At 42.2% G+C, this 539,607-nt stretch overlaps 6 protein-coding genes and 17 pseudogenes across 34 annotated transcripts; 13 read left to right on the top strand and 10 right to left on the bottom strand.

Annotated features, from left to right (window-relative positions):
* Positions 1-52,696: 52,696 nt before the first annotated feature.
* HECW1 (HECT, C2 and WW domain containing E3 ubiquitin protein ligase 1) lies at positions 52,697-319,239 on the top strand. Of its 4 annotated transcripts, none has more exons than XM_079302438.1 (28): positions 52,697-52,989; positions 137,841-138,165; positions 158,543-158,650; positions 187,766-187,860; positions 213,274-213,349; positions 222,418-222,587; positions 243,496-243,638; positions 245,637-245,737; positions 247,065-248,438; positions 251,827-251,928; positions 257,134-257,284; positions 261,862-261,992; positions 264,633-264,754; positions 267,572-267,757; positions 268,364-268,498; positions 273,531-273,636; positions 273,822-273,918; positions 275,869-275,952; positions 276,944-277,053; positions 279,184-279,304; positions 280,700-280,813; positions 283,558-283,710; positions 299,259-299,357; positions 300,722-300,851; positions 304,379-304,525; positions 305,262-305,376; positions 306,624-306,822; positions 314,231-319,239. In XM_079302438.1, exons 1-28 carry the CDS (start codon positions 52,960-52,962, stop codon positions 314,340-314,342), a joined length of 4,836 nt encoding a protein of 1,611 aa, XP_079158564.1. In that variant the 5' UTR covers positions 52,697-52,959; the 3' UTR covers positions 314,343-319,239. The 4 variants fall into 4 exon arrangements, with proteins under 4 accessions (XP_079158564.1, XP_079158566.1, XP_079158567.1 ...); XM_079302440.1 differs by having other exon boundaries at positions 52,739-52,989; positions 247,065-247,151; XM_079302441.1 differs by lacking the exon at positions 52,697-52,989 and adding an exon at positions 118,113-118,170 and having other exon boundaries at positions 247,065-247,151.
* Positions 319,240-327,418: 8,179 nt separating this feature from the next.
* Positions 327,419-353,474, top strand: STK17A (serine/threonine kinase 17a). Its single transcript, XM_079299699.1, has 7 exons — positions 327,419-327,766; positions 334,822-335,034; positions 342,033-342,177; positions 347,351-347,477; positions 348,202-348,250; positions 348,386-348,565; positions 349,382-353,474. Exons 1-7 carry the CDS (start codon positions 327,588-327,590, stop codon positions 349,713-349,715), a joined length of 1,227 nt encoding a protein of 408 aa, XP_079155825.1. The 5' UTR covers positions 327,419-327,587; the 3' UTR covers positions 349,716-353,474.
* A 4,611-nt stretch (positions 353,475-358,085) lies between these two features.
* COA1 (cytochrome c oxidase assembly factor 1) lies at positions 358,086-410,020 on the bottom strand. Of its 4 annotated transcripts, XM_079301464.1 has the most exons (8): positions 409,900-410,002; positions 389,271-389,438; positions 381,965-382,162; positions 368,434-368,589; positions 365,911-366,013; positions 362,872-363,023; positions 360,909-360,985; positions 358,086-358,420 (listed from the first exon to the last, which is right to left on the bottom strand). In XM_079301464.1, exons 4-8 carry the CDS (start codon positions 368,467-368,469, stop codon positions 358,324-358,326), a joined length of 465 nt encoding a protein of 154 aa, XP_079157590.1. In that variant the 5' UTR covers positions 368,470-368,589; positions 381,965-382,162; positions 389,271-389,438; positions 409,900-410,002; the 3' UTR covers positions 358,086-358,323. The 4 variants fall into 4 exon arrangements, with proteins under 4 accessions (XP_079157590.1, XP_079157589.1, XP_079157591.1 ...); XM_079301463.1 differs by lacking the exon at positions 389,271-389,438 and having other exon boundaries at positions 409,900-410,020; XM_079301465.1 differs by lacking the exons at positions 368,434-368,589; positions 389,271-389,438 and having other exon boundaries at positions 409,900-410,020.
* Positions 410,021-420,582: 10,562 nt separating this feature from the next.
* Positions 420,583-450,259, top strand: BLVRA (biliverdin reductase A). Of its 6 annotated transcripts, none has more exons than XM_079301459.1 (8): positions 420,583-420,807; positions 431,945-432,039; positions 437,877-438,004; positions 439,324-439,443; positions 440,064-440,161; positions 441,607-441,714; positions 442,108-442,279; positions 447,050-450,259. In XM_079301459.1, the coding sequence occupies exons 2-8, from the start codon at positions 432,010-432,012 to the stop codon at positions 447,321-447,323; spliced, it is 930 nt and encodes a 309-aa protein (XP_079157585.1). In that variant the 5' UTR covers positions 420,583-420,807; positions 431,945-432,009; the 3' UTR covers positions 447,324-450,259. The 6 variants fall into 6 exon arrangements, with proteins under 6 accessions (XP_079157585.1, XP_079157586.1, XP_079157583.1 ...); XM_079301456.1 differs by lacking the exons at positions 420,583-420,807; positions 431,945-432,039 and adding exons at positions 421,075-421,140; positions 421,236-421,304; XM_079301460.1 differs by lacking the exon at positions 431,945-432,039 and having other exon boundaries at positions 420,701-420,807.
* Positions 450,260-474,302: 24,043 nt separating this feature from the next.
* LOC306800443 (scale keratin pseudogene) lies at positions 474,303-475,023 on the top strand (annotated as a pseudogene). The gene is made up of 2 exons: positions 474,303-474,456; positions 474,563-475,023. The product of its transcript is annotated as a scale keratin pseudogene (transcript).
* A 1,083-nt stretch (positions 475,024-476,106) lies between these two features.
* Positions 476,107-476,783, bottom strand: LOC306799534 (scale keratin pseudogene; annotated as a pseudogene). Its single transcript has one exon. The product of its transcript is annotated as a scale keratin pseudogene (transcript).
* An 823-nt stretch (positions 476,784-477,606) lies between these two features.
* LOC306800444 (scale keratin pseudogene) lies at positions 477,607-478,125 on the top strand (annotated as a pseudogene). Its single transcript has 2 exons — positions 477,607-477,619; positions 477,726-478,125. The product of its transcript is annotated as a scale keratin pseudogene (transcript).
* Positions 478,126-479,907: 1,782 nt separating this feature from the next.
* Positions 479,908-480,539, bottom strand: LOC306800600 (scale keratin pseudogene; annotated as a pseudogene). The gene is made up of 2 exons: positions 480,404-480,539; positions 479,908-480,297 (listed from the first exon to the last, which is right to left on the bottom strand). The product of its transcript is annotated as a scale keratin pseudogene (transcript).
* Positions 480,540-480,766: 227 nt separating this feature from the next.
* LOC306800599 (uncharacterized protein) lies at positions 480,767-482,264 on the top strand. Its single transcript, XM_079302831.1, is given in 3 exon segments — positions 480,767-481,274; positions 481,668-482,036; positions 482,038-482,264. Coding segments are annotated over 3 exon segments (618 nt in total). The 5' UTR covers positions 480,767-481,070; the 3' UTR covers positions 482,083-482,264.
* A 1,539-nt stretch (positions 482,265-483,803) lies between these two features.
* On the bottom strand, positions 483,804-484,506 carry LOC306799877 (scale keratin pseudogene; annotated as a pseudogene). Its single transcript has 2 exons — positions 484,371-484,506; positions 483,804-484,264 (listed from the first exon to the last, which is right to left on the bottom strand). The product of its transcript is annotated as a scale keratin pseudogene (transcript).
* LOC306799876 (feather keratin 4 pseudogene) lies at positions 484,279-486,154 on the top strand (annotated as a pseudogene). The gene is made up of 2 exons: positions 484,279-484,403; positions 485,634-486,154. The product of its transcript is annotated as a feather keratin 4 pseudogene (transcript).
* Positions 486,155-487,203: 1,049 nt separating this feature from the next.
* Positions 487,204-487,880, bottom strand: LOC306800422 (scale keratin pseudogene; annotated as a pseudogene). Its single transcript, XR_013777926.1, has 2 exons — positions 487,868-487,880; positions 487,204-487,761 (listed from the first exon to the last, which is right to left on the bottom strand). The product of XR_013777926.1 is annotated as a scale keratin pseudogene (transcript).
* A 578-nt stretch (positions 487,881-488,458) lies between these two features.
* LOC306799946 (scale keratin pseudogene) lies at positions 488,459-489,267 on the top strand (annotated as a pseudogene). Its single transcript has 2 exons — positions 488,459-488,700; positions 488,807-489,267. The product of its transcript is annotated as a scale keratin pseudogene (transcript).
* Positions 489,268-490,992: 1,725 nt separating this feature from the next.
* Positions 490,993-491,607, bottom strand: LOC306799878 (scale keratin pseudogene; annotated as a pseudogene). Its single transcript, XR_013777925.1, has 2 exons — positions 491,492-491,607; positions 490,993-491,385 (listed from the first exon to the last, which is right to left on the bottom strand). The product of XR_013777925.1 is annotated as a scale keratin pseudogene (transcript).
* A 533-nt stretch (positions 491,608-492,140) lies between these two features.
* Positions 492,141-493,176, top strand: LOC306800579 (uncharacterized protein). The gene is made up of 2 exons (XM_079302815.1): positions 492,141-492,359; positions 492,753-493,176. Exons 1-2 carry the CDS (start codon positions 492,156-492,158, stop codon positions 493,164-493,166), a joined length of 618 nt encoding a protein of 205 aa, XP_079158941.1. The 5' UTR covers positions 492,141-492,155; the 3' UTR covers positions 493,167-493,176.
* Positions 493,177-504,654: 11,478 nt separating this feature from the next.
* On the bottom strand, positions 504,655-505,210 carry LOC306799074 (scale keratin pseudogene; annotated as a pseudogene). Its single transcript has 2 exons — positions 505,198-505,210; positions 504,655-505,091 (listed from the first exon to the last, which is right to left on the bottom strand). The product of its transcript is annotated as a scale keratin pseudogene (transcript).
* A 629-nt stretch (positions 505,211-505,839) lies between these two features.
* Positions 505,840-506,649, top strand: LOC306800448 (scale keratin pseudogene; annotated as a pseudogene). The gene is made up of 2 exons (XR_013777924.1): positions 505,840-506,044; positions 506,151-506,649. The product of XR_013777924.1 is annotated as a scale keratin pseudogene (transcript).
* A 1,621-nt stretch (positions 506,650-508,270) lies between these two features.
* On the bottom strand, positions 508,271-508,974 carry LOC306800065 (scale keratin pseudogene; annotated as a pseudogene). The gene is made up of 2 exons (XR_013777923.1): positions 508,838-508,974; positions 508,271-508,731 (listed from the first exon to the last, which is right to left on the bottom strand). The product of XR_013777923.1 is annotated as a scale keratin pseudogene (transcript).
* Positions 508,975-509,554: 580 nt separating this feature from the next.
* Positions 509,555-510,233, top strand: LOC306800244 (scale keratin pseudogene; annotated as a pseudogene). The gene is made up of 2 exons: positions 509,555-509,690; positions 509,797-510,233. The product of its transcript is annotated as a scale keratin pseudogene (transcript).
* An 11,398-nt stretch (positions 510,234-521,631) lies between these two features.
* LOC306799875 (feather keratin 4 pseudogene) lies at positions 521,632-523,488 on the bottom strand (annotated as a pseudogene). Its single transcript has 2 exons — positions 523,364-523,488; positions 521,632-522,129 (listed from the first exon to the last, which is right to left on the bottom strand). The product of its transcript is annotated as a feather keratin 4 pseudogene (transcript).
* On the top strand, positions 523,271-524,074 carry LOC306799879 (scale keratin pseudogene; annotated as a pseudogene). Its single transcript, XR_013777922.1, has 2 exons — positions 523,271-523,396; positions 523,503-524,074. The product of XR_013777922.1 is annotated as a scale keratin pseudogene (transcript).
* A 1,609-nt stretch (positions 524,075-525,683) lies between these two features.
* On the bottom strand, positions 525,684-526,352 carry LOC306800283 (scale keratin pseudogene; annotated as a pseudogene). The gene is made up of 2 exons: positions 526,190-526,352; positions 525,684-526,083 (listed from the first exon to the last, which is right to left on the bottom strand). The product of its transcript is annotated as a scale keratin pseudogene (transcript).
* A 489-nt stretch (positions 526,353-526,841) lies between these two features.
* LOC306800577 (scale keratin pseudogene) lies at positions 526,842-527,614 on the top strand (annotated as a pseudogene). The gene is made up of 2 exons (XR_013777921.1): positions 526,842-527,025; positions 527,132-527,614. The product of XR_013777921.1 is annotated as a scale keratin pseudogene (transcript).
* The last annotated feature ends 11,993 nt before the right edge of the window (positions 527,615-539,607 follow it).

Genomic DNA, 539,607 nt, shown 5'->3' with positions numbered 1-539,607 from the left:
GACAGGGGAAGCACAGAAATCCGAGTGAACTGACCAACTAAGAGTTAAAATTTATTATTAATAGTTTCACTGCAGTTGGTTGCATTTTGCTGCATATTTGGCAGTCCTCAGAGATACTACCTGTTACTATAAATAAAACACGTGCTACCAGGGTAACTGTTCTTCTTTCTCTGGCAAATGAGACATTTCTTATTTTACTTTTAAAATCAGTATTGTTAAGGCTTGTGTGTGTGTATTTGGGCTCTCAGCACAGACAGCTTTTACACTAGGCTCCTGTTGCTGTTCCTCCATGTGGCATTTGTACTCAGAGATGGATTTCATGTGGTAATGCTGAGAGCTCACACACACCACAGAGAAATGAGGACAGGGCTGCTGCTGAGCTGACAGGCAGACCTGGTGCTGCTCAGAAGCTGGCAGGGAGGAGGGCTGGGACACGGCTGGTGTGTTATTTCAGAGACTCCAGAGCCTCTGTGCTCTGGCTCACAATCAGTTTCCTAGCCATGAAGCCATCATCTGACATAAAGGTTGGCTTAGGGTTGGTGTAGAGCATTACCTTTCAAGCACTCCTGCTGCCATGCAGTCACAGAACCTTGCAGACCAGCAGATCTGGCTGAAAAAATATGCAGAGGAGGAGAAAAATTAAAGAGGCATCTCAACATAGGATGCAGAAATCATTGCCATCACAAGAATGCATGCAAAAAAGGGTGGAGGAGAGGATGAAACTACCTCTTTTAGCTGATAGCAGCTGGCATTAAGTCAGTTTAAAGTTGTTATGGAAGTGATCCACTGAGAGATGATAAAGGGGTCTTTTACATTGCCCCTGTAAGTATACTTAAGTGTTTTCCTTTTTGTTAATAAAAGAATACTTTCCATTAAAAAATACACCAGTAATTTGTCTGGAAATATTTCACAGGGAGAAGAATGCCTTCCTATATATAGGCATAATGATATCTCTACACCCATATGTATCACTTACTGTGTGCAATTATAATCAAGTAGTCATGCCAAAGTATTAGAAAGTGTTTCCCAGAGATTAATGAATTGCTTTCTGTGAGTATCAGTATCTCAGTTACTGAGAGACCAACTGAGCTTGCAGAGGAGATTTTTAAGAGCCTCATCCCAAGACAACTGAGTCAGAGAAAATTTTTCACTGAATTTCCTGGGCTTGCCTGAGGCCAAGTTAGTCAGTAGCAGTGCAAAGGACTGATTGAACTGTCCAGACTTCCTATTTATATTTTCTTATCCCTGGGCACCTGCCTTCTGTGTTTTCCATTGGTAGAATGATGGTGATACTGTGGCTATTACTCCTAGTGAAGGTCATCTTAGATTCTTAATGCAGCCTTTTTTTTTTTTTTCTCAATTTTTCAAAAGGCACATAGCAATAGTAACTTTTCCTTGGGATGAAATTCAGTCTGAGAACATTTACAACAACCTTAAATTAGCATACCCATTTCTTCCTAAGTTAAAGAATGCCAAAAAAGCACTTTTGTGGTTTCACATTATGCACGTAGCCCTTCTCTCAAATAACATAAAGTGGCTTTGAGAATGTAATTGATAGCATGAACTCAGCTTTTCTAGTATTGAAGTAGTGTAGCCTGCAAGTGAATCAAGAAGGAACATTTCCTGCTGGGAAAACACCCCACACTTGAGGCAAAGGTGCTCATGGACTGCAGTGCCTGGCTCACCAGGCAGCATTCAACAAAAGCATTGCAGCAGCTCCTGTTAGAACCTCAGTCCTGATTGTGGCACTTGCTGTGTTGAGAAAGGTGTTTGTGGGCAGGTCCCAGCCCATCAGTTTACAAAAGTTACTGGCTTCCACACTTTCATTTGAAGATGGTAAGCACAGGTGTTAGGATTTCATTGCGGCCACGGGGCAGGGCAGTCACAGCAGTGCACAGGATCACCACAGTGGTTGTGATTGAAGGTCATTGTGTGCAGCACTCACACACCTCAGTGTGCCATACTCTGCCAGTGCACAGGAGCTCTCCTCAGCCCCAACACAAGGATCTCTGCCGTTTGGGCAACATTTCTTACAGTCAATTCTTACACAGATCTTATTTACTTCTTTTATGGGATCCCCACCCTTAGCCTAGGAAAAAGAATTTCCTTACAAAATAAATAGCTAATTTAAAAGCAAAGAGCAGAATTATGCAAATGGAAGGGTTTTGTCACTTGTTCCCACCAAGCTATTGCTCTGCAAGGAACTGGAAGGTCACCAGGCTGTTCAGCTTTTTTCCTGCCTCTTCCAGTGACACTTTCAAGTGACCTTTGAGGACCCCCATTGTTTCCAAACCTGTGTTCCTGAAGTTTGGTCCAACAGGAGCTGAGTCAGGCCTTACTGACATGAAAGAAGCAGCTCCTTTGTGTTTTAGTGGGTGGTGGAGCATCAGATTATGTACCTGGGTAGGCAGTCATCTTTTTATTTCCAAAGAGCAAGCTGAAGACAGAAACCAGGACACTCAGTTTCATGCCTACCTGCAGATGCAGGCACTTGACTTCCACCAGCTAAACTCAAGAAAAAAATCTTGTAGATTTTATATACTCTTTAGTGTTTTGTTTTGTTAAAAAAAAAAAAAAAAAGAGAGAGAGAAAAAAAATATTTAAAGTATGGGAGAGATATGGAATTTAATCATGTGAATCCACAATGTTCGATCTCATGGAAACTGGTATTGTCTCATGTCTTCAGGGGCCTTGCTTCTGATTTATTCTGGCAGAACAGTCAGAGTATATGAAAGATCCTAATTTGGGGGTTTGGCTTACTCACTGTGACTAGGGAGGCAGAATGTGGCATGTGGTAATTGATAACTTAATTTGCACTATACCATTTTTCAGTGCTAATGTGTGTATACCTTATATTCATAGCTACCCTCAATTTCAAGCTTTAGTGTAGCTAGAATGACCCTCACAGTTGTTTTTTTGTAAAACTGTTGAGAGTCCCTGCAATGGAAATATTAGGAAAGCTGGAGTTTTTTAAGCAGTAACAGGAAGAAATTGGTGCCAAAGAGAAGCTTCTGAGCTTCTGTCTTTCAGCATATTCTGTGCAAACTGATCACTTCTCGTATGGCCCAAGTATGCCAGCAAGCTCAATATAGAGAGAAAGGACATGGCTTTGTGACTACAGAGAAATTAAAAATTATGTAGGCTTTGTCCTCTAACCTCTCAGCAAAGCCTGTGGATACAGGTGCAGTAATGAGTAAGACTGATGAAAATTGGAGTAACAAAGTGAGGTAGTGGGAGGAAACAGAACAAAAGAGGTGACAGACCCAGGACAAAATAACCTCATAGTCTGGGAGAAGCAAACAAATGTATATTTGCAAGAAGGATGTCCTGGAAAATAGAGAGAGGGAGTGGGGCAAGGAGGCTGAAGGGGGACCCAGACCCTGTCTGCTCAGGGTTGCATCTTCCCAGTTCTCTTTTCCTCCATTTTATTGATCCACCTGAATAAAAATAACTGAAAATTAAGCTTTCAGCCCCTTTCACACAGGGATCTGCTTTTTTTTTGTGTAGCGCCAGGGATAATAGGTGTTGAAGAGCCTGTTAACAACTGAGATTTGTGCACCTAATTACTTCTGCATTGCACTAAGTGTTTGCCCACAGTGTGGGTGTCCCCCCAGCCTGCTTTTTAATTAAAACTCACGCTCTTTGTGTGCATGAGCTTTTGTGAGTCGTTCTCCCTGCCCCCCCACCAACCTTCTACTCTCCAAATTCTGCCTCATTCGAATAAAACAAGAGTTCAGGAAGCAATGACACCAAGCACATTAAGTACTGACATGTCCTAGCTCCCTGGGGAGCACAGATGGGGGCTTCAGCTGCAGCAGGTGCCGAGAAGACAGATCCCAACTCATCCAGAGAATTATTGTGCATCATCTGTATGGGCCTATTGTTTAGATGCACCCAGCTTTGTCACACGCTATGCAGGGCAGCGGTGATGCCGAGGGGGGCTAATTCAATCACTGTTTTTAATTTGGGAAATGAAAAGGATCTTCTCCCATCACCCCTTCCCAGAATGCAGCACATATGGATTTCACGACAGACTTCACAGTCAGGCTGTGTTTGCAGAAGTGGGGGGAGAAGCGGGGGAAGAGCTGATTGCTATGCTTACAAATATATTTTCTGCCCTCTTTCTAAGGCAGCTCTGTTCATTTTGCTGTGGCTAAAGGAAAGGGTCAGGCACTAAGGTTAAAACTACTGCTCCACAAGCTGTAATCCAACCTGCGTTTTTGGATGTGTTAATGAAATGCTGGTAATGAATTGCACGCAGATCATCATGTGCTAGGCACAGCAAAGAGTAGAGATGGGATTTTTCAGCTGTAATTGACAGAGTTCCTCAGAAAAATTGTGGAGATAGTCTGTACTGAGCATCCTGTAGTGCTCAGGGCATCTAGGTGTGTCACAGCTGTGCTCCTGGCCTCAAGCAGACTGGCCTGGCCTAAACCAAAGGCTCTCTGATCATCTCTTTTGCTGTCTTTGATGTGGTGTGGTCATGGCAAATTTATATGTGAAGTGTGAACAGAAGAACCAACCCATCCATCTGCCTTGTGGGGATGCACACGGACTCTGTGCTTTTGAAGAGCCTCACAACAGCAGAGGTTTCCATCCACTCAGTGGCCAAGTTCTGACAGGACAATAGAGAACAGGCTTTGCTTTCCAGACTCTTACTGTACAGACTGGAAAACAAAACCAGCTAGGTTATATTGTCTTGTTGTGGCCTTTTGTGTGTGAGATGAGGGAAAGAAGATTAAAATATTTTAGGCTTATAGTTTATTATATGCCTTATATACTTTACAGTTTATGATATATTTTGTGTTCTTTGTTTATATTTTATATTATATACTGTATTAGATACTTCAAGTAGTTATGCTTCTTAGAAGCTACAGGAGAAAATATTTTCAATAAAGAATTTTTAATTTTTTTCTATAAAGTGCAGTAATGTGAAACTGCTGTTTGTGAATTTCTGTCTTCACTTTTCATTCAGCAACCCTATTATCAAAGTGATAATTAAAGAAAATGTAGCACAAATCTTGCTGCATGAGACGAGAGTACTGGAAGAGTGTAGACTCTAGTAAATCAGTACTTCTGAAAAAATGTATTTAACTTAGCATCTCCATACTCTAATATGAAACTGGGATGTAGTTTGCTCATAATGCAGGGCTATGCCAGAGAAGGGTAAACTGCCCAAGTATCAGGCTATTCTAGATAGCTTTTAAACAGTGTTTTAAGAGTTTGCTTAATCTTGTCACTCTTTTATAACCCTGGGCTGCTATTCTTTTATGGGTTTGTAGCATCAAAGTAAAAGTATTTGAGCCTTCCACTTCCCACTGGAACTGCTCTAATTACAGATGTTAATGCATTTGGGGGAAAAAGGGGAGAGGAAGGAAAGGAGGAAGAATTATGTGATTTATCTAAAGTTCTGCCACAAGCATTTGTGGCCCTGTAGATTTCTGCTCAGCTCTGGAGGAGGGAGGTGTGTTGGGGTGGGGAGGAGATCCCCTGCTTCCCTGCTGCCCAGCCCATCCCTTTCCCTGCTAGGACACAGCTCTCCTTGGCTGTATGTCCTGAACAGCAGGAGCCAAAAGAAGCCCTGATGTTCTGTTCACTTTCAGGATGACACTAACCCCAGCCAGTTCCATGGTCCTGGCCTGTGCCTAGCACAGCTGAAGAAGTTCTTCTCCTTTCTCTCTGACACAGAAGTAATATTTTTCCCCACAAACCCTTCTGGGATGGAGATTGGATTTGGACATTTCCTCAGACACCAGAATTGGGCCATCTAGACAAGCCAGCTTAAAATTTGCACACATGTGACTCCCAGTAGGGACATTTTGCTTCTGTTGGATGAGGTATGGCTGCAGAGCTGCCGATACTCCTGGCAACATTCCTGTTATTTACAGACATTAAAGCCATGAAAGATGGCATTGTTTACTGAGCTCACCACTTGGGTACATCTGTCTTCACCATAGGATTCATGGTCTGTTCACAGAAAGTGTGCCTGAAGCTTGCCAGCTGTGAGAAGGACTTTGCTCCTAGCAGGGGGAAACATTGGTCCCACTGCTTTTTTAAGCAAAGAGATTTAGATTTAGATTTCCAGCACTTCTGCTTCCTTTTAAATCACCTCCTGTAGCTAACTCCATCACAATACAGTGTGACTTACACATTTCCAATTTAAATACAGTATTTAATTATTCTCCCATTTAAGCATAGAATTTCCATAAATAGTCAAATTGGAAAGTTATCTCCACAAGTAATCAAATGAAAGTTTCAAAATCTTATTCTAATCCAGAAGTCTCATTCCCAGCATGTGTTTGCACTGCTCATCTCTATAAATTTCCCTCTGCAGCTGAAGCATCACTGTCATTAATGATCTGTATTGTCATGTTACCTGGCTGGATCATGGCTGGAGTTGGTATGAATCAATGTTGATGAATCTGTGTCCCATGGAATACTCTTAAAAGATTTGGCTGAAGGCAATTCTCTTGTTTTTCAGTCTATTGTCTCAGGCTGTTCACTGAAGTTCACTGCAGAGAGTCATGCATCTCACTGGAAAAAAATTCAAGAGACTTTCCAGTGTACTTAATTAACTTGTATGATGGAACAAAACCTGGGCACTGTTTTATACTGATGGTTCCCAGAGTTACTAAAATTGTAGCTCTGCACTGTGAGTAGACAGAGGGTGGCTCAGAGACTTCTACTAGAAAATTGAACCTGGGTAAGACCTTCTAAAAAGTCTTACCTTCTAAATTCTTCTAAAGAAGAGTTACAGGCATTTACTCCCTTCAGTGTTGTGCCACAACTCATGGACTAATTACAATGCAAGTTTTATGTGAAATATTTCAGGAACTGGCTGGTCTTTGCAGATGAGGTGCTTCTTTTCCTAAATCACTGTATAGTAGCAAACATATTTTAGAAAGACTCCACAAAAATCAAGATCAGAGAAAAAAGATAAACATTTTTAAAATCATTGGTGATTTAAGAGAGTTGGTAGATGATCTTACTGGGCTAATTCCAATGCAGAGTTATGGAAATTTAGAGGAAGCACCTAAAAATCATAAAAAAGAAGTAGCATTCCTTGAGTTTGGCCTAAAGTAGAGAAAACTTTCCTCCTAATGATTATCTTCTGCCTTTGTCCCTCGTGGAGCAAAGCATAAGTAGAGTGCAACAAGTATAACTGGATATTTATGTCTTTATTTTGGGCAGATTGTGCAGTGGTGTAAACTGGGTGCATTTGTTTTGGCAGTCCTAAGTTTTTTCCTCATGGATGGAATAGAACAATGTGCAGCAAGGAGGAAGGTGATCAACGGGATTAAACCCCCATACTTTTGCAGGAACAAATTATGCTCTGGTTAATCCCTTATAGATAAAAAAATGGGGATCTTTTGACTGTGATGAAAGGCAGAAAGCATTGAGTGTAAGAGAGGCAAAAGAAAATGTCTCCTTTTTTTTACCCTTGTTAATATATTATTCTGCAACAAGGAACTTTGTCAGGCAGAAGGGGATTCCAAATAGCTTAATTAGCTATGTGTAATGGAAATACAGCATGTACCACCAACTTTAATGTACTATTGTGTAAGTGCAGTACCACAAAATTTGTGTTTTGTGTAGCAGTTGTTAATAATATTCTCCTTGAAAACCTTATACCAGATGACTGTAACACAAGAATAAAAGAGCTCTCATTCAAGGGTCTGGAAAACTGTCATTTTGACCTGCTTCCATGTATTTGTAACCAAAATCTTTAAACATTTTAAGAAAACTCTAACAAAATCTTTGTAATGAGAAGTGTATATTTCACCAGAGATTATATATATTGTGATGATATGAATTGCCAGGCAGAAGTAAAGAACAGTTAAGAATTTTTCATGGGCTTTGGACTGACCATCCAGAAGACATTTTCTTAGAAAGTAAACCCAACTGAAGCAAAGCCTTGTGCCCTGGCTGGGGAGCCTGTGTCATCTCTCCAGCCTGCTGAGTGGAGTTCATAATTATTTCACTTCAGAAATTACCTAAGAAGATTCAAAGTTGTGGCCATCTTTAATAAGGGAGGGAGTTACTCTTTTTTAATTTGCATTAGCATGCTGAAGCACTGTTTTCAAACATAAGTGAAAGGCAAAAATAGATTTGGACACCAGTCAACAACTAATCCTCTGCCTTTATTACTGAAAGGTATTTTACCTACAAGGGAGACAAGTCAGGATAAAATTAACAAAGCTATTGAAAGACAAGTGTTTATAGAAGAGGCATCAGGACAATCTGATTAAATGACTTTGGTGATTCTGTGTAATTCTGTATAGTATTCCTCCTCAGGACTTGAATTCTTGATTATGAATGGCATCGAGAGGATTTGAAAGGTTGAATTTTCTTACTTCAGATTAGTTTGAGATATTTATGAAGGATTTAGGCAAACTACTGGTTCTTTTAGCCCAATGTTACTAATGAGAGGCAACCACCAAAACAAGAGCAAGCATTTTCTGATCCTCAGGGAGATTTCTAACACGCTGTGCCTCTGTGAGCCACACATCCATGTATGGTGTTGATCCTTCCAAGAATACATCACTGAAGGCCAGGTAGACTTCACACTTGCTTTGGAAGAAAGGAGATAAATTTCATTGGCTTGTATTGGAAAAACAAGCAATTTCTCTTAGCCATGGAGTTCACTGCCTTCAAGCTCTTTCCTCTCCTCCCCTAAATCCCATTTTATTCCCTGTGTCCCGTCAGGAGCCATGGGACACCTGCAGCCTCTGTGTTGCCCCTCCTGTGTCCTGCACTCACTTCTCTGGGAGGGAAGGACAGACATACTTTGCACTTTATCCCTAGCATCTCGCTAATTTTGTTTTTTCAGCTTTAACCTGATGCTGATACTTCTTCATATACATTTTATTTTTTTTTTTTTTAAGATTTAATTGCCTTGAAAATACACGTTCCTCTGGGCCAACAGTTCAGAGGCTGATAATGAGGAATGGATACTGTCAGCACAACCTGAATGCCTGCTGGCTGTTGACTGTCACCTAGAAGATAATCTTTGTCTGACAGGGATGTGGAAGGTGTAAATCTGGCAGAACATTGTAACACATGGTGCTGAGAACTACAGGGATGAAACTCTCAGCCCACCTGCTTCTTTGTGCAGATTAGAGCATAATAGGATTTATTCTACATGAGCCCTTGTAGAAAAATAAATCAGAGGCATCTTTTATTTAAGCTTCCTGGAAATATTAGGATGGGGAGCAGAATCTTCTCCAAGTTGAGAAATTGCCCAAAGATATCTGGGAATTGTGCTATCGAGCTCTGTTGTCTGAAAATGTGAAATAACATTCATTTTTCTTCTATGCTAGTCATGGAATGTGAGGATTTTGTTTAAATCTGGTCTGTCCTTAATGCATTTGTACCCTCAAGCTTCTATCTGATGCATTTTGTTGGAGTATGCCTTTATTAAAACCTCAAATGCTCTGAAGGGAACAAACAGTGACAGCAAGGTCATATTATGTAAAGTTCCTTAAAGTGAATACAAAATAGGGTAAAATTTCATAACATGAATGGACTTGGGACAAAATAGGCTACAAGTTAGGTGATCTCAGAGTTTCTAGAGTGATGATGTGGGGCCCAAAGATGGCATAATGTTTTTGTCTTTTTTTCCCATGAAAGTATCAGAGTTTCTAGTAACAAAGAAATTTTAAACCAAGCTGCAATAAAACACACTGCACTCCTGGCAGAAGTCATCATATGTCAGCCATATGAGTGCAGATTGTGTGCATGACCACACATTCTGGTTTTTAAACATGAGTTGTCTGGTTCTTTTTTTTCAGGAAACATCGTAACTTGAAGGTGGATTCTCTTGCACTGGAAAAATTATGGACTTGCTGTGTAGGTGGATTAGCTGGAGTTAAACTTATATACAAATGTAACATGACAGGGTCCTAATTCCCCCAGAGGAAGGGACAATAGTTTTAATGGGCTGGACTTGTCATTGCAATGAATCAATTCACCAGACTTCAGCAAAACCTTGTGCTGTGGCTGGAATGAAGGAATAGTTTCAATGATAATCATATTTCTCCACCATCAGATCAAGAGCATTCAGTGGACATGCCATAAAATATGAATGAGCCATAAAATATGAATGAACCACTTGTCTGTTCAAGAAGTAACATGTAAAAGATTTTGTGGAATGAGAAGTGTAGTCAAAGAACAGTTGATATGGGGTGGGGAAAGTGGTTCTCAATGGAGAAGTCCATTGACTTCTCCAATGCAAGTTTTGTGGTTCATTGTGCTGTAGGGGAAAGAATAGGGGGAAGAAACTTCTTTAAAAGGCACAGCAAACTGAAATACAAGTGTCATATGGAATCTCTAAGTGGACATACTGGGCATATAATTTCTGAAAGTGGTGCTGAGAGATGGAAAAAAGTGAGCTATAACTCCAGATACAATAAATCTTTACGGTGATCAGTGTTCAGCAGGGCTGGAATTGTGACTGTTGCCACTCCTTTACCATAAAATTAGCAGTATGGCAAGAAAAATGGTTTTGAGAGCTTTTCATTCTTAGCTCTCAACACATAATGTAAGATACCTCTTTTCTCTTATAATTTACCATATGAACATAGTAGACCTTAAAAATGGAGGAACATAGCTGCAGTGTCAATGTGCTATCAAAGCATTATCTTTTAGGGTCACAATAAACTGCTGATGCTGTAGCAAAACCAGACCCAAACTATACTCTGTGAGGGTGCTGCAGGCATTTCAGCCAGCTGCAGCAATCCTGACTTCTGGAGCAGGGAAGTGAGATTTGCCAGGAGGTGGCATATCCTTCACTGTCCCTGAAAATCCATTCAAACCCAGTTAAATTATGAGCAGCGGAAACCCAATGACTTTTTGAGTACTAACCTCTCATTCCCATTTCCATTATCCCAGGTTTCTGTGCATTTTCTCGTCCAGCCTCCTTCCCCTCCCTCCATCAAAGCACTGCAGACACACAGCTCTGCTGTGCTTTCTGAACTGAGCCCGTGCAGCCCTGCACAGCCCAGTTTCCCCTGGTGCTTCTAGCTGTGGTTTCTCTTTCCTAGCCTTCACCTAACTCCTTATTTTAGTGCACTCCTCCCCTTCCCACCTGAGTTGGTTTGTCACCTGCATTTGCAGCAGATGGCTCCCCCTCTCAGCTCCCGAGGGAGGCAGCCTGCCCAGGCTCTGCTCCTCCACTGGCCACCTCCCTGACCTGGGATTTTGAAAAACACCACTCTTGCCCTGGTAAACCCTCTAGGATGATAGCCAAGCAGCTTGGTTGTGTGCTGGGGCACTGAATGCTTAGTCAGGGGTGAAATATTTAGCAATTTGAATTTCTGTAATGTTACTTTGTCTGAAACCTGGCCAGGTTCTCTTCTTTGCCTGACTGGGAAGCCATCTCTGCCAAACTTCAATTTTGTCTTTCAAAATAGGAAATCACCTTGGCATTTCAAATAAAAATATAAAGATTCCTGTAGTATCCAAGCCATTTTTTATTTTTTTCTAATATTTTATTTTGAAACAGTTGAACCATATTCACTGATTTTTTATTTTTTAATTAAAGATAATCAGCCTGAGGCAAACATTCAGCAGAGGCAGTATTAGTCCATGAATAACATTTGGCTAAGCCAGAATCAACTGTGTCCTGTAATGTAAAGTGTCAGTCAACCTTACTGGGCAATGCTAGAAGCTTTTTATAGAGGAACAGGCTTGAAGAAAGAAATTTCCATGTAATACAGTTCAAGATTTTAAGGGATTGTACAAAGCAGGAGAGATGAACATTATGCCAGATGAACAGAAAAAATAAATTAAAAGCTGAAAAACTGTGATTCTTTATGTCTGCTTTGTTCTTATTTTATAGAGGCAGTTTGAAATTTCAAAGCTATCCTGTCTGAGACTTTTTAAAAGCTTTTTATTTCCTGAGGCAATTTAGCTACTTAAACTGAGACTGAGGTGCTGTGAGTGCTCATGACTTTCAAGAAAATAAAAAGTCCTGTTTCAGGTTTTAATTAGATAAATTACTTTGTACCTTTTACTCAGCCACTTGTATGAAAACCAACACGTTTGGTTAGCAGGTTAATAACACTTCCAATGTTTGCATCACAATCCTTAATGGTGTGTAGTGTCTTTTGAGATTTTATTCTCTTCTCCCTTCATTTTACAAGAAGCCTTGCAAGAGGAGCAGGCAACTGGCACATCATGCCTTTCAATCTATTAGAATTTTTTTTCAAAACACAGTTGTGTTTAAACCCTCTTCCTAGGCCCATCTGAATTCTTCTTTCTCCTGCCTGAAATACTCCTGTCACCAGGATCATCCACTCCACTCTTAGTAATTACAATGATGGAGGCTTTCATTGAATACACACGAGAGTCTAATAATCTAATTAAAGATTATGCATTTTACTAGATCAGTTTCATGCACAGCTGCTAAACTCATTGCAAAGTCATTATTTGCTTCAATGGAACCTCTCCTTCCCCAGTCTCATCCCCCAGTTCAACATTGCCTGTTACAGAATCCAATGCCTCTGTTTCCAAAGCTAACAATTCCCACTAATTTGGGTCATGTCCTTTTAAAGAAATGACCAGATCCATGGTCATGGAAGCCAACAGTCCTGACCAGCTATCCTAGATTTTGCTGTTGTGGCTATAAAGCTGCAGTCTGTGTGTTGCCATAAATCTGTATAATATTAACAGCCCTGAGGACTTGGATGGTGTGGCTTTGGTTCAGAAGTTTGTCCCGTTTTTGCTCCTCCCACAGCTGTGCCACTTGGACTAATAACTGTGTGACTTCCTCCTTTAAACCCCACCTTTTTTATATCTCTGGACCATCAGTTTTGCCATGATGAGTGCTATGACCATATGGTAGTATTGCTGCCTTCCCCTGTCCCCACAGCTTAGGGACACAGCATCAAAACACAACTGATGTGGAGAACAGAGTCTAAAAGCATCTTGACCCATCTTTGCTATCATAGTCCCAGAGACTCATAAATGGCTTTTCATCTACATCTACTCCTCTCCAAAAGCAGTTCACTCTGATTCAGCACAGGCAGTTGAAATCACAGATGGCGTTTTTAAACCACCCGTTTCAATACAGCTCTGGCAAGCCTCTCCCTTTTCCTGGAAGCCATGCCACTTATATGCAGTGTAGTGTCAAGTTCCTTTTCCCCAACCCCAGTCATGTAAGCTCAGACCTGCCAGTTGTCTCCTGGCTCCTTCTCCCTGGAACTTTAGTTCCAATATGTGCAAAAATCCCCATTCCTTTCCCTAAAAAGTGAAACAGGGAAGTGCCATCCTTATTGTACAGCTGTGGTTTTGAGAGAGAGGGAGAGCTCACATCTGTCTTGTCCAGGTACACAACAGAAAGTCTACAGGCCAAGAACTGTCTTAGCCCAAGTCCCAGGCCAGTGGCATATTTGCAAAGTTGACCTTTCTAAATTTCTCTGAACCTGCTATGAATTCCATTTAGATAAATGCAGCACCAATTCTGGTATTTTACAAGGTTGTGTCTGCCTTCAGTCTAACTTGCATCCTTGTTTTAAAGCCTGACACTATTGGCTTTAACTAGACCGGATACACAATTTATTCCTCATTCTTCTCTCCCAGCTGGTATTTCTGGACACCTGATTTCACAGCAATTCTTAGTTTAAACCAAGATGAAGACACTCTAAAATTAGCATAGATTTTAGGACCTAATCCAGCAATCAGCTGCTACCAGGTGTACGGCTTAACACCTTGACAAGTTTCATTTCAGGAAAAAACCTACCACCTGCAAATGTCTCATAATTCCTTTTTTCTGGTGACTCAAAGTGGGAGTCATCTTTGAGCACAGTCACTAATAAGAGACAATGTTTTCCTTTAAAATCACCTGAAATACATTATTGCCTCATTTCTGGTTGGAAGGTGGGCTGCTGAGAATTGCTGTCAGCTCTCATTTGTTATATGGTACAAGTGTAGTGAAATGAAGCACAGTTTTGCAAATAGTCTCAGAACAAAGACACCTTGCTTAGTATATTCATTGCATCTCCGTATGTGGATATGTATTCATGCACAGTCCAGCCCTACAAGCCCTATGCATCATGCAAAATGAAAGCCTGTGTCACCAAAATAACCTGCTATAAATACAGAGCATGTGACAGCAGCCAGTGTGGAGAAGTGTTTGTGGCCTTTTTGTCTCTTTCTCACCAGTTCTGTGATGCTTTTCATGTAAATGTGTTCTTACCCACCATAGTCTGCACACCACTTTTCAGTTCATAAATTCTGCATGGGCGGCTTCCCTGCATGTTTGTGCACCAAAGGACTGCCAGTGGTTAAACACATGGATGTGGAGATGTGTCTGAGTGCATTCTCAGAAAATGAGCTGGGTGTAACTCAAGAGCTTTTATGGTACAACAACATGTGTCTGCTGAGCATCAAGCCCATGCAGGAGCAGTTAAGGAAACCACCTGGCCAGGGAGTACAATCCCAAAGCACAAAGCCAGACTGCTGCTCTCCTTTAGTCCATGAGTCACTGTCTGGTAACAACCAGCAGAGTTTAGTAGTAGACACTTCAGCCTCCAGGGTCTCAGCCTGTCATCTGGAGCTGCCCCAGGGGAACAGCCAGCTATCCCAAGCTCCCTCCACAGCTCCAGTGTCCTCTGCCAGGGCATGCTGCTTGTTCAGGCCATGAGGATGCAGCCTGGTACCTGCAGCTCATAGTATTAACAGCCTGGGTAGCAACAGATAAAAAATGGTTTTATCTCAGAGCTTTTCTCTTGGACAGAAACCATTCTTCATCAGCTTTTGTTAAGCTTTTTTTAAGCTTTTTTTTTTTTCTCCCAGTTTCAGTTGTTCCTTGCACAGAAATTAAATAGTCAAAGCAGTTCTAAGTATTTAACAGTAATCTCAAATGAAAGAAATTCTTTGCTTTTCATCCCTATGCAATAAATGGATGTGCAGAATCTTCCCCATTCCTCATGTGAGCCTCTTTCCCTTACCCATGCATTTTTCTTGCCTTTTGCATGGTATGAACAATGAAAGGAGAGGCAGAATGGGAAAAAACATCTTCAAAATCCTTTGTTAAGAGTACCTGAATCTACAAAATTGAATTTTTGACTTAATGAGTTTTAAACATGAAAGCAGAATATAAAGTTGGGTCATCAAAGTTGACATTTTGAATGGACTTCATGATGTTACGAGTTAATAAAATTCGTTGTCTGACCAACCAAGAATTGAATACTTCTTGTTTCCCGTGAATTGAAGACTTCTTGTTTCCAGTGGTAAAATGGTCCAAAATGTGCTTTTTATGAGTATTCTGATCATTCCCAGGAGAGAAAGATGGAAATGAATCTGGCATTTTGATTAAAAAAATTATGTGGGTTATGAAAATCCTTGGCATTCAGAGGACACTGCTGAATGATCTTGTCTTTAGCCTTATCACTCAGGCTCTGTGGGGGCCACAGTTTTCTCAGCAGAGTGAAGAGCACAGGCCATGGACTTGTAGGTGGCAGCTCCAAAATACACAGATACTTTGCAGGTACATGTGCTTCTGGGTACTGCTGATGTTTGAAAAATAAGCTCACTCCAGCTTTATGGGACAGAAGGCAGGAAAAATCCCTCTCTGCTTTTCACAAAAAAATGGCAACGTTCCCACTGATTATATTCATACAGAAACCAACTTCCAGATTCTGGAGAACAGCATAAACACTTCCTTGACACCTTTCTTGCTGGCTGTTTCCCTGATACCCTCTGCCTCAGCACAAGGGCAGTTGCAAACACATGGAAACTCCATGGGAAGTGGAAGTCCCATTTGGAGTGCATTGGTCACTGAGTAAAACACTGCGAGGAATTCTCCTACCTGGAAAACTTTTGTGCTGCTGAAAAGGGAATGTGAGACTTTTACAGGGTCTTTTATTGGAGGAAATGACTAACACCCTATGCTTTGGAATTTACTGATTTCATATGTATTGTATAACCCTCTATTATTTTTAATGTATAATAAGAACCTAATTATCATATTCCCACATGCCATCAGTGTTGCCACAGTCTCCAGTATTAAATGCATATATTCATGTCTGTGCACACACATTCTTGTTTTGTGGTGAACACAGTTGTTCTTACAGCCAGTTGCCATGGCATTGCATGCCTAGATTAATAACGTAGGTTAATAGGTTGAGGAATGTAACTGCACATGCTCACAGTTACAAATAAAACATTTATACATTGGACTTCAATTGAAAACAATAACTTCCCATTTTATGGCCTTTTGTCAGAGAACTTTAAAACCTTTGTGTTTTTTAGAAAGCATTTTCTGAGTCCAATAATCACAAAAATCACCCTACAAGGAGGACTGCAGTGGCACTTTCAAATAGTTATGAATTAGTGGGGTAGGACATTAAGGCAGGGCCTAAGTGATTTTCTTTGAATTCCATTTGCTTGGAATTCCATAGCAAGCTTTATTTTGGAGGTGAAAATTGAAGACAAATGCCTGCCATCCAGGCTGAAAATTGCAAGTCCATATTTTTCCCCCTGAATTAAATGTGCTATAATATATTATATATATATATAATTTAGCCCCAAACTAAAATGTTTCTGTCTTTAGTTGAAACAGACAGCCATACAGAAAGTGGAAAACCAGTCTTCAATGTTTCCCTCAAAGGCTGAAGAGAAACAGGTTCACTTGATAAGCACAAATTCACTTCTGTGACTGATTCATAAAGTCTTATGCTACATATTGCTTTGGTCTTGAAAAACAAAGAGTCAACCTGCATGTTTGTGCTGCAATTGATGTGGCTGAATTCAAGATTCATTGTTTGGTCCAAAAGAATTTACTGGAGCACAAAGTGTCCAGAAATGTCCTATCTGTACATTTGACATTTAAATCATGAGGCTTATTTATGTTTTAACACTTTCAGGGTCAGTGTCACTTCAGTCTTGAGAATTTCAAAGGAATCATGTGCGGTTTTTTTCTAAACATTGTAGAAATATTTACTAGTTGTTGGATATCTTTCACCACCTTGAGAAGTTAGATACTTTTAGAACAATCTAATGGAGGTTATTTTTTGATTTCTGCATAGTCAGCTCTAGATCTCTACATATTTAATTGAAAAGCATTAAAAACACTACTTTTGTTTTATTTTGCTATGTGTTATAAGCAGCAAACTTTAGTTTTGAATCCAAGGTTATCCACAGCTTTATTTTGACATGCCTGATGGACAGTTTACAAAACATTTCTACCCCACAGGCATTAATGTGCCCTTTTTCCTGAAATGCCATCTCCCTCACTCCCCAAAATAACTACATGGGAGAAATTGAGAGAGGACAGCAGTGATAATGAACATGCTCCACATGTCTTGGAGCATTTGCCTTGCAGGATTTTGTTCACAATAAAGAAACAGCAGCCTTGGTTTGAAGAAGGAGTAAAGTCTCTCAGCATCTCTCAGCATCCTGGACAGTCCAAGCTCAAGTTTTGCTTCCTGATACTGGCCCACAGAACACCCTTTTCTGTACTCCTGTATCTATTAGAGAGCTTTTCAACTGATTGTAGCCCTAATTTAGCATGTGATTTGGTGGTCCCATGATTTGATGGCTCCTGCAGGTGCTTGGGTTGCAAGTGCACACATTTTCTGCCCATCACTAGTTTTTTATGAAATATCAATTTAACTAAAGCACTTATCAAAAACGAGATGAAGGAAATACTTCCTCCCCCTTTCTTTTTGAGGAGAAGACTCTTCTGACTTGGTGTGGCTCATAGCATGAGAGGGTTGTGTTGGCAGTTTACCCATGAATGCACAACAGATGCAGGAGCTGTCAGTGAAATAAACCACCTGGTAGGTTGTTCAGAGGTCAATGTTGGGGGCTAATTCATGTCTGCTGCCCAGGCACCTGTCACAGAGGACATCAAGCTCCACAGGGGTGGTACCACATTACTGGTTCGCAGTAAATAATGAAGACTCTCCTAAACTTCTCATTCTCCTCTGCACCCACCCATCCTGCAACTCACCTAAACCTGCAGCAGTAACAGTAGCTACTTTTTTCACTTGAGAAATGTTGTTTAAGCTTCAGGCAGTTTACAAAAGAGAAAAACATAATTTTAAATACCTAAGACATTATTGAGAATAAATTATTTTAAAATCTTTCCTGTTAAAGCAACCATTTTGTGTAGCATAGTGCTCTTTCAAGGGACATAAAGAGACAACATGAAGATTTTTAGATGTGACATACACAATTCACTGGTATGTGTTGTAAAACTTTGAAAAATGAAAATGCATTAATAAAAGATAATGGAGATTTAGATTATGTAAATTTCTTAAACCTGAAGTAGCTTTTCTAAGAGAGTAAAGAAACCCTGGTGTCTGAACATCTGCACTATGAAAAAAAAGGAAGCAAAGGTAAGATCTGCATATGGCTTTTTTTTTCTTGGCTGTTCTTGGCAGATACAAAAGTGCCATTATTTTGGCCTTTGAACTTCTAATGCACTGGAGATGAGTGAAAAAAACACTCCAGGTCTTTGTGTGCCTGTGTTTAGCTGCTGATGGCCACACCAACTTAAAGCTTTACAATTTAGCAGTAGTATTATTAATTTTGTGTAGTGTCTTTCCTAGAGAAGTTCAGTTACCAGGAAAGACAACAAAGTGAGAAGCTTGGAGGGGACTTCCTGTAAGGAAGGATTATTCCCTTTTGCACAGGGATGAGTGTTTCTGGGGGAAGCAAGGAGTGTAGCATGATATTTTGTGTGTTTCTTGGTGGTGTGTTTGACTGTAAATTGTAAATTACAGCGTTTGGGCTCCAGTCTGCGCTCCAGTTGGGGACTGCATGTCCTCAGCAGGGCAGGAATTTCACAGCCTCTGGTGAAAAGGAGAGCACTCTGCAGACTGTTTGCCGAGACTGAGGTGGAAAACAGGCTGACCCAGGCAAAAGGATGAAAACCCAAGATGGCCAAGAGCAAATGAGAGCTGTGGGGGGGTGGAGGGATTTGTTCTTTTTCTTGTGCCTACCTTCAAAGACATGGGAAACCCATGGAGGGATGATAATCACTCCTAAAATAACACTGAGAAGCCTCGAGTGCTGCAGGGACAGTAGAAATGGCTAGAAGCTAAGGCTGTAGGTGTTTCACTGCTTTTGAAATGGGCTATCCCTGGATTAAATCCTCAGCTGCAAGAGGAGATATGAAAACTGGGAGGAGAGGCCTCATGTTCACAATGGTACCTGGAAGAGAGGGTGAGGCACAAGTGGTAAATGCCTGGTAGATAACACAGCAAAGAGACTGATCCATGGAAACAAGGATTGAAAGGAATAGGCAAAAGGAGAGAAGGATTTGTGGGTGAGAATGAGCGATGGGGCACAGGCTTTCTCCAGGGCAAAGCCTAAAGCTAAACTTAAAGTTTTGAAGTAGGGGGGTGTGATATATGCATGTATGTATGGCATCCTGGGAACTGCATGGACTCCGAACTTCTCTCTTCCTTTGATGCAGAAAAATTGCTGCTGGAATAGAGATTAACAGCAACAGTTCCTCAGATTGTGCTATATATAGCAGAGCTCAAAAATGTCTCCATCCCACACCTCTGCCTGCCAGCCAGACACATCATTTCCACCAAAACATTGGCAATACACAGTGGATTAGCACAGTATGGGGAAAGATACTACAGCCTTTTTGTGTGCTCCAGTCTGATCTGCCCTCTCACATCACTTCTGTCTCCACTGCATCCCTTGCTGCCTGGTCTGAGCGTTTTGGGGTCCCCCAGAGCTTGATGTGGGGCTAGGAGTAAGGTCTGCTGCTGGTGGAGGCTGCTTGCAAACATCCTGCCAGACAAACTTGCCATGAGGTCCCTCCCAGTCTGAGTGGTCTGAAAGGCAGATCTGTCCCATAGTCAGAAAATGGAAATGGATAGCCAGGTACCCATTCTGTCAAAGATCTTCAGTCGGCCAAGGAAGTGAAGAGGAGGACTGGCAAGGAAGACAGGCTGAAAGACCTCAAACTGCTGTCCAGCTCAGCAATGAAAGGCAGAGGAATTTCAATATAAAGGGAAGTAAAACACTCCTAATTTTTTGCATTAATAAAAGGGCCTGAAATCTTTATTATTCAGGATATTGGTGTGATTTGAATAGGCAGATATTTCAAAATACAAGCTCAGTACTCAGTAGTGGCTAGACCAGCAAAATCCAGATACTTTTCAATCTCCAATAAAGCTTGGTGAACAAAAGACCAGGTAATAACTGTGTTCTGTAGAAATTTGTAATACCTGTCTCCAGAATGTTATGTGAAGTTCTCCTCTTCTTCCTCCACCTCAGTAGAATATAGAATTGGAGACATCAGTGAGAAAGATAACCACACACTTTCAAGAGGAAGAACAATTAGGTAGACAAGGATACCTTAGTAATAACAAGAAATTACAACAAAGATCTATACTCTCAGAAGCAGCAACATACAGACAGAGCAATTTAGGTCTGATTGTAGGTGAGTCCTGGAAGGCACTGCTTAGTGTAAATAGGCCTGGAGAGCCCCACATGAGCTCCTCATAAATCATCTGTCCAGAGCAGTTTTTTTTTCCCCTGGCCCTGAGGGTGATGTTTCTAGGTGGAGGCTGTCTCCATACTCTGGTACTTTATCTGCAGTCCTGCTTTGCTCCTCTGTTCTGCACAGACCTAGGACCTACATGGAAGCCCTGCTCTCTGCTTCTCCTGGATGCTGGACTAGTTAATAATTTTTGCCTTGTCTTTTTTGTTGGTGCACCCTGTCACCAGGCCGTCTTTGCTCACTATGTTTGCCCTCATCTCCAGGCTCATATTCCTGCATCTATCAGCTTAGTTCTTGCTGCTCACTGGACCAGGGAAGTTGAATTAGCAGCCTGGAGATATGTGACCACTTGCTAATCTGGTTCTTGGGTTTAATCCATGGCTGTGTGCACCTGTGTGCTGTTAACCAGGATGCTGGCAGAGATGAATGCTTGATGTGGATATCTCAGCAACCATTTGGTCAAGTAATCTTGTGTTTTGAAGCTTGGTAAGCTTTACCTTTAAGTAAGTAAACAGCGTGCATTTTAACTTCCATGTTTTGGTGCAGTGCATCTATCAGTTTCTTTGAGAAAGCAACTTATTTTGTTGCTGACTTTGGGCTTGTTATTGAAGTACATGGCTTTTCCAGGTGTTCATCTCCTCTCCATTTAGCTCTTCCCCTAATATTGAGAAATATCTGACCAATGTAACCAAACTCAGCAGACAAATAACAATTTCAGAGGCAAGCTCCTACAAGCTCTTTGTGAACTACCAAACCTAGCCAAAGGGCAGGCCAGATAAAATGGGTTTTGAATGAGTAGTGTATGGAGCAGAACTGCTCAAATGAACTGTTTCCTTCTGGTCCTTCTTTGGTTTGCTTCTAAGCATGTGGAAATGCTGGTTTGTGTAAGTTCACTGGAGCTGCTTGGTAAGAGAAATGTCTTGTTTATTGCTAGACTAGAAAAAATGCAGATGAAAATGTCTTAAAAACAATAAGTTAGTAAGTTCTAATGCAAAATGGGAAATACTTAGCTGATAGTGAATACCCATTAGTTGGTTTTATACATTTTAACTTCTTGATGTCGTTTTTTTCAGATGTCTCAATCAAATTTTATTTCTTTGCATTTTAACAGCAATTTCCTGCAGAAACAGATTTTTTTGGTCTTTCTTGGGTACAAAAGGCAGGAGGAAGGAGTTTATTAACTTAATAATTCTTTAAAAATTTAATAAAATTGTGTAAATGCTCCTTTTTTGTTTTATTCAGAAGCCAAGTGTCTACCAAGAAATAAAATATTTCTTGAAGAGTATAAAAAAATGTGGTGCCCAATCATGGGAAGAGTTAGTACACCAGGATGGGTGTTGTGCACTAGGATGAACAAATCCCCCAAACTATTGACCAGAACCAAATAGAAAGAACAGCTACAATAATGATTGCTTACCTCAGGATTATTAGGAAGAAAAAAAAAAACAAACAGGCTTTATTTTCAGAGCTGTGATAATCTACATAAGCATCTCAGTTGAGTTGTATAACCTCCAATTTTTTGTGCTCTAAGCTGCTTTGGATATTGTACATCTATTTAGTAGCTTTCTAATATATTCTATTATGAAAGGTCTTAGAAGATTTTTGAGTGATTGCTTTGCCTTCTTTGAACCTACAGACTGCATTTTAAAGTAGGAGAGTGAAAATGTGATGTGTGGTTTTTTAGCTCCCCAATTTAACCCAAACGAAATAAAGTTTGCCTTATTAAAAGGATGCAGAGTTAGACATTCCCAAAAGAGGATGTGTTTTCTTGTTCTTGAGGTTTTAGAAGTTGAATTCTTGAGGGAGGGAACACTACAGTCAAGTTCATTTCCCAAGAGACCAAATGCTGTTGTATCTTACGCATTTTTCTTAAGATTTTAAAGCACCAGCTGTCTTCTTCTTTTTTTGCCACTTGAGCTAATGATAAGTAGTTTAACTAAAGTGATGAATAATTCACACTGTTTTTCAGAAAGCCTATAGTTATTTCATGAATTTCTGGATTTATTAATTGCACATTAGCTTCTTCTTCTCCAAGTACTAATTTAAAAAAAACTACAATTAAAGTGGGACACTGGGCTATCCTGTTGTTGTCCTTGGAATTCAGTCAAGAAACCTGTCACCTTTAAGAACAAACCTGGGAAATAACAATTGTAAAAGATAATTCAATGCAAGGTTTTCTCAATATAATACAGTGAAAGGACATACAAACAAACAACTATTCTAAAAGAATCAGGCTTGAGTGCTTCTAAAAAAATCACTTCACCACTTCAAAATAATTTCCACTTCATATGTATGGCAAAGATAACAGTGCCTCCTGCACTGATGCCAGTTTCTGAAGAGACTGCAAAACACTAAGCATCTCTAGATCATATTCTCTCAAAGACTGCTCAGGCTATTGTAAACGCCATAATTTGAATACTGAAATGGAATCTGAAACCTTTTAAGGATCAGCTCTGATGCTCTGGAGACATGAGGGAACTTCACTAGAGACCTCACTTACAGGCAGGTCTGGCCTACAGGAATTGTTTTCTTATCTTACATAGCCTTATTTTCTAACCTTTCATGAGTGATTTAACATGTATCCCTTTTTTGCAAGGAAAAAAAAAAAGGTTGGTTTTTCCACAGCTGTATTGTAAAAGCTGAATTTTACCAAAGAGTTACAAGTGTTAAGATGCTTTTTAACTTCACATACAATAAGGGGGCAAGTCTACTCACAGAGTGCAAGTAAACATTTTCTGGTTTATATTTCAGAAGTGTTTACTGTTGTTCAGCACTTTCTATGAGTGCATGGTCCTACCCTTGTTAGAAATGGATTTTAAATAAAATCTCACTTTCCTCATGAGTTCACTTGGGCACAGAAAGACAGTAAGTGAGTTGCCTGAGGTCATGCAGAAAATCTGATAGCCAAGAACAGTTCTGACTTCAGTCTTCTGTCCCAAGATTAATAGATTGTTCTTTCTCCACAAAAAGAAGAAATAGATCACTAAGAACACTGAGAAACAGGAACAAGTCCAGGAATTTTTCCCTGCCCCATTTTCCTGATCATAGTAAAAGTGGACTTGTGGGATTGCATTTTCTCTGTAAGATAACGTTTGAGGTATAATACTGCAATGAGCAGGCCAAAATCCCATCATTCAAATACTGTCTATAAACGAGGAGATTTGTATTTTATAAATATCATAGAATGGCCTCAGATGAAAGGAGCCTCAAAGACCATCTAGTTTCAACAGCCCTGCCATGGGCAGGGACTCTTTTCATGAGACCAGGTTGCTCAAAGCCATATCCAACCTGGCCTTGAACAGCTCCAGGGATAGGGCATCCACAGCTTCTCTAAAAAGTCTGTTCCAGTGTCTCACCAACCTCCCACGGAATAATTTATTCCTGATATCTAATCTAAACCTCCTCTCTTCTGGTTTGAATCTATTCCCCCCTGTCCTGTCACTACATGCTCTTGTAAAAAGTCCCTCTCCATCTTTCTTGTAGGTTTCTGTTGGGCAGAAATTAGGTCACCTCAAAGTCTTTTCTTTTCCATGCTGAACAAATCAAATTCTCTTGGCCTTTCCTCACACGAGAGATGCTTCATCCTTCTGATTGTTTTGTTGGTTCCTGTGGACTTGCTCCAACAGCTCCAGGTTCCTTTCTGTGCTGGGGTCCCCCAAGCTGGACCCAGTGCTCTGGGTGGGGTCTCACCAGAGAGGAGCAGAGGGACAGAATCTCCTCCCTCACCCTGCTTTGGAGGCAGCCCAGGACACGTTTGTCTCTCTGGGCTGTGAGTGCCCATGGCTGGGTCATGTCCAGCCTCTCATCCACCTACACCCCCAATCCTTCTCCCAAGGCTGCTCTCCATCTGTTCATTCCCAGCCTGTGTTGGTGCTGGGGGTTGCCCCAGCCCAGGGGCAGCACCTGGCACTTGGTCTTGTTGAACCTCACCAGAATCTCCTGGGTGTGCTTAAGAGCCTGTCCAGATCCCTCTGGATGGTATCCTGTCATTCAGGTGTGTCAAGTGAAATTGTGACCAAGTTAAGACTTTGACCATGTCAGGGACACCAAGGATCTGAAAACAAGAGGTAGTAGCATTTAGGTTGTACAGGAGGAATGACTTGGACAAGGAACTGATTTATATTTAAAACGAGGTCAAGATTTTGGATTTGTTAGTGACAGTGTTGCAGCTGACGAGGTTGCTGCAGGACTTCCATAGATCTCTGTGCACCTTTTGGTTTTCCTACTGCTTTTCCTTCTAAAGTGATTGCTGCTTCTTCTCTGGAGGGGCTTTTACCTTCAAATGAGTAGGAGCTCCAGGAAGCTCAGTGTGGTTATATCAGGTTCAGGGCTTCACAGGGCCTAAGCACCTGAAACTGAGCTCCTGTTTAAGCCAGGAATGAACACCCTTAGTAACTTGGCAGCTGCTATGCCACTGTTTATTTGTACAAGATATGCTTTTCCCCCTCGATCTTCATTCAGGTCCAATAAGTTTTAGGTATATAAATTCTAAAAAAGCTTTTGAAAACTTATGTGGACTTTGTGATGATAAACTGGGCAGGAGTCATGGGCTAATTGGATCTGTGCCTTTTTTTTTTTTTTTTTCTGATGAAATACTACTATAATATCTTGAGTTGAGAAGGAAGGGGAACATTTACAAGAAATCTAATTAACACCAAATGTCTCACCAGCAGTAGTTTTTCCATCTTTCTCTCAGATAGTACTTTGATAATCTTATTTCAATTCCAGTACTAAATGAGGCATTTGTGAAAACTGAGTCAGCCACAAATCATGAGTGAGTTTAAGAACACACATAACTTCCCCCTTTTTTTTATTTGAATTTTGTTTGCAGACCAAATGATGTTCATTTGGTTTGTCCTGCCTTATCTTCCTTGCAAATAAAGGCAAAAATTTTCTCCTAAATAAAAAAATAGCTTATACTTTGACAGCAAGAGCTGAAATTTTAAGAAAGACTACAAGCATGAAAGACGGAAAAATGTGGGAGCTGGGAACACAGATCCCAATACTCATCTAAGTTCATATCTATTGCTTCAAGTCTAGAATGACAAAGCTGTGCAGATTAATCAGCTTTGATATGGACTGCATGGTTCAGGGCAGGAGTAGTCTTTCCTGCACTTCTGTGTCTGTGAAATTCCACAGAAATGTAGAAGTCTCATATCTGGGTTGAAAGAAGGCAGTGTATTTTTTTCAGCAGCCTTTGTAATACATATGTAGGAGTTGCACTTGGTAGGCTTTTTAAATAGATCTTAAATCTACTTAAATGCCAGCTGCAAGGAGGTTTAGAAGCTATTTTTATAATAAGCTTTATTATTAATGTCTTATGAGCTGTCTGCCATCCAGTCACATACAGTTGTGGAGCAGAGGCTTTGAGGTTGGTGGCACTCTTGACACATCTGCCTCTGCTGGGGCATGGATGTTGTCTGGATAGAAAGTCAAGCTTTCAGAAGTGATGATTCAAATGCCTCTAGTGCCTCATGTACCTAAGCACTTCTGCTCCTTTTTTTCTAGTTGTTCATTCAGATATTACCTAAGTTTATGCTGTGTTCCAGGTGCCTGGCTTTTATTCTTAAAGGCTTCTGTTCATCATTAGTGCCTGTTTTATTTGCAGCTAAAAATTACTCTAAAATAAATTTTCATGTGCATGGATAATTTATAATTATCTCAATTTCCAGAATTAGATTCATAGTTCTTAAATCATGACAGTATTTTGAATGTTTCATTTGGAAGTACTTTGATCTTGTATTTTATTCAAATAGGCAATAATCCTCACTCTTATTCTGTGAGTCCTTTGATATCTGACTAAACTTTCTGGATTTCTTTTGAAAAAAAAGGACAATTTTAATCCCTAAAATGCAGTAAGCAACACAAATGTATTTGTTTTTCTTCTCTCACTTTTTCCTGCGAGCAACCTGGCCTCATGCCCTAGGTAAATAGGGATGCAGTCTGCACACTTTTTCCACACTCACTGTTATGACAATTGGAAGGCTTTGGTCATTATTTTATAAGACTTTTTTCAGTCAGTTTGATGAATCCTGGTATGGTTTGTTTTTTTTTTTTTCACAGCAGAAATAAAACCCAGAGGATGTTAACCTTGATCCTTAATTCATGTCCCTTTACAAGGGAAAAGGATCATTGTTCCTCCTCTCGAGCACACAAGGCTTTGCTGTCCTGGTAGGTAGATGGTGAGCTCCTGTGGCACACCAAGGTTTACTGCCTGTGCAAGGCAGGCAGGTTGCCACCTCCTGTTTGTGTGCTGGCCACAAAGATGAGCAGCAGGAAATTATCCAACTTTGACTTCCAGCTTGATAACTATGCACCATATTGTTTTCCTTTGGCCAAGGATTAAGGACTAGTCTCAAGAATGCTCTTGGCTGAGAAGCAACTTGTGATTGGCCAGCAAAGAAGCAGTTTTTCATGAAGTTTCTTATTGGAATTGCTGCTCTGATGGCAAAAACAAGTAACTTTTCTGTGTGTTGGCAGCATATGTACAGTGCATAACTCCAAGGCTTGAGAAGACCTCATAACAAGCAGAAGGATTAAGGAGGAATGGTTCCCCATGGCTTCCAAGAACGTCTTATTCCTTTTGTCCGCTGGGGGCAAGTGGCATGTGTTGTAGGAGGGGAGTCACAAAATACTGGAGTGCATTTCAGAGCCCTGAAATGGGACCTGGCACGTGTCAGGCACAGGAAAGGTTGTGCTGCAGGAGGTCAGTAGCTGAGACTAAGGAAAATCAAAATGCACCAATCTGCAGGTACCCAGCAGGATGTGTTAAGTGTAGAGCTGAGCCCTGAGCCCTGCAACTTGGGGGATTTCTCATCCTGATTGTTTGGCATTCCCTGGATAATCACAGCCACAACTCTTGCTAAAGGCTGCTTTCCTCCCATCCTCCTCTTACAGGATAGGGAGAGGTACTTGTGGTAGGGAAATACAAATGAGAAGTCATGACTAATTTTTGGATATGACACCCGCTGAGAAGGAAGTCTGGGTTCCCATCCCTGCTCCCAGAGCTACTGATTTGGCACCACGTATGAACTGACTGAAGCACAGCCTGGCTGAGGCTCTAGCACAGCTCTCCTCAGTCTCAGCACTCCCCCTGCACTGCTGCTGGCTCCTGCTGGCCAGGGAGCTGGGCTCTCCTCTGCACAGCTGGCCAGTGCTGGTCTTGTCTGCTGAGCACCTCGTGTGCTGTGTTTGATTGGGTCCCAAATGTTTTGTGTTGCCAGGGAGCCTCACAGCTCCTTCACTGCCTATAATCCAGTGCTACTATTGAGTTTTTGGTGAGCCCTGCTACTACAGGTAAAGCAGCATCACAGCCAAGGTATATAAATACAACTACACTGAAGAGAAGTGACTATTGTAAGTCATTGCCATGCAAGTTGTGCTGAGATCTGGCTTTAAAGGAGATATCTATCGTGGGTGTGCATTTAAAATAAATCCTTTATTTTACTTTCACTTAGCCTTTTATGACCACCTCTAACTGCAACATGTAAATAAGGCAGTAGTAAAGGAAGGTGCAGACCCGAGTTAGTCCTTAGTCCTAGAAGGCATCTGAAGAAATTTGTTGATAAATGAAATGTAGCAGTACTGGGCCATCCTTCCACCCTCCTGCTGAGCCTTGTTTGGTTTACAGCCTGAGTTTCCAAGACCTCTTGTTGACCTGTAGGCTCCAGTTGTTCTGACTTGCATAATTTCAATTATTTATGTATACATTATAAAGAAAATACCTGAATCTAAAACTCTGACCCCATTTAAATATTTAATTAGAAAAAAAATCACAGAGAAATAGCACTAGAAATGTACCACACTAAAGTGCTTTTGAGAAGGCATTACCAAATACCTGGCAAGTAACAGACCTACAGAGAAGCTAGTACCACTTGCCAGACTGGTTGGCAATACTTGGTAATGCCTGCTCTGGAGTGCTTACTATTAAAGTTTTTTGCCAGGGTTCATAAAGAGGTTGCATGCCACAGATTACTTAATGTGACTGCTCAAAATCTTATATTACTTGAGTAAGATTAAATGAAAACCAAATGTTATATATGTACTAGTGGGGCAGGTGCTTATGTTTACCTCCTAGAGGACTAATCCCTGGAGCTTCTGGGTTATATTTGCAATTTGAAAGAGATACATTTATGATAAGAAAGTAATTAGATTACTTCTTAGGTTACTCCAATCTGGATAGAGGGATGGAGACTGCAATAAATAAGCTAAAATAACTTTAAATATGCAAATGTTTATTTACTTCCTTTTTTTTTAAGAAAAAAATTGGTTTAGCATATTTTTTTTTATATTCTGAAAGACAATAAAGAATTTGCCAGTTTCTCAGGTCCTCAAAATTATTTACCACACTTAGACTGAGTTTTACTTGGTTTGTATTGTTTTGCATCTCTAGGTTTCTTTCCAACATAAAGAGTTCACATTACCTTTGAGTGAATCAGGTGTTTCCTACCACCTCATGAATCCAGGAAACAAACTTGTGGAAGAGCCAAAACTCTTGAGTCATGTGGAAAATATAGGCAGCTGTATATATAATACAGTAACTAGTAGAAGCAGTAATAAAGATCCTCACCGTGAAATTCATGTTAAAGTCACCTGGACTTGGAAGCAAACCTCTCCTCCTGCTGGGCTCTGCTGCTGCCTTGCAGGCAGGAGCTCTCCCTGGCCACAGCCTTCAAGCTCTAGGAGATCATTAATACAAGTCCTTCTTCCCTAGTGCTGCCTATTCTCACGAAACCTATGACAATACAACACCCTCAAAATAGGCCAATGTCTCATATTTTTCAGTTGCTGTTTTGGTTTGGGTTTAGTTTTCTAATTGCTGATTCAAAACTAGAAAAGTAGATAAGGCTTTCTGATGAAAATCAGCACATACTTTTTAACTGGAGACAATCACCAGGTCTTAAATAATGCATGCTAAGAGTTACACTTGGTAAATCTCTATAGAGGGCTCTGGCAGGCATTCATTCTCTTAAATAAAACAAATGGTATTTCTGAATATACTAACTGTCAATAATGTGACCCTTACAATAATTCTACGTTCAGGTTTAGGTCACACAGCAGGCTTAGAGATGCTCTAAATTGGCATAATGTTTTTTTTTTCCCTAGCACTGAACCACTATATGCTCAAGGCTGAAAGGAATGTCATGCAGAAACATCCAAAGCCTATTCAGGTGCTTCAGTATAATTTGCATAGTAAATCTAGTTTAAGTTTTGCTACATTTTTAAGAAGTCTTTCTAAACTGTAAGACTTACATTAAAACAAATTGGCAACTTAATCATTTTTAGTAGCACTCTTATGAAGATTGTTCTCCTGTGGTTAATCTAACTGCTTTTTGAAGGCTGCAGTTGTCCTCAAGAGAACTTAAAAATGCAGTTTATTTCTTTTGCTATATCACTCCAGAGTACATGTATTAATTTCTTTTTATTGCTTAAAATGTCATTTAAAGATGTGTAAATTAGTCTTACAATGCAGAAAATAAAAATCCTGCTTATTCCAGTGAAAAAGGTGAAACTTGGTCTGCTGGCCATGTAGTTCAGCAAAGACAGCAGGAGCAGGTGTTGTCTCTAGCAGTCCCTAAATGGGAAGCTGGTGGAAGTGAAGGGATTATCCTAGGATAGTATGGCTGTGTGCCTGCCTGGGTCTCTGGTTTCTTTTCAGGAATCAGTCATCAGAGGTGCGTCACTGGGTTGGATGACCCTGATCTAACCTGAGAGAGCAGGCACTGACCAGGGGAGCCCTGATGAAAGTAATGGAGACCTAAGAGCTGGTGGTGTGTATGGTATGAGGAAATTTCAAAAGCTGAATGCAAGGTCAGGCTGCTGTTATCACAAGAACTTCTGCTTCGTTCTTTGACCCTTGTTTTTCAAGGACTTCTCAGTGAGGCAAGAGCAGCTGTTATGCTGGCAAGGGTGCTTCTGCCATTCAAGCATGTCAAAATATAGGATGTCCTTCCAAAGGATGCTGAGAAACTGGGAGATGGGAAAAGAGCATTGAGAATGACAGAAGGGCTAGAAAGTAAGATTTATGGTGAGAGTCTTGGAACTTTACATCTTGAGCTTAGCAATGTTATCATGGAACAAAACTAGAGTTAGAGGACTCATGTCTTGCAAAAAAGACCATAAGAAATATCAGCAGTAACACTAAAGCTGCATGAATTCTGATTATGAATACTGATACTAACTTCTTGTGAAATCTCTTGGGCATCTTTAAGCCAGGGATGAATGCTTGTCTGAAAGACTAAACTCTAATTTGAATAGATGGGCAACAAAGCTGTGAAGGGTCTGGAGTCTGATGACGAGTGGCTGAGGGAGCTGGGGTTGTTTAGTCTGGAGAAAAGGAGGCTCAGGAGATTCCTTATCACTTTCTACAAGTTCCTGAAAGCAGGTAGTAGCAAGTTGGGGGTCAGTCTCTTCTTCCAGGTAACAAATGACAGGATGAGAGGAAATGGCCTCAAGTTGCAACAGAGAGGCTTAGACTAGATATTAGGAATTTTTTTGCATGGAAAGCATTGTAAAAGCATTGGAATAGACTGCTCAGGGGAGTTGTGGAGCCACTATCCCTGGAATTGCTCAAAAACCATGTGGTTATGGAACCTGATGTGGTTTCATGGTGGTGCTGGATTGGTAGTTGGACTTGATGATCTTAAGGACCTTTTCTATCCTTAACAATTCTTTGAACATGAAAAGTTCAGTGAGGTCCCATGGCCTGTTATGCAGACAATGAGATGCTGCAATCTACAGAGGTACAGCTCTGCACATGTGGATTTGACTGACAAGGTGAATAGTCCTCAACTGTATCTGTAAACTGAATTACTTTAAGCTGCCTTCAGCACTACTGATAGAAGATGGACAAGGAGCTGGTACTACTCAGAGCAGCTGAAAGAGTATTAATTTTCTTGTCTGGCTGGCTTATCCACGCTGCACAGAGGCAACAATTCAGCTTGCAGTGGAAGCTGGACCTGCTCCTAAGCTCTCTTTTCATGGTTCCTCCTATGCCATGAAGGCACACCAAAATGACACCACACTAGAGTACAGTGGTTTGAAGGTAAACAGGCTGGGGATGATGATCAGGCATAAAAATACTGATATTGTCAGTATTGGACTTACTGGGATAGGAAAGAAAAGGGGATAAGTGCAGAAAATCCCTGTAGTGTATGTGATGTAAGAAAAGTAAGTTCCCAGTAATTACTGCTCAGGTATTACTCTGGAGACTTCTCTGGGAGTGTCAGGAGTGGTTAAAAATCAAATGAAGTGTTAGAAATGTGTATGAAAGGAGCTGTGAGCAAATCCAGCAAATGTCATCATGCCATTGGATAAACTATGGTGTGCCCACAGGCTGTGGGCAGATCTGCTGATCTCATTACTCCTCTGAGGAGACAGTTGTTGAAAAAGGTGGGGGGAAGTCTCAAAATATCCTGCTACAGGATTTTTTTTTTTTTTTGTTCAAGGGAGGTACAATTTGAAAATCTTCAGTTTTCCCTCAAGCTGAAGAAAGGATGTGGTACAGTCTTAGTTAAGGATGATTGGAGAGTCTTCAGTGAATGTCTGCTTATCAGGATCTTCTGCTGGAGCATGGCTTCGAAAACAAAAATAGATTCTTCAGGGAGGGAAGAGGGAAGTGGCAGAAATCATTACCAGAGGATGCTGTAGAGGCCAGAAGTACAGAAAGACTAAGGAAAAAGAGTGAAAGACCAGCTGCAGATTTTGAACATAACAGTGTCAATACAGATATGTATTTTAGCTCCAGAAGTCCTTTGACTCTTTACTGCCTGGGAAAAGGGAAAGGATTTACACTAGAGAAAGGATTACTCTGTATTTACAATCTTTTTCTTTCAATTTTTCTCTAAGCAAGAGTCTTAATAGCCAATTATGGGGAGGAAGAACTCCCACTGCCACTCTTACTAACACCAATGAATAGAAATCTGTTAGGAGAAGTAAAAGCAGGGGGAAGGTAGCAAAATCAAGTGAGAGAGCTGTAGGTAGAAGAGGTAACATGATTATCAGGGCACAGGAAAAGCAGTGGAAGAGACTTCCTTTAGACCTCACAGCAATGTATTATGTGTGTCCCTGCTGAGCAAATGCCACTGCTGGAAAAACAAGATACAGGTGGAGGTTTGATTCAGTCTGACTGTCTTCAGCATCATAACAGCACAAATGTTGTTCACCAGCATGCCTGGGTGATGCCAGACATGTAGAATTGTTCTACCAGTGGAAGGCTGCAGTGGACCACTCTTCTAGAGAGTAGGAATTATTTCAGCAAAAGGGTGAGATACAGAAAACCTTATGTTTAAATGGGATACCCATTTCTCAAATATTTCTTCTGCTAATACAAACCACCTCCTGAAGAACAGTTTTGGGTTTTTTCCTTTTCAAATGTCACTTACAAATGAAAATGGTCTTGAAAATTGATTTGATTTGAATTGCTTCTAATGCTATGTATGCAAATCACGCATTCACAGCCTCCATCCAAGCTGAAATCCCCTTCCTTGATATCCTTCCATGTAAATTAAAAAAAAAAAAAAAAAAACAACCCAAAAGGGTGGATGCTTGGCTAACAATGATACTTAATTCCATTAATGAACCAGTTGCAGAACTGGTCCAAAATGCAGAGTGTCATGGTAGTTTTCTATGTCATTTGTCTGGATTTCTCACTAAGGCTTTTTCTCCTTAGCAAATTTCTCCTGGTATTGAAATACTTTGTTCTCTGATAGTATTGGCAGCTCCTTGTCTTTTCCTCACATGATTGGGTCATTCCCCATCTTTGCTGCTCTAAATAGCCACTCTTCTGTAAATTTGCATTATTATTGTGATGTTTAGAATGAAGGAAGTTAAAATGAATGAAGGAAGTTATTCCTAGTAAAGGAAAATGCACCTTGGAGGGGGGAGAAATAAACTTGAAGGGTTTTTGGTTTTTGTAAGGAGCAGTTTAAGTTCTGTTTATATTGTGTTCATGCTGCAGAGAAAAACCTGTCTTTTCCTGCCCAAAAAAGGGACTTTTTCTATTCTGCTTGGCCTGGTGATTAAGCTATTCTACTTACTAGGAAAGGACAAGATTTCCTGCAAAAATGATATCTGGAGCAGCCTATCCCATTACTTAGTTTCCCCTCATGACAGCAAATGTCAGACTAAATCTCTTTTCCTTTCACATGAAACAACTGCTGGCATAAAAGTTCCAGAAACCAATTGCATAAGTGTCCATGAAAACCCTCTCTTTTTATTAATCAACCTCTTGTACCTAAAAGCTGAATTAGAGTTCTTGAGCTACTGAGAAACAAAAACATGGGGAAGCTCACAGCTACTGTCATTGCTATGAAAGCCACAGAAAAGGTCACTGGCTTGCATAGTTGCACTGCTCCTCCAGGAAACAATGCTGTTGGGGTTGCACATATTTAGACATGGCCAGAAACAAAACCTTGTGCTCTAAAAGAAAACAAGATTGATGTAATGAGTGACAAAACGGTAGTCAAACTAATGTGCTTGTTTAACCTCGCATTTGTATGCTCATTAAACACAATACTTAACTGCTGCTACACATTTTTAATCAGTGGTGAAGTCTAGGTGTATGAATCTGTCCCAGGTTAATTAAGCATTTTGTTAAAATTCACTGGGCTGTTCCTTAGTTGCTACAAATCTGCCACAGGTAATGTAGGGTAGGTTAATAGATGCGAGAATCTGATCTAATTATCTAAACCAGACTTTTCCACCCAAGCTATGTATGTGATGCCAGCATAGGGGCTGCCTAATCCCACCTTTCCATGCAGCTAAGAAAAATGAATTAATTTTTTTTTAATATGCTTAAAGAGATGTCTGCAAAACTTATTAGAGGCAATGGAGTAGCATTGCAAAACTATCAGTAATATACATCAGTACAGCTGAATGACAGGAATAAAAGTTGTCTAAAGAAGGAAATCGTATGATGTATCATCAGCAAGTGATTAAGATGGTGGGTGGTTCTTTCAGATGGCTTTTGTATTTTGCATTCAGTGTAAGGGATCCTTTGAATTCCTCACAGAGGGCATTCAAAAACACTAGTGATAATTGAAAAGTAGAGTCTTGGCTTAATGTACAATGATTTGACAGGATATTAAAAAAAAAAAAGAAAAAAAACCCCATAAAAAACTCACAAACCCCAAAACAACAAATAAACTCTTTTAAAGTTACATTACAATGACAAGATATTGCTCTTCAGCTACCTAATGCCAATCAAAACCATGGAATGCCAATTCCACCAGAGTCAACATCCGCCACATCTATCAAGAAGCTGGAGCAGGATTTCTACAGGAACAGGCCAAAGGATTAGAGCTCTACACATTGCTTTTTCTTGCCAGTTCAACAGAGTACCTACCTATTGTAAGTATAGACATATCCAAGGGAGGTGCAGTGTCAATTTTGGAGATTGCACATCTTGCTCATGTAGTTGACTGCGTGGAATTAAAAAAAAAAAAGTTTCTAAAATAATCATCTTTCCAAAGATGGATGGGAAGCATCCTCTATTTCCAAAAGATAGAAAGGACTGCAGAAGGACAGGCTGTATCTTATTGCTTTGAAAACAGTGTTTTCTGGAGCTAATGGTGTGGCTCAAAGGTGTGATAAGGACTTGTGACTCATTACAGCAGCTCCTGTCAAAATAGATTACTTATGGCTCTTTCGTGTTGGTATGCCTTCTGTAGGCAGTGAGTGGGCAAAATTCACTTGAACTGCTGTAGGGAACAATAAAACTTGTAGTGTTAAAGCTGCACCCAGATTTATTCAGGCAGAAGCTGTTGCCTGTTCAGGTCTCTAGGAATTCTTCCCTTAATGCAGTGGTATGGAGGCCAAAATCCCATCCCCACCTTCAAGAGGGCTGCATATGTTTTGTTTTTAGATGATTCAGAAGGAGCCTTTCCACCATGCAAAGGATAGCACGGTCCCCACACCTGTTAGTCCAGGACAGGGCTCTGCAGAAGCCTGGTGTCTAATGTGTCACTGCTAGGGATGAGCTGTGGCATTTCATGAAAAGGTTCTGAGGCTTTTGGGCTTTCTGCACTCTGAGTGTGGTGGCAGAAGCTCTCTGCTCTAGGTCTCACTGATTGAGACTCATGTCCCTTTACACCCCAGGCTTTTGTTTGCACTAGTTCATTTTGAGATGGTATGGGCAAAGGGAATCAATTTTGTCATATTATCAAGACACTTCTGATGCTGGAATAAATAGATTAGAAATGAAAGGCTGTGACTGTGGAAATATTTGACTTCTCATTATTCCTTCCTGTAAGACTTTAGGAAAAGAGGGTTTAGCTCACAAAGAGCACCATTCTCTCAACTCTGTGTCTATAGTAGCTGCTACATTTTATACAGCTACCCAATGTCTACAGTTGTGCTCTATCCTTCAATAATGCTTTGCCTTCTTGTGCATCTTTATGCTGACGTGAATTATTTTTAATTGAAAATATTTCAGTAACCCCAGAAGGATGGGGAGATACTCAAGTAGCATTGTTTTAATTGTTTGCATAGTAATACAAGTGTTTTTGTGGATTATGAAAGTGTTTGAAGAAAGTAATGTAAGCATACTAAATCTATTTCCCAAATCTGGAAGGCCTCAGCTTGAGATAAGGACGAAAGTTGCCTGTTGCATTTATATTGGAGACTGCTGTGACTGAGCCTCCTTAAAAACATTGTGCCCAAATGCTGGACAAGTTATTCCTGAATGAAGTCCATGCTTAAACTAGATTAAATCAGAAGACAATCCATCTGTTTAGTTCTGTACAGCCAAACTGAGAGCTGCTTTAGCAGTGCTCTAAACCACCTGGACACACCAAACTCATGTGAGGTGTCTGTGATCCCATAGGCTCCTTGCATGGCCTTGGCAGAGCTTGTGCTGCTCTGGCTTGGAGCTGGGGTGGAGCAAGGACAGGTCTGGGCAGCCCTGCTGCTCTGATGAGCACCCTGCCACTCTTTAAGAAGGACAAAACTGAGTGGGGAAATGGCCAATCTGAATCTGTGCTCCATGTTCCACAGAGATACTTTATCTGCTGTGGTTTTTCCAAGCAGTGCTGACATCCATGGTTGTTTAGCTTGCATATCAAGTACTGGCCGTGGGAGATCCCTCAGTGTCCTCAAACTCTGTAAGGAAGGCCAAGTATGTGGCAGACTGTAAGCTCAAGTATGCTGGTCACTTTTTAAAGGGGGAAGGGCAAGGCAAAAGAATAATCTGCTGGTTTTTTGTTTGGTTTTTTTTTTCCTTTCTTTCTTTTTTTTTTTTTCCCTGAAAGCATAATCCCATCTTCTTCAGACATGATCTTAAGTTGTTGGGAATGACATGGAAGCATGGAAGGAGACTCAGGGAAAATATTTTTTAAAAAAATCTGGAGATACCTTTTTCCTAGCTGATAATCACAGAAACTACTCAACGGTCTTAAATTGTCAGTGTAAATGAGCTGAGTGCCCTATAATATAGCTTATGATAAATGTGTTACAAAGTAGTCTCAAGAGCCATTATTGCTACAAGTCAGTACTGTGACTGGTGCAAGGAAATTGCATTTCCATCAAGTATAGCAGCAGAAGAGCAAAAATATCTTGTTATGCCTTGGATAATCTAGTGAGACAGCCAAAAAGTACTGATGGGAGTCTGCTACATGTCCTTCACTAGCAGAGTTAAAGAATTGTAGTTTTAAATTTATTCCCATGGACAGTCATTAGGACAACTTAAAAACTTCTAAAGGGACTTCACTAATAATTATAACATGAAAAAAAAATGCAAATCTGAAATAGCTTTTACCAAAATGTTATCAATTACTATTATATTTTTCAGTTCCAGCTTCTATAGATCAGAAAATATATACTAGGCTAAATCCCACTCACTTTATACCAGAAATACCACTGATGTCCAGGAAGGACTTGCTCCACTGAACTGGTAAAAAATTCACTTTGCTTTTAAAATTTTATGGCATCTTGCAAAACTATGTTGCAAGCTAGAATTAAACTACAGTTCTCCAAATTTAGAGATGTAGAAAGAACATGCTGAAGGAAGAGGAGAAGGAGGCATTCTTATGTCTGCCTGTTTTGTACCTCACAACAAGGGGCAACATTTTCACCAATATTCATTTGTCTGACTTAAAATGCTATCTGAGGGAAATTAAATCTCTCTCAGATGAATTAGAGAATTAGAATTACTTGGCTTTTGTTCCAACTTCTTTGCCAATTTTCGGCATGACCTGGGCTATTGTATGTGTCCCAGCAGAGTCACTTACAAGAAGGATACTTAACTGTCTGAGATGTGAACCAAACTTCACACTATTGTTTTCCTTCACTTCACAACTATCCATTGTCTTAAAGTTCTGTGGGCAGGGTAGCACACTGTTCTCAAATTTTGGTAAAAAAAAAGCTCACTTACTTCACTCAAAATGGCTACTGAAATCCTATGATGAAAAGGGGGCTAAAGACTCATGAGAGAGTGTCAGGAAGGTCTAAGTGATCAGAAAATCTTACTCCTGCATCAGCACAAGTCAGACAGCACTGTGACAAAGTTTTACTTGGTTTGAAAAACGGCAGAACATGATGCTGGGGAGACAAAGCATCCTGTGTGGTCAGACTTGTGTGGTGTGCAGGACTCAAGTCACCTGCCTGCATATTGCTCTAATGCCATTCTGTCAGAAAAAATCAGGTTCCTGATGTGACTGTCTGTCTTCTCAAAATCTAACCCACCCCCACCTGACCTGCTGACAGGATGATGATAGCAGGTGTTCCAAAGCACCTTTATTCTCCCTTGTTCTCAACCTTCATCCTGAAATGTCCATCTAATGTCTAAGAGATAGAACTATTCAATTATATTTAAATGGTATTAGTAGGTTATTTCCCCATTTGTTGGTTCCTATTGAGACTTACATATCCATGTTTCCAGGAAGGTGACAAATTCTGACAGATTTTTGCTCATATCCCTCTGAAGCATATCTATCCTGAGGGATAGATTCAAATAAATTGTGAAAGAACATGAATTTTCCTTTTGTTTTCCTTTTGCTAGTCTTTTTGCTTGTCCTTTTTACCTTGAATCTGGGACACCTGTGGGTATAACATTGTTGAAGAGGCCTAACACTTCAAGGTGGGGAAATCTGAAGCTCTTTTGTTATTCAGTCTTTATAAAGGTTAAAGTTTGGAACAGGCCACTGTAAAGAAGATGTTTTAAAGTGGCCAAGGAAAAGAAATGCTGCTTCAGAGGCAGACCAAAGGTGGTGCAAATGCAAAGGTAATGGGAAAGGGATGTTAGGGCTTTCCCATGTGAGGGTGCTCACCTTGAGATATTGTAAAGAGAGGAGATTCTTAAGTTTGCACTTTAAGAAAATCAGTAATTTAAAGAATTTTCAGGAAAGTCCACTGAAATGCTGGTTGCTTGTAGGAATCCTGAAACTTTGGAAGTTCTTAAAGGTTTTAATTCTGGCATATTTATACTAATCTGCTACACAAATGGAAGTAGAAAGGAAATTGGGACAGGTACCTAACTTCCATGGCCTTAACAGGGAGTTTGTTGTTAATAGTGACAGAGCCCCATTGTTCTGCCATACACTATACCAGCACTCTTCAAATAACCCAATGAATTTAAAATCATAACTAGCTATTTGTGGGATATACTGTTTCTATCCTACCAGACATCAGATTGATCAAATAGTTGACTGTTGCCTATCTGGGCATGCTCAAAGTGACAATGCTCATGGTCAGAAAACATAGGCAGGGTGACAGCACCTGGGATTTGCTGCAATCTGCTGTTGTAAGGCCTCTGCTGTCTATCACATATTTGCTGTTTTGTATGATTTGTTTGAAAATTGCTTCTTGCAGAACTCAAGGCCATTTGAACTGTGATTACATTGGAGCACAGACTAACATGTTTTTCTGTATTGGGTTTCTGGACTGGTTTTGACCAAGATCTCAGCTTCTGCTTTTGGCCTTCCATTTAAATTTTATGCATAGTTGAAAGGATGATACCTCTCAGCAGTAATGGACCACCCCCATTTTCCATCTGAGTTTCCAAACTCAGTTTTCCAGAACTCTAGTAGTTTTGATTTTCATGTGGCAATTATTCCTACACTACAGCCATGACATATTCACTTGGGGCAATCTGAACACCATGCTATTTACAGGGAATGGATCTGTGAAGAGACTTCTCAGGAGGGAAATAGAGCAGATGCAGGACTGCAGCAAAGCTGTCATTTTGCTCAAATTGAGTCCCAGTGACACTCATTCAGTATTTCACAAAGGATGCATTTAAGCACTAAGATACCAGAGGAACCTCTAGTGCACCCAGCAGTATCACTGCTGAGTCAGAGGACTCAATGACAGTAACATCCACTATGTATTTCATTGTACTTTTATCTGTTGACAAATTGCTTATTGACCCCTACCTAAGGTTGGCACAGAAGTATACTGGATTTCCAGGCAGTGAATAAGGTCCCTTGAGCACCTTTCCCAGGGCAGCCTGAGCTGTGGCTGTTGCTGCTCCATAGCTCTGACTTTCAAAGTCTGGGGAAAGACTATGAACACTGTATTCTTTTATAAGTAACTCACACAAATTGATTGTCTCTTGAGACAGTGATAAAAAAGATTGGAAAAACAGAACAAAAAATTTTAACTGTGGTTTTGCTCTGAACTTTGAAGAATAGCATCCAAATCTTGTTATAAGACATAATCTATTTCCAAAGTTATTCTACTGCCACTGGCTTTGCACAACAGCTATATCTCAAGTCTATCTCTCTTTTTCCAAAGAGAGAAACTGATAGTTTCATTCAATTTCAGTTTTCTAGAACAGCTCAAGTGCAAGAATTGTATTCATGTGAAAGTAGGAAATGGCAGTGACATTCTCTACTATGATCTGGAATTTGTCACTAAATGCAATATCAAGAAAGAAGTCAAGCCTACTATACTCAAATAGGAGCTGCAGCCATGAAATGAAATAATGATGGAAATAATACAAAGAAGATCAATAATCAGGAAAATATTAGCCAATAAATGTCAAAATTTTCTATTTTGCTTTAACAGCATGTGTTTAGACATAATACTTCTGGCCTGGCTATTTGCATAAACTTTTAAAAAAAAATTTTTGTAAAATAATTGAACCATTGAACAATAATTTTACCCCAAACTTAGATATTTTCTTTAGGGTCAAAGAAAATGTTCAGATTGTCTAACTACTTCCAACTTCCCTACTTTAATTCCTCATCTCTTCATAATGGATTGAACTGCAAAACATGTGTTAAAATAATCACATGGCATAATCCAAAATGTACACCCAAACCCAAAATAAAACTAGCGTTGAGCCATGAAAAAGTTAACCTTGTTAAAGCCAGTCTTGGATCTAAAGTTAGGTCACTTCCATATCTATATTTTATGGTATAATTTTAAAAGCACTTTTAAGAAAGGATTAGGAAAAATGTACTTCAGAGAAAACACTTCCAAATATCTCCTGTGGATTAATCATAAAATAGGACACTTCCTGATTAGGAAAGCATTATGAGACATAACAGATTGGGTAATAATGACAACAATGGTTTACACAGAATGGCTCTGCTTAGGAAGAACATGTACATAAAATAATTCCTGTGTAATAAACAGTGCTTCCAAGTATTTTAGATATCTGTGGATGTGTTCCAAATGATCCCTGGAAGTCTGAGTCTATTGTATATTTGCTGTAAACCTTGTCCTTTTAGAAATTCTTCAGCATTTTTTCTGAGACAGGGATTCAGCAGTGAAAAGAAAGACAAGAATTTGATTTTTCATTTATTTCCTTTTTAGCTGTTCTGTTTAAAAATGTTTTCTTCTGTACACTTCTAGAGGAATATGGCAAAAGCATCCCTGGGTATATATTTTATATATTCTCCATGAAAACTTATAAGAATGTCTACAGGAAGAAGAGAATTATGGCAAGCCCCATGCACATGCAGGAGGGAGGCATCTCCTTGCAGAAGCTGATTTGAAGGGGAATAAGCACACCTATGGTACAGACCAGCATCTTTATATAAGCATAAATGATCTATGAAATTGCATCACTGGGTCATGAAGTGCAATGATCTGCACTGCATGTGGCATTTATCCTGTTTGCTTGATTCTTTTTAGTTATCTGCTCCTGACAATAGTCAGAAAGCACACACTTGACTAGCTGGCCTTTGGTCTGCTGCTTTCTGACTGTATTTTCCATATGGATAATAATGACAAATAACTGCTGGGCAGAAGTATCAACATCATGACTTAAAAAAAAGAAACCTGAAAACCCCCAAATTTCCAAGGGAATGAATACTCAGTCACTGAGATATTGCTTTTTCATAAGCAGTCATGCTTGTGACTCCTATCTGGTAATTAAATATCAGAAGACAGAAAATTTCTCCCATTATTTCACCTGCCTACCTCAGTGAAGTTGCAGTAGTTGTCCCCTCTGCTCAATATAAATCTCTAGAAACTTTCAGAATGAAGATCCCTTACATCAGTGACTCTTCTGCTTGTATCCAAATTTGAGGGTTTTTTTAGATATGTAGATCTATTATTTGAAGGAGCTTAAATATTCCAATAAAAAACAGGGATTGCATAGCTTATATTCTTCACCTCTCCCAGAAGAAGTTTTATGTACTCTCTTTTCTTGTTGTCTAATACAGCTGGGCATATTTGGGATAACTCAAATCAAGGGTGATTAAGATAATAGTCAGAATTACTGAGTTAACTTAAGGTGTCTGCCTTTGGAGAAATGAGAAATTCAGTAATGCTTATTTTTCAGATGCAATTCTGCAGCTTGTGCCTGTCACTTGTTTTCTTCTTTAAGATACTTGTAAATATTAGAGGTCATGAAGAAATTTTGCTGCAGTATTTCATGAATTTTTATGTTAAGAATACTGGAAACTAGACCTTGAAAAGCAAAGGCTGCCACACAAAACTAATTACACTGGTTACTTTAATACCCTTGAAAAAAAAAATAAATTTCTGTGCTCTTGTGCACCTCAGTCTATCCTCTCTGTCCAAACACTTCCATGATCACTGCTACTCATAACATGAATCTGACCTGACATTTTCATAATCCTTTTTGTTTTATTGCTTAGTGGCATTTCCCTGGGTAAAGCAATGTCTTCCTTTTACACCTAAGGAACAGACACAGCAGGTTGACTGATTTACCCAAGGCTGTATGGGAAGTTTGACAGAGCCAGGACCTGGCTCCGAGTATCCAGAGTGGCTGTGTTGTCACTAGACATCAGTTGTCATCTGTCTGCATTATCTTCTGGTGTATTCCAGCAATGGATGACATGATCCCTTTTCTTATGGGATCAAAAGTATAGTGTTGTAGAAAGCAAATTCTATTACTTATTCCGGGTACTGGCAAAAATCATTATGGGCTTTTGCAAGAACCCTTTTTCCCTTTAGCTTGCTTGCTTTGACTTATACTAGGTATTGTAAGTCACATTTTGGATAGAAGCTGAAAATTATGAGGAAACACTTTTATTGGATGATAAATCTGAGAAAGGGATAATTGGATGCACAATTTATGTTGTATAAAGCATCAGATTTATAGAAATATTGAGTGTGAAAGTTTAACTCAATCTTCTTTCCACAGCAGGGAACCTTGTACTGCAGAAGCTATTTTAAAATAATACAATTTTAAAGAGTATGGGTACAGTAAAACTAAAAATATCACCACACTATTTAAAGTAGCTGTATGGAAAAAATAACTCCTGTCCTGAGGCTCTTGCACTATTATCCAGAAAGGCCTGAACATCAGACAGGGTGTTTCAGCTAGGTTTAGGAGTAAAAGGGATATTGCATTATTAATTTTATTCTTGGCAGCGAGTTATTTTTGGTAGGAGTAATTTTTAAACAGAAATGTTGCAGCTTTCCATAGGTCAGTCAGATTTAATGCTACACCAGCTCTAAAAAAAAAAAAAAAAAAAAAAAGAAAAAATTTGCCAATGGCATACAGTTTATCAGGATAAATTGTGTTCCATTTGCTCCCCCAGGCTTCCCAGGAGTGGAAATTTGCACTAGCATCCCCAAATGTGCAAGCTTAAAAACTGAGGAAAACTTCTGTGGAAATATAGTCCTCTATGCCAACAGGATGCAGATGAATAATTGTTGTAGGATAAATTCTTAACATATTAAACCACAGCTGAGAACATGCATGCCACCGGACACTCTGTAGAATTTTGATATGGGACAAAGGTTAGTGAGTCCTTGAAGTCCACAAGGAATTCAGGTCTACAGAGTTATCCAGACAGCTCTAACAGTGGTGGAAACTATATTTGCTCTCTTCTTTAAATACTTTGATTGTATATAAAATAGTATCCACCTGTGGCCAGATGTACACAAGGTCTATGGAAAATAATTGGCTTATAGGGAAGCCAGACATCCACCTTTCAACTACTTCCTTAGACCTCCTCTGGAGTATCAAGACCCAGAGATATTAATCACAGAGAAATTAAAATTTTGTAGGCTTTTAAAAAGGCATTAAAATATTTAAGAAATGTTACTGTTATTTTATCTCAAATATTAAAGTTTCAACCATAAAGTTTACTACTTGACTGGGAAACACAAGAGCATTAGAATGGGTGCTTATGTAGGAATTAGGAGTCTATTAATCTGTGTGTATCTCAAACAATGTAGTGCTGAACCTTGATACTGATATTTCTTTCACAACAATTAGAGACAGGTTCTGGTCTCAGTAATGAATTATTCTGAATATAAAGCAGTGTGATATATCTGATTTTAGCCCTACAGGAATAAAGCTTTTTTCAATTGCAGGCTAAAATACTTTAAAAACTGGAAGACATCAAAGGCAAAAAAACCCGCTTCAATAAATGTGCACATACTGAGGATGTTCAGTGCCTCTCCCAACACTTTTCTTGCTCATGTGTCAATTGTCCTCTATTACTTCTAGATCAAGCCTCTCCTCCCACCAGATGTCATTTTCATCATGCATTCAGACCCTGCCCCTGGCACTTGTTCTTGTCCATTCTGTGAAGACTCTTATGCTGGCAGGGAACTGCGAGCACTGTAACATCAGTCTTACAGAAAAATCACTGCTATGCAATTTCCTTCTTGCACAAAACTGAACTGTGATGGGGAGATGGGATGGAATATAGACCACCCCTTCCCTTTATGCAATGAACCAAAGAGGGAATCAGGGACAGGAGAACCTGGGAACATCCCCTTCTAAACTGCACAGCATGAAAGACCCACTGTTTCATAATGCCTGATGAGCTCTCGCAGGTGCTTGGTAGTTTGTAGGGCATTGGTACACCAATTGTACTGACTTACAGGGCTCAGAAATTGACCCTAAGTGCTTGCCTGGTACACAAGGCTCAGAGAGGACTTTAGCTGCTGCTCTGCATGACCTGTCCATAATTCTATCGCTGCTTCTTCTGTTTCAAACCGTGTATGGATAAGCTCTAGGATGTAACGTGCAACTCCGACTTTCTCAATAGTACAGTGTGTAGTCATTCACATCTGCTAACAGTGTCAAAACAGTTTTTATTGCTTTTTACTCCTGCTAAGCTTTGCAGAGACAATACAGCTGAAGTGCAAGTCTGGTGTGTTATTAACAGCACATTTGCTGAGTTCTCCACAGAGAATAGTCTCTGCTAGTATTGTGTGAGCCAAATATCAGCCTTGCTTGTCCCCTAATGCTGCATTGAATGTAGAGCTGCTGGGTGAGGAGCTGCTCTTACCTTAGCTATGAACTGGAGCCATGAACATGGACTTTCTCAATGCCCTGCTTCAGAGAACAGGTAGGATTAAAGAGGCTCATTATAAATACAGAAGGACATCCCAGGTGTGATTCAAGTTACACAGAACTGCTGAGACCTAAATTTTGCTGCTGCTTTACATGTACTCATGAAAAGACAGGATTTGTTCTGCATTTGTGTACACTGAGTAGACCTGATGAATTTCTCATATTGATGTATTTTTCAGTGGTACATAACATAAATGTTTCTTTTATGTAGGGATATAACTTTGCTATGCTTTCTAGTCATTAGCTGAGACAGCTAGTCTTTTTGAGACAAACTGTTGAAAGCAAAGGATTTAGCTGTAGTTCTCATTGAGCATAAAAGCATTGCTTGTGGGGTTTTTCAGGCTGACCTTTCAGCTTAAAACTGCTGAAATGATTATTGGGGCTGATGAACATTACTAGTGTAATTAATGCAACTTACAAGAAAATGGAGTTATGCATGAAAACTTCAAGGACTTCTCTGCAGCAAGAATTCCTTGAATATGTATGAGTTGGTCATAAGTAGAGATCAGAAATTGTGTGAGCACTTAAAGGCAGAGAAAGTACTCTGTAAACCTAGTAGATGCCAAAAAGCTACTGCCAGCTGGTACATCTAAGTTTTGTAAACCTGGACCTCAGACTTCCCAGCTGAGCACTGTCATAGTCGTATCACTTGTACTTCAAAGGCAGAGGTGAAGCAAATTATGTACATGGAGTAGTCATTTCTCAGTATCCAGCAGATACAGCGATGTAGTGGCATAATTTCAAGTTTATGAACATGATTTCTGGATGTGGAATTGAGGGCTAAAAGAATTTGCAATATCTGCAGAGACCTTGGTAAGGAGTTCTTGGAGCTGAAATGCTGATAGAAAAGAGAAGCGTCTGTAAGCAAAGCTTTCATAATGAGCTAGAAGAACTGGCAGAGCAAGGCAAGAGCAAGATGTGCAAGAGCAGAGCTGGAGGAGCAGGAAGGGCTCAAACAGGGGTGCAAGGTTCAACCAGGAAAGCAGGTGGCACTTGTGGCCAGGAGCAGCAGCCAGGGCTGCAGAGCCAGCAACAGCATGGATAAAACTTTGTTATCCTTATTATCCTCCTCTGCAGGTGACAAAGCTCTGGGACCTGCTGACTGCAAACTGAAAAGGGATTGATAGTACAGAAGATGAGAAAACAGCCTACACCAAGGTGGTAGAGAATAAAGCTGTAAGCTATTATAATGCAACTTTGTTTTTGTCTTATTGTTCTCCTTTTGCTCCCAGTATTAAAGTAATTAATTAAGAAAATTGATGTAGTTGGGTGGGGATTCAAGCTGATGTTTTATTACTGGATGCTGAAGTCTAAGCCTGGTATAGCTGATATCAACCAAAGGCTGTCAGAAATGTTGCAGAAGGCTGTGTATAATTGCAGGACATCTGTCCTGAATGATTACAACATGTCATAGTAGGTTCTTTTGGCTGCAATTGGAAGGGATATGCTACTTAAGTGAATATCTACTTCTTTTCCTTTCTATTAGCAGGATATATTGACAGATGAAGGAAGACAGTGGCAACTGAACCCATGCCAGACTTATTTCTACAGTATTTGCATGGGGAGGTGGATCTGACATTACAGAATGACTGAGGGTGGCTGTGAATCTGTGCTTACTATAGCTGTATTCATATAATTTTGACTTTATAGATTTGTAAAAATAACATAGATCTTCACCCCATATGAAATGTAGTGTCCATGCTGTGAGTTGTTTGGACTCTTGAGAAGTATTTCCTGAAAAAAAACCCAAAAAAACCAAAAAAACCAAAAACCTGAAAATCTCAGAACAAAACAACTGATAGTTATTAAGCACTGTGACAATCAAACAACAAGAGCAGAAAAAAACATTTAGAAGAGACATATGGCTTACCATGCTGGCCCATTTTTGGTTGATCTTTTTCCAATCCTTCTGCTCTCTCAATATAACCTCTCTCTCAGTCCCTCCTTTATTCCATAAGCCCATCTGCCTTCATCTGTTAATTCAGCCCTCTGTTACTACTGAATTGTTTATCAGCCAAATGAATGTGGATGATGAGCTCTTCTATTCATTCCAACCTAGCTAAAACAGGCCTGCTACTCAGTGGTGGGTCAGTGTTGAGAAAAATGTAAATAATTAATTATTTGTCTGGAAATCTTTGAGAGGGAGGCCAAAACAACTGAGCATTTGGCATCTTAAAAAAAAATAAAAATTCAAGGCCTAGATGTAGGCAGGAATAATCTCATCTTCACCATCCTACTGAGTACACAGTGATTTTTAGCTTAGTGTCCTTTCACAAGGTAGGAGGAATACCACTGCTTTTCTTGTCTTGATCCTTTTCCAGTTCAGTCTGGGAGAGATCTTCTGAGATGTCTGAACTGATGTAACAGGCTTAACGACCCATGAAAGGTGAAATTTCAACTTTTTTCCCCTCCTTGGAAAACACTGCTTGTGCACATGCTTTCACCTCTCTGTGGTGTACCAGTGGGAGCTGTTGGTCTGACTCCCATTCAGCTAGTGGAGAATTAACCAGTAGACAGCAGGTACTGAAGGACCAAGGGAGAGCCTCAATGAGAAGGTCTGGGATCACCAGATCAGAAATTATACTCTATTATATATTTATATATACACTCAGAGTATATATATTGCATATTTATACTCTGAGTGTCCAACTTTATGCAATCCATGCAATCTCTAAACTGGTTGAGAACTCTGATATGTATTAGATGAGGAAGTCTCAAATATACTGAGCTCTTTTAAGTTTTATGCCAGTCAGGTAGAGGAGAAGAGACTGATTCCCACCCCCACTTCCCTGGTATGGAAGAAAAAGCTGTAATGTGAAATCATAATTCAATAAGGACATATCAATGAAGCTACAGGAACACTCACCAAAATAATTTAATTTGTGGCAGAATAACTTGTGGGTTCAATCTTTGTGTCATTGAAAATGCTTTAAGAAGTTTTTTCATCAAGTAGAGCCTTAGTTGTAAAAATAATTGGTCTCTTAGTAGCATTATCATAGGCTTTATGCAGGAAAAATATGCAATGTGTTTGCCCACGTAGAATAATGTTTCATAATCACTGATTCTCTTCTGTCAGGGATGCTAATATTTAATCTTCAGTTTCGAAGCTGGTTATCATTTGCTCCAGAAAGAGAATAAAGGTAGAGGAAAATGAACTTAACAGAGGCAAACATCAGACTAGTGTATATCTACATGTAAAACAACTAGTGAAACTGCAAAAATCAGGCCATGCAAAAGATTGCAGCTGAGGGTCTAGAATTCTTTTGATCAAGTTGGGTAAATACTCCAGTAATTCAGGTCCTCTGTAAAGAAACTTCTCTGTACAACCAGGATAAAACAGGCATGGAGTTAGGGCTGTTGCATAGCATGCTGTCTAGTCCTCTGAGGGGAAATATTGATAGGTGGTGCAGCCCTGCTAGGACAGAAATCACTTTTACACCTGGCCCGTATCATCCTCTAACAGTTATAATCTTTGATCTTCTGTTCTAGGAGAATGTCCATCATGGCCTCCCCAAATGTTCAGATCTGGGTTGCCAGAAAGGAAGGATGGTTACAGAAGCTAAGAAAAAGTCAACACCTGCCCAAGAGCTGCTAAAAGAAAATTAGGGCCTGAAATCTGAGCGCCTACACCAGACAAGTACCTACTGCTCTGCAGTAAGTGTGGCATGCAACTGGAGATACCAGCAACCCCATCCATGTAAGCTAAAATACAGTAAAAAAAATTAGATATCCTCAGCCAAGTGCCTCTTTAAAGACAGTCTTTGTGTGTCAGCAACAGAGTTCTGAGTCCCAACAGAGTGAATGATTCAAAATCAGAAGCCACAGAAGACAGTTGTGAGAATAGCACTTGAACAAAGTAAGCCTAGCACTGAGATATGACAACCTAGATCTGAGTGGCAGTATCTTTATTGGTGAAAATTGTGTTTATTGGTAAAATTTAGTGAATACTAAGTTGCAGAAAAGACACAAACCTACATGGCATCTATCTCAGCTGGTGGTGATTCCAGCATAAAAACTTAGTATATATCCAAACATACACGTGAACTGTTAAATTACCCTATTCTGCCAAAGGGGTGGATTCCCACTTATCAATCATCCAGTCTTTATTTTTTCAAAGGCCACTCAGACCCAGTGGCAGGATAACGGCTGTGCTCCTATGTTTGACTGATTCAAGGGGCTTAAGCAGCTTAAAGTTACTTTTGAACTTCACACAGCTTTAAGGCAATGATGCAACTAGCACCCTTAGTCAATGACTCAGAGACTGACCATTTCTTCTTTCAGAAAAGCTCTTTTGAGGAAAGTTTTAGTCTGTTTGTACCTGGCCCCCTACAAATAAAAGGTATGAGTGAGTACACTCTGTGAGAGCCTTACTCCGTCCTACCATCATCACCCAGATCAGCATGAGTCTTGAAAAGAAGGACATCAAGTGGAGTTTTCTGGTTCTTTTTATTGCCTTAACACAACAACCAACACAGCTGTTATTTCTCCAAATCAAGGTGTGCCTGACATTTTTTAAGAATAACAAAAATTTCCCATTTTTTCCCCACTTATTTGATCAAAGCACTTACAAATAACTACAAAGGATGCTATATCAAATAGACATTCCTCTGATATACATCAGACATGACCCACCAGAACGAGAGATTTTGGAAATGCAATGGAATCTGTCCTGTGCCAACTCAAGAGTGTATGTCTATGTACCTTTGGTAGGGAAAGACATGGTTGCTTCTTGCTTTTTCCACACCCTCCCCAAGACAAATTTTTTTGCAGGACTACTCTCTGGCTGTCAAAATTGTGCAAAATTTCCTGCAAAACAGACACACCTCTTGGTCACTTGCTGCCCAAATTATCTTCATCTTGTACTGCCTGCAGACCTGTCCTGAGGCATGAATAGGGCATAGCTTATGTCTGAAAAGTCACCAGGACTTGTCAGCAAGCCTGTAAGACAGCAAAATGTGCTGTTTTTCTTAGTCTGTGGGAGGCTGGGGAGTGTATAAAAGGTAGGCGCATGAAATTCAGAGGTTTGTTTATTATATAGATAAGAATTTGAACTGCCAAAGTTTAGTCTAATTTTAAAACTCCTCATGCATTATGCAACTCTTCTCCTTTTCAGTAAAATGCAGTTACAATGCAAACCATTTTATTTCCAATATGTATAATTTCATTCTTTTGAGGAGCAGCAGGGCAAAATGTCCTCTTCAAAGCCTTGTTCATCTTTGCCACATTCATCTTCTGCTCAGTATTTGAGTGTATGTCTACTGGAAGTGGGTATGCATTTTGCCTCTTGATCTTAATTTTGATCTCTGGTTTTACATAAATTTCAGCAGGGGACAATTTTTTACTTCCTGCTCTTATAGGAGATTTAGGATGTTATTTTCAGTCTTAAAGGAAAGCCAAGCCAGTAGCTTCTAAAGACATAAGTGTGCACTCTGTCCTAAAGGGGTTCCTGTTCCCAGGTCCACAGCTCATGACAAGGTCCTATGCTTCGTATCTCATGGCCCTGAAATGTGTTCATTGGGGTTCTGACTCCTTGTTGCACATTCATAATATTAAGCTGCCTCTAAAATTCATAACCAGGCTGGAAGTCTGAGCAGCTGGATTTAGACTGCTTTTAGAACATGTGCACTTATCAGGTTTTCCTGGTTTCTCTTAACTTAATGTTTTTGATAAAATCAATATATGTGTCCACCCTTGGAGATGAGAAGCCTGTCTCATTTTAATACATGATGTAGAATTACACCAGTAACCCGAAGACTGAGGAAGCCTGGATCAGTTCTCTCCTCTGCTCCAAAAAATTACTGTGTGAACTTTGGGCAAACTTTACCTTTTCATTCCTCTGACACTCTCCCTCATCTCTATTTTTTTTCTTTCCTATTTAGACTTTCAAAGTGCAAAGGCAAAAGCACATGCCTACTGTAGACAGTTCCATTGTAAATGCTGATATACAGTTTTAAAACAAGGAAGAAAATATCTATTTGGAGGCCTCCTGCAGGTTTTTGTCATCATGGCCCACTGCAATCTACGATCAGTGGATGGCTCTGCTGGATGAGAAGAGGCTTGCTCAAACATCACATGAATTTCTCAAACACCTGCAGAAGAGTGTCCTGAGATGGACATTTGCTCATGTGGCCTCCATGACTGGTAAGCCTTTTGACCTGCCTCGCTCCTGGGGAAATCTGAAACTGCTTTTTCATGATGTGCACCCCTTTCTTCCCACTCTCAATGCACAGGGAATTAGCCCACTTACTGGTTTGGTGTGTGGGTAATTCTTGTGTGTTGGTACATTTCATCTTTCACCAATGGTATAAAATACCAAGCCATTCTTTTCCCAAAATCCAACGTGATTTTCCTCCCAAGGTTTCTGCTTATACAGGATTCTAATTTCTCCTGTTTCACCTCTTTAAGAAAGAAAATGGGATGATCAAATGAAAATTAGAGGCCACAATGTGTCTGAAAGTATTTTGGAGTGAATTGATTACCAAATTAAAATAAGTGGTTCTTGCACCAATACCAATCAGAGTAAGTGCTAGATCCAAAGAAACTCACACGAGGGGAGATTGCAAAGAAGGTTTTAGAAACAAACTTAGCTTCATTTGTGAAGTAACTGGACAAGTTTGTGGCTTTTATCAACATGTTTTTGCTATGGGATACAAATTAAGATCCAGGAGAGTCTTGAAAAATGTATATATTTAGTAGTAGGTGGGTGTGAATCCACTCCACAGGATGGTTTTTAAAAAGTGCTATTAAAAAAAACACTTTTATTTACAAAAATGAGGTGAGGGAGTAAGTGGGCCTCTGTAGGATTGCTCTGTCTTTTCCCTCTGCCAGCTGACGAGAAGCACTGTCCTTCAGCCCTTTTGGCTGGTGGATGCAGACACAGCAAGTTGCTGCTGGACGCTGTTGTTCCCTGCAGTCCCAGCAGCTCCTGGTCTGTTTTCGGTGAATCGCTTTACAAGACCTGTGGGAGAAATGAGTGTAAAGCACCTCTGTCCCCATCATGAACTTCATTTTGAAACTCGATCTTTTGACAGCTGTGATACAGCGGCTTACTTTCTCCAGGGGTTAGTCATAAACCCCTGTCCAGGAGGAGAGGCTGGCGATGGTGAAAGGCTCCCTAGGCGAGGAGACAGCTGCTAGAGCAGCAGTGCCGCCCCAGCTCTGCTCAGGTGAGCGGCGAAAAAGCTTTAATGATCACCCGGGAGGCTCTGGCGCTGGCGGGCACTTGGTGTGAGGGCGGCGGTCCCGACTTCAAGGGGCAAAGAGAAGAACACGTTGATTTTTTCCGCCTCCACGCCCGAAGCGCGGTGAGCTGGGCTGTGCGCGGTGGTGTCCCTGCGGGAGAGAGCCGGGATGCTGAGCGGGGAGGGCGGTGCGAGAGGGGCGGCCCGCGGGTGGGCTCGGCGGGCGGGCTGGGGGGCGCGGAGGGGCGGGTCGGGCCGGGCCGGGCTGGGCTGGGCTGTGCTGGGGGCCGGAGGGGCGGGCCGGGCCGGGCCGGGCCAGGCGGCGCTGCCGGGCGCCCGCCGCGGCGTGTGGGTGGCTCCAGGCGGCCGGTACCCAGCGACAGGCGGCGGGGTGGGAGGAGGCTGGCGGGGCGGAGGAAGAGGAGGAGGGAGGGAGCGCGGCGGTGCTGCGGAGCGTATCAGCCGGTGCTGGACTATGGTGCGGCTCGGCGGGGGCTGACACGCCGGCACCCCGCCCGCTCGCCCTCCCTGCCGGCTGACAGGCACGTGTGGGATGTGAGACCTGCCCTCGCCGGGGGAGCATGAGCTGTGCCCAGGCCGGCATTGTCCAGGTACGAGGGGCTGCTGCCGCCCGGCCCCGGGTGAGGGTGGTGGGGCGGGGGCGGGTGGCGCCGGCTCGCAGTGGAGAAGTGCCAGGCGGGATGGAGCTGGCAGCGGCCTCGGCTCCGGGAAAGGCCCTTCAGCCCCCGCCCGGCCGGCGGGATGCGGTGGCGGTCGCGGGTGTGCGCTGTCACCGTGCCCGGCTGCGCGGTGCCGCCTTTGTGCCTCGGCGGTCCGTGCGGGACGGGAGCCCGGCAGCGCTGCCCGGGCCGGGGGCGCTCCGGCGGGGTCGCTCTCCGGGGAGCTCCTCGGGCCCCGCTGGGGTACGGGATGAGCCGCCGGCCTGCCGGCTGAATTCCGCCGGCGACCACATAGTGTAGAATTATGACGAGCGACGTGCCGGCGGGGATTGACATCATTTGGAGATGTGGATGCACGCAGGCGGTGATAAGGAGTCCAGTGCCGAATTTTTGGTGGTTACGTCCATTTCTTGTAAAAGCAGAAGCCCCCAGTTTTGGTTCTTGGCTCCCTGACAATGCAGCAAAATTTAAAGCACGAACTGCTTTCCCCGCCTTCCCCCCCGTGCTCTGTTGCTGTTAGCCAATCTTGTGACTTCATATTTTGGTTATTACCTTGTGTTATTACGTAACTGCATTTTTTTTTTGCTAGCAATTAAATAAAATAACTTATAAGTATGTTAAGAACATTGCCCTAGCCTGTAGCATTGTCAATTGCTGCGTTTCTCATTTTGCAGCCTGCGCAGATAATGGGTTTGTACTGACATGGGCAGTACAATTCATTTTGTGTTCTCTTGCATCGTTTCCCGTGTGTTTCTCTGTAGTTGCAGAAGAAATGACTTGGCATGGGTTTAGATTTTTGCATCCTGCTGTTTGGAGCTGCAGTAGTGCCTTTTTCTTTTTTTTTTTTTTTTTTTTTTATATGCTGCACTCAGCAGAAGTGCGTAATGAGACTGTACAATAGTCAGGCTGTGCTCCTGTCCCTGTGTTTACCAGCACCACTGTCGCGTTCCGTGGGGCACCTAGCCCTGTCTGAGCAGCTATTAGGGGCAGGGTGCTGCTGTGCCAGTGGTGGCACATAGCAGGTGGTCAGCTGTGCCTTTCTGATTAGTGCTCATGCAAGGATTGCAGTTATTACAGTAATTCATTTTGGCTTGGGGATTCATTTTGAAAATTTGGATTTTCCACTAAGAAGGGATTATCATTTCTCTATGTAGTATGTGTGTTTTGTGAAGAAGTGGAGTATGGTATGTATCCTGGCTGCTCTCTCTGCTTCCCTTCTGTCTGCCTCTGAAGTGCACACCCTGTTTGGACAGCACAGGTGCAATGTTGATTTTCACTCTGGAAGCAGAAGTAGATGTAAAAGGCAGCACATGCTTAGTCAACCCACACCACTCATCCTGTCAATGCAGTCTGTCTAGTACAGGGGAAAAGGCTATGTGTTCTTACAGAGGAAATGTGGGATCTGTTTATTTGTTTGTTTCAGGAGAGTGAGCAGGGAGTTAGCTCAAACCAAAGAGTGGTTGGTCAGATTGCCAGCATTTGTGAGCGGCAAGCAGCATGTGATTTAAGGGTGGATGGCATGTTTTGTCACTTGTGTGATACTATCGCTGATGTGTTTCTGACTTAATGTGACCTGAGCTTTGGACTCCTAAACTTTTAGTATCAATCAGCTTACTCATTTGAAACTAGAGCAGGCCAGAGCGTGAACTGATCCACTCAGTGACTTTATCACAAGCTATCAAGATCTGAATGTGACAGTGATTTATTTGAAAGCAAACTGTGTACACGTGCTCAGAACATCCCAAATAATTCATCCCTAATTCATATGCTCAGTACTTGAAGTGCAAGCAATATGGTCCTTACTGTTTTACAGTAAATAACTGGCTAAGACTTGTTACTAAAGTGCATTCTTCAGTGGCTTTGTGTTTCATGTACATGGCATGCAATCTTGCATTCTTTGCCATTGTGAGATAATCCCTGTGAAACTTCGTGGAGTTCTGCACGTGCTGTGTTGTGTGCTAAGTAGTGTTCATTCAAGGTAGTGCTAGATTCTTCTCCTTGTCTCCTTTTGAATAGTCTTCTTACAAACAATGGAGTGGCTAGGAAAAACAGCAAGAGCAAAATTTAGCTTATTAGCTGCCTTTTGAAAAACTGCAAAAGATGTGGCTGTGGTATTTTAGGGAAGATTCAAATTGTGAGAGTGATGGTGTTGAACAGTTGGTGTTGGGTCAGGAGCTGCTCTAACAAAGAGGATAGGTAGCCTATGTTTTAAAGCTGTTAGATCTGTCTTGTGGAAACGGGCATTCACCTCTGAAAGATGCTTGTAAAAAACACCCAGCAAAACAGCCTCCTCATTTCCACACCAGTTGCAAAGTTCAAACAGAAGAGCTTTTAGTAATTAAAAAAGTAATTATTCCAAAATACCTTCGTTTGCGATGATAGATTTTGCCAGAGAACATAGCTTATCTTCATAATGACTTTTGATCTTTATAAGTATCTCTATGGTCCTGTGTCTTTCCCTATGTAGTTTCCTACAAAGTTAGGGATGCCCACAAAACCTGGCTTCAGCACATATAGATCATAGTGTTTGTGGGCCTGTAGAGAGAGGGAGGAGAGCTCCAGCTTTAAACAAGTGCTCTGGCTCACTCTCTCTGCTGTTGTGTAGATGGGGTCCTTGCCAGCCCGTGCCTTTGTGGATCCTGCCCCAAACAGTTCAGCTGGGTATCCATACGAACGCGTGGCTTACATGAGCGGATCATGCCTGCAGCTGCCGCAGCTTTCCAGCAGACACAGTATGAGCCATGGTTGCACTGGCAATCACCATCACCTGAGATGCTCCCTTGCCTCCAGTGGCACCTGTGCTGCCAGGATTGTTGCTGTAGCGTTGGCCTTTTCCTCAGATTGGCTTGCAGGAGCTGGAGGATGATCCTGCCCATTCGGGTTTGTGTGTCTGCCTATTAGCAGGAAAAGGAATTGTGACGCCCCCTTTTCTCCAGGATGTCTGTTGTTTGTTTACACTCAGCCGCTTTCTCGGTTTTGGCAATAAGGAGATGAGTCAGTTTTGCTTCTGTTTAAGGCTTTTTTCACCCATTTCTCCTGTAAAATTTTGTGTGCTGTTGTGATTCTGCAGTGGCTGAATGGCAGATACTGCAGGCATTTGGTTTAATTCCTTAGAAGTGTATCTCTATTTGCCTTAGATATCATGCCCATTAATTCTAATAAAGCTTAAAATGGACTAGATTTTATGCACTTACATATTTGTCCTGAAACACAGCAATACTTTGTTTTCTTCTGGTGATCTCAGAAGGATGGGGGTTGTGCTACTCAGAAAAAAAATAAAAGTGCAGCCAGTAGCAAAGGACAAGATAAGATGGACACCCAGTTTAGTTGATTTTTTTCTAGCTGAGATTTGAGGCCAGCAAGATGCTTAGAATTAATTAAGAAGAAATGGCAAGATTCTTTGATGCAGGGAGCCCAGGGTTATTTTCCTTACAGTTAATGAATGGTGGCTAAGCAGCTTTATAATGGGCTTGTGAGTCAGTCTTGGCCTTTTTTGATGAGCTGTGTCTCGCCAGGGTATCCCATCATTAGCTCTGAAGTAGGAAGTTTAGGTTCTTCAAGCAGGGCTCTTTAGGAGGCGCTGGGACTGTCCCTTGGCGAGGTGGTGTCCTCGGTCTCAGATGTTTGTTGAAATGGACCAGAAAGACTAGTCCAAACTACAGGTGAAATGGGCTGTTGTCCCGGGCAGCAGACTGCTGGGGGCAAGTGGCTGGCTGTGGACTGCTTTTGCTTTTGCAACAGGGAGGAGCAGGGTTGAAGCAGAGCAGCAGCTGAGCCCCAAGCAGGGTTCCCTTGCTGCAGTACCTGTTGCAGCTCCCATTTGTCCTCTTCCTCCAGCGGTGGTGGCAACAGAAACCTCTGCCAGCTCCTCAGAGCTCTCCTTCCCCCACCTTTCCGCTTACAGTCTCACCCTCCTTTTCCATGAGTTCAAACAGCCTTAGCTTGATCCCAGCTCCTCATCTTTTTGTCCAGAGCATTGCCTGTAATGCAGATGAACAGTGAGATGGCTTGGGAGCTGGGGGTGGAGTGATACGGCAAGCCGTTTCTTCGAGATCTGGAAACGGGGAATCCCTGGTGCTTGTGTTTGGAATATCGAAGTCGGTGATCAGCGCCGTGTTCCCCAGGGAATCGCTGTGCTTCATTGTATTGCAAAGTTCTCTGAGGACGCAGCAGCGCAGGCAGCGTTCCCTTGCTGCAGAGCAGAAGGTCTGTGGGAGAGTGAGTGTGCACAGCAGTCAGCAAGCCTATTATTGAGACCTACGCTGAGGTTTCATTTTATGCATTTAGCAAAACAAGCTTGCTCTCTCATACTTTCCAGATATTTTTATATTTCTCTGCAGATGCTTGTAGAACACCAACATTTGTTTGATTTCAAGCTTGAATTAAAATTCCCAACCAATGTCTGGAGTCAAAACCAAAAAGTCAAGTATTTATCCCAGAATTAAAATCCATTTAAATTTGAGAGTTGTTAACCCATTCAATAGCAATGAAGTATAGAATCCCTTGGACTGAATCATTTGTGTTTAAAATGGAACATGCTCTAAAAATAAATGGTAATTGCTTCAATGTAGTCAATATGAAATTTAGAGATGATTGACAGAGTGATTTGTCATCCATCTCCACAGCAGGAGTCATCTGGGAAGTCTATGATGTTAAACGCATTTGTTTCTATTAGCACTTTTTAAAGTATTTTTGTTAATGAACTCTTGAACACCAGGACTAAAATATGTCATGTGGTATAATTAATTTTTCCATTTCATAGGAAAATGTGTGCCATGTGCACCTTCAATTACCAAATCAGGTTGCTCAGGTCCTGAAATGTGTGGTTCAATAGGACAGGTTTTTTTTTAAAGAAGCAGGAGCTTGCTGTACTTCTGGTGCCAACAAAATGCTTTCACACATCTCCATGTAAAATTTAGGATGTCATCCTGGAAGCTGGGGAAGATCTGATGTTGTGCTATTCAGTGTATACAGAGAGGAGGACTGGTTAGGAATAACTCTCTGAAACATGCGTAAGCAGAAGAGGTGGAGCAGGAAATTGTCTGCTTTTTTTAAGGGTAGAAGAAGAGCAAAGAGGAGGGGGAAATGTTTGATGAGATGGTCAAACAAGTCATTATTTGCTATGTGCTGGTGAAGTGCCAGAGTGCTTTTTGTATGGAGCAGACATGGGACAAGGAGCTGCTCTCTGGATCTTAGGAGATGCCATGACTTTTCTTCCTCCCCAAAACAAACTGTCCTGCCAAAATCTGTCTCTTTGGCACCCTGTAGATTGCAGATTGTACAGGCTTTGCTAAGCAAGGTAAGAAGCCATGAAGTTGGGGCTAATCTAGCTTTGCATGTGAACTCTATACCTGTTACAAGGTGCTTACTTACTGAATTATTTGAAAGTCAGTTCTTCCAGCTGCATGCAGTAACTCAGGTGTGTGGGGCTACCTTTCTGGGCAGCTGGGCACTCTTACAAGTGCTTGACAAATTACTGGGATGAATGTGATCATCTGATGTCCCAAGCTGGGCAACTTGCTGCTTTTCTTTTGGAATCTTTCAAGACTGATAGTGTCATTAAAGTAGGAGATACTGATTTATTGCAAGGTCTTAATGCTGCCTTGGGAGAAATTTAATTTGGAGTTGATGTTTTAATGCAGAACATCGAACAAGTATTGGGTTATTGTCAGTTGTCTTTAATGATGTGTTAAAAAAAGCCATGTGAGAGACACTAAGATTTTTAATTAAAAAAAATAAATACACTTTTCTTCAATGAAGTATCTTTCATGTGCAACTGCATGGTGGCCTTAAGAAGACAAAGAAAATACCAGATTTACTCTCTGAAGCTGCATCTTCATTTAAATAGCAAAGTTTAATTGCCACATGCTTAACCATTAAGAGTGGGGTAAGCGGATGAAATATTTAATCTTAGAGTCAGAACTCACATTTCCAATATGATGCTGTTTGAGACTCATGAAATGCCCAGTAGCCATATAGGTTGTCTCCTATCCTTGGCTGCAGGTCTGTGAAAGCTGTGTAGAGATAAGGAGTAAGGTCTTTCCATGAACTCTAAATTTGAATAATTTGACTGCACCATGCTGTCAATTGGTAGCCAACATGAAGTCATGATTCAGAAATATCACATACATAGCCTGAGTCAGAGGCAAGCCATGATAAAGTGTTACTGAGTTTGGTTTAAGAGTGAGCAATGCTCCCTCTAGTTATTTGGAACTTTTCTTGATGAAAGGCAGTGGTGCAAGGCCTCTGGTGATTTATTTATTTATTTTACAGAACTGAGTGTCATAGGGAAGCTTGCTGCTTCCTGTGCCAGCGTGAAGCACTGACATTTCTTTCTCATTACTTGAGCAGCAAGCTAAAGCAGAAACAGCCATAGAAATTACTAGCCAGACCAGGTATTAAGGACTAATGAGCTGAACTATATTTTCTCCTCTACTTCTTAGGCTAGAAAATTATTTCAGTAGAGAAACACATGGTCCTATGCTAGGACCCTTTCCATGAGCGAACACTTTGGTGGTTTATGAGAGTCAGCTATCTGATTTACTTTCTTTTTTTGTTTCTGCTTCTTAATGTTCCTTAAGGATTTTGCTTTGTGTGAGAAATCACCTACTTTTTATGTGAACAAAGCTCCCATTAAAGAATAAGATTTCTCACCTGACAAAAGGCAGCAGTTCTTATGTTGGTCAGGAAACTGCATCCTGGTGTAGAACATTACCCACTCTTGAAATTGGACTTTGCCTTTCATGCTCCTCAGAACTGTCACTCTTAAAGAATCCTCTTGGCAGATTTTCAAAGACTCACTCTCTGTACATGTGCTTTCATTCTCTGATAGTCTGTTCTCCCTCTTCAACCTTCCCCCTGCTCAAGAACCAAGTGATTGTAAAGTACTGTTCTTTGCATTACAGTTTGCTGCACAGGTGGCATTGGTCATGCAATTTTATGTTTCAGACAATTAAAACATGTTTAATAACTCAGATTAATTCTTCACACCCAGTAACATGATATAGGCTAAAACCTTAGTATGTGTATTTCAGCAGTTATATTAAGCCATTTAATTAAAATCATGTATCACCTAATTTTAAGTCTCTGAGTCCTTGTATATTGCTAACTTTTACGTGGTGCAGAAAGGATGCTTGCTTATCATGAAGCTGCTTAGGGCAATTTGCAAATTAGGTTTTACTGTTGCTGGGCAGGGAATGAAAATTTTGGGATGTGGGAACAAAATCACAGGCAAGAAATGCAGCAAAACTGTAGCAAATGTGTGGTAAAGTGTTCTGGGTTCCTCCGTGTGTTCAGTTTGCCAGTTGAGTTACTGAGGTTTGTCTAGAGATGGAGCCTACAGCAGGGTGGAAGACAGCATCTTCTAGAAAAGGAATCTAAGGAGCAGCTGCTTGACTTGCTTGTTGGAGCCACATGGTAATTTTTTTTTACATGTCAGCTATATTGTCTTATCCATCTTGGAAGGTCATCAGAAGCCCAGAGAAGTTGCTACAGAACTTCTAGAAAGGGGCAGGCTGCCCTCATGCCCCCTTTCCCTTTCCCTATTCCTTTCCCAACCCCCACTGTCTGCAAAGGTGACTTTTTGAAGTTTGGAATAGGAGTAGTGGCTCAGGCCAGGCTCCCTGTGGGGGTGTTTCAACCCTGCACCATCACGATCTTTCAAAAAACCCCTAAAAATGTCTAAAGCTCGGGGTGGAAATGAGTAACAATTTCCCAAACGATAGTAGAGAAAGAAGTTGGTTGATTGCAGAAAAAGGATGATGTAGGGCTGCAGGGGAGAGGTTTTGTGTTGAGACCTCTGTTTGGAGTGAGAATCGAAATGTTTCTGGTAGAGCCTTGCTTCTGTAAAATATTTTGGTTGAATAGTTCATATAAGAATGATTTTCTAATGGTTATAAAATGTGGATTTTGTACATATGTGTATGAATTATTTGTTGGGAAAATACGAGTCTGAGGTTTGGTCTCCAAGTTAAATATATGCCTGGTTTGACCTATTTTTTCCCAACCTAATTCTGCCAGTGCTGTGTGTGCACGCGTGATGTTTCCTGCTGAGGGAGTCCTGCTGACCTTAGAGACACAAGGCACCTTAGGAAAGCTGGTGCATAAGTGGTGGTAGTGGTAGTAGGCTCAGGGTTTGCATAAGATGGGCTGTCAAGCTGGCTTAGCAAGGGGAAGATGTGAAATAGGGTGTTTGAGGAGGAGTCTGATTTAACAACACATTGTCTGGCAGTGCAGGAAAGGGTCATTGTGAATAATATGCTTGGCTGACTGGTGACCTTCTCACAATAGGTCTGAGAGATGGACAGGAGATCAGTCTGCTTGATGGCCTCCTAATAACTCACTGAAAACCCAGTTCATCTGCTTTAGCTACCTGGACCAAAAAGGATAAAAATGCAGCATTGCTAATCTAAATAATCCTTGTGGGACCACAAGGGGACATCCACATACTGAAATGAAAAGTGATAAGGGGGCCTTAAGCAAATGAAGATCTAAGCTGCTAAGTGTTCATGGCATATCCTGAGCTTACTAGCTTATATCCAGGACACTGTAGCCATGTTTCGTGCAGTGCTGCACCAAAAAAAGAGGCATGACAGATTATCTTGAGTTGGCCGTGTGCGACTAGTATGTGCAGCACTCTGCTGTCCCCAGGGCTTTTATTCCCTGTGTAATGAAGGCAAAAATAGCTTGCTGCATCTCTGCCCCCCTCAGTGTCATTGTGCCCTGGGTTAAGTGCAAAATTGTCAACAGTGCCTGAAGGGAGGCAGGTTCCTAAAAGCAGGAACTCCAGAACTGCTGTGTTGGGTAAGGCGTGGTGTTCAGGGAGGAGCTGCCCTCCCCAGGGAGGGTGTTACTATTTCTCTCGTAACTGATATAGATCTAGGACTTAGATCTGTGTCTTTCCAGGAATGTGTCCTAACAGGCAGGGAGCTTCTCTAAGTGTGTGTGAGTATGGGACGTGCTTTACATGCATCTGGCCAAAGTTATATTTACATGGAAGATTTGAAGATTGATTGAGCCCGAGAGCAAGAGGGAGCATAATTCTGCTTTAAAGGGTAGAGGTGGGGGGATTATGTGTGCCTTTGCCAAGAGCTGGTTCCAGTATTTTATATGCAGAGTAGCATGTAGGTTGTCAAGACTGGTGTTTCTGCGATGCACAGGAGCAGAACACGAGATTCCTGAATCCTCTTATGCTGGGAGCAGGGCTGAGTAGCACTGAGTATCATTTTCAACTTCAATGCCTAAATTTTGCGTAAGCCCCGTTCTTTTGATCTGGCCCAGAATATCTATGTTCAGTCTTGGTCTTCTGAACAGTTTTTATTCATGCCTCAGTGATGCATCCAGTGGGAATTTGCATGTTCATTTCGCTTGTTTTATGCCAGTGGAATCCTGGTAGCTAGTGGTGAATATGAAAGCTTTCAAATATGAATTCCCATGTAATAGGATACTGATGTAATTCAGTCAGAGCTTTGATAAGCTGCATATCATATGTGGTAACCTCAGAGGATGTTGGATCAGAGCGTAGAAAGTTGTTGGGCTCACCTCTAAGTGTGAGCGAAAAGATGAAGGTGAGAGATTACAGAGATATGCTTTCCAGGTGTACCACTCAGCCAAAACCATTGTTTTTCCATAACTACTTTCCTTGATTCTCTGTTCATGGATTCTCATAGATGGTAGAATGGGAGACTTTGTAGCTGCAGAGGTCTCAGATGGACTTCATGCCAATTGAGGATTTCTCATTAAAGGAACATAGTTAAAACCACAGCTCAAGATGAATGAACAAAAAAAGTTTTCTCCCTCTGGGAGCTTTTAAGGGTTTTTTTTTTTGTTTGTTTGTTTGCTTGTTTCCCCACGCATGTGTTTTTAAAAGGAAGAAGGAGGTAAAAAATTTTTTCAGCCGAAGTCAGCAGGCACATTCTGCATCTGCTAGAGGTAGCAAGTCTTCTGCATAATGAACCATTTTTATGTAATTGCTGTGAAGGAAAAAAAATAGCCCTGTTTTATAGCAGGGAGGGCTGGCATTGAGAAGACTTTTTCATAGACTGCTAACCAATTCTGATGTTCCTCCTCTTGCTGTAGTTCACATCCCTGCAGTGCTGTCCTGCTGGCCTTGCCCAACTTCAGGTGTGGTTCAGGAGCTTGGGCCAGCCCTTGGCAGCCCTGCTGAATGCTGAGTCACAGGGAAGAGATGGAGATACAAGTAGTACTCAGATGCAGCACTGGTGAATTATTTGCTGGACACTAGAGACCCCCACAAATCACAAGCAAGTCATGAGTTGTTGATCAAGATTGATGATATAATTATGATACTAATTTTCTGACAGATAGCTGCTTGAGTAAAGAGCTGAATTTGTCACCATGTGAGGTACCGTGAGGCTACCAAACCTCTTCAACCCCACCCATCCCCCAAATGCCATGTATTTTCATTTGCAGGTATTTTGGGGGAATATGTGTCATTTATGTGTAGACATTGCATCACCCTTGCTTTGATGACTCTTTGCTTTGGAGTCTCTCACTCCCAGTTAAGACAGGTGACCTGGCAGGAGCAAATCCAATACACTGTGAACATGCAGTATAATTATCTTCTTGCAGTAGTTCTGGAGCATGCATGTGTGGGAGGAGGGGAGGCATATTAAGCAGTGAAGCTGCATGAAAATTTGCCAGTGGAACAGTTTTCTGTCAAAAAAAAATGCTGTTTTAAACAGAATCAAAATGTTCCACATGAGAATGTGTTTGTACTGCAGCTGGCAACTGTTCAGAGGATCTGGAGCCCTGCAGCCTTGTTTAATGATCAGATCCAGTTGGGAGAGATCAGACATGGAGGTGTGGCAAGGTGGTGGTTGTTGTTGTGTTTCAGCTGTAAAGAAAACTTCAAAATACTTCGATTTCCCACAGTGCAGAGAATGAGCCTTGACCTACTCTGCCATTTCTTAATACAGCCCTTTCTTGAATATTATCTCTGATCTCCAGCACACATCATTAAAGCGCTGTGCTATTGTATTTACTTCGTGGAAGCCTGGGGCCCATCTCTCTGCTTGTGCCAAGTTCATTTAAGTCACTGATCTTTCACTAGGGATACATTTGGCCCATGAGGTCTTAAAATAACTGTGGAAATATTCACTGCATATTTATGGGACAGAGACCACACAGATTTCTCAGTTTGCAGTTTTCTAACACTTGTGCACTGGAGAACAACAACACATCAATGAGGGAAACCAGTCTCCTAAAGATACGCAGTTGCTTTTGGCTTGACAAGATCACCTTGAAAGGGGTCCCTGCTCCCTTTTTTTATGAAATTTTCCCATTTAGATTCAAATGTTATGCTAGTAAGTTTCTCTTTTTTTCCCTCCTGACACTGCTAGGAGCAATTTTTTTTTCTCATTATCTCTACTTCCTTCCACCTCACAAACATCTTTTTTATAGCTGTTTGAGCCTGTGTTTGGGCTTTCAAACATCTGGTGCAAACTAAGTATAGTGCTACTGTTTGGGCCCTCCTGGTTTCAGTGGTATTGGGATCTTCTTATTTTTGTTTGCAAAAACTGTATTTTGACACAGTGGGGCTGTCTTAAGGTATAGCAAAGGCAAACTCTCTCACCAGTTTGTTCAAAAGGGTCCTCATCAAGGAGACAAATGTCCCATTTTGGCTTCCCTTCTCTTGCGGTTGTCAAACCAGTCATTAGTACAATGGACAGAAAAATCATGGCTTCAAATAAAACCTCAGGCTTTTGTGGTGATCTGTCTTATTCCTGCAAAGACCTTTATTGTTTGCCTCATGGGTTGCTCTGGTATGTTGAAGACCATCCTCCAGTTGTTTAGTCTGGCAAAACGTGAATGTGGGAAATGCATTTCTTTAGTGTGTCAATATATTTGTTTTACAGTTGAGCAGTTCCTTGTTCAGAGCATGCTGCTCAACAAGAGCAGATTTGTTGTTCTTAAGATGAAGAAAGAGACAGTAAATTTTTTTTTTTATATATCTTGAGATTATTTTTGATTCTGTTTAGTCAACAAATTTCTTGTGCTTGTTTGGTAGCACTTGCTTTGCATCTTGTGTGTGCAGTTACCTTTCAGTCTTCCCCTGGCCTGGCACCTCTTCTGCTGGATGGTGGGTTGGAGGGTCTCTCTGCCATGCCACTGGTTCCCTGGTCAAGCTACTCGCATAGCAGAAGGCAGAGCTAATCTTGAAGTGCGCTGTAAGCTGGACAGAACTTGGAAGTGTCAAACTTTTAATCCATTGACAGATGAAGCAAAAGTGAATTAGCAGAAGCTTTATCACTGTGCTTAGTGTTTTTCAGTACTTAGTCTTTTTCTGACTTTTTTTGAGGCTGAGTATGGATAGCCAAGTGTATATGTAGAAAAAATATTTTCAAGAGTTCATTCCCTTTCCTTAGAGGTATTCTGCTGTCCATGAACAAAAATGGAAATCTTTCAGCGATCCTTGTCATGCTCTGCCACAAATACTTAGCCATTTTCAGTTTATTGACCCAAAATTTTCAGGTACTAAATATTTTTCTAGCAGGGATGTGATCTCCCATAGGAATTTTATGTCAAATCTGTCATCCAATTACCTATGTAGCCTGCATTCTTCAGGCCTCACAGTTGTTGGGGTTTTTTTTCTTTCTTCGTTAATGTTTTTTTCTTAAAGAGAATTTTCTGTATTGCAGTCTGTGCCCATTGCCTCTGGTGCTATCACTGGTCACCACTAAGAAGAGCTTTGCTCAGTCTGCCTCACTCCATCCCACCAGCTATTTATGCACATTGATAAGATGGCCTTTGAGCCTTTTCTTCTCCAGGCTAAATAATCCCAGTGCATCCTTCTGCTTCTCTAGTCACTCTTTTCTTCATGTTAGTCATTCCCTTGGGTCAGGACATGCATTTGTGTGCCTGCTTGGAGAGCTGTGTCAGGGAAGTGACCCGGGTTAGAAGTAACCAGCTATTTTATGCTGTGTGCTTTTAACCTAGAGTGAGGTCTGCCTGGCTGCTCTGTGAAGGCTTGTGGCAGTGCAAGCAAACACCCAGCAAAATGTGGAAATAAGAAGTGGGAGGAAAGCAAGGTGTTTCTCCTTGTGGAAATGTCTATTTTTTCTGGCTTAAAGTGTTTGTGACAGTCATCACCTGGGTGGACTCTGAACAGATGTGAAGGCCTAAGGATAAAAATCTTTGGTCTAGACATACTAAAGCAATGGAGATTGTGTTTTGAGGGGATTTTTGTCTGCTGTAAGAAAACGATTTTTCTCTATTATTTCTTTAACCTTACCCCAATCATTTGCTGCTCAGAAACTTTAACTGCTTGTGTTTTTATGAATTTAGTACCTTTCAACACAGATCTGCTCCATGAAATTTCCTCTGCTTGCCTTTGAACCTACGTTGTACTTGGAAATGAATTTCACAGCTCAACTACCTGTTGCATTAACAATCACTTCCTTTAGGATGTTATGAACCTGATTCCTACTTTCTCTTGATGACCTCTCTCTCTCCCGTCTCTTCTCTCTCTCTCATGCAGTCATGAGCACGTGAACCTCATATCTTCCCTCAGCTGTCTTTTATCCTTCCCTGAATCTTCTCTTCATCTTCTCCTCCGCCTTCATCTTTGGTACCTGCATGCTATCCTGTTCCTTATTTGTCACCATTACACTGTGCACTCCTATTTTTCAGATATTCCTTTTACATTAAATCCCAGACTAATTGGCTTCTAACTCCAACCCACTAAAGCACGGGTTTGCATCTTCTTTTGTAGCTCTGGGTGTCTTGTGTGCTCCTGTTCCAGTTCTATCTCATTTGGATACAATCCAGTTTCTTGTATGTGATCTCTTTCTCTCCTTCGTCTCCTTACACCACCAATATTCTGGTAAGGGATTTAGTTGTGGTATTTTATTTTATTTTAATTAGGTCAAATTTGCCTCTTTTCTTGCATTATTGTGGAATGACGTTTTCTGTTTGCCTTTTGACAAAAATCTTTGTCCATGATTTGGTCATTTTTCTCTTTTTGTATGGCAATCTTAACGTCATCAGCTTTCTGCAAGTTAAAACTCTGCTGTGAGGGCATTTTTCTCCTCCATTTCATTTTATTTGAATCTCAGGTCAATTTTTTGGTCTATTAATCTTATTTTTATCTTTTAAATATTTTAAATCTTATTTTTTATCTACTAAATACCGCGTATTCTTAAATACATGTTCTTGCACCCTCTTCCTCTTCTTTTGCTAGCCAGCTAACTAGATTAACGTGATTGAAGTACTTTGTTTTTGCAACAAAGTCTGGCAACTCACTTCAGGCTGCTTTCTCTACTCAATGAGCCAGTGGTAAGAGACTGCCTGAGTAGTTTGTTACTTTCTTTCTTCAGATCCTTCCCTTTGCTGCTACAAAATGTCCATTGCAATGATATCTGTGAACTGCTGCTACATGTTCATCTTCTCTGTATGGTGTTATAGGGAGACACACTGGATGATACAGTGCTCAGGGCTATACCTTGTGTTTCACAGAATTGTGTCTGATAGTGGCCATTTGTGAGACAGTGGCTTCTGAAGTTTCTGGCATTTTTGACTTTGCCTTATTAGTAGGTGAAATATTTAACTCTTCCAAAATGCAGAAGACTTCAATAGCTCTGCTTGGGATTTTCATGCACAAGTTATTTATTGGCGTCATTGTGGCTCTTAGAGGGTACTGGGGATTCCTGTTCATTTTGGTGAGTGTTTTGGGGATCTTTCTCCCATTGCTGTATTAAATGTATCTCAGCTTACTTCAGCTATCTAGAATTGAGCCCTTTTGTGCCAATGGAATAACTGGGTTCTTTGTGGTGGGGAGAGGGGCTTGGGAGGATCCATTCTCTTTTTTAAGTTTCAATTTCCTGTGTCTATATCTCAAGGGAGCCTCAATGCAAATTTAAGCAAAACAGCTAGAGCTGGATGATGTAAATCTCACCTCACATCTCCTATAGGGTTGTTTGTGTCAATACAAGACTGGAATTTCTGGTCAGTATTTCTCTGGTAGCTCATATTAGCATTTCCTTGAAGTGTATGTTGCTCACACCGTTTGTCTGTCTCCCTGGGGGTTTAGTTTTGCCTTAACAGACAGGCTGAATGTCATTATGTTCAGTGGAAGGTGTCACAAGCAGTAATGGTTGATTCATAATCACCTGCACATAACTATGTAGAGCAATGTACTTCTTGAAAGTGCAAAGGGTAATTGCATATCCAGACAATAATTCTGTCTATAAGTGTTGAAAACTCAGGAGTTGGACTCCCTGCCAGTGGAGGAATTTTCAAGGCTTTTGGTGTGGAGACTTTCTCCTATGAGATCAGGGTGCTTACAGGGTTCAAGACTTTCTCTGTGTGTGGGTTGGAGTTGTACCGCTGGAAACCTGAGATTTTTTATTTTTTTCTTTGACCCTGTGACTACAGATACTACAAACATTAGGAAAAGCCTTGGCTTTAATTAAATTCCCAGAAGTGTTGCTCTCACTAGAAGGCAGTTGGATTTGGGGGTCTTTCAGTTGCAAACAAACTCTGCAGGTTTCAGATGGCAAGAAACTACAGGGTTTTTTGTATTGATTTGGGGTGTTTCTGACTTGGCTGTGCTTCACTTTTCCCCTTATATTCTCCTAAGCCTTGTTACATGGCCTTTTAGATGTTGTTTATTTAATAAACATGAATGTTACTCACTTAAAAAGAAAATCTTGTCATCTTCTCTGGGGGTTAATCAAGGGAGAAACTTTCTACCCCATGAAAGCAGGGTGAGACTCTCTATTCTGAAATATTAAATAATCAAAGAGAAATAATACTCTGTGATGATACCTCAGGGAAAATTTAATTAAGGAAATGAAATTGCATTAAGAGTGACCTATTGTTGACTGCCAAAAAGCCAACAGATGAGGGAGATTTTTTAGCAGTGTGTGCCCATTGGTAGGAGCTGGTGATATATGTATCACACCAAAGTGTCTGAAAGCAGTGTTTAACTATCTGATTGATGAAGGTCAGCACTGCAGGGGGCACATCGAGTCTGTGAAGTGCCTCCTTGGTTCTGGGAATCTGGACTGGTTGAGGCATGTGTCCACATGTGTGTCTCTGCTGTGTCTCACTTAGACTTGATACTAATGAGTCACCTACAGTTCAGAGATACCATTTCCAGCCTTCACTGGCTAAAAGGGAGCATGGCATCAGCTGTGCCAGCCTCCTGTGGAGTTGTACCTGGAGCACAGTGGGTGAGTTCATGAGGCTTCAGCAGATTTGGGTTGCTTTAAATCAATGTGGTTAATTTTTCATGCATGCTTGGCCACAAGCAGTTGGGCACTGGTTGAGCCCTGGAGATGGAAGGGCAGTGGAATGGCTGGTGGAGGGGTGGAGACATAAGTGGGATGGCAGATTTTAAGGAAGCAGCAAAAGGTCTGTCTCTTGGGCCAGGTCTACTAGAGGCATGAAAAGGAAGTGGCTCACTTCTTCCCTCAATGTGACTGGGTTTTGTAGGGCTCAGTGCTGTGCATTGGGAAGAGTGCATCCGTGTTCTGCTCTTGCATCTACAGATGGGGATTGGCTCTGGATTCACAGATGAGGATTGAGTTGGGAAACTGGAAATCACAAATGAACTGAGGAGGAGGGAATATAGGGAACTTAACACTTGATCCTTTACCGCCCCCCCAGACAATGCTTTTGAAATACATTTGACTCATGGGGTATTGAACAAACCAGGGACTGACATTTAACAAGTAAAGGCTGCAAGGATGGGTCTGATGTCTGCAATAACACATATGATTTTGTAAGTCAGCAGTCATCCCGCTGCCAGGGCTGAGCGGTTTCTCCTTTGCCCTGTGCACTGTCTGAGTCCCCAGAGGTCTCTCTCAGCCTGCTCTCTGGCAATTACAGAGGCATTCCCTTGCTCTCACCATTAGTGTAATGGCTTGTGAGAACATCACTTATCCCTTTGCTCTTGAGTGACTACTGCTTCCATAATCTCTTTTGCATTAAACTAATGGATCACTTGTGTATGCAATTTTCTCCCCTTCCTCATATGGTGAGGAGAGTACCTGTCATTGCTTTTGCCCCATTTGTCATTTATTGCAGATGAAAATACAAAGAGAATTTGACAAGAAATTGGAGCAACTGTCAGATCTTGTTGTGTCTTACTAAAAGTATGCAAATAATAGAAAATGCCAGATGAAAAAAGAAGTACATTGCCATATTCAATTGCTCTGTTGTCATGTGTAATTCTTCAGTTGCAAGAAAGGAGATTCTCATCACAAGCAGTCATTTTACCTGGCTTTTATTTATTTATCAATTAGAAATTATATTTAAAGTAGCTGCTTGATAAAATGGGGTAATGACTATTTCCAAGCCATCCCTTATAGAAGAGCAAGAAAAAATTTGCTAATAGATACAGTACCTCTCTGTCTTTAACTCCAAAGTAACAGCAATTTTTAAGAGCTGCTTCATTTTGTTTGCGTTTACAATATCACACCTCTTCTGCTCTCTTAATTGTTGGGAAGTTTTTAATAATGTCTAAGCCAACTCTTGCTGTGGTGTAATCAGTCCCAGCCACTGTGGGCGCAAGAAAAACTATTCTTTCTTCTTCACAGAAGCATCTTACATACTGCATGGTGTCACTTGGACTGTTCTTCCCATTCCATCTTCTGTCTTTTTTTCCTTGTTTTTGCTACTTAGTCCCAGTTACATGTATATCTTTCTGGGTTGTGTTTTGCCGAATTTTGCTTTCCTGTGGCTCTTTGGACCTGCTCCAGTTGGCTCGTTTGTTTCTTCAAATGCAGCACAGGTGAGAATGTGGTACTGCAGCTTAAGGTTTGCTGATGCTCAGTAGAGTGGAAGGACAAATCCATGTGTTTGTCATGTTTGTGTGCTCCAGCCTGCATGTTTGCATTGTGCTCCATAGCTTGACTCTGACTCATGTTCAGATTGTCATGCCCTTTTACCAGTGGGTTCTCTCTGAGCACTCTTACCTGGTGTGCTGGTTTTGGCTGGGGTGGAGTTAACTTTTTTCATAAGTAGCTGGTGTGTATTTTGGATTTGTGGTGAAAACAGTGTTGATAATACAGAGATATTTCAGTTACTGCTGGGCAGGGTCTGCACAGCCTCAAGGCCTTTTCTGCTTCTTGTAGCACCCTGAGGATGCTGGATGTGCACAAGGAGTTGGAAAGGGACACAGCCAGGACAGCTGACCCCAACTGAGCACAGGAATATCCCATACTACATGGCAATCATGCTCAGCATGTGAAGCTGGGGAAAGAAGGAAGAAGGGGTGCACTTTTAGTGTTGTGGGTGTTTGTCTTCCCAAGTAACTGTTCTGCCTGATGGGGCAAGCCTTGCTCTCCTGGAGATGGCTGAACACCAGCATGCCCATAGGAAACAGTGAATAAATTTCTTTGCTCTGCTTGTGAGTGCAGCTTCTGCTTTCTCTGTTCAACTTGTCTTTATTTCTACCCATGAGTTTTCTAGCTTTTGCTCTTCTGATTGTCTCCCTGATCCCACTGAGGGGGAGTTGACCGAGTGGCTGCATCGTGGGGCTGCATCACAACACCTGGCTCAAAATTATTTTTTCTGTATTTATGCAGTGTGTGCAGCTGTGTTTCTTTCCTAGTTTCTCCAAATTTTCCACTTTGCCTCAATAATACTGGATTTGAATCCTATCCCTCACACTTCTTTCTTTGTTCCATTTGGCCTACAGATGTAATAAGTTGATTTTTTTCTTGTCATCCAGTTAAAGATGTAGCAGGACCAGCACATGGAATTTGTTCAGGTCTGTACCAATCAGTCATGTAGAACCAGTGATAACTGCTCAATCCAGCCTGAATGAACTTTATCTAGATCATGTTTTCTAAAATATCTTGAAAAAAGGTTTTAAAAAGAATTTTTGAAAAATGTGAAAGTATATAAAAAACTTTAATATGGTCAAGATATAAAGTATTTGTGCTCTTTCCTGAGCCACAAAAACTGTTACTTTGCTGCAGAAGAAAATAAAATTTGTTTGAGGTGTTTTTTCTTGATTCTTGTTACTTCCTGTAACCAATATCTTGATTCTGATTTTGGATTTGTCCCACTCCAAGAGCTCTTGGAGTATTCCCATCAGAGTAAATGCCTGCAAGAGGGATTGTAGTCCAGACTTACTCTACTTTGTCTAAGCTTTGCTGCCTCTGAGGCAGGCTGCATAAATTCAATGTCAAGGGAATAAAAAAAAACAGTAGTGCTTTTTTTTTCCTCTCCCTGGGGACTATTGCAAGATCCAGAAAGTTAATAAACTGGCCAGGTGCATAGTGTGCCAGCTGGTCCTAGGATCTATAGTAGTTGCCAGATAGAAAGAGTATTTGGTATCATTACCTGGAATATTTTCTATATTATTTAGATTGTACCTAAGTAGAAAAAGCACTTTTAGTCCAACCTTCCTGCCTAGTCAGGGTCCCCTAGAGCATGATACTCTGGATTTTGTCCAGATAACTGCTGAATATCTCCAGGGACGGAGACTCCACATCCTCTCTGGGCAATCTGTTCCAGTGCTCAGTCACACAGTGAAGTTCTTACTGGATATCCAGCTGGAATTTCCTGTGCATCAGATTCTGCCTGTTATCTCTTACCCTGTTGCTTGGCCAGAAGTGTCTGGCCCCATTCTCTTGGCACTCTCCCTTCAGATACTTACAGACATTGATAAGATGCCCTTGTAGTTGTCTCTTCTCAAGGCTGAACAAACTCAGCTTCCAAAACCTGTTTTCAAAAATGAAGGAGCTTTTCCTGAACTCATGAAATAGGAATAAAGTGGGATCCGATATACAGCATAAACTTTGATTCATGATATGGTTAAAATGGTTAAACTATAGGTTTATGGTCTGTTTTTTCCTATATTGTGTGTGAATGGGAAAAAATACTTAGGGAAGTCTAGGCAACTGTTTATAGTGACAAACTAGAAGTGTGAGAAGGAAACAGGATTTAAATTGTAGCATCTCAGTGAATCAGGCAGGTTGTCTTAGATGTTTTCCAGGGCTTCAGCCTATCCCAGTCAAGGGGGATATTAGATCCCACCTGTTTTCAGAGAGGAGGAGCAGTGTAAGATACTAATCTATTTTCAAGGTGTATTTTTAAAAAACTTTTTGTAGGCTGAATCTATGAACCTTAAAATTTATTCTCATGTAAAATATACTTTATATGACTGTCATTCCATCTAAAAGACATGTTATTTACTAAAAGTTATTTTATCACTGTGTAGTTGCAGAAGGCTTCTAGCAGTCCTCCTCCTTGTTTTATACAGCACAACTTTGCTGCCCTATTGCATTTGTTTCTTGCTGGCACTCTGAAAATAAAGTTACATGGTTCACAATTTGATTTGTCAGATATGGGGCAGGGCAGGTTTTCTGCCTGCAAGCTAACACAAAGTATAGAAGTGTTGATTAAATATGTCGTTTTGTGAAAATCTTGTTGAAATACCTTTTGTATATAAGAAAACATGTCATACTTTCAAAATTTTAGAGGAGTGTGTAGAGGTATAGCAGGGTGAATTTCAGGCATTTTTATATCTGTAATGTTTTTCTCAGACAAGTCCTTTGGACTGATGGATCTGCAAAGTTTTCCTTGCTATAAAATTTTCATCAAGAGTTTCTGGGTTTTTTGGGGGTTTTTCCTGGAGCTCATCAGCTTGGAGAAGAAGACATGTTTGTTCATGTTTTTAGTGCTTATTTCCCCTTCCTTCACAGAAAATGACTGGTTTAATTTTAAATTTGTAGTCTTAGTTTGTACTCAAAATGTGTTTATAGAATACCAAAATAATTTTTCTCATGTGCTATAAAATCTGCAAATCCTCAGTGCTTAGTGCAGAGTCATCAAGTGTGGAGAACTGTTATAATTTGGAGATGCAATATATCTTGCATAAAACATAATAGATATTTTATTTGACAAGATCTAGTATTAGCTCATGAAGGCATTGCTCTTCATGATGGACATTAATTTATATGTTTCCTTATTCTGGCATTTTATTATCAGTAATTCAAATAGTTTTATGAGCCAGACGAACTTACTAAACTTACTAGATTTAGAGATAGCTTTAATTTTAAAGCAGGATGACTGCACACTGATTAGAGAAACTCTGCTTGAAATTTGTTTAAATGGGCTAAAGCAGAGTTTGTGTCAATTGGCTTTTGCTCAGGGAGTCTGAATGCTTAGTATTTGGCTACTGGGAGGATTTAAGGTACCACAAAACTTTAAAGTAATTTACTGGTGACTTCTAGTTATAACTTCTCCTTCTTTTCATTTAAAGAGTACAGGAAAAATAAGAATTGGAATTCTAAAGTGTTGGGGAATGAATACAAGGTTTTGTATCTACCACTTACTTTAAAAAAGTCTAGATTATTTTTTTAGTTCTTTTCTTTAGATTGAACTTCAGTTCCTTAATCTCTTCCAGGCCTTAATCTGACCATGTATGTATGTCATGAGTCATTGATTAATTTATCTTATTAAAATACATGCATTTTATGCAGCTTTTACAGTTGCTAGTTTTTTCCTTCTTTCTCTGCTTCTCAAAATTACTTGACTTGGAAAAATTCTTGAGCAAGGCTTTTTGGTATCTAGATAGTTTAAAAATGAATCCAGTATTTTGCACATATATTGTTGGACACTCTGAAGCTCTGAACTATGGGGAGTCTGAGAACATTGTTAAAAGAAGTGGCATCTAAGAAAGCATTGTGTGTATTATTAGTTCATGTTGATGGTTTAAAAATGACCTCGATTTTTGACACTTCTCTTGTTAGGTTTGCTAATATTTCAAACCATTTGGATTTTCAAGGAAGGATTTCTCCTCCTTGCCTTCTCTTCCTGAGTGCAGTGAAGATGTGAAGCTGGATTTGACATGATCTCCATGGCAGCACACATTAGTTTCTATGGCAACACATTTCACAAACAGCTCTACAACTTTACTACAGTGTCAAACAAAAGGAGACTGTTGGAGCAGGCTGTGATCAAGGTTAGAATTAAAAAGAGGGGAAGGGAGGAAACACTGGAAGAGGTTGGGTGAGATAATGACTTCTTCCAATTTGTCCTTTTAAAGCTTTTGCTCCGGGGTAAGCACATCATTTAAAATAACCCCCTGAATTCTCTGGTCCATAATTACCCTGCTATCCAGCTGCATTCCTGCACATGAGTAGGTAAGGGATGGGTTGTCACAAGTCTTTTGTCCCAAGATACTTCTTTAGCCTGGCTTCAGGAGGAAGTGAGGCTTACAGATTAACAATCTTCTGATCCAGTTGTCTCTTTGTCTCTCTTCAATTGGTACCTCATAGCTTTTCCCCCATTGATCAGCTTATTTGAATCTGACAGAGGGGTCAAAGTTGAGGAGGTAATTAAGTTCCTTTAGGTGCTGTGAAAAGCTGCTCCCTGGAAGGAGGCTCTTGTGCACTGGCAATTGGAGAATTACAGGCATCTAAGCTAGATGGATATTATAAACAATGTATAAAGATTATTTCGATGGTATGAAGTCAGGAACATGTTTAAGCATATGTTTAGTGTAATCTTTTTTTTTTTTTTTAAGAGATGCTTTTCTAAACCTCAGAGATAGGATACTATGAGAGGCTGATTCTCTTATGAGGTCACTTTCAGGGTATCAGTACTGGGAAGGCATGAGGGAAAATATGGGAGGACTGCAAGGTGTGAAGCAGCTTTCAGTTTTACTTTTACTTCAGACTGAATATAATTAATTCTTTAGGTTTGCACAATGCAGGCAATATGTTTGTTGCATTGTGTTTGTGTCAGGAACCTAAACTCCTGCTGGCAACCAAATGTGAAAACAGAAGCGTGAGTTGAGTGTCAGAGGACTTACACTGAGGGTTTGGGAGTGTGGGCGAGGATATGTGGTATACTCATGGGTCTGCTCCATTGTTTGGGCTGTGCATTTCTGACAGATGCAGCTCTGTGCATGAGAGTGATTGCATTTATGTCATTGGAAAGATGGTGGTGTTCTAATAGATTCTATTTCTTAGCTGTGTTAGAGATTTTTTTAAAATAAAAGAATGCAAAGGCAGCTTAAAGTTTTATATTGATCCTGGTTTAGAAATGCAAGGCTACCACATTATGCTTGTCACTTCAGAGTGGTTCAGACTTAATATGGTATGCTGTCATGCATGTGAGCTTTTATGGGAAGATGGGTTATTATTTTCTAGTTTTTAAATCAAAAACATAGAGGTGGCTATACAGGCCTAAATGCAGGAGGGAATTCATAAGTATCAAATGTCTATTGATTAAAAGAAATATACATAATGCACACGAATTTATATGTATTATTATATATTGCTGCAGGTGATGGTGTGGCAGGTGGAAGGCAGTGTTTGCTGGGGAGGTGCCAGGGTAGAGGCAGGTTCTGGAGACATGGTTCCAGGGACATTGCCCTGCTTGGGGAATAGGATACAGCTCCAGCAAGTCCTAGAAGGCTGGATCTTTTTATACATTACTGTTCTAAGTTGACTTACCCTGCAGTCCTCTGCTAACCAAATAAAATATTAAAGTGTTTTTCTTTCAGAAGGAAAGGAAAACAGTTGTCTCACAGAAGTGGGGATTTTTATGCTGTCACTTGGAAATTATCCTGGTGAAAATGGTTGGTTGAAAAAAGTTGAATGAAATGGTCAAAGATGTACATAGTAATGACTTACTGCCTACTTTTCCATTTTAGCTGATTACTATTGTTTTAAAAAGTGACTAGAGAATTTTTTGAGGATCTTGGTTTCCATAGATCTCCTCAGAAGCTAGCTCTTAGGGTCCTTTGTGTTTTGAAAGTTTTAGTCCTTTGAAGATTCTGGTGAAACAAAAATGCGTGCAAAGACTACCCATATAAAAAGGCTTGCTTGCAGCACTGTTAGCTGTATAAGCAGCCTATGCTATACTTCTGTTTTTGCTTAAAATAAAAGTAATGCTTGTGATAAGCTACTAACCTTCCAAAATATCAATATTGATTTTTTTTGTTTCGTTGGTTTTTTTTCTGTAGCTCATGTGCCATCTCAAAACATTTGAGAGTGTTGATTGGAAAATTCATCTTATTTAACACCCTTTTGTGATGTTTCTATTGTGCCCTGCTTAGACATTCCAGGGGGCTTCCTCCTTTCCACACTGAACCCAGAGAATCCATCTTTGGTTGATTTGTTAGTTTTCAGCCCCTTCCCATCCTTGAGATTTGCCATACCCAGTCAGTGCTTCTCAAGCTTTAGTTAGGTGTGCAGTGGTGGTCAAGGCTGTCCATCCATCCATCCATCCAAGGAGTCTTAGCTGCCTTCCTGTCCCAGTGAAGAGCAGCTTCTCCAGCTGTTGTCTTTCATGTTTTTAAGCCCCTATTCAGAGACCTCTGATGCAGGCAAGGTTCAGCAAGGCTGGATGACCTAGGCTCACATCTGGTGTTTTTTGGTATGTTTGACCAGGAGAGGGTGGATGTGGCAGGTTTGCCAGTATTATGATTTCAATAAGTACTTCTGATACCTTTCTGTAAACTGTGGTAATGTGTTTCTTTCCTCTGGCTTTCTTTAGAGTATTAAAATTGCAATGTGGGCTTACTGCTGAAAGAACTACCAGCATATCCATCTGAATGAAAACTGAGGGTCTTGTTCCATGGGTTAGAAAATAGACTTGTTTCATTGAGCTTTCATGTATCAAGAGATTTGCAAATGTGAAAATGCAATATAAAGGGAATGGATTTTGAATAATTCCTTAATCTGGTTTTCAGTGGTCAGGATGTTCAGCTGTATTTTTTGTCTTCTCCCTAATCACTTTCATATTAAAGATTAATTGCATATCATAGAGAATCCTTGATTAAGCCAATGAAAATTGAGAGCATAGATCTGTTCATTAGAAGCAGCGTGAGGAATAATAATGAGCAACTGCCAGGCTTCCTTGTCTGCCTTACAATAGACACATAGAGGACATGTATTTCTGTGATGCTCCATTTGCTGTTATTAAACAAAAATAAATTACAATTCTACCAAGAAACTTCCTTATTAATGAAACAAAATAAATTACTCTTCTCCATACACTTTCTGGTGTGTTTATAAGTTTAACAGGAAAAGGAATTAATATTTTCTACGCAGGTTTTGCTCTTATTCCAAGAGAATCCAACAAGGTGATTTATGAAGGTATTTTAATTTTATACTTTGTCATTTTGATTAGGACTTTCTCTTTAGCTATATGCCTCTTTGCAATGGATTGTTTGGGATTTTTTGTGCTGAGTTCCAGGTTCCTGCATGTGATGCATGTACCTCATCTGCACAACTTGCTTCCCATTGCACAAGAACATAAATGTGTGTATATGACTTTACTTCCAAGTGAGCAAATGTGTTACTTGAGAGTTGTCTCTGTTGGCCTCTGTAGATAAGGAATGTCAAAAGAATGGAATGTAATAAGGGCAGTGTCAGGACATATGACAACAGTGTTGACTATACAGGCCAACATTAAATTACAGTCACTTTGTAATACCAAATGAAGCAGTTTGTGAATGAGACTCATGAGGCAAAATGATCATCAAAGGCACACCTTTGTTTACAACAGGTGCAAGTACTGCAGCTGTTAAGATTCCTGTTCAGAAGCAACTTTTTTACTTGGAGGGAGTGATTTCTTTCTACTAGTACACTGAATTAATTTGTTGTGAACTGCGAGCAAGCGTCAAGAGACTGTAGTCATACATAATGTTGTTCATCACCTGTAGAAGTGATTCTGAAACTTCTTGGAAGTAGATGACTTTCAAACCTGAATTTCTCATGGGCCGTTTTCAATTCTTCTCAAATTTTTAAGAAAGAAAACTTCATTAGACTATGAGTAAGTTAAGCTAGTCTCATCCTCCTGCTGCCAGTCACTTTAGAAATGTAGTTTGGGGGCCACTAGCAAAGTGTCATCCTAATCTTGAGTGAGCTACAAAATAAAAGGCCTCTGGGTTGGCTTTTCTATTCCAATGGATTTTCCTGCCTACGGCTTAGAGTTTCAACAAGTAGCAGAGAAACGTCTGATGCTGAAAAGACAGCTCAGTTACTCCTTGTTCAAAGGCCTGTACAATAAGTCACTGCAGCATGGGAAGTCTTGTCCCAAGATTCATCTGGTGTCAGTTCTGCACACCTTCCCAAGTATGAGCCCTAGACCCAATTGCTTTGAATATGTTGTAGGCAGAATAACTAGTCATGTGTCAGAATATATGGTGGTGGTCAGGTGCTAAGAAAAATTCCCAGAGTTGGGAGTCCTTCACTTACACATTAGGTGGGCAGCAAAGCTGAATTTCTGATTGAGAAGATTAATTATCTCTAGGGAATGTGTAGCAACTGCCAAGGCAGATCCAGACCTCTGGAAAGAGAGGTGTTTGATGAGGCAAGAGAGATGTGATCATTGGTGATGAGACAATGCAATCTCTTTTATTGGTTTGCCAACAGCAGTTGGGATAAACTGGTTATTGAGTAATCTATGCTAATTTACCTTCTTTTCCTATCGTTGGACCTTATAGATCTCTTTTTAACACTTATATTTTTCTGCTTCTCCTTCCTGACTTTTTGAACTAACATGAGTAGTTACACCAAAGGGAATAGCTAACCCGTTTAACTTGAATTTTTCATAAAGTTAATATTCTCATGAAGGCAGCATATTCTAATCTCCTTCATCTTCCAGAATGTCTGCACTATATTGAAAAACATTATGAAAAATAAACCTCAGTCGTGGTGAAAACTTAACTTAAATACAGATGTTAGCAATAATAAATTTTCCAATTTAATTTATCTCTACTGAAACCAAATTGAATTGTGTGTATGGCACAGGACAAGTTGGCACAGGACTTATTTGTGTGTGTGCGTGTATTTAATTGAACTGTGTAATTTTGCATTTAGATTTTTGTGATACAGACCAAAGGGATCTCTTGATTTTTCAAAGTTTACTTCCTCTTTTATTCACAAACAGTGGTAGGTCCCAAAACATACTGGATTTACTTAATCTGCTTTCTGAGGCTTCTAAAATGGATACTGTGATTGTCACTTCACTAATTTTTTGCTAATATACCCTTAGAGGCATTGTTTTTTTTAACCAATGAAGGAATCTCTGAACAGTGGTATTATATAGAGAAGGTTTTAAAAGTATGGAAAAATAAAGTGTTGAGAGATGAGAAAAGCACATGGTTTAAGCAACAGGAAGGGAAAGCAGTTGGTGATGTTCGGTTTGGTAAACTGAATTGTCACAGCAGGGATTGGTTTGTGAAGATACAAGAGTTAGTTTTGTGACTCTTCCAGGTGCTGTTAGCAATGTGATTACAATGGCATACTTGATGCCTGTCCAGGGAAATGGCACATGGTCAGGTGGTGAACCTACTCAAAATTCTGTCTTACCACAGCAGTACTGGTGGTATGGAGCAATAAAAAGTGTACCCTTCAGTCTTGTAGCTGAAGGTGGTGCTGTATTTCATTTATGTCCTATGCTGTGGGGTTTTGGTAGGTCTCTCTGCCCTAAGTTAACTAAAAAGACAAAAAAAAAAAAAAAAAATCAAATATCTAAATTCCTGTCACAAATCCTGAACACCAGTATATCAGCATAGGAGTTACTGGTGCAGGAGCTTGCTTTGTTATTGAAGGGGTTTGAGTTGTTCAAACCCCACTGACAATGGTATGAGAAGAATTGCAGAGATATAGCCACTATGGATATTCCATACTGGTTTCATATGAGGAACTCAAGGAGTTAGATACATTTATTTTTTGCTAGTCTGATTCCATTTTACTGTGGAAAAAATAGATACATGAGGTTTTGATGGGTGGAGAGGTAGATGTGGTCCTCTTTTGGTCCAGAAAACTTCACTGTTCTTTTCCTGTGCTTGACAGATAATAATACAGTTCTGTGAAGGCTGATTTTTACACAGCTAATTGTTTGAGAAGAGATGAATAGGCTTGGGAAGATATGGGAAAGGACTGGATATCCCTTCTTAACGTGCCTTTTCTGCTGTCTTCAGAAAATGAGCAAAAATCTTCTGCATGGTAGAGACTATTTCAGCTTCTGTTCTTTGCTGTAGCTTTATGCACTGCTGCTCATGTTCTTAAATTAATGTTGTTTCCAACTGATGTTCTTGCCTTTTCTGTTTCCCTGGGTAAGGCTTTGGGCAGGTTCTGAGGCAGAGCTTCTGATCATGAGCTGAAATTTGCCACAGGAAATTGGGAGGATCCAAGTAATTTTCTGATGACTTGTCCTGGGCAGGAAGCCTGGGGCCACTGCTCCCATCTTCCTCAAATGAGCTCTGGACTTTTTCCCCCATTCTTCATGGAAAACATGTTTAACATTAACCAATTAAACTGGATTTATTATTGTTTGTACACCTTAAACCCATATTCTGTTTTCCTTGGCTTGCCCATGATATTATGATGGAGCAAAGCATTAGTGGACCATCTACTATTTATCTTCTTGAGCTCCTCTCCCTTGGACCAGCCCAGAACATACAGCTTGCTTTGTTTTGTTCAGGCTACCCACATCTAATGAAAATCTGAATTCATTCTACCTTTTAGCATTTGACAGTGATTTCTCTTTTAGTCACAGCAATGCACAATGAGAGCTTTTCTCTATAACTGAAAATCTAACGGAATTTTCACTGGTACACGCTGTGACATGGCCAGAGCAAGGGGACAGTCCTTTCTGGAGGGCACCAGACATGGCTCTCTCCCCACCTTGGACAGATTCTCATTCTATTCACTTAAAAAAGTGTAAGAGACCATTTAAAATTAAAGAGATGAGAGATAATAAAAGAAAGGGAGGCAAAATAAGGGAGGAGATTAGCAAGGTTGTATAGATTATCTGCATGCAATCATTAATTTAGGAATAAAGATATGAAATTTTAATTTGAGTTTATTTTTCAGAAAATTTTGTAGCTCTTATATATTAGCATATATTCCTCAAGGAGATTTCTGGATGGCCGGGGGAATACTGCCATTTCTGACCTGCATTAGTTTGCTTCATCCAGGTCAAAACATTTTGACCTCAGCCTTAAGCAGGGTCTGTTTTCTTGTGTATATTTCTTGGGCGTATTGCTCATATGGTTCCCTATGGGGAGCAGAAAACAGAAATCTTTTACATTTAAGGAAATCAACACATCCAGAAACTTGCATTAGTTAGCTGTAAAAGAGCTTGTTGATGTGTTGTACAGGCAACTAATACAAATTTTATTATATATCAGAGCCTTGGAGAGGTTCAGGAAAACTACAGCGATCTGTTTTGTAGATATTAAAGGACAAATGGTACAACCCAGCCACTTGTTTGTCTATTACCTGTTGTTTATGTTATTTATTTAAGTCAAAGTTATGGGATGTGATTTATATGTCTTAAGGAAGGGTAGCATAAGGAAAGCTAGCCCATCTGGGATTTGATGCATACAAAAAAAATCACATCAAATTGGGCTTTTTTTGTTTGATGTTAAGAAGAGTTATGCAATTGATTTAATACACCAAGACTACTGTAAGGCATTTCTCTTGCTGCTTTACAACATTTTGATTGAGACACTAGGTTGATACAGAATCAATGTGACACATTAAATACATACAAACTGCGTAAATGAGGTCTCCAAATGCAATGGTAAATAGGAAAAACACTGCTGACATAAAGAAGGCTTCCACTTCTTTCTGTGTTGCATCTTCTTCTTGTGCCCACAGGTCAGGAAAGTTTTTGAAGTAATTTAGAGAAGGAGGGGGAGTTCACAGGGGGGACCGATGACCTGGATATGCTGAGCCCATTTAACATGTTGATATATGTACCTTATTAAAGAGAACTGAAGAGATGACTTGATCATTGTCTCCATATATACTGAGGAAGTAGAAATTCAAAATCTGAAGCAAAGGTATAACACAGTAAAGAAAGATTATAACAGGTATTTTCATTTATGTTGCAACTAACAATTTAAATGATTCCTCAAATTTTTCATGGCTTTTGCCACAGCTAAAATTTTAGTCTTTCTGTATGTTTTTCTAAAACGTACACTTGGGGAAGAGTACAGAAATTAATTAAAAAAAAAAAAAACCAACTCTTTGCCTTCCCTTTTGCCTGAATAACTTCCCAATAGATCACCGGTTCTCCCTGTATGCTGAGTGCAGTGAGATGTAAAGTGGCTGGGAAGATCAGCCCTTTGGGGGAGAATAAGGTCAGGAGATGCTATTGGGAGGCTTTGTGGCATCGAATGTGGCCTCAGGGCCAGTCTACACCCAGTCCAATTTAATGTCAAACCAGTTTATATTAAGACTTTGCTATTTAGTCCATAATGCTAAGGCATTTAGCTGGGGTATAATGGAATACTGACTGTCTAAACCAGTACTTTCTGAATGCTTTCTTCTGTTAAAAATGTTGATATTTTGTGGTTTTTCCCTAATTAGAGTTGAAAGCAAATGGCAAAACTGAGATATTCAGAGGAGTGTAATCCTGTATGTTTCTCATTTTCACAGAAAAGTTCACCTTAATAGCTAGAATCACTCTTTTATAATCCTCATAAAGACATTTGAGCTTGTACATGTGTTTAAATGTTATACTTCAGTTATGCTAGTTAAAATTCAAGCATATACTTAATCACAGTACTGAATTGGACTTGATTTCAGAAAATGAGCTGCTACCCTGTTTGTGCACATGCAAGTCTGATGAGGAGCAGCTGAGGGACCTGGGGTTGTTTCACCTGGAGAAAAGACAGCTCAGGGGACTCTCTACAACTACCTGCAAAGAGAGAAGGGTGGGGGTGGCGTCAGTATCTTTTCCCAAATAGTAAGTGACAGAGTGAGACAAAATGGCCTCAATATGTGCCAGGAGGGGTTTTGATGGGATATGAGGGGAAAAAAAAATCACTGAAATTGTGGTCAAGCATTGGAGCAGACTGCCCAGGGAAATGGTGGAACTGCCATCCCTGGAAGTATTTAAAATATGTGTAGATGTGGCTTTTAGGGACATGATTTAGCGACTTAGTGACTTAGGACTTGACAGTCCTAAGTTAATGTTTTGACTTGATGATCTTAGAGGTCTTTTTAATCCTAAATGGTTGTGTGATCCTACATGAGAGAAGGCTGAGAGGACGGGTGAGGAAATGGCAGACTGAGAAGAGAGCACAGCATCAGTGGGACAGTGAAGTCCTGATGAGTGCAAGATGACACTGAAGGCAAAAGGGTACAGAAGGGTGGGGACTTCAGCAGGCTGAGACAGCCCTCCTGTGCTGTAAAGTAGACAGTGCTGGCTGTCCCTGGAGGGAAATAAGGAATTGTTCTGTCCGTGCTGTCCAGAGGCTGTTGAGTGCAATGTCCTGGGCAGTGGCCAGGGATGGTCCCAGGGGTGCAGCTGAAGATGCCCTTGTTCTGGCAGCCAGGGCTGCATGGTTGAGCTCCCATTGGGTGTTGTCCTAAACTGGAGTCATGTGTGGGCTGGGCTGCAGATGGGAGGTGTACTGCACCAGGATCAGTGGGTTAAAAAGGCACAGGCTGGCGCCAGTGAGTTGGTGATAGCTTACATAATATTTCTACATGGATGCTTTAATATTTAATGTTTGCTATAGCATAAATGGAGCTTGCAGGCAGCTGTACATAAGCTATGCATGAATTTTAAGAAGGGGAAAAATTTTGGGAGGCAGGAAAGTCACAGAAGCTTCCTAATTGGCACATACCCCAATAGAAACCAAAATGTGAAAATTAAGTTACTGCCCTAATTATCAGAGGTTCCTCTAGGAATACATTGTGCTGGGAGATATTCCTTTTTCATTTCATGCACTGCTTTAAAAATAAGTGCTGTGTGGAGCTTAACAAGGCTTTTAATTAAAAGGCTGTGCCCACACAGTAACTTTTCACTGTGTTGCTGGCTGATGAAGGGAGCTGTGAGGGGTGAAAACACTTCTTTGTGTCCACAAAAGATGGAGCTAATAATGCATTGATAACCAGTGGCACTTGAGTGGCTTTGCCACAGTGACAAGAGGCCTGATTCTGAGTGGCAGCAGCGTTTGTGGTAGGTTTCTTGTGGGGATGAGAGTTTCTGTGGGCTTCTAATCATGAGCTGCCTTTGCCTTCCTGCTCCACTGCAACAATGCAGCAAAGATGTTCACCTCCCTTAGTCCTGAGTGCCAGGTTGCACTGAGCTCTGCAGATGGCCCTATCCACACCAGAAGGTAAAAGTTGTAATCATTTAAGCCATTTAAGGCTTGTGAGATGTGAAAGAAGACAGGTAAGTTGTAGTGATGGACAAACATGGCAATGTATTGTGCAGATGGACGGTATCACAGCAAAGTAATAAATAATAGACAGAAGGATACATTAACAGTGTATGAATTCTGCTGTTGGTAACTGCAATGTTTCTCTGGATTTGCAGGATTTGCCATTTGGAGGCAAGTATGTGCCATGTGTTAAGACAGAATACATAGCTCTAATAAAGGGGTAGCTTTTCTACTGGCACTGGAATGTAAAAGCTCAATTGCAATATGCCCTGTTCTGCTGAGTTTTTGAGTATCCAATACAAACTATACTTTTCAGAGTAGGGTCTTTTGGATGAGTGACTTAAGAGCACTGTTGCTCATCCAGGAAATTTTATACATTTACTTCTCTCGGAGGCGATTGAGGTATAATGCAGAGTGCTTTTTGAAAAATGTGTTTCAATGGGACAACAAATGCATATTTCTGTATATATTCATATAATGTATGAATGCATAATAGCTGTAGATTAGAGCTGCTGTAAACCAAGAACTTTGGGGTCCTATTTACAGGCAGAGGTGTCTGGCTATGCAATCAGAATGAATACACTTTCAATTTATTTCTTGGTTTGCCAAAAAGTACTTCACGACATTAAAGTTGGAAAGATCTAGCAAGTTTATTTTGCTTTCATGAGTCCAACCTACTTTAGTTCATGATTAGAGCAATTGAAAACCCTCTGTGATAAGAAGTTTGAGTGAGTTTAATAACAGATACGGTGCGTAGTAGTGCAGCTCCTTGTGGAAGCATGAGAGCAGCTGTATTGGGGCAGATGGAAAGGTCCTCCTTGTGCAGTTCTGCCTCATGAGCCAGAAACATATGTTTTACTTTATGAAAGGTGAGAACATCTCAGGCTTTCTAATGGTCCTTTGCCAGTACTTTCCCAGCTTGCAGTACTTTTTGTCTCAGGAGATTAAACTGTGTGTTGTCTTATAATTCTTAGGGATCTTTTCTTAATTTATTAAAATACAGTTCCATTTCTCCCTTTATCTCTCTTAACTCTTTTCCTCTTCTTCCACAAATTTCTCACAAAAGTTAAGTTTCCGTCTTGAGACACGTTTCTCTGAAACTGCAATTTCTAACTTCCAGAGAGATGTGATCCTGTGATAGTGCTATTGTGTCCTCCAATTCAAACAGCTAAGATGTGCTGGTTATGAAAAATACATGGTTTCAATTAGTTTGGGATATTTCTTTGGAAGAATGAAAACAGTAACAGAAAACTTAATATATTCACCCAAGTTGTCCAAATCTCTATAAATGGTATGAGCAAAACCACTCTAAGTAATCAAGGATAGAGCAATCTCCTTAATCTGGTTATAGTACACTCTAATTGAGTAGGTAATCAACCTGAAACATCTTGCCCTGAGCATGAGTCTCAGACTCTCACTGAGTGTAAATGTCTCACAAGAGAGTCTTGTAACACTGTACCTCTATAGAATTTGTTCTTTCAGTTTGGCAGCATCTGACACAGAGCTCTTTACACACCAATTTGTGCTTGTACCTTATCGTTCAGAATGTGATAACGCTTGGGGTGCCCAGACAACTTTTCCCTCTCCTCCCCTTCCTGAGAAAATCTTTTCAGCTGATATGAAGGTAGGAAAAATTTATCTTGGGAAGAGGCTGGCAAAGATCCATGGAAGATGAGATAGCTGTGTAAATGTATGGCTGTTACCTGGAGGCAAAGAAGAAAGCCACATTCAGTTTATGAGGTGTAACAAATATAGCTGTTAGACGCTCATATGCCTCTCCAGGTTATCTCTAGAAAGTATCTGATTTTGTTGGAATTGAAATTTCATCCACTGACTTTTGGATTTTGGAAAGATTGGTCCATCAATGGTATTCATTAAATGATAATCTGGGTGTCCAATTATTTCTTAAACCAGGCACTTAGAGAAGTTTTTTTCTTCAGAACAGAATAAATACAGTAAAATACTGCTTGTGATAGCACTTGGACTAAGCACATGGTTTTTTGTGCACCAGACATTAATATCATGCTACTCAGTCCCACTGTTGTCCCTGTCCCACAATTTTCCTTTTAAATCTGAATTTCTGCCCTTTGCCCTCCCTGTTTAATGGCTGACAGCTTCTTGAATGGCAGATCCCAGGATTCACCTCCCCACAGCCGTGACTGCTATTGTTCACAGTGAAGCCTTGCCTAATGGGTGTGCATTGGGACCCACTCTAGTGGTCTGGTGTACCTTAAGCCCAGCTGTCAAATGGTAATACTTGGGAATTTGGGAGTCCTAATGTATTGTGACCTGGGATGCACTCTCTTAATGAGCTGAAGAGCTGGAAATGGCAGGTGTGTGAGGTTATGTAGCAGCTTTGTCATCGTCTTGAGGGCTCTGGTTTGACTTTGCAGTTGTATTTTAAAGATCAGAGCAAAGCTTTCTCCAATAGGAGAATGATCTTTCCCCTTGCAGTGGGGAGTGAAGGATTTCACATGCTGGAAGTTAAAAGGACTTATGGATTTCCTGCATTCCAACAGTAAAAGGGAAGCTGTGAATCACTGTGGGGCATCATCAAGTTTTTCTTCATAAAGAAGCTCCACCTGAGGTCCCTTGTTCAGATCAGTGTTATTTGCACAGCATCAAAATTGAGTTAGTCCACTGCAGTGAGACAAGAGCAGATTGTAATATAAAGATTTTTTTCTTCGACAAGTCCTAGAAATAACATTGGCTGTGATAATAGACTGCCAATGTTTAAAAGCACTGTTATTTCAGATCTGTGTTCACTGCATTGTCTAGGCTTTTGGTTTCCCCATAATTATTACCTACACAATATTTGGCAGCCAAGCTTCTCATTTGTATGATTATCCTGTCTTTTTTAAAGGTCGTGTTTTGATATTGTCAACAAACATTTTCTTTTAAAATACCAAATGAAGACATTCAGTTATATTTAAAGAAACAACAGGCAAGGTAAGTCTGTCCTGGAGGTGACTCAAGATGCAAGTTGAACATCTTTTCCAGGATTTTCACTGTGCTGGGAGAATTGAAATTTTTAGATGTTGTCTTGCCTGATCTAGATGGTGGTTTTCCAATAACATGGAAGTCAGACACTGGAAGATGTGGGTTAAAAGTAATGGAATAACAACCCAAACCAAAAAGGTAAAAATTCTTCTGTAAAGTTTAGGAAGATCTAGTGTTTCCAGTGTGGTTTTTGATGCCTTAGGAGGAAATCTGAGTCAGTACAGCAAGAGAAGGGGCAGATCCATTTTCTCAAGGTTCAGATATTATTAATCAAATTAATTTAAGGTTGTACAATCATAGCCTTAAATAGTTTACCTGGCTACTCACGTGTATGCCAAGTGACAAAAATGGCCTTGTACTTGGGTTGTGTTACTGAATATTGAATGTTAGCAAATGTCTATCATTACTGAGAAAATTAAAATAAAAACTCATACAGTAGATACAAATGCAACAAACATCTTGAAAACAATCAGGAGAGCCAGTGATTGTGCTACTAAGTGGGAAAACATGAGTACCAAGTATTAGTATGTAAAACCCTAGTCTCATAACTAATGCGTGTAAAGGCACTTGTTATGCAAAAATCTCAGTGTTGATAAGCTTCGAAAAAATTAATTTGGCTGTATTTGAGGTCACTCTGTACATAATTCAGTGTCACTTAGGCCTTACTGAGATGTGTGTGGAATATTGCAAACCTTGATAGATTTGGAATCATGAACTTGAATTTACCAAGTCCAGTTGGTCATAGTCATTGCAGAGACTTGACAGAAACTGGTGTCTCCTGTTATGCTTACATTTTGCCTAATAAAGTCTTCTTTGTGTGAAAAACAGTGTTAATACAGTCATATTAGTGGAAACAGACATAATTCCTGGTGCAAACCAGAGATTTTTTTATGTGGATTATTCTCTCATGTTCAGCATTACCCCTAGCTGAGGAGCAGCTCTTTGACTATCATCTGTCCAAGTAAAGGCTCATGTATGTTTTCATTTGTGGTGTTCATATTGACTACAGATTTGAGGTGTTCTGATGACAGACGGGTTTACAAGAATAAAGTGGATTCTTCCTTTGTTGCAAAGACAGAGCTGCTTCAGTGTTAACTCAAAATGGATATTTGCCTTTGATCTGCATGCATGACATCTGTTGACATTAATATGTGTTCACTGCAAGGCTCAGAGTAGATGTATCAGCATTCCAAATGCTTATAACTGGCCTGTCCAGATAATTGATTTTAAAAAAATATATGTCAAATGAGTTTAATAAAATAAAAAACCAAACCAAACCAAACCAAAACAAAACAAAAAGCCAGCTGAGGTTATGCTCGGTATAGAAAGTATAAAGTTTTTCACTTTTCTTTAAAAAACACTTTTCACTCAGTTTGAACTAAAACATATAGCAGTTTCCAGCAACTGCTTGGAAAACCAAAGAAGAAAGTTCCTGTATTCACAATGGTCATGGCCCCTTTTATCTTGGGATTTTGTTGTTTCATGTTGTGGCCTAGAAGGTGGGAACTTGCATTTGCTTCCCCTATTTCCTGGAGACTTGTTTAACTTTGTATGTCTCATTAGTTAGTTTAACCACAAAGCTGAAAACTAATCTGGAGCTGGGGAGTCTTCATAAATCCCTCTCTTTAAATTTTATATAAATAACTGAAACAGAACAGAAACAGCAAATGAAGGATTTTACTTGGCAAGTGAGCATCCTTATAGGTGATGCTGAGAGCCAGACTCATGCTGTTATTCTTTCTATTGATATTTAGGTATTTTATCTATAGTGGAATAGCTTCACCCAGAATTGCTGAGAGAACATCACTTGTAGCTGTCCTGCAGTATGAGGTGTAGATATTGGTGGTCAAATCTCCACATGAGCAGAGCGGGGAACTGAACTCAAGCCTGAAAAATCAAATGCCAGACCTGGAGAGCTATTGGGCAAACTGAAGACACTCACCAGCAGCAGTTCTGTGAGTCAGGGTGTCCTCTTAATTCCCACAGGGTGCTGCTGAAATGATGTGGGTCAGATTCACATCGTGCTGGGAAATCTCTGTTTTGGATGCATTCTTCAGAGCAGCTGCTGCTGGAGTTGAGGTCAATCACTGTGTTCATTGCTGTTCTAAGCAAACGTGTTATGTTAGTAATGTATTAGTGCTTTTAGTGGCAAAAAGGATATTAATTGCTTTTTAATAACAACACAGGTTGAGCCAGCAGGCCACAAGAGTTGCTAAGAGGACATACAAGTTACAGTGAAACTTTGTTTGGAAGTTAAAAAGGAATTAATGCAGAGGTCTTCCCAAAACACAACATGAAGTTTTAAGACCAGAAGGGATGCTATGTGAATATCTGGTTTAATCTTCTATGTAAATCATAGTTCCAGTGCATAGTCTACTCTGCCCTTTATCAGGCTTGGTTATGTGTTGTGAACTGTGTTGGGTCATTTTCTAAACACACTGATTGCTGTTCAGGCTGGTTAAACTCTGAACCAGAAGTGTCTTTGCTGACTGTGCTTTAGTAACCAAAGGGACTTGTAGTCTAAATTTGATTGCTCAACTGAGGGCTGGGGTCGTTCCTCTGAAATACAAGGGTAATGAAGTGGCTGTTCAATATCCTTGTAATGAGAATTAGGAGACTACCGTGTGATGACTTTGGAGAGGACAGCCCTTCATGCTCTTGTGAAGGGAGAAAAATGTTGCCTCCTTCACTGTAGCAGGGGAGGAACCAGATAAGAGACATTTTTAAGTCGGTGGATGCTTTCTAAGTTAGAGCTGGTGCATTGTACTGCTCTGTTAGTAAGCAGGAGGTTAGTGGTACAAGTAGCTGTCTCCATACAGAAGGCCGTAGTTCTGTTTGGGGTTTTATGAAATCAGCTGCTCCATGCCTTACCAGCAGACAATGAGACCTTGAGACATTTTGGCAAATCAGTCCTGTGTGAAACAAGACAAAGCAGCAAAGGATAAACTCCATAAACTGTTACCAAACATCACTGTTCTTAATTATGTTGTCTTCCTACTTTTATTACCATTTGCTCAGTTAAAAAAACTCTTTTCCCATGGTTGTATGTCAATGGTGGTGTGCCACCCCAGTCTGGTGCTCCTGTGTGATTAGGAAGCTCCATGTGTCTGGTGGCTGAGAGGGATGTTTGGATGTTCTAATGGCCTCAGCTATTCAGGCTCAAAATGGAGTTAGATATTTGTATTTGTTCAGGCTTCTAGGCTTATTTTAAGCAGAGCATAAAAAAATCAGTGATGAAAGACCCAACAGATTATCTCACCTATCTCAAAGCCAGGCCAAGCTACTATTACCTTCTTATTAAAGGACTTTTCATAGTGCTTTATCCAGCTTGAAAGAGCTGAGATGTTGCATATTCTCTGTACCATTTACTTTCCATCTGAAGTACTAAATTTCCCATGTGAATTTTATTGTATGTGGGTCCAAAGACCACGGATCAAGTCTTACTGCTGTTACTTTCAAGGGACTTTAGGTCAGGCTCCCTAAAACTCTTGAGTTGGACACCCAAGTGTGTGTGAGAGACACCCCTGGAACATGTGTAATTCCTCTGATATAAAGCTCTGACTGTCACAGGGGTGCAAGGATTTAGGATTTCTGAGAAACTTGGCACTGATGTGAGTGAGCCTACCATTAATGCTGTGTTTGTGCACTTCACAGCCTCAGCACCCCGAGGCCTCTTGGTTACATACAGCTGCACACTCAAGAAATGCATTTGCAGCCCCTCAGCTGCATTCATAATAAAGACATTAAATAAAACTGAATACTCTTCCTTTTGGTAACCCTCAGGACAGTCTCTCACAAATGTGTTCACATAGCAGTCAGTGACTGCTTCAAAACCATCCTGAATGACTTGTTCTTTTCTAATCAACTTTGTTGAGTTCTTGTTTGTATGGCTGTTTTTTTGTTTGTTGGTTTTGGTTTGGTTGGATGGTTTGGTGGTTTTTTTTCCAGTGAGTACCCGTGTTTTCCCCTTACAGCATTTCTTTTGTGTGGGAACTTTTGTCATTCCTTGCAAAGAGGGGTCATGCTTGTTGGGGCATCTTTCCTGTAAAATGCAGGATGCACAGCTTTAATTAATGAAGTCCATTTGTCCTTTTCAAAAATATCCTAGCAAGCAAAATTATGTGGAGGACACAGTTGATCACAGGAACAATATTATTCTTACACTGCATCATTACGTAGTGTGAGGAGATGGTCAAAACATCTGTTGTGTGAGGTGTGAGAGCAGAAAACAGACAGCTATTTTCCACTCACCTTACAAATTTGCTTTGTGCCATTTCTTGAAGATAGGCTTTTGGGATTATTGTAGAGGCTTTTGGACATTGATGAAGGCAGAATGGGGAAATGAGCTGTGATAGCAAACATAGCCAGCCAAGGTCACTTGGAAATGAGTATCCACTGAAACAATTTAGGCTGGTTGACTGGCTGCTGTCATTCTTTACTTGGAGGACTGACTTACCTCTAGTAATCATCAGTATTTCTACAAAAAGAAATTGAGTGGGTGATTAATTTTGATCTCTTATTGAGAGATCCTGCAGTCTTGTTTGTCAAGTTCTGGCTTGTGGGGTTTACTGCCAAGAAAATCTTTGTTATTTCAGTGTTCATAGCTCTGATGTGTTTTGGCCTTGGCAAGATATTTTCTAGACGTACCGAATTCAACTTTTGCAAGGCTTACCGCAGTGGAATGAGACTTGTCTCTTGTCAGGATTCATCATTCAATTGTCAATGACTGTGATCTTGCTTTTTATATATTTTAAATCTGGACTTAGGTTTTGCTTCCCAACTTTTCAGGCAGAGTTCCAGTGTGTCTGCAGAATCCCACCATTGATTAAGTAATGTATTTTTAAAAATTGCATTATTCTCTTAATTTTGTTTATTTTATTACCAGTAATCTTGGTATTTCTCTTTCAAGTTGTCTGGTCCTTAGGATGCAGCTGCTCCTTTGGCTGTGCATGTGTCATTATCCCATCCTTTCTCTCCCTTCAGTGGAAGGAAGAAACAGAGAATGAAATCCAAATGGGAGAAGCTGTACATCAGTGCTTACTTTGAGCATCCAAAAGCTTCCACATGACCTCAGATGTTAGGAAAATCCTTTATACATTTTCATATTTTGCCTTCATGCTGGGAAGAATTTCCCCAGCTGAAACGAAAGCACTACAAATCCATCTCCCATCCTCTTTCAAGTTTCTCCTTGCCATGTGGCATACCCAAAAATGATCAGTAATTAATCTGTAGTTGCCATGGTTTGTCTCACTGTCAGACAGTGTCACTGCCACAGCTTCACTGTCCCTTTGTGTTTCTCATAGGCTAGTTGAGACTGGAACTGGTCTTCTGTTCTGTGTTTGCACATTGTGTTTGGACACATGTCCTGATTTAATGGTAGATTGTGCAAGGTTGGCCAGCTGGTGCTCTGAGAGGCATGCAGCAGGAGCAGCAGGAGGCTGTGCCAGCTCAGGCTGCTGATTGTACCCAGCCTCATCCTCTAATGAAGATGCTTTTGCACATTTACTGCTTGCTGTCATCTACAGCTTACTCCAGAGCTGAGCTGGTCTCAGAGCTGCCTTTTGGCTTTTTCAGATGTTAGAGTTTAGGTTCTCAGTCATGCAAAGCCTGTGGTGGCTCATGAGTTCAGCTTGAGCTGAGCCATCCCAGTAATAAGTGGTGCATGAGTAATTGAATTCAATTGGCCTGTGGCAGGTGTGAAGGTAAACCTCAGGTGCTGTGCAGAACCAGGGCCTTGGAGTGAATTTTAGCAGAGACTAGTTAAACTTGTTGAACTTGCTAACTAAAAGGGTTCAACTTGAAGAGTTGATGTAGACCATGTGGAATTAAGTTACCTACCATGTCCAAGGTCAGATAATAAACTGTGATTCTCTCATGCCTTAATTATGGAGTCTTCTATGCTCAGTGCTGTTGCATGGCTTTGATGTTATCCTGATTTCTGCTTATCATGGTTCAGAGTTGCCTCATGCAGAACCTCAAAGCACCTCTATATTTTTAAATATCAAGAAGGTGCACATCTGTCTTTCAAGGGCCTTTGAAGGGTTCTAATTATGGGAAGGCCAACCTTTGCTTTTCTGTTGTGTTTTTAAATCCAGTCACCTGTTTAGTCAGGGAAATTTCTATCCTGAGACTAGAAATAGGTTTGGGTAAGAAAACTTACTTGAACAAAACAAGTCCTTCTTAATGAATTAGAGCTACTCTGCTCGAATGAGCTCCTCAGTTCATGCCACTAGAGGAAATAAGTGGCAAAAATAAACCTGATTCTTATTTGAGGTCAGAGGGAGTAATCTAGGGGTTTTTTTTCTATGTTCCTGGGAAGAAACTGAAGCCCAAAGGGAATAATTTCTGAGTGGTCTAGACCTCAAACTCATTTGTTTAGTTTAAGCAAGGTTCTAGTTAAAACATTTTTACTGTTCCAGTGTAATGAGATCCATGCAATATCTTCACACCCTTCAATGTCTTTATCCTTCATCCTTTAATGCTGATGTTGTGCTAAGTGATGGGATTTGTAGTTTTATTCCATGTCAGTTCCTTGCAGTCTTCCCTGCTCCACTGAAAAGATATATTCTTAGAGAGCTGCTGGAGTGCTGCTCTTTGCATTTGTTTAGTTGGATCCTAGTGAGATACTGTAACAATCCTTAAAGGAGGTGATTGCCATCAGTTGTAAAGTCAGTACAAAGTTGAACACCTCGTAATCTCCACTTTTAAAATTTATTCCTCTGAAGTAAGAGGAACCGGTGTGTACAGCTTTAAAAATTAGCAGATCATCACAGTTCAAATAGTACTTCTTTGCCTTGAAGGATCTTAACCTCTTCTTTCAATGTTGGGATGGAGATTAAAGGATTGGCATAGACACACCTACTTTTTTCTCAGCATAAGGTAGGAATTTTAGAGGCAAGAAGAGAGCAGAGGTGGTAAATGTTGCTGCTCTGTCCTACTTAGATAATGAAGCACAGTGCAGAAGTTTTCTGTCATGTCCAAGCTATACCTTTCTGAGTGGAAGTCCAAAGGATATAGACTAAGTTGGGGAGGACATAGGAGAGGAAAGGTGTTACAGCCTGCTGCTACAGTGCCTGTTCTTCAGATCCTTTCAAGTTGCTCTGAAAACAACTTTTCCAATGAAGAGAGCAGGAAAGGATATGATTACAGAAAGGTGCAGAGCATTTTAATCTATTCTTCTGCAGACTCCTTAGACTTGAGAAGAGGACTGGGTAAATACTGGTACGATGCAAAGCTTAGGTTCTAGTCCTCTTTTGTCACCAGCCAGCTGATCTGGCTGGTAATGGGGTGCAGAGAACATGATCCTCTCTGGAAGGGTGGGAAATAGCACAGGGGTCTCTACTCTGTGTGTGCCCAGAGCTGCTGCATTTCTTAGGCACACTTGTCAAAGGTCATGCTGGAGTTACGGTTCTTGGAGCACAGGCATAGCTTGGGTGGTGTCAAACTCCGTGTGTTGAGGGAAAGAAGAACAACAGGGATGGCTAAAGGGGACAAATAGCTCCTTTCTTTCATATCACTTACCAAATAATAGCCTGGATCCCCACATGAATGGCTTTCAAACCCAAATTCAAAAGAAAACCTAGGTTTGTCTTTTTCTACTGCTCTTTCTTCCGCCTCCATGATTTGTTAGAGGCACTTAAAAAAAGCTCACATTAGTCTCTCAAATTACTTTTTTGCCCCCTGTTATGGCAATTCCTCAACATAATGACTTGTCTGTGTCTTTCAGAGTTAATTCTTTGATGAGATTTGTGCAAAAATATTTTATTGTTGTGGAAGGTGAGTTCAGTGTCTGGAGTATTATAATCAGGAAAGCTTTATCTAGTTCAGAGACTGAATTAAATTTTGCCTAGCCTTCTTTTAGCTCCTTTAGCTCCTTTAGGGTTCAATTGCCAGTTAAATAATTCCTTTATTCCCACTATCTGATGAGGAGAGCAATCTGCACCAGGTATTTCTTCAGATAAAATAGTATGGGGAAAAATTACTATTTGGATTGATGGATGTTTTGAGTAGAAATGAGAAAAATTGAACCCAAGCCACTGTGCTGCATTTTGACATGATGCTAATTGAAACTGAGCAGTGTCATAGGGCACATACTGTTTCTATAGGCCCTGAGTTGTTGGTTTGCTTATTTTATTTTGAAGGCCTTAAATCAACCCTGAAGACATGTAGCCACTTGATTTTGGATGACCCATAAAGCTGAGTCTTGGCTGCATGCCTGGGACAGGAGTAAAGCTAAAGGTGCTTGATGCTACACACTGCAACTCCAGGCTTCAGTGATTCTGTAAGGATTATACATTAATAACTTTAGCAGGAGTGGTGTCTTAACAGCACTCAGATCTCTCATATTTACTGTGAGACAGTGAGAGCTGTTTCTTCAGTAGTTTCCTGGGGCTGCTTTTTAACCAGCCCTCATTGCAGGGTTAGGATCAGCTTGCAAAGCCTTCTGTTTCTGTCTTAGTCCAATGCCATTTTCGTAGCAACAAACAGGAGGGTCCTGAGTGCCAGGACTTCATCCTGAGTGCCATTACATGGCATGTGCAGGACAGTCAGGGGACCAAGTCCAGCCAACATGGATTTAGGAAAGGCAGGTCCTTCTTGGTCAGCCTGACCTTCTTCTATGACCAAGTGACACACTTGGTAGATGGGGGAAAGGCTTTGGGTATACTCTGTCTAGACTTCAGTAAAGTGTTTGACACAGTCTCCCACAGCATCCTCCTAGAAAACCTGGCTGCTTGTGGCTTGAATGGGTGAACACTTCAGTAGGTAGAAACCAGGCTGGATGGCCAGGCTTGGAGTGTTATGGTGAATGGAGCTAAATCCATGTGGTGGTGGGTCCCTAGTGGTGTTCCCCAGGGTTCAGTTTTGGGGCTGGTCCCTGTTTAATATCTTTTTTGAGGATCTGAACCTGGGGATTCAGGGTACCCTCCGTAATTTTGCAGAAAACATTGAGTTGGGTGGGAGCATTGACCTGCTCAAGAGTAGGAAGGCTCTACAGGGAAACCTGGACAGACTCAATCCATGGGCTGAGGACAACATCATGGGGGAAGTGCTGAGTCCTGCACTCGAGTCTCAGCAACTCCATGAAGCCTGACAAGCTTGGGGAGGAGTGGCTCAAGAGCTGCTCAGCAGAAAGGGACTTGGGGGTGCTCAGTATGAGCCAGCAGTGTGCCCAGGTGGCCAAGAAGATCAGTGGCATCCTGGCCTGTATGAAGAGCAGTGTGGCCAGCAGGAGCAGGGCAGAGATCCCCCTCCTGTACTTGGCACTGGTGAGGCCACACCTTGAGTACTGTGGCTCAGTTCTGGCCTCTCACTGCAGGAAGGACACTGAGGTGCTGGAGTGTGGCCAAAGGGCAGCAAGGCTCAGGAAAGGTCTGGAAAGCTGCCTTAGGAGGAATGACTGAGGGAGCTGGGGCTGTTTGTTCTCGAGAAGAGGGGGCTCAGGAGGGACCTCATTGCCCTCTAAAACTACCTGGAAGGAGGTTGTAGTGAGGTGGGGGCCAGTCTCTTCTACTGTGCCTGCAGTGAGAGGACCAGAGCACATGGCCTTAAGATGAGACAAGGGAGATTCAGGTATTAGGAAAAAAAAAAAAAATCACTATTAGGGTGGTCAGGCATTAGAATAGGTTGTCTGGGGAGATGGTGGAGTCTGGATCTGGGTGATGGGTTTAGGGGTTATGGTAGAGCTGGTTTGAAAATTGGCCTTGGTGATCTTAAAGATATCTTCCATCCCTGGTGATTCCTCATTAATACTTTCTAAATTGTAGGTCCTATTTTGGAATTGCCTTGCAGAACTTTGAGAAATTTGTTAAAATCACCAGCTTATATTTTCACTTTTGGGCTACTGCTTTCCATGGAGATAAACAAATTGCTGCCTTATGTTTTAAAGAAAAAAAGGACAGTAATGAAGCTAGTCATGTTTTATGTAGCTGAGAAAGTAATTTTGTGGTGTCTGGATGCTGTAATTTTAAGAAAAAAGTAGAGGTTAGTATTTGTAACAACTGACATTTAAATTGGTGGTAACCTAATTTATCTAATCAGCTTTAATTATGTGGTGAATTTGGGCCAAATTAATTTCTATAGCTTCAGTGCTACAAGGAGACACCCTTGTCTTCTTTTTGACCATGGTATTTTAATTTTTAACTTGTACATGTTGTTGTTTGTAAAGCAGAACTATATTCAGTTTGTGTTATTCGGTAGACACAGGAAGTTTTTGGGAACTTGGTAACTCTATATCAGGATAGAAAAAACTTGTGGAAATCCTGGTTGTATCTGGCTCAGTATGGAGTTAACAATGTCTACCTGATGTGTAGTAATTTGGGCAGTAGGCCAAGGACTGTGGCATGTAATATGTTTTGTAAGATCCATTTAATATCATGAAGAAAGAACCATTAAAATTTTATTAAAAAAAAAAAAAGGCTATTTCCCCAGTTCCTGGTGGATGACTGATGGCTGCCAAGGTACTTGTAGGTGACTTTCAGAGAGAATCTGTTTACTTAATGGATTGTGCCAAGACATAACTAGGAAATTTCTGTATCTGAGTTGGGATCTACCAGTAGTAAGTTTTCAAAATATCTTGCTTACCTGAAGTTCATAATAGTGCACAACATATAAAGATCTGCCATGGCTACAGTTAGCCAGTTATGAAATAGAGAGGATTCTCACAAAGAATACTGTGAGCTGTAATCCACTTTGTTTATTGGCAAAGCAAGAGCAAACAGGAGTGAGATGTTAAGTGATAACTGTGTGATGGCATAATTAAAGCTGTACATCAATGGTTTTTAACTGCTAAGTGATCAGAAGAAATTCTGGTGTAAGCATTCAGTGTGAAAACACTTCAAGGTTTTCTTCATTCCAAATACAAAAATACTTAGATCACAAAAATTTCCATGACTTACATGACCAGATTTTTTTTTTTCAAGGAGAATTGTGGATTTATGTCACAATTTATCACATAGTCTTTTGAATATATGGATTATAGATTTTGACAGGCTTCCTGTTACTATCTTCAGCAGTCAGAGCTCTCCTAATTCAGAGGGTAGAAGTATTTCAAAAGATATGAAATATGACCTTAAAGCAAAGGTAGGGAATCAATGCTTAAGTGGCAAGGGGTCTATTTCTGAATACGTGCAGAATGCCACATGGTGTGCAATGGGATGCTGTACTTCACCATTAACCAAGTAAGGATAATTAATATTTCCATTCTCTGCCTTTGCCTTTTAAATTAAGCACTTTCAAACAGTTACTTTTCTCCTTCCCTGTGTTTTTATGACTGCTGCTACTGTGAGGTCTTGATCCTATCCATTGCTTCTGGTACTGCTACAGTATTCTGGTTTTCAAATTAAGGAGTCCAAGATTATCAGAAGCCCAAGATAAATCTGATAGGAAACTTTTCCAGCTTTCTTTAGATACTTTCCATTCTTAAACCTGGTTCATATAGGGACACATATTGCTTAAAATACAGCTACTGGTGGGGAAAATGCAAAAGATGCATAATGAGCAAGTTTGGATACTTTTTGCCAAAAGGGCTCTTTTTGATCTCTGTATGCCAAATGAATCTCTTAGAATTTCACTGCTTATAGCTATTCATAATAAATAAATTAATAATTGAAACTGTTATTAGGAAAAACCACGGACTTGTAGCCTTTGGAAAATGTAGTCCTCACTTCACTTTCTACTACAGTGGAACATGCATAGATCATTTATATATGAAGGGTCTGATTAGGGATCTTCATTGCATCACTACTAACCAGATGCAGTTGCTGTGATTTCACATCTGCAGGTGGATGTAAAGAACAGGTGGGGCAAAGTTGATAAAATGGCTGGTAGTTTTTTTTTCAGTTAAAGTAAATACTTTTGTAATGTGTTTACTGAAGAAGAAAGAATTCTGGGAGCTGGATGTATGATCTCTGTAACTATTTTATTAAAACATTCCATTGTAGCAATGTTATGGAAACCTTTAGAATTGGTTAGGGAAAGGGCATTTCTATGAATGACAGATGTATTAAGGTTTACTCTGTGCCCCGTTCAGTCTCCCCTGGATATGCTCACATTATTCCTTTGCTGTGAGCTGGCAAGGTGGCAGCCAAGGCAGCTCCACGTGAGCTGAGGTGTGGTTTTGCATCCATGCAGCACACAAGCATTTTTTCTCTGCAGGTTCCTCATTTGCATATTGATATCTTTTATCTCTTCTTTTTTATTGCTGACCCCAAATGCTTAAAAGCTAATACCAGAAGCCAAGAAATTGATCAATGAAAAAAAGGTTGTGGGAAGGAAAACCCATTTTAAATTTGTCTTGTGACATTTAGGCATTTAGAGCTGACGTTTTTCAGGTACTCTGAAAAATGAAAGCTAAAAACTCAGAAAGGAAAGATTTTTACTTGTTCATGCAGCTCTAGGGCTGGGAGTTTTAAGAATACCAAATATTGTAAAAGCTGTAATTAAATCTTAGTTACCAACTCTATTTATCCTCATATCCCAAGCCCCTTGAACATTCTGAAAAATGATGTGGTTTTTTGTCATATATTTACAATGCTCTTGCTTACAACTTGGATATTTTCCTTTGTTGCCTCTAAATAAGACCTAAAGAGCATATTTCCAGTAGACTGAAAAACACCATGTTGTCTGGAGAAACTGCCAGATGCAGCCTATCAGTCAAGGCAAGGTGAAATGTTCAGATGTGTCTGGCAATGGAAAAATGCACCATTTAAATTCATCTAAGAAACAGTGCCTGACTCTTCAAGTTACTGTAAATTCAATCTCACTTTCAGCTTGTCTCATGGTATGCCGTGCTTTTTATTTTTTAAAAATCAGTCCTTGGAATTATGTCATATATAAATGATACTGACAAATAAGAATAAATATGCACATACATGCATACTCATATGGTACACGTTTTTATTTATAAAAATAAATCAAGAGTCATGCAACATGCTGATATAAATACTTCTAATTTCAAAATGACTTACTGCTGGACTCTGTTACATTAAAAAGACCAAAATGCAGAAGAATTCTTCCAGCACCGATTTTCCTAAATCCTTACAAGTAACAAACTGCAACAAGTATATTTAATGTATTTTTAAATACCAGCTTGATTACAAACACATATATGATTTCTTTGACTACCTTTGATAGTTTTCTTCCTGTAGTTAACAATGTGCCATAATTTGAGGAATTGAAATCTCTACATCTTTGGTTTTGGTAAGGTAATTTTCATCTCTTTTAAATGAATATGAAGTATGTTAGCACATTTGCAAATGTGTTCTCATCACAGTGATCAGGAATGAAGGATTGTGGAACAGGCAGGGGAAATTCCAGATTATATCTTGCAGCTTGCATGCAGCATCAGTAGCTCTGGGAAGCCTTTTCCATGCAAGGTTATTTCAAAAGCATTCCCCATACCTGTCTCTTGTCACGTACGAGACCTGTTTCTACCTGAGTTAAAGTCAAGAACAAACTGACTTGAGTGTAGACCAATCTTTGAATTCTACTTTACAATTTAATGTCCTGAGTATATTACTTTTAAAAATTACTAATTTTCCAAAGGTTTTTTCACCAGCCTGAGCCTTTGTTTCTGTAAAGTCAGTTTTCAAAAAACAAATCTCACACGTTCCAAAATATAGGATTCCCCTAAGAATCTCTTGTAGCTTAAACAATACCCCTTTTTCCATTTAAATCAGGGTGAAACAAAGGGCAAATCAGTGTGAGAATTGTATAGAAAAATCAGGCTGTCTTAGTTTGCAGAGATCCTGGTTCCTGGGTACTTCTGTGCTAATTGCATGCTTGATGATGATTCTGCATGATTTCTATGGTCTTGTTACAGAATGCAATATTCCAGATGCATGGATCTGGCAAATGTTTAATCAATGTTCACTACTTTATTTTGGAAAGGACACAAATTTATCATGAAAATTACCTGCAGAGAAATAATTCCACTCTGTTTTTTCATCATCATAATTTGCTTAACCTCCGTTTCTTGATTTTCTTAATGCCAGTTAAGTCTTTCTTAGATTATGATTTACAGTTCACTTTTGCTTCACTGGGCTTGCTTGTTTGGCATTTCACTTCAAATCTGAAAAGCCAAGTATTGGTTCCTGTGAGGCATTTTAGGTTTTTTGCATTAAAACATGAAACTTGGATGTACCTGGTAGAAAACATTCTTTAACAACATTCTTCTCCCGCTGATTCTTTTTAATGGATGCCACTATGCTGATGTGCCACAATATAAGATACATATTTGTAGAAATTAAATAATAGGGGGGAAATTAACTGGGGGATCTGGGAAAGGAAAAAACCCAGCAATCAGATGTAAAATCATAGCTTTATGCTGAAAGTTTTTGTTTTTGTTTTGGGGTTGGTTTTTTTGTTTTGTTTCTTGGGGGTTTTTTTTGTTGGTTTTTTTTGTTGTTGTTTGGTTGGTTGGTTGGTTTTTTTGCCTTTTTTTTTTTAGTTCTAGAAACAGCGATTATTTTCACAGTTTCTTCCTTTTTGTGTGGCTTAAGAATATATTACTGTGGTGGTTTTTTTAAACACCAGTCTTCAAGTTAAATCTGATCACTGGAATTCTGCTAGGGAATTACTTTGGGATCTAAATCAGTGTGTGTAAATTATGCATGCATGAGCACAAGAATTAATTTTGTGTTCATAACAGCCAATTGTACACTCAGATGAAGGTTTGCATATGTAGTCACCCATTTGGAACTGGGCCCAAACTAAATTAGGATTAATGCCAGAGGCTAGTTCCAGGATTTAGTTTTCATGTCTGTTTATAATGATGCAATATACATTAAAAATACTCACTTCTGCAGACTGCATTCTGCAGTCACTGTTCTGGCTGCAAACCAGTGTAGCTGCAACAATGGGGCACCATCAGGTAAACATGCACAATGGAAATAAAGGGCTCCTACATTGGGTAGATCTGTCATCCACACAAATCTGGTGCATGTGTAATGTTTAGAAACAGGCTAGGCTGTGTAAGAGGCTATAGATAAGACTGCCCAAGCATCTCTTCTTTTTCAAGCTTCTCCACTCCACACTGCTTGAGCAAATGAGGAGATGGGTTATTTTCAGGAGACAGCCACTTCAGTTCAAGCCTGGAGATGATAGCATGCCTTTTTAAAGAGTAATAATAGCTGCCAGCCATGGAGGGCCCCAGGGGATGGGATCTTGACATGCTGCATGACATCCAAGAAGCCTGCCTGATGTTTTGTGCCAAGTTAAATGCCCAGGCTTGAAGTGCAGTGCTGGAGGAAATAGGGGCAAAAAAATTGTCTCTTGATTTAAATTGGATATTGCATCATTCTCATTCTTAGCATCTTCTGCAGCTGGGCACCCCAGACTGTCTGGTGGCCAAAGGGTTAGACAGTTTTTCATCTGCTGCCCTGTCCTTCCCTCTATGCTCCCACTCCACACAGTGGCTGCTACAGGACCTAGGCTCCTAAAAAAGCCCAGCATAGACTGTCTGCCATCCCCTATTCCCACTAGAGTTTCCCACCCTTTCACTGATCTACACTGATATTAGAGGATTATCTACTGTGTTCTCCGAAGTGCTGAGAATAGACTGAGACTGATACACACCAAGTGTGGTCTCCTGTCACAGGCCATAGGAAGAATCAGCAGAACCCTCTGTCTGCCCCCATTTTTTGTGGTCAGACAGTAATGTGGTCTCTAGAGAGGGAGTTAGTCTTAGTTTTAACAAACCTGGTGATTAGCTTCAGATTAGCCTAAACAAGACAGTGATGTAATTTCATTTTCTATTACTGGAAGATAGTTCCAACCATTGGAACTATCAGTGTACAACCATGTACATTTTCAGAGGTTTTAATGTCAGAAGTGGAAAGAACACACTTATTGTACCATATCATCCTATTTAGGACAGCTAAGGAGTGCCAAAATAATAGAAAAATAAACCATTACAAGGAAATTATTGTATATAATTAAATTCTATTCAGAAAGAGGGAGTTAACTTGTTGTTTTGAATCAAGGGAATGAGAATTGTTACTCTGATTTTTATTGAAAATTGATTTTTATATTTTAGTGTTGTTTAGGATCAGATGACTTTGTGAAAATCTTGGCATCAGATGGAATACTGATACTTTGATCTTAGCCACAAACCTAATACAAAAAAGAATGTACTGGAAGGTTTTTAAAATCAGATTGTATAAGTAAGATAGTTGTTCACACATTGTCTTCAATTGTGAATAAACCAAACATAAAGTTTCATATGCCTATGGCATCCAGTAAAGATATCTTAATATTAGTACGTTGCTTAAACTGTAGATACAGTAAAATCTGTGTGATGAGACAAATACCAGATGATGGCTTGTTTGCTGCCTACCACTGATTATTTAATTGATTTTTTCCTTTGCTATGCCATGGAGAAATCTTGTTTTCTAGGTAAAGAACAATACTATAAATAACTAGGCTGTCTAACAGGGCCTATAAACCTGTATTTTTGAGATCATGTCCATGCAACTGAGGTTGAATGATTTGAGGCACAGCCTGAGGCAAGCAGAGAGAAAGTACTGCGCAGGAAAATGAGTCTTTTAAGTCTCTAAGCACCAATTGTAGAGAACAGGGACATGAGCAGGCAGAGGTTGTGCATGTGAGTGCACGTGCCAGTTGGGAAAAAACTACACAGAGAACTAATGACAGGAAATGCTAATTTAATGATACAAGGGAGATTCTTTGATACAGAGATCTCTGTACTCTGAAAACATGTACACAAAATGATGTTCAAATTCTAAACTTAACCTTCCATTATTCTTAAGGGGACCTTTTTCACTTGTAGTGTTAGTTTCACCTGATAATGTTGTTATTTAGGAACTAGTTGAATTCCTTCTCTCTTACTGGTTTCAGAATTCTTCTCTCTGAAAAGATGCTTTCCCCCCCTCGTTTTGCCAGAGGTTTTTTAGATTGTTCTAAAATTGAGATGTATACTCCTGAAATCTGCAGCTCAGCTGCAATCAATTCAGGGACCATGGTGAACTCTCAGAGAACTTGTAGTCCACAGGGGTCATATAAACAATAGGTTTATAAGAAAACCTTACTGACTCCTTCATGGGACTGCAGGTTTTTATATAGAGAAATGATCTTGCACAGAAGAGGAAATAAGTCAGTTCCTCAGGGGGAAAAAAATTGTGTATTTGCTAAACTTTTTTAGGTAAGAATGTCCTTTAAATTCTCAGGGTTACAGAAATGATGAAATGTAGTCAAGTAAATAACTGCTGTTGTGGAAGAGATTATACTCAGAAGTTATTTTAACTTTGTCCCTTATGGGAAATAACAGTCATGAAGGCAGAGCTAGACACATTCTTTTACTCTTATCTTTGATTCCTATATTTCTGAAAAAATTTTAGTCACTTAATTTCAATTCTTAAAAGAAAAAAAAATTGACTGCTGTCACAGTTAGGTGACTTATATTATATTATATTACATTATATTTGTCCTATATGCAAATAAGACCTTGCTTTGATTTTTTTTTTTTTTTTTAATGATTTCATCCATTGCCCCTTTTATAGGGTAAAAGTAATAAGGAAGCAAGGTATTATTAATGGGGCTAATATTTCACCATTTAGAACTTAAATAGCAAATTATAATCCTCATCAGCAGTACAGGAATGTCACCCTATTATTTCCTAGGATTTATTAAAAATAGAGAAGCATAATCAATTGCAAAGGATCTTTCATCCAGGTCATCAATTGAAGACTGTCTGGGATACTCGAGGAGAAGATGGAACATTGCAGATCTGACCCTATTGGGATGGGAATTATTTAGGTGGCCCATATTTAAAAATGTGTTTCATCTTGCTCTTTCCATTTAGAAGATGGTGCATAGCAAGTAGTGGGATGCTGGTGTTCTAGGTGGGACTCACTGGGCTGTTGTACCTTGTGGGCAGGTTTCTGTGAAGGTGATCTGACATGTCCTCCAGTCTGTCTTTTTGAGATACAGCTCTTGGCTGCTTCAGTGGCCCTTTACAAGGCCTGGTGTCATCTCTTCCTGATTCATTATGTTATATATCACTTTCACCAAGTATAAAGATATATGCCTTATAGCCAGCTTGAAATACCGTGAAAATGGACTGCTAGATAATCATGATTAGTAGTATCCAGTAATCACCAGGGCTTTACATTTCATCTGTGTAGAAAATTTCAGCTTGTCTAGTTACTTAGTTTGCTTGTAACTTCAGAGATGACACTGCTTATCTACTTTTAGGCTTCCCAGGAATAAGCCTGTTGAGACTTGCTGCTGGTGTACTCTGAGAAGTTTTGTGCCAAGTGAGCTGGAACTATCAAATTAGCAGAAATAATGCTTCTGATTTGTTTTTGGGGCTTTTTTCCAGGAGAAAAAAATCATCTTCCTTTTTCTATCTTCCATTAATAACTTGGTCTTTCAATATTACTTTGAAAAAAGTGAGTAGTGCAATCCTAAATATGACTACTAGATCCTTTGCCTGAGTGTTTATGGGAAAGCAAATGAAGTCTAGTGTATTACAGCCTGGCACAGAGATGCAAAACCCATTTATATTGTAGACCTACCTCTCAAACATCCCTTTCCCATAACTTCAATATTTAGTAAACTATTGAAATCCAGCATTTAATAAGGTAATATATGCATGACAGTGGCATAGATAGGGCCAGTTTGTTGTTTCATAGCATGCATAGTAAAAAGAGGATGAAAATGGAGTGCTGGATAATTTCATCAAAATATAAGGATGCTGAATCTTGTCTGCTGCCTGAACAGCTGTTAGGAGGGCAGTGTAGCCCTGAGATTTTTGGTGGTGGTTTAGTAACAGGAGTTAAAGGTCTGGTGTTTATCATTTACACTAGAAGCTTGTTATTGCTGGGTGTGCTGCTTATTTCCCCTCCACTCCCCGTATTTTTGTGCCAATTAAATGTAAGCTGTAACCTGTAGATACTGATCATTGCACTGAGCAATTGGGGGAAGATCTTGCTGGTGCTGCTAATAGGTAGTTGGATGTCTCTGTGTCATAATTCTTTGAGGAGATTGCCAGTTCCAGAGAGGTCCAGCAGCAATTTGTTGTACTTGAAGCACGCTGCTTTGCAGACAAAGGCTTTAGTGGTTTGTTGCAGTCAGAGGGGAGTAATGGCATTTAGGCAGTGCTAAACAATGTTTTCTGTCTTACACCTTTTCCTGCTGTAGGTTTAATGACTTTACCATGCTGCTGGATACAAAATGCCATAAAAGTTTGTGGCACGACTGTCATATGTGCTGTTTGTTCAAGTCATCTCCATTCCCTCATCTCTTTCTGCCTTAGCCAAATTAGGATTCTAAATAGGCCCTGAAAATGCATTTGCAGCTATAGGGTTATAGAAACAGGATAAGAGATGCATATGCTGACTATTCATTAATGCCTGTTTCTTTAGATGTTGTGGTTTCCTTGTGCTCGACATTTACAGCCCATTCAGTCGTAAACTTCATTTGGTAAGCATTAATTCATTTGCAGATGTTAGTGTTCCACTGATCTAGGACTGCATTTCAGATCCAAATTCATTTCATAAGTGGCTGATGAGTAGTCTTTTTACTGAAGTCAATGTACTGCCAAGTATCCAGATCACTAGGAAAATCACGATTGTCAGGGAGGAACTGAAGATTTGAAGCCTGTCCCTCCAGCCAGTTGTTGATTATAGTATGCTGGAGCCAGTGGAGCGATGAGAAATTACTCCATCTGAAGATGTGGTGGTACACACAGTTCCACTTCATCAACAAGCAAAATGTTTTCCACTCTGGCCAGTGCTGAGTCCCAGTGGCATGACTCTAGAAGGAGTTTGGCAACTGCTGTTCCTGCAGCTGTCCCAAAACTTGCAGAAGTCTTCTGAGCCCAGTAGTTTAATTGCTGATGCCTGTGCTGAGGCATGAAATTTATCAGTAAGGAAAAAAATGAAGTAAGTAATCAAAAATACCTTTGGAGCAGTTCTCCTGAAAAATGTCATTGCTAACCAAACTATTAGGTAAAAATGAATGTACACATTTCTCCACATATAAAAAGTGGATAACTAATTTGGATACAAAAACATAAACCCTAACTGAAACCTTTCCTATTCTTATTGGTGCAATAATACCAACTTGATTTAGCTTTCATTGTGTGCTGTCAGTAGCTGTAGTGTTTTGTATACAGCCAAGGATGTCGGTGAATAGCCTGACAAAATCCAGAGATGAAAGAAGAGGTTGTAGAAAGCCTAATTTCCATAGGCTTGCCAAGGCAAGAAGAAATCTGACTCTTTGAGACCTTGATCCCTCCATTGAGGGCAGGAAGTGATGCTAGAGATAATGAGTTGAGTGGGTTCTGGAGGAGAAGCTTTTGGGAGCTGTCCAGCTTGTTGTGTCCAGTGTTTTTTTCCCAGGGCTTCAGTTATTGTAATATCCTGTGTAGGAGTGGACAATTCTCCCTTTCTTTCTAGCTGCAGTACTGCTGGAAGTATCCTCTGCTTACAGAGAATGTTTTTCCAACTGTATTTTTCTCCCTCTATGCTCCTTTTTTGCTTTGTTGGCTTCTGTCTCTGTGCAGTATATCAAACAGCTGCTCATCTTCAGAGGAATTCATCACCTGTGGATACCCTTCCTACCATCTTTCCTTCCAGACCAAGAATTCGGCACTGCTGTTGGTCAGTCCTCACTGCCAACATTCCTGGAATGTTTGCCCCCCTTTTCAGATAATCTTCACAGGCTCTTCCTTTCTATTCTTCCTGCTTGTTAGGCAAAGAAACATCTTGTTTCCTCTTTTTAACTCCTACTTTCTGTTCTGAAGGAAATTTGATAAACGGTGAGACTGTCCTGAGACCACAACTTACTTCAGTAATGAATATTGTCTCATTTTCTCTTCAGTCTCTCAAGGTCTTAGTGGGCAAGTGTGAGATGTCACCTTCTTAGGGGCAGAAATAATAGGATTAGCTTTATGCTCATGTCTCCTTGCTTCATGAAGGATGTTGGTTCAGAACCTGTATTCTAAACTTCACCTTAATGTGTCAGCATTTATTCACAGAATGGCTTGTGTTGGAAGGGACATTTAAAGATCATCTGGTCCAACCCCCAAATAATGAACATAATATAGCATTTATAACAATGTCACCTATTTGTTGCTAATATTACTTGGCTGAACAAGTACTCAAATTGGAAGTCAAGAGGAAAAATAAATCATATATTCTCTGGAAATGAGGTCAGGCTTTACAGGAAGATTACAGGTGGTTGATGCTTCCAGCCTGTGAATGTCTTTTGATGCTTTGGGAAAATGCCTTTAATACAATATTTAAATTTTTTATAATACCTGAAGTAGCCTGACAGTTTGACTATGTGACTATTGTAGATCCTTTCCAGATAAACTATTCTTTCCCTTCTTCTATACTTCTTCCTACTGCCTACTTGCCCTGCCAAGACATGCTGAGGTAATCTCTGATGACATTTCTTCCCAGCGCTGCACTTGCAAAAGGGATTAAATATCCATAACAGTGCCCCAGCCTAGCCACTGGCTCTGTCGCCCTCTAGGTAACCTCAAGATAATGTGACAATTTGCACAGATGTACAAAAAGTATGTGTGATGTGTGGTTTTTGAAAGTCTTTTCATCCAGCTGAGTAGGGTTTTCACAGGATGGCAAAACCTCTGACATGAGCGAGACCTGGAGATCAAGCCCTCAGTCTGATGCAGGGTGTGCTTCTCATCTAAATGGTTTCAAATATTTTGGAGGTGTCAATTTCCCTGTAGTTTTTATTTTTACTCTTTGTATTCATTTTCAGAAATGCCTTAACCTGTTTTCCTTTGCAAAACATAGTAAAACACGAGTGCCTGAGGGCAGCAGGACTCTCTCAGAAGGAAGGTCCTTCTGGCTCAATACTCTGTCTTCAGTGTCTGAAGAAGAGCACACGAGCACTGAAGTCCTGACAGGGTCCTGGGGGTGCTCACAGCCTCAGTTTGGGACTGGCCTCCCCTGGGACCCCCAGCTCACCATCTCCTGCCAAGGGCCCAGGGGACGTGTCCCAGCTCAGCCTGGGACCCTCAGTCCCTGCCTGAGCCCTGCTGTGGCTGTGCCCATCTGTGCCCCTGTGTCCTGGGTGGGCTGGGACCTGCACTGCAGAGAGCTGCTCTCTAGGCTGGAGCCCTGAGACCTGGGTCAAACCTTGTCTTACAGAGCTCTGGGCTTAATGTGGCATAACTGTTGTGTTCTATTTCCTGTGCTCACCATAAATTAGGTAACACAGAGGCTGTTATTTGCCTGCCTTGACAGGGACTTCTCAGCTCCAAAAATTTAAGAGGACACATAGCACAAAATTTACAACTGAAAATAGAATTTTCTTGTTGTTTTTCTGAATCAGTTTCAGAGTTGATGCTCACAACCACAGTGGGCATGTGTAGCTGGGAGCAAGCTGATGTGTTCTTCAATTTAGCTTGAAAATACATCCTTTGCAGTCTGGCAAAGGCAAGTGACAGAGCTACAGAAAATAGCAGATGCATGCATGCCAAGCAGCTCCTGTTTCCGGAAGAGAATGTGAAGAATGATCAGGACCAACCACACACAAAAGAAAAAGATGAGGAGGTGTGTTAAACTGTAGTGAATTTCTGAAATATGACACATATTGATGCCAAGCACACTTTTGCCTTCCAAAGCTCACTCTATTCCTGTGCTCCTTGTCCTCACCAATGGTCAGGCTCAATGCTGCAGAGGAAGGCAAACACTCCTGGGGAGCAGTGCCAATGTACCCTCGGGGAGAGTTCCTTCCTGACCCCACCTGCTCCTCCTCTCACAGGCTGATCACACCTCCCAGGAGATGCCCAAGCCCTAATCTGCCCTACCTAGAGTCATTTCAGGAGTTGCTGAGACTGATCTCATGCCCCTGGACTGATCTGCCTTGAGGGCAAGAATCCTTTTTGCAGTTCTTTCCTGTTCCAATGGGTGATTCAAAGTCCTGGGAGCCCTGGAAACAACTCTGCACTTCTTTTCTTATGGCTGCTGCCTCTGGCTCCACAAGGAATGCAGGCAGGAAGCTCTGCAGTGCTCCTCAAGAAGGTGTTGGTCTGGTCACAGCTATGTAGCTGAAAGAGATTTTCATCCTTCCAATGAACTCTGAGGGTGGTCTTGGAGCAGAGAACCTCCACTAGCCTTGTCCATCACCTGGTCTCCTTTTGTCAACTCCCTCCAAGTAATTTCAACAGCTCCTCAGGGATTTCCTCCTGGATGTCTTTGGGCTGGCCCAGGGCCAGTTCTAGTAGCAGGACACAGGAGGATGCTCCATTTTATCCTGCCCCAGGGCCCTGTGGGTGCTGTATTGCTGGGTTGATGGCACTCTGACATGGGGCTGATGGGATGGACCCCTCATGTGCATCATCATCCTCCATGGAGCATCCTTCATAGGAAGGCTCTTGGGTTCTTGCCCTTGGTGACCATGCACTGGACACAGACGCTGGGTGTCCTCCAGACATCCTTTGCCACTCCCAAGGACCAACCTCATGCTGTTACTCCTCTCTCAGACTATCACAGAACCCATGCCCACAGCCCAGAGACCATCCCTGTCAGCCATCCATCCCCTTCTGTGCCAGAGCTAATGTCTAAGAGGTCCTGCATGGAGGAGGACCAGAGACTTGATCTGTTGGTTACAAACCCTTTTCCTGGGGCATAAGGGGGCTGATTTCAGCAACTGCAGCCTGGAGGAAAGCACACGTGAAACCAGAGCCATAGGCTGAGATGGACAGAGCCAGCAGATCACCATGGGAATAATACAGACTTTGTGAAAACAGTAAGTGGACATGACATTGGTGTGGTAGAAAGGTTGGTAATTTTTGGACATAGATCATTTGGATATAAGCCCAAAGCATAGTCATGAAAATAAGAACTCTTCCAAACCAGGAAAATAGCTCATTGCTGCTTTTGCTGTCATGTCCCCTTGTTCCACTGAAATCATGCTCCACGAATCCTCTATTAAATACATTCACTGGCTGTGTTTATATGGGATACAAAACACCCTTCAGCCATGGGTAAAATTTTCATAGCTTGTTTATCATTTCTGAAAGTTATTTATGGGAGAAGAGCTCAGTTGGTCTTGAAATTCACTACCATCTAGTTTTCAAGCATAATGCAAACCTAAAATTTTAGCTCATAAAATCCCACATTCTATGGGATATACAGATTTTTTTTTCTCTAAGTCATCTGGAAAGGAGCAGTGATAGCAGATTTGTCTCTAGCCTTGGTTTGCCTGATGATCTCTCCAGTGACATTTGGACACATGAAAGGGCCTCTCTTGTCCCACTGAGCTTCCATCAAAATGTTAAAATTCTGTAACTGAGTGGATATATTGTGGCATTATATACTCATTGCACCAGTTTTGCAAACTACCTGTGGCGTACTAGAAGACTATTTTACATAGTTTCTTTAATTAATTAAAAAAAAGTTCTTCTGTATTTGACTGATGTAATGAGTCACACTGGCAGTCTTAGATGGTTCCAAGTAGGCAAGAAGAGGGAAACTCTTCAGTCCTTTTTGGCCTCTGTCCTCCAGGCACGTAGGGTCTCTAAAGAGTGACAGTTGCCTTTTAGTGTCTGATGCCCTCCTTATCCATGTCAGCATTACCAGCAGCAACCTTCCTCTTCACTAACTGGCTGCAGAATTCATTTAAAAGTTCATCAGCAAGCTTTATTCACACTCCTGGAGAGTAAAGTGTGTCCCCACAGACAGCAGGGACATGAACTGCATGGCACAGACCCACCACAGTCTGGTCTTGCAGTTTCTCAGTGCCTGGGCACTTTGTCCCATGAAACTTCCCAATGGAAGCTCATTTAATGCCAGCCATGGATATTTCCTCTTTAAAGAGGCAGACACCAGTTCTGGGAGGAGCTGGACTGACACCCCCAGCCCCGTGTTCAGAGCCCACCCACACCTTGTCCATGGCTCAGCTGGCTGATGGAGGCTGGATCTGGCTGTGCCTGCAGGAGATGGGCTCCAGCAGGTCACTCATGGGTGGAGCCCCCCCCCCCCCCCCCCCCCCCCCGACACCTCTCAGGCTCCACCCCTCACACTTTGCTGTCATCAACTGTAGGAAGCAGGGAAGTTCATGGTCAGGTCTTTTGATGTCCAATAAACATTGTTCAAAAATTTAAGTTTTCTTGTCCACCTCATATTCTGGATTCCATGAAACTCATGAGGCCAAAACTATCTCATCCTATAGCTCTTCAGCCCTCACTCTCCCCTCCAGCTTAGGCATGAAGAGAAGATCATTACTGTCTGATGACTTCCAAAACTGGGCTGCAAATTGGCAACAATGTGGTAAATTTGCAAATTAGCAAATGGAAGATCCCACCTTAAAATGTCATGAAGATGTTGCTATCTTTTTAATTTGCCTTTGGTGTAAAACAATCATTTTATATTAATATGTATAGGATTTTGTGCCTTTACTTGAAAAAGCTGGAGTGCTTTCCACAACAGATGTAACTCTGATTTTGAGCCAGATTTCAACGCAACTGAGGTTTGTCTCTGGGCAATTAAAATCCTCAATTAACATATTAATTATTTTTCTAATGATATTGCATTCTTTTTGTCTTCTGAAGGGAAAAGAAAATGTTTAATTTGTATACTGGTTTGTGAGTTATTTAGCTAATTTACACATGAGAATTTGCTAGTATTTATCTTGCAGTCATAAAAACATGCATTTATTTTAAGGGATTTTATATATTTCCTGCTCTGTTAGCTTCAGCTGGCAGGTGTAATTACCAGACCTGAAAAATGCAGGAGTTTGCCTTGTGTATTTGTACTTGTTGAGATAGAAGAAACAAACACTTCTAACATAAATAACTGGTGCTACCTATCTTTCTCTGATCTTTATAAAACCTAAAAAACCTTCCAAATATCGGTCTGTGGAAGTTTAAAAGAAAAAGTAATTCTGATCTCTTTGATGGTGTTCCAATCAATTTAATGCAAAGACAGTGCTTAAACTGTGCAGCAGGTAGCTCTTAATTGAGGCTGATGGTGGCAGGGACAAATGAAGCACAGCAGCAGAGGGACAGAAAGGCATATCTGCTGTACAGACATACCTATTCTTCTGTCATAGTTAGCAGGATTGTTTATGGGCAGAAAAGCATGCTCTGTGTTCTGTTAGCCTGGCTGTGTGTGGAGCTCCATCTCATCCGAAGTGGCTCAGGAGTTTGGGCACATGTCTGTCCACAGATGCCAGATCAGCCCCTGTTGCAAGTAGTGTCATATGTTGAGCACAGGTATTTGCTGACTCTGGAAACAGACTGTTGAGCACTGAGTTGAATAATTTTTCAAGCTTGAATAGATTTTCTTGCTTTTTCTAGCCTATACTTCATAGCTGGAGACCTTTTGGTCTAATTGCTATACAAACTATCCCATGAATTAGGAGGAAGAAGTGTAGGAAGAATGGGCTGCAGCCGGAGGCCAGGATACAGCAGAATTGTAAACATGTATAAGCAGATGTGTGCATAAATATGTGGAGATATAAAAGAGATCCTGTTTTTAGCTGTTTGCATTCCAGCTGTACTGTGATCAGAGTTTTCCTTGCAAAAAGTGTTTTTTAGAAAGGGATTTGAAGTGAGATGGAAGCTACCAGCAGGATATGAGTCTCAAGATTGCTTCAGGCAGGACATGGCATGCATAAAGATTATGTTAATATTCTTGTATGATAAACTGAAAAAAAACCCAAAGGTACACAGAGACTACTTAAAAGGCAGGATAGGAGGATCAAGCATTAGCTGCAGAGACCAGCAATGGCTTCTGCAGAGAGGGAGACAAACCTGAAGGATATTCAAAGTGGAGGGGGAAAAGGAAAAGATAGAATAATAGCAGAAACTAAGGAGATGGATACGAAAACTGAAGGGAAAGGGATTGAGGCATATCTGGGTTTATCAGGGCTGAATAGCAAACAAGAAACCTTAATGTTAAATGACAGGTGAGGAAAGAGGTGTTAGGTAAGGTGAGAGAGATAAAAACAGAAATCAGGGAGTAGTAAGCATCAATTGAATCAACTTCAATTTGCTTTGTTTCCAGAAGGAGAAATAGCTTAAGAACTCCACTGCTGAGTGGACGCTTCTCCCTGCTGTTCTTATGTATCATGATAAACTCATACAGAGATCTAAGAAGAAACCACTCATCCTCTGAGCAGAGCTGGTTTTGTTGACAAACTCTTGTTCCCAGACAGAAAATGAATGTGTACATAGGCTGTAGTAGTCTAAAAATACTAGCACAACTCCTGTATTCCTTAGTCTGTTTCTCTCACCTCTTTATTACACAGGTTCTAAACATAATACTTCTGATTTTCCTGGCCCTTGAGAGGATATGTTTGCATATGCATTTATTGAAATAAATGCTGCTTAGACTTTCATTGCAATAGCAAGTGGGAGACCCAGTCATGGGCTGAGATGTACAAATGCTGTATGAGAGCCTGAGCTAAAGTTCCAGGAAATGTGTAATCTGAATGTAAAGACAGGAGTTCATAGGTGACCAGAGACAGACAACAAACAAATCCAGAAAACAGTGTTCCTCTGAGCAATGATAGTCTTTCTGATCATAGCCTCTCCAATTCACCTGAAGTGCACTTCAATTATAATTATGATTCTGGAGCACATCATTTAATATAAATGTACCCCTGACTAAATCTATCCATATGTAAGATAGCACTGCTCCTACCTATTGCAGTTAAAGTCTGAATGCATACAGGCACACCTGCCTGTCCTGGAGGAGGGGATGAACACAGCACAGGGGACAGAGCCAGGCCACAGCACTGGAACTTTGCTGCCCGTGGGGTGTTCCTGGCTGGGGTGATGGCAGCAGGGCTTTCTGTTAGGTTTGCCATAAACCCTGAGCAACATCATTCTTTCTGGATTAAATGTGTGAAGGGATCACAGCACATTCTGCCTCTGCAAAAAATGATTTCTGTGACTCAGTATAGGTTTTGCATGACATATGAGCCAGACAGTTTAGGTAGATAAGCACACTGGTTTATTTTTGCTTGCCATTTACAAACTGAGTGACTTGAACTGAGGTTTGTAATGCTAAGATGCTTTGAGGAAGGAGAAGTGAGAAAATGTATTGCAGTACCTTGGAGTTGTGTTGTCTGGCACAGCAGGAGGCAGATGGGGTGCAAGTCTGGGAGCTCTTTCTCCTTTCAGAGTGGTGTTGCAGCATCCCTGTTCTGCATAACCTGCTGGTGTATTGTGGATGGCTCTGGAGGCAGGAGTGAAGCTGTGGGGCTTTCACATTGCCTGTGAGAATGAAACTTTCTGTGAAAGCTGTATTAGAACTGGCTTAGGAAGAGACCTGTGCCTGTGCTTTTATCACAGAAAGTAGAGAATGGAAAGTCTCCACTGTATGTGGCATAATGTATTTTATTACCTTTTGTTATGTGCAAAGCTACTAAGTCTGAAACCAGCTTCTGTGTGGCTGTATAAATGCATGGTGACTGGTTGTGAGAAGAGAATTTACAGTTCAGCTGTTTGGAAGAGTTTTGCTGTGTGCTTCTAACAGACAGCTGAAAAAAGTGTAGATTCAGTTCTCTGAGATTGCCTTTAAAAATAATGTGGCTCATTGCCCAACTTTGGGATCACATTGGTTTATTTCCAGTATAAATACACTTTTTCAATAAAAGCAAAGGGACACCATACTATAGGCAGTTGGTAAATTTGGGACTAAAATGGATTATGTTCATGAGATTTAGTGGCTTGTGAAAGACAGAGGGAGATGACAAAGCAATGTGTACTTTTATTTTATCTAATTTCATGGCTATTACATATTTTGAAAGTCCTTTAATAACAAGAGGGTATATTCAAATGGCATTATTTTGTTTTGTTTAGTTGTTTTTTTTCCCAGCTGAACATTTCTGAACAGTTGAGCATCTTCCTAAATCCAAAGCTTTTGGTTCTCTTTTTCATTTTAGTGCTCTTGATGAATTGACAATTTTAGTAGTGGTGTCGATCATGTTATTTTAAGGTTTCTCAGGTTGTTGAGTGCACAGCAGAAACTGATGGTGGGGATGAATAGTAGGGTGGGCCAACAGTCTCCGGAGGTGTGTGATGTGAGGAGTTGGGGATATCAAACTCTCTGGTTGCTGGGGGGCTTTCCATACTAGTGCTGTAGGGAAGCTATAAAGTGTCAGCGTGCCCAGATCACAAAAGAGGAGTGAGAATGAGCTGAAGTATAGGCATCATAAATGCCACTGTTGTGGCTGAATTGTGAATGTCTTTTGGTTTTTTATTTGTATTTTAAAGTTTTATTACTTCAAATTACTCCTGTCCTTGCTGTTCTGTTCTTCCCGATTCAGACTTAAGTTTCTCTCTTTATTTCCTTGTTTCTCTCTGTGTAGTTTTGTAACATGCGAATGTTTTAAAACTGTTTGAAACTGAATAGAGAAGTGGGATCTTGTTCACAGTATTTTGCCATCTAACCTTGGACTATTCAAATTATATATTGGACTACTCAAACCGGTCATCTGGTCAGCTCCACTCTGGTACACTGAAATTTACTTCCTTTGTGGCTGGTCCCTGCAATATCCCTGTTTGTCAACGGATTGATGGAAAGAGGAAATACTGGTCAGCTGGCTCCCATCTAAGCTCATTTTGTGTGAGGATTTTGCAATGAAACTCCACTGTAGGAGTCTTTTGTTTTCTTTCAGTTTTTTCCTAAGTTATATGGATATTATGCTTAATTTTACACAGTCTGCAAAGTTTATTGTACTTAACACTGTTCTTAGTTTTTGAAACACATCTGTTTCAGGATTGAAGTGCATGACAATGTCCAGCTCTACTGGAATGTAATGTAGTACACTGTTAACATGGGTAAAGTATACTTGGTACTGAACAGTGGAACAAATCAGTTAATAAAATGTTGTCAAAGACAGGTTTGGTGGAAAAAAACATTTTAAAATGTCGCTTATGTTGGTTATGGGATACATGCTGAGTTAACCTCATTGAACTTTTCCCCAGGAATTGATGCGCTTACAATTGGCGGGTCATTATGCTGCTCCACCTGTGTAGTGTTAAGGTCAGTGTGTTTTTCTGATTATAAAAACCATCCATACCATTCCATTATAAATTCACTACCATTCATATAATGGAATGTGCCAAAGCTCGGAGCTCGTTGCAGCTGCCCCCGGTCCATGTTTAAGATCAAACAAGGTTCAGGTAATTTGAGCACCTTTTCAAGAATATGCCCAATCAAGCTTCATTTGAAGTGATCTTTCATTGTTTATGGGTTTTTTTCCATTTTTTTGTAACCTGTTAAGCATCTATCTGATGTTGGTGTTGGGTTTGTTTTGTGTGGCCAGCCCAAGAATTCTTAGATGGTACCTAGGAGGTCCTGGGAGCAGCAGACAACTGTAACACTGCAGTTGCACGTATCCATGCCTAGGCAAAGCACAGAATGCATCAACCACTCACCTTCACAAGGCATTTTCTGAAACCTGCAGCTTCTAACTGTGAATTAATTCTGAGCCATCACGACACACAAACCAGCCATCACGGTAGACACTAATGTGTGAGATGCAGGGATGTATGACTATGGCACTAATCACTGACTAGAGGAACCTGTGAGATTGTGTGCATGCGGAACACACTGCTGCTGTATGCATCTTCCTGCACAGCTTAGTCCTCTCAATTGTTATGTGTTATCAAGGAGAACCAGAATGTGCATTGAAGCTTATCTAGTGTTATTTCTGTCACTGAAATGTTGATATGGTCGGGGCTTTTGTTTGAGTGTTTGCTTCTACATTTTCCTTTCTTATTAATCATCCAAATAACTTGAATTCTGTGAAGAGGAAGAGTTCAGTGAACAGCCATGTATGTCATAGGGCATTATGTTCTTCCAGTTTCATGAGGATGTATCCTTTCTGTTTAAATTCTGCACTTCACAGTAGCCAGTGAGAGCCTCAGGCATGAGCAGTTCTGCTGGGGAGGCATTTGAGCCTCTGTCCAAATTAAGCAGTGCTGTAATTGCTGAGGTAATACATGAAGTCTCTTGATGATGACAACTGAGAATCTTTGTGGACATGTCCAACAGCACTCCTCCCTCCACTTCTGTCTAGTTGCAAGCTCAGTGGTATTCTACAGGCATATAGACTCACAAATGTGATGAAGAATCGCAGAAAGACTGATGAAGACTAATCCTCGAATGTCCTAGTTTAGGAAAACTGTTCACAAGCTGACATTTCATATGACAATCATTTGAATTTTGCAGCTATTGCATCAGGTAAGTACATCATAAAAAGTATTTGGCAGACTTTTTTTTTTTTTTTTTTATTACTCTGGAAAAAAAGAAAACCGGCAAACTAAATTAAATATCCCTACCCCCAGAGATGATGCAGGTCATGGTAGGATTGCATCTTTTGCTCAAGTGAAAAGGCTTAAAAGGAAGGGCATACATCATAGCAGAAGGGCTGTGAAAAAGGTTAAGAATAGGGTTTGTTTTAGTAAAGCAGAGTGCATAATACCTGTTTAATTTATGAGCAGAACTGTTCTTTCCTTGGGCATCAGAAGGAATGTATTTGCAGAATTTTCAAAATCATCTGTGGTGATGATTTCCCTAGATTTTAAATGAATGGATCTCTCACTGCTAGCTAAGTGTCTTTAACAAATCTGGACCCTTACATACAATACCTCAGGAGATCCTGGAGGTTGTGTTAATAAATACATTCCACCAAGAATCCTGGCAGGAATAAGTAGCTGATGCAGCAGCAGGAAGAAAACAAATTACTTGCTGCAGCATATTCAACAGACAGTGATGCTTTATCTCCTCAGGGTGGCCTTGTGGTTAAGATAGGGGAGTCTTGGTCCTCAGTCTATGTGGACAGCTGTATTCAGATGTACCAAAGTGATACCAATCACCTGTCACAAAGTGCTGTCTATTAGATATATTGTCTATCTTTTATTGAAAAAATTCCTTAACTGCAGCTTTGGTTCAGTTTCTACCACTCTATGTATGGAAGGAAAAAGCATTTCTGAAACTGGAAAAAGTCTTTCCTCAGTTCCTTGCCCCACATCCCCTCTCCTCATCCTGTATGGAAAGTATTTTGAACTAAGTTTATAACAAAATTTCCAGCTGGACACTTTTTTCTCCTTTATTGCCATTATTAGAAAAAAAAAATAGTTTTTGTTTTAATCTCAGCATGGATTACTTCAGGGAAATCAAACCAGATGTACAATTCAGTGTATGGCAATCAACAGTAGGTACCTGCAAGGGCATGTACTTGTCCTTCCAGATAAGGCTTTGAGTTGCAATGTAGGCATTGGAGATAAGTGCCAGTATTTCTAAGCAGTTTGAAAACTTGATGGGTACAAGGAGTGTAAGACTATTCCAAATCCTTGTGGAGGCCTGAGCACTATTTCGAAGTGTTTAAGTATCTAATTTAATTTCTTAAATTAGTTTCCCTACTTATGCCTTGTATAGTCAACAGTGAAGCCATGCTCCTGCTGTTATTTCAGAGCACCCTTTTCTCTCCCTTAACTCTACAACCAATATAGAAAAGTTACCCTCATTCAAGTGCTCAAATCGCAATGCAGGCTATAAAAACTGGAAGGAAAATATAGAAACACGGCCAAAAAAAATAATGTTATTACACAATCAAACTAATACTAAATCTGTTGGTGCTCTAGTGCATGGTGGCTCCTCTGCAAGTAATTTCTGCCTTTGAAAAAGTCTTCTCTAGATGAGATACAGAATAGCATATTAATCTTTTGCTTTGGATTTAGTCCTTCATTAGGGAAGAGGCCAGTAAAAAAAATCATCTCCAGTGTGAGTTTTACTTTATGTTTGGTCTATCAGGTACCACTATAGCACATGTGCTTTTTATGGTATGCTGTGTATTTACATTAAGACACACAGCAATATTTTATTCTTTAATTAGAGTTTATCACGTGGAGTTTATACTTTCAATAAAAGAAGCTTTTTATGGGAAAAAGATCCATTGGTTTTCCTATGCCAAATGTTGCTACTGTGTAGTTGTTACCTGGGGTTTATTTAGGACTGAACAGACAGAAACTTTTCAGATATCCTTTTGCAGTGTAATTCTTGAGCACAATAAACAGAAACAATGAATAAGCTATAGGAATTACTTTTTATAAAACAGCACACATTGGTAGAACCTATACTGAAGGCTATTTCCAAGACAAAAGCACTTTCCCATACCCAAAATAAAGCATTTTGCAATCCCTTAGTTTTAAGTTGTGTCTTATATATTTGCATTGCCTTTTTTAGTGCTAGTGATAACCAAAGTATGTAAAGAGTGTGCTTTGAACTCTGCAACTTTTCTTATATATTTGTCTGATAGGCAGAAGAGTCAGCAGATCCACCAAAATCCATTGGGTGCAAAAGGGATGGTGGTTAACCAGCCTGCAAGGATGAAGGAAACCCTGGCTCTTCCTGTGGGCTCTCAGCTGAGTGCTGGTGGTCCCAGCAATGCCTGCAAAATATGGGAGAGGGGTTGGAGGAGACGTGGAGCTGTGAACCAGAGCCCTTGCTATTCTAATGTCATTTTAATTAGAGTACATAAATATTGGCTGGGATTGCAGTTACATCTTAATGGAGAAATTAAGAAACAGATTCATTTTTGGCATGATTCCCTTTTCCTGCTTACGTTGGTCTCTATTTCCAGCACCGGTTTAATTGAAGGAACAATTCTCTGTATTTGCTTGTTGTCTCCCAGACATATAAGGGAATAACTATACATTTGGAAAAACACAAAGGTGCTTAAGGTTACCACCAGAAATTAAGACACGCTTTAAAAAGCAGCACAACTGACCAATATTATCATCCAGGTTATTAGGAAGGGAGCACTTAATAGGAAATTTGATGATGATTGCCATTCTGCCCAGTATATCACCTAACTGAAACATTATGAAGATGGTGCTTTCCATCTAACTTCAAGTATTTAGGGGGACAGGAGTGTGGACAGAAGTTGTTTCAAGGCCTGTTGAATTCAACAGAGCTTGAAACAACCTAGGCCTAATCTTCCATCACATCCAAGATGTGATGAGGCCTAGGCTCCATTCACTCTTGCACTGCTCCATGCCTATGTGCACAAGCCATTGTCCATACTGGATAAAATTGAGGACATTGGAAATGACGTGTGCCTTTGGAGTTTTGATGCCACTTTAAAATTTCTGGTTGCTGTACTGGCTGTTGTCAGCTAAAAACTCATGGACTTTTAAAAAATCTGAAATAAAAGGCATTATAATTTCTTTTGGTAAAATGTATATATGCTTATAACTTCCAGGTTTTCCATATTCAGAATCTACATTGTTTTGACATGAAAAAATATTTTTATTTTACTGGAAAATTCAAATATGTTCTCAAAATGTGGCCCATCTCTTTAAAGCAGAAAAACTGGCTGAAAAAAATGTATTCTTTTTTGAGCCTCTATGTGATAAAAGTCTAATTAAAGTCAATTGATGTTTAATTTTATTAATATTATACCATTTATAGAACTAGTTGCATAGTGAAAAAATTATTCTACAATACATCAAGAAAGCTCTGTTAAATACATTATCTCTGACTCTTTATGTGAATATATACTTTAATTGAATTGGGAATTTAAAAATGAAAAATACAAATGAGATTTTTTTTGTACTTTGCATTTTAAATTAGTCCATTTTTCATGACACTGCAATTTTATTTCACCTCTATTAATTTCTTTGCTTCTTGAAGAAAAATTATGCACTTGATACCTCATGCTATATAGGAGAAAAAATTCACACTAGTTTTACTAGTAAGCTGGAAATCTGTCACAAAATCCATACAGAAAGTATAAGCATATTTTGTTTAATTTGTAGCTAAAATTTTCCACCAGGATGAGAACACACTGAACTCTGAATGACAAAATACTAATTAGGAAGAAGGGAGCTGGAAAGGGAGTAGTGTTGGGTTGGGTATTTGATCAGGTCCTGTTCCCACTGAAGTCACTTGGATTACATTTATGTTGAGTGTTTCTAATGGCCTTTGAAATACCATAGCACCTATTTCTGCAGTTTTCTACACAGAAGGGAATTCCCTTGTGTGAGTACTCAATTCAATCAAGGGAAGCTGTGTATAATTTTTTTTTTATAGCCTACCTTCCTGGGATGATCAGACTTCTGGTTGCCCTTTCTGTGTGTCAGTCTCATACCTAATTACTTCTGAAGCCAGTGCTGATTTCAAGGGAAACAGAAAGAAATCTTTGAGATAATTAGGTTTCTCCAGGCCTCGGGGGCTGGGGAGAGGAGAGAGAACCAAGGTTGGGACTGGAGGAAAGACAAGTAGAGTCATTTGTCACCTGCTTAAGCAGCTGGCAAAGTCTCTGGGATTATAATTTCCTTTTATTTAGTTGGGTTTTTTGCTTTGAAATGGACAGGAAAAGGTGGGATTTCAGGACAGGTTTGGTGATGATGAAGGATCGAGCTCTGCAGGAAAACAGATGAATTAATTCCACTGCTGGCAGGGCTATTTGTTTTTATTTCCAGGAATACTTTTGGAATCATACCTGAATTTCTTTAATGCAAACATTTAGCTTCTGGTTAAAGGCTAGAAAAATACAGCAATCAATTTATCGCTAATACTGAGAGAAAAAGTACCAGAAACATTAGCTATTGAGCTAATGTGTTACAAGTGATAAATTTGTTAAACTAGTGTCTGATTGCAGGTGTTACTGGACATCAGGTGCCCACAAGGGTTGTTCTATCATTCCCCTCCTTAACTGGACAAGGGGAGAGAAAATATAACAAAAGCTTTGTGTGTTAAGATAAGAACAGGGAGAGATCACTCACCCGTTACTGTCAAGGAAAAATCAGATTTGACTCAGACAAATTAAATTTTTAGCAATCAAATCATAGTAGAGTAATGAGAAATAAAACCAAATCTTAAGAAACACCTTCTCCCCCTGGGGTTGTGGTCAATTCTTCACATGTTTTTTCTGCCATTCCTTCCTCCCCAGGAGGGAAGGACTCCTTAACTTGCTCCAGCTAGGGGTCTCCTGTGGGATCCCTCCCTCAGGTCTGCAGTTCACGAACTGCTCCAGTGTGGGTTCCCTGCAGGGTCAGAGGTCCTGCCAGCAAACCTGCTCCAGTGGTAGGCTCCTGTCTCCATGGACCTTCAGTTCCTGCCAGGACCCTGCTCCATTGTGGCCTTTCCTCGGGGTCTTCAGGCATCCATTTGCTTTGGCTTGGGGTCCTCCTTGGGCTGCAGGTAGATCTGTTCTTCACTGTGGGCCTCCAGTATTTTCTGGGACACAGCTGCCTCACCGTGGTCTGTATCCCAGCCAGTCTCTGCTCTGATGCTTGAAGCTCTTTCAGCGATCTTGGGTTTTGCATAATTGCCACACTTTTTTTCACCCTCTTGTTGTCTTGTCTTGTGCTGAAACTTCTTACTGTGTTCACCATGTTATCCCAGAGGTGCTACCACCATTGTTGGTGGGCTTGGCCCTGGCCAGAGGTGGAACCCTCTAGGAGCCAGCTGGCACTGTCTCCATGGGACATTGGGGAAGCCTCTGGCAGCTGCTCACAGAAGTTGCCCCTGTATCCCCAGCTACCAAACTTGGTTGTGCAAACACAATGTATACACAGAAATTAATTCCTACACTGCTTTGGAACCCCTAATGGAAAGGCCTGCTCACAAGTCAAGTTTTAACATTGCTGACTTCAAGTTTTACTGCCTAGGGTTAAGTTGACTAGCATTTCGTCTAGCAAGCAATATCATCAATTTAAAGCAGCATCTGTGGTCCAAAGCATATTTCATTGAATTATGCAGACAGTTGGACAGCAGGAAGTTCTTGTTGTGTTTGGAAGAGAGCTGGGTGCCATGCCAAGACACCCAAGCAGATCATGGCTGCTCGAGTGGCCACAGCCTCGTTGCAGGGCGATGTGTGTGTCTGCCTTCTTCCAGAACTCATGTTCAAGGCCTGCAGAACTGAACAGTTTTCCAACTTGCTTACTTGTGCAGTCTTCTATAAATACTAATTAATGAAATCTTAGACTTATATTACAATGCCCTAAAACCTAATCCTTGATGAATTCAGGACACTTACCTTGACAGAGGATTTGTTACCAGAAAAACAGGTTTAAAAAATTTCTCCTTTGGGCCTTACTTTAAATGTATTAAAAACTGTAATTACTTTTCTTCTGTGAGGATCCAATGGCAGCAAAAAACTGTTAAATCTAACTAATAGTCCTCATTAGAATTAAATTAAATTATTGTTTAATCCTTCATTCAGAACCCATTTTCATGCTTTTGTCTGTGAACATGTGAAATAGAATATTTCCATCACCTTTGCAGATACTCTTCTTTGAAAACTCTCACAAGACCTTTTGGACACAGAACTAGAAACCCCTTTGTGCTGGAGTAAAAAAAGAAAAAAGTAAATTAAAACCTCATGCAGTTACATAAGCAGATATACAGGCCTTTACACATGGTAGTGTGATACCCCATAGTAGTATTTAATTGTTGTGTTGGAGGTGTACTGGCAGCCAGCTCAGTATGGATGGAGTTCAGAAATCAGTCACCATGGGGCTTGCCCATCCCTGTGCAACTACAGGATGTTTTGGAGATCGTAGTCACAGGGCTTGTCTCTCTTCTATGGTTCTGTTTGCGTAGTGGAACCTGACCAGTTTCCTCTTCTTCATCTGCTTGAACTAGACTGCTCCAGTTGTTATGGATGGTTTCTGCTTTGAAAATCTGCTTTATGCCTGTAATTGTTTTCCAGGGGGAAACTACCAGGCTGCATTTCATCTAGCCTTTGCTAGCATTTCCCCAGGAAACCTGAGATTTGTGGCTAAGATTTGTCTTACGGTGATCTAGATGAAAACAGAGTCCCTGAGCTCAGCTTCTGTTCTGTCATGTAGGTTTTTTTTGGGTCCAAGATAAAGCCACCACATGTTCTTTTTCGTAAAATCTGAATCTTGTTCCTCAACTAGAGATTGTAATACCAGAACTGCTACTTTTTCTCTAGGCATACTTTCCCCAGTTTTTTGCTTTCTTATGAATATAATTATAGTAGCAGCTTATTATGATTTATACAATCAACACATAAACAACTTTTAATAACTATGAAACAGTAAGTAGCAGCCTGGTTTGAAAATACTTCGTAGTTTTACCTGTGCAGGAACAGAAGCATCTCACCCTTTAAACTATGCTTTTTGGGTTCAAAATCACTAGTATTAAGTTTTTAGTTGTATCAGAATTATTTATAAGAATAAAATATTGGATCTGTACCATTATTTAGCATAAGTCAGTTTTTCTTTACCATTCTTCAGTGCAAAACAGGAACTTTTGATCCTCAAATGTTGGTCATTATTATGAAGAAACATCTACTGATGTTTCTTTAAAAACAACAAACTTTAGTATTTTGTTGTCAGTCTCCCCAAAAGTGCACATACAATCTATTAAAAATAAGCATACTTAAACATGGAATTCAAACTTTTAGTACATGCAAGAATTTTCCATCCTGTTATTTTCACTGACATCCAGTGACATCTGACAGAAAATGCAGTAATGATGACTATGCTTCACTGTCTTATGTTCCAGGCTTTTTTAAAGAAAAAATGAAAATGCGTTGATTTCTATTCTTATAATTGCAAAGGTAAAAAAACATTCAGGTATCATGGTCTAAAACTAATTATATTTTAAATTAATCCTAACCCATCAAATCACATGTTTGTTTCTAGGTTTTGAGATCTCATTCTAAGAGTAATTGCTGTGATCTGTATTCCAAAATGCAGCTTGCTGCTCTATGTGTTTTGTGATGTTTTTTCCAAAAGAATAGGTTGTAGATGGATGAAAGCATTTGAACTGTTTTAGTTAAAATATGAACTCTTTAAATTCCAGGTCTGGATTAGTCCTTGTTAGCTGCAGCTGTTGACAGCTATATGGGTTTTCCTTTGCTTTACAAAGTCACTTTGTTCCCCATTGAAACCAAGGGGAGTTTTGCCTTTATTGTAAGTAGGATCAAGCCCACTCAACTGGATGGCATTTCTGTATTTGTCTGGAGGTGATATGGTAATAACAGGAGTTCTGTAGCCAATTAATTGTAAAATGTCAGGGAATATTCCAGGCCTCGTTGAAAAGGAGATGATGGAGCTGAGGGCATGCTCTGAAGCTGGAATCTGGTTGAGAGACTGGTTTGTTGTTGTTCATAGATCAAAGGAGTGGTTGATACAGGCATTAGTACTCGATAGACTGCTAATGGCACCTACCTGCCTTACTGCCTGAGGAGGCTGAGAGACTGACACTTCAAAACACACTCTTAAAGAAACACAGATGGAGGTAAGAAGCATGACAGAGTCTAGCAGCAGTGAATGAAATAGCACATTTTTAATCTTCTCTTTGCTGGGGAGTGGGGCTTAGCCACCATGGGCAGCTGCAAAGAACTATGAATGAAAGGAGCTTCCTTCCAGCCCTCCTGGGTTTTGCATGTTTACTGTCCCCACGAGTTAATCCAGTGCCTGTGTTATAGCTGGTACAACAAGTGATGCTGTGTCCTGTCCCTTCCTACCTACAAGTGTTGGGACAGTGATATTGACAAGTGAAAAAGGAGAGATAGGCCTTGAGAATAAATAGGGATGGGGAGGAGAAGAAGGTGCATGGTCAACTGGAATATGGCTATGGCATGGGCTGTGATCTGAGAGACATGGCGCAGAGGAACAGGGTAATTGCCAGCAGCTTGGAATAGAGGGAAGAGGAAGGGCAAGTGCACACAGCTCTTTCAGGGGATGGCACTCACAGAGTCAACCAAAGTTTAACAGGTCATGGTGATAAATATCTTGTGTGTATGGATCCACCTGTGCTGCACAGGAGTGTCTAGGAAAAAAGAGAAGCATGGGTGGTGGGCGTGCTACATGCATGGATCTGTAGGATAAATCCTTTGATACATATACACATGAACCTTTCATTTGCAAAGATTTATATTTGTGTTTGAAAGAAGGCTAATATTAAAAACTTATCTTTTGATATGTGTGCTTAGTTGCTTTCAGCTGCCTCTTTTTTGTGTGTATATTTTATGCATAATAAGTTATGCCTAACACCTGTGTAATACATTAGACAAGTCTTTTCTTCTTGTGTCTGGTAGTAATATACACTGCAGACATCACACAAGGCTTGTTTTCTAGCAAAACAGTTGTCTTAGTGGAAGGTGTAATGCATTCTTCAAGGTAGAGAATGGTAGGATTTTTATAACTCTCATGCAGCATAAGAAATTAAGAGTGCTTTCCACAAAAAATGACTCCTCCAGACACTGAACTTTGGGGAAGAGATGTGGGAAATCTCGGACTGCTTCTGAGCAATGACTGAGAAATTACTATACCTGACAGTTCTGGGAAACAGTGTATATTACTGGATATCTTTCTGCAACTCATATTTACTCTACATCATTTCACTGTTAGTCTCTTAAATTGTGCAGAATGTCTTCATAGGTTTTCCTGTAAACCTCTGCTACATTTACTGGTATTGCATTTTTTTAAAAGAGCTGTACATAGAGTGCATCTACCATACTAAGTATTTCATTTTCTGTGTTCTTTCTCTGGATGTACCCTCTAGTTTGCAATTTTATAGTTGTCTAGAAAATTAGACTATTCTTAAGTAACCAGATAGTAGTTTAGTATGTTTTTAAAATTTCCCTTATGATTCTATTTTACATCAAGTAATGTAATTAAATATAGATGTTCTACTGCCCTCGGAGTGCTTTGCCCACTTACCTTTATATATTACAAAATTCTACTGCTTGAGAAGTCTGACTCCTTCCTACCTAACGTAGCATGCCTGACCTAGGATCCCAACAGTCAGTGACTCCTTAAAACGTGATAAAGAGAGATGGAGCTGAATTCTCTCTAGGAAAGCCTTACCTGGATTTTAGGAACCTGTCCCTTCCCTCTGAGTACTGAGGGAGTCTTATATTCATAAATTGGGTGGCTCAAGTACTCAGAACTTCAGCTGAATGAATCTGGACCTCTGTACACCTTGATCTTTTTCATGCACAAAGTACTTGAAGAACCAAAGCCACTGGTTATAAAAATCCATCAGGTAAGCAATGCCTGCTATTATGTTCTGTGCAGAACCTGAAACAGAGCATCCAGCATGGTCAGGGCTTCTCAGTAGGAGTATCAGTGGATCACCTCACAGAAGAGCAGCAGTGTTTTTAGCCTGTAACAGAGAAGAGCATCCCTGTTCTTAACCTCCTCCTTCCTGAAAGCCCTTTGGATTAAGTACTGTTCCTGGGGTCCAGCAGAGTCCTGTTTTGCAGTGGATCGTAAATGTGGTGGTGATTCTTAAACAGATCAGTGTGGGACACACAGGCTTTTTGAGAAACCCTATTCTTGGAATGATGATGCTTTACTTTAAAAGATAGATTAAACTAATACTAGTGCCTGCTACAGGACATTTGGTTTTCTTCCTGCTATGATTGTTGGCCAAAAATATTTTCCTTGGGTTTGAAATGATGAAGAATAGAGGTTTTTAGTCTTTGGCACCAAAGTCACGAGACTTGTGTATCTATGAATCTGGCATAGTCCCCACTGGCCTTCGTGGATACTAGGATTCTTGCTAAGAGGGGTTGTGTTGTGCTATGTGCAAATGCTTCATCTTGCACCTGTTGAGATACAGCCACTGTCCTTCCTCTGTCTGGTACTGCTGTAGAATTCTCTGCCTGCTTCTGGTATTTAAAACCAACCAAGTAAATGATACAAATTTCCTATTATGTGCATCATAAAGCATGAACAAATGCGAGCATTGTGGACTTTGGAGAATTTGACTGTAGTGTATGAGTATAATGATCCTAAGTTTCTTTCTTTCATTTTGTAGTGTGGAAAGAACAGAATGAAGCTGTGTAATGTTATCTTGATTAACTATAAAATCTTAAAGATACAATGTTGGCCGTTTTCTAATTTCCTTACAATTATCCTTTTGATATTTTATATTCAGGCCATATTGCATTTTTTCTTGTTTTTGTGTTCTTGAATGTCCTTTAAAAATGCTGGCAGTGTTTTTAGATCTTTTTTCTGTAATGGGTAAGTCTGATGGCTGTTTCTCATCCCCTGCTGTGCTAAACTGCTGAGACAAGACTGTTTTTGCCGCTACCGATTGAACAGAAAATAAGAAATTAATTTTGTATGTAGTTGCATTCCATTGCAGAAACTTCCTAGTGTTTTATGTAGTGAACTGTGAGTAGATTATCACTGACTCAGTGCAAATGTCTTGAACATAAGATTTTTAATTTTTCTTAGATGTAAAGTGGAGAATTTTAGGATCAATTCATGTAAAACTGGTAAAATATCTTTTTTGCTCTTGTTTTTCAGAAAGTTGTTTGGTTTATATACTTACAGGTTGTTTGGTTTATATACTTACATGAGTACAAATCTTAATGTGATCTGTGTGTCTTTTAGCACATTCTCTTGGGTTCAGGCATTAGTCTTTTGTAGTACTTTCACAAAGAGAAGAAAAAAAAGCATTATTAATTTTCTTCTTTTATCTGAACCCCAAGAATTTCACTCTAATCATTGCCCCATGCTCCATTTTCTATCTTCTTGTCCCCAGGACATTGTTTAGGTGCTCTCAGAAAATATGGACTGCTCTTAATTGTGCTTTTGCTCTGTAGATGGAAAGAGTACCCTCCCTCATTACTGTGCTACCACTTTTTTCTGCCTTAAGACTAATAGGGCCTGCATCAGGAATCAATCCCACCCACCAGCACCAAACCTTGCCAGGCTGACCTTCAGGCCAGCTCTTTCATTTTTGATTCTAATTTGTGCGCTGATTTGCACATCACTGAAGCAAAGTTAAATGTAAGAGGATACATTAACATAGCTGTACAGCTGGACTGGAAATGCACAAAGGTCAGAAAATGGAAAAATGAACTGCCTAATAACATCCATTTTCCCTGCTGCTGATGTGTTATGGCTTTGATTTCTGATTAGTGGTCATTACAGTCATACATATATACATACACACACACACACACACATATGTATATATACATATGTGTGTGTGTGTATGTATATGTATATATGTTGCCATAGATGTGCAATATTGAGACAAAGTTCTCTAGTGTTTCTATGGCTTGCAGTCCTCTGAAATGTTTTCAGCTTTCCTAAAAGCAGCAGTTTCATCTACATGCTCTGTAATATCTTGCAGGGAAAAGGGTGTCAGTAGACCATGTAAGCTTGCAACTCCCTTGGGCTATTAAACTATTCCTTTGGAGCACTGAGAAGCCATTCCTGTGCCTCTAAAATAAATGGACTGCTGCTACAAATGTTCTCTGTGTTTTCCAAATCCTTTGGCTTCATGGCATTCTCCAATCCCTCACTTCATGACTTTCATGTTGTGATTTATGTTTACAGTGTTGGATACTGGATGGGATGGAGAAGACTTTGCATAGCATTTTTCACTCTTAAGACCTTGTTTACTGGATTTGGCTGTAGTACAAGCTATGCTTTAAAAATCCATTTTTTTCTAAGCATTATATTAACTATTCTTCCAAAATTTAGATGTCCAAAGGGATTTTTTTTCTCACAGGATGATAAAGAAATAGTTGAGATAGGTGGCAGTAGGTTCATGGGAGGTGGTTATGATAACTGAAGCTGTAGCCTTGATTGCAGCTTACTTTTGAACTGTGTTCTTTCTTACTTCTGCATTGCCTTGCATTTTGTATAGTCAATTGTACTGTGCCCACAGTGATGGAAAATGCAAATGTTCTCCTGGTTAAATTTGCTATGCAGGTACCATGTGCTGTGTTGAGGACTGTCCCCAGGCAGAAAGGAAGAAATCAGAATATTTCATTTGCCTTTTCCTGCCTCAAGAGTCTGATGGAGGGATGGTGTAATTTCCCTGAAAGCAGCTGAGTGGTGAAACTTAGGGGCCCTCAGGGCTATGGATGGGGAGAGCAGGTGGGGAAGAGATGCCCCCACAGCAGGCCTGCAGTGGTGGTGAAGATGAGAAGGTTCCTGGGAAGAGCAAGAAGCAGATCGTGCAATAAATATTCAGGGCTGTGGCAAGTGAGAGAGTTGGCTCTGAGGAAAGACTTCACATTGCTGAGTTGAGAGCAGGGCTGGAGGGGAAAGAGCAAGGCTTCCTGTGAGGAGCAGCAGCAAGGTTCATTATCATATACTTTTGCTTTCAGCCAGTTCTTTTACTCTTCCATGCAACAGAGGTGAGTTCTGTGTCTTTCAGAACTTACCCGATTCTAATAAAACAGTTGTACATGCTGAAAGCCCTTTCAGCAGCTTCACCTGCAAGTTCCTTGAAGCTCTGCCTTCCAGATTCCCATCATATCATCTTTTGATGACTGTAGGCACCATTGTTTTCCTGCTTGTATTTCTTGTGGGAGTCCAGGGTTTTTTCCTGGCTCCTTTGGGGGTGCAAAAACCTCCCTGGCAGACCCCTCAGAAACCCCTGAGTGCTGCCCAGGAGCTGCAGGGCCTGGATTTGGCTCCTTGGGAGAATCTGCCCACATTGAGAGAAGAGACACAGAAAATAATGATGAGTAGAGTGTAAATTAGAATGTTAAAACGTAAATAAATAGGTTTTCTTCAATGTTTATGGTGAGGGACACGTGGCCAAGATGGAGAATTTGGGAGGTGGACACCTTTTCCTCCTTCTTCTCCATGTCAGCCATGTTAGGTGACACATTGGCCTCTTGGATTGGTTGGGGCCAGGACTGGACCATTTAATAAAATTGTATTGTATTAGTAAAATTTTGTAAACATGTAATACGTAGTACTAACTATATAAGATAAGCCCTACCTTAACCAGGCGGATTCCACCATAGATGCCAGGCTGAGCAGACCGCTGCTGGCCAGGCAAAGTGTCCCAAAGATAAGAAACAATAAACTGTCCTTGGAAAAAGAGAAAACTGTCTCCGGCAGTCTCTCTTCGGCGGCTTCGGAGAAAACCAGGTTTTGAACCACCTTCGTGTCCCTCTGGGGTGATCTCGGGTCAAAGAAAGAACCCCAAACTAAGACAATTTCTGGCCCAGCCTCAGGATTTCACCCTGGGTGTTCATACTGGCCTATGACTAGGTTTTCTAAGTCTTTTTAGGTTTTTTCTCATCTAGCTGATCAAATCTTTCACACTGTTACTGGCTGTTACCACATTACTTACTGTTCTGTTAGTACAATATCCTTGTTGACACACATGCTCTTACCTTCTTGAAAGCTGATCTGAAGAGTTCTGCTGAGGTAATTTATCACTTTCACCAGACCGCCCTAATATTTTACTTTTAAATCAGTCTTAGCTCCTTCTTGTCTTTAAAAAAACACATAAGCCTTGCAAATGGCAGCTAAAAACTTATCAAGAGAGCCTTAATTTCTGGTGGACCAACCAAAAGACTGACTCTACATCTGATTTGCCTATGATATCAGACTTGATTTTCAGATGGATAAATGCACTGTGTCCAAGGCTTCCCATCCCAGAAAGCTATCTCTTCTTTCTAAGCTCTTACCCTTGAAATTTGGGTTGTAGTGATGCTTGCAGACATTGGAGTGACTACTTGGACTCCACTGTCGTGGTGACTAATATTGTCTCTTCAATTTCTTCATCTGCCATGGCTCCAGTGATGAGTTATGTTTCAATCATATTCTGTCTTTGGTATGAGCAGTGAAAGTCCATTTTACCACCATCCTGACCTGCACAAACCCATCTTCCAGCAATTGGAGGTAAATTATATCAGTCCAAGTTTCTGGAAGACAGAATTGTCTGAATGGAGAACAGAGCTGGATCCTTGCAGATATTTAGCTGAGATCTATCTCTTTTTGCTAAAGCATCATGGACTTTCCTAGCATTTAAAATAATCCCAAAAACCAAACAAAAATAAAGCAAAAAATAAAAAAAAAAAAATAAAAAAAAAAAAGGAAAAAAAAGAGAGAGAAAAATCCCTAACATTAAAACCTACAGATTTCAGGGGACACTTCAGTGGCAGCTCTAAATCCTGTAGTGAAATTCAGCTAGCAATAATGGTGTGAAGCCTCTCAGCCAGAGGATTCTTCTTGTCTCAAAGTACTATTGCTGGTACATTTTTCTTCAGGTGGTGGAAAAAAAGGCATCGGTGACAACAGCTTTGTGCTTTCCAAGTGCCAAACAGCAGTTGGGAAAGGAGAGAGGTGTGAATGAGAAAGGTGAAAAAATGTGGGAAAAAGCTGTGAAATTCATTTGCTTGGTATTTACTGGTTGCAGGTTTTGTATGTTTATATTTTCGAAGGTTTCAGTCAGATCTCATCTGTCATTTCTTTTAGGCTACTCCTTCCTGTTTTCCCTCTTAGTATTGCAGTTGGATTTTTAAAGGAGGGGAAAAATATTCAGTTAATTTTTCTAGAGTTTTTTGCATTAGATGGACTAAGTGAGATAAATAAAAGGCAATGGCTGCTCATAGATAATCTTCCAGATGTCTCATTTTGGGTAGGACTCATGTAGCTGCTAGATCTTTAGAGACAAAGCTTTCCAGAGCTCTTTGAAAATCAGCAGTGAGGTGAGTGAGTGGGAAAGTGAAGCCTGGGGGTGATTTTGTGCTGAGTGTCGCTGGGTGGAAATTCCCCTGCAAGGACTGACTGTAGAAGCAATTGTAGAATGACCGTGTTGAGGCAGGGATGAAGAGGTGTTTGTTGACAACCAACATTTGGCCTTTCTTTGTTCTTGCTTTATAAATTACACTCTATATTAGAAATGAGTGTAGTGTACACACCTCTGCAAGAGGATTGAGTAAATACTAATCTCACACCCCTAAAAAATACATATTTTTAAAAATATGTTATGTATCCATAATACAGATACATATACAGATTGTTTTCACAAGACATCAAGAGGACGTCTTTACGGTTTTTTAAACTGTCTCAGCATGGCTGGAGCTCTGTCACCAGGGCTTGGGGACTTTACATAGTTACATAGAAAACACAAAAAACTGGTAATAAAATGTGGAATAACTATTTTAGCTAATCTCTTTTTTACTTACTCATACTGCCATGCTTGTATTTTGATGCCATTATTTAATCCAGATAATTATGTGTGACTATGTAATTAATGTGGTTTTGAGTTTGATTGGGTTTTTTTGTTTATTTGTTGGGGGTTTTTTGGTTTTTTTTTGGGGGGGTGGATTTTCTAGAAATACAAGACAGTTGGATTTATGGAGAATTTGGCTTTCTGGGTTGCTTTAAAATTATGCCATTTGTTGCATTGGCATCAACATAGAAGAAAACAGGAACTTACAGAATTCAAACAGAGTGATAAATATACCATTTTTATTAAAACTGCTTAAAGTCATGCTGAAGCTGAAAAAAATGTTTAATTTAATTTTAAGGTACGCAGTTAATTAATACTCTACATTCATTAACATTCAGAAATGAAAGTATCTGCAGAACCACTACTCCCTGGAGTAATTTGTCACCAGAAATAAAATGTCTGCCTTTGAACTGAAGTAGCTTTTGGGTAGCGCAGTGAGCAGAGGAACCCATGTTAATGATACAGACTAATCCAGAAGAGTGAACTTCAAGTTCGTTACGTTGATATCTCACAATTATAAAACTAATTCTAGTTATGTCAGATACTGTTTTGACAGCCAGTGCCTTCTTTGCTAAGTGACAAAACTACCAGCAATTTCAATTTACTGACTAGAGCGTGATAGTTTGTGTGCCCGCTTGTACATCCCAGATTAGAAAATGTTCACAGCATGCTTCTTGATAAAAAAAAGATGCATTTTCTGTTTACATGGTATTTTGGTCTTTATACTGTGAACTCTCTTTCCAAACAATGAATAAATCCAAGAAAAGAGACAGCAAAAAAATATAGGATGGGATTCACAGCAAATGCAACACAATGACCCGATCCCTTCCCTTCCCTTCCCTTCCCTTCCCTTCCCTTCCCTTCCCTTCCCTTCCCTTCCCTTCCCTTCCCTTCCCTTCCCTTCCCTTCCCTTCCCTTCCCTTCCCTTCCCTTCCCTTCCCTTCCCTTCCCTTCCCTTCCCCTTCCCTTCCCTTCCCTTCCCTTCCCTTCCCTTCCCTTCCCTTCCCTTCCCTTCCCTTCCCTTCCCTTCCCTTCCCTTCCCTTCCCTTCCCTTCCCTTCCCTTCCCTTCCCTTCCCTTCCCTTCCCTTCCCTTCCCTTCCCTTCCCCCATTCCTCTGCCTCTAGTAGAGGAAAAAGTACCTTTTGCATTATTAGCTTCAGTCTTGCAGCAGTTCCTGTAATGTGTTGCATTCCCACCAGAGCTATTTTTGCTTATAAACCCTGTTTAATGCAGTAAGTGAGGATTTGGGTCAGCGGATTGTGAGCATTGTTGGGCAGTGTTTGCAAAGTGACAGCATATTCTAGGGGTGCAAACATGCCGGTTGAATTTTTTGCTCTCTGTACAGTTTTTATGCAATGGAATCCTAAGATACAATAATAGATTGCTTAATTATTACCCCCAAAACAGTATTAATAAAGAAAATATTTGGGTTTTTTTAGGACTTACTTGTTCTTCTGTGCTACCATAGCCTAAATAAAGCCAGTGTTAAATAACTGCTTGGCTGGACAAAGGAACTGTGATTTTCTGCCACTTAATTTGTTTGAGTTCAAAAGGACGATTTGACTTCTGGTCATGAGAAAAGCATTTCGTTGCATACTGGAAAGCTGTCTGGTTTAGCATCTAACAGACTTGACAGCATGGTTGGCAACAGACGGATAATGGAAGGCTAATGAATAATGAAAAGCTGAGTGATTGAAACAGCAGAGCTGCAGGGAGAGAAGAGTGAAAGCTGGGATGGAAAATGAAAAAACAAGCAGTACAGAAGTCAGGAATAATAGTATTTTGATCAGTATCAGAGAGTGTCTTCACGTCAGATTTTAACCCGGTCATAACTTAAGTATTCTCTGTTTGCCATCTCACAAAAGCTCCTAACTCATGCACCAAGACACATTTTGTACAAGTCATTCAACTTGCCTTGAGGAAGGGTAGGTTGAAATGAAAATATTTTTTAGCTGCTATGATGATGACTACTCTGCAGTAATCTTCTAAGTTGTCATTAATTCTCTGGTGCATTCATAAGTTCCTACCTGAGTGGGGAGTGCTTAGTATCTCACAATCTGCTGCAAAAACCAAATCAGAGCTGTAGCATTGGAAGCTATCAGCTGTACAGAGGCACATTGCAACACTTACTTTGTATTTATATTTCTGTGAAGACTTCTCTATTTTTGTAGCAGGGTTAACTCTGTTTACATGACCCTCACACTTCAGATACCCAGCAGGTAGGAACAGCTCTTATTCACTGCTAACTGGTCTCTCCAGGTGAAATATGGTCTCTAGAGTGACTGTGCCTTAAGAAGGATTCCTCTGCAAATGTAGCAAGATTTACTGGGGCTAACATTTAACTCCAGGTGTCAAAAGTGAGGAGAATATCTCCTGACATCGAAGGAGGGTGGCTCTCTGGCAGTTCAATAGTCGTGGTGTTTATGTCTGGATATGTGCATTAACATGGAAGATGCAAGCTCCTGTTAATTTCCCTACACTGCCAGGCTCAATTGAGGCTGAGCTTGGTGGTGCAAGGCTTGCTCTTACACTTGCTTTCACAGTACCCACAGTTACCAGGTAAGAGTAAAGTTAGCACTGTTCTTGCTGCCTCTTTTCATGACTCTTTTTTGAAATGATAAATGGAAAAAGATCTGCTACTTTCTTGCTGTAACTTACTACTTTTCCTGAGCTCTGATATCACTGTAAATACTATCCTTTCCTTTTTTCTTCACAGAATCTGTACCAAAACAGGTTCCTGGGCCTGGCAGCCATGGCATCTCCATCTAGGAGCTCACAGAATCGGCGCCGGTGCAAAGAGCCTCTCAGATACAGCTATAACCCTGACCAGTTCCACAACATGGACATCAGGAACAGCCCCCATGAGACAGTCACCATTCCTAGGTCTACCAGTGACACAGACCTGGTCACTTCAGACAGCCGCTCCACCCTGATGGTCAGCAGCTCCTACTACTCCATCGGGCATTCACAGGACCTAGTGATCTACTGGGATATAAAGGAGGAAGTGGATGCAGGGGACTGGATTGGCATGTATCTCATAGGTAAGGCCCCCTTCGGATTCCTTACTGCTTTTTGTAGTTGTAGGCATTAGAGTAATGTGGGTTAATGATAGTAGTGAGCTGATATAGCTCTCTTAAATGTAGCCTTAAAATGGGTTTATATATGATAAGAATTTTTTCCTTTCCGAATTACTGGTTCCAGTCCTTGCGCTCACTTTTTCTTCAGCAAAGCTACCAGAAAGTTTTCTGTTGATGCTTTCTTGACATTTCAGGATAAATTCATTTTAAAGTCATTTGGATGTTGGGAAAATACCTCCTGTATCAAGACAGTATAATATTTTCAGGGTTTCCTCTTGAGAGTCCTTGAATAATCTGTGACAGATGAGAGGTTTTACAAGTTAAGAATATGAATCATTTAAAAACCTTGTGAGAATGCCTTTTACTCTGTAGCCACAGGGTATGTTGATATGAACAATAATTATGGACTGAGACATTCTGAAATTATCCCAGAAAGTTTTGCTGTTTTTTCCCTTTTATTGTGTATTGGAAGCTATATTGAGCCATGTACATTAGCATATTTTTGGCAACTCCATCTAGTAAATTCAGCCTCATATAAAAGTAATAAGAAATGGTTTCAATCCACTTTTATGTGATTGTTTTACTTCAGTATAAAATTAGCTTTTCTTAATCTGGTTTGGTTCCTATGGAAATAGTCCTGCTGCTGAGACTGGAGTTTATGTTAACTCTGCTCTCTGGTAAATTTTGAAAATGATGGATCCATTTCAGACACATTTCTCTTTTTATTAGGGGTCTTAAAGATGTGACATTCTTAAATGTTTCTTGAAAACCAGTGACTTTGTAAAGAATTAGTGCCCCCACAGAAGGAAATGTTGGTAAATTTCTTTTATTGTCTATTTAGAAGATATGCCTAGCATTACGCAGATATTTCAGTTCTAATAGCACTGTTTCATCTTGCCCAGACAAAAAACCGCAACCAGATGAAGCATATGATACTGTGAGATGACAGTATCATATGGACTGGGCATAGGGGACATTATAGGGAGCCATGGTGTTGCTGAAGTGCTTTAGTGGATAAAACCCAATGGCTTGGCTTCACATACTGATGATATTGGGAATATAAATGTTGGTGACATAGGGGATATGGGAGAAAGTAGTAGATAGTAGGTCTGAGCATGTAGAAGAACCATGGTGGCAAGGTGTTAGGCATCAGAAAGTAAGTTCAGGGTGTTGAAGAGACTATAAAAAGGGGTACACAAGGGTGGCTATTTAGGACATGGAAGGAAAGGAGTGGAGGTTACCATAAGCCAAGCTGCAGTACTTTTTCCCATGAGTAATCTCATAAAATGTCCTTCTTTGAGAAGAAAAGTAGGCTTCTGAAATTTAAATCTTTTAGGAGAGCAACAGAGTCTGGATTTAAAACAGATGCCTTGTAAACAGCCTGGTTTGTTGGCCTTAACAGAAAATTGCTTTTATTTTTTTACAGTTAAGTTTGAAGTGAAGTGTTTTGCTGGAATAGATGAGAAGAAACAGCAACCCCCAGCACTGAGCACTAAGAAATACTGTACACTTATTCTGAAGTAGTGCAGGCAACTCATAATTCTTGCTTCAGTGGACAGAGGCAAAGTATTCCTTCTGGTGGTCTGAAGTCAAGAGAAAGTGCATAGGGCTGTTTCACACTGACTGAACTTCTTCAGCCAGGTTTCACAGCTCAGACATTGCATCCAGGGCTATGAAGACACACTTCTAATTTTTTTTATTTTTTTTTTTAATAGGCAGCGTGAACACAGAGAAGTTTAAGCAAAATAAAAATACACCTTGATATTCTTGCTTAATTTACCATATCAAACAAGATACATTGCCCCAGACACCCCAGTAAATTATAGGTGCAAATCTTGAAGTGTATCCCACTGGCTGAATGCCTGTTGTTTATGACAGTAGTCGATGGCTCATTCCAAGGAGCTCTGCTGCCAAATGAAAAATGAATAGTATGTCCAATCCCCAAGAAACCAATAGCTGATCCTTGATGTCTTTGAAGGTGTTTTGTCTTCACTCTCTTAGGTTTCCATTCTAAACAACTGAGGAAATAGTAGGCAGCAGCATCCCTCATTTCCTTTTTTCTCTTCCCCTCCCCGTTCCCACTCCTGCCACCCCTGCAAAACTCATGTAATATGAGCTTTGGGTTTGGTTCCCTTTAAAGAACATGAAGATCACTTGGCTTTTAGAGTTTGTTTGACATGGAAAACACTCAGAATCTACAAAGGTACACTGTGGCTGTGTCCACATTTACAAAGCAGGGCAAACCAGTTGGAATGGGTCTGTAGAAGCAAACATCTGATGACGGCCTGTTGAGAGCTTGGCAAAATGAATGCCCTTGAGTTGCTGTAGTGCATCTTTCAGTTTGGTTTCATCAGGACAGAATCGAGTTCATGTGGCTGTATTACAGCACAGTCTCATGGTGACAAAGTAGGGACAGTTAGAAGGGTCAGTGCAAAGCACCCTTCTGACCTGACATAAAGCACTGGTGCCTTCTGTTCGTGACCACTCCATAGGAGTGTGAGATCCAGACATCTGTAATGGCTTAGATTTGTGTCTGTGTTTGCACAGATTTTTCTCCTGTTAAGAGAAGGAATGTTCCTGACCTTGTGGGTATGACCTTCACAAAGTAAACTGATCTATAGCTATGTTTTGAATTAACAGCCAGACTGGAACAAGAGAACCAAAGAAACTATGAGCTTTTCCCAGTCTGCTCAGGAAAGGATTAGTGTTGAAGCCTATTATTATCACTTGTCTGGCAACTCTGTTAACTGTTGAGGTGCTGCTGGTCGTTCTAATGTTAGTCTCAGTCCTGCTTGTGGATGCAGCCTGGTCTTTTCTGTGATTGTTTGGATTGGTGAAATTTGAGCTGAAAGGTTTGAATGTATCATTGTGTAGTACTGGGGAGAGTCATGAGTACTAGGAAATTATTTGCATCCTTAGGATATCAGGCAGTGTGTTGTGGATTTTCTTTAAGCCTGGTGTTGAGACCATTTGAGTTGGTATTTGTTATTTGTCTTGCAGGTGTATCCCAGGAAGGGACTATGTAGAAGCAGAAAGCAGTTCTGTGTTATAGGAGTTTAATCATTGCTATTGTAGTATTCTTGGAAATATCTCTAAATAATTTTGTATGAATGTTGGTTTTGAAATGCATAAAACCACCACTGCCATCACTAAAAATTTGATGATACCCAATAAACTTTGGACTTCAGAATAATGGTATTCCAAGTCTGGGGGAATAGAGATGATATAAAAAGCTTCCTGAAAAATAGAAATAAAAGCAGAAATAATGTATTTAATATGTTTTTATTCTGTGGGACATTTTGGGGTGCTATTCAAAAGGTAAAGTAGCCTGAAAGAGGAAAAAATAGCAGTCTTTGCAGAAGCAGGTAAGAGCTGGATTTAGCACTGCTTATTAGATGTAACCTTTGCTCATGGTCTCAGGAAATGGACTAAGCAGCCAGTCAGTCTCTCATAAAACTGTGTGAAAAATGGTGGTCATGTGTCTCATGGCAAAAAATAGTACCCACACTGAAGCTTCCTGAGAACATCCATGCACACATGTGCATGATTTTCATGAAGGGCCATAGAAAAACTCTTTAGCTGAAGGGAGAATAGTAAATGTTGACTCTCTTAAAATGTAGATGTTATTACTTCAGCACATTTTAAGATTAGCTGTGGTAAAATGACCAAAAAATGTAAATTGGGAAAATAAGCATTTCTTAAGACACACTGTGCCTTCAGGAAGAAGAATTACATTTCATTCCTGCTAAGCTTGAACTCTAGAGATGCTCTAACTTCCCCTCTATATACTATCTATCAGCTCTGAGCAATGCAGAGGAACCTCTACATTCTGTAAGAACTCATCTGAAATGTGCATTTGTCTTCCCTCAAGAGAACTATAATATTATGAACATTAAGCAATTTTTCAGAAACAGACCTGCAATCAAAAATATGTGTAAACACTTAAAAAGAGTTCTTTAAGAAATTTAAACATAACAAAGCTCTGTTGCTATTTAAAAGTCTCTGGAATTTAAGTTTTCTTTTCAGAAAAGCTATTTGTTAAGACATGGCCCTTTGGGAAAAAAATGAAACTAAAACAAAGTTATGAATAAATGAAGAAAGGGTTTATTTTTTAAAGTAAGGATTCTCATTTAATGGCTACTGTGAGGCAGTGGAATATTTGCAGTTATTTATCTCAAGGCTTTCTCTTTCTCCCTTATCTCATTTGCTATTGCTATTTGCTACAGTATGAAGCCCCTTCAGATAAATTAACATGGACTGCTGGCAGCTGCCTGTAGATAAAGAGCTATCCTATAATTACTGTAGTGCCATTTTAGCTGCTACTAGATTTCACTTCTGTCATCACCTCCTATCTGATGTAAAGGAGCTAATGAGAAATGTTTAAAGCAGACTTTTTAAAAAATCATTTGCTCCAGTATCTGTGGACACTGATGTTAGGGGTTTATCAGGGCTAACATTATACTTTTCTTATGCATATAAAGTAGGCTTCCTTTCTTTCATATTTCCTTATATGAAAGCAAAACATTATTAAAGGCTATTTATTAAAAATGCCTTCATAGGCAAATGTTTGAAGTGTCCAATTTCCTGTCCATAGTTGGCTTTTTCCAGGGTAGCTCCTCTCAAATTTATATAAGTAGAAATGTCTTCACCTGATTAGTGACTGAAGTTTAGCTTTAAAACTGTTTTCTTCCTCTGTTTCATCCTGTGATGTTATTTCTCCCCCAAAAAGGCAATTCAACACAACCTGACAAATCTAATAACTATTGGTTAACAGACATTCAAGCATTTGTTTAAACACTCTCGGGGTTGATTTTAGGCTTATACGGCCTGTGTTCCTGTTTTGCCTGCTGAGACAAATGGAAAAAGGTACATTTTTCCTGCCATCAGACTTGGAGTAGAACTTGTTTATGCAGCTATTTCACCAAATATCCAATACATACAAGCAGAAAGCATGTCAGTGTTGCCAGCAGAGATGTAAAATGTTAAAAAAAGTAAGTGCCTTTATGGATGGGAGTTGTAGGTGTCTTTGTTAGGGGTCTAATCCTCAACCTAGGCTCTCTCTGTGTTTGGATGGTTGCTCTACCTCTCTGCTTCAGATACAGCCATCTATAAAACAAATCTCTTTACAGTGTGCCTGATTAGAGTGAATTTTTTTGATACTTGGATTTGTTGTGTCTTGGGACTCATCTTTCCAATCCTTTTATGGCCTTTGGAAGAGAATTTAATTGTGGTCTTAGGGCTCTTCCTCAGTAGGTCGTCTTGTAGTTGGGTCTCTTCCCAGGCTGGGGATGGCAACCATGGCTGGCTGTGATCACCTCAGCAGGTTAAGCTTTGCTGGACACCTGCAATTCTGCTTCCTGTGTGAAACATCAACAGAGGTGCCCAGTGGCCAGGCAGCTTTCACTAGACACAGCACAATTTATTCCAGGAACAAAAAGTGTCAAAGGAGCAGGTGTCACAAGCCTTGGCAGATATAGTAGTGCAGCAGTATCAGTTCTTTGTTCCAGCCTGGCTTGCCTTCACCTGGCTGCTCTTCGATCCAGTGAGAGTGATTTATCAGGCTGAGTCACTTTTCGCCTTTCCCAGTTCTGTATGTGGTTCACCTCTTCAGCCAGACAAAACCTGGATGTGCTGTTTACAGACCCAACTGTGACATGAACACAGCTTTTACATCTGATTCACCCCTTCACAAGTAGATACAGTCAACACTTACATGCAAGGATTTCTGAATATTCCCAACACATATGGTTTCTGACATATCTTCCCTCTCACTGTTTCCAAGGTTCAGCTGTCATTTGTGTTGGTAGTAGCAATGCACCAAAAATCTTCTGCAGAGTGTTTAGTGTAGTTAGTAGTGTGCTTTATGGTCTTTCAGTGAACTTGTAGTAAAGAGGCCTGCAGACTGCCAGTTCTTTTCCTTAAATATATTTAATATGTGATAGAGGTGTTTACTGTGTGCCAGAGGATTCCCATTTTCATGTATTACTTCTCCATCAAACAGCAGCTCTTATGAGCATCTTTCTAGGTGAATGGGTAGAAAAGAGTTTTCCATTGCAACTATTCATGCTGAAAATCAGGAGAGGGAAATAATGCAGAAAGGGAATACTGCATCCTCATGCCTACTCAGTGATTTCTAGGGTCCTTATGCCTATGGATAAACTGCCTCTGTGCTGTGCAATTGCCCATGGCTCATACCTCTGTATAGCCCAGACTTACATTAAAGATGGTAATAACCACCTACTAAAATATTTTGTAAAAAATCAATTGGGGATATTGGTGCACCAAATCCCAGATTCTGGCCTCAATCCTGCAAAAGAAGCATATTCCATGCAGTACATTCAGACCATTGACTGGATAGAATCAATTATGGTGCAAACAGTGGACAGAACAGACATAAAATTCTTGGCAGAATAAGGCTTAAAGCAGAAAGATTTGTTATGGAGAGGTTGTCAACCCAGCCATGTGGATTTTGAAGGTTCAGCATATGTTTTTCTTCTCTTAATTTTCTGGTTTAGAACTAAATCCTTCCCATCCCTTAGTGTTTAAAGCACTTACATTGCATTGTTCATAACACTGGAATATTCCCATGCTGTCTTCCACAACTACTGTAATGACTGTGTATGCATTTAGCTTCTGTAATTTTCCTCATCCATTGATCTCTCCAGCCCTAAAGGCTTTTTTTTTTTTTCTTCACTGGAGATTTTTCACTTTGTAATAAGTTTATAACTGAATACCATTTTTCAGATAAAATCAATCCAGATTCTCAAGAGGTTCTTTGCACTTTGGTGCTTCACTGTGTACATCTCAGTTGTGTTTGGATTTTGTTTTCCTGCTGCTTTATCAGATCACAACCTCCTGTCTAATTTACTGATTGCTGTTATGTCTTTCAACATTTCTGTAAATCCATTTTTCAAACGCTGCAAATTATTTCCCCCTTATTTAATGAACATTGTTAACCTGGAAAAATGTCATCTTTGTTCACATTTCAGATCATCCAATGTCCCTTTATATCTTGTCTTCATACTGCCTTGGGCCTGCAGCATCTCTTATTTTAAAATAATTTTCTAGCAGATTTCATGGCTGCACTCCTCTGACCTAATCCTCGTTTTCCAAATTGCACTGTAGTCAATGGGAAGGCTTCCACTGGCTGGGAGAACATTGTTGTTATATTAAAACCAAGCAAACAAAATTCTTCTATGTTGTACCTTACTACACATTAGTATGCACTGGGGAAGTTCAGGATCATACTTGTTTGGATTCCTCCCTCCCATCTTCAATTCTGTGTGCAAACTGGACATCATTACTTGTAGATAAGTTTATACAATGCATAGGTGAAGTACAGCTCACCTATGCACAGCTGTTGCTGTGAGACACAAATGTGGTGCACCTGCTGCAGGGATAAGAATAAATCTGGAAGTGCAGGAGCTTAGGAGGAGAAGCCTGTATGTGGGATGGGCACAGCTGAAGTAGCTCTGACAGCTGTGGGGTGCTGTCACACTTTTAAGGGTGTGCAGAACCAAATGACACCATTATTATTGGGCAGATGCCCATCCCACTGCAACCTAACATCTGCTGGGGGCACATAATTGCCAAGATTTAATAAGGTCTCTGTAATGGCTAGTCATTTGCTTTTTTAATTGTTGTTGGTGTCATGAAAAATGAGAATGTTATTCCCCAGCAGTACTTTGGAAAGTGCTGGAGTGGTAAAGGGTGATAAGTGGCTCTGAAAATAAGCTAGATGTTCAAAGATAAAAGTTTCTCTGAAAGTTGAGACTCCTTGTTTTTGGGAGTGGCTGACATGTCATTTGGGCTTAATGCATAATTCTTTCTGCTTCAGGTTTGAAATCCACCGTGCCTGGGTTTCTAATGTGCCTGGAGCAGTTTTACTTATGGCCACCATCTTCTGCCCTTGGTGACCAATACTTGTTCTAACTTTTTCAATTCACTCCCCATTTTATTACAGCTTACCCCTTTCCACCTTCCTTTTGTCCTTCTCTTGACATGTCTTCCTCATACTGCTCTTCTCCACTCATTGTTCACATTTATCCCTCCCATGTTATTTTTCCTCTAGCTGGGCAAGGGGCTATTTTTTGTGGGATTAAAATGGAACATTCATGTGCTGGAAAAAAGCATATGCAAAGCTCGTAGACAATTGAGCTTGCAGCACCAGTGAAGGATTAGGCTCTTGTTTTCCAGAGCTCTTCTCCCTAAGAAGTTATAGAAGGAGGGATGGTAACTGTAAATTGCAGTATATTAATTGCCTGCAGCAGAAATTGGCAAATGAATTAACAGTGAAATTTCAATCCACACTGGAGCTTAATATGTAGCAGCTGAAGTCAATGGAAATGTTCCTAACTATTTTTTTTTAATTTTTTTTTTTTTTATTGTGGCATCTTTGTGAAGAAATTGGGATCTGTGTCTTTGGCATATGTTTCTCATTAATAGTTTCTATTCTGCAGAATGATGACTGCTTGTATTATACAGCTCTTTGGAAGAGCAGCTTCCAAGGATTGGGATATGCAATGCTAAAGGATTGCAGAAGGAAACACTTTTGTGACCTGATACAAATCACTACAAGCTCCACTTATGAATTGCAGAGGCTTTTGTCATCATTTTGTGTTTTTCTTCAAGTGATAGATTGTGTGGTAAGCAAATAAACATAAGAAATATGAAGCTTATTTATGGCTTACCCCTTCCACTATTATTTCGTAATTTTATTTTCTTGATACTTTATGGAGGGTCTGGAGGACACATCCTGTGAAGAGTGGCTGAGGGAGCTGGGGATGAGACTTAGGGAAGACATCATCACTCCCTCTAAATACCTGGAAGGAGATTGTAGCCAGGTGGGGCCCATCCTCTTCTCCCAGGCAACCAGCAATAGGATGAGAGAACATAGTTTCAAACTGCTCCAGGAAGGTTTAGGTTGGGCATTAGGAGGAAATTCCTCATAGAAAGGCTGATTAGATATTGGAATGGCTGCCCAGGGAGCTGGTGGAGTCACTGTCCCTGGAGGTGTTCAAGGGAAGACTGGACGTGGCACTCATGGAATAGTTGTCACGGTGCTGTTAGGGCACAGGTTGGACTCGATCTGAGAGGTCTTTTCCTTCTAATTGATCCTGTGATTCTGTGATTTACGAAATCTCGTTCCTGCAGCTTTCCATGCTAGTTGCAGAACAGAACAACCAGAGCTCAGCCTCTTTCTACAGAAAATATTTTTTAAAAGCATTTTGCTAGCTATTGTTGTATGCCATAATACAGATATACATATTGACCAAAAACACTTTTAAATTTCAAACTCACTAGATTTATTTAGCTGAAGACTAGAAATCCTTATATAATTTCAGAAGTAAAGCATTTCCTTTTCAAAAGGGATCAAGACATGAAGTTTAGCTTTTATTTTTGTGCCCTAATTGCATTACATTTACAGGAAGGAAATGTTGTAGTATGTAGTGTTAAATCAAATTAGTGATGCATAAGAGACTGGAATACTGTATCAAGTTAAGGAACCTATCTGACGTCGTATTCCTGTGTCCTGGTTTGAAAGGACAGGTGTCTGCCAGTAAGGGCAGAAGTTTCCCTCTGGAATAGAGACTTTGGTTCCACTCCCCTCCCCCAAGTATTATGATTGTTTGAATCAAGGACTCTGAGGCAGAGATAAGGGGATGGGAATAACAGCTCTTTTACTAATATATCTAACTATACAAACAGAAAACAATAACAGTTAAAATTGCTAACAGAATGAAATAGGTAACTTGGTGTCAGTCCCTTTAGATGCAAGCACGCTGTCTCTGTGCTTAGTCCAGCGCCCGGATCTGCTGAAAAGCAGGCGGGAACGGAGGCAGGAAGGAGGGGGGAGGGGCAGCAGCGGCCACACCGGTCCCGGGCGGGAACGAGCTGGAGCAGCGGCTCCTCGCTCACCGTGTGTGTCCGGGGGATCAGCTGTGTCTGCAGAGGCAGGAGGCTGGAACGGGGCAGATGCAGGGCAGGTGATCGCAGAGGGTCTGGCTCTCCTGTGCTCGGCCGCGTGGCTGAACGATCCCAGGCGTCCTCTTCCCAGCTCGCCGGAAACGCGAGTGCCCTCCCGGAAACCTCAGAGGCCCCTCCGGGGCCCACCCCCACCCACCCCTTTGTCTGGACCCATCAGGGACCCTGGGTGTAGCCCGGCCAGCTCCATTGGCATGATAATGGGAAAAATTCTTTCAATTGACACAGTAACAGAAAAGCACTCAATCCCCAACATTATCCACCCCGAATTTTTTCCATGCCAACATGCTACATCATATTGAAATCTTTAAATTATATACATACATGTAGTTACAGGCACAGTATCAGAGATAGTTCACCCTAGAACAAGGTCCCCTTGGGGTATGCATCGGGTCTCTCCATCCTTTTGCATCACCCACCAAGTGCAACCTGGTCCTTGAGCGAAAACCACCCCACAAACAGAATTGTCTTTGCTGGAAGCAGAGTTCACCCAGACAGTTTTCCCTAACATGCCTCTCAGGTGTACCACTGGAACCTTATCTCCATCTGCTGCTCCCAAGGGCTCTGACTGGGCAGGGCCTGCTCGGTTAGTGGAACCTCGGGTATTCACTAACCATGTGGCCTTTGGTAGATTGATCTCCCAGTTCTTGAAAGTCCCCCCACCTAGTGCCTTTAAGGTGGTTTTAAGCAGACCATTGCACCGTTCGACTTTCCCAGCCGCTGGTGCATGGTAGGGAATATGGTACACCCACTCGATGCCATGTTCTTTAGCCCAGGTGTTTATAAGGCTATTTTTGAAATGAGTCCCATTGTATGACTCAATTCTTTCAGGGGTACCATGCCTCCAGAGGACTTGTTTTTCCAGGCCCAGGATGGTGTTGTGAGCAGTGGCGTGGGGCACAGCGTAGGTCTCCAACCATCCAGTGGTGGCTTCTACCATGGTCAGCATGTAGTGTTTGCCCTGGCGGGTCTGAGGCAGTGTGATATAGTCAATCTGCCAGGCCTCTCCATACTTATATTTGGACCATCGCCCCCCATACCAGAGGGGCTTCACCCGCTTGGCCTGTTTGATGGCAGCGCACGTGTTACAGTCATGAATAACCTGAGAGATGCTGTCCATGGTTAGATCCACCCCTCGATCTCGTGCCCACTTATAGGTGGCGTCTCTGCCCTGATGGCCTGAGGCATCGTGGGCCCATCGAGCCAGGAACAGTTCTCCCTTGTGTTCCCAATCTAAGTCTATCTTTGAGACCTCTATCTGTGCAGCCTGATCTACCTGCTTGTTGTGCCTGTGTTCTTCATTAGCCCGACTCTTGGGAACATGGGCATCCACATGACGGACTTTCACGGGGAGCTTCTCTACCCGAGTGGCAATGTCTTTCCACTCATCAGCAGCCCAGATTGGTTTTCCTCTACGTTGCCAGTCAGCCTTTTTCCACCTTTCCAGCCAACCCCACAGAGCATTGGCTACCATCCACGAATCAGTGTAAAGGTAGAGCTTTGGCCATTTCTCTCTCTCAGCAATGTCCAAGGCCAGCTGAACAGCTTTGAGTTCAGCAAGTTGACTCGATCCACCTTCTCCTTCAGTAGCTTGTGCAACCTGTCATGTGGGGCTCCATACGGCAGCTTTCCACTTCCGGTTCATCCCTACAATGCGGCAGGAACCGTCGGTGAAAAGGGCGTAGCGTGTTTCATCTGCTGGCAGCTGGTTGTACGGTGGAGCTTCTTCAGCCCGGGTCACTTGCTTCTGCTCCTCTTCATCAGCGAGACCAAAATCTTCACCTTCTGGCCAGTTCGTAATTATCTCCAAAATCCCAGGGCGATTCGGGTTACCAATGCGGGCGCGCTGCGTGATGAGGGCAATCCATTTGCTCCATGTGGCGTCGGTGGCATGGTGAGTAGAGGGAACCTTTCCTTTGAACATCCACTCCAGCACTGGCAGTCGGGGTGCCAGGAGAAGTTGTGCTTCTGTGCCAATCACCTCTGAGGCAGCTTGAACTCCCTCATAGGCAGCCAAGATTTCCTTCTCTGTGGGAGTGTAGTTGGCTTCAGATCCTTTGTAGCTTCTGCTCCAGAATCCCAGAGGTCGGCCTCGGGTCTCACCAGGCACCTTCTGCCAAAGGCTCCAGGACAGACCATGGTTCCCAGCTGCAGAGTAGAGCACATTCTTTACCTCTGGTCCTGTCCTGACTGGGCCAAGGGCCACTGCATGAGCGATTTCCTGTTTGATCTGGGCAAAGGCTTGCTGTTGTTCAGGGCCCCAATGGAAATCGTTCTTCTTGCGAGTGACCTGGTAGAGAGGGCTCACAATCTGGCTGTACTCAGGGACGTGCATTCTCCAAAAGCCGATAGCACCTAGAAAAGCTTGTGTCTCCTTCTTGCTTGTTGGTGGGGACATTGCAGTGATCTTATTGATGATCTCAGTGGGGATCTGGCGCCGTCCATCCTGCCACTTCACTCCCAGGAACTGGATCTCTCGGGCAGGTCCTTTGACTTTGCTCTTTTTAATGGCGAAACCGGCTCCCAGCAAAATCTGGATTATCTTCTCTCCTTTCTCAAACACCTCCATTGCTGTGTTCCCCCACACAATGATGTCATCGATGTACTGCAAATGTTCTGGAGCCTCACCCTTCTCCAGTGCAGCCTGGATCAGTCCATGGCAGATGGTGGGGCTGTGCTTCCACCCCTGGGGCAGTCGGTTCCAGGTGTACTGCACGCCCCTCCAGGTGAAAGCAAACTGAGGCCTGCACTCTGCTGCCAAAGGAATGGAGAAGAATGCATTTGCAATGTCAATGGTGGCATACCACCTTGCTGCCTTGGACTCCAGCTCGTGCTGGAGTTCCAGCATGTCCGGCACGGCAGCGCTCAGCGGTGGAGTCACTTCATTCAATGCCCAATAGTCCACAGTCAGTCTCCATTCTCCATCAGATTTCTGCACAGGCCAGATAGGACTGTTGAAGGGTGAGTGGCTCTTGCTGACCACCCCTTGGCTCTCTAGATCATGGATCATTTTGTGGATGGGGATCACAGCATCTCGATTTGTCCGGTACTGCCGGCGGTGCACGGTCATGGTGGCAATTGGCACCTGTTGCTCAGTCACTTTCAGGAGTCCTACTGCAGAGGGGTTTTCTGACAGTCCAGGCAAGGTGTTCAACTGCTTAATGCTCTCTGTCTCTACAGCAGCTATTCCAAGAGCCCACCTGAACCCCTTTGGGTCTTTGTAGTAGCCGTTCCTGAGGAAGTCTATGCCTAGAATGCACGGTGCCCCTGGGCCAGTTACAATTGGATGTTTCTGCCACCCCTTCCCTGTCAGGCTAATCTCAGCTTCCAGCAAAGTGAATTCCTGTGATCCCCCCGTCACCCTAACAATGGAAACAGGTACCTTCCCCACATGTTCTGATGGTATCAGGGTGCATTGTGAACCAGTATCAACTAACACTTTATGTTTCTGTGGCTTTGATGTGCCAGGCCATCGCACCCACACTATCCAATAGATCCTGTCATCCCATGCCTCTCCCTGGCTAGAGGCAGGGCCCCTCTAGCCCTGGTTATTATTTCTTTCCTGGGCATACATAGTGGAGGTTCCTTCCAGGGGATCTGACAGAACATCCTCCTTGCTGTAATACCCTGCACCTTGCTTGTGGGAGGTTGAGGCTACCTTCATTTTAGTGCAGCTTCCTCGGTTAGCATTTCCCTCCCTGAGCTGACGCACCCGTGCTGCCAGGACAGAAGTGGGTTTCCCATCCCATTTTCCCATGTCTTCCCCATGGTCTCGCAGGAAAAACCACAGGTCAGCTCGTGAGGTGTACCCTCTCTCCCTAGCTGGGGGACGTGAAGCTCTGACTTGGGGGCCTGTGACTTGTACTGCTTCTACGCTCATCTTCCTCACCTCCTCCCTCACCTCCCTCATCTCCTCCATCATCTCCTCCCTCATATCCCTCATCCTATCTTCGACCTGTTGGAGGTCCCTGGCCACGGCAGAGACATTAGCCTGCATTGGGCCATTCATCATGCTCTCAAAATTTCTGAGTTTGTTGGCAACAGAACACACTGTCTCTGGACTGTTATCAGCATTAATCATTGCTATGTAGGTGGTATATTGAGATAGACCCAAGGTTGCCAGATTCCATAACATCTGCCCTGTGCACTTGACCTTGTCAGGGTCATTGTCATGCTGTCCATCCCTCCCAAAGAGTACCTCTAATACTGCTGTCTCTCTCAGCTGCTGGATCCCTTCCTCAAGGGTCTTCCAGCGCATCCTACGGTGGTGCTCCTGCATTCTCTCTCTGTGTACAAACTTCTCTCTCACACTCATTAAAAGCCGGTCCCAGAGGGAAAGGAGGCCTTGCTCCCTTACGAATATCTGGTCCACACCTGAATCCTGGGCCAAGGATCCCAAATTCCTGGCCTCAGTTCCATCCAGTTGAACACCTGTTCCCGTAAGGTCCCAGACCCGGAGTAACCAAGTTGTGAAAGGCTCACGGCCCCGCCGAGCAATGTCTTTACGCAGGTTACGGAGACTATCGTATGAGAGGGACTCGGTGACAATCTCAACCTCTGGCTCCCTTGCTGGTTGTGAGGACCCTCCTTGCTGATCCCCATTATCTAAGTGCCTCATTTTAATCTTAGATTTCCTAGTTTCCACAGGAGCAACTGCTGCTGGCTGTGGCTGCTCCTGTGATCCAGCTGGAACCTGGACAGATACAACATCTACGGGTTCCACTGCAGCACCATCTGACTCTCCCTCTTTAGGGCAGAGTTTCTCACCAGCTGGAGAAAAATGCTCCTTCATCATCTGGCTATGTTCCTTCAACATCTGGCTTTGCTCTTCAACATTTGACCTATATCCTTCATTAGAGCCCCCACCCACTCTGGGTGGCTCATTTCTGCGGTGGGCTGTGGGGCAGCATCAGGCTCTGGGGCAGCATCCCTAGCCCCTGGGGCAGAGGCAGGTTCTGGGGCAGCATCCCTAGTCTCAGGGGCAGGCTCTGGGGCAGCATCCCTAGTCCCTGGGGCAAGCTCTGGGGCAGCATCCCTAGTCCCTGGGGCAGGTTCTGGGGCAACATCCCTAGTCTCTGGGGCAGAGGCTGCTTCTGGGGCAGCATCCCTAGTCCCTGGGGCAGGTATCAGAGTTGTCGTCCAAGCCAATATTCCCTTGTTTCTGAATGCTAAGTAGAACAAGCCTACCAGCAACACCAGCCACTGTATAATAACACTGGCAATTAAAACAGATCTGAAATCCTTGAGAACCAGTGGGGTAGCCTCAAAAAACTGGGTGATGGGTTGGGAGAAAATTTCCCTTGCACTCGTTATCTCACAGTAAGTACCATTACTGAAATAGCCCCAGAAACACGCAGTTAGAGTACGATAGCTCCGGATCCATGCAACCGCTTCCCAGAAAAAATTAAAAACCCATGAATTCCTGACATAATCAATCCACCAAACCAATCGGACAATAGCCACAGCAACCTTGGTGAGGGGGCCCAAATTCAAAAAAGGGCTTACAAATGGGAGGGAGATGGCTGTGACCACATGGAACAAAAACCAGATTAAACCAGACAACATATTGTCAGTTAAGAGAGCTGTTATTCCTGTCTTAACTCTCAACTCAGTGCCCTCGAGCCCCACGTTGGGCGCCAAAATCTGTCCTGGTTTGAAAGGACAGGTGTCTGCCAGTAAGGGCAGAAGTTTCCCTCTGGAATAGAGACTTTGGTTCCACTCCCCTCCCCCAAGTATTATGATTGTTTGAATCAAGGACTCTGAGGCAGAGATAAGGGGGGTGGGAATAACAGCTCTTTTACTAATATATCTAACTATACAAACAGAAAACAATAACAGTTAAAATTGCTAACAGAACGAAATAGGTAACTTGGTGTCAGTCCCTTTAGATGCAAGCACGCTGTCTCTGTGCTTAGTCCAGCGCCCGGATCTGCTGAAAAGCAGGCGGGAACGGAGGCAGGAAGGAGGGGGGAGGGGTAGCAGCGGCCACGCCGGTCTCGGGCGGGAACGGGCTGGAGCAGCGGCTCCTCGCTCACCGTGTGTGTCCGGAGGATCAGCTGTGTCTGCAGAGGCAGGAGGCTGGAACGGGGCAGATGCAGGGCAGGTGATCGCAGAGGGTCTGGCTCTCCTGTGCTCGGCCGCGTGGCTGAACGATCCCAGGCGTCCTCCTCCCAGCTCGCCGGAAACGCGAGTGCCCTCCCGGAAACCTCAGAGGCCCCTCTGGGGGCCACCCCCACCCACCTCTTTGTCTGGACCCATCAGGGACCCTGGGTGTAGCCCGGCCAGCTCCATTGGCATGATAATGGGAAGAATTCTTTCAATTGACACAGTAACAGAAAAGCACTCAATCCCCAACATCCTGTCTCATGTTAATTATATATTTCTTTGAAAGTAGCACATGTTATTCTAAATTTCATTGGTTTTAGTCTTTGAGAATTGTGAAAAGATGGGCTAGTCATATATATGAGCAAAATACAGTATGAGAAAGAGGAGTTTGTTTTTAATTTTTGCCTCCTAAGTAAAGCCAAACAGACCTAAAGGGTCACTCAGCTATTTGTAATTTAAACTGCATCAGTCTTTATGAGGAAGATGTATTGACTATCTAATTGCTTCTCTGTGGGAATTTCAGACAAACTTTCGAATACCAAGGTCCTGTCTGTTTAATGTAGCTGATGACAGCAGTTAAGTCCCCATTAGATTATTCACAGATCTTTTTGAGGGGTGGCCCTTATCAACATTTTTCCTCATTCCTCTGAAGAACAGCATGCTTTTTGTCAATTGGATTCTGTCTTTCATCTGAAAGATAATTTTCTTTGGTGGCCATGGTTCTTTATCTCTCTTTAGTGCTTGTGAATTATACTAGGATGCTCAGCACAGAAGTGACAACACAGGATATTTTTAGCAGTAAAAGGCTATGCTTGGCAGTGTCTGGTTTGGTGAGGAGAAGCAGTCCATCAGATTGCTGCTGGTTCCCAAAGCCATTGCTGTCGTTTGCTGCTAGCATGCCTCGGTCCCTCTGGCTGCTATTTGGATCTGGGCTCCCTGGCTCCTGGTCGTGCATCACCTTCCCAGTTTCCCCTAGGGCCCGTGGGAGGTCTGTGGAGCTGAGGCTCCTCTCCCAGCAAAGTCCTGTAGGTCTGCAGCCGTCTCTCCTCTCAAGCAAGAGGCAGCCAGCAATTCTGCTGCCCAAGGGCAGGGGGGGGCAGAGAGCAGTGTCTGCTCCCATCTTAGACACCCCCACCATCCCCAGCTCTAGCTCCAGGGGCAACTAATGATGTTCAAAGTGCAGCACATCCCAAATACTCTCCCTTTTAATCCTTAATTAGTAAGCTGCCTACTGCCCAGAGAAATGAAGCCAAAGACCTGATAGCAATTGCAAAGTGGTTGTTTTTTGGTCAAGCAGGGCCAAACCCAGGCTATGCAGAGGAAGCAGATAGCTGGTTTAAAGGTTAATCACATTTCAAAAATAGAGGGAGGGAGATGCATTACAATGCTTCATTGGAAAAATGTCAAAAGGCATTAGCTGCTGCCTGAAATATGTAAAAGGGAACAGCATTAACTCTGCTGTTCATTTTGTGCGGAGGTGAAACAAAGTATTTCACCGTTTACCTTTGGGAATTAAGATGCAACATGTTTTAAAGGTCATTTCCTTTGTTACAGGGATTTTCAATAGAAACAAGAAATAAAATTAGTCTTCCTTTGCAGGTACTCTTTCTTCTTAGCATACTATACCATCTATTTTCTTACCTATGGCATGAATGTTGATAAATACATGTACATACATATGCACACAGTGCACTAAGCAGTATTGCATTTCACATGCACAATTTTCTTTGTCAATGTGCTACATACATAATGTGATTGTTCAGGGAATAGCATGCCTGGAATAGTGTTACTTGCCAATTAAAACAGGTCGACCAGGCATATTCATACATTCCAGCCTCCTGACGAGTTTCAATTACTGCTATTTTTAACTTGCCAGAGGTTATTTCTTTCTTACCTTTCACCTTCCTAAAATACATGCCTTCAAAAACAGAAAGAGCAAGACTTGCCTTTTGGACCTGAATGTATTCTTCTAGAGATAAAAATTTTATGGCTTAAAAATCCCAATGAACATAAATTTCTATAAGACTAAAAATAATTTTCATTTCTTTGGAATTAGGGACATACCTCTTTCAAAAGAGACAGAGTTAAAACTGTGAGAACAACCTACATACTGGATTTCTAAATCATGGCATTTGTAAATACGTTTTGTATACAAATTTGTTTTATATTTAAAGGTTTCACTGCCCCTGTTCAGGTATTGCAGAGCTCCATAAACTCATATTAAATTATCCTTTCTGATGTCTGAGCCTGTATTCCATCAGTGGCCACTGTCCATGAGCTATGTGCACGTGACTCACTCCATCCCTTCCCAGGGGACCTGCTCTTGTCTGGATGCTTCCCACATGCCCCTGTCTCTAGCCTCCATGGCAGGAGGCAGTGTGCAGGTGTTACTCAGTGGGAGCAGCTTGTTCCAGGTTTCCTGTGGTCTCACCTGTCAGCTGTAACCATAGACTGGCTTGCTTGTCCTTCCCTTCCTGTTGTCTTCCACCTTGGACATGCAGATGGACAGTGGCCCTTCTTCTCAGCCTGGTTTTCCAGGCTTCCTACACCTTTTCAACAAAATAGAGGAAAGGGTTTTCTGAAGTCATCCCCATTGGCTCAGCTTGCCATAGGGATGTGATTTAGTTTGGATATGGGCATATGTCAACATCTCTGTCAAATTAGAGGGATTATGTATGGCAGAGTTCATGCTGCCTTTGTGCCAGCTGCGGGAAGCAGCAACAGTGGAAGTGCCAGCTGGTCCCCACAGATACTAACTATGAACACAGTATTTTAAAGCTGATTCTGGGATCTCTGTGCCACTAAACTCTGGCCTAAAATGCCAGCTCAATTAAGCCTCCTTAAGCAAGCATGGAATTTTGTAAACAGTATATCTTGAGGGACAGTAATTACCCATGTATCATCACAACATGGCAGGTGTTGGAGCATCTCCAGCAGCTTACAGACATTAAATATGACAAATAAACATCACAAGTGGTGAAGCCAGTGAGCAGCATGCTGGAACTCTCTCTGCCCCATCAGGATGAGAGCTAGGCAGAGTTCCCAGGCTCTAGCTCAGTGTAACATTTCAGTATATGTCCACCTTTAAGTATAAAGTGTTTTCCGTATCAAACTAATGCTCTGAGAGTAACAGTTGTATACTTACCTGCTTTTTTTAGATATATATAATTTGGAATTTAAAAGATGATGCAACCAACTATAAGGTACAAAGTGATAACAGAAATCATACCATGGGGTTTTGCTATTGAAGGATTTCATCAGAGATGCACTTCAAAACAGAGCATGAAACACAGCTGGTGAAATAATTCCTGACAGTTAGCAAGTCAGCAAAGGGAAAATTTATTGTAGATAGCATTGCTATTTATAATTATCCATTGCAATTGTTAATGACCTCATTAGAAGGATTTCTGTTGTAATCCCTCATGAGAATAATACCAAAGAGTTCAGTGCTGGTACTCACTCACCTTCCTCCTTTGAGAGAATGACTATGTAAAGCCAGTGGGACAATATTGGCATCTGTTGGCTTCTTTCTTCTTTCAGGGAAAGTGTAGTTTCCTTCAATTTAGTCTCCTTTATTAAACTATTGTAATAGTCTTTGGGTTTATCAACTTTGTCTGTTGGACTCTTCTGTTCTGCAGTTGGTCACACCATCCCTGTGTCCTCAGGCACAGTGTCCCTTGTTGTATGGCATTATCTTGGTTTTCTCCTTGAAACAAAGCCAATTCTTCAGAGCATTTACAATGGAAGTATTTTAATGTCAGATTGAGTGGTTCACATTATTTCTCACTTTTAATGGAACTAATAATTAACATAATTGTCTTCAGAACTGGGTCTCAGCACCCACCCAGGACTTCTTCCATAGCAAGCAAGGCTGGGTTGGTTAAAGCACATTTGTACAAATCTCTGTTAAAATTAAAACTGTTGTTATCATTAAAAGGAAAAACCCAGGACGTTGCTGACTGGTCTCTGCAGGTAGAGATTGTGGCTTTTGCTTTGTCAGAGCACAGATATGAAATCCATTTCATATCACTGAAGCAATGAGCCCATGGCCCAGCCCATCCTGGGTTGCTGCTTCAGCTGCGTTGGTTGAACTTTTAAATACTAAAAAATGAATGATAAATCTGATTTCTCAACATATCATGCCAAGCTCACTAGTAGCTCTAGGATGTTCTGCCAAGCCAAAGGTGTATTTTTGCCTGACTCTCTGTTGTCATAACAGGCACTTACTGAGACCAATCTTCTTTGTTTATAGATGAGGTTTTGTCAGAAAACTTTTTGGACTACAAGAACCGTGGCGTCAATGGCTCTCACCGTGGTCAAATTATTTGGAAGATAGATGCCAGCTCTTACTTTGTGGAGCGTAAGTATTTTACCATTTCTGCTCTGATTTAATTCAATCACGCCTGAACGATAATTCAGCTGTTACTGTTGATTTCATGATCTTCTTTTGCCAAAAATGTCCCTTAGGAAAGGCCAAAAATGTTACCAAAATCGCTGAATGTTTTAATAGAAACTGAAACACTTGGTGAAATAGTAACCCACAGTTTCTGCAAACAAATTTTGTGGGCATGAAGACTTAATTACTGGTTTGTTTTTTTTTTTAAATAAAGTTATGTATATGCATTTTACTCAATTTGCCGTTATTTGGACTATATCATTGGTAATGAGCTGCATTAACTTGAATGTGGTTTTAAGGAAAACAGGAAGTCCGGGGCATAATATCATTCCAGGAAGAATCATATTGGCTTTTAATTGGAAAACTTCATAATGCATCTGGCTTCTAACAGATTCAGGTGAATTCAGAAGTTGAAAGGGTCGAGTTCTGATTATCATCTACACTAATAAAAGTGTAACTGTATGTAGTTGCAGCAAGGTACATTGATTTTAAATTAGTTGCTCCTCATTATATTAATATTTTAACCAGGGCATTTGATGCAATGCAGTATAAATCTTTCCACCCTCTTACCAGTGAAAATACAGAAATACTGGATTTGTTTCTGCAAAGTACAAGATTCCTTATACAGCAAGTTAATATTTCCAGCCATGATTGTCCCATCTCCCTGACCATTCAAATCCTCCTTCTTTTCAAAGATTTGCCATGTGTTGGTGTAAATGCAATTTATGATCATCTTTGGATAGAAATAGGGCACTCAAAATACTGGACTGAAATCTATAGCAAAACATCTGTGGTGAAAGAGCTACAAACATCCTTAAGGAGGAGTTAAGCATGAAGAAGAGTAGCAACTGAAGCAATTTCAGTTTTTCAATTGAATTGTGTATTTCCAATAGTCTGCCTTAGCCTCCTCAAAATTCAGAATTTTAGTAAAAGCATTTATAAATTGCTTGATAGGTATATCTGTCTAAGACTGTCTACATTTGGGAGCAGTCAAAGGAATCTTTCATATAACCTATATTTTAAAGGGTTTGTAAAGGACATGAGTTGTGCTTGACCAATCTATGACTTTGATCTTAAATATCTGGTATCATCGAGGATGCTACATGCAAGCATTTTACAGATGCTCAGTCCTAGAAATAGGTTCTCTCTTTGCAGTATGAAGTATGCTGATGGAATGTAATTCCTAGTGTTAAACTGAGAATGTTGTTCTAAAGAATTTAGGGACCTGCTGAAATTTCTACAGGACATACAGGATGTTTATATCCGGTGTTTTGAAAAATACATAGATGGGAAACTGTTTAACAAATAAGAATATCAGGTTTTTTCAGTTATCCTGGTTTGGGGGCAGAAATTTATTACAGGATCTAACCTTTAAAGCAGGTTCTACTTTGCAGAGGCTTTGAGCCGTGGTTGCAAATTCATGAGACTGATCATACTTTCTTTTAGCCGTTAAAGAACTGCAGGAAGGAGATTAAAAAAAACCCAGACTGGGTATTTAAAGATACTTCAGTACCTTGGATTATGGAGGACGGGCAGAATTGTGACAGGAGTGCTGGTAGCTTTCTTGGCTAATCCACAATACGAAACAAAGAGGCAACATGAGAAATGCTTAGGAGATAGCCTCTTTAGGTGGGCCACTTTTCATTAAAGGCTCAAGTGCACAATGAATTATGTCAGTTTAATAGGTTGCCCTCATTAGCTGAGATAGAGTAGCTGTTGTTAATTGATTGCATGTACATTCTTCACTTGCCCTACTGTTAGAAAATGCAAATTAGCATAACCATCCTTCATTGATGCTTGGAACTAAGTTGTACTGCACCACAGTTGGGCAGCCCATGCTTGATGAGTTGCTCCCTCTTGGTAATTTGTTATACTGCTGCCATTAGGTTGTGACTGTCAGCCCTGAGATTTTGTACCAGTGTGCTCATCAAAGACAAATCATAGCCCTGTCCGGAATAAAAATATGAGAAAATGGAGTAGGCAGTAGTAAATACCAAAGGATGCAGATACTCTGAGAGCCACTTGACTACTTAAGTGGGAAGATAAAGCAGTGAAGAATCTTTATGTATGCTGGTTTCATATATCAGCATTCCTGGCCATTGCTGAGACTTACATATGAAAACACACAGCTTTGCAGTTGATTAAATTTTAATATTACAAACTGCAGTGTCTGAAAACCTTGTGTATTTTCTATCCAAAGAGGGTGGTGTAAATCATCTTCCTTTAGACTTTTATTTTTTGGACAGAGATAGTATCTCCCTCTTATGTTGCATAGCATAACATTTGCAGGGATAAGAGATACTGGTTATCAAAATAAAACTCAGCTAAAAAATGTAGCTAAGGTGTGGTAATTTATTTTTGAGGTATCCATTTTGTTTTGCCATACATTGTTATAATCTGCTTAATTTACTATTGATTGAAGTCTTCCTTATTATAGCAATAATTCTCAATAAAACAGAGTAGCTTGCTGATAAAGGCTCTTAATTTCTGCTTTTGCTTTTCCTGTAACTATTCATACTTTGGTACCTTTTTACCACATGAGTTAACATTGGCTATCGACTACAAATTTCTTCAGAAAATACTGTGGTACAAATCGCATGTTTATCCTGGAGCTGTGATAAAGGGGAGATCAGTGTATGGCCAAATAAAGAATCAACCTTACATAGAGAATTTAAATTTCTCAAGAATTTCAAGTACCTCATGCAGATTGGTTTGTACCCTGGCCTTGAAATATTAAAGGTTAAATATATTTGATGGTGCTATTGTTTGAGGCTCATTATAGGGAGACCATGGGAATCATCCTGTCAACCTCAGAAGCCAAAGTTTTTCTGTCATCAACAGTTAGACTGCAGGACTGCCAAAAATCAGTGATATTAAAGACCAGCTGATTTGCAACAGTATAATTCCTATTAATATGAAAAAAGACGCATTAGAACTGAGGTCAAATAAATAGAGGATTATTACTAATTTCTGTATTTTGACTATGGAGGCATATGTAATATGTTTAGGAGCATTTTGTTCAAATCCATAACATTCCACAGTTATTTATCCTTTCTTTCCTGCATTTTTTGAAAATTAACAAGCAAATGAGATATGATGCTCTAATTATGTAACCTGTAGTCATTATACATAAACCCACTCTTTAGGTACTTAGCAGATTGCTGACATATTATAACTGCAAATAGTAACTTGTATGCAATGGGCAGGAACCTGGAATAGGAATGAGTGAAGGGAAAAGCCTCTGATAGTTATTTTCTTCATGGCAGCAGATTATCACAATGAAATCTGTCAAGCACAGTTGTAAGATAATTACTGGCTAAATCCACCAACCTACAGGATCACACTAGAGAGAAATTGTGCACAGGGGCAGAAGAAACTACTAATATATTGTGAGATATTTGTAAAAGTGCACTAGGAGTGGAGAGTACAAAGGAAGACGTGGAAAGAAATTTAAACCATTTTCTACCTTAATTGCACTTCTTTTATAAAACTGAAATTCTGCAGTTTCAGATGCTGCTCTGTTTTTGAAGCTATACTTCCATGCTATTGTCAGTGGATTGCCCCATCAGAATCTTTAAGAGGTCTTTCTTTCAGGTATATTTAAAATCTCACCAGTTAAGAAAATGCTTTCTGTGAGTTCAACAACAAAGCAAGATTGTTTACTCTTTTTGGAACATGCTTCTGTGCTTTAGGAGTACTTGGGCAAAATATGTGTTGCTTTTGAATGTGCTAATAGCTTGATTTAAGACCATCTACAAAGCCCTGTCAGTTTTCAAAATACACATAATTTCTTAACATGTACTGTGCAGCATTTTCAGATACCACGGATGTTTAACGTTTGCATTTATTTTAGCAATCTACTTTTTCACCTTGAAAAGGACTAGTACCTTTCCCAGAGAAGGGTATGCCTTAGCACTTTGCATGTCACAAACTTGCAACACAATGTTGCCAGATAGATATGTCATTGGTAGGAGCCAGAGAGAGAATTGCTTCCAAATATCAGCAAAACAGAACTCATCTCCTATTAATATTCAGCAAACAAAAAGCCCAACAGCTGCAGAGGCAATGTTGTACTACAGCCAGTTTTGCATTTCTGCAGAAGTCTGAATATTTGGGTTTTTCTGACAGTCAATGATGAACAGTAACCACCCACTGTGGCCATGAACTGGTCTGAATTTGAGGGGAGGAAGAGGGAGTGAAGAGAGGCTTTATGCCAGTAGGGATGTGAACCTTGTGTTAAGGCTTGGAGGGCACTGCAGTGAAAGAAGCAGCCTATAATGGGCTTTCCAGGAAAGGAAATCTGCTGTGCTGCACTGCAATTTCTGGCACAATTTTGGTTTACACAGCAGTACAGAGAGAGGGTATCCAAGAGAGCATTTCACTGAGGTGTGTTGCAGCAGCACCCTATAAAGATTGTATCAAACTGGCATATCCTTACAATGATGAGTAAAGTTTTGACACTATTTAGAATTACACTGAAGACAGCCATATAGCTGGGATCCCCCCTAATCTACTGGCCTCTCTAAAGATTGTTCACTACCTGACAGCTAAGAACCACTTCCAAGGGTAGCCTGTATCTGTGTTGCATTTTTGTTTGAAAACTTATGGAGCAGTTGTTTGGTTAAATTTGTTGCTGTTGTTGTGGCTGAGTTTTTAATAACAAAGATGGATGACAAGCCCTTGTAGAAAGCAGAAATAACAGACATTTATTCCAGTTGACTAGAAGGGAAATAATGGTTAAAAAAAGGTGCAGCTAAAATCAGATATCTGAGAGATCCTGGTAGTATATCTTCAGATAGAAGATGTATATTCTGTGTGTTTATATGTGCTGTATATGTGTGCATATACAGAGTATTTAGAGAAATGTCCCCAAACTGGCAATCAGCCCTTTCATCTGGGGGTCTTGCTAGAAAATATATCTTTAGAAAGCTGATATAAAGTTGCCTTCAACGTACAAATAAGTGAAGGATGTTCCAGACTTGAATATTTCCAAATAAATGAGGGACATTCATGTCAATAAAAGGTTTAATGAAGCTAGAGTATTTACAAATTTTTCCTTTTTATGGACAGATTGTTGACAAGTCCAGCCCACTAAAATAATTTCCTGTCTCCATTTTCATTGCCACAATATCTCTAAATCATATATTCTTCACTTCATGAAAGAGTACATGAGAAAATACAGATTAAGGCTGTTATAACTGATATAACTTTTATCATGACCTACAGTTATGCTGCATGACTTTAACCTTCATGAGTCCACAGATAGTAAAAACTGGAGCAATACAGAAGCATATTCAACGGTGTGAAGATTAATCAAAAGCAAAATTATTAAAGGTGTCAGGGAAAAAAACAGATAGGAAGGAATAAGACAGACGTGCCCCAAAAGGTGTAACTATTGCTTTCATGTCCTCCAAGGAAGACATACCATTGTTTTACAGTTCTTTCTCTTCATGTCTTTGCACATCTATTGATGCTGTTTGGGTGTCTTCCACCCTACACACAGTTTTTAAATTCCTTGTATTTTTCCTCAGCCTGTTATCCTGATAGTAGTTTAATATTCATACTTAACCCAAGTTTAGCTTTGGGAAGACGAGCACAGTCTGAAACCAGAAGTTGAGATTCTTTAAGAACCCTGTGCTTGGGGTCCTTTGGTCAGCCCTTTAATCTTTGCCTTTTTCTTGCACTTCTTGTTAATTCTCCCCTTACAAAGTCTGTCTGTGCCTGGATTGTAGGCAGCAGCCTATCATAAATGGAAGTGTGGGTCAATCCACACAAGGATTTCTCAGTTTCTGGCATGGTTTCACTGTGGTACCTTAACCAAGAGACTTGTCTGCAAATTGGGGTTTTTTCAGTCTTTCTCTCCCTTTCTTAAAGTGTTTTGACACTTGGAGATATTTTGTTTGGAGTGTGGACATCACAACTGTTTGTGTTTTCATTCTCACACAGGAAAGGAGATGTCTCTGTTGCAGCATCTATGCTTGGTGACACCATGCTGGGGCACCTTGCTGGTCCCCGCACTACCTGCCCCCTGTTTTTCATGGCAGTGCTTAAAGAAATTACAAGGACTTTGCTTGCACAAAGCTAAGACTGGGGTGAGAATTTTGACAGGTTGGTAATAGGAGTTTCAGGAAGCTTTGAATGAGAAATAATGCCTGATTTTAGGCATCGATGTCAGAGCAAGTCTATCTTCACTAAGCACTAGATCCCTGTGTCCCAGAGAGCACAGCTTATATGGACCCTTCCCAGCCACTTAAACAAGCACAGACATTGTATTGATGCTTCAGAGGCTGGACATCGTCCAGTTCCCAAAGAAGTGGTCAAAAAGATGCAGTAACATTTAACTGAAATTTTAGTTCAAGTCTGGAGGAATCTAACTGTAGGTGCCAAATTTTGAAAGTGTGGGTTCACAAATGTGTTCATTTTGGTCTTCCAGCAGTATCTTCAGCTGCATTGTACTTGCTTTAAATTCAGAACTCCTGCACATGCAGTATGTTTTGTGCTTAACCTCTGGTATCAGCCAGTATACCATTGAACCTATCATGAGCTTGAGGAAATTAAGAGAAATTCCTGAAACACAATAGTGCAGCTAGTAGCTGTCTTTTTCTAATCTAACCTAGTGCCTGATGAATGTGTGAAGTGACACCTATTGTTCTGCTGCTTTGAGCTTTGGGTGTGCAGTATTCTGCACAATGGGTGCTGAAGTTACATGTTTTATTACAATGGATCACTATAACTCAGTGATATTTTGTCATTGATGATCTTTCAACTATTGGCAGTAAGATATTACAGTGTCACCTCCAACTCACACATCAGTTAGTCTTTGCCACTGTTAAATGATTCTGGAAAGTATTTTCAGATAATGCTGTCTAGGGATTTGGTGGAATTGCGCTGGAAGACTGATCTCTCTTTGCTCCATTGTACCCTACGCTCTCCCCTTGGATATTTCATTGGCAGTGTTTCTGAAGCTGCTGCAAGCCAAGTGAGACGCCACTGAATTCTGTAGGAATTGCTTGCATGCAATTCTTGCATGTGCCATCAGCCCCAGATGGCACCACGTGCAGATTGTCTGGTGCAGGCTTTGGCCCAAGTGGTTTTATTTTGTGGAAAAGCAGAAGAAAAATGCAATAGAATTGTCAAGCAGCTGTAATTGGAAGGGTATCAGCACAGGCGTCAAAAGGTCATATTTATTTTGAAAGAGTGTCAAGGTACTGAGGTTTGCTTCAGTTTTCTTAATAAATAAATCATAATATGAAAGTGCTGCATTCAGTAGATCAGTGTTAATAATTTACCATTTCTAATTTTGGAGAATTTTACAGCTGTGGGGGTTTTTTTTGTAATTCTGTTAAAGCATACCGTGAAAGTATGGATCACAACAGAACTGGAAGTATTAAAGATAATTTTTCTTTTCTATTTATAGAGGCAGAGAGTTTGCTTCACACCTTCATGCTTTCTTTTACAAAAGATTTTATATATCTCTCTGCAGTAGTGAAGCATCTCAAGAGCTCTTCTTAGATTCCCAGCAGGACACAGGAAGATCTCCATATAAAGGGAGATAAATCCCTTCACCTCATTCAGAAACTTTTTTGTAACCCTGCTATCTTATTGATTTCAGGCAGCCACTCTGTTTCTTATGCCTTCTGGTAGTTATAGCAATATTTATTCAACTCATACAGCAGTGTTTGGATAGCTTTGTTCAACAGACAGAACTTACTTTGCCTTCCATGAGGAAGGCAGAATTACATCTGTGTTGTAGTGCTATAGTAACTCCTCCTGCTTCTGAAATAGTGCACCTGTGATGCAGGAAACCTTTTGATAATTGTTTTTTCTCGTTAACTAGCCAGTGAATCTAGCCCTGTTGTTACCTTACTCCTGGGCCACAGTATCCTGCTGTAGGGACTTCCATATGTCAAGAACATCATCTGTACCTGGAATAGACTTCCTCAGAGAATGGAAGGGATGAATTCAGCAGGGATTAATTAGGATCTCCTTGCAGGGTTCAAACACTTCTGCCCAGCAGAAACATCGTTCTGCAAGGTCTTTGATATTGGTAATAGGATCTTCAGGGCCTCAGACAAATCATGTTTTATATTTTCAAACTCTTGTGCAACCCTTTCAATACTTCAGATGTTCACTTTAACCAATCAGTAGCAGGTATAATTTCCTCCTATATCTCTGTACTAATAGCTTTTTACAATTAAAAACGAAGCAAAACAAAAAACCACTATCAACCTCAAAATAGATAGTTTTGCTGTAATTGTTTACTTAATTAAATTTCCATTAGGATGTTTCTTTCTGTTTTCCCCCTTTCACTAAATTATCTATGTTAATTTCATTATAGATTCTCTCATTAAATGTTGTCCTGCCTGTGGATTTTTTTAAAGTCTCCTTTACCAAAAACACTCACTGCTACAGTGAGACTTCTAAGAGTAGACAGCAATGTTTATTCCAAACCCTTCCCTTTCCCTGGCATCAGAGCTTTTGTGCCTGGCAGGTACTTGGTCACTTCTGAAGCAATCAGAAGCAGAAATGTGGGGAAGTGACTTGTTTACTCACCTATGGTGAGCTGTCATCTCTCACTTGTAGCTCTAGACTCACTCCTGAGAGTAAGAGCTACAGATCTGATTGCTTCTCACTCTGGGGCCATTTTGAGGCAGCTTTGCATGGTTAGGCTGCATGTATTGATAATCTTGCTTCCTTCAGTGATCCCTTCACACTGTAAGACAGATATTCTTACTATTGTTCAATGATCTTGGGTTGTCTGGCCAGAGCAGGTTGCTCTTGCTGCTGTCTGATTCTAAATGTAAATGTGTCTTGGGCCCCAAATCTAAAAGTAGAAAGTTGCATTTAATTTTCAAACATGATCTTTCTCTAGGCCTCTCAGTTGTTCTTTTTTTTCCTGACCCATTTCTTATTCATGTCTCTCAGATACTTTAAAATTCAACAATGATGTCCTTTCATTGGAAATATTTCCAAAGAAGAAATACTTTAAAAACCCTAGAAATTGCATATTTTTAAAGAGAAATTCATTTACACCATAAGAAACAACATTGAATTTGATTTTAAAGTACATTGCTGCAGTGTTCCAAATGTGAGGTGTAGCTGGGGTTAGAAACAAGGTGAGCAATGCATGTATATCAGAATTTGAGCTATGAATGTGGTTGTTGGAATTTGCAAATAGTGTTCCTTCAGACACAGACATCTGGATGGCAGAAGTACAAAACCAGGAACGTAGAGAGTGCAAGCACAAGGGTGAAAAAGGACTCTGAATAAATGTGCAATCCTTTTGATGCAGATGAGTACCAGAGAGCTTTTCCAGACAAGAGCTTTAGGCTTCTGAGGGTCCCACTCAACAGGCAGATTCTGGGAGGTGAAGCAGCTTTTGATGCAGCCCACATCTCTGAGACACCTCCCTCTCCTGTCTCTGGCTCAAAAAAATCAGTCTACAAACAGAAAAGTTTCTTAATACTTCCATTGTCTAACACAGGTATTATAGGTGTGTGAATGCAGTTCTAATTATCTTTTCTACTCCATTATGTTAAACCTATTTGGAACACTTTGAGGTCTATCATGGGCTTGCAGAGATTTCAGTCTTGGTTTGTTTTCCTACTAACTTGCTGTTTATGCAAGCTGACTAGCAGTACTTCCTGAAGGAAAAATATCACTTCATAATCTGTTGGTCCTGGGTTGCTCCAGCTGGCATGTGATTAATCTCCTTGAATTGCCAGGCAACACTTGGACAGCAGATTTTCCAAATGTTATATACCTACACTGAATTAGATTAATCTCCATGCTTGATTGCTAGACCAGATCTAGGGGTGAAATCATATATTTTAAACCAAATATAAATGCATTAGTAAGATTTTGTTTTACAAGAAGGAATTCTCCTTGCCTCCTGAGATGTATTAACTAACATTTATTTTTACCTTTGGACCTCCACAGTCTGTGTTAGCCCAAGACCCCCAGGAAGTGTCTTTTTCTTTTTCCTGTTGATAAGATGTTATACGGTGGTAGAATTAGCCAGCCATGCTCACTAAGAGAACACTAAGAAAAAATATTTTCTCTTTTTGGTTTCTCACTGTGATATCTTATGGCCATGGGGAGTGACAAAACACTTTGCTTCCCTCTACTTGCTAGGATTTCATGATTTACATATAAGTGGTGTTTATAATTAGAATGAATGTGGATTCAGGCTTTCAAATGTTTTCCTGTTTACAGGATATTATGGTAAGCTTTATTAGCTTCCTGTGAGGAGTCCTAAATCTTCATGGCTAATAGAGACACCATTTTCTTTTCCCTCTGTGAGCAGCTTGATGTCTTATGCACGCCATGTCACAAAAACGAGTAATATATTTTGATACCAGCATACTTCGTCTTTATCCTTGATTTTCTTCTTTTCCCTGTGTCCTCCTTATATTTTGGAGAACTCACCATAAGCCTGTTTTGTATTAAGGTGAAAATGTAAAAGAAAAGGTAGATAGTGGTAAGTTGGATTCTAGGGGCTCAGTTCAGGGACAGCCATAGCAGAGTCAGCTGTGGTGCTTAAGATGGTGCTACCTCAGTTAGTTGTCTGTGTTGGCAGAGTCAAGAGCCACCACCACACCTTTTTTGGAGTGGCTGATTTGTACTCAGTTTTATTTGCTGGATTGCTTGCTCCAAGCCTGGTAGTTCAGATCATCTCTGTGTGTTGTTTCTAAGGACCCTGATATGTTAGTAGACTAGCTAATGCAAGCAAATATTTGGGGCTGAATCAGCTGGCATTACACAGAAACTTAAAATGTCGGGGGTGGGGGGGACAGTTGTGAGAAAGCCTCTGACTTGGTTTTTTGGTTTATCACATTCTGGTGCAGAGGCAATTTTTATGTGGATTCATGCTGCTTTTCCATTCAAATTTTTCTTTAATGTTTGAGAGAAATAAAAGGAAACTTAGCCAGGAGGCATCTCAGCTGCAAGTATGTTGACTCCCTTTGCCAAAGAGTAGGAGGCAATGGAGCAGATCAACCAAATTTCCCATGATTTCTACCTCAGAAAGGTAGAGGGTTCACAGGCAGAGTCAATTCAAGCTAAAATCTTAGTTTAAAGCCTTATCCTGGAAAGTCTGCCAGTTTTCAACTGTGTTGCAGAAGATGGTCCTTTTTGAAAAACGTTGACAAGACTGTCAGTATTGTTTGTTAAGTCCCCCTTGTACCCAGTAGCAGAGCAAAGCTCTTTTGTCCCTAGTGGGCTGTGCTGTGTGTGTCACACAACACAGGTGGTGACTGTGTCTGGGGAGGGCACAGGGATTAAACCATTGCTGGTTTGTGCAGCGTGTGTCTTTCAACATATGTGAGCAGCCATCCAGAAGTTAACATCCAGATGTTACCTAGAACATCTCTTTCAAAAGATCCTTTCTCCAGTTATATCAGAAACACTTAGCAATGCTCAGAACAGTGAGAAGTGTGACAGTGCACGAATGTAATGAATGTACACCCATGTCTTTCAGTGGGATTTGAGCTAATTCACATTATATTGCAGATAGAACAGGCTTAAGAAAGAGACAGATTAAACAGGAGAAGGCACTTGGTCTTGCTGAGCAGCTCAGTGGATAGCAGGATCTAAACTTCTCCAGAATTCAGACTGAAATCCTGTCCTTCAGTAGTCAAGAGAACTAGCTGTTAATTTAAACATGGTAAGGATTTCAGCCAGAGGTGTCAGAATTTGCTGGTTAAATTATTAACTCTTTCCCCAGTGTATATTTATAGAAAAGCATGAAAATTTAATATAGTTCCCTTTTCCCTTTGCATTTTTACAAGAAGAAAAACCAACTAAATAAACTGCTAGTGGGATAACTTTTTTTATGGTAGTTTAAGGCCATCACATGGATGTGTTCTAACTGAGGTGTGAAACCATGAAAACTGGGTTAATAATGAACCCCCTGACACAGCCTTAACAGTAGCACTGCTAGCAGGCACCTCTGTAATTACTTCTCTATGAAGCGTGCTGAGCTTCTACAACAAATTTAAAATCTCATATTGTGCTTTCTTCTCTTAGAAAATGACTCAGTGAAAGCCTTTTATATATATATAATATGTACAAAGATAAAAGTTTCTGCCTCTGAACTAGCCCATCTACATTTTTTAGTGTGGAAAATAGAATCTGGTTTTGCTTTAGCAGATCTATTTCTTTTTCTAAATTTCATAAATTTGTTGCATTTGAGATGCAGTGAAATGTCAAATAATACTTCTGTGACATGCATAAATTATTTTTTAGCTGCCCTATGCATGATACGTGCTGTGGAATATAAATCCACTTGGTAGTGCATTTAACAGTTCTTACCTGGATATTTTCAAACAGAAAGATTGCAGGAGCTTTATAAATATTTTTGAGGAGGGCAGGAGGACTGAGTGACATGTGGATGTGCAAGGAACAGATTACAGCTGAGATGTGTGCTTCTTTTGGAAGGAAAATGAGGAGAGGTAGGTGTGGTCTCTGTCCACTGAGATCCCACTGAGTGGGAGTTTTACTGTTGGCTTCAACAAGATGAATCAGACTTTTGACAGCTAGTGAGGAAGAGGGATACAGTCTAGATGCTGGGAAATGTTTAAAAGGATGAAAATTTGTAAGCAGTTTTTGTTGAGCAGTGAACTAAAAGTTACTTAGTCCTTCAAAACACTTTAATTTTAGAAACCGCGTCTTGTCAAGACTGACATAAAGACTCCTGCATGATGGCAGCTGACTCAAAGTAGCATCTGCCAGCCTTCTCTTAGGTCATGATTGTCAGTTTGTGATACGTATATTCTCCAAACCAGCAGAGAGGTTGAAAAATGAACCATCAAAACTGTGAAACACCAATACTGGAAATAATTCTGCCTCTTTTGGACTCTTAGAGGGGCACTTAGCAGCTGGAAGTCCACAACAGCACTATACAGATGGACAATGTACATGCACATATGAAGGCTTCCTTTGTCAGACCAAATTGACATGCTGGTCTTTTGTTTGGAGGTAATTTTTTTCATCTTCAGAGCCTACTTGAGACTTCAGATTTGGAATATAAGTATGCTAGTAAAGGATTTCTAATTGAAAACAGAGAGGCTGAGTATTTTGTGTGCATGAACTAGAATGGATCCATTAGTTTATATGAGGTAATAGTCAGTTCACAGCAAGTAAGAGTTTGGTTTTCAGACTAGAAATTCCCAGAGGTATCAGGGGAGAAAACCCAAACCTACAGGGCTATCTATTGCAAACCCATCCTGGAATCATTATCTCCCTTCTTAAAAATGAAAAATTTAAACCAAGAGGACAGCTTGTTCCTCTCCTGTAGTCTCAAAACTTCATTCTTGGCTCTGTTCTTAATACCCTTTCTTTTTCTGCTCTCAATATTGCCAAAAAAAAAAAAAAAAAAAAAAAGACATGTTTGCTGGTGGTAATTAGTAAGAATAATACTAGCATTTGCAATATGTTTTTTGAAAATTCTTTTTTGACCTGGTGAGTGAACTAAAACATGTTACTTGCAAGTATTTTGTATGGCATTGTTTTAAAACATACAAAATACAGGATCATGTATAGGATATGGCCTGACTGTGTTTTTGAGCATGTCAACAAAAGAGATTGGTTTCAAAAGACAGTTACAGCTACAATTCCCCTGACAATGGTGAAACCCACCAGAAGATGTAAAGGAGTTCTTTGGTTACTGCAACTGCAGTACATTCGGTAGAAAGAGCAGACCAAGCTTGTGTAGCAGTGCATCTGTTACTGTTATTGCATTAGTTGTCCATGACCATTTGCTCTCTTCCATAGTAGTTTTTCCCTTGATGTGTTGGCTATAAGCACCTACAGCCAGCCAGTTAGACCAGTAACTTTCAGTCTCACTTTCCATTCCTTCCTTTTTCCTTTGTCATTACTGGGCGACATGCCTAATACAGTCCACATGCTTTGCTCTCTCAGTGGGATTTGTAATACCAGGAGTGACAGGGTTACAGCCCAGGAGTTTTTAAAGCACAAACCTGTTGGAGACTTAAGGGAAAATAAGTGTAAGGCAGATTCAAACAAACAAATACTGTAAAAGAAAATGGGGATATAATTTTCAATTTTAGTGTGACCTGACTGATTACAGCTTAAGGAATAAGTAGAGCTAAATCCTGTGATGACCTGCTTAATCCAATCCAATCCTCTCAGATCAGTAGAGAAGTGTGTATGTAGTGCCTCACCTCTAGAGAGGCAGACTGACCACCTGCACCATATTCCTGTTGGGAATTTATCTGTTATCAAGCTGCTGTTTTCCCAGATTAATACATTTGTTAGGACCTCTACCTATGAGCATTGCTTTGAAGCATAAAATACTATTCTCCTGAAGAGCTGCCATATTGTTATAAAAACTGACTTGTGGAAGGAGTAGCAAACACTCATATTCTTCTCTCCTTAGTGTGGGTTGCTAGAAGTATAATTTCCTTCATGTTATAGAGGAGGAAATTACGTTGGAAAAGAGTGAGACTGCTGCAGGCAGGCAGAGGCTTGAGCAAAGCCTAGATTTCCTGGTGTTGGAGCATCTCATCTGAATGCTCAGTATGTTTCTTCCAGAGATGACAACGTGGTGGCCCAGGTTCTGCAGGACACGAAATCTTCAACCCTGCCTCAGGCAAAAGAAGCTGACATCTGTCCTACAGACTGTGAGGAAAAATCAGCATTTTTCTTTCCCAGTGTTGCTGCATATAGGGTATAGAATCTCTCACTTAGGAGTCAATATAATGCATTACTTTGAGTGTGAAGATAAGGACTGTCATATTTTTGTGTATTTAACCAGCAAATTAGGGTAAAAATGTAAATTAAATACACTTAGTTATAAACTAACAATAGTGAAAGTTACAAATATGCCGGTGATTCAAAGGAAACTTACTCCAGAATCATCTTTTCTCTATTATGACTTCATTTTTTCAGATGTCCTTTGCCTCCGCTTTGGATTTTGTCAAGGTCTTCTAAAAGCTTACTTCTGAAAAAATGTGTTTTAATAATAGTCAGGTTATCTGTAGTCTGGACTGTGTAATCATCCATGTTAGGTTGTTACATAACAACTGTTGGATCTTGCTCAGCCTATTGATGATTTGCAGTGGGGTTTCCTTTTCACAGTGCAGCAAATCCCTTGGAAGTTAAGCATGCTGTGGTTGGAGACCTTAGCCTCTACTATAAAAAATTAATAATGTTTCCCGTCTGTCACCTGTGTGACTGCAGCAATTTCAGCTTGAATGGGCTTGAGTGAGCCAGGAGGTGCTGATTTTGGGATGGCAGCTCTGAAGGCTTGCAGGTGTTGTCAGCCCTGCCAGTGGAGCAAGCATCTGCAGCTCACACTGCTGGGGCCCTGCACCTTCAGCAGTGAAGTGCAGAGTCAGAGGGAATGCACACACCTGCAGGGGATGGACAGGCTGCCATCTGTGTATGGCCTTGTGATCAGTAGGAACTAACAATGGTTTGGAGACCATTTTTCTAATGTACTTCTTGATGTACTTTGCCAGAGAAGAAACCTTCCTAGTCTGCAGTATCTTGTCTGTGCTGCTTAGGATTCTTTGTCCCCTTATTTGTTGAAATTTCCATTCCTTTTTACCGCAACATATGTTAGAAGATAGCAATTTTTTAACTTGCATAAATGCAGAATCTATTTCATAGCAACTTTCCCCCTACAGTTCCCTTTTTTATTGCACTGGAAAACAAATGCACTCATCCAATGTGCTCAGCATTAGATTTACTGGTCTTTTTACAGTCAGGGTATTTTATCATGCCCTTCAACCTGCTGTAACCCATTTGTAGACCTTTCTTTCTATCAGTATCAAGTGAGATACTTTTGGAATTGCTGGACTTTAAAACATTACGTTTCATTTTGTGGCTATAGCAATTTTCTTCCCTAGCTATCTGACTGTAAATAAATGGTGAACGGAAGTTGGTATTTTAAAAAAGAAAAAAAAGCAATGTTGAAATAGGTGATTGCAGAGGGAGTTCTAAATTGAGATGCAATACTAGATATAATATCTCTTTCCTAGCAGCCTTTTGATATTTTCCTTCTTGATAATTTGTGCTTTGTCTTATAAATGTCCAGGCAAATTAACAATAAGCACCATAGCAGTGGCACCTAATCAAAAAGCCCTTGTGAAAAGGAGTTTTCTGAAAGGGTGAGCAGCCACTTGTGGGCATCTCAAGAAGTGGCACTGTTTTAAAGAAATAAGGCAAGGTTTTTGTCCACTATACCTAGATGCATATTTGCACAGCATTTGCAAAAGCATCACACTGAGTTCTTTTCACCAACCAGTGTGATGGCTCAGAAGGCTCTGTGAAAACCAGAAAAGCAGGCTCTGTGACCCTGCTTTCTCTACCAGTGGTTTCTCAGCAAATGGAAGGAAGATAGGCCCTGGTTTTGTAAAGAAGGGTGTTTTTAAAGCTGTAAGGAGAATAGAGGGAAAATACCCATACCTCAGCAGCATAGCTGGCACAGAACTTTTATTCAAGGCTCATGATTCTGAGTGGGTGAACTCAATTAATTATAAATGGTTCAGCTGTGTAAACAGGAGAACAGCTCTGTGTTGTGAAGACACAGAAGTCTCTTTTCTTCTGTTTAATTAATGCTTACAAGACCTACGCAGGTTAAATCTTTGGTGTACTAGGGAAAAACCTCAAAGCACTTTTTTTCCAGAACAATTGAACTTTGGGAAATTTTGGTCACTGGGTAATTGCAGTGCAGGGCCGTTGATCTCACCCTGTATTTAATAAAGTAAGAAGTATTTAGTGTTAAAGTTAAGTATTGTTTGTTGCTGTTCATTTCCTTTCTGTAAAGAAGGAAGAAAGTAATGAGGAAAGCAATAAAGTGGTTTTGAGATGGTGAAACCAGGAACTAGTGTGCCAGAGATGTCAAGCTCCACTGCCCCATTATCATGCTTTGACTGTCTTCTGCCTTTAGTAGAGTTAGAGTAGTGCCAAAACTCAGGTGCAACTGTCCTCATTTTCACCTCACACTGAGTAGACCTGTTACATGCCTTGCAAATAAGACCAGATAATTCCAAGATGAAGGAAGTTGTGCATGCCTCCCCTTGTGTTGCTTTGTTGCACATTTGCCTTGACTTTAATGGCACAGCCTGAACTACTGGCCTTCATTTTGGTCTTGTGTATTTTAAAAATTATTCTCTTCCAAAACTGTCTGCAGGTAGTTCTGCTCTGAGTTAGAGTCCAGAAAGGGAAGAGTATGAGTTGTCATACTTGCCATCGTGCCCTTTATGGCACACATAAACCATTACCACCTAAGAGAGTATCACAATATCTTTTCTTATTCTTCTTTGCAAGCTCTTATTTCAATCAAAAGGAGTGTTTTGATGACTTCTTTCACTTGTATTAGTGTGTTTGTACTATGACAGCAATGAACAATCTTTGTTGTATGATGCATAATTCCCTTAGTCACTCAAAATTAGTTCTTTAATTTGATGATTAAAAGTAGCAGCAGTGAAGAATAACGTGCTTAGTGTAGTGGGTAACTGAAACCATTTGAGCATTAGAAACTTGCTTCTACAAGCATGTTGAATATTCATTCTGCCATCATCTTAAATTGACCATTTTTGCTTCATTTTCATGGAAATATTAGGTTAAAAATATATTTGGATATGAGTAGAGACAAGGAAGGTGTGCATACTGTGTTATGATAAGGGTATTAAAATAGAAAAGCAGCCCTTATTATGGTATTGCAGGTAATAGTGCTAAGGTCTTGGATTCTCTTTTACATCAAGTGCAAAGGATTTTTTTCTGGGTAACATTCACATCTTGTTGCTTAAGGACTTGATTGCCAGACTCTCTTTGTGTACTGCCTGGCACATGCTTGACTTGCTGTAATAGCTCCCAATCAGCGAGAACGCTGAGTTTTAATATTGCACGGTCTGGCTGGTAAAAACATAAACTGTTGTTCTAAGGCATTCTTATAGTGACTGAGGAGGTCTGAGAAATATGGATAGAGATTCTGATTGGTAGAGCTGTCAGAGTTAACGAGAAAGGAAGTAATATGTAAGAGGATCTGGGAGAATGGTGAACCCTAGGATGGTTTCTTTTCGCACTGGTCATCAAAAGTAACTTTCTTGGGGGAAAAAAAGACTGTCTCAAGGAAATGTTTTGTTTCTAAGGTGAAATCAAGTTATGCTTCTCAGACTGCGATTAAGAACTAGCTCAACAAATGCCATAGCAGGTGCTGCTGATGTAATGAAAAGATGAGTTGTCCCTGATTTCTTCCCTAACTGGCCAGGTTTGGAGTTGTAAGGTATCCTTTTTCATGTTGTCCTCTGCCATCACAAAGCAATCATGGGGTAAAGTTATGGTTTATGCCTCCCTAAATACTAATTGTTGATCATAAAGCCAATGTAATTTTCTGCTTCTATAAATCCAAAAGTACACCCATGTTTTGAGATCAAGGAGAAGAAACAGAGAGGGCTGTGTTTGAGGCACTTGGCTTCTGAAGTTCACACATTATCTCTTGCTCACGGCTGTGCCTGAAGGCATAATCCAGTCATATGTATTTAATTAAGACTTTAAACTACAATTGCCCTGATAAAAGCAAAGAGCTGATGGTTCACAGGCATCTCCTCTACGAGGCAGTTAACTTAAGGAGACATAATACCTGAAAGCCTCAGGGATATATTGCAATAGGGGCCATTGATAAGAGCTGGCTTCATCTGGGACACCCCAATGGCTGCACATCCAAGTGAAGAGAGAGGAGAGGTTCCCAGCTCTGCCCATCCCTCCTCTTCTGGGGAGCTGTGCATTACTGAACAGAGTTTGTACTTTTGTCATCTCTGAGTCATCTTCACAGTGCCTCTGATGACACTTAGGACAGAGCTCATGGTGTCAGTGTATACTCATTTTCTGTCTGTCTTGTGGTTTAATATATATTAGTGTAAATTAAAACACAGACACTATATTTCTAGTTCAGATTATTTTCCTGAATACATCAGTGACTCTAATGCAGCGAAGGGACCACTACTACAGTGAAATAGATGGCTTTCTGCATGGAGGCAGAAAGGGCTCATTTCCAGTGGACTGAAGGCATAGAGATTTTTTGTCTACTATTATTATTTGATAAAGAACTGTTGAGTCCATTGTAACCAAGATGATGAGCCATTTTAAAACAAAAGTGGTGTTTAAAAACTTAGTCTGTTGTAATTGTACCATTTCAGAAGTAATTTTAAATCATCTCCCTGAAATAAGATGGACCATGTGTTAGGTTTTGCCTACAATGTTGATTTTTATGCAATGTGCATGAGTGCTAAGGACCAGAGAGAAAACTTTGGGCACGTTATTCAGTTAATATGGACTCAACAATCACACAGTTAAAGTACTTTGATGATCACAAGTTTTTCTCAAATAAATTGCTTGCTTGCTAATGCTTATGATGAAATAGTCATCCTTAAGCTGATTTACATAAAAACATTAGATGCCTGTAGGCTCCAGAATTTCATTAAAGTCTCAGCTCAGCCCTTGTAATTTGCTGTTTGCAATGACTAAAATATATCTCTCAAAGAGCCTTTCCTTCTCCTGATGAAAGACAGGTAAGTTGTTCCAACCCTCCCATTTCCAACTGTCATTCTCCTAAACTGGTGCGTATCAGTCCTTTCTTTGCAATAGTCCATAAAGGCTGAGCAGATAGATATCACTGTGGGGTTAACTGTAAATAAACAGATGAAATTCTTGCCTCTTCTGGGCTGAATCCTGCTGTCCATATGAATATGAAAGAAATAGTTCTGTTGGTTTAAATGGGATGAATAATGACTCAGTGCCAGCAATGGTAAGGCTGTGTCTGCCCTCAGTCCCCTCCCTTACTTCCCATCTGAAGATAATATTAGGAGGACATTATTATTTTCAAGACTGCAAACTGTCGGAGCAAAAAAAAAATCAAGTTCACTATTCTCATTACTCAGTAAAATTTAGGAACTGGGGTAACAGTTGCAGAACATGTGCCAACACAAACTGCAGGTTCTTGTCCCAGCTACAAAAGGGCTAAGACAACTTTTTATTATAGACATTTAACATCTTTAACTACTGTATGGGCACTGGCATCCTTCCACTGGCCTTTCCTGTGATGGCTATCTGTGGAAGCTTTGGCTTGATCTACTCTAGCCCACTTGACCTGCCTTGACTCCAGTTGTCAATGTAAATGCCAGATTTACTGGGCACTTGATGGTACAGACCCTTGTCCATGATGAACTGGATTATTGTGAGGGATGCTGGACATCTGCAGATTTTAATGCATTCCAACTCCTGCCTGTCTGGAGAGTTTTAGCCAGCAGACTGACCTTAGATCCCACTGCCATCCCCCTGTAGTTGCTTTATTGGGAGCTTGAATACAAAAGCCCCTGTATATACATTATGTTCCCTCTGTGAAGGCAGCTGGCAGAGCTCATTTGTTCTAGCAAGACTGAAACAGTGCTCTGCTACCTGCTCCCCTTGATCCTTCTCTACTCAAGCCTGTGAGCGCCTCAAATCACAGTGGTTTTTTCTTCACCATTTTACCTGGTTTTGTCCTTGCTCCTGTTTCCCACTCTATGCTCATAATACCCCTGGCCTCCTCTATCTCTTCCTTCAAGGGGGGAAAATTGAGAGTGGATTCATATTCTCCTCTATCCTGCTGCTTGGGTACTGGGAAGATACCCAGAGATGCAGTCCTCCTGCTTCCAGATGGGGCACAGCCAGGGGAAACCTAGATCTGTATTGCAGAAAAAGCCTGTTTTACTGCCAGTTTGGAACATGCTTAGCACAGCTAGGATTTCCTGGGCATTTAGATGGTAAAATCAAAGATATCTCAAATGAGCATATCAAACTGAATTTTTTAGAGAGGCTTATAAGCTAGATGAATTTTAATGTACTTTTACAGGAACACAAGGAGGCATGAAGCAGAAGTCACTATATTAAGCACATATTAACTGGGGGGTAAAAAAAAAATCTTCAGAAAATTTTAATAAGTAAAACATCATGGTTTTTCCTTATCCTCAGCTACAAATTTCTGGATGAAATTTTCTCTCTGTGCCTTTCTGTAGATATGAGGTGAACATCCAGCACACAAAATTTTATTCCCAATGTATGTATATTTGAAAATGTAGAATCATCTGAAAACAAGGTTTATAATGGAAAATGTAAAACAACTTTCATCAGCAGCAGTGCTGGATGTGCTGCCTGTATGGAGAAATACATAGAAGTGCTGAAATGTATAAGCACACATCCATTCCAGCTGGTACCACTCTTCAGTAATGAATCTTGCCAATAGGACAGCTTTTATGAGGGCAGCACATAAGCAGCAGCATATTGAAATGAGATATGTATGTTTTCCCTCAACAGCAGTTTACAGAGCCATTTTGTTTTATCTGTCCTGCAGTAGAAACTCCTAGTTGCCTTTATTTTCATAAGGCAAACATAGTGTGATTTTGTCTTGGGCTCTGGAGTCCACACCTGAAAATCTTCCCAGTGCAGTCATGGGTAAGCAGATACATGTCACTTCCTATAAACAGCATAGTAACAGAGGTGGATTGTACAAAGCTAGACTCAAAATCACTATAGTATGGAGTTACAACACTGAGGGCTCTAGCAGGTGAAGTTAGGACAGAGGAGATTGGGCCACTGAATATGAAGATTTGTGACTACACATTTATTAGTGTAGTGATTTTCCCTACTACTGTTGCCATGGCAGGTAGCTGCTGAATCAAATTATCAAGCAAAGGAAATAAAAATGAAACTCAATAGGGGAGAGTATCTTCAGATCAACAGAACAAAGAATCAATGATATAATAAATGATAATAATCAGCTCTCCTGTTATAAAGGAGATAACTCCAGCCATCAGTGTGCAACCCTTGGGAAGGAACAGTCTGTGCAACAACTTCTGAAGATAAAAGAAAGTACTAAGATCATCTTATCTGCTCTTCAAATGTCAGTTACAACTACAAATACTGAAATATATTATTGTGCAGAATTAAGGTTATTTGAATGTTTAACTGTGCATTTCTGTATCTTGACAAGTGTGGATTTTTGGCATAAGTTAAAACTTTATTAGAAACTTTCTGAGTGTTCTACTGCTGGTTTTGAGCTATTAAAATTTTCTTGCAAATATCCTTGTGTCTCAAATTTATGAAATGTACTGTCAGCTTTAATTCTAGCACCAGATACTTCTTTCTTGCTGGAAAACGTTATAGTTATCTAAAAGGTGAGATTATAAAAATCTCAAGTCTTGCAGTTTCTTCAAAGAAGCCTGTTAAGTGTTTGTGCACATTTTAGAGCACAGCAAGGAAAAAGTCATCAGAAAATTGGATGAGATTCTGCAACAGGGATTAAAGAAACACATCTCTTTAGATGTTGTTTGGTTACTAAACTGTTGGCTGTCTAAAAGCTGAGGCGCTTTTGGAAAGCCATGGGCGTCTGTGATACTCAACAAATACTGTGAGCAGATGCAGTCTACAGCTTGAGGAAACACATGGTCCATAGGCAGCTGAGTAGCAAACCAGGCTGTATGTCACCATTGCATGTTGGAGGCAGCCAGTGCCTGGAACAGGCAGTTTTTTGTGATAGAGCACCAGAAATAGGAACCATTGTTTGCACGGAGCAGCAGCAGGCCTACATGATAGAAATAAACAGTACCGTGTATCAACATTGTAACTACAAATTAGATCTGCCACTAATAGCTTTACCTTTTATCTTCATTATGAGTATTCTTTGCTGACAGGGCAGGTACAATATCATGAGAAACTGCCTAAATTTATCTAAAAACTATTAATGCTTAGGGAAAGGCTCATGCTGATGCAGGAACACTGGGTTTCACCTCTTTGTGTTGCACAATTTACCTATTCTCTACACTTTAAGTGACATTCATAAAAAGGAGATGGGCACTGGAGGCAGCAGCAGGTAGAGAAGGGGGGTCAGGCATGAGAGATGGACGCGACCTGTACACCAGGTTTTCACAGGTAGCTGCTGATACAGTTTATACATTGTGCCACTCCATGCTGCCTGAAGGTCTCAGTGACTCTTTCTTCTTCAATTTTGACTTTTTGCTCTTTCCCTGTCTACCTTTCCTTGCTTTGTTTCCTTTTCCCTGCCCTTTTATTAGTGTCTTCTAGTCTTGTGTACACAGTTGTAGTCTATCTGCTTTCTCCCCTGTCCCATTCTGTGCAGTGATTTCGTTATAATCTCAATCCTCTCCTCCCCTCAAGCACACTGTTTAGTCACTTAGTTCTGCATATAAACTGCCTTTAATCTCTGTTTTGGCTTCCCATTGTAATTCCTTGTCCAGTTTTTTTTGTACGCCTCTCCCAGTTTCCCCATTGTATTCAAATAGTTCTCCCCCTTCATTGACTCATAGTCTTTATTTTAACTAAAGCTGTCTCCACGTTTAGAGATCACCATGGCTACTTAAATTCAGGATGGTCCCACAGCGATTTGATTGTAGCACAGCATCATATATTTGTTTATTCCACTTCTGGCTCCTCTCTAGGGAAAACTTTATGACTCATAACTTAATTGCTTTGCTGTCTGATTTGGTTCACTTGGTTCCCAACCACTTACCAGAGACAGCTACCTTTTCATTACAGGTTTTGACACCTTTCATTTTTTTATGCGCAACGTTTGCCCAAAAGAGCAACAACAGCTCTTTTGGTAATAGATCGAATTGATCAAAAATGACTCAGTTTTTAAGACTGGTATTAACCTTCCCTGAAGGTTTTTACAGCAGTGAGAAATGCCTACCTAATGCCTAGTCACCTCAGCTATTTAATTGAAACAAAAAGTGTCATGGTAGTAAATCACAAGCTTGTTGAAGTGCCCCAGGTGCATCTCACACTCCCAGCAAACACCAAATGATGCTTCCTGCCTCCCCTAAAGACTATAGCGTTCCTTGAAATATCATTAGGGTGTTCTGCGTTTTTTTTAGCTCAACAAGAGAAACTGTGTAATGTAGGCAGAGCTTTTTTTTTTTTCAAATTTTAAAGAATAAGTCCACCTTTAAGTGAAAATTAGGCATCTGAGATGAGGTCGACCTTAGTAAGCAAGGAACAGAGAATTAATTATAAGATCAATTGAACTTTTGAGAAGACATTTAAGGCAATTTTAACAACTATGAAGGAATAAGGAAGATGAGTAGGAATGGAAGTGTTTTAAAGAGAAAGAGTATCAAATAAACCAACAGGACAAATAACACTGACAGAAAAGTGGCTGGATGATGGGAACTAGGAGAACTAGGAGACCTCTTTGAGACTTCCAACCTTCAGTATCTCCAGTTGCAATTCACTTACAGACTCTACTAGATTTTATCTCCTCTCACTTCAGTTTCATAAGGAATTGGGTGCTTTCATGGGCTGGGTGGTTGCAGAGGCAGTGTAAACTATTGCCTGATTTGGTAACTGAGATAACTCAGGGCTTTGATAGTGGAATAATTTTTTGTGAAATTAGCTTTTTTTTCTTGTGAGAGGGGTGAAGCCCTATGGCAAAATTTCTCTGCCACAAGTCAAACTTCTCAGTGCTTTCCTCTGAATAGGGAGTGGTCTCTATGGTGTTCAGGGATGAAGTGCATCTCAGTTCCCCTCCCTTCCTCATAACCTGTGTGGCCCATACAGATACTTGGTGCAAGGAAGAAAACAGAATCATCCATCCTGTTGCCTGGTTCTGATTATCTTGCCTTGCTGTGCCTTGAGGGCCTTCCTTTGGGGCAGCTGTATTTTTTGTGCACCTATAATAGTTACAGTGGTGAATCTGAGCGTACAACTGGGGGTTTTCTTATTTGCACCAGTGTAGTAGATGGCTGTAGCACAGCCAGTGTAGAATGGTGTCATGGTTCAACCCCAGCCAGCAGCTGTGTCCCACACAGCCACTTGCTCACTTCCCCACCAGTGGGATTGGGAGGAGAATTGGAAGGGTAATAGCCAGAAAACTCGTGGGCTGAGAGAAAGACAGTTTAGTAGGGAAAGCAAAAACTGTGCACACAAACAAAGCAAAACAAAGAATTCTATCACCACTTCCCATTGGCAGCAGGTGTTCAGCCATCTCCAGGAGAGCAGGACCCCATCTTGTGTAATGGCTGCTTCGGAAGACCAACATCATCACTCCAAACATCCCCCCTTTTGTCCTTCTTCCCCCCTCTTTATATACTGAGTGTACTGTCCCATGGTCTGGAATATCCCTTTGGTCTCTCTGGGTCACCTGTCCCAGATGAGTCTCTTCCCTCTTTTCTACACACACCCAGTCTATTCCTCAGTATGGCAGTACAAAAAGCAGAAAAGTCCTTGGCTCTGTGTGAGCCCTGCTCAACAGCAAAATATCTTCATGTTATCAACCCTGTCTTCAGCACAAATCCAGAACATAGCCCCATACCAGTCACTGTGAAGCAAATTACTCCAGCCAAAAGTGGCACAAATGAAGATACCAACCCTGGTTTAAAGGGAGTACAATGCTGTTTTGTTCTTTATCCATGTGAATTGCTGAGTAGTTTAGTAGTTGCCACAGGCATGACTATTCCTGAGCATCTTTAGGCATCTCATCTCTTGGAAGATTTACCAGTTTCACTGACATTTTTGCTAAATGAGAGAAGAATTTAACCTCATTACTTCCTGACTTTAACATCATGACTTCATTGCTGGGTCCAGTGATCTCTAAATAATTAGAGATGCAAAAAAACAACAGCACACATTTATTTATAAGTAGGAATTAATTGGACAACACCTGCTCCTGACCTGTGCACTCTGCCATGTAGCTAGGGCAGCAGGACAGAGTTAAATGGTCTCCTCTATTTCAGAACAAGCTAATCTACAAGACTACTATCCAAACAGTCTTTGTAATTGCATATTATTTACAATAATGCCAGCTGGATAATATTCAGGTTAATTTAGATCAGTGCTTTACCAATACTTGAAGTGCTTTCTGTTCATCTGCAGAGGCAGTGGTACCAAGCCCACAGGTTTCTGCATCGGTTTTGGAAGTGTCTCAGAGGTGATTCAGGAATGCAAGAGCAGTCTTCAGATGGATTAAAATGTTAGGACTCTGTAACAGTGAAAATCATGGCACCAACAATGTTATTTGGAAAGAATGGTTCACGGCCAACTAGGATCCTAATGGTATTTTTACACATAAAGAAATTATATATAATTTTGCAAGCTTTATCCTTGCTGAAATTTCATCTCTCCATTGAAAACACATATTTGCATAATATTTTCAATCTGAAAACAATATGATCTAAAGGGGGAGGGAGAAATCTAGAAAAGAGAAAATGTTGTTCCCCTGAAGCTTCTAGAGCAATTTCTCAAACTATGAAGCCTCCATATGGCATTTTCTGTCAGATATGTTTTCTGAATGAAACTTTTGATGTTCATTAATCACCACCTCTACCACTGTTTGATGAATGGCTCCAGCTGTGCCACTGTTTTGGATTGGGTGTGACACTTGCATCTCTCTTGAGTTGCATTCTTGCAGTTTGCACCTGTATGTGGGCAGCTTGGTTGCAAATTAGATGAGAAATAGTAATGTGAAACTTAGAGGAACCTGTAATAACCACATGGTTTTTTTCCAAATACATATTTGGTTATCTTAGTTATCCTTTGGCCTTGAAAGTGGTACTAATATCAAGATTAACAACAGATGAATATATTTTCTCCTTCTTTTCTCTCTAATATTTTAGTTGAATTAAACAGATTCTTTTAAAATTTTCCAGATGTACGTGGCAACTGATTTCCTATTTGTCAACCTACGACAAGATTTCCTGCTGTGGGGTCTGAACATTGTCATACAAGCTAATACCTGAAGTCATATTTTATTAACTATAAAAGTTAATTTTTTTAAAGGTTTCTCTTTATTCTAGCTCTCAATGTTCCATGCAAACTGTAGCTAAAAATCTCCAGGGGAGAAGAAAATTAAGATTTGAATAATTGGTGAGAACTGCATGTTTTAGCTATTGTGATATCCTCAGCTTTTGCTGTCCTCTCAGCGAGTAAATGAGTTTGCTGCTGAGCTGTTAAAAGTCCTGTAGAGAAAATTACAGCGTGAAAATGCAATCTGGACTTGCAGTTTTTCTGTCCCACAGGCTCATCCAGCTTTTGTTTCTGCCAAAAGGAAACAACTGCTGCTCCCAGGTGCAACAACAGGGTCGCTTGCTCAGCTGCACTGACACCTCAAGTAAATCTCTTGAAGTTGCAGAATTTCATCTGGGAGTATAGTTATGAATTTAACCCCAGGATGGGCCCCACAGCCCCTCGTGGAGGTGCTGAAGGACTCTGTATTCTGTTCCAATTCTTGTGGAATGCTGTGAAGTAAATGGGACACATGTACACATTGTGGATATAGTGGGAAAGGCTGTATTTTCCCTGTGGGAGAAGAAATGTGCACCTGGTCATCTGGTGAACAGCAGGCTGTGGGGATGGAAAATGTGGTGACAGATTAAGTGCGCTGGCATTGTGCTTCTCATGGATGGACTGTGCATTTCTGCAGCACAGCACCCTGCAGGATAGAGGACTGGGAAGCCACCTGAAAGCAAGTAGTGCTTGAACTGCTTGGAAACATCACCTCTTTGCTTTTCATTTCCCAAGTGACATGTGAAAGTTGGGAAGGCTTTTCACTTCTAAAATGATTTTGTCTTCCAAAGAATACCAGGATTTCTCTTTCCACCTATGTTCCTATGTAGGTATCAGGGTAAGCAATTCAAGCCTGAGGTTTTGAGGGTCTTCACCACTTTCCATGTCCCAGGTTTTGCTTCCACCTGGAGTGCTACATGGTTGTTTCTTGGATCTGCAAGCAGCAGGTCTGTGATCATCATAATCTGTGATTGCAGTCTCAGCTCTTAACATTTTTTGTTACAGCTGCAGTGAAATGAGTAGTTTTGTTACTAGTGTTAAAACTGCAATTAAATGTCTATGTTAAAACAGGTAAATGGCATTTTTTATATTGTTTTCATACATAGGCACTGTAGTCACAGTGGGTGTTTTTGTGCCTCTGCTGGCAAAGGCTGGTGTTTTCCCTGAGCTACAGCTGCAGCTGCAAAGCAAAGTCTTAAGGAAAATCTTGGAACAGATGAACATTTCCATGTCAATATCCTGCTAAAACTAGAAGATTTGAAAGCTGGTTTTATTTAAACAGGCATTTCTCGAATCCCACAAGCATACCTGTTACATATGCAACACTGCATAATGCTGAGTCCCACTCATAGGTACCTGGCCAGTTCACATCTAGTTTACTGTGGAAGATAATTCTTGCATGCCAGCCAGCAGGCCAGGATGAGCTCCAGCCAGTCACCAGTTCCAGGCAGGTAGGCAAATAAGCACTTGCATCTGTTTGTAGTCACAGACCAACACAGAAGCTGGCTGGAACTTTTTCCTTCTTGTAGCAGACAAGAAAGTGGGTTGTGAGGAGCTGATTAACAAGAAGCTGTTTTCACTTCTATGCCTTGATACAGTTATTGAGATGAGTTTCCCTCAATATTATTTATTTGAATGTCAATGAATGTTGCAAAAAGCAGTGTTATGAGTATCAAAAATCATGACCTTTCCTGTGTTACTCACCTAATTAAAATCTTTAGAAGTCATTGGAAATACACCAAGGCAGAGTCTGGTAGTACTCTGCTATTCCTGAAAATGCTTTAATGTAGTATCTGGCAGAGCAGTTAATCTGTGGAGATCTACATCCTTGCCCTGACCAAGGCCAGAACAAATTGGCATACTGAAACCTGTCAATGAGCAGCTTTGCAATCTTGTCCTTGAGGAAGTTCCTCAATTTCTCTGCACATTAGTGGTTGATATGTCTGAACAGGGAAGATTTATATATCCTTACTTTTTTTCTTCCTAAAGAATATCACATAGGTGCTATAAGGTCTGTCTGTGGTAACTTCTACTCAGAAGAGGTTTGGATTTTAACTGTTTAAAATCCATGAAGCAAGCTCTAAGTTTCCCCCTGGCAAAGGGGAAAATCAGAGGCAGGAGGTATCCTGTTGTGCCATCCAGCCAGAATGAACCATTTGCAATTTAACTGCTTGCCAGATTTGTGCCTGTGAGCTGCAGCTGATCATGCAGATTACCCTTGGCAGTTTTTCTAACCCTAAATATCCCTTGTGGGTTGTTTGTTTGTTTTTTTTTTAGCTGAAACAAAGATCTGCTTCAAGTACTACCATGGCGTGAGTGGGGCACTACGAGCCACGACTCCAAGTGTGACAGTGAAAAACAATGCAGCTCCTGTAAGTTATGCTGACATTTTATTTTTTCCCATGTATATTCCATTGTCACTGTGCTATACCTTGCTTTCCCTGCCTGTTTTATATATATCAAAACTGAACATAGTATTTGCTCTTCATTGGTTATGGTCCAAAGAAATGGGTAGTCTTTCCATGAAGATGTGGATTTGTATGCCAAGAGAATGTAGATTCAGCTCTGAATCTGTCGCTGATTACCCCTGTGATTTGGGGTAAGTCCCACATCCTGGCTGTATCTTGTTCCGTAAAGTTGTCTTCTCTTTGCTGGGTGCTGTGACATTTGGGTGGTATCTCTAGAGGATTTGGGATCCTTGGACAGTAAATACAGTAAATGTCCAGAAAGGGAGGAGATTTTCCTCTTTTAAAGTGCATTTTTCAAAATGAGCATTTTCACAGTGTCTCTGAGTTCCAGGAACAAGCACACTGACATGCCTCCATCAGTGGTAAGAAGTGGGCACTCAGGACCTGATCTATCAAAGGACCGAGCATCATTTTTGACAGATTGAGGCTTCACTGAGAGCAGTTTTGATTTGCTAGAACCTAGCAAAGCTCTGTGGCTTAGATAGCTCTAAAAAGCTATATATCTTGTCTGCTATTGGGAAATTTTTTATCACCATCAGAGTGAAACATCTTTTAAAAGCCCACAAAGAGACTTGATGACCTCCAAAGCTTGTCTGGCCTTGCTGACAGTGTTTCACTGCCTGCCAGGCTTGGCAGAGACCTGCATGAGCTGAGGAGTTGTGTTCCAACCAGCATAAGAAAAAGACTAGTTCAGATATTGTTTAATCTGGAAGATGGATTCGGAAAAGAAAAAGAAAGAACTGTCTTACCTGTGGGTGTATGTAGGTTTCAGTGGACATCACTGAAGCTTAATTTTTAGCCTTTTTTTTTTTTTTTTTTTTTTTTTTTGTTGTTGTTGGTGTTTGTTTTTGTTGCTCTTTTTGGTGTGGGTTTTTGATTGTTTTTTTCCCAGTCCAAAGTTAATATTTCTAGAAAGGCTGAAAAGTCTCCCATGCTGTGTGTTGGCTGCATCTGATTCCACCAGAGCCAGAAAGGATTCATTTTTTCACCCTTGAGCCATGAAAAGACTTTTAGTGATTTCTCTTTGCCTTCTTTTGATACACAATGTAGGTGCAAACTAGATGCTGGGTAGGGGCTGCTGGCACATCCTTTAGGACTAAAAAGCATTCATGTCTTCTTGCACCTTTCTGACATACTCAGGCCATTCACCAGTTTTAGTGCCTGGAGAGTTTCCTTCAGCTGTCTTCAGAAGAACATTAGGATGTGGCCTTGGATATCTCTTCATTCTGAGGGATGCTGAAAAGTTCTTTTTAGTCTGTAGTGACTCCTTGTTGCCCCAGGACTTCTTGCTGCTTTCCTAGTTGGTGTAATTTGCTGGGATAATGTCTGTTGTTGATTTAGTCCCTGTCTTCTTTGAAAGGTAAGCCAGCCAACCAAGGCAATAAATACCAGTAGGCTGGGAGATTAGAATTTATTTTTGCATTACTCCCATTCATGTCTTAGACCTGAGTTGGAGCCAACTTCACAAATTTTTCAGGTCTAGTATGGAAGGGTTATTCTTTCATTATTAAGTACCAGCAGTATGTATGAAATCAGTAGAAGAATGTCTGAGGACCTGTGCTTTTGTAATATGCAAATAGGTAATCTCTCCAAGTTCTTTAGCTGAGACCTTTACATACATATTTATGTGTTATGGGAAATAAACAGCCATTCACTTTAAGCCAAGGCAGGACTTGTGTTTAAAAGAAAATCCTCTTCATGTAGTACTCATGGTCTTCACAGAAATCAGATGAGGACTGCCTGTTAATGACCTTTAGTTAGGTATACTATACACAACTAAAAACCAAAATATGATTAAAAGTGGTATCAGATAATAGTTTTCTGTTTGAGAACACAACCAGTGTCCTTGGAAATAGCATTCTTTTTCTATAATCTTCTATTTTTTCCTGCCTTCCTGGGTTTCAAAATAGCCTGTGTGGGTTTTTTGCAGACCAGAGAGGCCAGCAGTGTTGTAGGTACAGAACCATTTTGTCTGCTGTTTTCTTCTTCCTTGTTTTGCTGCATGACTTATTGGTGCATTGAAACGCAAATACTAGGTGAAGACAACAAAAGCAAGGGAATGGCAGCAGAATGAACTTGGATGGACCCTTCTGTATGAGTGCAAAGAGGAGGAAAAAGTGCCATAGGTTTGAAAATTCCTTCAGAGTTTGGAAAAAAATACTGGGCTGACTCATGCCTGTGTGAAGGCTTTCAGCAGAGTGTGATCCTCCAAATTCTAGTCCCAGCTGACACCATCAGATGTCTTTCTCCATCTGTCTCTCTGCAGTACATGTCCAACCTTTATTACTGAAGTATTTGAATGTTTTATAGCATCCTGTATCATTCATTGGCAAGTGGTGTTACTCCCACTACACAGGTGGGGAAGAGGATAACAAGAGATCTGCCCAGCCCTTCTCTTTTCTTGGTTTTTGTGGGCCTCTGCACTAGCTTCTGCTGGGGGTGGGTATTACCATGCAAAGTGCAGACATTACAACTGCAAACACTCACCTTTGACTGTGATTTCACTATTTTGTGCAATCACTTAAGCGTCTAGCACCATGCCTGTAGCTCATCTGAGGGCCCTGACACTTCTTACCCCAGTGAGACTTGACACATGGGGCCCCTCTTGATGGAAGGGGGATGCATCAAATTCCTCAGTTGTTTTCATTGCTCCAGTGGTTCAGAGCACTGCCCCAGGGTGCCCACCATGGCATTTCTTACAGTACCAACAAAAGCTGTGGTCTTCCAACTGCTGTGGCATCAGTGCAGAGAGGGCTTCTGCTGCTCAGAGAAAGTCTTCTTCAGATCCTGGGACAGCTTCCTGCACATCCTTTCTGCTGAAAAAAGCCATCCTGTGGTCCCTGCTTAGAAACTTACCCTCTATTGCAGCCAGTAGGAGTTTCAGCAGTGGCTGATGGACCTGAGTATGTTAGAAAAAAATAGCTTTACAGGGAGATTATCTCATTGGGGATCCTACTGTGGGTGTTGAGGCTGAAGTTTGAAACCAAAGAGAGTTTTGCCATCATAGTAACAGTGTCATAAATTCACTGACTTTTAGGCTGTCAGTAGGGGGACAAAGGGAAGGAGGCTTTGTGTTTTTGACATAAGCAAACCTTTTTTTTTGGCACAGCTTAGGAAAAGGTCCAGAGCAGGTGTCCTTTGAGAAACAGCATTTGGGGACAGGTGACCTTCTGGGGACAGTGTTTTACTGCTAGCACTAACTCATCTGCAGCTGATACCAGAGCCAAGTGGGTTCTGTCCAAGCCTCCAAGCACGTGGCAGCTTCTGCATCGGGACAGCAGCTGGCATATTGGCTGCTTGGTGTGTGTCCTGTCAACCAGTCTGAAAACACTGATTACCAGCAGTAAACTTAAAACAACAGCAACAAAAAAACCCCTTCCATTATCTGCCTGTCTGCAATTTGCTGCAACTGAAAAGGGAAAAGAAGCTGGAAGTAGTCATGCTGGGGGCTGTAAGCAGTTGCCATTCTTGTTCATGCGCTGCTGAGGCCACCTTTAACTGGCAGTTGAAAGGAATCCCGCTTCCAAAGGGGGAAAAAGCTGCTGTGTAAGTTGGATGTCTTTGTATAGCACCAGTGCTGCTTTAGGCTGAGTAGAATCTCACATTTCTTGTCTTACAAATGTTCTGCTCCATTTGAGTTTATCTCCAGTTATTAGAGCTGCCTTGCCTGCTGATTATGATGCCCTGCAGTTCGTTTGTTGGTGAAAAGTCCTGTCACATTTTATTGCCCGTGAATCATCAAGCTTGAATATCTGGGAATGAAGAGCTGTGCACTTTGGCCAATTCATACATGGCAGAAGCTTAAATGTGAATTTGGGGCAGCAGATAGGCCTGGGGGTAATGACAGTAAAAAAGAGCACCTGCAATTGCGGAAAAAAAGACAAGGAACATCCTGGCTGGCTCCTTTTTTTCTGGACTAGTGGAAAGCAGTGTTGCTTGTGCACAGGAATTTATACTACTAGAGCATAAACATTATCATGGTATGGATAAGCAAACAGTTTTCTTAGTAGAAAAGAACATTTTCACAACCTCTGGAATGTTCCTGTATTTGTTACTCTTCATTTATTCATAATATTATCACCACTGATTCAACTTTACATCAGACATTGTTATAGAAATACAGGTTACAGCAATTAATTCTAGCAATAGGGAAGTGTTATATTGTTAATATAAAAATCATTCAACCTGAACAAGGTTTTCTTGCAGTAAAATGAGAACAGCATGCAGAAGAAAGAAGAAGAGGTTTTTTTTTTCCCTAGGAGTTTATAGCTTAAAAAAGATAAATTGGCTACATCACAATTAAAAGGCAGTAAGTGGAGAATCAATGCTTTAGCCTCAGGACAAATGTCTTCACTAAACTGGGAGCATTCACTCACTGTGTATTAGATGCAGAGAACCTCAGCTGATTGAACCTCTAGAGCTTTCATGCCACTGTTTCTGTCTCACAGATCGTGGTGGGACTCATCACATGCACTTAGATTGTGGGAAAAGCTGTGTAAATTGGAGCTGATTATTGAAAGAGACCCTCTCTGTGTTGTGTTTGTGGGGAAGTGCTGCCTCAGCTGGGTTTCCCACAGCAGGAATTACTGCTTGATAAGCAGCTGCTATTTGGTGGTGACTGATCCTTCCCTAGAACTTCCTGCTGTAAATATTTGCATTACGTGCTGTCACGTCAGAGCATGGGCTGCCAAGGAGTGTTTGATAATGAAGGATTCTGCTTCATTTCCATGCATGTGCTGCAAGATGAGATTTTATGAGAGTGTTCACATACAAGCAGCTGTATCTCTCATTCTATTGGAAGGCTGGATTTTAAAATTTCACCTGTGTCTTCTTTTTCACTTCATGTCTGATTCTGTGATGAGTTTTAAAGCCGTCCGTGTTTCTAGGACATTGCTGTGGAACAAATGTAACAGTCTGGTTTGGATGGTATAGGTGTAATTATACTTCAGCAGACAGCAAATAAAGAGGGAACAGAAATTTCTAGTGGCTTCTGCACTGTTCAGCAATTGAGGTTAAAAAAAAGTTTATGGAAAACACAACATGAGGCTGCTGCAATTAATCACAGAAGAGAATGCAAGCCAGGTACATCTTCAACTAGTGTAAATGTTGTACCTTGAAAGGCTCAGCTTTACAGGGAGGGAAGCAGCACCTCTCTGCAAGCTATGGGTTTGCTTAGGTGATTATTTGTCAAAAGTGAGCAGAAGAATCCCCTTTCCTTATCTTGACCTGAGAAGTAGCCAGAGTTCCCCCAGCTGCAGCTGCCTTCTAATATAAGGCAGGGAGCAGCACTTTTAGTACCACCAATGTTCTGTATGCATCTCCCCCTCTTACCTGCAAAGATAAGTCATTCATAAGCCAAAATGAGAAGGGGAAGTGACTGGAAATATTCACTCAGCTGGAAGAAAGCAGTCAAATGCAAAGTTCTCTTTGCCAGCATATGGTCCCTTTCCAATGTAAAAGGGCACTTAGCAGAAAATATATATGCTAAGAAACAATTGCTGAGAGAGGATTCCCCATTTAACCATTTCAGGTGAATAATTCTGAAAAAAGTAGCTGATTCATAAACTCTGGAAGGAAAAATGGTCTCTGTGGGTTTCTCATCTGTTGGAAGTACCTGCCCATTTTGGGTTGTCCCTGATGCAGGATTTCTTTCACAACAGCAGCAGTGCTGTCCACACCCTGCCTGCAGATGTGCTCTTACATTGGTACTGGTGTAGGCTAACATAATGAAGTGGTCTGACATGAAGACATAAGTCTTTAAATTCAAAGAAATTATTACACTGACTGGGGAGTTGTTTTAGTATTTGAACAGACAGTTACTATATCCTTGGTTTTCCATAGGCATTCAAGGAGCAGTTTTGTCATTGTCTGCGAAAGAACATTATGGTGTCTGGAGTAAGGAAGCTGCCATAGTTCCCAGAAGCTGATCAGAGAAGTTTAGTAGTACTTTTAAAAAGGGAATCAACAAAGATTTGATGTGCATGAGGAACACTAGCACTTTCATGTTACACAGTCCTGTCTGTACCCATTGTATACTTCCTTTAAAAGTTCTAGAGAAGTGATACACCAGCTATTTCAGTGGCTACAGCTAACATGCATTCAGAGGGAAGGAGGGGCTTTCCTGGCAGAATTTGACCCCACTAGCTACATAATATAAGGGAATGACTTTTGATACCAGAACAGCCCTCAGCATGCTTCTTACATCTGAAAAATGTAATTAATTTTTTTTTCACTTCCACATTGTTTCATTATAAACCCATAGTAGTGTTTTACAACCTGATTTGGTCATACTCAGTTCATGTTCAAGCACACTTACTCCCATGAGCAGCTTCTTAATACTTGCACAGTTGAGCCCTTAGTTCAGTGTAATTACATTTTTGGTTATGCTTTTCTATATCCTAATTATCACTGATTCAGAGAATTTGAAGGTTAATGACACGTCCAAATTAATTCTCATTGCCACCTCAGTAACACAGACTCTTTTTCAGTATCCAGTTATATAAAGTCTATTGTATTTACACTGCAATTACCCTGCCATGTAGCAAGCACTTCATTTATATGAATTAGTGGAGTTGGAAAGCATAACCAAGATGTAATTGGTCCTCCAACTGCAGCATAACTATAGTCACTGTGTTATAAATAATAACCATTTTCTTCCTTTTAGTTTCCCTACTCTCATTTTAAATAGGGGTGGTTGAGATTTTCTTTAAATATTAAGAAAACTCATTTGTAATGAAGGTCTCCTCTGAGTGCAGTTTAATAATACTTGCTTTTACAGTTCCGACTTAGTAAAGGTGTGGGGCATGTGCTGAAACCCTACTGAAATGTTTAATTATTTTCCTTCAAATTGGCAGTGTCTTTCAAAATAGATAGAACTGTAAAGTTAGGTCACTTGCATTTTCATTATGACAGATTTCAGATGTGTCAATGGCTAAAGTAAGAAATTATCCAGGTCCATGCTCCTGGTGGCTTTTTTCTCTATCTTGTTATGGACTTTTCAACTTGGTGTGGTTGAAACTCCTATTATCATTCATCAGTAGATTTACACCCTTTTTGAGAGGTAAGTACTCCTAATTTATTATCTAACAAGCAGAAATTGAGCAGGGGAGGTACAAACAATTTTCTCTGTGAACATTGATTTCCTGAGCAGCAGCCCATAACTCTCAATATGCAGGTAGGTATGTGTGTTTTTATTGTTCCATCCCAGGAGGAATGTCTCTGCTTTCCAGCACACAGCTGCTTGCATATTTAAATGTTATTTAATTTGCAGTCTTCATAATTTCCTGATTCATCCATATGAAAGACATGTTATTTGATCATCTTAATGGAATTGCAAACACATGTACTTAAAATTAGTCTTGGCATCAAAAAAATCAGAATGGATTGGAAACAATTTTATGCAACAAATGCTCCCAAAATACTTCTCAGTGTTTTTCCTGCCCAAATGCACCTGCATATTTCAGACAGACCTTCAAGAAGTGCATATCTGGGAGAGGAGGGGAAGAGCCTCTTGCATGGTGCGTGTGGGATGCAGAGCAGCAGGTGAGCAGGGATCGGTGCTATCCCTCTCTGGGATGCAGTGCTTGTCACCAAGGAGGCACTGGCCATGCTGCCTTGGGACAATCACCATGGAGTGCTGTGTCAAGCAGCAGCCCTGCACATATTGCTGCATTGACAGCCAGTGCCCTTTTCCATCCTATGTTGAATCCAGGGAGTATATGAGAGCATGGAGGAACTAGGCATTGATATCAAATGTATCCCTGGCAGAGTACCAGGTGCTTGAAGCAGGGAAAGGCTGTGTGCCTGTACAGACAGGGTGGCTGGGACACTGTCCTGTTCAGTGCACTGAAGAGTGGAATGATCTGGAGTGGAACTTGTGGAGATCCTGACACATGTTTAGTCCTCTCTTACCCACTGCAGACATGTTTAAATTCCTTGTTGCTTCACACATGATGTGTTGCTTTAGACATAATGCAATGGAGTTAAACAGGAGAGAGGTGACGTAAGAACAAGCTGGCATCTTTTAATTAAAATTATTCTTCAAGTGTTCATCCAGCAGACTTTTTCCTATTGTGGCAGTCCAAATGTGATGTTCTGCAGATTTAATGCAGAGTAGGACAGAACAAAAACCAACAAAAAGCAAAAAAACAAATGCTACCATTTGCAGGCTCTGTTAAATTGTTGTCTATTTCTTGCCCTCTCATGGATTCTAGCTAAGCAGCACTAATTGTGGAGCTGCTGAGCCATCCCCAGGTATCACTGGCTACAGCGTAGCCTTCACTGTGCAGGCCCAATTTTGGGCTTCTTCATTGTTCTAATTTCTTGGTATGTATTGTTTCAAAGAAGACACTTGGGTCATACTTAACCTTAGTGGGCATCTGATACTGTATGAATTTCCAAGTGTAGATTTAGAATGGTTTAATTAGCAGACTTGCAATACAGCACAGAGTTGAAATGAAGAAATAAAAAGCATGACAGATGGGAACTGGAGTGATTTTATTTCAGCAACACCGAGAAGACCATTACAGAAGCCATTTATTTGTTAATGGGTTCAATAAGAGTCTGGTATTTCCCAGCCACTTGCTTTTGGAATGTCTCTTGTTACAGTCACATAATGGCCATAGTAATATCTGCACATCATATTGCTCCCTTCTGTGGTTTAGTAAATTATGGAGAGATCAGCAACTGTTCAGCACACTGCACCGGTGTAATGATCCTTGCTTTGGCCTTCTGCATTCTTAGATACTCTCTTCTGCATCTGGTCAGATTAATGAAAAACAGTGCACTTCCTGACATTACACTGTGGGTCTGAGGGCAGATATTTTAGTTTTTGAAGGGGGAAGGAAAGAAGGATTTAGACCTGGGGAGCAGCTCTTTCTTCCTCCCTTCTAGGAATTACTTGCCTTTAATAGGGCATGAATCTGATTGTGGCTGAGCACCAGATAAATTACCAGGGGTAGTTTAGACTAAATGACAGAGCTTTCCAGTATGTTTTAGTTCAGAAGTTGCAAAAAGGTCTGCTTTGATGTTGCTTTACAAAATAGATTCTTTCTACCCTTTTCCCCTGCATTTGCCAGTTAGATTTGTTTTTGCCAATTTTGTACACATTGATTTAAATCTCATTGGGTGCACTAGGGGCCTGCTAACGAAATTAGAAAGAGAACATTGTGTTCTACCCATTTTTTGTGTGTGTTTGACTATTATTTAGTGAAAGCACTATTTATACTTGGCACAATCTTAATTTTTTTAAAAAATACATTTTTCACTCAGAAAAGAAAGGAACAAGAATGTTGCCAGGGCAAATCCAGTATCCAGCTAGTCCAACAAGACCATAGAAGCTATAACAATCTTGCAGTGCATGGGCATGAAATCCTCTGGGTCATATCTGGTATGTCTACAGTACTGCCTGATGGGGCGTAGAGAGAAAAAGACCAGGGTTTGGTGTTCTGTGTTCCATTTTCTTTCCAGGACTGCTGACCCACATCATGACTTGCTGTAATGTTTTCATTAGCTGTCCTTTCCTGCCCTGCACTGGACCTGCTGGAGAGGCAGCTGTTGGAAAAGCTTGTGTTCCTGTTGTAAGTGGGAGACAATGACTGCAAGCCACTGCAGCAGGGAAATAATTTTGACCTTGTCAATTGTAAGCTTTCTGTGTCCCCAACAGGGTCAATTTTTTTCCTTTAATTAGGCCTTGCAAGTAAAAAAACCCATCTTTGCTTTCTTCAGGTTTTGCATTTACCTTTGTTCAATTTTATTGTATTGTCCCATGTTCCAGGCCTAGCAAAGATGGAGGGAAGAAGCTGTTGATCTCTCCCATCTCTGTGTCAGTTAGCTCTGCTTACAGCTTTACCATGTTTCCTTCTACTGAAGTTCTTCTGAGGTACACTTAGATGCATCAGGTGACACGTGATTCTGATTTGCATCTTCTCTTGGACAATTCTTAATATAAAATTAAATTCCTGTTCAAGGCATAAACAGACATTTTCAGAATATCTTATCTCTGCTACTCATGAGTTGAAGATCTTCATGTGTTTACATAGAAATATGAGAAGAAATGTTGAGTGTGGGTTAAAACCTCATGGTTCTGTATAGAATTGCAAGTGACGTATGGAATCATAGGATTGTTTAGGTTGGAAAAGTCCTCCAAGGTCCTCAACTCCAACCTTTAACTGATCACCTTGTCAACTAGACCATAGCACTAAGTGCCAAGTACACTTGTTTTTTGAACACCTTCAGGGATGGTGACTCCACCATCTACCTGGGCAGCTCGTTCCAATGCTTGACAACCTTCTCCTTGAAGAAATTCTTCCTGATGTCCAACCTGAACCTCTCCTGCTGCATCTTGAGGCTATGCCCCACTTGCCACAATGTCCTTGCAGATTGCTGTAGAGAGCAATAAAGCCACCACTGAGCCTTCTTTTCTCCAGGCTGAGCAACCCCAGCTCCCTCAGCTGCTCCTAGAGGACTTACCCTCCAGACCATTCACCAGCTTTGTTGCCCTTCTCTGGACTCACTCCAGCACATCAATATCTTACTTTAATATTTTACTAAGTGAAAGACCCAGAACTAAACACAGGACTTGAGATGCAGCCTCACCACAGCCCAACAGAGAGGGACACTCACAGCCCTGGTCCTGCTGGCCCGACTATTTTTGATCCAGGCCAGGATGCCATTGGCCTCCTTGGCCACCTGGGCACACACTGCTGTTCATGCTCAGCTGCTGTCAATCAGCACCCCCCAGGTCCTTTTCTGCCAGGCAGCTTTGCAGCCACTCTGTCCCCAGCCCATAGCACTGCCTGGGGTTGTTGTGACCCAAGTGTAACACCTGTCACTTGGCTGTGTTGAACCTCATACCATTGGCCTCAGCCCATCAATATACCTGTCCAGACACCTCTGCAGAGCCTTCCTGCCCTCCAGCAGATCAATGATTCTGCCTAACTTAATGTCGTCTGCAAACTGAGGGGCACTCAATTCCCTTGTCCAGATCATCAATGAAGATACTGAGCAGGATGTGCCCCAATAACCCCTCTAGTGACCAGGCAGTAATTGGATGTGGCTCCATTCACCACAACTCTCTGGGCCCAGGCATCCAACCAGTTTTTAACCCAGCATAGAGTGCACTTATCCAATGTGTATCTATCCAAGCCATAGGCCACCAGCTTCTCCAAGAGAATGCTGTGGGAGACAGCATCAAAGGCTTTAATTCTGCCTTCTGGGGTAGAAGACCTTTGATGCAGGAATGGTGATAATTAGCTAAGAAATCTGAATCAGCTGAGATGTGCCAATTTTTGTATCTACTGGCCTCCATGATTTGAGCCCAGCTGTAAATAAAGCATCATGCAGTCACTCACTTAACCTGCTCCCCTCCCTACCAGCCCTATGGACTAGGAAGGAGAATCAAAGTTAAACTTGGATATTGAGATAAGATCAGTTTAATAATTGAAAATAAATTAAAATACAGTAATAATGTTAAATGATGATGATGAGGATAATAATACTACTACTACTACTAATAATAATAAAGGTAAAAGCAAGTGATGCACAATACAATTGCTCACCTTTTGCTGACTGATGCCAGACCCCCTTTCCCAAACCCAGATCAATTTTCCTGCTAGGTAACTCCCCCCAGTTTATATACTGGGTGTGACATTCCACAGTAATCTCTTGGAATATCCCTTTGGATATCCCTGGTCACCTGTCCCAGGTATGCTTCCTTCCAGGTTTTTTTGTGAACCTCCTCACTGGAACAGCATGAGACAAAGAAAACAAAGTCATTGATTTTGGATAAAAACAACTTATCAAAAACCAAAACATCAGTGTGTTATCAATACCATTCTCATTCCAAATCCAAAACACAGCACCTCTAATGGCTATTGAGAAGTTAACTCTACCCTAGCTGAAACCCAGACACACAGGAAGTAATTTCCAGTCATGTTTCTGGGAGGATGTTGTGCTTTCATCAAGACAAGAAGCCCGTGTTCTGGTTATTGTTCAAATCATTCTGACACTTTTTCAAGACTGTCTGTCTTAATGGACAAATTCTAAATGTTCAGATTCTAATTTCTTAATGATGACTCATCTTCAGTACCTGTAATTTCAAGCTAATTTTACCTTTTTTAATGTCTTGTTCAGCTTTGTTATATAGCACTGCCATTGGTCATCTTTATATTTCACCTCAGATGTGGGTGGCAAGGGTTTACTTCTTGGGTATGTGCTAAGAATTGATGTTTTCCCAAAGGGTTACAAAGTCTCAAACAAAAGTTGTTATCATAGATTTTAATCCATTATTAATTCTTATTAGCTGATGACACAAAGCAGAAGACTAAATAGTAAGTATTAGCTATGCTGAAAAGCACAGTGGTCAGGTTTCTGACTGACATGTCCATTCAGGGAAATTGGCATACTAAGCTGTGCTGATTAGTTCAGAACAAAGAAGAAATGGCCCATGTTGAAGAAGGAATGCAAATATTAGCTGAGAGACAGCTGTTTGTGTGGATAAGCCTTCTTAAGATGTTGAATAAATTCTAAAAGATGTACAGGGAAAAACATGAACTCACTGCTTATCCAAAGCAATGAATAAAATCCCAAATGGCTCTTTAAGAGCTTGTAATGAATAAGGCAAAGTAAGTAGATAGAGATGGGACAGTAAAGGACCTTGTTTTGTAAAATTCTTGTGATGACTTCTGCAACAATAGAAAAATAGGACATCAGGAAAACATTATTAATACAGCAGAATTACTATCTTAAGGTTTTATTTTTTAAAATATCTGTGATGTTAGAGGCTTATTTTATTTCTTGAAGATAGTCTTTCATTTAACAGTATTTATTACTCTGTCTCAAACACACTGCCAAGGGAAAAGGGAAGTGGAAGGATAATCTGCAGGGAAGATGATAACAAAGGTGTGGCTTAAATCTATTGCTGTAGATTACAGTAACCTGAAAGCCAGGTGCACTGAAGTAATGGAGTATTTTAAATTACTCAATGCTATAAGGCATGTCACTGTGGACAATCTGCTTTGGAGTCTAATGCAAAGTTGAGTTTAATTTTTTTTGGTGGTTGTTTTGGTTGTAGTTTTTTCCTTGTTTTCTTTTAGGAAAGAGCGTGGGGACTTAGTTGTGGTTTCTGTCTGAGGTCTCCTGTTGCACTGACCAAGCTGCCTGTGCTCTCTGGTGCAGAGCTGTAGCCTGCAGGTTTTTAGATGGGAGGGAAATATTTAGGGCACACAGATGAGAAATAAGCTGAACATGTAACTTGTGAATTTGCTGTGCAAAAGCAAAGTACAATTTTACAAAGCTTCGATTTATATCTGAGAATACTGATAAATTCTTGGGTAGGTGTACAGATTATAAAGTTTCTGAACCACCCACAAATTGAACACAGGTTTTAGTGGAATCACATATTCATGAATTAAAGGATGCTGTGCTCTCTGTGTCCAGCTGGAAAGCTGGCACAGTGGGAGGAAAGCTGGGAAATAGGTACAAGACCTGTTCTTCTGTCCACATATCTGTATCACAAGTATCTGAATACAAGCTAAGGCATGAACTTAAGCTGAGATGGGCAGTTGTGTGCCCAGTCCCCCACTCAGCAATTTTCAGCAAATTTCAGCAGCTCTCCTTTACCACCATGCTTGTTTTTAAGCACTTCATGGATTTCTTTACATCAGAGCAGCAGCCAGACAAGGAGCCAGACATGAAGATGGAAAGAAGGAGGTCATAGAATTTGTTAAAGCCACATCTGTAGCCTGCACTGAACCTGTGTGTAGCTATGCAGTGAAGTTTCATATCTTCTACAGCTGATAGATGCCAGCAATTTAATCCTGATTGGATTTTCAGTAACCAAGGACTTTCCAGCAGCCAGAGTAATAGAGAAAAATAACTTAGTTTTCTTTAAATATCTTTCTTTCGTTTTCTTGAAATATTTTTCTTTTGTTTTCTTGATTGCTTTCCTTAGTTTTGGAAAGAGGAGGGGCAGGGAGAAAGATCTGGGGAGAGAAGAACAAAAATAGCCATTCAGAAGCATCTCTTCTGAAATAACTCCTACCCTCAGATAACCTAAAATTAGCACACATGACTGAGGAAATGACTGTGAGATGAAATTGCACACATTTATAACTGGTGGATTTGTAGGTCATTCTGAATGTTTGTGGATAACCTGCAATAACTTGCAGGTTGTTTCAGTAGAAACACCCTAAGCAGTGATAGAGAGGAGCAAGTGGTGACTGAAAGCCAGAAGGTTTTTCTACATCCCAAGAGACACCAGTGCCTGCAGGTATGTTCCCTATGAGTTTAGTGTGCATGGATGTCCATGTGCACATGTATGCAAACCCTATCATGATCATGCTATCCTTTGTTTTATCTGTATGTTGAGTATAGCTTGGATTGCCTGTACTTAGCTTCACACAAAACCTGGGTGATCCAAAAATACATTTATAATGTTGCATTGGGAAAAAGTTGTGGTGGGAGACAGCTAAAACAGAAAGAAGCATTAAAATTTAAATATAAGGCAGACTTTGTGCTTCACAGTTTTCTTTTAGGTTTGCATTTCCTGATTTCTTGGAGCTTGACAGGATAATCATGTTCCCTTAACATACTTGTGTTGAAAGAAAAAAGTTATATAATATTGCACACTTTTTAAAATAATTTTTTCCTGTAGCTATTACTCAGACCTCTTTTGTTCTCAGGCTTTTTACAAGTGGGGAAATCAATGTAGGTCAGTATGTTATATACCAGCAGATGTGCATAAGAATATTTCTTTAATAGAATTGTGAACCCTTTGTTCATTTTTAATCCTTGAATCTCTTGAGAAGCATTTTCCTTTTCCATTAAATATCTGGGACTCTTTCCCTGGCTAGCTAGCTGAGTTCTCAGGAAAGTTTGTTTCCATCTGTACTGAAAGCATGCAGCATCTGGACACTCAGTATCTCCACTTCAAAAAGAGGCTTAAATTCTTACATCTGTAAAGTCTGATGGAAAGCAACTAAATTGTTCTTACACGCTTCCCTTTTTAACTCAACAAGTCTGATTTTCATTTACACTGAGGCAGCCTTTGCCCTTATGCCTGTGTGGTGACTGTGGTGAACCTAAGTATAAACCATGTTAATTAGACCACATCTTGATATTCTTAGCAAAGGACAGCCCACACTGCTCATAATAGCCAACCAACCCTGGCTAATTGTTTAACTTCAATTCACAAAATCCATAATGGGCTATATCTCAGATATCAACACATTCATGACATTTTTTCTGGCCAGGCTGCAGCTGTACTAGCACTTTGATTCCAGAGGTGAAATGTTTGAGCACAGCCCAGGGATGTTACTGTGCACCTGAGTCAGTTAATTGGGAATATTTAAAATGTAATACCAGAAAAGTCTGGAAGTGCCACTGTTGTCAGGAGACCCTGGTTTTTAAAGCAGCCTGTTCATTTCTTTTATTTTTTCCCTAAAGGATCTCAACTTTGTCATGGTCAAGTTTGAAAGTTGCAGCTGTCAGGTTTAAGTTCTAACAAAGCTGTAGTGATCACTGTTGGGGTATTGGAATTTTTCTGGTGTTTGGCTTGGGTATTTTGAGATGTATCTGAAAGGGAGAAAGGGAATTTTTTTTGAATGTAAAGATCTGAAATTTTAGAAATTAATTTTTTGCTTTCCTTATAACATCCTCCACTGTTTTATCTTTGTTTTATACACCCTTGCCTTTTTTTTTTTTTTCCTCTTTTCTAGTTCCAGTTTTTCCTTTTCTAGTAAATTTATTTCACCTTTTTTTTCCTTTTTTTTCCTTTTTTTTTTTTTTTTTTTTTTTTTTTTTTTTGGCTTCCTCCTTCCAAAGTTCTGAAGAGCTTCTGGATTAGGAGAGGTCTACACTGCCTGAAAAGCATACTGAGCACTGACCAAAACCAGCCTTTAGGACCATTTGGCTGCCTCAGGCAGGCAGCTGATAACTACCTGTGTGAGACTCTCAGTGGGCTGGTCAGAGCTGGCAGGAGCACCCAGGCATGTGAGACATCTCCTCTCTTGCTGTGGAGGCAAGCTGTGGCCTTGTCAGGCTTAGCTTGCTGTGGTTAATGATTTCCCTGAAATGACAGCACTCCTGCATTTAGCTGGCACCACTTTCCCCTCTTATTGTATTCAATGACTTTATGTTCAGAAGACTTGCATCCAGTATGGTTTGGTGGTGACCAAATTTCTGCAATGAATTCATCTCTTACTGGAGATCAGATTTTGTAAAAACTTCTCCCCAGAAGTCCTTCCTATACCTCCGGTTTGCTTAGTGCCCTGCCACACTCATATTCAGAATGAGTCTGGCCTCTGTTTTCTTCATCCTTCAGACTGGACTTTACATATGAGGAGTGGCAGAGGTAGAGTTGGATTTATTTATTCAGTCTAAGGGAATTCTTATGTGAAATGTTACTGATTCCTTTAACTGCCTAATGGAATATTGTAGGGAAGGAGGCAGACTCTAGTCACAGCACATAATAGCAGGTCATGGACACAAGTTGCAGCAAGAGACATTCTGATTAGGCTTCAGGAATATCTTTTGTCTCAAGGGAGTAGTCAAACATTAGAATGCGTTGCCCAGAGAGCTTGTGGGATCTCCACCCTCAGAGATACTCAAAGCTGAACTGGACAGGGCCCAGAGCAGCGTGCTGTAATTTGGAGCACTTTTTGACTGAAGGGTCAGGTGACTTCAGGAGATCTCTTCCAACATTGTTTATTCTATGACAGTTTGATTACAATCAGTATTCCCCCAACCCCACTTCACTGGAGAAGGCTGTTGACTTTTTAAAGCCTGCTGTTCTAGAAAACAGCAACCTAAGAAAAACAAAACATCAAGTGCTGTAGACAGCAGAAGCCAGTTGGAAAACAAAGACTATTTTTAAATAGAAAAGATTAAAATAGAACAACCACAAAATCAGACAAATAGCAAAACAAGCAAACAAACAAAAAATCAAACCCATGGGTTTGCTAAGGTGAGAGAAGCAGTTTCTGCTGAGTCTAAGGGATCTGCTAAAAGGAGAAACACTGAGTGTGAATGAGCTGCATTAACTGACTGTGGATACTGTAAAAGCAGATTTTTTTTTCTCAGCTTTAGCCTTTCTGTGGCATCCCAAGTTGAAAAATGCTCTGCGTAACAAAATGTTTTATTAGGAATTCAGCAATATTGAGGGACATCTGATCTGTAGCACAGATATTTCTCTGCTTTTAAATTCAGACTATAAATCTACAGTTGCCTCATTTCTGCCCAAAGTAGGACTCAAGGTTGAAAGTAAAGTGTCTTTTCTAACTCACTACTGGAAATAATGATACTCACAGTTGAACTGGTATTTGAGGCATTCATTTAGAAGAATGGGCATTGTTCACTGCCTTGCTGCTTATTTTATGGTTGTGAAGGTTCATTGACTCCATTCCCTTGTCCAGAGCTTTGACAGCATGACTAATGCTCTGAGCCTTCTTCAAACACAGCTTAGCTGGAAGATAAGGTTCTCTCCCTCAAGTGTCAGCATTACTCATATTTGCACTCCTCCCATCCGAGCCATGCTAGAAGAGTGAGGAGTTTCTGAAGCTGTAGTGAAGGTATCTGCTATCTAATATTTCCTGCCTTCCAAGGACATAATTGGATGTGTCAGTGTTTCCACTATATATGCCCTATGTTTTGGTGATTCCAGTCATTTCACAGAGAGAGAGTAAAGGTGTTGGCAGCAATTTTTTAATTCTCCATACAAACAAAGTGTTTATATTAAAAGTTTGAATTTGAAGTCTATGGGATAAATTTTATGCAAAATTACTTGATCCAATCAGTGTCCAATGGACCTCTTCATCTGTCAATGGCAAACCTCCCAGTTATTTCAGTGGATTGCAGGATATTGCTTAGGTGTTCCAAAGAGGATAATATTTACAAGCAGTTCATGCTGTCAGAGTGCTTAAGCACATTCATAGTCTATGTATGGACCTGTCAGATTTACAGGGCCAATCCTGTTCTGCATTAGGCAGCTGCCTGGTGTAAATCTGATCATAACACCAGATTTTCTTGGAGGCTTTTTTTCTGGGTGTTGGTAACACTGGTGGTAACACTGCTAAACAAAGCTGTTTAGCAACCATAATGAGCCATCTTCCCTGCTAACTAAACTGGAGGGTTTTTTAACATTGGTTCTGTAAAATACTGTAATTCTTTGGACCACTTTAAACTTGCAGAGAGACTTCTTAAGGTTCACAGGGTCATTGGCACCAAATAGCCTGCAGCCTCAGAGACAGTGTGGGGGAAGTTGGTGGGATATGCTGCAGAAAACAGTCCTCCCCAAAGTTTGATAGGTGTAAGTGAAATATCTGCTGCTTAGATGTAGTCCAGCCCTCAACCCAGAAACAGCAACCCAAACCCTACCACATGCAAGTTTCAAAGAGCGAAGGAAGATCAGAATCTCTAATCAAAGCTGTTCCTCTGCTATCAAAGGATAACAGAAGTTTATTAGGCAGAGCTGTTGAAACAATTAAAAAGCTGAATTAAAAAAAAAAATTTGGAAGAAAAAGGTATTGGACTGTGTGGGAGGTACTGATGTTTTCCCTCAGTCCTTGATTTTAATTGCAAGTGTTTGCTCCTAGCATCCCTGTTTGAGATTCTGGTTATGCTGAAAGAGCATTCTATACACATAGGATTGGTTGGGGCATGTGAAATAGCTTCATGCCAACATGGAAAACTCCAAACACTTGGTGCTGTCACTGGATGTCCTCTTGCTGTAAGCCTGTTGACAGTTGCCTGCTAGAGGACATCACTGATGCACTTCACTAAGCAGAAGTTTTTTTCCAGTATTTTAGTTTGGCTGCCACATCTAGAATGTAGTGAAAGAATTCATAACATTTTCCACAGGGGAAAAAATGTTTATTCACTTCCTTGCTACCTATTTAAGAGGTTTCTACGACAACAGTTTTTGGAATGAAAAACTTCTGTCTCCTGGGAATAAATAGAGAAATCAATAAACACTGCTGCAGGGTGGGGCAAAAGATGTGTTCTGCCGAGAGAGGGCAATTGTCACATGCCCACAAAGCAGATTCTCCAGTTAATTAGGGCATGGCATTGAGAAGGTGTTGTGTTACAAGGCTGGAGTGCTGCTGGCCGTGGCACATGGGGAAGCCTGTGTGTGTGTGGTCGCAGCCCCTCGGGGACTCTGCCGGCGGCTGAGCGCCCAGCAGGAGTTCGGCTGCTGCCGGAGACGCTGGCAGCTGTTAGCAAGCACCTGATAGAAAAATACCACTGTGCCAGCACAATGGCTTAACAAGCTAACAGGATAAGTGGAATATATTGCATTCAAGAGCTGGATAATTCTGTTAGCAGAGTGGGGGTTGCAGCTGAAGCACTGCCACTAATTAAGGGTAGATTTTCAAAGTGGTGCCTGGGATTATAGACATAATTCTGTCAGTGGCAGTCAGGGAGCTCAGATCTGCATTTGTTCCTTTCAGAATTCGCCCCTTCTATCCCAGAGCAGCTTCTTCACTGATGAAGCCAAGCAATGGTGGAAGGAAGCACTTAGTCTGTGTTTGCTTAGTCAGATTTTTTACAAAAAAGTTTATTTTTAAATTCAGCACCTGGGTGGAAATGGGAATAGTCATCCTTTTTCAGATCTACTGAGCAATTCCCTCTCTAAAGAAGATAGTAGAATATGAAGTGTGAATTTAGGATGATGTCTGATATTCTCTTACTGAGATAAGATGCTTCACCGCTGAGCTGTGGAAAATGTAATCATTTTTTCACTTGTTTTGAAGAGTTGGCCTAATGTTAAGCATTCAGTGAAATCAAGAGTGCAACAGTAAAAGCCAACAGAGATAGGTTAGGGAAGAATCAATTTTTTATGACTGTTCTGGACTCCTGTGCCATGTACACTCCAGTAAATTAAAACAATAGCTCCAAGCTGGTTTAAACTGAAATCAACAAGACTGTTAACTTAATTTGATTTAAATCTGCTGGCAAGTTCAGTGGTCTTAGTGCAGGCAGTGACTGGACAGCTTGTCTTTTGCATTGCAAAACCACATCTGTAGCTCTGACACATCTAGCAATAACTTTTCTGTTTGCTGGTGCACAGTTTGGGGCTAAGTTGAAGCTATTTTTCACTTTTGATTTGAATCAAGCACAGGTTGTAGCCTTCCCTTTTTGCAGTGCTCTAATCTACTGCCTTTTATCCCTAGAACCAGTGTGTACAAACAGAAAGCATTTTGCTGCTTTATGTTTGTGGTTTCCAGTCTTCTTTCATTGTAGACTTCCATCTTGATTATAGGTCTTGATGGTATTGCTTGGAAGTGTGAGCTCTTCTGAATACTTTGATATGTTCTTAGATCTACTTTTTAAAAGAAAAACTCTTGTGAATAGATAGTATTGCCTTGGCTAGAGCTTTGCAAGTTTACAGTACCTGACTGTTTAATCTGTGTTAGATATTACTGTAGTTACAATCTGTGCTCTCAGTGTAAAATATTCTAGGATTTAACTAGTGTCTTGTAAATGGGAACTGGATTATATTGAGCAGTAGGTCATCTCCATGATGTTCACCATGATATAAAGTCAATGAAAGCAAATATGCAGTGCAGCACCGATTTTAATATCACTGTAACTTCTCTGTTTAAATGGAAGAAATACTGACCTGTGGGAGGTAATTTCTATCAGTTAAATGTCACCATTTTTTTGCAGCAGAAGCTACTGATACACAGGTGCTTTGGCTGTCAGTGAAGAGTAAGATTACTTAATCTTGGTGTTTCTTCTAGTTATGGGAAAACAAAATTCACTTAGTTTTGTTGAATCTCTTTATGTGAGTGCAATGGCCAAAAATGTTCTCTTCCTTCTGGTGGAGGACAGAAATCCTCTTCCTTCTGGAGAGGAAAAGTGCTGCAGAACACTAAGACATAAGAGTGTTTTCCCCTGCTGTGTGTGGGAAAAGCAATAAGTATTGCCTGTATTTGTCAGCTGTGCATGTCTAGCTGTGGTGGATGCAATAAAATTATATTTATCCTGTTTTGTATCAGCAGGACTTTAAGAATAGTTAAGTTATGCTGCACAATAGACAAACATGCTAAAAGGATTTTAATGGTGCAAAGGAGGCTTTGCCAGCATGCTGCACTATTCCTGGTCACTGTCGTGTCCAAAAGCAGATTTTCTAGTACAGCACCAGGTAAACACAGTTACAACAATTCGTCTTTTCCAGACCATATTCACACCGTACCTGTGTCCAAAAGTATTTCCTTCATCATAACCTAGAGCAACAGGGAGGCTGAATAGGAGCACTCTAAGGGTGGCCTGTAAGCCACTTTATTTTCAGGAGCAAAAGTATTATCCTTGTTACCCTTCCTCATATTTAGGTGGACTAGTGAAGGGAAATGTATTTTAGGGGATAATTTTCAATTAGTTCTAAGAGTCTCTGTTTCTGGCTTTCTGCTTAGACAAATTTTTAGTGATGCACTTGGAATTCTGCCTCAGCAAGAACTGATGGGCTGTAATACTCTGATATTTCTCAAGATGGTTTTTTTTTCATAACACATACTATGGCTAAAGAGAAATGGAGTCTCAAGGGCACCCTCTGCTAGTGTGAAACCTGCTTCCTTTCTCATTCAGGGTCACATAACTTCCTTCTAGCATTTGCACGAACTACTCACAAGGAAAAGTGATTCCAGGACAAGACTGCTATTTTTAGCTTTCAGTCTTCTCCTTTAGTCTTCTTTTTTCTCTCTACTGTAAAAATGAGAAGCGCTGCCAAAGATGGACTGTTTCCTGAGCTCAGCAAGTCCCAACAGGCTTCAATCTGGCCTCAAGTTACCTTCCCATGTTTCACAGTTACCCATAACAGGTACTGGTAGTCATCTTTTGCTTTGCTTCAGAGGTTGGGAAACTCTGTCACAGACCAAAAGATTTTACAGTGTGTGTTTACTGGAGAATATTTCAAAGCAAGTACTGATGCTTCTCTAGCTGTTTGAATATATGTGCTGATATCAGTGGCAATGATGCTGGCTCCAGTTACATTCAAAGAAGTCAAAAGGAGGTTTGAACTCAATTCAGGAAGCCTTTGGTTTTTGGAGAGAGATTCAGCTAGGCTTGAAGTTGCAGCTTAGGTCCAATCTTCATGTCTAGATATAGTGTGTAGTAAAACATATTAATTCTGTTTTGTATCAGTAGACCTATAAAATAATTGGGCTGGGTTGTGCAATGTGTAAAAATGACATTATAAACTAAAAATACCGAGTTAATTCAGACTGAACTCTCCCTTCAAGGGCATAAAAAAGCATAGAAGTTATGGACAGAAAATCATATTTGCTCCATTTCATGTGAAGGACTTCAAGCCCATAGGATGTCAAGTGATGAGATGAATGTTGTCTGTCTGTCAACTAAGTGTGTTTTAAGTGGCAATTGAGAAGATAGAAGGGTTTTTACCTCCTGATGACTAAACTCAAGATTTACTTACAGTGACAAAACTCCCAATGTAATTATATTGCAGCCATTAAAATCAGTCTAGATTTCCTTCATGATGAATGGCAAGCAGGAACAGTATGGCCTGTGCACATCCCTATCCCAGGTCTCAAGACACTGAAACCCTTTTGATATGGCTGCTGATGAGCTCTGGTGACCACTCACCCTCTTTTGCCCTGCTCTGCATCAAGTGCAGCCTTATCCTCATTACTGGGGACAGTCTGGTATTGCATTAGAAAACAGTAAATCCAAACTGCAGTAAATAGCTCTTCTTATTTTCAGAAAATCAGACTTAATGTTGGGAGATTTGTCTCCCTTACTTCCTTGCTGTTCCTTCTGACTTCTTGAAAGTCAATACTAAACTGTATTCACTTTCATGGCCTTCCTATTACCCTTCCTGTTCTTTGAGAGAGGATGTTTGCCTGCTCCAGAGCCTGCTCTGGCATGTGTCCTGGCATTTCTAAGTATCTGTATCAAGGGTGAGGAGGTGCTGTCTCTGTGTGAGGAGAGTAGCATACCAGTGCCTTCAGACCACTGGAGGATGAGGAGCACAGGTTTGTGATGGTGGAGCTGCACAGGAGGCTCAGTTGTATGAAGCCTTTAATGATGCATCACAGGTCTCAAACCAAAGGACAAAAGCTTCTCTCCATCAGCCTTTCTGCTGTGCATTCCCTTTCTCATCCACCTGGCCAGGAGGAAAATGGGAGAAGCTTCCATCAAATGTTTAATTTTGCTAAGGTTTAATTGTTAGGCATTCTCAGAATGGCTGCTGTGCTGATGTAGTGCTGCCTCTCAGAGAGTTATGCAGGGGTCAGCTACTGAGGATGGAACTCATTTGCACAGCAGGGCTGGCTTTTAGTACCCCTGATGGTATGGTGGAGTGGTGAGCACTTGACAGGACACTGTGGGGTGCACCTGCTTCAGAGAACAGATGGACCCTTCAGGGGCTCATAAATTTATTTTGTTGTTGTTTCACTTATGGGACTGGATGTGTTATTACTCCCTTTGTGTAATGGCAAGCTTGGCTAGTGCAGGTTTGACCATGCTGAGGATGCTTTGCTTTTTGTCAGGATTTGTGACAACACTCTATTATTAGTCTCAATATAGTTTTACTAATGTAGATATGGCCCCTGAAGGGTCATTTAATAGCAAATATTTTAAAGTTTTGAACAGGTTTGCAGGAATCCATCATATCCACTCCAGTTTTTTCAAAGTGTAGTCTGTTGAACTATTCATACTGGCGTGATGTATGACATCCATGGCAGGTCTAAATAAAACCCCAGAAAAATGTTGAAGGACTAGGAAAAAGCAAATATGCACATATCTAGGTTGGCCCCATTACTCTCCTGGACAAAAGCATGAAAAGACCATAAAAGTAGGCATTAAAGCATAATGAGTAATATCAGGCAGTGACATAATATGAAAAATACATGTTGACCAGGAAATGTCACTGTTACTTGATGGGATCACAATTTTGGCTGGTAAAGGTTGCTGAGTACTTGTCATAAAGTTCCCATAGTCACATATATTCTGATTCAAATGTGTCTCTATTTTGAAATCAGTGGTGGCTTCAATAAATATATTGAAACCTACTTTGCTGAGAAGGCCAATAGTGCAATTAGGGATGTTTCCACTGGAATTTATTTGTAGTCCTGCCCTACTCAGTACCTTTTATCCCATTTAGATAGCCTGGAAGAAACAAAGTGATTATGACTAAAAAGCAGGTCCAGCAGAACCAATTCTTTTATAAGAATATCTGAATTCAATCCATGTATTTTTGATCTGGGTCTCATCCATGTGTGGTTGTTTAATCCCTGCTAGCTGGGCTAAGTACTCACTTGCCCAGGTTTTGCACTATCTGGGGGCAGAGAACAGCTTGTTTTCTAAGTTAAGCTTGACTACACAATATTTAATATACCGAGCAATGAGTCACAGCTGAGTGGGACTTCAGTTACTGTTTCCCGTCAGAAATTGGAACTTCACTGCATAAATGCTGCTTTTGTTTTTTGGCTGAAAGCTGAATGGCAAGAGTGACATGGAGCTGCTGCTTCCCAGGGGCAGAGCAGCAAAAAGACTTGGTGTGACTCCAAAGTTGGTGGGAAGCAGTAATCATAACACCACCTCCCTGCTGAACTTGGAGTCTGACACCCGATGGCATCTCCTCTGTCCTGCCCTGTGACTCCACACAAAAACTGCTGGTGGTGAGCTTCTCCTAATGCCCCAGGCACTGACCCATGTGTGTCCTTACTTCTCAGTTCTGATCACAGCCAGAAGGCAGCTTGGGGCTTGATTTGTACAACAGCACCTCACCAATAAACTTGCTGAACCAAAGACTGACATTAAAAACTGAACTGTGGAGTACAAAGAGTAATCTATGGATTTTTAATTTTTTTTTCCCAGCTCACCCTCAATGCATATTGTTAGCATAATTCACAGTAGGTTTTTTGTGCAGGGTACTAGTAATCTCTCAGAAGTCTTTCTCAAAGGTATTTAATAAAGTTTCTGGAACAAGATTTCCCACACAAGTAATAAGGTATTATAAAGATGGAAGTTGTTTCAATAGGTGATAGCCGCATCCCCATCCTTATGTGCTACTTTTATCTCTTGATTAATAAGTAGTTTATTTTTGTAAAGAACTGGTATATTCAAATTGCAGTAGTATTTTTGCATCATTCGGGTTTTTCAAGGGAAAGCTTCCAGGCAGGGATGACTTTATCTAGGTAAAATTGTTGCCTAGATTAAAACATGGTTTTGATCTCTGGTCATATAATTGATTCTTTGTTGTAAAACTAAGTAAGAATCTGTAAAAAAGACAGTTACTAAGCAATTCTCTGTTTAAGAGCTGTTGGAGACTACTCTTTCTCATAATTCTTTATCTTCCTGCAGATTTTTAAAAGCATCACCAATGAAGATTCAGTCCAGGGACAAAGCAGTCGGCGGCTGATAAGTTTTTCATTGTCAGGTAAGTCACTGATGATACAAAAGGTTTGAGCCCAAAGAGTTTGGGACTGAAGTTACTAGAACCTTTCATGTACACAAATGTGTAAGTATATGTTTGTATATATTTGTGCATGGGTTCTTTGTCTGTTGCTCTAGAAGTGATGCTGAGACAGAGAATAAATATCTATGATTATTGCCACACTCTATTCCTTCAATGTGAGTTACATGCTGAAGTAGCTTGTTCAAGTAGAGTTCTGGGGCCATATTATGTTTTTCTGCTCACAATTAAGTATGTAGGTCAGGGAAAGCAAGATCAAAGGCATGTACTTTATTTCCAGAGCACAATGTGATTTGTGGTAGTACTCTGTTCCTTAGAAAGCACATTCCACAGTCATGGTCTGGACCTGAGGCAGATCCATGTGCTGTGGTGCAGAAGCTTCTCTGTATTGCTCAAAAGTGACTCTCAGACTTCTTGAGCCGGAAGACTGCTCTCACTTATCTGCATTTCATGAAGAATGCTCAGCCTCATTAATTGGCATGTCATTGCAGGCTTTAAAGGTTTAATATGTTTCCATGTAACTGCTATGAACCATTTGATCTGCCTTTGGCATGAACAACATGTAGATCACATCTGTAGACAGAAACCAGTTTGTCAAAAGAGACAAACTTATGGTTTGTCTTGTAATCATTGTTATAACAAATAGTTATGAGCATGACTCTTATTTTGGAGTCCTATGCTTGCTAGTTAGTTTCCATATTTTTTTAGCTCCTGTAAGAGAAAGATGCTTGACTTGACTTGGAAATTCTTTGAACATGTAGTACACATTAAAAATGTTACCTTAAAAAAGTTTTACAGGCATAGGATTTAAGTGTAAAGTCCTATTCTTGGACAATCGTCTTGTATGATTTGTTTTGGCCATCTGATTTTTCAAGCTTCCCTCTATTAAGGATGCATGTCAGTGCTTTTCCACATTAGGCAGCCAGTGTGGTTCTTGAGAGGTTGTGTATGATACATGGCAGATCAGACTGACATTGGGCAGGGCTTTTTTAACACATGACTTACTTTTGGCAAGTTGCACATTGGACATCCACCCGTCATTTGATAAAACCACAGGGTTAGCTCAACAGAAAAAAAGTAAACTTAATGTTTTTTAATGTCCATAAATAATCTGATACAGAAAATGTGGCCCAGAACTAGTCACAGTTTTTCATTCTCTCAGATTCTTTGGCCTAGTAAGCCAAGAGGTGTCAAGAGTAGTAATTTGTGAGACTGCTAAATAATGTGGTGTCAGTGCACCCTTTTATAAACTAGAGTATCTAATTTACAGCTTGATTTAAAGTATATAAAGACCATACCTCATAATATGTTTGGGATATATTATTCCAGTGATTCACAAGCAGTTAATCTGCATATATCACATCCATATTAACAACATCATCACAGCCAGGTATATGAAAGGTTTTGATAAAATAATTTGGCAATTGTTTTATCAAAAATCTAAGTAATCAAAATAGCTCCATTTCAGTCTTTCTGAAATTAATAGATTAACATCACAACAATTTATTTATTACCTTCTTAGTCAACACCACAGCAAGAAAATGTCGTCTCTCTCAAAGCAAAATTATTGCTTTTCCTATATCTATTATGTTAGCTAATAAAATGGAAATCAAGGCACACCGCACAGAGCCATCAGGAGGAACCTGGATTCCTTTCCATTTGCACCACTATCTCAGCAGTAACCTCTATTTTCACCTCGTTTTCTCTCATGCAGAATTTTTCTTTTCAATATCTACATTTTGGTGTACTGTCATCTTCACACATTAGTTAATACAGGCATTACTTAAAAGTTAGGTTTTCTAATTATGGTTGATTCAGTTGCAGTTAAAAGAAAAGTGGCTGGAGTGTCATTAGTCTGACTGGAGCCCATTGTGCCAACACAGAGGAATCATGTCCTAAGCAATCTGTAATTTAAGAATTGTAGAAGAGCTATGCCTTCTGCCATATAATTTTATAAGAAGAAAAAGTTATAAGAGTGGGAAAGAAAAATCTCAAAGTAGGCCAAATCACAACAAATGCTGAACAACATGAGTGTATTTCAGTTGACTTATATTGCTTTCTCTACCTCTGAGAGAAAGTGAGACCCCATGTTAAAATGAACTGTGTGGAAACAGTTGTTTTTTTTAAAGCTGTTGACAAAGTGCTTTATTCTTTCTGTAGTTTATTGAGTATTAGGTTGGAGAAAATCCAGCTGTTTCACTGGAGGGTTTTTTTGAGAAAGGATTTCTGGATTGAATAAAAATGTCAAACAATTGAAAAAGATGTAAAATGATCCTTCAAGGCACAAGAATATGACTAGCTTCTTGAGAACAGAAATAGCAGAGAGTTTGCACTGTGTCATTAGGAGGGTTTTTTTACTTCATGTTTGCTTCCTTGAAGACTGGAAATTGGTCCTGTGAAAGGCTGGTTTAGATTAATAGGTTCACTGGCAATACTGATCTGAAAGAAGATAATTTCCTGTGATTAAGCTTTTTAATAATTTTTATGATGACTGTATTATTGCAGCTTTCATTATTTAAAGTTCTAAAAGAAATATTTTAAGCCTAATTTAGCTAAACTGAAAAAAGCCTTTAAGGAAAACTCTGCAGTCCACTTCACATTTACTTTTCAAACATGCCTTTTCCACTGTTACCAATGAATGTCACACTTGTGATAAGGTGGCTGAAAAGCATCAGAGCTTTCTTGCATGAAGTACAGAAGGAAAAAATGTGCTAAGCTTTCAGGGATGTACCAGCTACTTCCCTTGCAGGTTCATGGTTTAGCAGCAGTAAAATGCATTTGCTGAAGGCCCTTAAAACCAGTCTTATTGGCTGGTATATTTAGAAAGTGTTATCATGAGGTTTGCATAATATGCTCCTAACTCTATATTGCACCAAATAAATTTTTTCAGGCTTTAATATTTCACATATTTCATGGTTTTGCACACTTTATTTATAAATGTCCTTGGGGAATAAATTACCAGAAGATCTGAATATTTCACAAACATTCTGGCATTTATTTCCTTTACACTTCTCTGAGAATCTTGTTAGTTGTTTTTGTGTGGTTTTCAGACCAGGTATTCAATAACAGTTGTCAGTTTATAAAAGTTAGGAGCATAAATCATAACTGAAATTAGTATAAGGTATGCTAAGGGTCATTATGACAGCAGTTGTTAGCATTAAATGCTTGTTCAGAATGTAGATATATAATGCACTTAATTTTCCAAGATTTTTTTTTAAATCCTGGTGACTGACTATATAACTACTAATCCCACACCTTTTTCTTACTTGTCAGATCTTGTGTCAAGGTGAGGTGGCTTTTTACCATGTCCAGTACACGAAGTGCCTGCAAAGTGTGCCTAGATTAGCAGTTTGAGAGGCTTCAGAAGGCTTTGAATTCAACTACTCTGTTCTCCTGTTTAGCACAGGACACCTTGCCCTGTGGTGAGAGCCTTGTGTGAGTTTGGCTCAGGTGTATCTCACAGACAGGTGTGTAGTCAGGATCCAAGGATACCAAGATGGTACTTTGCTCCAGTGGTTAATCACTTGCAGTGTTAAAAACACCCCCTTGCTGTGATGGATGTTCACATTCATGGTTCAGACGTTTTCTGAAAATGATTTAAAAGGTAGCCTGTCTCTCGGACATTTTAGAATAAGTAATTCCACTACTGCTTTTCTGTATTATACTGTATTTATTAATAGACCTATTTTCTTCCTAATTACCTCTACTGCCCTTCTTTTAAACAAATGAGAAACTCTTTTGTTTTTATTTGAAGCATTTACAGCTAGAAAAAATATTTTCTTCTCTTTTTCACTGTCTTTAATATTTTGCATGAGAGTCCCATGACAGAAACATTTTGGTTTGTCTGATCCACTTAGTATTTTTTTTTTTAATCTCAGACCTTAAAATACCTTCTACACTAGCCCTTTCTATTTTTTCCTGCATTTTCTTTTAAAAGAAAAGCAAAGTCCATCTATATGTCTGTAATTTCTGAGAGCAAAAAGAAGCACTTTATTTAACTTCTTGCATATGAATCTCATTCAGTAGCTGATCAAGTCAGTCATCTCTTATACTTTAAGTAGTATCTTTCTCAATTGCACTGCATTTGTTTGCTGTGTTGGATCTTAAGGCTTTCTATCATTGCACATTACTGTTTGATTTCTAGAATTCCTAAATATTTACTTCTTGAAATCTAATTAATACCAGATGCAACACTTCTGCAAATCCATGCTCACCTTCTTCCAAAAAGGTGATTGCCAAATAAAGTTTGGTATCATACACTGCTTCATGAGTCAAATTAACATTTCAGTAAATGCAATATTGCTGTGCTTTTACTATTGAAATATTGTACCACTGACAGTAACTAAAAGTATTGCTTTAAAAGCACATGGCTGAGGGGCAGTACCTGTGCCTTCCACTGAATCTTGAGCAAGCAGAGTTTTGTAGTTCCTTTCTTTGAAGCCATGCCTATATCCTAGGTAGCTCAGCTCAGTAAATGACCTGCTGCCCTCTAAAATAGGTTCTTCTTGTTCTGCCCAAGGTCTACAAAAGAAACACTGACATATCAGCACCTTGGCAATTACCTACCCTCATTGGTAGTCTGTCCAGATACCAGTCCTGTTCAAGTATGTTTTTTCAGTGTCACAAACAGAGCTGATATCTCTCTGAATTCACAAAGGAAAGCTGAAGGGAAGTGAGGGAGCTGTCCACTGACATCCTAATTAGCAACTCTCTTGTAGTGATAGATTATGAAGCTGGTTTATTGTGCTTTGATACATGAACTGTCAGGATCTCAGTAAGATCATAGTATTTTTTTCTTTCTTCCATTAATGAACAGATCATAGAATAAATCAAATTTGATATTCCTCTGGCTAGATCATAATCTAAACTCACTGTGCTCATTCCAGTAACACTGGGGTCTTTCCAGGGACCTGTTAACTTCATTAGTTCTGTTTTTAGGTATGTTCTGGGCAAGTTTGGCATTTCTCAAGATGTCTTTATTTTCTCAAGGGGTCAGATTATTCATGAGGAATATGTCTCATTTCCTGGTCCTGACTTCATGAGGCTAGTATGCTAAATATGAAAAATGGGAATTTGATGGGTTAACCATAGATTTTATTAGGGTTAATAACCTCTGCATATAGATACCTGCAAGACATCATTGTCATCACTTGGATGGTGCTTGGGAACACAAAGCACATTCAATATTTGGCATTTGTTGAAAGAAATTTGCCATCTGTTTTAAAATATCAGTTTCAATTTCTCAAAACTAGTAGCTCTGCTACTTACCAATCTTTGACTCTTCTGTTGGGTTGTAGACTCTGGAATCTTCAGTAGAATATTCAGTAGAATATGCACCATCAAGAGACTAGATGGACTGAGTCTTCTTGAGGCACATCTATAAACTGCACAGAATATCCTTGTGTGTTATTTCTAGGAAAACTCAATTGGCAAAGTTGTGTCCCTTGGGGAGAACAGCTTCCAGCTCCCTTAACTTACTCCTGACATATTGATGACCAGACTAAATGTAGTTAATTTAGAAAACAGACTGCTCCAGGGTCTAGTTCTCTATCTGATTCTCCATCCTTTTCTGTCATGCTACTCTATGGAGCATGGGTCTGGTTGAATACCTTGCTATGTCTGTGGGGAATTGAAATAACATCTTTATGGTGGTTTTGCTCATCATTACTGTCAGAGAATCCTTGCTGAACATGACAAAACATGACTCTTCCCTGAGCTTTAGAAAGCTTAATGATTTGTATTATGGCAAAATCAATCATTGTAAAATACATATGTGTTCTCAACTGTTTTGTTGGAATTTGCATCCCCACATGGCTCCAATATATAGACTGGTTCACCACAAAAATAGTCTCTGTCACTATCCAGTCACCAGAGCCCCAAAGTTTATGAAGGTGCATGGCGAATAGATTTGCTGAATTATTGTTTATAAAGCAGACAGGGAAGTCTACAGCACACCTTTGGGACAGAGGATACATTCATGTAAGTGACCCAGTGTAAAGGTTTCTTAGGTCTCATCCAGGCACCTGGAGATCAGCATATAGGGAAATAAAGCTCTGTAGTTGGAACTAATTCATGTCATTTGAAGATGGCAGCAGGCAGCAGTTAGTACAAGCTGTTTTTCTCCAGTGAAAAGAGCCTAGCTGAAACAGGATGCATGTACCTACAAGTACTTCAAGTCTGTGGCAGTGAAAGGCTATAATTATTTTGTCTTTACCTGGATTTCTTCATTCTGTCATGTGTCATGAGAGATGGCCTGACATTATTAAACTGTTAGATGTACATAACCTCTTCCACACTGAAGTGTGGTTTATGACTAAATGAGAAACTGACATATGGTATATTAATAACTTTTTTTAAGAGACTTGATGAAAATACACCTTTGCAAATTATAGGTGAGTTATCTTTGTGCCATTTCCTCATATGCCTCTAAGAAATGCACTCTAAAATTACAGTGTACAGCAGAGTATGTACCAGCCTTCTGGAATTCATTCATTCAACCAAAGATTTAAATTCAGTTAGCTTTAGACCTTCACTTAAAAGTTTAATATCTTCTGAACCTTTTTTCTGAAGTTGATAGAGAAAAATATTTGCATTTGGGAAGGCAGAATAGCTGTGATTCTTCAGTTGGGGAGTTATACTGGAGGGATAAGAATTACAACAGCAAGCTACAGCAGATAGTTACAGGATCTACAGATAGGTTTTGCTTCAAATGATATGAAATTCTGCTTATATGCAGATATCCATGTAGCTTTATTAAGACCCTTTTCTGTTTTGGTGCTCTGTTTTTCACAGTGATGAGAATTTGTGGTGAGATACATAATTGGGATATTTGTCCTTGGGAAAGCTATTTCTGCTAACCCTATTCATACTTCAGACAATAAAATTGAAGTTTCTAACTTACCTTTTAAAAAATGTTGTTGTATTATGTAACTCCAACAAGAAAACTATACAAATAAAATGTCATGCCATGTGCTTAGCTAAATTAATTTTTTTCCCTCATATGAATACAAAAATGAGACTATTAACTGAGGCTATGTGTACCTTCATCTTCATGGCTGTGCTCTAATTCCCATAACTGAAAAGAGGCTAGTAGGTTATTCTAAATGTATTTTCTTTATGATACATGATATATAAGTATACATAAGTAAGTGCTAGACTATTTTGTTACTCAGTGGTACCCAAAGATAGTGTGGTCTCTCTTTGAAGAAAAAAAAAAAATCAGAAACATATATGGCAATGAATATTTCAGTTTCAGACTCTTTTGAGTAAGTATCAGAGAGAAAGAAAATAAGATCCCAGAGGTCTTTCTCTACTTTCATGTGTTAGCAGCCTGAACTAATACACTGCTGGCCCTTGTCATTCATATTCTTTTTGCAATCTTGATTTCTACTTTTTTTTCTTCTGCATTTCTAACAGTACAACTTCCAAAGCAAAAGAGTTTGCCATATAGGATTTCAGCAGGGCTGTTAAATGAGATACATGCTGGTTACCCAGAGGTTGTGCACACAGAAAACAAAAAAAGGAGAAAAAGAAAAATCAGTGTTATCTTTTTGAAGCAGATAATTTTCTTTGTGTGATAGCATTGCTAGGACCGTGGCAGTACATCAGCACATGGTTTCAGCAATGTACTTTCAAATAGGCTCTTACTAGTGATGCCCCTTTTTTTGGGTTTGTTTTTTTTAATTGTCTCAAGAATGAGATTCCTAAAATACAGTCTGTTTCAGGACCATCTCTCCAATAGCTTTTGAGTATCTGCAACATGAACCATGTGGTGGAATAGATGAGTAAAACCAATGGAAAGAAAAGCAATTCCTTTTCACATGCATGTTTTATTGTGTTGGCTATTACTATATGTTGAGGAAGCAACCACAAATGAGTTTCATACAGATATTTTCTGGAAAAAAGTACTGATGATGGTGTGTTCTGTGTATGATTTTCAGAGTCATCCAAAATATCTGCCTTGAGGGTTTTCCAGAACTTGCTGGAATAATTGGGTTTTTAATCAGGAGAGAATTAGAAGACTGTGAAAATTAATGTTTTCAAAAACTGCCAGAAGAAAAAAATATGTGTTTAAATTGTTTAGGTTTGCATCTATGCAGTTTTAGAAACCATTTTGTCTAATACTTTTTTATCTCTCCAATACAGCAAGAGAAGATAGACAGAATGTAGTACAGTGCTTATAGCCCAACGTGAAATAAAGCTTTAAACAGGAGAATCTCCATGCAAAGAGTGGTGGAAAGTAAATTAGCTACTGAGCTCACTATTAGGAATAAGTGCTTGTATGTTCCAAAGAAAGATTGGAAATGCATCTGAAAAAAGAGAAGACCATAGGGGTTAGTCTGTCTCTGTCGAGCCAAAATTAATGCTATACCAGCAGATTAGTTTGCATTTCATCAGCTTCACAGGGATAGATCATAATGGGCATTGTATCTTTCCTCAGAATATTATGGGGAAATTTTCAAATAAGTGCCTGGGCATTTTTTGTGTGTACAACACATATTATGCTCCGTGAGAGTTCTGCAGCTGTAAAGCCCTGCTTAAAATTTGGACATTATAGACAAGAGTTTTTCTAAAGTGAAATTAACCCATGCAGGGAAGAAAATTATATAAAATGGGAAAAAATGCAAAATTACTTATCATGTAGAAAGAAGTGGTGTAAAAGCTAGAATCTGTACAGAGGTAAAATTGATGCCTAGGAGAAATTACATCCATTGGGTACCAAATGCCATGACTTTGACATTAAATGATGGGATCTCTTTTTCAGAGATTTCCACTACAGTCAGGCTGAGCAAGCTGAATCAGTCTGCATAATCAGGCTGTAAATTTGCAGTTTCATTATGTAATAATTTGTAAATCCTAAATCACAAGATCATTATGGTTTGGCATTACATGGCCTCACAATAAACATAATGAGTTTTTTCACATTCCTGCCGTTATATTTGAGTTCGTTACCAGTTTGCTATATACTGTTCCTAGCACCCCAAAGAGATGCCGGGAATGTGAAAAATAATCAGGTTCTTTACTTCTTTCAGATTTCCAGGCTTTTGGTCTGAAGAAAGGGATGTTCTTCAATCCAGATCCTTACCTGAAGATTTCCATTCAACCTGGAAAACATAGCATCTTCCCAGCCCTTCCTCATCATGGACAGGAGAAGAGATCTAAGATCATGTGTAACACAGTTAACCCCATCTGGCAAGGAGAGGTAAGCAGCTGGAGAGTTAAGCTGAGACTTTTCTTATAACATGGACATTACTCTAGTACCATCCCTCTTTTTTTGTTTTTTAAATTGAGTTGTTGGCTATATAGTTGTTGACCTAACTGTAATTGATGTGTTTCGTGATTACTTATCTCAGTACAAAAGGCTTAATTAGCTACAAAGATGGGTGGTACATTAAAAGTATACTTTCAGTGTAGGCTGTACTTCATTGGTGTAATTTATGAAGTTGTTAATTATTGAAGGCAGGCATAAAACAGAATTGAAAAATAAACTTGCATAGTATAAAGCCTGCTGCTAGATTGTCATAGTGTTCATACACAGAGACATTATATAAAGCAGAACAGGTACAGCATGCAAATAAAGAGAAGCAATGTGATTGAAAAGCATCAGTGGCAATATAAATCGAAGACAACTTTGGCACGGTTGGCCATCACCTTGAAGAAATAGTCTCTAGTCTGTTTCTTTCTGTTGGAAGGCCTTGTACGTATTAATGAGATCTGAGAGTTCAATTGCTGCCTGCTGTTTTTAAATTACATGCGAAATGGCAATAGGCAGCAAAGAATAAGGAATCTCTTTGGAATTAAAGGAGCCTGACATACTGGGTCTGATTTACTGGTGTGCTCTGTCACAACAATATCTTCACTGCAGGGAAGAGTAAAAGTAAATAAATACACTGTACAGATTTATTCAAATTAAAATGCAAATTGTAAAGTAGCTGAGGGGATATTTAGGTCAGACTCTATAGACATGAGACTGTGAGTGGGCAAAAAGACAACAGAAATAGGGTTGAATTCTCCTACCTGGAGAAACTAGATACCACATCAGGTTATGTGGCAGATGGGGGAGGTTATATGACTGGGGAAACAACCTTGAAACTAGTCAGAGAAAAATGCCTTCTAGCAGGACTAAATTGAGGACATTGTTATGAGGCATTCTTCAAGTCATAACTTGTCTGTGGAGCCAAGCATCAGATGTATCTGGTTGAGAGGTCCCAGGTGCAGCTGTGTACATGGTCAGGCTAAAACTGGCATGGAGGATCAGGCAGCTGGCAGAGATCTTTCAGTGAAGTGCATAAGACACAGAGCTAGAAGGAGCTGGTATGAAGGGGAACTTGCTGTCTGTGTGTGATGCTCAGTACATAGCGTTGTTGCCCTGATAAAATGTCATGGGTGTCTTCTCCTCAAGCCATGCCAAATGGCTGAGTTTGTGGGCTGACATTTCTTTTCCCAGTGGAGTTTGGTGGCAAGAAAAAGAGAAACAATGAAATGGCCGTAATAATAAGGACATGGGAAAGCAAAAGAGCACAGCTGGCTCCCAGCTTTGCTGTTCAGCCCCCAGGTTTTCTTGATCGCGTGCAAGCGTGCTGCTTCTCCCTTTCTGTTGTTAGCCTGTGAGGGGCAAAGGAGTGTAAAAGAGCCAAGCCATGGTTCAGCATGTTCTCCTTCTGCCTGCCCCACAGCAGATATTGGGATATTTAGCTGTGTGCATTTGTGCTGCAGTCTGTGCAATCAGCCTGTCTGAACTCTTTGTTTTGTTACTGAAAAACTGCATTGGTTTCTGCTGCACAGAACACGACAGGCCTGATTTTCTGCAACTTTATCTCTTCATGGGACAAGGGGAGAAGGAAGACTGAAAACTGTTGCTGAATCATGCTGGTAGCCATTCTTCTGTCCACCCTTTTCACTTATGGATGTGAATGTATGAAGTGACAAAATACTGAGGACACGTAGCCATCTCATTAAGAGTATCAGTCATAAGTCGTTTTTGCAAAAACAAATTTTAGGCAATGTATTATTTCAGAAGGGTCATTCTTTTCTGAGATTTTCTGTCACTCCATGTGAACAGAAGGCAAATGTTCTTCTTTTTTCAGTTGAATGACCTCTCTGATTTGTATTGGTTGCTAAACTTGAAAAGATCTGGAATAGGAAAGTAAAATTACCAAAATATCTGCAGACTAGGATCTTCCTATATGTTCTTGATTACCCTTGAGCAAATTCAGAAAGAGTCAATTCAGTTTTGCTGGGCTTCAGCACTAAAATTCCTATAGACTAAAAGATGACTGATTTACTTACATGAATTTGTTCTGGTATTCTTCCTCATATACTTACCAGGCTGTTCTGTTTGTATAGTAACCACCTGCATTATACAAGCACTCTGGGAGCACCCTGGTACCTCAGGCAAATTTTCATCTGTCTTATGTAATATTGATGATCATCTTCATTTCATAGGCTATTCAAATGCTGTTCAGCACAAGATATCCTGACTTAAAGCTATTCTTCAGTTACTCTGATTTGCAATACTTTATACAAGGAGACATAAGGAAATGGAAATTTCTTACAGATGAGGAGTAGCAAGTGACAATTTGCAGCAGCAACACTTGCAGCAGGGTTCACTGCAGAGCTGAAAGAGCCCTAACATTGAGAATTGTTTGCTGAGATTAGTTAGAGCCCAGGGTGGTAACTTCTATTCATTGAGAGATGTCATTTTGAACATGCTTCTGTATGTTTTCACATGTTCTTCAGACGTATCTGTAGTGTTAAATGAGTGCCTGGAAACCACATGGCACTGGACAGTTTGACTCTACAACCCCAGATTAGGCAGGTTCTGCCCTGCCAGCCCAGGCAGTTGCAGAAGCACAAAGGGTGAATAGTCCTATCATGCTGATTGCTGGTAAAATACAAAGAAAATCTGAGAAGGAAGTGCCCATTTCCCAACTCTAATGTATATGTAGTAGAACTGAGAAGGGCGGATACTTATTTTTTAACATAGATGGTAGAATAATAATGGCATTATTCCCATATTGTTTCATATTGAAACAATGCTTGTGCTGTAACATTGTGCAGAAGCAGCTAATTTAAAAAAAAAAAAAAATTCAACAATCAGTGAAGTGATACACAGTTCAAACAAGTAATAGATCGCAGGAACAAAGCAAAGTGTTTTAAAATATAGTTCACATACCTCCAATTGGATAGGAAATTCTATGATTTGGCAGATAAAGTATTTCAGGTTTCTGGACTTTACGTTAGACATATTTAGGGTATTTCTTTCTTAACTATGTGTGTTGGTTTCACGTGCTAGGGGGTGGGGTGGATTCCCCTCAGGGAAAGCACCATGAGGCAGGGGAACAGGAAGGGCTGTCCTGTATCCATGGGCTGTGAGCTGCGGCGACCAGTCAGAGAGCTGATTTGGTGATTGACAGCTTGGGAAACCAATTAAAAGTTATTTTACTTTCACAAATCACAGTGGATCAAGTTAACTGATCTCTCTTTCCGCTCCTGGCCTTGGGAGGTGCGGAGGCCTCTGGCTGGGGTCCTAGCCCAGCTCCAGGCTCAGCCTTGGGCCCAGCCTGGCACCCCGGCCCCTGCTCTGCAGGGGACACGGCCCGACACCCCAGCCTGGCTCTGGTGGGGGGCCCGGCTCATCCACATGGTCTCAGCCCCCAGCCCCCCGACCGCATGGCTCCAGGCAGCCCCAGCCCTGGCCTGGTGGCACCCACCTCCGCATGGCTCCGGCACCGGCTCTCCATGTGGCAGAAGAGGCCTCCAGCTGCCCATGTGGCTTCTTCATGATCTGGATACAATTTTAACTTCTTAATTCCTGGATAAGATTATCGATCTCCTGAGCTCCCCTGAATGAGAAGAAATAAAGCATGGAGACTACAGAGGTCAGTGGAATGAAGATAAAGTTCCTGGTGGGAAGAGACTGAAAAGATGTAACTGATAAGTAGCTGAAAACCTTTTTTGCAGGCTAAGGGGACGGTGACTACACTAAAATTCCTTTAAACTGTGAAATATACTTGGGGAGGTTTGGGTGCTTGAGAAGAAGACTTTTTGCCTCAGGGAAATGGATCTCTCTGTTTTGGGACTGTAATATAAACAGAGACATTCGATAGAGAAGGTGATGAAGAGAATTTTGTTTTTCAGCAGCCTGCCTTTAAAAATGGTACCCCATGTGTGCATTATAACCCATAGCACAGCTCTGGAAGGACTGTGAAAATGGAAGGAGAGTCATAATCTGCAATATTTTCCTGGGAAGATGTAGATTGTGAAAGTGAAGACACCCCCTAAGCTTAAACTAAAAAAGGAACTTTTCTCTCTTAAGTGAACTGAACTGATTGTTTGGGTGGATAACTGACTGAAGTGTTCTCTGTATGTTGTTGGTAAGAAATGTGGAATGAAGGGAGGAGGGAATAATCTAGGAATCTTATTCTGAATTATTTTTGTGTTATTAATAAATTTCTTCTTCTACCTTTTTAAGTTTTGAGCCTGCCTTGTCTCTACTCCTGGGTCCTGTCTCTAAAAGAAATTAAATATATTAAGATTGGCAAACCCAAGTCACACTGTGACACTATGGCAGCTTGTAGTGAGTTTAGCACAGGCTAAATTGCCAGTGCACCCACTAGAATTATTTACTCATTTCTTCCTGTGAGATAGGTTTAGTAGGAAGGCAAAACAGACTCAAACTTTGAAGGGTAAAAATAAGAACTTTATTAACAGAAACTAAAAGAAAAAATAAGAAGAATCAGAATAAAACTTTCAGAACCCTTCTCCTGCCCCTTTCACTCTCTTCTCATTCACACTGACAACATACAGAAACAAATCGTCAATGTGCCATCTCTAAAACAGTCTTTCTCCAATTTGCTTAGGGCGAGGCGTCTCTCTTCAGTCTGTGGAGACTTCTCCACAAGGAACAGTTATCTCATGGCATCAATTTCCACGAATAGCAGCCACCTGGGAAATCTGCAATTGTGAAATCCCTCCCATTTTTTCAGCCTTCCCACAGCTGAATTTGTGGGCCATGTCAACTTATGGGGCACACTTTATTAATATAGCAGTTCAAAAGCCTAACTCTGAGATCTTCATCTCTGAGAACAGAGGTCTCTCTTCTTCTTCCGGGCAAAGGATCTCTATCACTTCTCTCTCTCTCTATTCAAACTTTGTGGGATCACAGCTACTTCAACATCTGCTTACTTCAGCACAAATGCCTCTGCTTATGTCTACAGTTAGAACATTTCATCCACCCCATATGCATTTCACAAGTTACAGAGGAAAAAAGAGTCTTAATCAATCTTATCTTCTCCATAGCTTACAAGAGAATTTCAGTCCAAGACATCTTCCCATCTCCTCTCTCAATTGGGACCTGACTCTTCCTTCTTGTCTGACCTCGATATCTCCGTGCTGTTTTGGTGCATGTCTTCATCTCTGTCCATTTCTTTCACTCGAGAGAGAGGATGGGAGGTTTGCTGGTCTCCTCTGTGCACTGAAGGAGTTCACACCTTGCCCAGGCAGCTGCTGGCCATGTGGTCCCTGCTGGGAGCAATTTACGGTGGAAAGTTTTTTGGCGGCGGTGCTGGGAGCTGGGCCAGGGTCGCAGGGGCGCAGCCAGAGACGATGGTGGTTGCTCCGGCTGGACTCCATTCCAGGGGGAGCCCGTCTCGGCAGGGCAGGCTGGACCAACCTGGATCTCAGCCTGGAGCTGCTCCCAGGGCCCCTCGGACCCCTGGCTCAGCCCAGGCTAGCGGCAGGGCAGGGCTCAATGTCGGTGAGATGTCAGCAGCCGCAGCATTCCAGCCACACCATGGCCACATCTAGCTGCACTGGGGGGAAACTCGGCCCTGCTGCTGCCTCCCACCCGGCCAGGGAGAGTAGAGTTCTACATCAAGCCAGAGAAAGAAGAGACTTTTCTGGGGTTTGTTAGTGTTTAAATGTCTGTGCACAGAGAGCCATCTAGCCTTTTCATTGGTGTAACAATGTGTCAGTATTAAAAGTCAGATACTGATTGGCTTTTGTCAGGTCTAGAGGAAGCTGCCAAGGTTCTTACAGGGAATTATTTTCCATAAATGGTTCCTTCCTTTCCTTACCTGTCCTGGTTTGAAAGGGCAGGTGTCTGCCAGTAAGGGCAGAAGTTTCCCTTTGAATGAGAGACTTTGGTTCCACTCCCCCCTAAGTATTATAATTGTTTGAATCAAGGACTCTGAGGCAGACATAAGGGGGTGGGAATAACAGCTCTTTTACTAATATATCTAACTGTACAAGCAGAAAACAAGAGCAGTTGTTAAAATTGCTAACAGAACAGAATAGATAACTCGGTGTCAGTCCCTTTAGATGCAAGCACGCTGTCTCTGTGCTTAGTCCACAGCCCGGATCTGCCGAAGGGCAGCCGGAGGGCGCGGAGTGGGGGGGGGGCGGGGGGGGTGGCGGCCACGCCGGTCTCGGGTGGGAACGGGCTGGAGCGGCGCCTCCTCGCTCACCATGTGTGTCTGGGTGATCAGCTGTGTCCACAGAGGCAGGAGGCTGGAACGGGGCAGATGCAGGGCAGGTGATCGCAGAGGGTCTGGCTCTGCTGTGCTCGGCCCCGCGGCTGAAGATCCCGGGCATCCTCCTCCGAGCTCGCCGGAAACACGAGTCCCCTCCCGGAAGCCTCCGGGGGCCCCTCTGGGAGCCACGGCAATTGATACCTTTTGTCTGGAGTCATCAGAGACCCTGGGTGTAACCCGGCCAGCTCCATTGGCATGATAATGGGAAAAATTCTTTCAATTGACACAGTAATAGAAAAACACTCAATCCCCAACATTATCCACCCCGAATTTTTTCCATGCCAACATGCTACATCATATTGAAACCTTTAAATTATATACATACATGTAGTTATAGGCACAGTATCAGAGATAGTTCACCCTAGAACAACGTCCCCTTGGGGTATGCATCGGGTCTCTCCATCCTTTTGCATCACCCACCAAGTGCAACCTGGTACTTGAGCAAAAACCACCCCACAAACAGGATTGTCTTTGCTGGAAGCAGAGTTCACCCAGACAGCTTTCTCTAACATGTCTCTCAGGTGTACCACTGGAACCTTATCTCCATCTGCTGCTCCCAAGGGCTCTGACTGGGCAGGGCCTGCTCGGTTAGTGGAACCTCGGGTATTCGGCCTTTGGTAGATTGATCTCCCAGTTCTTGAAAGTCCCCCCACCAAGTGCCTTTAAGGTGGTTTTAAGCAGACCATTGCACCGTTCGACTTTCCCAGCCGCTGGTGCATGGTAGGGAATATGGTACACCCACTCAATGCCGTGTTCTCTAGCCCAGGTGTTTATAAGGCTATTTTTGAAATGAGTCCCATTGTCTGACTCATTTCTTTCAGGGGTACCATGCCTCCAGAGGACTTGCTTTTCCCGGCCCAGGATGGTGTTCCGAGCAGTAGCGTGGGGCGCAGGGTAGGTTTCCAACCATCCAGTGGTGGCTTCCACCATGGTCAGCATGTAGCTCTTGCCTTGGCGGGCCTGAGGCAGTGTGATATAGTCAATCTGCCAGGCCTCTCCATACTTATATTTGGACCATCGCCCTCCATACCAGAGGGGCTTCACCTGCTTGGCCTGTTTGATGGCAGCGCACGTGTCACAGTCATGAATAACCTGAGAGATGCTGTCCATGGTTAGATCCACCCCTCGGTCTCGTGCCCACCTATAGGTGACGTCTCTGCCCTTGCCTGAGGCATCGTGGGCCCATCGAGCCAGGAACAGTTCTCCCTTGTGTTCCCAATCTAAGTCTGGATGATCTTCTCTCCTTTCTCAAATACCTCCATTGCTGTGTTCCCCCACACAATGATGTCATCAATGTACTGCAAATGTTCTGGAGTCTCACCCTTCTCCAGTGCAGCCTGGATCAGTCCGTGACAAATGGCGGGACTGTGCTTCCACCCCTGGGGCAGTCGGTTCCAGGTGTACTGCACGCCCCTCCAGGTGAAAGCAAACTGAGGCCTGCACTCTGCTGCCAAAGGAATGGAGAAGAATGCATTTGCAATGTCAATGGTGGCATACCACCTTGCTGCCTTGGACTCCAGCTCGTACTGGAGTTCCAGCATGTCCGGCACGGCAGCGCTCAGTGGTGAAGTCACTTCATTCAAGGCACGATAGTCCACAGTCAGTCTCCATTCCCCATCAGATTTCTGCACAGGCCAAATAGGACTGTTGAAGGGTGAGTGGCTCTTGCTGACCACCCCTTGGCTCTCTAGATCACGGATCATTTTGTGGATGGGGATCACAGCATCTCGATTTGTCTGGTACTGCCGGCGGTGCACTGTCATGGTGGCAATTGGCACCTGTTGCTCTGTCACTTTCAGGAGTCCTACTGCAGAGGGGTTTTCTGACAGTCCAGGCAAGGTGTTCAACTGCTTAATGCTCTCTGTTGCTACAGCAGCTATTCCAAAAGCCCACCTGAACCCCTTTGGGTCTTTGTAGTAGCCGTTCCTGAGGAAGTCTATGCCTAGAATGCACGGTGCCCCTGGGCCAGTTACAATTAGATGTTTCTGCCACCCCTTCCCTGTCAGGCTAATCTCAGCTTCCAGCAAAGTGAATTCCTGTGATCCCCCCGTCACCCCAACAATGGAAACAGGTACCTTCCTCACATGTTCTGATGGTATCAGGGTGCATTGTGAACCAGTATCGACTAACACTTTATGTTTCTGTGGCTTTGATGTGCCAGGCCATTGCACCCACACTATCCAATAGATCCTGTCATCCCATGCCTCTCCCTGGCTAGAGGCAGGGCCCCTCTAACCCTGGTTATTATTTCTTTCCTGGGCATACATAGTGGAGGTTCCTTCCAGGGGATCTGACAGATCATCCTCCTTGCTGTAATACCCTGCACCTTGCTTGTGGGAGGTTGAGGCTACCTTCATTTTAGTGCGGCTCCCTCGGTTAGCATTTCCTTCCCTGAGCTGATGCACCTGTGCTGCCAGGACAGAAATGGGTTTCCCATCCCATTTTCCCATGTCTTCCCCATGGTCTCGCAGGAAAAACCACAGGTCAGCTCGTGAGGTGTACCCTCTCTCCCTAGCTGGGGGGCGTGAAGCTCTGACTTGGGGGCCTGTGACTCGTACTGGTGCTAAGCTGATTTTCCTCACCTCCTCAATTCTCTCCATCATCTCTTCCCTCATATCCCTCATCCTATCTTCGACCTGTTGGAGGTCCATAGCCACAGCAGAGACATTGGCCTGCATTGGGCCATTCATCATTCTCTCAAAATTTCTGAGTTTGTTGGCAACAGAACACACTGTCTCTGGATGGTTATCAGCATTAATCATTGCTATGTAGGTGGTATATTGAGATGGACCCAAGGTTGCCAAATTCCATAACATCTGCCCTGTGCACTTGACCTTGTCAGGGTCATTGTCATGCTGTCCATCCCTCCCAAAGAGTACCTCTAATACTGCTGTTTCTCTCAGCTGCTGGATGCCTTCCTCAAGGGTCTTCCAGCGCATCCTACGGTGGTGGTCCTGCATTCTCTCTCTGTGGACAAACTTCTCTCTCACACTCATTAAAAGCTGGTCCCAGAGGGAAAGGAGGCCTTCCTCCCTTACGAATATCTGGTCCACACCTGAATCCTGGGCCAAGGATCCCAAATTCCTGGCCTCAGTTCCATCTAGTTGTACACCTGTTCCCGTAAGGTTCCAGACTCGGAGTAATCAAGTTGTAAAGGGCTCACGGCCCCGCCGTGAAATGTCTTTACACAGGTTACGGAGACTATCGTATGAGAGGGACTCGGTGACAATCTCAACCTCTGGCTCCCTTGCTGGTTGTGAGGACCCTCCTTGCTGATCCCCATTATCTAAGTGCCTCGTTTTAATCTTAGATTTCCTAGTTTCCACAGGAGCAACTGCTGCTGGCTGTGGCTGCTCCTGTGATCCAGCTGGAACCTGGACAGATACAACATCTACGGGTTCCACTGTAGCACCATCTGACTCTCCGTCTTTAGGGCAGGGGGAGGGTTTCTCACCAGCTGGAGAAAAATACTCCATCATCTGGCTATGCTCCTTCAACATCTGACTCTGCTCTTTCAGCATTTGGCCTATATCCTTCACTAGAGCCCCCACCCACTCTGGGTGGCTCATTTCTGCGGTGGGCTGTGGGGCAGGGTTAGGCTCTGGAGCAGCATTCCTAGTCTCTGGGGCAAAGGCAGGTTCTGGGGCAACATCCCTAGTCCCTGGGGCAGAGGCAGGTTCTGGGGCAACATCCCTAGTCCCTGCAGCAGGTATCAGAGCTGTTGTCCAAGCCAATATTCCCTTGTTTCTGAATGCTAAGTAGAACAGGCCTATCAGCAACACCAGCCACTGTATAATAACACTGGCAATTAAAACAGATCTGAAATCCTTGAGAACCAGTGGGGTAGCCTCAAAATCTGGGTGATGGGTTGGGAGAAAATTTCCCTTGCACTCGTTACCTCACAGTAAGTACCATTACTGAAATAACCCCAGAAACACGCAGTTAGAGTATGATAGCTCTGGATCCATGCAACCGCTTCCCAGAAAAAATTAAAAACCCATGAATTCCTGACATAATCAATCCACCAAACGAATCGGATAATAGCTACAGTAACTTTGGTGAGGGGGCCCAAATTCAAATAAGGGCTTACAAATGGGAGGGAGATGGCTGTGACCACATGGAACACAAACCAGATTAAACCAGACAACATATTACCAGTTAAGAGAGCTGTTATTCCTGTCTTAACTCTCAACTCAGTGCCCTCTGTCCCACGTCTGGGCGCCAAAATCTGTCCTGGTTTGAAAGGACAGGTGTCTGCCAGTAAGGGCAGAAGTTTCCCTTTGAATGAGACACTTTGGTTCCACTCCCCCCAAGTATTATAATTGTTTGAATCAAGGACTCTGAGGCAGAGATAAGGGGGTGGGAATAACAGCTCTTTTACTAATATATCTAACTGTACAAGCAGAAAACAAGAGCAGTTGTTAAAATTGCTAACAGAACAGAATAGATAACTCGGTGTCAGTCCTTTTAGATGTAATCATGCTGTCTCTGTGCTTAGTCCACAGCCCGGATCTGCCGAGGGCAGGCGGGACGGAGGTGGGGGGGGGGGGGGGGGGGAGGGGCGGCAGCGGCCACGCCGGTCCCAGGCGGGAATGGGCTGGAGCGGCGCCTCCTCGCTCACCGTGTGTGTCCGGGTGATCAGCTGTGTCCACAGAGGCAGGAGGCTGGAACGGGGCAGATGCAGGGCAGGTGATCGCAGAGGGTCTGGCTCTGCTGTGCTCGGCCGCGTGGCTGAAGATCCCGGGCGTCCTCCTCCGAGCTCGCCGGAAACACGAGTGCCCTTCCGGAAACCTCAGAGGCCCCTGCGGGAGCCGCGGCAATTGATACCTTTTGTCTGGAGTCATCAGAGACCCTGGGTGTAACCCAGCCAGCTCCATTGGCATGATAATGGGAAAAATTCTTTCAATTGACACAGTAATAGAAAAACACTCAACCCTCAACATTACCAAAAGAATAAATTAATATAAATCACCACACAGCTTGAGCAGACTGTTTCTTCAATTCTTCTTTTATTTACTGATATGTGGAAAGAGGGGTCTGAGGAATGGCCAGTGGGATGACTAAAAAAATTGGCTGATGCAACCACTCAGCATATTTAAAGTAGTAGGAAGTGTCATCTGTTAAATAACACATTGAATTTCAACTCTAATAATCTAACTCTGGAGGAGTAGATAGCCCAAGATAGCCACTACTAGGTTAAAAACAATCTCTACTTCCTGAAGTTTCACTCCTTGTTTCTTGGCCTGAGCTTTTACAAACAGTGTTAGATTATAGTTGAGACAAAAGAGTGTTTGGGAACGGCTTCCTTACCTCTCTGAAGACAGCCACGTTTCACTAGTGAATTAATTGATATAAATAAGTAGAGAGCAAGAGCACTCAACAAATAGCAGTTAGTATGTCAAATCTGATACACAGATTTACAGTATTTTCAGCTGAGTAGCTTATTCTCTCTGCACCTCAGATTACTCGCAACCTTTCAAAAACATTGCACTTGAATAATTTCTCACGTAAGCTGTCTCTTGAGATTACCAATGCAAAATCAGAAGAAGGAAGCACTCAGGCTTGAACGCCAGCGGGAGGTGGTAGTGCAGGCCATCATCAGTGATAGAAGCACTGGGTTTGGATGCCGCCTGCAGGAATGCCAAGATGCAACTGACTATCTGAGTGCTGGTGTGTGATTGCTTTTCTTAATGCAGAGTTATGACTTGGGTACTGATTCTGTGATCCTGAATGCTGAACTGGTATGTGACAGACTACCCAGCAGTTCTGGTTTTAAAAATCACTTTGCCAAAGTAGCCAGATCAGGCAATAAGGGGTTTATGTTAGCTCTCTGCCTCTCTAGAGGCTTTATGTAGGCTGATACAATGGGTGCTATGTGATGTAGCCCAAACATAGTGTCATACAAGCAGGGAATGAACTTGAGCAAAGCTGAGTCTTTCCAGAACAGAGTAAAACCATTGAAGGAAGATGTTTTAATATATTTGAATCAACAGTATGAATTTAAACTAAAGTGGATTGTGCTTGATCTGATTTTCATCCAATATTCAGAACACTAGAATGCTGACCCTCCTACAATGGCCTCACAAAATCATTCTGTCATTTCAACAGAAGACCAAAATAAAAGCAACAGAAACATCACACTGCCCGAACTGCTTATTGTTTAACCTGGATAAGCTTTTCTCCCTACTACTGCCAAATACAAAAGAATATGCTGTAGAAACTTTAAGGCCTTCACACCTAAGCATAGAAACAACAAATAGGTGAAGTGAAATCCAGATCCTGAATTTAGTATGGGTTTCACCAAAAGTGTTGTCAGGACTAAGTGAAGCTTGCGGGTGGTAGCTTTCCTGTATAACATTTTTGCACATATGTCCAGACAAAGAGTAAAACATTGTTTGACTACAGAGACAAGCTGTAGCTTTACAGCTACAGATTTTAATATCTGTTGATGACTGAAGTGTGAAAGCCCAAGACAACTTTGGCTTCTTCAGGAATGGCTTATGGTGTGAAAAATCATCTAGTTTTTTTGGGGATGTTATTCTTCTAGAACTACATTTTACTTGCAACTTCTGTGTCTAGAAGACATTCAGTCTTGCTAGCTTTATATACTAAATGATGAGTCTTCAAATGTTTTCAGTCTTTGCTATGCTAATAAATGCGTAGACAATTCTGAGATGAATAGGAGGGAGAAATCCAGAAAGCAAATTTGCTGACGGCCCTATCTGACTTTGTTGGAGTTCAGTAGAAAGGATTGAATCAAACTTTAGAACATCAACATGTGCATTTATGTGCATCCCTTTTATGGTAGGATCCCATCCCCCAACAATTGTGCAATGCCAGAATAATAAAGAACTGCACTGATTTTGGACCCCTGCAGTCACTGCTGTGTTGCAGCAGTCTTTTAATAGTAGGCATATCTCCACCCATGGGACCATGGAGCTCTGCTCTTGGCACTACTGACTCTTTGTCTTGTCACTAGGATTACTGTAGAAAGCTTAAGAAACTGGAATTCTTGATGCATTTATCCAGCTGTTGGTGCAAGTAGTGTTGTATGGGAAAGTAGTGACATGTAGAGGAGGTTTTTGAATGAAGAACAGAGTAATACAGACAGAGAGTGGCATGTGCATTAAGACTAAAATTGTTTCACTAGAGTATTTGAAACAAAACCCACTAATGAAATATTCAGCTGAAAGAATGAATTTATCTTCATCCATCAAATGTAATTCACAGCCTTTTAAGATTTTCTTCTGCTTGTATCATCCCTGTACATGATGGATATCACAAATAAATTTTATTTTTAATTCTACTGCTTATTCAACTCCAAGAGCCCAGATCTTCCTGTCACCAGTGTTTTAATTTATGTATCTTTATTGTACTGATTTATTATACTGTCTACCAATTATTATACTGACTGTTTTTAAAGAGTTTGACTTGCCCATAACTTCTCTGATTGATGCTCATGGACATACTCTGTTCATTTCAACAACTTCCTTGATAGTGCTATTGAGTCACTGGGATCCATCTGTATTCAGGGATGCAAACAACTTTGGCAAAAATAAAACATGGAAATGAATCATCACCAGTATCTGGCTTTCTATGAAAATTATTCCAAGCTCTGGAAGTGGTTCTGTTATCTTATAAATGGATACAGATGCATTCTGCCAGGCCAGTGTTAGCATGGGCATTTGTTCTTTACCTTGTATGTCATGCATTAAGGTCTCCTCAAGATCTGTTCACATTAATTAAGTTAATCATCTGTGTCTGTAAAACCATTGTTGAGCCTGGAAGCAAATAGGCATGAAAAGTAGGTTACTATCTGAACCTCTTTCAGTGGTGTTTACTACAGTGTTTACAGATCGTGCTTGAAGATGCCAGCAGTAATGTAAAATCAGACTTACATTTAGATCATTGAAATGGGGTGAGAGTATGAATGTTTCAGCTGATTCTAGGTAACTTTGATACTGATTTGTGTATCTGAAAGCCAATCTGCAGGAGGCAGCTATGTAAAATGTGTATAAATTAAAGGAGAATCCAAATGACTTGTTACTGACCAGAGCCAAAACTGATGATATACCCAAGAAGACTTCATATGTTAATATGTTGCTGTGATTTTCTTTATAATGTCACTTTTGCTCTTTACTCTCCCTCCATTTCTGTATTTCTATGGAAATAATTAATTAAACATTGTTGATTTTTGTTGCCTGAGAAAATGTCAGCTAAAGCTTTTCCATTGGCACAGCCATTTTAAGGATGAGTTTGGCAGAGATTCTCCAGTGTTTATTAAGACATGTTATAATGATAACAGCTCTTCTCTTAGTGAGGAATTAGAAGGCTCTCTCTTTCTCCTGTGCTATTGCCTCTTTGCATTAAATGTGTAGGAACAAAGCAATCATTCCATATCTTGGCACTATAAGAAGTGGAACAGGCACAGACAAATGGCTGAAGAATTGGGGAAAGTAGAGAAATGTGATGACTTTGCATCTACAGCAAATCTGTTTCCTCCTAGACATAATTCCAGACATGCAATTGCACCCTAAAAAGAAAATAATTGAAGAAGACACTGGGGAAATGATACACATGCTACATATTGTTATATTGATCATGTTCTTAACAATTCTCTGGGTCCATCTATAATAGTATTTGTGTTCCATTCAAGAGATCCATTTCAAAGCAAATCCCCTGCTCTCCCCACAAAAGATACCGCTTGTCAGTCCAGAAGTACATTAACTCAGTTCCTCTCTGCAGAAGGGAAATGAACAGGTGTGCTCCAGGAGTGCACCAAGCACTTTTCCAACAGTAATGGGAGTTCAATCCAGGGCACCAGCCTGGAGTCACTTCATAAAAAAACCCTTGAACATGTCTGGGTGAGGTAGTCAGGTGCACAGCACCAGCTGCTTTGCTCTCCAGATCCACTCACATCTTACCATAAATCTTAATGCAGTCATGGCCAAGACATTCCAGAGTTAGGAAACATCAGCCTCCACAAGGCCTCCTTTCTGCAGCTCACAAGTGCTATTTTTCCCCAGTATACCAGGGATTGTCAATCATACCTTGTGTTCAGACTTTATGATTGTAACTTCTTTTTAGGAATACATGTGACAGACAACCATTTCTTCTAGCAGTCCTAATACATTTCTAGAGGAAAATAAAAAGATTTTCCCTTCTGGAGGTCTGTACTCTTTTCCAAAGCCTCTAAGTCAGGGTTTTTTTCAATCTGGCATTCTTCCAGATTTAAGGGCAGCTGGTTCACTACTTCATTCTTTCAGTGAAGGACCTCCTCATCTTTCCTATAAAGGAGAGCCCTTACATCCCTAACTGGTATGGATCAGATACCACATTGATAAGATGGGGTCAGAAGCTATTTCTAGGGCCATGCCCTCTGTGAGAAACAGTTTATTCCTAAATTTAATTCTGCCGAGGCAATCCACCATCTCCTCTGTGGAGTATGCTGTGTCATGTGTCATCTCAAGTTCTAAGAGTTTTGCACCAGGGCAATGCACTGGTAAATACTGGCTTGGGCTAATCAGAGAATAGAGATTTAACTTCTTGTTTGTTACCTGTTCATCCACTAACTGCTGTAGATCGTATATCAGTTTGGAGTCTGCCCATTACTTGCAAGGGTTTTGTATTTTATATAATGCATTTTACATGAATTTTGGTTGTGGATCAGGTGAAAACTTCATGTTCTAATAATGACTTAAATAAATTGCTGTATATTGTTTTTAATAGGCGTCCTGTTGTCTGCTATTATCCAAATGAGCACATAATCAGTCACTAGACAAATTTTTCTTCTTGGGCTTTAGACTTGAAACTGTAGCTGTTCTGGTAGGTGAGTTCTGCCTGTGTTGAAATCCATTACTCCTTTGAGATTTACTTATCTGACTAAAAGAAAGGCTCAGACAGTGTCACAAACCACTTCTGTGAAGCCACTGGCAAATTTGATGGACCTCTGAACAGCTGGAGAGGCTAAAGCTTTGGAACAAGTTAAGTCATGACATTAGAATTTAAGAACTACCAGAAATTATACATTAACTTCATTTTTTGACTGTGGAAAAAAAGCCCATTTATATAAACTTTGGTATATTCTTCTACAGTTAGTCTCAGTGTAAAATTTAGTTTAATGACTTTGTATTCCAGCAGGTTCCATGAAGTTCTTGACCAGTCTTGCAGGGTTTGTCCTAGTGCTTGTGATTCAAAAAACTTAAATTTTTGTAGGGAAGAATAAAAACAACCAATGAACAAGCCTGCTGTCTTGGTTTGATTTGGGTTTGCTAATTTTAATATATTCAATAATAATAATATCTTATTTTAGAGATAGGATTTAGGAGCAAAGACAAGGCAGGCTTAAAACTTAAAAGGGTATATAGAAGGGATTTATTAATAACACCAAAAAAAAATTTGAGAAATTAAGATTTCCAGATAATTCCCTCTTCCCTCCACCTCACCCTCTATATTTCTTAACAACAACATACAGGGAACACTTCAGTCAGTTTTCCACTTAAATAATCATTTCAGTTCACTTTAGAGAGAAAAGTTCCTTTTTTGGTTTAGGCATAGGGGGTGTCTTCACTTTCACAATTTGCATCCGCCCGGGGAAAATTTGCAAATTGTGAAACTTCCTCCCATCTTCACAGTCTTTCCAGAGCTGTGTTATGGGTTATGCCACACACATGGGGTATTACTTTTAAGAGCAAGTTGTTCAAAGGCAAAATTTTCTTCATCTCTTTTTTCCGTTAAATGTCTCTGTCCATCTCTCCAGTCTCTAGAACAGAAAGCCCCATTCCCTCGGGACAAAGGATTATTTTCCTCAAGCACTTTAACCCCCCCAAGTAGTCCTCCACAGTTTAAAGGAATTTCAGTGTAGTCCAGTCCCCTCATAGCCCACAAAAAAGGTTTTTCAGCCACTTATCAGTGGCATCTCTTCAATCTCTTCCCATCTGGAAACTTAGCTTTCATTTCACTTATTTCAGTAGACTCCCTGGTTTATTCACCTCATTCAGGGGAGCTCAGGAGATCTGCAGTCTTATCCAAACATTAGAAGGGTTAAAGTTGCACCTGGAAGGTGAAGGAGCTTTTTCATTTAATCAGGCTGTCAGTCATTAAATCATCCCTCCGATTGGTCCCTGCTGCACACTGAGGAGGGAAGCTCCACAGGGAAACATCCCTCCTCTGCTTCTGTGCCCCCTGCTCCCCCTCTCAGGCGACCCCCCTCCATGCAAAACCAGCACACTCACAATGAGCTGTAGCCCCAGTGAAAACATAACATAAACATGCTGGCTTAGATTGTGAAAGAAAATACCCAGTAGTCATTGCCAGATGAAAAAGATAAAACAATCTGGCTTCAGGTACTGATTGTCAAAAAAACCAAAAGTCTCTTAAAAATAATATACTTGGGCTTATTATGCTAAGGTTTTTGTATTCTTGCTCTTCTGCTGCAACTATGAATATTATACTTGTTTTAAACATGAAAGCTGAACTTCTGAATTCATTCTGTAACACTTAGAATTGTAAGAATAAGAAAAGTTCCAGATAACAGAAGATTACAGTAAAAATTGCAATAGTAACATCAAAAAGTGACAGCAGACTTGTTCTTAAAATGTAGCTCTTTTGCTTATCAATGGTGAAGTTTTTGGGCAAGTGTTAGAAGCTTCATCAAACTTCCCTCCTGCTGCAGACAGTTGATTTTTACCTCTGTTATGATTTTGCAGCCTCCTTTTGTTACCCCTCCTTGGGAGGAATTATTAATCACAACATCCCTGACTGTAAACCTAAGGGTACTGCAGAATTTGTAGTCAGTGTCTTTTATGTTTGTTTTTTGTTTGTTTTTTGTTTGTTTGTTTGTTTGGGGGGCTTGGAGGTTTGTTGGGGTTGTTTTGTTTTCCTTTGTTTGGGACTTTATTTGTTTTTCAAACTTAAATAATAAGCTTATGCTTTCAATTTCACAAACTTTCATTTTCACTGTATGACAGCAAATATTAGGCAAGGAAAAGATTTCATTTATTCCATCAGTAATATATTACTACTTTATGTTAGTTATGTTGTATAAGACCATGAAACACAGAGTCCATTCTCTTCCTGATAGACAGGATAGTAGAGGCCAAGCAGGGTAGTAAAGGCCAAGGCTTTGAACAGTATAAGTCCAATCAGTATTTTGTGGCTAAGGTACAGGGTCTGGTGAGAAGAGATGGTGAAGGACGAGAGGGAAACTAGGATTTGGTGATGATTTGCTTCCACATCCAACGATTGCATTCCAATCTTTAAATGTCACCACAAACATTTTTAAAAGTGGTCGGTGGCTTTTGAAAGTGTGTTTGTAAGTCTCAGAGTTCTCAAACCAAGGTGGTGTGCTGGGATCCATTATTTCAGAAGGCTAGAGGCCCATTTGTTCTACAAACAAGGATTCCTTTTGGATTTTCGGTGTGGATGGCATGAGCCTGAGGCACCTGAAGTCAGAGATTGCCTTAGAAAAATCTTGCCCGATAAGAACTAAACTGGATGAGAGCAACAGCAGGGGCAACTTCTTCGATAATGAAAAACTGAACTATGTAAAATTATCACTGTTTTGCAAGTTGTGTCCAAGCCCATTTCAGTGAGTTCACTTTTGATCCCAAACTGTAGTTGACTCCAAATGGTAAAGCCTTTCAGCTCTGCCACAGGACACTTCTGGTCTTAAAGACAATTGTGTTTCCAAAATGCTGCTGGTTTGATGTGTGAGAACATCCTTCTAGAGGAAACATTTGGGAACATGCGCCAGGGCCTGGTCCAAGGGCAGTCTTGTTATTGCCAGAACGGAATGATTTGACAGGTGATGAAATCTGAACACAGTTGGATTTTACACTTTTTATGGAATATCCTGGTTTGTATGTCTTGAGGCACAGCTGTTCAACAAAAAAGGAACATTTATTTGGCTGATTCCAATACACCTTGCTCCTTGGGTCCATACTCTCTGCTCAGGTGCTGATGATTACTCTGGAAAAGGTCGATGTGTTTCCTGTGCAAGGAAGGAGCTCTCAGCTGTCAGGAGCTGGCTTCACATGACACTATGAGAATAAATTTCCATACAGATTCTAATTAGCTTCAGAATTGCACCACAAGACAATATATTATTGATCTCAGAAGTTTTGGATCATTAAACCTACACAGTACTTTTCGCTTGTGGGCAGTTCACTCTTTACCTGTGTGTGTGCATGCTCCACCCCACAGAGAATTTTTCAATATAGGAGTCAGCAACACAAAAATGGAGAATTCATTAAATGGAAAATTGCTCTATGTTACAGTGCTTCACTTTAAAGTTAATTCCCCTCTTCTGGTTTCAAGTATCATGAACTGGCAGTTTTTCAAGGTTTTTAGCAGGTGAAACAGTAATAGTAAGGCAACTTATTTTTTAAGGCAACTTTCCGTTATACGTGGGGAATTCGTGTTCTCCTGTTTGGTGAATTTATCTTAATTAGTAGCCTGCTGCAAAGATGTAGAAGAAAATGAGAAGAAAATAACGCTTTAACTCTTGTTTGAATTGTACTTCTCTGATGATTTGGATTTTTGCAGGGTGTGATTAACATAGTATCCCACTATGTTGCTTTCACTTGAAGCTGTTTAAACTAAGCGTCTCTGAATTAGACCATGATTCAATAGAGCAAATGATTTAGGGCTTTAACTCCAGACCCTGATAACCATTGATAACAAGAGAATGAGTCTGTTGTGAAATTTGGGTTTGGCAGGGGGAAAGCTAGAAAAATCCTTTCATCCATCTCAATATTCACTTACTACAGAAGTTGTCTTCCAGATCAATAGTGACCTCTCAGGTGAACAGTGGTTTGACAGTTTTCCTACTATTTTGTACCTCAACACAAATGTGGTTTTTTGATTGATGATATTCTGATAGTAGCGGATGTTTGGAAAAAGTATCATGACCTGTGTCACCAGCTTCGCACCTGTACTGAATTTAGCCAGTCTAGGAGAAAGCAAAGCCAAGTTACCTAATGTATTTGCTCTTCACTACTATTTTTAAATTGATCTTTGGGATGTCTAGACATCTCCAGGTGCCCTAAGCTCCCATGCTTGTTCCTGTAACCTAAAATATCACTCTCCTTGTTCCTACCCCAGATTTCCACAGACAGTCTCTAAAAGCTTATTGAAACATTACTTACAAATAGATGTTCTTACAACCAGACCAGCTGAGACAGCAGTCAACACATTTCAGTGCCCTTGGTGACAGGAGCAGTTTTAGATGGTACTGTTCCTGTTTTTCCCAGTATTGTTTGTGACAGTAACCTGTGCCATGGCTTGCCTTCTGGTTGAGCTCTTTGTGAGACTGTGGAGTGAACCAGGTTAGGAGGCTGATCCAGATAAATAGTGTTCTCAGCGTTCTTCCCCTTTTAGCTGCAGCACAGATTAACAGAAAAGGAAATATTTCCAAACAATCTGTCTGAAAAGTGTATCTGGAAAGAGTGATCACATATCCTTCACCTCACTAGTTCCTCACTTCTCTGTGCTGAGGTGTGCCTTACAGCTGTAGTACTCTGTGTTGCTGTGGCCGAGCCACCAGTTTATTGTTCTGTTTCCCTTCTTTTATTCCAGCAATTCAGCTTTGTCTCCCTGCCCACGGATGTCCTGGAAATAGAAGTGAAAGACAAATTTGCAAAGAGCCGACCGATCATCAAACGTTTTCTGGGAAAACTCTCTATGCCGGTTCAGCGCCTCCTGGAAAGACATGCCATAGGGTAAATTTTGCTGCTTACATTGTTTAACAAGCGTGTTGTTGTTCTGAAGTCCCTGGTGATATATCATTATTGCAATATAATGATGTTGAGGGGAAATTACTAGACTGACAGTTGTCTGCTAAATGGCATTGGTTTTAATTAGAATATATAGTACTATGGGCCAGACAGAACTCCCTCTATAACCCTATGCATGGCATTTTGAAAAGTGAGAGCTGGCATTTAGGGAAGAGGATTTTTTGTGTGTATCATGGCTGCAAATTTGGAGAGTGCAATATTTTCAATTTGAATATTCTTTTAATGTTATCAGCAGGCTGTTTTCATGTTTCAGGGAATTACCTATGGGCTAAAAACATGCCAGATCTGTTCCTCCTCCTTTTGATCTCTGGAAAGGGGAAATACTATAAAAATATATATGTGGCATGTTGTAACTAATGCTTTCTGGTCCTACCCTGCTGCCAAGGAACAACCTTGAGCTCACAAGCACTGCCCTGCTTCCCCATTGCATGAAAGTCCTGGGAAAGTGTATGCTACCAAAATAACACAAACCAGTTTAAGGAAGATGGATAGTAATCAGAAAATGCCAAAAAGTTGGCTCCAAGCCTCTAATGTTCAGACCTTGAAGAGCAAGGGAGTAAAAGAATCATCTTCTGAGGAAAGCATACACAATGCAGTTTCCAAGAAAGCATTTCTGATAATTGGGTCTCAGTTCAGCAGAACAGTGGGAAGATGAGCTTGTTGGAAGTCTTTTTGAACAGCTGTTTCGGAAACTGGCTGTTATATTGACAGCTGAATCTACCAGAAGGGTCTAAGCTACCTCCCTGTTTCTCAAGTAGAAAAGATAGAGTAGCTTTGTAGAAACCAGATGGATAAGAACAGCTTGGGGAAGGTAGAACCCCGTAACTGGTATCACTGGCTTTCCTCTGTATGAGAAGATTTCTCATCATCTTCTGATTATAGCTTCCTATTTTACTTCCATGTTGTAAACACTGTCTATCTAAGGATATGCTTTGCCAAGAGCAGTGCCTCCAACCTGCACTAGATCTGGCTCAGTTTTAATACCATAGTGATATTTAAATCTCAGGCAAGCTCAGTGAGAAGTATGCACACAAGTTCAGAGGTCATACACAAATCTTGTCGTCTCATTTATATGAGTTTCTTATGCATGTGAAACTATGCTAGCAAGTGTATTTGGCCCCACTGGAAGTGAACTATGTTTCTTTCAAAAGATGTATAAGTATTACTATTTAGTGAACCCGTTACACTCAAGAAATGCTTTGCAAAGATTGATTCAGCCTCATTTTGGGCAGCTGGGAAGTTAATCTCTTCTATAGTTTCATTCTGTTCTGAGGGGTGGATGAAGTGTGGCAAAGGGAGGGACCTGCACAAGGACAGAATGGAGTCATTGATCAACCTTGTCAGGAAGGTGTTCTCCTGATATTTCAGCTTCATAGAGGTAAGAGGGGTGGAAAGAGATGAAGAAGAGTCACTCAGCCAGTTTAGAGAGAGAAGGTGGTATGCGGGGACTGGCCTGCACAGGGTTTTGTAAACAAGAACAGGAAAGCTGAATATTATGGACATGGTGAAGGGAAGAAAATACAGAAATGTGAGGTTCTACGAAAAGGCAGATGATCAGATCTGCAGGAAAGAAAGTCTTATTACAATAGCTGAAGTGGGAGTTGTTTGCTTCCCGTGTCGCTATTTTCATATCCATACTGCAGAAGTTTCATTCCCACCATTCTCTCTATATTTATACATATGTGCTTGTGTATCCCAGCAGCCTGTCTTACTCACTTACTCAGCTGTTCCATTGTAATTGAAGACATTGTCCTCTCCTCTGCCATTTGTTCTCTCGTATGCAAGTCAACATGCCCTCATGGCTGGGATGAATAGCCTTTATGTATTTTATTATGTATTCCTGTAGGACACAGCAGATTTATTTATGCACAGTAGACATAGGGTAGGTTATAGTCTATTGTGACAATATTTGTTTTCTTTCAGGGACAGGGTTGTAAGCTACACTCTGGGTCGCAGACTTCCTACAGATCATGTCAGTGGCCAGCTGCAGTTCCGATTTGAGATAACTTCTTCCATCCATCCAGGTAATTCTCAGTCTTAACCCACCATTTATCTAAATTTCTATAATTTTTTGCTTCTTTGTAGATTGGTTGGTTGGTTGATTGGTTGGTTGGCTGGTTGGTTGGTTTGCATTCTTTCTCTTCAGAAATCTGCATTAGTTCCTGGCTGCTCTAGGGCTTTAGGTGCAGTCATGGGCAAAGGAAAGTGCATAAAGGATACATCGTGAGTCACAATTTCTTCCCTCTTTCCTCTTAGGACAGAACTACTGGTGTCTCATATTCCCCTGTTCTTGGCTGTTCCAAATACTCCACCACATCACTGGGAGAGAAGAGAGTATAAAACTAAAGTCTCATCTGCTTCTCTGTCAACTGCCCTAGTGAAAGTGTTTTATGGGCTGTTACTTGTAGAGTCATCTGCATTTGAGCACTTCTTAAGTAAAAATGGAGGATGTAATAGCAAAGATGATTAGCAAATTTCTCAATTTAATTATTTTTAATGAAAAAAGTAAAACAGAATTCTGTATTCCACTTCTTCCATTCCTTTTGACTTGGTTTTGGTTCCTTTTCTCTTTTAGCTATTTGGAAGTGACTGTCATGATGGTCTAAGGCTGAACCTTGGTTTTCATGTCACAGTCTCAACAGTATTTCTCAGGGACTCTTTGCTGGAGGGGCTTTCTGCCCTCTCTGCTACAGTTTGTCAAGCCAACAGCAGCTGTATTAGTGGCTGGAAATCATTGCTTTTCACTTGTTGGAAAATCCTGATTTCTATCTTTTGACTATTTGTATGGCATGAAAGAGCCCAGGTTGTTTGACCACCTGAGAAGAGGTGGTACAGATGAGGATCGTGTCAAGGGATATTTTGGGGGAAGTTTTTGCCTTTCAGGGATGGCAAACACAGTTTTTCACATTCTCTGTTGTGGAGTTTTGCTAGCTTCAGTGTGACAAGAAGAATTCCGTTAAAATCTCAGGGAAGACTTCCCTGATTCCCATAATATTCCCTTATTATTTCCATAATATTTCCATGATGTCTGTTCTCTGATGCCAGTTTGGCTCAAAGAGAAGTTTCAAGAAGGTATTACCTTCAGGTAATGCTGCAAGGAGGCAGGGTGCTGCATACAGATTATCACCACAAGTAAATCCATTATTAAATCCACTGTACAAAGACTGCCTAGCAAAAAAAAACCTCATCACTTCTTGATAGTTGTTCAGTTGCCCACTCATTTCACACTGTAATTTATGCTTTTAATTTTCTCAGATTGCTGTGGATGCTTGTGCCCCCACAGCCAACCCTCTGGTTCAATCAACACTTCTTGTTAAAAGAGTAAGTAATTCCTTTTCCTATCTCATACAGATGATGAAGAGGTCTCCATTAGTGCAGATCCTGAGCCAGCTGACCTCCCGGAAAGCCCTGTGAACAACCCCACAGAGGAAAGCCTCGGTGAGCCTCCATGCATCAACACAGTGACCTCAGAAAGTGCAGCTCCAGAACAGCTAAATGGATACAGTGTGAACAGTGTCGATAGCCCAGGGGCTGTCAAACAACCTGGGGAAGTCAACCAGAACAGCTTAAATGAAGAGCTAGCAGGAGATGGGGAGGTTGATGCGGTGCCAGTTCCTGAGCCCTTGGAATCCATCCCAGGAGAAGCGCTGCCTTCTTTGAGTGCTACGGACCTCGTGGAGCAGTCGGATCTGATGGCTTGCATGTCTCCTCCTGAGCCCGAAGTTAGGGAAAGTAACAAAGTCAATTCTGGTATTCAGGGAGATGGTGGAGACTTGACCAGCATAGAAACAGGAGATATTGATGAGGTGAGTGCAGATGTGCATGCTGGCAAAGACCTAGAGAAGAGTCAGGAAGAAGAGGAAGAAGGGGCTTCAGCCCAGGAGGAGGAAGACAACAAGCTACAGCTGAGGACCACAACAAAGAGGAAAAACAGACCATGCTCCCTGCCTGTGTCTGAACTTGAGACAGTCATTGCTTCAGCTTGTGGTGAGCCAGAGACCCCTCGCACACACTACATACGGATACACAACCTGCTGCACAGCCTGCCCTCGGCACAGATGAGCAGCGATGGGGAAGAAGAGCAAGATGGTGGTAATGGCAGGGAGAACGATGAGGAGTCTACTGTCAAGGAGGTGCTGGATAAGGAAGTGGTCAGTGAGAGTGAGACCATGGCAGCAGAGCCTCCTCTGGAAAATGAGGCTGAAGAGAACTTCAGCCAGAGCACGGTGCCTCCTGGGACCTTGGATGAGCAACTGTCTGACTTGAACGATGGGCTGTTGGATGGGGAACCCCCCAGGACAGGAAGTGAGAGCGAGTCGAGCTCCAGGCCCAATGGTGACAACGAATGTGAGGCGTGTGACACCTCTTGCTACAGCCCCTCCTGCTACAGCACCTCCTGCTACAGCACTTCGTGCTACAGCACCTCCTGCTACAGCACCTCCTGCTACGACAGTAACAATCGCTTCTCCAGCCACACGCGCTTCTCCTCTGTCGACAGCGCAAAGATTTCGGAGAGCACAGTCTTCTCCTCTCAGGATGATGATGAGGAGGAGAACAGTGCTTTTGAGTCAGTGCCAGATTCAGTGCAGAGCCCTGAGCTCGACAGGGAGCAAGTGGATGGCTCCTCCCAGTGGCCAGATGAACTAGTAGCTCATGGTGGGAATCCACAGAGAGCCACAGAGGGTCTAGACACCCCAGTAGCAGGTCCAAGCAGCAGAAGAGAAGGTTAGATCCTGAGAACTGATGTGCTGGGCAGCCCTGATTATCTAGATGTCACAGAAGGCATCAGATAATTGAGGTCTCAGATAGATCATGGTTTATTTCTCATGAACTCAGGGGCTTTGAGCTGGGCCAGATACCAGGGAGGGTTGGATAATTGAGCCTGTCCTTAAAAATCCCAGCAAAACCAACTAAATTGGGAGGAGATGCCTATATATGAATTACTGTAGATACACATGCATCATTATAAAATCAAGATCAGCTACTGTAGTTATGTAGCAGATCAGCATTATCACATCCACCAACTCATTCCTTTTTTCCTGGGATTTTTCCATATCACATATCTGATGGACTGCCATGTTTCTGATAGTCAGCGAGAGGACCAGCTTGTGCTTATCAAAGGGCAGATATGCTGATTTGCACCACATGAAGGTCTGGGCCAACCTCTGTAATTGCTCGTTAACCAAACATAATCATAAGCTCTTACACAGTTTTCAAGCCCCATTTGTTCCAACTCTCCAAGTGTCAAACAAATGATGTCACAGATGATAGGACTTAACAGAGATTTATATTTTTGTTAGGTACTTTGGAAATTTAAATATATCAAATAAAATTCCCATCTCCCTATCCTTCCCTAGAGATAGAATATACTTTTAAAGAATTTTTTCTTTGTAATTTAGGTACTATTTTTTCCAATTCCTTCACAGTTACATAAAATCCCTCTCTTTGGTAACTCCTTTCATATTCTCTGCAGTTACACGAAGGGAAGTTGATCACTCCTCTCTTCTTCAACTAGTGTATTGTTTTTCTCCAGCTGAAGAAGTGAAGGACTTAGGTTCAGCTCAGGAGTATGCAGCAAGGTCAAGAGGAAGTTCTTTGCACTCCCTAATTGTGAGCCATCTGTCTCCCTCTATGACACCAAATTAAAATGGCAGCAAAATGATAACCTATTTGGGTATCACCAAGGAACTCCAATTAAAGCATTCATCTATGTTTTCTTTCTCCATTCCCAATTTATTTACTCACACCTTCTTTTGCCACTGACCCTATCCCTGCACAAAAACCGGTGTAAGGGCATCCTTACATATCAGCTGGTGTAAATACTTTGTAGGCAGCTGGGACTATGGAAATATTGAGTCTGTGGAGCAGAATCTAGCACAAATAATTAAATGTTCAGAAGTACACAGGCATAGAAACCCAGCTTCCTTCCTTGCAGGTGAGAGCCTTTCCATGTGAACAGCATTTACATGCAAGTATAGCAAAGGGGGCACGAGCTCGTGTATGTGTGACACCAGACATACAGATTTGATGGTTGTTTTGAACTGTGTGAGCTTTTGACACACAAAAATGTGGTGGGAGAGGGTATCTTCTGCATATGAATTCAGTACAGCACCAAGACTTGAGCCTCCATGAAGGGCACTGCAGTGTCCGTGGTGGCTTTGCCTTGTTTAGCTGTGTGTGTGTCTGAAGGGCAGCCCAACTCTTAGCACTTCCTCAGTGTCACTGGGGGCCTCAGTCAATGTGCTCTTTGCTTCATGACTTGGCTGCTGTCACAAATACAGTAGATGTGGTCACCTCCACCCACTCCAGGTGACTGACACTATCATACTCCCGCTGGCTTGGCGTAACTATCTTGACTAGGGGAGAGTCAATTGTGGTGAGGTAAGTAAAGAAACACAGAGGGGTGATCTGGTAGTTGGTGCTACAACACCTGTAGTAACAGCACAATATTTAAGGCTGTGAGAGATGGACTTTTAGCACTGAGTCATAAACTTATGTAACTCTGCTGTCTGTTCAAAACATACAGCAGATTTATCTGTGAGATACGCCTATACACAAGTGGTTTAATGAAGGCATTTAACAGACCATACAGTATCACAGTATCATCAGAGCACCTAGAAGAGGGAGTATTTTTGTCTAAGTGATTTTTCTCATTTCTGACTGGTGTGAGGTTTTTTAGTTTTTGTACAAAATTGGCTTCTGCCTTCTAGCTGTTGTAATTTTTAAGAAAAAACATTTTTTTTTGTCTTGATTGGTATATATTTAGAGCTTTTACAAAATGTTCATCCTTAGGTTGTTAAGATTCTAACATTAAAGAGAGCTAAACCATCTAGTGCACAGTGAGTTTGGCTTAGCATTCCCAAAATCATCAGAACCATTTGGCTTAATATATATTTTTCCATAAGCTGGATCTTTCTGATGCATGTAAATACTATGTTTATGCAATTCAGAGTGTATCTGTAGTAACAAGCCAAGCTGGAAGTTATAGTCAAAAACTGTTAGCACACAATAAGAAAATGTGTCCATTAGTAAGATAAATAGTCCTGGTTACTAAGATTTTAAAGACAAGCCAAGAAGGAATCTTTCTTCTGGAACATGTGAAGTTTTAGCATGTTAAATCTAAGAGAAGGACTTAGAACTAGAACTTCTTTGTTTCTTAAAGGATTCTATAAACATTGACTACAAACAAGTTACCTGTTGCTCTCAACAGAACCTGAGTTTGGATATTTACTTAGGTTTCATTTATCTCATATTTTAATATGGCAGGGCTATTGGAACTACGTGATCTTTAAGGTCTGTTACAACTCAAGCCATTCTGTGATTCCATAAATTGACATATATACAATGCTAGTATTTAAAAACTTCTGCACTGTATTCTGTGTGACTCTCTTTCTTATTCTGCTTCTTCTGCTTCTTCTGCTGCTTCTTCTTCTTTTTCTTCTTTCCCTCTTCTCTGTCTCAGGTCTTCCTTCCTTATCTCAGATCCTGACTATATCTCACTATCTTTTGTGCTTCTTTTCTACCACCTGTCTCCTACCTGTTTCTGGTCCTCTCATTCTCCATCTTTCAACCCAAGATGGACTCTCTGAATTTTGAAAAATACCCATGAAAGGTGATGATCTTCTGCTTTGCAGGGACTGCAAAATCCTGCCATTACAGTCTACATAGGCAGCCACTGTTCTTTTTGAAAAGGAAATATCCAAGGCAGCTTTTAGCCTTTTATTCTACTGATGGAATTACTTAGAAGTTGGAATCAGGATTTTGCATGTTCCTGCCAGTTGCTGCAGAAGCTTGAGTTCAGTTGTACATGAACAGTATTTCTCAGAGATCAAGCCTGATTCTTCTATCGCTTACACTTGTGTGTCTGTGAATCCAGAATCTGGCCCATAACTATTTAGCATTGACTCAGGAGACTTGACTGCATAATTTTAATACTTCTTTGCCATACAGGTTGCTATTAAAATAGTGCCTTGAAAATTGGAATATCCAGAGATGCTAGTACATCAGGTTAACCTATTTTTTAGATAATCACTTATTTTACAGTAGCACATTTTTTGAACCACATTGTAAAAACAGTGAATGACTGTCAATGTCTTGAATATCTTGTCCGTAGGTGATTGTCCTTTACTCCATAATTCTCAGCCAGTCAGCCAGCTTCCTTCTCTGAGGCCTGACCATCATCACTACCCAACTATCGATGAGCCTCTTCCACCAAGTAAGCTTTAGTTTTTTTTTATTGCATTGCATTTTTTCAGCTTTTCCTGTTAACTCAAATAGTGTAGAGGTCAGTATGTCTTTCTGAAGAACCCCGTCTGTTCTGTATATACATTCTCCAGAACCCAAGCAATATGCCCTTTTGTTTCCCCTATTTGATCCTGACTTCAAGTGTTGTTATGTTGTTTTGGACAAGCTCCATAACCTCCCTTGTTGCCTTGGTCCATCTTCTTCCCTGAAATGAAAATATTATTCCCTTTTTCCAGTCGCTGTGTTCAGGCTTGAATGGTTTGGATCTGTTATTTGTTCTGGAAGCCTGAATATAAGGTTTGCTGGGTGGTGTGTCAGTAAAGTAGTCTGATTTTTCTGTAATGTTTGTCTCCAGGCTTTCTGTAACCAAAGATGGTTTAGGATGGCAGTCCCCTTGGTCTGTCAAGTCTGCATACAGGTCCAGCAGCAGCCCTTTCACACTGAGGATGCTCCTGGGACAGACAGGTCCAAATCTGAACCAAACCAGCAGAAATTGGGAAAAGGCAGCTCATGTACAGTGGGCTTGTTACACTGTCCTTGGATTTGATAATCAGTGAATTTTATGTTCATTATGGACTGTAGTGGAGTCTACACTTGCATTGAATAAAAACGAGAGGGTTTTCAAGAGTACGATCGATTAGCAAACTGATAATACGGGATTTTTACCAAGTTGCTTTTCCTTGTCTCTGTAGCCGTTCTTTATGGATTCCCAGAGGACTGCTGCTTGCACTGGCGCTCGGTGCCCAGCAGAGTGCACTCCGTGCCCTGCGACGCGCGCCTGGCGCCTTCCAACCGAGCGCGGGATTTCACAGCCTAAGTGCGCAGCGCCCCACAAAAACAGCCGGGCCTGTCAACAAAGCACTCTATTTTCTTCAAAGCCCGAGATGGGAACACACTTATTTGGCCTGTGGTGCCCTTGACAAATAATTCATCATTTGCCAACCATGCTGTCAGTATTCCCTGAGCTGAAAATAGCGCCGGTGCTGGCGTCAGCCGCACAGTAGCATGAATGATTCAAATGCCTTTAGCCCAGTGAAGTCTTATTAGAGTCCCACTGTGGCTTGCCAGTGAATGATGAAATGGGAACGGTTACCTCTGTAACAGGGAAATATTTTTCTTCCTCCCACTCTTACCACAACACTTTGTGGATCGGGCACATTCCGTGTTAGATGACTTAATGACAGCACATTAACACCAGCTCAGGTAAACAGAATACACTGTGAATCTATTCCATATTCTTCCATCACAAATTTAATACATTTTTCCTCTTTCTTATAGTTTTCCTCAGAAGGCAAGTATTTCTACCATTGGTTTTCTCAAGTGCTTTCACAACATGAAATGCAATATGTGATGATAAAGTACAGAAGTTATATCCTTTTGTAGGATTTTTTTCAGCATTAGCATATAACACCATTTTTACAATAAAGGCTGACACTTGGGCTTAAATGTATTGATCGTTATAGGAATAGACGTACTTAATTTTGAGTGGGAAAAAAATTGAATAATATAACTTAGGAAACTGGTTTCAAAAAAACTCTCCATGGAATTTTACTGTAATTTCAAAATGAAAACCATAGCCTTAATCTAGAAATGTTTCTTCTCCTTAAATTCAGTATCACTATCTCAGTGTCTTTAATAACTTATAATCCTAGATAAATAGTTCTTCAACCATATTAATAGAAAAAAAAATATTTTAAACCCTAGTTATATGATCAAAGCTGGCTTACTTCTCATATGCAATGTTAGCTTCCATCTATAAGAAGATGGTGGTGAAGAGGTGAAAGTAATCTGCCAGTGCTGCAAGTTCAGCATTGACTGATTTTATTTAGGTCATGGAGAATCTTCTGGACAGTTTTCTTTCTCTTTTGAATAGCTTTCTGCATAGCTGGATTTCATCATAACCTCACAACAACTGGTCTTGGGGAGGAAATATACTTTCAGACAGTTTTATTTGGGAAAATAAAGTAGAACAGATGCATTATTTATGCAGGAGTTTCATAATGACCAGTCTGAATGCTAAGTCTGATACAAGATTAGCAGAAGACTTGCAGTGTTTGCAGGGCCTCATGACAGCATTACCAGTCACCACTTATTGTGCCTGTGTTTGGAAACCCTACAGAACTGAAGCCAAGAAAAATACATGTGCCCAGTTCAGAGTTGCTCTTTGCCAAAGGTGTGACTCAGCTTGGAGAGGAAAAGACAATGTATTTTCTTTGCCCTGGTGGTTCTCCCAGAAGAAGTTGGATCTTCTGATATAAATCAGAGCTGTTTCAGAGACTGCTGTGAAATATGTCTTGACTGATGGAGGGGGATCACTGGAGAACAGAACCAGTACTGTCACATCCCTAGCCCATGGTCTAGTGCGCTCTTACTGTGAAGGTTAGATAGTGGTTGGTCTTTGAGTAGTCACAGTCTTATTTTACCTGGAAAACTTGACAAAAGACCCTGAGGAAATAGCATGAAGGGACTTGAGCACAGCTTGGAAGCAGACTTTTGCCTGTCTGTTCACCTGTCAGTCTGTTTGTCTCACTGTGCAGGTATCCATCCATCTGTCCATAAATCTGGTATCATATTCAGGCAGCTTCAGTGGCTTGTGTGACTTGCAGGCTGTCTTATGGGAAGGGAGGATGTACACCTGCTACCAGCATACAACTGAAGTTGTACCTGCCCCCCTTTGACTTCCCAGTCTTTCCAGGAGACCAGGAGTTACTCAGCTGACTAGAAATGCTATTGTAAGGAGCATGAGACACACCGTTTCTAATATTTTAGCATGTCAGTGTCAGCCCATGGTTTCAGGTGGACATACCCATAAAGCAGTGAATAAAGCAACACTCACTAACAGGTGTAGTTCGTGTCTCTACATACTGCTGCTGTATGTCTGACACATCTGTCAGAGACAGATGAAATCATAATCCACTCTGACCTGATGTTTTCATTGTGATCTCCAAGTTCTGAACAAGCTGCCCTACTCCTAAATTTCCAAATATGCTTAGGGCTTAGGAACTCTAAATTGTACTTCGTTAGACAGCTCAAAATAGCCTATAGAGCTGGTAGTGCACAGGGATGGATTATAAAACCTTGTTTTGCTGGATATATTTATTCTGGCTATATTAACTGGATATATTTATTCTTGCTAAGCATCCATCAGCAGGATTTAGACTAATAGGACCAGTTGGTGTCTTCTGTAGGCTCTCTAGAGTGTGGTTCTGTAGCACTGCCTACAAGCTTCTAATTCTCCATTGACTTGTATCATCCTTAATTTGTTTGAGGTATAATAATAGTGCAGAATGAGGGCTAGAATTCGTCCTTTGCCAGAAACAGCAAGGAAAATTAAGATCTTCGTTCTGTGAGCTGGATCATCTTATCTTTGATCTGGCCAAGGTTATTTCCTCGAGGATACTGCAGATTATGCATAGCTCCAGAAGGGCCATTCCCCACCCACAGTGGTACACCTGCCACAAGTGCCAGCATGCTCAGCAAGGCTCTGGCCTTCGACCTGCCTTATGTGTCAGTCTGATTTACCTCAATGTGCATATGTTGATGTGCTTTTTTCACTGTCTTATGTTTTAGACATTATGCTCACAAAGCTGTGATCTTGTTCTTGAAACAGCTACCACATCTTTGGCAAACTTTTCCTGGAAGAGGAAGAGAGAGTCCTCTCCTTAAATAATGTAGTGATTTTCACAGTGAGAGATGCTGCATGTATGCCCATAGTGTGGCTATAGGGTTTGTGTCTTTAAGGACTGTGGTACTTGTCATCTTTGAAAGAAGCAACGTATGTGCTTATGGCTCTTGTTGTCTTGGAGTCTTACAGGAAATTTCTCCAAGGATTCCCATCACCTATCTTTTAAGGTCTGTGGGATTCAACTGTCAGGGGCAGCTAGCCATGGATTTCACACAGCCTACACTTGTCTGCTATCAAATATGGGATGTGGGTTTTGCCAGGGCCAGCATTCAAAGGATGGGAACTGGTCATGAAGGGTGGGTTTCCAGATATAGTAGGAAGAGGTGCAACTTCTGTCCTTCTCTTAGAGAATAGGAAATGAAATACATAAAGTATGAAATTCAGATAATCCTGAATTTGATCATAGAAAACCATAGGAGGAGTGAACTCATCAGGGAAGATGGTATCATAGTAAGAATATGGGAACATGAGGAAGTGTTTGCCCTCAAAGGTAATCACCATATATGGATTTGTGTGTGAATGCGAGTGAGGTTTGCATCTAAACTCGTGTAGAAAGTATGTGCATGTATTTACATAGATATGTCATCAGCTGATGGGTCATGTGGGAATATAAAACTAGCAAGCCTAATTTATTCCACTTCTCCATGCATTCCAACCAGTTTGGTACGTGGCTTTGCTAGCTAATTCACTTATTAATTTATTCTGTTACAAACACAATTTTTTTTATCAACATTACCATTTTCCACAAGCCATCATATACCAAATAATTTTTAGTTTTCAATCATGGGACAACATAAACAGTAGCAGGAAGCAATAATGATGGAAGGCTCAATATTATACTGCAAACTCTCAATCTAGTTTGCATTCATGAGAGCAATACTCTGTTGTTTAGAGAGATTTCTAAGGTATGTCCAAGGAGTCTGTATTCAGTTTTCAGTGAAGCCTTTAATTGCTGTATGGTGTCCTTTGAAGCCACTTTTGCAAAAGGGAGAGAAATGAAACATATTTGTTCTGAAATGTAACAAAAAAAGAAAACATTAGATTTGCCATATCAGCTCAGGTGTAATCTTCTTGTGAGGGTGGGTTCTTTGTGGCCACTCTGACCTGCTGTGAATCCAGCCAAGCAGGACCACTAATTGAAAAATTACCTCATCCTTTTAAAAATGGTGTCACTGGTTTTTCATGGGCTGTGGCAGTGAACTCCATGGCCTACCTGTGTGCTGTGTACGAAATGTTTCTGTATATGCATATACCGCATATATGTATATATAGACAAGCAAATAATATATACACACACTTGAATGTGTACTTGGAATATATACACATGATACGTATTGCATGTAGCTATATATATATGTGTATATATAGTATCTCCCGTGTGTATATACTGTCTGTGTGTGTGTGTGTGTGTCTGTATATCCCTCCCACAGGCAGGTTTTCTGGAAGGCATCACACTGACAGCATCACCCCTTCCTTTTTTCCCCACCCTAGATTGGGAAGCTCGGATAGACAGCCACGGGAGAGTGTTCTACGTGGACCATGTCAACCGCACCACCACGTGGCAGCGGCCCACGGCCGCGGCAACGCCGGACGGGATCCACAGGTCTGGCTCCATCCAGCAAATGGAGCAGCTCAACCGCCGGTGAGCATTTGCACCTCACTTCCTGTGGCATCTGTGCTCTCCTTTCCTACCCTGCTCCAGTAGCTCCCTTCCTCCTCCTATGCACCACACTGACTCCCACCTCGTCCAAGTTCTTGTCCCTCCTGCAGGTCTCTCCCAGCCTGCTGATGTGCCTGCTGAGGGTGTCTGCTGCTCAAACCTGCCTGCAAGAAAGGTGCTGTTGGGTGAATGATGGTGCAAAACGTTTCTAACAGCAAAAGGAGGCTTTTGGAAGACTTTTCTGAAATAGCTACTAGAAGGGAAGGGAGTATTCTTCCAAAACATGGAGTCCAAAACATTTGCTATATAACTGTAGGAGTGATATTAATGGGTCATCAATTAGTACTGTGCTGCAAAGCTTTCTGGACCTGACTGCTACTGGAATTGCTCCCATACTGTGTGACATTTTGTATCCAGCTAATTAGACCTGTTGAAAGGTCTGTCTCCTTTTCCAGGGCACAGCCTTGCTCTAATAGGACTGTGAACATTTCTAGAGGTAGGCAGGTCTGCTTACTGTTGCATTGGGCCCTGTAAATCTGTCAGTTCATTCTGAGTTGGCTAAGATACCTGTTAACATCATTTATATTTCAGTTTTGGTTGACTAGTCCACACATATATTTATTTATCATTTTTGTCTCATGCTTGCTTTTTAGACTGAATTTAAGAAGAAAGAAATAAAAATAGTCAAAAATCTTCCATTTTTGCTTAAAGGAGTGTTTGGGTTTTTTTTTAATTCCCTGCTTACTATAATGATGCCATTTCTAGAAAAGGATAAGCAAGACTGAAATTATAGTTTAATTATAGCATGTCAAATACCACAAAAGTTTTTTGGCCTTTTCTTCTGTGCTAAGAGAAAGATCTGCAGCTGAGAGAACAATGCAGAGTTTAAAAGTGCTGTTTTCAGAATACTTTGAATAATTTGGAAGCTGCTGTGCCCTGAATGAGGCAGTCTGGGAGAACTGGGTCATCAACTTAAACTGACACCATCACCACGCTCTCGAAAAACAATCCTTTTTTTACCAAAATTCATTATTTGAGTAGTTTTTCATAATATGTGTTATGTCTTGCAGAAATGAGAGAGCCTGCTCAGTATTTGTTTTCATTATAGGTTTGCTCATAAAGCCTTAAGCTACCATAATAATATTAAAACAAACAAACAAACAAACAAACAAACAAACAAACAAACAAAAAAAAAAAAACCTAAAGAAAGTGAAAATTTAATGTAGATGACTTCTCTGCCATTTGGCATTGGTCTTCAAGAGGGATTTTAGTCATGTCAAAGTTTCAAAGTTCAGACTGTTTGGCTGCCACTTAAGCAACTTATCCACCACAGAAACCAGAAAGCTGTTGCAGAGACCTTAATTTTTTTTTTTTTTTTTGAGGTTGAACTCATGTAAATGCAGAACAACCATGAAAGGAATAAGTGGTTATAAGAGAGATTTACCATTCCGTTAGTTAATTCAGGTTCATCATTAAACCAGCTATCACAGCAGAAACTGAAGGGTAGGCATTGTCTTTGTGACCTCCTTCCTTCATATTATTCAGTGTTTTCATGTAGGCTGTCTGTCTGTCTGTCTTAGCTATTTCTTGGTTGTCACTGGTTTGGGTTGGGAATTGAGGGTTAATAAGATTCATCCTCTTTGAATCTCTCCATTTTTAGTATTCATATATCCAATCACAAAGGGAGAAGTATGAAAAGTTTTCATCAGTGGCAAATCTCTACTTTTGCAAGTTCCACTGGAGATTCTGCAGTTTATTAAACATGAAATGTCATGTTTCCTTAGTTCTTGGGACTAAGGAAAAAAGCTGTGATTCTCTCCTCTCTGCCAAGGAGCTCTATTGATTTGAGAAGTTGAATACAAAGATCTCCTATTGTCACCTGTGATGAACTTTTCCTAAGATTCTAATGAAAGGGATTCATACTTAATCTCCTGAGCATTTGCCCAGTGGCAAGTAATTTCTGTAGTTTTCATGTGACTGTTATACTTTTTAAAGTTATTCTAGTCCTAAATCTAATTTCAGATATTTCATGTCTCCACATGTCAGGAAAGCTACTTTTCATTAGTTGTTATCAACACTGTGTGGGATTGGACTTTGTTTTAAGCCTTCATTTCAGAAATGCTATTTTCTTGTGTTTCAAACTTAATGATTTGAAATGTTTTTCAGCAAGCACACCTGAGAATCATTTTAGGCAACAGCAAACAAAGACTTTGATGATAGAATTAGCAGCAGCCTGAACTTTTGCTCTAACCTCAAACAAAATTTGGACTCAACATCACTCTGCAGTTTGGCAAAGCTTGGTGACTTTTCTTTTAAACAAATTTACTCCTTTCTTTGGCTTCCTGGTTTAATTTGTGGAAGGGAATGGAAAGACCAAAATATTACAAGGAAGCTTGGTATTTCCAGCTCAGCCAAAACCACAAAGCTTTGGAAATTCAGCTTGAAAAAAAAACCAAAAACATAGCAGTGATTAAACCTAGTGCTGCTTTCCTTGTGTGCTCCAACCTTCCCTTTAGCTGTACGAGCCACTTGAGGATACAGGGAATGCAAAACTGGAATCCAGGTGTAGGGCAAACACCAGAGAGACATCCATACTTCTAATTTTAAAGGCTCTTGCACATTTTCAGCAGCACTACCTGACTTGCTTACTTGTTGGCCAAGCAGATAACAGCCCTTGTTGTTCAAGCTGTGTTGAAAGGATACTTTGCAGCATATGCATGACTAAACTTGTCTTTGCACAAGTTTGAAAGATAATAATCAAACTAAGAAGTTGTAACCATCATGGTTGGGACAACCACAGTGTGGTATTTCTTAAGCTCCATTTCTTTGACAAATCACTTTGAAAGGAGACTGAAATTTCCAGAGGCATTCCCATAACTTTTGCACTTCCAATGTTTTCTCCAGCTACTTTGGCATTTTTTTTGTATTTATATAAGGTGATTTTATAGTATTGAGACGCAAAAGAAATGCATAGCCTTTTGTTGGCATGCAGCTGGTGTTGCTCTTTGAGGTTTGCCAGTGGGGATTTTCTACCATCTAATTAAATTGAAGGTACAGGATTTTTCTATATGTGTGCATATATCCCTTGATTATATGAACCTGGGGGGTTTTGTGGTTGGTTTTTCTTTTCCTTTCTATTGCATGTGGGTGTTGTAAAACTCCTCCAGTACTGGAATGGAAAGTTCATTCAGTTGCCTGCAGTCAAGTGAATAAAGCTGTAAAATATAAGTCTAAAACAGAGGGTTTAAAACAGTAAATTAATTCTGTTGCAAAACCTGCTATCAGAATTTCCTTGTAAAGATGGATATTTTCTTAAACTATCAAAATATACACTAAATATAGCTTTAAATGATTTTGAGTACTGGAGGAGGACACATAACATTGTGAAAGTTTAGTATAAATCTATTAAAACTTTATTTTTTCCTAATTATCTCCAGTCCTTTTGCCTAAGATTGGCATGCAGTGGGCTGCTGGAGATTATGTCTTTTGAGACACCAAAAAGGCAAATCCTAACTCTTGTCTTTAATGATCCTGTGTCACTTTGAGGAACTTACTCATTACTAACTTCTATTTTGGAATAAAGTGGGCATTAACAAATAAAGAGAGAGAAAGTAAGTAAAATCTGTAAGTCAGAGCTTGAGCTGAGGGGAGAGAAGAGTGTAAGTCAGAAAAATTAAAGACAAACAATGCTTTATCAGATTAAAAGAAGGCAATAAAGCCATCCTATCTTAAATACACATGGAAATGCCATGAAGAAAGAAGAATTAAAAATATTGGGATTGAATAAAAGATAATTTAAATAATTAAGAGAGTCTGTTTTCTAGGTTTTCTTTTCTTTCTCTTTCTAGCTCTTTCTTTCTCCTTATGCTTCCTTTTTCTTTTCCTCGTCTCTCTTTCTGTATAAAATGCATTTATAATACACATAAGACATACTCATAATTTGCCAGTAGAACCAAAGAAAACTTGTTCACCAATTCATCTGTCACCTTGAGTGAACAAGTTAAGGAGAATTTGGTTTCTGTAGTGTGAATTCAAAACACTCCAGGCTATTTGTTCTTCATCAGGTAAAGTATTTAGGATTGGGCTCCTTTACCTTTTCAGGGTTCAGGATGTGCATCCAGTAATTTAATAAGACTGAAAATTACTCAGTGCATCACAGAGTTGATCCTTACTTCACTGGTAATGCTTCCATAAGGCTAAATGAGAGGAGGAACCACGACCTGCCTCTAGTTTTAGGTTCCAGGTGTCCAGATGTTTTAAAGGGAAGCCTTGAAGTAGCCACACAGCCTAAATATGTGTCTGAAGTTTGAGTATTCCTGACTTGGCACCCTCTGTGGCTGTTTGTTAGTCTGAAAAATGCCAGGTTTGCAAAGTGTTGGTTGGCCCAAATGTGAGCAGCTGCACCAGCTGCAGGAGAAGAGTCAGCTCTGCTCTTACTCTGTTGTACACTGGAGATAGAAATACTGGAATCATTCAGAAACAGTGCTGATTGTTAAGGCAGAAAACAACAGAAAGCACCTCTGTGAATTAAATCTTGTTATTCCTTTCTATGAATCTAGGTACCAAAACATCCAGCGGACCATCGCAACAGAGAGGACTGAAGATGATGCTGTGGTAAACAACAGGGTGGAGAGAGTTCCCACTGGAGGAGGAAGTGACTCTGAGGCAGAGCCTTCCCAGCCAAGCCCAGGTATGGGGCAACAAAGCTTCTAAGTGGCATGTTCAGTGCCATTCAGTTCTGGGGAAAACTCTATTTCCAGTGGAGACTGGAGTTTTATTATACCAGGTTGCAAAACTTAATTTTAAAAAATCAACAAAACGAAAGTAAAAACAAAAAAAAACCCTGAAGATACATTTTTTAGATGTGAAGCTACAAGTACAAAGCTGGATACAACAGTTTCAGTTCTTCTTTAACAACTACTAAGACAGACAAAGCATTTTTACCTTAGTTAAGGGCCATTTGAAACTAAAATGGAAGAAGCATTTTGCCACTACTGGGTGAATACCATTCACCTCGTAGCTGCAAAAAGAGGTGCTGTCTTATTTTTATGGCCATGTGATTTTTAGCTTGGGTCATTTGCAGTTTATTTTCTCTAGGCCTGGCTTCTGCACTGCCACATTTGTGTGATTATGCTTGCATTGGCCCTGGCATCATATATGAAATATTTGTGGTTTCTAAAGGTGTGGTTTTGTGATAGCTGTGAGCTGAACTAAGTGTGGACTGTCACTGAAGAAGGCACAGCTGTCTTTTTGGCCACCACTAATTTATGTGACAGGACCCCATACCAGAGGGGAGAACTGAACTGCCTGAAAAACAGCCTGGCTTCTTGTCCTTGTCTTTTACAGCCAGGTTGGATCTTTCATCTGGCTTGTTAGATAAGGAGACAAGAATTGGTGTCACTACAAAGCAGAGGAAGAAGATGTGTACCCAAGGCAGTATGGGATGGCCTTTTGGTGGTAGTCACACTCCTACCAAAAGTGTTTTCTCAAAACATTTGGGAAACCATAGTCTTAAATGTTTCAAGAGGCCATGCAAAAGTAACTCCCTGCTTTGTTAGCACCAGCAGAATGATTCACCAGTTCTCTTCCTTTGGATTACTTTTGCCTCCACCTAACTATGTGTTCTGTATTGCCTGCCATGAGTAAATCCAACTTCTTGCCATCCTTTTGCTGTCCCTCTGTAAATAGGATTGGTAATGGGAAAGAACCAACATAGTATCTTGCTTGAGTTTTCTAAGTTTTTGATGTTGGATAGGGAAAATTACATAGAGAAATAAGAAACTTTTTTAACAAGTTTAGAAGAATAGTCAATTTTGTTTGAGAACCAACATAGTATCTTGCTTGAGTTTTCTAAGTTTTTGATGTTGGATAGGGAAAATTACATAGAGAAATAAGAAACTTTTTTAACAAGTTTAGAAGAATAGTCAATTTTGTTTGTTTTGATCCATCAAAATCAGTTTTGGCCAAGGATAGTTAACATTTGATGCTCAATGTTTCCTTGCCATCTTTTGTATTGCAATTGAAGGGAGACTTCTGCTTACAGTGGATCTTATAAGGAGATCCAAGTTCTCTATGTTAGGGAAGTGGAAACGAGGTACACATTGTATTATTAGTATTTTAAAGTAATGTAGTCATTACTTCTAATATGTGCAATCATTTAGTATCACATACAATAAAATAGTAATTTAATAGGAGTTCCCACCACTAAGTGTTTATTTCAGTTTATTATTTAGCATGCACTCTTTTGTTTTAAACTCAAAGAGCTAATGAGTGTGATAAATCTTTCCATAAGTCACTAGGAAATGGTTTTTGCTATAGATAATTGCTTTGCTTTTAGAAGAAAACATCAATATTGTATAAGATTCCAAGAATTAGAAGATCAATGATGGTGTAAACACATTAGGGAAAGAAAAAGCTGCAGTATTATACATTTGTTATTTGTCTTTTAATTTAAATGAAAAATTTTAGAAGAAATACAATTAAGGCACATTAATCCAGGTTCTAAACCAGTATAAATCAATTTAACTCCAGCAACTTATCCAGTCTGCAGTTTTAAATTGATAAAATAATATGATGTGTGCAGCATGAAGAAAAAAGAAATTAAACTGATAAGAAAAAAAAACTATGAAAGTGTATTTATTCTGTTGGTGACATCTGCATCTAATTTTCCTGGATTGCAAATAAAATGTGGCTTTATTTGAAAATGCCAGAACACCAAAGCCATACTTCAATGGTAGGAAGAATTTTTCTGGTAGCTAAAGAACATGAGGAGTTTCTACTTCCATAAAGTTGCATTCTGAATACTCAGTTCTGCTCCTGTATTTCATTAATTGATACAGATTAAAAATGATGCAATTGTGTCTGGTTTTGTTTTCTTTACCATACAAATCCCCAAAACCTTAGATTTGTCAAAAACAATGCAATTAAAGTAAAGGGTAATGCTGGATTGGGAGATCAGATTTCTCTAAAATCAGCTGCAGGGGAAACCAGAATGGACCTGGGTGCCTGAACCAAACCATCAGCTGGTAAAAACCACTGTGGTCACATTACATTTAGGGACAGCATCAGACTTGACCCAGAGTTTCATAAGCTACAGTTCAGGAAACCATTCTGCTCCTGCACTGCTGTGATAAACACTGCATTACTAACCATAAGGATATCCATCAGTTTGCCAGAAGGATTATCTTGGGAATGCCAAGGTAGGTGCATTGGCCAAGTGGTTGGTTGGTTTTTTTCATCACTTTTAGTCATTTCTGAAAGATTAAATAATAGACTTTGCTTGCCACTACATTAATAAGGTTTTTCTTTGGTTTTTTTTTTTTTTGTCCAGAGATTAGGAGGGAAGGTTCCCTTTCTCCTGTGAATTCTCAAAAAATCACCTTGTTGCTGCAGTCTCCAGCTGTGAAGTTCATCACCAATCCCGAGTTCTTCACTGTGCTGCATGCAAACTATGTGAGTAATGATGGTTTGCTCTCTCACACTATTGGTTTTTGAGTCCCAGTGCTGTGTCCCACACCTTCAGGGAGAATGCGCAGTGAATTGCGTGACCTGGGGCTCAGTTGTCCTTTCTGAGCACCAGGCCAGGCTGGGGACACTACAGCCAGGCTGCTCCAAGGAGGCTCTTGCTGGAATTCTGCCTCACACAAGAGATTCCATGGTACAGAGAAGTCCATTAACATTATCCTCCCAGAACACCCAGGAACCCTTGGTTTCAGCTTGGTTGATTCTGTTATCTGTTGCTGTAGACAGTGAAGTTGTTGCCTTTTGATCCAATATCCTGAGAAATCTTACTCAGATATCACCAAGTCTCAGATAAATAGAAGGAATAAAAATTAACTTTTGCAATTTGTTTTCCCAAAAAGGGAGCAGGCATAACTGAGTGAAAGAAATACTGACTTATGTCAGTGTAGCTATTTTGGAAAAAGCACAAGTAAAAACAAATTTTCAAAATTCAAATAACTTTTTTTTTTTTTCCATTAGGGCAGTAAAATCACACATTTTCTTGCAAACCTGGAGGGAGTGGAATAAATGTGTGTCAGGAGGAAGTAGATAGGGAAGTCCCACAATGAGATGCAGTCCTAGTTTGCCATATCTGGAATATAGTTCAACAAGGCATCTAAACATGACTTCTGACTATTTGGAAAGTTATCCATTTCTGAGTAAAAATGACCTTCCTTTTCAAAAGGAAAGGAAAGTAAAACACTGAGAGTTGCCTCAGCACAGCCTCTCAGCTAACTGCAGGCATCAGGTTCTGGCTGTAGCACTTTGTGGATGGAAGCCAGCCATCCATATCCAAGCATCTGCCAGAGATTATCGCCCATGAGATCCTGACAGGGAAGGGATGTATTAACTTATCTGACATTCCCTGAACTAGGTTATGGAGTGCAGATAGTTACTTCCATTGGCAGGGTGATATCTGATGATTTATAGCTGGGAGCAATGTAACCAGCATAGTTGATGGGAAAATGAGCAACTGATTCCATAGTTGTGTAAAGAGCAGCTAAATATCAATTTTATTAGGCACTGAAATTAAAAACAAAAAAAAAAAACCCCAAAAAAACAAAACAAAAAAAAAAAAAAAGCAGAAAGAGGGCCCTCAGTTTTATCTTAAGAACTTGTCTCTAATGTGAGAAGCAGAATAATTTATTAAAACATCTGTCAAATGGTCATACACATACCACTTGTACAGGAATAATGGCCCACATAATTTTTGCCTTAACATGAGTGTTATATTTTAACCACAAGCCCCTATTAAAATTTCAAGCTGTTAATTATGTCACTGAAGCTGGGATTGGAAAATATTATCCAGCAGTTAGAATTAAAAGGGAAAGGCTCTCATTTTTCAGGTATTTTATTTCCATGAAGAGATAAAAATACATTGCACTCCTTGTTTCCATAATGCAGCTTAGAGATATTCGGGACATTCATTGATCATACATTAGATCAAAATACAACTTTTGTTAGATAGTAGGCTGGGATCTTAAAAATCTGTGACCATGAAGCTTTCCCAGGTTGTAAGTAGGTCGTATCTGCAGGGCAGAGATCATATCTCTGTGATTTCATAACTTTTACCAACCCTTGTCATAATTAGGGACCCTGTGCTACAGGGAGCATTCTCAGTGGTGTCACCACAATAAATCCTTACATAATAAAGATTATACCTGTAGATGTTTTATTGCATTATGGTGGTTGAAATGCACTAAACACACATAGAAATTGAGAATTCAAAACTGCTGGGTCAAATTCTCTGGACATATTCCAGGTCTGCACACTGGAGCTCACTTCACTGAAGACAGGAGTCCTCCAGTGATCCTTTATTACTCTAATGGATAATTCAATCCTTTTGGCTGACCAGCAAACCAAGACACTCATTTCCTCTGTAGTAAAAGGCTCAGGAAATTTTTGTGAAGTTTCCTACTCTGTCTTGAGGAGCCGAGGAGCCTTTTCCCTGAAATTAAGGATACAAAGAGTAGCCTGTGAATGGGCCTGTGTGTTGTCAGCATGAGTATTATTTTGTGCTCTGTCATTGAACACATTTGTAACAACACATACAGTTCACTGGGCCCCTATTCTGCAATCAGGTCAGTTCACTCCCTTGGGCTGCCTCAGGCCACATTCCCCTAAGAGGTGTATTTAATGCCCATTGTGGGATACAGCTCGCTGCCTGAAGGGTGGCATGTGTCCATCTGACAGGCTTTGTAGTCATCACAGAAACAAGCAGCAGAAACAAATTCTCCCTTCCAGGAAACAATTCACACCTTCTAAAAATAGACCATTAAAAAGTGTCCTGTGGCTGTATAGTCACCATAAAAAAGGTAGCAAGCTCATATCTGCACTGGGGTTCTCTTAAGTTCATGAGTTCTATCATGCACATCTTGATATCACTTTTAGCAAAAACAGATGTTCACAGCTGTCTTTGCATCTCTCTGGCACTGCTCAGGCACACAAGCAGTGTTTCTGTCAACCAGTAAGAGCAATGAAAGGGGCAACTACATGCACCTTGAGTGTGTGATGTTTCAGCTGACCATATTTGAAGTGCATTAAAACAGCAGTTCTTGCACAGGCTAACTGTGCATAATGTCTGGGATGTTTCACTATCTAGATGGTGTGTCTTAATTATATGTGTAAAGTAGTTGCTCAAATCTAAACAATGAGACAGAAGTGTTTCTTGATTCTAACAGGATTTGTTTCAGTTCTTTGGGCATGTGGCACATGAAATAACCATGTTTTGACATCAGATCTGGGTTTCTTCTGTTATCCATCTCACAGAGTGCCTATCGAGTCTTCACCAACAGTACCTGCTTGAAGCATATGATTCTGAAGATTCGTAGAGATGCTCGCAATTTTGAGCGGTATCAGCACAACAGAGACCTAGTAAATTTTATCAACATGTTTGCTGATACCCGGCTGGAGCTTCCTCGTGGCTGGGAGATAAAAACTGACCAGCAGGGCAAGGTAAGAGTGCCAGCAAAACTATTCACTTGTTTAACACAGCACTACAGGCTACATGTTTATTAAAAGTTTCTTCCTTCTTGACTTAAAATCAGTAAAGATTTGGTTTTAAACAACACAAGCAGCAGGGAGAGTAATTTTAGAAGCAGGGAAAAAGCTTCAAAGTTTAAAAGCATTTCTAGCTTTCTGTAGAATATTCACCAAAGCCAAAACAGCATGGACTGACAACAAAGTTTGAGACAGAGTAGATCTGTTGTGACTGCAAAATTTGACTCAGTGTCTCTACCTTCAATGAAGCTTTGCTAACTGACCGCTGGAACCACCAAATAGGTTAAAGCTGCATTTCCCAAAAATATTTTTCTCTCCTGTCTTGCTTACATCATGGCCATTGCACATGATTTTGGCCTACACAGCTTCTGGTATTTTCGAAGAGCTATTCTAGCTTTGAGTAGGCCAGTCCTGTTGTTTTCAGGTGCCTTCCATGGACTATACTTACCCCAGGCATTTCCGATGTACAGATGCCAGTGGTTTTCCTGCTGTGTTCCTGCAATGCTATCACAGGCTTGGCAATCTTCAGATTAAAGAAACCATTGTCCCTCTGTGTTTCAGTCTTTCTTCGTTGACCACAACAGCCGTGCTACCACCTTCATAGATCCCAGGATCCCGCTGCAGAATGGGCGGCTCCCAAATCACCTGACTCACCGGCAGCACCTGCAGCGGCTTCGCAGCTACAGCGCTGGAGAGGTAACTGTGCTCATATCACCTCAGGAGCTTTTGGCAGCAGTCTCCTCTAGAATTATAAGAACTTTTATTGTAAAAGCATTGAAACAGACTGTTTTGTGAATGTCTGTCTTCCAAAGACAATAAAACGGGTATTTTTGTCTTTCTAAAGGGTTTATTTCAGAGCTTGGTGGTTTAAAATTTGATGGTTTTCAGAATAAAATAATAAGTAAGTGAAGTATAACTGAAGTGAAGTGATGGCAGAATAGATTTTAAAAGACGAATTCATAATTGACATCCTGGCCTTGCTTTACTAAAGTTATTCAATTTATTTTTTATTTAGCCTGTATCTCATATGTTTCTTCATTCCCCATTGTGATACTGTGCTCTGAAAAGATAGAAGTAGTGCATAGAAGTAGTGCAGTAATGTCTGTTGAGGTTTGCTTTCCCAGCTTTCACTCACATTAAACATTTTTCCTGGGGATGATTTTTATCACTTAGGGCCACAGACAGGATTGAAAAAAGCATAAATACTGTGTTTGTATTGTGGATTTAAGTAGGAAAAAATACCAGCAATCAGATTCTTCATATAGCAAATCCATAAAGTTAAACATTTATAAAGATTGTTGCTGAATAGAACTAGAGATGAAATCTGGTGAAAGGATCTTTCTCTTCCACAAAAATATCCAGAGAAATGCTTCTGAAACTAGCATCAAAATTTATTACAGCAGGGCCAGTCTGAATACCTCTCACTGACAGGTGGATTGGGATCAGGAACTGAACAGGGTGTGAGGTCAGTTTTTCAGGACCAAAGGCAAATCAGGCATGAGCAGCTTGGGCATGTTTTCTCCATCTTGGGTGAATACAGCACCATATTTTCTGAAGATAGAAGTATATCAATGGATCTGTTTCAATCAAATGTTCCCACCAGCTTAGCAACTTCCCTCTGCCAGCAGCCTTCTGTTTAGTGTTCCTGCTGTGATTGAATTACTGGCATGACTGTGACAGCCACCTGCACCATCATTCATGATGGGGCCCGTGCTTGCCTGAGGCTTGTTTGCAAATTCACCATGTCAGGGCCAGAAACACCACTGAGCAACTCAGATGACCTAGCCCAAAAAATACACTTGGTTTTGCAAGCACTGGCAAGGCTGGCAAGGAACAATATGCAATAAACCCAGAAAAAACAGTACAGGGTAGACAGTCAAAAGTATTAAATAGTTTTGAGTAATGATTATCTGGGGAAATCAAAAACTGTTCTTTGAGGCTACTGTTCTGGCATCATCAGCCAATGAAATAATCATCACCCAGTCTTGGTGACCCAGGTCCCACACTGCTTCTATGCCCTTGTCATAGTCAAACTTCTTTATCATAGTCAAACTTCTTTATCATAGTCAAGTAGCTTCCCATTTGGGAGTGTCGGCTGCTCCACTGGAAGGACTCCCATTGATTTCCAAGGACTTTGGATTGGTGCCTGAAAGTCCCTCATTTACAAGGAAAATATTCAACCCTTTGCAACTCGGTCCATTTATTAAGAGCCTCATGTTTCATGCCATTTCCTCCAAGTGCATTTGGATGTTGTAAATCATGTCTGTAGACTCACACGTGGGGCTTTGTCCTGGCCATGTGTCAGCTGTCTGCAGCCTTGGCAATTTCTTTGCTGAGCAGATGGTGTGACCTCTGGAAGCTGTCGCCAGGACAGTATGAAGTACCACAAAGGACAGCTCACCAGTTTTCAATGTCATGTACATGTGTCAGAGGAGCCTGAAGGACAGCAGAATAGTGAAGTTGTGGTTGCCAGAGGGGACACAGAAAAGAGCCGGGGTAATGAAATAAGAGACTTCTGCAAAAACTTCCATTGTTATATTTAGAATACTGTTATTAAATGGTATTATATATTAATTTGAAAAAAAATGCTACAAATTCTTTATTTAGCATTTTTTTAAGGTTATCAGTCTTTTACAGGAGAAAGAGAGTTGTTGCTACTCTTAGTTAGCTGATTTTTGGAAGAAAAGTTCAGGTAGCTGTAGTGGCCATCAATAACTAAAGTATAGATTACTAAGTGATTAATTTCCTTCCTCCACTGCTATAAACAGAACAGTTTGTCAGCCCTTTCTGTTCCCTCTAAATGACTTCCCATCTGCAGTGAATATCAACATACATGATTACAGGGGAAGGAAGCAGACATCCACAATGGATAGGCAAGAGGTGCTGGTTAGCAAGAAGAGCAGAGAAGGTGCTGGAATATGGCAGTATATAAATCTCCTTGCCAACCAAACCACACAAACAAGTAGCAGGATTCAAATGGGCCTCTGAAATCCAGCAGCAATATAAATCCCAGGAAAAGGTATCACATCTTGAAAGGCTCCTCTGGTAGTTTGGACTCTCCACTCTGGTTGCAACTTCCAAGTATCAACTTCAAAGCTGTTAAAACCTGACATAAATCTGTCAATTACTCTGGACTACATGAATCAGGTCACTAAATCATTAGAGGGGTCACTCTTTATTTTTTATTTGAGAATAATGTGTGAATCAAAATTAAATTATTCAATTAGAAAGCCAAAGTAGACGAGATGATTGTGACCGAACACTAAATTGGAGCAATCAATTGTACTTTATTAGCTAAGAGTGAAAAGATAATTGTTAGCAAAATGGAAGTTAATTAGAGGGCTGGGAATTTTCCTGTCGTGTTGCCAGAGAAAAATTGTTTGGAGGTGTAAATGTGTAAAGAGCAAAAACAGCATGAGCAATGCCTAGAGATGGTGATGAAGAGAAGTACATCACCACTTTATTGAGGTGTGTACAGAACTGGATTCTTACAATGTAGATGATTTTATCTCTTCAACCAGAACTGGGAAGATGGGAAGAAGGGAGTGAAAGTTTCTTTCACAGGCACTCTACACATTTCCTTCCAAAATCCTTGATCCAGGAGAAATATGTCCAGGCACTGGAAAGATAACCAAAAGTAATGGTGACAAGAGCAAGAGGAAGATCCAGGCCCAGGCTGGGCAGAAGTACCATGCAGTTCCCAAGTGATGAGCAAATACCACCGGGTGCTAATTTTTATGGGAGATATATGTTCAGCTCCTCTGTTACTCCTCCCTTTCCCCCTTTCTATCTTCTGGTCAGTAAAATTATGTGTAGCAAAAGGGTGTAGGATTTATCTTTGTCAAGGATAAATCTGCAATCCTCCTTAAGAGCAGGCTCACCCACCATCCGCATTCCCTTGCAAGTTTGTTCTACAAGGACCTGAGGAATAGAAATCCTCACCTGAACCCCAGGGCTCCCTGGAAGTGGAGAAGCTGAGCCCAACAATGCCTTTGCACCTCCCACACCTTCTAACTAGTAAAACTGGTCCTGGACCAGTGTGTGATCCTGGCTGTGCTGCCCACAGACATCCCAAGAAATAGCTGCTCCCACAGGGAGCCTCATGCCCACTGTGGCAGTGGATCATAGGGCACCTCTTGCACCTAGGTTCCTCCCTGTGCCACAGCATGGAGTGAATGCCATAAAGGCCACAAAATGCTTGCTGGGGTTGATGCCTGGGTCACAGGGGAAAAGCTGCCTATGCCTGAGCTAAACTTTCATTGTGAGTTGGCCTGTGCTGTGAGGAGGAGACAAAGGCAAAAGATGGGTGCAGGTTAAATCCTAAAGGAATGATGAAGCAAAACATTTGCCATGCCCTTGTACATCAGTTTTGTGTTTTAAATTACAATGTGCTTGATTAGAATAGTTATTGTTTAACCTGTGTGTTAACACGTTTCAAGTGCATTGACTGGGATCTTGTTACATGTACACATTCTAAGCTTTACGAGTTCCAAAAGGCAGCTTGCCAGGCACATTTAGCTTCCCAGTTTTTGTGTATATCCAGTTGGAAGACCTGGCATTTGGCTGTACCACTGAAAATGGATTGGCAACATTTGCTTGGATGCAGAGTTAAGCATTTAAAATATTGGATAGGGGCGATTTCTTCCTGGAGTGGTTGCCAAATGCTATAATTTGTGCACTGAGAAAGGAGCAGCTATTAGCCCAGTAGAGTGGCAGTTGGCATTCCTAATGCATCTTGTCCTGATGCAGCCTCACACTGTAGTCACAGAACAAGGGGGAATGTCTTTAAACTAAAAGAGAGTAAGTTGAGATCAGATATTAGGAAAAAATTCTTTACTGTGAAGGTGGTGAAACACTGGAACTGATTGCCCAGAGAAGCTGTGGGTGCTCCATGCCTGGAAGTGTTTTAAGACCAGGTTGGAGGGAGCCATAGCAACCTGGTCCTGTGGAAGATGTCCCTGCCTGTAGCAGGGTGGTGCAACTAAATGATCTTTAAGGTCCCTTCCAACCCAAAGCATTGCATGATTCCTCTCTTGGCCTCACTGTGGCTGTATTCTGGAGGAAAACAGGAGAGACAGGTGGGTTCCTCTCAACTTTCACAAGTCCCCAGAAAGTTACCCAGCAAGTAATACCTTAATGCAAACATTGCCAGATGTCACTGTTTGGCTTTTAATATCTTCATAGCAAAGTGTTTCCCCACCTTTTAAGAAATCTGCCTTCCTGACATGATTCCCTTCATTAGGTAGTGCATTTAGAACAGTGGCTTTCTTTAAGTGCCTCGGTTAAGGGGTAGTGAAAAATTTCATTGTTACTACTCCCTTTATCAGCTCTTTGGATTATGTTCTTATTTTCAATGTATACAATTCAATTTCTGGTTATGCAAGTTAGGCAGCCTTCTGGGACAATACAGCCTTTTTCTGTGCTGTGATCTACCTTCCTCATGTTATTTCCACTATAAAATTTCCCTTAACAACAAGTGAACATTGCAGCATTGTGTGTTTTTTCTCTTTTCAAAAACAGTGCTGTAATAACCTTGAAGTAATGCAGTTATGCTAAAACAAGATATGTTTGATACTACAGAGTATGTAGTGTGATACATACTCTGTCCTTCAGTCAGCATCATGGGCCATTCTGAAGGTTACAGAAGTAAAGATGACACATCTTTAACTGACTGGTGAGCTACTGGTGGTCGGTTTTGACCATTCTTTTCCTTTTCTCTATATTGTAGGCCTCTGAAGTCTCTCGAAACAGAGGAGTTACTCTGTTGGCCAGACCAGGCAATAGTCTTGTAACAGCTATTCGAAACCAGCACCATCACGAGGCATTACCTCTGGGTAAGCCAAGTTTGTTTTTCCTTCTCAAAGCAGTGCTCACAAAGCTGGGGTTTAGGACTTCTCACCAGCTGCATGCACTGCCTCATGTTGCCCTGTGCCTCACTGGCAGTGCAGTCAGTGTGCCCCTGCAGACTCATGGTGACATGACAAATAAAGCCTCTGGGGTTTTTTTTTACCTTTTCCAGCTTACAATGACAAGATTGTTGCATTCCTACGCCAACCCAACATTTTTGAGATGCTGCAGGAGCGTCAGCCCAGCTTGGCCAGAAACCATGCACTCAGGTACCGCTTTTTTCCAGACTGCTCTACCCTACTTCCAGGAGAGCTTTTTGCAGTGGGGAAAACCAAATTCTAGTAACTGTAGTACGAAAGATGGACTTGAACTGTCACCATTAAAGAGTAGATGGGAACCATCATGTGGTTACTATAGTTATTTTCCACAGACATCCAAGAAGTTAGAAGAATGAAAATAAATATAATAAAATAGTGACATGTCTAATTTCTATTCTAAGTATTACTGAATAGCAGAAACTTTGTCTTCACCTGCAATTATCACTTTGCTTTTCAGAAGATAGAGTTAAATGAGTGTTTGGATGGAAGTCAGCAGCAGAACCCCAATAACTCCAGCAGAGCCAGGATTTTGCTTCATGGTTGGATTTACACTCCTGTCATGGATATAGTCACCCTAGGTTTTATAAAGAAATAGGAGCATTATTATGAAGTGGATTGTGCTCTTGTCTTTAATCTTTTTCACTTTTTGACTTAAAGGTAGTCATTTCCAAAGTAGTTTAAAAAAAAGTGTCTTTCTTTTTATTAAGCTCATTCCTTTCCTGTTAGACTTTTTAGAAACAGAAAAAAAAAACCAAAAACAGAACAAATCACCAGTACAACTTAAACTTATTCAAATTCCAAAGTTTGCATTATCTGTTTTTGGCCCAGATCTCAAGCTGGCGTTAATCTATGTCAGCAATGCCCATATGCACCAGCTGGGAGTTTGACCAAGAGTTTAGGTTGTACTGTGCAGTACAGAGCTGTGGCTGCAGTACAGACGTGTGGCTGAAGGAGGAGAGGACCTCCAAATTCTTGCAGAGTGCTTTCTGCTGTTAGTCTTACTGACTCCTCATTTACCTCTGAAGGCCAGACAAAGAATTCTTTGGGTGTAAGGATTAGACTTTCCTTCTGGAGGAATTGATACATGTAAATAAAATGAGAAATAGAATGAAAAATAGTCTCAGTATTCAAAATGTGCATTTATGTAACTGAGAATTTTTTATCTTCGCCACCAAATTATTCCAGACTTTTTTTTTTTTTTTTTCCTCAACTGTAACTTGAATTCTCATTTCCCAGAGAACAGATAATGCTTTTATCTCCTTTTGAGCAGAGGACAAAATTGACCAGTGATAGGGACTGGACGGCTTAGCCAGTGCATAATAAGATTTGTAACAGGATATTGAGCCTTTTGCCTCCAGGTCATTGCTGATTATGCTTGGGCCAGGAGTGATCCAAGCTACTGTCTAATCCTCAGGCAGCAGGTAGCAAGCAAACTCCTAGGATGCAAATGTCCATCTTTTATGGACCTTGATTGCAAGGTTCTAAAGCACATCCTTGACTTAATACTAGAATAAAAATATTTGGACACTGCAATGCTTTAGAAACACTCTGATAGGCTGGAGCGTAGATGTGTATCTTCCATGATCCTAATCTGCTGATGGGATCCTATCCTATGTTTCCTAGTCCTTATTAACAAAAAGTATGATTTTACACATGCAACACGTATTATACTGTATAACATCTGTGTGTGTAATTCTTATCAAGTATATGATAGAGTGTTATTTGCCAGATGGAAGTGACAGAGGAAAAAGAAGTGATAATACTGCAAAAAGGTGCTATGTTAGTTGTAGACTTTTTTAAGTCTGTTTTTGGTGACCTGATGAACACATGAACCTGGAGGATTACAAATCACTCTGTTGTCTAAAATAGGGAATAAAATCTCTTTTGGATCAGTAAATTGAATGATAAAGATTGAACTTTTTTTACAAGTTTGTTAGGAAGATTAGAAAATGAATCAGGCATATAGGATGTTTGCCATTTTTATAAGGAGATAAACAGGAACTGGCAAAATACCAAAGAATAACAACTCTATGCATGGCTCAAGAAGTGATAATGGCATGGTTTTTTCTGGTTTTGTCTTTTTTTTTTTTTTTCTTCTCCATTTTATCAATTGTGTTTCAGGGAGAAGATCCATTACATTCGGACAGAGGGTACACATGGTCTTGAAAAGTTGTCGTGTGATGCAGATTTAGTAATTCTGCTGAGGTAATCAGTTTGATCAATAGCATAATATCATTACTTCAGTACCAGAGAAACTATCTGGCTCTTTCTCAGCATAATTGTAAAGATTTTGTTAAATCAGGTCATACTGATAGCCATCCAAAATGAGTCAGCCAGAGTGTATCTGTCAATTTGTATTTCCTGGAAGGCAGCCTCCATCAGTGCAGTATATCCAGTCTGCTCAGTCAGTATGGTTGTTACCATGAAGTAGCAGATAAAAAAGAATCAGATTTTTTGCTTTTAATGGAAAAGAAATCTTGTTTTTAAAAGAAAGAAAAAACAAAAAAGAGAGGAAAAAATCCCTTGTCTTTCTCACTACAACAATGTAACTGCTCATGAAATTGATAATTTTACTGAAGCAGTGCTGCCGCACATGCATGAAACCTTAATGCCCAGTGCAGTGAGAATTGTTTGGGTAATGAATATAAGGCTTCAGTTTGTACTGGAATCAGAGAGATTGGTTTTCAAGTTCTACTTCTTCTCAGTACAGCTAATAACTTATTTTATTGTCTGGGTCTGAGGTAGGAAATGTTGCATTACCCAGGTGGGATTGGTGTGCTGTAACAGCACTGCCTATTGCAAGAAGTGTACAGCTTACTCCCATAATTTAAATTAAAGGAGTCAAAGCACTGAACTACATGAAAATGACCCTAGGAAAACAGCCTGGGAGACAGAGTGTGCACCTTTACTTCTCTCTGCTAATGTGTTGAAGGTGTTCCTGTTTCCTACATAGTCTTACATCTTTGCTCTGCATTAGTGGGCTATCATGTTAACATAAAACATTTATTAAAATTCATTTTGTTCTTCATTGCTGGTGACCAGGCTGTCTTTGGGAAACCTATGGATTTTTTTGAATCCATTATTTCAGCGATGCACCCAAACATCTGACACAGTGAATTTGCCCCATACTGCATATTTACATTCCTTCATGTGATGAATGTGAACTAAATCTCTCCCTATGACTTTTTGCATGCAGCCTTTTTGAAGAGGATATCATGTCCTACATACCATTGCAGGCTGCCTTCCATCCAGGTTACAGTTTTTCTCCTCGCTGCTCACCCTGTTCATCACCCCAAAACTCTCCAGGTAAGGAGACGGGAAAATGAAGACAAAATCTTGCATTTGTCATGTTTCTTCTAATAAATAGAAAGGAGCAGATTCAGAGCCAGCATCAGCTGTCAGCCTGCTAATTCCAGTGCCCACTCTGAATTTGATCCCAGCTGCATTTTTTGTTGGATCAGTTTCCAGTGCTGCTATGTATCTATTGAAGTGTTAGCAGTAGCTGAAACACAGATCAGAATTTACCCATATGGAAGAAGGTATTTTCCTGCTTTTTATATCATTGGAAAGGATTAGGATAAGAGAATGGTGTTCTCCAAGCATAAGTCACTGATATGGAAGCACATTCATTTTATGTGGGAGAAGCAAAGAGCACCTTCCAAATTGAAGGTGAGTTGCAGCACTTCAGTACCCCTGTAAAGTTCAGTCTCCTCCTCTTGATGTTCCAAAAACTTCTCTTCTTCCCAAGGCACATCTATTTTGAGACCTGAGGGGTTCATCCTCATCGTCTAGCCTGACCTCCCATGTTAAGTCCATTAACTTAAATTTGACAGGAAACATATTTTCCAGAAAGACATGCTGTCTGAGAAGGTTATTTCCAGCTGTGCTGTGTCACTGTAATTATTGTTTGTGCTATAGAAATTTGAGGAGCTTGTGTCTCTCTTTTGCCAAGACTGCAGTCTCGCTGAGTGCGAGATGTCCAGTGGCCATTTTGAGAGAATCAACAGAAATGTGATCTGAAGAAATCCATTTTTGGCTGAGCTTTTTGAGCATACATTTAAATTACCTGATTTCAAACAAAATTAATGGACAAGAGAAGTTCAAATCTTGGATGTGGCTGTGGAAAATGGAAAGGTTTTTGATATGATGAAGTTAAATGCTAAACCCTTCTCTCCAGGAGAACAGTGTTCTGTCAGAATGTCCTATTTTCATTAATGAGTTTTAACATCATTGTTAATACAAGTTCCCCTTGTCTGTATCAGGACAGGTCATAAGTTTCCTACAGGACGAAAAAAAAAATCCAAGTATATGGCACAAATGTGACTTAGGAGACTGTTCTTGTGAAAACACAAGGGCAAATACACATTTCCAGCTACATGCTATCTACTTGCTAATTTCTGTCCTGGTTATAGAGCCCATGAGAGCACTCCTTCTCTTATTTCCTGCGGTAAAACAAAAGGCTGACAGAGGAAAGAAGTGTTGCAAGTGCTTCTCTTTGTGCTGTGTGTAAATTCTGTTTTACCAGCAGAGACAGTAATGTCCCTTCCTCATGGCAACCACGATACTTTGGGCTCCCACTAAATGTGATGGGCTTTTTTTTTCTTTCCTGTGGAGCATTTGCTGCCAGATTTCTCATAAAAGGCCCATTTTTATAGTCTTTTGTAATGAGATAGGGAAATGGGATTTCATTAATCTATTCTTTGGCCTTTTATGGCATGCCACTTGTTTGTACAAAAAGAATAATCACCTACTTTGAGAATGCAGCCTTCAAAACAAAACAGGTTCCAAATTGCTGAAAAATCTGTTGTATGTGTGAATTGTAATAGGGAAATGTAGCGTTTCTTGCTGACAGAAATGCTTTTTTGATGCCACAAAGGGGTTTTGTGTTGATAGCTGGAAGTGTTTAATATACAGTCAGATTAACACAGGGAAACCTGACTCTCAGCTTGGCTGGGGTGCTAGGCTCCAGTGGGAAGTATTGCTCTGAGTTTCAGAGGTTAATCCTGCCAAGTAAGGAGATCTCCTATAGAATGCAGAGGAGAGAGATCTCTTAAAAGTGCAAAAGGGAAAGAAAACCTTAAATGCCTCTGACCATGAGAGGCAGATACACATCAGTCTTTTTCGTGCCTTTCTGATCCTCAGTTTCCATTCAATCACGGCAAAAGGCAGAGGCAACTCAAGGGCAACACAAGGTGAGTTTTACAGTACTTTTAGTGAAGAGGATGCAGTCTCTGGAAGTTCATTGCAGTCACTGAATTACAGGAACTTACAACTCTATTGATACCAGATAGAGCAAAAATGACATTGAGTGCACTGTATACCTGCAAAAAGTTCCTAACGCATTTATTAACCCATTCTGTCTGGAAAAATAAGCTGCATGATTTGGAAGAATGTCAAGCCCCTTACACCTTAGGATGCTGTTCATTTTCCCTCAAGGGCTGCAGCGAGCAAGCGCAAGAGCACCTTCTCCATACAGGAGGGACTTCGAAGCCAAGCTGCGCAATTTCTATCGAAAACTTGAAGCCAAAGGATATGGGCAAGGTCCAGGGAAAATTAAGTGAGTATTAAAATCACTCAGTCTAACAGGGCAGAACTTTGTGGTTTGTCATTCATTATCCATGAAGATAGGGATAGGGAGTGTAAAACACCCTGGATTTGCATTTTTTACATAACCATCAGGGAAAGATAAGATCTTCTTATAATCTGCCCAAGATTGACCTTCAAGAGGCTTTTGTGTGGAAGTTCTACTTCTTAAAGTATTTCTTTTGTATTCTCTTATACTCCAATTTCCTACCTATTTAAGAAGGATATTCCCTTTCCTATAATTTGCCAGTAGCAGAATTATCCTTCCAGGCAAACACCCACCAGATATTAACAACAGCTATATCATTGTAATGGCAGGATGACTCCAAATTATTTGGATCTACATATCAGTAGAACTCAGAACCAGAACATGATCCTACAGAAGTTAGTCTGTACATGCAGGTTTCATTTTCCATAGTTCTTTGTGTTGGTAGCCCTCCTGGCTTTGAACTGGAGAGTTTTCTGCCAGTCTTTATGTATTTGGGGTTCTCTGGCATACGATTGTGGAGTTTCTTCCCATACATCTTGTTACTTGGCTTTTGAGCCCGTACCTACTTGTGCTAAATCTAGTTATCCAACTTTGCCAAAGGGCTGTGTGTTTCTAAGGTATTTCCTGGGCATCTGGTTGAATTTATGCCTCAGGTTGGCTTCCTACCAAAGGACATCTGTTGTGGGGGAAAAAAAAGTATGAAGCCAAGCAATTTATTCCAGGCAAACGTCATCAGCAAAATGATCTTACAGAGCTGAGGAGTCCTAGCTGGTGGTTACCCCTTTTGGTGTCCTGCTAAATAGGTTCAAGAAAGACACAAAATATCTTTTAGGTCTGTTTTAAAATGTCCATGAACATATGAACAGGAAGGGTTTCTTGCACAGGTGGTGTGTAAAAGTACTATTCATTAAGTTGTTTTAGAGATTAGTAAGGGAATGAGAGATGTGTTGTATAAACAGAGGCTGATACTCCCTTTGCTTCCCCTGCTAGAGAAGCAGTATTTCCATGGATATTCACAGGATTAAATCCAGGAAGTGTTTGGGGCCAATTCCAGAAAGCTGTGACTTTATATAGACAGGAAACTCACAGCCCCCTCTACCATATAAATTTGTATGTATGGGTTGTTGCAGAGTCTTAGCAGTAGAGCAGCACTTTGAACCTGATCATGGTATTGTGAAGGAATTCGCTTTGAGGCACATAGCAGAGCCAATGGAACAACTCATGAAAACCTGTAGTGGTCAAGTAGCACGTGCACCAGCAGATGCCATTTTATTAAATTCTCTGAGAGCAAATGTCTCTCTACAGCTGTTGTTTACCTTCTGCCTCCCAAGCTCACACAAGGCTCAATCATCAGATCTTTATTTCTGCTGCCCTGTGCAGGTTAATTATACGGCGTGACCACTTGCTGGAAGGCACCTTCAACCAGGTCATGGCGTATTCGCGCAAGGAGCTCCAGCGGAACAAACTCTACGTCACGTTTGTCGGCGAGGAGGGGTAGGAGCCACACAATGCTCTGGGTTATGAAGTAGCTGCTATGTTGCAAAACACCAAGTTGACTAAGGCTGAGCCTCTCTTGCTATGTAATGTTTCTTTGGTTTTGTTTTACCACTGAGTAAGTGATTTATCTTAATCAACTCAAATGCTTGCTAAAAATGACAATAAGAATAATGCTGCATTTTCCTATAACACCTTCCATCTAGCTGTCTCAAAGTGACATTTTAAGTGGCTAAATCTATTGTTATCTTGTTTGTCATAGATATTTTGACAGGCTGGAAGGGAAAACTCAACTACAGGCCAGTGTTTACATACTGAGCTAGTCTCAGGACTACAGTTAGAGACCAGGCCTTTATCCACTTTGTTACTCTTAACTCTTCACAATAAATCTGGTTTTGCTTTAAAATTTTTTACTTTGCATGCCAGCTAATGATCATTTGTTATCCATACATGGATTTCTTGGTTCCATCTTAAATGAGAAACATAATTGCTGTTTAGTCCTTACAATTTAATTTATGCTGTTGGAATCTGAAAGCAATAGAAGTTTCTTGAGAAGACCTTTTCTCAGGAAGCTTTCTACAACTCTTAAAATCCATAAGCCATTCTTGTATGATGAAAGCCAGCTCCTAACCTATTGTTTTTGAATATAAGCACAACCTTTCAAAGCTACCCTGGCTCACCTCAAGAGCTATGTTATAATTGAGGTTTAATCCAGATGCTTTTATAATGGAAAGACTATTATGTGTGTGTTTCCAGTGTGCCATATTACAAAGGCATGAAATTGTACTTCAGTAGCTTTGCATGAAAAATTTCTTTTTTTCAAAAACCACATGTGTAGGATTTCAGTCCCAAAGATACCAGACAGTACCTGAGGCAGCTCTCAGCATGTCCAGCAACTGCTTGACACTTTCAGCTCTGAGGTGTCATGGAAAGTGAAGGGCTCTATCCCTTGTCTCAGGACAGGTTACATCCAGTGGAAAACAGAACTTCCCAGTCTCAAAGAGAGTCACTCAGTGACCTCAGTATCAGGGATTTTTTCACTCTTACTTTTTATTCTCTATGGATTCAATATTTTGTAACAGAGGTCATCTTTCACAGCTGGTTTTGCCTCTGGCCTGCAAGTAAAGCATAAACATGTAGCACACTTAAGTTTATGATTTTGGAATAGCGTTCTGGAGTGCTAATACTGTCCGAAGTCATATTGTTTTCTGTTTGGTGTGGTGTCCTCAGGAGAAATTGCAAACCAATTTGATGTGCAAATTCATTCATTCTTCACTGATTCATTTACATCTGAAGATACATTCCTCTAGAGTTTCTGCTGCTTAATGCTAATATACATTCTGCTGGAAGAACTCAAGAGGCCAATTCCCTACTGAAGAGTAGAGGCTGTATGGCCATGTGATGCTGTATAGGCACAGCTTCCCACATTTCAAAGAAAAAGGACATTGAAAATTAACTATAAAGGCTTTGTGATGAGTTACTGTGTTGCCCAGAAATGCAGTCTCCTGTTGGAGGTTTTTGAACATAGACAAGTGTTGTTTGTAGTACTTTACTGCAGCCATTGGCAGGCATAACCCAGTATTTTGGTGTCCATTGAACCAGACCTGGTCCATGGCTGTCACTCATGGGTCATGTGGGCTTGTTACCATCCTCTTTACAGGTGTGGCTTTCATGTCATAACATGATCCTAGAGCTAAAGTTCCTCAAAGAGAGAAGTACTGAATTTCCAGACATAAAACACAGGAAGATGGGCCCACCTGCCCTTTATCATCTTTCTAGTTACACAAATCAATCATTCAACCTCTTTCACTTATGCTTCCATAACTTCATAGTACAGAGCATTCTGATCCAGTTGCAGAGCTTTCCACTTAACAACTGTTCACTAGAAGGAATAGTGTCTACCTCAGAAAATCTTTTGGCACACATGATACATGGCTACAGGTCATTTATTCATATTGCTTCATGTAGGTTTATTTTAGATTGAAAAACCTACCATTATTAGAGAATGATCTGTTTTTAATAAATCTGCCACAGTTTTTATTTAATGCATTCAGGGAAAATTTTTCCCTTTATTTCCAAGTTGAATGTAAAAAATTCAAAGGAAAAAAGAGGATCTCTACAGAGCAAATTCATATAACAGAAAAACACAGTTTAGGGTGTACCACATGAAAATAACAGAAAAGTGGAAGGGCTTGGATGGAACAAGCAAGGAATCATCATTCTGTCTTAAGAGACACAATTCTGCTGGGACTTGGTCTTGTTCAGCTTAAACCTTTATGGTTCCTGTACCTAAAAAAGCATCCTTGGGGCTAGATTTGGGTACACCTTGATATAGGAGGGTCAGAGCAATTTCTGCTTTAGGCCAGGCTTTCTGGTCTGTGAATCCGTGTTCACAGGCAGTTCAAATCCACTCACCAGAAGGCTCCCCCTCTGCTGGCCAGCCAGCTGAGGCAAGGCTGAGCCTTGTACCTCTGGTTTGCTAAGCTTTTGGAGCAAAGGAGAATACATTGCTTAAGGCATGTGTCCCAGTTATTCCTCCCAGATCAGCCTGGATATCGGGGAAGTTTTAGCATCACAACTTGTTCAGGATTCAGAATCAAGTTTGAGAGGAGAGATAAATCATGTTAGAAACACTTCACTACACAGGCTGCTGTGTTAAGACAGCAGCTAATGTAGGCAAACCCAGGAAATCCACTCAAATGGTAAGGAGCCTCATTTTATCTTTTGTACCTTTTTCTTTCCAGGTTGGACTACAGTGGCCCTTCCCGAGAATTCTTTTTCCTTCTGTCTCAGGAGCTCTTCAATCCCTATTATGGGCTGTTTGAATATTCAGCCAACGACACTTACACTGTACAGATCAGCCCCATGTCTGCCTTTGTAGAAAATCACCTGGAATGGTAAGAACATTTTATGCAGAACTGAACAATTGTTTCAGAGCAGTAAAAAAAATGAAAAACAAAACAAAAGCTGCCAGTTTTGACTGGAGTACATACAAATATGGCTAATTCTGGGAAGAGGTGGGGAAGTAGGTTGCTAAAAGGAGGAGATGGGGTAAATATAAATACAAGAGCAGGCTCTGAAAAGAAGTTGTGATGAAGTACTACTATTAAAATGTCCTGCTGGCATTACTTGGGACTTGATGTTTGTGAACTTCCGTGTGAATGTAAAAAGGACAGGGAAAAGAGCTCTGTTTAATCCAATCTTCGTCTGCTTGGTCCGTTTCTAAGAAGAGCCAGTGTGGCCTTTCAGTGTATCACACAGCATTGCACTTGGAAGCTGTACAGTATTCTCTGAGAGCTACATTGATGCTCTGTTCCTACCACAGACCTTAAAAAAGGCCCAGTGAAAGCAGTTTCCCTTTTCTTCCCTGACAGAGTGTCCCTGCTTGTCTGGGGCAACGCAGCAGATATTTTAATTTACTAAGTGTGCATGCAAACAGACAAGTTGATGGTCTTGTTTATCAAAAATTCTGAAAGCATATTGTCATGTCCTCATTTTCTCTTTCTTCCTCCAGATCTGTCTGTCTTTGGGAGTTGTTTTCACTTTGGTAATTTCAGATGTAGTTAAACGGAGCATAGGCTGCGAGCCTTGGGCATTGCTTGGTCCCTTGTGGGATTTTATTGTGTCAAAGAAGTGCTGCCACATGGGTTTTCTTTGTCAATCTCACAGGCTCTTCTCAGAGATCCTTTATTTCAAATGGGAGACCATTCAGGCCCCTTTTAAATTGCAAACAGTACATGTTCCTCTGTTCTTGTGAGCAGTTCCTCCTTTGCTTGGCTTACAGCAGGCGGGAGATCAAGACCAGTTGTACCATCACCTCTGTTAAAGTTGCCAGGGGTAAAAGGGATTTTGCTTGGGACTAGCATGGTTTCTGAATTGTTGAATTTTTTTTTATTATAATTTCCAGCAGTGGAGCTAACAATGATCGTGGCTTTAGAGTGTTTCTCTACTGACATGAGCAGGAGGAGAGCAGCTTAGTTCTTACCGCTTGTTCACCTCTCACTGCAATCTTGTTCATTAGACATTATGTGGTGCTTTCCTAGTTTTCAAGAAGAAATGAAGTCTGTCCTATGTCCTGTCTTAACAGACAGCATAGATAAACTTCTGATTTAGGAAGTTTAGGATTTAGGAAGCTGTTATTTGTGGAGAAGTATTTTGACTTCCAGTCAGAGGACCAACTAGGCACGTGCAAACCCATGATCTTTCTGCCCAAATTGTGACAAAGCTGAATGCAGATCTCTGTTTGCAGAGATGGTGTTGCCATGTGATCTCAGCAGCAGGTGAAACAGGCCCTTACTCTTATGTGTTATAAATATTATCCTTGCAAAGACATGCAATTTTCTCAAGTGATAAATTCTACTACAAAACATATATGCTGTGTTTGATCCCTTTAATTTGTCTTTCTGTGCCTTGAGACATTTCAGCATGAAGGAGGCAGGTTTTTAAAGGTATCCTGGGTATAGAGAATAGACACCTATATGGTTTTCCTGTAGCAGCATTTAACTCAAAAATCAGCAGCAGTTAGACATGTAGGCTTTTCTCCAAATACACATATCAATCCAGCTTTTTGCATGCAGAATGTTATTTGGCCTTCAGACATTTTTGTTTTCCTATTTTTAAGAAAGATAAATTTGATCTCTTGGCCTGCAGAAGGAAATAAATGCTGTGAATGAAGAGGTTTGCACATGCAGTATGGTAAATAGGGCAAGATTGCAGAGCCCAAGGGAAAGATAAACAATCCAGTCAGTGCTTGGAAATACTTCTCGAACCTGTTATGGAAATAATTGCCCGAGACCAGCAGTTTATAATTAGCCTGACAGGTTTCTTTGATTGGCTTGTAGATATCTAGACATTCTAAATGTTTTTATGCTGTGTGACTAATCTCAGCTATTCATGTGTAACCTTGGAGTCCCTGTGTTCAGAATTCTGTGCAGCCAGTGAAGATAGGAATTGGACCAACATTTTTGAAACTTGGAGTTTGATTCTCCCATTAAGGCTTTGCAAGCTAACTTCTGTGAGGACACTCTACTAACTGCCTTATCACTCTTTGTTCCTGAGGAATAAGGTTTTCTGATGTTCCCAGGCTTTCTTCATTCTCATCAAAGTCAGAGCTAGAACTTCTGTTTCTCATATTTACTTGTTGATAAGATTCCAGCAAAGCCTCCTCCCTGTAACATGCCAAAAATAGATATCACTTTCCTGTTCTCAAATCTGTTATGGAGCACCAGCTAACATAGACAGATGAATCGGTTTGAGAGTTCCAGGGTCACAGATAATTAATATTCATAGACTTTTCAAAGCTTGAAGTCTGATGTCAGTCATGAAAACCACACAACCACAATTGGTTTAGATTTGCAGATTTCTTCAACTGTATACTTTTTGGTGCTGTGGGGCTTGTTTTTTATGTGGAACCTACCCTTGGCATGTTTTTCTCTCTAACACTTCTGCAAGACCTCTCCAGACACAGCTATATTGAGAAACAGAGCTAGCAAAAAAAATGCTCTCAAAATTGGTTTACATTTTCTCTTTCTTAAGTGAACAGTGGTGAATTTGAGATAGATACTGCAAAATGCAAAGATGTGAAGTTGTATTCATATTGGCAGAATGGAGAAATACACTGCTCTTTTTCCCCAGCCTAAAAGTTACAGTTCTGCTCCTTTTAGTGGCTTATTTCATGCTTTGCTCTTTGTACAAACAGTATTCTGAGTCCAAAATGAGCACATCAAAGCACAGACTAGTTGTATATATGCCAAGTTAAGAAAGAGACATAATGACTGGAAAATATTTCTCATTTATGGAGAAACAGAGATTTAGCACCTTTCCTGCAAGCTTCCATTGAATAAAACTTTTTCCTTCAGTTAACATATGTGCAGACTGAGCACACAAAATACAAGATACCACACATTTTTAAAGTTAAAATATTTTAAATCCCCTCATATATGAGAGGACAGTTATAACTCCCTAGACAAAAAAAGTTTGATGATACATATTTTTATCTGCATGCTACAGGATGTACCTGAAGCTCATAGCCAGAAAAGCTGCTTTTAATCCATGCCAGTAATGAGCCATTCTATCTGATCTAGGTAAACATGTCTAGCTTTTTGCCTAGATATTTGAAAACATCTTCTGAAATACACCCACCCCCACTGGAGGTAGTTCACCCTTTTCTACATAAGTGGGCAAAATGTGGAACCAAAGAAAGAAATGTGAAAACAAGCCCAGTCTCTGCATAAAAGGCCAAGTGGCCTAGACAGAAAAAATCATTCACAGACATTCATTTGGAGATCTGAGGGATCTTAACTTGAAACATCTTTTTTCTGTATTTTCCTTGTGAATTAATGACAGCATGGGTTTTTGTAATAGTAAGGCATTTGTGGACCTTGCTGTGACATTTATGGAGCCAGAGAGCAATACTCCAGTGCTACAGTTATATTAGAGGTATTTATGGCTTGCCAATCATACTTAGCATTTTGTATCCATCTCAGAGAAGCCTCTTTGTGTTTTGTTTGATTTTTTTTTAATATGAAAATTAATGCATTTGTTTAGCAGAACCTTATTAGAAAGTTGAAGACCTGTGGGTAAAATGATTTTGTGCAGAATCCTACTGAAGACCACAGACATGATACAGTCAGATCAATGCTCAGGTCTCCAGAAGCTGCAGATTGTTGCTGGCCACATTGTCCTAAGGAACTCTACTAACCTGATGCTCATTTAGAACTGCTTTGGGGCAGGAATTTTTTCATTCATTTCCCATAATGAACTTTTCTTTCTTCTCTCCAGTACCTCTCCTCATATTCTAGTGTGTGCCACTGAGCAGTCAGACAGAAGACTTGCATGTATTTCTGCATCTCATTCTGCGGGCAGATGGAAGCCTGGTGCACCCACTCTCCATGCAGACAAGATCTTGCTTTCCCTGTGCTCCAAGTCAGCTGACATGGTCACTGCAACTGGTTGAGTTGGGCAAATGCACACTGTCTCCCATGAAGGCTGATTGCCTCAGGCATGGCACTGCCTGGGCTGCTTTTACGTGCTCTGGCACATGGGCACAGGCAGCTCCCTTTGCCTACACGGTGCTGTGGGGGCACAGCCTCAGCCAACCTCTGAGCAGCCCTTTTATTTATTTTGTGTAAACAAGAAACCACATAACCAGCATTATCCAACTCTAGTGTGCCAGAGAATGCAGGGTGTTGTTTTTCCTCTTTCTTGTTACAATAAACCCAAGGAGAACCGAGAATGTTGCCATTTCAGCTGTCTTTTCTCCTTACAGAGCTTGGTTGTTTTTCTTACCCCAATTTCCTTATGAGTTGTGCCTTGTGCAATTGCCCTGCCTATCCATCAGACAGATTCCTAATCATTTTGAGACCTGTCTGACAGGAAGGTAAACATTTTGAAGATATTAATTTCCTAAAAGCTTTGTGAAACTTGTGCCTGGGTAAAGGACAGATGTGCAGAAGAGTGGCTCGGGGCGGGCGGGAGGGCTCAGCAGGGATCTGTGCTGTCTGTGCTCACAGCTGGTCAGGCAGTGCAGTGAGCCATGGCAGGTCCATCACAGGCACAGGCTGCAAACCAGCCCCATCATCTTGCTCAGTAGCTTGGGGATGTGAGGCAGAGCTGTGCAAGCTCAAGGGAGACAGAAGGGACAAACTGGAGGTACTCCAAAGTCTAGGAAGTGCTATCAGAAATGCATAGGAGGAACTGGGAGCTACTGCAGTACGGTAACGTAGGGCCACCAGAGGCAGATCTAGAGGGAAAAAAGCTCCATTAATCCTTCACACAGAGATTAACTTATTTCATTAAAGTGTTTTTAAAGCAAGTGACAAATTGCCTCATGACCTAATGGGTTTTATTCCGATGAGGACCAGCTCATGGGATGGATTTAGGCACATTCAGTGGCTCTTTATGGAAACAGTGGAGAAATGTAGTCACAGCATCTAAGCAGGAGGTCTGCAAACAGCCATTACTCCTCTCGAGTGACTGGAGGGAGCTCTTGGAAATATGTGGTCTGAATTACTCATGAATCTTTCAGACTTTTCAACTGTTGTGGCAGGCAACCTGCATACGGCCCCAATACCTGTTTAGTCAGGGAGTCAGAAACTGGGTTTGGTTTTGGACTTAAAAGGGCCACTTGTGTGGGTGTACGTTTGGGGGAGGAGTTAATTTAGGAGACCAATTTTGGAGAAGTCTTGAAAGGGCCTTTTTATGCTAAACACTGAAAAATCATCCTCTTAAAAATCAGATAAAGCACCCCAGAGTGAGGCATCAAGCTACATCCAGTTGTTTTTGAAATTAGATGACTGCCTGTTTGCCTCAGTTTCCATTTGAAGAGACTTCCTAATATGTAATCAACTTGAATTCCATTTGATGTACAGTACTGCTCACAATTGCTTTGAAATTCTCAGATGAAAGGCACCATAGAAAACCAAAGCATTTAATGTTATGTTAGACTATAAATTTTAATTACTAGCAATATCTTATTTTAAATAAATTATGTTTGCTTGAGAAATTTTCAAGCACTATTGTAAATCTTCTGGACAATAATGATATTAAAATAAATGTGCAGCTGAAATAATTTATAAGACCTTTTCCCTGTGTGAAAAGGGTATGTTACTGAAATGTCTTGTTGCTGTTGTACTGCAATCTCTCTCAATGCCTCCTGTACTTAAGTAAATTTTGATTTTCCTATAAAGTTTGATGTATGACTGTATCACAGAGCCTGCCTCAACAGCTGGTTAATTATTTATTAAGGGTCAGGAGGAATTGGAAGATTAAAGGCAAACAAAAAACTGAAGAAGAAAAAAGCATTCTTCTTAACTGAGCTTGTACAGCAAAGATTTTTTCTTTAGAAAAAGGTTCTGCTTTATATTTACCTTATTCTTGACTTTTTGTCCCTTAGTAGAGAATCTTTTTTCCAAGCTCTTTTGAGGATCTGAATCGTGTTGCTTTATGAGTTGAAAGAGAACTCTCACAGTCTCTACCCCTTTTCCCTTCCCTGAGTCTGATAGTCTCTCTAGAGCTTTTTCCAAATTAGAGTTTGGTTTGAGGGAAAGGCGGCTGTTCTGTTTTGTTCTGTATTTACAAAATTCATATTTATGGGTTTTTCCCTTGCTTAGGGCCATTTAGTCTTTTGCAACTGTGCAGATTAAATCTGCCCATAGATGGGAGGCTTCACATGAAAATCTCTGTAGTGTCTGCACCTTGCATGTGGCAGAGAAGGCCAAAATCCACGTTGTCCCCAAGCACAGGGAAGCAGTAGGATAGGCAGTGATTGTCAGTATTGTCAGTGGCAAAAAACCTCCAGAGAGTGGTGAATGTTGTCATGTGTCCTGTTCCAGCCACACTGGAAGGGCAAGGCTGGGCTGTCACTATAAAGTATTGCTCAGTCATAATTCCCCTCCTTATTTCTCACTACATTTTATTCAGACTTCAGTAATGTAAAGAAAATTCAGCTAGAGCAGGTGCAGAAATTCCCAAGATAACTTTTTTTTGTAAGTAACACAATTCATACATCAAAAGAAACACTACTTGTAGAACAATACAGTAAATCACTCAAATTCATTTTGGGTATTTTTGAGTAGCAAAGGCATTTCTCTTTCTGTAGGCCTCTCCCTGGGATGTTTTGAAAGTTAAAAACTTCATTTGTTCGCTGAAAATTATTATTTGTTTCTATATGTTACCTTAGTGTTACATTGAATTTCAGAGAAGGGGAATATTAAAGATTTAATTTGATCTGATGTCTATGTTTTTTAAAGAGAGAAAGGTAATGTTTGTCAATTTGCCCCAACTTGGAAGAGGAATATTTTTCAAAATCCCAGTAAACTTATGGAGGATGAGAAAAATCCTAACCTGTGCTCCCTCTATGAGAAAAGTTCTTGTGATAGCAAGAATGCAGAAGTGTGCATTCAGTATCTTGTGGCTCATTGAAGGAAGCTTTTTACACTGCGACTTCCATTCTAGAACATGGCAAACTAGAAACTGGAATTTTTTAATTGTGTTGGAAAGATTTGTAAAGAAAAGTAAAAAAATTTCTTAGACTTCAGAGCACAAATGCAAAGGTTCCACTGTTCTGCGTGTTCCCAGAAGAGGATCAGAGTGGTAAGTTTGCAGTGGTATTAATAAAAATTGGAAGTATTCAATGATTTGCAAAACAAGACCTAAAATAGACTGCCAAGCAATTTTATAGCATGTCTGAATATCAGTACGCAGATTTTTGACTTTACTAAATTGAGGATTCTTATCCTGAGAGACAGGTTGCAATACAATGCAAACCCAAGTGTGTGACTCCTGGACAGGGATGGTCAGTCCAGAGGGCTCTGCACTGCCCATGAGCTGTTTGCAGTTAGCTCAAGGATATCTGCATCACCCCTCATCAGGCAGGGTTAACATTCCTGGGTGCTTACCAGGACTTTATGACAGACAGTCTCTCTCATGCTTAAATACCCCAGACAGGCTGGAGAGGATGTGCCTCCTTTGGGAATAAGTCAGTTATTGTGGCTGCAGTCTTTGTAGTTAGCCATGAAGGAAAATGTGCAGTCATTCAGCTGGTGTTTTTATGACCCTTTTGTCTGGAAGATGACTAAATCTGTGGATTTCCCTGTAGCTTGACTAGTTTATTTCAACACATGGCAAAGCTATGGAAAGCAAACATATGTCGTGCAATGTCTGAAACTTCACCAGTTCATGCAAAGTGCCCACCAACAACTCTTCCAAAATCTTTGACTGAGAAATCAAAGTCTGTTGATAAAAATGTTCTTTGTTTGCTTGAAATAAAACAATCCATAACCATCAGACTGAACTGATCTACAAGGAACTGATGATAAACTGGAGCTGATTGATTGGCAAAATTACATATTATTTTATAGAAGGTGAGAAAGTAAAAAAAAAGTTAGACTAAACAACTACAATGGAGCATGGACTCAGCAGACTGTGATTCCATTACTGTCTCTATCGTTTGTTTTCTGGATAACTTCAGATAAGTTATTTTACTTTTTTATTTAAGTTTTGCTGGTTTTCAAATGGAATATTATTGTTGATCTCCTCTGGAAACTGAGCTCTCTGCTTTGAGATTTGCCAGTCAGCAATGAAGTCTAGGATCAGAGAATCACAAAGTGTAGAGGTTTGTTGTCTGCTAGCCATAGTTCATACCTCAGTCTGTATCTCCTCTGTGGCTACAAGGCAGGGGAGTATTTGCCAAGAGTTTCCCAGTCCAGTGTCTTATCCCTTGAACCAGCCAGAGAAGCTGCTTGCAGGCAGCCTGGTTGCTGATGGAGGTTAGTTGTGCTCGTGCTGCTGTGTTCTGGCAGAACACAGAGGAGGATGACTGTACATTATGGTCATGAGGCTGAGAAATGGCTCTGCAAGCAGAGGTGACCACTTCAGCACTTGCCACATTCCTCCTCCAAACCTCTGCATTCATGGAACTTGTTACTGGTAAAATGATGCCTAGCATAGATTTCTTATTACAGACTGTGTTCATTTTTCAATCTCCTTGTTAGTGAAAAGGCAGGCTTGGAAATGAGCTCTCCATTTCCAATATGTGGTGTCTCTGGTGCTCAGACAGGGCTGGCATGCCTGCAGTGGCCCCACGCAGAGGAGTTCCTGTGCCTGCAGTAAGAACTTCTGACACTGTTCAGCTGATGTGCAAGAAGCCAGTGCCAGCCACTCCAGCGTGGGGCTTCCTGCAGTGGCTGCAGTGCTGAGCAAGTGCAGCTGTAACCCTTTTCCTGTGTGAGCACCTACCTGGAGCTACTGTGTGGAGGAAAGGAACCATTTGATAGATTGTGTTGAAGAGAAACCAAGGGGATCCTGTGAATTTCCCTATCTACATTATCTTTGCCTTTCATTTTTCTGGGTAAAGCAGAATAGCCTGCAGCTTTTGCCATAAATTCATGCTTTCTTCTCCATGACAAAATTGGTCTTTTAACCTTTTCTGTCTGTTCTTCTGTGGTGGATATAGCCAGGATATGAGAGAAAAAGACATTTTAAGCGAGCAAATAACTAGGTTAGGGACAAGGAAAATACTTGAAAGATCTGATTAGGCTAAACAAAGAAGCAATAAGGTTTGGATTATGTCTTTGTTTTTCAGTTGCTGGTAATTTAGGCTTCAGGAATGGTTTGAGGTTTAGTTGCTAATTTAGGATACATGAGCTCCAGAGATTTAGAAGGACATGGATAGTCCACATTTCCATCACATGTAAGCAATAGTTCTTTTTCATGTGGTTACTCTTTGGAACTGAGAAACAGAAATGTGTTCTACTTGCAGATAGATTCAGAATATAGGAGAACCACTTACTGACAAGTATTGTACGAGCCTTTTGCTGCAGAGAATATATGCACAAATTAACAATAAAATGAAAGATAAAAATCTCACATAAATTTACTCGTCATACGAAACTCCAGTGCCCACCAAAAGTAAAAATATCTAAAGAAAGGCTTATTTTCACCTAAAGAAAATTATCTGTTCAGGATTTGAAATGAAGAGGAATTTTATTTGTACCAAGTTGCTTTTCTTTCCAAAAATCATTTTTCATCCTTTTTCTTTACTTGTTTAGTTTCAGTTCTTGGGTGATGGACCTATATTTCCCACCCATTCTGAGCATTCTCTTTGTATTTTATGGCACTGCACAAGCAGGTCTGTTCCACTTTACAGTTGGGGCTACTTAAGAGAGGCCAGTGCTTTCTTAAATGAGTGTAACAAATTTTCTTGAAAATATAAATAAAACTGCTAAGTTTTATAGGCTTAATAAGCAGACAGGATTATCAAAGAGTGGCTCATGGAATATGCTTCTTGATCTTTTGATGCCTGAATTAAATGCCTTGGCTCTGAGTAGAATGTATCCTCTATTAAATCCCAGTCACATTTGCTGGGGCGGCAGGGATCAATCCCTGTAGACTCTTAACTATTTAAAGTTCATCAGTTTCCAGGCTGGAAATCTGCACACACAGTTGCTCCTTGTCAGTATTCCTAAATATTTTCTTTAAATTTTAATTAAAGAATGGATTGAAAATGAAGGTTACCTGACAGAATTTTCTGTGATTTCACAGTGAGGAAATATGGAATTTCCCCTTAAAAACTCAGTAACTGTGTGAAAACCTGGAATTAATTTTGATCATGTATGAGATAAGATCCATTTCAGTATTTAGAACATAATGCATGGGAGGTAAAACCAAAACCTGGTTGGGATGAGTCATTACCATTCCTTCAAAAGAAGCTTGTGGGGATCTAGAGTAAGCTCTTATGTGGGATGCCAATGTGGTTAGATACCAGAGTCGCTGCAGCATTGGGAGATGCCCTGCAAAGGTGGCTAACACTATCTTGGTCTCTCAGGATTTTTCATGTTAGTGGTGGATGTAGGAAGAGAAAGCGAGCTAACAGTACTCATGTTACTCCTTATATTGGAATTCTCCTCTCTGACTAATTTAGGAGTTATTTTACCTTTTCTTTTTAATGTGCTGAGACTTCATGAACTTTTGTCTCCAGCCTGTGTGAGAGCCGTTTCTTTCATACTGATGACGCATGAGGTCATCAGATTCCTGAACTGAAGAGGCATGGTGCTGGAATGCCACAGCATCCACCTCTGAGCCTGCAGATACACAGAGCACATTTGCCAGGAGGCCAAATGACACGGTGTTGAAGAGGAGTCTGCTGGGTTTGCAGATGCAAGTCAGATAAAGAGAACACATGACCTGTCCCAGCCTGCATGGCTCAACCTTCCTGACAAAAGAATGCTCCATGTCATCCCATTAGTCCCTTCAAATGTTCTCTCATTTGAGTGAGTAGGGGTTAAATATGCACACCAAATTAAAGAAAGGTATTTGTTAATGAAGGCTGATAGATAGAGGTGTGGATTTGATCCACTGACAAGGTTTTGTAGAGGTGACCTGATCTCCTGCACTGAGCCAACACAAGGATGTGTACAGGCAACATCTAGACACAGACCTCTGGAGCACATGCCTGACACACTGCCAATATTACTTAAAATTCATAATGCAGGAATCCAGGCAGAGTTGTTGTAACCATCTCACTGGTCAACTCTTTTGCAAAATACACATTCTTATAACTTTCTTGAATTTAAAAAAAAAAAAGTTCTTTGTTTATGAAGTGCTAGTGCTGGTGATAACAGCAAAATTCAGAAATGATAGACTCAGTACATTTTCCTCTGCATGTCCTGTCCCTCTTCATATCAAAAGATTGCAAATCACAAAATTTCAGGCTATAATAATTGATTTTTGGTTCCTTTAATCAGCAGTTTCTGGCCTTCAGGTTGTTCACAAGCATCTTCAAGTGTTTTAACACTGCTTTAAAACAAGCTGTACCACAATCTCTTGAATCCATCGTGACCAGTTTCCTACAAATCTGTGTTTCATGACTGAATTCTCTGTTGTCTATTAAGATGTATGTTCAAGGTGAAGTATTTCCCATGTTGTCCCTTTCGAAATATTTTCTTCTTGTTAGATTCTCTGGTATCTAATAACGATCAAGATTAGATCCAATCTATCCCACTGTGAAAGGACTAACAGACTCTAGCCCCATCCACCTGACAAACACCATTTGTCCTCAGAAGAGCTGCCAAGGACAGACCCTGGACCACAGTGTAACCTCATTTGTTCAGCTTGTCTTTCCGGTGGCAAAAATCTCATCTGCACAATTAAACAGTCAAACCCTTTAAAACTGGTGCCACAGATTGTGTAAATTTCCCTTACAAATGAAAGCAAGTCTTGTGAAAGTGACATTTTCAAATTTGATGTGAACCATGCTGTATTTATCTCTCTCAAGTCCTACTTTGAATATTTTTTCACAAGCTACTGCATCAAGAAGGGCACACTTAAATGCAGCTCATGGGTTTGAGTGAGATAAGGTTTGTTGGTTTTTCAATCTTTTAAATCTCATCATGTGCTTCCTCTTTTTAGGATTTGAAGTTTCTTATACCATACCTAATTTAACCCACAAGGCATGGTTCCCAAAGCATTCCCAACAGAGTGATAAAGACCATTCTTCCTCTGTACACACAGATTACAATCTCTTCAAGATACATCATTATCCATCTGAATCCAAGGAAGAACTGTCACATAAAATAGAGCTCCATTCATTGAACCACTTGAGAGAGAGCCCTGTACCAAAGGGTCATTGTGGGTCCTGCCTTACTCTGGTGCTGGATGATAAGGACCAGAGTACATTAAATCTCCTGTGACTCAGCTCCAGTTGGAGGAAAATTAATGGCCTAGGTGCTGCTACAGGACATGGGTTCGTCCCTCCCTAGGTACATGGATATGCAGTAAGTATGCATAGAGTCCCACCGAGGAGAGTGAGCCTGTTATTTTGCTACAGGCTGTTGTGGCAGCTTCAGGGGCACCTGAAGCCTCCAGAAGGAAAAGGAATTAGCTAGGTACAAGGGAAACTTCTGCAAATGGGTCAAAGAGTAGTGCTGTTAAAAGCCAGAAAGCAGGTGCACACAATGTCCTTTTTGAGTGGACGAAGGGTGTCAATGGGCAGTCAAACCAGAGCAGCTCCACTGCTCATTAATTCTGTCTCTCGTTCCACTATTTCCTGTTCATTAACTCCCTCCTGCATGTTCCCTCTCTCTGGAGCACATTACTCAGACTCAATCATTGTCTCCAAAAGGGAAGGGTGTTGAAAGAAAAGGCCAGAGCAATACCCTGCATTCCCCACCTCTCCCAAACTAGCTTTTCTGCAAAAAGAAACCAAACAAGCATTTTACACTTCCTTGGAAAGATAAGTGTAATACAGGCTTAAGGAAGGTATGTGCCCTCCAGCCAGAATTTACCTTTGTGCTGCTTATTCTGTCAAGAAAACTTGTTTTGTTCTGAAAGGACTGTTTTACACACCTCTAAATCTCACCCCTGCTCTAAATCTTTCAGGCAGAAATAAACACAAGAGTCTGGCTTTTTTTTAACTAGCTTTTGTAAGGAGGGCAATTTGTTCCTTCTTGCTCCTTTTGTAAGTTTTGATATGTTCTAAGTGGGACTGCTATGCTTGTCTGAGGGTACTGGAAGGAAGCTTGATGAACTGAAGGGAGCCACACACAGATAAATTGTATATTTGTTCTCTGAAAAAGGCAGCAAATGCCTCCTGTTGATAAGTATCGGTTGGCTTACCATGGTCCATGTTTCTAGTGCTGGACTAGAGAAGTGTAATGTCTGGTCCCAGGCCCCTGTCCAGCGCAGACAGGGGGCAGAGAACCTTCTACACCATTCCTCAGAAGAGAGTCAAGTATAGCAAGTCTCTGCAGAGATACCAAAGCTCTGTACAGGGGCAGAAGGGTCTGTGGGCTGGAGAGCTCACATGCCTTGGCCACACAGCATCGTGTTTTTCTGGGGTGATATGGGGCTGCCAGGGAATATGGTCTGCATAATGGCTTTTTTACCCCCTGTATTGATAGGCAACAGCAGTGGCAATGTTTTGTTAATTATTTCAACTGACTTATCTCACATGTTCATAGGCTGGTGCACCAGGCTTGGCCCTTTCACACAGAAATGCTGCCCATGGCTTTGGGATGGTTTGGTACAGTTCTGCCCTAAGGTATTGATTCCAGTGAAACTCTCCATTAACGGCCCCCATAACATGTGCCTGTAGCTGTAAACACCTTGGTGTAGATGCATGACCCTTTCATGTCAGCTTTGCAGGAATGCCCTCCAAGCCATGCAGAAGTGAAACAAGCAGCAAGGAGAAAAGGGACGCTGTTCACACATTCAAGCAGTTTCTTAGGAGAAACCATGTTCCCAAATCTTTCCTGGCAGTTCATTTTCTGCTTTATTCCAGGTGGCTCCTGCCTGCCCAATCCCACAGTTGAGCAGCTGTGGGGTGAGCACTGTGGTGAAGAACACCCCCAGCACTTTCATTCAGAGCTCAAAATGTACAGGGATGGATGGGGGTGAAGAACAAAACAAAAAAAGCTGACATGCATTATTTGGGACAAACGGACTTGATTATGGATCCTGAAGGTGCTATAAAACTGACGGATTACAGGTTCAGCATTTCTGGGATTTGAGCTGTCTGGCTTCCACTGTGCTTTCATTGTGTCAGCTCCCCCTCGTTTCCTTGCTTTTTGCTGGAAGCACTGCACTGGAGCAGGAGTGAAGTGAAGCAGGCCCTAACTAGACCCTACAGCTGCCTTTTGTTGCTGCTGTGGAAACAGCTGTAAGGGGTAATATAATCGTTCTTCTGTGGCCGGTCAGCTGCGTATCATAAGCACCTTTCTCAGATTCAGGGGACCCAGAGGCAGCTCCTGTGGTGATGTAAATGCTAATTGGGCTCACAGCAGGCTGTTTTGTGCCCCATTTGACATACTAAGCACTTGTTGTTCTGTCCCATGAGCATAAAGTAGACTGAACAGATATCCTTTGCTACCTTTATTACGATCAGACTCATGTTTCATTCATGTGGAGAGGTCTTTGCACTAGTTCCTGTGAGTGGAAGGAATGGTTTCTACACTTTTTGATATATTTCTCATCTTTTGTGCAGTAAAACTTTTCTGTGTTATCAATGAACTCAGTGCTCACATTTGGGGTGCTGGATTTTTTTCCTTTCCTCTCTTACATATAAGCAAGTTTTGAATGGTTTTTGGGGGTTATTTTTACAAAAATCAAACTCACCTGGACTCACACCATTTATGTTTTTCTGTCTGAGATGATTGATTTAAAAGCAGGTTTAATGCAAAAATATAGAATAAGTCATAGAAGAAATCATAGGAAGAAAAAATTAACAGTTTATCATCACAAGTCACAGACTATAATATAAACAAATAGGGCCCTATTTGAGTTTACTTGTAGTGGGACTGGGGGTTGTTGTTCTTAGAAAAAAACACAGGAGTGTGTAAATACTGATAATAGCTGAGCAGCAGAATTAAGAAAGTGGTCTGGGAACAGCATGCCTGAACTTTAGATGCTGATTTTCATGTGTCCTTAGTCACAACAGTTAGCTTATGTGGACTTCAGTTTTCCTTTATCAACTCAATTCACTACTCTTTTAAAGTACTTTAAAACCCCACCTCTGGCAGGATTGTAGCTAGTCAGAAACTGGATATACTGAGTCTCCAAATATCCTTTGCAAGCTCTTTTGAGATAGTGTTTGTTCTGCTGAGGTGGTAAGTATTTCCCAGGCCAAATACTGTGTTGGATGTAATCAGTTTGTATCAGAACGCTGAACAAGAGATTACAGAAAGTGAGTGTTCATTGGTTTGGCACAGGACAGCACAAAACATGCCAGCTGCAGGTATGGGTACAGGAGGAGTTGCATCAAGGAGATCCATTATTGATCAGACATGGGAGGAGTGGCATTAAGTGTCTGTTCTGAAAAAAAATCAGGGAATAAATGTGAAAAACTAATTCGGAAACAAACCAGCCAAAACCCCCTGGTTGCTACCTGTGTAAGTTTCTGCAGTGGACGTCCTGAGTTACACTTCATTCACTCTGCATTTTCATTTCACAGGTTCAGGTTCAGTGGTCGTATTCTTGGCCTTGCTCTCATCCATCAGTACCTTCTTGATGCTTTCTTCACAAGGCCGTTCTACAAAGCACTGCTAAGGCTGTGAGTATAACCATGCAAGCATGCAGAAACAGCGATCCCACAGCAAGTCCTACAGAGACACAACCCTGCAGGGGGTTGCTTTGAGTGCACTGACCTTCAAGTTCTTTCTGCTGTTGGTTTGTTGGTCTGCGATAGAAAATGAACACATTTTAATCTTTCTTTGTTTTTTCCAAGAATTTGCCATTCATAAATATTGTGTTGTCAAAAATAAATAACTATGACATTTAGAAACACACATCAGAAAGTACTGACACATAATTCTGGAGTTTACTACTGATGAAAAGTTATGAAAATTCAACCAGGTAAAAGACTGAAAAACATCTTTGATGGAATGAAACAAAATAATGTCAAAAGATAGACATAGGTTATAGTAAGCAAAAATACACCATTTGTAAAGCCTAACTGGTGGAGTAGCTTTTCATTCTAAAGCATAACTAGGGTTAAATAAGAATGTTAATGTAGATATAACCAGTGTATGGGGTTTTTTTTATTCTTCTCCTGTCTTTATTTTAGTAAGTATAAACTACCAATAATACATTACCTTCAATTTGAAGTTTATAAGGTTAATTTGGGTTGACAATCAGTCCCTCTTTGACTAATAAACTGAAGTAAGACAAGGTACATAAAATTTTTGCAGCAATAAAAAATGCCATAAATACTAACTCAAGACTGCAATTAAATGCTGAAGAGTGGAATAAAGCTTAGCTGAACCAGTTCATCAATTAAGATGATTCCAAATCAGCAAAGATACCTGTCTTTTTAAGTTCTTTATCATGTTGGTCTTTTTTGGGTTTTTTTAATTATTGTTATTATTGCTGGGGTACAAACACTCATATCTATATTGTACCTGATCTAGTCTGAAAATAGGCTGATAACCTAGGGTTATCCCTGCATCCTTATTGCCCCTGTAGGGAATTGAAAACTAGGCTGCTCATAACATCCACCTGTCCTTTCAGCAGACAAGGATGGCTCCTTATTAGCTGAAATTTAGGCTGACTGGTCTGCCTGGTGTCAGTCCTGTGTGCTCACCTGGCAGATGATAGGTAATGGAAGCACCCAGGCATAACATGGTGGGGCTGAAGGAACACATGTGCTATGAAGTGCAGTGCATCCTGAAGATCCACATAAAATCAAGCCCCAGGGATGTCTTTTGACAGTAAATAAGGCAAGTAGATTTGGCCTTGAGCCCAGCTATGCAAAGCAAACAGTTGCAGAACTGCTTGAACTGTGAAACAGCCTTTGATGTTTAAAAAAATTAAATTAACTTCAGTTTTATATGTTGAATCTTCAGTAAATTTGTTCACATACTTAGTAGGAAATCATCCTGCCAGTAGGTCATATCTTTTTTCTGGTCTCACAATCAGGCCGTGTGATTTAAGTGACTTAGAGTACCTGGATGAAGAGTTCCATCAGAGCTTGCAGTGGATGAAGGATAACAATATCACAGATATCCTGGATCTAACCTTCACAGTGAACGAGGAGGTGTTTGGACAGGTGAGCACAGCTATGCAAAACATCTGAAAAGCAAATTTGAAGCTGACAAAGTTGAGCATGATGAACATCTTTCTGTCAGAATAGATCCTTTAGCCTTGCAAAAACATTTTCTTCTCCCACCTTCTGTTTCTTTCAAGCCACCTGTTCCAAGACATATGTTTATTCTTAGGGTGTATAATATACAATACAGACCCCCTACAGGCCTGTTTAGCCACACACACTGATGAACATGAGGAATTCTCTGGAGTGCAGCTCTTCTCTCCAGGGTGTAGTTCACACAGATGTGGCATTTGGTGAATGCAAGCAATGTGACTTAAAGCTGATGTGACCGAAAGGATGGGTTAGGAGGGATAAAAAACATTTGACAGGTGGTGTAGGACCTGGCAGCCCTCACCATTATTTTGTTTAATATCTTCCTGTTAGATTCTGTGTCTCTCACTTACCTTGCACCTATTTAACAACTTGGTATGTACGTCCATTTATTGTGCTTTCTACAGCTCAGCTCTACCTTAGACAGTTTTCTATAACCTGGCTGATCACTGGTTTAAGGGCAGTCTGGCCTGGAACAAATGTCTTCTGTGGGATTCTTTGGGTTGCACTGAAGCCCTGGTGCTTTTTGCTGCTGCAAACCATGCTGGATTATAACTGTCTTTGGGAAGCCTTGAAGGGAATCAAAACAATATTCAGATCTTGATTAAGATCCAAGGAGAAACTGAAAACTAGAGAAGCTGAAGAACCAAGCTCACCAAGCACTGCAAAAGTTCAGGAGATGGAGATACCTTGTAAGGAGCAGACACACAGTGTCAAAAGGAGCAGAGGAATCAGGCAGAATATACAGAGAAAGGCTTTCACCACATGACAGTAAAGTTTCCTGTAAGGGTTTGCATAAGCCATAAGGGTAGTTCTGTGAGCTGAGGTAGAGTTAGAAAAGTTTCTGAGGGGAGGAATTCCAGCCCTGCTCAGCTATGAGCTTTAAAGTAACAGAAAGCAAGCAAGGCTTCAGGGGGTATATTAAAAACTGAATTTAGCCTACATATAGCAAAAGGTTACAAAGGGTGAGCAGACTTAAGGGTAGATGAAAAGGACAGGGCAGAAGAATTAAAGTAGGAAGCCTCCGTAGGAGCAGTGACACTGTTTTTCCACAGACTCAAGTGCAGGACTTTTTCATGGACTTGGAGCTGAGATCTTGCATGACATTGAATTGACAGTACAGTGGTTTCCCTGGAAGGTATGGCTGAGACTAATACACAAAGGCAGACAGAAACATACAGACGTATTCACAAAGGCAGATGAGACAAGTTTGTATTTAAAAGGGACGACTGCAAAGTTGAGTAAGAACTGAGTTGCCCTGATGCATCTGAAGGTAACATTTGGCCTGCTAATTACTTGTTACACTCTCCTTAAAGGAAAGAGAAAACAGTTACAATGGAGTCTGTTGTGGAAGATAAGAGATGGCTCCAAAGAGAATAGAATAAAAATCACAGTCTGTTGTAGATACTGTGATATGAAAGCAAAACAACACTAAAAGACAGATTTTGATGCTGTTGTCTAGTACTTTATTTCCTATGTATTGGACACTGACCTTGCTAGAACTAATGATGAGGGAAAAGGTTGGTTCTCACTGTGAATTACATCAGAATCCAAGTGCCCTGAGTGAAAGTAAGATATTTATCTTGAAATTTGCTACGTGCTGACAGCAAAATAGCAAAGAAATTACAGTCACATTTTATGCTCACAGATGGATCCTAATTGGAAATTCTTCCATGCCAAGAGTATCTGACCACTTAAATGCCATCTGAGCATTGCTTTGCTTGGTACACGTGCAAGTGCAGATCACAGTAGGAGCTCTGCTAATATTTGGGAAGTTGGGTTTCAAGGGCTGGGTAAGGGAAACAAGAAATGTAATGACTCCTTGAGAAGCTGTATGTATGGTAGATGGTTACAGACAGCCCTTTTGTCCTGCTTCCACAATGACATTATTATGGACCAGTCACTGCTGCTTTCATATTTTCTTTCTTGTCTCAGCTCTGATGTGTGTTGATCTTCTAGGGCTTTCAGGCCAAATCCTCTTTCTTGGTACTTTCTAGAGTAGAATTTACTCCAGGTCAATTCCAGCCTTCTTGAGTACTGGAACCCGGAGCATTCCTGTAACAGCAGTGATACAGCATCCAATCGAGAATTACACATTTTTACTGGGGGGACTGAATGGCAGTTTGAGAATTTCACTTATAAGACAGAGATGTGTCAGTTGCTTGTGACCCAAAGTACTTTCTCATGTGTTTTCCCAGTAGAAATTGTTCTTCCAGGCCTTACTCTGAGCTCTCTTTGTGCATACAGTATGTTGCTGAGCCCTGGCAATTGTTCCCATCAGGTAAAAGGAATGAGCTAGATTGGTTGAAATTGGTTGCTACTTTGAAAGCTGATTCTGAATTGTAGCTCACAGCTGCAGTTAATGCCCTTGAGAACAAAATGGCCAAAATAGGACCACATTGCTATTAATTGATAGCTTCCAGTCATAGATAACTAATAGTGTTTGAATTTATATGGATAATGAGAAGATTAAAACATCAATAGTTTTCTAGGTGTTTATGGGAAATCTTGCTGGAGACTTTGAACATCTGAATTTTATGTTTAGTCATAAAACATAGTCATGTTTAGTGCTAGACAACATCTAATCTTTGGTTTGGCAGACAGACCTTAATACTTCACAGCCTTGACGAATACAGCATGGTAGCTGAGCCAGAGCCTTGCCTTCTGGACAATGCAGCATTGCTTGTATAATGGTGATGCAACGATTTATGTTTGGGATTTTAACCTGAACCAGCTAAGAATTCCTAACTCCTTCCATCCAGCTTTACTTGTTCTTGCTGTTTCTCAACAAAGCTACTGATTAGATGACTCAGTCAATGTTTCTTAATTCATAATATTGCAATAGGTCCGTCAGGTAAGGTGACCTAAATACTGCCTATGCTGTGTGCTATCTGTTGGGCTAATAAATAGATAGTAATGTGAATAATACTAGTGATGAATATGTATTCATACAATTCATTTACTGTCTGTGGTGGACATCATTGTTATAGCAGCAGAAAACTGAAGAGAAGAACAACATCTTCTTCCTTTTAAATCCACTAAATTGAATGTGAAAATAATTTAAGGTCAAATACAATTTTCTGTCACATGGGAGGAGAAATATGTGCTTGCTGGGTAGGAACCAGACTGATTCCTTGAATCACCTCTCAGTCTCTAACCTTAGTAACCCAAGTCAACTAAATAAACTATTAAAATGCAAATAAATGCTGCAGCTCCTGCTTAAAATAAGGAGAAGTTATTTACAGTACAAACTCTTCTCAGCTTTGGATAGTGACTATTTATCTGTGCAAGCGGTCTGCCTACTCCAATACTGTACTTGCCTCTCCATCCTATTGTTTCCTGTACTGTTGCTTGGATGATCTCATGTTTGAAGCACAACATGATGCATACAAGGCTGTTTATCTTATGTTATCCATACACCACTGTTTATTCTGTAGGTGACAGAAAGAGAGTTGAAATCTGGTGGGGCAAATACAGCAGTGACAGAAAAGAACAAAAAGGAGTACATTGAGAGAATGGTTAAATGGCGAGTGGAACGAGGAGTGGTTCAGCAGACAGAGGCCCTGGTCCGTGGCTTCTACGAAGTGAGTAACAAAGTGATGCTTCCACAGTCATCCCTCCTTCATCTGAATGAGAGTAGCACCCTGGTTAAACTGTGCTTCATTGGTACCCCAGAAATCAGCTAAACAGACACAAAGAGCAAGGAATTGGAGTTCTTGGATCTCTACAGATGGATCTCTGTCGAGGATTAAAAGAGAAAGGAAAGAAATGTGTCTTCTGAATATGATAAAGCAGTATTTGTGATCAAGTGTTAAGAACGATACTGCTTCCATTCCCACAGTTAGAGAAGTAGGCATTTGCAAATTTTGCTCTACCATGTTGTGATTTTGGGCTAGGGGTCCCTGACAAAGAAAGATTGTGAAGAACTGTGCACTGCGATGAGAAGCTGAGGAAACACATTGTGTTTCAGGGGATTTGTTCCAGTAGAGTCAGTCTGTGGGTGCAGTCGTCCAAGCTGTTATTTTGATGGAGGTGTTCCTGGATACTGCTCCATTGTTGTCCCTGGATTTTGCAATTTATCTTTGCTGAAGACCTGGATCTGAGAACATCCTTCTGGCAGAGCTGTTACAAGGACTGCATGAAAACCTGTGGTGACCAACCCATGTAGTCACATATTTTTGCTCCTCCCTAATCATACTCAAACATGTGAATGCCAGCATTCAGACTTTGTCAGGATGAAGAACTGGCCACCAGAACCATAAGTTTATAAGACTGCTTCATTTCAGTCTGAACTGTGCTTACAAGTGTTTTTTGTTCCAGGTTGTAGACTCCAGGCTTGTCTCTGTTTTTGATGCCAGAGAACTGGAGCTAGTTATAGCTGGCACTGCAGAAATAGATCTCAATGACTGGCGGAACAACACAGAATATCGTGGAGGTAAACTGCCTGCTCGTGTTTACTATTATCTTGACTGTTTTGGTCTAAAACATGGAAGTCTTGCTCCATCTTTTCCTTCCCTCTTTCCTGAGGGAAATGCCCTATTTTCTCCAGGAAGTTATTGTGAAGAATAACTCCTGAAATAAAAAAAAAGTAGGATCTCAGGTTTGGATCAACAGAAGTTGTGATTATACTACTGAAATTGCTTCTGTTATTTCTATCCAGATTTTATCTGTTCAATCCTTGCAGACTCAGCAGAGTTTTGACTGAAAAGGATTTGCACAATTAGATCTAAAAGTTACAAGTCATCTAAGATGACTGTGACTGAACTCTTGGCCTCACAGAAAGTAGTTCCACAAGTCCTCTTGGCTTCAGCAGGGAGTTGAAATCAGGAGCTGAATTTCACAGTTCTCAATTACATTTCAGCAACATACAGATCTTGCTTAACTGTCCCCTCAGCCTGAATTATATCAAGTTGGATTTTTTTTTTTTTTTTTGTTTCTGTACTGCTTGGTCTGGTTTTGCTTTAAACAATGATTTATCCAGGCTGTCTTGGATGATGGAAAAATGTGAAATCCACAAGTTTTGCACCACAAGTGGAAAGTTCCTGAGGTTCACATATCCTCCCCTGAAATACAAGATTTCAGTCTTTGCTGGTAACTGCCCAATCTTTGGGTTACCTGGAAATTATGCAGCTTACGACAAGCACAGCTGGTCCCCAATGTTATTCTCCTCCTACATTTTTCTATTTAACTTTTGAAACAGATTCAGCCTGGTATATGCTGGCTCTCACTGGCACAAACCAAGGCTCAGAGCCCTCAGGTGGGAAATTTGCCAGGGAAGGACTTGTGCTTGCAAACTCCTCTCCATATGTCGAACACTATTGCAATCCAAAAGAGAATTTACTTGGGAACCAGAAATTGTTAGGTTGTTAAGACTCACACTGTGTGGCATATTGCTGTTGGTCTTTAATATCTCATGCATGTAACCCCAGATCTTGCCAAGAGATTTGTGAGAATCTCAAGCAGATATTTGAGTTTCAAGGTCTGAAATGAGTTAGTGATATTATAGCATCCACAGCCAGGACAAAATGGGAGCTGGGACCTACTGCCCATGAAGCACAGATATATTGTTAGGCCAGAATCTTTCCAGTAGGAGATCTGCTGCCTCGTGCTAATGGGAACATTTTTCAGTGTTGCTCTTCCCAGTTAGGAGAGAGTGATTTTTATTTGTTTTACTTGGTGTAGGCTACCACGATGGGCACATAGTGATCCGGTGGTTCTGGGCGGCCGTGGAGAGGTTTAACAACGAGCAGCGGCTGCGATTGCTGCAGTTTGTCACGGGAACGTCGAGCGTGCCCTACGAGGGCTTCGCCGCTCTGCGCGGGAGCAACGGCCTGCGGCGCTTCTGCATAGAGAAATGGGGCAAAATAACCTCCCTCCCAAGGTATGTCCCAGCCAGGGCTTTGCACCAGAACTGCTGCTAGAAACATGGGCCTGCTACTTCATTGCATCTCTCTGTCCATTAGTGAGTACAGTAAGGACACCTAAAAAAAAAAACACAACAAAGAAACAATTTTCAGGGGTTTTTTCTGCAATTATAATCAGAGAAAAGTCTTTTCTTTTGCTGCCTTTTTAATTTGCAGGCTTAATTAAAACTACTTGGAATCTTTGGAAATGGTTAAGATTAAGATTTCCATAGGTTCAAACCTAATTCTTTAATTTTGATTCTGGAACAGATTCACATCAACAGTTCATCAACTTATTCTGTTCCCTTTACTTCCAAAGTGCTAGTGAAAATACTTGTGAATTTACAGAGATATGAAAGCCAAATTCTGTCTCTAAGTTTTGGCTGGAGACCTGAGTGTAATCCCTTCATTTAGTCTGATGGTTCCACTGTTTTGTAATGAAGAAGCTTAGTGACGGAACTTCAGACCATGTGGTGATGATATCCAATTTGTTGTATCTAGTTCAGTCAGCCAGCTAGGAGCAAATGAGCTATAATGTCATACAGAATCAACAGAATTGGCAGTGATTCCCGAAGAAGGGGTCATCTTCCTTTTCAGGACAAAGGGGCAGGGACACAAAGGGGTGTACTTGCCTCAGGCCACCCAAGAGAGCCATGGCTCTGCCAGTGATGGTTTCAGCTTTGAGTTCTGCTTTACCACTTTATGGGTGACCAACACTCACTCTTCCTTACTGAAGCGAGTCACCTTTTCTTGAATGTCCTGACAGTTGCCTGAGGCTCTGCCCCATTGGGATTACAGAGCATCTCAGTGCTTCTGAGCATCTCAGTGCATTCCTAAGGATGCTTTCTTCCTGCTCTTATAATTTGCTTTCATCTACACTCCAAAGGAGGCCACTTCTATGGCACAGACCAAAAATTTCATCTCATAGACCTCGCAAATATAGTCAGACAATCAATTAACAAAGGGTCTGGTCCAGTTTTCTCATTACTTGCTCTCCGTGTTGTTTACCCAGAAGCATACCATAAGGCATGGACTTGAGCAAACATCTGGAGCCCTCTGGAGAGGCAAAGTCCAAATCTGGTCACCCTCTCAGTTCAAGCCTGCTCAAGCCCATGTTTATACAGTGGGAGATGCAGAAACTGGAGCCAAGGCACTATATCAGGAGGCATTCAGAGCTGGCATCTCGTGTGGACTCCCTCTAAAGTCAGAAAATGGGAGTAAGGGTTTTAAAGGAACAGTTCATCTCACTTGAACACAGACTTTTGAAATAGCTCATCTGAGTCACAGCTAGTACATTTGGTTTGGGTCCATAAGGACTCTACAGAGATTATATGGAGAGTTAGAGCCTACATGAAGCTAGATGTGGCCACTGAGGTTTAAAACCAGATAAAAACATGTAAGGTCAGTGAGATGATTTACATCCTCTGAGCTTCATCCAGCAATGTGGTGAGAAAGCCTGAGAGCAACAGTTTGCTATTTGTAGTCCAGATCCTCCTTTTGCAGTGTATATATATATAGAGTTAGGTTCTATGTAAGGGTTTCAGAGGTTATCAAGGACATTCCTGCCTGCAGACAGTCAGCAAACAGCAGTCAGATTCTGCAGTATTTCTGCAGAGCTCTCTTTGCACTCCTTCCGGGGTGCAAAGGGGTGAGAGGGGAGGGTGGACCTTGGTGCATGCACAGAGAATGCCCTGGTCTGACCCATCAAGTTCTGAAAAGGTAATTGGCCCCTTTCTGCTCTGTTTAACTTTCTTTGTGAACCTAGGCATTACTTCTGACTCAGATTCAGTTAGCCTCGAGATTTTATGTTTGTCTGCTGATCTGTGAATGAGCTCTCCCTGAAAGAGGCCTCCTTTCCAGGTGAAAGTTGGTAGCACTTGTTAGAAGTCTTAGAGCTCTGCATTCATTTTAGCCAGGGGAAAAAGAAACAAAACTTGCTCATGGGGAATAAACACAGCTTGATCACCATGAATTATTGCCTGCATTTTTATAAAATTATGGGGTGCTGCCAAGTATACACAGTGCTAAGAAATGCATAAAACACACAGGCTAAACCTGGAGGTTTCCTAAATCCTTAGTTAAGCAACTAAATTAGTATTATTTAAAACTTGTTTTTAAATACCTGATTATGGTTTGCCCAGATTTATTTAGATTTATTTACATACTTATAGGCTAAAAAAAAGTCGTGTCATATCCTGTCATCCTTTTAGCCCTGTGACATGAGTGGAATTAACTTTACAATAAACCATGACAAATTCCCTTTCCACTTTAACTGCTGTATAAAATATTGAGAACTTTTAGCTCTATCAGGGGAGTCCATGACTCTTTCTCTGTTCCCTTACTTCTGCTCCAAATGGCTAAAGTAGTTAGCTAAATATTCCTTACATCCTGTCCATACACTTAGGCAATGGACCACACAACTACCATTTGCTTAAAGTGAGCAGAGATATGCTAACACCTAAACTAGATAGGTTAATACTGTTTGGACTTGTTTAAACTAGGTAGATTAATACTGTTGCAACAGCTAAGTGGCAAGCCCAGAAAAAAAAGGCATGGTGTAAATTTCTAAAATAAAACATTTTTTAAAGCATAATCGTAACACATGACACACAGAGTGCTTCTTGAAAGCACTGAGGGTAAGCAAGACTTTTTCAGAAAGGTTGAACATTAAGTAACTTCATTCTAAATTGGTGGATTTGTTCATTAATACCGGTTCCCTGCATGAACAGGGTAATTGTAGTGTACTGTGTTCATCTAAGATAACAAAGAGTAAGATTACACCAGTATTTTATTTCTGGAAGCATGCACATGTGCCAGACACTTTATTCCTATCTATATTTACTTATGAGATCACATGCATTAGAAAGCTGGGGCACCATGCAGCTCAGAGATGTTGCCCTAATCCCAGATCTCCAGGCAATGACCCTAAAGCAGGTTCCAAAGAGATTGCCAGCTTTGTAGATCTGTCAGTGTAAATCTGCATCGTGGTTTCTTTCAAACTGGTGTAACTTGTCATATAAAATAGTGGGTACAATCACTTGTTCATCAAAGCTGAGTTTTACTCTTCTTATATAATATTCAAAGCTTTGCCTCAAAATGAAGGCATTGCACATTTAACTGGTTGCCTGAGTAGAGATGGCTGGAGAATTCTTGCAGCTAAAGCCTCTTCTGAAGCAGAAATCCTCTTCATCTCTTCTGGGTCATGTAGGTTTGTAAATGGAATCAGTTTTAGTAGTAGTTCTGCAAGAATGCATTCTTGTTCCCCACCAAACATTAATGAAAAGCCACTAGTTTTCTAGCTGGAATAGCATAGCTTCATTTGGTACCATGGAAGCAGAATTCCTGGCCCAAGACAGACGTGTGCTAAGAACTAGTAGTGCTTCCTACTGTAGCTGTCAGAGGCAACAGTTCAGTCCTTTTAAATCCTCATTTGGCAAAGGTGTTCCGTGCCTACAAATGCCACGGTCTACCTTGTGGTTGCACTCCTCAGCTGGCAAAAACTCCTGCCAGCTCCAAGATTATGTCTGTTTGAGTATCAAGTAAGTAAGGACCTCAGTATGTATCCAAGAGATTCAAATAATCACATTTGACTCAATGAGGTCACTTTTCCTGACAGTGCTGAACTGCAGCTACCCTTTCATCAGAAGAGATTTTCATTCAGCAGTGTAATGTGTGTTACATATGATAGATGTTACCAGTGCTAGTAAATATCTGACTTTTTGTAAGAGAATTTTGTTCCTCTCTATTGGATGATCAAGTATTTAATCACCACGGAATCCCATATAATAATTTTTGAAAATGTTGTGTATAACTACAACAAACTTTATTCTCATTATTTCCTTCTTTCCCAATGGACTCAGTGCATGGGCTTTGCTGTCTTTTACCTTTACTTATGTCCCACCCATCTTCTCTTTCCTCTTTTTTCAAAAACAATAGCAGTATCAGCTACAAATCTCCATTCATCTATTAAATACTGATTGCTTCTTACAGGCAAAAGGAACAAAAGCTGCTACTTGTGGGTTCTCAGATTGAGGGGTTTGTGGGTTCATTTAACAAAAGCAAGGTGAAAAGGAGAACTGCCCAGTTTCTGCCTGACAGGCATGATTATGTTAGAATGTAAGCCTTACTTCAGAAGATAGTTTCAAGCTGTAATTAAGATAGGAGGGGGTTCTGTGCCCACTGTTACTGGCTTTGGACTCATCTTTATGGGGAATAAAGGAAGTGACAAAGAAAAGAAGAATGCAAAAATCTTAAAAGCTTATACTCATAATTTTCAGAAAGAATTCTTAGAAGAAAAGTAATAGCATAGCACTATGAACAATGTGCAAGATTAAAGGTTCAAGCCCACCAAAACTATATTAAGCAATAAAGACAGACTGCCAGGAAGAATGAAATTTTAAGTGGTCCATTTACTGCTTAACTTACTGGAGGATGAGGGCATATGAGGGTTAGAGTTGGTTTACATTACTTTATCTTGCATTTTCTTCTGGAGAAGCCAGAAACCTTCCCATAAAAGCTCTTACCAATTTAATTCTTACTCCAGGCCTCACATTCCCAGAATACCCTCTCAAATGCCAGCAGGCTTGTGTGGTAGGAGGCTTAAATCAAGGGAATAAATATTTTCTCTTTCCTGTGACTGCTTCTTGCACTACTGATATAATGTTTTCACCCCAATATGTGTGGCAAGTGTTCCCTGGATTATGCTTACTGTAGTCACTCTCACTGGGATCAGCAGTAGAAGACCAACAGAATCCAGGAGGAATTTACCACTTTAGAGGATGGAATCTGATTAGACAACAGAGGGTATTATGGAAAGTATCACTGACTCTTAATTGCCCTGTGTACTGCAATATCACACATTATATGATGAAAACCAGACAGTTTTGCACATAATTATCTTTATGTAAGATTGAATGGGCTTCAGAGGCATCACTGAAGTTGCATAGATCCATATTTGCTTCACAAACTAGAATATGAACTGAGGTTTTGCCCTTAGCAATGTATTATGGTTTGCACCGTAAGTAGGTAGAAGTGTAGAAACCTTACCTAGATAGAGCCCCTGAAATGTCGTTTTCATTTCAAATTTGATGACCTTTCTTTGAAGTGCAAGGATTTTTTTTCTGTGAAGTTGTTGAGCTGGGTAACACAAGAGAGTTGCTTAGCAAAATGTTACAGTGTTTCTACACACATCGACATTTTTTCCTTTCTTTGCTCCCCACAATAAATTTCTTGAAACCTTCTATAGAAGAGCCCACATCTATAAACCTCATAATAAGAAAAGGAATTGATCTTTTTTCTGAGTTTGACTAGGTCAAGGATGATTAAAAGTCAGCAGCATTGCAAAGTTGTTTCATAACTAGTGTGAAATCAGATGGATAATGATCAGTCAAGATAAATGTCTGCAAGAAAGTAAACACCAGAGTCAGTGGCTGTGGATACGCCTGTACCACACAATAGGATGCGCAGCAGCAGTGTCTGAGATGCTGTTGTCTCAGACAGTTAAATGTGTCATGGTTGAGTACCATACAGAGGTCTGGTTCTGCAAAACTACATTAGAAGAACTCACACCTGAGCCACCATGGCTGTGCTGCTTCCAATTCTGGAGCCCAGCAGCTTTGCTCCTCAAGACTGGCTGTCTCTGCTTGGGGTTGTCTTGCCTGTGATAAACACCCTCTGAATGGACTACAGGAATCCTTCTGTTAATTAACTCTTAGTGGTTGATACATATTGCCAATGGATTGTAGAAACTATTTATGTTGCCAAAGATTGTTGAGATGAACAATAAATGGTGCAGGGCTACTCATGGGTAATACACATGAGCTGCCATGTTTAATTTCAAGAGATTAATTAAATAATGGCTTTATTAATGTTCCTTTTTCACTAACTCAAGCATTCCCTGCTCATTTCCTCAAATTCTGTGTTTATTGTATTCTCTTCTGAGACTAACCAGCTAACAAATCTTCATTCAGAAGGGGAAAAGGATGGCAAAATCACTCCTAATTGAAATTCTGTAAAGCAGTGAAGACTACATGCCTCTGGCTATTTCGGTTGCCTGATTGTTTTTAATGATTCACCACTGGTGCTTGATAAAACTCTCCCTCTGAATCTACAAGTCTCAGGCCAACCCATTTACTAGCATTACGTCTTTCCCACTTTGTGGGTGGCCTAAGAGATGACTAGCATGGCTTCATGTAATTTTCTCCAAGATAGCTCTGCTGCTCCAGTGTAAGCGAAATAGCATTGAGTTACAGTTTGAGATAGAAGATAGAAGAGATAGAGGTTAAACAACTCCATGGCTTCTAAAAGTGCTACGGGCTGGAAGCTCAGACATTGTTAGCCACTGAGGCTACATTTACTTCTGTAAAGTTTTGACAATTCACATTTATCCCATTGAGCAAGAGAAATATTGCTATCATCATGTAAAACTATAGGCTGACTGAAAAAAAAACTGAAACAATTTTACTGAGAATGTGCCCCTTCCACATCTATTTGTTGAATGAGCCGTGCAGTTTCTCAGTCAGTTGAAATGGCTGAACTGTTGGGGCAGAGACTGTTTCTTTACTCCACATTTATATAGCACCCCCCACAGTGAAGTGCTGTCTGCCTCTGGGTCTAACTGCTACTGCCAGAAAAGCTGCAACAAGGTGAAGGCACGCATAGCTTCTTTCAAAGGTGCTGCCAATGTAAATATAATGGCAGGTAAATATAATGGTAAAACTGGGAAAAGAGATGGTCATCGAGTTTTCAGCTTGCTATGCACAGAGTATTTTGCTTTTGTCTTGGGTACTACAAATAAATAACACTTAAAGGCCAGACTTGCAGCAGATGGCCAACAGCTGACTTGCAGGAATATTTTCAGCAGCCCTCCTTCCTCAGTTAGCAGATCTCTGAATGGTCTTTTAGCAGTCAGGCCTGCCTCACTGCAAACATATGCTGAGCTCATTCTGTCACTTTAGTCCATCGCATTGTGTTTGTCCACTGGTGCAAAACTTATTGGCAGCTCACGTTGGATATACAGATGAGTGCCATTTTTTAAAAAAATCTTGAAGCAACCAAAATTATAATAGTGAACTTCTCTATCAGGCCGTAAACCCCAACTCCTTGGTGACCGCCAGCATTCTTCTCCATCAAGATCCGTACAAGATCCCTGCAAAATCTGAAGCAGGGATATCAGATGTTATGTTGATACTTAGCTTGTGTCTTCTATATAAAGTATTCATGTGTGTGTGCACATGCATTTCAATACCTCATATTTTGGTGGATTTCAAAAGTTTTACTTTGAGTGAACTTGAATGTCATGAGTCTTAGTAAAAATTTGTTTTCTCAATTCTTATTTTCTCAAGTTTTTAGATTAATCTTAACATGCAGCTTATTTTCCTTTTGCAGGGCACACACATGTTTCAACCGTTTGGATCTTCCACCTTACCCCTCATATTCTATGCTGTATGAAAAGCTGTTGACAGCTGTTGAAGAAACTAGCACCTTTGGACTTGAATGAGGGGGTTCAGGCACTTCTGGTGTTTTTATGGCTGATGATGTCACCTTTCCTGTCCACCATTTGATCTCGGTTTCCCATGTTTTTATTTTTGAAAACAAAACAAAAATCAAGATTAACAAAAGCTGTGCATGAAGAACTGCCACCCTCTACAGTCTAACCTTCATGCTTTCATCCTCTGTTTCCAATGGACTGCTAGTCTGTATGCAATAGAAAAACAACTGTCTCAAGGTTTCTGTATATCTCTACATACCTCCATTAATAACAATGAAAATACAAATGCAAGTTACACTACACTTGACCAAATGTTAATAAATGTTTACTTCCACCTACGTTGATTAAAAAATAAAAAAAAACCTCATCAAACATTCCAAGCTTTTATATACACATATCTTCGAAATCAATTCATAGCCCATCTTACTTCTTAATCATTGAATCCAGTACTAGGAGCTGGTCAAATATATCATCATCCATCCCTATTTTCCCTGTATTTATTGTCCATCTGAAAGACACCTATGAGCAAAACTGAATTTTTTATATATGAACTCGTGATCCACATCAGTTGCATCAGCTGGAACTGGCCCAGATACATGGTGCAGATAAGACCTTCAAAAACAACCTGTAATGCAATGCAAAGCATAACGGCAATTGTTATGATTGTTGCTTGCCAGTACTGGAGAGAACTTGCACTTCAGAGCTATTGGGAGGGGCATCTCCATTGTAATGTTTACCACACAAGAAGCACAAGGTTGTGCACACTCAAGAAGGATGTTTTATTATGTAGCATAAAGGACAAGGCTCCCTTACCTTAGCATTGTGTAAGACAAGGAAAAGGGGAAGTAAGAAGAATGTTCTACTCCTATGAATGCCCTTGGATTCTGTTTACCAGATCTTTGTTTTCTGATGTTTAAAATGTTCCTTTCCAAATGACAGGTCTAGACAATCCCATCCCCTGTGTCAGAAGCCATTTATTTTCTGTTAGGTTGGGCTAATCTATGGTTGTTGGGAGCATTTTTCAGTTTTGTTGCTTCTCTTTTCTTGTTCAGTGGAATAGTCCATATCCTCAAGAGTGGTTGGTTGTAGACAGAATGTTTTCATCTGGAGTCTGTCAAATGAGAAGCTGCAGTGAATGAGGGTATTTGTGAGGTATGAAGGGAACTGTAACTCTCTGGGGGGTCAAGATTTTTGTGCACATCCTGTTGGAGGAAGCCCAAAGGCCCTCTGGTCATACTGGGTACCACTAAACTAAAGATCTTGCTCTTGTTACTGCAGACATAACCCTCTTCAGTTTGGTGTACTTTCCAACTCTATCCAGGGGGGAGAAAGGAAAACAACAGTAGGCTGTGTTTGGATGGATTTTGCTGAGGCTATTGCAGTCATCCTCGCTGTTCTGATTACATTCTAGTTATTAATCTTTTCTGCCCTTGTTTTCCAAGACTAATCTCAGATTGAAAGTGTTTGTCTTAACTGGGAAACAGAAATACAAAGTATCTTCTGACACTAAATATGTTAAAGGATGCAAGAAATGCAAAGTGAGAGATTTGTGAAGGTAAGTGAGAAGGTAGCATAGTAGTGTCTAGCAGCTTGCATGAAGTATGACACCCCCTTGGGGGCTTGTTGCTGGTAGTTTTGTGTTTGTTATGCTTTAGATCACTGTAAAATCAGGAAACCAGTTCAAGATCTAACACCTCTAATTCATCTTAAATTTTCTCTCCAGAGAAAAAAATTGGACTCTGCTTTCTTACATTTTTTATGGTGGTTGTGCAGAACCTCATCACACTTGAAAAACTGCATTCTGAGAGTTTTCGATTTTTCTCCTGCTTTTATTCTTAGGTCAGTAGGTATTTGAAAGGTGATGGACCCAAAAATATATTTCTAAACAAAGAATTTTTTTTTTTTTTTTTTTGTTAATGGTACATAAAAAATTTGAAATACTTAAATTGCCGCATTCATTCAATTTCTGTGGAACTTTGGCCACTTATGCTAAATTACTGTATGGCTTTTGTTGAGGATCTATGTTTTAGCTTGTTGTTGTTATATTGCAGTTGCAAACAGAGGCTGCAGCTTCATTGTACCACACACCAAAAATGATGTTTAGTGTTTCCATAAATGAGCTGTTACCAGCCCACTGCACAGGAGAGATGGAAAAATTAATGTTTTTCTCAGCGCGTCTGTCATATGCACAGGAATTTCATCAGAACAAGCCACACCAGGAGACACTGAACATGAAACCTTCCAATATGTGTAATTCCTGCCTCTTCACCTCTGCATCCCCAAATCCAGTGATTCTTGTATGGTTCCTGATTTATTCCTGGTGATGTTATAAAGTTACCTGTACTATGTCAAATGTTGGATGTCTTCCAACATTAGAAGAGAGAGAAGCACCCAACTGGTTTGTTCATGTTTGGCCAAGGAGAGTCAAAAGCTGTCTCATTAACATATCAAAAAGTGGGGAAAAAAACCCCAATCTTTACAATGATGTATAGTCAATTTTTTTAAGTGTTTTAAAACTATATTTTATTACAAAAAAAAGTGAAACTATTTTTTGTAGCATAGTAAAAGATGTTTGTATTTCAGAGACAGCATCAAAATCCACTAAAGGAAACAGTGAAGGCTTTCTCCTGAAATTCTTCTTCACAACATTTTCTGGCACTCGTCACACACTAAACTAGATTACGTTTGGCAGATGCCATCTTGAGCACCTTGTGTGTTGCTCCCCTAGGAAACACAGAGCATAGCCAGCAACTTCCCATAAAAATTTTGATCCAAGTTGTCTTTCAAGCACACAGCCTAATGTTTTTCAAAATCTGCTTTCTAAGTTCACACAGTCCTGCAGATTCCTGTGCAAGTTTTTTGGATCTAAGGCTAGGAATAGAGATGGTTGACTATTTTCATAAAACAATGAGTAAGAAAATGCCATATGTGGTTTTTCTTGCATTCTGCCATTCCAGCCCTTTCCCTCTCTCTTCCCAAATGCCCTACCCAAATAGGTTTTCAAACTGTGACATCATCTTTCTGGTACCCAAACACTTCACAGTGTTTCTCCATTCCTTGTCTCATGCCATGGGCAATCTAGTCCCAACCTGGAGTGAAGGGGAAGCCATGCATCTGAAGTGGTATTGCAGTGTCAGAGGTGAGGCAGTGAGTGGTGCTAACAGGAGAGAGGGAGGAACCTACCTCCCTGTTACTGAACCAGCCCATTTAATGCAATTAATTGACTTTGCTTTTGTTGCTGTGCATAAGCAAGACATACCCTTCCTTGTTCATCTGTTGATTCAAGTGCTGTTACTCCCCAGGTCTGCATTCTCATTTGTAAAACTGACTGTTGATTACAGAAATTCTGGTTTCATTGTTTTCCACAGGAAAGACAAGAAGATATTCCTAGGACAGATTTACAATGAAATAATCTTTTCAGCTCTTTCACTTCTGTTCTCTTTAAACCTGGTGGTGGCTAGATATTGTGGTGGCTAGATTATGATACAATATCAACATCAATAGATTTTTCAAATGCAAGTGAAACATGGAAGAAGCAATCTGACAGCTTTCATGAATTCTGGTTTTCAGTCAGTGCAATGAATGCTGGCAACAGTTTCAGAGGGTCCATATGTTTCTCAAAATGTTTGTCATGATGGTATTAATGGTAGAGGGATGGAAGGGATAATTTTGTTTTTAAAATCCTGTTAGCATTCATCTGGAGATGAGAATGGAAATAGGTATTTTAAATCATCAGTAGATCTTCCACCTTGAAGTAGTCTTACTGACTGTTCAACTGCATCAGCTATGCAGGATTTGATCCGGTACAAACATCTATATCTCAGTGTTAACAGTGTCAGGTTTAAACCTTACAAATGCTGTCATTTCAGTCTGCAGTAAGTTACTCAATTGTTCAGTTTCAGTTTGTGTATATGCAAAACTTGACTTTTATGTTCCAGAGAGGTCCATGGCTATCACAAAGCAAGAAGTGAGTGGTCCAAACTACATCTAACATCTAATGGAAAAATCATGAGTTTTGTACAGGTCTGACACAGGGGACTTTTTACACCCGGTTTGCTTAAGTGCCCATGAACTTTTGAATGAACTGTAGCTGAGGTTTGAGTTTGTAGTCTAGTCTGAAAGATGGCCTGTGGGGAGGGGAGTGTTTGTTGGGATTGTATTTTGTTGTTCTAGTTTCACTGTAACAAATAGTTGACATACCTCTAGTTGGAAACAATAGGATACTGAATTTGACATGAAAATCAAAACTGAAATAAGCTAAAATATAAACGCACAGGGGACGGGTTAAACTCGTCCTTCACTATTAATCCTTTGACAGTCTATGGAATTTCAGAATGACAAATTTGACTGGAGATCTGTTTAATTTCTGTTGAAATTACATTTGCCCTTTCTCCATATTAATATTAATAGGGCTTCCCAGTCAAGATTAAACACTTTCAGTCAAATGCAGACCAACAGATCTTTCTACAACAATTGCGGTGCTTTTTTATTATTCTTGCTGTACCTCAGTGTTCATTATGAAAAGATAAAACTACTGCAATATACTAAATCTGGGATAGGTTTTCCAGTTATCACAAGGTCCAAAGGATTGGATTGTTACTTTCTCACTTGTGAGTCATATAGTTCTTTTGTTCCAGTAGAAAAACAGATGCCTGTAGGTAGTAGATACTAGGTATAGTAAATATTGTACCATTAGCCAAATTCCCTGCAGCTTCCGATTTATCTAACGGAAATGTCTGTTACAGTTTTTGTTGAAGACTACATAAAGTCAGTGGCAGGAAAGGTCCTCATTATTGGACTGATTTTGCTTTTATTGACGGAAAAATGTCACATGATACTCAGGCTGTGCTTTCTATTCAACCATATCACTATGGAGGAATGTCAATAAAATCACTTTGTTATGGCATTGTGTGGACTGTCTATTACAAATAAACTATTTCATAGAGGATGTATGTAAGAGTGGGTGGAAACTGGCATTGTCAAAGCCCACTAAGTTCAGAAATTGCAGTTCCAGGATCATGTCCTTTCCCACTATTGCGTTCAGCTCCTTCCACTGCTTTCATTCAGATTTTTGGGGCACATGTCTAAAATTTGAGGTTCTCCATATAGGTTTGCCTGACCAGAGCCCCCATGCTCTCCTGCCTTGAGAGCATGGGAGCTTATTCCTCACTATAGGAAATGTCTGGTCAAACAGAGGGACAAAAGCAGTGCTACTTACACATACCTTGCTTCTAGGTGTAATTACTGCATTATAGGGATGAAATGCAACTGCAAGAATGATTTCTTAATAGCATATGCTGGGTCTGCACTGTGTTGACAGCAAATACATAGTGAGATGCTCCAGCATCTCAGTATGTCACACCCATTTCTCTCCTGCTCGTCACTGTAATATCTTTGGCGTGTTTCATTAACACATTCCAGGATAGATTAACACGCCTCAGATACACCGTCAGCAGACACCTTCCTGACCAGACCTGTTTTCTTACATAAATGGCACACATGAGGGGTTGTGGTAAAATAGGAAGGATGGGAAAGCTTAAATATGAGGCATTGTTTCTATAAGGAAAAATATAAATCCATGGAAGATACTCCAACAGAAGTGGTGAGCATATCTTGCACAAGACAAATCAGTAAAAAATGAGAAACTCTGTGACTGTGAGAACTCTTGAAAGCCCCTCGGGATCTGGCACTTAATTTCATTCCATATGGAGGAGCACAGGTCCAAGAGATCCAGGAGACACTGGCCCTCCTTCAGCAGGGATTGTGGTGCTGGTGGCAAGAGCAGCACCCACCCATACACATGCTCAAGAAATCCAGGTCTTACAGCTCAGCCTTTATTCATATCCTGTGTGTGTGATTGTGCACGTGCGTGAGGAAGAAGTGAGCAAGAGGGCATTTTGGCACTAAGCTGGATTTCTGTGCACTGTTCACATATAAAGGAAGGGAAAATCCATATTGATTAAAAAGCAGTGAGATGAGCTGCTGATCATGAGGGTGCATCAGAGGTGTCAGTTTCTGCAGCAGTGATCTGTGTATGTGACTGGACCTATGCCTTTTACCAGAACCCATTCAGTGATTCCATTCAAAACCAATGGATTCTACAAACCCGTTCAAAGCCAAGTTGGATATGGTCTTAAGCAATCTGGTCTAGTGGGAGGTGTCCCTGCCCATGGCAGAGAGGCCTGGGGCCAGCTGGTCTTTAAGGTCCACTCCAATCCCTTAACATTCTATGATGTGACAATTACTGAATTAAAATAGAGCAGCAGTCCATGTGAAGCCTCCATGGGTACATCTGGTGTCTTTCTTGGCATGCTAACAAAACTGTAATAATTCTGTAGATATTACAAGTCAATAACAATCTCTTCCTGCCCTGTGGTAGCAGTGTATAGTTTTTTTTCTGCAAAGGACAATAAATCCATGTGCAGCCTGATATTCATCCTTGTACAAGAGGCCAGACTGGACAATAGCTGTCATGTCTGGAGAACAAAAGCACAAAGGATCTGCTGTGTCTCCTCTAATCATAAATCCTCCTTGAGCTGCAAAGACAAACTCTTTTTACTATTTTTAAATTTAATTCTGGTAAACTTGAAAATAATTTTTGACTGAAAATACCTTTCATGTATTTATTAAGGTGAGCAATATGTGGCTGTGTTTAGTTCCTACTCTCTTGAAAAGAATACCCAGTATATTGTCCTACCTGAAGTACAAGCCGTGATTCTTATTTGTATTAGGCTTTGATGTAGAGAGATTTATATTGTTTTAACTGAGGTGTAAATGAAATTCATCTGCCCAATGCTATGTTATAGCTTTTTAAGATGGGATAGAATAGAAGTCACTTGAACACACAAAGAGTGCAACTAGTGGGTTTTTTTCCCCCTGAACTTCTGACATGTAGGATTTCATGTAATTAACTGCTATGGTACAAGAATATAATGGAGCTGCATGGGGGAGTTTTCTGTGCCTATGATAAGCAATAGTAACACTGAGGTAACTTGGCTTTCCTTTTGTGAAGAGTAATACATTTTAGGAACATTTTACTTTTTGATTTTTTCAGCATGAAAATAGAAGACTGATTTGGGTTATCTTTGTTTCCCACTTACAAAATAAACCAGTTGAAAGGAAAAAGTAATTCTGTAAATACTCTGCAGTGTGACACTGAAAATGTATCCAATCAGTTTCAAAATGGACTACAGACAACAACTGTAAAAGTGTTGTTTGATGTGATCTCCTAATGTTGGTTTTCCAAGCTCAAAACAGCATACAAATATAAATTGCATATCCTCCAGTTTTTCTATTTTCAGCACTTCATATGCTTCAATCTGTAGACAAAGCAGTACAGGTTCCCAACCAGCATGCCACGTGAAGTCATCATGTTTAGGTAACAGCTTTTCAGGAATGCAGCTAGGGCAGTGCAGGAATCTGCTTAGGAACTTTGTTACAAGCTGTGATTTGACTTCAGTACCTCTTAGGTATGTCTTGGTACTGAAGTACGATCAATGACTTTTTAAGAATGACTGAAATTAGTAATACAGATTGCTATAAAAGATTATACTTACAGTGTGTAAGGATATGTTTACTGACAACTTTGGCCTCTTTGGCAATGGAAAATAAGTTTCCCTGCTTTTGGCATGTAAGTTAACAGCGTTAGTGATATGTGCACTGATTAGCACAACTGGGACCTTAGAGTTTAACTCCTGCTTCTATAGTATGTAAATCCTGTGACATGACTTTTGAACACCATCATTGTGCTCTGACAATATCCTCAAAATGTACAAACTGAGACAGTTTGTGCTCTGGACACAACCATAAAATAACTAGGGATGCATCTTGGATTTTGTAAAATACAATCTACCAACTTTGTAAAAGCTGAATTAGTGTTCAGGACTGCCTAGGCACTGCAGAGAAGCTGTGAAACTGATCTGAGGAGCACTCAGTGTAGTGCATGGGGACCTCTATGATGTGGTTTTCAACTGGTAAGTTAATATTATAATAACATATGTAAAATTCGTATTCAAATGAGAATTTCTGCAAAATATAAGCCTGTGAGAGTATTTTAAAATGCTACTGGTAGATTGCCTAAGCACAGTTTTATTCATCAGTCTTAGAAATGATGCAATCAAACCCTATAAGAGAAAAGAGGAATAAATCTTATTGTAACATGAGCACCAGTTTATATTAAATCTCTCATGAATATAGAAATAATTCAGTAGGGTGGCAGTAATGCTTACTGCTGCCACTTAGTGGAGCCGTGCCTTCCTCCCTTAAACTAGAATAAAGAAGAATAATAACACTTTGTTTTTGTTGCAGCTGGTAAGAAACATCCATTTGTACAGAAACATAGGAGGGGACAGTTTTTCAGTGGTGCTGGGTACTCAGAGTTCTTATGTAAGTGCTTTTATGTGATGACAAGAAGCATTTGATGAATACAGGAGCAACACCCCTCAGGTAAGGAACATGTACGCTTCCTGTTGCTTCATAGATAAAACCAACATGTCAAGAAATAAGTAGTTTCAACGCAGAATAACTAACTTCAAAATGGAGTTGAAAAACTTCAACAGTCTGCAGAAATCCCAGCCACAGAAGATCATGTTTCTCTACCAGTACAGAAGTTGAAAGGATGAATTTAGCAATTCAAAATTAAAAACTATTTTAAATTATATGTGCTCAGCTACATCTATAGTGAGCTACAGACAGTAAGATTTCATATTTCTATAACAAATGGACTGTGGTGATGATGATTTCAGGTATCTCCTCTGTCTTGTTGAGCTGCCTGAATACATTTGTATTGGGAAGAAAAACATCCCGTGATGATCAAGCTGGATATAACTGAACAAAGCTTATGTCCCTGTGCAACAGTTTTGATCCAAGTCTTCAGGGCAGAATAGAAATCACTCTCTTACTCCAGTGCATGCAGATATAAATTTAAAGGGACATTGTTTTTAACAGAATACCTGTGGTGGTGTCTTTCAGTTCACCTCCTGCTTCTTAGCTTACAGGCCAAACACAGCTCATGAGAATTAATTCCTTGGATGCTACTGCCAGAAAGAAAAAAGTATATTTTGAAATGTAGAACAGTTAATGTTACCTGTACCAGCAGAAATGAGTATTTGCTATGCCATCTGAGTACAATTGAGCATAAAGCTAATAATGTTTAAGTGATTGAAGCCAAATATCCAAGCAGCAGAGAAAAAGCGTATAGTTTTTCAGGTAACATATGAGAGCAAGTAACACGTGAGAGAAACCAGCCTAGATAGGTATGTTAGATTATCTCTACACAAGCATTGTTCATATCCACACCTATATCTCCCTGTGTAGATAGTGCAGATTAAGACTGAGATCAGGGGTGTTTTAGTGCATAGGTGGAACTACACTGAGTCATGAAGCTTTTATTTATCCTTTCTAGAAAGACAACTGAAATTAATACAGCATGTATCAGCTGCACAATATTCTGTTACTACTAGGCAGAGCATCATCTGTTCTATGGCTAGTGCATAACAAAGTGGGAAAAGATGTCAGACAGCCAACACGGCTTCACCAAGGCAAGTCCTGTCTGACCAACCCAGTGGTCTTCCATGATGGAGCGATTCCATCAATGGAAAAGGGAGGAGTTACGGTTTCATCCAGTTTTATCTGGATTTCTGTAATGCCTTTAACATGGTACCCCACAACATCTTCTCTCCAAACTGGAGAGATGGATTTGATGGGTAGACTATTAGGTGGATAAGGAATTGGTTGGACAGTCACATCCAGAGGGTGGTGGTCAGTGACTCAGAGTCCCAACAGACATCTGTGACAAGTGATGTCACTCAGGAGCCCATACTGGAACCTGTGCTATTTGATATCTTCATTAATGACACAGTCAAAGGGATCGAGTGCACCCTCAGCAAATTTGGCAATGACACCAAGCTGGTGTCATTGAGTGAAGGGTGTGGTTGCCACACCTGAGGAATAGGATGCCATCCACAGGGACCTCAGCAGGCTCAGCAAATGCCCCCATGGGAGCCCCATGAGGTTCAACAAGACCAAGTGCCAGGTGCTGCCCCTGGGCTGGGGCAACCCCCAGCACCAACACAGGCTGGGAATGAACAGATGGAGAGCAGCCTTGGGAGAAGGATTGGGGGTGCAGGTGGATGAGAGGCTGGACATGACCCAGCCATGGGCACTCACAGCCCAGAGAGACAAACGTGTCCTGGGCTGCCTCCAAAGCAGGGTGAGGGAGGGGATTCTGTCCCTCTGCTCCTCTCTGGTGAGACCCCACCTGCAGTGCTGCATCCAGCTCTGGGCTCCCCAAGATGGATCTGCGGGAGTGAGTCCAGAGGAGGCCACAAAGCTGCTCAGAGGGCTGGAGCACCTCTCTTGTAAAGACAGGCTGAGAGAGAGTGGGATTGCTCAGCCTGGAGACCTTAGAGCAGCGTTCCAGTACTTGAAGGGGGCTACAAGAGAGATGGGGGACAAACAGTTCAGCAGTGTCTGTTGTAACAGGACAAGGGCCAATGGTTTTAAGCTGAATGGGGGTTATTTTAGATTAAATATAATGAAGACGTTTTCTACAATGAGGGTGATAAAACCCTGGCATTGCCCAGAGAGGTAATAGATATCCCATCCCTGGAAACATTCAGGGTCAGGTTGGATAGGTTGGTCAACTGATCCAGTTGAAGATGTCCCTGCTCATCGTAGGATAATAGGACTATTTGTATTCTGTGGATAGTTCTTTTTAAGAATGCAACAAATCTGTCTTCCTAAGCCAAATATAACCAATTCCTAGATTTTTAACTGCAATTAAGAATCTAGAAGTTATTTTAAAATACAAACAGGGAACCTTAAATATCCCAAAGGATTCTGAGGAAGCTATGTTCATATTTAAGAATCAGTAATTACATTAATTTTTATAAATTTTTAGCGGGGTCCCCCCAGAAAAATGAGATTGAAGAGGTAAGTGAAGTAGTAGAAAATGTCACAAGAATTAAGTATCTGAAACCTTCATTTAGGATTAACACACTTTCAAGATCCAATGTATTGGCAAAAACCTCCTCCCTTAGTAAATGCCACTGATATCTACTTTCAGATGTAACAATTATATCATCTCCATTTAATCCAGATTTTAATGTTCAGCAGAAATATCCTGCTTCTGCTACAACTTTCACAACTTTTTGAGGGGAAAGCCCATTGATACCAAAAGTCTTTAACCGTATCTTACTTGACATACTGGTTCTGGAATTTATTCCTGAACTATAGATGATTAGCAGGATGGACCACCTCTCCTAGGAAGAAAGGCTAACAGAATTTGGATTGTTTAAGCTGAAAAAGAAAAGGCTTCAGGGTGACATAATTACAGCCTTCCAGTACCTGGAGAGACCCCACAAGAATGATGAAGAGGGAGTTTTAACAAGGGCATGTAGTGACAGTGACAGGACAAGAGGGAATAGGTTTAAACTGAAAAGGATGTTTACATGGGATACTATGAAGAAATTCTTTACTCTGAGGTGGTAAAACACTGGAACAGGTTGCCCAGAGAAGCTGTGGATGACCTGTCCCTGGCAGTGTTCAAGGCAAGGCTGGATGGAGCTCTGAGCAACCTGGCCTGGTGAGAGGTGTCCCTGCCCATGGCAGGGGGCTGGAACTAGGTGATCTTTAAGGTCCTTTCTGATCCTAACCAGTCTATGATTCTATTTTTTTCTACAAATCAGATTTGGCAGTGAGTGAGTGAGGGAATTTTAGCATGATGCCTTGTCAGCAACTGTACTCCCATCCTGGATTGATGACCCAGGTTTGGACTGAATCCTTTCCTGTATGTTGGCCTATTTCCTCAACAGTCTTTTCTTCTCCATGCTCTGGATGTTGGCAGGAGGTTACATGCCCTTAAAAGAGAAAAATGCCACGGAAGTGCCTTGCTAAATAACAGCCACGCAGAACAGGTCTCTTTAACATGTACATTAAGTAATCGAGACAGTGAAGGGGTTGAGAAGTGAGCACATGCTTTCCTCAAGCCTTTCCAGTTAGGCTCATGCCAAATCCATGAGGCAATTCCCACCAGCCTGCACAAAGCGATGACTGGGAGGCAATTCCTGCACACCTCACAGACACCTGGATTTCAGGCACGCATGGAGGAGAGGCACTACACATGCCCTGGCTGTGGGAAAGGCTTAATTGGGGCTTGTGCCTCAGACACCACAGGGACTGAGGCTTCATCAGGTGGGCCCAGATGCATTTGCCCCACACAGAGCTGCTGCTGCCCCTTTTGTCCTCGCCCTCTGTCAGCCTGGCTTCCCAGTGTCCTGGGCCTGGATGTCCCACACGGCCAATGCCCTTCGCCTCCTGGGGTTCACCCAGGCCCCTTGGAGCACACCCGAGTGCCCACAGGGCTGGGGGATCACAGAATCAGAGAACACTCGGGGATGGAAGGGACTTGTGGAGATCACGGAGGCAGGGGCAGCTACAGCAGGTTACACAGGAGAGCATCCAGGCTGGTGTTGAATGTCTCCAGTGAAGGAGACTCCACAACTTCCCTGGGCTGCCTGTTCCAGTTCTCTGCCACCCTCAGTGTAAAGAAGTTCTTTCTCATCTTGAAGTGGAACTTGCTGAGTTTTAGTTAGTGGCCATTGCTCCTCATCTTGTCACTGGAGACCATTAAAAGGAGTGCTCTTGACACCCACCTCTATCATATTTGTTTGTATTGATTAGATCCTCTCTCTGTCTTCTCCTCTCTAGATTAGATAGGTCCAGCTCCCGGAGTCTCTCCTCATAACAGTGATATTCCTGACCCCGATCATATTTGTCACCCTCCACTGGACCCTCTTCGGAAGCTCATCTCTCTTGTCCCGAGGAGCCCAGAACTGGACGTTCCAGAGGGGGAGGATCATTCTGCAGCAGTGACACGAAGATATCCAAGTTAGGGAGGGAGGCAAGCCGGTCTCTCCTCAAACACAACCCCGGGGCTGTTTTCGGGGTTTATTTAAACCCCCTTGAAAGCGAGCGGGGCCATTGACGTGGCGCTCCCCGCGGTCGCCGCCAGGGGGCGCTGCCCGCCGTCCCTCCCTCAGGCCCGCCCGCCAAGGTGAGGCGCGCGGGGGGCGGGGCCTGGCGGCCGCGCCCCGCCCCTCGGCCGGCGCGTGCTGCCCGCAGCCCCCGCGAGCAGCGGCAGCGCCCGGAGTGAGCGCGGGCCGGGACGGGCGCGGACACCGGCACCGGGAGGGAGACGGGAAGGCGAGAGCAAAGGGAGAAGGCATCCCCCTGCCGAGGGAGAAGCCCCGCGCCATGAGCCCCGACAAAAAGCCGCCGCCCGGTCGCTCCCGCGGCGACCGGCCGCCGCCAGCCCAGCCCGCGGCCGAGCGATCCCGGCTGCGGAGCGGGCTCCTGGCGGAGATCCGCACGCCCATCCGCACGGAGCCCTTCCAGGAGCGGTACAGCCTCAGCCCCGGCCGGGAGCTCGGCAGGTGAGCGCAGCCTCCGGGGGAAGCAGCGGGGCCGGGGGGTGGCGGTGTCCCCGCCGTGGGGTCCGTGCCGGGCCGGAGCCGCGTCCCGGGGCTCCCGGCGGTGAGCACTGGGCGCTGGGGCCGCCCGCGGCTTGGCTGGGCTGGAGGAGGTGCTGGCGGGCAGCCGTGCCCCGCGGCCGCCTGCCCCTCCTTCCCATGAAGAAGGCATCCTCCGCTCCCCAGCCTCGCGGATCTGGCTGGGAAGATGCTGTGGTTCCTGGGAGCCCGCGTGGAGTAGTGGGTATTGCGCTGGATTTCCACTAGAGAAGAAAACCTGCCTCCCCTGCTTTAAAAAATGAAAAAGGAAAAAAAACCAAAAACAATGTTGTTTCCTCGAGGTTTGTAAGCCGTGGCATGGGAAAACAATTTTACGGTAGTTTGAGGTAGCATATACTTGAGAGTAATCTAATGGTGGAACTTTCCAAGGGGTTAAAGCTGGTCTTGGGTTTGGAAGGGATTCTGCATGTTAGGTTTACTCCATGTGTAATTTCAACGCCTGGCTGATAGAAAATAAGGCTTAGGGCAAAAAGTCTCATTAGAAGGTTTTCGCATCTTGAGAACTACATATATGGAATTTCAGCACCACGTAACCAGTATTTTTGTCTGAAGTTCTTGTCACTTCTTGTTAAAGCAATGATAGTGTTCTTAGAATTACATAGGCTTCATCCAAAGAGTGGATATACCCCTGGATATATGGAAAGATATTTTCCTCAATGTATGTTCTATTGCAAATTATGCTTGCTGTGTAGCTCAGTTTATACAGCGGCAAAACCAACCCCTTTGGAGATAAGGAGGAGTTTCAAGGCAAATGTAGCTGCTGTAAGTACCTCTAACAAATATTTAGATTGCTTAGGTGTTAGCTTAATGCTCACTTAGTAATTCTGATGTACCAGTAGGATAATAACTGTTTAAACATAGTGGTCTGAAGCATTCTCATGGTAAGCAGGTGGGAGAAACCTCTTTATGTACATTGTTGTGACCACAATGTCCAAGGCTGGGAAACTGAAGCTAGCTAAATGCAGGCTACAAATCTGCCTAAATTCTAAGAAACAGTCCAGAAGGTGTAGGAGCAGTGTAGCACATGATGTCCTGGTATCACTGCTGCTTTGGTTTGTTGGGGTTTTTTTGTTTTTTGGGTTTTTTTTAAGTTCAGATAACTTCCGAAAATATTTTGCAGTTCTTCCATGGAACAAGCATTTCCCTGAGAGCTGGGTGATAGTCACTGGCCTAATCAGAGCACAGAATAGATGAAGGTTCCTTCTGGGAAAAAAAAAGATTATTTGCTTTATACTAAGAAGAAGAATTGTGTACTGCTGCAAGTCTTAGTCTGCACTTTAAACAAGTAAATCGTAGCATGGGTTTTTGTGTGGAATTTTTTTTAATATTTTAAAGATGACCTTCAAATAAAGGCTGTGACTTTGCACCTGTAGTTAAAATGAGTTAAGTTTCTAAGTGTTTGTCTTGGTTTTGAAGAAGAGTTCCACATATTTTTGGTTCACACTATCTCTCCTCATCTTCACAAGTGCTTTCTCTATCTTCTTTTTTAGCATATAGAAATCTCTACATTTGAATGCATACGTCTATTTTTTTAATTCAAATTTTAAACTTTATGTTTTGAAAAGCATTAAATACTCCCATTAAAGACTATTTTTTGCTAAATCTGCCATTAAACATAGGTGGGAAGTCTCTCTGCCACTTGTAACTGTAATTTTATTGATAATTTATTAACACAAATTATTTCTCTTTTATATGTTCATAAAGTGTGTATTTCTCTCTTTATGGGTAGAGTTTATCTTTGCAAAGAATAAATTAGCACCCAGGTATGGCAGATTTTTGTCTTGGATGAAAAGCAGTCCTTGTATACACAAGATAATCTGTTTTAGCATTAAGATTTGGTAGAAAAAAGTTTATACACTCTGTATTTGTCCATTGTATTTCCCAGAATTAGAGAAACAGTTCAAAAGCGGAACTTCGGGTAGGTTTGAAAATAACAACATTCATATGGATTTTTTTTAAAACTGAGAGAATGGAGAAAGAAGCAAGTAGGTTTATCACCGTTGCTGAGATCAAGGCTGCTGCATGAGCTCAACAGGTTTGTGCAGTCTTTGGCCTCCCATTCTGTCATTAGTGGAACTTCCCAGGGCACTTGGAGCCTCTGTTTTCTCTTCTCTGGTCCCCTGCATTGGGGGGAGGTGGGAAGACAGTAGAACATGGCAAAATGTTCAGGCATTGTAGTTCTGGGAAGAGAGGTACTCTGGCTGCAGGTAGCACTTTAGGGAGCAAAAATCCTGCAGGAAGCAGTCCTGAAGGACATGGACGAATCTAGGAGAGCCTTGGTCACAGTGTCACCAGAGGAACTTGGGTGCAAACCCATGGGAGGTGAGGCTTCATTAGTTCTGCTCACAGGAGAAGAAACTGCTTTCAGAATGTAGAGCTTATGTGCTTCAGAAAGTGCTGCCTCGTTCAGTAGCTGAACAGGCATTTGCAAGTCTGTTGAAACAGCTGTTGGGGAACCCAGGTTCAATCAGGGAAAAATATCAAAAGCTTCATCATAATGGCCACTCAGGAAAGGAAATTCTTGCAGGTTCTTTAGGATGACATGGAAATAGAAGTTTTTAAGTGGAATTATTTAATATATGACATTTTGGTCCAGTATTCACACCCTCAATAATTTCACTGTCCTCAAAATCACTATATTCTCACACACATCTGCACTTGCATGAGGTTTGAAATCAAACTTACCTGTGATGATTGTTTTAAGGGTGCCACTTCTCATCCCCTCACTGAGATTTAAATGTTTTCAGACAGTGCTAGCTTGAGTTAGCTTAGTTTGAAGAAGTGTAACCTTTGCAGAGGACAAGACACCAATTGCTTAACTCTTCCCTTTACCATTTGTGCTTAAGCCATAATTGTACTGTAAAATGGGGAACAACATATTTTTTACTACCAAGAGCTTCCTTAAGGAGTCTATTATAATTATATTTAGTCACTTTGCTCATTTTCCTTGAGAAAAAAAACTCCTAATTGCAGACAAAGTATTACTAGGCTATTAATTCTTCAGCCTGTTGATGGAATGTTACACTCCTTTTTTTATGTGAAACAAGCTATGCATATATTGGAAGTCATTTGTGTGCAGAAAATAGTGCTCTCTAGAGCTATCTGTCTTTCTTCTGGGAGGTAACAGTCACCTTAAATGATTGATCCAAATTAAAATTATCGTCTAGCAAAATGTGTGTGCACATGTAAATATGTACAGTGCAACTCAGTTGTTTCTCCTCATTCCCAGTTTTTTTGTTAAAGCATGCAAGCTCATTTCTCCACCCAAAGGTAAGAATAAGAAATATTGTGATGACTAGTGATGTGGCTGTAGTTCCATGTGCAGATAATGCATGTCTTGGATTTTTTTCCCCCAAAAGAACAGCTCTGGCATGAACTCAATTTCTCAGGTAGCTTTCAGTTATGTGTGTCTTAGCAGTACATGACACTTGTACCATTTTGTGCCGACACTGCTGTCCTCAGCTGCTCTCTGCAGTAGCACAGTTGGGGTCAGATAGCTGTGGAACTAAGCAAAAGTGGAAAAGAAAAGAAAACAAAGAGTTGCAAGTAGTTGGCTTTGCCGTTTGAGAAGAAATTTATGTGACTAAATTATTCATGAGCATCAGAAATGGAGCCCTTGTACTTTGTACACATCAGAAACAGTGTTTGATATGAGTTACATAATAAACTGGATATTGTGGATCTCAGAAAAGTTTTTTTTCTGAACTTTATAAAAAGTAAATATCTTTACAGGAAGAAATTATTCCTGCATTTGTTTCAGTGACAGTGTTTTATAGGTCACTTTAATAAGGTTAGTTATTTTAAATTATTTAGTTCTTAGTTATTTTTATGTGTTATAAATAAATCAGTAAGGTTAGTTCTCTGTTGTTCTGAACCTAGGACAACAAAAATTAATTGGTATGACATGAATGTTCCTGCTTATCTGATTTGACATTTGATTTGTAACTTGACAATTTTCCTTTGAGCTATAATGTGTGCATAATGAAACAAATCAAATTCTGTTGGCAATCTGAAAAGGTGACATTGAGCTTCTTTGTAATCAGATATGATTTATCTTAAATCATAATTCTTGAATAAGACTCTTGTGAGGACTGAGAGCTAGTTAGAGTTTCCTATGGTCTCCCTCCAAAGCATTTGTATTTGTGATTGGATGTCTGTTAGTCTGTGTTCAGCATTGACAAATATGCATTAAGATTTTAATCTCAAAATTATTCCTCCTTCCATGCAATGTTCTCACTGCTAGCTCTTCTCAATACACAAAAGTAGCAATGATGTAATCTAACACCATTTTATATACTTTATATAGTAAGTTCTGAAAAGCAGGATTTTAAGAAAAGCACTGATGAAGTGTATGCAATGTATAGTTGATAAGAATGCTTCTTTATATCTGTCTTATCTACTATTCTGTCTCATTTGAAAAGAAATTCTTTAAAATTTATCTGATGCTATCTTTGGATCTTAGCTCTGAAATTTTCTCAGACATGAATCTAGATCACTGTACAGTAATTAGTTCTACTGGTTATAAACATCAGGTTTGTCAAGTTTGATCTTTTTGGGGATTGTATTCAGAAAAGATGAGTTCCAACAGGCAGTAGTTATAATAGCTCTAATTATAGGCATAACCATAAGGAATCTGGGCAGGATTCTTGGTCTGAAACAATTTAGAATTAGTGTTTGTCAGCTGGCTGAACTCCCGTGTAACCTGTCCTTTGAATGACGTCACCTGTCAGGCTTCTGGCCAGCTCAGCTACACAGGTCATGCATGGCCACACACAGGGTGGCTCTTGCCATTTCTTGTGCTCCATGAATACTGTTTTATTTCCATAGTGACTAATGAACGGTGAATCGGCAACATCAGTGCTTATTAGGCTAATTAACTTGTTTCCAGATAGATTTGGTATGTAATTCAAAGCAGCACACTACTTGAAAGCTGTATTACAGAGATTTCAAACTTTTCTAAGCCACTTTCTCTAGGTCCTTCCTGGTGCTAGAATTCAAAGCTTTTGACTGCACTAAGGCAGCATTCAAGAGGAAGTACACAGTGCATTCAGAGGCTGTATAAGGAAAACAGAGAAGGCAGAATCCAGGCAGGGACCTAGATTTATTGGGGTAAGGCTTAGTATCTATCAGGTATTTAAATAACTTGCTGTTAAAGGGCTTCTCAATTTATTTTTGTGTTGTTTTTTGACAACATACTCACCAGTTGATTTTTTTTTCTTGAGATATTTTTTGGTGCTAAGACCTTGAACAAGGGTCTTAACACTTTTAATAAGTGCATAGCTTTGTTTTACATAAATTTTGTGCAAAATTATCTTCCTGCATTTAAAAACCTCAATAGTTTTGTCTTCATATATGTATTAGTAATTAAGAACAGGTTCCCGAAAAAATTCAAGACATTGAATGCATATTCTTACTGTTTGTCTGCCTTTACTGGACATCTGGACTGTGCTGTGATCTAGTCTTAATACATATTGTGCTGTAGATAATGTGCTTATGCAAAATATTATTCCTAGAGGAATAACTGTGGCTGTATCAGTGGTTACAAGTCCAATTATGTTATTGAGATTGCCTAGCAAATATCCACTTTGTGGGTACTTATTTGACTTGATTAATTTAGACTGATTTTGAAACAAATGCTTATTAAAAGCAAGCTAACCACAACTTTGTTTAGCAGTTTTATTTCATGGATAGCAGTCTTCTGTAGGCTGGGAGAGTGAAAACTTTGACGTGAGCTGAAGTAGTTAATTCTGTGAACTTCAGCTTGGAGATGGGAGAGGCAAAACCCATATTTATTGTATTCCAAAATAGATGAGGACTATTATTTTGGTTCCAGCAACCCTACAGTAAGTCAAGAACCAAAATAAAGATCTCAAAGCTATTTCTGCAGCTTTATAAGAAAATGTTTACATATAAATAAAAAAAGGTTGTTTTCATGATGATTATACTTGTATGGTAAGAGCTAAAGTAAGATTGCTATACTTCAAAGTGTGAGAATTCATCATTGCATTAGTGAGAGGCATTAATTAAAATACCTTTTCAGTCTGAAAATCAGCCCTGCATGGATGGAACCGAGTGGAGCAGGTGGTGTGGGACTCTTTGAGGGAAGTTACGAGCTGGCACTTGTGCAGAGTGGTGTGACGCAAGCGCTGCAGTGTGGTTTGAGCTGGCCTGGTGCATCACCAGGTGTGTGTCCTGCCGAGGTGACGCTCATTAATGTGGGCTAAGCACAGGGCTCAGCTCTGGGTGCCTGTTCACCTTGGCATTGCTGCAAAAATCGTGCTACAGAGCCTGATGTTAGTCAAGCTGCCTCACTGTATTTAAATTATCTGTGCTCCTTATTCTTAGTCTCACTGTATAAGTAAGGGGTTTGAGAACGGGTAATCAGAAAACTCCAGCTGTTATCATTTGAGACCTGCCATGATGAAAATACAAAGTGCCATCCTGAAAGATGCAGAGTATTGATAATGTATGGCAAATTAAGCAGGATTCAATTAGAGTGCTGTTACCGTGGATATGGTGGGAGTGACAGTGCTGTTACCTTGGATATGGTGGGATACTTCAGAAAACAACTGGGTTACTGTGATGTAGTTGGAGAAAGCATCAATTCCTCATTTGTACATTTTGATTTTGCCAGCTTTTGAAATTAAAGTTTTGAGGATAATGTAGTCGTGGGAACTAACACAGCTTGTTTATTCTGTATTTTTGAAAACTGCGTTGTTTGAATTGATTGGGGGTTTTTTAATTCCTTGTGTTTCATGGAGATTATGTACATTCTTGGCTAGGGTGTTTTGAACACAGGGATCATCACTCAGCAAGGCACCTTTCTAAATTCAGATTTACTTTTAAATGCAGCCATTAATAGTGACTTAGTTCAAGTTCCCTGAAATGTTATTTTATAAAGGTGGTGCTAAAGCTGTCACTAATTATTTGACACTAATGTCATTCTTATTTAATTTCAGGGGAAAATTTGCAGTGGTGAAGAAGTGTATCCAGAAAGACACTGAAAAAGAGTTTGCAGCAAAATTCATGAGAAAAAGAAGAAAGGGCCAAGACTGTCGAATGGAAATAATCCACGAAATTGCAGTCCTTGAGCTGGCACAATGCAACCTTTGGGTCATTAACCTGCATGAAGTTTATGAAACTGCAACAGAGATGATTTTAGTCCTGGAATAGTAAGTATTAGTACTAATTCCTGAATAACTTTCTGCAGTGTTTGTTTAAAAGCAATAATGTAGAAATACTGTGTATCAATGTGAATAATTTAAAAGTTTTTATTGGTTTCCTGTTACCCTTGCTTAACTTCAAGAAGAATTGCTAAGAAAATGGCAATTGCAAGAAGTTATGTGGAATCTCATAACTTCTTCAGACTATAACAAATTTCTCTAATTATGGAGTATCTTTCAAAGCTGAACTATAGTTTATATAGTTTGAAATATGAACTCTGTACCCTCCCTACACATAAAAGAGGAAGAAGAAAGAAACAAGGAGTATCTGTTCAAGAACTGAAGTTCATGTCATTGACAGTGGCAAAGATGGGATGAAATCTGCTGTGGCTTTTTTTACTACTTTTAAAAAAGGTATTGAAAGCAACATCATTGCTGAAAAGAAACTATTAAAACCCTCTACAAAAGAAAACTTGCCAAAACATTATATTTTTGGGGAAAGAAAGGTGAAGGATTGAGACTTAGAATGGTTTCATTCAAAGGACACTTGACTCCACATTTGTCTGTGTGGTTTTCTCCACTTGAGTTTGTCCAGATGGGTGTTCCTGCAGCTGTTGTGGCTGCCATCTCATGCCAATGGCTTTAGATAGTAAGGCATCTAGCTAGCTTCTAAGATTCAGCCAAATACTTGTTGCTACTGAACTTTAAATTCTTGTTAAGCTCTATGGATTTTAAGTAATTAGGAGAGGAGCAGTGAGGCTCAATAGAACAGAAGTGATTTGTTTGTTAAGATAAATCTAGTTTGTGCAGCTCTTCTCTTTCTTGATAGCAAAAAGAAATGATGAAGAATCTTGTGTCCCAATCATATCTTGTTTAGAAGTCAAAAGAAACTGTATCTTTAAAATTCAGTGAAATGGAATGAGACCATGTCTCCTAAGGCAAAATTCTTCTAGAACACGTTTTTTAAACTTCATTGTGCCCTTAATGAAGTCATAATATGTGAAATATTCAAGTATCTTTTATAATACATAGGTGTGACAGAGCTTCTGGGGTTTTAACTGCTGTTAATGAAGACTCGTAAATACCTGCTTTAAACACTGGCAGAAATTTAAATAGTTTCATTTTCGATCCCATAGGATTTAATATGACCAGTGGAATCTAAATGAGCAATGAGTTTTGTGATAATTTCAATGCAAAATTCCTAGTTTTCTTTTAGAATTCAATTTTCTTACAGTTGCAAAACTCTTTTAATCTGAAGTATTAACTAGGTTGTTAAGTAATTAGCAAAATTATTGGGTTTATATGCATCAAACAGTCATACCTTGTTTCAGATAAATAGCTGTGTGCTGGAGTTGTAAATTGCAAAAACAGTCTTTCCCTGACTTCAGCAAGTATGTCTGGATGCTTCTTTAATGTCAATGAGTTCCAAAGACATGTTGCAACAAAACAGGTATGAATGTTAGTGAATTTCTGACATTCTGTATGCAGAGGATTAAAGAACATACCTAAACTGCAAGCTTCTCTAGGGCATTTCAGTTTCGATTAAGCTTGATGGTCTTTGTGGCAGATTTTTATCTCCTGAAGAAGTAAAACAAATACTTAATCTTGGCCACTAACTTCATCTTCTAAGATTTTAAAGTTTCTTGTCTTGATATAGAATCTGCCATAAGGGCTGAAGGTTTTAAATTAGGAAGTGTTTTGCTTTCAGGAAGTGAAATATTAATGTTACATGGAGGGTTGTCTTCCGAGCACTATCAGTTTTTGACAGAAAATGAACATTGGCCATGTTAATATTGAGTGTTGAGCAGTGAGAAGCAAGGAGGCATTACAGTGTTGGCTTCAGATGTAGCATAGCAAACTGGGCCTGTCTGCATCCACCCTCACAACAGTCTCTGACTTGGGTTTGTTTTCATAAGACCTCAATCAGTGCATTTAAGTCAGAGTTGAAGGGGTAACAGAAAGCCTGGAATTAATCTGTGGTTTCTGTATTTCATTGAAAATTGGATGAAAAGAACCTGGAATTTTGCTGAAGAAAGTAGAAGTGCAGTCTGGGAAACTTGACATATCAGGTATAAGAAGAAAAAGCAAATTTGGTAACTTTTGGGCTTGATACCTATATGCAGCCTACCTGCTGTCTTCTAATTTCTTTTGGAAAAAAAAAAAAAGAGCAGTAGAGCATCTGATGCCTAAGAACTGGTCTTTTCATAAGTGTTCATCACCATGTTTTACACATCTATGGAAGGAATATGTGATACTAGTGGGTAATTAGTATAAAAAAATGTATAGAAACGTGTTAGTGGAGCTTCAAAAATCTTTATCTTGATATTTTGTTAGGAAGAGCCTCTGAACTGATCCAGAGCCTTGTGTAAATACAGTTACACTTGCTTTAAAAAGAAGTTGTCTTTATCATCTTGAAGACACAGTTAGTATTTTTTTTTTTTGATAATGCTGGATGAAGTGGTTCTTCACCTGTTGCTATTTGGACCTGGATAATGTAATGGACTTGTATGTCTGTTAATATTAATGGACTTACATAGTTTTGGACATGATTTATTGTCCCACTTACTGGAGGTGTGACTAATTAAAATAAGAGTCTGCTGGCAGGAAGTGATCCATTTGGCGTGGGATTCATCGACAGAACTTGAAACAAACCCACTGTAATCACAAGTAACTGCTGCTCCAATGTTTGCATCTCCTCCATTTGAATAGCAAGCAGAGTTGTTCTAGTTAGCAGTCTCAAATCAAGACAGGAAGTCTAAAAAAATTTTAGGGGAACAATCCTCAAATGTTCTTAGTTACCTTTGTTTGTGTTTCATTCAGTTCTTGTGCTGTCTTATTGGAAAGGTGAAGGCAAAAAAACATAATTTGTCTGATAACTGAGAACTTTTAAGACCAGTATCTACAATATTATGTATTTGGATGCTTCTTTTCCCATGCACTCTCATCAGATATGGATTTACAGTTTTCTCAGGCTTTGAGACATTGGTAAAATACATTGTCTTACACTGGAAAAGCTACCACTAAGTGCACTTACTATCCAGTGGTAAGCCTAGCCAAGGAGAGAGGTGTGGCTGTCAGCAGCAGTGAGCATGAACCTTTGCTGCTAATGTTCCAGCTGCTGTGAACAGCTTGTACTGTAAGCTCCATGTACAGAAAGTAGATGACTTTCCATTATCTTTCAAAGATAACCCTTTCAAGAAAGACTTTTGACAGAGTTGAAGATTCAGGAAGTAAATTTTTGTCCATTGCAGACTATATATAACTCAACATTGAAATCAAGTGTATTTTAGGAATTGGTCTACATATCTGTAGTCCGGTGATTTGTACTTCTGCATCCTTCAGAACATTAGCTTAATGTCTGATCCATTAAAGCTGGGGGAATGGTTCATTTCTTCAGGTGCCCTGAAATGGGTTTGTTCAATCTTTATCTAATGATAAGTTAAATTACTCTGTTAGTGTCTCCTAAGTGTACTTGAAAGAAGTTTGATGCTAAATTTCATACAGTTAATTGTTAAGTTATATTTCAGGGAAGATAAGTAGTCTCCATTTAATCTAAAGTAAACATAATTTAACAAAGATTAGTTCTCTAGACTTCCAAATGACTTTTAACTCATTTATGCTGTTAAGTAGTAATAAAGTGTTAGCATGCTTTTCATTGATAAAGAGCAGTTAGATTTCACTTGAAACGAGAGAAATGAATGGCACAGCAGTACTTTCAGAAGTACATTAAAATAGCTAAAAGAATTATGGTTGCCATAGCTTTCAAGTTCAGAAAGCCTTCTTTTGTCTCACATATTTTTCCTATGCTTAGGGGAAGGGGGTACTAGAGAAATAATGCATTCTAAGTAACACTGGGTTTCAAAATGTTTTGCCATTAAATGTCCTTATCAATTTTCCCTTAAAACTTTGTTGTCCTGAGGATAATTCTTTGCTTTTATCCCCTAAGAACATTTTCTGATTGGCCCAGTCGTTTTCAAGTTATTTCATAATAACAATTAGAAAAACAACAGTTTAATGAAAAATGGGTAAATATAATTAACTCCAGAGAACTGGTCTGCATATATAATCATAACAGTGACAAGCCCATGATCATTTTCTAGCAGGAATTTTGAGCCCTTCTACAGTTAAGTTTTTTTGGGTTTTTTTTCTTCCTGAAATCCAGCTGAGGAGTACAAAATAGTGAGTTGAAAGTATTGTTAAAGAGCTTGGCAAAACTTGCAATAGGTGTGCAGGAAGATCTTTTTCTAGTTCATTTTGACATTGTGCTTCCAACCACTTGTGACTGGCTTGGCTCACAGCTCCCAGACTGTTTTGCTTAAGGGAATCCATTAAGCTCACTCCACAGCAACAATACACAAAACGGTCTTGCAGTGTCAAATTTCCATCTGTTCTTATAAAGTGTTACTAGTTACTTGTTTGAATGTGGTATTTTTGGGACTGAAGGAATTGTCCAGAAGGAGTTGTTCCATCACCATCCTAAATAAGAAAGTGAAGATCAAAACCCAAAACAGAGCATGTGAAGTCCCTTCTCATGTGAAACTGTTCTGTAAAGCCAAGTGTCTCTGGTGCTGAGAATGCCAGTGTCTCGTAAGTTATGAAGAGGGTGTGTGTGTGTGTGTGAGGGCTGTATTTGCATGTCTCACTCTGAAAAATGCTGATGAACCCAGGCATCTTCAGAAGTATAGGGAGAGACTTTTTGTAAAATAAAGTTTCTGGATTAAGGGTTTTCTACTCTCACCATTGGTAGGTAGCACTGAATCTTGATTTCACTGATGGGACAATACTTCAATTTTTATTGCCTTGACTTTTAACACCTATAATTGAGAGTTCTTTAAGTGTAGTATTAAAAATCTGGGTAGCTTACATTTTAGCATTGGTGTCTACCGAAGTTTTAATAAGTTACACTAATAAACAAATTGTAACATATGCCTACCAAGTAGACATGTAGCAAGCAGGGCTTTTTAAAGCCTCCCCCACCCTCAACTTCCACTGGTTTTTCATCTAGGTCTATTAAAGTGTGATCCCAAGTTTTGGGTATAAATTTGATTCACAGAATTAAATAGCAGAAGTATTTTTTCCCATATTTGAAGTGGGAGAGCTTTACCAGCAACATCCCAGGGTTATTGCTATGGAACATACCTTGTTAGTAATTTTGGTAGTAGATCTTATCACTGTACATGCATTATAATTCACTGCTACAAGGAATTAAATCACTCTTCAAGTAACATATGGCATTCTTAAGGCAAAAAGTTCAATTTATGGGTTGCAGTAGATCTTTTTCTATTCCTATCTAGAAAATCCAATTCATGTTGCTTTTTCAAGGAATTTGGTTTAGGATATTAAAATACTAGATGATGTTCATTTTAAAAATGTCATTAGTATTTGAATCCTGTTCAAAGCTGAAATATTACTATTTCCATGAATTAAATAAAAATGGACTGAAGAAAGATGTGATAGTGTCAGGCATATGAAATTTTTCAAAAGGAATTACAGTATTAATATTCCTTTGAAAAACTCATTTTATTCTTGAGCTCTATCATCTTTGATAGATAATGAAGAAAAATAATTATTTAATAGAGGGTTTTTTTGAAAGAAAATCTTAGTTTAATAAATCAAATTGTACTGCTGTACTACTTGGCATATAGGACAAAAGTGTAAGACTCTTTAGAAAAGGTAAAGATTTAACCTTCTTTTAAATTATTCATTTTTTTTGTAAGACCATCTGCAGGGAAAATTTAAAATAATAGCAGTGAGAATACCTTGGAGTGCAAAGCCTTTTTCTAAATCCATGAGGCTTTGAGAAGTACTAGGATTGTAGCAGCAAAGTTAGTATAGGAAAAATGAAAATTTGAGTATATTTAAGTGTCCTTTTCCTGGGGTGCAAAATTTAAATGCACTATTTTTGTACAACTCATTTGCTGTTATGTTCATGTTGAATGTGCTGTCTTTGGGATAACCTAGGCAGTACAAGTCATCAGGAAAAAGCAAGCAAAGGCAGAGGAGATAGGCATGCGTCAGTAAAGATTAATGCTTGTTCAAAGTCATTTTTGCATGTCACAGTTTGGTGTATCTGGAGAGGATTCTGCCCTTGAGGGTTTCACCAGCTTTCCCTCAGGGGTGATTATAGAATTTCATGCAGAACAAAGGGTGTATGTGCTGATTTCATAGTAGGAGTTCAACAATCCATCTGCCAAGTGGCCACATTCTAACATTCTTATGCCCATTCTTGTTTTAAGATGGAGCTTCTGTTCAGTTTATTTTACTTCTGATGCTACAGGGTTATATTGTAAAACAATTTTAGTTCTCTAGAGCCATTGCTATACAGAGCTGGTACTGCATGTGGCTTCAGAGTACTTTAAAAACATTCATTCATATCTAGTTATTTTTATATTTTTTGTTATTCTGTTATTTCTTTAAAGATATATAAACAAAAGAGGATGCAAGCTGAGAGCTAAAATTTTCAGAGCTGTTTTTAGATGAAAGAGGTTTAGAAACTTAATGCATCCCTGTTACCAGAGACTTCATAAACAATTCAGTTGTAGACTTTACATTTATTCTTTTAGGTATGTGTAAAGTGTTTTGAGGAGGATGGGAGGTGGGGCTGCTTTGCTTTATGTTTGCAAAGATTTGCCTTGGCCAAATTTTTAAGTAGTTTCATAGTAATGGCAAAAGGCACATCTTTTATGAAAACACAGTCCTCAAACAATTGTGGCATTCATCTGAAAGCAAGGTCAGGAATATTTCTAAAGTAATCCCCAAAATGTTTGTACTGTTCATATTCTTTAACCTAAATGATTAAAGTCTTCGCCTCTCTTCAAAGCTGCCGTGCTGCAGAAAACACTTCCAAGGCTGTAAAACCTTGCCAAATGTCTTATAACTGAAAATATCAGGATTGTGTTATACCTCCTGCTGATACTGCCTATACAAAAAAAAAAAAAAAAGAGAGTAGGGACAAATGGGTGCTATAATTTAGTCTTTGAACTAACAATATTCCTCCTATTCCACAGTGCTGCTGGAGGTGAAATCTTTGACCAATGTGTGGCTGAAAGAGAGGAGGCCTTCAAAGAAAAAGATGTTAAGCGACTTATGAAGCAGATACTAGAAGGAGTTTCATTCTTGCACAGAAACAATGTTGTTCATCTTGACTTAAAGGTATGATTTGTGATGTATTTTTCTTATTGCTTTCTCATCTGTTAACTTTCTTGCTGGTAATATGTCACAATGATGCCAGTTTGTAGTTAACAGAGTTTTACCTAATCATACCTTGAATGAAAAAATTAAACTTTTGGGATAGAGTAGCCACCAGGTCTGCAAGCCTTTTGGGGGAGTTTTATGATTGTGTTAAATATAAACTTCATTTGATTAAGTGAAATGTAATCAATTCAAAAGGCAATTTGTCTTGCACCTTAAATTGCAAATGTGTGCTTTGAGTAAGACTTGAATTATTTCTACATTGCAGTAAAAATGTCTGGGTATTATATAGCCATTGAAAACCAGGTTTGTTTTTTATGTTGACTTGAGTTTTAATGAAGAGGAAGGGTGGTAGTGACATTGGTGGATGAAGTGTAACATTTCAGAATTAAATGTTATTATTCAAACAGGACTGATAAATTAATGTGTTAAGTACATTTATAGCATTTTCTTCCCTTTTTTCCCCAGTTACTGTAAAACCTAATTTAAATGTCTGTCATTTGCTGCCCAACAGTTGGCTGACACCCTGTTGGTATATAAATTATCATGATTTACTGAAACAAGTTTTTTTTTTTTGTTGAAAAATAGTTTTGACCCAAATCAAGGGAGAAGTACAGTTGCCATCCTATCAAATCATATGGTTAAGAAGGGAATTGTTACAAGGATCTGGAGAAGTCTCCTCTCCTATGGGCAGCAAGCTGCAGTTAATTTTCTTGAGCTTCTATCCATGCTCTCATATGGAAGATGCCACTGTATCTTATTATGAGGTTGAACTAGTTTATTACTAAGCAAGACAGTCTAAAAAGTTACTTGCCTTACATTTCTAAAAATTCTTTTTACATGTCCTATTCTCATATTTACTAAGTATATTGTAAGCTGCTGCATGTTTGTTCTGTTTCTAAGATCCTTACTTATACTTACTTAGCTGTATTTTGGCACTATTATAAACCTACCAGTAGATTCCAGTATCAAGCTGTATGTACTTTATGTATAACTTAGCACGTCATGAACCATTCATCAGCTAAAGCAGATGAGTCATATTTGCACACAAATATGTCACCTGCCTGGTTTTCCAAACATTTATTCAAATTAAATGTAGAATTCTTTGAAATTTTGATTGAGTCATATACACAGAATATTAATAATTATACTAAAAGAACTAATGAAACATTTTTAGCAAGTGATGTGAGAATAAGTGTCCAGAAAGACTAAAAATGAGCAGTTAAAATTCTTCAAAGTTCCAGTATGCTTAAACAAGATATTCAGTGTCTCAATGGTTGGCCATTGAATTTCCTTGAAGCAAACTGTGTAAAATTGAATGTCTTTTGTGGACAGTATCTATTTGTACATGTTTGTAGTTAAAGTTGTGGTGTTTCTTAGCATCATCAGCTTGATAGCTGAAACTGAAAATGTGATGTGTTTTATGACTACTTATTTGCAAAAGTGGACTTGGGATGTTGACTACAGATTTTGTCCAGAAAAGAAATTCATGAAAAACTTACTTAAAAGCTTTCTAATTGGTCAGAAAACTGATGCTATAATATGGAGCACAGGCAGTTCTCACTGAAAAATCCAGCATTGTTTTGCTGCCTGATGGACACTCATTAGCAGAGGAAATTGTCTAGTGATTGAGGTTAATTAACATATTTATACATTACTGCAGTGTGCAATGTGTGTTTAATCGGAGTCCTACTTGCAGTATGATGACTTTCATGATATATAAAACTACCAGTCTTGTGCAAAATAAAGTTTATGGAAGTCTTCAGAGTATTGGCAAATAAAAATGATGGAAACTGTAGAATTAAAAACCATGACTTGCAAACATTAATTGATCCACATAAGGCTTTTAAAACCAGCCCATTTTGACAAAACTTGGGTACCTGCTTCGGCTGCAGGTTTATTAACCCACAGTCCTCATCTTGTATAATGTGTCTCATTGCTGCTCTAAAGCACTGCTTGCAGCTTAAAGCACTGTGGAATTTACTAAGTACTTTGTGATGGCATTTGGAAGACTTCTGTATGTTTACTGTTGCTATGCAAGGTGTTTGCCAATAGCAAAGTTTACAAATTCTTGCTAAAATGGGTTTTTTGTGCTATTAGTTTTACTTTGTGTCTCTAAAGATTTCCCTTTCATTTGCCTGTTACAAATTCCTTTGGAAAGGTCCATCCAATTTTCCATATGTTGCACCTTCAAAAAAATGTTAAATTCTACACCCAGAAGAATTTAAACCTAAGTGGTTGTCTGTATGTAATTGTCAACTTAATATTTATATTATAAATATAATGAGCCAGATATATGACACTGACAGCTACCTTGCTTTAGCTTCTCTTTGTCCTCTGAATAGATAACAAGATTTTTTTCTGAGACTAAACACTGCAGAAAGAAATGGGATATTTTGATGGGGCTTGGCAAGGTTGTCATCTGATCATTTCTTTCCAAAAGCATGGTTCTACTGAAAGACAGTTGAAATGTGTCTTGTTTTTAATGGCAAAATACAATTATGTAGCCTAGTTTTGACTTGGATGAAGAGTAAATATAATGCTACCAAGTGCAAATTAATTATCACTTGACAGTATTGTGTTGATGCTATTTAATTTGTAGGGTGTGCACAGATTGTAGTCAGGAGTCTTTCATCTCCTCTTAATGGTGCTTAAAAGCTGCAGAGTAAGGGAAGTCTCCGTTCTCTGTGTTCTCATTTGCTGTTTGATTTAATCTTGAATTGGTGCTTGGTGAAAGCTTGATGTAGTTGGGAATGGAAGAGAATTTAAGCAGGCATGGGGGCTGAGGAAAAAGATATGAGAGTACGTTACTTTTATTAGAATCACCCTAGTTTAGTGTCTTTAGATGTAATGCAGCTGGGATATTTCAGCTGTTTCTTACCACTATTTCTTGGATAATTCCCGTATTTTCTTCTAGGGATCTGAGGTTTTTGAATATTACATAATTAGATAACCTGAAACATTAATGAAATTAGGTGAGGTGTGGCATTGATTAGATTAAAAACCCGACCTTTTATTTGTGTCCTTAGTCATTCGTTGGTTTCAAGAAGATACATAAAGATGCAAGAATATAAGAGGATCGAAGTGGAACCTTTAAGCCTTGCTGAAGTAGAGGGGGAGGGGTCTTCAAACATTGCCATTTTCATGAACAATTTCAATAGTGCTTGAGGGTAAAAGTGAAAGGCCCTTTTTAGAATGACCACCAGGAGAGCCTCCAGCTGGCATCTCCTGTCCTTGTGGGCTGACTGGCATTAGGCAAACCTGTAGATGTATTCTAGCAGAGAAAAACCAAAAGAGAAGTAACATTACAGATGTGAGGAAATGATCTTCCTTTTCTGAAAGCTTGAGTAATGGTGTCAATCTGAAAGCTATGGTGAGTTCAAAGCTATGGCTTCTTTAAGGTTTCATGCTAGTGTTTAGTCTGGCACTTTGCAAGAATCCCATAATGATTCCTCAAAATAGTAAAATGACTGGCGTTTCATTAATAATTGATTTAGAGTTATGACTCAACTCATACTGTAGACAGGGTTTTTTTTGCATAGGTGTGTTTTGCATAAGAGTTTTAAAAAGACAATAAAAACTATTGGTAACTCCTTTATCTACTAAAATGTTAAAATACAGGGCTGAAGGGTTTCACAAAACTTTTCCTCATTTTAATATAGAGAACAAATACTTTTCTCATGCTTTTAATTTGACTCCTCACAACATAACTTAATTTCTCACTGGGAATAACATCTGAGAGACTAATGAGGATGGCATGGTCAGCTTTTTTGGATGTTTGCTTTTGTAATACAAATAGAGAATAACAAATCTGAACTATAAAGAATGTGGGAATGTGCAGCTCCAAAAGCCTTTGTATAGCCACCAGATCTCAATTTGTAAAGAAAATAAAAAAAGTTCTATTCTTAATATGTAGGTTTACAAACAGAAAATAAATGGACAACATCATGGAGTTAGTTTCAAACAACAGTTTACCTCTGCAGGAATAAAAAAACTTGACTATATTGAAGTCTTGCAGTGAGAAGAACCGGCCCAAGGTTTTTTTAAATTTTCTTGCCCAGATTTATTTCTGTAATCAAAGCAAGTGTTGTTCATCTGAGAGCATGTCTTCAGGAGTGACTCTGGGGTAGACAGAGCAGCTCTGTGATTAGGAAAGAAGTCTAAATGTTGGTGTTACTCCAGCCAGATTATCAGTCAGTGGTTGCTTTGCTGTTCTTACTCTTTTGTCCTCCTTCTTTTTCAACCACTCTGATGCAAGATGATCCAGGTTCCCAATAGACTTCTGCACTTTCATGGAACTCACTAGAAGCATGAATGCAGCACTAATTGTCAGCACAACCATTTGGAGAAGTTAATGATAAAACCCAGTGTGATCATTGGTCTAGGGGTACGGAAAGTCAAACTTTATTTTTTTTGGCAACAATATGCTGCAGTTGCAAAAAGTTTTCTTTTTTCACTTGAGCTAGCATTTAAAATAGTAAGGAACTTCTTAATGACCACAAAGGTGCTTTGAAGGAAGACAGCCAAGATCTAGTGACGTCAGTGCAAACAAGTTTATCCAAAGGTGATGCTCTTAAAAACCAGTTTTTCAGGCTGCTATATTTTTTTTAAAACTGTTCTTCAGTTAGTATTCTGTAATACAGTTGTTTGTACTTTAAACAGGATTCAGGTTGGTTGCAACAGACCTTTAAACAGGTGCAGTCAAAATAGTTTTGTGTGTTCAGGGATTTTTAAATGATTGGGTGTTTTTGGACACCTTTCAAAGGGAGGTTTTTTAGACCATCTATTGGAAAAATCAAGGAGCAAAGAGAAGTTAAAGAGGTGATACAAAGCACTAGAGGTACAAGTGTGGAGGTACTTACATGCTATTGTTGAATGACAGCTATTGGCACATATTTCCAGTATGTTCTAGGCTAACAAAGGTTTGATTCTCAATTCTAAGTTGAAAATCCTGCCACTTCCTTTAGCCTACGTGTCTCTTCAAAATCACTGGGGGAAATACATAAATGATCCAGGGTATCATATTTGTTACAGGAGGCACTGTTGTTGCTCATGGTCTAAAATAATTATGCAATATGTTGTCATAGACATTAGTTTGGGGTGATTCCAAAAGTCTCCTTCTCTTGTTTTTCAGCCCCAAAATATTCTGCTAACCAGTAAGTCTCCTCTGGGAGATGTTAAGATAGTAGATTTTGGCCTTTCCAGAATAATGAAGAGCAGTGAGGAACTAAGAGAAATCATGGGAACTCCAGAATATGTAGGTAAGTTGCTACTATAGGAATGATGAATAGTCCAGGCTCGGGTTGTGTAAGGAGAGTTTGGAGCATGCCAGCCTGGCTGTGTAGTTACTGTGTCGCAAGGTCAGGTTATTACTTGGACGCTGTTCTGCTATCAAAGGTAGAACTGGCAAGTCTTGCCAGTTTAATGAACTATGATTCTGTGCTTATGTTGAAGATGAAGACACACTTTAGATGATTCTTACCAGCAGTGATAACAAGTATCACTTGGATTCAAAGTTTAAATTCACATACTCAGTCTCTGAATACAGTATTTTACCCAGTGTAGGTATTCCATTTTTTTAAGAATAGCCCAAACCACTCCAGGCCTTGAAAATATGCTTGAAAATATCTTTAATATCTTGTGTGTGGTATATCTTCATAGTTATGGGTTACAGTGCTGGAAAATGCAATGTTGGCTATTTCTGTTTTGTCTGTGCAAAACTTGTATACAGATTCCTTAATTGAGAAAGAGAATGGCCTGGCTTCTGAAGATAGGAAAACTTTTTTTTTTTTAATACTTAAAAATAGTGAATTATATAAACCATTTAAATAACCTGAATACAAATATCTTGATTTCAAAAGACTGTCGTGCTTCAAATGGCTTATCTGTTTATCTTAAATTTTCCCACATGACCATTATTAATTTTTAAGCTCAAATGTAATGTCTGCATATGACACAATGCATTCTTTTTTTCCCCCTGAATAGCTCCTGAAATTCTGAGTTATGACCCAATCAGTACAGCAACTGATATGTGGTAAGTTGAACAAATTAATGGTCATCATAACTTTACTGAAAAGGGTTGTTCTTCGGGGACTTTTTTTTTCTTTGTTTGCTTTTAAGAAAAAAAAAAAAGGCTAACTAAAAACTGTTTTTCTTACTTTTAAATTAGGAGCATTGGAGTACTGGCATATGTTATGCTAACAGGGATATCACCTTTCTTGGGGGATGATAAACAAGAAACATTCTTAAATATATCTCAAATGAACGTAAGTTACTCTGGAGAGGACTTTGACCTTGTATCAGAGTCTGCTGTGGATTTCATCAAAACTCTGCTGGTTAAGAAACCCGAGTAAGTAAAATGCTCAATTGTATATGCTAATACATCAGACTTACTTTAAATGCAGCAAGTGCTAGTGTATTCATTTTTGAAGTACAAGGGGATTTTGATTTCATTGTGTTATTGCTTTTTATGTATATGAGAATTCTTCCATTTTCATCCAAACTTGTATATTCCAAATGATGTCCAAGTGTTAGTAATTAAAACTCAAATTATTTTCATTAAACTCTGCATGAACTGTAGCTTGTAGCAATGAACAGTACACCCATTCTTCTTGCAGGTACTTTTCTGAAGTCTTTTAAATGAACTGAGCTTTGAGTCCTTACTTTTCGATGGGTTGGTAGAGAACTTTGCCTTTTCTGGTTCATTAGTACACTTTTCTTAATGGGCAGTGTGCTGGAAATTCCAGGTTCCCAAACAGAACAGGTGTTTTCTGGGGAACTTTACCAGTTCTTCATGGGACGTGTCAGGTATTAAAATTGTCTACTGCTTGTCTATGGGAATATTTGAAAAATGTGAAAGTCAGATAATTTTTCTATATATAAAAGGTATAAACTTCAGAAACTGTTTGGCAACATGGAAATGTAAACTCATATTTAAGGATCTATGAATTCCTTTATTTTAAATGCTAGGAGTTCATCTACTTGAACTGCTGTGGTCTTTTTTGGTACAAGACAGCTATCAGTGCTTTTTTTTTTTTTTTATTTACAGTTCCCTCTGTCTCTAATACAGTCATATCCTTGGAATAATTTTGGGGGATTTCTTCTGCAAGGTTCTGAATTTAGCATTCATTTGGACATTTATTTTAATACTTCCCTTCCTCTGCAGGGACCGGGCAACGGCTGAAGAATGTCTTCAACATCCATGGTTAGAACAAAGTGATAATCCTGCTTGCAGGGCCTGGAATAAGAGTACAGAAGGGGAGACCAGTGATACCATCCAGAAAGATGCAGATTCTGCCTCTGATGAATCAGTAGATGCTGAGAAGACAGGAGAGGAAGAATCAATAGTGACAGAAGAACTAATTGTAGTGGCTTCATACACACTGGGACAATGTAGGCAGTCAGAAAAAGAAAAAGCAACTGAGCAGAAAGCCATTTCCAAACGATTTAAATTTGAGGAACCATTACTGCAGGAAATACCAGGAGAATTCATTTACTGAACTGTGTGGAGCTTCATAGCTATAACTGGAAGGCAGTTTTTTCTACTAAACAAAAGTATTCTAGCAAAGTGAATTTCTGATATGCAATAAATGTTCTAGATAAAAGAAAGTGTTTATAAATGGCATACAACAAAAATGTGCCAAGTTCTTATTTTCATGGAACAGATAAGATTTCAAGTGGCTGACAGGATTTTAACAGAGGATAAGCTTATTTTTGTTTTTTATTTTTATTTCTGGGTTTTTTTGTTGTTGTTGTTATTGATTGGTAACAGTTTTTGTTAATTGTTCTGGTGTTCCTGAGAACTTGACACTGGAAGTGTTTCGGTGACAGATGTCAATAGGAGTATTTTAGGATACGTTTTGGTATTTAATGCAAAAATGTAATGCTGGGTTTTCCTCAAATGCCTCCTGACTTCAGTGGAACTATCTACTCATCTAAAACTTGTATGAGAGGAGAATTTGATCACCTGGTTTGACATACGGATTTCAAAATCAGCCTGTGTGTATTTCTTTGTTTACATCGGGTCAAAGACCCAGACTCCTCTGGTGCATAGCTGAGCTACACACCAGAGCTGAGCTTCTCTAGACAAAGATGCACATGCCCCACTGGGAAAGAAATCTGTATTGGAGATGTCTGATTTGGGAGCACAGTAGAATCCTGCTCCTGGGTGATGTATTTGCTTATTTCAGTCACTTGCGAGCCAGCAGAGATTGTTCCCTTCCCGTGTTGGGTGAGATGTGCCAATAGAATCCAGCTCACTGTGGCCACAGGGTGCTGATGAGAGGAAAAAAGAATGTCAGTCTGATGTAGCTCCTCTGAAGTTATTGAAGTTCTCTCCACTGACTTTACTGTGGTAGGTTAGATAGTTTGTCCAGCTAATCACCCCTTGATTCCACCTCCCTCAGAACCAGCTGGGGTTTTACAGGGATCATGAGGTAATTTCTGCCTTCTTTCTGTTCCTCTAACTGCTGCTTTAAAGAAAAAATGAGCATCCTTAGGCTAAATTGCAACTGTTCAATATAGCTGTCAGATGAGGAAGAAGATACTGCTTCTTCTGAAACGGTGAAGCACAGCTCATGCCTCCTGCTTCCTGATCACTCTCCCTTAGACACTTGGAAATAGAGCATGTTGTGTGGCTGGGCAGAGTGGGATTAGGGAGCAGTATGGATGGGTCACAGTTCTCAGTGGACACAGTCCCTCAGAGGACAAAGCTGGCATCAACTGGGCATCAAAACTGAGTGGTTTTTGCAATGTACAGATCCGAGGATCTTGGACTGAGTCCTAGTTTTCTAAGAAATCTTTCATATTGATGCTGTTCCAAAGTTTAATTTTTATGTAATGGAAGTTTAGTACTATTGTATTGCATACTGTTAACTATTCAACTATTTATTTGGTTTCCTTATGCTGTTCCTTTATAATAAACTCTGACAAAAGTTGTCTTGCTGTAAAACAGTGAATAGAAACTTCTGAGCTAGTTTTTCCCTTTCTTTCCATGTTGGTACACACTTTTCTAATTTCAGATGTATCAAATGTTCTTACTCCATTTAGTGAGTAGGAGTTCAGAGCTTTGTGCTAATGTTACAGTTCCTCCTTCACACAAAAGTTAAATGGTTTAATAAGAGCAGCAGTACTGGGATGTTCTGATCAGCATGGCTAGAAAGATGGGGGAAAGCACTGGTACAGAAGAAAGCTGAACCAAAAGCTGTGGGACAATCAGTGTTTTTCCATAAGGCTTCATTGTCAAAGGTTGGGCTGCCTTTACTTCAAGTCACATCAAGGAAATTGCACCTAAATTTATGAAAAAACTGTTCTATCTTCTTCCCCTCTGGAATTACATATTAAGTATTCGTGTAGGTAGGGCAGCTTCTTGTTCCTCAAAGATGTTCATATAAGAAAACAGCCAGTGGTGCTCAGAATTGAGTTTGGATGTGTTTTTTATTGTAATGCAGGGATGCCTTTCACACTCTGGAGAAAGAAGTCAGTTGCTGACAGCTCTGGCTAGCTCTCAGCAGGAGAATCTTTGAGCCAACACCCTATCTGTGTTTTCTGGACTCAGACAGGAGCTGACCTTATCTACAGTGCTGATCTGTTTCAGCCTGGTTAGGCAGGACACTACCTTCATGGGTGTCTTTCCTTCATTTCCAGTCATTTGCCCAAGACAACTTGCTTGAGTAAGGGGACATTGATTCATGGACTTCTTCTGTGTAAGATTGTAATTTCTCCCATCTTCCATCATTGCCATTTTGACATTTTTCCCTCCCCCATCCATGTTTCCTTACTTTACTGAGTTGAGCAGAGCAGTGAGGTTGAAGCATGTTCATATCCTACTCTTACAAAACAATGTCATCAGTGTTGCACACATAAATGTTTAATAACTCCTGGTTGCCCAGAGCAAATTATTTGAGGGATGCATAGATATATACCCATTTCACTTCCTCTTTGTAGCCACAGATAATGTCTCAGATTGAGACTGGTACTAATGGAAAAGTGTAGATGCCAAGCAGTACCTATTTTGTCCTATATATACTGTTTTTAATGTATGACAGTGAAGCTTAACATGTATACATGAAATACATACTTATTTCAAGGCCAGCTTTTCTTGAATTGGCTGCTTTGAGATTTTCAGTGGGCTGCATTTCTGTTTAACTCTTTGTGCCTTAAGGTGGTTTTATACAGTGTTTTTTAAATTAAAAATTTGTATAAAGTTGTGAAAGTTTAATAATGTAAGTTATAAGCAAGGCATCTTAGAGTCACCCTATAACAGGAAAAATTTTCCGTATCATTTAACTGCAGGACTATCAGCCAGACCCACGCCCTTGAGGCTGTTTCTGTTCCACTGTGAATGTAGGTAAAGCTGCAAATGAGGTGTTGGAAGGGGCTGTTGCAGTCAGTGTTCTTGAGGAACTCAGTTATGACTGAAGCAAACCATGAGCTGTGAGGAACAGCTGGTTTTCTGCAGCTCCATGGATAGGGAGGACTGTGTATGTGCATGGGTCATCTGGGAAAAGCTGATGTGTTTGTGGAGAAGGAATCAGATCCTTGGACCTTGTGGGCAATGCTCTATCAATCCCCACTCCCCAGACTGAGCACATGCTGACTGCCTTTGTAGCATGGGGAGCATGGCTGCAGTTTGCTCAGATGCAGGGAGCTGGAGGAAGGGCAGATGTTCCTATAGAGTTGTTACCTGTGGTTCATGGAAGAGCTGTGAACTGTATCAATAGGAGGGGTACATCCAGGCCTAGGCCTTGTTTCAATTGCTGGAATAAATAGCAAAGTCCTAACAAAAAGCATGGCCCTGTCTCCTCTTGTTGCTATATTCATCTCTTTAAGGGAGAGGCTTATAGATTTTATAGTTGGCAAATTAAATGTTCTACAAAATAATATTTTTCTTTTTCTCCAGAGTGAAATTTGCATTGTGATTTGTCTCATTTGTTACATTTTTTGTGTGCAGGTCCCTAAATACAAAAGGGAGAATTCCAGTTTATGATCTACCCCCTGAATCTTGAGAGCTGTTAGGTCATGAATGCAAATCAAAGTTCACTGCCCATTCTCCACTGGTGGTACTCACGGGGGCTGGGGAGGGAGGTGCGCCTTGCATCACATTACTCCGTGGCTTAAGATCTGTCTTGAATATTTCAGGTGTTGTTCCTGGAAGACAGCTCAACATTTTAAAGAAATAGTGCCAGTTTATTGTACTTCTGAAAAAGTGTTTACCGTTTCAGAAACTTTTCAATAAATGAATTTTTGTTTTCTGAACAGCTGATGGGTCTTTTGTTCTTTATGCTGTGGGAAACAACCATTAGTGGGATTACTGATATTTTAGTTTTCTTAATCACACGTTTGTTCAAAATCTGCAGCAAATATAAAATGCATCAGTAGTCTTTTCCATACTAAAGCAATATGCTTCCACTGTAGAGTTCTTCACATGGTACAGATGTTGAATTAAGATGTCATTTGGATTAATAAATACAGTCAGGGGAAAAAATTAAGTACAGATGGATGTGATAACAATCTTTCCTAATTAAGAAAAGGTTAGGATTCATCAAAGTGAAGCAGAGCATATAGGATCAGTCATTACTGCAAAATTAGGAGAGGAAAAGAAACTACTTGAAGAGATTATCTTTTTTCCTGTAAACAGAGAACTTAATTACACTGAGCCTTGCTTGCTTGTGCAAGTAGAATTGCAGCTAATCTGGAGATGTACTGAAATCAGTGTACCTCATCTCTTCAATTAATTTGTAATACCTGCATACAGACTGAATTACACAGGTGTTTTTTAACTAATCCTCACAGAGAAATCTCCTGAGCTGCCAGGATATCACTTAACATCTGCCACTTTCCAGTAGCACCTTGTGAGATCCAGCTGGTCTGGCTGCTGGATGGAAAGTTATGGGCCTTACCAAGTAAAGAGAGACAAAATCGTTTCTCATAAGTTATTGAATGAAGATCCTTTGCTCCTAAATCCTCTAGGAAAGCAAATTAATAGAAACTGCCTTAGATTGGTCAAGAAAATACATTAGTCTAATATTTTTATATAATTAGTGCTACTCAAAATGAACCGAAGGCATTTGGCCAGGTGTGGTTTATCTTCCAAAATAACACCAAGAGCAGGCAAGTCTCCATTGTTCCTGATATTAAAGGACTGCCCAGGCCCTGCTCCCTGTTGTTTCAACTGTTGTTGAAATTTTGTGGAACGCTCAGGGAAATTTTGACAAGCAGGGAAAATGCAACACATGGCAGGAAAGAACAGGATGCATCCTCATTTCTAAAGGGGAGATGGATCCAAGGAACTTGTGTTCCCTGTGCAATGCAAGACATCTGCCCAAAATAGGAAGTGAACTGAGTGGCCCATAACTTGAACAAAATTCTGTTACTCCTTGGAGAAACATACTCCAAAGGGAACATGTCAAGCCTACTTAGCCTTTCTGGTCAGTGCTTTCAAAACATCTAGCTTTACCCAAGTGCTGTGTGCCCATCAGCTCCAAATCAAATAGGTGCAAGTGTTGTAACAGTGTTGTGTATTGTCTGCTGTTCCTCAGCTGTAAATTAAATTATTGCCTTGAACAGTCTGCCACCTTGGTAGTTTCCTTGAGGGTGATTACTGCCTAGCAGAAACTATTAAAATCAAACTAGAGAATAAGAAACAAACAGACAATCCAGCAAAGGTCATGAAGATGATACTTGTTTTAGCCACACCAACTGAAAAAGAAACTGCACAAATTTTCAAGTCAATTAAAAATAAATTTTTTAACATACTGAACATAATTAAGATGGATAAAGGATTGTAGCACCTGTTAATGAAGCTGAGAGACCTGGAAATGGAGAAGGGTTGGGCAAAGATCAGTGTTGGGGCAAAGAGAATGGAGACAGATTAATCTTGGCAGTGTCTAGTGTCATGACAAAGGACAGTCAGCACACCCTCAAGCACACAAAATTCTGTATAAACATAAGAAAAAGCTTTTTTTACTGTGAGAATGATTGAACACTGGTACAGCTTGTCTAGAGGTTGTGGAGTCTCCACCCTTGGTGATCTTCAAAACCTGACTGGATGTGCTTTCAGACACCCTGTTAAAACTGACTCTGGTCAGAGTGAAGCAGTTGGACTAGATGATCTCCCAGGGTTCTTCCCAAACTTAAGTGTTTTGTGGGATCCAGGGTATTTTCTCAAAAGATAAATATTTTCTCCAAAAACCCAAATAAACAACAACAAAATAAAAACAAAAACAAAAACAAAAACAACAACAAAAAAACCCCAAACAAAAAAAAAAAAAAAAAAAAAAAACCCACCAGTGTTTTACTAACATGATGAAGTTAAAGAGAACCTAATCTTGCTCCAGTGTTCCTTAGAAGAAAAAGCTGCAAGAGGGGTACCCAGGTGCCCTTTTGAAGTTATTTGGGCTTTCAGCAGCAGCTGGTAGTTCTGAGACCTTTGCTCTCTCTGTTTTCCTGGCATATTCCATCTCCCTTGGCTGCTCCTGCTGCACCTGTGTCCTCTGTGAAAACAGCCACCTTGGGCTGTGATAAATTTAATGGGAACCACATGGCCAAAGCCGCTTGCACTGAACAGGCCAGCCTAATGCTTTTTTCTCCTTTTGAACATGCACATCCTAAAAGAGCTCAAACATGAAAAAGTGACTTCTGAGGTTCTTTGAAGTCATGAGAAAAGAAATTCTGTGTTTGCTGGCTATTGGGTAGTAGAACAAAGGCAGGGAATTAATTGAGTTTACTCTTGTGCCCTTCGAATGATTTGCTGGCTTCCAACATCACCTGTTGCTTTCTTCCTTCTCTGGGTTTTAAGATTGGATAAAGAGAATCAATGGTATGATATGATGATACTGCCCATTCTCACAGCTCTGGGGAGCCAATGGGGTGGTTGAGGTGACTGAGAGCCCTCAAAATTAGAGGGGTGCTCAGGGGAGAAAATGAGAGATGGAGCCTCCTTGCAAGCTCTGCTTCCCCAAGAAGGCTAATAAAATCTCCAGTGTTACTTGTAAGGTTTGTGTGGCTATCCCCACTCCTCCAGGTCTGGAAAAGCCAGGGCTGGAGCCAGGCCAGGCAGGAGAGTTGTGGTGTAGCAGCTTGTGGTGAAGCCAGCATGGGGACATTGTCTGTGCCAGCTCAAGGAACAGGGAGGTGGTGAGTAAGGGCTGTGCTCTAGGCTGCGGTGGCTGTGGCCAGATTTCTTGGACACTTGAGCACTTTGCAGCCACTGCAGGTCCCAGCTTACTGAGCACACAGAGGTGACAACAGGCAGATGAACAGCAATGTGTGCCAGATGCTCCCAGTACAGACATAGGGAGGGACTGAATAGGCTGGGGTTCCTCTCCACAGCCATGGTATCTTTGCAGATTGGCAACAAACCAAAGCTGCAGCCAAGGAAGCGGTAATTGATGGACAGGAAGTGGTTGATTTGGCTTTTTCTTGTCAGCTGTTTGATTTCCCACCAAACTTCTTCAGTGACCAAAAGCCAGAGCTGATCAAGCTCTGAGGCACCAGGTGGCCAGCAGATCTCCATACCCCTGAGGTGTTGTTCTTGCTAGTTGTAGTGCAAGGCTAATGTTTTCTCATCACATGAAATTTGATTTGGTTTGTATTTTGTTTTGTGAAACCAGTACACAGCAATTTCAATCTTAAAGCTGGGAAATGCTGTCTTTTTTTATTAATTCTAATCCTGTCCCTGGTGTGCTGGGCTTTGATGTGGCTGGATCAGGCCTCAGAAGTGCTGTTCATCATGACAGCTCTTTGTGAAGTTCAAAGTAAAGCAAGCACACGTATATTGTTTTATTCTAAAACTGTTTATCCAAGATGCCTTTGCTGTGGCCCTTTAGCATCTCCTTTCTAATTAGTCATTTGCTTTTCAGGTTTGGTCAAAAGCCACTTTGCCCTGTTTGCTGGGTCATTGTTGAAAAAGAAAATGCTCACTGTTCTCTTAAAGTTCTTTGCTCTAGCTCTCCCTTCTCTAACACTCATGGCTCTCGAAAAGCTTTGCAGTGCCTGTGTCCTTGGTGGATTTCTTGGACTCAAATTTGGAAGAAGAGATGGAGGGGTGAGGGACAGGGAATGGAGTGATTCAAGCTCTGGGCTATCCCTAGCTGCAGCCTTATTAAACACCTCTCTTACAGTGAATTCAAAACACTCTCTTATCTGGATGTTCTAAAGGGTTCCTGTGTTCTTCCTGCTACACACAGGACAGTTACTTGTGTTTTTGCTGTGCTCAGACTGTGCCTTAGGCTTTGCAATTGTTCACACGGGCAGTTTGGGGTGGGAGTAAATAATTTGGGTTTGGGGGGTTTGTTTGTTAGTTTAGGGTGTTTTGCTTATTCCTCAACTTGCTTAGTGATGGGCAATTCTCTAGCTGATGGCACAGTCAAAATCTCTTGTGATAGCCAGAGGAAGCCATGGCAGTGCCTTCACCTGTTCTGCACCCTCCTGAGTGGTTGTCTCCCTAAATGTCCTCTCCAGAACTTGTTGGGCAGTGCTGGTATGATGCAGTGGCTTCTTCTGAGTAACCTTCAGCATGAACAGCAAGTCTCTTCCTGGAATTCCTAAGCTGAGTGGTCTCAGCTATCTCATGAGCTTTGTAATGATAACTGTGAGGGTGCAAATCTACCTGATAAGTGGAGTCGAGAGTGTTGCTGCTGAGCTTCACCTTTGTTGCTCTGTCCTTCCTGACTTAGGCAAAACCTTGTTGAGAAATGGGGGGAAACTGAGGCAGCAAGGCTGCTCAAAGCTTTGAGAAGCTGACTTGTCCTAACTTTGGTCTTCCACTGTAAAACAAAGCCCAGTTTCCTGGCAGTTTGTTTATTTATTTCAAATTCATTATACCAGCACATAGAGGGCATAACACATGACTTCTCTGCAACACCAACTCTTTCGCAAGATATTTATTTCAGGTTTCTGTTAAACCCATGAACAAACCAGCAAAAGAAAGAAATTACAATTACAACAATGATGAGGTCAATCTTGGAGAAAAAATTGCCTTGAGAGCACCCACTTAAGTGAAACTGTCACTTGTGACAACTGTGTACATTCACAGACACAGCAGGATGCAATCGATTAATGGCTCCTTGGCTCAATGGGAGGCAGAGATGCAGCTGTCCCTGATTTTTAGCCCTCTTGCACACCAGTGCTTTCCACCGGAGAGTGGTAAACGGAAATACTCTGACCATCCTGCAGTTTCAAGGTGACATCCTGAAGGCACCAGCTGACACAAACCAAAGAAGATTTTTAACTTGCAGCAATCACTTCTAACATGGTAAAGTCAGTGTAGAAACAGCTGGCACAGAGAAACAAATCATTCCACACATTGTTTATTAAAATTCTCTTAAGTGCTTTAAAATTTGGCTTGTGAGTGCCAGCTTCTGAAAGCTGTTTTCCCTAACATTGTAGCACAGCCCAGATTTAAAGGTCTGGTATGCATGTTCCTATTTGTTGCAATTCAAATAAAAACCTGCCAGCTCTTCTTAGGACATTCCTCCCCCGACCCGGTGCCTTTTTCCTCTCCATCCTGTGGGTGCATTCCTTGCTCCACTCCTCTCCAGCCTTGGAGCCAGACAGTGTTGCTAAGGAATTATTCTGGCTTGGAAGAGTTTGAACACTGTGTGATCACTCAACATGACTGCTGAAAACCTGACAGGGCTACGACAGTGGTTACTCAAAGAAGGAAAATTGCATTTGTTGGAGACTGAGGGGGAGTCTTTTCCTTCCTCTAAGCTCTGCTCCAAACCCACTTCTGAGAAACTGCTCATGCTGCTTTTCCAGCTGGAAAGGACTATTATTTTGGGGTACTAAAACTGGATTTTTTCAAAAGCTCCTGGCACTGGCCCAGCTCTGCATTTGCTGGAGTCAGTGCTGAGTACATACAATTAGGTAATTAGGCTGCTGCCCCTCTGTGCAATGGGTCTGCAGCAGGACTCTGCTCAGCAGCCCTTTGCTCCCACCCCCAACCCAGGCCAAGCAACCAGACTTGGAAGTGACCAGCTCACTCCCTGCAGCGTGGCCTGGGGGCTCAGCCCTTCTCTTGGTCTCTTTGGGGCAGGAGTGATTTTGCAGTGCCTTGGCTGCCCTTCCCTCTGGGCACCCTCCCCCATCCATGTACTGCCTGCCTCTGTGTGAATGCCACTTCCTCCTTGACAAATCGAACTCAGAGACTCTAGATTTTCTCTTTCAATTGTCTTCTCTTTTATAAAATAAATAAACCACTACAGACAGTCTGCACACTCAGAGTCAGATGCATTTCATGGCTTTGGTGCCTCAGCTACTCTTGCACAGAGCACTCAACCCCTGGTGTCATTTAGCTCTGTCTGTATCGGTGTGAGGTACCCTGGTCTCCCCTGGAAAAGCACAAACACACTCTGCAGCATCCCACCAGGATGCCCTGCTTTCCTTCACCTCACTCCCAGCCATTTTACTGTTAGTTGCTCAGGGGGAGACAAGGGCACGAAATCCTGTCTCAGCCCCGTGTGAAGCTGTACATAGGACCCTGTAATGGGTGGATTTGGTGGAATTTGACAGACTTATCTACCACAAATCCTTTTACAAGCAGATGCCTTTTTTGTCCCTTAGGTTTGCATAAATTTGCTAAGAGCTCACTTTAAAACCAAACTCCAAGAGATGTGCATGCACTGCCGTAGTTTAGTATTTTGCAATCTTCAGTTATCTTCATAGTAACTGTGAATGAAGAATGACAGGGAACTGTCTGCGAGGAGGGGCTAAGGAGGAGTGAGGAGATCAGAGCTCAGGCACCAGGGAAGTGAGGTATATAAGAAATGGAGCTGGGAACTTCTGGGGTTATCCCTGGTCATTAGGGAGGAGGCCAGGTTTGAGGCCAGTACTGAGTTTCTCAAGTCCCAGCCTAGTGTCTTTCTCACATCCTTTTACACCTTCCTTCCCATATTTACTCAGAAGACAAATCCAGTAAGTCATGCTCATCTAATTATGAATGGAAAACATCACCATATGGCTAGTGGCAGCTGAGTAAAAGTTTTGTAGCTTTTAGTTCCTAAGCAGAGGTGAGAGAAGTACTTAACAAGAGGTTTGCATCTAGGAAAACTTTTAAGTTCATGTAGTAATTCTTTGCTCAGTTCCAGAAACCAGTTTACTACCGACAAAGGAGGTTTTCAGTCTTCGGTACTAGAAAAATGTAAAGTCACTTATGATATCAGAGTATCCTTCTACTACAATGTATCTGTTCTAGCACTTATAATTAACCATAAGGACCACACTTCTTGGTTAGCTCAAAAAAAAAACAAATCCTGTGTTTTTAGCTCACCTTGCACAGCTGTGATATAATGTGTGATTCCCTTACTGCAATCCATAATACCAGGCTAGAGTTAGGACTGCTGTTCAACAGCCTCTGCACCTCTGTGGGGAGGCAGGGTGGGAGGGGACAACACCTTGGCTCACAGTATTTGTATATGTACTGAGCTACAGTCGGCAGAACACACATAATACAAAGGAATGGCTCATGTTGTTCTTCTATTCATATTCAGAGAGATGGATTCAAAACATTTCTCAACTAACTAGCATTTTTGCCTAATGAAAATATAATGTCCTAATGAAAATAATAAACTTTCACCAGTCCTTCAGACAGGAGTTTCTGCTTGATTTGTGTGCATGACCTCAGCAACATGGATGACTAAAGCAAATATCCTGCTCTAGTCCTTTCTCCTGATACCTCCCCCAGTACGCACCACTGACGGGAGTGGTCCATCTCCGAGTTAATGCAGAGGTAACCCGCCGATTTTGCTCCAGAGACTGGTAACTTTATCTGCAAATGGAAATGCACACTAAAGATACAGCAAAACATATTATGAAACAGACATTTACTCCTTTTAGTTAAAGAGCTCACACCTTTTTAACTTTAACACTATTTTTTTTTTTTTTTACTGTAATTCAGAGCTATCCTAACCAGCTAACACGTGTGTGGCTACACAAGTATGTCTGCTCTGCCATGCATTAATCTCTCTCTGCCAAAAGAATGTTCTGTGTTACAGCTGCAACCCCCAGGGAAAACCACTGGCTCTCTGAAATATTTATGAGCAAACACCTTTCCTTTACAGAATGCATGGTCATCTAGAGGTGACCTGAACTGTCAGAGCTCCCCATAACCATTACAAGCCTGTAGGTTGAGATCCTCTGCATATCAGTCCCTTAATACACACTGAGGTAATGAGATGTTCAGTGAGTCTTTTTCTTCAGTGTCACAAATCTTATCACTTATCTGTTTAACAAAGCTGGGGCTGCAGCAGCAACCATGGCCAATTGCACTACATCTAAAGTCTGAATAAAAGAAATGTTTCAGGTGTAGCATTTGCTGGTGGTGATGCAATCCCAGAGAAAATGCCAGGTGTTTGCCAACAGACCCAGGAGCTGGGAATGTTGTGAAGTCACTAAATCGACCTGTGGTATAATGATGACTAACCAGTTTATTTCATGAGAACACAAATACTTAGGAGCATGAAAAATTAGAGAAGAAAGTTGGTGATTTGTGTCTTGGGTGAGGTCAGTAGAAGGCAGGGTTTTGACTCCATCCTGAGTCACCCAAGCAACCAGCATTCTTAAACAGTGACATAGGAAAACACCCGTGGGAAAGGCAATCCTCTTTTCAGTCAATACATGAGATTGTGTGGAGTTTGCACTATTCTTTTCCTTAGATATGTTCCCTGGTGGAATCTATAAAACACAGGAAATGTTTTGATCCAGGGTATCAGGTAAGTGCAGCCTGGCTGAAGTTAAATGGAAAGTAATTTTATGTGAACTGGTTAAAGGCTGAGGGCTTTTTATCTTACCCTGATAGCCACACTTCCCCATTGTACCACTTGGCCTATTCCTTAATGCCCTTGCTTGGTCCCTGGCACTCATAACTACTCACCAGTAAAGACAAAATTATTCCAATGTGATGAGTTACCATAGTGAAGGACCTGGAGAGATTGCTAGGGGTACTCACTCAGTGTTACTAGCAAAACAAGGGAAGGGCAGCCAGTCCTGGATTAAGGGGTAAAAACACTGATGGAAAGTACTCTTGAGGCATCAATGCCAAGTGGAAGTGGACTTGTGTTTGCAAGGTTTGCCTGGGCCCAGCCCTTGGCCCATACAAGGCAGCCTTGTGCAATACTTCAGCACCCAGCACAGCATTCTGCAGACACTGAGTAACCCTCATGATCAGTCTCAGGCTAGGCAGCCATTCTCAATGACACAAACTTACAGGTGCTCTTAAAAACCACATCATTTATGCTGTACCACAGCATAGCCCATAAGAGGCTGTAAAACTGCTCTCAATAAAGCTCTAAAAACTAGCATGGGACATATCTGGGGGGTAAAGGAAGGCAGGTGCTATTTTAAAGCTGAATCTGATATGCCTATGAAAATTATTTTGTCGCTCACAGGGTGAGGGGAGGACTGACTGTCTTGAGAGGTTCTTTGGCACTCTGTGATGGGCCCATATAGCACGACATGGAGATGCTGCTCTTGCTGTCTCTAGCCTGGTAGATTTATGCTCTGGAAATCCATTCCTCTTCCAGCTCAACTGGTATTCCACCCTATTTCTTTCCAGTGCCCCCGGGTGACTCATGACCCGCTGAAAATCCCCTGGCTGATCTCTTGTCACCTGCCATCTCGGGAAGCCACCCTGTGACACCGCCCGCCCAGCGTTACCCGCGCTCGTTCCGTGTCCACGCGATTGCTCCCATCTGTCAGGCGGATGTTGTGAACCTTAAGAGGGGGGGCACCCAGGGCTTCCAGGGCATCAGCATTGCTGCTCAGCTGCTCCAAAGCTTGCTGGTAGTACTGGGTCCTGGCAAAACTTTCTAGGTGAGAGAAACAGGCTAGTGAAGAGACTGTTCACTTAAAATCAAAACATGAGCTTAAAAAAAAAGAAAAATACATTTTCTCCAGACTACCACACCCTCCCTGAAATAAAGTCCAAAACTATTAATTAGGAGAAAATTGGCTAAAGGAGGAAACACACCCTTACATCAGAGAAGCAAATGTTATTCAGCTCATTTAAGTGAAGAGGCCTCTGAACACAGCCTGCTCCATTCTGATATACAGCTCAGCTTACAGCTGTGTCTCCCCACTTTTCATGCATTTGTACGTTATCTAAAAGGAAGAAAAAGAAAGGTACCACAATGAACATCTTAGAAGTTGTGATTAAAATTAATTTATAATTTTTTTCCTATTAGAGGTACAGTATAGGAGTATATATTAAATATATATTAAATACATTAATCTTAAATACTTTAAGAATGGAGAATATCTTGCAGACATTGAGAGGGGAACAGCTGCTGCAGGGGAACTCTAGCTGTGGTCTTGGTACAGCTTTCCAAGTGGCAGCCACGAAGCTACAACTTTGCTGACAGATGCCTTAGGAGGGAGGTACTAAGAAGCACCACTCAAGTTACTGGTCAAGCAGCCACAACAGCACTGTAGATGGATGCTGCAGTGCTGGCACATGGATGACAGTTGTGGCAAATTAATATTTGTCAACACCTGTTTGGTCTCTATGGCTGTGAAATGCTATACCGTGATTGCCAATGGACAGGGCACAGCTGAGGAGCTGGAGACTTCCTGACCCTCTTTATGGAGACAGAGATTTGCTTATTAAGAGTTTTAAAGCTGTCCTGCTGGGGTTTCTAGATCAGTGTAACTTCATTCTTTTGACATCAAGAAGGGTAGAATTAAGCTAAGAGTGTGTAGCTGTTAAATCCTACTCTGACAACTATGCCTTCACCTTTCATAGGGTTTAAAACAAGGTGTAAAGTTTTTTCTTGGCCTCTTGCCAGTCAGTATTAATCTTGGAACATGAGGCAGAAGGATGCTGCCCCCTCTCCCTAATTAGAGGCATCCCCTGTGAGCAGGCAGCATCTAGTTGGCATAGAAACAGCTTTGCTAGGCTGTCACCTGTGTTGGTCCTCCTGTGACCCCCTGGCACATCCTAAAGAGCTCCAGCCAAAGGGGTAGCAGCATGCCCTTCAGTACCTATAAAGCATGGCAAACAGCCACCCAGACCATGTGAAAAGTATGTTGTGTTCATTCTGCAGGTTGGAGGAGAAATGGATTCTAATTTCCTGGTGCTCCTTCTCAGCTATTCCTTGTTAGCGCGTCATGCATTAGACAATAAATGCCCAACTAATCCATTTGTCCCCACATCTTTTGGTAGAGGAGCTGAAAGCATGCTGGAGTTGGCTGAGCAGACTGCTTCCATGAGAAGGGTGTGGAGGTGATGCGAGTAAATAGAAATAGGACTGCCTGAGTATCTGCACAAGCTTGCACAGAGACCACGTGCATGCAAACCTCCCTCCAGCCTTCCCTTCCAGGGAAGGAATCCTCTCCCACTGCTCCCACCACTAGAGAGGCCAGTTGCTTCTCACTAGTCCATGTTCTGTGCACTGGGCAGAAGGCACTGGGATAGCCTTAGCCACAATCCAAAGGAGCAAGGTTCTAAGCATGGCACCTGTGTCTGCTCAGAGGAGGACACACCTGGCTGCAGAAAGTGTTCTTTCAGCAGCCTGGCTGAGTTGTCAGGCAGCTGCTCAGTGGCCACTGAAATTGCAAGAGAACCAGAAGTAGCCACTGCAATGTGACACTTGACTGCACAGCCAAGGCATGTGGGGAACCAGCCCTCAGGCTTGCTGTGTAGCACAGAGGCTGACTACCCCACGAGATTTCTAGATAACAGTGCTGAAGCTGAAAATTAAAAAATGCTAATGTCCTTGTTAAAGCCAGATTCAATATTTTAAAGTGTAAGGACCATATTTCTGTCATGTACTCCAGAGCTTGGGGGCATGAGCTGCCTAAAATTAAAGCGTGCTTTCCAGCCCTGTCTGATTTGTTATTAATATGTGTAAAATGAAGGGGAGGTTTCAGAGCTTATCTGAGGGCTTGAGAAACAGGCTCAGCTACACTTTTTTTTTTTTTTTTTCTGGCAGCATCCTCTGCTATCAGGGTAGTTTAAAAGCAATAGCATTTGATAGCACCAACAAGGGAGCGGCACTGGGCCAAGAGGCCTATGGCACCCTCTGAGAGAGAGGCAAAGCCTATTTCTGCTCTGATGCTAAATATCTAAAAGCAGTTTTAGAAAAAATAAACATCTATAATTTGACTAATAATGTGGATTCTTGGCCAAAGATACATAGCAACTAGAGATGTCTATAAACAGTAACATCACCTGTCTAGCTTTTCTCTGTCCTGGTCTTCTCAGTGCTGACTGCTCTTACCTGTACTTCATTCAGGAGAAACTCATGATTTCTTAACATTTCACAGGTGTGTTGTGTTTAAGGGCCAGCACCACACAGAGATTTACAGATAAAACTGCTAGACTTTAAGACCTTCCCACAGAATGTCCTCTTTTGCTGCCCAGTTACAAAATCTCAGTTAAGAAATGAAACCTGCAGGTGAAGCTTTCACTTCACCATCACCCTCAGGAAACCCCCAAAAACCAGACTCTTTCTGACCACAACAGCCCAGCCTTTATGCAGTATGTGCCTCTGGAAATGCACACAGCAAACCCTTGGGACAGCAAAAGCCCTGGGGATGAAAAAGTGGAGCCCACAGAGGCAGAACCCAGAAGCCCATCCACATTTCCCTCAACTTCATCTGCCTTTCACAACTCGCATGCTGCTATTTTCCCCACTACACAAAAGCCAGTGAAAGGGGCAGAGGAGAAATAAGGTTGCTAACAACACCAAGACTTACTTTGAATAAGATTATACATCACGATACATCCCCCGCCGCTGAACAGTCCCATGAAAACAGCCATTTGCTGCAGTTTTCTTAGAGAAACTGGCATTTTTCCTCCCTGAAAAGAAGACAGTTGTTGTAAAAGAAGAAAGCCAAAGGGCTACTTGCCCCTCCTCCTCTTCCTAAAAGCCCTTTCCAACCAGGCCTGAATGAAAGCGCAGCGCGCAGGCATCGAGCTCCGGCCTGCTGGGGCCCCACCGTGCGCCCAGAGGGAAGAGTGGTGAGAACAGAGCAAACTGGGAACCCAGCTGAGCTGAATGTGTTTATTCAACTTCTTTTAGCGATGCCACCACTTCGCTAATTGCCGAGGAGAAAACGACCTCCCCGGTGTGGCCGGGGGCCAGTGCCGTGCACGGCGGCGGGGGCTCCCGGTGCCCGAGGGCTCGCTGCACACTGCCGCCATTCAGGCTCCGGGGCCCATTTCTCTCTCGAGTAAACGCGCTAAAGCAAACACGCTCGCGGCAGGGATGGATCTGGCCTTGAGTAGTGAGGGACAGAGCCAAGCCAGCACTGTGCCAGCAAAGATAATGGAGCCAGGGTGTGTGTATTCTGTTGTGTCAATTTTTTTCCCAAGCTGTGGATAAACAGGAAGTCTCTTGCAAGCTGTTTTTCTTCCTTCCTGTGCCCCCCACCCCCCCGCCCAAACTTGCCCTTTTAATGAGTCACAATTTTGACATTTGAATGCATGACCCAGCAGAATAACAAACGCTTCCACAGCTTGGGCAAGAGGGGGACTGAAGAGCCTGAGCTAATGCTCCTGCCCACAGCAGGTTAGTCGGAGTCAAGCTGAGCTGTCAGTGGGGGCGTAGCACTTTGCTTCAGGCTGTGGCAGGACGGGACTTGAACAAGCATCTGAGTATTGGCTTCTGCTCTTGATTCTCTTGGAGCTGGGATGGGTGGGAGGAAGGAATGGTCTTGACAGCAATTCTAAAAAAAAAATAGCAAAAAGCTTTTCTTTTTCAATGGGCACATAGGCATATGAATAATTGGAGGAGCTGTATGGGACTTCTAATCCCAAAGGCTTCACAACCCCAATACTTGTCACACGACGTTGTGGCTTAAGTGCTATGTTCATTGAGAGCTGATTAATAAACCAAGGCCCAAACCAGTTACAGAAATGTGACCTGGGCAAGGCCGTTTGAGCCCTGCTGTGAAAACCACCTCTAGCATCCCTCAGGTGTGTGTTAGTCAGGTATTGTTCAGCTGACAACCACAGCTCAGCAAGGGTGGAGAGACAAGTGTCAGAACTTCTTCCCATTGTGGCCAGCTCAGGGTGACATGGACAGCCTCCCTCTGCTCACCACTCGCCTGACATGCCCTCATACTGACACTTGCATGCTCTACACTGAGGGAAACTCAAGACTCCCCAGGGAAGTAGTCACAGCACCAAGCCTGAGTTCAAGAATAGTATGGATAATGCTTTTGGGCACTTGGTGTGATTCTTGGTGTGTTCTGTGCAGGGACAGGAATTGGACTTCATGATCCTTGTGGGTCCCCTTCAACTCAGCATATTCTATGATTCTACAAAACTGTGAACGCAACTCAGGTATAAATTTCATCTCCTGCCCCACTGGTACTGACACTCAGTTGTAATGTATTACTAGGCTGAACGCTTTCCTTGCTAACTAGAACCCTTAAGAACTTAAGTTAACCTTTGTTAACCTAAGAACCTTTAGTATATAAGTTTACTATTTAAATAATTTCAGATTTCTGGATGGCTAGTAATGTTAGCAACCCAGAGAGGCATGTGGATGTTATGCCTATTTTATGTCCCAAAATGCCATCAGTATAGTTAGTTATCATCTCTCTCACTCCTGATCTGTTTCTCTGATGAGTTTTTTCTTCTCGCTTTCCCTGGGGAACTTGCATGGTATGAGAAGTTACAGCAGAGGAAATGTGCAAGTGTGGTTTTACAGAGAAACAGTGGTAGTCATTTCACAAGGACAATGAGAACTTCCTGCTCGTCTGCTTGTGTTTGCAACTTTCTTTAAATCCCCACAAAATCTGATTAAGAACCAAGTTTCTTATAAGATAGATCTGGCCAGGCAGAGGCTCTGACACCAACACCACATAACAGGGATGGGAAAAAAACCCCATGGTAAATCTGGAGGGAGGATCAGATATAACAGTTTGTGACCTGCAGCATTTGTTTTTGCCCTTTTTAAAGTTGTGGCCAGGCAAAATTTGCTTTCTGTGATTAAATTCAGGGTAATGGAATGCAAATGTCTGGGGGTGGGGGGTGCTGCTGGCAGTTTGCTGAGTAAGGGTGGGAAGTCAGGGACCTCTTGCACCAGTTTTGACTGAGGCTCGGGAGCTGCCCAGTAAACTGCGGAAATTAGAGGCTCTGCAGCTCACTGTCAGTGGGTTTGAGGTTTGTTGAGTCTCACGGTCTGCTCACACCCAGACAAGGGAGATGGATGGAAAGTAAGAAAAGCTTATTGCTGATCAGTCACATGCTCACACACACACTCTAAACACCTCTGCTCCAGTGTTGCAGTGTAGAGACGGTGCCATCTGGCAAGGGAGCTTGGCAGCTGAGCAGTGGTGATCCCATTAAGGATTGCTGCCTCGTGCAGCACGCCTGGCTGCTCCTGAAGTGCTGCCCCTGCCCACAGCTGTCTTCTGTGGCTGCTCCTGCTGAGGCAGAGCTGTGGAGAGCTGAGGTGCACCTAAGTTGTGCACCAAAGTCCTCATCACAGTAACAGGTAGAACATCTCCATTGCTCATGTTCAGTCACAGCTGGACTGCCCCATCCCTGTCTAGCCCTTGATGTTCTGATCCCACTTGTTTCTCAGCTGTTCTCCTAAGACAGTCCTATGTCAGCACACTGTGGGAAAAGGTTCAGAGCTACTCATTTTAACAAGCTTCTCAAGACTGCAAACCGTCTCATCCATCCCACATTTCCTTGCCAGCCTCCAAAACCAAGGATGAAAGTGTCCTTGGAATCCAGAGCATCCCTCTCACAGGGGCTGCTGCTTCCCTTCCCTGCCATCCTGGTCCCTTGTGGAATGGACACTTGAATATTGCAGCCTTGAGCATCCTTTGGCACACAGCTGCTGATGACTTCTGAATGGTGACAGTTTGCAGAAGACCAGAACGTAATAAGGATCTGTTGTCTGCAAGGACTTGTCAGTCAGATTTCTGTCCCATGGCCAACTGTGTTTGCTGCTCCACTGGCTGCTCTGCTGAAGTGCCATGGGAGTGGCTCACTAAAGAAGGGAAGCAGAGTCATGCCCAGAGCTGTGCCTCCTGTCCTGAGTCTTGGTGAACATGACATACAGCTGGCAGACTGGTAGAGGCACACAGGGAAGGACCAAATCCCCTCCACTTCATCTGCCACCAACTGTAAGTAAGTATTTGAAGGAATTGTATAGATACAACACACAACTGCCTCCTAAGGAGAAAGTTCATGTTGCTATCTGTGGTGACCTCTCCTGAGAACCTGCTGTATGACTAAAAGAGTAGGCAAGTCAATTGGTGGAAAAATAGACTTTTCCACAGCTGGTAATGAAAGAAACATAATTTCCAAGCTATGCTGTTCGGCAAAGACGTCTTTTCCTCCATGCTACTTGCAGTGGTAAAAAAGATTAAGTGGAGATTAGCACACAGAAAAACAGTGAACCCACAGTTACCAAAAGAAGAGACCTTAAATCGTTATAACTAGCATTCTCAAAAAATAACTGTTAAAGAGCAGAACACCCTAATAATTGTGACATTCACTTTGTGCCTTGAAAATAGCAGGATATGGAGGAGAAGGATTGACTTTGAAGCTAAGTGGCAGTCAGGCTGTTAACAAGATTTAACAAATTCCCAGGGTCACATGTGAAATGGAGGGTTACTGCAACAGTAAAGGCTGTTTTTAATTAGACTTTGTTTTCTCCACAGAGGATCTTCTAAAAATAGGCTGGCTTAAGAGAATCTCTTATTTTGGCAAATTTGGGTTTTCTGTTTGGTTTCTGAAATTTGTGTGGCAGAGGTTGGTGTTGGGCACTTCCACCAAAAGCAGGTATTGGACAAGAAGGGCATTTTCACCAAGCATGAACATGAATTCCCTGGAATTGAGCAAGGGAGCTGAAGCTGTAGGTTCTATGGGGAAGGCATTTCCTCCTCCTTCTCCTTGTCCTTCTCCTCCTCCTGGTACGACCAAACTCCACCAGCATCTCCAGCCTCTGGGTGCTACCACAGACCAAACAGTAATAGTGGTCTGAAACAAGAGAGAAGCAACTTGATCAACGCAAACTTGGTGTGATCACTGCTGCCTATCTTAATCTGGCCACTGCCTGTCCACCTGGCCAGGACAATAAAGTGCCAGGCTACCAACGGAAGCAACTGGGAGCCTTTAAACTACCTTGAACCACTGCAGACCTGAGGTGTTGGAGTGACACACTAAATAGGTGGAGCAAGAGACTACCATTAAATTAAATTTAAATGTATCAAGACCTGAACACAGACCTGAGCATCTAACTTCAAGGCTGGAATTTCTGCTGACCCTTCTGCAATGGAACTCTCCCTTGGGCTAGTGGGTTTTAATTGGCCCTAGGCACAGCTTTTCAGCAAACCACCCAGGAAGTCATAGGAGATGAGGGGAATGTCAGGCAAACCACACATGAGCACACACTTGTATTTCACATTCTTGCTTTCTTGCCCATCCATTGATCTTCTAAGATCCATAAGGCAGGCATCTGGGTGTAAGCCAATTTCTATACTAATAACATGCTAGGACAACATTTTAGACACATCTTTTTGAAACTCACTGTCTACAACATCCCTTCATCATCAGAACTCTCATCAAAACCAGGATAGTATAGCAGAAGTGTTCTGACAGGATCTCAGCATATTATTTTTCCCTTTTTCCATGGAAATAGCCTCAATGTATTATTTACCTCATTTATGAGAGGTAACAGCTCAAATTTTTGACCCTGACAGCATGTTCAGAAACATCAAAGACTTTGCATGTATAGAGTGCCTTCATCAAGACCTCAGAAACTTGTAGTAAAATTTGCTTAATTCACACTTAAACCAAAAGTAGGATTAATACTTTTTTTTTCTTCTTTTTTCTTTTTTTTCTTCACATGCACTAAAAGCACATATTCTGTAATTTAGGGGGGTAAAACCTCTTTTTAGACAGCTTTGAAATAGTCCCTTCCAGGATCTCCTTGTGGATCAGTTTCTAGATTTGTGTAACTGGTCTTGGTGAGAACGCTTTAAGGGGGCCACTCTACACATGAGAAAGACTACCAGCAAGAAAGCCAAAAAACAGTGTTAAATTTATTATCTGCCTCTGCTACTAGCTAATTAACAAGGGGAGAGAAAGTAGTCAATAAAGTGATTAAGGACTCTAAACAGACACTTCACTCTTGTATCCCTTCTCCTGAGACACGTGCTATAAAGCAGTTGGCCTCAGCATAAAACTTGCATGGTGCCTTCAAATATCTTAGTTTCATTTCATTTTCCTTCTCTCTTGGGCACTCTCATTTTCATGGTTCTGTTCTATTTACAGAGTAGAATTTCTGTTCTGCTGTGACAGACACTTCCTCATGTGCTCTTGAGCTGTGTTGTCTCATCCGGTGGGCTCACCTGTACTGCATTTCTCTTCCTCCTGCCTGTCCACCTTCACCCCTCTCTGTGCCCTCTTCCCTGAAAATATTGCACCACCACCCTGGTGCTGAGCAGACAGAGGCAGTGGGGCCACCACTCCTATTGTCCAAGGAGTCCTATTGTCTCCTGCTGTCCCTCGGTTTATCCCTCTGTGAATAGAGTCTGTCTTCCTAACTGCAGGTAACAAAGGCAGGTGGCAAAATCCTTCATTGGTTTTCTCTAAGTTGGAAAGATGCTACAGGCTGGTTTGTTCAGTCTCTTTGAAGGCCAGGCCCATGTGCCAGCAGTTCAACAGCCTGCTCCAGATCACTCTCCAGTACAACTAGAGCTGCCCGTACTTTGTAACAAAATACAAGGGACATATCCCAAAGACAAGGCACAACCAGGGTGTATTATTAGAGAACCAGGATAATTATACTTACAGTGTGACCCATTTTTGCTGCTATTGGAGGATGGCATTATAGGTTAATGCCTAATAATCTGTCATTAACATCCCTAATTGTATGTTTCTGTAATTGGACACCATGGAGGGGGGAAGAAGGTGTGAATGCTCATCTTTTGAGTTTTAGAGGTGAATTGCAAAGGATTTAAGAGTAAGAATTCATAAGTAGGGTAAATGAAAAAGCTGCATTCAAGGTGCAAGAAAAAAAGATCAGTGGTGTTTATGGGTTTAACAGTGAGTGGTTTACCTGGAAAAGTTGTGGCACAGCTTCTTGGCTTCCTTGCTGCTGGGAGTGAAGTCATGAGTGCTGCAATCCAAGGTTCAAAAGAATTGCTCTATGCTGTCCCTGCACCTCCCCACAGCCTGCAAAGTGGGCTAGCTTCCAAATGGGCATATTAAAACAAAAGAATCGTATAAAGAAACAGCAAATAGAGTCCTTTGACTGTCTCAAACTGTCATGATGAGAGGGAATAGCATTCTGTGCTTAGCAGAAAGGGACTGTCAAGCCAGTGAGGTTTTCATAGTGTGATGTGTGTTTCCCATATATAATTGTCTAGAATAGGTTCACTGAACCTGCAAGGTAAAGGAGCAGGGAAGAGTACAAAATCATTTCTCACAAAAGGAGTTTGCAATTCTTTCTAAGCAGTGGTAACTGCTTATCTTTCTTGGCAGTTTGTGGGCATTTATCATATGCTGAAGACATTGACAAAATCTCAAGTCAACTTACTAGATCCTGAGATGTGTGAAAGAATCAAAAACCACCAGAAATCTGTGATAACCTTCTTACCTAACAGGTTACATTTTACCTTGTAAAAGGAAACTAAAATGGTCTCAGAAGTTCACGACAGTACTGCAGACATCATTGGGCTAGGAACTCTATGTGGTTATGTTAAAAATCAGTACTGACCTGGAAGTTTACTGTCTCTAACTCAAAACATATAATCAGATAACGCTTATGCTTGTCTGTAGTCTTTTTGACTTCAATAATATCATCCACATGCACACATTAAACAGGCATGCAGTAGACAGTGACCTAAAAGAACTGAATGCCAGGGGAGGGCAGTCACAGGGAAAAAAAATGTTTAAAGCAGAAACATAGTGTAAATTATATGATGCTTTCTGCCTTGTTTGCCTCCAGAAATGAGGGGGTAAAAGATGTGGTCTGCTCTGCTGTGATCAGAGCCTGATTTACAAAGCTTTTACAAATATCAGTGGTGCTGGGAAGGTCTGCAGTCCTGTGCCCAAACACCTTGCTGATCTAATGCTTTTTATTACATAGTTTTACAGCAGTACATACTTCCAGCACTTAACAAACACCCTGCTCCTATTCTTACTTCCTACTGAAAACCAAAACTGAAAATAAATGCTACCCTAATTCTTCTCAGATGAGGTAAGTTTATTTCAAGTGCCCTTTTCTATACCCTCACAGAAGGGCCCCTCCTCCACCGTTCTGAAAGTCAAGTCCTTTTTAAATATATCAGATCAACACTTACAGCCCAAGGCTTTAAAGAAAACTAATTACTTTCGAACATCTTGGGCACCTGGATTGGTTCCAGAAGTTGGTCCTTGCCCATTATGAGCAGACCTGGTTCAGTATCAGCTAAATTTGTTAACACAAATTAGGATCTGGGGAAGAGCTAACCTCAAAGACTCATGACTTTTTAATAAGCACTGAGGACCAAAACCAGCACAAGACCAACTGGGATTCTGACCTAGAAACATTCTATTATCAGAAAGACAAAAAAAGAGAAAAATAATTATGATGGGAACCATTAAAAATAAAATAAAGAAGTTCCCATAGTACTTGAAGGTTTCTGTTCAGACAGATCCAGCTTGTTAACTTGTGCATAGAGCTTTGCTAGACTGAGAGTGCAAAAGGGCAAAGGAAGTGGTGGAACCTGCCACACTCCACATGCAGCATCTGGAATCAGACCTTTAACTTCAACTGGGGAGTAGCTACTGATTTATTCATCCACCCTTGGAAAAAGGAAAAGTTATGCTGGATGCTCACAAGATAGACGTATCAGATTCCCTTCCAAATATGAGTCAGGACAAGAGGAATTTCAGAGAACAGCTGACTGCAAACCGTATTTTCCTCCTCAAAATATGTGTGGGAAAGATTTTAAGGAATACATGTTTCTCTGTTTAATAATTTGCATGTGAGTCACTAAATCTTTAGTCTTTCAATAGTTTCTGTTAGGGAAGGCAGGGATTTTTAATTTTCATGTTGCACATCTGTGGCAGAAAACCACAGAACAACGTCACAGGAAGCCAGTTCCAGGTCAGGCACTTGACTCCCAGAGACCTGGGCTGTTCCCTGTTGCCTGCCAATTCCCTCTCTTAGGCTAAAACATGCCAGACTAGATAGATTCAGCACAACTCCAGGGCTGTTTCCTAAAGCAAACCTACCTTTAGAGATATGGGGACAAGCTTTCCTTTATGGAGCTACAGCACAGGACTTTGTCCAGCAAGGAGGCATGATAGCCCAAGAGCTGGACAAAAGCACAGACCACACCTTTATGTACTGGTGATGGGTGAGATTTTTTCAAAATATTGTGTGCTTTATGTGTGCTCAACAGGTGATACCTTTACAGGATCATTGTCTTCAAAAGGATCTTTGAAAATTCAGCATCTGCTTTATAGTATTTTCAAGGCACATCCTCACTAGTAGCTTTCAAACAAGGCTGCTAATAGCATACACCATTTCCTCAGAAAATGGTAATTTTCAAATATTAGTTTGTGGTGTTTGTTGATTAAACACTAGATTACAGAGAGCTCAATACAATGAAATTTGACAAATATGGTATATGTGAGACACATAGGTGGGCTGCGATCCATTTCTGTTTATTTATGTTTTTTTTCCCATACATTTTACTCAGCTCTGTGGTGGTGGGAATTAGGAAGGATGATGGATACCATTGCTTTTGTATAATGTTGCTCCTAAGGACTCTGCCTATATAGAAAAAGCCCCTGCTTAGTGTTACTTATCCATGAGTTTTTCAGTTCATATCCTACCAGCACAAACAAAGCAGAAGACAGAACTCCCAGGTTTCACAAGCAGCTCAGGGACTGACTCACTGTATCACTGTGGCTAAAACAATAAAATTTGGGTGTCTCAATTCACACATGCAAAAATAAGTTACTAAACACTTACTGGTTCCTACTTTGCTGAAAGGATATTTAATGGCTGCAAAGTGGTCTGACAGCCTAAGATGTAATTTTACTTAGGCATGCAATTGCCCATGTGCAGTACACACATGTTAAGAGCATAACAATGTGTTCCAGACCAAAGGAAAAAAAAAATATATAGATTTTGCAGTCTGGCACAGGGCATGTTGTGGGACCAGCAGAATAATTATAGCAGCTGCAGCTGGTACTTATTAGAAAATTAAAGAAGCTGTTAACAGGTTATTAATAATCTACCTGCCTTAATAGTATTCAGTCAACAGGCATGAAGGTGAGGGGGTGGAGGAAGCAGTCACACCTTCCTCTAAGCCACTGTAGAAGACCAATACCCTCATTTATCATCACTTTGTAATCTGCTTGTTTACTTCCCTCCTGGTGTCTCTTCCCACTGGCTCTTCTCTCACAGCTGACTCTCACACCAAAGGACTCCTAGGCTCTTGGCCAGGGAAGCCACCTGCAACAGCCAGTCCCAAGGGAAAGCCAGCCCTCGCTGCAGTGTCTCAGCCTGGTAGTTGTCTCCCTGCTGTTGCCTGTAAACACCTCTCCCGAGTGTGTTCTCCTACTTTTAAAGACTATTTTGTATGTGAGGTATCCCTGTCCATCTACAGCACACTTGGACTTGTTCTCTTGTATCTTGGTCCTTTGTGTAGGCAGATGGCTGGAGGACTAGGGAAAAGCAACTTGTTCCCTGCTTCTTCAGACAAACACACACTTTCCAGAGCAGACAGATGCCTTACAGGCAGATTCAGGGCATCAATCCATCTTCTGGGTTCAGCTGTAGAGTATAAAACATTTGTTGGCTCTGGTCTAATGCTTTTTGACATTGTCAGGCCCCCTTCAGTGAAGTACTGCCTTGTAACCAACTTGACAGCAAGTATTGTTCTACATTTATTAATACTGTACGTGCTATCTTCAAACTGACAGGTTCCAAGGCCAGGCATCAGCTGTGCTCAGATCTGACTTTAAAAAAAATTGAATCAGACAATAGCATAGATCTCCTGCTGCTAGTAAGTAAATAAATAAATAAAAGCATGCCTTCATCATGCTGCTGCCACATGGTTTTACCCTTTCAATCTCAATTTTGCAGGAATTTTTTTCTTTTACATGGAGTCTTAAAATATGAAGTAACTGCTTCCCTGCACCCTCCCATTCTTGGCTTCTTTGGGAAAGGACTTTTGGTTTTTTTTCCCTAGTCTTATTTTATTCCTTGCTCTCTCATTTGGATGCAAACCTGTATTGCAGAAACTTGAATCTACATAAAAGTTAATTAACTTCAAGAACTGTCTCTCCTCTCCTCTCCTCTCCTCTCCTCTCCTCTCCTCTCCTCTCCTCTCCTCTCCTCTCCTCTCCTCTCCTCTCCTCTCCTCTCCTCTCCTCTCCTCTCCTCTCCTCTCCTCTCCTCTCCTCTCCTCTCCTCTCCTCTCCTCTCCTCTCCTCTCCTCTCCTCTCCTCTCCACTCCTCTCCTCTCCTCTCCTCTCCTCTCCTCTCCTCTCCTCTCCTCTCCTCTCCTCTCCTCTCTCCTCTCCTTTTTTTTTTAACTGAAGCCACTATAACTTTCTATTATTTTTAAAATGTTCAGCTTAATGGGTTATGTTTACTTAGTCAATAAGCTGATGATGCCCATGACAGGACCAGAAGTGTTTGGTTAGCAGCAGGGAGGAAAAAAAAATCAATAATTCCAAGCATTTGGCAGCTTTGTGGGCAGGAAATAATTTGTATTCTTTGGTTTAAATCAATGACCTTCTTTTCTTTGCTGTTCCAACAGGAAATTATAAACTCTGTGAACACTATTTGCATTGTGCCTTCTGCAACACACTTGTATATGCCTGGGAAAAACAGTATGTTAACCCCAGCAGTGCTCTCTGAGCTCCCCGTTAAAGAAACCCAGGCACTTTGGCACAGAGCTTTTCAACAGGCACTTGTATTTATTAGAAGCAGAAATAGTCTAGAGAAAGATGTGAAAAGAGCTCCTCCTCCACTTCCAACAGCACCACTCTATTTGATAACTGATGTCTACTGCAGAGTATGAAAAAACGCCTTCTTTGTAACTTGGCAAGATGCTGTATTTTCAGACAGAAACTTGCTGCTTCTGCTTTAAAGCTACATTTGCACTTCTGTATCTTTCTTGTCAAGGTTATGTTAATATGCCAGGTATTATTTGAAAGTGCTGCATTTTTGCTTGAATTCAGCATTACAAAGTTCATGGTTTTGAAAGTTTCAGCCCCCTTGGTGCTGTCCTTCTGCAATGTTCACTTAAGGAAGAAAAATAAATAGATTCCTTGTCTTGCCATACTCATGGGAAGCTGTACCAGGAAAGTGATGATCCAAGAAAAGGACCCAATGTTTAATCTGGCAGTGAACTTGCCTTTCAACCTTTTCAGCTGCCCTACAGTGCATTAAATCCAGTTCAGATATTTTTAACAAGTTGGAGAGCTGGCATTCAAGAAGACAAGCTAGTCACAGGAGAGGGAGGAGGTGTGCGACCCTTCTTACTGTGTGAACAGTGTGAGCACAACACAGCCCAAAGTCTGGGCTTCTTGCCTAGGGCCAGAGCTAAGTGTTGCAGCACCAGCAATTGGTACTATAAAGCTTCTAGACCTAAGCACTCCTTGATGTGCTTAGCTTCATTCTGTGCAGGAGAATGATATGGTAAATCAGTCTGGAGAACATGACTATAGTCCCAGAAACTACCAAGGTCTCAGTTGTCTGCACTGAAATTAAATGTCATAAAATTCAGGCATCCAGATTTCTCTGCTTTGTTTTTGCACATGACAAGTCCTTTTACAGAAGTTCTCAGCATTCCTCCAGTGCTCCCCAAGCCCCTGGCACAAAGCTGTAATCATTAGGTGACACTTGATACATATTTATTAGTTACATCACAGTTCCCTCTCTGAAACAAAAAGGATGGGAATATTTCTCAGAATGACTGAAGTGGAAGTAATATGCAATTTTTGCTCTCCTGCTTGGTTTCTATTAATTTGCCAGATGTAAATTTGCCTATCCTGACCCTACAAGCATTCCACTTCTTCCCACTGCTAACTCTATGTGCTTACTGGGGTCTCTTCCAGATCTGGCTGCTAGAGCACCCTTTGCATTTCTGAAATTTGCTGTTCCTGATTGAAGGGACCTGACCAAGAAAACGAGCTGCCTCCCTTTCTCACTGACAAGAGATCAAAGCAGCATCACAGTATCAGAGCAGGACTGAGGTGACTCTGGAGGTCACTTTGTCCAGTATCCCTGCTCAAACGTGGTTGTCTACAGATGGTTGCTGTCTAGGATGATGTCTAGACTGCTTCTGAGTATCTCCAAGGATGGAGACGCCACAACATCTTTGGGCAACCTGTGCCAGCTCCTTGTCAACCTCCCAGTGAAAAACCATTTATTGATGTTCAGACTGCACCTCCTGTGTTTCAGCTTGTGCCTATCACCTTTGGTCCCATCCCTAGGTATTGCTGGAGAGAACCTGGCTCCATTTTCTTCACATCTTGACATACACTGATGAGATCATGCTTTCACCTCCTCTATTCAGAATGGTTCCAGAAAGCAGAGGGATAAATAATGGGATAAATTGGGTAGGTATTGCTCAATTTACTTTCCTCTACTGAGATGGTCATAAGAAATGTTCCTTTCTTTTCTTGTTGTCTTCCCACTTTCCTTTTTTTCCTCATGCACACATCTTCTAAATTTCATGCTGTCACTTTCTTCCATTGAATATATGTACCTGGAATCTTTTTATATCACTACAAGAAATGTTTAATCTGGAAAGGCATGCAAATAGAACAGCTCATATGAGAAATATGAACTGGTTTGGTTAGTTTTAGGCTTTGGACTGATTTGTGACTGATTTATGCTTCCATGTGAATAAAACATAATCAGAAACTGTGGAGTGATACTACTGTATATACAATGAGGAGAACTGCTGCCTCCTGTTACTCATGGGAACGTATAGGCCATCATCTAATTTTTAGAGATTGTGAAAGGTGTGCTAAGTGACTAATTCATTTCACTAATATCTGACAAGCCACTTTCACAATGGGAAAAATTACCTTCCTAGATAATTTGGTTTTTAACAACTTATCATAGTCGTTATTCTCCTAAGGGTGCATAATTTCCACTATGCAAAAAACTGGCATGGAATAAAAATGCTGATAGACAAAAAAATCTGTGTTTAGCTTTAAAACAGAAGTTTGTGGGTTGTTGGTTTTTTAATATGTGTAACTATGGTCTTTGAGATTTTTGCTCAAAAGATAGCCACGTGTTTCATGTGGTTTCTGTTTACAAAAAGGAAAATGTATTTTCTGGAGAAAATAAACTAGATTACACCACAAGAAAAGGAGGTTTCATGTTTCAATGTTCAAGAGTGCTCAGATGGAAATTCAGCTCCATAACCCTTTACTGAATTTAGGACATGGATTTTTCAGTTGTCTCTGTTCTTCAATATACTGTTGTATTCATACTGAATTGAATGAATTTCTGTAGAAGTAAAAAACAAGATTTTCTCTCTTTTGTGTTTAATACCAGGGAATGACTTTGCTGACTTCAGTAAAATAATTATTGATTTACACCACTATAAGCAGGGGAAAAGTCAGATTAGGAATGTATCTCAAATTGACAATGTTCAGATGCATATTTAATGTTTGTTAAATGAAGCATTTGCAATAAAATGCACTATTCACTGTTTTTACTGTTCTGCCTGTAAATGCATTGTGAAACTGTGGTAGTTTTCTTTAATCTTTTTAAATTTAGTAATGAGGACCACAGTATCCAAAATGTTACTCTCCTCACATGATGCCTCTTCAGCATAAACCCAGTCTCATCTCCAAAATGGCAGAACTGGCTGACAGAGCTAAAATGTACCCGTTTTGGCACTTCTGCCCAAGTCTGGCACAGATGAGGGACAATACTTCCTTTCCTGGATATCTGTATCCATTAGACACACCCTCAAGTGTCTTATTTGTTGTTTTCCATTTATGTTGGCCATTCCTTTCTAACAAGCCATTCTCCTCCACCCAAGACAAGCAGCTAGGGGAGAAAATGGCTGAAAATGCTTGGAAGCTCCTATAAGCATGGGATTTTCCCCTGGGCATGCTTTGTCTGGGTTGCTTTATGATGCAGAGGTCTTACTGGAAGAAAGAACTGGCCCTACAAGGTCTGGATACTTTGCTGAGAGATGAATGCTTGTTAGCATACATAATATACAGTACTGGTGGGGAGAGCAAGAAGAAATGAGCCAGTCTTTTGAGCTTATGCAACAAGCTGCACTCCTCTGACTGTGCTTTTTTCCAAAATCTGCTTGTTAACTATGATCCAGCAAGTGCCATTAGTGCTTCAGGGGACTAAGAGTCTAAGCCAGTTTATTGACGAAAGCAACAACTTTCTCATTAAATGTTAATGGCAATGTTTTGATTAGTCCCAGGATTCTAGGAGGGAGCTGTGCTCTTCCTTCAATAACCAGCAGTTACAGATGCAGCAAGTGTTAATAACCTCATAGGAAGCAAACTAGGCAGGCATACATTCCATCACCCAGAAAATGGATCTCATGTAGCATTTTGAGGGACTGTTCACACTTTAAACCAAAAAAGTGTTCTATTTTTAATAGGGAGATTTGGGCTGTTTGCAGCACCTAAAGTTGCAGTCCCATCATGTTGTTTCCCATTTCTCTCAGACCTGATGCTTAATGTGCTCCCTGCCATACAATTTAAAGCTTAAAATGTCACCTGGTTGAGGAGTGGAGAGGTGAAGAAATTCAAACAGGAGCAGCAACTGTTCTCACACTTTCAGCAACTGTACTCAAATGTCAAAAGAATAAACATAAGAAATCATGAAAGATTTAAATTGCTTCATATCTGACATGAGCTTTTAAAGCCACAAATGGACTTTTATAGGGAAACAAGACTATGCAGGTGGGTTATGTGGAAAACGAAAAGGGCTTCATATGTGAGTGTGGCATAAGTTTTATCAAATGTTGGTCTAAAGGCTGGAGCCTGGATTTCATCTCTATGCCAAATGAGAGCAGCCAGCTGCTCTGCTCCTCCTACCCATCACTGTTGCCTTAAGTCTTAGCTGGGGGAAACTTTCTGTTAAACTGAGCCCAGCAAATGACAAGCGAAACCCAAATGGAGGGTTTTGAATGGTTTGTCTTTAGGGATAGAGTAACCTTAAGAGATACTTTAGGGATACTGTATTCCAGATGAAGTGATGGATTTGGGATTGGTTTTTTTTTAAAGGTTACTTTTGAAAGGTCTCTCTAGATGTACAGTAACCTTTATGGACACCGTGTCTTTAGGAAAATCCAGTAGGTATTTGGATCAGTAACAAGTCTGATCATTCTGTTTTTCATCGCAGTAAAAGAAAAGGTAGACGGAATAAGACCACTTATTCTCTAAAGTAACAAGTCAGCTGAGATGTCTGCTGCACTTCGCATTTTAGGAAATAGATTGAAGCTGCACAAAGAAATCTGGAACCTTTGTCATGGCCAAGAAGCATGTCTGTTTTTTGCAGTGGGCAGGGCTTTTCCAGTGGATCTATTACAGTTTTCTAGCCTCAGCATTGCTATAACTTAGAAGCTCCTCAAATGCAGCCCAACTTCAGCACAGCACTAGGGTGTACTAACGAGATATTATTTACTGTAGTTTTAGCACATCAGGGAGAGATCTGGCAATATTAGTGACCTCTGCATATCACTCCAGTGATTTTTTTCCCTGGCTTCATTTCAAATAGTTGTATGATAGGCTGATAACCGTATTTTAAACTCAGTCATGCTTGATGCAGGCTTGACTTACCTTACTTAAATTGAAGGTCAGTATCTATGGCTTGATTTTCAGGCAGATGAGGAAGCAGGGAGTGCTACTTGTCCTGTAAAGCAGTAAATGGTAACAGGCCTTTTGGTGCCACTCCTCTAAAACTGTGGTTCAAGATTGCTATCACTCTGCCTCAAACTGGCTAAAAAGCCCTCCTGACAGCTCTTATCCAGACTCCACCTAAAACAAAAGAGCAAATGCAGGAGTGGGTATGTATTAGAGACAGGAGAAGAATATTCAAACATTCCTAAGAATTCAACATGGTCACTCAGCCTCCCATTCCAAGACATGTAGCACTGTCAGGCTATTGCCTTAATTTTCCTTATAACCAATTAATAGTATCGAGAGAAGCTGGTACATGACAATACTTTGACATGACAGCAGTGCCATCAAAAACATTAAGGATCTCCTGTAGCCTTCTCAAGTCTTATTCATAAAACCTTATGAAAATAACCACACACTCTTTTGCATGAAACCATGCCTGCTGGCTGCCTGAATGGTGCTAACAGCAGTTGTAAAAAGCAGGTAACAAACCGTGCATGTCAGCCCTATAACTAAATATAATTTTCATAATAGATGTTCTTCCTATACAGTTCCACTGTTTGTAATGACAAATAAATCCACAGTAGTCCATGAACTGGGACTTCTTGTTTGGCAGTTTATCCAACTTTTATGAACTAACCTACCTGAAAATGGCACTTCTAATGACACTTTATGTGTACCAATCTCTGCACATGCAGTATTTTGCTCTATAATTACCAGGAGGAACAAAGTAGAGGAACCAGTGATTTTTAAGTTTTCACTCTGCAACCAAGACCTTAGAATTGTAAGCTGTGTGAGAAGTGGAATAAGAACACCTGATGTAGTCCAGATCTGGGCCTTTTGGAGCCTCCAAGGCTGACATAGAGCTTAGCTCCCTGCAGCCTTTCCCCTGCAGAGAAGTTCTCCAATATCCAGCCATGTGCTGCCACAAAATTATAATATTTTAATTATCTTAAAGACCCTGTGTGTCTCTGTCAGGTCTGTTGTAACAAAGAGGGAGGTTCCTAAATTTTATGTGCAGATGTGGATACACACAGAACACATGCATTGAGAACAGTTGTTTATGTAGAAAACCAGGCTGAAATATGAGCAAGTCAGTAAAAAAAAAAACTTGGGCAATTCTCAAGACAGCTGTTAAAAAGCTTGATAAACATCAGCAAAAGTGAATGGGACTGAGCACTTGCTATAGAACTGTGTGCCACGGCATCCCAACAGCAGCCTCTTGAGTACTGCCAGCCTGCATGGGTTAATCTTAGAGTATCACCAAGAACAGCCTCAACAGAAATGAGACTTTCATTCAGTGGTCACTCACCCTTAATTAAAAGGACACTTTTCAATTAAACTTCAATGACATCTTCTGAAAAGAAGTTTTACACCTACTATATTTCTTTTGGACAAAACAGTCTGCTCAGCTGTATTCCCAGCTGTACACTCTGTTTCTTCCAGCTTGCTGGCATCCACAGCTATTTAGAAAGGAACTTTGTTATGTCAACTGCTAGGATTTTCTACAGTACATATTACATCACCTTTCCTGAGAAACTTGCCTGAGCAGATCCCTTTTCTTACTTTCCTTTTTTATAATGTCTTTCACATTTCTCTTTCAATATTTGTTGTTCTCTCTGTGGAAACTCAGTTGCTGGTATTTTAAGGAAAGGCTACATAGCAAATGGGTCGCTAATAGAGTTTTTTTCTCCCTGCTCCACACTCCTGGAGAAACTCTCTGTGGCACCTTTAAAGAAAGGTTTAGAGAAAGTTTTCCTTAAGAAAAACCTACAGTATTCACTGCCAGTTTCAGAACAAGAAAATAAATTTGAAGGATAAATTACCTTGGACATTTTAATTCTAAAGGTGAAGAAGTAGAGAGAAGAAAGAGCAAGAGACAAAACCAAACAAGGATCAAATTATGCTACAGTGCAAGTAAAAAGCCAGATCCCTAAATTTCATCCACATCCCTGATACCTGCATGGCTGTGCTTCTGATAAATTTGCTCTTGTGCCTCTGATTACTTCTTCTTGAGTCTTGATCTTTATGAAACAGCCTTGGAAATCAACAGTTATACATCTTTCAAAATTCCCTCTACATAAAGATATACCAATTGAAGTGTGGTTTGGAGACAGTTGAAGGTGCTGTGATCCTGCTCAATTCAGGTCCAAAGCCTTCAAAGTAGGCAAGGTAAGAACGAAGTGTATTAACTCTGGGGACAGGATTTTGAATAAGCTGAGAATGAAGCACAGGAATAAAGAAAATATAGATGTTTCTAACCTTAGGTGTATAAATTTGGGTGACTTAATGCACATGCTCACCAGAATACATGCATACACGTGTGGGCTGGCATGGGAGCTGGTTTGTTGTTTATTGATGCAGGCTCTTGTACAGTCCCTCCTGCAGCACGGGTGTGTGCAGGGGACACATACAGCCTGTTGTAGGGCTTCAGCTCAAATATATGCCAAGGATGTTTATTTTGGCTACTGCTAAGTGGCTGAACATGAAGTTGGGAAGTATCTTTTATTCAAATGCAGCTCTTTCTTCTAAAAACAGTGGCTTGCACATGATCTTCTTGAATAGTTTTGAGCTTTTCTATATAAACAATGGAGAAGGAAATCTAATTTCCAGTCTAGGAAAGGAAACACAGTTAAGTGAACACTTTCAGCAAGGGCAAGCATATTACCTCTGCCTGTTTGAGAACCTACTGAATTGAACAAAATCTTTTCATTAGCTGCAGTAGTCTTTATTACACTCCATTTGAATGATCTGTTTGGGATTAAACATTTCTTGAAAGGCACACTGCTTTTATTACCCAAGCATTTTCCATTCCATTTGCCTCATTTTAGCAAAATGCTGAATGATCTGAATGATCTGTGTCATGTTTAACATGAAGAGTAACTGAGGCAACCTGCATCCTGCAGAAGTGCTTTCTGGCCTTGTGCTTTTTAAGATATCTCTGAAAAATCAACATTAACAAACACAAGCAAGCTATTTTGAACAAGCAGGCATAAATTTAGTACAAACAAACCTCATCTTTACTGGAAAATCTTTCAAGAGGTTATAAAAACAAACAAACAAAACAATTCGAAACCACTGTGCTTCCACAGCAAAATCATCTAAAATTTAGCTTAATCATTTTAAGGAGTATGAACAGATAACTAAAGCAATGGATAATAAAATATACCATGCACTGGCATCCAGTTAATATGTCAGCATACTGGTGATGGTATATAAACAACGGTAAAGCAACAAGAAAATTATTAAAGCAGAAGACAATAATTCATTTACTGTTCTGCTGGAATTACTGCTTAGCAAGTCACTAATACACATTCATTATGAATACTAGAAGTGAGCACAGGCAGAAACTTGCCTGTTACCCAAATGAGTATGACTAGTGCTGAATGAGTCTTTTACTAATCTTTCTTAGAGCCTGAACTTCACTTCCAGAAAGGCAAGATTGTTTGGGAGGTTCCATTTTTCCACTTAAATGCAGAATCAGACACAGGGAGTTCTTCCAAGAGGTCTTTGGGTTTTGGTTTCTTCTGAGCAAAAAGAACATCAGAGTAAAAAAGCCCAAAAACCTGCTCCAAACCTCCCAGTTTTATGTTGGTTAGGGAATTTTATTCTCTTTTCTGGAAGAAAGAAAAGAAGAGGGGAAAAAACAAACAAACAAACAAAAAAACCAGAATAAGGAAAACTAGTCCAAAGCAGTATTCTGTACTTGTTCCAGTTGATCTGTTAAGGATTTTGACAGTGGCCTTTGCCAGAGCAGGAAAGACTTCAGTGTATGAAAAACAGCACCCCTCCCATGGTACAGCAGGACCCCCTGCCCTTTTTTGCAGAAAACACCCACGAGACTGCAAGTACTTTCCCACTTTTCCTGTCTTAGGAGTCTCAGGTGAAGAGACAGCTGCATCATGCCAACCTATTGGGAAACATTAGACATGAGGTGTGTTCTCCAAAAGGTCTGAATCAGGATTGCAATGCCCAAATCAGATGCCTAAAGTAGGGTGGCAGTCTCAATCCGGATTACCCTTTTCCCCTTCCTGAAATGCTGAATTTGCTGATATTCCCTACTTGCCTTTTCAGTTTCTAAGGATTGCTGTTAAAAAGAGGTGATACAGCAACTTAGTTTTTACAGCACCAAAAAATGCTGCAATGAGAGATTCAGCTAATGGCACTGAGGAGCACTTCTGTCATACACAGAAACCCTGTGTGGAATGGACTGCTGTCACAGGTAAATCCAGCTGAGTTAGTAACAGTCTGGAAGCTGTGGCTTTTGCAGAAAAAAGGCAGACTCATGACAAGCCAAGGGATGTGACATAGGAAGGGAATTGCCCCTTCCATTTTTACCTCTTCCTCCCTTCATATTTTATTCCTTGTCCTCTCAGTCTTTTGCAAAAATCCAAGATGGTCATGTTATAGTTACAGACCATGCCAAAGATTTGTCTCCTATCTCTCTGTATGAGTTAATCATTCCCAGCAAGCTTTCTGAGGTGATGAGTCAGTGACACAAAGAAATGACAGATTAGGTGTGATATTTATTTTCTTCTGCTTTTTTTGAAGCATGGCTGTCCCCGCTACCTGAAAGAATGGAGGAAGGGGTAATCAAATGCACTGTAGCTGGGAGCTCTAAGGATAACAGGTCCAAACTCTGCAGCTTTCCATAAAAGGCTTGTAGTTTTTGTATTCTTTTTGCTGTATGTTTACTCAGCAACACTGTTTTAGAAGTTGCAACATTCATCTTTAAACATTAATTACCAAGGCATGATTGCTTCAAAAATCCACTGCCTGAGGCCAGGGCCTAGGAAGTGGAAAATGTAATTTCAGAAAGCGATGAGAACAAATGCTGAGCCTTTTAATTGCAGGTTGGTACAAATGACTAACAGTAAAGCAAAACTCATTTTGGATGAATTTGTTGTTCTGCATGTCAAATTCAAAACTTAGCCGTGAGTTGCCTGGGATTTGTTCTTTCCCCCTACTCTCTTTGTAAAAGTCAGAGAAACAGATGAATTTTTGGGAGGTACAGGAAGTACTTTTCTAAAAATCCACTTAAAATTATTTACAAGAGAGAAAGAGAGGAAAATAGCAAGGAAGAAAGAAAAGAAGGAAGAAAAGAAAGACTAAATGATGCATGCAAAGTCAGGCAATATTGCAACAGTCAGACAATTGCTGTGCTCTTTTGGAGCTTCATTTCAGGGTGAAGGCTGCAGTGATTCTCAGCATCTACCTCCCTCTTCCCCAGTTCTGCTGAAATTTATCCGGAATCACCAGCACTGTAACAATGGATCAGGCCTGCTTCATGATATGTGGCAACACAAGTTTAAATGCTGCTGTGACTCAACATTGCCACATGAGATGTCCCAGCCTGATGCCAACAGAACCAGTGCAATAGCAACGGCATCGTCATCTCCACTCTTTTGGCCTTGCTGTTGGCAGAATGGGGACAGCCCTATGCGGGCACCTTTGCAGGGCATCAGCGACACTTCTTTTCACACAAAGTAGAGAACTTGTCCATTCTAGCCCCACACTGCCACACCTGGGAAAACATATCTGATGGGAGACATGACTCACAGCCTGATGGGTCTGAGACTGGTTTCCTGCATGACCACGGAGACACACCATACAAGCAGGCTCTGTGATGGTCCTAAAGTTGCATTTATGCAACAAAGTCTGGAGGCCAAAGAGACTAAAAATTGTAGTAACTTTTTTTCTAATGCTCACGTTTACTGGAAAATTCCAGTTCTGCTTCTGGGTGTTCTCAGAAGCACTTCTGGCCTCACAGCACTACACAGCTTGTGCCTGTCTCCCTGGGATTGAGACATGTCATTCACTTCACTACCACATGGGCCTAAATCAATAGATATACCAGATATACCAAATACTAGATACACCAAAAATCTGCCTAACCCCTCATATTTCATCCAGAGAAGCAGAGCCAAGGTGTTCATGATGATGGTCAGTGCAGTCCACCTCCTCACCCAGTTGCTTTTAACAGTTCTGGACTGGAAAATTTTCCCCTGAGAGATCTGCTTTTGATATGCTCTGAGTACACTCTCTTGCTGATTCATGCTGATGTACCCTTCTGTCAAATAGGGAATAAAAGACCTTCTTTACCTTATTCTCACCAGGCCTGTACTGCAGACCCTTATTCACAGGTCAGTTTCTACAGGATAGCTCATGACCACACTGAAGAGTTTGGTCCCTTCTGACAGGACTGGCTGCAGCCATGCTGCACTGTGCTCAGCTCACATCTCTTCTCATGACCCTGTAGTTAACAGTCAGTATTTTCTATTCATGGGCATGGTGGGTTTTTTCAGTTCAAAGTATGAAGAGTATTAACAGGTGTATGCTGCAGGCAATCAGAGCAGTGCTATGTCAAAAAACTATAATGCCAGAAAAAAAATGTTGTGTGCTCTAGAAAAATGATGAGCAAGGGCACAAATTATGCTATTGCTATAATGATGAAGCACTGTCCTTGATGAAGGAAACACATTTGGTATCTTCCACATCCATCCTATGTGTTTGAAGCAAACCTTGGAGTGTTCTACACAGCTGACAACACTCACATTTCCTATTGGGTATCCCAATGGATTTGTCCAGAAGAGTGCTCTGACACTGATGGGTATCAGGCATACTGACCATGGGTAGTATGAATGACCAGGAAACCCATTGCTGGAAAGAACAGCAGTGTGCCAAGCTCAGCCACAGCATTTTTAAGCAATAGCTATTCTCCTTTGGTAGGATACATTAAATTCAGGAGAGGTCTCTCACTCTCTTAGACAGAGCACCAAGCAGAATATCAAACCCAAGTGAAACGCAGTGATGTACAGCAGCCCTCAGTTGGTGTGTGAATTGGTGGGTAAGTAAAGATGACACACATTTTACACTGCTCTCTCACACTTTCATCTGAAATCAAGATGAGTACTGCATTTGTAGGGTGATGTCTGAAAGTATGCAGGAGAACACCAGAACTTGCACTGTCTCCCATCCTCCCCTCCTTTCCCAGAAATCCAGTGGCCAGTTTCAGCTCTGTTTTATTACAGGTATGATTGGGAGACTAAGATGAGTCTCCTGTGGCTCTGCCCTTCTAAATGTCACTGCTGCTCTATGGAAACCCAGCTGCCACTATGTTTTCCTGACCACCTCTAAAATGAATGTTAAGGACAGAAAATATTAATTAAATTTTAATTAATAAATTGAATACTGTGGGGTTAATTATAGCTATTTACAGGGAGTGTATGGGATTTGGAGGGCCTACCTTCTGGTGTTTTTACACAGTGTTGCCTCTTCCTTTAAGCTCTAATTAGCTGGCTTTTTTCTTTTTAATAGCCAGCCTTCAAATGACTGCTCAGTAGCTCCCATTTTGTTCCTCATCAGCAGTCCTCCAGCACAGCTGCTACAGAAGGGGAGCAGCCCTGCAGTTTGCCTTGAAGGGAGCAGGTGATAAGAATCTATCAGAAGTGGTGTAAACCGACAAAATAGATTTAAAACAAAACAAACGAAAAACAACCCCCCAAAAAACCAAACCAGGAGTCCCAACCAGTAAACTGTGTTAAGCAAGAAAACTATATAAGAAACAAAGAACATGGGAAGAAATAAGAAGGAACTGCAACATCTGAAGCTGCTGCAAGGTCAAAAATGTTCTCTCTGTATGCAGCCCTCTTGTCCAGCTGCATATTCTGCCTTCCTGCATATGCACAATGCCAAAAGCCATCAAGAGCAGATAAGCACCTGGGAAAAAGCAAGCTGTTCCAGCACTAAGTCAGCTGTGAAACTTGACATAATTTCTCCTCTGCTCTTTATTTTCAAACTACACATTTCCTCCCTAGTGGTGAAACCTTTTTAAATTTTAAATGGACCTGATTACCTGTACTTCTAGCTACTCAATTTATACTTCTAAAGAAAAAGGGTCCTTTCAGGACACTGTTAAAGTGAAGGCACACAGTTGCACACTGTGCCCAGATATGAGGAGTTTATTCCAGACAGCATTTCAATCTCATGCCACTAGATGAAAACTAATAGTTTTCAGTAGCCTAAGAACCAGCACAGAAGAAAGCTTTGGAAGTTTGGGGATACTTTGGGCATTGTTTTGTTGGGTTTTTTTGCAATAGTGACCAACACGTTCAGTAAGCAGACCACTGCTTTCCCCCAAGTATCTGCTCCTGGCTGCTATGGGCTCATGACTGAACGGCTGCCACGGAGGGAACAGAGGGCAGTGGCTGGAAGATGAGGGCTGGCATAGGCACCACAACCAGTAGCTGGCCTGGTGCCTGCCTTCTCCTTCTTACCACAGCAGTTGGCTCCAAGTGATAGGCACAGGAGACTGGTTTGGGCTCCTGCTGAGGTGAGACAGGGTGAAGAAAAGAGGAAAGAAAATATGTTGAGTATTGTTCTTTTATAACCAAGAGCAGTGATACTAGTTAGGGAAAGTGGGAATAGAATGGCCAACATGAAGAGCAGGATATCTCTACAATGGAACTCTGTGGTTTCTGAGGTTGGAAAAACACTGCCTAAATTAAGAAAGCTATCTTCCATCTCAAGAAAGGAAACCTAATAGCCAGAATCTTTCTTGCAGAAAAGCCTAACTCATCTGACTCCGCAAGCATGCTCAAAAATCTTATCTATTGTCCTTTGCAGCAGAAGTTTCACCTGCCTAGGGATGCTGAGCTGAGAGCCCCCTCCAGCACCAAGGTGTCTCCTCACCTCATGCTTCATCTGAAAGTGTCAGATCACAGTGCAGAACTCCTGCTCCAGGTCTACCTTTCACATTCACAGAGTTTTCCCCAAAACAGAGAAAATAAAGTACTGTCTTGCAGTATTTGGAGTTGTGACACCTGAGAAATGCTTGCCAGCATGTGTAATAACGCCTCTGTTGCAAGATATCCTTTTAAAAAGCAACCCTGCACAGTGTCTCCAGACAGGCTTTTCTTCACTTCAATAGTAAAACTAATTTTGTAATGAGGAGGTAAAGATCCAGCAGCTTAGAGCTTCTGCTCCTGCCAGGACTTAGCTGCTTATCCCAAGTCCCAAAATGCCAGTTACACCGATGACTGGTCACCCCCACGCCCGTGAGCCGTGGGCTGGGCGGCCTGGCGGCAGGCAGTGAGAGCAGCGGCTCAGTTCCGAGCTCTCAGGAGCCGGGATTAGCGGCGTGTTCGCAGCGGGGCGCGCTGCAGGAGCCAGAGCCGCGGGCGGGCTCGGGCTGCCGCTGCCACCTCCTGGACACCCGCCTCATCCGCCTTGCCCTTCGCAGGGGCAACACTGCGCAGAGAGGCTTCATTTCACTCCCTAGCTCAGCTTTTTGGGCTCCTCCCCACCTCCCTTTGAATCCACCATCATGTAGCACATAACAGGGAGAGCAGCCCAGACAGGGCAGCAGCAGCAGAATCCAAGCCGGCTGCACAGTGCATCCCGCCTCCTGTGGAAAAGGAAGTATTCGTTTTCTTCAAGAATTTCTGTGAAACAGCCAGGCCTCGCAGAAGGACACACAAGACTCATTTAAGAGACACCTGTGCATTTCAGGGATGAAAAGCAGGGGTAAGGGCACCAAGGTTAATGCCAGAAGTGTTGCCTGAGGGGCTCATAGGGTATTTATTTGAGGAAGAACCAGCCTGTGGAGACGGGTCTGACTTGCCTTGGTGGCTGATTAGCTTTAGTGGTCATGTACAAGTGCAGATATGAAATCCTGCCATTTATGCCAACAGCAGTTGTGCTGTCACAGAGAACTGTGCCCTTTAACATCCAAAACACGAACTGTTGCATGTGGCTACACCACAGGCATTTCTCAGAGCAAGGCTAGGGTTAGAGAGGCCACCTCGTTCTGAAACAATCCAAAATTATATCTCCCATGTACAGCAGCTGCAGTTCTTTCTATTTCTTATAGCTGCAGAGTGGGACTTGACCACTGCCTCCCAAATGGCAAATGGAATACATACACTCAGTCCTCAAAATCAGCTTGCAAAATGAGCTTGGGAACAACTCTTAGTGCAGAGATGTCTCCAAGGAATGGTTTAAAGAGTGCAATTAGGAGTGGTAGGCCAGAAAAAAAGCTGTGAGGTTGGAAAAAATGTCTGAACCAGTAGAAAGCAAAATGAAGCCAAAAAGAAGAGTTATGGGTAGAGTCAGGACGCAGGCAGCAACAAAAAGCTGCAGGCTGCAGAGTGCAGGGCTCCACACTGAAGACTCTTCTTTTACCCCAAACTAAGAAGCAACTTAAGAAAAATGGACTTTGAAGTTGTCAAATGCATGCAGCATGTAAAATAAAGGGTTTCAACTTAGTAGCAGCTGTTTTAGGGATTACTATAACATGAGACAGTGGCACTAGAAGCAATGGGCCTTATGAGATGTACACATAATAAAATGTGGTCTGTGATGGGAACTTGAATGATCTAAGTATTATACAAATGCTGCTGCACTCCTATGCTGCAAATGACACTGGTTTCCATTTCAGAGGACAGGGCTCAGCAGCAATGTGGAGTCAGGCTGAAGGACCCATAAAGCAAATGTGCAGCAATGATGAGGCAATGTATTTATTTCAGAATTAAATACTTTTAAAATTGCATTTATTCTTAAACACGCACATAGCAATATGATAAATACCAGCTGTGTGGCAATTAAAGCCACGCTGCAGCTTTGACGTTACCATGTTGCTGTTATGCAACCCAGTTTCAGATGCTGACCCGTTCAGGTTTCCAGTTTTTACAGCTGGACTCTACCTGGGTTTAGCTACTGCACAGCAGCTCCAAATATATGCACTGTTACATATAGTTTGTACAAGAGCTTAATTCAATTTCTTTTAATGTAGATTTATTAAATAGAGCAATAAGCTATCTTCCACAACAGTGTAATCAGTAACTGATGATAACAGAAGTTTATTCATGTCAAAGCATCTAATTCCTACTACTGTTAAGTCTCAGTTCCCATAGCCCTCCAGGACACGGAAGGATATGGACAAATCCTCCCTGAAGTAACTTTCAGCACTGTCTGGGACTCGGAGCTCTGCAGAAAGGGATTTATAAACGTCCTTCTCTCTAGGACTGATACATACTGTTGTATGATCCATAACAAAAGGTATCACTGAAGTACTTCTACTCTCACTGAGCACCATCTCTATTTATAAATTTTATAATTTCTGGTCTGTATTGATTTTAAAAGCATGCAAGCAGCTGTTTAATGCATTTTGACACCAAAGCAGGGAATTTGCACAAGTATTCCCACTAGAATGCTTGTCCTTTCCTGTCCATGCATTAGGGTTTGGTTTAAAATCTGTCCATGTCCCTAATCTCCCTAGGGAGCTTTCCCTGAATATTCAATGATAGTCCACAGTCTGTAACAAAAGAGGGAGGGGAAAAAAAAGAGAGAGACAGAGAACAGTGTTTATGCATAAAGTTCAAGAGCCTTTCCACATAAAAAAAAACATATGCACACACAAAAGCACCTCAACTACAGAGCCTGGCATTTCCACAGCAAAGATCTGACAGCGCTTGCAGTTTTTCAAGTTAACTAATTTACAATAAGGGCATCAGGCATCTGAGCTCCAGATGCACTCATTCAGGCAGCCAAGACCATAAATAAAATAAAGAATACTCTTACCCTAACATAGATTTTATAGAGATGTGTTGAAGGCTTAGCAGATGGGTTTTGCTGCCTCAGCTTTTACCTGTATAACAAAGTAAATGCATAAAGCTGCTTACTGGCTTCTTCAATTCAAGACCTTTGCATTTGCTCCCATAAGCTCCCATAAAGATATGGTTAATTTAAACAATAAGCAAAAACCTACTCCTCATGGAAGCTGATGGCAATACTCCCACTGGTTCCAGCAAGCTCTGGGGGTTGCTCAACATAAATGCAATTGGCTGAACTTGGCTAATAGCATGAGCAATAGTATAACTGAATTTGTATTTTTCAATTTACAGATTTGGCACCTTAATGCCACCCCTGGTTCTGCTTTCAGCCCCTGGTTCTGTGGAAGGACAAAACCAATGACAAAGCTACTGTCACAAAAACTGGGGCTGCTGAAGCCTCAGCCCAGGCTGCCAACCAGCTCTCTCCCACAGAGAGGTGAGAAACCCTCTCTTGAGTTAGGATAAGATATCAAAACATTTTGTCATATCTCTAACTTTGTTTTGATCAATCAGCATGCTGTTCTAACAGAGCAGAAAACTGGAATCAAAATCTGAAGACAGCATATCACATAGCAAATATTTCAGAGTTTTCAAAAGCGTTTGCCAGTTGAGAAATGAGTGTTTTCCCTCACATAGAGACACCATCATCATCATCATCCTCATCATCATCATCATTCAGTCTAGCTTTTATAAACATCTGAGCATTCTTTTGAAGCCAGTGTGCTTTTTGGGCAGATGGCATGGAAATTTTACAGTCCATTTCATCCCTGATGCTTACACTTAATGCTCACTGTTAATAATGTGATACACACAGATACACAGATGAATAAGTATGTTTATACAGACATGTTAAGAGAATAAAATGTTTCTGATATGTTCTTATAAGATAATTAAATTGGTGAAGGGAGATTTCTGAGCTCAACACATGGTAGAAGAGCATCCTCAAAACTGTGTATTTGGCTGACTTTAGGAAATAATGTGCACTGAGAGAAACTGAACATCTAAGGATGTGGCAATGACGGGGAAAGAAATAGCAAGTCTGAGACCAAGGCCTGCATTAGGGGCAACTCCAGGCTTGAGAGGTAGAACAGGCAGTGCAGGGAACAGGCACCAAGGAAGTTACAGGACTAATGCATGGCTTGCATGGTATCCATGGTTGGATACGTCCTTCCAGAGCTATCTTTAAGAGACAGCACTTGACTCAAGCAGCTCTTGCAAACTGGGCTCTGCTTGTCTCTCCATGCCTTGGCTTAGTCTCTATCCACAGTCCCCAACCCTGACTGCTCTCAGGACCACTCCCAGATAATGCATTCCTGATTCCAGTCAGAGCACTGCTTTAATAATGCAGCTCAGGGAAAGATGGAGGAGGAAGAAGAGAACAAACTTAATTGATGATTGATGACTCAGACTAGCTAGAGAATGTGCTAAAAGCAAGTTTGTTTCATCAATGGCAGTACTTTGTTGTTTGCCTTACTCCCATCAGACAAGGTCATCCCAATTCCTTTTCTCCATTTAATGGTGACATAACTAAGTGGCCAGGAAGAAGCTGTATCACCTATCATAAAAATACAGTACACAGTAATCATAGGAGGCTACTGTTAAGACAAAGCCATGACCTCCACATTTAAGAATCTGCTGGTCTGTAATTCTGAAGAATATATTTATTAGCAAAATCCTATTTTTATAAGCTACAAATCAAGACAAAGCTTCCTTCTGCATTGTACCAGATTTATGAATCATGAGTCCTGTAGTGCATGAGATTTTGTTTTAGAAATAAAATTGCTTGCTCAATTGCAGAACATTTCAATTCAGTCTTCTTTTTCTATAACTACTGCATAGCCTCAAACCAGAACAAAACAGCTCTGCAATTATACATGCACTTAAAGTCTTCTTAGTATCTAGCAGATCCAGTATAAATGCATAATTATGAGTTCATAAGTCTGACATCTGCTCTATTAGCAGCATTTTCAATATCTGGCTACTTTGCAACACTTACCAGCTAAGTAAAGCAGGTCTAGCACACTGTCAGATGTGGATTTTTTGTTTTGGGGGATGGTGGTGCTAGAGGTTTCCCAGATATCCCTTATTTCAAAGCAGGAAAAAAACAACAATGGCCAGCTCTGTAGCAAACCACAGGTCAACAGATTTCAATGGTCCAAGGTTAAAACTGGCCTCCAGCTAGCTGCACAGACTTTATCCCTTAGGTTTTAAACAGGAAACTTTTAAAGCATAAAAATAGTTACAGTTATGTGACTTATCCTTCTAAAAGGATTTTTATCATGTACATGAAGACTAGAACCTTTCCTCCTTTGAAATGTTTGTGTTTGACACTTTCTCTAAAGCACAGCAAGTCTGTGTTTTTCTCTTGGACGGGCTGTAGGTTGAGTTTTGTTTTGCTATTCTTTTTTCTTTCACAAATCAAGCTGTCAGCAGCACAGGAAGTAATTCTGTAACTGGGACACGTAAGAGCTCTGTTCTGAGACTGCATTGCTGCCCCCAGTAAAGTCACCCTTGGAAACAAGGGCACTTGAGAATATCTTAGCACATAGTGAAAGGCTTTTTGCTACGGTTTATTTAGCTGAAAAGGAAAAACATAATTCAAGGAAGAAACTCCAGAGCTTAGACATACTGAAATCATGCAGTCTCTCTGAGCTTCCTGCTACTGCAGGCCACAACCTATAAAGAGCACTGTTTAGAATATCCACTTCTGTGGGGACAATGCTTTTGAGCTGGGAGATAAACCTAGTTTTAGGACTGATATGAAAGCTAAACAATACATGCTCCTTTCCTACACAAACACTCCCAAAACTAAGGGAGTCCAGCCCAACAGCAAAGGGCTATGCTGTGCACACAGCTGATTGCTACATTGCTTTAGCCTGCTATCAACTTCTCCCTCTCTGCTTCTGACTCACTACCCCCTATCACAACTCCTAGGTGTTCTCTCCACATGTCCAGGCTTCAAGCCCAGCAGATGCTTCCCATCTGTCCCCAGATGCCACATCTAGCTACCACAGCCCAGGTGGCCCAGTTTACCTAACCTCCATCTCCTGCAGGGCCTTGGAGCCTATCTCCACCATCAGATGCACTGTGCTCACCCAGCCCAGCCGTGCAATTAGCAGTGCAGCTGCACAGCCACCAACCTGCCAGCACACATGTGGCAGACCACTTCTTGGCAACTATTAATCACATATTGCATAAGGAATAGTCCCTTAGTGCAGGCAAGTCTTTCCACTCCCAAATCATGTAAAAGACATAAAAGCTTTTGGCCATGCAGAAGAGAGAACAAAATGAGTGGTAATTAACTCTCATGACTACAAAGGCTAACAACTTCGGCACTTGCAAAGGGGATCAGAGGCAGCTGAGCTGAGAAGGAACTGTAGCAGAACAAGTATTTGCCTGGGAGCAAGCACTGCCTGAGTGCTTATTTTAGAATGAATAGTCATGTTAGTTAACTAGAGCTAACTTTTGAACAAATAGCTCACGTTACAGCATACCGAGGTACACTGGATGCGTCCTTTGATGCACTGACAACCTACTGCTGAGTTCTTTTTTTCAGAAATTAAAAAAAACCCCACAATTTATCCTTCATAGCCGATTCTGGGTTTTGCACAATCTTTTCATAGATTAATGGAAACGAAACTAAAATGGCCTTAATCATTGCAGCATGAGATATTTACATTCAGCAAGAGCATGTGGTTTGCAAAGAAAAAAAAAAAAGGAACCAAAGTATTTGTAAATCAACACGTGTGACTGCTCCTCACCATATCAGGACAGGCAAGTTTTGGTGCACTGCATGACCTTGGTGTTTCTGACCTTTCAGCACAACTGCAGCCTCTAAGCAGCAGGATTTAGTCTGCTGTTCAGCAGCATACTATGCAGCCTGACACACCCTTCATGCCACTTACTTAAAATACCAATGTGGACAATGAATATGACTCCCATGGTTTTCAAGAAGTAGGGGAAGAGAGCTGGGATTTGGGGAGTGATTTATAAAGCAGATAGAATTCATCCTGAAAGTATTAAGTACAATGTGTTATGATTATTGCCATGAAAATAAATGTATCTCATCTGGAAACACATGAATTCAGTAGAAAAAAATCAGGAGTAAAAATTTCTTTTCTATATGAACTACTTCACACTAGTCATAAACTTAAGGGATTTGACAGGGATTAAAGATTCAGTTGTCAGCTGCTATGTCCTTTAATTAGCTTCCTAACATCCATACTGACTGAAGCAGCATGTTCCCAATTTAGCAAATCAGGCTGTCTCTGTCCAAGTTTCACTGTAGCTCTGAAGACCTGAAAAAGAGTATTAAATGCAGTGATTCTTCTGCCCCCTAGTAGACAAAATCTCCTATTTAAATTTTCTTCTGTCCAGGATTTTGCAGAATGGACAACAAAAGTATTTAACCTAAATTCAAGAAGCTGCATAAAGTGTGTGTGGCTCTTCATGATCTTTTGAGGAGAAAGTGGCCATAGGTCTGCTATGACCTGTTCTCGTATCTCCTATTTTTACCTCAGGTCCACACGAAACTTCACCACATACATTCATTCACAACTTCACATCCATACCACAGTTAGGTATGGATAGCCTTGCTTCCAAAGCACTTGACAGGACTTAGGGGTTCTCTGCCACATGCAACTCAGACCCTGACTGTTTAACCCAGCCAAAACTTCTTCACCCCTGTTTTGCACTCCCAGCTGCAATGTGGAGATTACAAAATTCAACATTTCCAGCTAAATAATCTTTTACTTTTTAAACAGTACACTCCTTAGGGCAGAAGATCAACCACATACTCACCCAGAACCAAGCACAAATCACTCTTTAATTTAACTCTTGAAGATCTCTGTGTAAGAATCGGCCCCAGCTTTTGTTTAACAGCATTTTTAAAGTTCAACTGAACTGTAAATCAGACTTTGGTTCATTAGATTTATCTTGTTTCCATCCTCCTGTCTTTCTATGATCTGGGTGATTCCAGGCAAGTTTCTTGCTGGTCTTACACTTGTTTTTGCCATCTTACACTGCTGGAGCCATGCAAGAAACTGTAATAACAATACTTACTGCTCAGCTTTGACAGAACATAGCTATTTTTACTGGATTACTTTTCTGGCATAGCATTTAAAGCACCAAATGATTTGACACCTGTAATTTTATACTTGGAATAGCACAAGGTATTCATACTTCTTTTGTAATATAAGATAAAAGTGAACACTACATATGTTCTCATTCCAGTGCTGCTGTCTGACAGCTATTTGCCCAAGGAGAAAAAAGTACTGTTACATTACAGAATTATGTGGAAAAGTAAAAGCTATGGAAAAGAAATCATTAAATAACTAATGTGTTCCCCTGCTAGCACTGGACTGCTCCCTGCAGCATGTTTTGGAGTGTTTTGTCCAGTCCAGTTTTACAAGCTTCACATTACTTTCATTTATACATTTCATACAGCACTGAGTCCAATGTGGTTTGGTGCTGCTTATTTTCCTTGTCTTTCAACTAGAAGACTCAGTGCTAGACCAGCTGTTTATATAGAGTCAGCTCCAAAATGACTGAAAAAATATCTGGACTCTTTCCACTGACTTCAACAGGCTTTGGATCAGGCTCAGGAAAAGACGACGAATACATTTCATGTAAGACTAAGCAGGTTACAGTCAGCAAAGTATAAAGAGGATTAGCTGTGTACAATCCAAAGGCGCGTTACCCTGCGTGCTGAAACGCCTGCCTAACACACTTTCACTTTCACAGAGAGAAAGGGCCAGATTTGTTCCTGGTGCTCTGCCATTAAGTCAATGCTACCATGCAAGGAATGAGTGTGATCTGGAATCCACTCAGTTAACCTCATTACAACTGGGATTTTCCTAAACTAGAGGTGAGAAAATTTATTTTCTAAAATTGCAAAACCAGTAAGCAAATCATAGAATAATAGAATGGTTTGCATTGGAAGGGACCATAAGCTTGTCTAGCTTCCAACCCCCCTTCCCCCCTCCTCCCCCACCATGGACTTTTTTGCTTTTCAGTTAAGTTTGTCTCTGTAGGGTATCAGGAAAAACCAATGGATCTTGTCTCTGTCAGGGAAAGACAACCTCTCCTTTACTTCATAACTTAAAATGGGTCATATTTGGTATAAGACACACATATCTGGACCTCTACTTTCTGTCACCAAAAGAGATGGGCAACCCCAAACCAATTTTATGGAGCACTGATACTACAATGTGCCCCCACTGTGTATTCTTTGAGAGCATGTCTTCTGAAAGCTAGAATGCCTCTAATCAGGGATTATTCTACCAGTGGGGGACTTATTCTGAACAATACCATCAAATGAAGATGGTGGTAAGCAGTTATTCTTCCCACCCTTTCAAAGTTCACAGTAAAACATGTCAGTGTTAGGGATGCTCTCAGCTGCTGAGAATGCTTTAATAAACCACTTTTTTTCCTGCTCCTTCTGTTCCCTAGGGACAGGGACTTTATGGCACTGCTTTTTTGTGCAATGTGTACAGTTACAACCTATGCTAAAAGTGTGCCATTAATGAATCAACACTGGGTGTGTCAAGCAGATGAGATTGTTCTTTTGATCTTCTGAGCTCCATCACTGTGGCAGACGACTGCATAAACTGCTTTATTAATGCAATGAAGTCTTCCATCATTTCTCAAACAATACTGAAAGAAAAATCAGAATTTCATAATGTGTGATTTTATGCTCTTCCAGTTCAAATCTAGCTGGAAGTAGGGGAAAAAAATATTATTTCTTAATTTTTCAGGGGGGTGCGAGAAATATTTGATGTGCTTGACACTCTTTGAGATAGCCAACAGAAGTTTCTCAAATTTCTGCTTATTTTCAAAGCAGTTTCCACACAACATGGGAGGTTTTTAGCTTTAGGTACAATTTTGAAACTAATTCAACAGAGCAAGATAATGGATTAGAAGTATTTTTGTGGATAGCATAGAATCACAATAAACATACTTAAAAATCATAGAGGTTTATGAACATGATTATAGCAATGGTTTTAGCCTCCAACATATGAATAGCAATAAAAAACAACCCAACTGGTATGAGGCCACAGAAATATATGGAAGAAAGTTTATATGCAAATGCCTGTAGGAAAGCAATGCAGAAAATCTTTGATAACCCTTCCAAATACATTATTCTAATGCGGCACTGTGATTAAAAACTGAATCCACCCATTTTTTTCCAGACTGAATGACATTTCCAGGGAGAAGAGAAAAAGAGGTAATGTAGAACCTCTGCTCTGTAAAGGAAACAAATCAAATTACCACTTCACAGGCAGCTAAGCTGATCTAACAAGTCACTTGCAAAAGTGAGAGGTCAGGTCTCTCAATCTCTTTGCTATCCTCCCAGCTGCACTTGCAACATCTCAGTACTCCCCTGATCATAGAATCACAGAAATCATTTGGGTTGGAAGGGACTCCAAAGATCACCTAGTTCCAAACTCCCTGTCATGGCCAGGGAGGCCACTGGAGCATCCCGATGTACCCACAGATCAGGACGCTCAAGTCCCATCCAATCTAAGCTTGAATATTTTCAGGGATGGGGCACCTCTCTGGACAACTTGTTTCAATATTCTAACATCCTCACAGTAATTAATTTCTCTCTAATATCTAATGTAAACCTACTCTCAGTTTAAAAGGATTCCCTCTTGCTCTATTATAACAGGCCCTTGTAAAAAGTCTCTCTCCTTTGAAAAGGTCCCCTTTAGGTACAGTAAAGCTGCTCCAAGATCTCCCTGGAGTCTTCTCCAGGCAGAACATCCCCAACTCTCTCAGTCTGTCATCAAAGGAGAGGTATTCCTTTGAGCATCTTTGTAGCCCTCCTCTGGATTTGTTGTAACAGGTCCATGTCCTTCTTATGCTGGACAAAGCATTTTACATAGGGTCTCATGAGAACAGAGCAGAGGGGCAGAAACTCCTCCCTGGCTGTGCTGGCCACACTGCTTTGAAAGTAGCTCAGGAAATGGCTGAATTTTTGGCCTGCAAGCACTCATTGCTGGATAATGTCACACTTCTCGTCAACCAACACCCCCAACTCCTTCTCCCCAGGGCTGCTCTCAATCCATTTTCTGCCCAGCCTGTTTGTGCTTGGGATTGCCCCAACCCATCTGCAACACCTTGCACTTGGCCTTGCTGGACTTCATGAGGTTCACACAGGCTTACCTCTCAAGCCTGTCAAGTGTCATCACTTCCCTCCACACCTCACAGCTTGATACCATCGGCAAATTTGCTGATCCTCTACCTCATATCTGTCATTTAGTCAGCCATTTACCTCACTACGCCACAGAATGCTACCCAGCTTTCTGCTGTTTTTCTTCCAGGCTAATAGGTCAAAATGGCTAATGGGGAGATCTAACACATCACAACAAGGGCATGGTAAGCAGCAGAAAACCAAGGACTTCTGGGGAGGGAAAAAGGACTGGGGACTGCCACATCTCTCTTTTGTGCAAGCTGAAATTGTCTGAGTGTGTCTCATGGAAGAACTGTCTTATTGCAAGGACTTGTTACTAGAAGGGAAGGGGGAACTGACAGGACAAGTAAAAACAGTAAGTAAGGGTCCTGTCCTTTGAGATGTTGTGTATATCAGGGTGCAAACTAGAGTGGTAGAAATCCCATAGGTCTGAAGAGGATTTCATGGGTAGAATAAACTACCCATGCAGCAGCTACAACACACAGGAACGGGGGACGCATAATCTATATGCAAATAACTATGTAACTCCCCCATGAAAGCATGGGCCTGACTGCACAGCCATGTCTACATCAAGTCTGATGTTTCTGATGTGTTGCACTTCATATGCATGGCTGGACAGCACAGCACACACACACAGCTGCTCCTGTGAGGGGAGAAGTTCATGTTCTGTGACTGCTACCTGTGCTCACAGTGCTGACATCCAGAGTTCCCAGGCATGCAGCAACCATTTCAGGAGTATCTGCTCTCTACAGCCACCACATATCCAGAAAGCCTGGACAAATTTATGAAGCCCTCAAAATCTGCCTAAACATGATTTCCAGTGCAAAGACTAAATGTGTCTGGGAAAAGGAAGCCTGTAGCATCTAGGAAGTCCTTTGCTACCTGCACAAATGCAAACATAGGACACCAAAAGTTTAGGAACACCTGTTCCTAATGAAGGCAGGGCTGGAGCTTAAGTGTCAAATTCTTCCCCTGTCTTCTCTATGGACTTGATTTACCAAAATTACATCTGAGAATGAATTTGAGAGGACATGCTTTCACATAAGGAAAATTCAAGAGATATCTTGCATTTTGGCCTCAAAAATGTGCCTGTTACTGATGCCATTACAAAAGCTGCATAAGGAACTTACTTCAGGTCTAGACACCCAGCAAGAAAATAACTGTAAACGAGAGGCTATGCCTAAGATGAGAATCCACCCTTCTCTCTCCTTTAAATGGCATTGGCTTATAAAATTAATTACTTACACACCTCACAGAGACACAGTACTTAATTAACATTTGTTAAGTGCTTTGCAATTCTGATGGAAGACATCACACCATTGTGCATCATGATTAATACAGTGTAAAAGTGATGCCATTGGTGTTGCTCAAGCAGAATGCTGAAAGGGTATCTATTCAGTTTCTGATTTTAAAAGAGGAATGGAGATGGAAAAGGTTTAGAAAAGCAAATTAAAACTCAGCCTAAAGAAAAAGGGATAACTGGGAAGGAGAGGAGCTAAAACATTTTTCAGAGGTATTTACTGTGCGAGGTGCATTAATTCCTGCAAAATTAAAGTGTAAGAGCCTCCAACAAAATCCTGGCTCCAATCAAGTACATGGAAAATGTTTCACTGACTTCAGTGAGGTGAAGATTGTTAGTTTTTGTTATAATTTCCAGCAGATGCATCCCACATGCAGCTTTGCAACTTTGCACAGTTCCTTGTTTATAGTTTAAGTTCAGGAAATAACCTCATCAAGCTCAGGCATGCTCACCATATAAAGGCAACTGCTCAGCTTCTAATCTTTCTACTACATCCCACACTTCGAGTAAATCTTTCCATTCTGTTAATGAACTTGGACCTGAGCTACCTATTTAAGTTGGTGGCAAAACTTCAATTAAATGAAAGGTCTGTGGAGATCTCTGTAGATTTTGTAATAAACATGGGAAGCAAACATCCTGTGTTTAACAGTGTGTACCCCTGGAGTTAACTCATTTACTCAGAAGCCTGTGGGATTCTGACTGGAAAAACAAATCAAAAAAACCAAACAAATCCCCAAACTCCCAAAGTAACAGAAATTCAGGGAACTAATTCTTTTAAGCATTTGCACTTCATACCTAGCAAGATTAATATTCAGATAAACATTTTCCTCACCACTTCTGAGTAAGGCAGAGTTAATTCAACTGAAAGCTTTGCACCTCTGAGGCTCAAAGAAGAAAGATTAAAAAGGGTAGCAAGGGAGAGGGACCAAAATTTGAGAGAAGGTACTGTGAGCTTCTAGTATTAAGAAGAGTCACTTTAAAGCAGGAGCCTACAGCTACTTTGGGTAGGAAATAAGTGAAGATGTTCTAGGCTTCAAATTTTCATTTTTTTATTTTTATTTTTGACAAGGATTGAAGACTTGTTATGTGGTGTACATGGGGGTCTTGGTAAGCTATTAATTACCATTTTCCAAGTGGTGTGTGATGGCTTCTATCTTCTTAATGTACTCATATTCAGCACAGGAAATCCTAGCAGTACTATTTATTCTAAAGCATCTGTTAAGGTTGGCTCTCTAACCATGCAACATGTAGAAATGTTGTACTACAGCAAATAAGCACTTGTAGAGCAGCTTTGTTTCTATGCAACTGCTAGATCAAATGTAATGATCAAGTTGCACATGGCAGCTTTCCCTTTCACTTGTGCTAGCATGCTATTTGTTTTTAACTGTAGTGCAGGGTCTGAAGCATGTAGGCTTGTAGTTTTCTCTCTCAGTGCTTGTACAGCTGTGTCCACAAATGTATGTGGACATTTCAGTCCAGTAAAATCCAAGGAAATGTTCCTGGATGCCAGGATTAAGCTTAGATAGCTGCAGCTCTAATAACTCACATGCAGCTCACATTGTAGCTCTAAGTGCTGACAGTTGCTTTCCAATCCTACTGGAATATGCAACATCATTATTCCATCTAAACTCAGTAATCAAAATTTGTTGGTGTATGAACATCATGTTGCTGTTCTCAGGATCCTAAGGAGAGATGGTACTAAGGTGCCAAGGCAAATATTCAAGCCTAAAGATTTTACTGACTGGAAGTTAAGTGTGTGATACTTAAGTCATGCAAAAAGAATGCTGTGTCACTTGTGTAAACAGGTAGGCTGTGTCTCCTTCCTCAGAATGCTCATTAATAAGGTACTTACTGGACAACCAGTACCACCACACATGGCAAATGTATCTCCAAGTTCTGCTTTATAATGGCTGGAGAGAATGGTGCACAGGTAGGACAGGGGAAAACCATTCTGTCAACTGCTTGGCATGGGTACTGACAGGGAAGGCCACCGAAGGAATGTTAACTACATATTTTGAAGAGGTTTAAATTTTGTGGAGGGCCCAGAAAAAAATTATACCAGAAATCAGAGTAAGCAAGGCTATATATAAGACTTAGTGATTTTTGTATTGGGCTGAGAATATGTGAAGGATTTTGAAGATAAGTGTTCCTCATTTTTAGACTTAATGAAAAAACATCATAAATAACATCATAAACATCATAAATAAGGTATTTCCTGGCTTGCTTTCCTCACTGTGTGTCCATCTAAATTATCCTTGACTCTTTACCTGGCAAGGTCTATCTTTCCCCTGCTGGCTTACACTTCTTCCCCCAGCAGGCTGAACAGCAGCCCAGCAGCAATCTCTAATAAAATCACACCTGTTTGGAAAGCATCTGAATTTCCTCTAAGCCTGTCAAACGAATCCTAGTAACTCTTATCTCACATGCTTTCCAGAGCAGGTTCTTGCAGTTCCCTAACCTTTTAACTTTTGCATCTGTGCCTGGTTTTAATGTTTAAACTTCTTTTGTGATTCTCTTATGCCATGAACAGGACAAATCTATTTATTTTTATCTCTGGCAAGACTTGCATCCCTTCTACTTACTTATAACCTGCCAAAATGAACTATTTGTATCCAAAATGCCTCTGTACTCTGAGTATCTTTTTATTTCGTCCCACTTCCCAGGTACCCCACATACCTTTCCCAGCCTCAAGTGATGGATCCTTCATGTTACTAAAATGAATATTGTTCAGATGACCACGTCTTTTCAGGTAGTCCAGATCTTGGTGTATTACCTTGTGTTTTCACCTTAAAATTTCTGGTGTTCACCAATACCATGCAAACAGTTCTAGAGGCTCCTGTAGAGTGATCAAAGACTGAATAGGAGTGGTGTGAGGTCTTTGGGACTGTTTTAGACTTCTGTTGGATCAAATTTCGTTATGGATATTCCCATTTCTTATGGGCCTTCCTTCTGGGGGAGTTCAATACGTCAATTTTAATTATTTTAATGCTAGACTGGGTTCTTATAATTACTGCTGGCTATGTCTATATCAGGAATAAGCATGAGACTGCAAATGAAAATACCTGATGCTGAGGGTTGTGTTCCCAGTATGGGTTTCTGTGCATGTGGTTGGTTTAGGTTAGCTCTTGCCTGCCCTCACGGACTTTCCCACCTCTGGGTTGTGGAGAGTGTTGAGCATTCACTAGTGGTGCAGCCTCTGGTGATCCATCTGAGAACTTCATGTTCAAGTCAAAGTGCAGTACATGGAGACAATCTGCTCCAAACCCACGCTCTTGGCTCTCACTCATTTGACATCATCAAAGTGAGAATCTGCACTAGTGCTGGTGCACAGATCAACACCTGTCAGACAGTCTGGGAGATCACTCTTGCTGTTAATGAACTTAATCCACATCTGGAGAAGGCACACAGGGATGTGGAAGATTTCTATCTCTTTGTTAGTTAATAGGAGAAGCTTACAATGCCAATCTTCAAAGCAGATACAACTACAGATAGGAAAAAAGAAAACATTCCCTTTTCACTTGCCTCCAGTTTGATCTATAAGAGGTCTAATAACATGATGGCAGAACACATTTTGATTTAATGGATAATTGGGCTTACTCTGTTTAATGCAGTGATCAAATTAATAGCAGGATTGACTTTTTATTTGGTGTAGGGAGGGGTAAGAAAGGCAGGGCAAAGCCCCTATGATCTGCTGTGTACCAAAGATATGCAGAGTACACTCAGAGAGCTCTGGAAATAGGGACTATGTATTTTAGCTGCTGGTATGCTATGCAAACGCTTAGTGAGAACACTTAAACACCAAGAAAAGCAAATTACTCTAGCCCTGGGGGAAGGGGGTTGAGGTGGCTAAATTCAACTGCTATTACTGCTGTGCAATTGTTAAAAAAGTACCACTGCACCACAGCAGATGAAAGGATTCTGTCACTTACAGCATTCTAATACCAGAAAGGATCCCCGAAACATGGGGGTGCTTTTTCAATTTGCTCACAACAGGGAAAAACTGGTAACTTGAAATTTTACTAACGTATTCCAATATTCTTGTGTATCAGGTAGCTTTTCAGAAGTATACTCTCAAAACTTTCTATTCCTTACAATACACTGACTAGAAAAAAGTAAAACTGCATCTTCAAGAGGTTAGCTCCCACACTAGCCTAATAATCATATAACTGCTCCTCCCAAAAACTGAGACATAATATAGCCTTTTTCTACAACCTCCTCAGTTATGCAAAATCTGAGCTCAAAATTGTAGACTGAATCACTAACAGCAGTATAGAGAAATAGAAAAATCCAGCTAAGTGCTTTTCTTCCCCCTTTCTCCTCCCACTGGTTTGAATATGCAAGCATTTCAGGGTAAGTGTTCACACACATCACTTGTCGACTTCTGTTTTAGCAGGGCTTGTACAGCTGGGAGCTGGACAAGCAGAGAGTTCCACACATAGTAGCTGTCTAGAGGTGATGCAGCCACCTTTCAGATCTGTGCTTAGAGCCTCCTCCTAGCTCCCAGAGCGACCACAGGCTGGACTGCCACCGAACCATCCTCGGAGCTGCTCCCAGGGCTGTGCTGCGGCCGGGGTGAGGCAGCACAGGCAAGTGGGGGAGGCTGCTGTGTGACAGCAATGCTCACAGAGGGAGCTGGGCTGCTTAACAGACAAGATGCATTCACCTGTGCTGGCTAAATTGGAGCAGGTATAAAAGAAAGGCCAAATGCCCTAACAGCCACCTTGCTTAGGGAGGGTGTGAGTGGGCTGTCTCTTTGTGTGAGGTCCAACTCTCAAGGTGCCTTAAGTGTAGTGAAAACAACCCCCAGCATCAGCTCTTCTTCCTGCTTGATTTTATGTTGTGGTCACAGCTGCAAAGATAAGGATGTTATTTTGCTCCTCTGGCATTGAGTCAAAACCCAGAAGTTTGTATTTGAAAAGAGGCCTGGAAAGTACTGTATTAACAGACATGCAAAGCCTCTGACTTCTGGGGAATAACCAGCTTTGAAGTGAAACATACTCAGCAATAATCCATGCAAACTTCATTAATTTCAGAACTGCAACAGCAAAGTACTACTTAGAAAAAGCTGTAAGATAGTAATGAAGGCTTTGGGGTTTATTTTTATTTTTAATCCCAAAAGCTCCTTATCTTCCTTCTCCATGTTTTTTTCATTCAATTTACAGTAGTCTAAGTTAAAGCTCATATAACAAAAAAATGATACATTATGTTTGGCTAACTCTTCACCCCCCTATTGGTGAGAGTCCTTTCTTCCTTGGGGAGTAAATATAACAACTTGGCAATTGGTACATTGCTTGTTTAAGATAACTTTCCTTTGCAGTTTGTGTTTAATGGAATTTGGCTGATCTGGGGTATTTCAGCACTTAAATAATTGAGATAGTGAGGGCAGTAATTTTTGTCAAGTCTTAAATAGCAAAAGGATCTCTAGGCAGAAAGGCAGTTTTGTTATCTGTCAACATGCATGCATCTTTACCACACCCCAGTCAAGTTTGAGAAGCCTTGACACGGACTACTGCACGATATGAAAGACTGGTTTTCAAATTTGAGTCAAAGTTTAGACTCAAAATAAAGAGTAGTCGCAGTTTAACACTAGATTTAAGTGCAAGTCTGAGGAGCTGCTGCTGGAACAGGGGTGCTCATGCCACTTTTCCCATCCTACTGCTGGGCTGTGCAGCTGCAGTGCATGCCATATCCAGAAAGCCTTATGCATTGGAAAAACCAACTTTGGAAAAGCCAGCTGATCCCTAAGCCTGATGCAAGAGGTACAGCACGATGGGCGGTGGAACAGAGCCACCTTGCTGCGGCAGCCTGCTATTACTCCAGCCTTCGAGGCTGTACCAGGGATTTTTAAAATTTGTTCCAACACTTCAATTCATCATAAACTGGCTCTAAAAGAAGAAACCCAGGCCACTCATACTTCAAGTTACATGCTCTATTCTTGCATTTAAAGATTTTCATGTGAATGAGCAGAAAGGAACCAACTAGCAGGAACAACTAGCCTCACCAATAAGAAGGGATAGGGAAAATCTTGTTTGCTTAAGTGATCAGAGCAGACTTAAATAGGGAAGTTCCAATTTTTATACAGAAAGAAACACAGCAATCCCTTTCTTTGCAGCGTTTGAACATTTAACCTGCACAAAGCAACCTGACTGCTTCACTAGCTGCACCTGAATAACAAAGTAAATCTGAGTATAGATTCCTTACCACGTGGATGAGTCACGGCAACCAACCTGCTTTATGTTCGCCCTACCTTCTCACTTTTCCTCTTGCTGTGCTCCTGCCACCTAATTCCCCACAGTGCAGGGCACCCTGGGCCTGTTTTAAGCAGTAAGAGGTGGTTTTTGCTGCAGTTCTGATTATTCTCTGTGTACCAGGCTTTCTTTGTAGCTTGCCAGATACATTTGCCTCGCACTCCCTTTCTGAAGGCGGCCGAGAGGTCTCTTTAGTGCAAATACCATTAACAGGGCCGGAGGAGCCATGTGTTCAGGCTCTCGGGGTCACTGAGCATGATGCCACTCGCCGTGACACCGCCGCCGAGTGCCCCTGCTTTGACCCTCGCCTCCCCGCTGTGCCCGGGGCCCCGACGGGCCTCCCCCGGTGCAAACCCCCCTCCCGCGCCTCTCCCCGCCCCGCGGGGCCCCGGCCGCCCCCGCGGCCATTTTGCGCCGCGCAGCCGGCCGGGCGGGTCGGCGGGCTGGCTCGGGTGCGCGGTGGCGGCGGCGAGCCCGCCCGCCCTGGCCGCGCCCCGGGCTCCCCGCCCGTCCCCACTCACGGCAGCCGCGGTCGGCGTCGGGCTCACGCGGGCGCTCTGGGAGCCGCCATTGCAGCGGTGCCGGCGGAGCGCGGCAGGGGGCGATGGCGGGAGGCGCTGCGAACGGCGGAGCGGAGCGGAGGGGAGGGTGTTACAGCACCTCCTGGATCGGAAGGGACCCGCCGGGATCATCTAGTCCGATTCCTGGCAGCCCCAAGAGCCCTTGCGCCTGAGAGCGTTGACCAGACGCTTCTTGAACTGTGTCGGGCTTGGTGCTGCGACCACTTCCCTGAGGAGCCCAACCACCTCTGGGGAAGAATTTTATCCTAATAGCCAACCTAAACCTCCCCTGATACAACTCCAGACCAGTCCCTCGGATCGTGTCACCGGAGAAAAGAGATCAGTGCCTGTCCCTCCTCTTCCCTTCATGAGAAAATTGTAGACTGATGAGTTCTCCCCTCAGTCACCTGTTGGAAAGACAAGTGACCTCAGCCACTCCTTGCACGGCTTCCCCTCACGGCCCTTCGCCATATTGGTTGACCCTTCACCATCTTGGTTGACCTCCTTTGGACACTTTAATAGCTTAATATCTTTCTTATATTGTGGTATCATGTCATGGCAACGCTGGGGTTTGCTGTATCTCAAGCAGCATTTCTGAGGGTCCCTCTTCTCAATGTCAGGGCTGAGATTTTCCTCAGTCTGTGCCTCCTCGGAGGTGCCAGAGGTCCGGCACCCATTGTGAAGCCTGTGAAGAGACAGGTGCGGTCCCCAGCCGGCATTGATGCACAGGCTTCCTTCCCCACAGCCCACATCCCCTCAGCTCCCTGCTGGTCACCCAGACTGAACCTGCTGCCTGGCATCCACTCTCTTTTGTGGTGCTTTATTATTATTTTTTCCAGGACAAGGGACACCATAAAACCACTCTTGTGCAGTCAAATAAAACTGAAAAAAACAACAGTGTCTGTCCAGCAATCCCCAAAGAAAATTCTGGATCTAATTTGGCCATCTGATTCCATACAGTGATATTAATATTTAATTTAATCACTGCTGTCTTTAGCTCATCTTCTTCATTCCAGATCTATCCCTCTCCATTGTTCCGTGTAAGCTGGTGTCCCTGTTGGAGTTTATTTAAGAGAGCTGTCCAGCACTGTCCCTGAGCTCAGCACTTAGGCTGTAATGTTTGTAAAGTGTGTGTGTTAGCAGTGCTGGATTACATGATCCCAAGCCTCGGCTCCTAGCTGTGATTAATCTGAAATTAAATAATGAGTGTACCAATCACGTCAGAATATGTTCTGCTGCTTTTCCTTAGTGCATCCTGCCTGCTTTGATATTTATTGTATGTGCTTCCTGGCTGAGTTGAGTCGGGAATTATTCTGAGTGTTGCCGAGCCAGTTTGTTCTGTTATACAAGTAGCTTCCAGCTTCTTATTTACACCCTTTGCCTTACTTATTTACTTTTGCCTTACTGTTGTGATTTAGTGGAACACTATCTGCCGTTTCATTCTCCAAAATAAAAATGTTTCTTCTGGTGGCAGGCTTCTAACAGTTTCCAGTCAACTTCTACTATCAGGAGCTGATTACATCATTGCTTTGCTTAATGGTTCCTGACAAAAAAAATTTACAAGTGAGAAGTTTCTATATTGTAGCTGAATTAATTAACATATTTGCTTGCTAGGACTTGTAACACTGCCGGAATTGTGGAAGGTGAGAGTAGGGAGAAACATGGTATGGAAGAACAATCAGCAGAACAAAAGGACATGCAGATATGACCAAAGACAAAATGAGAAACAGAGAACAAAAAAGGAGTGAATGGCCCTGTTAAGAGACTGTTTTGTATGCAAAGCTGCAGGTTTTTTTAATTCTTCCTCTCATCCCACCTTTCCACTACTGTCCCTTCTTCATGGAAATCAGTTGCCTTTACTTTCAGGATGGTCTGATTCCTCCACATCTAATTAGTCTCTGAAAAATTCTATTTCATACATTTCAGACCTGAAGAAAGATTTTGTGCCAAAAACTCGTCTTCAGTTCCCAGCTGTGCCTCTGTTGGCCTACCTAGCCCTTTTTCCTAGTAATTTTGCAATGATGAAAGCTGTGCAATACCCATCCAATATTGGTGAAGCTTTATTGGTACTGAAAGGTACTTATTATTTATAGATATTCCCTCTGCTATTTCCACATGGAAAGACAGACAGCCGGTGTAGGACACCAGTATAACTATGGCCATGCTGGGGGCTATTTGCTGTTGCTTCTTCCCGGGCTGTCATTTTTCCCTGCACACTTGTCACCACCCTGGGGACCCAAGTCACGCCGGCTCCGCATGACTCATCTCATAGCCACAAGTGACTCTGGCCCCAGAACAGGAATGCCCCTGAGGGTGGCACTGGGCTGGCAGCATGTCCCCAGCCAGCTGTGCCTGGGAAACTTCCTCAGCCGTGAGGGATGCAGAGCTATGGGAGCCCACTGGCAGGGCCTCAGCACCCTCCTTCCCAACCGCCATGCCAGGCCCCGCCTGCTGCCTCGATGGTGGCACTCCAGACCCCCAGAGTTCAACAGGCCCCGCCTGCTGCCACGATGGTGGCACTCCAGGCCCCTGGTGTTCTCCAAGGGCTTCTCCTGGGGCACCGTCCTGCAACTTTTCAGTCCCTGCAGAGGCCCACCAGAGACCTGCAGAGGGACAGCACCAAGGGCAGCGGCTTCCCACTGGCAGAGGGCAGGCTTAGGCTGGAGATGTGGAAGAAATTGTGGCCTCTGAGGCTGGTGAGGCCCTAGGCCACAGTGCCCACAGAAGCTGTGGCTGCCCCATCCCTGGCAGTGTTCCAGGCCAGACTGGATGAAGCTTAGAGCAACCTGGCCTGGTGGAAGGTGTCCCTGCCCCCCTACCCTTGGCAGCAGAGTTGCAACAAGACAATTTCTAAGGACCCTTCCAAGCCAAGCCATTCTGTGATTCTGGGATCAAAGGGGCTGGAGGCACCAATTAGAACCAATTCAGCACTGTAAGTTTGGCTGAGTTCAAGGAGACTCTTCACAAGCCCAGATTCCCAGCACGTGACATTTACCAATACTGTAGGTCTAGCTGAGATCAAGAAAGTCTTCCATGCTCCAGATTGTGCAAGATTGCATTTTATTGAAGCAACAGCAAAGCAGATTCACGCTTGCCAGTCATACATACACTAACTATGGAGCATTGATATGTGTCCCAACAGATAGTGACACTGTACATGGCCATATTTCCATACAAAAATATTATATATGTGATATGCATGATATATTTTTTAAATGTATTTTTCATTATATAACATGTATTTAATAAACATTTAATTATAAATATATATTATTCTGTGTAATGATTTATGATGTATATATCATAGTTTTTAATTTACTTTATATTTTATTTATTATTGTTTTGTATTAAATACAAAATGTGTATAATATAAATTTTATAAATATATCTAAATAAAAATGTTGCCTCTTATAAATGCATTAGCTACAGAATATTAATATGTCACAACAGGTAGTGACATTATATATGTGCTATATCTTTTTACAAAATAATATGATAATTGATAAGCTATCACTATAATATATATCTATTAATAACACATCTCTTAATAAAAATATTTGCAGTTATATATATACACTAGATATATAGATACATATATCTATCTGTCTGTGTATCCCACTCATTCCTGTCATTGTCATGGCACTAAAAGCTGGCTCTCTGCAAGCCCTGCAAGCCCTGCAAGCCCTGCAAGCAGACATGTCCAGAGGAGGGCAGCAAGGCTAGTGAAGGGCTTGGAACACAAGCCTTATGAGGAACAGCTGAGAGAATTGGAGTTATTTAGCCTGGAAAAAGGAGACTCAGAGGTGACCTTATCACTCTCTACAACTCCCTGAAAGGTGGTTGTAGTCAGGTGGGAGTTGATCTCTTTTTCCAGGCAATAACTGACAGAACAAATGGACAGTCTTAAGCTGTCCAAAGGGAAATTTAGGTTGGATATTAGGAAAAAGTTTTTTTAGTGAAGGAGTTATAAAATACTGGAGTTGTCTGCCTGGGGGAGGTTGTGGAGTCACCATCCATGGATGTGTTTTAAAAAAGATTGGATATGGCCCTCAGTGTCATGGTTTAGCTGAGGTGGTGTTAGAGCATGGGTTATATTCAATGACCTTAAATCTACGTCTCTTCCAACCTAGTGATTCTGTGATTCTATGAGCCCCACTAGAATTGGCCATAGGCCAGCACTCTTGCCAGGCGATGGTGCAGATTGAAGTAGACTTGCATCGTCTGGGAGTGGGCGACTGGATCGTGAGCCAGGCCATAGAAGAGGTTGGGTGGCTTAGCTCTTTGTACATCTTGGGGCAACCTGATCTCCTCTGGAAGCCTCCGGTTGCCCAAAATAAAATGCTCCAGGTGTTTGTTTTCCAGAGATAAGCGCAGCTGCTCCAGTGTATCCGACAGCTGAAGCAGGAAATATCTCCTGTGCCACTGTGACACTGGTATGTTGCTCAGTAGGTGCATGATGATGGTCTTGATGAAATAGATGGAAAAGTACTTGCGCGCAAGAACACAGGCAAGGAGTTGCAGGCATTTGAGGTGTGAGCTGTCCTGGGGGACCTGACTGGCCATGTACCTGAAGAACTTTGTCTCTGCTATGCCATAGGTCTCAGGCCATGTTGTGCTTGGCATCTGGACCCCTTGAGCCCGGCTGCTGATAAAGATGTCTGAGGACTGTCGCCGCACCCCGAACAGCACCTTAACCCGAAAACTTTCTTGGTCGTTGTTCAGCCTGAGGTTGCAGGAGCGTGTGGAGCCCAGCAGCACTAAATGCCAACTGCGTGACTGGGGCAAACGCCGCCAGCTTGCTCTCACCAGCGCGCTGAACCAGAGGACAATTTTCTGCACATCGAGGTAGAAGTCAGTGCACAGGCTGTCTTGGAGGTTGGGCTGCCGAGTCATCCTCCTAACCACGTCAGCGTGGTGCAGGAGGCACAGTGGGTTCGCACCCTGATGCTGCTGCGGACAGCTGCACTCCAGCTGCACACGGATACGGAAGTTCCTGCCAGGGTTCTGCTGGTCAGTGTCACGTTCCACGTGGAAGATGTGGCCTAGGGGAGGAGTCATGGGTATGAGCACACGGTACAAAACTTCCTTCTCGCGAGAAGTCCAACCTTCGAAGGCACTGCCAAAACCGATGGCTTTTTGCAGCACCGGGTAAAAAGTCCCATTCAAGGCATGCCCAATGACATTTATGAAGTTGTCCATCAGGGCCATTGTCCTCTTGCAACCAGTCTGCAGGTCCTGCTCAGGCCACTGTATGCGCTCATCTAGAAGCCATCTCAGATCATATGCCCATGTCTCTTCCTCTTCCTCTTCCTCTTCCTCTTCCTCTTTCTTGTCTTCCTTTTCCTCCTCCTCATCAGCACTGCTTTCTGCCTCACGGCTTCTTTTTCTCCACATAAACCATACGGCCAAGAGAAGTACCAAGAGCCCAGCAAAGGCAGGCCAGAGCAGGTGTCCCCAGGATGTGCCACTCTGCATCAGCATGAGTTGCTCCACCTCCCACTCCAGCTGAATCCTCTTCTGTTCCTGGAGCTCCCTCCATTCCTCCATTCGCAGATGCGTCACCTCATCCAAACCATCGCCCACGTGCTGAGGGTACTGGAATATGCTTTGCAAGAGCAAGAACCACAATACCCAGGAGTCCATGGTCTGCAGAAGGATGGAGAGAAGGCCTTGAGAGGGACAAAGAGGGAGGCAGCTGGCAGTGTGGGCAGCAGGGATGGGAATCCCAGGGATCTGGGGGCAGGAAGGACAGGGCCCAAGACAAGGGGGCAGGAAGAACTTTCCCACTGCCCCAGCAGCAGCAGCACCATGCCCTGGCCTAGGCTTTGCCTTAAGGGGCTGTCCTTGCATGCAGAACCCAGCCTTGTGAGCAGTGTTTCTGCCCCAGCCATTGTCCTCAGTGCAGCCCCCACACCACATGTGCACTCACCACTTGCCCAAGCAATACAGGGCCAGCTTACCTGCTGTAGCTGTTATAACCTGCTGTTACCTGTTATAGCTGCCCCCATTGTGACATGGCCCCCTGATGTCACAGGTGCCACAGCATATTACAACCCAGACAACTCCACCCTTTGTCCCCATCCCAGCTCAGCCACTCAGAGTGACCCTGGTGTACTGATTAAAGCTGCTTTTGATTGAATCTTCTCCAAAGAACTTCCCTTGGTCTCTCTTTTGTCTTTCTTATCAGCTGCCTCCTTTGGAAATCTCATAGATATCCAGGTTGGAAGGCATCCTTAGGGATCATTGAGTCTAAGATTTAACTCCACACTGGTTGAGCTACACTTAAATCTCTGTGTCATTGAGATTGAAAAAGTCCCTGAAGATCACACAGTGCAACTGCAAACTTAACATTGCCTTACTCCACCAATCAGCCAGGTTCTCAAATGCCACATGCACGTGACTTTTAAACCTTTCTGAAGGTGGTGACTCAGACATCGCCATAGGCAGCCTATTCCCAAGCTTGATATCCCTTTTGTTGAAGAAATATTTCCTGGAGATCCAATCTAAACCTCCTGTGGTGCAATTTGAGGTAACTTCTTCTGGTCGTGTTGTTTGTTTCCTGAGCTAATATAATGACTCCCATTTAACTCCACAGCCTCCCTCCAGGGACCATCTGCATCATGTCAGGTGCAGATGGCTGGGCTGTGAAACCAGCTCCTCCCAGAGAAGACAAAGGTGCTGCTTTTACACTGTGGTTCTCGTGATCAAGTGGGACAGAATGGGTTGTCGGTGGGCAGAAGAGTTTCATGCTGCCAGGAAGCATTTCCATGTGAGAAGAACCTTTCTGCCAAGTACATCAACCAAGGGAATCCATCTACTTCCAAACAGAAGGAAAAATCAGAATTCTCCTGGTAGAAAATGTGAAGGTTTGGAGTGAAAGTCGGTGCTGGAATGTGCCAGGATATTCGTGTGGATTTTGCTAACCTGAAGGCCAGACTGTGAAGATGGGATCCCGGCAGCCAGGAAGCGCCTCTTGCTCTAGGGCCTTCCATGGCACTGGCAGCACAAGAGAGAGCCCTTCCTCGGCCTTTTCCTTCAGCAAGGCCCCAGTTTGGGCAAAGCCTGAATTCCCTAAGAAAGCAGCTCAGATTTACACTGGCCACCCTGAAGGATGCCAGAGGACAGACAAGCTCAACAAGATGCTAGTGCAGTGCAGCTTAGGCTACAGCTTTCTGCCCTTGTATCTCTGGAGCCTTGGAGGGGAAGGCTGCATGGCTTGGGGTGATTTTCACCAGCTCTCCTGCTAACAGCCCTGGGCACACCAAGGCTGTTTGGTCTCAGCCCAGCTAAGAGCAGAAAGAAGCCCTTGCCTGGCTTCTTGATTCCTGAGATTAGCAAAGATGAGGAGTGTGCAGAGAAGAGACCGTCAGCACTGCACAGCAGCTTCTCTCAGCCATAAATCACATAAAATTCAAACACTAAAGTTATGCTTTGGGGTTTTTGTTGTGTTTGCTTGGAGCCTTCTCCCCCACAGAAAAACCTGTGAAATTTTCTGTGTTGCACACCTGGACTTCAATGGTCCACTCTCGGTGCTGCCTAGATCAAACTCAAAACTGTGCCTTTGCCTCGCTTTCCTCTGTTATGATGTGTAGTTTCAAGAGGTGGGTAACACCTCTTTTCTCATCTTGTGCTCAGGAGCTGGGAGAGCCGCTGATCCCCCTCCTCCACCCCAGCTTGACCCTAAAAAGTTTCTGCAGTAGGGTAATAAGGCAGGTTGCCAATGGCTCAGCTGCCAGCACTAGTGGCAGAGCACGAATCTCATTCTACCACTGCAGCAAACTCTCTGTCCCCCATCTTGTCCAGGTCTGGAGCTCACTTAAATGTTGGGGTTTTTATTTAGCTATCTGAATAAGTAAACAATCCTATGGCAAAGGGAGCTTGAGACTGTCATTTAGGGATCAAACAGCAGGTAGGGAAAGTACTGGTTTAAGCTAACCTAACTACAGGTGTCATGGAAAGAGGCAGTTGTGCCACCCTGTTTGGCTACGTGTTGTGCTACTTCCATTGGGTTTGGGATCTGATTTGTTTGGAAAGAAGGTGGCATTTTCTTTTTTTTTTTTTTTTTGTTTTGTTTTGTTTTGTTGTCTTTTGTTTTGTTGTCTTTTGACAAGATCAATTATGACAGTGAACAGGTCCCATATCCTGTAGATTGAGTCTGTACAAATAGGAGCATGGCTACTGAATCTAAGGGCTCTGAGTTATATCTGCTTCTAATCACTTCCATATGCATTCTGTCATAGGTTCTGCTATGCATTATGACTTCCTATCACGTACTAATTGATTAATTACTTTGTGCTAAGCATACAGTCACATGCCAGTCATTAACTTGTTGAACCCATGATGTATATGTTTAAATATTGTATTACCTGGTCTGCCATTCCTTCTTTATGTAATGCCATACATATGTTGAAGACCTTCAGACTTTAGACTTTCTGCTCATTAGTTTTGTGTATGATTTTTCAGTTACTTTTTGGAGCTCCTCCTTATTTCATTTGTGTAACAACTGAAATTAAAGCTGCTTAGGCATAATTAGAGTTTAGCCTGTGGTAATATGATATGTTTGAAAGGGGATGGAAAGAGTTTTGAAACATTCTATAACTTATTTGAAACAACCAGCGTAGTAATGTCATCACCAACCCTACCCATTGAAGTTTTGCAATAATTAAAACTTCATAACTGGCTCAGAAAATGTGACTCTGGCAAACAAAATACAGCTGGGGGGATGCTGAGTTCCTGTAATCTTTCTAATGAGGAAGTTCACGGGTCAGAAGTAAGAAACTATGGAAGGGTATGTCACTCTCCAAATCCCAACCTGAAGAATTTTAGAATAAAGACTTTATAGAATCCAGAGATGCACTGGCTTTTTAATTTCTGTAGGAAGATGAGCTTCTTTTGGTATGATACTTTACACAGCACACTCCAAGATTAACCAGAAAGAGGTTGACTTGAGCACACTTGTGTGCAAAACAAAAAAAAGCAAAGGTTCTCCCAGATGTATTTCTACTATATGTTTAAGATGACAGGGTACAGAATTTTATTCTTTGTACCTGTAGTCCCAATGTAACACAGTTTTAGGTTCTACTGTATGAATGCCCATCATCAGCATGGTATAGAAAGATTTATGGAATTCAGGCCACCTTCATTTCATACATTGTTCATTGCAGGAACTACTGGCCTGGAGGGAAATAGCTGTACCCTCACAGGCTTTTATCTTCCAAGCCCCAAAAAGAGCAGCTGAAAGTCCTGTTGCACATAGATAAGAAATGGCAAGTAAAGAGGCTGGGAGAAAGATCTGGGTAAAAGGTCTCTCTCCTAGGAAAAAGCAATGCTTATGCACACTATGTTGTCTGCCAGGAAGCAATCCCAGTAGAAAACGAGGGAAATAGTCTTGAGTAAGAGCTTGTTGAACACCTGGGCTGTCCTAGCAGCTGCTCTCTACATGCCTCCTGCTTGGGCAGGATTTCTTTCCCACCGGGCACTCTTGAAATTCCTAATTTCCTGAGCACAGATTCATCCTGCAACATAACCCCTATGGCTGCACCTGGGCAGACACAAGCACTGCTGATGTACCAGTGTCTGCAAACCATTGCACAGGTGGGCTCTGGCAGTGACTGGCTGGGGTTGTTGCCCCTAACACGGGCTCCTTCCCTGGTGTGCAATGCCAATTCACACACAGAGGAGAGGAATATCTACTTCTTTATTCTAGTTTGTGCAACGTAAGGAGCTAGGTGGTAACCCTCAAAATGCTAGTTCCCTAATCATCAAAACTTTTTTTGTATGTTTTAGCAAACAAAAGTGTCAGTATTCATTGGCTACAAATTGCATAGTCCACTTATTAATTAGTATTATATCTTCTTAGATCAGTTTGGTCAAATCATGGTGCTAGTAACACCAAGGCTGTAGGCTCAATCCCGTATGTGTGATTCACTTCAGACTGGGATCTCTTAATCCTTGTGGGTCCCTTCCAACTCTGAATATTCTGTAATTGAAGTGGTTAACTGATTCCCTCACTTTTCAACTCATGGTTTCCCACGCTTTTCCCATCATGATTTCCCTCTCTTTCCCTCCCATGATTTCCCTATCTTTTACACTCATGACTTCCTGTTCTTTTCCCCTCATGATTTCCCACCCTTTTCCCCTCATGATTTCCCGCACTTTTCCCCTCATGATTTCCCGCACTTTTCCCCGTTTGATTTCATCCCCTTTTCCCATCATGATTTCCTGCACTTTTCCCTTCATGATTTCCCTCTCTTTTCCCCCCATGATTTCCTTCTCCTCTTGAGTCAGTGGGTTTCTGGACTTAGTGGGTTGTGAGTTTTCACTCCCTCCCTGCCAAAATCACCTGTCACCCAGTTGACACTTTAGACTCGTGAGTTGCCCCTGTTTATTCCTCCTATCTTGGGCGTTCTGACGAGCATCCTTGTGGTTTGTTAGCTCAGTATCCTATTTGTGGCGGATTTCAATACACAGATAATCCTAAATTCCTTTTTTTCCTATTCCTTCTCCACGGCTGCAGCTACTGAGGCATATTAAGCGTATAAACAGGGTTTATTGATCAGTTTGGAAACCCAACATCAGAGAGGGGCCTTGCCCAGGTTCCCGGCAGGTGCCAGCCCCTGGCTAGCTACGCGCAGCTTTCCGGGGGCTTCCCGGGCGCTTTCTCCCGGTCTCGGCGCCGGCACCGGCTGCTCTGGGCTCGGCCCGCCCCTGCAGCCCTTATTGGATTCCCGGCCGAGGGGGTGTTCCCGCCGGACCGCACGGGGCCTGCGGGCGGGGAAATGCCGCGGCTGCGGAGCGTTGTGTAAGGAGGAGCTGCGGGGAGCTGAAGATCATTAGACGGGACCACGTTTCTCCTCTGTGAGCCAAGAGGTTAGTGGCTGAGTTAATCCCTGCTTGCTGTGATTCGGGTTTGGAAGAGGGCCTTCGTTTTCTGTTCCTCGCCTCCCAGGACTGCTCGCCACCGGCGTTTCCCCCTCGGTTGTGGAGGATTGGGGGCGTCCTGCAAGTCCCAGCGGCTCCAAAGGCACCCTCCGCACCAAGGGGATGGGCCACCACTTGGTGGGGGGGGAAGCAGAGAGAAAAGGAACAAGGGAAAAGCCCTTTGTTTGGAATAATGACCAGGTTGCAGTGAAGCAGAGTACTAGCCTGTAAATGGTGTGGAATTGGCCAAGTAACATCTTTGAGTGGCCAGGGCTCTGCATGGTGAGAGGTCGTATGAAACCCTTACTACAAACTGGACTTCTTTTTAGAAGTGCTGAGCTTCCTTCCAACCCTGTGAAAATCCGTGTTTACTGTAGCCATTTGACGCTCCCTTCGGAAACACCAGACCATCAAGCAGGCTGTACCTCAATTTATCCATGTGTAAAGTGAGAATATTTTCCTTTTGCAAGGGAACGTGGTGGGGCCGTATTTCAGACAGCTTTTGGTGGGAGAAAGGTGATTCTTATGTTCTCAGATATGGTACAGAATCCGTGTATAAAACCCATTAACACTTAATGACTTTATGTTCTAGTCACAGCCATCACTTATCTGTAGGTGAAAAAAGGAAAAAGGATGCATCAAGGCTCAATCTACACACAGTGAAAAGACAAGCTCAGCATTTATATAACTCCTGGCATCCTGCTGAACTTTCAAGTTGGAGCTTGTTGAAAAACCCCAAACAACCGCTGTTAATTAGGGCAACAGTTTAATGAACTGATTTGGTGTGAAACCATTTTTTTCCAATTCCTTGCGTTGATTTGCCAAATTAATTTTTGTGGAATAAAGGTAGTGTTTCAGCTGTTGGATCTATGGTTACAGATGTGAATGACACTGTGCCAAAAATCAATAACAGTGTTTGAATATCTTTCTGTCATTTGTGTCGATAAAGGAGAAAATGAAGACAAATATGTTTCAATAATGTAAATCCAACTTGAAGTTTAATCTTCATCATACAAAAACCAATGAGTTAATAAATTATTAGTTATATAAATTAGTTAATTTAAATTATTTTCATCATATATAAGAAAGCCTTAGTCTTACTAAAAGCTGTCACAAGCAGTGCATATTACTTAGAGAATAATTGTTAATAATTACATTATAATGAAATATTAATATAATGATAATTTTTAGTAAAATACTTCAAGATTTCTTGCTATTGGATCAGGAAACTTCCCTTATTCTGCCGTGCTGATTTTTCTGGACTCCTCTTCCTGTGTTTGCATTCACATGGTCAAGAAACTTTTTTTCTGAAACAAATCTCTGAGTTTCTTCAAAGAGTGAACTGAGTTACCATTTGTAAAGAGATAGAGTTTAATTCAGTGAAGTATGACTTGTGTTATTCTTTAAGGACTGGCAGTGCTTATTTTGTAGAGCTGAAAAGGAGACTCTATCTTTGTAGTTTTCAACTTCTTAATGTCCTCACTATTTTCCCAGTTGTGGTAACTGGGAAAATGATACCAGCTTCTCATCCCCCAAACCCAATGAGCCAAAAAGACCACTGCATTTAGCTCTAAGTAACTTTATTTTAAATGTCAAATGGCAGATTTGTTTTGTACGTTTTTTGATCGTGAAGAATATCTACTCTATCTTCAGACTTTGAAAATTAAGCTCAGCAGATGAGAACAGGACAGCTTTCCCCTAAAAATTACCTGCACTAAAAAATTAACTGGCCTTGTCTAAACAAGTGAAGACATGGATAAATTAACTGTCCAGTTTTCAAATTAAAATGGGAATCATTATCCATCTTACACCATGATGTCAGGACATTAGTAAGAAGCGGGACTAGATTGCACATTGGCATTTTTGCTTTTTAATGCTGACTCTGAAGACACCTGAGTTTCATTCATCTTCTAGAGGGAATATTGTACTCTGTGTTGTGCAGGTGAGTTGTAGGGAGCTTCAGAGGGTGTTTGCCATTACCCTCACTGTGGTCCATTGAAGCTCTCTCTGCACTGCCATCCTTGGCTAAGTAAGCAGAGTCAGGCAACAGGAGATAAAACTAAACAAAAGTGGGAGGAAATGGAAAAACTAACAGAGTTTGGATGTGATAGTGGGAGAATTATGCCATGGGGAAGGAGTTCCGGTGTTTTACACAATAGTACAGCAACATCAACGTATGCAGCATTGTGGATAACTTTGACCTTGAATTTTCAAGCAACTGTAGATCTTTCTGAAACTTGTAGGTAGAGTGCTCAGTGTCTTAAAGGAACTTACATTATGTTCATAGTGCACTTTATTAAGTAAGGCATTAAAAACGTTTCTTCACTGAGTAGGGTAGCAATAGGGCTTAGGAAAGAAAAAGTCTGAAAGCCAAGGCACTCTTGCAGTTTAATCCTGTAGTTAAAAAGAAAACCCCTAAAATCAACAAAACCCCACCCCACTCTGGATATATCCATGCCCTGTTGTGACTCAGCAGAACAAAGGTTGCTGAGGAGCTGTCTCACACCTCTGAAACTGGCCTTGAACTGTGGCAAATGTTCTCATGCCTGTAAAGCCAAAGTGTGGGACTTCTATCTTAAAACTTTATAAAATAGTGCAACTATAAAGATAAATGTACATTTGACTTGTTTCCTCTCTACTCTCTGAGCAAAAAGAGCTTTGGTTTCTTGTCTAACTGAACTTAAGTGTTCCTCAGACTAATGTTTGCAACTCAAACAGAGATCTGTGCTAATTAGAAAACACTGCAGAAAACCCACCTGACTGGGAAAGATAATGAAATGCATTTGCTAATCTTGTTCCTCCAGATGAGTACAACCCACCACTTCAACAACATGAGTTGAACAATTAGCATATAATAAGTTGGGGTTTTTTTCTTCCTCAGCATAGCTTTATTAACCAGTTAAAAGAATCCTGTTTGTGGCAGCTAATGTTCCTGTTATAGTAATTAACCTAAATGCTAAATTAAAGGCTGCACAACACTGGCTAATAAAATAAGAAGTTCTCATGGCTCAGGTAATGTTACCACACTTATTAGCTCTCCATCGCTGTGAAATATGTCGGTATAGAGGCATCTCTATCATCTGTTCATTACCTCTGTTCTGTGAATAAGAGGAGAGAAAAACTGCCAGAAAGAACATGGATTATTGAATAATCCCCAGGTAACAGAAAGGAAGAGGCAGTATAGTATGTGAGGGGTAAATTGAGACCACAGTCATTCTAGTTAAAATGTCATGAAGTGAAATTTCCCTCTCTGTTGCTAGGGAAAGCAGCCCTCAGTCGCTATTTACTTTTTCAGGCTCTGACACTGACTAGCAGCAGACTGGTTAGTCTGTTATTTGGTGATGAACATACAGATCTTGGTGGCTTGCTCATACTTGTCTTTGGAATAATTAGCTGATTTTTCTCAGACACAGCACAATTGTATACAGCTGGAAGTGGGATCAGCATGTTGGTAGAGATCTCTCTGTGCCTAGTGTTGTCTTGGTGACAGAAGATACAAGTGTTTGAAGGATTGAGGTGGGGGGGTTGTGGGTTGTTTATTTGTTTTGGTTTTGTTGTTGCCATTAAACCAGATTAATAACATTTGGATGGAGACAGCAAATTAATTCCTGCTTTTTGTCTTCCTCTAAGGCTTTGATTCTTTAGTGGCAAAAATCTGTGAAGAACTCAGATAATTGGAACATGGATAAAGAGGAATTCTCTACTGTTGATAATTCACTGTTAAGTAATGAGGTAATAAAGCAGAGTGGTATACTTCTGACACTGGAGGTCATCATGGACTTTGTCTGCTTTCATTCTTGTTCAGTGTGAGTTAGGCCTGGTTTTGGAAAGTAAGGAGTACTTGGATTCACAGTCCCAGAGTCCAGCATCAGTTAAAAACAGTCCCTAGGCATCTGAGATGTCTCAGATTTGTCATCCAGAAGTCAGGATAACCAATCCCAGCAGTTATTGAAAATGTTTGTTCTAGGAAATGTGGTTTTCATTTGGAATTTTTTTAAAAGTCTGTTTTACATTTACTTACTTGCTTAGAGAAGTGAAACAGACATCCATGCATTTAGCCCAATGTTTGCAAATTAAGATGGATTGCCTGTTCATATATGCCTGGCATCTGAAATGAGACCTTAAGGCTGAGGGTTCTTGAATAATTATTTTTAAAATAAATAGGTCATTTGCCTGCCTCTCCTTACTGTTTGAAAATAATAGTATTCTGCGATGTGTTTCCAACCCAGTTATTCTTGAATAGGTCCTGGTGACAGCCTGACCTAGTAATATTCACAATATAGATACAATGAAGACCTAGCAAAAGAACCATAAAAACAGCCATATTATATTATAGTATAAATAGGGCTTAAAGTGGCTGGTCTTTTCTTTCAGGGTGGATAAGAGCTTCCTTTCTCTTCTTGCCCTGCAAGCAGGGCATGTGGCCATGTAATTCTGTGGCTGCTCTGAGCCCAGTTTTTGTGATAAGGCTTCATCAGAAAGGGCAGTCTGATGGGCAGTCTTTATTCCCTGGTATCTTTGAAGAAGGCTGAATTTTGTATCAGAGAGATGTATGAGGCACCTTTTTTTTCTTTTTTGTGTTCATGTACTCAGGCAGAGAGCACCTTTCTGAAACAATTGCTGGTTAATGTCACCCATCCCTGTTTCTTGGGATGGCTGGACCTTCCCACCATCAAATGGCCTGTAATACAGAAACAAAATTTCCTTCTCTTTAAGCATAGGAGGGAATGTCCTGCTATCCTAGGTGCTCTTAAGTTATCAACTCCTAAGGAAGCAGGTGTGGATAACCACAGAGTTCAAGTTTGTTTTGGTTAAATGACTAGTAAATGAGACTCTCTTCATCTTTTGCCCATAGGATCTCATACAGCCATACTGACAGGTGGCCTTTTTCATCAAGAGAATCATTATGTACAGGAAGAAGAGAAGCAGTTGCCAAGTCACTCTCCATCATATTTGAAAAGTCATGGCAATCAGCTGAAAGCCCCAGTGACTGGAAAAAGGGAAACATCACACTCATAGCAGGGGGGTTGGACTAGATGATCTTTAAAGGTTCTTTCCAAGCCAAACCATTTTGCTCTTCTAAGAAAAAGAAGTGCAAAGTATACTCCTTTACTGCGTGCTCATGAGTATTATTTTGAGTATCCAGCTCCTACATGATCTTATTTTTGTTTATATGCCTATCTGGAATAAACTTTCCTATTCCAGAGTGCAGAACAAATCCATCAAGAGGAAAAGTGATCCAGCCTCATAGCAAATGTAGTCAAATGGCTTGTGGTCTCTTGTGGTTAAGTTTGACTCAAACTGTGATTTGGCCACACCATTACATTCTTTTTCCAAGTCAGTTTGATCCTAAACAAAACCAGTGGATCTGCGAACAGATTGTTGCAGACAGTTGTCATTCACATTTTCTGAGCTGCTGAGGTTCTGCTTCTGCCTTTGGGTACTCAAGTCTGACCATGGGAGGGAGAACAGAGATTTAGGATCTAATGTCTTAGATGGGCATCCATGAAGTGGTGACAACTTACAGATGCCCACCTGTTCTGTTTGTGTTTATCATATTAATGTAAGATGCCTTGTGTTTTCTATTTCTAATGATAAATAAAGAAATTTTGCAACTGGTTTTGTGGAGGAGCCACAGTCATGCCTGAGATATGGATGGCTTAAATAATAAATGTTAATCTTGCAGTCTTCTTTCCTGGAACCTCAAAATACTTTCTTGAGTTTTGTTAGCAGAAAGAAGGTAAGGAGAGAAGAAGGTATTTAAACAGAGATTTTAAAAAGGAGGAAGGCTGATAAAAGTAATGGAGAAGATTGCTGTGACATTTTAGAATTGCATATATGTTACTGTTGGTGGCATAGGATGATGCTAGTTCAGTAAAGCTGCTCTCTTATTTTCAGAACTCAGTGGCCTCTTTGGCTGTTTAAAGGAGTGGTTCAATTGAGGACATGAACTTCAGGTGGGGACAAAGCTTTTCTCTTACAGGTGTAACTGTTTAGTCATTTCACCAAAATATTGGAGAGAAAAAATGAGATGGGTACAATCTGGTAAAATCAGGGGAAAAGAGAAAAGTTTGCTTTATGTTTGAAATGGGAGCATTCATTCCTGGAAATCTTTTACTTCCATGATCCAGTTATTTTTCTGCCCCTTTAAAAAGGTGTATTTTCCTCTTCCAGTGCCCAGAGTATTGTCTGCTCTTGAACCTTCACAATAGCTGTTTTAGTTATTTCAAAATTAGGTGATTGCACAGATCCTGTCTGTGACAGAATATTATCCATTTGTTCAGCCACAGTTGATATAAAGTAATAGTCCACTCTGATTTGGCAGAGGAAAGAAGAGTGATTCTGGGTTCTCTTATCCCAGTTACATGGCCAAGCTGGTTCTGAGTAAGCTGTGCATTTAAATTACTCCTCTGAACACTTCACTAAAACCTTCTAGCTTGCATCTTTGAAGGCAGACTGTCAGGGATGGTGTTTAAGTCTATTACCCAATTATAGTTGTTTTTACATAGATTTTTGGAGAGGGTCTTTGAAGTTGCTAGCAGCTTCACTGGTCCCAAATTGAAGTGATTTAACCAAGTATGTAGAAGCTATGATCTCATTAATATTCTGGCACAATTCATCCTGTATCCTCTGCAGCTAGTGGCACTGTGTGGACTCAATCATCAAGTCAGTTTATAATTTATTATGAGTTTTGTATTCATTGCATATTCATATTCAGGAGCTGAAATATATCTTCATCTTTCTTTAGACATGTTTTACATAGAAGTAGCTTTGGAGTGGCTTTAACCAAGTAGAATCTTCTACTTTTCTTGATGTTGGACCAATATGATGACAGTTTTTGGGGTCCTTTTGGAGACTTTGTGCAACATAAAGCTGGTGATGGTGAATCTGTAAAGAAGCAGACAGTTGTAAATAGGAATCAATTTGTGGTTGTTCTTTCTCTTGTTTATTAACTCTGAGTGTGAGCCTGGGTATGGTTCTACTTTGGCATGCTTGAAGGTTCAGGTTTTGGCATGCTCAGATCTGACCAACTGTACAGTCAAATCAAAACTGGTGGTATTTTATCTGTCTTGGCTGATAAAACTGCATCTCTTCAAGCAGGAATCACAGGGTTTGGTGTGGGTAAGTCTAGGAATTTGGAGATGTGGAGTTTGCTTTTGCATTGTGTTCAGTTATGCACAAGTACCTTGCTCTTCCTAAAACACTTTGCATCGAACCAAATGTGCATTTGCAATACAGTGGGAAATATGCTTTTAGAGGTTTTCTTGATTTTTTGTTTATTTTTTTTAAATCAGGTTTTAGGTAAGATACCAAATACCCCCTCTAGTGGCTGATACGTCAGAAGAGGTGTTTGGTTTCTTAGGACGATTTTAACCAATGAGAATTCCTTCACAACTAATTGACTGCTAAAGCACATTGAATTGCAGACTAACTCTTCAAGAGAGGGAAGCTGGTCTCTGTGATTCTTGAGTGTTGTATTGCCCATTAAGATGAAAAAGTTAGGAGAGAGTAACTGATACCATTACCCTTCCTTCAAAACCTTCTGGTTTTCCCTGCTCTCAAGCAGTTTATGACATTGATAGATTTCCAAAAGATAATGGGAATGGATAACAACCATTGCATTTTTCAGGCCCTACTGAGTGGTAGACTGGTTGCAACATTATGCAAAAGTTTATCTATTTCCTAAATTACCTCAATCTAGTTATTAATGAGAAGACAATTTTATATCACCCTCAATTTGTTTTAGAGGGGTGAAGACGGCTTTTTTTTCTGGGTTAAGTGATGAAAAAGTCAGCTAAAAAATGTGCACTTGACTGACTAGCAAAATTCTGTGTGTCTGTTGTTTTCTTTGAAGAGAGTATGAGGCAGGCCTTCATTGTTACAAGTTGCTGTCATGCTAGCAATGCAGGCAGAGGGTTTCATCAGCCATGGTAAGCACTATCTTTATAGTGACTGCAGTGTGTAGTAGGAGTGCTTTTTTCCTTTGGGGAATTCTCAAAATAGGTCAGCCTGTTAGAGATCTGGGATGCAGTGACCTTTAGTGGACCGGAAGATAGGTATCATCTCTTGGGTTGAGTCCATAAGGGTATTAAAAGGACATACTTGTAGCTGGATATGTGTTTTGTTCCTGTGCATACTAATATTACAGTCAACAGCAAGAGCTCTTCTTCCTTAATGGACTTTTAGGAGTATTCTCGTTGAGATCAGTGGGATTATTTGTGATTAAAGCATATAATTCCTTTTAAGATTTGAGTTTCAGATTGATTTAACAACAAGAGAGGGAAAAGAAGAGACCTATTGTTTTGTTGTTTATCATAGGGCATTGTTTTATGTAGCTGTTTCAGTGCAAACTTTACTTATAGTCATATTTTCTAGATGTCTGATCTGTGTGGGATTTCCTGTAGTGAGGAAGAGAGGTTGTAATAATATCTACTTCTTATATTGCACTTATTGTCAGTAGGTCTGAGAGTGCTTTACAGAAGAGAGAGGTTCCCACTCCTCCCAGTTCTGGAACTGGGACTGATAGGAAAAGGGGGTGATTTGCTTCCCTTGGGTCAACCAGTGAACTTCTGTGAGAAAAAGTAAGAATACAGCCTGGATATACAGCTTTCCTGCTTCTGTCCAGCCCAGCTCTGCATTCTTTAGGCCCTCTGAAGAAGAGCTTGTAGAGATGACTGCAGTAATTGGCAGGAAAATGCAGGGGCAGATGTAGTAATTGAGAAAATATTTCAGAACATTTTTATTTAATTGTTCATCATCACTTCCAGTCATGTTACAGCAAGGTTGGAAACCTCTTCTGGCATTAGAATTTATCTGCAAAGCACATCTCAGTCTATCAAGTGGGGTGGAGAAGCCTCTTCTCTCAGTAGGTGACACAGCAAAAACAAAATGGCCAGCATAAGCGAGGGAAGGGAATGGACTGAGGTTCTTGGGCATGTCTCCTGTCCTGTCCTGTCATCTGCACCTCTTGTGATTAGCTCTGAGCAGTTTTCCCAGAAACTAAGGTATGGATAAGTAGTTCTTCAATTATTATTTTTTTTTTAACAGAAAAAGGAGTCAATTTTAGACAGTGTAAGAGTCAGCACGAAACAGCAATTCCTTTGTATGAAATAGATGTTTAAACAGAGTCTCAGCAATTAGTGTTCAGACACTTAGCTGCACAGAGACTTTACTCTGGGGGCTTTATTGCTGTGCAGGAAAGCTAAGGGACATGGTTCATGGTCCCCAGGGACCTGCCAGAGTTCAGCTTCATGATAGCGTTAGTGTTTATGCAGATGTTAAGTCAAAAATGTGGTGGAGGATGTTTCATGCTTTTCTTTTCTTTTTTTTTTTCTTTTTTTTTTTTTTTGAGTTAGTGCTATTTTTAGCTTTATTTCGGGATAATTTCTCAGGCACAGGTCGGTAGTGTAGCAATACTGTTGTTTGGTCACCTGGAAAATTAGGATCTGTGAATCACTGATAGCTCTGAAACATCTAGTTCTCCTGAATGGACTTAACTTCAAAGTAATTGACTTGTTGCTTTTTAAAACGTTCTGTTCTTCTTTTCTATCACTGTGTCAAATTCACTTTCAAAAACTGTTTTAGAACATGAAAGCCTGAAAACAATTTTGGGGACATTTTGTGGCTCTCTTTGCTTTAGGAATATGCTAATTAGCCACATACAAGCAGCTTTTTGCTTAAATAGTAGCAGTGATGAGGCTGCAGTTATATGCAATTGTTTATTTACCCACCAGAAGTTTTACAAGGCATTCTGTAATTCAGTCCAGAGCAGTTCCTGGAAACTTACTATAAGTAAGGGTTAAATTTTTTTTAGGGAGATATTTTTATAAAATAAAAACTGGAGTCCTTTGTATCTATCTCTAATTAATTTTTCAAGTGCCCCTAAGCAGGCTCACTACTTTCTTGGATAGTTTCAAACTTAACAGTGTGGGTATATTGAAATGTAATTTGTGCTTAAAACTAAATGAATCTGACTGAAGATATGTAGAGAAGCTATTTTAAAAGTGTTTTTCCTCTTCAGACTAGCAGCTAAATCTCAAAGGCAAAATGATCATTCTTAGCCTTGCATGTATATCACAGAACTTCTGTTTCAATCCTCCATAGTGTGGAATATGTCACATATTAAAACCAGATCTTCAGATTTTTTCAGTGCTTCTCATGGTTTTATGTTACTTTTGTGAGATGATTTTGCTTCAGGTATGGACTTGCAGGCTCTGGAAAGCAGCCATGTGATGGGGTGTTATGACCACTACAGAATCAGGGGTTAGCAGAACAGTTTTCCTCCTGTTCAGGTATTAATGCTGGAGGCAATATATCTATTACAACTGTTCTTTATTGTCAAGTTTATTAACAAGTTCTTCATTATCAGCCATCTGCTGGTTAGAGTGAAGGGGTTTGGCAGCTTAACACAGCTGTCCATATATCAGTGTAACTATATCAACTTCAACTTTGGCAGTCAGCTGGAAAACCATAATTTAATTGGTGAACTTGCATATAAAGGTAAAACAATGCAGGTGTATTGTTCCAAGTGGCATTTAAAAGCCAAGAACAAAAGTCCCTCTGGCTGTTTCCAAAGCACAGTGGTGCCAGTCAGGATGAGAGATTGTTTTCTGCTGGCAAACCTCTGTGAGATTTGGTGCCTTGAAGTTATAGCTCACTCAGCAGAGCTGGTGTGCCTGTCAGGAGGTTGTGGCCTGGGTTATAGTCAGAGAGATAGAGGGGAGAGATGAAGAGGTGCTGGTCAGGGTAGATATTGAAGTACGACTAGATATTTAAGTCCATAACAAAAAGCTCTCAAGGAAAACCTACATTTGCAAATTGCTCTATTACTTCTATGTGCTGCTGTTCTCCTCTGAAATGTGGAGACTGTAAATGGTCTTGGCAGGTCTTTGAGAAAATTTCTGATTCTCATTTTATGTTCAATTAATGTTTTGAAGAGAAGTGACAAAGAGTGTTGGGGGTTAACTTTCTGACTGTTTTTTTCTTGCAGAAACTTTACTTTTCTCTCTAGACTGCAGTAAAAGCAGAGCAAAAATAATCCATCATGCTAACTGAATTAAAACAATTTTTTTCATTTTTATTTAAGATCTTCAATTGGGAACCTGTGTAGGATCCCTTCCAGGAGGTACTTCAGCATATACAGAAGTTAAAATGCATAACTGGTTTCCTGCAGAAAGAAATGTATTTGTGCTTTTGAATAGATTGCCAAGTTGGAGTATTTGTGAGTTTTTCCTTTTTAAATAAGGACACTACCAGAATCTACTCTGTTCTGCTCCCTATGCTCTGGACAGATGTTTCATGCTAAGGGGAGGCAGTGAGAGCAAGATGTGGTGGCACAGATTGTAGCATGTACCAGCACCCTGAGTACAGCATCTGCCAGGTCTCTGGGTATTTGAGATCAGAAAGTTGGGGCTGAGAGAAACTTCCAGTTTTCAGCTTGATGGTGTTACAGTAATTGCTGCTGCCTGTCTGGTATTTCCTGGTAGACTTTTGTTGAGGAAGGTTCTGCAGCCCACATCTCAGGGCTCTGCTGCAGTAAGAGAGAGAACATTTTGTATGATATCTAAACAACAAATTCATTTGAAGGGAGCTCTGGAAAACTTCCTCAGTCTGTTACCAAGTATCAGTAAAAATAAAAACTCCTTAATGCCAGTATAGCATTAAGAAGCCAGCATTCTTTATTTGGCCAGATGCATGAGGGGATGTCTGCTCCAAAAATCATGAATGCTCAATGCAGAGAAGGTCCTGTTTATATACTGTATTTTACATATATATTCATTGATTTTTCCCAGAATAAACATACATTTGATAATATTTTCCCAGAAATCATTAACATATTTTCCCTCCTCTTTACATATATATTCTTTTGTCCTGGGATCTTTTTGGTGGTCCCTGGTAGTCACCACTCCAAAGTCATACCTGACTGCCTAGCAAGCTGCTAAAATTTGGCACAGCTGGGCTTGGTGCTTTCCAGTTCTTCTTACCACATGGATGTGCAGTTCCATAGGCCAGTGGTGTTTGAAGAATAAACATTGTGTTAACTCCCCATGTGCAGACAATTTTCATCTGGCAACAACTCCAGCCAGGTTTTTTGTTAGAGAAAAAGATCAGGCTGAATCCAACAGCCTGAAGGAGGCAAGACATCCATAGTCCTGATCAATATTTAGGCTTTAAACATATTCCCATCACATGCACGTAGGGCACAGATGCACACCATGGATATGCATATGTACATGTCCAGATGTGCAGATCACAGACAGAGCACTCACAGAAACACAGACAGCTCCTGCAGTCTCCTTGTGCTCGCTGCTCCCACTGAGCAGGGTGAAGGTCTGCTAGTGAGGGGGTGTGTGGATGTTCATATGTACAAAGGGGATCCCTCCAGCCAGGCTCAGGCACTCATGGTTCAGCTGCTGAGTATGCAAAAGTGAACTAACCTCCACAACAGTATTTTCACATTAAATACTTATCTGTGGGGTTTCTGCTACTCTTGAGATAGATGTGGCATTTTAGGCAGTGCACTTTAAAACACCAGGCTGAGATTGCTTCAGAAAAGCTTCCTGCATCTATGTTATGCTATTACCTGTGACATTAACTACAAAATATTTTGATTTCTGATGTGAATCGCTCATTCAGATTTGTGGTAATGAGAGTTTGAAAACTGCAGGGAAAATGCAGGAGGCTTACTGAAATTCTTTATATATCACAGGAGAAGGTGCTTGTGCTCATTCTGTAATGTCTAGACATGCCATGAGAAATTTTCTTGAAGGGGAGATAACTCCTAAGTTCTGCCTTTTAGCTTGCTTCTGCACTCCTTTGCATGGCCTTAGTGATGTTGCACAAAGCAGAGCCTCGCTTCCCTCAGGCTTATCTCAGTGATGTTAACAGTTTTGAGATGTAGGGTCACACTTGTGGTTGTGCTGGGGACGAACACTTGCTGGGTGATGGATTTCTTTGGGCTTACTCCACTGTGTGTTTTGCTGCTAAATATTCCTGCTTTGCTGCTAACTTTTGCAATAATATTTGAGTATATTTGGTATAAGACCACTTCTTTGTTTTTTTGTTTGGTTGGGTTTTTTTAGATTTTTGTTTTTGTTAATTGCTACACAATACCCTAGATTTAATGCAGGAAATATGCAGCAGAAGCACAGAAAGCTCAAGAGCAAAGGAGTGATGGTGCGATGATATACTGGTGTGGAATAAATGATCCTCTTCAGCTATTTGCCTTTCTCAGGTCTTTGTCTGTGTCATGCAGGGCTCATCTTCCTCGGTAAGAGGAGCCACTTGTGCTGGCTGTCAGTGGGGAAGAGCTCCCACAGCAGTCAGTGGCAGTCACCATCCCCCTTGTCCCAGTTCAGAGGGGGCCTGTGGTGAGCCTGGCTGCCTGTAACCCAGCCAGGGTGGGTGCTGCTGGCATGTGGGAGGTGTTCCTTAGTCACAGCATGGGAGCATGGAAGACTTCTATTCTTCTCATCAGCTCTCTTTGCTTTCACACAGCCAATTAGAAAAGGGTGGAGAAAATGCTTTTGGACTCTTGCCAATATACTGTTGTATCACTTACAGTATGACTTTTTTCAGTATGTTGGGAACTGAAGATCAGCAGCCTTGAAAATGCCTCAGAAATCCTTTTTGTTAAAGCTTTAACAGAGATCACTGATTTTAAGAGAAAGGTGTAAAAGGCAGGCAGACCAGTTTGTAATTTGGGTTTTCTACTTCATCGTTTTTGTAGTTGAAAGATTATTTTAGCTGTTATCCTCTTGTAAAGGTTTGAAAGAAGAAGCAAATTTTTATATATTCATTTAGACACTCAGATGAAAATTGTCTATTCTGCTCTTACCTGGTTTGTAACAGTTCTAAAAAAAACCCTAATTTACATTTCTGCCTGAGCAGCTGCAGATTTTGGTGTGTTAGCAAAGTAAGGGTAATAAAAAGCCACAGCAGGGATGCAAACATAGCAATTTTTCTTTTGGCTATGTGCGTAAGCAAAGGTTCTGGAACATACATTTAGTAGCTCTCTCATTTGGTGTGTTAGCCACCAAACCCTTGACCTGGACCAAATGGCTGGTTGCCATGGCAACAGGTTGCACATTTTGTTCTTAGGTTAAAATCAGCTTGCTTCTCTTGAATGTTAGTTTTGAGGAGGTCAGAAGAAACTTAAGAAATTCTTTATTCAAAGGAGAGGCAAAAATATTGATGTTCAGCTCCCTGAGCATTTGCTGAGATATTCTTTGTTTCCTGAAGAAGGTAGTCAGCTCCCCCACTTTCTCCACTTTGTTGAAGCAGAGGTGAGCAGCTCACCAGCAAAAAAATAAAAAACGTTTAAAAAAAAAAAAAGTAGTTCTTGGAAATAACATGACTGTAGGAGGTGCAGGAGAATTTGTTTGCTGTATGACTCCAACTCCCAATCCTGCTGAAGGCAATGGGAAAATACTAACAACTTAACACTCTGCTAACCTTGGAAAATTCTGAACTTGGAGTAAGCTCATGATCAGCTCTTTTCAAGCTGGACTTGTGAGAGACTGGAGAGGTTGCTGCCTCCAGATGCTGTGGGCTCATGTGTGTGGAGGAAGGAGCAGGCCAGGCCTTGCTCTGGCAGAGCAGTGCCCTGCCCTGTGCATCCCCACCCCAGGGCCTGTATCCCAGCCTGGCAGAGGCTGCCAATCCCTGGCACAGCAGAGGCAACGCTCCATGCCTGCCTCTGGAGCCCCTTGCTCAGCTCCTGAGTGGCCAAATCGCCAGAAGTCCCACCTGGTGGGAATGGCCCAGGAATACCAAAGGGTATTTAAGGCTGAACACAAGGCAGTCAGATGTCTTGACTGTACCTACTCTTGGAATGACTGTCTGTACACCACTGGAACCCAGGAGCTGGTAGCTACATTTGTTTTTTTCCATATATTTTCTTTTTTCTTTCTTTCTTGCTCTCTCCTAATTTCCTCTTCTTGGATTTTTGAGTAACTTAAAATTTAACTGTATTAGAGTTTGAAAAGTTGAATGAGCCAAATGAATGCTTTGAAAAGTGTTTTTTGTTATTGAATGTTGCACTAAACTTGCCAGATTTCTCAGATTTTCTAAAGTTGCCAGTAAAATCTTTTTTGTTATTTTGACCTCTTGAGAATATCTTCTCGATTTTTCTCCTGTGCATCTAACTCAGAGTGCATAAACAACTGTAAGCTCTTTTAAAAGTCTCATTGATCAAGGTTGTTTGGAGCCTTACAATACCAAGAAAGTTCTTGCTGTGACAGTGGTCAAACGCTGTGGCAGGGGCATGGGACATTGAAGGATTGCCAGCCATGGGGGCAGTCAGAGCTCAGCATGGCCCTGGTGCAACTGAGTGGGGTTTGGATTGGGTGACCTTCTGGGGCTCCTTCCAGCTGAGGTCATTCTGCAAATCTGTCTCCTCTTTGGCCATAGAGAAAAGCAGATGTGATAGAGAGCTCAGATCAGGACTCTTCCTGTGGGTGGTACTGAAAATGAGTTTTGTGGTTTTGTTGCTCTCCTTTCCCCCCTGCTCTCTTAGTCCTACACACTTCTCTTTCCTGGTGAATAGTGTCACTCTGCCATACCTCAAATACTTGGTGATAAAATGTCACTGTAATTCCTCTAGAGAACTCTTTGATATATCAGTAATTTCTTTTCTTACACTAAACATGCTGCTCTGTGTTCTACCTTTATATTTTTTTGGCATATATAAAGTGTCGTTCAGTGCTGTAAGCAGGAGCTTAAAGGAAAACAGAATGCAGACATAGCATGTGACTGGAGAGGGGATCTTTTTTCCTTTGTGCCAGCAGCTGTCAACCTCTTGCACTGTCAGAACAGTCACTTATGTCTTTGCTGCTGTACTGTGATCCTGTCAGACAAGAGGCACAAGGTGGAGTTAAGTGGGGTTGTCCATTTCCCCATCTCAATCTCAGAAAGATGTGAAGGGCTGCAGCCAAGTAGTGTAAACAGTATAAAGAGTTCACTCAAGTGAAAGGATTGGCACTGGCAGGAAGGAGACTGAAACAGAAAAAACAGAGATTGAAGGGATGCTTTCATGAGATGGAAGAAGCAAAAAGAGGGTCTGATCTTACCTGACTCATTTTAGGCCACTTTCCTGTAAATCTTATGTAAATTAAAAAGTGTTGCTAGTCCTCAGGGTGCTGGAACAGTACAGGTTTGAAAGGTTTCATCAGTTGCCAAGTGCTTCAGCAGATCAACAGCAAATCATAAAACCAACATAAGAATTTATTGCCAGCAGCCCAGCCAGTTAGAGCAATCAATACCTGTCTCACCCATATTATGCTGTTGTGTCAGCAGTTGCATTTGGGAGATGTAAATCTTAGACATGCCTGCTTGTCATTAAAGAGATGGCAGAATGTTTTGTGCATGGAAATGTCAAGCAAGCATCTTGATCAAATTAGATGGTTGGTTACAGTTTGATATTGTAGGATGTGCTGGTGGTTACACAGGGAATGAAAAGATGCTCTTTGCTTCCTGTCCCAAAGTATTCCAGCTATGCTGCTGAGCAGTGGGACTGTCTGTGTGGCACCATGCTGCAGACGCTCAGGAAGTCAGCAGGGTTTATATAAAGCTCTGCTGGGCTTGCAGAACCTTTTGGCTCCTTTCCAGCTTGGAAGTGGCAATATAAATAGAATAATGTCTCACTTTTGAAGTCTGCTTTCTATTCACGGAAAGGAAGAACTTTGCTGGAGCTGTGATTTAATAGCTGTTAAATACAAATCTCAAGACCAGTCCTGTGGAGGGCTGAGCTGCTTGATCCCATTTCAATGGGATATGAGTGAGCTCAGTAGCCTATGGCAGCTCTGTTAGCTGGTTGCTGGCACTTGAATAAGGTTTGGTGCAATGAAAGCAGGGTTCAAGAGTAACCCTTCTTCCACCTTCCCTCCCAGTTGTGTTTGTCCCTGTTACAAGGAAAAAAAAAAAGTTGCCTTTTTTCCTTTTTTTTGGTTTTTTTTTTTGTTTTTTTTTGTTTTGTTTTTTTTTTTTTTTGTTTTGTTTTTTTTTGTTTTTTTTTTCAGACTAGCAAAATGTTTGGGACAGTAGTAGTTGGAGTTGGAATTGCTGGCTTAGCACGAATCCGAGACTTGATGAATCCGATGCCTTCCAGCCCTTCTGAGCACCTGAAACTCTTTGGATTTGTATCCAGGTTAGAAATTTCATCTTAGCATGTCTAATACCTATATTGCAGTGTTTTGGTTTTTTTTTCCTTCCTTTTCAAGCCAAAAAGGGAAAGTTAATGCAAATATGCCTGTCATTCTGAGTGGCAGCTCAGAAGTGAGCACAGAAAGCTTTGCAAGAGGGAACAAATAGGTTACCTTAGTGAGATCTTTCAGAAATTACTAAAATAAAAACTGAGAGATGTTCTTGCTGTAGAATCTGTGGGATAAAAGAAATTGTCTGACTGGAATTTCCTGTAGATTTAAGGTAGTGCAGACAATAAGTACTCTAATGGTCTAGTGTCTGCACTTCTAGAAATGTTAAAAAAAATAAGTTTTACAGAGTTCTAAATTTGCAAAAACGTGTTTTATGCCCCCAATACTCCAACTTCATAATAAAATTCTATTTTTTTTAACTAGATATTGAAGCTGTAAATTTCTAAAGAATATCCCATTATTTGCTACATGCAATCATGTTGCTTCTTATCCTTCCTACGCTTCTTAGAGAGCAAGAGTTTTTCTCACTAGTTTGGAACTGTAGAAATTTAGTATGTGTCTTCCTCTGAGCATTCCTGCTGGATTGTCTGGCCCATTACAGCAGAGCATAAAAGTTTGAAATAGTTAGGCAGTACCTTTATGGATCTCAGATTGTGAATGTATTTTTCCAGCTATATTTAAATCATGCAGTGTTGTTTGAGATGGAAAGGACTGATTAGGTCACCCACTTCCTGCCAAATGCACTTTTGGTTCTCTGATGCCTCTGCCAGTGCTACAGGTAGCCTTTGAAGAGCACTGTAGAAAGGGTTTCCACCACTGATGTTTTGAGAGGCAATGTATGAGTCACAGTAATCTGGTTTGTCCTTCTCCTGCTTGTCTGTACTTGCAGTTGTGTGTCCCTGCCATCTTGAGTGCTTTTGTCCATGTTGTCCAGGATGGCGGGGAGAAGTTCTCCCATAGGAGCACTGTCCTCTTTCGAGTCACTCTTTTGCAACATCTCTTTGGTAATAATGCTTATTAAAAACCAAAACACCAAAACCAAAAAGGACATGACAGTTCAATAGCTGACCAGTTTGTGGACTGATACCACCACCTGCACACTGGTCCATTTGTTTCAGTTCTCTTCTCCATTCTACTTTTGTCTGTAAGTGCTCATGCTCTTCCTGGATAAGAAACTGGTTATTATAACCTGGTTGAACTCAGTAAGACAGTGATCCATGGGAACAATTTTTAAGTACTGCTGCACAATATGTGGTTGGAAAGGATGGACTGTGTCAATTATACTCTGGTTGTATTTATGCTAAATATGCAGGAGAAGTTTTGGCAATATTAATGAGGCTAAGCAGATTAGCCTGGAAGATGCTCTGAGCAACAAAGACATCCATGCAGCCTTTATCAGCACAGAGAACAGAAGCCATGAAGAAACCATCAGGTATTTTGGGGGGTTCCCCCTGCCTCTTTTCCCCCTTTCCCCTGTATTTTAGAAACCTAGAGCAGCTGTGTAGTGCTGTTGCAGAAGATATGAACACTGAGTAAAGACTGCCAGACTAGGGGCTTGAAGTGAATGATAGTGAGTTCCCTCGAGCACCAATAAGCCATGGAAGAGAGTAGGATTTAAGATGCATTAATTTCCCAAGTAATTCCATTTCCGCACCTCTAGGCCTGTGTTTGATGGACAGGCAGCTTAAAACAGGATTTAAAGCCTTTCCTCACAGATTATATTGTGGAAGAGTAGCCCAGTGCCCCACTCCAACTGCTTACATGTCTGTAAGTGAGAAATTGCAGTGCTCAATGCTGTAGCATTTTAGCAACTTGATGTAGGTGAGTGAGGGAATTCTATGGCAAAAGAAGAACTAAAAACCCGTTCCTCTGCTGTTTAAGTGTGTAGTGTAGCCACCACACCATCCTTGCTAGGAAAGTTGCCCTTTATTTCTGTTACTTTGTGTTGTGTATCTCTCCCTGTGAAGCTGGCTGTGGGAATGAGAAGCAGGTTGCACTGTGGTGAGAGAGGATTAGGATAATATTCTCTTTAATGGCTTTTATCTCTTTCAGAATGTTCTTAGAAGCTGGGAAACATGTCCTTGTTGAGTACCCCTTGGCTCTGTCTGCTAAGGCAGCCCATGAGCTCTGGGAGATGGCTGAGCAGAAAGGTAACGCATTTGTTCTCGAGAGTATAAGTGGTCTTGTCTGTTAGGTGGCACCAAACTCAAAGGCAAGTCTCCAGCTTGCCTTTAGTCATCACATGCAAGGAAGTATTTTTGTATCAGAGATGTTCCAGTCTAGGATGTAGGACTTGTGTCAATAGGGGAACAAACACAAAAATGTCAATGCTAAGAGTAAGGTATATTTGCCCTCACAAAAACTCTAGCCTTTATTTGTGACACTTAGAATGCAGTAAAAGAGGAAAGATTCTGTCACTGTGATGGTAAAGCACTTGATGAGTGCAGCTATTGGACTTGTGCAATTCCTTGTCCTCTCTCTCCCTGGAAATGAAACTGCAGGCAGCTCTCCTAGCTTCTAGCATTTGTGATGTGCTGGCCACACAGAGCTGCTCATGCTGCTGTAGGCCAGCAAGGCATCCCTGTCTGAAAGAGAGCTTGTCTCTCAGCAAAATCTTTATTTCCAGAAAGTGTGTGGTCCCATCCCAGTGGTGCAAAGGGTCAGAAGCTGGCAGTTCAGCTGGGGCAGTGAGGATGAATAGGGCTGCAAGTAAAAGAGCAGTGCTGCAAAGAAAAGGGCAGAGGCAGAGTGCAAGTCATTTGGACAAGCTGCACTTTTTATACCACTGCTTCTTAAAGGTCTCCTTTGTGACTTTTGTCCTGAAACGCTGGAGGTGTAGGATTTCTGCTGTGCTGTTTCCCTGTACCAACACCAGTTATTGCCTTGTTGCTCACCAAATGGCTTCCCACTGAGCAGAATTTATGGCTCTTTTCTTGAAGCAGCAGCAGTTAGTGTCAGCAGCCTACAATGACTCTCCTGGAAATCTTCCAGAAAAACACATTCTGGATGAGGGATACATTCAACTTGTATTGGATATTTCAGTCTATTTCAAAGTAGCCAATTAATGGCAATGTAGGGAGGTTACTCCTTAACATATTGTTCCAGTCTGGGTCTGAACATTATGCTATTTTCTCCCCTTCCTTTTTCTTTCCTACTACCCTGGGAGCAAAAATGTAGAACAAGAAAATGTAGGAAATGTGAGGGGAAAGAGGCCAAGAATGAATCCATCTGGTACTCTGAAGACTCCTGTTCCAGCCTTAGCTGGGTACTGACTTTCATTACAGAGTTTCTGTTAAACATAGTGGCTACTGTTCCTGTAGTCTCTGTGTTTGTTGTCTCTGAAAATCTTTAACCCAGATTGATGCTTCAGATCAGGGCCCATGTTTCCATGTTTGATTTTCTTTCTGGCATCAGTTTGTGAGCCATGCATCAGAATATTTCTGCATGAGTTTCCACTTGTGGCTTTTAGTGAAGCTTTTACTGTTTAGACATTACTTTCATTCACACAGATAACTTTTATTTAATCTGTCCTGATTTTTTGCCTTTTTTTGTGTATGTGGTTTTGCTTTGTTTTGTTTTGTTTTCTCAATGGCAGGTAAAGTACTCCATGTTGAGCACATTGAACTCCTTACTGAAGAGTACAAGCAGCTGAAAAAAGAGGTGGCTGGGAAAGACCTGGTGAAGGGAACACTGCATTTTACAGGTCAGTAGCTCTGAAGAAATCAAAGTCTATCTGGATTTGCTCCCGAGGGATACCAGGGCTTCCAGGCTTCTTTCAGTCCTTTCACACGAGCCTTTGTCTATAAACTGAGCAGAGACACAGGTACTGGTTCTGGATAATTCCCTTGTTGAATCCACATAAACCCTCCTGTCCTCAACATGTGCAGAAGGGTTTGTTGCATGTACAGCCCTCTCTGCCACAGCTCATCAGCTGATCCATTTCAACATTAAATGCGTTTTTTGACTTCCTTACTCCATCCGCTGACCTTTCTACACCCTGATCTTTAAACCTGGAGCACACTGCAGTTTCTTTGTCCTTTTCTATGCAGAAGGCATTATTCTATTTCCTATTCCTCAAGAGTTGCTATTCCACCAGGTAGTGTCCTGGATGAAAACAAATCAGGATTCCCAGCTTTCAGTGGAATTGCCCGTCTGACGTGGCTGATTGACCTCTTTGGAGACCTCACTGTTACCTCTGCCACCAGAGAGAAGCAGAAGGATAAGAATTATTCCAGAATGACTGTTCACTTTCAGACAGCAAACAAGAAGTGAGTAATGTCTATGGCAACATGTGAGCCAGGTTCCTCATCCTAGGCAGGACTTCTTCCTGCAGGAGTTCTGCATCCTCTGCTCCTCTTGTGGAAACAGAATGGGTGGAGGCTGGCATGAAAGTGTATGTGCCTTTTGAAGATGCATTTTATAATACTGAGTTTGATCTCCCTTTTATTATGTGATGACAATATCCTTCCTAGCAACTAGGATATTTTTAATAGCCTTGCTAAAAACTGGTGTATTACAACTACAGAGTGTAGGTCACTGGTATTTCATACTGTCACTTGACTACTCAGCTTGGTCCAGAGAGTGGTGGAAACTCTCAGGTTTGGTCGTTCTGGACCATCTGTGCAGCATTTATGTCCTTACAAATAAGTTGAAATCACTTGCAGCATCAGTTTAAAGCGACAAGATACAATTTGAGAATTATCTGACATGAAAAAAATAGAGAGAAATTATCCAATGGTGAGGGAACTCATTGTTCATTTTATTTTATTTTTTCCTTTTTTTCTTTTTTTTTTCTTTTTTTGTTTTGCTTTGTTTTTGTTTTTGGTTGCAAATATGTTGATAGACCTCTTAAAAAGTCCAAACCTAACCCAGCATTTTAGATGACTGTTTAGTTAGGGTAGTAACCTGAAGGACTAGCTATTTGAGGAGTGACTAATCAGGGCTCCTTTAAACTCTCAATTTCACCACAGGTCTGGTTCAGCATTTCATCAGTGACTCCTACAAACCCCATTGCAGTTTATCATGGGATTATCATCTTGTCTTAGCAATCTTCCTCTCTCTTTAAATAAAACACCATTTCCAATTCCTTTTGAAATGCAGTTGTGAGAGGACAGAACTCTGTATACTAGCTCTGTTTACCCTCTTAGCAATTTGCTAGTAACATAAGTAGCTGTGAAGATCTAGATAGGGTGAGACTCTGAACTAATTCCAGCAGATGGAACCAGCGGGTGGTTTAAACATTTCCCTGGCTGTCCTGTCTCCTGGGTATCCTTAGCTGCTATGTATGATATTTGCTGGATACAGAACTGTTTCTAGATTACTTTTCTTTTCCTGCTCCTCAGCACTAACTAATATTTGTTTCTCTTGGCCACTACTATTTGTATGGATCAGTGTTTTCTCACCATAAGTGTTTTAATAACTTTGGGGACAGTCAGTTTTACACCTCTGGGATAATTTAGGGTGGGTGGAAAATTGCATAGTGTTCCTGTATTGTGTTCAGTGCTGGGGCCATATTTCCTGCTGACCTTCCCCCACTGACGTCAGTGGAGTTACTGCAGTGGAGAATTTGGCCTGCTCTCTGTCAAATGAAGTTAAGGCCCAGCAGTAATGGTGTTGGTGTTACAGATCTAATTTGCCCAACCTTTATTTTGCTGAAGAATGGGAGAGGTCTGTACCTTTCATGAGAGCTATTCCCTCCTTTAATGAAAGACACGAATACAGTAACCTTGAGAAATCAGGTTAATTCATCCTATTTTCTGCCTTGGAAAATACAGCAGGTGCAGAATGCAGGAGCCTGTGTTCTGCTTGTTAAGCAGGGATTTGTGCAAAGGGTGTAGTCTGTCTCTGCTGTCTCAGCCCACCCTGGCTGCTTGTCTGGCTGTGGGTGGATTTTGGAGGTGAGTGTTAATGCCTGCACCCAGCTATTTGAGAGATGACCTCTGCCTCTGTTGTGTGTCCAAGACAGCTGAGCTGACAGCCTCTCTGGAATACAACATTGGGCAATCCAGGAAAAGCCAAACCTCTACTGACAGCACGTCTGGTTTGGGACTGCAGTTCCTGTCCTGGGATTACAGAGATTGGATTCAGTAAATGTCAGAAATCAATTTTTAGTGCAAGCTGGAGAAATAGTGATTTGGGCAGCATCTCTTTTGATGTTAACTAGGGATAGAGTCCAGTTGTCTTAATTCCCATCCAAGCTAAGGGACCCTCTCACTGTTTAAATGATAAATTAAAAATATTGGGATTTTCAAAGAGTTAAAAGGAAAATGTTTAAAAGAAATTGAAGACATTTTCTAAACATATTCTGACAAGAAGCATTTGAAGTTACGTTTTTATGGAGAGCTAAGCTTACAGAGTCTAATAAAATATCTTCAAATTGAACATTCATAGAAAATAATGTAATGCATACTTGCTGCAGAAGTCCCTGCATAAAATTTTAAGCTGAGTGGACCCAGAATTCTTTCAAGCATGAAACCAGCTTAATTCCTGTGGAGGTACAAGTAGTGTTTGCATCATATTGGTTTATTGAGCTATTGCAGTTTAGCAAGGGCCACTCATTATTTGAAGAAAAAAGAAATCAAAAAACAAAAAGGCTTTTTCAGTGTAGCTGAGAAAATGCTATTAGTTTACAATTTGGAAAGACAAAATGGCTATAGAAAGTCAGGGTGTTTGCTTTGCAAACAGTCACTATAAAGGTGGTTTGTCAGCCCTTGATTAAATTTTATTTAACTACCCAACACATGTGGCCTGGCTTTATTTCAGATTCCAAAATGGTTGGATTTGTTGCTTGTAAGTAACTCTACTAACGCTTCTAAACAATGATATGTATGTGTAGTGTGATAATACTTTGATACAAATCTTTAATGAAAATGGGTAAATTATCTATGAAAAAAGCTACAGCCCTTCACAATTTTCTAACATAAAATATGAATCCGTTTCTTAAGCTACAAAATTGCTTAAATAATGTGTAGGTTTGCAACATAGTTACCTTTATAGCAAAACAAGAGGCTTATTTCAGAGTAGAAGTTGTTGTTAATTAAAAATTAATACATTTTGCTTACCAATCAAGTGGAATCAACCTTTCTTTAGGAAAATTGCTAAAAATCCAATTGCAGGAGAAGATAAATCTATTAGTGAATCCAACATTTTCCTGCTCACTGATCTAAATCAGTTGTCCTAATCACTTGGATTAAATTCTGCCTGTTCTGCATGTCTGTGCTTCTGGCTCAGTGGCTTCCCAAGGCAGAACAGAGGGCACACACTTCAGCCTGATCTCTGGTGTGCATCTGCTCTGGATCACCCCAGGGAGGTGATCCTGCATCAGTCCTGTTCTGGGTCATATTGAGCTCCTTGCTATTACATGATGGAGATCTTTGCCTCTGCCTGCCCAGTGGTTTCTTCATGCCTACCTACCTGAGATAAAGCAGCTTTGAATAACAGTGCCCTGAGCCCTCTGTGTCTGTTTACTGTCCTAGGAATATAAAACTGGCTCTGTCAAGTCAGAGCAAAGCCCAGCTTGCTCAGCAGCCTGCCTCTGACCCAGATCAACAGGCTTTACCTCAGGGAAGGAGGATGGGAACAGGAAAACACTGAGCAGTATGGCCCCCAAACACTCTTCTAGGCTTGCAGTGACATGTAGCCCTGGGACTTCCTAAAACTCATGGTGCCTTTGCATTTATTACTCTTCTGAGAATTTTCCTCGTGCTTGCACATTGTGATTTGTGGGTTTTTTCCTCCTCCATTTGTTTCATTCTGTTCAATCAGTTTCATTTGGCCATACTTAGTTTGTAGGGAGAGTGGAGGGGATGTGGAAGTAGAGGTGAGCAAAGAATAATTGCTAGGATGATGTAAATATAGAAACTGAATCCTAGAGCATAAAAGATGATGAGTGCTCTGCAGAATGTGTTCAGGGCAGATTGACAAGGACTTTCTTCCCAAATCTAATGATACTGAAGATTTAATGGGCAGTATTTGGAGACAGAATTTATTCTTCCTGGCTATTGATGCCTTCATAATTTGTGAGTGGCAGACTAAAGTGGGCCATAAAGGACTGTGGAGGGACCATCAATAACCAAGTAAGAAAAATAATGTGCATCCTCTAAACACAGGCAGCAGTGAGTGTGATGAATGAATGAATTGCAGAAAGGCAGTGGTATGGTTCAGGCAGTTGACAGAAGAGCAGGAAGGGAGCATTGTGGCTGGTTGGTGTTGAGGACCATTCCTCACAGTTGTTGCAGTGTTGGCTCAAGGAGTGTGTTAAGACCCCTGAAGTGGCACCTCATGTCCCATGACTCCTTTCCCTTCTGCCAAGATGGGAAGCTGGGAAGGAAGGTGTGAGCTATGCAAGGCAGTAGCCAATAGCACCAGGCTTGGTTTGGAGACTGCTGTCATGTTGGTATAAGACAGGACTCTGCTCTGATTAAGAAAGCTCTGCCTGAGAGTCTGTGTAGGTTTAATTTTTAGGATCAGCACAGTGCTCCCAGTGATGAGAACGAAACATTTGAAAAGTTCAGAGAGTATGAACACATGTCTGTGTCAGTGAATTTGTCCAGCTCATCTGAGTCATCATTATGTACCTGTGTGACTTGTGTACCTGTATATGACGTGTGTTCTTGCTGGAGGAATGACTGGACATGAGAGCCTTTTGAGTTTAGCTGAAGTATGTACAAAATTTTTGGACATTTAAGTGTAATTTGCATCCAAGTCCACAAACAAACAGCCCATGAACTTCCCTCTTCCTTATGATGTGGCTTGATGTTGCTTGCTTTACTTTGTGCATAGGGAAAACAAAGCTGGACAGAGTTAGATGGTGTGCTGAAAGTCATGGCATAAAACAGTGGCAGAGTTAAGACCTGATATTCAACTGTATAATGGCAAGGCATGTTGGTCAGGACACATTGCCTAAATATGCAATGACTGATACTCAAAAATGCATTTATTAGAGCATTTTCTGCTAATGCTGAGAAAAAATCCCGAACAAGTTGGAATTGTTGATTCATTTTCTTAATTAATACTTTTTCTCTGCTCCTTCACACTAGACCCTTGACTTGGATTGAAGAACGGGGACCAGGGATGAGACGTGAAAAGAAAATCAACTTCTGTTTCACAAGTGGTTGCCTAGAAAACTTCCCTGAAGCCCCAAGGTCTTCTGTGGGCCTTTTCATGCAGGATCAGAACCTCTTTGCCAAGAAACTGCTGGGCCAGGTCTCCAAGGAGGAGCTGGCTGCTGAGAAATGGCGAATTTTGCGGTGTCTTGACCTTGCCGAGGTGATCCAACAGTACTGTGAAGAGCCAGAGAAAATCTATTCCTGAGACTGCCCTTAGGGAAGGAAGAACATGGCAGAGGGAAAAGCTGTAGAGCTAGAACTCGCTGTTGCCATCAAGCAGTTGCTATTTCTGTTTCATTACCTTATTTTTGACTACTTGTGATTCCTGGTCTCTCCAGGTGTTCTGGAAGAGTCTGGGCTGTACCCTGTGCCTTCTGGTTTGCCCCAGACCAAAACAATTCCCCTGTTCTGATGCATCCCTGTACTTGCAGGTAGTTAGGAACCTGGCAACAGGAAGCTTTCTTGTGATTCAGCTGGGAATATCCCTGAGAATAGATCCTGCAGGATTGTAAATACTGTATATAATTCTCTCTCCCAGGGTCTGTCCCCCCATTCCAGATATGTCTGTAAATTAATGTGTCTCAATAGTATTCATATACTATTTTCTAGAATGAAGTTCCAATTCCATTTTCCACCTCTTCACTTGAAATACAGAACTTGTGCCACCACAGTCCTGACCTTTTCTTCCAATTGCCCTCAGTTGTTTTGTGTTTGCTCTAATTAGTAGTTTTGCCTGTTAGGTATGGGCAGGGAGTGTGGTTTTGGGTTTTTTTGGGGTGACAAGTTTTCATGCTGGAGGTCAACTACCATCAGATTAAATCTATATTGGTATCAAACCAGAATAGAAGAAAAATCTTGTCTCTTGGTAGAGAGGTGTTGATTTCATTCAGTTTCCCTGGTGCCCTTTGCCAACATAGAAATCTTTTCCCGACAGAAATTAGAAACATGCATTGAACAATACATTGCCTGCCTGCTGTCTGCTGAACCTAAATACTTTTGGTTTTGTACTGGAAGTAGCATATTATTCTCCTTCATTTGTGTTCTAATTCAGCATGGGAGTGGATCATAGCAAAAATTAATAAACATCTTGCATTTAAGAAAAGAAAATTGCTAATGCACTCCTAGAAACAGAGAAATTCATTAGGAATAGTGATAAATTTAGAATAGTGTTGTAGAAAACAGAGCAATTTGGAAATATATCCATGTGCTTATGTTGTGGTTCAGCCTCAGCTGGCAACTAAGCACCAGACAGCTGCTTGCTTATTGTACCTCAGTGGGATGGGGGAGAGAAAGGTAATAGTGAGGGGAAAAAAGGTGGGATGAGATAATGACAGTTTAAGAGATAAAGCAAAACCTACGTGTGCAGGCCAAGCAAAACGGAATTCATTCACTGCTTCCCATGAGCAGGCAGGTGTTCAGGCACTCCCAGGAAATCAGGCTGCATCACACACAACTGCTACTGTTGAAAGCAAGTTTCATCACTCTGAATGTCCCTCCCTCCATTCTCCTTCCCCAGCTTTATATGCAATACGATGTAGAATATTGCTTTGTGGTCAGCTGTCCTGGCTGTGTCCCCTCCCAGATTCTTATGCACTCCCAGCCTACTTGCTGGTGGGATGGGGTCAGGGGCAGGAAAGGCCTTGAGGCTGTGCAAACGGGGCTTAGCAATAACTAAAGCATCCTGTGTTATCAACACTGTTTCCAGCAAAATCCGGAACACAGCCCCATATTAGCTATTCTGAATCAAATTAACTCTAGCCCAGCTAAAACCAGCCCAGGTTATAGCATATGACACCTGTGGGAATGAGTCTTTAGTGTTTTTACTGTAGTCATAGGATCACATATGAAAACATTATCACTTCCCTAAAGAAGCATTTTAGTTTCAGAAGCCTGAGTACTGCACAGTGCTATTAACAGTTCCTCTGGTTGCATTTTACTTTCTAATTACAGCATCTGTTGGTGCTATATTAATAGAGAAGCAAACAAAAAGTCCATGCACTTGTTCCTTCTAATCCAAATAAACTTTTTTTTAATTTTATTTTATCATTTGGGTAACTTTTTAATGAGGGAGCCTATATGTTGTGAATGTATACATAATTGCAGCTAGTCAGTATTGACAATTAAAAGTTTTCCTTTGGGTAAATGGTCATTCAGGAGCTGGGTGCAATTCAGTCTCCTGGAAACAAGAAAGAAAAGTCTGTACAATTTTCTCCCAAATAGGTTGGATTTTTGCAGTGACTGGAGCTACATGTGTGAATTAATTCTGCATGTGGCATTTGTTTAAATCTACTCTGTTAAAATCAGAGACAATTCTGTTGCCTTCAGTGGATTGCCATGTGAGTTGGCAGCAGAATTGTGCAGGCAGATCCTGTGCTTGTCAACCCAAGTGGATACCTTACTGAGCATTCACAGGGACTTCTGTGCCACTGTGGTGGGCATGACATGAGCAGATCTGGTGTTCTGTGAGTGGGGAAGAGTGGATTTTTGGCAAAACACAATGCATCTGTGACTAGAATGAATTAGAATCTTCTGTGTGTGTCTGCTAGGTATGACAGCCAGTGAAAGGTGCTGTTCCTTGACAAACTCCTGATCTGTGAATATGGGATGAACACCACTTGTTTACATGCTAACTCATAATGCGTAGCTGGGGAGGGAGGGTAAAGGGAAAGGAGATTCACACATTTCTAGGCATCAGAATTAGTCAGCACATCTCCCTAAGCATGCTCTGCAATTGCTGGTGAGAGCAGTATTTCCCTAGGAAACAAGAATAAATTCATGGGAGCTGTGTAGAGCAGCAGTATAATATTGTGCAGTGAATTGTCCTCTAGAAAAGCTTGTTTCTATAGAGAGCACCTGGGGAAATTAGCTGGTTAAATTGAGCTAGGGAAGGCAGATGCCTAGAACTTGGATATCCCACTCTCTCCTTCATTCTCCTCCCATTCCTTGCAGCTAACTGCTTACCTACTACTGCTTGTCCTGCTCCTGGGAGCCTGCATCATTTAAATGGCTTTTCCTTCTGCCTTCTGAATTTGTCAAGGTATTGTGATTGTTTGTATATGGGAGCTACTGGATGTCCAGTTCCAAATGTATGTATTGTTCAACCAGGTGTGAAACTCACCAATAAAATACTGGAATTCTCAATCATTGGGGTTTTTTTCTCTTTGTCCTTCATTAGCAGTTCCCATTGCCTGTGCTGAAAGTGGGTCTGTTCCAACTAGTTTTTCCCTCTTTTTGCTCCTCAAGGCCTGTGAAATCCTGACAGGATCTAAAGCTGCCTCCTTCTCCTGTTTCAAAATTCTGAATACAGGTGTGGTAGGATTTGTGACCTTGCCTCTCACCTCATGAGCATTCCCACAAAATTCCTGCCCTTTCTATGCCATCTGACACTTAACCAAGAGTACTGCAAAGTCTAAATCTTGCTGTACACTTCCAGTTTCCCATTCACAACAACCTGGTTTATTTGAGCAACCTTACTGAATGTGCCACATGGAATCTAAAACAAGTATTGAAATGGATTTTCTTGGGGTTTTAATAAACTGCTTTCTCTTAGCAGAAATGACAAGAGTTTTTCAGATAACATTTGGTTAGCCTGAACCCAGTCAGTTTAGAGATACAGCAGTATGGAAAGGCAAGTATAAGAGGTGATATGAGCAGTTAATATATTTTGTTCTTTAGATGTAGCTGATTTTCTACTCATTCTGCAGGAAATCACCCTACTCTTGTGCAACAGTCTAGGAATTTTTGCAGGAACTTTTTTGACTGCCTGATGCTATGAGTTTTCCTGGAAAGTGGTATGATACACAGTGGTCCCACATGGAGGAGAGATGTTCCTTTCCTGACAGAGGCTGGAGATTGACTCTGGCAGATGAGAGGTTTGGAGTCAGTAACTGCAGCAAGCCAGCTGAAACCTGGAAAAAGTGGTTTGATCCAAAGCCCTTCTCAGAGGGCTAGAGGTCATGGGAATGGAAAATTTCCAAAAAGCAAAGAAATTAGATATTAGTGTGAGAAGCTGGAAAGCTGTGTGGGAAGATCTGGCTGAAATGGAGAGATGGGTATCATTATGGGATCAACCTGAGAGCTTGTTCTGTGGGTGCTGGGAACAGAGTCTAATTTACCTGTGTGATTACTTAGAGTTATCAGGAGCAGTAGGGGAACATGGGAGGCAGGATCAGGGGGAAGGCAAAGAGTACTGGGGGTACCAGCACCACAGGAGCTGGGATTATTTATGAGGAGAACATCATTGGAATGTTCCCCTGAGCAGATGAGGAGGCAAGGAAGGGGGAAGGCAAGGGTTGGCAGTTGTGCAGACTGGGGCTGCTTTTTAAATGATCCTACTGCATCAAAACCAGCTCTGTAAAATGAATAGGGCCTCTGAGTACAACTGCAGGGCTGAGCTGGGATTGCAGCTCCTCCAGCAGTTTGCAGAGGGGTCACTGTGGGAAAGACCAAACTGTACATCTATTTTTAGCTGTCATTCAAGATGTTTGATTCCTTCAGGTTGGCAGTATGATCCAGGGCCTTGGATATCCCCACGGTTTGCTGGTGAGTGATGTACCAAAGGGAAACTGGCAGCTGTGTGCTGATGTAATTCATGCAGTAGCACCTACTGCTCCCCAAGGCATGTGCAACAGTAATAAAACACAACACCAGGAAGCTAAAGATCTCCAGTAAAATAATAATGCCAGGTTTTTGACAGAGAGAAATATTTGGTTAGCCTTAAGTGCTGTAAGCTGGTATTTGTAGAGGGTTTAAGTTTACAGATAAGTTTACAGATTCTCTGTTGAGAAACCCATCAGAATTTTTGTTTAAAGAAGGGATGTAGCAGAGGTTTTATCAGTAGCAGACTTCATCCCTAATCCAGAAGAATCAAGCCCTGAGATAGGAAGATAGATGTCCATGCAGTACAGTTTGGTTCAATACAAAACGCTGGAGCCAGTTCTGACAGACCTACCTCTGTTACCACAAGGGCTGCCTTGCAATGTCATTTCATCTGACCAGATGTGCCCAGCTTCTCAGCAGAGCTGGGTGGCCCAAGTGGAGCACTGGGCTGACTCATCAGGCCGTGTAAACACACCCGCAGCTCTGCCTGAAGCGCCCCTTTGGCTCCTGGCCCTACCTGCATCAACAGTAACTTCCTCTGGGCTACATTTATCTTTTGGGCTGCAGAGGGAACTGAAACACAGCTTCCAGCCTGTGCTTTCTGCTTCCTTGCTGACCCAAACTGATTAAAACAGACAGCTTTTCTCTCACCCTTGAACAAGACATAAGTGTCAGGGCTGCTGCTCTGTGATGGCAACAAAGCTGCAGGGACCATTGTGGTGTTACCAGTTACAAAGCTCCAGGTTTGGTGCTTGTCTTCCACATCTTGGAAATGAACACATCTCACCTGGGATGACTACCAGGATAACTCCTTACTGGACCCCAGCTGCATGCAGGTGAATAAGCAGAGAAATTTCAAACTAATAATTTAAGTAAAATCACCATCATCAGAAGCTCTGAATAGTAGTCCGCAGATATGGATGCTAAAACTTAATAAAAATAAATGTGTCCTGGCTTTGTCTGGGTTACTATTTAAAAAAACTTCTCTAAAACTTCTTACTCAGGAATCTTAGACCATGATGTGTGAGCTGACTTCCTGATATAGCTGCTGCTGTTGTTACAACCTGCCTTCTAGAGTTCCTATTTACCACACCTGGTATATTGTGCCATCCTGCCTGACCTCCAGTGAGTCATCCCTTTTCCCTGATAAAAGCCAACCTACAAAGAAACCAATAACATGTCTCTAAAACAGATAGATTGCCTCAACATAGTGAATAAGTAATTCACGAATTAAGGCTTTCTGATGTTTTGTGTATGTGAGTTATTCGAATAACAGATAGGTAAAAATAATTTTAAAAAGCTAAGTTAATTATTAGCAGAAAGTCAAGACAAGCATGACAGATAATAATAATAAAAGTAATAATAACAGTGCTAACAATAATAGTAATAATAACAATAACAATAATAATGTCTGAAATAATATCCCTTTGTGAGTATTCTGTCTTTTGGGAGTTCTGAAATACCCCAGAGACAGATAGGATAAAGGTCTGTATTAGTAGAAAATAGTGAGTGAACCATTAGTTTTTCTTTTTTCTTACATAATTCAAATGTTGTCTGCAACTCAAATATAGTTCTAATTAAAATAGTCTCTTCCAATGATTTGGGAAGCAGCACTCTAGCAGCATTTGGGATTTTAATTTGATGCCAGGGTTTATTGCTGGTGTCCCAGTCTGAGTAGGCAGCAGTATCCTCCTTCTGTGTGACTCCTCAAGGAGCTGTTTATATCTGTTGTCTCTCTCTTCCTCTCACCTACATCAGGGGCTCCTCTACCATTTAGAGACCATGCAATTCCCTTGTAAGTTGTCATCTCTGCTTTATTCTGGCCCTTATTATAAGTAGTATTTGTAGATAACATGGCTTTGCAAAGACTTGGTGAGTTTTAAAATTAATCAGTATCCCTTTTCTCAGTTTCCTCTGAGGTGAGTTTTCATTTTATGAACTCCACCACTGGTGGATTTGTTATTGAGTTCAGTAGTTTTAAGCCTCTTCTTTCTAGTATTGAAGCAAAATACACATTTATTATGGAGAAGGCCTGGATGCTGACATTATTCTGTCATTGATTGTACATGCATTTTAATATTCAATTTTTTCATATGGGGACTGTTTAAATTCCTAATTTTGTTCATATAGACAGTGTTCATGTCTAGATCTTTTCTTTTACTATGCTGAAATCTATTTGTCTGCAGACTTCAAATGTTATAGAAATTTCTTTAAGAACTATTAAGATGGGGAGTTACAAATTACTTATCATTATCTTTATCTTATTTTGACCGATGGTAAAATCCAAACTATGTTCCTGTTTCTACCTGTATGGCTTTATCTTGTCTGCTAGTCCCGCTGCGTTGAACTCAGGCAGGATGGGTTTATATGTGGGTCTTTGTGCACACCTTGCCTCTCACCAGGCATGCTTTTTGCTTTGCACAGTGCAATCCACCTCTGCTGCAAACCTGCTGTGTTCTAACGTTTGCTTCTCGTGTAATAGCACATCCTGCTGCTGTGCCCTCACCTCTGTGGGCTCATGAGACTTTTGCTCATATCTGCTTTATTAAAGATACCTGTTTTATTACATGACCATGTAGGTCATAACTGCACACCAGAGCACTCCTGTGTGCTGTTTATATCTTATTTTTCTGTGTTAAATTATCAGCTGTTAGAGCTTTTCTCTACATTTTGCTTTTGAGCTTGATTTTATTAGGAGCTCATCTTTCAGTGTGTCATCCCAGCCTGCCAAGGCACAGTCATTGTCAGCTGTAGCCAGGTTACATGCTCATGAATCATTTTGGAATGTGCTTGGTTTCACTCATCAGATTGAAAATAATGGGCTTTGTGTAGCTAAAGCAGTGGATGGACCCAAGCCTTTTTTTTTTTTTTTTTTTTTCATTCTATACCTTATTTTTGTTGCTTCCAAATCCTTTTGCAGGCACAATGCTCTCAGAAATTCAGTCCTGTGTGTGAAAGAGTGTAGTTGTGGTGTTTTAGGGTGCAATTTGGCACACATTTATTTGGGCAGGACCACCAAGCACTCACTCCTTGTCCCTGCCAAGCTGCCTCTTTGCAACTGTGGCACTTCCATCTTCTACTATTGAAGGTTCCTGCAGATGTGCTGTGCTGCTGCCATTGCTGCAACCCCTTTTCCAGTATTTAGAAGTGTGGCCCTGAGGTGATTAATAAGAGGATCAATAGAGGGCTGTAAAGAAAGGAACAGGCAGCAGTAGCTCTCCCCCCAAAATCTAGCCAACAGTGGGAGGGATGGAACCTGTTGTGGAGGGAGGAGGAAAAGGCTGAGCAGCCACTCTCAGGCACCACTTCACCAGCACACCCACAAGAAGGCAGAAATGTGGACTGAGGTAGCCTCACATTCCTTGATATCCTACCAGAAGGGACAAGTGTCCATGAATGTGGTTGACACCAGTCACAAAGGAAACCTGGTAAAAGAAGGCTCCCTTTGTCTATTACCTTGTACACACCTTCCTCAAATATACCTTGCTTTCTTTGGAATTGTAGCCAAGAGCCACATTCCTTTGAGCATCTATTTCAAGAGGCTTCTTCTTGCCAGTGCACAGCACATCTGGGGTTTGGAAAGGAGGTGAGATACGAAAGCAGCACAAAGTGAGGTCCAGCACCACTCCTTCCCTTTGGTGCTCTGCCTGGGAGTTGTGCCTCATTGTGAAAGCAAGGAGAGTGATGGAGGAAACCCACCCAGGAGCATCGTTTCACCTGAATTCTGTGCTCTCTTCTTCTGCCAGCTAAGCTCCTATCGTGTGGTCTGCAGTAGTAATCGCTTGTCCCATGGCTTGGAAATCCTGGAGTGAGACAACTTAGAAATTTCCACATGGAGTGAAGCTCCACAGCATAGAATTGGGCTGATCACAGCCAGTTTGACTTCTTCTTATAACCCTTTGAGCAGCAGGGTTGGTACCTTCTCTTTCCCACAGCTCTGCTAAAGTCACCTTCTGGAGGAAGCAGCAATGCCTTGTCTGGCTGCATCAGGAAAGTCCTGCATTCTAACAGCTCCCTTGGGGAAGCACGGGAATTTAATCTGTAGCATCACAAATGCAACAAGATAATTAACAGAAACCTCATTAATTTCTTTCTCCATTGTATGTAGACTTCTCTTCTCTCCTCACAAGTATTTTGTACAGATTGAAGTTGCCAGCCCCAGTACAAAGGTGAAACCAGGGGTTCTGGAGAGTGATGAGTTGCTACAGCACAGATGTATGGAAAAAGGATAAAAAAAGTGAAAGCTAAGTAATTCCAATAAAGAAAGGGTAGGGCAATTTTTACTCTTAGTCACATAAGATACTATGCAAGGCTGATTTATCCTCTGCATATGCATCTGTAAGGATTTTTTTCTGCATTCATATTCAGCTTGCAACAGCTTTTAATAAGATGTCACTCACAATGCTCTGGTCACTGAGTATGTTCAGGCTTGTTTATTAGGCAGAAAACTGCAGTAAATCATAGTCAGGTAGCCATTATTGGCAGTGTACTATCTTGCTATTAATGCAGCTCTGATCTTTTGGGAACTCAGGACACAAACTAAGATTTATCAACAAATCAGAATCAATCCTGTGAACATATCCCACTGGTTCTTAATGCATTAAATAATCACAGTTTAATCTGCCTGTCTGCTTTGGGCTATTCATGTCAGGGAACAGATTTGTTTTAAATGATGTCTTGCAGTTATTTTCTTTATGACTGTTCAGTTTATTCAGACTAAAGCAAACAGTTTTCACACAGTGAAAGCCTCACATAGTAATCCTTACCTGTGCAAAAAAGAATACAAAGGGTAACAACATCAAAATGTACTAGATCTCATCCACTTTCTTCAAATTGCAAAACAGCAGAGAGCCTCTTGAGTTGGTCTATTCGAGCTCCTTTTAAGACCCTCTCAGAGAAACTGTGCCATTGACCTGTCACAGGAAAAAAGAAAAGAAAAGCAAAGCTGGAGGGACGTCTGTTGATTGGAGGTGCAACAAAATTGGTGCCAGCAGCATCAAGGAGTGGGATTTATTCAAGGGATGTGTTCAGTGCTAGCGTGTGGATGCAGAAGTAGAACCATGTCGTTTGTCTGGCTGTCACAGAGTAAACACACAGCGAATAAAGGCCAACCTGAGCAGGGCTGGGGCAGAGCTGGCAACAGCATAATTCCATTTTGCGGCGCCAGAACTGATGGGTTTTTTTCCGGACTGGGAGAAAGCAAAATTTCTGACCCATTTTTGCAGACTTGGAAAGTGAATTTGAATAGTGATTGATATCTCTAAACTGCAAAGTAATACTTTGCCTCATTTACAACAGATCTGGGTTTTTTTCTTCTTTTTCTCAGATTACTCTGAGTCAGGCAGAACAAACATCTCACAGAACAGGTTTTTGGTGTTTCAATATAGACTTAATGACTGTCAAGAAATATTCTTATTAAATGAAACAGAAAATAGAAAAAAGCTCTATTTGGAAATTGAAAAGTGCTTTTCTGGGATTGAGCAACACCATGTCAGATGTCATTTTTTCAAGCTGGCTTATTGCATGAGTTTCAGGAGTGGTAGACAAAAATAGTTAAATTACCAAAGTCACATTTTAAATTGAAAAAAATCTCCAAACATAACAAAAACTTAGAATTCAGATCTGGCTAAAATTGCATTTGAAATTACAATGTAATGCCTGTAGTTATTATGTAAGTAAAAGAAAATAATGTGATAAAATTAACAAGAAAACAATGCTTATTTTCCATCTAAGTTTAAGATGAAGTTTCTGAAACCGAGGAAAGCTGTTGTCTAAATTACTAGGGCCAGAATTTTCTGAATTAGTAAAATAGATTTCTCCATAGCTCTAACTCCTCACAGAATACTTTTTTCATTTTATTGTATTTATTTTAGTACAGTTGCCTCCAAAGAATGACTAAGCAGTAACTAACAGGCTGGAAGTTTAAAAAGCAGAAATACTTGCTTGGTTCTTTAGGCCTGGGCTTACAAACCAAATACAGAGTTTTATATTACTGCTCTTATAAATTATAATAGCCACGTGCCATCCAAAGCCAATCACAAGTGAAGTATTAATAGATCAGTAAATAAGAAATTCCATTTGTTCTAAAATAATAAAATGCTATTAATGGGCATCTGAGCACATACATTGTAGGTATATGAACATTCCTTCTATTCTATTGGCCAGAGTAACAGATGATGAGTAAAAGTGAAATGCAAGTTTGACACAAAAGTTATTTGTGTTCTTATCAGTGGTTCTTCATTGATGCAGTTCAATAATGGTTTCTAAAGTAGGTAAAATAGACATATTCAACAAGTTTAAAATGTGCTATTTACATTGAAGTGATTTGCCTCACTGAATTAAATCCAAATTTTCAGAGTTTTAAGTTACTTTGATATCAATATATGATTAATTTGTAACTTGATCAATATATATAAAAATAGATTATTTTTTAAGTTCCCTGACAACTCAAACCATTCTATGATAGTAGCCTGTCATGTACTTAGTATCTAACTAAAATTTATTGGTTTCCAGCTATGAAAAGACATGGAAAATTCTTCAGAATTCTTCAGAAGAGTTACTTCAGTGATAGCCCAAACTCTGAATTTTGGTCCATCGTATTTTTCCCTGTGTCCCTGAACTCCAAAGTAAGATACCAAGGTCTTGTATTTGGGGTTTTGCCACTGCTTCCAGAGAAGTTGTGGAACTTTTAGAGGTTCTGTGCAAGATGTCCACACAGCCAACACATGGAAATACTTATCTGGAGAAAATGAATGCATCCTGCATGGCATGAAATAAAGGCACCATCACAAATGAAACATAACTTTGGTCTATTCCCTCTTAACCACAAAGGAACAATTACTTCAAGGTTCCTTTGCCCCCATAAGGAAGTTCATCTTGATGGAAACCAGAACTGGGACATTACAATTAATCTGATGCTGGTGAGGAGCTGAGTGTGGAGCTGGACAGCGAGGTGTTTATATGGCTGGCTTGGACTGCAGTTGTGGCTTATGCACTGGAAAATGTAGAGAGTAAGTGAGGAGTTTAATTTTCTAGACCGGAAAACTGCATTTATTATTCTTCTTTTGAAGGAGTTGGTGTTCTTGAAGTATGACAACTTTCCTATTGCTCACCTGAGGGAGGAGAGGAGCCAAGCAGTGAGTGTGGCCAGGATCTGGGAATGGCATGGGCTCCTAATAGGCTTCACAGGCTCTTTCTGGTCCTGATGGTAATCAAGAGAAATGATAGTTAGAATTTGGCAGTGGGAAGGAATATAAAAATATTTCCTGCCTTTGTCACCCAGGCCAAGCAAAAGTGGAAAGCAGGAGGACCATTCATCTTGTTTTGGAAACTGGCAGTACATGTTTTTAAATATATATGTGACCTATGTATTCATTCATGACTAAAGATGTATCTCCTCTTAACCATACTGTTAAGTGACCGTGGAATCAAGGATTTCTAACTTTCCTGTCCTTCTGTTTCTCTGAGATCAAGCTGACTTCTTTCATTCAGACTTCTGCCACTTTTAGCCCCATCTGCCAAGTGCTTCCCTGCTGTCCTGTCAGTGCTTGATCACCCCATGGGTTGTGTCCAGCTGTGCCCCCCTCCCCCTCCGTGGCTAACATGGGCCAGCTGCCACAGATTCCTTTCCATCTTAACACCCAGCAGCCAGCTGAGAGTTTGGGAGAGGAAGGAAAGGTTTTCCCCCTCTTCAGTCAGTCAGGTCAAGCCTAGGACATATTTAGGTGCTTCCCTTTGAACACTTGTTTAGTGAAGGAGCATTTCTTGTGCCAAATCTGCTCAGAAGGGAAGGGCAGAAAACCACCCAGCACAGAAAGTAAGTCCTCAGGGACAGGTGAGAAAAAGATTGCCTCTGCAGATTGGGGCTGGTTGGAGCTATGCAATACCTTCCAAATGGCTCGTAATGTTAGATGTGTTGGATGTAGGAGTGGTGCTGGCTTACCTGTAGTTCCTCATACTTTTGGTTTTGTGATAAGTAAAGAAGCCTTAGCTGTAATTATTTTGTGTGGGAGGAATCCCTAGTTTTGAAGCAAGACTCAGTGCCAGGGCTCACATTAATATCTTCGGGATTTTCATTTATGAGCACAGTTTTCCTGAGGAATGGAGGTAGAAGGACAGGAAACATGAAGAATCACCTAAATACTACAAACTTCCCATGTAGCTGTGGCACACAGTTGGGTTCCTGTGAAAAGGTTATTTTTGAAAATGGAAGTCCAAACAGATGTCAATTTTTTTCCTAAATGTCAAAGTTGTTTTGTTTAAAACAAGTGTAGGTAACATTCATAAAACAAAGAAAAAAAAATATCAGAGTTAACATCTATAATATTACTTGAAATACAAATCTGCCATTGATTTCACTCCCTGAGTGCAACAGTTCACTGTGTTTTACATGAAGATTCAGACAAAACAAAGATTAAATTAATTATCTTTATTTATTAATGCTTGTTTTGTTATACAGAAGCGAGGGAGGAGGAAGGGGCAAAATGGATGCTCGTTCTTTGTGTGGGAAAAAGGACATCTGAAAATTAGCTCTGTTTCCAAGCTGGAAGCTGACTCTTCTCCCCAGGGAGGTATTCCTCCATCTGCATTGCTACTCTGAATCAGCAGAGCTTCAGAGAGACTGGAAGAGCATGTGGCTGGGGAGAGATTAGAAGAACAAGAGGCAACTTGATGGTGCCTTAGGGATATTGCAATCTCCAGCAGCAGAGACCATAAGGGAACTAATCTCCCCTTGCAGCATGGTTTTTGTGACCAATATTACCAGCATGCCACTAGAAATCATTATCAAGAAGAGCACTGCCCAATACTAGGTAAACCTGAATGGTGCTAAGTTACTTTTCTTGGGAGAAGAGATGTGTCTAGTGTTACTAAATCCTTCTCACCTCCTGAACTGTACTATTTTGGCCTTAGGCAATGTCAGAATTTAGGCATGGTAGCCATGTTTCCTGCCTGTTAACTTAATTTGAGTTTACTATATCAGCCTTATTGGGAATGCAGACCACAGACTGAACATCCATCCTCAGAGACACACTCATGGTTCACCTTGACCCTGACTGGCTGTAAAGGTGACATCTCAAAGCTCTATGCAAAACAAGAACATCATGGAATGGCAAACTCAATTTGTTTCACTTGTCACATAAAAAGAAAGTTTTTCTTGCAGTCCAGCACACATCCCCTGCTGTATGTAGCTCCAAAATTATTGATCCTACTTCCATCTATATGCAAATTCTGGAATCATCCTGGGTTTTGAATAGCAATTGATAGTGTTAAGTGCTGTGGGCACCACATTCTGCTCTGACACTTCAAACAGGTAATATCTGTATCTTTAACACACACAGAGTACAACTAGATTAAATCTCTTTGTTGAATGGAAACAACCTAGGAATGCTAATACAAGAGAGTAGTCTGGTTTAATCCACTGAATTAGGTTTATTATTACCAGATTTTTTTAGACTTTGAATTCAGTTTCTTTTGAATATAGATGGCATGTCCTCCAAGCATCCTTCATATTTTAAACTGGCATACTGCCTCCTCTTGCTGGCGTCATTTTGCTTGTTATATTTGTCTGACAATAAAATTCAGAGTCTGTTTACTCTATCTGTACAAGATCCTTTGTAATTGCTGTAGCAATATGTAAGTTTGACTGACTTCTATTAGTGTTGTTTTTTGAAGCACAAAGTTCTAGATTTGGCAGGAGAGACTTAGAGATGAAACAAGACCAACAAAACACATGAAACATTCAGTGCTATTAGAACATATTTGGTTTCTAAATCAAAAGGAAAAGTGCTGCAGAATGCTGTACTGAGCTGGTATTACCATCAGAATACCTTCTTCTTCTGTTGGTTGTGCCCTGTAGCTCTCTGTTGGTGTCAGAAGAGCAAATCCCCTGATTTGGCCACTTATTTGTTAAATGAGCTGTCTAAAATTGGGCAGGGATAAAACAGTGCCAGTGAAACAGTGACTCACTTGGCCTTTGAGAAACTGATCAACATCTTTTTGAGACTGATGAAGTGGATGCTTCTGAATATGAGCTACTGAATGTTCCTGGTTGGCTTTCCAGCAGCAATAGTCTTGAAAAGAGCTGAGTGCAAGTGAGGAAAGGGCTCAGTGAACTGATAAATACAAGATGAGATTTGCACATAGATTTAGGGTTTTGACAGAGAAAAATCTCTGTGGGAAAAGCTAGTGAAAGAAAGCCTTAGGGATAACTCAGAGAAGAAAGGAGAATGTAGAAAGGAGAACCTTGAGCTTGGTTTGGAAGAGGAGAGGGAACCTGAGAGAGGGAAAATATGGGTGACATGGTTGGGCAGGAGAGTAAAATATTGTGTGGACAGCAGTGATGAGTGGTGTTGCTCAGGGACCAAATATTGGGGCTGTGTAACACGTTTGTCAGTGACATGTACAGTGGCATCAAGCATACCCTGAGCATGTTTACTGGTGACACTGAGCTGTGTGGTGCAGACGACATACTGGAGGGAGGGAATAATGCCATCCAGAGGGACCTGGACCAGAGAGGGGAACCTGTGTGAACTTCATGGAGTACAAGGCCAAGTGCCAGGTCCTGCCCTTGGGCAATCCCAAGCACAAATAGGCTGGGCAGAAAATGGGTTGAGAGCAGCCCTGGGGAGAAGGAGTTGGGGGATTTGACTGACAAAGAGCTTGACATGACCCAACATGCACTTGCAGCCCAGAAATCCAACCATCTCCTGGGCTGCATCCAAAGCAGCGTGGCCAGCAGGGTGAGGGAGGTAATTTTGTTCCTCTACTCTTGTGAGACCCCATCTGAATGCTGCACCAGCTCTAGGGTCCCCAACATGAGAAGGACATGGACCTGCTGGAGCACATCCAAAGCAGGGCCACAAAACTCTCAGAGGGCTGGACCCTCTCTCTTCTGAACAAAGGCTGAGAGAGCTGGGATTGTTCAGCCTGGAGAAGAGAAGGCTCCAAGGAGACCTTAGAGCAGCCTACCTGTACCTAAAGGAAGCTAAAAAATAGCTGGAGAGAGACTTTTTACAAGGGCCTGTAGTGGCTAGACAAGGGGGAATGGCTTTAGATGAGACTTAATGAAGAAATTATTTTCTGTGAGGGTGGTGAGACACTGGAACAGGTTGCAGAGAGTAGATACCCAGTCCCTGGAATTGTTCAAGGCCAGGCAGGATGGGTCTTTGAGTAACCTCGCCTATTGGAGGATGTCCCTTTCTGTGGTGGGGGATTAGAACTAGATAATCTTTTTGATCCCTTCCAATCCAAGTTGTTCCATGATTCTATCCAGGAAATAGAAGAAGAAAATAATTTTAAGATTGAAAAACTAAAGTTGGAATGATTTGCATAAAAATGGCAATCAGGTAAAATGGGAAAGATTATGTGTTTTGGTGGGAATTGGGAAAAAAAGCAAATTTGTCATCCTCAAAAGAAGAAAGGAGAGAAAGGAAGAGAGAGTCTTGTGGGAAGAATAGGAAATATAATGAGCTTGGAATGAGAGATGGTGTTTTAGGGAATTAAAACAATATGGGGAAAGGAGGAAGGGGCTTTCATCTCACAGGCAAAATGGGCTTGCAAAATACAAGGACAGGATATAAATACTGCAGCACAGACACGATCATCCAAGGAGCAGAAAGGAGCAAAGACATAAAATGAAGAGCAAAGTAGCGGAGTTCAGAGGAGGATGAGTTTTGAGAGGAGAGAACAGGATGTACACTCCTTCTCAATAGAACTTCTACCATCCCACTGATACCTGTTTTCTTGTTATCTTCATTGTCTTTCCATGTTTCTATTTTTGCCATTTGCTCCATCTATTTATCCATCCATCCATCCGTCCGTTCGTCCGTCCATCCATGCCTCCATCTTCACTCATGAGGAAGAAGTTCAGAAGGTACCTTCCCTGCATAATGTTGCCCTCAGGTAGAATTCAACAATATTTTAGGCAAACATTCAGCAGATATTTTGACTTCTGGTAAGTTGTAGATGAAGCACATTGCTTTCCTATTGGCCACAGTGTTTTCTTTACTTCCTGGGAAATGCCTCTGCCTCTCCCCTTCAGACAGCTGCTTCTCTTCCAAACAACACTGGATTCTTGAATTCTTTTCCCAGCATCTCTTTACAACATTTACAGAGAGCTGGAAGTCCTTCTGTGTTGGGAGAAACCTCATCAGTCACTAGCAAGTTCAAGAAAAAGAGACCATTTGTGTACAATAATCAATAGATCTGAATGCAATTATAGTAAGTGAGAGGAAACTGTATCATGGAAGAAGGGGAAAGGCTAGAGCAAGCCTCTGAGTGAGCAGCCACTTCCACTGCAAAACCATACTGCATCTTTTGCTGGAAAAGCTTTGGCAATGCAAAGTATTCATAACTTACCAAAGTTAATGGGACCTACTGTGACGCTGTAAGGGTTAAAGTTAGGCATTACTATTGTTGATGTAGGAATGGATTTTGCAGGAGTTTATAAAATTAGCAAGATACAAGGAGGTCAAGACTCTGATGATCCCAGAGGGACGCATACAGTGCTATTTGCATCCAGTTTTCAGACTGGCCTCTTACTGATCTCAAAAATATGAACTAGAGTTATTTGGAACAGTAGGTAGGAGATGTCTGGTCTTCTGGAAAGATGTATGGGTAAGTATGTGGCAACCACAGGCAATGAATCATTCAGAAAAATTATTATATAAATTAATCAGAAAAATTTGAAAGAGGTTTGGAAATCCCTACATATTTTGCGTATGTGTGCATGTATGTGCATGTGTTTGAGAGTGGGTTGGCAGTTTAGGGGGGGGAGTTGGTTGATTTTTATTTTTTTTAAACAAGAACCCTGAGAAGAAAAGACAACAGCTTCAGTTGTTCAGGGTTTGACAGATGCTAGCTATGGCTATAGCAGAGCCAAAGGAGGCCTTGAAAGAGGATGTGAAAAGTTCACCATAAAGATAAGGAGACAAAGGTGAAAATCAGAAACTCAAACAAAAGATCACAGAAATGAAAGCTGGTACATGATACAGCTTCTGATATCCTGGCAGGAAAAGTTGAGAAACACAGTGATTTACCAAGAAAGGAGGTGGGTAATTTAGGTTTACTGGAGTATGTGGAGGATGGAATGTTCATGGAAGTTGTTACAAGGTAGAAGCCCTAGGAACTAAAGGCATTCACCCAGGAAACTGAGGTTTGTCAAGCAATAACTTCTTCAGTAGTTAGTCAGAACTGCCATCACTATTTTCCTGGTTACTTGGTAAAATGAGAGGGGCAGCATGGGTACTGTCACTGGGATGAGGCCATGGATTATTTTGTGGAGTGTTTAAACACAGTGAAGAGAAAAAACTGACTTTCTGACTTCATTAGAGGGGTAGGATTCAGGTCAGATAATCCTGTCTGGGCAATAATCTATCCACAGCTTCTCTTGCACTCAACATCCACAAACACAGGAATGAATTTGTAATACATCACAGTGGATATCACAGATACTCCAAAATAATGACAGCTCCTGAGACATGGAGAAAACTGTAATGTTTTCTTGATAATGCCAAAGAAGAACCTCAGGATCCTGCTGAGCTTGGTGGAGATAGAATGGTTGTGGGAAGGCAATGTATGTTGTATTGCCTGACCCAAATCTAGAAAGAGATACAAAATTTTTAACACCTTTTTTCTTTCTCGTGAGAATTTTATCCCAGAATGTCCCAATAGGTTCAAATACAAAAGATAATAGCTAAAATTGTCCAGAAAATGCAGAGCAAATATGATTTGACATCAAAAAATGGAATAAACTGTAAGTCACTCTACATATAGAGGAGAAAAAGCAAGCTGATGTATTACTTTATTAAACTATTTATTAAGCAGTTTTTAATTTTAATTCTTTAAAATTGATTCATTAACTACTAATTTCTTAATATAGGTTTTGTACAGTAAAAAGGTTTCTTGGCAGGAAAATTTAAAAATTGGAAATCAGTCAATGCATTATACCTGATGAAAACTTCTATCTTTCCCTAGGGAAAAGCCTCAGCAGCCTCAGTATTCTTTTTTAGAACAAGAATGCTTTTTCAAGATGAAGTAGTTCCAGTGATGTCTGAGGCTTATGTAGAAGAAAATCAGGTAACAGATGGAAAAATACTTGCATGTGCTCATACTTAAAGTTAAAATCAGAAAGGAAATAAAATATTCTCCCCACACCTAAGCCTCATTGCCTAATAAAAAATAAGGAAAATCCATCTGCCACTAATGGGAGGCTGAGCCTGATTCAGAATAGGTGTTTGTAAATCAGATGAAATGGGAGATGAAATTAGTGAGTGCAATGTCTCTACAGCAGCACAGATGTGTATGAAATACCTGGCTCTGCCAGGCTTATGTAGCACTTCTGTGTGCTCCAAGGAGAGGAACACAGGTTTGTTAGTACCTACCTGAGTTTCATGTTGGTTTTATGGATTATCTGATTTGTGTCCAGATCTGTCATCAGCATGCATTTATTTTACTGTAGTTGACCAAAACATGAATGTTAACAAAGAATACCCTTCCAAAATTTTGACAACAGCTATGGTATGACAATTTAAAGCTATTTTTAAAGGTGTGTGCAGAAGTAATTGCATTCCCTTGTAGTCCATCCTACTGCAGCTCTCAAGTTCATCCACCAGCTGAGCAAGGAAAGTACTAGAGGCTTTGATCTACTCCAGATCTGCTGCAGGCATGACAGAGGAGCACCCTCTTTCATCAATGCCCTGAAGCAACAGCAATTTGATGTGCAAGTTTTCTTCCAGATGACAAATGACTGAATAAAGGAGTGGGATTTGGCAGTGGAATGATTTTAAAGTAATTGGGAGCATCAGAACATGTTTAATAATATGCAGTTTTGTGGGTTGTATATAATGTGAAAAGCTGACAAATTTCAAGTTGCCATGACAGCTTTGTCACAGAAACTGTACACTTGCATATGGAAATGGTGACAGAAGTGATGTGTGAGTTTTAAGTAATCAGTAGATGAGATGGCATTGGGGACAGGCGGACAATTTGGCAAGCAAAAGGGAAAATGTTACAAAATGGAGGGAGAGAGATTTGGGATGCTGAAGAGGATGTCAGCATGGGACCTCTGTACTGGAGGGACTGGTGGGAGGAGAAGCAGCCAGCAAGGGCCCAGAAGCAGAGGTTATGGATGGACATTAATAGTTCTCAGTGGGAGGATATAAAAGAAGGCTTAAAAGCTGTTCAGAATGCAAATAGTAAGGCATCCAGTCAAGAAGCATTAAATGGCTTCTAGGAGCATTGTATGCCAGGCCAATTCATGTGAACAAGCTCCTGCACATTATGCAGCACATAACTCAGCCCCATGATTACATGCAGGATGTAGAGAAGCCCAGCATGGAAATGGGGAGGGAGGGAGGGAGGAAAGCATTTGGGTCCATAAACCACAGGAGGCTGAAACCAGGCAAAATAATTAGCATGAATTAGGAGGGAGGAAATAGGAGTGCTTGGTGGTCCACTCTACTGAGGAGGAAGGTGGGCCCAAGGACTCATCACCATGCCTGTGGCAGTGCCAGATACTCTGCATGGCTGCAGACACTGTGGAAATGCGTCCAGGCTGTGTTGTACAGGTTATGTGCTCCACAGGTAGGAGCAGAAAGGCACCTGGAGTTTGAGAAGCCGTGGATATTTTGTATTCCCAGAGGGGTGGTGCCCGGACACGGTACTGTAAGGTGCTGGAGAGTGCATTGCTGGCATATGAAGAGGCCCCAAAGGCATCTTCTGGAGTCAGGGTGATGCCTGGACTCCAAGGGTTGAAGAAGCAAGAACAAGGTAACCTGGGTGCAGAGCATGTCCAACATGTGGCATAAGCCTGCTGACACGGCTGCTGGGGTTTTTTTTAACAAACAAGTAACACAGAGTAGACAAAGTGGTAGGCAGAGTCCTTGGTCACAAGGCCCACAGCATTCAGCTTTTGCTATTGCTGCCGTGGAAGCTGCAGCTCAGCAGAAGTGAGTTCTGCTCATTCATCTCTAGGATGTGGCAAGTTAATGAGCAGATAGCTAAGCAGTTGGTAGCCTAAAAAGTCTACATCTCCACAGAGATACAGATTTGCTAGGAAATTCTGCTTGGTTAGAGCTACTGCATACATGCTCAGAGTATCTACTGTGTGCAGTCATTTGGTGAGCTTTTTCTAATTAAATCACATTACAATGTTGATGGTCATTCTCATGCACAAAGCTGAAAGCTTAGAAGAAAACTTGAAGAAATGTATGGAAAGCAGAGATCTTGAATCCCCTGAAAGGATTTGGAAGTTCCAAAACACTGAGCATTATTACAAGAACTTGTTGGACAGTTATGAAGAAACAGGAATGAATATTAGCAAGGTACAGAGAGAAAGTGGATCATAGAGGTGGGGATGAAGGAAAGATAGAAGACTCAGGAGGAACATTTGGAAAATTAGGTGAAGACTGATGCAAACTGAAAGGATTTTTAATCAACAAGAAAGAACAGAAAAAGTAGAGAAATAAGAGATTTAAAGAAAGGAGGTATAAAGAAGGGCTGGGATGTTAAGGAGGTATCAGTTACAGAGGGAATCCCTGGGACTGATCCCAGAGGATTGTGCTCCTGCTGTCAACTTGTAGTTTTGGATTACTTTGCCTAATCAATTAAAATGTTACCCGTAACTCCTTTTGCAATGAACTTTATTCCAAAAACTGTCCTTCCTGCTCTTCAAATAGCAACCTGCAGGCTTGCCAAAGCATAGTTTCTTTTCACAGGCCAAGTTCACCCAAGTTTGTCCTCCAGTTGCAGCTGGTTGTTTTACCTCCAAAGCTCAGCAGGGTAGTATCCACTTATTATGCCTCAGCACCCTCCAGTCCTGTAAATGCAGCATCCACTCCTTAGTGCATCAGGACAGTGTTACAGAAAACACTGCTGGGAGGGTGTTTAGAAAGAAATTTACATAGAGAGGCTTTATCAGCCTTGAGTCTCCTCCATGCTGTCTGTCTCACATGTTCCAAGGGGAAAAAGTGCCTCAAGATAACCTCTTTGCTCCTCTGGGAGAGGCAGCAACTGCTTTGTGAGTCCTTGGTGGTTCACCCATTAATGGAAAAAACATGAAAAACATGACCTGGTCAGTAAAAATCTGACCAAAGCTCAGCAATTTCTGTTTGAAGGAACCAAGGGAAATAAAACAATTCAGGGTATGATTTTTTACCCTGACAGCATGGACTGAGCTTCTTTTCCTGGGTTTATGGCACCGAGAAATAAATTTCAGGCCACTCCTAATTTCTATTTAATGCTATTTGTGTGAAGACTCTCTATGGAGTCTTGTATAAGCTTAACAGATGGAGCCAGGGCAGAGATTCATACTGTGATGCTTATTTATTAATACAGCTTTTCCTGAGGTAGAGAAAAAATATGTTTTTGTAGAAAACCTTTTCCCCTTTCCTGGAATGGAAAAAGAATGACATCTGGACCTCTCCTATTCAGCTGTTATTGGGATACATATTTTCTCCAGATACATATTTCTGAACCTTGTGATGATCTGGTTGCTTAGAAGTAGCGCCAGTAGCCAGTTTCTTTTTCCCACAGAAAGCAGTTTTAATAAAACAGCAGTTTTGTTCTATGTCAGTGCCCTGTTTCTTTTTTGTTCTCAAGAAACTATTGCTCTTCTTTATCTATCCAAAAAAATATAGAAAACCACAGGAGAGTAAAAAATTTGTTGGAGTAATTTTTGCTCAATGGGTGCAAATTTGACTTTGTTGTCTGCGAGAAAAGGGTTTGAAGTAGTAGGAGGAAAATTTAGATAGGCAAGTGATTCAATGCTTTTTTCTTAATATCTGTTTTAAGAAAGGCAAAAAAAGGAACATTGCTGCAAGAGCCACTGTGAACTCACCCTTCCAATCATCAGTGTCTGCGAAAAAGATGGAAATGTCCTCTTTGGCTCTTTTTTTCCCCAGGCAACCAACCCTCCTCCTTCATACTGGTATTTTGCATCAGTGAGGTTTAAAATAAGACAGAGGGGTGAAGGCCCAGAGTCAGGGGACTGATTCCCTACTGAAAAGTAGGGGATATGGAAGGAAGGGCAACACACAGGCTGCATTTATGGGTAAAATCAGATGAAAGGTGAACCTGGAAATTTTTGATATTTTGTTCCCCTTGGGACCTAATTTACCAGCTTGTACCACTGTAGAAAGAAAATGATTAATCAGGAGCATGGTATCTAACAGATCCCAATGGAGCACAAATCCTGGGCTAATGACTAAACCAGTGATTTGACTTTGCAAAGATCAGCAACAACCATTTTATCAGCCCCCAACATTTCTGGCCTGTGGAATGGTAGAATTTTGGCATTCACGGCCAGGTGTACTAGGAGGCTTTAGACGCAGAACAGCCCTCACTGCCTTATGCTTTGCATCCTCAGTTTAAACTGTGAGTGAACATGGCCCTGAATCTCCTCTTAAGCCTGCGGGAGTTCAGATCCTGATGCATAAAAATCCATAAAAAAAACAATTTTAGGGTTGGCAGATGACATTTATGCAGATGAATTGGCATGTAGAAAAAAAGGTGCTGCAGTGTGGGAGCCCAGCTGGTTCTATCTCACTGCAATTTATAACTGAGATAAATGGAAATGCTTTCATTGCTATAAAAACCAGTTCTGCTCTGTTAGTTGTTTCAGCCAGACATTGTGTGTACACACAGAGCAGACTTCTTGGATTGGTGCTGACTTCAGATGCTACTTAAATAACCCTCTTGTCCCTTTTTGATTGTTCTTTTCCTTTATTTTTTTTTTTTACTGGGGAGAAGAGAAGGGGAATCGGGAACTGCACAATGGAGGAAAACCAGCAGCTTTTTCTCTTTCCTATCAATGCAATATTTCACAGGTGCATTTTTTCTCCTCTCAGTGTGCTCAATAGCTAAGTCTCCAAAGTACAGAAATCAGAATCAGAAATCAGAAAACATTTTTGAAAAGCCAACTGTATACAAAGAAATGCTGAGGTATTTCCTTGCTTTCAACTGTGCAATATTGTATTTCAAAGTGTGGCAAAGTGTTTTGAAGTCAGCAACAATCTAGAAAATCTGTGAGGCTAATACTGGGCTGAGGAGAGAATCAGAACAACATCCTGAATGCCAGGGAATCATGTAAGGGTCTATAACTTTCTTTGCACCTCCATAGATGCCAAGCAGGATAGTGCTGATCTCAGTGGCCTCTCTCTGTGTTCCTCTGTGAGACAGCTAAAGCACAAGTCTTGAACTCTCAGCTGAGTAAAGTGTCATTTGGACAATCTCAGATCAAGCCTTCACTAGTCTGTGCAGTTGGAGATTTGCTTCTGTCTGTCTCAAACTGTGCCCTTTCCTGGTATTAGTTAAGGTGAACCTGGACCTGTTAGACTGGTGAGAGGTATATCTGCAAGTTTTAAACAAAATGCTCTTGACCCTATCAGCAAGATAGCCCTTACTCTCAGTTATTCAGGGCTCTGCAGGAAAACAGCATAACTCAGAGGTGGGAGAGACATGCATAATGCAAATAATAAATGATTTAGGCCAAAAGAACAGATCTGGTGTGTTAATCTTTGAAGAACATATAGGAAGATCTCTGTTGAGACCACAGGAAGGTTGAAAGAGCAGCAAGCTTGCTGAGGCCTGACCTAGCTCTGCATCAGATCTCTCCAGAACACTGCCACAGCTGCAGGCAGCTGGGGAGAACTGGTGGATGCACCATCCAAGAAATACACCTGATGGTCCAGAACAATTTATGAGGACAACGGCCATTGCTAAGGGATGTAGTGGGGAAAAGCCTATAGGATACCAATTGTTTTTCCTCCTCTCATGCACTGCAGCATCCAATTGCAATTGCTTATCCTATAGCAAAATGTTACAACCCTATGGATGTGCAGCATCCAGAAACCTGATGGTATTGATGACAAACAGAATCCATGTAGAAACAAGTGGCTTTGAGTAGAGGCACAATACCTGTCCCATGCCTACGCTCAGCAATGTGGATTTTGTCTGAAAGCCTGGCATTCTTCCATGCTCAGCAGCCCTTAATTATTTTAGAATAATTTTCTCCTCTTTTCTGGGATATGAATATAAATGACATTTCTTGCTTCAGGGCATTGGGAAACGCTCCAAATAGATTCAACACACAAATCCACTGTAAACAGTATGTCTGCCAGAGCTCTCTCGTGGAAGTTGCTCTTGGTTGCACCTTATCCCTGTTATATTTTAGGAGGTTTGACAGAGGAGGAGTGTGTGCCCTTAGCAAGATGAGGATCATGCTGCAAAGCAGCCTAGCAATTAATGTAGCAGCACTCTTGCAAGATTTCCACTGACCTCCAAGAACCATCACAAAAGATGGTTCCCTAGATGTTCTTTTATCATATTTTTGGGGGGAAAAACCCTAATGTGTTTATTAGATTTTAACAAGTATTGGTTTTGTTTTCTATCAACACAAACCTAAAGAAGAAATCAACCAAAAGCAACAGAAGTCTTTTAAGGACCTCCTTAATTATTTCCATCAATTTGCAAAACAAGACAACAAATAAAATAGTGTTGAGGCCAAAAAAAATGAAGAAAGTTGTGAGAAATAGCACTTACTTTACTTCATATTCTGTGAATATTCTTTACAGGGTAAAAAAGGGGAAAAAATAAAATAGCAACTCACTTGTTCAGTGAATAATGTTAAAATTGTTGTATTTTACTCTTTCAGACCCTTTGAAAGGCAATTATTTTATTTACTTTCAGAGCTGATTTCCTTACCTAAGCTATTTTTTGGGCTTTTTAATGTCACAAGATAAAAATATCCCAATATTCAAAATTGTTGCAGAACATGATTATACCTGTCAGATGACATGTGAATGAACAGCCTCTAAACCTCTGCTATCTTCAACTTTGACTTTTTGTTGAGCTGAAGGTGGCATTATTGGCTGGATAATTTTACCAGTGTCAAATACAAGTTATTCTATGAGCAGTCAGCTAATGACGCCTGCTTTACCACGTTTCTGCCTTTTGTTCCTTAGCACTCATTTACGTACGAAAAGTTCATTGTAAAATCCTTCCCACAGGAGACGCCAAGCATGTTGTGAGCTGCAATATCTTTATCCCACTGCTTTTCTCCAAAACTTGTAGGACTCCAGACAGGTATGAAGGGATTCCTTCTCGTTTTTCAAATGTGATTAAAGCAAGACAATGGCTTAAGAAAACAATGGGACTGAAAGGAAATGCTAGGCAGAGGCACATACCCAGACATCATCCCCAGACTAGCATGTTCCTTATCAAATTAGTACTATTGCTGGTGCACAGAGCTCTCCTAAGGGGAAGAGCAAAGGATTGGGCCGGGGAAGGTGACCACCACGGGGGGCGGCTGGATCAAGGCCGAGGAGTCGGGGCACTGGCGGGCACACAGCTCGTTGCAGCTCTCAGCGATGGGCTGGGGCACAGCCACGCTGGTTTTCAGGGTGCACACGTCGTAGCTGCTCCTGGGGGGACATACATCATAGCAGGACATCTTGGCATGACAGAAATGAGTCAGAAAGGGAATTCAGAAAAACAGCATTTAGAAGAGACATGGGGATCTCCAGATTCAGCAGTGCCCTGCTCCCAGACCTGCCAGAGATTCTGACTGGCCACAGCCACACAGCCTCGCCCACAGCACCCAGCACTGGCTCTGTGTCCAGCAGCCCCCTCAGAGCCCTGATCCCTAAGCCCCCAGATCTCACTTGCCCTGCCCAAGTCCCTGTGCCCAGCCTGGTGCCATCTGTCCTGGCCAAGGGGCTCCTTCCTTGCTCTCCCAAGGAGGCTCAGCTGGGTCTGGCTGTGCCAGGCTGCTGCCAGCACGTCTCCTCCCCCAGCAGCTCTGGTGGCCAGGGAGGGCCCTGGGCAGCCCCTGGGGCAGGAGGCAGAGCCCTGCAGGACGCACCTGGCCTTGGGCTGAGCAGAGGGAGGCCGCAGCAGTGGATGCAGCCCTGGGCCAGGACAGCGCTTTTATGGGTGGCTGCAGAGGTGGGGCAGGAGCCGCCCATGCTGGGAGCACGTGTGTGGGACAAGGCCCGGCCTCAGCCCTGCAGCCACGGGGCCCTTCTGCTGACTCCTGGCTTTCCTGGCCAGCCCCAAGCTGCACCATCAGCTCCTGCAATTATCCTGCTGGCATGCTGCCAGTGCCATTTCCTGGACCACAGCAGCCCCAGGAGGTGCCTGGCATGTGCCACCGGCTGTCCCTGATGGGCAGAGGGCAGAGCTGAACTAGGACTTATGAAAAGGGAGCAACTGTGGGGCCCTGCCTGCTCAGAACCACCCAGCACTGGCCAGCGCTGCAGAGATGGACTCCATCTGCTATCCAGGCCCTGCCAGTAAGCTCTGTGACATAGGGCACAAAGGGCCCTCGTGCCAGGCCTGATATACATGGCACTAGGGTCAGAAAGCCCCCCAAAGCAAACAGAGCTTAGTGATATTTCAACCCTCTCCAAGCCACTTTCAAGACCTCATATGTGCAGCTGGAGCCAAATTCCTGGTGCCGTCCCTGCTATCAAGTATCTGACGTGGCAGGAAGGACAAAATGGCTTGGAGAGCAGGAGATGCTGGGGTGACACATGAGGGGTGCTGACTCAGGGAGGGGCTGGGGATGCACAGCCCTGGTGTCAGCAGCAGCAGCAGCAGCAACAGCAGCAGCAGGGAGTGTCCAGTGTGCAGATTGGCCTGGCTGGAGCTGAGCAATGCTGGGGCTGCTATAAAAGCCCTGCCTGGGCCACACTGGGCCAAGCACTCACCTGGCCACCTTCTCCTCCTCCTCAGGGACAAGGGTAAGTGTGTGAGCCCTTCTGCTCACAGCTCCCTGCTCCAGCCCCAGCCCCTGTGGCTTGGGTGCTGCCTGTGCTGCTCTCCTGCCATGGCTGCCCTCTCTTGCAGAGCACCCTCGCATCTCTCACCAAGATGTCCTGCTACGACGTGTGCACCCCGAAAACCAGCGTGGCTGTGCCCCAGCCCATCGCTGAGAGCTGCAACGAGCTGTGTGCCCGCCAGTGCCCCGACTCCTCGGCCTTGATCCAGCCGCCCCCCGTGGTGGTCACCTTCCCCGGCCCCATCCTCACCTCCTTCCCCCAGCAAGCCGTGGTGGGCTCCTCCGGAGCACCGGCCTTTGGCGGCTCCCTGGGGCTGGGCGGCCTCTACGGCGCCGGCGCCACCCAGGCCTCCGCTGGCCTCTGCACCTTTGGCAGAGCCTGCGCTGCTCCCGCCTACAGCCCTTGCGCCCTGCCCCGCTACAGCAAGAAGCTCTGGGACACCTGCGGGCCCTGCTAGAGCCACCACAGCCCAGCCCAAACGCCTGCGGCCGCCTCAGCCCAACATGGAGAAGTTGAGCTCTGCACAAGCTGCCCTGGCCTCCTGCAACCTATGACACATGGCCTGTCTTGGGCTTGCCCACGTTCCCCCTCCTTGCTTCTCCTGCCCTTCCTGGTACAATAAAGTTTTCCTTCAACTAATTACCCTCTCATTGGCTGTTTTTCCCTAGTGTTGAAAAGCCCAGGGACTGGGGAGTTCCAGGAGTGGGAGGGGAAATGGTGATGCAGGGAAGGCCAGGAGGAATGGAAAATTGAAGAAGAAAGCGGTAATAAAAAAGAAGAGTGAATCGAGAGTGGAGGTTTATGGGGAGATCAAAATGAAATGAAAATGGAAATTGAATCATAACCTAGGGAATACTGAGAATGCGTATGGGGAAAAGGAATAGGGGTATGAAGAGAAGCAGAAGGAAAATTGTACGGAGAATGAAGATAAGAACGGAAAGGAGAATGAGAAGAAGAAGGACAACACAATGTAGAAGACAGAGATGGAGCAACAGAAGATGATAGACAAAGAGGACAAGAGCTATATAGAACACAGATTAAGACATAGAAACTGAAAGGAAAAGACTTGATGACAATGAGTGTATCAGCATACATGGCACAGAGGGAGGGAATTGTCTCTCTAATTTCTGTCCCTGGTCTTTTAGCAGAACCATGGTAGCACAGAGGGCCTGGAGGTGTGGCAGCCTTTGCCCATGGAGGGCTCCCAGCACTGGGGCCAAAGCCATTGGCAGCACTACGACAGGTGTGTAAGAGCTCCTTGTCTCAAGGCCAGCAAGCAATGGGCTCTGTCTTTGTTCAGACAGAGTGCTTGGAGCTCCGCATTCTTGGCCATGTTCATCTCCTTCTCCACATCCATTTGCTTCTCCTTCTTTTTCCCTGACTCATTCCCAAGTCTTCAATTCATATCTTCCTACTTCCTCTATGATTCCATTTTCTTCTTCTCTTAATCTTATACTGTCCATTTCCCTCTTCTATTTTACTGTATTTTTCTGATTTCATATTATTTTCTGCCAGCATCAGAATTTCCCCTCCCAGACTGGGAACGTCCCCATCCCCATGGTTCTCATGATTTGGGAAAAGGAGGCAAAGAGACAAGAGCTGAATGCAGAAAAACTTTATTGAATGAAGAGTGGCAGGAGAAGCCAGGAGAGGGATGGAGGGCAAGCCCCAGGCAGGCCATGTGTCAGGGGCTGCAGGAGGCCAGGGCAGCTTGTGCAGAGCTCAACTTCTCCATGCTGGGCTGAGGCGGCCGCAGGCGTTTGGGCTGGGCTGTGGTGGCTCTAGCAGGGCCCGCAGGTGTCCCAGAGCTTCTTGCTGTAGCGGGGCAGGGCGCAAGGGCTGTAGGCGGGAGCAGCGCAGGCTCTGCCAAAGGTGCAGAGGCCAGCGGAGGCCTGGGTGGCGCCGGCGCCGTAGAGGCCGCCCAGCCCCAGGGAGCCGCCAAAGGCCGGTGCTCCGGAGGAGCCCACCACGGCTTGCTGGGGGAAGGAGGTGAGGATGGGGCCGGGGAAGGTGACCACCACGGGGGGCGGCTGGATCAAGGCCGAGGAGTCGGGGCACTGGCGGGCACACAGCTCGTTGCAGCTCTCAGCAATGGGCTGGGGCACAGCCACGCTGGTTTTCGGGGTGCACACGTCGTAGCAGGACATCTTGGTGAGAGATGCGAGGGTGCTCTGCAAGAGAGGGCAGCCATGGCAGGAGAGCAGCACAGGCAGCACCCAAGCCACAGGGGCTGGGGCTGGAGCAGGGAGCTGTGAGCAGAAGGGCTCACACACTTACCCTTGTCCCTGAGGAGGAGGAGAAGGTGGCCAGGTGAGTGCTTGGTCCAGTGTGGCCCAGGCAGGGCTTTTATAGCAGCCCCAGCATTGCTCAGCTCCAGCCAGGCCAATCTGCACACTGGACACTCCCTCCTGCTGCTGCTGCTGCTGCTGCTGCTGACACCAGGGCTGTGCATCCCCAGCCCCTCCCTGAGTCAGCATTCCCCAGGTGTCACCCCAGTACGTCCCACTGCCCAAGCCATCTTGTGCTTCCTGCCATATCATCTCGATGATAACAGGGATGGCACGCATGAATGGTGTCCAGGAAGGCCTTTAATGGTCTAAACAGGTAGGGCAGGGCTGGAATCAGCCCTGGCCAGGTGGACATCTCTTATCCTTCCATGTCTATATCGGGAAGGACACAAGTGGTGTTTGTCACCAATATAAGAGGGTTTGCTGGGCACTAACTGCAGGCAGATGGGATCTGGTTCTGCTGGGATCTTCTGTGGTGAACAGGTCACTTCCATGATGCAGGCTTCTGGCACTCCTGCATCAGATACTCCAGCTCCTGCCAAGTGTTCCAGGTGCCCATTGCTGGGTGTCATCCCGGGATTCAAGTACCTGATATGGCAGGAAGGACAAGATGGCTTGGAGAACAGGAGATACTGGGGTGACACCTGCGGGATGCTGACTCAGGGAGGGGCAGGGGCTGCACAGCCCTGGTGTCAGCAGCAGCAGCAGGGAGTGTCCAGTGTGCAGATTGGCCTGGCTGGAGCTGAGCAATGCTGGGGCTGCTATAAAAGCCCTGCCTGGGCCACACTGGACCAAGCACTCACCTGGCCACCTTCTCCTCCTCCTCAGGGACAAGGGTAAGTGTGTGAGCCCTTCTGCTCACAGCTCCCTGCTCCAGCCCCAGCCCCTGTGGCTTGGGTGCTGCCTGTGCTGCTCTCCTGCCATGGCTGCCCTCTCTTGCAGAGCACCCTCGCATCTCTCACCAAGATGTCCTGCTACGACGTGTGCACCCCGAAAACCAGCGTGGCTGTGCCCCAGCCCATCGCTGAGAGCTGCAACGAGCTGTGTGCCCGCCAGTGCCCCGACTCCTCGGCCTTGATCCAGCCGCCCCCCGTGGTGGTCACCTTCCCCGGCCCCATCCTCACCTCCTTCCCCCAGCAAGCCGTGGTGGGCTCCTCCGGAGCACCGGCCTTTGGCGGCTCCCTGGGGCTGGGCGGCCTCTACGGCGCCGGCGCCACCCAGGCCTCCGCTGGCCTCTGCACCTTTGGCAGAGCCTGCGCTGCTCCCGCCTACAGCCCTTGCGCCCTGCCCCGCTACAGCAAGAAGCTCTGGGACACCTGCGGGCCCTGCTAGAGCCACCACAGCCCAGTCCAAACGCCTGCGGCCGCCTCAGCCCAGCATGGAGAACTTGAGCTCTGCACAAGCTGCCCTGGCCTCCTGCAGACCCTGACACATGGCCTGCCTGCGACTGGCCCACCGTCCCTCTCCTGGCCTCTCCTGCCCTTCTTGGTATAATAAAGTTTTTCTGCATCTAATTCCTGTCTCTTTGCCTCCTTTTTCCATGTCATGAGGGCCATATAGATGGGAATGTTCCAAAAGAGGGAAGGGAAATGGTGACACTGGAAGAAAGGAAATGGAAGTTGAGAAGAACAGCTAAACCGACAATAGAGACTGAAGTTCAGACAAAAGTGGGATCATATAGGAGGTGGGAGGATATAAAGGAGAGCTTTGGGAAAGGGTCAGGTAAGGAGAAGGAGGAGGAAAAGGGGATCGAGATGGAGATACAAATATGCTTGCTGATGACAGACAGATTCTATTGCTTGCATGCCATGAGATCAGAAGCTCTTACACTCCTGGAGCAGTGCAGGCAATGGGGTTTTCCCTGGAGCTGGGAGCACTCCAGGGGCACAGTTCCAGGCCCTCTCTGCCACCTTCCTCTGCTAAAGAACCAAGCAGAAAAATCAGAGAGAGACTTCCCCTTCTCTAAACCATATACATTAAATTTCATTCTCATCAAGTCCATCCCTTTCCTTTCATGTCTTAGTCATTCTTATTCATACCTCTCTTTGTTTCTCATCTTCTCCTGCTCCATCTCCATCTCCATCTTGTGCTTTGTCATCTTCTTCTTCTTGTTGTTCACTTTCCTCTTCTTATCCTCATTCCCCTTAGTGTTTTCCTTCTGCTTCTCTTCATACTCCTTTTAGATCTCCTTTTCCCCAAACCTTTCCCAAAATTCTTTATCTTTTGATTCAGTCTCCATTTTGATTTCATTTTCATCTCCACATAAACCTCCTCTCTCTCATTCCCTCTTCTGTCTTATTTTCTCTTTCACTTTCTATTTTCCTTTGCCCCTGGCCATCCCTGCATCATTATTTCCCCTCCTGTCCTGGCAACTCCCACATGCCTGGGGTGTTCATTGTGGGAAGACAGGTTTAAAGGACAGAAGGCAATCTCTCCTGATGAATTACACCTGTTCTGATTACTGAGGAGTACAAACATCTGTGCTTGCCCAAAGATTTTTGGTGTTAAGATTGAGATGGCTTGCTGGCCACAAGTTACAGTCTCAGGTTACATTTGAGGTGGAAGTTGGGGCTTGAGATTGAGTGTCTGTTGCACCTTGGCATGGAGTCTGCTTGCAGTGCTGTGAGGAGGTAAGGGACAGGCAGTTGTACAAGGGACAGATAAGGCAAGAATATGTTGCATAAGGGACAGTCAGGGTAAGCTGAGTGGGTAGGGGTCAGCCGGGGATCTAGCCAGCTATGCAGAAAGGAGAGAAGGAGCCAAAGCTGTTTTGACCTTACTGTAAGAAAAGGACTTAGAGATGTCAGGGTAAAAGTACAGTGAAAGAAGTTTTTCAAAGTTTCCAGTAAAGCACTGGTGATGATGCCAGTCCAGTCTGTCTCGACAAAATAACTGCAAGATTTCGTGGCTTAGTAAAAAAGAGGCAAAGAGACAGGAATCATATGCAGGAGAACTTTATTGTACCAGGAAGGGCAGGAGAGGTCAAGAGAGGGAGAGTAAGCCAGTCCCAGGTAGGTAGCCCGGGTGTCACAGGTTGCAGGAGGCCGGGGCAGCTTGTGCAGAGCTCAACTTCTCCATGCTGGGCTGAGGCGGCCGCAGGCGTTTGGGCTGGGCTGTGGTGGCTCTAGCAGGGCCCGCAGGTGTTCCAGAGCTTCTTGCTGTAGCGGGGCAGGGCGCAAGGGCTGTAGGCGGGAGCAGCGCAGGCTCTGCCAAAGGTGCAGAGGCCAGCGGAGGCCTGGGTGGCGCCGGCGCCGTAGAGGCCGCCCAGCCCCAGGGAGCCGCCAAAGGCCGGTGCTCCGGAGGAGCCCACCACGGCTTGCTGGGGGAAGGAGGTGAGGATGGGGCCGGGGAAGGTGACCACCACGGGGGGCGGCTGGATCAAGGCCGAGGAGTCGGGGCACTGGCGGGCACACAGCTCGTTGCAGCTCTCAGCGATGGGCTGGGGCACAGCCACGCTGGTTTTCGGGGTGCACACGTCGTAGCAGGACATCTTGGTGAGAGATGCGAGGGTGCTCTGCAAGAGAGGGCAGCCATGGCAGGAGAGCAGCACAGGCAGCACCCAAGCCACAGGGGCTGGGGCTGGAGCAGGGAGCTGTGAGCAGAAGGGCTCACACACTTACCCTTGTCCCTGAGGAGGAGGAGAAGGTGGCCAGGTGAGTGCTTGGCCCAGTGTGGCCCAGGCAGGGCTTTTATAGCAGCCCCAGCATTGCTCAGCTCCAGCCAGGCCAATCTGCACACTGGACACTCCCTGCTGCTGCTGCTTATGGTGATGACACCAGGGCTGTGCATCCTCTGCCCCTCCCAGAATCAGCACCCCTCATGTGTCACCCTAACATCTCCTGCTCTCCAAGCCATTTTGTCCTTCCTGCCACGTCAGATACTTGATAGCAGGGACGGCACCAGGAATTTGGCTCCAGCTGCACATATGAGGTCTTGAAAGTGGCTTGGAGAGGGTTGAAATATCACTAAGCTCTGTTTGTTTTGGGGGGCTTTCTGATCCTAGTGCCATGTATATCAGGCCTGGCACGAGGGCCCTTTGTGCCCTGTGTCACAGAGCTTACTGGCAGGGCCTGGATAGCAGATGGAGTCCATCTCTGCAGCGCTGGCCAGTGCTGGGTGGTGCTGAGCAGGCAGGGCCCCACAGTTGCTCCCTTTTCATAAGTCCTAGTTCAGCTCTGCCCTCTGCCCATCAGGGACAGCCGGTGGCACATGCCAGGCACCTCCTGGGGCTGCTGTGGTCCAGGAAATGGCACTGGCAGCATGCCAGCAGGATAATTGCAGGAGCTGATGGTGCAGCTTGGGGCTGGCCAGGAAAGCCAGGAGTCAGCAGAAGGGCCCCGTGGCTGCAGGGCTGAGGCCGGGCCTTGTCCCACACACGTGCTCCCAGCATGGGCGGCTCCTGCCCCACCTCTGCAGCCACCCATAAAAGCGCTGTCCTGGCCCAGGGCTGCATCCACTGCTGCGGCCTCCCTCTGCTCAGCCCAAGGCCAGGTGCGTCCTGCAGGGCTCTGCCTCCTGCCCCAGGGGCTGCCCAGGGCCCTCCCTGGCCACCAGAGCTGCTGGGGGAGGAGACGTGCTGGCAGCAGCCTGGCACAGCCAGACCCAGCTGAGCCTCCTTGGGAGAGCAAGGAAGGAGCCCCTTGGCCAGGACAGATGGCACCAGGCTGGGCACAGGGACTTGGGCAGGGCAAGTGAGATCTGGGGGCTTAGGGATCAGGGCTCTGAGGGGGCTGCTGGACACAGAGCCAGTGCTGGGTGCTGTGGGCGAGGCCGTGTGGCTGTGGCCAGTCAGGGTCTGTGGGGCAGATCTGGGAGCAGGGCACTTCTGAATATGGAGATCCCCATGTCTCTTCTAACCGCTGTTTTTCTGAATTCCCATTTCAGCCTCATCTCTGTCACGTCAAGATGTCCTGCTATGATGTATGTCCCCCCAGGAGCAGCTACGAGCTGTGCACCCCGAAAACCAGCGTGGCTGTGCCCCAGCCCATCGCTGAGAGCTGCAACGAGCTGTGTGCCCGCCAGTGCCCCGACTCCTCGGCCTTGATCCAGCCGCCCCCCGTGGTGGTCACCTTCCCCGGCCCCATCCTCACCTCCTTCCCCCAGCAAGCCGTGGTGGGCTCCTCCGGAGCACCGGCCTTTGGCGGCTCCCTGGGGCTGGGCGGCCTCTACGGCGCCGGCGCCACCCAGGCCTCCGCTGGCCTCTGCACCTTTGGCAGAGCCTGCGCTGCTCCCGCCTACAGCCCTTGCGCCCTGCCCCCGCTACAGCAAGAAGCTCTGGGACACCTGCGGGCCCTGCTAGAGCCACCACAGCCCAGCCCAAACGCCTGCGGCCGCCTCAGCCCAGCATGGAGAAGTTGAGCTCTGCACAAGCTGCCCTGGCCTCCTGCAGACCCTGACACATGGCCTGCCTGCGACTGGCCCACCGTCCCTCTCCTGGCCTCTCCTGCCCTTCTTGGTATAATAAAGTTTTCCTGCATCTAATTCCTGTCTCTTTGCCTCCTTTTTCCAAGTCATGAGGGCCATATAGATGGGAATGTTCCAAAAGAGGGAAGGGAAATGGTGACACTGGAAGAAAGGAAATGGAAGTTGAGAAGAACAGCTAAACCGACAATAGAGACTGAAGTTCAGACAAAAGTGGGATCATATAGGAGGTGGGAGGATATAAAGGAGAGCTTTGGGAAAGGGTCAGGTAAGGAGAAGGAGGAGGAAAAGGGGATCGAGATGGAGATACAAATATGCTTGCTGATGACAGACAGATTCTATTGCTTGCATGCCATGAGATCAGAAGCTCTTACACTCCTGGAGCAGTGCAGGCAATGGGGTTTTCCCTGGAGCTGGGAGCACTCCAGGGGCACAGTTCCAGGCCCTCTCTGCCACCTTCCTCTGCTAAAGAACCAAGCAGAAAAATCAGAGAGAGACTTCCCCTTCTCTAAACCATATACATTAAATTTCATTCTCATCAAGTCCATCCCTTTCCTTTCATGTCTTAGTCATTCTTATTCATACCTCTCTTTGTTTCTCATCTTCTCCTGCTCCATCTCCATCTCCATCTTGTGCTTTGTCATCTTCTTCTTCTTGTTGTTCACTTTCCTCTTCTTATCCTCATTCCCCTTAGTGTTTTCCTTCTGCTTCTCTTCATACTCCTTTTAGATCTCCTTTTCCCCAAACCTTTCCCAAAATTCTTTATCTTTTGATTCAGTCTCCATTTTGATTTCATTTTCATCTCCACATAAACCTCCTCTCTCTCATTCTCTCTTCTGTCTTATTTTCTCTTTCACTTTCTATTTTCCTTTGCCCCTGGCCATCCCTGCATCATTATTTCCCCTCCTGTCCTGGCAACTCCCACATGCCTGGGGTGTTCATTGTGGGAAGACAGGTTTAAAGGACAGAAGGCAATCTCTCCTGATGAATTACACCTGTTCTGATTACTGAGGAGTGCAAACATCTGTGCTTGCCCAAAGATTTTTGGTGTTAAGATTGAGATGGCTTGCTGGCCACAAGTTACAGTCTCAGGTTACATTTGAGGTGGAAGTTGGGGCTTGAGATTGAGTGTCTGTTGCACCTTGGCATGGAGTCTGCTTGCAGTGCTGTGAGGAGGTAAGGGACAGGCAGTTGTACAAGGGACAGATAAGGCAAGAATATGTTGCATAAGGGACAGTCAGGGTAAGCTGAGTGGGTAGGGGTCAGCCGGGGATCTAGCCAGCTATGCAGAAAGGAGAGAAGGAGCCAAAGCTGTTTTGACCTTACTGTAAGAAAAGGACTCAGAGATGTCAGGGTAAAAGTACAGTGAAAGAAGTTTTTCAAAGTTTCCAGTAAAGCACTGGTGATGATGCCAGTCCAGTCTGTCTCGACAAAATAACTGCAAGATTTCGTGGCTTAGTAAAAAAGAGGCAAAGAGACAGGAATCATATGCAGGAGAACTTTATTGTACCAAGAAGGGCAGGAGAGGTCAAGAGAGGGAGAGTAAGCCAGTCCCAGGTAGGTAGCCCGGGTGTCACAGGTTGCAGGAGGCCGGGGCAGCTTGTGCAGAGCTCAACTTCTCCATGCTGGGCTGAGGCGGCCGCAGGCGTTTGGGCTGGGCTGTGGTGGCTCTAGCAGGGCCCGCAGGTGTCCCAGAGCTTCTTGCTGTAGCGGGGCAGGGCGCAAGGGCTGTAGGCGGGAGCAGCGCAGGCTCTGCCAAAGGTGCAGAGGCCAGCGGAGGCCTGGGTGGCGCCGGCGCCGTAGAGGCCGCCCAGCCCCAGGGAGCCGCCAAAGGCCGGTGCTCCGGAGGAGCCCACCACGGCTTGCTGGGGGAAGGAGGTGAGGATGGGGCCGGGGAAGGTGACCACCACGGGGGGCGGCTGGATCAAGGCCGAGGAGTCGGGGCACTGGCGGGCACACAGCTCGTTGCAGCTCTCAGCGATGGGCTGGGGCACAGCCACGCTGGTTTTCGGGGTGCACACGTCGTAGCAGGACATCTTGGTGAGAGATGCGAGGGTGCTCTGCAAGAGAGGGCAGCCATGGCAGGAGAGCAGCACAGGCAGCACCCAAGCCACAGGGGCTGGGGCTGGAGCAGGGAGCTGTGAGCAGAAGGGCTCACACACTTACCCTTGTCCCTGAGGAGGAGGAGAAGGTGGCCAGGTGAGTGCTTGGCCCAGTGTGGCCCAGGCAGGGCTTTTATAGCAGCCCCAGCATTGCTCAGCTCCAGCCAGGCCAATCTGCACACTGGACACTCCCTGCTGCTGCTGCTTATGGTGATGACACCAGGGCTGTGCATCCTCTGCCCCTCCCAGAATCAGCACCCCTCATGTGTCACCCTAACATCTCCTGCTCTCCAAGCCATTTTGTCCTTCCTGCCACGTCAGATACTTGATAGCAGGGACGGCACCAGGAATTTGGCTCCAGCTGCACATATGAGGTCTTGAAAGTGGCTTGGAGAGGGTTGAAATATCACTAAGCTCTGTTTGTTTTGGGGGGCTTTCTGATCCTAGTGCCATGTATATCAGGCCTGGCACGAGGGCCCTTTGTGCCCTGTGTCACAGAGCTTACTGGCAGGGCCTGGATAGCAGATGGAGTCCATCTCTGCAGCGCTGGCCAGTGCTGGGTGGTGCTGAGCAGGCAGGGCCCCACAGTTGCTCCCTTTTCATAAGTCCTAGTTCAGCTCTGCCCTCTGCCCATCAGGGACAGCCGGTGGCACATGCCAGGCACCTCCTGGGGCTGCTGTGGTCCAGGAAATGGCACTGGCAGCATGCCAGCAGGATAATTGCAGGAGCTGATGGTGCAGCTTGGGGCTGGCCAGGAAAGCCAGGAGTCAGCAGAAGGGCCCCGTGGCTGCAGGGCTGAGGCCGGGCCTTGTCCCACACACGTGCTCCCAGCATGGGCGGCTCCTGCCCACCTCTGCAGCCACCCATAAAAGCGCTGTCCTGGCCCAGGGCTGCATCCACTGCTGCGGCCTCCCTCTGCTCAGCCCAAGGCCAGGTGCGTCCTGCAGGGCTCTGCCTCCTGCCCCAGGGGCTGCCCAGGGCCCTCCCTGGCCACCAGAGCTGCTGGGGGAGGAGACGTGCTGGCAGCAGCCTGGCACAGCCAGACCCAGCTGAGCCTCCTTGGGAGAGCAAGGAAGGAGCCCCTTGGCCAGGACAGATGGCACCAGGCTGGGCACAGGGACTTGGGCAGGGCAAGTGAGATCTGGGGGCTTAGGGATCAGGGCTCTGAGGGGGCTGCTGGACACAGAGCCAGTGCTGGGTGCTGTGGGCGAGGCCGTGTGGCTGTGGCCAGTCAGGGTCTGTGGGGCAGATCTGGGAGCAGGGCACTTCTGAATATGGAGATCCCCATGTCTCTTCTAACCGCTGTTTTTCTGAATTCCCATTTCAGCCTCATCTCTGTCACGTCAAGATGTCCTGCTATGATGTATGTCCCCCCAGGAGCAGCTACGAGCTGTGCACCCCGAAAACCAGCGTGGCTGTGCCCCAGCCCATCGCTGAGAGCTGCAACGAGCTGTGTGCCCGCCAGTGCCCCGACTCCTCGGCCTTGATCCAGCCGCCCCCCGTGGTGGTCACCTTCCCCGGCCCCATCCTCACCTCCTTCCCCCAGCAAGCCGTGGTGGGCTCCTCCGGAGCACCGGCCTTTGGCGGCTCCCTGGGGCTGGGCGGCCTCTACGGCGCCGGCGCCACCCAGGCCTCCGCTGGCCTCTGCACCTTTGGCAGAGCCTGCGCTGCTCCCGCCTACAGCCCTTGCGCCCTGCCCCGCTACAGCAAGAAGCTCTGGGACACCTGCGGGCCCTGCTAGAGCCACCACAGCCCAGCCCAAACGCCTGCGGCCGCCTCAGCCCAGCATGGAGAAGTTGAGCTCTGCACAAGCTGCCCTGGCCTCCTGCAGACCCTGACACATGGCCTGTCTTGGGCTTGCCCACGTTCCCCCTCCTTGCTTCTCCTGCCCTTCCTGGTACAATAAAGTTTTCCTTCAACTAATTACCCTCTCATTGGCTGTTTTTCCCTAGTGTTGAAAAGCCCAGGGACTGGGGAGTTCCAGGAGTGGGAGGGGAAATGGTGATGCAGGGAAGGCCAGGAGGAATGGAAAATTGAAGAAGAAAGCGGTAATAAAAAAGAAGAGTGAATCGAGAGTGGAGGTTTATGGGGAGATCAAAATGAAATGAAAATGGAAATTGAATCATAACCTAGGGAATATTGAGAATGCGTATGGGGAAAAGGAATAGGGGTATGAAGAGAAGCAGAAGGAAAATTGTACGGAGAATGAAGATAAGAACGGAAAGGAGAATGAGAAGAAGAAGGACATCACAATGTAGAAGACAGAGATGGAGCAACAGAAGATGATAGACAAAGAGGACAAGAGCTATATAGAACACAGATTAAGACATAGAAACTGAAAGGAAAAGACTTGATGACAATGAGTGTATCAGCATACATGGCACAGAGAGAGGGAATTGTCTCTCTAATTTCTGTCCCTGGTCTTTTAGCAGAACCATGGTAGCACAGAGGGCCTGGAGGTGTGGCAGCCTTTGCCCATGGAGGGCTCCCAGCACTGGGGCCAAAGCCATTGGCAGCACTACGACAGGTGTGTAAGAGCTCCTTGTCTCAAGGCCAGCAAGCAATGGGCTCTGTCTTTGTTCAGACAGAGTGCTTGGAGCTCCGCATTCTTGGCCATGTTCATCTCCTTCTCCACATCCATTTGCTTCTCCTTCTTTTTCCCTGACTCATTCCCAAGTCTTCAATTCATATCTTCCTACTTCCTCTATGATTCCATTTTCTTCTTCTCTTAATCTTATACTGTCCATTTCCCTCTTCTATTTTACTGTATTTTTCTGATTTCATATTATTTTCTGCCAGCATCAGAATTTCCCCTCCCAGACTGGGAACGTCCCCATCCCCATGGTTCTCATGATTTGGGAAAAGGAGGCAAAGAGACAAGAGCTGAATGCAGAAAAACTTTATTGAATGAAGAGTGGCAGGAGAAGCCAGGAGAGGGATGGAGGGCAAGCCCCAGGCAGGCCATGTGTCAGGGGCTGCAGGAGGCCAGGGCAGCTTGTGCAGAGCTCAACTTCTCCATGCTGGGCTGAGGCGGCCGCAGGCGTTTGGGCTGGGCTGTGGTGGCTCTAGCAGGGCCCGCAGGTGTCCCAGAGCTTCTTGCTGTAGCGGGGCAGGGCGCAAGGGCTGTAGGCGGGAGCAGCGCAGGCTCTGCCAAAGGTGCAGAGGCCAGCGGAGGCCTGGGTGGCGCCGGCGCCGTAGAGGCCGCCCAGCCCCAGGGAGCCGCCAAAGGCCGGTGCTCCGGAGGAGCCCACCACGGCTTGCTGGGGGAAGGAGGTGAGGATGGGGCCGGGGAAGGTGACCACCACGGGGGGCGGCTGGATCAAGGCCGAGGAGTCGGGGCACTGGCGGGCACACAGCTCGTTGCAGCTCTCAGCGATGGGCTGGGGCACAGCCACGCTGGTTTTCGGGGTGCACACGTCGTAGCAGGACATCTTGGTGAGAGATGCGAGGGTGCTCTGCAAGAGAGGGCAGCCATGGCAGGAGAGCAGCACAGGCAGCACCCAAGCCACAGGGCCTGGGGCTGGAGCAGGGAGCTGTGAGCAGAAGGGCTCACACACTTACCCTTGTCCCTGAGGAGGAGGAGAAGGTGGCCAGGTGAGTGCTTGGTCCAGTGTGGCCCAGGCAGGGCTTTTATAGCAGCCCCAGCATTGCTCAGCTCCAGCCAGGCCAATCTGCACACTGGACACTCCCTGCTGCTGCTGCTGACACCAGGGCTGTGCAGCCCCTGCCCCTCCCTGAGTCAGCATTCCCCATGTGTCACCCCAGTATCTCCTGTTCTTCAAGCCATCTTGTCCTTCCTGCCACATCATATACTTGATAGCCGGGATGGCACAAATTTATGGTGTCCAGGAAGGCCTTTAATGGTCGAAAGGAGTTGGGCAGGGCTGAAATCATTAGGCTCATTGGAGATCTCAGCTCCTTGTTCAATTTGCAGGTCAGGAAATACACAAGGGATCTTGGACACCAATGTAAAAGCGTTTCCTGGGCATTGAATGTAGGCAAAAGGGATCTGGTTCTGCTGGGATCATCTTTGGTGAACAGGTCACCTTTATGATACAGGCTTCTAGTACTCCTGTCCCATATGCTCCAGCTTCTGCTACAGGTTGCTGGATCCCGTTCCTGGGAGCCATCCTGGCTATCAAGTATATGATGTGGCAGGAAGGACAAGATGGCTTGGGCAGTGGGATATGCTGGGGTGACACCTGAGGGATGGTGACTCAGGCAGAGGCAGGGGATGCACAGCCCTGGTGTCAGCAGCAGCAGCAGGGAGTGTCCAGTGTGCAGATTGGCCTGGCTGGAGCTGAGCAATGCTGGGGCTGCTATAAAAGCCCTGCCTGGGCCACACTGGGCCAAGCACTCACCTGGCCACCTTCTCCTCCTCCTCAGGGACAAGGGTAAGTGTGTGAGCCCTTCTGCTCACAGCTCCCTGCTCCAGCCCCAGCCCCTGTGGCTTGGGTGCTGCCTGTGCTGCTCTCCTGCCATGGCTGCCCTCTCTTGCAGAGCACCCTCGCATCTCTCACCAAGATGTCCTGCTACGACGTGTGCACCCCGAAAACCAGCGTGGCTGTGCCCCAGCCCATCGCTGAGAGCTGCAACGAGCTGTGTGCCCGCCAGTGCCCCGACTCCTCGGCCTTGATCCAGCCGCCCCCCGTGGTGGTCACCTTCCCCGGCCCCATCCTCACCTCCTTCCCCCAGCAAGCCGTGGTGGGCTCCTCCGGAGCACCGGCCTTTGGCGGCTCCCTGGGGCTGGGCGGCCTCTACGGCGCCGGCGCCACCCAGGCCTCCGCTGGCCTCTGCACCTTTGGCAGAGCCTGCGCTGCTCCCGCCTACAGCCCTTGCGCCCTGCCCCGCTACAGCAAGAAGCTCTGGGACACCTGCGGGCCCTGCTAGAGCCACCACAGCCCAGCCCAAACGCCTGCGGCCGCCTCAGCCCAGCATGGAGAAGTTGAGCTCTGCACAAGCTGCCCCGGCCTCCTGCAACCTGTGACACCCGGGCTACCTACCTGGGACTGGCTTACTCTCCCTCTCTTGACCTCTCCTGCCCTTCTTGGTACAATAAAGTTCTCCTTCATACGATTCCTGTCTCTTTGCCTCTTTTTTACTAAGCCACGAAATCTTGCAGTTACTTTGTCGAGACAGACTGGACTGGCATCATCACCAGTGCTTTACTGGAAACTTTGAAAAACTTCTTTCAGTGTACTTCTCCCTGACATCTCTGAGTCCTTTTCTTACAGTAAGGTCAAAACAGCTTTGGCTCCTTCTCTCCTTTCTGCATAGCTGGCTAGATCCCAGGCTGACCCCTACCCACTCAGCTTACCCTGACTGTCCCTTATGCAACATATTCTTGCCTTATCTGTCCCTTGTACAACTGCCTGTCCCTTACCTCCTCACAGCACTGCAAGCAGACTCCATGCCAAGGTGCAACAGACACTCAATCTCAAGCCCCAACTTCCACCTCAAATGTAACCTGAGACTGTAACTTGTGGCCAGCAAGCCATCTCAATCTTAACACCAAAAATCTTTGGGCAAGCACAGATGTTTGCACTCCTCAGTAATCAGAACAGGTGTAATTCATCAGGAGAGATTGCCTTCTGTCCTTTAAACCTGTCTTCCCACAATGAACACCCCAGGCATGTGGGAGTTGCCAGGACAGGAGGGGAAATAATGATGCAGGGATGGCCAGGGGCAAAGGAAAATAGAAAGTGAAAGAGAAAATAAGACAGAAGAGAGAATGAGAGAGAGGAGGTTTATGTGGAGATGAAAATGAAATCAAAATGGAGACTGAATCAAAAGATAAAGAATTTTGGGAAAGGTTTGGGGAAAAGGAGATCTAAAAGGAGTATGAAGAGAAGCAGAAGGAAAACACTAAGGGGAATGAGGATAAGAAGAGGAAAGTGAACAACAAGAAGAAGAAGATGACAAAGCACAAGATGGAGATGGAGATGGAGCAGGAGAAGATGAGAAACAAAGAGAGGTATGAATAAGAATGACTAAGACATGAAAGGAAAGGGATGGACTTGATGAGAATGAAATTTAATGTATATGGTTTAGAGAAGGGGAAGTCTCTCTGATTTTTCTGCTTGGTTCTTTAGCAGAGGAAGGTGGCAGAGAGGGCCTGGAACTGTGTCACTTTTTGCCCCTGGAGTGCTCCCAGCTCCAGGGAAAACCCCATTGCCTGCACTGCTCCAGGAGTGTAAGAGCTTCTGATCTCATGGCATGCAAGCAATAGAATCTGTCTGTCATCAGCAAGCATATTTGTATCTCCATCTCGTTCCCCTTTTCCTCCTCCTTCTCCTTACCTGACCCATTCCCAAAGCTCTCCTTTATACCCTCCCACCTCCTATATGATCCCACTTTTGTCTGAACTTCAGTCTCTATTGTCGGTTTTGCGGTTCTTCTCAACTTCCATTTCCTTTCTTCCAGTGTCACCATTTCCCTTCCCTCTTTTGGAACATTCCCATCTATATGGCCCTCATGACTTGGAAAAAGGAGGCAAAGAGACAGGAATTAGATGCAGGAAAACTTTATTATACCAAGAAGGGCAGGAGAGGCCAGGAGAGGGACGGTGGGCCAGTCGCAGGCAGGCCATGTGTCAGGGTCTGCAGGAGGCCGGGGCAGCTTGTGCAGAGCTCAACTTCTCCATGCTGGGCTGAGGCGGCCGCAGGCGTTTGGGCTGGGCTGTGGTGGCTCTAGCAGGGCCCGCAGGTGTCCCAGAGCTTCTTGCTGTAGCGGGGCAAGGCGCAAGGGCTGTAGGCGGGAGCAGCGCAGGCTCTGCCAAAGGTGCAGAGGCCAGCGGAGGCCTGGGTGGCGCCGGCGCCGTAGAGGCCGCCCAGCCCCAGGGAGCCGCCAAAGGCCGGTGCTCCGGAGGAGCCCACCACGGCTTGCTGGGGGAAGGAGGTGAGGATGGGGCCGGGGAAGGTGACCACCACGGGGGGCGGCTGGATCAAGGCCGAGGAGTCGGGGCACTGGCGGGCACACAGCTCGTTGCAGCTCTCAGCGATGGGCTGGGGCACAGCCACGCTGGTTTTCGGGGTGCACACGTCGTAGCAGGACATCTTGGTGAGAGATGCGAGGGTGCTCTGCAAGAGAGGGCAGCCATGGCAGGAGAGCAGCACAGGCAGCACCCAAGCCACAGGGCCTGGGGCTGGAGCAGGGAGCTGTGAGCAGAAGGGCTCACACACTTACCCTTGTCCCTGAGGAGGAGGAGAAGGTGGCCAGGTGAGTGCTTGGCCCAGTGTGGCCCAGGCAGGGCTTTTATAGCAGCCCCAGCATTGCTCAGCTCCAGCCAGGCCAATCTGCACACTGGACACTCCCTCCTGCTGCTGCTGCTGCTGACACCAGGGCTGTGCATCCCCAGCCCCTCCCTGAGTTGGCATCCTCCGGTGTCACCCTAGCAGCTCCTGCTGCCAAGCCATCTTGTGCTTCCTGCCACATCAGATTCTTGATATCGTGGATGACACTCAAAAATTTGGCTCCAGGACAAGTGATGTGAGGGCTCCAAGGTCTTCGGCAGGGCTGAAATATCTCTGTGCTCTCTTGTGTTTTTTGGGGGTTTCTGATCCTAGGGACATGTATGTCAGGCCTGGCACGAGGGCCGTTTTAACTACGTGTCACAGAGATCCCTGGCAGGGCCTGGATAGCAGATGGAGTCCATCTCTGCAGCGCTGGCCAGTGCTGGGTGGTGCTGAGCAGGCAGGGCCCCACAGTTGCTCCCTTTTCATAAGTCCTAGTTCAGCTCTGCCCTCTGCCCATCAGGGACAGCCGGTGGCACATGCCAGGCACCTCCTGGGGCTGCTGTGGTCCAGGAAATGGCACTGGCAGCATGCCAGCAAGATAATTGCAGGAGCTGATGGTGCAGCTTGGGGCTGGCCAGGAAAGCCAGGAGTCAGCAGAAGGGCCCCGTGGCTGCAGGGCTGAGGCCGGGCCTTGTCCCACACACGTGCTCCCAGCATGGGCGGCTCCTGCCCCACCTCTGCAGCCACCCATAAAAGCGCTGTCCTGGCCCAGGGCTGCATCCACTGCTGCGGCCTCCCTCTGCTCAGCCCAAGGCCAGGTGCGTCCTGCAGGGCTCTGCCTCCTGCCCCAGGGGCTGCCCAGGGCCCTCCCTGGCCACCAGAGCTGCTGGGGGAGGAGACGTGCTGGCAGCAGCCTGGCACAGCCAGACCCAGCTGAACCTCCTTGGGAGAGCAAGGAAGGAGCCCCTTGGCCAGGACAGATGGCACCAGGCTGGGCACAGGGACTTGGGCAGAGCAACTGAGATCTGGGATCTTAGGGATCAGGGCTCTGAGGGGGCTGCTGGACACAGAGCCAGTGCTGGGTGCTGTGGGCGAGGCCGTGTGGCTGTGGCCAGTCAGGGTCTGTGGGGCAGATCTGGGAGCAGGGCACTTCTGAATATGGAGATCCCCATGTCTCTTCTAACCGCTGTTTTTCTGAATTCCCATTTCAGCCTCATCTCTGTCACGTCAAGATGTCCTGCTATGATGTATGTCCCCCCAGGAGCAGCTACGAGCTGTGCACCCCGAAAACCAGCGTGGCTGTGCCCCAGCCCATCGCTGAGAGCTGCAACGAGCTGTGTGCCCGCCAGTGCCCCGACTCCTCGGCCTTGATCCAGCCGCCCCCCGTGGTGGTCACCTTCCCCGGCCCCATCCTCACCTCCTTCCCCCAGCAAGCCGTGGTGGGCTCCTCCGGAGCACCGGCCTTTGGCGGCTCCCTGGGGCTGGGCGGCCTCTACGGCGCCGGCGCCACCCAGGCCTCCGCTGGCCTCTGCACCTTTGGCAGAGCCTGCGCTGCTCCCGCCTACAGCCCTTGCGCCCTGCCCCGCTACAGCAAGAAGCTCTGGGACACCTGCGGGCCCTGCTAGAGCCACCACAGCCCAGTCCAAACGCCTGCGGCCGCCTCAGCCCAGCATGGAGAAGTTGAGCTCTGCACAAGCTGCCCTGGCCTCCTGCAGACCCTGACACACGGGCGTCCTACCTGGGACTGGCCTACTCTCCCTCTGGTGACCTCTCCTGCCTTTCTTGGTACAATAAAATTTTCCTGCATCCAATTCCTTTCTCTTTACCTCCTTTTCCTTACTCATGAACATCCCTGGCATGGGGGAGTGTCCAAGTTTATGACAAATTTGGGAAAAAGACCTCCAATGGGCCCACTCCCCCCCTTACAATTCCTTCCTTCACCTAGTTCGGAAAGAATTTTCTTCAGGGGAAAGTGGAAAAAACTTTTTATTTACAAAAATACAAAAGAAACACTTCCCAGCACAGACCCAGATGAGATGAACTCGGCTGATCTTTGCCGGGAAGGGCGGCAGAGCTTCTTTGGCAGACCTCCAGAGGTGGTCTCCGAAGTTCAAATTCGTGTCGTCTGGAGCCGGTGCAAATCTTAGGGATGAGGAGAAGGGAGCGAGGGAGAGGGGCAGCTTAAGCAGCCAGGGGGAAAGCAGCTGAAGCAGCTGAGGGGGGGGGGGGGGGGGGGGGGCAGCAGAAGCAGCAGAAGCAGCAGCGAGCGGCAGCAAGCAGCAGCTAAAGCCCCCAAAAGCAGAAAAACACCCACCTAGATAAAACAGCCTGGGGGAGGGACCGGCAGCTCCATGGTGGGGGGTAGGGAGAGGAGCTAGTGAAAACATAACCCATAACATTCCACCCCTTATCCCATATCGTGATCATTGACACACGATTGGGATACACACTCACTGAGCACAATATGAAAACTTCCTCTGACTTGCTCAAACCTTTAACGCTTACACATTTCCTCCTTCTCACTTACTCAGGCCTTTGTCACTTACACATTTCCTTCTATTCATAAAATCTAACATACAATGGTGGTGACACTCAATAATAATATTTGTGTATAATTTATCCTATAATCAGATCTGTCTGAGGTACACAGCGGGTTGTTCCATCCTTCTGCATTATCCACCAAGTACATCCTGGTCCTTGAGCAAAGGCAATCCCACAAATGGGTTTACCTGTACTCAAGGCAGGATGGATCCATACTGTCTTCCCTAGCAACCCTCTGACATGGACCACTGGGACTTTGTCTCCATCTGTTACATTAAGGCCTTCAGACTGGGCGGGACCTGCTTGGTTGGTGGAACCTCGAGTGTTGACTAACCAAGTGGCTTTTGCCCGGTGCTGCTCCCAGTTTTTGAGAGATCCCCCACCCAATGCCTTTAAGGTGGTCTTCAACAATCCATTGTACCTCTCCACTTTACCTGCAGCTGGTGCATGGTAAGGGATGTGGTACACCCACTCAATACCATCTTCCCTAGCCCAGGTGTTGACAAGGTTATTTTTAAAATGAGTCCCATTGTCTGACTCAATTCTCTCAGGGGTACCATGCCTCCAAAGGACCTGCTTTTCCAGGCCCAGGATGGTGTTGCGTGCAGTAGCATGGGACACAGGGTAGGTCTCCAACCATCCAGTGGTGGCTTCCACCATGGTCAGCACATAACATTTTCCCTGGCGGGTCTGAGGCAGTGTGATACAGTCAATCTGCCAGGCCTCTCCATACTTGTACTTTGACCACCGTCCACCATACCAGAGGGGCTTTACCCGCTTGGCCTGCTTGATGGCAGCGCAAGTGTCACATTCATGGATAACTTGAGTAATGCTGTCCATGGTAAGATCCACCCCTCGGTCTCGTGCCCACTTATAGGTGGCATCCCTACCCTGATGGCCTGAGGCATCATGGGCCCATCGAGCCAGGAACAACTCTCCCTTATGTTCCCAATCCAAATCTATTTCCAACCCCCCTATCTTAGCAGCCTGATCTACTTGCTGGTTGTTTTGCTGTTCTTCATTAGCTCTGCTTCTGGGGACATGGGCATCTACATGGCAAACCTTAACAAGTAGTTTTTCTACCCGAGTGGCAATGTCTTTCCACTCGTCAGCAGCCCAAATTGGTCTTCCTCTACGCTGCCAGTTCGCCTCTTTCCATTTCTTCAGCCACCCCCACAGAGCATTGGCTACCATCCAGGAATCAGTATACAAATAGAGCTTTGGCCACCTTTCTCTTTCTGCGATATTTAAGGCCGGTTGGACAGCTTTAAGTTCAGCAAATTGACTAGATCCTCCTTCTTCTTCAGTAGCCTCTGCAACCCGTCGTGTAGGGCTCCATACACCTGCTTTCCATCTCCAATTTGTCCCTACGATGCGACAGGAGCCATCAGTGAATAAAGTGTAGCATGCTTCCTCTGCTGGCAACTGGTTATATGGTGGAGGTTCTTCAGCCCATGTCACTGGTTCTTGTTCCTCATCTGCGACACCAAAACTTTCACCTTCTGGCCAGTTTGTAATTATTTCCAAAATCCCAGGGCAATTTAGTTTTCCAGTCCGGGCACGCTGAGTGATAAGGGCAATCCACTTACTCCACGTGGCACTGGTGGCATGGTGGGTGGAGGGAACCTTTCCGCTGAACATCCACCCCAGCACTGGCAGTCGGGGTGCCAGGAGAAGCTGTGCTTCCGTACCAATCACTTCTGAAGCAGCTTGGACTCCCTCATAGGCAGCCAGGATTTCCTTCTCTGTGGGAGTGTAATTACCTTCGGACCCTCTGTAACTTCTGCTCCAAAATCCCAGGGGTCGGCCTCGAGTCTCATCCGGCACCTTCTGCCACAGGCTCCAAGACAAACCATGGCTCCCAGCTGCTGAGTAAAGTACGTTCTTCACATCTGGTCCCCTCCTGACTGGGCCAAGGGCTACTGCATGGGCAATCTCCTGTTTAATCTGAGCAAAGGCTTGCTGCTGTTCAGGGCCCCAGTGGAAATCGTTCTTCTTGCGGGTAATAAGGTAAAGAGGGCTCACAATCTGGCTGTACTCAGGAATGTGCATTCTCCAAAAACCGATGGCACCTAGAAAAGCTTGTGTCTCCTTCTTGTTAGTAGGTGGGGACATAGCTGTAATCTTGTTAATAACATCAGTAGGAATCTGACCCCGTCCATCTTGCCACTTCACTCCCAGGAACTGAATCTCCCAAGCAGGTCCTTTAACTTTACTCTTTTTGATGGCAAAGCCGGCTTCCAGGAGAATTTGGATAATTTTTTCTCCTTTCTCAAACACTTCCGCTGCTGTGTTTCCCCATACGATGATATCATCAATATATTGTAGATGTTCTGGAGCTTCACCCTTTTCCAGTGCAGCCTGGATCAGTCCATGACAAATGGTAGGACTGTGCTTCCACCCCTGGGGCAGTCGGTTCCAGGTGTACTGCACGCCCCTCCAGGTAAAAGCAAACTGAGGCCTGCACTCTGCTGCCAAAGGAATGGAGAAAAATGCATTTGCTATGTCAATGGTGGCATACCACCTTGCTGCCTTGGACTCCAGCTCATACTGGAGTTCCAGCATGTCTGGCACAGCAGCGCTCAGCGGTGGAGTCACTTCATTCAATGCCCGATAGTCCACAGTCAGTCTCCATTCCCCATCAGATTTACACACAGGCCAAATGGGGCTGTTAAAGGGTGAGTGGGTTTTACTGACCACCCCTTGGCTCTCCAGCTCTTGGATCATCTTATGAATAGGAATCACAGCATCTCGCGTTGTTCTGTACTGCCAGTGGTGTACTATTGAAGTGGCAATTGGTACTCGTTGTTCTTCTCCCTGCAGAAGTCCTACTGTAATTGGATTCTCAGAGAGTCCAGGCAAGGTGTTCAATTGTCGGATACGCTCTGCCATCACAGTTGCAATTCCAAATGCCCATCTTAATCCTTTTGGGTCCTTAAAACACCCGCTCCGAAGGTAATCTATGCCCAAAATACATGGGGCCTCTGGACCAGTTGCAATAAGATGTTTCTTCCAATCCTTTCCAGTTAAACTCACTTCTGCTTCCACCAGGGTGAAGTCCTGCGATCCACCTGTCACACCAGCAATTGAAACAGATTCTGCTCCCGTGTGTCTTGATGGAAGTATCGTACACTGTGCACCTGTGTCCACTAAAGCTTTATATTTCCGTGGTTTCAAAGTGCCAGGCCATCGAATCCACATGATCCAAAAAACACGATTCTCCCTCGCCTCACCCTGGCTAGAGGCAGGGCCCCTCTAAGCCTGTTTCTCCTTCTTTTCTGGAGCATACATCTTAGAAGTTCCCTCAAGAGGATCAGACATGTCATTATCAGTATCACGTTCGGCACTTTGGCTGCGAGAAACAGGAGCGGCTGTCCTTTTGGTGGAACTTTCTCTTTCAATCTTTCCTTCCTTTAAATCCCGCACTCGTTTTGCCAGAGCAGCCGTAGGCTTCCCATCCCATCTTCTCATGTTGTCTCCAGAATCTCGCAAGAAAAACCACAATTCAGCTCGGGGAGTGTACCTCCTCTCCCAACTGGGAGAACGTCTGTGTTGGGTACCAGGGTTTCTAATCTGTACAGCTGAAATTTGGAGGAGGTCCTCCTTAATCTCCTCCCTGAGTCTCCTATGATTTTTCTCTATTTTATCTTCTAAGTCTTGCAAGCGTGTTTCCATCGCTACAATTCTAGCATGAGTCGGGCCATGTACTGCATCCGCATAAGTACGAAGCTTCTTTGCCATATCGAATACTGTCTCATACACCTCATCTCTCTTCATTATCGCTAGGGCAGACGCATACTCAGGTGGCCCAAGCCGCACGAGTTTTCTCCACATCACCGGTGTGCATGGTACCAGGTCTGGTTTTCTAGTTGTTATGTCATCCGAAAAAATAATTTCTGCTACTGCCATTTCCCTGAGGCCTTGGACCCCCTGCTCTATGGTTTTCCATTGGGTCTGCTGCATCTACAGATCATCCGCACACAGATATCTTTGTGCCACGCTATCCAGGACCCGTGCCCAGAGGCTTTGAGGGTTAGCCCCCCTCATCATGCCTTGGTCGATAACAGGATCATGGGACAGAGATCCCAAATGTCTCGCTTCAGAGCCATCCAAAACCGTAGCCTCACCTGCCGCATCCCAGAGACGAACTAGCCAGCTAATAATAGATTCATCAGGTCTCCGGGTGTAATCTTTTCTTAAACCACAAAAATCCTTTAGGGAAAGGGATTCATTATTAGTCTCTGCTCTTCCATTAATTGTTTTAACTCCTGATTTTACATCAGGAGGTGTTGAGGGTCCCCTCTCCAGCATCATCATCATCATCATCATCCACTAGCCTATTAGTCTTCTTGGTGCACTTCCCACTTCTTGTACTAGTGGCCACAGCCATTGGTTGGGGCTTATTCTCCAGTTTAGTTGCTGGGTTTCGGCCTAGGGGGTTGGCTGCAACTTGAGTCACTGGGATAGGAGATAATTTATCTCCCTGTTCCCTCTTCTCTGTCTCCTGCTCTATAGTGTTCAGCAGGGTGCGATATGCATGTGCCAGGGCCCAGCTCACTGCAATAATCCTTTTCTCTTTAGAACCATCTTGGCATTTCCCCTTTAAGTACCTTGCAACCTCAATCGGATCTTGAATCTGTTCTGATGGGAATTCCCAAATTATGGAGTCAGAAAACTCCTTTAAAATCTGGCCCATTTTCTCGCATTTGCCATTCCACTCAAGATTCCTCCTGCCCAGCTTGACTCTCAAATCAGGAGTCCTCCCAGTCCCTTTAGAAATCTCGGCCTTAATTCTGTATAAACTGCAAATGGTGCAACAAAGACTTACCAAATTAACTGCCAGAAAAATAATGTCCTTAATATTCAGGGAGATCTGAATATTTTCTAATACAGATGTAACTAATTCAGAGGAGAGGAAAGGAAATAAAGGCAGAAAATCCTCTTTTCCTGCTTCTCCTCTAATAAATAACACAAGCCATGATTTATATATTCCTGAAGCAGATTCCAACATTCTTATAAATCTCCGGTATGCCATTATCACCAAGCCTAGCCCGATGAGTATTTTTGTTAATACCCCTTTAATACAAAAACTTCGTATTAAAGACAACACCGGAGCTATCTCCAGATAAGTAAACAAGCCCAACGACCACAACGGTATTAACACTTCAAAGAAACCTAATGACCACACATACAGGCAGGCTCCCACAAGAAAAGACATTCTGGATTCAATAGACATACCAATACCAACAGCTGAAAACAAAATATTATTAGAATAAAGTTTTTTCCACTTTTTCTGGCTTCCCCGTACGGGCCACCAAAATAATTTGTCCAAGTTTAGGACAAATTTGGGAAAAAGACCTCCAATGGGCCCCTTCCCCCCCTTACAATTCCTTCCTTCACCAAGTTCGGAAAGAATTTTCTTCAGGGGAAAGTGGAAAAAACTTTTTATTAACAAAAATACAAAAGAAACGCTTCCCAGCACAGACCCAGATGAGATGAACTCGGCTGATCTTCGCCGGGAAGGGCGGCAGAGCTTCTTTGGCAGACCTCCAGAGGTGGTCTCCAAAGTTCAGATCCATGTCCTCTGGAGCCGGTGCAAATCTTAGGGATGAGAAGAAGGGAGAGAGGGAGAGGGGCAGCTTAAGCAGCCGGGGGGAAAGCAGCTGAAGCAGCTGAGGGGGGGGGGGGGGGGGGGGCAGCAGAAGCAACAGCGAGCGGCAGCGAGCAGCAGCTAAAGCCCCCAAAAGCAGAAAAACACCCACCTAGATAAAACAGCCTGGGGGAGGGACCGGCAGCTCCATGGTGGGGGGTAGGGAGAGGAGCTAGTGAAAACATAACCCATAACAGGGAGTTTCACAAATGGGAGGGGATATATCAATGCAGGGATGGCTGGGGGCAATGAAAAATTGATGGAGACAAGAGAAAAAAAATGTGGGAATAAAGAATGGAGGTTTATGTGGAGATGAAAATGAAATCAAATTGTAATTTAATCAAAAAACAGAGAATGTTGGTGGTTTGGGGTGAATTTAGGATGCCTGTATCCCCAAATTGAGTCCTAACTTGGTACTAAGAGCATTCTTCATGCGGCCATGATTTTTACCACTTGGGCCACAAGAATACACTTCTGCTTTAGCAATAATGAGGCGAGATAACAGAGAGGATCTGCGCTCGATATGGCAAAGAAGCTCTGATCATCTGCAGATGTCTTGGGTGGCCCAACACACGCTGGAATATCTGCTGTAGAGGCGCAGGGCATTTAGCGATTGAATACTTTGCCTGGACTGTCAGAGAACCCATCTGCAATAGGACTCCTGAAGGTGGAAGAGTGACAAGTGTCAATTGCCACCTCGACTGTTCACTGCCAACAGTACTGGACAAATTGAGATGCTGTGATCCCCATCCACAAGATGATCCGTGGGCTGGAAACCCAAGGGAGGGGTCAGCAAAACCCATTCACCCTTCAACAGCCCCATTTGGCCTGTGAACAAATCTGATGGAGAATAGAGACTGACTATGGACTATCGAGCCTTGAATGAAGTTCCTCTACTGCTGAGCGCTGCTGTGCCGGACATGCTGGAACTCCAGTACGAGCTGGAGTCCAAGGCAGCAAGGCCGTACGCCACCACAGATAATGCCAATGTATTTTTCTCCATTCTTCTGGCAGCAGAGTGCAGGCCTCAGTTTGCTTTCACCTGGAGGGACGTGCAGTACACCTGGAACCGACTGTCACAAGGGTAGAAACACAGCTCCACCATCTGCCATGAACTGATCCAGACAGCACTGCAAAAGAATGAGGCTCCAGAACATTTGCAGTACATCTATGATATCATTGAGTGGGGGGGAAACAGCAGCTGAAGTATACGAGAACGGAGAGAAAATCATTCAGATTCTCCTAAAAGCTGGTTTTGCCATCAAGAAAAGCAAAGTCAAAGGACCTGCCCAAGAGATCCAGTTCCTGGGCATGAAGTAGCAAGACGGACAGCACCAGGTCCCCACTGAAGTCATCAATGAGATCACCCAATGTCTCCACCAACCAGTAAGAAGGTAACACAAGCTTTCCTAGGTGCCATAGGCTTTTGGAGAATGCACATCCCTGCATACAGCCACATTGTCAGCTGTCTCTACTTGGTCACCTGCAAGAAGAACAATTTCCACTGGGGCCCTGAACAACAGCGAGCCTTCGCCCAGATCAATCAGGACATCACTCATGCAGTAGCCCTTGGCCCAGTCAGGATGGACCAGATGTAAAAAATGTGCTTTACTCTGCAGCTGGGAGCCATGGTCTGTCCTGGAGCCTCTGGCAGAAAGTGCCTGGTGAGACTCATGGCCAGACATTGGGATTGTGGAGTCAAAGATATAGACGGTCCAAAGCCAACGACACTCCCACAGAGAAGGAAATCTTGGCCATCTATGAGGGAGTTCAAGCTGCCTCCGAGGTGATTGGCACAGAAACACAACTTCTCCTGGCATCTCAAACACTAGTGTTGGGGTGGATGTTTAAAGGAAAGGTTCCCTCTACCTACCACACCCCCAATGCCACATTAATAAAGTGGATTGCTCTTATCACACAGCAAGCCCATATTGAAAAATTGAATTGACCTGAGGTTTTTGGCGTTAATTGCATTTTGGCTCAAATGTAAAAATTTGGACTTACTCAGGAAGAAGTGACTTGGGCTGAAGAAGCCCCACCATACAACCAACTGCCAGCAGATGAAACATGCTATGCTCTTTACACCAACAGTTCATTCTGCATGGTGGGGAAGAACTGGAAAGGGAAAGCAGCCGTATGTAGCTCCACACGACAGGTGGCAAAAGCTACCAAAGGGGGAGGTGGATCAAGTCAGCTTGTTGAACTCAAAGCCTTTTCACTGGCCTTGGACATTGCTGAAAGAGAGAAATGGCCAAAGCTCTACCTTTACACTGATTCATGGATGGTAGCCAATGCTCTGTGAGGTTGGCTGGAAAGGTGGAAAAAGGCCACTGGCAGTGTAGGGGAAAACCAGTCTGGGATGCTGATGAGTGCAAAGACATTGCCACTCAGGTAGAGAAGCTGCCTGTGAAAGCATGTCATGAGGATGCCCATGTCCCCAAGACTCAAGCTAATGAAGAACACAGACACAACATGCTGGTTGGACTTAGACTGGGAACACAAGGTAGAGCTGTTCCTGCCCCGTGGGCCCATGATGCCTCATGTCATCAGAGCAGAGATGCCACCAATAAGTGGGCATGAAATTGAGGGATGGATGTAATTATGAACGTTATTTCTCAGGTTATCCATGACTGTGACACGTGTGCTGCCGTCAAGCAAGCCAAGCAGGTGAAGCCCCTCTGGTATGGGGGGGCGATGGTCCAAATATAAGTATGGAGAGGCCTGGCAGGTTGACTATATCACACTGCCTCAGACCCGCCAAGGCAAGCGCTACGTGCTGACCATGTTGGAAGCCACCACTGGATGGTTGGAGACCTACCCTGTGCCTCACAACACTGTGTATAACACAATCATGGGCCTAGAAAAGTAAGTCCTCTGGAAGCCTGGTACTGCTGAGAGAATTTAATCAGACAGCAGGTCTCGTTTCAAGAACAGCCTTATAAACACCTGGGCTGGAGAACACAGCATTGAGTGGGTGTACCATATTGCCTACCATGCACCAGCAGCAGAGAAAGTGGAGAGGTGCAATGGCCTGTTAAAAACCACCATGAAAGCATTGAGTGGAGGAACGTTCAAAAATTGGGAGCAGCACCTAGCAAAAGCCACCTGGTTAGTTAACACTCCAGGTTCCACCAACCGAGCAGGCCCTGCACAGTCTGAGTGCTTTCATACAATAGATGGAGATAAATTCCCAGTATTGCATGTCAGAGGTTTGTTAGGGAAGACAGTTTGGATCAATTCTGCCTCAAATACAAACAAACCCATCCATGAGATTGCCTTTGCTGAGGGACCAGGTTGCACATGGTGGATAATGCAGAAAGATGGGACAACTCAGGTAGATCTGATTGTTGGGTGAGAACCATATGTAAATATTACTATTGGATGTCACTCTCATTGTCTGTATATAGCTGAATTCTATATATACATACATATGTATGATATATGTGTTTACAGAATTAGAATATATATTAGATATCGTGGTAAGATGACAATATGGAGATAAGGGGTAAAATGTCTTAGGGTGATTTATGATGCTTGTATCCCCAAATGGTCTGTTTGCATTCAATATGGAGTTCTGCAGCATTAAGACTGCTTCCAGGAGTGAAGGGGGAAAGAAGGAGGTGCAGAGTTTGTTATCAGAGACTGCACTTGCTCCTCCACATTTCTTCACACAGATTGTGTTGTCTGCAGTGGACAGCAGGAGAGAGCTTAACATTTTTTACTTAGCTTTGCTGGCTAGCTGAGGCAAAGGAGTCCCCTGGACTGTGTTTTTTGCACTTTCTAATGGAATTGATCAAACCTGTTCTGGACTGAAAACCCTGGAGGAGCACTGGAAGGTCACACCTGTGTCCTACTGGGGCCTGGCCTTGGCCACAGCATTTCTCAGCGCTAAAAGGACTCAAAACAGACTGAGTGAGCTGGGCTGCAACCCAGAACAAGGACTCTTCTGAGTTTGTGATTCCTTCAGAGGAGCGAGAGGTTTTGCCACTTGGTGTTGTTCAATTTTGTGCTACGAAGCGCTTTGTCTCTTAAATAAACAGTTTTTTTCCACTTTTCTCTGAGGAAATATTTTTCCCCAAACCAGTCAAGGGCCCCCATTTGGAGATTTCCTCCCAAATTTACTCCAAACTAGGGGAGTTGGGAAGCGGTTGGGGGAGGAGGAGTATCAAAAGAAGCAGAAGGAATAAGAAGGGGAAGGAGAATGAGAAGAAGAAGGACAACACGAAGGAGAAGAGGGAGATGGAGAGGATGAGAAACACAGAGAATGAGAACTATAAAGAAGAAAGACAATGACATAGAAAGGGAAAGGGAAGGATTTGATGACAATAATATTTGTCAATGTACAGGGCATAGAGAGGGAGAAGTCTCTCTCTGAGCCATGGTGTCACAGAGGGCCTGGAGTTGTGGCAGCCATTGCCCATGGAGGACTCCCAGCTCTGGATCCAACCCCAGTGCCAGCACAGTGGCAGGTGTCTAAGAGCTCCTGGTCTCGTTGCCTAAAAACACTGGCATCTGTCTGTCTTTGACAGAGTGCTTGGACCTCCTTACCCATCTCACTCTTTGTCACTGACCCATTTCCAAAACTCTCCTTCAAATCCTCCCACTTCCCCTTTAATACACTTTTCTTCTCCACTTTAACCTACGCTATCCCCTTCCATCTTCTATTTTACCATTGCCTTTCACTTCCATTTACAGTTCTCCCAGAAACAGGATTTCCCTCTCCCTCTTGAATCTCCCCCAACCCAGGGTCCCTCATAACTTGGGAAAAAAAGGCAAAAAGAAGGAATTGGAAGCAGGAAAATTTTATTGTACCAGGAAAGGCAGAAGAGGCCAGGAGCGGGATGGAGGGCAAGCCCCAGGAAGGCCATGTGTCAGGGGCTGAAGGAGGCCGGGGCAGCTTGTGCAGAGCTCAAGCTTCTCCATGCTGGGCTGAGGCGGCCGCAGGCGTTTGGGCTGGGCTGTGGTGGCTCTAGCAGGGCCCGCAGGTGTCCCAGAGCTTCTTGCTGTAGCGGGGCAGGGCGCAAGGGCTGTAGGCGGGAGCAGCGCAGGCTCTGCCAAAGGTGCAGAGGCCAGCGGAGGCCTGGGTGGCGCCGGCGCCGTAGAGGCCGCCCAGCCCCAGGGAGCCGCCAAAGGCCGGTGCTCCGGAGGAGCCCACCACGGCTTGCTGGGGGAAGGAGGTGAGGATGGGGCCGGGGAAGGTGACCACCACGGGGGGCGGCTGGATCAAGGCCGAGGAGTCGGGGCACTGGCGGGCACACAGCTCGTTGCAGCTCTCAGCGATGGGCTGGGGCACAGCCACGCTGGTTTTCGGGGTGCACACGTCGTAGCAGGACATCTTGGTGAGAGATGCGAGGGTGCTCTGCAAGAGAGGGCAGCCATGGCAGGAGAGCAGCACAGGCAGCACCCAAGCCACAGGGGCTGGGGCTGGAGCAGGGAGCTGTGAGCAGAAGGGCTCACACACTTACCCTTGTCCCTGAGGAGGAGGAGAAGGTGGCCAGGTGAGTGCTTGGTCCAGTGTGGCCCAGGCAGGGCTTTTATAGCAGCCCCAGCATTGCTCAGCTCCAGCCAGGCCAATCTGCACACTGGACACTCCCTCCTGCTGCTGCTGCTGCTGCTGCTGCTGACACCAGGGCTGTGCATCCCCAGCCCCTCCCTGAGTCAGCATTCCCCAGGTGTCACCCCAGTACGTCCCACTGCCCAAGCCATCTTGTGCTTCCTGCCATATCATCTCGATGATAACAGGGATGGCACGCATGAATGGTGTCCAGGAAGGCCTTTAATGGTCTAAACAGGTAGGGCAGGGCTGGAATCAGCCCTGGCCAGGTGGACATCTCTTATCCTTCCATGTCTATATCGGGAAGGACACAAGTGGTGTTTGTCACCAATATAAGAGGGTTTGCTGGGCACTAACTGCAGGCAGATGGGATCTGGTTCTGCTGGGATCTTCTGTGGTGAACAGGTCACTTCCATGATGCAGGCTTCTGGCACTCCTGCATCAGATACTCCAGCTCCTGCCAAGTGTTCCAGGTGCCCATTGCTGGGTGTCATCCCGGGATTCAAGTACCTGATATGGCAGGAAGGACAAGATGGCTTGGAGAACAGGAGATACTGGGGCGACACCTGCGGGATGCTGACTCAGGGAGGGGCTGGGGCTGCACAGCCCTGGTGTCAGCAGCAGCAGCAGGAGGGAGTGTCCAGTGTGCAGATTGGCCTGGCTGGAGCTGAGCAATGCTGGGGCTGCTATAAAAGCCCTGCCTGGGCCACACTGGGCCAAGCACTCACCTGGCCACCTTCTCCTCCTCAGGGACAAGGGTAAGTGTGTGAGCCCTTCTGCTCACAGCTCCCTGCTCCAGCCCCAGCCCCTGTGGCTTGGGTGCTGCCTGTGCTGCTCTCCTGCCATGGCTGCCCTCTCTTGCAGAGCACCCTCGCATCTCTCACCAAGATGTCCTGCTACGACGTGTGCACCCCGAAAACCAGCGTGGCTGTGCCCCAGCCCATCGCTGAGAGCTGCAACGAGCTGTGTGCCCGCCAGTGCCCCGACTCCTCGGCCTTGATCCAGCCGCCCCCCGTGGTGGTCACCTTCCCCGGCCCCATCCTCACCTCCTTCCCCCAGCAAGCCGTGGTGGGCTCCTCCGGAGCACCGGCCTTTGGCGGCTCCCTGGGGCTGGGCGGCCTCTACGGCGCCGGCGCCACCCAGGCCTCCGCTGGCCTCTGCACCTTTGGCAGAGCCTGCGCTGCTCCCGCCTACAGCCCTTGCGCCCTGCCCCGCTACAGCAAGAAGCTCTGGGACACCTGCGGGCCCTGCTAGAGCCACCACAGCCCAGCCCAAACGCCTGCGGCCGCCTCAGCCCAGCATGGAGAAGTTGAGCTCTGCACAAGCTGCCCTGGCCTCCTGCAACCTGTGACACCCGGGCTACCTACCTGGGACTGGCTTACTCTCCCTCTCTTGACCTCTCCTGCCCTTCTTGGTACAATAAAGTTCTCCTGCATACGATTCCTGTCTCTTTGCCTCTTTTTTACTAAGCCACGAAATCTTGCAGTTATTTTGTCGAGACAGACTGGACTGGCATCATCACCAGTGCTTTACTGGAAACTTTGAAAAACTTCTTTCAGTGTACTTCTCCCTGACATCTCTGAGTCCTTTTCTTACAGTAAGGTCAAAACAGCTTTGGCTCCTTCTCTCCTTTCTGCATAGCTGGCTAGATCCCAGGCTGACCCCTACCCACTCAGCTTACCCTGACTGTCCCTTATGCAACATATTCTTGCCTTATCTGTCCCTTGTACAACTGCCTGTCCCTTACCTCCTCACAGCACTGCAAGCAGACTCCATGCCAAGGTGCAACAGACACTCAATCTCAAGCCTCAACTTCCACCTCAAATGTAACCTGAGACTGTAACTTGTGGCCAGCAAGCCATCTCAATCTTAACACCAAAAATCTTTGGGCAAGCACAGATGTTTGCACTCCTCAGTAATCAGAACAGGTGTAATTCATCAGGAGAGATTGCCTTCTGTCCTTTAAACCTGTCTTCCCACAATGAACACCCCAGGCATGTGGGAGTTGCCAGAACAGGAGGGGAAATAATGATGCAGGGATGGCCAGGGGCAAAGGAAAATAGAAAGTGAAAGAGAAAATAAGACAGAAGAGGGAATGAGAGAGAGGAGGTTTATGTGGAGATGAAAATGAAATCAAAATGGAGACTGAATCAAAAGATAAAGAATTTTGGGAAAGGTTTGGGGAAAAGGAGATCTAAAAGGAGTATGAAGAGAAGCAGAAGGAAAACACTAAGGGGAATGAGGATAAGAAGAGGAAAGTGAACAACAAGAAGAAGAAGATGACAAAGCACAAGATGGAGATGGAGATGGAGCAGGAGAAGATGAGAAACAAAGAGAGGTATGAATAAGAATGACTAAGACATGAAAGGAAAGGGATGGACTTGATGAGAATGAAATTTAATGTATATGGTTTAGAGAAGGGGAAGTCTCTCTCTGATTTTTCTGCTTGGTTCTTTAGCAGAGGAAGGTGGCAGAGAGGGCCTGGAACTGTGTCACTTTTTGCCCCTGGAGTGCTCCCAGCTCCAGGGAAAACCCCATTGCCTGCACTGCTCCAGGAGTGTAAGAGCTTCTGATCTCATGGCATGCAAGCAATAGAATCTGTCTGTCATCAGCAAGCATATTTGTATCTCCATCTCGTTCCCCTTTTCCTCCTCCTTCTCCTTACCTGACCCATTCCCAAAGCTCTCCTTTATATCCTCCCACCTCCTATATGATCCCACTTTTGTCTGAACTTCAGTCTCTATTGTCAGTTTTGCTGTTCTTCTCAACTTCCATTTCCTTTCTTCCAGTGTCACCATTTCCCTTCCCTCTTTTGGAACATTCCCATCTATATGGCCCTCATGACTTGGAAAAAGGAGGCAAAGAGACAGGAATTAGATGCAGGAAAACTTTATTATACCAAGAAGGGCAGGAGAGGCCAGGAGAGGGACGGTGGGCCAGTCGCAGGCAGGCCATGTGTCAGGGTCTGCAGGAGGCCGGGGCAGCTTGTGCAGAGCTCAACTTCTCCATGCTGGGCTGAGGCGGCCGCAGGCGTTTGGGCTGGGCTGTGGTGGCTCTAGCAGGGCCCGCAGGTGTCCCAGAGCTTCTTGCTGTAGCGGGGCAGGGCGCAAGGGCTGTAGGCGGGAGCAGCGCAGGCTCTGCCAAAGGTGCAGAGGCCAGCGGAGGCCTGGGTGGCGCCGGCGCCGTAGAGGCCGCCCAGCCCCAGGGAGCCGCCAAAGGCCGGTGCTCCGGAGGAGCCCACCACGGCTTGCTGGGGGAAGGAGGTGAGGATGGGGCCGGGGAAGGTGACCACCACGGGGGGCGGCTGGATCAAGGCCGAGGAGTCGGGGCACTGGCGGGCACACAGCTCGTTGCAGCTCTCAGCGATGGGCTGGGGCACAGCCACGCTGGTTTTCGGGGTGCACACGTCGTAGCAGGACATCTTGGTGAGAGATGCGAGGGTGCTCTGCAAGAGAGGGCAGCCATGGCAGGAGAGCAGCACAGGCAGCACCCAAGCCACAGGGGCTGGGGCTGGAGCAGGGAGCTGTGAGCAGAAGGGCTCACACACTTACCCTTGTCCCTGAGGAGGAGAAGGTGGCCAGGTGAGTGCTTGGCCCAGTGTGGCCCAGGCAGGGCTTTTATAGCAGCCCCAGCATTGCTCAGCTCCAGCCAGGCCAATCTGCACACTGGACACTCCCTGCTGCTGCTGCTGCTGCTGACACCAGGGCTGTGCATCCCCAGCCCCTCCCTGAGTCAGCATCCCGCAGGTGTCGCCCCAGTATCTCCTGTTCTCCAAGCCATCTTGTCCTTCCTGCCATATCAGGTACTTGAATCCCGGGATGACACCCAGCAATGGGCACCTGGAACACTTGGCAGGAGCTGGAGTATCTGATGCAGGAGTGCCAGAAGCCTGCATCATGGAAGTGACCTGTTCACCACAGAAGATCCCAGCAGAACCAGATCCCATCTGCCTGCAGTTAGTGCCCAGCAAACCCTCTTATATTGGTGACAAACACCACTTGTGTCCTTCCCGATATAGACATGGAAGGATAAGAGATGTCCACCTGGCCAGGGCTGATTCCAGCCCTGCCCTACCTGTTTAGACCATTAAAGGCCTTCCTGGACACCATTCATGCGTGCCATCCCTGTTATCATCGAGATGATATGGCAGGAAGCACAAGATGGCTTGGGCAGTGGGACGTACTGGGGTGACACCTGGGGAATGCTGACTCAGGGAGGGGCTGGGGATGCACAGCCCTGGTGTCAGCAGCAGCAGCAGCAGCAGCAGCAGCAGGAGGGAGTGTCCAGTGTGCAGATTGGCCTGGCTGGAGCTGAGCAATGCTGGGGCTGCTATAAAAGCCCTGCCTGGGCCACACTGGGCCAAGCACTCACCTGGCCACCTTCTCCTCCTCCTCAGGGACAAGGGTAAGTGTGTGAGCCCTTCTGCTCACAGCTCCCTGCTCCAGCCCCAGCCCCTGTGGCTTGGGTGCTGCCTGTGCTGCTCTCCTGCCATGGCTGCCCTCTCTTGCAGAGCACCCTCGCATCTCTCACCAAGATGTCCTGCTACGACGTGTGCACCCCGAAAACCAGCGTGGCTGTGCCCCAGCCCATCGCTGAGAGCTGCAACGAGCTGTGTGCCCGCCAGTGCCCCGACTCCTCGGCCTTGATCCAGCCGCCCCCCGTGGTGGTCACCTTCCCCGGCCCCATCCTCACCTCCTTCCCCCAGCAAGCCGTGGTGGGCTCCTCCGGAGCACCGGCCTTTGGCGGCTCCCTGGGGCTGGGCGGCCTCTACGGCGCCGGCGCCACCCAGGCCTCCGCTGGCCTCTGCACCTTTGGCAGAGCCTGCGCTGCTCCCGCCTACAGCCCTTGCGCCCTGCCCCGCTACAGCAAGAAGCTCTGGGACACCTGCGGGCCCTGCTAGAGCCACCACAGCCCAGCCCAAACGCCTGCGGCCGCCTCAGCCCAGCATGGAGAACTTGAGCTCTGCACAAGCTGCCCCGGCCTCCTTCAGCCCCTGACACATGGCCTTCCTGGGGCTTGCCCTCCATCCCGCTCCTGGCCTCTTCTGCCTTTCCTGGTACAATAAAATTTTCCTGCTTCCAATTCCTTCTTTTTGCCTTTTTTTCCCAAGTTATGAGGGACCCTGGGTTGGGGGAGATTCAAGAGGGAGAGGGAAATCCTGTTTCTGGGAGAACTGTAAATGGAAGTGAAAGGCAATGGTAAAATAGAAGATGGAAGGGGATAGCGTAGGTTAAAGTGGAGAAGAAAAGTGTATTAAAGGGGAAGTGGGAGGATTTGAAGGAGAGTTTTGGAAATGGGTCAGTGACAAAGAGTGAGATGGGTAAGGAGGTCCAAGCACTCTGTCAAAGACAGACAGATGCCAGTGTTTTTAGGCAACGAGACCAGGAGCTCTTAGACACCTGCCACTGTGCTGGCACTGGGGTTGGATCCAGAGCTGGGAGTCCTCCATGGGCAATGGCTGCCACAACTCCAGGCCCTCTGTGACACCATGGCTCAGAGAGAGACTTCTCCCTCTCTATGCCCTGTACATTGACAAATATTATTGTCATCAAATCCTTCCCTTTCCCTTTCTATGTCATTGTCTTTCTTCTTTATAGTTCTCATTCTCTGTGTTTCTCATCCTCTCCATCTCCCTCTTCTCCTTCGTGTTGTCCTTCTTCTTCTCATTCTCCTTCCCCTTCTTATTCCTTCTGCTTCTTTTGATACTCCTCCTCCCCCAACTGCTTCCCAACTCCCCTAGTTTGGGGTAAATTTGGGAGGAAATCTCCAAATGGGGGCCCTTGACTGGTTTGGGGAAAAATATTTCCTCAGAGAAAAGTGGAAAAAACTGTTTATTTAAGAGACAAAGCGCTTCGTAGCACAAAATTGAACAACACCAAGTGGCAAAACCTCTCGCTCCTCTGAAGGAATCACAAACTCAGAAGAGTCCTTGTTCTGGGTTGCAGCCCAGCTCACTCAGTCTGTTTTGAGTCCTTTTAGCGCTGAGAAATGCTGTGGCCAAGGCCAGGCCCCAGTAGGACACAGGTGTGACCTTCCAGTGCTCCTCCAGGGTTTTCAGTCCAGAACAGGTTTGATCAATTCCATTAGAAAGTGCAAAAAACACAGTCCAGGGGACTCCTTTGCCTCAGCTAGCCAGCAAAGCTAAGTAAAAAATGTTAAGCTCTCTCCTGCTGTCCACTGCAGACAACACAATCTGTGTGAAGAAATGTGGAGGAGCAAGTGCAGTCTCTGATAACAAACTCTGCACCTCCTTCTTTCCCCCTTCACTCCTGGAAGCAGTCTTAATGCTGCAGAACTCCATATTGAATGCAAACAGACCATTTGGGGATACAAGCATCATAAATCACCCTAAGACATTTTACCCCTTATCTCCATATTGTCATCTTACCACGATATCTAATATATATTCTAATTCTGTAAACACATATATCATACATATGTATGTATATATAGAATTCAGCTATATACAGACAATGAGAGTGACATCCAATAGTAATATTTACATATGGTTCTCACCCAACAATCAGATCTACCTGAGTTGTCCCATCTTTCTGCATTATCCACCATGTGCAACCTGGTCCCTCAGCAAAGGCAATCTCATGGATGGGTTTGTTTGTATTTGAGGCAGAATTGATCCAAACTGTCTTCCCTAACAAACCTCTGACATGCAATACTGGGAATTTATCTCCATCTATTGTATGAAAGCACTCAGACTGTGCAGGGCCTGCTCGGTTGGTGGAACCTGGAGTGTTAACTAACCAGGTGGCTTTTGCTAGGTGCTGCTCCCAATTTTTGAACGTTCCTCCACTCAATGCTTTCATGGTGGTTTTTAACAGGCCATTGCACCTCTCCACTTTCTCTGCTGCTGGTGCATGGTAGGCAATATGGTACACCCACTCAATGCTGTGTTCTCCAGCCCAGGTGTTTATAAGGCTGTTCTTGAAACGAGACCTGCTGTCTGATTAAATTCTCTCAGCAGTACCAGGCTTCCAGAGGACTTACTTTTCTAGGCCCATGATTGTGTTATACACAGTGTTGTGAGGCACAGGGTAGGTCTCCAACCATCCAGTGGTGGCTTCCAACATGGTCAGCACGTAGCGCTTGCCTTGGCGGGTCTGAGGCAGTGTGATATAGTCAACCTGCCAGGCCTCTCCATACTTATATTTGGACCATCGCCCCCCCATACCAGAGGGGCTTCACCTGCTTGGCTTGCTTGACGGCAGCACACGTGTCACAGTCATGGATAACCTGAGAAATAACGTTCATAATTACATCCATCCCTCAATTTCATGCCCACTTATTGGTGGCATCTCTGCTCTGATGACATGAGGCATCATGGGCCCACGGGGCAGGAACAGCTCTACCTTGTGTTCCCAGTCTAAGTCCAACCAGCATGTTGTGTCTGTGTTCTTCATTAGCTTGAGTCTTGGGGACATGGGCATCCTCATGACATGCTTTCACAGGCAGCTTCTCTACCTGAGTGGCAATGTCTTTGCACTCATCAGCATCCCAGACTGGTTTTCCCCTACACTGCCAGTGGCCTTTTTCCACCTTTCCAGCCAACCTCACAGAGCATTGGCTACCATCCATGAATCAGTGTAAAGGTAGAGCTTTGGCCATTTCTCTCTTTCAGCAATGTCCAAGGCCAGTGAAAAGGCTTTGAGTTCAACAAGCTGACTTGATCCACCTCCCCCTTTGGTAGCTTTTGCCATCTGTCGTGTGGAGCTACATACGGCTGCTTTCCCTTTCCAGTTCTTCCCCACCATGCAGAATGAACTGTTGGTGTAAAGAGCATAGCATGTTTCATCTGCTGGCAGTTGGTTGTATGGTGGGGCTTCTTCAGCCCAAGTCACTTCTTCCTGAGTAAGTCCAAATTTTTACATTTGAGCCAAAATGCAATTAACGCCAAAAACCTCAGGTCAATTCAATTTTTCAATATGGGCTTGCTGTGTGATAAGAGCAATCCACTTTATTAATGTGGCATTGGGGGCGTGGTAGGTAGAGGGAACCTTTCCTTTAAACATCCACCCCAACACTAGTGTTTGAGATGCCAGGAGAAGTTGTGTTTCTGTGCCAATCACCTCGGAGGCAGCTTGAACTCCCTCATAGATGGCCAAGATTTCCTTCTCTGTGGGAGTGTCGTTGGCTTTGGACCGTCTATATCTTTGACTCCACAATCCCAATGTCTGGCCATGAGTCTCACCAGGCACTTTCTGCCAGAGGCTCCAGGACAGACCATGGCTCCCAGCTGCAGAGTAAAGCACATTTTTTACATCTGGTCCATCCTGACTGGGCCAAGGGCTACTGCATGAGTGATGTCCTGATTGATCTGGGCGAAGGCTCGCTGTTGTTCAGGGCCCCAGTGGAAATTGTTCTTCTTGCAGGTGACCAAGTAGAGACAGCTGACAATGTGGCTGTATGCAGGGATGTGCATTCTCCAAAAGCCTATGGCACCTAGGAAAGCTTGTGTTACCTTCTTACTGGTTGGTGGAGACATTGGGTGATCTCATTGATGACTTCAGTGGGGACCTGGTGCTGTCCGTCTTGCTACTTCATGCCCAGGAACTGGATCTCTTGGGCAGGTCCTTTGACTTTGCTTTTCTTGATGGCAAAACCAGCTTTTAGGAGAATCTGAATGATTTTCTCTCCGTTCTCGTATACTTCAGCTGCTGTTTCCCCCCACTCAATGATATCATAGATGTACTGCAAATGTTCTGGAGCCTCATTCTTTTGCAGTGCTGTCTGGATCAGTTCATGGCAGATGGTGGAGCTGTGTTTCTACCCTTGTGACAGTCGGTTCCAGGTGTACTGCACGTCCCTCCAGGTGAAAGCAAACTGAGGCCTGCACTCTGCTGCCAGAAGAATGGAGAAAAATACATTGGCATTATCCGTGGTGGCGTACGGCCTTGCTGCCTTGGACTCCAGCTCGTACTGGAGTTCCAGCATGTCCGGCACAGCAGCGCTCAGCAGTAGAGGAACTTCATTCAAGGCTCGATAGTCCATAGTCAGTCTCTATTCTCCATCAGATTTGTTCACAGGCCAAATGGGGCTGTTGAAGGGTGAATGGGTTTTGCTGACCCCTCCCTTGGGTTTCCAGCCCACGGATCATCTTGTGGATGGGGATCACAGCATCTCAATTTGTCCAGTACTGTTGGCAGTGAACAGTCGAGGTGGCAATTGACACTTGTCACTCTTCCACCTTCAGGAGTCCTATTGCAGATGGGTTCTCTGACAGTCCAGGCAAAGTATTCAATCGCTAAATGCCCTGCGCCTCTACAGCAGATATTCCAGCGTGTGTTGGGCCACCCAAGACATCTGCAGATGATCAGAGCTTCTTTGCCATATCGAGCGCAGATCCTCTCTGTTATCTCGCCTCATTATTGCTAAAGCAGAAGTGTATTCTTGTGGCCCAAGTGGTAAAAATCATGGCCGCATGAAGAATGCTCTTAGTACCAAGTTAGGACTCAATTTGGGGATACAGGCATCCTAAATTCACCCCAAACCACCAACATTCTCTGTTTTTTGATTAAATTACAATTTGATTTCATTTTCATCTCCACATAAACCTCCATTCTTTATTCCCACATTTTTTTTTCTCTTGTCTCCATCAATTTTTCATTGCCCCCAGCCATCCCTGCATTGATATATCCCCTCCCATTTGTGAAACTCCCTGTTATGGGTTATGTTTTCACTAGCTCCTCTCCCTACCCCCCACCATGGAGCTGCCGGTCCCTCCCCCAGGCTGTTTTATCTAGGTGGGTGTTTTTCTGCTTTTGGGGGCTTTAGCTGCTGCTCGCTGCCGCTCGCTGTTGCTTCTGCTGCCCCCCCACCCCTTCCTCCGCTGCTTCAGCTGCTTTCCCCCCAGCTGCTTAAGCTGCCCCTCTCCCTCTCTCCCTTCTTCTCATCCCTAAGATTTGCACCGGCTCCAGAGGACATGGATCTGAACTTTGGAGACCACCTCTGGAGGTCTGCCAAAGAAGCTCTGCCGCCCTTCCCGGCGAAGATCAGCCGAGTTCATCTCATCTGGGTCTGTGCTGGGAAGCGTTTCTTTTGTATTTTTGTTAATAAAAAGTTTTTTCCACTTTCCCCTGAAGAAAATTCTTTCCGAACTTGGTGAAGGAAGGAATTGTAAGGGGGGGAAGGGGCCCATTGGAGGTCTTTTTCCCAAATTTGTCCTAAACTTGGACAAATTATTTTGGTGGCCCGTACGGGGAAGCCAGAAAAAGTGGAAAAAACTTTATTCTAATAATATTTTGTTTTCAGCTGTTGGTATTGGTATGTCTATTGAATCCAGAATGTCTTTTCTTGTGGGAGCCTGCCTGTATGTGTGGTCATTAGGTTTCTTTGAAGTGTTAATACCGTTGTGGTCGTTGGGCTTGTTTACTTATCTGGAGATAGCTCCGGTGTTGTCTTTAATACGAAGTTTTTGTATTAAAGGGGTATTAACAAAAATACTCATCGGGCTAGGCTTGGTGATAATGGCATACCGGAGATTTATAAGAATGTTGGAATCTGCTTCAGGAATATATAAATCATGGCTTGTGTTATTTATTAGAGGAGAAGCAGGAAAAGAGGATTTTCTGCCTTTATTTCCTTTCCTCTCCTCTGAATTAGTTACATCTGTATTAGAAAATATTCAGATCTCCCTGAATATTAAGGACATTATTTTTCTGGCAGTTAATTTGGTAAGTCTTTGTTGCACCATTTGCAGTTTATACAGAATTAAGGCCGAGATTTCTAAAGGGACTGGGAGGACTCCTGATTTGAGAGTCAAGCTGGGCAGGAGGAATCTTGAGTGGAATGGCAAATGCGAGAAAATGGGCCAGATTTTAAAGGAGTTTTCTGACTCCATAATTTGGGAATTCCCATCAGAACAGATTCAAGATCCGATTGAGGTTGCAAGGTACTTAAAGGGGAAATGCCAAGATGGTTCTAAAGAGAAAAGGATTATTGCAGTGAGCTGGGCCCTGGCACATGCATATCGCACCCTGCTGAACACTATAGAGCAGGAGACAGAGAAGAGGGAACAGGGAGATAAATTATCTCCTATCCCAGTGACTCAAGTTGCAGCCAACCCCCTAGGCCGAAACCCAGCAACTAAACTGGAGAATAAGCCCCAACCAATGGCTGTGGCCACTAGTACAAGAAGTGGGAAGTGCACCAAGAAGACTAATAGGCTAGTGGATGATGATGATGATGATGATGCTGGAGAGGGACCCTCAACACCTCCTGATGTAAAATCAGGAGTTAAAACAATTAATGGAAGAGCAGAGACTAATAATGAATCCCTTTCCCTAAAGGATTTTTGTGGTTTAAGAAAAGATTACACCCGGAGACCTGATGAATCTATTATTAGCTGGCTAGTTCGTCTCTGGGATGCGGCAGGTGAGGCTACGGTTTTGGATGGCTCTGAAGCGAGACATTTGGGATCTCTGTCCCATGATCCTGTTATCGACCAAGGCATGATGAGGGGGGCTAACCCTCAAAGCCTCTGGGCACGGGTCCTGGATAGCGTGGCACAAAGATATCTGTGTGCGGATGATCTGTAGATGCAGCAGACCCAATGGAAAACCATAGAGCAGGGGGTCCAAGGCCTCAGGGAAATGGCAGTAGCAGAAATTATTTTTTCGGATGACATAACAACTAGAAAACCAGACCTGGTACCATGCACACCGGTGATGTGGAGAAAACTCGTGCGGCTTGGGCCACCTGAGTATGCGTCTGCCCTAGCGATAATGAAGAGAGATGAGGTGTATGAGACAGTATTCGATATGGCAAAGAAGCTTCGTACTTATGCGGATGCAGTACATGGCCCGACTCATGCTAGAATTGTAGCGATGGAAACACGCTTGCAAGACTTAGAAGATAAAATAGAGAAAAATCATAGGAGACTCAGGGAGGAGATTAAGGAGGACCTCCTCCAAATTTCAGCTGTACAGATTAGAAACCCTGGTACCCAACACAGACGTTCTCCCAGTTGGGAGAGGAGGTACACTCCCCGAGCTGAATTGTGGTTTTTCTTGCGAGATTCTGGAGACAACATGAGAAGATGGGATGGGAAGCCTACGGCTGCTCTGGCAAAACGAGTGCGGGATTTAAAGGAAGGAAAGATTGAAAGAGAAAGTTCCACCAAAAGGACAGCCGCTCCTGTTTCTCGCAGCCAAAGTGCCGAATGTGATACTGATAATGACATGTCTGATCCTCTTGAGGGAACTTCTAAGATGTATGCTCCAGAAAAGAAGGAGAAACAGGCTTAGAGGGGCCCTGCCTCTAGCCAGGGTGAGGCGAGGGAGAATCGTGTTTTTTGGATCATGTGGATTCGATGGCCTGGCACTTTGAAACCACGGAAATATAAAGCTTTAGTGGACACAGGTGCACAGTGTACGATACTTCCATCAAGACACACGGGAGCAGAATCTGTTTCAATTGCTGGTGTGACAGGTGGATCGCAGGACTTCACCCTGGTGGAAGCAGAAGTGAGTTTAACTGGAAAGGATTGGAAGAAACATCTTATTGCAACTGGTCCAGAGGCCCCATGTATTTTGGGCATAGATTACCTTCGGAGCGGGTGTTTTAAGGACCCAAAAGGATTAAGATGGGCATTTGGAATTGCAACTGTGATGGCAGAGCGTATCCGACAATTGAACACCTTGCCTGGACTCTCTGAGAATCCAATTACAGTAGGACTTCTGCAGGGAGAAGAACAACGAGTACCAATTGCCACTTCAATAGTACACCACTGGCAGTACAGAACAACGCGAGATGCTGTGATTCCTATTCATAAGATGATCCAAGAGCTGGAGAGCCAAGGGGTGGTCAGTAAAACCCACTCACCCTTTAACAGCCCCATTTGGCCTGTGTGTAAATCTGATGGGGAATGGAGACTGACTGTGGACTATCGGGCATTGAATGAAGTGACTCCACCGCTGAGCGCTGCTGTGCCAGACATGCTGGAACTCCAGTATGAGCTGGAGTCCAAGGCAGCAAGGTGGTATGCCACCATTGACATAGCAAATGCATTTTTCTCCATTCCTTTGGCAGCAGAGTGCAGGCCTCAGTTTGCTTTTACCTGGAGGGGCGTGCAGTACACCTGGAACCGACTGCCCCAGGGGTGGAAGCACAGTCCTACCATTTGTCATGGACTGATCCAGGCTGCACTGGAAAAGGGTGAAGCTCCAGAACATCTACAATATATTGATGATATCATCGTATGGGGAAACACAGCAGCGGAAGTGTTTGAGAAAGGAGAAAAAATTATCCAAATTCTCCTGGAAGCCGGCTTTGCCATCAAAAAGAGTAAAGTTAAAGGACCTGCTTGGGAGATTCAGTTCCTGGGAGTGAAGTGGCAAGATGGACGGGGTCAGATTCCTACTGATGTTATTAACAAGATTACAGCTATGTCCCCACCTACTAACAAGAAGGAGACACAAGCTTTTCTAGGTGCCATCGGTTTTTGGAGAATGCACATTCCTGAGTACAGCCAGATTGTGAGCCCTCTTTACCTTATTACCCGCAAGAAGAACGATTTCCACTGGGGCCCTGAACAGCAGCAAGCCTTTGCTCAGATTAAACAGGAGATTGCCCATGCAGTAGCCCTTGGCCCAGTCAGGAGGGGACCAGATGTGAAGAACGTACTTTACTCAGCAGCTGGGAGCCATGGTTTGTCTTGGAGTCTGTGGCAGAAGGTGCCGGATGAGACTCGAGGCCGACCCCTGGGATTTTGGAGCAGAAGTTACAGAGGGTCCGAAGGTAATTACACTCCCACAGAGAAGGAAATCCTGGCTGCCTATGAGGGAGTCCAAGCTGCTTCAGAAGTGATTGGTACGGAAGCACAGCTTCTCCTGGCACCCCGACTGCCAGTGCTGGGGTGGATGTTCAGCGGAAAGGTTCCCTCCACCCACCATGCCACCAGTGCCACGTGGAGTAAGTGGATTGCCCTTATCACTCAGCGTGCCCGGACTGGAAAACTAAATTGCCCTGGGGTTTTGGAAATAATTACAAACTGGCCAGAAGGTGAAAGTTTTGGTGTCGCAGATGAGGAACAAGAACCAGTGACATGGGCTGAAGAACCTCCACCATATAACCAGTTGCCAGCAGAGGAAGCATGCTACACTTTATTCACTGATGGCTCCTGTCGCATCGTAGGGACAAATTGGAGATGGAAAGCAGGTGTATGGAGCCCTACACGACGGGTTGCAGAGGCTACTGAAGAAGAAGGAGGATCTAGTCAATTTGCTGAACTTAAAGCTGTCCAACCGGCCTTAAATATCGCCGAAAGAGAAAGGTGGCCAAAGCTCTATTTGTATACTGATTCCTGGATGGTAGCCAATGCTCTGTGGGGGTGGCTGAAGAAATGGAAAGAGGCGAACTGGCAGCGTAGAGGAAGACCAATTTGGGCTGCTGACGAGTGGAAAGACATTGCCACTCGGGTAGAAAAACTACTTGTTAAGGTTTGCCATGTAGATGCCCATGTCCCCAGAAGCAGAGCTAATGAAGAACAGCAAAACAACCAGCAAGTAGATCAGGCTGCTAAGATAGGGGGGTTGGAAATAGATTTGGATTGGGAACATAAGGGAGAGTTGTTCCTGGCTCGATGGGCCCATGATGCCTCAGGCCATCAGGGTAGGGATGCCACCTATAAGTGGGCACGAGACCGAGGGGTGGATCTTACCATGGACAGCATTACTCAAGTTATCCATGAATGTGACACTTGCGCTGCCATCAAGCAGGCTAAGCGGGTAAAGCCCCTCTGGTATGGTGGACGGTGGTCAAAGTACAAGTATGGAGAGGCCTGGCAGATTGACTGTATCACACTGCCTCAGACCCGCCAGGGAAAATGTTATGTGCTGACCATGGTGGAAGCCACCACTGGATGGTTGGAGACCTACCCTGTGTCCCATGCTACTGCACGCAACACCATCCTGGGCCTGGAAAAGCAGGTCCTTTGGAGGCATGGTACCCCTGAGAGAATTGAGTCAGACAATGGGACTCATTTTAAAAATAACCTTGTCAACACCTGGGCTAGGGAAGATGGTATTGAGTGGGTGTACCACATCCCTTACCATGCACCAGCTGCAGGTAAAGTGGAGAGGTACAATGGATTGTTGAAGACCACCTTAAAGGCATTGGGTGGGGGATCTCTCAAAAACTGGGAGCAGCACCGGGCAAAAGCCACTTGGTTAGTCAACACTCGAGGTTCCACCAACCAAGCAGGTCCCGCCCAGTCTGAAGGCCTTAATGTAATAGATGGAGACAAAGTCCCAGTGGTCCATGTCAGAGGGTTGCTAGGGAAGACAGTATGGATCCATCCTGCCTTGAGTACAGGTAAACCCATTTGTGGGATTGCCTTTGCTCAAGGACCAGGATGTACTTGGTGGATAATGCAGAAGGATGGAACAACCCGCTGTGTACCTCAGACAGATCTGATTATAGGATAAATTATACACAAATATTATTATTGAGTGTCACCACCATTGTATGTTAGATTTTATGAATAGAAGGAAATGTGTAAGTGACAAAGGCCTGAGTAAGTGAGAAGGAGGAAATGTGTAAGTGTTAAAGGTTTGAGCAAGTCAGAGGAAGTTTTCATATTGTGCTCAGTGAGTGTGTATCCCAATCGTGTGTCAATGATCACGATATGGGATAAGGGGTGGAATGTTATGGGTTATGTTTTCACTAGCTCCTCTCCCTACCCCCCACCATGGAGCTGCCGGTCCCTCACCCAGGCTGTTTTATCTAGGTGGGTGTTTTTCTGCTTTTGGGGGCTTTAGCTGCTGCTTGCTGCCGCTCGCTGCTGCTTCTGCTGCTTCTGCTGCCCCTCCCCCCCCCCCCCCCCCCTCAGCTGCTTCAGCTGCTTTCCCCCTGGCTGCTTAAGCTGCCCCTCTCCCTCGCTCCCTTCTCCTCATCCCTAAGATTTGCACCGGCTCCAGACGACACGAATTTGAACTTCGGAGACCACCTCTGGAGGTCTGCCAAAGAAGCTCTGCCGCCCTTCCCGGCAAAGATCAGCCGAGTTCATCTCATCTGGGTCTGTGCTGGGAAGTGTTTCTTTTGTATTTTTGTAAATAAAAAGTTTTTTCCACTTTCCCCTGAAGAAAATTCTTTCCGAACTAGGTGAAGGAAGGAATTGTAAGGGGGGGAGGGGGCCCATTGGAGGTCTTTTTCCCAAATTTGTCATAAACTTGGACACTCCCCCATGCCAGGGATGTTCATGAGTAAGGAAAAGGAGGTAAAGAGAAAGGAATTGGATGCAGGAAAATTTTATTGTACCAAGAAAGGCAGGAGAGGTCACCAGAGGGAGAGTAGGCCAGTCCCAGGTAGGACGCCCGTGTGTCAGGGTCTGCAGGAGGCCAGGGCAGCTTGTGCAGAGCTCAACTTCTCCATGCTGGGCTGAGGCGGCCGCAGGCGTTTGGGCTGGGCTGTGGTGGCTCTAGCAGGGCCCGCAGGTGTCCCAGAGCTTCTTGCTGTAGCGGGGCAGGGCGCAAGGGCTGTAGGCGGGAGCAGCGCAGGCTCTGCCAAAGGTGCAGAGGCCAGCGGAGGCCTGGGTGGCGCCGGCGCCGTAGAGGCCGCCCAGCCCCAGGGAGCCGCCAAAGGCCGGTGCTCCGGAGGAGCCCACCACGGCTTGCTGGGGGAAGGAGGTGAGGATGGGGCCGGGGAAGGTGACCACCACGGGGGGCGGCTGGATCAAGGCCGAGGAGTCGGGGCACTGGCGGGCACACAGCTCGTTGCAGCTCTCAGCGATGGGCTGGGGCACAGCCACGCTGGTTTTCGGGGTGCACAGCTCGTAGCTGCTCCTGGGGGGACATACATCATAGCAGGACATCTTGACGTGACAGAGATGAGGCTGAAATGGGAATTCAGAAAAACAGCGGTTAGAAGAGACATGGGGATCTCCATATTCAGAAGTGCCCTGCTCCCAGATCTGCCCCACAGACCCTGACTGGCCACAGCCACACGGCCTCGCCCACAGCACCCAGCACTGGCTCTGTGTCCAGCAGCCCCATCAGAGCCCTGATCCCTAAGATCCCAGATCTCAGTTGCTCTGCCCAAGTCCCTGTGCCCAGCCTGGTGCCATCTGTCCTGGCCAAGGGGCTCCTTCCTTGCTCTCCCAAGGAGGTTCAGCTGGGTCTGGCTGTGCCAGGCTGCTGCCAGCACGTCTCCTCCCCCAGCAGCTCTGGTGGCCAGGGAGGGCCCTGGGCAGCCCCTGGGGCAGGAGGCAGAGCCCTGCAGGACGCACCTGGCCTTGGGCTGAGCAGAGGGAGGCCGCAGCAGTGGATGCAGCCCTGGGCCAGGACAGCGCTTTTATGGGTGGCTGCAGAGGTGGGGCAGGAGCCGCCCATGCTGGGAGCACGTGTGTGGGACAAGGCCCGGCCTCAGCCCTGCAGCCACGGGGCCCTTCTGCTGACTCCTGGCTTTCCTGGCCAGCCCCAAGCTGCATCATCAGCTCCTGCAATTATCCTGCTGGCATGCTGCCAGTGCCATTTCCTGGACCACAGCAGCCCCAGGAGGTGCCTGGCATGTGCCACCGGCTGTCCCTGATGGGCAGAGGGCAGAGCTGAACTAGGACTTATGAAAAGGGAGCAACTGTGGGGCCCTGCCTGCTCAGAACCACCCAGCACTGGCCAGCGCTGCAGAGATGGACTCCATCTGCTATCCAGGCCCTGCCAGGGATCTCTGTGACACGTAGTTAAAACGGCCCTCGTGCCAGGCCTGACATACGTGTCCCTAGGATCAGAAACCCCCAAAAAACACAAGAGAGCACAGAGATATTTCAGCCCTGCCGAAGACCTTGGAGCCCTCACATCACTTGTCCTGGAGCCAAATTTTTGAGTGTCATCCACGATATCAAGAATCTGATGTGGCAGGAAGCACAAGATGGCTTGGCAGCAGGAGCTGCTAGGGTGACACCGGAGGATGCCAACTCAGGGAGGGGCTGGGGATGCACAGCCCTGGTGTCAGCAGCAGCAGCAGCAGCAGCAGCAGGGAGTGTCCAGTGTGCAGATTGGCCTGGCTGGAGCTGAGCAATGCTGGGGCTGCTATAAAAGCCCTGCCTGGGCCACACTGGGCCAAGCACTCACCTGGCCACCTTCTCCTCCTCCTCAGGGACAAGGGTAAGTGTGTGAGCCCTTCTGCTCACAGCTCCCTGCTCCAGCCCCAGCCCCTGTGGCTTGGGTGCTGCCTGTGCTGCTCTCCTGCCATGGCTGCCCTCTCTTGCAGAGCACCCTCGCATCTCTCACCAAGATGTCCTGCTACGACGTGTGCACCCCGAAAACCAGCGTGGCTGTGCCCCAGCCCATCGCTGAGAGCTGCAACGAGCTGTGTGCCCGCCAGTGCCCCGACTCCTCGGCCTTGATCCAGCCGCCCCCCGTGGTGGTCACCTTCCCCGGCCCCATCCTCACCTCCTTCCCCCAGCAAGCCGTGGTGGGCTCCTCCGGAGCACCGGCCTTTGGCGGCTCCCTGGGGCTGGGCGGCCTCTACGGCGCCGGCGCCACCCAGGCCTCCGCTGGCCTCTGCACCTTTGGCAGAGCCTGCGCTGCTCCCGCCTACAGCCCTTGCGCCCTGCCCCGCTACAGCAAGAAGCTCTAGGACACCTGCGGGCCCTGCTAGAGCCACCACAGCCCAGCCCAAACGCCTGCGGCCGCCTCAGCCCAGCATGGGGAAGTTGAGCTCTGCACAAGCTGCCCTGGCCTCCTGCAGCCCCTGACACATGGCCTGCCTGCGACTGGCCCACCGTCCCTCTCCTGGCCTCTCCTGCCCTTCTTGGTATAATAAAGTTTTCCTGCATCTAATTCCTGTCTCTTTGCCTCCTTTTTCCAAGTCATGAGGGCCATATAGATGGGAATGTTCCAAAAGAGGGAAGGGAAATGGTGACACTGGAAGAAAGGAAATGGAAGTTGAGAAGAACAGCTAAACCGACAATAGAGACTGAAGTTCAGACAAAAGTGGGATCATATAGGAGGTGGGAGGGTATAAAGGAGAGCTTTGGGAATGGGTCAGGTAAGGAGAAGGAGGAGGAAAAGGGGAACGAGATGGAGATACAAATATGCTTGCTGATGACAGACAGATTCTATTGCTTGCATGCCATGAGATCAGAAGCTCTTACACTCCTGGAGCAGTGCAGGCAATGGGGTTTTCCCTGGAGCTGGGAGCACTCCAGGGGCAAAAAATGACACAGTTCCAGGCCCTCTCTGCCACCTTCCTCTGCTAAAGAACCAAGCAGAAAAATCAGAGAGAGACTTCCCCTTCTCTAAACCATATACATTAAATTTCATTCTCATCAAGTCCATCCCTTTCCTTTCATGTCTTAGTCATTCTTATTCATACCTCTCTTTGTTTCTCATCTTCTCCTGCTCCATCTCCATCTCCATCTTGTGCTTTGTCATCTTCTTCTTCTTGTTGTTCACTTTCCTCTTCTTATCCTCATTCCCCTTAGTGTTTTCCTTCTGCTTCTCTTCATACTCCTTTTAGATCTCCTTTTCCCCAAACCTTTCCCAAAATTCTTTATCTTTTGATTCAGTCTCCATTTTGATTTCATTTTCATCTCCACATAAACCTCCTCTCTCTCATTCCCTCTTCTGTCTTATTTTCTCTTTCACTTTCTATTTTCCTTTGCCCCTGGCCATCCCTGCATCATTATTTCCCCTCCTGTCCTGGCAACTCCCACATGCCTGGGGTGTTCATTGTGGGAAGACAGGTTTAAAGGACAGAAGGCAATCTCTCCTGATGAATTACACCTGTTCTGATTACTGAGGAGTGCAAACATCTGTGCTTGCCCAAAGATTTTTGGTGTTAAGATTGAGATGGCTTGCTGGCCACAAGTTACAGTCTCAGGTTACATTTGAGGTGGAAGTTGGGGCTTGAGATTGAGTGTCTGTTGCACCTTGGCATGGAGTCTGCTTGCAGTGCTGTGAGGAGGTAAGGGACAGGCAGTTGTACAAGGGACAGATAAGGCAAGAATATGTTGCATAAGGGACAGTCAGGGTAAGCTGAGTGGGTAGGGGTCAGCCTGGGATCTAGCCAGCTATGCAGAAAGGAGAGAAGGAGCCAAAGCTGTTTTGACCTTACTGTAAGAAAAGGACTCAGAGATGTCAGGGAGAAGTACACTGAAAGAAGTTTTTCAAAGTTTCCAGTAAAGCACTGGTGATGATGCCAGTCCAGTCTGTCTCGACAAAGTAACTGCAAGATTTCGTGGCTTAGTAAAAAAGAGGCAAAGAGACAGGAATCGTATGAAGGAGAACTTTATTGTACCAAGAAGGGCAGGAGAGGTCAAGAGAGGGAGAGTAAGCCAGTCCCAGGTAGGTAGCCCGGGTGTCACAGGTTGCAGGAGGCCAGGGCAGCTTGTGCAGAGCTCAACTTCTCCATGCTGGGCTGAGGCGGCCGCAGGCGTTTGGACTGGGCTGTGGTGGCTCTAGCAGGGCCCGCAGGTGTCCCAGAGCTTCTTGCTGTAGCGGGGCAGGGCGCAAGGGCTGTAGGCGGGAGCAGCGCAGGCTCTGCCAAAGGTGCAGAGGCCAGCGGAGGCCTGGGTGGCGCCGGCGCCGTAGAGGCCGCCCAGCCCCAGGGAGCCGCCAAAGGCCGGTGCTCCGGAGGAGCCCACCACGGCTTGCTGGGGGAAGGAGGTGAGGATGGGGCCGGGGAAGGTGACCACCACGGGGGGCGGCTGGATCAAGGCCGAGGAGTCGGGGCACTGGCGGGCACACAGCTCGTTGCAGCTCTCAGCGATGGGCTGGGGCACAGCCACGCTGGTTTTCGGGGTGCACACGTCGTAGCAGGACATCTTGGTGAGAGATGCGAGGGTGCTCTGCAAGAGAGGGCAGCCATGGCAGGAGAGCAGCACAGGCAGCACCCAAGCCACAGGGGCTGGGGCTGGAGCAGGGAGCTGTGAGCAGAAGGGCTCACACACTTACCCTTGTCCCTGAGGAGGAGGAGAAGGTGGCCAGGTGAGTGCTTGGCCCAGTGTGGCCCAGGCAGGGCTTTTATAGCAGCCCCAGCATTGCTCAGCTCCAGCCAGGCCAATCTGCACACTGGACACTCCCTGCTGCTGCTGCTGACACCAGGGCTGTGCATCCCCTGCCCCTCCCTGAGTCAGCATTCCCCATGTGTCACCCCAGTATCTCCTGTTCTTCAAGCCATCTTGTCCTTCCTGCCACATCATATACTTGATAGCCGGGATGGCACAAATTTATGGTTTCCAGGAAGGCCTTTAATGGTCGAAAGGAGTTGGGCAGGGCTGAAATCATTAGGCTCATTGGAGATCTCAGCTCCTTGTTCAATTTGCAGGTCAGGAAATACACAAGGGATCTTGGACACCAATGTAAAAGCGTTTCCTGGGCATTGAATGTAGGCAAAAGGGATCTGGTTCTGCTGGGATCATCTTTGGTGAACAGGTCACCTTTATGATACAGGCTTCTAGTACTCCTGTCCCATATGCTCCAGCTTCTGCTACAGGTTGCTGGATCCCGTTCCTGGGAGCCATCCTGGCTATCAAGTATATGATGTGGCAGGAAGGACAAGATGGCTTGGGCAGTGGGATATGCTGGGGTGACACCTGAGGGATGGTGACTCAGGCAGAGGCAGGGGATGCACAGCCCTGGTGTCAGCAGCAGCAGCAGGAGGGAGTGTCCAGTGTGCAGATTGGCCTGGCTGGAGCTGAGCAATGCTGGGGCTGCTATAAAAGCCCTGCCTGGGCCACACTGGGCCAAGCACTCACCTGGCCACCTTCTCCTCCTCCTCAGGGACAAGGGTAAGTGTGTGAGCCCTTCTGCTCACAGCTCCCTGCTCCAGCCCCAGCCCCTGTGGCTTGGGTGCTGCCTGTGCTGCTCTCCTGCCATGGCTGCCCTCTCTTGCAGAGCACCCTCGCATCTCTCACCAAGATGTCCTGCTACGACGTGTGCACCCCGAAAACCAGCGTGGCTGTGCCCCAGCCCATCGCTGAGAGCTGCAACGAGCTGTGTGCCCGCCAGTGCCCCGACTCCTCGGCCTTGATCCAGCCGCCCCCCGTGGTGGTCACCTTCCCCGGCCCCATCCTCACCTCCTTCCCCCAGCAAGCCGTGGTGGGCTCCTCCGGAGCACCGGCCTTTGGCGGCTCCCTGGGGCTGGGCGGCCTCTACGGCGCCGGCGCCACCCAGGCCTCCGCTGGCCTCTGCACCTTTGGCAGAGCCTGCGCTGCTCCCGCCTACAGCCCTTGCGCCCTGCCCCGCTACAGCAAGAAGCTCTGGGACACCTGCGGGCCCTGCTAGAGCCACCACAGCCCAGCCCAAACGCCTGCGGCCGCCTCAGCCCAGCATGGAGAAGTTGAGCTCTGCACAAGCTGCCCCGGCCTCCTGCAGCCCCTGACACATGGTCTTCCTTGGTCCTGCCCTCCATCCCTCTCCTGGCCTCTCCTGCCTTTCCTGGTGCAATAAAGTTTTCCTGCATCCAATTCCTGTCTCTTTTCCTCCTTTTTCGAAGTGATGAGGGCCATTGGCATGCGGTCATTCCAAAGGAAGTAGGGCAAATGATGACGCTGGTAGAATAAAAAATGATAGTTGAAAAGGACAGTAAAATAGAGCGAAACGGCCCGTAGAGATTAAAGTTCAGAAGAAATGGAATCATAGGGGAAATGGGAGAATATGAAGGAGAGGTGTAGTAATGGGTCAGAGAACGAGAAGGGAAAAGGGAAGGAGGAGGAGAATGTATTCTGGGATGGATTTAAGTTAGGCAGAGAGGTGGGTGTGCCTTGACATTTGCCTGATGGTCATTTATTTATGTCCTGAAGAATTATGTGCATTTTCATTCACATCAGCAGGGATCACATACTTGTTAACTCAGATTCAGGTTTTCTTCCTAATATCTGATTTAAACCATGTTCCATGTTAAAACTGCTCTCATGGTGTTCTCAGATACAAATTTCAGCTTTTAAAAGGTTTGAGTTCTACATTTGTCTAAAAACATGGACAATATGTTAATTTTAGGAATATAGCTGCTGAGTGGAGATAACAAAAATCACAAGGGAAAATGAATCTACTGCATGATTTAGTGTCTGGGGTTTTTTAAGCTAGAGAGAATTAATGTATTTTGTATTTATTTTTCTGGGTTTTGATGCTTTTAGGAAGACTTGCCATGAGCTCTTCATTTGAGAAATCACAAGCAGTTGTCCTTTCAGTTTTCTATTCGTGAATATTGAAGGATTACTTGGAAAAACTGTGATGCTGCCAATGTCATGGGTCCTTCTGTGGTCTCAGGCATGAGGAACATGAGTTTTATAGCAGGAGAAAGGAACTGCAATGCTGTCACAGGCACACTGAAGGCCTTATCTCATGGAGCATTCGCACAGTGGTACTCAGCTTCTTCAGGCTGAGTTTTAGCATCCAGCTGTGAAGTAGGGGCTGAGGTTTTAAATAGCAGCCTGACACAGTACTAGCTTCTCTAGCAGCCTGGCTGCAGCAAAGGAAAAGGGAATTTGGCCACAACACTTATATGCTGCTGGTATACACTGAACTCATTTAAAGCCAGAGGATAAATTCTGCTTAAAGAGCCTGAGACAGAAGATGGTGGCCTTCACATGATTTGACTGAAGCAGAAAATATTTTTCTAAAATGACAGCACCTTTCATAAACAAGAGTGTTTGTATGACCCCTGGGACCTTGAGATCGATGTCTACAATTCATTCTGTTGGAGGCCACCTGAGAAGAAGTTTGAGGTGCGTTCACCAGGTGGTAAGTAAAAGATAGGCAGAGATATGAGGTGTATAGAAATGATCAGTTTACAGGGTGCAGAATTCCAAACATTTATGCTAAAGTTAGAATAAGAGGAAATACTTAATTCTGCAGTCACTTGGCTTTCCTGTCTGAGAATAAATCCCAGGTCTTCCCAGCAGTCAGGAGGGAGCTGCTGCCAGGGGTGAGGAAGCTGCAGAGTCAGACATAAAATCATGGACACCAAACTTTGCTAGTTACTAGAAATGGTGAGCAATGTAAAATGTTCATAAATAGAAAATCACCAGGTTGGGCCTGACTTCTGCCAAGCATCAGAATCCCATGGGAGGACAAAAACTTGCTAAACTTTGTTAAACACTTCTCCCTTAGATAGTTAACTCTTAGCCACACAGGACAGGTAAACCATGGAGTTATATATCATGTAAGCATGCCAGCTAAGTCTTCAGTGCCACCCTGGAAAACAGCACTCTGAAGACCCCCACAAAGAAAGGAGAATGTGTACAGTAATCCATATCCTGAAGACTGAACTCTACACAGTATATTGTTCTGTTTGTGAGGGGCTATCATGCTTACAAATATAAACTTTTGGATTATTGAAATTACTCTCTACTATGTTTGCTATCTAGATGCTACACTAATCAGAATTTTTTTCCTCAAAACTAACCCTCTCTAAAGATTTTATCCTAACCTTGAAAATAGTGGTTTATGCCACTATTTAGGGATAAGTTTGTGCTGGAGAGCTGGGATCTACTGTTGCTGTGGCACCGTGTGGGCCTCTGTGCAAGGACACACAAGCCAGTGAGAGTGCATCTCAGCAATGGCAAAGGGAACCTCACTGGTGGGGAGCAAGACATGGGATAAGATACAGGACATTCTGCTTGGATCTGCTCAGCTGGTACATATGAGCAAACAGGGTCCCTGCCTGTAGTATGAAGACCTTGACAGAAACCATAATCCTCTTCTATTTTACTGTGAAACTATAACTGAATTGTGGCTGTGAGTTGAACATATTTATGTACTAAGAATACATGAACGCTTTTTATTTTAAGGATCTTGATTCCCCATGCTGCTTCCTTCTCTGTCTTACCTATTTTTTTTAATATTTGCCTTATTTTTGCCTCTCCATGCTTTGCAAGTACCTTCTTTGTAGTGTGCTTTCTATCACAACTTCCAGAAGAGATTTCACCAGAATAATTTCCCTTTCTCTACTTTAGAGGATAAAAAATTAAATCATGTTTCACATAGCATTCTCATTTGAGTCCTGTAGTAGAAAGCAGAGATAAGAAGCTACTCAAGTCACAGGGAAGCTACTGTTTAGAGCCCACGACCAACTTGTGTTACTGTGCTGGAGACACTTGGCAGGTTCTCTAAAGGTATTTTATTTTCTATAGTATTCTTACTTGGTAGCAGCATGCTATTTTAAAATAATTTCCGGTTCTTCTTGTTGCACTATGTTACAGTAGAAAAAATATTTTCCAACAATTTAGAAACTCCCTAAGGTTATAATAATGTTGGATCTATGCTCCCAAACGTAAACACAGATCTTAATCATTCAAATACTTACCTTAATGTTTATGTGAAATTTATAAAAAAAAGGTTCTCCTTCTCTTGTGTATATATTAATTCAACCTGTGGACTTAAATAAACTTCTTCATTAATTACAAACGTTCTGTAAGATTTTCTTTCAGCCTTATGGTCTCCTTAGTATAACATACCTAATTAACAGTCAATTGCAGGATGAAAGTAAGCTCCCTCATGCACAAATTCATTTGGAAGCAAAGTCTGATCTGCTACATTTTTATCTTATTGGCAAAAGAATCACAGTCAGGTGGCTCTTTCATTACAGAGTGCATTTGTTATGCTGGCAGCCAAAGGGAGCATGCTAGTTGTAAATGGAGATACTACCTAAGAAACTGCTAACATAATAAATATGGAAGTTTGTGTCACCATTTATGAAATTATTTATCTAAAGTTGTTTGTTCCTTATGGTTCCTAAAAGAAAATGCAACATTTTGTATTAAACAATGTGGGTAGAAATCCTAGAGAAGACATCTTCTAAGCATTTGGATTGATTTGCATTGGTCCTTTTGAAGTTAAATCTGGCAGGTTGGGGAGGGAGCAGAGTTTTAAAAAGTCCACTTGCCATCACATATTGTCAGTATAGAAACAAAGGGTTTTACTTCACCTGCTTTTATTAAGTAAAAAAGATAATTAAAAGAAAAAAACCCATTGCTTAAAAGGTTGAAAAGCATATACAATTATCCCACTAGGCATAATGTAATAATAGGATTGATTACCAGAAATACTTTCTCTTTTAACACAAGTAAAACACTTGTCAAGTTCTTTTAGCATCTTATACAAACACTCATGAAATTTTAAACACAAAAACAAGGAGAATAAGAGGATAAGAAAATATATATATATATAATGGAGGTAGGGCTTGTTTTGCAGTGGGATATGCTGGAAGAATAGGAGGTGAGGTAGAAATATTTGATATTTGGGAGAGATATAGAGAGAGTCAGATATCTATTGACTGAATGTGGTATGATTATAACTGACTGATTAAAAGTTGTGAGTATGGATCTGGCATGTAGATAGAGGAAAACCCTCTTACGGAAGATGCAGACAAAGAAAGCTGTCATTTGCACTGGGAAATGCAAGTTTTTCAAGCTATAAACATGTTTTTGTGAGCAGTGAGTTTGGAGTGGAACAAAGTATAGTAATGAAGTGTAATATTTGGTGTGCCTGCTACAGGTTTTAGCATAGCAACCCAAGATTAATGTCTCAAACAACATGAAACTGGAATTAATTCTGACAGGCCTGCCGAACTGCCTCCAGCAGCCAGGTGGGGTTTTTAAAAAATTATTTTATTGGGTTTTTTTAAAGGAAGATGACATTTAGAGTTTGGACTAAAATGCTTGGAACTGAGAGACAATTAAGTGTCCTGCATAGAAAAGGAAGCTGTCACTGGCAGAAGATGGGGAGGCAGTTCTGACTGAGGCTACACATAGAAGGCTTCAACACTGAAATGTCACAGGTTTCATGAAGGGCTCTGCAAGAGGATTTCAAATACAAAAAGAAGTTGGTTAGGATATGGGTCAGGATATGCTAATAGCTCCAGAAGAATGGGAGAAACCATGTTATTAGGAGTTGGAGCTTTGCACTTAAGAGCTTTGATCACACTTTTAGGAAAAGCTGCAGTGTAGAGCAGCTGGCTCAAGTTTGGGCTTGACCCTATTTACTGCTCAGCCAAGACATGAAAATAGAAATGCATGACAGAAGAGTGTTTCTTGGCTAAAAATGTGCAACATTGCTCCCTGGAGCCATATGTGTAAAAAGAGGGACAATATGCCTATGTGTCATTAACACGAGGATTCACAGTATTATATTGGAAATGGAGGCAGATGTAGGAGCAGCAAAGCTCTTGACTTTCAAAGATCTAGAAGACAGTGAGCAAAGGCCCTAGATCAAGCTTAAAGTAAATGAGCATAATTTTACAACACCAGAGTAAAGGGCAAAACTTAAGCAGCCTTCCTATTAGGGTAACTTGTCCAAGGGTATTTCGAGGTAAAGGTAATGAGATAGAAATTAGATTTAAACAAATGTGCTGGACATGAGGAACATAGAAAAGAAAAATGTTGAGCTGTATTTAGTGCAGTAACATACAGATAAACTAATTTCTGAATTCCTCAAATCTGAGTTTGAGGTACACGTGCTGCAAAAGTCTGGCAAAAAGCATTTGGATAAATAGTAAAAGTGGAGCATAATTTCATCTGCGGCATTTATGAAAAGGGCTGCACTGATTACAGGCACTCCAAAGAGTGATAGCAGCTTAAGGTGCTGTAGGTGCAATAAAAGCCACTGTGAATGACAGCTGAAATGAATCAATATCTTCTTCCTAAATCCATTCATTTGCAGAACTTGGTGGCTGGGCAGAGCTTACTAAACTGTGCTCGCTTTGTGTGTCTTCACAGAGAGGATTGGAATTAGAACTGAATGCATTTGTGAGAGTGAACATACATGAGAGACTATTTCAGTGTGAGCAATTACCCTATAGCATAGTCAGTGCATTTGCTCATATCTAAGAGTAATGGATTCATGACTTCCAGTATAGCATTGCTGCCTGGTGTTTTATAGCATAGGAGTAAATAAGGAGTGTGACTTTTATAAAATTGAGATGGAAGTCTTGCATTTGCCTCACCTCAGGAAAATATAAAGCATGTGTGGATAGAAAAGGAAAATACTGCTTGGAGAAGAAATTCTGTTGCAGGAAGAATAAGCAATTGGTACTGGATGTTGGATATTCTTTCTGGCCAGAAATGGCACATATTATAAAGGAAGTTCTCCTGTAAAATCAGCTGAAGCACAGTTACTTTTGCTGGAAGGTCTACAACATACCTTTGAATTGTGACAGTTATTTATACAGCATGGGATATTTAAATTTGCTTCATGTTGGATAACAAAGTACTTTGTACAGGCTCTGAGAAGGGCTTTATACAAAGGCAATAGGGAATCCATCAGTCCCAAAGACTATTTCAGCAAAGAGATGCTTATATAGTGGGAAAAAAGTTTGATTTCCTGCGAGTAGACTTAGCAAAGGACTTAGGAAAGGTGAAAATGGCAAATAGAAAATAATAAGAAAAAAAAAGACTCATAGTTTGGATCTCCCCTCGTTTTGCTGCACAGAGCAGATAGTGCCGATACATGACTGAAAGGAGGGAGAGAGAGGCCAGCATGGTAGAGCAGATATTGGGATGGGTGACATATTTAGAAGTGGAGGAAAGGAGAGATAAGAAAAAGGCAGTTTAATAATTGCCTGCAGATAAAACCAGAAGATAGTTATGGAATATGCACACTGACATTATTGAAAAATGGTCACAAGCTTTCATAAGCTGCAAGAGGGAACAAGGATGTGGCACATGGAGAGATGAGAAGGCATGTTTGTAATCATCACAGGAATCAGAAAAAGCAGCCTCATGCTTATCACATCTCCTAGCACAGCTCCAGAGATTTCTGTGCTTAGCACAGGAGCATTGGGCAGGCAGGGCTTTGGTTGGGAATACAGTCCCTCTGCCTTGCTAGGGAAGGCTTTACAGTGTATGGAGTGCAGATGGGATGTGGATGTGTATCTTGAAAGGGGAAATATGGCCATCTACTCTTCCAGGCAGTGCCATGCAGAAAGGAATGAGCTTCAGTCCTTCCTAAGGGTGATTGTGGGACCTGGCATTCTGCAAAACTGCAGCTCTATCCACATAATATGGATGCAAGGAGGATTTGAACACAGACATTGTGAGTCTATTTTTGATTTTAGAGGCAGAACTAGATGAAGAGAGGGATAGTTGAGAGTAATGGCCTCAAAAAACCCAAAAAATAAGCAGTTGACAAAACGGTTTCTCCTCTGACCAAGTGCCCCACAGCAGTTCTATACAGCTAATCTGTGGGGTTTTGCAGGCAGTAATGTTTTCTTGAGAGAGGATCACCAGCAAATGATGTGATAAGCCCAGTACTGCTTGCTCTGTCCTTGCATTTTGGCAGCAGCCTTTCTGCTAGATGAATGATTTGCAGAGCAGCTTTGTGGGCTGGATTTGTGAGGATGATCTGGTTTAAAAAAAAATAGCTGAGGGGAAAAAGAGAGTTATTTTTAACCCAAATCGGTTTATTATTCATGCTTAACAGGAGAGCATTACCAAGTCAGGAACGCACATGCAGGCAGGAAGCAAGCTGCAGAGCAGGGTATGGTCTCAGCTGCTTCAGGTGGGGCTGTAGGGCCTGGCTTTTAGCCTTTGCTGGGAGCTCAGCTTCTGCAAACATGACAGGTTTCACTTTGCTCCAGGGTTTTTATTTTTTGCAACTCATTGTTCTGGATTTTAACTGGAAAAGGTAACTATTCAAGGCTGCTGCTTTTCCATGAAACATACCCCCACTTTTATTTTTTAAGACTTTTAGGTTGGGAAAAGGTAAAATCCTTCCTTCCTTCCTTCCTTCCTTCCTTCCTTCCTTCCTTCCTTCCTTCCTTCCTTCCTTCCTTCCTTCCTTCCGTCCTTCCTTCCTTCTTCCTTCCTTCTTCCTTCCTTCCTTCCTTCCTTCCTTCCTTCCTTCCTTCCTTCCTTCCTTCCTTCCTTCCTTCCTTCCTTCCTTCCTTCCTTCCTTCCTTCCTTCCCTTCCTTCCTTCCTTCCTATCCTTCCTTCCTTCCTTGCCTTCCTTCCTTCCTTCCTTCCTTCCTTCCTTCCTTCTTCCTTCCTTCCTTCCTTCCTTCCTTCCTTCCTTCTTCCTTCCTTCCTTCCTTCCTTCCTTCCTTCCTACCTTCCTTCCTTCCTTCCTTCCTTCCTTCCTTCCTTCCTTCCTTCCTTCCTTCCTTCCTCCTTCCTTCCTTCCTTCCTTCCTTCCTTCCTTCCTTCCTTCCTTCCTTCCTTCCTTCTCCTTCCTTCCTTCCTTCCTTCCTTCCTTCCTTCCTTCCTTCCTCCTTCCTTCCTTCCTTCCTCTCCTTCCTTCCTTCCCTTCCTTCCTCCTTCCTTCCTTCCTTCCTTCCTTCCTTCCTTCCTTCCTTCCTTCCTTCCTTCCTTCCTTCCTTCCTCCTTCCTTCCTTTCCTTCCTTCCTTCCTTCTTCCTTTCCTTCCTTCCTTCCTTTCCTTCCTTCCCTTCCTTCCTTCCTTCCTTCCTTCCTTCCTTCCTTCCTTCCTCATTCCTTCCTTCCTCTTCCTTCCTTCCTCCTCCTTCCTTCCTTCCTTCCTTTCCTTCCTTCCTTCCTTCCTTCCTTCCTTCCTTCCTTCCTTCCTTCCTTCCTTCCTTCCTTCCTCCTTCCTTCTCCTTCCTTCCTTCCTTCCTTCCTTCCTTCCTTCCTTCCTTCCTTCCTTCCTTCCTTCCTTCCTTCCTTCCTTCCTTCCTTCCTTCCTTCCTTCCTTCCTTCCTTCCTTCCTTCCTTCCTTCCTTCCTTCCTTCCTTCCTTCCTTCCTTCCTTCCTTCCTTCCTTCCTTCCTTCCTTCCTTCCTTCCTTCCTTCCTTCCTTCCTTCCTTCCTTCCTTCCTTCCTTCCTTCCTTCCTTCCTTCCTTCCTTCCTTCCTTCCTTCCTTCCTTCCTTCCTTCCTTCCTTCCTTCCTTCCTTCCCCCTCTGGACAGCTGCCTGGGGTAGGCTGGGCTCAAGGCTTATAGGGTGAACAACAGAAAGGTCATGCAAAAGTAAAATCCTGGTTTTGAAATCAATACTAATCCAGTCTCTTTATAATTTAGGGTGTCATAATTGTGCTAAACCATCTCTTTGTAGCAGTGGGATACCCAAGCACAACAGAGACAGTGCCCAGCTTGGAGGGAGTACTATGGATTTGCTACCACAAAGATATTAACCAAGGCAGGCTAAGGCACATCTTGACTAAGGCCAGTCATCCTCTTGCCCATGGACATCCTTTGTAGGAGCTGAGAAAGCAGCCCACATTTCTCAAGCTTTTCCACAACTCCTGAAGTACATAAATTACTTTCTCCTCTTCTTTCCCTGTTTTCTTTTATCCTGTGAGATTACTGAACTGAGAGTCTGCCTTCTCATAATGAGGCCAGAGTACATTGGAATTATCTGCAGGCATCAGTTAATAAATAGCAGAATTAAAGGCAAAGAGCTGGCTGGGGTGATGTGTGTCAGGCCAGCACAGGGCAGCATCCCCTTTCTGGAGCAGGGCAAACTGAGAGGGGGCAGGAGGGTGCAGCTCCTCTTCGTGCCTACTGCAATTAAACTGAATTGCCTGACTCTCTTATCCTCCTCCTGCCTCAAAAAGCCAGGGTATAAATTGCTGTCAGGATGTGGCTGCTAATGAGACTGAGCTGCACAATGTCCCCTCCGCTGTGCTGGAGGAGGGTGAAGTGGGAGAGGGTGGGTGCATCCATGTGGACAATGAAATCTCACAATGGACTCTAAGGGAAAGCCATCAGTTCTTATTTATTACTTGAGTAGCTGCAGCAAACCATTAAAGAGTTAACAATCATCCTCTCAGGAGGAGATAGGACCAATGTAAACAGAAGCATTATTTACTCGGTATTCCTTTTTTATTATTATTATTTCATGCAGAACTTGTAAGGTTGCTTATCAGTAAGGTTGCCCAACATTTTCCTTTGGGAAAAGCTGTTTTCAATTGCTTCTAGCAATTCTTAACCATTTGGACTGTAATTTTCCACACCAGATACTTGGCTCAGACCAAGTAGGTTTGGAATATTTCCAAGACATTGTGGTTTATGGGTTTTTTACTTTTTTTTTTTTTTTTTTTTTTTTTTTTTTTTTGGCATTACCTGGGGAGCATACATTCTTTTGTCGATGCTAAAATTTAAAATTTTTAAATATGTTGAAGTGAGAAGGCAATATTTTCTGACCTACAGTGATCTGCCAAAAATTGACAATATTATAAAACTATGGAAAAAAGTACTTTAAAAATCAGAACTGAGCACCGTCCTTCCCCTGCCAGCTCAAGGGTAATGGGATGTTGTGCTCTGAGAGTAATTGAGCAAATAATTATGTGCTGTTTGTTTGCTGAGTCTGTGGTTCAGTTTTCGCGACAAAGCTTGAGGATTTCTAGGTTTTTACATGTGTTTGTGTGGCAAAAGTGAGACCAGCTTGTTAAATTCAGCTCCCAATGCAATAAGGAAATATTTTCCTTTGAATAAGAACTGCAGGGTTTGGTCTTTGAGTGTGTATAACTCAAACTTCTCTGTCTCTAATACAGGATTGCATTTATTTTTTACAGAACTTGGGCAGGAAATAAAAAATGGAAATCACCTTTCACTCTTCCAGAAAAATACATAGATTATACAAAAATAATAATTCCCATAGAACATCACATGTCCAGGTATTATTCTAGTTGCAATTTTGTGACATTAGCAATGCAAGTAAAATCTTGTGTTTGCTTCTGTTTAGATCAAGGAACCTAGAAACAGTAACAGTCTATTTATTTTTTTTATGGTTGCTGAACCTCTATTAAGAGGTATTATTCATGCTGTTTGATTTTTCTGCCTTTACATCCTCACATCCCCATGGTTACTGTTTGATTAAACTTTGATCAAAGAAAAGGCAAATTATATTGTTAATTATTTGACCCTGTGTGGAAAGGGCTCTGTGGGTAAATAAGTCAATTCTCATTCATACAGGCATAAATTCTGAAATATTTTCCAAGTAGAATTCCTACTCATAGAGAAAAAAATAATGTTTAGCAGACTATGCTTTTATTTTGTTCCTAGTAAAAATTTGTCATTACTTGTTTGTTCATCTTTTGACTAGAGCTGCCTGCTTGAAAAATGAAAGAACATTCTAAGGCCGAAAAAACACCCTTGTGTTCCATGTTAGTGACATTAGGCAATCGATGCTTGATTAGAAAATCAAAGCTGCTTCCTTTTCATTCCTTGGAAATGAATGCTTATTTGCATTCATTTCAGGCTGAACATCAAAGGTGGGACAGGCTGGTTACGTTCCTGCAATGCTGAGCAACTTCGGTGTGCCAGAACAGAGAGAAGTGACCCCCTGGTAACAGCAGGGCGTGTGAGCAGCCCTGCACCCTTCATGTGCCCATATATATATACACAGTCTGTATTGGGCATCTCAGATTGGACCAACTAATAAATGCTCAGCGAGATTCAAGCATCACTAGCATGTTTTTTCTGATCCATGAGGAGCCAGCTCAGGTTCAGTGCTTGCTGCTTGCAAGGCTTCACTGAGCAGCAGTGCATGTGTCCAACAGCACCAAGTACATGGTCAGGGAGAGAGTCCCTGCGGGCTTGGCCTCTGAGGAGGCCTGTTTGAGTGTTTGATTGTGCCTTTAGAAGTATATATTACGTGGGACATGGCTGGTTCTTTTCTGTACAGGGATGAAACTGTGACAGTTTCAGACCAGCCTGAGGTATATCAGCCTAGGGAGTGACAGAGGGATTGCCCGTAGTTTAACAGGCAAGTGTAGCTGGAGACAGGCTGTGGAGCTCATTGTGGCAGTCAGGACAAGTTTGGTTTTAGAAGCCTGGGATATTCATCACAGTATTTGCACTGGCAAGAGAAGAGGAAACTCCTGTAAAAGTAAGGAATATGGGACCTCATTACAGTCAATGCTGTAAGCACAGGGCTATGCCAAGCTGGGTGGAAAAGAGGGATTCTCATTTGTTTTATGGTGCCTAAGGCAGCTAGAAAGAAGTGTTAAAATTGGTTAAAACCAGGAAGCTGGCACTCAGAAAAAGCAGAAACAAGAAATTGAGGTAAATGCTTCTACTGTGACAAAATTAGTCACAGTCAGGAGGATTGATTGAAATATAAAGTAATCCTGGAATAAACATCACACAAGCTCTTAGGGAAAGGTCCTTCAAAATAATGTGGAAAATGGGACAGACAGAAAGTAAGGTCTTGCTTAAGCTGAGGCAGCTAACAAACTTGATAGCAGCCTGGCTAGAACTTGGAGCTGTGAAATGCACAGGAGTTTTGGAGTCTTACTTACACACATAGATTAATGTGACAATACTAGGAGAACTAGAAACAAACAACCTATTTATCTGCAAGGGGAAAGAGTGAGTGGGATTTTGAGTCTGCTTAAAAAAGGAAATTGCACTAGGACTGTAGGCCTGTGTCAAGTGAGAGAGAACACTTGACAAACAGTTGATCTGGACTTCATTA

Source organism: Erithacus rubecula (genome assembly GCF_903797595.1).
Source record: "Erithacus rubecula genome assembly, chromosome: 3".
Classification (NCBI taxonomy): Eukaryota; Metazoa; Chordata; class Aves; order Passeriformes; family Muscicapidae; genus Erithacus; species Erithacus rubecula.
The sequence above is the reverse complement of the archived record's forward strand: the minus strand, read 5'-3'. Positions and strand labels throughout refer to the sequence as shown.

What these genes read in the sequence shown, in the direction of transcription:
- LOC306800579 (XM_079302815.1), top strand. Translation starts at nt 492,156, where the DNA reads ATGGTGCAGCTTGGGGCTGGCCAGGAAAGCCAGGAGTCAGCAGAAGGG. An exon ending in TCTGCTCAGCCCAAGGCCAG is followed by an intron (nt 492,360 to 492,752) that starts GTGCGTCCTGCA and finishes TTCCCATTTCAG; the next exon opens with CCTCATCTCTGTCACGTCAA.
- BLVRA (XM_079301455.1), top strand. Translation starts at nt 435,400, where the DNA reads ATGCTGTGGGCTCATGTGTGTGGAGGAAGGAGCAGGCCAGGCCTTGCT. An exon ending in CTCTTTGGATTTGTATCCAG is followed by an intron (nt 438,005 to 439,323) that starts GTTAGAAATTTC and finishes CTAAATATGCAG; the next exon opens with GAGAAGTTTTGGCAATATTA. An exon ending in GGAGATGGCTGAGCAGAAAG is followed by an intron (nt 440,162 to 441,606) that starts GTAACGCATTTG and finishes TCTCAATGGCAG; the next exon opens with GTAAAGTACTCCATGTTGAG.
- STK17A (XM_079299699.1), top strand. Translation starts at nt 327,588, where the DNA reads ATGAGCCCCGACAAAAAGCCGCCGCCCGGTCGCTCCCGCGGCGACCGG. An exon ending in ATGATTTTAGTCCTGGAATA is followed by an intron (nt 335,035 to 342,032) that starts GTAAGTATTAGT and finishes CCTATTCCACAG; the next exon opens with TGCTGCTGGAGGTGAAATCT. An exon ending in AGTACAGCAACTGATATGTG is followed by an intron (nt 348,251 to 348,385) that starts GTAAGTTGAACA and finishes CTTTTAAATTAG; the next exon opens with GAGCATTGGAGTACTGGCAT.
- HECW1 (XM_079302438.1), top strand. Translation starts at nt 52,960, where the DNA reads ATGAGCTGTGCCCAGGCCGGCATTGTCCAG. An exon ending in CTGTGCTGCATGCAAACTAT is followed by an intron (nt 264,755 to 267,571) that starts GTGAGTAATGAT and finishes TCCATCTCACAG; the next exon opens with AGTGCCTATCGAGTCTTCAC. An exon ending in ATCACCCCAAAACTCTCCAG is followed by an intron (nt 277,054 to 279,183) that starts GTAAGGAGACGG and finishes TTTTCCCTCAAG; the next exon opens with GGCTGCAGCGAGCAAGCGCA.
- COA1 (XM_079301463.1), bottom strand. Translation starts at nt 368,469, where the DNA reads ATGGCACCGTCTCTACACTGCAACACTGGAGCAGAG. An exon ending in GATGTATAATCTTATTCAAA is followed by an intron (nt 363,024 to 365,910) that starts GTAAGTCTTGGT and finishes TCTCTCACCTAG; the next exon opens with AAAGTTTTGCCAGGACCCAG. An exon ending in TGGACACGGAACGAGCGCGG is followed by an intron (nt 360,986 to 362,871) that starts GTAACGCTGGGC and finishes TTCCATTTGCAG; the next exon opens with ATAAAGTTACCAGTCTCTGG.